This window comes from Diceros bicornis, chromosome 24 (assembly GCF_020826845.1).
Source record: "Diceros bicornis minor isolate mBicDic1 chromosome 24, mDicBic1.mat.cur, whole genome shotgun sequence".
Classification (NCBI taxonomy): domain Eukaryota; kingdom Metazoa; phylum Chordata; class Mammalia; order Perissodactyla; family Rhinocerotidae; genus Diceros; species Diceros bicornis.
In genome coordinates this window covers 12013965-12590680 of record NC_080763.1, presented here as the reverse complement: position 1 = coordinate 12590680, position 576716 = coordinate 12013965, and the positions used below count along the sequence as shown (strand labels likewise).

Sequence of the window (576716 nt, the reverse complement as noted above, 5' to 3'; positions counted from 1 at the left end):
TCAAGTTATGCATTATTTGGAAGGATGCTTCAGAGATGATGCTTCTCTCTCAGTGCATATATGATGTCACTGTATATTACTAGGCTGCAGAGAATGTTTACATAGTCATATTAACACAATCCCTGATTACTGATTTAATGAAAATGGTACTATAACTATATTAGGAGGTTGGGAGAGGGAAGCCGTAGTTTGTGCAAAATTAAGTTAAAACTTTACTCGATAATGTCCGTAGAGTTACTAAATCAGGTGATAGCAGCATAAGCAATTGGAAGTTGCAACCACTGAGAGCTCATGGAGTTAAAATTAGGTAAAAGTAGTCAAAAGGGGAGAGAAGAGAGTGATCATGCAAAGGAGGCATAACTGTCTTTTGCCAAAGTCTCAATGCCTGAGAAACAGGTCAAATCAATAGTGTGCACTATTTTTTTCCAAAGCTCAGTGGAACAGACCTTAGATGACCTCAGCAGCAGATTGAGACATGCCTGTTGGTATAAAAGAGGCTTTCTTTGAGGCCCGAGTGATTACATACATGAGGATAAAGCAGATCCAGGTCAAACGTTTCGGAAGTAACAGGTCGAGCTGATAGCCCCCCAAATACAGAACTATTTTTTGGAGCTTTTGAGAATGCAGGGCTCAGGAATGGACCTCTGCCGCCGTTTACCGCATCCTAGGTTAGAAAGAAACCTGGCGCAAATCGCCTTCTAGTTTGCTTGAATGGGGAAATGTGAGCATCAGGTGGTGTTAATTAGGCATTTACAGGCTATTTCACGGACACAAAAAGGACATTATCACTGTTCCCCACTGTACTTCAGCACTCGGAGTGTCTCAGACAATAGTGGATTCACATATGAGGAATCTGAAGTCTCAAAGGCTTACGATTAAACAAATCAAGCTTGTGGAATCTCAAAGCCAGGCTGATTTCCTTGTTAGAACTCTGGAATAGCACTGCCTTGGTAGAAAGCCCACTGGGGGCTACAGGAGGTCCAGCGCGCCAGGAAGGGGCCAATGGAGGGGCCTGAGAGGAGGCAGTCAGGAGAGGGAGGAGCCTTCATTGTTTCCGCAGACTATGAAAATCGGAGGGACCAAAGGCCATGAGGCATCCTTGTGTGGGGGTAGTCCTGTGCTCTTCTTATTGGTAATTTGATGAGAAATTACCACAGAGAGAAACCTCTGTAGATCCATAAAACACTGCATGAACAGTTTAGCTAAATTACAACAGTGGAAGAGGAAAGAGAAGCGCTGGGGAGAATCATTCTAAAATCTCATGAATAAAAAGCACATCAATTTGGCAGGCTTTATTTTCATTATGAAATTTCATGTATCCTTTCTTTTTACTGTTTATTGAAGTTAATATTCTTTCAGAAAAGTGCACATGTCACACATGAACAGCTCACTGAGTGTTTACTGATTTCTTTTTAAAGACAAAAACAAGAAACTAAAGTGAGAAGCAGAAACAGTGGGAGAGACTATATTCTGCTCTGTCACCACCTAGTGACAAGTGGCTTGATACTCCGCTGTACACCTGATGGCCAAGTATGGCTGCAAATCTCTGTGGAATTGTCTCTGCTCCTTGAAGGACCAATCAGGATTGCCTCAGGCATGACCCCTTGTGGGGATGCCCACAGTGACCACTGTCTTGCCAACTTTGTGGTTGTACCCAGCAGCATCTGGGAAGAAAGTAAAAGTCTTCAGGTGCAGCTACAGAAGAGACAGGACTATGAGCAAGTAAGGAAATAAACGCAAAGACCCTGCTATGGTTTTTCCAGGAAACTCATGGTTTGTTTCCATTCCATGACTCATCTCTGATCCAGATAAGTGAAAGAGAACCTGAAGAAAAGGCAGAGGATGGATCTGAATATCGGGCATGTCATTCTCCTCGCAAAAAACCTTTCCATGACTACTTGATACACTAGGAATAAAAACTATACTCCCAACCATGGTGTACAAGGCGCCAAGTTATCTGGCATTACCCAACTCTCTGACCTTGTCTCCTGCTGCTCCCCTCCTTTACTCAGTGATCCTAGCTCCACTGGCTGCCATCCTGTTCCTTGACCATGCCTCAGGGCCTTTGCACTTGCTGTTTCCTCTGCCCTAGGTACTTTGTATTGTTGGCTGCTTCTCACCTTTCAGCTCTCTGCTTAGATGTCCCCTCTTCAGTGGACTCCTGTGACTGATCGACCTAAATAAAAGAGTCCCTTCTTCTGAATCACTCCCATCTCATCAACCTATTTATTCACTGAATAGCTTGCTACAGCTTGAAACTATCTTTCATTTATTTGTTTATTTTTTCACTTGCTTCTTGACTACCTCCCCTTTCTAGAATGTCAATTCTATAAGAGCAAAGACTTTATCTGCCTCACTAATGGCTATAACCTAGCCCTTAGAATAACAGTGCCTGGTACATAGTTGATGCTCAGTTGAGTATGTATTCAATGAATGAGTAAATGAACGAGGGAATAATACGCATAATAAACACATCCACTAGGCTAAGGTATTTGTAGGGAGTGAGCCCATGCCCTTCTTCTTTGGAATCCCCCACAGGGCCTTGAGCATAGGAGTCTGAGTGCTCAACACTTAGACTCCTGGAAAGCCCAGGCTAGGTTACTAAAATCTCTATTAGTTATCTATTGCTGCATAACAATTTACCACAAATTTAGCAACTTAAAACAAAACACACTTATTATCTCCTAGTTTCTGTGGATTAGGACTCTGGGCTTAGCTGGGTCCTCTGCTCAGGATCTCTCATGGAGCTACAATAGGCATGTAGGCTAGGGTTGTTGTCCAGTCTCAAGGACTGACCAGGGAAGGATCCACTTCCAAGCTCACATGGTTAGTGGTAGAATCCAGTTCCTTCTAATTGTAAGACTGAGGATCTCAGTTTCTGGCTGGCCGTCAGTTGGGTGCTGTCCTCAGTTTCTAGTTGATTGTTGGCCTGAAGATATCCTCAGTCCCTTGCCATGTGGGCCTCCCCAACATGGCTGCTTGCTACAACCAAGGCAGCAAGAGAGAGAGTCTGCCAGCAAGATGGACACTATAACCTTATGTAAGGTAAGCACAGAAGTGACATCTCACTACATTTGCCTTATTCTAGTCTAAAGCAAGTCACAGATCCAGGCTGCACTCTAGGGGAGGAGATTGCACAGAGTGTGAAGACCAGGAAGTGGATTTCTGGGGGCCATCTTAGAATCTGCTCACCACTGTCCACCTTCTGGCTCCCAATTGTTCACCGCCTCCCGCATATCCCTCCCACACACAAAATACATTCACCTCCTTCCAAGAGGAGCCAAGAATCTCATCCGCTACAGCATCTGCTCCAAGTCCAAAATATCATTATCTAAATCAGAAAGTATACTCTTTGGGTGAAATTCCTCTAGATTTATCAATTTTTAAAACTAGAGAGACAAGTTATCCACTCCTTGCCCCCACATCCTGCAATTGTGGGATAGGCATAGAATAATAGCTCTAGACATTTAGTTCAAAAAGGGGAAAAGGGAGGTGTACAGGAGTGCTGGGGAGAATTCTCCTTGACTCTGTCCTCTGGGTTCTTGGTTCCATCCTCTGAATGATTCTTCTTCTTTTTTAATGAAAGAGAGCGTGTGTTTGCAGCTTAATAGTCCTATCAGCAATGCTTCCTGCAAGTAGAATTTCGTGAGTCTGAATGCCTCTATTCCTTTCAGTCCAAGCTGGCAGAGTTTTTTGCTGAAATATCTTCCTTGAAAACTTTATGGTTCTCCCATGGAGTTCATTGGAGTTCACTCTATTCCTCAAAAGCCACACCTACAGATCTTTTTGAGATAAGCGTTTCTCTACCTTGGGCTTCTGCTGAGATGGCTGAAGGACAAGGCTCCTAAGCTTCCCACTGGCCCTTTGATTTGATTAAGAAGACCTGTGAGACACACCCTTAATGCCTTGAGAAGACCCTTCGTGTGACTGAATACTGCTCTGCTCCTCTGATCTGTCTTGAGATATTAACAAAAGGTTGTACAGTGACAATCGTGGCTTTTTCTCCATGCTGCATTTTCCTGACAGTGTGAGGAAGCCATTTCTTAATTTTAGCATATTTTGCCATCTGGGAAGTCTGATAATTTTCAAAATCATTAAGTCCTGGTTTTCTGTTCAACAGTTTTCCCTCAATTTATCTTGTGCATTTTACTAGAAGCAACAAGAAGAAACCAGGTGGTATCTTCCTCACTTTGCTTGGAAATCTCCTTAGCTAAATAACTAAGGTCATTCCTTACATGTTCTGCTTTCTGCGTAACTGCAGGAGACAGCTTTGTTAAGCTTTCTGCCACTGCACTGCAAGCATCTCCTTTTCTCCCTAGTTTCCAATAACATGTTCCTCACTTCCTTCTGAGCCTTCACCAGCAGCGTCCTCAAAATCCCTTCTATGAACAGTCTATTGGAGCCAATTTAGGTTTTCTCCATCATGCTCCTCAAAATTGGTCCAGTCTCCACACAGTTCCAAAGCCACTCTGATATTTTCAGGTATTTGCTACAGCTGCACCTCCCTCCCACATACCAAAATCTGCATTGATAGATTTTGTGTGTGCCTGCCACCACTTTGATTCCCTAAGAGCTGTGTGAAAGCTAAGCATACTCCCGGCAGCACGTTAGGTGTAAGGAAAGCTATTGGATGGCAGTTACCTTTTTAGGCAAGGTCGATACTGTTGTCCTGGCTCTATTGTCCCATCATCATGGGCAGATTTCTCTTCTCTGTACATTTATATGCCTGTAGCGTTCAGTTTCCCTCTGCTGAGTGTGTAGGGCAAATTCCCTTGAAGCCAAGCCACTGTGTGTAGATTCTACACTCTGGGTTTATGGGAAATATTAGCATCAAGGAGGACACAACTGGGTGAGAGTGGCTTAGACGGGTATTAGGGATGGAACATTTGGTGATGGAGTTGTGGTTTGTGATCTGTAACCCATCTGAAAATGTGGATTCCTCAGCAGGCTGTTGGGCCGCTGCCCACATGTTTCCTACAGCAGTCTGACCTTTGAGCAGGATGAGCAGTTCCTATGATGGCTGTCGCCTGGGGTGGCAGCCAGGTTACCCAAGCATCCTGACACATGATAAAGAAGCTTCAGGCTAGAAAGCCCTCCTGGCAGCCCTCTTCTGCTTCTAACAAGCCAAATTGGCAGTGGGATTCCATGACTGTGTTCACTTCTGGGGATACACCCTGAAGGTGAGCCTTGGGGTCCCAGCTGGGGGCTCCCACAACTTGAGTGCCACTTGGCATTCATGCTTGATCCCTACTAATCTGGAATGTTACTTTATACCAACTACCAGAGTGACAAATCTAGAGACATTTGAGTGCCCCAAGGATCACGCCTGTCTAACTTGGTATGTATCGCATGAGCTTAATTCGGCGTGATCTCATGAGTGCCATAGGCTTGTCCTTACCTCTTGTCGTCCTTACATCTTGGTTGACTGAAGGAATCATTCTTCTGCATGGGAAACTGCTACTGCATGTGCAGCATCATCCTTATAGATATTTTCATTTCATTGAGGTCGCTATATTCCTCAGTTCTAGCTGGGATCCTATTCCCCACTGTCATGTAAATATATTCTCTTTCTCTTTTGAAAGATTCGTTTTTACTTCTTCTCTATTAGGAAAGCTGCCTCAATCATGGGTGGCTCTGCCTTGTAATTATCCCCAAGAGCCTTTGTCCAACTTTCTGATCAACTTTATTAAAACTTATTATCTGCTTTCCATTTTTGGGTGGATAGAAGGCAGTGTTCCCAGGGACAGGATTGTATGGGTAACAAAAATTTCAGTTGCTGTGAGAAACAGGAAATCTTAGAGTCTCTTGCTAAGTAGAAAATGTCAATTCTTTTTTTTTTAATTAATTTTTTTTGCTGAGGATATTCGCCCTGAGGTAACATCTGGCCAATCTTCCTCTATTCTGTATTAGGGTCACTGCCATAGCATGGCCCCTGACAAATGGTGTAGGTCTGCACCTGGGAACTGAATCTGGGCCACCAAAGCAGAGCGCACAGAACTTAACCACTAGGCCATGGGGCCAGCCCCTAAAATGTCAATTCTTTAAAAAAAAAAAGACTCAGAAAGGTAATTCTTGTTTTATTGGCTATTTTGGAGTAGGTTCTTATTCAGCTCAAGTTATATCACATTATTTTTGATCATCAAGCCTAGAATGTAACTTGTCCAGAGGCAAAGGATAAGCTGGCTTAGCAGAGGCAAGCATACCATTTCTTTATCCCTACCTACTGCCTCTCAAGAACAGGTGGGCTCTTCTCTCTTCTCTTTCCTTGGGTATAGCGAGTTGAATGATGGCCTCCTAGAAGATAAGTCTACCAGAATCTGTGAATGTGACCTTATTTGGAACGAGTCTTTGCAGGTGTAATTAAATTAAGGATCTTGAGGTGAGATCCTCCTGGATTTAGAGTGGATTCGTTGTCAGGTACACTTAGAAGAGAAAGGCAGAAGGAGACAGAGACACAGACACAAAGACACAGACGCATAGAGAAGGTGATATGAGGACAGAGACAGAGATTGGAGTTCTGTAGCTCTAAGCCAAGGAACACCAAGCTGGCAGCCACCAGAATCTAGGAGAGGGGCATGGAATGGATTCTCCCTCAGAGTCTCCAAAAGGGACCACTTCTGCCAACACCTTGATTTTGGACTTCTGGCTTCCAGAACTGTGAAAGAATAAGTTATTGGTTTGTGGTAATTCATTATGGCAGCCCTAGGAAACTAATGCATAGGGCATGTGGCAGGGATGTGAGATGTTACTATTTGCAGGTATCTTTTGGTATCATGAGATAATCTCGTTCCCTTCAAGAGAGAGAATTGGGGACCAGAGGCTTATTTGGAGCTGGAGTCATGGATCCAGAATGGCCATTGCAAGGCCTTTGAAACCAAAGGATGTCAAGACAAGGGGCTGGAGGCCTGCTTGGTCCAATAACACCAGGAATTTTGCTGAAGGAGGATCAGAGAGTGTACTTCTCTTGTGTGAGACAGGTCCATGCTGTCTGGGTAGAAAATTAACGCCTTCTGGGACAAGATTTTTTTGCGCTTAGATAATTTTTGAGGAAAATGACCCCAGCCATTGCCAGTGGAGAGACTGAACTGGAATTGGAAACCACCATTTTCCTCTCACTCAGAGGGTTGAATACACGCTTCCCCTCTTTGGAGCCCTCAGGGATCTGTGCAGAGGAAAATGTCCGTTAACTTGTGGCTTATGCAGATGCTAGACTTTGCCAGAAACAAATAAGGACAGAAGCCTGAGCCTCATTTTTCATGTGACGAGGGGTGGGTTTTCCTAGAGGGTGAGGGGACACCAGTTGGGAATGAGAGGGACTGCACAGGTGTATATGCAGCGGCGAAGGGACACAATCCACTTCCTGATCAAGAACTCGCCCTTCGTGGTTCTCCAGGGTGAGAGGGCTGCAGGTCAGCCCGGGACTCCCCAAGCATAAGGAGATTTGCGCAGATTGTCCTCTCCTGGGCAAGACTGCACGTCAGAAAAGAGGTGCCCAGGCTCATTCTGGGTATATTTGGATTAAGAAACACTGGCCTGTGCTGTGGAAACCAGTATAGTTGTTCCTCAAAATATTGAAAATATTACCACATGATCCAGCAATCCCACTTCTGGGTATACACTCAAAAGAACTGGAAGCAGGGTCTTGAAGACATATTTGTACCCCCATATTCCTAGCAGTGTTATTCACAACACCTAAAGCGTGGAAGCAACCCAAGCGCCCACTGACAGATGAATGGATGAGAAAACGTGGATACACACACAGTGGACTATTATTCAGCCTCAAAAAGCAGCGAAATTCTGACACGTGCTGCAACACAGATGGACTTTGAGGACATTATGCTAAGTGAAATAAGCCATTCACAAAAAGACAAATACTGTATGATTCCACTTAGATGAGGTACTTAGACTAGTCAAAATCATAGAGACAGAAGTGTAATGGTGGTTGTCAGGGGCTGGGGGAAAGAGGCAATGGGGAGTTATTGTTTAACGGGTATAGAGTTTCAGTTTTATAAGATGAAAAGAGTTATGGATACAGAATGGTGGTGATGGTTGCACAACACTACGAATGTACTTAATACTACTAAACTATGGTTAAAAATGGTTAAGATGGGGGCCAGCCCGGTGGCGCAAGCAGTTAAGTGCGTGCGCTCTGCTGCGGCGGCCTGGGGTTCACCGGTTCGGATCCCGGGTGTGCACCGACGCATCGCTTGTCAAGCCATGCTGTGGCAGCGTCCCATGTAAAGTGGAGGAAGATGGGCGTGGATGTTAGCCCAGGGCCAGTCTTCCTCAGCAAAACAAAAGAGGAGGATTGGCAGATGTTAGCTCAGGGCCGATCTTCCTCACACACAAAAAAAATGGTTAAGATGGTAAATTTATACGTATTTTTTACCATAATAAAAAAAAATAAAAAAAAGAAAGAGAAAAGAAAAGAAACACTGGCCTAATGCCTTGGCAGAGTCCCTTTTAGCCCTGAGTTGCTACAACTTTATGAGAAAGAAGTTGAGAGCTAATTTACTTGACATTTTATCAGCCAGGGTTCTCTACGAACACTGGCACATTTAGATCCCTACAGCATAAAATTAATTAGAAATAGATAAGCTTAATAGAGAAGAGGGAAAGAATGGCCATTCTCCATTCCTGGTCAGCTGTAATGAGGATCTTTGGACTTTCACTAATGAGCTGCCGGAGGGGCCACAGGATCTGAATCCTAGCCAGAGGTAGGTTTGTGGAGGCGCTGTCTTCATTGCGATGGAAAAGCTTCTTAAAGAGGAAGGGAGAACAACCTACTCATGTCCACAAGACCTGGGTTCCAATCTCAGCTGTGCTACTAATTTCTGTTTGGTACACATTTGTTAGGTTTTTGACTGACAACACCTGAACCCCCTTCCTACCCATGAGAAAATCCACAGAGCTCATCTCCCGCCACTTTTCTGGGCTTTAGAATCCAGAGTGATGTTTCTAGAAGATGCATCCTTTCATCATCCGGTGATGGAGGTGTCCAGTGGAGGCGGCACAAGCAGAGCTGGTCAGTGTCGAGTGGCTGTGGTGCCAGTGGTGGCCTATGACTAGTGTCACCCTGCTTGATATCTGAGCCTGGTCTCCAGCCTTTCTTCTCTTTTTTCTTAAGTCCATCAGAGTTGATTTCTCTTGTTTGCACAACTGTGTAATTTTGGATAAATTAAACTTTCTGGCATTCAGTTTCAAATTAAGCTCCTTGGAGTTTTAGGATGACAGATTGGAAGATAAAGGGATTAATTTGCTGGTTATGGGGTTCGAATATAAGCATGCTTATACTTTCCTCCTGATCAAGAGGAGAAAGCCTAGTTTTAAGCAGCAGTCGTATCTGTGTTCGATTATTCACTACGGCATGGTGCGTGGTAGCAGAAGACTGGAGACAGGGAGGCAGGGGAGATGATGGAATACGCTACAGCACACCATGCGGCTAGTAGCACAGATGAGGGAGAGCTCGAGCAACCGATGAGGTGAGATTTCCAGCATACATCATCAGGAGAAAAAAGCAGTATTAAAAAGAGTTTATATAGTACGCTTACATTTTTTGTTAAAAAAAGAGGGAAAATAATATATATTTTTGTATTTGCCTTGTATTTGCCTAAGGAAATACTGTAAGAGCTTAATATAAATGGTTACCTGTAGGGGGCGAGAGCAGAACAGAGTGGGGATGGGGACAGAGTGGGAGTAAGACTTTTAATATTGATTTGCTTTCTAAATGATGAAAATATGTTACTTTTCAAGAAAAGGAAATAATTCATAAGATTTAGGTTCTTTCTCCAAATATATGTTATGTGATATATAATATATATATATATAACCTATCTATCATCATTTATCTATCTAGAAATTTTTATTCGGTCTGACAATTTAGTCTTTTACTTAGAGTAAAGGCCTTGAGAAGATGGATATTCAGAGCCGAGAGAGAGCAAAGAGCAAGGCTGGTGAGGTAGGAAGAGGCTGGATCATATACAGCTTTGCAGGCTGTATTAAAGTTTTTGGATTTTATTCCAAGAGCAATTCAGAGTTATTGAGGGGATTTAAGAAGGGGAAGGACTAAATACAATTTCTTTTTCTTTTTTTCTTTAAAGATTTTATTTATTTATTTTTTTCCCCCAAAGCCCCAGTAGATAGTTGTATGTCGTAGTTGCACATCCTTCTAGTTGCTGTATGTGGGACGCAGCCTCAGCATGGCCGGAGAAGCGGTGCGTCGGTGCACGCCCGGGATCTGACCCCAGGCCGCCAGCAGCGGAGCGCGCGCACTTAACCGCTAAGCCGCCGGGCCGGCCCTAAATACAATTTCTATATATCACTTTTTGCTACTCGACTTTTTGGCCATTTCACTGATCAAGTGAACTGAAGTTATTTGCATCTCCTGACACCAGATTGCAGGACAAAACGCTTTTTGAAACTTAAATAAAACCCAATGCTGTTAATAGACTAATCATCTAACATAAAGACCATTCTTTCAACTAAAACAACTTTTCCTAAAAACTATAGGAATTTGATTTTGGGATTTGGGAAGAAATCTTGGTAATCGGTACCAGTCAATATGTTACTGACTTCATAACCATTAATGAAGGTTGGTGATTACCTTATTGAAAATATATCGAGATTTATTTGTTTTAAATGAAAAATGATAGTGAATTCCAGAAATGAATTAACCCAAAATCAAATTTCTCTCTCTCTTCTTCCTCCCCCTTTATCTTTCTAGTTGAAGTTTAATCTATCTTTTTTGTAGAACAGTGATTCTCAACATGTGGCCTTTGGCCCCTGAGAAACTTTTAGGAGTTTGCGAGGTAAAAACTATTTTCAGAATAATATTAAGGTGTCATTTTCTCTTTTCACTGTATTGATATTTCCACTGATAGTGTAAAATCAATGGAAAATAAAAGTACTGGCATCTTAGCATGAATTAAGGCAGTGGCGGCAAACCGTAGTAGTAGTCATTGAAATTGTCACCACCACACGTTCTCAGTTAAAAAATAATGCTAGTTTCAATTAAGAATGTCCTTGATAAAGCAGTAAAAATTATTAACTTTACTCTAACTCAATCCTTGAATCATTTAAATATTTTTGTGATGATGATATGGGAAGTAGGCATAAAGCGCTTCTGTTGCATATGGAAATATGATGGCCGTCTTAGGGAAAAGCACTTGTGTGGTTGAGTTGAGAACTGAATTAGCTGATTATTTTTCATGGGAAACCATGTTTAATTGAAAGAATGAGTGACAGACAAACTGCGGTTATTTAGAATTGGATATTTGGCAGATATCTTTTCTAGAAGATGAATCAAGTAAACCTGTCACTTCAAGGAAAATAACTAATAGTATTGGTTGCCAAAAAGAAATTTGAGGTTTTAAGGGAAAATTAGAATTTTGGAAAACTTGTATCCACTACTATGAGCTCTGTGAGCTTGTCATCTTCTAAAAACTTAAAGAATTTTCTGATGAGAGTACTGGTGAAATCAATACATGAGATTTTTTGATATTGTATGATAAAATGTGGGAACACTTGGAAGATTTGCATAATTCAGTGAACAAATGTTTTCTAAACTGTCAATGCAGGATGTTACAATATCATATGTGGGTAAACAATCCATTCAAAGTGCAAGATAGACCAATGTATTTTAACATAACTCATTGTGAAAAGTTCATTGATACTGTTTCAGATTCTACATTACAACCAATTTTTAAGAAACTATCACTTGTTGAATTTTGGTTTGATATCAAAGAATACACATAGTATGAAAAGAGTGTTAAAATATTCCTTTCATTCCCAACTGTGTACCATTATGAAGGTAGATTTTCCTCGTATTGATCAACAAAAACAGCATATCACAACAGATTGAATATAAAAATACCTATGAGAATCCAGACGTTTCTATATGCCAGATATTACAGCAATTTGTAAATGTGTAAAACAAAGCAGTTTCTTTACTATTTTTTTGAAAAATATAATTTTTTTTCACAAAAATGTGTTATTTATGTTAACATGTAATAGGTTTGTTATTGTTACTTTAAAATTAATAGGTAGATATTAAAAAAATACTTAGTTTTAATTTCCACTATGGTAAATATCTATAGATAGAACCTACATAAACAAAAGCTTTTGGGAGTCCTCAATAACTTGTAAGAAAATAAAGGGATCCTGAGACCAAAGAGTTTGAGAACTAGTAGTCCAGAAAAATCTTGTGTTCATTCATGTGCGCATTCAATATTATTCTTGTGCTCAATGATTTTACATGATAAAGTCTTTAATTTCAAAATTCTCAGTTGAAGTGAAGCACAAACTAATATGTACATAGGATAGACAATGATTGAGATATTTAAGATTCTAAATATCAATCTTGGTAGTTTATTATTCTCTTTTCCTGTAAAATGGGGTTAACATCAGCAATTTCATGGGGTTGTTGCTGGAATTAGATGATGTATGTAAAATGAATGGCACGATTTCATTGTCTCTCAATGGTCTTGATTATTGTTTTTCAAGTAGATGGATAAATATGCTTATATATGTTGGCTTTATCTGGGTCTTATATTCCTCTCTGGTGGCTTTGCTAGCACATTCCTATGCGGTATGTGCAGTCCTATGGCTTTCCTCCTCCTCATGAAGTGAAAATTCCATATAAGTAATATTTTAGATATTTTTCTTCATGCCCCATAAAGAGTATGAATCCAAGCGGTGACCCCTAAGCAACCATTGTTGTTGCTTTTCTAAACAGAAAAAGTGATGAAGCCTGCTACAGAATGTTCCTTATGGAGAGCTGGAAAACCGGCTACGACGCCACATTGTCCTAAAGCTAAGCTGGAACCTTAGTGAATTTGAGTGACAAGTTCCTAAGAGGAGAGATTACGGAATTCTATTATTGCATTGAAAAATCCTTACTCATAACGTTTTCTTTTTTCTTCCACTTGACAAACTATTCCTAAAAACCATTGCCATTACTACTATTTTCTGTTTTTTCAGATTCACTTATAACCTTGCTCAAAAATTCTTGGCTGTGATATCTGGGATTTTGGAACAGTCTGGCTTATTATTGCGACTAGAAACCAGATAATGAAATTTATGTTTGGCTTAACTACTAAGGAAAAGAGCGTGGAGAAATAAATCACAGGTAGTCATTCTAGTATTTTCCTTTGATCAACTGTCATGGTTATGGATAATAGAAATCTTGATTTAGTTGGAGAGTTTACTAAATAGCACAGAGTTACTATGTTATTCTAAAGTACACAAACATGTCTTTTGCTGTCTTTGTGGTTTCTTTTTACAGATGCATTTTTAAAAGTTTTCTATTTTAATGACATGGATATCATTACCATTGATGACATCTGATTGACAGCTTATGAACATGAGTTGGAAGAAGATTAATTCTCTAGGGGAAACTCCAGAAACGGCTGGAGAATGTTTCATTGACAGGTAGGTATCCTTTCAGAAGGAAACTTTCCTAGTATCTAGTCATGGGAGAGGTGAGGTAGAAACCCACTGAGAGCCTGCTGGAGAGATACTGAACAATGGAATTGGAAGAAACTTATGTAAAGCTGATTTTTCTGTATTAGCTTATTCAAAGTTCTCAATAAATTGGCTTTATTTGCCTAAGCACTGACTCATTTATTCTAACATCGGAATATTGGAGTCTCTTGCTTTTCTGTCTTGTTTCTCTTTCTTCCTCATATTTGTATATTTCATTACTCCTTAACGTTTACACCAAAGATCATAACAGAGAAGAAATTTACAGAAAGGTGGAAGTCTGATGGTTACTTTCAGCTTGCCTTTTCTCCTTTATAAAATATGAATGATAATACTCCCTACTTCATAGAATTGTTCTGAGGGTTAAAAAGGATAATATGTGTAAAGTGCTCACCAAGTGCCTGGTACAAAGCAAGATCAACAAATACGAATTGCAAATCATTTTACGTGAATTAGTTTTGTTGATTGAGAGAAAGAGAGGGTCAAATTATTGGCTGAAATGAGGCTTAGATTTTATCTATGTCTCCTTCAGTCTCTCCTGAATTAGCTGGTCAGAAATATTATCAACAACATACTCATGAACCCACCCAAGTAATCGGGCTTCTGAACATCCTGACCTAAATACATGAATATTTCAGTTTAAGTGAATTCAGTGCTACCTCCCCATCACAGCAGCCTTGTGTAAGTCACAACCTGCAGGTGAGCGATTCCACTCTGTTGGTCTCATTGTTTCAGGTGGGATGGGGCTGCAGCTAACAGAAAATTGGACTAACAGTGGCTTAAATAATGAAAATTACAAATCCACATAATAAGAAGTCTGAAGGTTGGTTAATTTAGTGGAACAATGGGCTCCAGGGACTTCTACTTTATCACTCGGCTGTCTTCATCACATTGGCTTTCGTTCGCAGGCTTGTCTCCTCCTGCTTGCTAGGTGGCTGCCACAGCGCCAGGCATCATACCTTCATGTGACTGCATCCAGAAGAAGGAAGAAGAATTTCTTCTTATAGGTCGCTTTTCATCAGAGAGGAAATTCTTTCCTAGAAGCCTCCCAGGAGACTTATCCGCCTTTGCTTGGATTCCCCAGAACGCAGAGTTTGAGAGTCAAAGTCTTAGAACTTAAAGGGTAGAGCAAGAGAAGCGAAGAACTCAAGTGAAGTAACAAAGATTAATAATGATGGTGAATTTTCTCTAATGATGACCCTGGTCTTCTAGTGTATAAGGTGCTTACTCTCTCTCTCTCTCATTCTGTTTGTGTGTGTGTGTGCACTCATGGTTGTGTATGTATTCATTCATTCACACATAAATTCAATATGTACTGAGCATCTACTACGCTGGATGCTGGGATTCAAAGATGAATGTGATGTGGCCCTTGTTGCAAGAACCCATCTGCCTATCAGCTCTCCCTGGTCCCTACTCCTTCATCCATCTGGTTCAGACCCCTGCTTTATTTCCTCACCCACTTTGTGGACAACACTCTCAAGCCTCTTGTCTTTCAGCTAGCCTGGAAACCTCCTAATCTTGCCTCAATTCAACTCTCTGCTTTCTGCAGTTTTGCTGACCTGGGTCACTGACTGCTGCAGACCAAGGGATTGTTTCTCTTCTAATGTGTAGTTTCAGTCTCATCTGAGTCCTTTTTTCAGACTGGCTATCTATTTACTCAGCTTAAATCTCTCTGTCTCCATTCTCCTCAGCGACGGTTTTAAGCCCTTGCTGGTCTTCTGTAGACCCCAAGTCCACTTCCTCCCTCTCTCTGGCTTGCTTTCTAATTTAGAGAGAAAACAGAAACCATAAAATATGTGCTTCTCAACCTTCTTGTTGGTCCCCTTCTGGAAAACTCACGTACTCTTTTACTGGACCTGCTTTAGTCCCATGTCATTGACTGTCGATAAGAAACAACGTGAGATATTACAAAACTGCAGCATTCAAAACAGTATGGTGCTGGCATAAAGACAGACATATAGACCAACAGAACTGAATAGAGAGCCCAGAAACTAACCTATTCATATGCAGTCAACTGACCTTCAAAAAGGGAGTCCAGAATACACAATGGAGAACAGATACTCTCTTCAACAAACCGTGTTGGGAAAACTGGACACTCACATGCAAAAGAATGAAATTGGATCCTCACACCATACACAAAAGCCAACTCAAAATGGATTAAAGTCTTAAGTGTAAGACCTGAACCTGTAAAACTCCTAGAAGAAAACAGGAGAAAAGCTTCTTGACGTTGGTCTTGGCAATGATTTCTTGGATATGGCACCAAAAGCACAGGCAACAAAAACAACAATTATCGAGTGGGACTCCATGAAATTAAAAAGCTTCTGCAAAGCAAAGGGGGCAATTAACAAAATGAAAATGCAATCTACAGAATGGGGGAAAATATTTTACTCTATATTTGATAAGCGGTTAATATTCTAAATATATAAGGAACTTCTACAACTCAATAGCAGAAAAACAAATAGCCCAATGAAAAAATGGGCAAAGAACTTGAATAGATAGTTCTCCAAAGAAGACATACAAATGACCAACAAGTATATGAAAAGGTGATCAACATCACTAAGCATCAGGGAATGCAAATCAAAACCACAATGAGATATCACCTCACACCTGGTAGTATGGCTGTTATCAAAAACATCAGAAGATAACAAGTGTTGGAGAGGGTGTGGAGAAATTGGAACCCTTGTGCACTGCTGATGGGAGTATAAAATGGTGCATCAACTATGGAAAACGGTTTGGAGCTTCCTCAAAAAATTAAAAATGATCCAGCAATTCCACTTCTGGGTATATATTCAAAAGAATTGAAATCAAGATCCCAAAGAGATATTTGTACTCCCACATTCATTGCAGCATTATTCACAATAGCCAAGACATGCAAACAACCTAAATGTCCATCAACAAATGAATGGATAAAGAAAACGTGGTATATACATACAACAGAATATTACTCAGTCTTAAAAAAGAAGAAAATCCTGCCATATGCAACAACGTGGATGAACCTGGAGGACACTATGCTAAGTGAAATAAGCCAGTCTCAGAAGGACAAATACTGAATGATTCCACTTGCATGATATATTTAAAATAGTCAAACTCGGGGCTGGCCCAGTGGTGTAGTGGTTAGGTTCGCCCATTTGGATCCCGGGTGCGGACCTACACACTGTTTATCAAGCCATGCTGTGGCAGGCGTCCTACATGTAAAGTAGAGGAAGATGGGCACGGATATTGGCCTGGGGCCAGTCTTCCTCAGCAAAAAAAGGAGGATTGGCAACAGATGTTAGCTCAGGGCTAATATTCCTCACCCAAAACGAACAAACAAAACAAAACAAACAAACAAAACAAAAAAAAAAGAAAAAAAATAGTCAAACTCATAGAAGTAGAGAGTACAATGGTGATTGCCAGAGGATGAGGGGAGGGAGAAATGGGGAGTTGTTGTACAACAGGTATAAAGTTTCAGTTATGTAAGATGAATAAGGTGTATAAATCTGCTGTACAACATAGTATCTATAGTTAATACTGTATTGTATGCTTAAAAATTTGTTAAGAGGGTAGATCTCATGTTTTTTTTTTTTTTTTTTGTGAGGAAGATCAGCCCTGAGCTAACATCCATGCTAATCCTCCTCTTTTTGCTGAGGAAGACTGGCTCTGAGCTAATGTCTATTGCCAATCTTCCTCCTTTTTTTCCCCCCTTTTTCTCCCCAAAGCCCCAGTAGATAATCGTACGTCATAGTTGCACATCCTTCTAGTTGCTGTATGTGGGACGCGGCCTCAGCATGGCCGGAGAAGTGGTGCGTCATTGTGCACCCAGGTTCAGAACCCTGACTGCCAGTAGCGGAGCGTACGCACTTAACCGCTAAGCCACGGGGGGCCTGCCCCTGGTAGATCTCATGTTAAGTGTTCTTACCACAATAAGAAAGGAAAGAAGGAAGGAAGAAAGGAAGGAAAGAAGGAAGAAAGAAAAGAAGAAAGAAAGAAAGAAAGAAAAAGAAAGAAAGAGAAAAAAGAAGAAAGAAAGAAAGAGAAATAAAGAAAGAAAATACAAGAAAAATACTAGGAAAGAAAAATCCCTAAATACTTAATCTTGTATTTTCTATGGAGATGGTGTGGGGCCACTGTTCACTACATCACATGCTTACTAAGAGATGAAGGGAGAAAGTTCTCTCAGGTCTCAGATCTAGGAATAGTTGTGATTCTTTTCAGCAAGTTTATTTCAGATGGATATATACATATATACTTACGAATATTTAAATCTTCACTAGACCTTTGCTTTGGACGAAAGAAACCTCAGAGCTAAATTTCTGCTTTACTGTAGCACACAAGCAGGAACCCACTGCGTGTACAGCACAACACACCAGAAAGAGACTCGGCCACCTGGCTAAGGGGAGCACCTTCCCACGGCAGGAGCATTGTTGTAGCGGAAGGAGCCCTGAGCTGGGAGTAGGCATCCTAGAGTCTGCTCCTAGCTGTGTCCCTTGCTGGTTGTGTGTTCTGGGGCAACTTGTATCTACTTTCCTGGCTAGTAATCCAATATCGTGCATCTTCAAATCTTCGACTGTTCCCTCTCATTAATTGCAAAATCAGTGGATGTTTTTCTTAGAAGAGCTTTTAAATGCTGGATAACGTTGGGGCTTATGTCATGTGAGTAAACAGAAGCCCTTTTGAAGAAGATACCTTTGCAGAACAATTAGAAAGAAGCAAGAAAGTTATACTCAAAATCTTACCTTTTCTGTGCTAGAAATAAAAGGCCTGTCTTTACTATGCGTTGTTTGCAGCCTCCAATACTGGCAGAGGGGGAAGGAGACCAACTTATAACAGTGTTGGTGTATTTAATGCGGAGAAAAGCAGCATTTTCAAGGCATGTGAAATAGTCGCCCCAAAATGTCTTAGTACAGTAAGCGACAACCCAACAGCTAACTAAAAAGAAAACAATTATCTGGGATTTAAAGAATGTCAGTGAAGAAGAAGTCACAATATAAAAAAATGATCAAGTATCTTTCAGGGATAACACATGAGAAGTCATTTTATGCTTTTGCAGTAGGTGAAATAGAATATTGTAACATTGTTCAAAGGGCGGATAATACTGCACTTCAGATGGTTTTCAATGTCTCCTTGTGGCTCTATTTCCTAGTAAATCACCCTAATGCAGGAGTTGTGCCTGGAGCAACTTTTTAGTCAAACTATTTGCTTACTAGTTTAGGGTATCTGGCTGGTGATGTGTTCTCAGTAATTTACAGCCTTGCTCATTTTGCTGACAAAATATTTTCTCCTGTGCTGAATTGCTGTCTCTATTCACATTGCCTGAATACGAATTAAATGACCTTTAATTGTATTTTGTAGATGCTTCATGTTTTGTTACTGATTTGCAAAAAATACTCTCTGGTGAAATGTGTTTGGCATTGCTGTTTCCTTCTCCTTCTCCCTCCCAAGAAGGAGATGTGTTTGGCTCCCTTTCTCCCGGTGATGAGGCTCTCCCACGAGGAAAATACTTGAGGCAGCTCTGCCATCTAAGAGTGGTATTTAACTCAAGAAATATCCCAAGGAAATGATTGTGTTTCAAGATCCTAAGAGGCCAGTTACTCTACCAGAAAGGGTTCCTTGGGGTTAAGGAGTTCCTCTGAAGTCAGAGATTGTAGTGATCATGCTTGGTTGTCTATCTGGGACAAGGCTCCACCACTCCTTCCTCATTCAATCCATGTGTGGCAGTGGAGGCTGACTCCAGTCCCTTCCCGGGGGTGAGTCCTAATTCATGTGGGAAAACCTTAGAATTGAATCCTCCTTTTCACTGATTGGTTCAGGAGTGGGCACGTGAACTAAGTAGGCTCAATCAGACTAAAGGGAATGACTTTTATTCCGTGATAGGGGGTGTGATGGTGAATTTTATGTGTTAACTTGAGAGAACTTTGACTAGTGTAGGGGAGAGTCTTGCTCCCTCTCAAATGGACGTGAAAGAGAAAGCACATTGCTCCACTTGCTACTGCGGCCATCTTGTGGCCACAGGGGCAGCCTCTGTAGGAGGACAAAGCTGGCATGCTAAAGAGGGAAGAGCAAAGAGAATTGCAGAGAAAAAGAGAAAAACCTTTGCTTTTTCCTAGAGCCTGTCCTGCCTCGGGGATTTATCTATGTGAGATAGTAAATTCCTTAATAGTCTAAATCTGTATGAGTCAGATTTTCTCTTGCTTCAACAACTTATTTAACATGTATCTACTTAGCAGCTACTATGTGCCAGGCGCTGTCCTAGGTACTGGCTGTGCAGCCGTGAACAATATGGTCAGAGCGCCTACCCTCATGAAACGTACTTTCTGGTAGCAGAGAAAACCATACGTGAATATTATTAATAAATAATATGATGTCAGCTAATCAAGCAGAGTAATGAGCTAGGGAGATTTTTGGGGGGGTTGTATGTCTAAGAGGCATGTAATTTGGTCAGGGAAGTGAATAAATTGAGGGAGTGAGCCATTAAAACATTTGAGGAAAGAACTTTCCAGGCAGGAGGAACAGCAAGTTCAAAGGTCCCAAGGAAGGAATGTGTTTGGTGTGTTTTAGAAAAAACCGGGAGGCTGGTACAGCGGACGGAGATGGAGATTGGTGATGAGAGGAAGACAGTGATGAGAACAGGTGGTTCCTAGAGGCCGCAGTAGGGACTTGGAATTGCCTGTCTGTGTGATGGGAAGCTATGAGAGAATGCTGAGAATGGGAGTTATTTGCAGCTCAAAGCATCCTAACGGGTACAGATGTAAAGTAACTTGGACCTGAAGACACAATCTGCAAAGACCAGGGCACTTTGATATCAAAGTTTGCTGTTGAGCCTTTGAGTGGTCCTCACATCCATTTAGTCTTCAAGGAACTCTTCAGATCCAACTAACTGTTGCTGCATTTTTATAGCTCTGAATAACCAAAATTCAGTATAACTACATATACATGTGTGGATATACATGTGCTATTGAGAAAGTACCTATTTTTCCTATTTTACTAAGAATTTAAATACTATTTTAAGTCAGGAATAAGTGTTGTATTTATTTTATCACATGGTTTTGCAGCCTCTGTTGAGATGACATCATGTGTTTTTCCTCCTTTGATCTACTAATAAGGAGAATTATATAAACAGATTTCCTGTTACTGAATCATCCTTGCATTTCTGGAATAAACCCAACCTGGCCACGGTATATTATTTGCTTAACACATTGCTGGATTCAATTTGCTAATATTTTATTTATTATTTTTACATCAGTATTCGTAAGAGAAATAAGATTATAGCTTTCTTTTCTGGTGCTCTCTTGTTCTGGTTTTAGTATTAGGGCCTTTGTAAAAAGAATTAGAGTGTTTTTCTTCTCTCTCTGGAATTGTTTAAATAGTGTCAGAATTTTCTTTCCTTGAGGATCTGAAATAATTCAGTTTTTATGGTTAACACAATCTACTCATTGTAAAAATTATTTTTCATCTAGTTTCCAGTTTTTTGTCCATAGGCTTGCATAATTGTTAAACAGATGTAGTTATACCATTTATTGTATATAATTTTGCATTCTGATTTTTCCCCTTAACCTTATTTCAAATGCTTTTCCACATGCTACTAGGTCTTTATAATAGTTTTAACTGATAAATACTCTTCCATTGTGTGGGTGAACCATAATTTAATACCTTCCTCTCCTTGCATGATTAGGATATTTCCTGTTGCTATTTTGTAAAATAATGCTGCAATAAATGCATTTTGCTTAAGTTGTATTCTCATTTTAGATTTTTTCCCTTACCGTAAATTCCCAGGAATGAGAGGGCAGAAAACTTTCCATGACTTTTGAGATGTATGGGCAAATTATTTTCCAAAACACTTGTACCAATTGATGAGGTCTCCAGAATTTGGGTATGTTATTTGCACAAAATCCTTGTCAGTACTGGGTTATTTATATATATATATATTTTATTTATTATTTTTACATCAGTATTCATAAGAGAAATAAGATTATAGCTTATATATATATATATACATATATATTATATATATATATAAATATATATTTTTATTAGATATGAAACAGCACCATTAACGTTTAGTCTCCAGTCTCCAGGGTGGGAAAATGAGGAGAGCACTTTCCGTTTAACACTGACCATCCCACTGAGATTCCAGAGTTTATTTAGTTGCTGTTGTTTCTCAGGTGTAGGAAGAGCTAGTTCTGAACTTTGTCTGTGACCCCGGCCCCAGGTCTTAGCTGCATTGTGCTAATTGAAGCCAAAGCCCAGAACTCATACTTTGTCATCTTTTTGTTTTTATTTGTTTTGCTTTTTAGTTAATGTTGACTGAGCTCTTACAATATGCCAAGCACAAAATTTTAAGTGTGTTTGCTTAGTTAGTTACCAACCAGGACACAATGGTTGGGGAACATGAGGACTTCTACAGGCAGATGGAGCAGGACCCTGCCTCTGGTGGCCTCTTTTCAAAGACAAAATGCCTTCCATTTTTACTTTCTCTCAAACTCTCTAATTTAGTGACTATAAACACAAATCACTCTCTTCTGAGTAGACTGGTAGCTGGCTCAAGGAGGGGAGAAAATCTTGGCTCCATGACACTGAACTTGTGGTTCTTCCCTAGTTAATCTGTATAAAACAAAACACTACTTGCCACCTCAGCAGAGAAGACCTCTTATTTTTGTGAAATCAAAGTACTTTGTAACCATGACGAATTTCCAATGTCAGTAAACTGTCGCCAGGGAGAGGTTCTGATTACAAAAGACTCACATAGAATAACCATGCTCGCTTTTCCTCAAGCTGGAATTGTCACACAGCTGGCATCTCTAGGAGGGAGCATGATCTTACCCCACTTGCCAGGGGCTCAGAGAAGGGTTAACTGGAGAGCAGAAGCCAATCGAGACCATTTCTATGGTTTTTAAACTTAGTTTTAAAAGTGAGCCCAGGCAATCCAGAAAAATAAAACACTCCTGTTTTTATGGTGATGAAAGAAAGCAAATGGTAGAGTCTAGAAGCCAGATTTCTGCTCTTAGGTGACTGAAGAGAAAGATGGGGCAGAGAGAAGAGGTGTATTCTTAGAATAAAATTCATCTTGGTGATATGCTAAAGCCTGGTGCTTTCCTAAATTTGAAGCACGTCAGACTTGCTATTTTTTTTTTTGCCTATTTCATAAGCTATATGAGTATACAATCATTGTTTAAAAAACATTTATTGAACATGTAGAATATTCTTAGTTGTGTATTTGATCCTGGGGATAGTAAATCAAACAAGATTTTATTCCTACCTTCAAGTTGATTGTGTCTAATGCAGTAAAAAATGTTCATGGGTCTAGAAATGATGGGTGTTATGTCAAGGTGCTGTGGGAACCCTGAGGAGATAAACACTTTGGTCCAAATGAGCTGAGCACTAACTGTGAGGCTCCTTACTTGACTTTTTGCCCATTTTCTTTACTGCGCATCTTTCCTGGGAGATCTTGCTCATCCCCAAGGGCTTCCATCACTCTTGTGTGCAGACGACTCAACTGTTTTCTGTCTTGTCCTGACCTTTCTCTGGACTTCAGATCTATGTGTCTACCCGTGAATAGACATCTCTACTCAAGCATCTGGCAGATATGTCAAAGTCAACACAAAGTAAACTCACCTGCCCCCAAACCTATGCCCGCAGAATTCTCTGCTGGCCAATGGAACCACCATCTACTGAGTCAGCACAGCCAGACACTTGGGCCCTCTGAGATGCCTCCCCTCCTTCATCCTTTATAACTAGATCTTGTTGAGTTAACCGCCCAATACGTTTCAATTGCTCTCTCTTCTCTTTTATCCACACTTCCATTGTCTTAGTCCACACTCTCTGGATTTCTCTTCTTGTTACCTCAGTGGTCTCTTGTCTGGTCAGAGTCTCCTTTCTCCAGCCTCACTCTCCCTCCCCTACCACACACACACTTCAGTTCTCTGGGTCAAAGGGATCTATTTGAAACTCATATCTGATCATTTCACTCCTCTGAATAAAATCCTCTAGTGTCTGCCAGCAGAAGCTGGCCCTGGCTCCCCTCTGGACATGCCCTCTGTCTCCCGTCACTCTTCCCTATGCCCACATGACTTTGGATTCTCTGACCCTTCTGAGTTCTTTCTCACTTCTGAGCTTTTTCATGCTTTTTTCTCTGCCCAGAATGCCCTTTTCCTTTCTCTTAACACGTTCACCACTAAGTTCTTCACATGCTCAAAGTTCTCATCCCAGGAAGCCTTTCCTCCCTCCTCCAGGCTGGCTTAAGTGTTCCTCCTAACCCATAGTCCCCTGTGCATATCACTATCATAGCTCTGTCGCTGGTTAAGGGCATGGGCTCTGGACACAGACTGCCTGAGTTCAAATTCTGCCTCTACCACTTTAGCTGTGTGACCTTGGGCAAGTTACTTAACTTCAGTTTCTTCATAGGTAAAATGGAGATAATATTATAACAATATTCTTGTTAAAGGGTTAAAAGAGACAATGAAATGTAAAGTGCTTTATATGTATTGAGCACACAGTAAGACTTTAAAAATATTAGCTGTTATTATTATTATTATTGAGTGTATGTAGATGTAGGCTGATGCTTGGCTAGGAAGGACCTTTCATAAGCTATGTCAAGGTGTTTTAGCTGTACCCTGTAGATACTGAGATTATTTCAACACAGAGATGAAGGAGAGAGCCATTTTTAGTGTCTTGTCATTCTGCTTGCCTTACAAAACTCAATTTCAAGGCAGCAGCAATTTTCCTAAACTCTTGTAAACCCATTACATGGCTACCCTCAATCACGTGCCTGGGGCACATTCTCAAGTTCTTATTTTCATTAAACTGACACTGGCTGCAAAGTTCATCATTATTTACTAGTTTTGATTCCCCAAGGCCAATGTGAGTCAATGTGAGTCAAATTTCTTCCTTTCATAACATTTCTTAGGCTACTTGTGATTTGATTCACCGCTTGGAGACATTTGAATGCCCAGTCATGGAACCACAGACTGTCAAGGCTGGAAGGGGGCTTTGGAGATGCTCTCATCCAACCTCCTTGCTTCCCAGATAAAGAACTGAGGTCCAAGGGGTGATGGTGGTTGATTTTCCTATAGCCAACAATACTCCTGGTAGTAATTGTTAGTGGGTTTGGTGGTACTAAGTAATCATGACCCTTTCCTTGCTCTGAGCTTGGAACTAATAGAAAAATAAGACACAGGAATTTGACAGGAGGAGGTAAAAATATTGGCTTTCTTACTGAGTAAAGTTAAATTAGAGAGAACAACTTGATATGTAATCCCATGGCCTTCGCTCTGAATTGAACCAACACATTTGACAGGCACCAGTGGTTGTCTACCCTACAGATGTTCCTTGCTTTTCTCCCTTGCCAGCAGAGCTCTTCCACTGCAGAGGCTGAAAAATGCCAGGTGCTCCCATTCCCAGCCTGCCTTACAGCTAGGACATGATCATGTGGCCTGATCCTGGCCAATGTGATTAAAGAGGAAATCAGCAGGAAATTCTGTAAGACCTTTCCTCTCTTAAAAGATAAACGCTTGTAACAAGATAATTCCCTCTCCTTATTCCTGTTCTTTTTTCGCTTTTGGACACTGTTGCTTAAGGACACTAAGTTTGGAGACGGGGCAGGTCGTGGAGGAAGACACGTAAACATGCTGAGGATGACAGACCAGAAAAATGGGATGCACTTGGGTCATTGATGACATTGTTGAACAGCCACACCAGTGCTAGATAGCCCTGACTCTGGGCTTCTTGTTACTTCAGCTTAAGTACATTTATGCCACCTTCAGTGGCTTGCACTTGTTATTTGCAGCCAAAACCGTCCTAACTGAGAAATCTACCCAAACTCTAAACCTCCAGGATGTCGAGTCACCATGTTTATTTCCCAGTCTCATCAATCAATCAGATAAGAGAGTCAGGGTGAGAGTATGGAGTTGAGAGATAGAAGCCTGAGTGTTTTATCCATATTTTTCCCTCTCACCACTACAGAAAAGTGAGAATGGGAGATAAATGCCTCCTCTCCCCAACTAACTCTGATCATGACATTGGATGGAAAAGATTAGACTTGAATCTAAAAAAAGGACCTTATAGTTTTTTAAATTGAGAAATGAGATCCATAATTTTATGTGATGGACAGAGTTGAATTGAGTGTGTGTGTGTGTGTGTGTACGTGTGTATTATGATAGTACTTCTAAGGTTTCACGCTTCTGGCCCAGTCTGCTGCAGGCCTCATCGATCTCAAGGCAGTTCAGAAAATAGAGCATTAACAACAGTGTTAGGCATGCCTGAAATATACATCTTGTTTCCAGAGTTCTGGACGTGAACAATGCAAAAAGGATGAATCTAGTGACTCCATCTCTGAGGCACAGTAATTTCATTACGAAGTTTCCTTCTTTACTTTTGCCCCTGAGGGGAGAAGATTATTAAAATTATGTCCTTGCCCATCAGACTGTCAGAAAAACTCAAACTCCTTTTTCCAAAGAGAGCTACAGAATATCAGAAGTGATTAAAGCAAATAGCTGGCTGCCAATCAAATCTAATTTCCGTACTCTCCACATTTCTTTGATGAGATATTTCAAGATGCAAAGAGGGAAAATGTTTTTTCCCCTCCAAGTAATCGAAGTTAGTCATAAAACCCAACCAGACCAAGGTGCCAAGGAGTACCAAGAAGCAGATGTGTGCCCTGCCTGACCACTCACATGGAGGAATCTGTTCAAATTGGTGAGGGGTAGAAGCCATCAGGTTTAGTGTCCTGTGATGGGAAAGAAGATAATGGGGAAGTTAGAACTGACCTTGCTCCCTGGGCCTAATGCATCCAGCTCTGCTTGTTGCCTGAGTAAGTCTACACCCTCACATATGGGCCCCGCATTGCACTAACTCGAAGCTCGTGACATTTCATGATGACACCTGCACTAAATTTTCATTTATATGTGGGAAGGCAAGTCTGATTGGGTTGACTATTTGCTCTTCTGGAAATATTTGCCAAACTTTAACGGAGACTGACAAAGTTTTGAGTTGGGGGAAAATGGGAATAAGTGATATTTGGTGTTCTCCACAATGATTCAGTCATTTATTCATTTACTTAAGTGTTTGTTGCCTACTATGTGCAGGCATTGGGGATGCAAGGGTGAATAGGAGAATCATAGGGTGGCTCCTTGGAGCTAACCATCTAGAAGGGTTGGAGAAAGTGAACAGTCAATGACAATGCAATGTGAAAGGAGCTGCGATAGGGGAGGCGTGAGGCATAATGAAAGCACATGTCTTAGGCACTCATCTCAGACTTTGAAGACCAGAGAAGGCTTCCTGAAGGAAGCAGCAGCTAAGGCAAGTTCTAAAGGATGAGTAGGGGGTGAAGAGAGGTGGGGGCTGGGGAGAGGAAAGGGCAAGTGCGAAGTCCAGATGGGAGAGAGAGGGGTGCTTGGTTCACGCTGCAAGTCCTGAGCTTGGAGGGAGAATGGGGAGGGGCAGGAGAAGAGGCAGCAGGGCCAAGGAGAGTGCTTTGTTAAGGAGTTTGTGTTTTATCTTGGGTGCATGAGGAGCAGTAAAGAGTTTCAATCAGAATGTACAAATCGGGATTAGGCTGACATTTACAAAAGACCTTTCCAGCTACAGCAAACAGAGAGCAAGCTGTCAGAGGTGTCAGCAAGAAGAGTCTTCAAGGGTTCTGAATTAGGAAACTGAGTCACAAGGTGTTTGGGAATAGAACAGACAGAATTGCGTGTGTGTGTATGGGGGGTCTGGGGCAAGGAGGTGCCCAGAATGAATCTTGAGGGGTTTCATTTACAGGGATGGGAAATGCCAGGTGAAGGGGCAGGAAAGAGTCTGGAGAAAAATATCACGAACTTGGTTTGGGACATAATGAGGTTGAGGTGTTTCTATGATATCCAAACAAAGAGGTCATGGAGAGCATAAGGAAATCAACGAATAGTATTAGATGTTTATAAACTTAATTTTCAGACTGTTTCAGCTCTATATTCTGGGCCTAGTCGGCGTTCTACCCATGGCTTGTTAACTCAGAATCATGGGTTTGAGACTTACTTTTCTCACTTTAAGAGCTGAGAGCTTTTCTCAGCTCTTAAAGTATCAAACTACATCTCTAATGCTTGGCTAGCATTATTGTACAGGTGGGTCACTGGTTTCAAGACACTGAGTTCCAAGAGACACCTAGGACCCAGGGGTCACAGCTACAGAGAGAAATGGATCTTAGGTGAGCCTTAGAAATACCACTTCTTGGGGGCTGGCCGGTGGTGCAAGCGGTTAAGTGCGCGAGCTCCACTGCGGTGGCCCGGGGTTCGCCGGTTTGGATCCCGGGCGCGCACCGACGCACCGCTTGGCAAGCCATGCTGTGGCGGCGTCCCATATAAAGTGGAGGAAGATGGGCATGGATGTTAGCCCAGGGCCAGTCTTCCTCAGGAAAAAAGTGGAGGATTGGCAGATGTTAGCACAGGGCTGATCTCCTCACCAAAAAAAAAAAAAAAAAAAAAAAAACACAAAAAACCACTGTTGGGGCCAGCCTGGTGGCATAGTGGTAAGTTTATGCACTCTGCTTTGGTGGTCTGGAGTTCACAGGTTCGGATCCTGGGCACGGACATACGCACCGCTTCTCAAGCCATGCTGTGGAGACGTCCCATATACAAAATAGAGGAGGATGGGCACAAATGTTAGCTCAGGGCTAATCTTCCTCAGCAAAAAGAGAAGCATTGGCAATTGATGTTAGCTCAGAGCCAGTCTTCCTCACACACACACACACACACACACACACACACAAATACCGCTGTTCACTATCCCCACAGCTGTGGTGGCTTCGAGGAAGTGTATTGTATTTCCTTCCCTTCGGCCTCTGCGTGTCCAGCTTACCCTTCAGGCTAGTGATTTTTTTCAAGCCTATCCTTTTATTATGAAATTCTTCCATCCCCTTGCTCATACTGGTTTCTCTGCCCAGGACCTGACTACCACTCTGGCTTCATCGTTTACTAAACGTCAGGGCCATCTCTGCTCAGGAGAAATTTCTTCCCGTGATTTATTTTGATACAGGCTCTTCAGTGATGTTAAGGTAAGAAGCAGTGATTCAGCCCGGCAAGCCAGCACATTTCCAAAGATTGAGACTCCCAAATCAAGTAGTTAGGCTCAGCAGATCAGAAATCATGTACTGGATAAACAGGCATGTTGATAAATTCCAAAAAAAAAAAATCATCTCTTTTATGAACTCCTTGCTGCTTTAAGCTTTGAAACTTTGCATGCCTCAGCCGTACGGGCTCGGCTGGCAGGGCTCAGATATTTCTCTAACATCATTCTAATGATCCCCTCGCTGGAGGCCAAGGCTTCTCACTGGAACAGCATAACAGAGTGGCTAAAGCAGCTGGATACAGTAAAAATCAGGCAGTCAGAGCCGAATTTGAATCCTAGCTCCATCACTGATTAGCTGGAAGGCCATGGAAAATTTGTTTAACTTCTTTGGACCTCAGTTTCCTCATCATAAAGAGCAGATAAAAATATGTCATAGGATTATTGTTGTCATGAGAATTAACAGAGATGCCACACAGAAAGTGTCTAGAAGGAGTTCAAATAATTACTCCTTGCCACTGGGTAGCACCATCTATGCATTTGACCTGCGCTGTCCAATGTGGTAGCCACTGTATGTAGCTCATGAGCACTTGAAATGTGACTGGTTTGAATGGAGATGTGCTGTCAATTATATGTATTAATACAGATCAGACTCCAAAGACTTAGGAAAAGAAAAGGACATAAGAAGAGTGTAAAATATTTCATTAACAATGTTTTTTATTGATTACATGTTGAAATGTAGACATTTTGGATAATATTGTGTTAAATACAATCTTATTTTTAGCACTTACACTGGGATTAATTATTAAAATTTCACCTTTTAAGGTAAATTAATTAAATTAAATTAAATTCACCTTTTTTCTTTTATTTTCTTAATATGGCTACTAGAAAATTTAAAATTGTGTATGTGGCTTGAATTCTCTTTCTATTGGACATCTCTGCTTTGAACACAGGACTTATCCAGAAGGACTTCCAACATCCGAGGTTGTAAGCACATGACTCACCTGGATTGCCAGAGCAACCTTCTCAGCTGCTATTTTTGCTCCAGTCTATCTCTTCACTATGCCCACAGGATCTTTAAAACACAAACTTGGCTCCTACTTGACGTTGGAATAAAGGTTGAAAATCTTTCAGAGTACCCGACCCGTAGCCCATCTACTGCTCCTGTCCTCATCCCTGTCTCTCTTCTTGAATACAGTCTGTGTTCAACCATGATGATTCCTTGCAGCTTCCTAAGCTCTCCACACCCTCTTCCATGTCTTCAGTTATTCATTCAACAAACAGCTTTTGAAAATTAACTGTGGGCCAGGTAGTGTTCTAGGCATTGGGGAAATAACAGTGAACAAGACAGACAAAGATTCTGCTCTTAATTCCAAAGGGAGAGTCAATGTGTGGTTTCCTCTGCCTGGAATGAATTTTCACCCAACTCACTGGAGTCGCTTCTCTAGGAAGTCCGTCCTGACAGCAACCCATAGTCTAAGCTCACAGCATTCTATCTCCATTTTATCATAGACTTATAACACTTAGTGTGATGGTTATTTTTTTAACCTTCTAGTTGTTTTACTTCAGTGTCTTAATAGTAATACTTAAAAATGAACTTCATTTTGTTTTTCTGAATGCAGGATAATTCTTTTTTTAAAATTGAGATATAATTGTCATAACATTGTATTAGTTTCAGGTGTACTATAAAACAATTTGATGTATGTATATATTGTGAAATGATTACCACATTAAGTCTAGTTAACATCCATCACACACATAGTTACAAATTATTTTTTCTTGTGATGAGAACTCTTAAGATCTACTCTCTCAGCAACTTTCAAACATACAATACAGCATTGTTAACTATAGTCACCATTCTGTACATTATATCCCCAGGACTTATTTATCTTATAACTGGAAGTTTGTACCTTTTTTTTTTTTGCTGAGGAAGATTGGCCCTGAGCTAACATCTGTGCCCATCTTCCTCTATTTTGTATATGAGACGCCACCACAGCATGGCTTGATGAGAGATGTGTCTATGTCCGTGCCTGGGATCCGAACCTGCGAACCCCAGGCCGCTGAAGCAGAGCGTGCAGACTTAACCACTATGCCACTGGACTAGCCCTTGGAAGTTTGTACCTTTTGACCACCTTCACCCATTTTGTCCACTTCCTAAATAAAATATTGATTTATTTTTTAATCAAATTTTTTATTGAGATAATTGTACATTCATGTGCAGTTGTTAGAAATAATAGAGACACCCTGTGTACATTTTACCAGTTTCTTTCAATGTTTTTTATACTTAAAACTATAGTACAATATCACAACCAGGATATCGACATTGATACAATCACCCATCTTGTTCATATTTACCCAGTTTTACTTGTATTCGTGTGTGTGTATATATTTAGGTCAATGCAATTTTATTACGTGTTTTGTTCATATCTCCACCACCACACCAAGAGACAGAACACTTCCATCATCACAAAAATCCTTCATGTTGCCTCTTTATAACCACACCTACTTCCCTCCTCCCTCTGAGTCTTCTTGACCCCGCAACTACTAGTCTGTTCTCCATTTCTATATTTTTGTCATTTCAAGAATGTTACATAAATGGAATCAGGCAGTATTTTAGGATTGGCTTTTTTCACTCAGAGTGATTCTTTGGCGATTCAGACAAGTTGTGTGTTTGTTCCCTTTTATTGCTGAGTAGTATTCCATGTTACAGATGTACTGCAGTCTGTTTAACTATTCACCTGTTGAAGAACACATGAGTTGTTTCCAGTTTGGGGCTATTATGAGTCAATAAATTGCTATGAACATCGGTGTACAGGTTTTTGTGTGAACGTGAATTTCCATTTCTCTGGGACAAATGTCAAAGAGTGCAATTTCTGGGTCCTATGTGTGTTGGCTTATTTATCATCCTCACTAGACTATTGACTCTTCGAGGGCAGGTTCTTAGCTCTATTCATATTTGCATCACATTTACTTAGCATATGTCTGACATATGGTAACACTCAATAAAGTATGGAAGGACAGAAAGAAGGAAGAAGAGATAAAGAAAAGAAAGAGAAAGAGGAAAGGAATCTATCACTTTTGTCAGTTGTTAGCTATTCCATCCCCATGTCTCCCAACATCATCTTTTGCTTTTATATATTTCTTTTTTTGGTGAGGAAGATTGGCCCCGAGCTAACACCTGTGCCATATATTTATTTTTTTGGTGAGGAAGATTGGCCCTGACCTAACACCTGTGCCAATGTTCCTCTATTTTGTATATGGGACACCGCCACAGCATGGCTTGATGAGCGGTGTGTAGGTCTGTGCCCAAGATCTGGGCCCAGGAACCCTGGGCCGCCGAAGCGGAGTTCATGAACTTAACCACTACGCCACCGGGCTGGCCCTTCTTTTTTATTTTTTTAGTGAACCCAGTGACTCCAGTGCTAGACAGTGTCTGGCACACAGTAGTTGCTTAATAAATATGTGTTAAATTATGTAATAAATACTCCAGAGAGTAGAACAGCTCTCCTCTTCTCTGTCTCCACCCTGCCATCACCCTGCTCCATCACTCAAGCAGAAGCATGGACCCACACAGACACACGCACGCACTCTGGGGCCATGATCCTAGGAATATTTTTCTGGAACAAAGCCAATAGCTAACAAATGAGGTGCTGTTGCTTCGAAGCTTAGCTAACAACAACCTTGGCCTTGTCTGGGTGACTGCCTGGGGAATTACGAATGAAGGATTTGGGGACCCAGCAGTTTTGTGGACTCGTTCCAATGAGAATACAGGATGCACTTGAACTAAAGAATGCTTCTTTGTGACTCGTTAAGCTCCTCTCTATTAAGCATGTGTCTGCCATGCCCTGCAAAGCTATGACATTCAACAGTGGAAGAGTCAGGCGGAAATAAGAACCTTCCACTTCAGTTCCTAAGCCGTGTGCCCCTTAATCTGAAAGAAATCTGTGACAACTGACAGATACTTCTTTCACACAGTTGTGGAGAAAGACTTGACTTGTCCTGGTAAATCAGACACAGGCTTCATTAGTTTTAGTCTCGTTAAAAAAAGTTACCATAGCAACTGCACCATCATCTAGAGCAAATGTTATCTCTTCAAGTCAGTAAGGTGAGGAGCTGTCCCGCAAAAAGCCAGTGCTTCAAAAGAAAGAAATGACTTTTCAATCAAATTCATTTCTTCCGACTTCACCATTCATCTTCATTCATAAGCTCAGAATTGTTCCCTCTAAATAAGGGATATTTAAAGCAGCATACAACTTTGTAAAGTCCACGGCTGACCTTCGTTGTGTCTGTGTACAGAAATCACTAATTCTGTTACTTCCTTGAAACACACCTTAATTTGTGGCTTTTTTAATTCATCCACAGGATTTATAATGCTAATTAATTTGACCCTTGGACAGAGGATTGTGTATTTTGAGAGGACAATGAGGAAAAACATATCAGAGCACGCGCATCTTTTCTAAACTCTCAGGAGGTCATTGTAAGTGACTCAGCGAACAGCTTAGTTCCTATGGGCCCTCACTTAGGACCTGTGGAACAGAGAGGGTACTCAGCACACGTTGGTTGGTTCAACTAGTTGAACTCCATTCTTGGTCAGAACTGAAATTATTTTGGAGTATTCATGAAGATTTATTAATATATCGAATTTTGGAACTACAGTAAAGCTTGTGCCCCCCAAGTGTGAGATTTGGACCTTAAAAATGAAATCTAACACTTCAGACTTTTTTCCTACTAAAAACTTGTTGCTAATTTTAGTGTCAGATCAAAGCACCACAGGTTGGCTGGGGGAGCACGGCTGGTGGCCACCGTGTCTCCTGGTTTCAGAATGCTGATGAGGTCTCATAGACCCCAAACACTTTGCTTCCTCTGTTCTCAGACTCACATTTTTCTCCCCACATTTAATATCTTTGAAATCAGGATATGTCTAGTGATTAATGGTGTGACATAATTTTTTATTGGCAGCTTTTTATTTCTTAGGAGTTCACACAATGATGATGCATTCCCTGGGAAGGAGAAAAACATGTGTTGCCTGCTTTTCACGTATTAAGCACTGTGATAAGCAATTTGTAGATATTATTTTGTAGAATCCTCACATGAACCCTATGAAGGAGACGTTTTCAGTTTTGTGGGAAACTGAGACTCAGAGGGGTTATGAGACTTGTCAAGATCACAAGTTGGCAAGTGTCTGGGTCGAGATTTGCACACAAATCTGCATGACTTTATTGTAATATGAACCTTTGGATTCTCCATCTGACTTGCTCTCACCTTTTCTATTCATAAAATAGTTTGCAAACTTTTAAATTCTGGTGCTTGGAAGGATCTTAGGAGTCATGGGGTCCAACCCCATCATGTTACAGATGAGGAAACTGAGGCTGAGAGAAATGACTTGCCCACAAGGCAATCACAAAGGAAGTTGTGCCACTGGGAATCAGCACGACCAAGCCAGAGAAGAGAGTTTCCAGGCTCTTTCAATGTCTGCATCTCCTGCACACAGTGTGTACCGCAGGCCCTCCCTACCTGAGGCTGCCCTCCCTGGACCAGGCCTCAGTCACCCAGTCACTCCTTCCAGGCACTGACACTCAGCTCATTCCTCCTCTGTTGTCATGCTCCCCAAGACCTCAAGATGATTGCTTACCCATGCTCCTTTCCCCTCTCTTTACTCCTAGTGAACCTGTACCTGTGAAGTCCCTGTGAAGATGATAATGGAACAAGATGAGAGAAGATTCTCCAGGGCCTGTGCTTGAAAACATTGCCCACATCTTCATTTGCTACCTCAAGAGAGTGACTTTAACAGTGGGAACGTCAATGCAGATGGAAGGGAAGGTGGCAGATGCACAGACGATGGTGCCGAGATATTCTGTTGGTTTCAGGGCCTTAAGTAGCTTTTGCAATCACACAGTAACCTAAAGAGCGGCAAGTGTCATGGCATAGTGCAAGGACTGGAAAAAGTGGCATCCATACACCATTCCCATTTTCGACACCCATGATGAAGCCGATGGGCCACTGCCCTCTGCACTGCGAGTGGATTCAGACCCCTTCTTAACACCGGATTCCAGGCGTCACCTTACGATTGACTGCAGTTGGTTACAGGGATGAAACAAACCTAGTTGCCATCCCCAGTGTTGTCGAAGGTTTTGGAGGCGGCAGGTTACAAAATGACTGAGCCTCCGTTTCTTCCGATGTAAAAAGAAAACTATCATTGATTTACAGAATTGTTCTAAGATTTAGAGACGGCATATGCAAGAGCACAGCTGATTCCAGGAAGCCTGGTACTCAGTAGGTGCTCGGTGACTATAAATTGTCATTATGATAAGGTCAATGCCGATGCGGGGTAGGCATCACGCCACAGCTCTGCATGGTAAGGAAGCTGGGGACTGTGGAAGAAAGGCAATCCCGGCCTCCTTTTGTTGTCTTTCCTTATCTTGTGACACTGCAGACACAAGTATGCATGTTTCAGGTCTAATCTAAAAGAGTTGTGAGTCCTCTTCAGAACCACACCTCAGGATGGCAGCTCACCGCAGACTGGCCAGCTCTGGGCCCAGCAAGCTGGGAAGATCACACCAGGTGAGCAGTCTGTCCCCATAGTGCCCCAGTTCTGGTTGTGCTACTCACAGGCTGAAGGACCGAAGAAAGTCCTTTAACTGTTCCAAGCTTAGTTCAATTTTCTATAAAACACATAATAATCTGACTCTAGAGAAAGTGTATTGATGGAGTAGCACTGAGCGTTGTTATATGCTTTGAAAAACCGAACCCTTGTTGAGTAGAACGTTTATTTAGAGAACATCTTTCTTTGCAGGAAATGGAAATATTTTAACTTCCTTATTTGGTATCACTTGTTTATTTAATGCACATCTTAAATGTCTCTGGCTATGTCGTTATTTGCTATGATATGTAAACTGCTAAGGGCAAGGACGATGTCTGCTCCATTTATTTTTTAGAGCATCCAGAATAATGCCATGATCAGTTAGGTTTTTAATCCATTTGTATGCTGCTGTTGCAGATTGGAATATAAACTGTGTCCCATACTCGTAAAGAATACAATTTCATTTCTAGTTTAGACTTTTAAGAACCAGAAATCTAATGAAACATTTCCACTAGAACAGCATTGAATATCACTACCTGCAGCGCAAATGTATACTTACCGGTTTATTATAATTTTTAAAGTAGCAACATTAGTTGCCTTTCTATTATAAAAGCCTGCCCAATGTAGAAAATTTGAAAAATGCTGAAAACTACAGAGAAGAAATGAAAAGTCATCTTAAATTCCCAGGCTGGAAGATAATCACTTTGAACATCTTGCCATTTTTCCCTATATGCTTTATTTCAAAGTGTTATTCATATTATCTAATTCTTAACTAATTTGAAGACTTTCAAATGTTTCTTCTCATTGTGATTTCCATCCTTTCAGTTAGTGATCCCATGTTTTTTCCAGGAAGAATTATTGTTCTGCTATTTTTCAAGGTATTGAAATGTGCTATGAGTTAAGGGAAAGAGTTTGCCATGAGCTGCTAGAGACTGGCTCCTGTTTCGAAGGAAACTTGTAGTTACCATGAGGGAAAATTTAATCCATCTTGCCCCAGTGCATCTGTTCTCCTGAGAGCCAGGTAAACTACCTCTGACTGTTTCCCTAGGATTATGTCACCCACCAAGGTAACTTTCTGTTTCAGTAGGTGATGTTAAGAAACAAAACAACACCCTTTAAAGCTAATCAGTTTTGGAAAATAGAGACAGGCTTTCTCTCCCAGGGCTTTGATGTATTTAGTGGTTCCTGTAAGGATCTGCCTCTCTTTTGTCTTGATTGACAAGACCTTTCCTATATATTTGGGCAATCAAGCAGCCCAGTAACAGAGGGTAGAGACATTTACCCAGAGCAAACTTGTACCACTCATTGTGACTTTCTGAAATCTTGAGTGAGAGTTTAAGCTCCAAAAGAAGAGTTAGCTCCATTAAGATCAGGTAAGTGCTTCTCCATACTTGTAACTTCATTCCATGTGAGGGGAAGTCCAGAGGGCCCTCCTAAGGTGACAGATCAGAAGTAGGAACTGGGAGATCAGATTCGGGAATAAATAACTTTGCAGCCTGTTTTAAGCAATAGTGAGTTGGAGGCGTTCCCTAAATGCTACCCACCCTCATTTCAACATCCAGGTATCTTCTGCCTGGTGGGCCAAGCACAAAAGGGGTGATTCTGGCTCATGAAGAAGCACAGGGAATGGCCAAGACCCAGAGAGTATAGACTTGACAGTAGATTGGGATTATGTTTTAAACACCTCCGACGCTTTCCATCATTTGGATTTAAATTCAATCACAACTAGGTGTCTATTACAGCAGAGGCATAGATCAGAGGCAATTTGTAGAAAGTAGGGCACATTTTTATGAATGGCCACCAAGTCAGGTGCCAGGTTTTATAATATCTTCTGCATATCCATGTTTTGTGGTGGGTTGCATTAGTAACAATATATATGGGGTATACAATTATTACTTATCTATCTCCCACCTCCTTTCCCCATCCATGACATTGAAAATATGATTTTGAGCAAAGCATGTAACATGGCACCAAATACCCTGGATATGAATAAAAATAATTTGTTATTTAATTATATAATTATGTTAGAATATGCATTACTTTTGGTGTTACTCATATTTTGTGTTCTTTTTGAAAAGACCATTGGGACAAACTTCTTTAACGCACAAGTCCAGTCCAGCAGTTGGGTCACAGTAAAGAAGAGCCTGAGAATGCCCTTGAAGGGTTGGGGGTCTAATGAGAACAGTGGGTCCATGGAATCCACACTGCAGCCAGTTAGAGGAAACTTGGAGTGCCTGTGTTGGAGTTTGTGGGCATTTACAATTTCTTGGCTCACTTCCCCTGCAAGGCTAAGAGCAGGGTCCCTTTGACAGTGAACAACACGTTGTTGGCTACCCCATGGCGGGCAGCTGGATCTGTTAATAAACTCTCTTTCCTTTCCCTCTCTGGAGGAACAGCATGAAGCTGGCATACCTTTTGCTGGGCCCCATGGCCCTCCTCCTCCTGGCTGGTTGCAGCTGTGTCCTCAGCACCTACAGCGGGGACCTGCGCACCTTTGTGGGTTGTGCTGTGAGGGAGTTTACTTTCTTGGCCAAGAAGCCGGGCTGCAGGGGCCTTCGGATCACCACGGATGCCTGCTGGGGCCGCTGTGAAACCTGGGAGGTGAGTCCCGAGACAGGCCCAGGCGGCGACGCTTTCAGGGCCAGCCACTTGGGTTGGTTTCCTTTTTTAGTGAAATGAGATAGAGCTGGGACATCTGCCCTTTCCTATGGACTTTTTTTTCTTTTGATAATGATTATTTGGCATCCTTCAAAAATAATCTGAAAGAAATATGATCTTGCCACTCTAACAAATCATTGATAGAATTAATATTTTGGTTTACATGGTGTCTGTGTATTTGGGAATCATCTCTGGGAGGTCAAGATGTCCTATTATTCTACCCATTTTACAGATGACATGGAGGAATTCAAGGGGTGAGTTACTGCAAAGTCATGTAGGGAGTCACTGGAAAGTTGGGAATAAATTCTTGGTTCAAGCCTGTGACCAAAACTCCTTGCTGTATTCCCCCACCTGTGATGAAGCCAGCCAGGGACCAAGAGAGAGGCTCTAAGTTAAACAGCAGGTGAGGGTGGGTCCTGGGCCCCTCCTCCAGTGCCTCCCTCACAGCCCTGCTCTCCTCACACTCCCCACCACAATTCCCGGGGCCCTCAGCGATCATCATGGACAGATCCATTAAGTCCCTTTATATTCAATTATATCCAGCTATTTTAGACACACTGCATTTAAAATGGGGATAGAACTCTCAAACAGAGTTAGAACCCTATTGGGCTGAGATGTTTGAGGGGTGAGGAGAAAGAGGTCATTCAGCACCCCATCAAATCACACCATATAGTGGCTGTCAACTCTTTCCACTGAGGCCTGAGTTGGTTGCTAATGATGTACCAACTCTAATCTTGTCATCCTGGCTCAAAAACCTTTAATGACCACCCACGACTGCAAATTCAACACCCAGCGTTCAAGGTCCTCAGCAATATGACTTCGGCCTGTTTTCCCAGTGGCTACGTGTATTCTGAGCTCTGGCCTTGTCAGACTGATTGTTAGAGGTTTTGTTAAACATCCTCATAAAATCTCACTTTGGTCCTTTTCTCACATCCTTTCTCATTTCCACCTGTCATTATCAAATTTATTCTTTGATGCCTGTCTCCAGTGCTGTCTCCTTCCCCAAGGATTTCCTGACTCCCTGGTCAGCCCATGACTCTAGTCTACCTTTTGTCTTTCTTATTTCCCCACCACACAGCACTAGATTTTAAGTTTTTTGATGGCAGAAGTTCATTCTCGCACCTTTCACAGCTCTCATCAAATGTCGCGTACGAACAAGGCATTCAGTAAGTATATCGTATTGACTTCTGCCTGGAGTTGTACATCCTCTAGCCTAATCAAGGCCAACTTAGAAGCCCATGGGCACCATGAGAGGACACTGCCTTCAGGAAAAATATCCTTCTATTTGAGGACTCAGGGAGCAAAATGCTGTCACTTAGATAAAATTACGGCCCCGTGAATAGAATTGGGTTATGGTTGTGAAACCTTCAAATTAAATGAAACTACTCCACCAAATTAGCTTTATTTTTACATCATTCAGGGACTTGAGACCTAACAGCCAAATGAAAATTCAGTTGCTAAGGATACCACGGCTGTCACTTGACATCAAAAGTACTTTGGTACCTTCTCGTATTGAGGGCTTAGCCTGGCGGTGCCTCCTCCTGCTCACACTTAATTTCTGGGCTAGTTGGAGGTCTTTCTGGGCCTGAATCTCAAACCACCATTTCCCTGATTTCAGCCCTCTTCACTTCTCCTTATAAAGTGATGAATGCCTTTAGTTGGACCATGGTCACCCACAGGAGGTCAGAGACTGTGTTCTCACTGGAGAAATGGAAGCACCAAGACCATCCGAGAACAAGATTCTCCCTAATGTTCACCAGCTTTTATTTATGCCTTCACTGCACTATGAAAAGGGAGGTTACTTATAGAAAATAAATAAAAGAATTAGATTTATTTTCCTAGCAATCTGAAAGTTTCTGAGATATAAAGCACTTATTTTTGGTAACTGAACTCGGGAGCATGTCTGAAAATGATGTTCATGATGACAAAGTGGCTGGATTTACTTTGAAGGTGGAACTGTTGCTGAAAACAGCCTTTGCTCATGACCTGGTAAGTTTAGCGTTGCCAGAATTAGCAAAAAACTAAACAAAACAAAACCATGATGCCAGTTTAATTTGAATGTCAGATAAACAGCACTTTTTTTCTGTATAAGTCTGTCCCGTGCAATATTTGAGACATACTTGTACTAAAAATCTCAGTCACTTCTTAGAATTTCAAATATTACAGGGTGGGTGCCCTGTGTTTTATCCGGTAACCCTGGCTGGGATTCTAGATTACTGAGGGTCAGAGGGCATGAAGCAAACTGAGGAAGGGTGAAACACTACCTGAGAAGCAGCCGATGTTAAAAGCATCACTTCTACACGGTCCTTGTCAAAGGCAGAGCCATTATTTTTGCGACATTCACGCAGAACTTCATCCTGGGCCTCCACTAAACACTTTTATTTGCCCAGGACAAAGGAAAGTGCAGTCCTTTGAAAGCTTGTAAGTTGCTATTTTTATTATTACTTCTTAACTCTTATAATTGCTCTGATAAGAACAGTAGATTACGTTTACTGAACACTTACTTGGTGCTGGGCGTTGTGCGTTACACATCTCCCCTTCTCTCCACACAATGCTGTGAGGTAGATATTCTGTTGTACAGAGGAGGAAACTGAGGCTTCAAGAAGTGAAGTGGATTCCCCAAGGTCTCCAGCAAGTGGCAGAAGAGGGACTCAGGCTCAGTACGTCTGACGGCAGGGTTTGGGATTTTAACTACTACTTTGTGCTGATTTCCTGATCTTTATGCTCTGTTTATCAAAATTATCTTTGAATTCAAGATTTATAAAAGGTGAAGGAGGGAAGTGAATCCTTTGATTATTGGAACAGTGCGCAGGGCACTCAGGAAACTGCCTCGCTCTGTTTTCTTTCAGCGATTCAACTAGTAGTTATTGGGAACCTTCTGGGAGGCAGAAGGGCGCTACTCTAGATAGTAGAGGCACAGCAGTGAGTAAAATGGGCAAAAATCCCAGTCCTAACGGAGCTTACTTTCTAGAGTGGGAGAAATACAACACAAGTAAATAAAATATTTATGGCCCGTAGTACTGCCAAGTGCCATGGAGAAGAAGAAAGCAGGAAGCAGGCGAGGAAGTTGCAGGCTGCGGAGCGGGATGTTGCAATCTTTAATAGGACGGTCAGGAGAGGCTTCCCTGAGAGGGTGACATTTGAACAAAAACCTAACGTGCTGAAGGAGTGAGTCACAAGGGAGAAGAGAATTCCAGGCAGTGGGAATAGCAGGACAAAGACCCTGGAGTGGACTGTTCTTGGTGGGTTTGAGGAACAGTCAGGAGACCCCTGTGGCTGGAGCAGAGTGAGGAGGCCAGCAAGACAGGGGTGTGGGAGACATATCAGAAGGTGAAGGTGCAGGGAAGACGATGCGGGGCTTAAGAGTGATCATAAGGTCTTTGACTTTTCCTCTGAGCGGGATGGGAAATCACTGGGGCTTTGAGCAGAGGGGAGAAAGGATCAGATTTATAGTATAAAAGGATCACTTGGGGCTGCTGTGTTGTAAATAGATTGTAGGGGGTAACGGTAGAGAAAGGAGACTACGGGTTAGAAGGATTTTGCAATGATCAGTTAAATTGATTCCGACCTTTATGCTCTGTTTATCAAAATTATCTTTTGATAATTCATTTGCTAAATATTTATTGAGATATTCATGATTGATTTGCTAAATATTTATTGAGCACTTGCTGTGTTCCATGGGCTCTTCTTGGGGCTCAGGATATGGTAGTGAACAAAACCAGCTTCCTGCTTTCAGAAATTTGCTTTTTACTGGTAGGACACAGATTAACAAGTCAACAAATGAATAACTGGTTAATTTCGGATAGTGATAAATGGTACCAAGAAAATGAAACAGGCTGGTATGTTCTAATTGGTTCCCTGTTTTCTACCTGTGGGGACAGAAGCCCATTCTGGAACCTCCCTACATTGAAGCCCATCATCGAGTCTGTACCTACAATGAGACCAAACAGGTGACGGTCAAGCTGCCTAACTGTGCCCCGGGAGTGGACCCCTTCTACACCTACCCTGTGGCCATCCGCTGTGACTGCGGGGCCTGCTCCACTGCCACCACGGAGTGCGAGACCATCTGACGCTGGCGTGAACACAGCTGGCGGCATTGAGCCTCACGGACCCACCTGCACGGGCAGCACAGCAGCTATAGCCCCTGGATTCAAGGACTGTGTAATTTTGGCCACACCTGTGGAGGAGGTTCCCTGTGTCCCTTAGGTCTCCCTCAAGCCCAAGGCCCAGAGGCAGCATACTTATGCTAAAAATGCAAAACAATGTTTGTGCCTTCACTGAAATAATGTCTCTGGTTCACACACCTGCAAATTAATTTTGCATTACCTTGATTCTCAGAACATAATTTGTATATCACAATCCTCCTCCAATTTGGATTTATAATATGCCGATGGTTTAAATGAATTGGGCTTTTAGGGTAATTAGGAAATGGGGCTACAAAGTCTTTAAATTCTCATTTAACGACTGGTCTCCAACTAGATTTATGATTAAAGGGCCAGAAATGAATAAAACGAATGCTTTAGACCTCTTGCCCCCAAAGAAAATGCAACTGCAAGCTTCCTTAGAGAATATACTCCCTTCTCCTTTTAACTGAGCAATTCTCTACTCAGGAAACAGAGATTGCTCAGACCGAAAGGTGGCTCAGATTGAAAGGTGTCTGGATTTGGGTGATTCTTTTCTCATGCAAAATCCCCGAAGTCCCCTTAAGGTCCTTAATAAAGAGGCCCCCTTGTGATAAAAAACTCAGCAAAAATATAAAACTAGAGCTGTCATTTAGGCTTAAAAACTCCTGAAATCAAACTCATGTTTTTAGACACCTGTGCTGTTCTCCCAAAGCTGTGCCCCAAATGATAAATCACAATTATTGTTTCCCATTTGGCATCTTTTAAAATTTAAATTGTAATTTTTTAAACTCAGAAATTTTACGTTTATAGGGGTGAAACTGCACTGCTGGCTCTGAGGAAAAAGTCTGTGACTGTCCAGCTCCTGCTTTCGCTAAAATCTTACAGCAGCTGATTCACTGTGACTTAAAAAAAAAAAAAATTCTAATGTTATGCAAGTGTCTTTAAGTCTGACATTTTTGGGGTTGGAATTAGCCTTGTTCCTTTTTCACAATACGCTGGGAAAATCTATAGTAATGCAATAAAGCATGTCTTCTGTCATTTGAATTCATGAAAACTTTCCCAAATGTCTTTTTAGTCTTTAATACACTTGGAATAACAATAACAAGTACACTTAAAATGAACTACGAGGTGATTTTCACTTACATGATAATTTAGGAAGTCATGTTTAGTAAGGGACACAGACAGGTGACTGGGTATCGTGAAGCCCAAAGGTGGCTCAACTTGCATTCATACCCCTGGCGTCTCACAGCTGGAGCCAGGGGTCCGCCTTAAATAAGAATCGACGAGTCCCCATGAAAACAGCAAAGCAAATGTTGGGATCGATGGGCAAGGAGCGGGGTGCTGAGGTGGCCATCTGGGAACACAGAACATGAGCCAAACTCCCCCCCAATCTTTAGTGCAGACCTGTTGTAGGCAAGAAAGTCGCTCTGACATGAAAAGGAGCTGAGTGCCTGGAGTCTCTGCTGGGACGGTGGTGGCGATTAGGGACAATACATTCTGGGAGGCACCGCTCAAGTGTTTTCAACCCATCCCTCAGAACTTCCGTCAGCATTTTCAGATAGGGCTGCTTCTTAAAGAAATTTAGGGAAAAAAAAGCAGAGGCAGTAAGGGCTTGCCAGGACTTGAGAAAAGATGACCACAGCATCAGCACCTGGCAGGAAACAAAAGATATACTGCAGGGGGATATTGAGGAGAGTCGAAGCAGAGACTATTTATTTATGCGTTGGCAGAGTTAAGGAGATCAACAAAGGGTGGCGAAACACTTCTAAACTCTGTTTAGAAGCAATGGGCAACCAATCATAGGCTGAAGGACAGAAGAGGAAGTGATTATCAGACCCCAAGGAGAACTGTAGGACAGGGACGCCTGACAGGGGCTGCGCCCTTTCAAAGCAGGAGCCAGCCATCACCAGTGGATAAGGGGAGAGATGGGGGAGCAAATACCCAGCCTCACTCTCCTCCCATGCCCTGGTCCTCTGCCAAATCAAATGGGAGGGCAGAGAGTGAGGGATCCCATTGATTCAGTCCATAAATGTTGGCCTCCTGGGAAGCAGGTTGAAGAAGGATGGAGAGTGGATCTAAGGGGGCAAATGGATAAAATCCAGCATAGCTGTTTTTTGAGAAGCTCAACCAGAAGGCCATAAGCAGTAATATCGGCTCTGCGAGTCATAAGGCGTGCTGTAGCATCGCAATTACTGACTCCTCTGTGATGAACTGGGATGGGATATTCATGGAAAGGTATGTACTGGCTAATACAATATCTATAACATTTGAGAGATGTAGGCGCAGTGCTCATTATCAGGACTGTGGGATTAGCTGTTTAAGTGCAATCAAAGCACTCAGGGCATGGTACGAAAGCTCCATTTGAAGAGACTCGCTTCTCATGAAGCTGGAGGGCAGGCTGTGCTGGAAATCAGGCCTCAGACCTAATTGGGAGAACAGCTGAATTATTAAAAAGGCTGAATCCCCCATCCTAGCAGTCTCCTATACTTAGGTCAAGGTCTTCATAGGGAAGGAGTGGGACACAGAGACCTGGAATGGGGAAAATTAGTGGATGAGCTTGAGGTTCCCTTGCGGAAGGGGCCCGCTCCTCCCTGCTAGGGATCAGCCAAGGAGGATGCTTTACATGATGATACTTGCCCTCCTTAAATACTTCGCACAACTCCCCCCACCACCTCCGCCTTTGTTCTACATGGTTAATTAGGGTCTAGTCTCAGGATGAGCCGGCTGGGGAGGAACTTTCTCTGTGATGAGAGGAACGAGATTCTTCATGAAGCTGCCTCAGGACTTCACTAATGTAAACAGGGATGGGTAGAAAGTGCCTGGGAATGGATCTTGAAGGTGTTGGACGGGGATGAGAGAGGGAGGGGGCAGAATATAAGACTGGATAAGAGTTTATTCACATGGGGACATTCTCCCATGACTCAGGACTTAAGATCCTCACAAGGGCACCTAGCTCTGGTCCCAATGTGCTGTTGGGATGACTCCTTAAAGCTTGGGGAAAACGGTGACTTACGTTAATGAAGAGAAGATGCCAGAACTGCCCTGGCAGAGTATTTTAGAGCAAAAGGCTCAGAGAGGTGGGCCTGCTAGAATGAATTCATCACATAAGACCAGAGAGCCCACCAGCTGGCTGTGTTCAGCTGGAGGGTTCAGTGGACACCTCATTCATAAAGCACAAGGAATAAAGCACAGGGGAGGGGCATCTGCATCACAGAGAAGCTTGATTGTGTCTGTCCTTTGTAGACAGGGGTTGATGGCAGGAAAAAATGCCACGGAACTGGGCTTCTTGGTGTCAGTGGAGGTGAGAGGTCCAGAATAGCGGAGACCAGGCAGTGGCATGCTGCTGTAAGAGGCAGGGTGAACGCAATTGCTGTAACAGGCAGCGAAGCCCCAATGACAACCAGAGGACTCTGATCACAGGATCTGTGGTGCTGGCTAATGGCCCAAGGTAACCAAAAAACTTCTACAGTAAATGTATGTTATAATCAGAAAAGTTATTAATTAAAAAGAGGAAAATATCTGTCAGTGCTAAACTTGAATCTCAAATTTCTCTCTTCCCTCTTCCTTTCTCCCTCTCTCTCATTCTCTCTCCCTCTCTCCATCACTTCCACAAATACTTATTAACTCTAATTTTGTGCAAGGCACTGTGTTTGGGAGATAAAGATATAAATATTGCTACCATTTATGGGTTTCTTACCATAAGCAGGGCCCTTTATATGAATTCTCTGTAATTCTGTGTCAACCATGCTCATAGACATTGTGATTGCCATCTTACCATTTTACAGATGATGAAACCAAAGCTCAGAGAGGTCAAGTAACTTGCCCAAGATCAGACAGCTGATAGGCAGCACATGCCAGGTTTCTCTGACCCAGAACCAAACTCTTTCCATGGGAGTACAATGCCTTTTTTGGAGTGCTCCTTCCAAGTCATTCCTGCTTGGAGAAATCTTTAAATTTATTGGTGTCAGACTCTCTCTCACCATTAATGAGCATGTTTGTGGTCTCTTCTGGAGGTGCCTCAGTGCAAACTTGGGTTCTTACATGGAGATTGCAATTTTTCTCTAGTTTCCTGTATAACCTCTAGGAAGATAGTGCTTTGATGTGGCTCAAATCAAAGCTTCTAACAGGAGAGGCTGAGGGAGAAAAGGAGAGGAGCCTCAAAGGGAAATTCAGAGAGACTGCTGCAGAGATGCAGGTCGTATGCTCTCAATTCATCTCCCAGACAATGTGAACACCGGGTCAGGGGAACGATGGTCCAGCGTCTTTGAGGAAAGCTCTAGAGAAAACTAACTCTCAGCAACTCCTTACTCTTGGAAATACATTTATTTTGCAATTAATGAAAGGTAATTTCCTGGAATTTTTTTTCCTGGAAGCATTTTTGAATGAAGAGTATATATTCTCATAGCTCATTCTACTTCTGGGTTTATTAGCTCCATTGATTGAAATGGTAATTCATACTTCCCTTCTTCCATTGATTAGGAAATGAATGAGCCACCAGAAAAGTACCAAATTCTGCTGCAGTGACCCAACTAACTCTTCAAATTAATTATGTTTTTAATGTAATAAAAAGCATTTCTGAGATAATAAACTATATATCTAATTGAAAATAATGTAGCATTGATAAGACAAATTGTATTTCATAAAGATTTCCAAGAGGACTGCTTGTCTTCATTCAGATGTTTTCTTAAAAATGACGTGCATCCTAGCCTTTTGTTTGAAACAGTCAAGCAAATTGTTAAGGAGTAACTTTTAAACCATTCTTTAGCAAATTCTGCAAATTTTATTTTCTGTTGAAAGTTTCTACTAGTGAAACAGTTTACTGGATTAAAGAATTTTGGTCCCTATTTGCAAACTGAATCTTTCGGTAGTTCTTTTACAATGATCTCCCTTTGTTTTAATGAATGAGCTTGTTTGGAATTGTGTACGGAGAGATCTAGAAGGCTTAGTGGCTGGTTGTTGTGATCCTGGAGAATCTGAAGAGGGTGCTAAAGACCTCTGAGGAGGAGATGTCTAATAACAGGGAACAGAAATAGGGAAAGGATAAGAAAAAGAGGAGCAGGGGCGGCACTGTAATTGGTAGTGGCAGGCAGAGACTTGTCTCCAGTGTGAAGGACTTTAGAGGGATTATTCTATTCTCTGTCCCAGGTCCTCATTACCAGGAGTAAAGTAAACATTCCCTAAGCTCTTTGGCTTTACATTTGACTCTAAGTTCCTCTGGCTGTTCAATTTCTTTAGCATACTGAATAATTGAGTTAAAAAAAGGCTTCCTGATACACAGGATCAATTATATGCTTTGATCTTGATTGTGAGCCCTTGGGGCTTCTGGAAAGTCATTCATCCCAAATACAACCACTCCCCCCAAAATAAACAAATAAACAGTGTTCCCCCAAAAAGAAAAAACAGTTTGCTTTAACAAAGAATATCAATATTACTAAGATGAGAACGGTAATTTTCTTTTGGTGATGTTGAAGATAGGATCACCAGCAAGGAATAAATGTAAATATTCCCGAGTCGCAAGTAATATTACACAGCTTACAATCATTTGAATGAGCATTTATTCACTTAAAATAAACTATACGCATACATAATAAAGGATATTAATGAACCATTAATAGTCCTCATCTGGGGGAAGTATCCATACAGAATTAAGCACTTAAACTAGAAATTTAATCCTGTTAGTTTGCAAGTTCTTTCTACAGGAGCCACATGAACAGCTCAGGCTTCCTTGGCCTCTCTGTGTTGCTCGTGCACAGATCCCTAAGATACCAACGACACGGACTGGTGCACCATCAAAGGAAGGTGACCTAAGCTTCCAGGCTGTTTTGAACCTCCATCTTTCATTTGCCTCGTGGAATCTGCACATCAGAATGAAAATATTTTGGGGGACTGATTTTACTGAGTGGAATTAAGACATCCAGCATTTTAAACTATGTTGGAACTGCTTTTAAGAGGAAGATTTTGTTCAGCTTTTGGCTCCTGCTTGAGCAAGCTCAGGAAGCTAATCTGCAGCATCTCCCCATTGAAACAGAAACGCGTTAATGAGACACAGTCCAGATGAAATCGCCTGCAGATTCCAGTGTTAACAAAATCGGAGCCAACCTCAGGACAAAACCAAAAGGAGCGAACATACCACAAGTTCACTCGCGCCAATCTCTACACCGTAGCTGCCCGACAGCGGAGGAGGTGGAAGCAAGAGAGCTCTGCTCAGGGCTGTCTCCGGCACTTGATCATTTCAATGAGCTTAATTCAGGAGAAACGTTTTTATTCAAATGAAGAGAGGCTTTCAGATATCTTGGACTGGGGTTTTATTTCACTGTTGCAGTAAAAGGGACTGGGAATCAAACATTTAAAAATTACAGGTAAATGGATCCTTCAAGAGAGATTGAGTGTTGCTGCCAGTTTTCTTGTCCCCTTAGTTTCTCACAAAGAAGAGAAATAGACTTACTCTGTGGCCCGGGGAGGGGAGTGAAGGGGCGAGGGGGCCGTGCTGCGGCCATCTGCAGGAGGCTGTGCAGTCCCTCGGGTAAGAAGCACTTTTTGGCAGCTTGCACCACTGGTTATGAGCAAGAAAGCAAGGATACATTTGCACTCATGAAAACGATCTTTGGTAAGACTGTGTTTGGATTTGACTAAACCTTTCCGAGAATGCTAGCCTCTTTGGGTTAGCAGATGTAACAGCTGCCCCAGTTTAAATGCTTTTCAGTCTAAGGGGGTCCTGGGATACAAGAGGGTTTCTGTGCCTCGAGCCTGAAGGATGACATCTGACTGAAGGTGCCAAAGTCAGAACTCGGTCAGCAGTGGAAAGGGAGGCCTGCTGCAGGAAGTGGGTGGTCCCTCACGGAGGAGGTGTACACTAGTGACTGTATGTGCACAATGACATCGGGTCCCTTTTCTGGGATCATATCACTGATATCCTAGCCAGAAAATTAGCAGGCCATTTGCAGGTACAAAGAAAGTGCTAATCCTTGTGCTTTTTAATTGTTTGAAGGTAGGTGTGGTTTGCCCTCAGATCTTCAGCAGCAATGGGATTGAATGAGGCAATAGGCCTCAGTATGTGTGTGTGTGTACAATTTTTTTAAGGGCTCTTGTACACAAGGTGGGGTATGGGGGAGACAACAAAGCATGGTGCCTGCGATGTTTAGTAAAAACACGTTGAGTAAGTGAATACAATTCTGATCTGTGCTTAGGGCAATAAAAATATAAATCTGTGGAATGCCCTGTTTAGAGGACAGGTTGTTTGTAGTCAATCCTTATTCTGGCATCTAGAGGACTGAGTCTTAAGCAATGAAAACAGAAGCTTCACCAAAAGTTTTATGCCTCAGAAATTTGTTTCTCTTCATTTTATAAGTTTACAACTTCATGTGATATGAATCTTTCTTATTTCTTCATGGAACATGATTTTGAAGGGCATTTTTTCTCTCCCTTATTAACACCAGAAAGACTTTCAGAAGAGAAATACTTTAGATTTAGATCTTTCAAAACAGATGCTGCTTTTCTGCTTTCAATTCCAAAATATGTTTTTTCCCTTACTGCAGCTGGGCAGCACATGGCAAGAAAAAGAAAGGACTTCTGAAAGCCTTTTTATTCCTTCCGTAAATGTGAACAACTCAACCATTAGCCTAAGGAATACCCAGAAGGTAGCGTCGGAGAGACAGGTGGAGCTAAAGACTGGTAATAAACTTGGTTGTCTCACAGACCAGTATTCTCAGATTTTATGTGCATGCAAATCACCGGGGGGGTCTTATTAAAACACAGATTTGAATTCAGTAGGTCTGGACTGGGCCTGAGATTCTACAGACTTAACCAGCTCCCAGTAGTGCCCAGGCTTTGTCCCCAGACCACACTTTGAGTAACAACGGCTAGGCAATTTCCCCTTCTAACAGAGGGCTGGGGAAGGCGGTTTTCTTGAGTGGCTAATGGAGACACCCTCAGATAACCTAGAAATAAGAGTAGGAAAAAATATTATTTAATGACTTAAATGTCAGAACCTGGCACAAAATAAACTGTGAGGTTAAAGAGTACATGAAAAATATTCCGTTAATTACAAGAAGTGTACATAGATGAGCCGTTACATAAGAAGCAGGTTGTAAGAAGGCCATGCCATGAGCAGGTCAGCTGTGCTTCCCTTGTCTATCATTTCCTCTGTAGAGATTACATACAGAGGCACGTGGGCTGTTTCAGGTGGGATAACATTCTACTGAGATGTACTCAAACAGCAGTTACTGCTTACTCAGAGCAAAAACCAATTTAAGCCAGGTGATGAGAAGAATGTAGAATGCATTAACCTTCCCGTGTCTCCTCTATAAGAAAAACATCCAGTCGCTTAAAAAAATTGATTTAAAAAAATGGCAGGTGGTGGTAATTTTATGTGTGTATTTACAGAGCTGCCCAAAACATACCGCCCTGCTATGAAAGAGTTTCTATTTTTCCTCCAGAGAATTAACATAAACTTAAAAGACTGACTTATGCAGGGTCACCGGGAGGCAAAGTGTGCTACCATGCCTTCAGGCGAAACACAGTTCTGGGCCTTGGGGATCCTCTCCTCAGATTGCCCCAGACATCCTATCCCCTAAAACACTGATGAGATCTTGTTCATCAAAGATAATTGCAAATTATAACTGGGAGGCTTGGAGGACATTGCTGAAAATACAATAAAATTACGTCAGCTATAGTATCACGAAGTTTTTGAGTCACCACAGAACTCAGAGCAAAATGAAATTACCAGGGTAGAACATGTTTAAAATACACACGCACAAAACAACTCTGGATTTTGGCATAATATCCCCTAAGGAGAAAAAAAATAGATTGTGACCAAGATTAATCATGCAGCTTTTACTGTAATTTCCTGTAGTGGAAGTTGAAAGCCAAGAACTGTAGTTGAACTTGCATCCCATGAATTCACAGATGAGCCAAACCTTCCTTGACTCATTCCTGCCCCAACCCGAAGAGATCTGCAAAGACCAGGCTGTAAGTGCTTCTGTGTAGAGATTGGCACCTTAATTTCTTTTCTGGTCTTTGTTGACCATATAAGTATCATGAATATCTCATATGTTTGTACTCAATTGCTGTTGCGCATTTTATTGCAATCTTTCTATTTAGAGATTTTCCAGTGAAGATGAATAAATATTATTCCTACAAGTAACTGTCTTTCCAGATATCCCAAAGTCATCCTTTTCAGGATTTAAGTCATGTTCACACTCAAGGAAACTTTCAAAATAATTTATTCACTCATATTTCTTGGTAAGTTTCCCTTAACAGCCTGCTTTGTATTAGCAGAGAAGGTGCAAGGTTTTTAAAGACCCGAAGAGCATTGTCGAGCATTGCATCCATTTTTAATGAATCGTGAGGTGGAATTATCTAAGATTATCACACAATTAACCCTGTTGGCTGACTCTGCTTAGATACCCAGCAACATGGAATGCCCTTCACATGAATGGTCTGCCTTTCCTCCCTATGTCTCTAGAGACTAGGCAGAAGTTGGCAATTTTCTGGGAGAATTGTCAGCTATGTGTATTTGCCTTGTATTTGGTTTTAGTTTTTGCTCCATTCTCCAAATGTTTCCTTTTTAAAAGTTCCTAACTTCATTGTAAGAACCTTGGTTTTCCTGACCACCTCTTTTCCTTTCTGTTCCTAATGGTCCTTGAAATGAAAATATATTGTTGAGTTTCCTTATTTGTACTTGGGCAGCCTATTCTATGACTCTTAAGAGAATAGCTGGTGACCTGTGGTTCTCTCTGTTGAAGAGAATGCACATTTTGCATTCTGGCATCTAAACATAGGCATAGACTTAAAAACGAAGACATAAATGCTTAGATAATCATCTCCAGCATGGTGTCAAACATTCCTTTAAAGCAAAACCTTAATTTCTAATCTTCCATCACCTTGGTCTCATGGATGAGTTTGCCTTTATGAATGCAATACTGCATCTTTAAAGGCTTACCTCAAATCAAATATTTCTTCTTGAAGACTCTACTTTGCCGGGTTATTGCTCACAGGATCTTACACTCTAAGTAATGACACTTTTGTTGCCTTCGAATTCTGGGTTTAACATTCTTTATTTTCTCCTAAAATTGTGAGCGTGGTTGTGATTGCTCCTTTGCTACCATATAAATTTTGTTTTCTTATTGGCGGTCCGGTGGAAATCATGTGTGGTTACATCTACTTCATCTGGCACTTCTCTTATGGACCAGAAATCTTCCGAATGGTTCCTTGCATATCGTAATCAGACATATTTTTGTTGAAGTAGCAGGACCAAATCTCCCTTCCTGTCATATGTGTATGACTTGGATTTTGATTTTCCAGTTTAATGCTTCCTGATTTATGGTTGCTGCAGTTATTGCATTCAGTAATTATTCTTTGAGTATAACTTGTCTTGACAGAAATCAGTACAGATTTCTTACTGTCCATGTGGCTTTGACTTGTGTCTTAGTCTTTTTGTGTTTCCAAAATAGCCCAAGGAGTCTATTAATTTTACCAATCAACCATCTGATTGAAAAAAAATATCTACCAAACCAGCTAGTTGATTGAGCCGTTAGACTGGGATCACATTGCTGTATACCATCCAATTGGATTGGGGGTATATTACATTGTATACTGTGGATTCCAGGCATATTAGTATATAGATCAAATTCTTGTCTCTAGGTTATTACTAGTGTGATGGATTATCTTATTTATAGTTGCCCTAATCATGAGTTTGAAATGTGACTAGGCTCTCTAGGATAATCAGATGCAACTCCAATAATACGCTTACAAAACTCCAACTTAATATGTGGATTAATCACATATTATCATAATCATAATCAACTGAATAGATTATGGTATGAGTTGAAGGACACTGGGTGGGAAACAGAAAAGCTGAGATCTGTCCCAGCTCCACCACATCTCTTTTAACTCATCGGGGCTTGAGTTTTCTCATCTGTACAATGAGGGGACTGGACTATAGTTTCTGAGGCCTTTTCTAGCTCTGAAAATTTAAGACTCTACCCTCAAATGGAGATGGGCTGCCCCTTCTTGACTTTGGGAGATGATGTAGACCATTAAAGGATCCTTCTTCAGATTTCTATGTCTCTTCTTATTTTTGGTTTCAGAAGATAGTTTTATTCAATCTTATGGCAGAAAACACTTTTTAGTGAAATGAACTACATCTTGCCAGGAAACGGAATAAATGATTAATTTGGTGGAATGACATTAACTCATTTAGGTTGCTTTATTATTCATCATTTTATTAAATAATTAGCTCCTAAGACCTCTAGGAGCCTATATTCCACCCAGACACTAACAGTCTCTCTCCAGGTTTTGGTTCCAGGCGAAAGAGTGATCTTTCCGCTGTAAACAAGTTAATCCCTGTGGCCCATTAGGGAGGCTATGGCCTGGAGAACCATTTGCCTATTGAGTGCACACATCTGGAAAATTCTCCTTGGCAGAGCAAACACACTGCTCTCAATTTTTCATCCACATCAATGAGAAGCGAGGAGTGGACCTTTAGCAAGACGTAACTACGCAATAATGTAACAAAACTGGTTAACACACTTCATTTATTACCGGGCTAAATGCTCATCATTGTAAAGGATGAATTCATAACCTCTGCAGAGTTATAGTTGGTACACGGTTGATTTCTATTTACAAAGGCAGAAAGTCCTTGTTTTCTCCAAATGTCAAGCTTTGACTTACAAAACTCCCGTTTTCTTTTAGGGCGTGTGTGTGTGTATGTTTAAAAAAAATGTTTAGTAACTAGATGAGGGAGAAGGGAAGTAGAACTTGAAATGTAGAATAAGGGAAAACACATTTCAGAAATTCTAAACAAATAAACAAAACCCAAAAAACTGAGGGGGTGTCATGGAAGGTCTTAACAGAGAAGACCCACACCATACACTTATTTTTTTATGTCCTTCCTCCAGGAGCAGAAGAGACAGGAAATATTGGATTTTTCAAACAGAAGGAGTATGAATCTGGAAATTCTTAAACTAAAATTGCTGTAATTTTATGCTGCAAAGAGGCACTTGGCTTATGCAATTGAAATAAAAAATAAAGTGCCTGTCTGGGTGTTTCCAGGGTAATTGTAAGCAAATATGACTAGTTAGAAGACTTCATAGTCTCTAATTAAAAGCTAAGAAGTAATTCACTCTGTGATACAAGAATCCCTGGGTATTTGAAAGAGGCATAAAGAAAGAGCACATAATTCCTTGCTGGGGGGCTTTTATTACCCCAAGGCCAAAGTCCCTGCTCTCTGGAGCACATCATTTTGAAAGGAGGGAATAAAGAGATCCAGAACTTGAAACTCACGGATCTAGCTCCTAAATACCCATTTGGGACAATGAGTATAGGAAACAGGGAGAGGCAACATTTTAGTACCAGTTGTACTTGGAAAATGTCATTTAAATAGAATGGGAGCTTCCATGGGGCAAGCTGAGAAGCTTTTTCAGTTGAAGCAAGTGCAAAAATTGAGAGACTTTTGCTTAACCTTTGGGGACTTTTCAATACTTACTCTCTTACTTTTTTGTGCCCCATGGCCAGATCCTTCTTCGAGATCAGGTTATTATTGGGCATGAGAGAAAGTGTGAAATCAAGGGAGGAAAGGGGCATGCAATGGGGAAGGGAGGGAGCAGGAAAGTTCACTTTGCTGGATAAAGAATATTTTAAAAGCTAAGTCTGCCATGTTCTCTCCCCAACCAATTTGATTAAAAAGCAGAAATACTACTTTCTTAAACACAGTTCATTTGTAATTTGCCAAGACGAATAATAGGGAAAAAATAAGGCTACCTATCAACATAAACATCTCTAGGGTGAATCTTTGGCAAAAATGTAGACCTGCAACAATTCAGTTGGTGTTTTCTTTCAACCAGTTTCAAAAATCATGGCTCTGTAAATTTCCAAAATTTTTAACATTTTCTTGTATCTTCTTGTAATCAGGCATTCAGAGGTACATGTTGCTTCTAATAGCTTTGGTAGAAACATGCTGAAAATAGAAATGAATATTAAACACTTTGTCTTTAGGCTACTTTGGTATGGATTTGTAAGGCCTGAGTAAACTGGTAAATTAGTAAATTTCTTAACATAATACAAATGAATGTAAGACACATAGGTAGAACAGCAGATTCAGAAAAAAAGGTTAGTACATATTGTATTCTCATGTTTTGTAAAAGACATCAAGTAAGGCCACCAATATAGGAACCGAGTGCCTCTTTTGGTTTTCCTGTGAAGATTTCCTATCAGTTCACGTTTATGGGAGGGAGGGATGTAAAATGCAAGATGGCCTTTGACCTTGTTTCCAACATGGTCAGCAGCGGCACTGGCTGAGATCTGGGCTCAGCATCTTGTAGAGTGTGCAACGTGGATTGTTCTGGCTGGTAGGGAGGATGTGGCAGTTGGCTGACTGGTGTGCTGCGCTTGAAGGGCTCGCAGGGCGGAGGGGCAAGCCTCCGTGTGAAGGGACTTCCTCTCTGGTCATGCCCTCCTTTCTGGCTTGAGCTCGGTCGCAGAGGTTGGTTGCCATTCTCACCTTTAGGTGGGGTGGAGCCGGTCTCCAGCCACCTCAGATAACTGAACAGCAGCTGTGACACTCGGAGCACTGTTTCTTCTTTTTCTTGGGGTGGAAAATGGTGAGGATTGCTTCATCAAAAACCGCTTTGAGACCTTTCTGAGTCAGGGCGGAGCATTCCAGGTAGCACTGTGCTCCGATCTTAAACACAAAAGAGAGAAAGGAATGAGAGGAAAAAAAGAGAAAAAAGCACAGTGGTGTCAGCCCTCTGCCCAGCCACGTGCTGCTGCTGCTGCTGGTTCCATGAACAGCCCAGGGGCTGGTTTGTATAACGCTTTTTTCTTTTGCATTTCAATTTGCATCTGCTCTCCTGACTTTTTGTACTTTTATATTTTTTACTTTCTGATATTAACAATAGTGGTTGTGGATCGCTTGTGGTATGCAATAAATTATGAAAGTGATACATAGCCATTTATTCCTAATATAAGAATATAAAAAATATAAAAATTAAGAGAGGATTCAAAACCAGTGATATGGTTTAAATATATTTTGTGAACAACAGGGCTACGTGATGTTGTTTTTAGTATCCTCTCAATTGTACACAGAATGTGTAAATCCTGTGTAAGTGAACTATATCTCCTGTACGTAGTAAGGCAAAGTGTCAGCGTGGTTGATAGAACATAAGAAAGAGAGTGGCTGACGTGGTTTTATAAGTCGTTCTTGATTAAAATGTACTTCTGATAAGGTATCTCTCAGCAAAGTAATATCTGATTAGTATTATTTTCTAGTTTTATAGTACTTTAAAAGCCATATTTTAAAGCGGTTAAAAAAAACCCAAAGCATGTAAAAATAAAAATTGTAAAATGCATTTCTGACAGAGACACCCTCCTTGTCAGTATACAATCTATGCATATTTAAATGATAAAATATTTTGTGCTTGCTTAGGGCTTTATTTCAAAGCTTTTGATGATTTCATACTATGGTGTATTTGATCATCACAAAATCCCTATGAGAAATATAGAAATTCAGGTCAGAACTGTAGATTCTTATTAACAAAATTGCAGGCCAGAGCAGACCATGTTTGGCAGGCAACTTCATGAGACAGTTCATGTGAAGGAGATCCGGGGTTTTAATTACTCACAGGCTCAGTATGAGCCAACATTATGATGTGGGCCTTTTAATATTAAGGACATCTGGGGAAATGTTTCCATCATATGTTCCACATTGTAAGAACAGCTGAAAACTTACAGCAGATTCAGAAGAGGGTGGCTGGAGGGTGAGCTCCCGGAAACCACAGCAGATAAATGGCTAAAACAGGGTAGCAAAATCAGGTGCCTGTCAGGGCCAGTAGCTTATATAAATGCGTAAAGCAGGTCTGGCACCAGACAATAGGGAGAGGTGGGGATTGTGGTAGACTGTGAAGTACACACCACCCCTAGAGTTGGCAGTCTTACTTAGCTTTAGACAACGGTTGCCAGGCAGGGGAATGTTGGTTCACTGTTGCCCATCTTTGTATTTTTCAAGAGGAGTTGGATTTTTAGTTAATATTTACCAATTTTTGAAACACTGTGGGCCAAGCAAGACACTGATGTGAGATGTCTTTGGCAGCAACCAGCCAGTTCACAATGTGTGGACTAAAGAAACTTGCGGTTTAGCTTAGAAGAGCGTGGGAACAGGCGCAGAAGGTTAAAGAATTGTTTAGGGACGTCCAACAAGAAAGTGAAAGAAACTAAAACTGGAATGTGGTTCTCTTGGTGTGCGTTCTTTTCCTTGTTCCATGACGGTAACTGTGACCCTAATCACTCAACTCTGCGAGAAGCTGGTCGAGTGGACAATTAGTGAAGTGAGGTTGCCCACTCGTTTGAAAGCCCACCGATATAAAAACTAAGCATGAAATAAAATCGTTCTGGGTGGGTCCAGATATTATGCACTTTTTTTTTTTTTTTTTTGTTATAAAGAATGGTTACTGTATGAGCCAGAGAAAAGATGTTGGATGTTGAAAACCTATTTTATGGTTTCATTTCAACCATGGTTTGGCCTTTGGATTAGAACATAACTTTTTCTGTAATTAAAAACAGTTGGATGCAAGAGAAGGCTAGGGTAGAGAAAATTTTCCTAATAATGTCATGAAATGTCATCCGTTACATTTTGGGATCATGGCCAACACTTGATATGAACACATGTGAAAAGCACCCACTCTAATAAATGTGTCAACGGAATGACTGCTTGTAACGTGCTGGCTCTTGTCAATCATCCTGAAAATATACCTAGAGAATGCTGTGGGGCCTTTCTATTCAGAATACCTCCCACCAACAGTCACACGCCTCAGTTGATTCTGGAAATTACAGGAGAGCTGGGCTGAGCTCAGCTCACACACGGGGTTCTGGGCTGTCTGGTCCTGGAGGATGGGCGAATGCTCTGCTCTCTCTCTCCTCCTCCCCCCAGAGTGCAGCTGACAGCGTGTCAGAGTTTGCCTTTTGATGGCGCAGGAAGAGCCCAAACTTGTCTTTCCTAATTCAGACACTTCTGAAGATAATGAAACAGTAGATCAAGGCATTATTGTGTAACTGGGTTAATATAATGTTATTTTGTACTGATAGTTCCAGGAAAAGTAGCAAACAGATGTTGGGTGTGATTTGGGAAATATGTGTGAGAAACAGAACCCAGTTATCAGATGAGTATTGTTAACCACGTATCAAGTGCTCTGAGAGTGAGAGAGAAGAATTCATCCTGGTTCAGGGAAAAGGCACAATCATGCTATAGGCATTGCTAAAAAAAAAAAAAAAAAAAAAATTTGTGTGCTCAAAAATTTGAAATGGAAAAGTGTCTCAAGGAAATATGGCTTTTCTTACAGCAGCCACTTCATCTGCCTGTTGGAGCAAAGTGACCTACACAGTCAAATATTTAGACACAAACTGTAAGAGTTCAGGATTCACGGATCCTTGTTTGGATACTCATGTCAGCAATCTGGAACATGCTTTACCAAAATGATTTATTTTCAAGAAAAAAATAGAGATTGAGGAATGTAAACGGAGAGAACACTTTTCTGATAACTTTATAATAGCTAAAATTTATTGTCCCAAAGCTGAGAAATTTATCAGAGATGTATAAAACATACAAGAGTCTGACAAGAAGAAGTTGAAAGACAAACAAACCCACAACCACTAGTCAAGCGGAAGAAAACCTAGTATTTCTTCCAGGTCATCCTCGCTGAGGTGGGACATGTTCCAGAATAAGAAAGAGCTTAACTGGAAGGAATAAAGGCAAAGAGGTCTTCCTAGCTGTAGACATGTCTGGGAGAGGCACACACACTGAACAACAACTGTCGTTTGCTGAGCTGGACCTCATGGCCCACAGGCTTATTTAGTTGTCCCAAGAACTTTATGAGGTAAGTCTATCACATCCTCATTTCATAGCTCAGGAAACTGATGCCCAGAGAGGTTAGGTAACCTCCCTAAGGCCACGCAACTAAGAAAATGGCAGAGATTTGAATGTCTGTCTCCTGAGCCAGAGCCTTAACCTGTGGGGCTGTTTCTAAGGAATGTAAAAAAATGTGTCTGGAAAAGCAAAGTAGTGAACAAATGGAGAAGGTGTTTTGGACTTAGTGAGGATGATGAGAGAGGAAGGAAGGAAGGAAAAGTGAGGCGTTTCCTGTAAATGGGGAGAAGGGAAGATGTCAGTGGAATAAACAGAGTAAGTTGGTATCTAAACAAACAGTGAATAGCAGAGAAGTTCTTCATTTCTTATTTAAGAATTAGGACAAGTACATAGAGAGGGCAACTTGAGAGCCAAGAAAAGGAAAAGGAACCAAATGGCTTGTGACAGAAATTCCATCTCAAATCAGCATTGTGATTAAATTGCTGAAAGAGGTGAAGAATTTCTAGGCTGGATGGATTTGCTGCTGATTTTTTCAAGACTGTAGAGCAGAGATCGCCAACTATGGGGCAGATGATGCGAGTACACTGCCTGAGTGTAGGTAATACGGAGTGGTGGGGATTGTGGCAAACTGAAGGGCACATATCTTGTCTAAAAGACTGTTTAAATGGTGCAGTTGATGCAGAAATGCTAGCTAGTGTTGCCTGACCTGATTTTTTTTAGAAACCAAAAATGTGTATATTTATGTAAAGTTTCCAAATTATTCAGTGTTGGCCACTAAATCACATTAAAAATACCTGTGTGGACTGATCAAAACATTTGTGGGTAAAATTTGGCCCATCACTTGCCAATGTGCTTGCCCTATGCTTTAAAGGATGCCCTTGCATGTACTGGTCTCCCTATTTGAAATTTTTTCTCCCCAGTCCCCTAACTTTGTCCACCTGACAAACTGTCCTTATCCTTCAAACCTGGCTGAGATGTCAACTGCTCCTAGAAATTGTCTCTGAATCCTCCTCCGCTGAATGCGTCCCTCACTCCCCCCTCTCTCTGCTACCTCAGGACCTTGCGCACACGTCTGTCGTTGTATTTATTCAGTTGGCATGCTTTGTTTGCCTGTCTCTCTCCTCTTCTGGCCTATGGGCCTCTCCAGGGCAGGGCTGTCTTTCCCTCGTCTCTGTAACCCAGACTCCAGTGGTGAAGTGACCGATTTTCAGTGACCGTAGGAGGAAGAGGAAATGGCCAGCGCACAAAACAAGGAGGGTAACGGTGACTTTTGCAGTCAGGAGGAGGGTATTCAAGACGCCAGCGGGTTAACATGACTGAACATTGGTTACAGGATTTTTGCAGCAGTTTTGCGGCTGTAAACCCCACCGGTGCACGTTAAAACCCCAGCAGGAAAGAGGTGCTACGCCAAAGTGTGAGAACAACAACGAAAAAGGCACAGGGTGAAGAAGATGGCAGGAGAGGGCACAAAGAGGCCAAAGACCAAAAAAGGAAAAATGGGCAAGTGTTTTATCACGAAACACCTTAGGAAGTCTGAACTTAGAAAATCATGTTTAGGTTGTATCAAAAGGAATCGAGAAAGAGAATGCACAAAGAATTATAATCTTAGAGCTCAAGTGTGGCATAGCACCTGGCACATAGTGGGTGTTCAATCAATTATTGTCAAATTAATCCAGTAGCCATGTGGACATCACTAATGAGTAAAGCACGGGAAAAGTAGGCTGAAGATTAAAACACACAATAATGAAAAGAGGGTGGATGAAACAAGAAAAGGGATAACAATGAATATTTATTGTAAATTGATACAAAATATTTCTGTAAATGTGGTTGACTTTGGAGTATAAAGAATTGTAAATATGTATGATATGAAAATGTCCTGTAAAAATAAAATGCCCTTTGAGACCAAAAAGAGATGAAAGATGAAAGATGCTTTGGAAATGGAAGGAGTTGCACAAAAGGAATCGGATATGAAAAATCTGAGCTTGCAAAGTGTTTAAGTTATGGGGAGAATATGTGCATTAAAATACAGGGCTTCAGCATATAAAAGAAGAAGCCCCAAACCTAAGGCTCTCTTTTCCGATTATAGGAGGCGGGGAAGAGTGTGGTGGTTGAAGCCCAGTTTCATATCCCAGCTCTGCCACTTTCCAGCGGTGTGACCTTAGCCTCGCAGAGCCTCAGTGTCCTCTAGGAAGGAGGAGATAATGATATACACACCTCAGGGGGTTGCTGTGAGGATTAATTAAGATGAGGCATGTAAAGCTCTCGGCACCACGCCCAGCACGCTGTAAACACTCCATAAATGCTAGCTGTTATTATAAACTACTTGACAGGAAAGTCAGGGAGCAGAGAAACTTAAAAGTATCTCTGTAATTACATGAATTGTGATGAAACAAGTTAAACTCTTGCTTGGTTTTCTTCTAAATTGGATTTTGTAAGCAAAACATGATTCTCTCCGTATCTGAGAGCAGTTGCTACGAGAAATTGGCAAAAGGCAATAAAGTGGTGAACTCAGCCATTGTTCCTAAAATAAGTATGAAATGAGATGGGAGGCTTTGGAACGACTTCTTTTCAGAGGGAAAAAAACAACTTCCCAAATGAGAAGGCAGGCTAGGACGCTGACAGGATGATGGTGGGAGATAAGCCGGAAGCAAGGGACACGGAAACAGAGCTCCTGCAAAAAGTGGGCGCTGAGCCCCTGGGGACCTCCCCAGCGTGAAAATGCCTAGCTAGGAATCACATACAGTTATTTACGGAGCTATATATTGATGTACCTTAGTCAGGGAATTTAAGCTGAATGAGGAGAAGGGAGAAGAACCTATAGACTTGTACCCATTTTACTGGAGGAAAAATATACGGTTGGAGGAGACAGTTTGCACAAGGGTCAGGTGCATGGGGTTGCCGTCCACGGAGCTGGACTGGAAAGTCTGACTGTGTTATTACCAGCTGCGTGAATCAAAGATGTTCATCTTGCTAAGACTCTGTTTCCTCATCTGTAAGATGATGCAAACACCATCTGCTTAAAAGGGTTATCCTGAGGCTGCAATGAGGCAGCTTGTAAAGTGCTTTGTCTCCTAAGCATGGCTCCTACCGGTAGTTCTGACTTGACTATTCACAGAAGTGGGAAGCGTTCAGTCTCTCAAGTATTTGTGAGATGTTCTCATGTGTTGAATCCATGAAAACATAATTAATTTAACTCATTTTTATTCAAGTGTATCACTTAGTTTTGGTGCCTATAAGAAAGTTTTAATAAGAGAAATGTATACATTTTTATTCATGAAGAATTCGTAGTTATTATTCTTTTGACCGGTTAAAAGGGTGACTCCTAACTCAGACTGGGGCAAGCATTTTGCAGGGTTAATGAGTTTAGAAAGTAAAAGAAACTTCTGAAACTTCTGGCCTGGGTTGATGGGTTTGCAACTAAATCAATGAGGAGGTAGACAGCTTATGGAAATATGATTTATAAGCCTCCTTTTGCATAAAAAATACCTACATCCCCTTGTGTCTATTTTAGTGTCTGCTTTTGCACACACGGTAGTGGTAATGGGGAGACAAGATTTGCTGTCTGGCAAACACTTTCTAAAGCATTTCCCCAACAAAATCACTGTTCATGTGAAGCTCTTAAGAATGAAGAAAAGTCTGTGAAAACAGTCCCAGCTGTGAGCAAGTTGCTATTATCTGCTGAGCAGCCATTTGGATTCTCCAACTAGTTACTTTTTGGTCTATGTTACTCTTCTAGATGCTATTTGTGACATAAGCAGCCTCTCTAAGTGGCTATTCATTATATGGTGAGAAATACAGAACAAATATAACCCTGGCAGATGGTAATCTAAGTTTCTCCCAAGAAAATCACAAAATGCCTTGTACGGGGTCATTTAAATGAGTTACACTGATAATAAGCAGTGAGGTTTACAAATGTATATCTAACGACTCCCTTTATTCTTTCTAAATATGGCAAGTGGATTATTCTAGAGGTTGCTAAATCAAATGATAAGTGCTTCAACTGTTTAAATTCACCAAGTTTCTTTTTTAATGAAAAACAGACAATGCTGGCTGACAGAATGCTCACCAAATGGTCCCTTCCAGCCTGACGAGAACAGAGGGGAGGATATAAAGCAGAGTAGATTCTGAACACATTGCACTTTAAAGCAAAAGCCTGCGTAGCTAGCCCATTCCAAAGCACGCACCAAACTCTTCACTCAGCATACATTTAAAATTAAATTCAAATTGGACTGTACCGCTTTTGCAAGCTTCACACCGTGCTCGTAAGTGAGAGGTTTCTCTTTCATATACAGCAAACGGGCCAAGGTTTTGGGGTCATCGCGGAGGTCAATCTGGCAAAAAACACACGTGACAAACTTATTTTTTCAGGCTTTACCAGATACCGTAAACTGTGAGATAGTAGAAGTTTTTTCCCCTCTATGAAATTAACATCTATGAAGTTGCTGAACTTTAAGGAAACACATACATATGCCCATGTTATGTCTAAAAATTAATGTGATTTCTTTGCAAATGGAAACATCAGGCTTTCCTTGTACTTTCTCCTTCAAAGCAATTACCCTGGGAGCTGAGGACTTACTCCAGTGATTCTGTGGCTGTTTTTGAAATTTCCTGTTTATTTCTAGACCCTACTTATTGGACATACAAGATAGTCAATCTTACTGCAACACCTCATTTGATCCCAAATTATATTACTCATTATTTAATAGTTTATTTCCTGGCTATCAATACATATTTTGGGGGGGGTTGGGGGGAGGGGAGAGGCTTTTCCAAACCAAATCTTCACCCTCAAAAGGATGAAGACTTGCCACTTGCTAGGATATTCTAACGAATGTGCTGCAGGCTCTGAAGGCAGGTCCTAAAGAGGAATTTCCAAGGTAGAAACTTTCTTTTCAAAGGTAGAACGACTTTGAAAATAGCCTATGTGTTTGGATTAGGTTTAATAATTTAATTAAATATTTTAGTTGCTTTAAAATCTCACTGTGTATGTGAACCCATGCATACATGAATGGGTGTGAATGTGGGCACATAGAGGCTTGTGTTGTAAAGAAAAACCAATATATTCATGTATTAGGGTCCCATTTATAAGCACCTTGCTCAGGTTTACTAATTGGTGTAGTTTTGTTTTTTTTTAGCCTTAATTGTTCAACTTAGTGCCCATCTGTTATAAAATAGGCTCAAATCACACAAAGATGTTTGCATGTCTCATCACGTATTTTGACAGCAGAAATCCAGGCTCCATCAATATAGTCAAATATTATCATCTGGAATTAAGGCAAAAGACTTCATTTAAACAAACAAATAATTATCTTTCAGAGAAGAAGCATTAACTGGATTCTGATTTATGGATGTGTTAATTATCTCTGTCCTTCAATGTTATTACATTTCTATATCTTTGGGATAGTAATTTGGGTTTTAACACACCAATGAACAAAATCTATTTAAAACCATAGAAAGTTGGAACAATCTTTAATACATTTGTGCAATTGCTTACTGTTGGAAATCCAAACTATGGAACTTTATTAGCTTTCAAAACACTTTAAAGACTTTTACAACTGCAGGTTTGTTTATCTGGTATATCTGTTTTAACTTTTTTTCTAAGATCTAAAAGACCAAGAGGCTTTTAGATTTCCCTATTCCCCTAAAGGGAATAGGGAATAGCAGTGAATTTCTGTCTTCCTTCTCCAGGAGTGTTGCTAAGGACTTGCCATAATGCGCCCATTCTGATTGCTGGGGTCATTTTCACATTCACACCTATTTTGTGACTTTCAAACAATTGTGAATTTTAGATATAAAAAATATTATGTAATAAGTGTAATTGACATTCCCACCTCATTCCTTTGGCTCAGGGCTGGAGAAGGGTGTCTATTTCAAAAATTACTTTGTTATTTAAAAATAAAAAGCTGAGAGATTAATTTTTAAAGGCCACATCAAAACTTCCTGCTTCGTATTAAATAGCTCTCTTGTTTTCTCAGCTGTGGGCAACTAATCCTGCAGGTCTTAAGAACGGCTGCTCACAGGATTGATGTACGTGAGGCGCTCTTCTACAGCGTCTGGAAGAATAGGATGCTCCTGAGAAACCTAAAGGCTCTTTCCTTTTCGGCCGCCCTCCCGCCCCAGCCGCCCCACCCTGCCATCACCCCCCTTTCAACCTGGGTCCCTATGAGGACGTAAGGCACGTGAGGCATGCAGTCCTTCAGCTCCGGGACCCATTCCTCCTGGACGTTATGGTAAGAGGCAGGATTTACGACAGAGAAGCAGATCAAAAATACATCGGTGTTGGGGTAGGAGAGCGGCCTCAGCTGGTTGTAGTCCTCCTGTGGGAAGAGCAAAATTTGTTCAGCCTGGGTCAGGTGGGTCCCACGTGGTTCCAGGGAGTGACACAGGCAAGCTGCCACTGCCGCACCCCGTGACCTCGTTCCTTCCCTGCCCTGGGATCTGCTGGATCCCTATATTACTAGAAATAAAGGAGCCATCAGTCAGGAAAACACTTTTATTATGTATAGAGATTATAAATTACTCCCTTTTAAGATGAACTTTAAAAAAATATTTTTAACAGCTTTAGTGGGACAATTTACATACATAACATTCACCCATTTAATGTATATAATTCAATAAGGATTATTACAATTCTCCTGTCACATTGGAATCGTGTTGTATTGAATATGGATTTAAATTAGTGGGCCATTGGCAGAGGCACAGAGATTCTTTCCTTATACAATTTAAAAATATTGCATTCAAATTTAGTTTAGAATAAGCTAACTAAAACACAAAGCTAAGAGTTGTTGCCAAATCAGATAGTACAATAGTTGAAGAAATATACTGTGTGAGAGTTTAGAGCTAAGAATTTGGGATTTGTTTCTAAGTTTACCTAAAGGCCACAGTATGGCCTAATAAAGAAAATGCCAGATTTAATTATTTTCTCCCCAAAGACTTTTTAGACCAGAATATGGTATGGTTGAAGATTCCTGGTTACATAAGATGTTTATGTGTATGCTGTTTTAGGGGTAGATGATAAGAACACAGTAAAACAATGGATCATCTCAACTTTTGAAAAATGTCAGCCAGTAGCTTTTATTGTACGTAAAATGTTTTAAGAGGTTCCCAGGTAAAATCTGCTATTTCAAAAGAAGATTATATATATTTTCATAGCATTTAGTAACACACAAGCCAAAAGTAATTTTATGAGTATACTTATACTATATATGTATATACTATGTGTACATACGTGTCCTCACACACAATATGCCATACATGTTCATACACACCACACACATACTGTACATGCATAGGTGCAACCAAACCTGTATGTTCACACTTATCACATACATGTGTACACAGACACGGGCAACGTATCAATTCATATATTAGGATCCTGACTACTCTTTCCAACATTTAAAAAAATTGTAGATCTCATACATGTTCCTTGCAAAAATCCAAGCATCACAGAAGTACACAGAGTAGAAGTGAGACTGTGTTTTCATCCCCTACGTGATCTCTAATAGTTTTTCCTCTCTTCCTAGAGGGAGCCACTGCTTAACAGTATCCTTCCAAATCTTTTACATTTATTTACACATATAATATACATGCGTTTAGTTTAAGAAAGATAAATTGATTATATAGTTCATATTGTTGTGCCACTTGTTTTTTTAAACGTAATATGTCACGGATATTTTAAAGTATCCATTTCGCTCTATTTCTACTGTCTCTATTAATGTCTTTTTAAGAAGGGGGTGTACTCATACATACACACATGTGACCAGCAGGAAGTCTCTTAGAATGTTGAGTGTGGTCATCTCTGGCTGCACTGACCTCTCGTTAGCTACTCCAAGTGCCTGGCGCACAGGGTTCCGTACAGCTGCTACTCTCGCTACTGCTAACACTATTAAAACCCGAGCAAAAGCTTTTAGCTACTTAAACAAAAGACAACGCAAAATGGCAAGGATGCCGAAAAATCTGAAAATCCTAAAAAAATAAACTAAAAGAATAAAAAAAAATAGTTATTGTGGCTCATTTAACAGCTCATTGCTGTTAAAGCAAATAATTGGGAGATGGGTGCATTGCTGAATAAACACTGGGCATGCTGGGCAGTTGGGCCAGGCCTACTGGTTGCATCTCAGCTGTGTTATGCCCATGTCTGGGTGCCTGTGTGTCAGTGGCAGGGGTGGGGGCAGGCGGTGGGGAAAGGGACAGCTCATCTCTTGTCACTACCTCTCTTCCTCTTTGTACAGCTAGCCCTGAAAACCAAACCTTCTCTCTCATGGTCTCTCTGCCTCTCTCCTTTCTCTCTCAGAGTAGCTGTGAGGCCCACAAGCTAAGAACTCTCCAGACCACAGTCTGCAGCTGTTCGTGATACCACCTGCCCTCTGCCACTCCATCCCCATCTGGATTGTCATAAATGAAGCAGGGACCATGTTGGCTTTTTCATGCCCCCTATACTCTGTCCACAGCAAATATTCCATAAAGGCTGTTGACCGAATGACACCAGGTCTGCAGTGACCTGCAGATGAACACATGGCTTTTCTGCGCGTCGTTGACTGCACCAGTTTTCATTAGAATCACCTGGGGAGCTTTAAGAACATCCTGATGCCCTGCTAGCCAACTACCTGCCTCTACTACCTCCTCCTACTCTGGACCAATTAAATCAGAATCTCTGGGGAGTGGGCCTGGGCATCTGGGCATTCTGGTTTCATTGGTCTGGGGTTGACATGGAGTTGAGAATGACTGATTTCCAGCATCATCTTCACCATCAACCAAGGCTGTATCAAGAGCTTGTTACTAATGTCCAAGCATTGTTTCAAACACTTAATGTGCATTATCTAGTTGAATCCTCATAATAGCACTGGAAAGATGGTACCATCAACATCCGCATTTCATAGAGGAGGAAGTTGAGGTTTAGAGAAGTTCAGTGATGGACCAGTGCCACAGAGCTATTAAATACCAGGATGGGGTACTCCGTTTGAATCCAGCCCCAGCTCTGAAGTGTGACCACACTATTTGCTTCAGCTCAGAATTTTAAGTGACAGAGTAAGCATTTTCTTGAAAATTCAGTTATCCAGGAATCTTAATATAGACTCACGCTTTACCACAGAGATCTAAGAAAAGTTAGACCTTGGGACATAGCGTCTATTTCATGGCCTGAGCCTGCTAGAAATTACCACTAGATGGCAGCAGACACTGTATGTTTAAAACCTCAAAGCCAAAAAAACCGGGAACACAACACAATGGGGAGAAATGTCACAACTAGATGAGGTAGGAGCAAATAACCGGTAGGTAGTCTGAAAGGATCATGTTTATTTGATTCTTAACCCAAAAACTATCAAAGGAATTCTGCTTACATGAGGGAAAGTTAGGAGGACTGTGGGTGGCTGGATTGCCAGGAGGTGGGAAGGTGAGAGGTTGGTTTTTTGATCCTTTACCCAACCTCCTGTCAGGGAACCAAGGCCCTCCCGCTGGGTAACTTTTGCTCGTGTCCTTCACTGGGCTTTCTCCTCTCTGCATTCTGGATCTCTCTTCTGTGGAAACCTTAGTCCTGCTATGTGATTCCATTTAAAAAGATTTATTAATTGCTTACTGACTGTCTAGCACTGTTGAGGATGCTATATAAACTACATAAGGTGAATAAGATTGGGCAATCCAATTGGGAGAAAGAAAATGAAAACATGGGAGACAATTCGATTTCTGTGGAAATGAGACAGGTAAAGTTTCTCTTGCTCTTTGTTAGCTCTCTGACAATAGAATAATCTAGAATAGGTATTTGACTGAAATGGAAAAATACAACTTCAAGGCTGGACAAGGTCTTAGAAATCAGTTAGTGCCGTGGCTCCCAGAGTGTGGTCCCTGCCCAGCAGCGTTGGCATCACCTGGGAATTTGTTAGGACTGCATATTCTCCGCCCCACCCAGACCCTCCTGAGGCTGAGGCTCTGGGGGAGGGGCTGTACCACCTGTGGCTTAACAAGCCCTCCAGGTGACTCTGTTGCAGCTCAAGTCTCAGAACCACAGGTTACTGTGCTTCCCTTTCCCCTCAGCCAATTTTACACTTTTAGAAACCAGTCTGGACAGATTCATTTAACCCGGACTACAGAGCAAACATACCTTCAAAGAAGGTTCACACCTGGGCTGGCAGGGTTCATTTCAGCCCCTGTTTGCCACTGGCTGCAGCTATGAAACATGGCAGTGGGTCCAGGATAAATAAAAGGAGATGTCCTCTCGGAACAGAGGGCTGGGCAGCGGGAGGTTGGGGATGTGAATTCGTATCAGCTGATAAGTGATTTTTTGCAATGAAGCACGTCTAGAGCCTAGGTTCCATGATTGCATGCTGAGATGATGTAAAGGGGCCGTGAGGAGTGGATGATGGTCTAGCTGGTACTTGAGGCCCCTTCCGAGGTGGAATTTGAGAATGGAAGACAGGTGCTTGTGTGCCTCTTGAAGAGACAATGTTTTAATCTAAAAGAGCGACTGGAATGCGGCTTTGGAGGGCTAAAGTGGATGAAGAGGCTGGGCTGGGGGCGGGGGTGAAGGGGAGGATGGGGTTTGGGCCAGGCTGACTTTTGAGTGCCTTCTACCCAACTTCTCTCTGAAGGCAGGAGGGCGTTCTGGGATGATTATGGGTGACTATTAAAGAAGAAGAGTTCGGGGACAGCCTTAGCATCAGACGGGCCAAACACCTGGGTTCTACATGTGTCCGGAACTGCCGCACCCTGATGGCAGGTGGTGAGTCAGTGAGACCATTAGCCCAGCCCTCCTCAGGCTTTACGTATATTTGAATCACCTGCAGATCTTGTTAAACTGTAGATTCTTATTCAGCAGCAGGTCTGGGATGAAGTCCAAGAATTTGCTTTTCTAACAAGTTTCCAGGTGATGCTGACGCGCTGGTCCAGGGACCACACTTTGAGTGGCAAGGAGAGTTGCACTGAGCTCTCTCTCCGCCCCACCCCACCCCATACCCACGTTAAGTTGCAAAGAGAATTCTGCTTCCAGGTCCTCTTAGGAGTGATATTTATCCCAGATTTTCAGCACAAGTCGCATTTTCATGTTCTCCCGTAAATACATCCATGTCTACCAGGCTTGGTTTGGAAATGTGGGCAAAGCACACAGGGCAGGAGCGCAGCACAGTGTTTAAGAGCGTGGGTCAGGGAGACACATTCTCCAGGTTCAACTCCCAGCCCTGCCTCTGACTGCTGTGTGACCTTGGGTAAGTTCTCTCTGCCTCACTTTCCTTATCTGTAAAATGAGGTTGATAATAGTGCTGGTATCATAGGGTTACTATGAGAATAAATGTGTTAATATTTGTAGACCATCTGGAACAGTGTCTTTAGTGGTTGAGTTCATCCTCCATCCTGTGTCAACAGCAGCTGCAGGTCCTGGTGCAGTGACCCGACCTTGTTGGATACCAGGGCTAAATCTGAAATTAACTTTTTCTAAACCGAGTAGTCATGAGACCCAGAGGGTTTGCATACTCTGATTGCACCTCTGAATCCATTTTTCATAATTTGGGGAGAAGTAAGATCATGTTCTAAACATACTTTTACTAATAACTTGTCATGTGGGCAGACCTCTTCCTAACCCCCCAGTTTGCACACTTTTAAAACCACATTAAGATGCATGTAAGCAAGAAAGGTTGAGTTGCTCATTGAGGAAAAACATCTGCGGTTTTAGGCTAACTTTCTAGAAGGCTGATGTCCAATTCTGTGCTCCTGATGGCCCCATTGGGTCACCCATTAGCAAAGGGGAAGGCTGGTGTCCTTCCACGTGGACCCTGGGTTGCCATTAGTAAGGCCCAGCTGTACTTGCCTCCCTGCCTGGTCACATGCCTCTTCAGCCCTTGGGATAAAATGGGCTTCAGAAATGAGGGCCAGGTGAAGACATGCAGCGTGCAGCTCTGGCTGAGGGAGGCGTGTGGCTGATGGCCTTCCTGCTCCACGCTCCCACGGTCAATGGTGACAGCTGAGCTGCGATGGGCTGTGGTTTCTCAGGACAGACACCATTCTGTGCTTGCCCACGTGCAGACAGCCCCCGATCCCATAGAGCTTGTGTGCAGAGAACTTGGGGGTTTACCTGCTGAGGAACCAGGCTCCTGACACCAGGCGATTCTCATTCCTCCCTGGCAGTGCCACTAACTGCCACTTGAGCAAATGTTGCCTTTGAGAGATGTCCATCTTGGAGTTCAGCCTGAGAGGCCACAATCTGAGCAGGGCTTTGCCCACATTTCTGGTCTAAGTGACGGTCCACTGAGCGAAGGAGGCAAGACGTCTTAGTGCCGTGGCTGCTCCACTCTAGGTAGCCGGCAGCAGGATGGGAGGACGCCTGGCTCTGAGCCATGACCTGGGAAAGACCCCTTTCCCAGTTTGGCATTCCTCAGCCAGCGAACGCCCAGGCTTTGCTGCAGCACCCCCGCCCCAGCATCCTGCTCTCTGCTTGGTCTCTCGTGACGCACTCTAAACAAACTGGCCTGCAAGTACGTCATGGAAAAGTCAGCTCTGGGACTCTTTGTAGCTGAGCCAAAGATCTGAGCTCTAGAAATCCCTTTCAGAGAGACTTTCAGTAATGCCCTACGAGGGGCATGTGCTGTGCAGCAGGAGTTGGCACGACCTAAATAGATTTGGCTTATAGGCCTGGTCTTATTGCCTCCAGTGTGAGCTGACGGGTAACATGCAGAGTCACCCTGCGAAAAACCCCTCATTTCACTGCCTAACCTAATGTTTGGGATTCTACCTGACAGATGAACTGGAGTTCTGAAGACGCTTTGTCTTCAAAGCACTCCACTCGAAGTCCAAATACTAGTTTGTTTCAGGGGTTTGGGGAGGGAGCTGATGCGTAACAGCAGCTGCCATGTGCTGGCATGTATGCATGTGGCTTCATTACAGACGGTCTTTAGCAGATGCTTGGCTGGCTTGTGAAGGGTGGGGAGCGTGTCTTGGGCGGGGCTGGTGGGGCTGCGGCAGTGCCAGAGGCCATCAAGTGTGGCAAAGTGAAGGGAACCAGGTCAAATGGTTTTGTCCGGGGCTGACTTTGAGGGTAGAAATGATGAGTTCCTCTCACTTTACATTTCAGGACACACATGCTTCTTGAAGTTGTTTTTGTCAACTCTGACCCAGAGTTAGCTCAAGATAAAGGCAAGGGGCACTGCTCGTTGGTGTGTTCATGTGAGAAAATCTAATTATTCACAGCAAGATGGAACTCTGTAGCCAGGTTCAGAGACTTATTTCCTTTTTGTGGTTCCGGGGTTAATCCGTTGGTTTTTGAGATCAGCTCTCTCTCTTGTTAGTAAGTCTGGCCAAATGAGCATTTTTGGATTTGTTATAGATGTTTGTTAGCCATGTGACCTCAGCAACATTTGCTGGAATAGAACTGAAGAGGCTGGATTGTCCTACCTGAGTCTGGGAATGGAATTTTGAGACAATGTTTCTAAATTAAATTTGTTACAAAGCCTTATTGGCAGAGCTGTAGAACCATGGGAATCATCTCTGGTAATGGTCTTTTTCCACTGCTTCCTCCAAATGTTGGGAACAATGCTTCAGTCACCAAAGACTTCTAGAGTAGTGATTCTCACACTTTAATGTGCATACGAATCACCTGGAGATCTTCTTAAAATGAATTTTCAGATTCAGTAAGCTGGGGATGGGGCCTGAGATTCTGCATTTCTAATAAGTTCCCTGGGGCTGCTGCTGCTGCTGTTCAGTGGACCACACTTTGAGTGGCAAGGTTCTAGACCACTGGTTCTCAAAGTGTGGTGTACAGACCAGCAGCAGCATTATCAGGCAACCTGTTAGAAAAGCAAATTCTTGGGCCTCGTCCCAGACCTGTAGAGTCAGAAACTCTGGGGGTGGTGTGGCCCAGTGGCTGGGTTTTAACAAGCCCTGTAGGTGATTCTGATCCCTGCTTAAGTTTGAGAACCACTGTTCTACACAACGAATTACATGTCATCCTTTAGTGTAACTTGTTCCAATATTTAACAATCCTTCACTGCTGAAAGTTGTCCCTGGGGTCTACCCTCAAATAGTTTTGCTTAATTACTCCAGTTCTTGTACTCATTCTTGAAGTCATCTCTTCAAGGTCCTAATCATAGAACTTTAGTCCTAGAAGGAAGCTTAAGATGTATTCTGATTTCTTTCTGCCATGCTTTACGTTCCCCTGTGAACCTTATCCACCTCGGAGCTTTCAAAGTAGCTGGTGGAAAGCATTCAAGTGAACGTTAGGCTGGAGAAAGATCAATAACCCATTTGTTGTTAAACTTGATCAGTGCACATCACTTTCTCCCGTGTCAGAGGTTTGGGTCATTCTGCTTTCTTCAATTTGGAGTTTAAAGATGTTTTTACACTGCCTTAGAATTTCAACTTCTATACTAGTATAATTTAAAATTTTTCTAAAAAGGACAGAGCAGTGGAAAGAATAATTAAGCTCTACAAGAGCTTTTAAGCAGTTTTATTGGATTTGAAATTAAATGAAGGCCTGGAGAGGTTGTTCTGGGGGCAATTAATGCACAGAAGCTGACAATTGTCGTGGATTGCTATAGAAGAGGGGAGGCCTGGATGGGAATGAGGGGCACAGAGGGCTTTATTTATTTTTTTATTTTTTGTGAGGAAGATCAGCCCTGAGCTAACATCCGTGCTAATCCTCCTCTTTTTGCTGAGGAAGACCGGCTCTGAGCTAACATCTATTGCCAATCCTCCTCCTTTTTTTTTCCCCAAAGCCCCAGGAGATAGTTGTATGTCATAGTTGCACATCCTTCTAGTTGCTGCATGTGGGACGCGGCCTCAGCTTGGCCAGAGAAGCAGTGCGTCGGTGCGTGCCCAGGATCCAAACTCAGGCCACCAGTAGCGGAGCGCGTGCACTTAACCGCTAAGCCACCGGGCCGGCCCCAGAGGGCTTTTTTAGAAGGCAAGGGAAACAGAGACAGGCTTCAGAGTCAGGCAATAATCCTTGCTGTATTGACCTTTTCAAACTGAATTATATTCATAAAATTTGACTGTGGAGGAGAAGGGTGTAAACTCCTCTCTCTTTCAGGCTGTGAGTCCTGATGAATGGGGACACCCCAATGACTGTGTGATTGAATGAGAGTAGGCAACTCCAGCTCAAAGGGCAGTGTACTTCTATTGCTGGGATGCTTTCTGGTGGAGGAGAGTCAAGCTTGAGCTGCACTGAGGCCCTTGTACCTTAGCTCAGAGGAGCTAATCCAATTTTCCCATTTGGGCATCTAGGGGCATCCTTTCCTAGTCATGTGTCTTGGTACTGATGTGAGAGGTTTCCTCCACTCCCCGCTTCCAGAGAGTAGCTGGCCAAAACAGCCATCTGCCAGTGAGGGGAAACTGGGTGCTCTTAGGAGCCTTGAGTCTAGTGTTAGCCTTGCAAGTTCTCCACTGCCTGGCCTGTCCAATACCAGCCTTTGATGTCCTGCAGACATTTATACAGTGGTTCTTGCAAATGCACACAGAAATCCCCAAGAGAATTCTATTTATTATTTTTTTTTCTAGCATAGAGCTTTCAGGTTGAGCAAAAAGACATATCTCCAGATAATTGTGAAAAAAGGCCTAGACAAATGCATAACTACAAATAACAATTACCAGGAAATTCACAGTGGGACAGAGCATGGTCAAATGTTCACTCCAAAGGACTTAAGATGTATGAATTTGGACAGACTGAACAACCTGCTGATTTTGACCTAAATAAATGAGCCAGGACATATGGTAACAAAAGCTCTCTCAAAGAAATTGGGCCACAGCCATCAATTGCTTAACTACTTCCCCTCCAACCCACGAACTTGTAACGTCAGAAACTTTTCCTAGTGGAGTGTGGCATGCGAGGAAAGAAAGGCAAGGTGGCATTTCACCCAAGTGGAGTGTGTGCTGACAGATTAAGTGTTGAGGGTTCCAGTCCATTGGCTTACATTATTGGTTGGCCAGGTCCTCCAACTTGAAGAAACGTTTCTGACAGGGTGAGAATATTTCAAGAATCTTAGAGAATTTAGAGTCAGCCCTCAGTCATTCAAGGGTTGACCCTCATTTTGGAAAACATCCAGGATCCTGGCTTTTCTTCCTTCCAACACTTAATCTGTCTTCTTCCTGCCCCCCACTACCCATCCTCTATCTCTTTTTGGACATTTCCACAGCTTGTTAGGCAATTCAAAAAAAAGGTGGGCAAAGAATACAACATGAAAAAAACTAATGGGTGAAACGAAAATTTATGAAATGGACTCAGTAATCATGGATCTGGAATTGGTATGGGTGGGAGGACATTGAAACTCTTGGCCAAATATGTTATTTTGGTTATTGATAGTCATCAACCAATGAATGAATCATTATTTGCCTATTAACACCTTGAATCATGTAATAATTTAGCTTTTTGTAATTATAAATATTTTAAAAATATTAAGAATATTTTGGCTGTCATTTAGGTAGATAATAAATTCACCCCAAATGATCATAAGAGATAATATTCGTACTATTAGTCCCCATACGCTTGGCCAAATGGACCATTCTCCCCCCTCCCAACCCCTTAATGAATCAAGATAATAAAAATGTACCTGTCCTGCGGTGTCATACAGTCCGAGCAAGTGTTGCTTGCCTCCCACTGTCACAGTAACTAGGGGAGAAGAGAAGGGAAGAGAAGAGTCCATAAATGGAAGTTTCAATCAGGAGCCTTCACATTTCTCCATGCCAACATCTCCCTGGGCATCAAGGATAAGCATATGCCTCACCCATGTATATTCTAAACCAAGTTGACAGCATGATTTCCAAATGAAAGGCAACCTTGGGCTGTAGTGAGAGCAGATGGGCTGAGCCAGGTCCAAATTTCTCGACTGAGATACATATTGTTGGCGCCACTAGGGCATTCTGCAGACTGCTCATTGATCCTTACTAGGCCCTATAATATAAAGATCCTGAAGGAAAAGGATGCTGGACCCTCTCTTGCTTAGGTTATTTTCTTCTTTTTTTCGGTTTGAGCCACTTTTCAGGATACAGAATTATGTAAGCAACTTCTCTGTTAGAAATCTCTGCTTTTATCTGTCTTCGAAATGTTAATGAAACCCTGAAAACAAGGGATATTAACCTACCTGCATATTTTATAGTCTACAAGGCAAAGCTAATAATGAAATGAGAAGGGCTTAACATTTATTTTAAAAAGTTTTTTTATTAAATATGTCTGTGTTTTAGCTCAACTGATTCATTCCAGTTTTGAACCTTAGTTGCAGAAGGGGATGTTGCGTGGGTTTGGTTTCACATACCTAGAGGGTGTATGCTGAGTGAAGAGTAGAGAGCTTGAGTGACCCAGCAGACTTACTGCTTTGCCAAGCAATTGTGTCCAAAAGTGAGGAGTAACAGAAGGATACCAACTACTCTGTATAGGTCTGGAAATGAAATAAAGTTTCAACTTGAAACTGAACTGAGATTGAACAGATCGAATGCAAGAGTGATACAATTCTCTTGGTGAATGGAAAGAGCAAATTTAAATTTCCAGAGAAATTTGATCTCTTTTTGGAAAAAGGAAGGAAAATATGAAGGAGAATGTGATTTTTCCTAGTCGATTAAAAAAATGTGCAAAAGCAATGTAAAGATGGTTTTTGATTCCTCCTGCCATTAGCTGTGAAGGAAATGAAAGATAAATTGAATGGCAACCTTTTATAACCTTTTATCTAACATATGCCAGCCATATTCTGCAGTCTGCTGCTCAGAGCTGCTGATTCAGTACAGATTTTACTCTTATTTGTCTTCAGGTTCATGGGCTACATGGATGCAAAGTACTTCCTAATGGCTCATTCTTTGAAAAGCACTCCCTCCCTAGACACCAGTAACAATTTCTCTAATCTACTCAGATCAACATGTGTTCAGCTTGATAACATGGCTGCAGCCACTCAGATGAGGTTTTAAATGTGTATTTTTAAGTAGTGAACCCAGCTCCATCCAACCCTGGTGACAGTGCTGACAGAAGAGGGGCATTTAAACATTTTTACTTCCTAAGTCAGGCCAGCAATGGAAATGAAGGCGAGACTCCGCGGTCCAGAGCTTCGTCTGTTCTATTTTCCTCTTCCTGCACACTTCAAGCCTGGTCAGATGTTCCTGAAATCGGCCTAAATGGTTTCTTTAATGACCCATTCACTACCTAGTCACGGATCAGGAATGAAGGAAAGAAATCCAGCCATTACAACATGGAATTTCCTGCCTAGCGAGCCCAGTACATGTAGGTCAGGGCAGCTGTTTCTGAGACCCCCTTGGACCGTCCCATGACCTCCAGGCCCAAGTCCATCTGTGGAGTGAGCATTAGAAGCCAAGTCATCTTCACGGCCCCACTGGGCACTGCAAATATTCTTAAGCAATGGCTTTGACCTTTGTCACTGGAGCCCTGAGGCTTCTGCTTGGGTTTTCTCAGAGAACAACCATTCCCTCCAGCCTGCCTTTCCTCAGGCCTTGCCATTTTCTCCCTTGGCAGCTCTGATTCCAAGGAATTTTACCAGGCCTGAGGCAAATGCCAGCTCAGGAAGTTTGGGCTGTGGGCTGAGAGTCTGGGTACAGCTTTCTCTTCTCTCTATCCTTTCCTTCCTCAACGGTTTATTGGGTTCTTGGATTGTGCTTAGTGTTAGGAGTAGAAAGACCAGATACAATTCCTCCCTTCGTGCAGCGTGGAGATGAGGGGTTTACTGGCAAAGCCTGAGCACGAAGTAGTGCAGTAAATGCTATGCCAGGGCAGCATGGAGTGGTGTGGGAGCCCGCAGTAGGGGCATTGCTGTGCATGTGTGCTTATGTGCACATGTGTGTGCATGCCGGTGGGGTGTGGGAATGCAGCGTGGGCACTACTGCGTGTGTGCACACGTACTGCTGAAGCATGGTCAGAGACGGCTTTCTGGAGGGGATGTCTGAGCTGAGTCCCAAAGATGGCCAAGAGTTACCCAGGATGCACTGGGGGAGATGGTGCAGAAGAGGTGGGCATGCAGGGTTGGGCTGCCACAACTCAATAATTTAGACTTTATTCTGAAGGCTTTTTTAAACTATGAAAGTCCTGAATTCTTCTTTTTCCCAAAGAAAGTGAAAGAGAAGGAATTAAAATAATCTTCTTGGTTTAAGGCAAAATGTTGGGAGGAGGGAGGATGACATTTTTGGGGTGGAAGCCATGTTGGCTTTCAGCTTTGCAGTGTGTTGCCGTCTACTCTGTCTTGTGTGGGGCCAGCCCTGCTGGAGGAATCATAAGGGAAAGGGCCTCTATCTCTGGAAATCACTTTTATTCCCTCTTCCCTGCTCTTTTATTCTCCCATTTTATCAGAAGGAAGATAAGTGGATCACACAGTTGATGCCAGAGAACATCAAGGGACAGCCAGAGACAGATCCCAGCGTTAACCACACGTTGTGGGACGAACAAATGGCTTTGTGAGTCCTTATCTTGGACTAGCAGTGGGTGCCTTATGGCTTGCCAACCTGTGTCCTGTGAGGCTCCTCAATTTGGAAATGAATCAGTCACAACAGCACAGAAGGAAGGTATGCCCTAAAATGCTAATAGTCAATGTAGTGAGGTTGAAAGAGCAGGATCTTTTAAGTCAAATTGTTTTACGTTTGAATCTTATCTTTGCTATTCACCATCTGAGTGACCTCTGGAAAGTCACCTAACATCTCTGAGCCCCTCTTTTCCTGTTTGTTAAAATTGGGAATAAGATCATCTGCCAAAGGGAGTCCTTGTGAGGAAGAAATTAAGTGAGAAAATGCTGGGACCCAGCCTGGCCCATAGTAGGTGCTGAACATCTGTTGGTTTCCCTTCTTCAACAAATGCTTGTTGCACGTCTTCTCGGGACAAGCCAGTCTGTCTTGCTCTCAACTGTATGCCTAGTGCACATTAACTGGCACCAGAATTCATCATATTTGTGAATTATTGATCACTTTCTACCCTAAATGATAGCTATTTAGATCTATGTGTTACATCTCCCACTGGACAGGAAGACCCTTGAGGACAGAATCTCCACACCCCATACCCTGCAGAGTATGCAGCACAGTTCCTGGCATGTGTAGTAAATGCTGAATACACAGTACAGAAATGGAGCACCAGGGGCTACTCGGGCAGAAGAAAGTCCTTCAAAATGTGCAGAGCTTGAAGCTCCCTGGCAAGACCCTAACTGTTGGGAAGCGCCTGCAGCCAGTGGACCTGCCTGGCAGACAGCGGTCCAGCTAAAATCCCAGATCACGTCTATTCTATTCTCGGAGCTATTAAAGCTGTTTTCTGAGCTCAGAGAGGTTTTAAAGAGAGTGGGTCGAATGACCTGCTAATGGCTCAGACGGTTCTCTCAATAAAGTGTGAAAAGTTGTCAGTGACCTGTTAAGTGTGTAAAATGAAGGCCTTCTTCTCCGAATCCATTAAACTGCTTGCTTTCTTGTGTTTCTTCTTGAGGCAGATTGGAGCAGTTAATTTCTGAGCTGGAGTGAGGTGCTGATGAAGTCAGGCATGGGTTTGGTCTCTTGAGGGTCAGTTGGTTTCACCCAGAGAGAAAATGTCCCAGGCAGGACCCGAGCCTGCTCCCCTCAGCAGTTCTGTCACCTCACAAAACTGTGTGTCATTTGCAAACCTGGGTGGGGAAGTGTAGGTCATTCCCTGTCAGCCAGCTCAGACATCAGTCCCGCCCACCAGCAGCACTAGGAACCGGGTTCAAAGCCCCTTCCTTGTTGGGTGGTGGGCTGGCCGTCTCATCTGCGAAGAGCAGCCTGTTGAATCGAGAGGATGAATATATGATGAATCCTGGGGACTGGAGAGGTGGAAATGCCGGGTCAGTGAGGAGAGAGCCTCCCAGCGCCCTCACATTCCTGGCATGGAGCCAGCTGCCTGCAGCACTCATGTGAAGGTACTCGGTTTGGCAGGTCGGATGAGGCAGACCTGACTAGCTGTGTGGACGTATCCCCTAAAGGTGCTATTATGGAGGAAAAAACACTAGATTATAGATATAGCAAGAAATAGAATTTTAAGAAAGCTAAAAACATGGCTGTCATGGAAATATAGGGTGAAGACATGTCAAAGGTGTATTAGTTCATTCATGAGAGAACCAGCAAGATGGTAAATCTTGTTAAAGAGCATTTTGAGGAATGGGCATGTATAGGTACTTCAAAAGCAAAATGTTAGAATAAGATGGCCAGGTTCAATGGCAGAGTGCTTGCTGTCCTTTGGAAAAGAGAACCCAAACAGGAATTATCCGCATCTCTACCCAACAAGATTCACAAGTTAACATGCAACTTCAGAAAGTCTAAGCTTTTCCTTAATAGCAGACTCCAACAAAGGTATATCGCCTAGATTATTAATTCTTGGGAGGAGGGCATTAAACAGTGCCCCAGCATGATGTTGAAAGCACAGTTGCATGCTCTTGGCCTGTATTCAAGTTTCAGATAATTTTTCTTCATGTCTGAATTTAAGTTCATGCTTTGCTACTCATTTGGTGAGATGTTGGGCAAGTCAGTAGCCCTCTCTCTCACCTGGAAAATGAACAAATCGTGTTTACCCTAAAGGGGCATAAAAACTCGTTCCAAGCTGTTCGGAACTCAGGGTAATCATCACAGCAGCTTGTCTATGTCTAGGGGGCTGCAAGAAATCGAGAGTTGAAATGAAAATTCGCAGTTCTGATCCTCATCATGCTGACTGGATAACTTCAGCAGCGTCCCCTGACCCGTTCCCTCTCTGAACTGACTCTCACCCCCTGCTCTGCTTCCTTTCTGGAAGATCCCATCTGGGACAGTGACTCACCTAGCTCCAGGGGCCACACTCAGGGGCTGCTTGTGCATGTTTGTGACCTGGGTTAAGCCTCACAAATGCGCATGTATATTTTATAAGGGATCAACTCAGAAGCATCCAGGGTGAGTCAAATTAAAATGTTAGAAAACAGTGTGAAACTAGAAGTAAACAATGGATTTTCATAAATATGAATGGTGGTAAATTCCTTCCTGGAGGTGTTCTCTCCTTCCAACATACACATTCCTCTTAACGTGGCTTGAAACTCTTCTCACCCATCCACACAGCTTGCCTCAGCCAGCTCATTGCCCTTCTTTGCAAAGAATGCCTCTTCTTTCCTGAGCAGCAGACTGTGTGTGTGTGAAATAAAAGTTGCTTGGAGAAGTCTCTTATTTGGAATGAGGTCCTATTTCCATAGAACAAAGACGGAGGAGAAAACCAGATTCTCAGATTCCTGAGAATCCCTTAGGACTCTGAGCTGAGGGCTTTCTTTCATTAGGTCTGTATATTTATCCTACAATAAAGAGCGTCCCATTTGAAAGGGTAATGTATATTTGCCATGCATCTTCCATCCCTGTCACGTTTCTTTTCTCCTTTAGAAATGTCTATGGTGACAGGGAATTTGGTTTGTAGTTATACCAAGTTGTAACCCCCCCTGATTTTAAAGCAGAAGAACTGGTTAGAGCCCTGGACTTACTGTGAATGAACTCTGGGACTTAGAGCAAACCACAAATTCCTTAAATCTCAGTTTTCTTATTGCCAAATGAAGTGGATTTGAGGAGCAAAGGAGATGATGAACATGAAAATTTTGTACACCAAAGCTTACACAAATGTAAGGTGCATCACCAAGCAAATGGCTTCTGAAATAACAATATTTTTGGCAACAGAGGTTGCTGGAATGCAGTTGCCCTGATTCTGGGTGCAGGGTGGGTGTTCAGGAAAGCTCTGCCCTTGTCAGTACTTGTTTGATGATGGAAGAGGAGGAGGAGGGGTAGAAGAGGGAGGTGGAGAGGTGGGAGGAGCTTGCTCAGTTCCAGGACTCTGGGAACTGACTGGGGATGAGGCCAAACCAAAGAGTCGTGGTTCCAAGACACTCACATCCTGGAATTTCAGAGTCTTGCTTGGCCTCACCCTTCCTTCCTCAGCATTCATTTGGTCTCTACATCCTGCCAATTCTACCTGCTAATATCTCTAGAATCTGACTCCTCTTTAGCATCCTTGTAGCTGCTCCCATGCAGCCCCTCACCCCCCATCCTTGTCAATTGCAAAAGGCTGCTAATCAGCATCCCGTTCTCCTGGCCCCATCTTCTGCGTTTCTCTTTCCTCACTGCCACCAGAGTTCTTGAAGCCATGTCTCTCCAAGATAAAATTCAAATACTCTTCAAGAATGTACAAAGTCTTTGTAGTCTTGCCCCTGGTTTACCTTTCCATCTTTCTTTTATTTTTTTCCTCCTACAATCCAAAATTCTTACAATTTATTATACTCATGATGTCTTGTTTAAGCTGTTCCCTCTGGAATTTTGGAAAAGAAATTCTGGAATGCTTTCCCTATACTTGTCAGCCTGGAAAACTCCCATAACCTGGAAAACACACTTCCCTAACTCCCCCTTGATTCCCCCAGATACTTTAAGCCTGTTTCCATGCCTTCTTGCCCACTGGGCTCTAAAGTGCTGTGTGTTATTTATTCTCACCTTCCAGAGTCTAGCATGGGCCTGGCATGCAGTTCCAAGGATATTGCTTGAGTGACTGAAAAGTGCATTAAACTCCAATCAAACTGAAGGTTTTCTCTAAGGCGTCTTTTTTTCTCTAGATGAATCTCTGGCATTTCCTAAAGGGTTGCTGTGAGCATTTCTGGACATGAAATGGCAGGATGGGGTCACCAGCAGTGACATCCCACATTGGAGCTGGCCTACTTGCTATGAGAGGGACCGTGGAAACAAGGCTCCGCTGGTGGGATCTGTGCTTAGGGCACCCTTTCACTTTTCCAGGCAACTTTCACCAGCTGCAGGGCTGCTGGACCCCAGGCCAGTGGGGCAGGACCACTGCCAAGGTGTCCTGAGGTTCACTTTGGCTGTGTAAGCAAAGTAGCCAGGTCCCCTGGCATTAGCCGCAGAGCATGGGGGAGCTGTCTTTTAATTAAGATTTTGGGAAGAAGTGACTGAGTTATAAGAGAAGACTGCATGTAGAGGCTTGTGGTCTGCAAACCAGAGCATGCTTTTTGCAGGATCCCCGTACAAAGAGGTACTTAAAAAAAAAAAAATGCCAGCTTCTTCTGTCATATTCATATATCGCTAGAAACTCTGAGTAATTAAGCTGCCATTGAGGTATGGTGGGATAAATACCTAATTTAGAGGCAGAAACTTTCAATTTTAGCCTTGACTTTGACTTAGTGATCGCAATGTTTCATGGCAGCCACCAGGGGTAGCTAGTTAAAAACACAGATTCCCTGGTTTCACACCCCATCTCCAAGATTCTGAGGAAATTGGTCTGGGGTGGGGCCCAGAAGTCTGCATTTTTGTCAAGGTCTCCAGGAGAGTGAGTCAGATCTGAACCTCAGTTTCCTCATCTTTAAGATGAGACTAATAATAACTCGATTGCCAAAGAGTACCCCATCCACTTTAGATAGGTTTTGTAAATATCAGATGAGGTAATACATGGGAAAAAACTTAAAATTTATAAAATGCAACCCAGATATTATCTTTTTGATCATATCTGGCACACTGTACAGGAACAAGGCAGTCTGTATGTAACAGCACTCTCCTCTCCTCGTCTAGAAATTGTTACCAAGAAAATTCAAACACTAAGCGATGACAAAAGTGGACCTGTGTGCTCCTGCCAAGAGTTTTCAAAGAATTATTAGACTCATAAAAATTCTATCAGGTACCAGCCACAACTAGTTAAAAAATATGAGGGAAAATATCCTTTTCACAACCATAACAAATACTATAATGTGTCTAGTAACGTGCAATACCTTTACAAAAAAGCACTTTGTTGAGATATGCAAAAAAAGACAAATGGAGAAACAGCTCATGGCCTTGGACGGGAAGCTCCGTATTGTAAAGATGTTAGACCTCTCCAGTTTAATGAGTTTAAAGTAATACCAATAGGATTTTTGAACTGGGAACATGACAGATTATAGCAGTTAGATTAAAAATTAAATTGGTGAGAATAACTAATATTTAAAAAAGAATGACAGGATAACTGTGCTGATGTATGTTAAGATGTATTATAAAGCTATACTAATTAAAACAGTACAGCACCAGGGCAGGAATCAGTGAAACAGAAGAGGAATCTCAGCCACGGAGCCCACTTCATATGTAAGGGTTTTGTATATGGTAAGTGGAAATGAGAAAAGAGGAAGTATTCAATTTATTGTATCTAGATCATTGGTTACTATTTTTAAATAAAAAAGGACTTTGAAAATATAAAAGCAAGTCGAGAAAAGCATAAAGAAAATGATTGATGTATTTGACTTTAAAAAGGGAAAGAAAGGTGGGGCTGGCCCAGTGGCGTAGTGGTTATGCTTGCGCACTCCACTTCGGCGGCCCGGGGTTCATTGGTTCGGATCCTGGGGGCGCACCTACGCGCTGCTCATCAAGCCATGCTGGGGTGCTGTCCCACATAGAGCAACTAGAAGGATGTACAACTATGACATACAACTACCTACTGGGGCTTTGGGGAGCAAAAAGGAAAAAAAAAGGAGGAATATTGGCAACAGATATTAGCTCAGGGCCAATCTTCCTCAACAACAACAACAAAAAAGTGAAAGAAAGGTAAATGTTCCGGGAAAATGGTCACAATATATGAGGGTTGAAGAAAGTTATTATCTTTGATACCTAAAGGTACTTTCTAATCAATAAGAGTAACAATCCAAAAGAAAATAAAGAATATAGACAATTTACAAATAAATAAAGGGCCAATGAATAGTAGAGTAAAAAAATTCAAATTAAACAAGATGCAATCTTTGGCCTACGAAATTGACAAAGATGAAGAGAATGATACCCATTGTTGGTGAGCACGTGAAGGTGTGGGCACTCGTGCACTGCTGGAGGAAATGCGAACTTGTTCAAATTTTCTGGCAAGCCATTTGGCAATATAGATCAAATGCCTAAACATGGGTCTGTCTCTGACTCAGCAATCCTATTTCTGCAATGTATCCCCAAGAATAATCATACAAGAGCATAGCAATATATACATATAAGACTATTCATCACCTAAGTGTTTATAATAGCTGACAGTTGGCAACAACCTAAATGTTCAATAATTGGGGATTAGTCCTCATCAGTTATGGAGCAACCTTAAAATGTAACCTTTTAAAGAATATTGAGGAATGTGGTAAAATATTGAGGATATAATGTTTAGATAGTAGGAGATAAAGTTCTACATTGCATATGTAAAAATATTTATAGAAAACACTTTTTATTTTTTTCCATTCTTTGTTACCATGAACATGTAAATCAGAAAAAATATGACACTTGGGTGCTCAACAATTGTGGTTATTGTGTTGTTATTGTTACTGTTATATACAGATTGGGTTAAATGTCATCTAAGTTGTCTCTCATCACTTAAATTCTACCATTTCTTCTTAGTTCACTCTCTAATTTTTGTCTGAGGCTTATCCAGATTTATTTTAGGCTGTAGGACCAAGCTTATATTTTTACGAGTAGGAACATGTGATGAATGGGTCTGCTGCAGTGGAGGTTTACAAACTGTGCATTGCAGAGCAACTCATCTTTTTCAGAGAATTATGATGAACCACTAATGCTCTACCTATACTTTCTTTTCGAAGGTACCAGGAAAATATTATGCATTTGAGGATGCTGGAATCTGCCAGGATATATTAGTTGTAAACCAGAAGAAGTATATGAGCTGTAAAGACAACAGCAGTAAATTGGTTCTAAATATAGCCCTTTATTGACACTGTCTAGGCATAGTGAAATAAACTAGCCAAGTGAATATTTAGAGTGTGTGTTTCTGCTCTCAATAACTTCTGTTTTAAAGTATTACAAGATAATTTGAGAACATTCACCTATTTTTCTCTGTTTTCTCCTTTTGTGCATGATTGTTGTCCTAGCTTATATTTACTCGTCTGCCTCTTTGTTATTCAGGATCCTAGAATTTTATGTATTCCTTTATTTATTTCATTTATCTTTGTCTAATATCCCCAACCAGAATAGGGATTCTTTTCAGGTAACAACTTTATTTTTTACTTCTTAACAACTGTCAAGAAATATTAGTATTTGCTGGTTAATTATGACCAAAGGAGGACATATGTATGACAATTTGAGAGAAAATAGTTCTTGGATCCTTTCTGCAACGAATATCTGTGAGACCATCTTGTAACTTCATTGTTAAGTATTTTCTCAGAGTTGGTATAAGGTAACATCTACCACTTTTATGTCCTTGTTCACATATTTTTCCCCAGTTGCTTTTCCTCACACTATCTCAAAATAGAAGCATAATTTTGGGATGCCTGTCAGCGACACAAAGTTCATGGCTCCCAGTCATATTCGGCGAGGTTCGTAGCCAGAAAAGGGATGCACTGAGAGCTGGCTGCCATCAGGCTGCCCTTCAAAGCTAGAGAGAGGCCTCATACAATGGTCGGCACTGAGGTAGACTGGGTCAACGGATTAGCAATCAGAGGCTTTGAATTCTTACTCTTGGTTTTGCTGATGCTTTTCTGTCAGGATTTAGGTGAGGTGAAATTAATCTAGTAGAATTTCCATGCATTTGAAAGGATTTAAAAAATGCAACAAATATATAACAAGTGGGGAACCGTGTGGTACAGTCTCAGTGTGGTTTCGCATTCAAGAACACACAACTCTAACAACCCCAAAAGTCCTTATAAACCATTCTGGCTTTCCGTGAACGATAAAGACACCAAAGGGGGATTCAAATGAAAAACCATAGCACTGCTCCTTAAAATCATCTTCTTCTGAGTATTTTTCATAGCCTACCACAGTCTTGAAGTTTTGCCCCTACCCTCCATTCTTCATTAGCACACCTTCTATAAATATTTTAGTCTCCTTTCTGCCAACACAAGAAAGCCCAGGGCTTGACCGGTGCTCTCCTTTGGGGTTTGGAGGAGAGGGAAACTGAGGAACCAAAGGCACTTTCTCTCCTCAGCAGAAGGGGTAGAGGAATAGGGAGAAGGGAAAGATAACAAATATTTATAATTTAATACCCCTTCTTGTATCCCCGACACATTTATAATGCAGGTATTTGTTTTAACGGGTTGAGGGGTCATTTGCCTAACTCTCTTAAGATACTAGCATCCTCTCTTTCTCTTGGAACCCATGGACACTCAGCAGTTTAAACTACCACATTATCAAGGACACTATGGGTAGTTGGAACTGGAGTCTCTGCTAGAGGAGAAGGTTAAAGGCACAAGAGTAGAAGGGGGATTAGAGATCAGATGATGGCCCTCTTGTGTCATTGCTAATTGGTCAGAAGCAAAATGAGGTTGTGTCAGTGGAAGACACGTGGACATGGGATTGGGACTTCATATGTATGGAGTGGATGAAATGATCTTCCCTAGAACAGCCCAGTCCTCATGCAGGGAGGCGTTCAGGACCTGGTATGGCAGTGGAGCTGTGGGAGAGTGGTATTCAGCGGCTTTTCCAGTAACTACAGAGAAATTACGACACCAAGGAGAAGAAAAAAAGTCAAGTTTTCTGGGGACAAGGATTGGGGGTGGGAGTGAGCAAGAAGATGCAGGGGAAGCAAAGGGGACTTGGGGTGGGTTACTCTAATCAGAGTGAATCTGTGGAAGCCCAGTGTGAGCCCCACTCCAGGGCAGCTTCTAGGAGCTGGGTCAGTCTAGGTAGCTAGGCTGTTTGGGCCTAGCTTAGAGCTTCCATGATATTTCTAGTGTTGCCCTGAACTGACCTGGTCACCCAGAGAGCTCTCTGACTTGTGGCCTCTTTGTACTTCTCTCAGTCTTAACCCGTGACCCTCCAACTGGGAAAACCCAAACCTAGTCTGAAGGATTATTAAACCCCCGACTTTAGCTGGCTGTGGAAGGAGGGGCGTATGGGCCTGGGCCTGGGGTGCCCGGGACTGGGTGGAGGGAGGGCTGATAAAGAGACTCTTGTCACTTCTCTCTGGCCTGTTCTTTTCTGTGTGGAATTGTATACTACTGATCCCTGTCCTCTATGAGGGCACAGTAAAGGGAAAAGTGTGGACCAAGGACATTGCAGAAGACCATTGTGTTGGCATTGTTAGGAAGCCTACACCAACATGTCTGTTACCTTTACTGCAGCTCTGGTGCCCCTACCTTGTGACACTTGTGCCTCTTCTTCCCCTCCCAACATGAATTTCTAATAGGGGCTGTGATGGTTAATTTTACTTGTCAACTTGACTGGGCTATAGAGTGTCTACATATTTGGTAAAACATTATTTTGGGTATTTTTGCAAGGGTGTTTTGGGATGAGATTAACATTTTAATCAGTAAAGCAGACTGCCCTCCATAATGTGGGTGGGCCTCATCCAATCAGTTGAAGGCCTACACAGAATGAAAAGACTGACCCTCCCCTGAGTAATAGGGAATTCTCCAACAGACTGCCTTTGGACTTCATCTCTACCATCAGCTCCCCTATGTCTTGAGCCTGCTGGCCTACACTGCACATTTGGACCTCCCAGTCTCCATAATTACATGAGCCAATTCCTTATAATAAATCTCTTTCTCTCTATATATTCACATCCTATTGGTTCTGTTTCTCTGGAGAACCCTGACTAATACAAGGGCTCTATGGTAAAACCACACAGTCTGATCTATAAGCTCTTAGCCAGAGAATAAGTGCCTAGCATAGACATATAACATAGTGTTTGGCACGTTATAGGGACAGAACAAATGAATAATAAATGAAAGCATATTTTTAGTCACAGAGTTTATTAGGTGAGAGTTGATGCCAGTACCCATTAGAATATAGTGTGGCAGGTAAGGGACACAGGGCATGAGCTATAGAAGCATGAGGTTGATGAATAAAGCTGCTAAGATGATTTGTAAATGACTTGGTCACCAATGACACAGAGCATCTGTCTATTAATAGTGGAGGAGGCATTCTTGGTGAAGTCAAGGCAAGAGCCACTTCTTCAGGCCCCAAGAAATGTGGCTCCAATACGGAGATAGAAAAGATAGCACATGGAGCAGGTGGCCCCTCAGTTGAGTGTGAGACACGGGAGAGAGCAGAGCTGGAGCTGTTTTCATTCCCTGTTGTCATCAAGAGGTGCCTTTGAATCATGAGGATGGTGGGTAAGGATGGGGGGTGTTGGGTGGTGATGGTGGTTCTTGTTAAAGTGCAGTTGGTTTTGGGGGAGGGCTTGAGAACCGACATTTCTAATAAACTTCTAGGTGGTACCCTTGCTACTGGTCTGCAGGCCACACTTCAAGTGACAAGGCTCTCATCCTTCCCTTAAATGTGGCTTTGATTCCCTCAGTGGTTGACAGATTTATATGAAAGAGTGAGGTACACTCCATAGAAGAAATGCAGAAAGGAACTAGGTCTGGACAGCAGCTGGAGTGCCCACTCTCACCTGTCCCCTCACTGGTCTTCAGAAATTAAGCGAGTGGGGGCATAATCACGTTACTAGTCCCACAAAGAGCCGAAGGCATCTGCTATTGGGGAAGCCTCCTGAGAGGGCTGCCAGCTTCCTCAGTGGGCATTTGAGGCCTGGGAGGGACTTTGGCCAAAAAAGAGGACTGTAAAAAGAAGAAATTACAAACAAGTAATCTTGAGACTTGGAAAATGTTTTCTCACTCCCCTGGGTCATCATGGAGGGGAAATTGACCTCAAAATGTGAGAGCATGAGTAAAGGGAGGGAGACAAGCAATTTGGGCAAATGAGACCATGAAAAGCGCTGATTTTCTCAGTAATTTATTTCAATATTTCAGGAGATTGTACCTAGCAGCTTGGAGCATAATAAAAGCCAATGTGCTTTCTTCTATATGGGGATTTCTGAGTGTTTTTGAAGTTCTGTGACCTGTTTACAAAAGCGTGCTTCTAGCCCTGTGGAAGTAGCTCCTTATTGTCTGTCTCTCTGTCCACCATAAGTGCCTGTGCAGACGTGGCTTTAGGAGCATCTGGTGAAGTTAGACAAATTTATCTTCTCTGGGTGAGCTGCCCTCGTCTTGCTTTTTTCTCTCTGGCCTAGGAATTGGTATCTTCCTTTCCTCTTCTGCCTTATCAAAATCTATCCTTCTTTCTTTTTTCCCACACATTGAGGTTCTACAAATGATTGATAACTGACTAGACTGTGAACTCCTTACAGGCACAGGCAAACTTCTAGGGCCCAGCATAGTGTCTTGAAAGTAATGGGTATTCAATAAATGGGTATTTGTTGAATGAATGGATAGCTTAAAATCCATCCCCGCTCACCAAGGAGGGTATACCTTCTAAAGAGGATCACAAGGAGGGGATACATTCTAAAGAGGCAAACTGATAAATCTCCAATAGGGATCTCAGGAGCATCTGAGAGGTTGGAGGGAGTTTGTGGAGACCTGTAGCTTTCCTTGCACTCAGGAAATCACAGCAGAAGGTCCTGGTGATACTTTCTGGTGTGGATACCAGGAGACACAATTGTTGAATTGAAACTGATCAATTCTAGAAAACAAGGAAGGCTCTTGAGCCCATGGCTTGGGCACACTCCAAGATAGACAGTGATGGAGTATTTGGCTAGTTCTCAGCACTGACAATTGAGACAACCCTGATCCAGTCTTGAGTGACATAAGGCAGCCATTGAGGTTGTCAATTTCAGGGCCTGGGGGGAGCAGCCCATGCTGTTGACCCCAACCTCTGCTAGAGACTGGCTCCACCAACACAGCGACCGCCATGCTGCCTGGGAACACTGTGGGGGCTGGTGCTAGACCTGCAGACCCTGCCTCCAAATCTGACTCCCCAGCCAAGAAGCAGAGAGAAAAAAACAGCAAAGCACATCGCCAAATTATGTTCCAGATTTTTTTTTGAAAATATAGAATTAGTGAGAATAAATAAACATTAACCATGCCTCTTGAGACAAGTTCAAACAGTTTTCTTTTCATCATCATATTGGCTAACCCTTCAAGGGTCAGCAAAAAGTTTTCTCTTTTAGACTTTGGTTAGAGGATCAGGTCTTCTTGCTCTCCATGAGGTACGGCATTTGTAACTAGTTGTTTTTGGAACAGGAAGAGTGAGAAGGGAGTGGCCTTACAAATCAATAAGTACTGACCCACCTAAAACTAGAAATGGCTGGAGGAAAGCAGAGATAGTCAAGAAGGGGGCAGTGGCCTAACCCAGTGAAAGAAAACACTAAACAAATGATTTAAAATATTATCTAAAACCTACGTGCTTTTGAGGGATTTGGGTGAGGTATCGTCAGCAACTGACAGCTGGTCCTCATGATTAATAACTCACAAGTATCTATTGAAGGTCCCTTTGCATGACACTATCCTGGATTCTGAAGGGCTTTCACCTTGAAAATTACAGAGATCTTGGCCTTTTGGTCAAGAATAAGGAAAGGCAAGAGGAATAAACAATATATAAAAAAAAATCTAGAGCTAGCAGCAGGACTAGAAAAATGGTCTAAAAATCCAGCCAAATCCCTCTTAAGCAGTTATGGGGAATTCCCTAACTTCTCTGTCAAATATTATCCCATCTTCACGTCCCCGTTCTGATGCTGCTGCATTTCTGGGAATAGGAGTGGAGGAGTGAAGGGAGGGTAGGAAATCCTAAGAGTGGGGAGTGGAGGAGGCGGGGAGGGTTTGGGGGACCACAGAGAGGGTGGTGAATTCCAGGCAGGAGGAATAGCAAAATAGCTTCTTTCATCACAGCTGCATGCCAGAGGGCTATTGCTTAGGAAGCAGCGATGTTTTCCTTAAGGTTAAAATCACCTTTAGAAATATCCCTGAACTACTTTTCCAGGGTGAAAAAGTATTTTATATCATGTCTGAATTGAACTGTTGGAATACTTGAATTCATTTGAATGGGTGGTACCAGACACTGGAGATAGTTTTAATGACTTCCCAAATTCATACCTTGGCATATCCACAGACACCTAATTATAACAATAGCTATATTGTAACAATAGTGTAAGAATAGTTGGCAGAGTAATGGTCCCCCAAAGATATCCACCTCCTAATTCCCCAAACCTGGGAATATATTACCTTATGTGGCAAAACGGACTTTGCAGATGTGATTAAGTTAAGGATTTTGAGTTGGGGAGATTATCCTGAATTACCTGGTGGGCTCGATGTGATCATAAGTGTCCTTTTAAGAGAAAGAAGGAGGCAGGAAAGTCAGCGTCAGAGAAGGAGATGTCAGAATGGGAACAGAGGTTGGAGTGATGCGAAGGGGGCCATGAGCTAAGTAGTGAGAGCAGCCTCTAGAAGCTGGAAAAGGCAAGGAATGGATTCTCCCCTAGAGCCTGTAGGAGTGCAGCTCTGCCGACACCTTGATTTTAGCTTAGTAAGATACATTTTTAACCTCCAGAAATGTAAAATAATGAGCTTGTGGTAATTTGTTACAGCAGCGATAGGAAACTAATACAGTAACTTTATGTTATAAGATATTTACAAGCTGAAATAAATGCTTTGAAGTCACTGATCTTTGGGGAGAGAGACATCCTTTCCCTTGGCTTAATGTTTCCATGTGAAGGGTATCACTTAGTGTTAACACTCGGTCTGTGCCCGCAGAGGGGTGGAGAGAATGGAGAGCCATCTGATTGGTAAATCTGGGAGTGGTAAATGGGCATGCACCTCCTTTCCCTTTGGGATCTGTCTGCCAAGAGAAGTAAAAGCTCTGCTCTCTCTGCATACATAGTCCTTTTTTTTCTAGTGCTTGTTTGTGATGGATTAGGAAGCCCACTGTTACCCGTGTACCGAAGCCCAGTCTGGTCTTTTTCGGTTGGACTCTACTTTCTCTTTCTCAAGCAGGGAAAAGAGGTGTTATTTATTGAATCCCCTGACACACAACTCATCACATAGATATTCTTCCTCTTTTCCTTGAATAACTTGTCATTATTTAATTTATTTACTATATCTTTCTTAGTTCCGGAGAGTATTTAACATGGCTTATAGATACATTATAATTAAAAATGAGGAACAGAGGGAAAATGAAGGAAGGATTGATTAGACGAAACTGGTCTGAGGTTAAATGCAAAATACATAACATGAGAGTCTGTTCTGGTGCTGGTAGGGGATGGGGCTGGGGAGGATCACAAATTGGGGTCTAAGCTTCTTATCAGTCAAAGCAAAGAGGGAAGCCTAATTGGTTAATGATTTATAGAATCATTATGGAATAAAAATCTAATGATTTATGGAATGTGGTAGCAAACCACCAACTGGTTACTCAAGGGAAACATAACTATTCCTAGAACCGGAACTGAAAAACTCTCTCCTAAGGGTCTTCGTAAAGAGAACACTTACGTAATGTAGTGAACAAGATTCTAAACATCATCTTGAGTAAATGTGGCTATACATTTCATAAGCTATTTCTTACAATATCCCTCAGTGTAAGTAAATGGTATAATGATACCACTTTTTTCATTTACAATGAAAATTTATTGAGAACCTACTATGGGCCAGAGCAAGGTTTGGTACTGGGGCATACATGAGTGGGCAAAACAGAATCTTCCTTGTCTCCAGGGATCTTATAGTCCAGAGGGGGAGCCAGATACCATACAAATAATCCCACACCAGGAAGATATAAAATCCGGCACTAACAGAATGTAAAACAGGGGATTCACCTTAGATTAGGGGTTGGGGACAACCTTTAAGGAAGTGACATTTAAGCTGGGATCTTAACAATGAGTAAAGTGAACAAGGCAAAGAACGTTTGTGTGTGTAGTGGGAATAGATCAGGTGTGTGTGTGTGGAACATTCTAGGCAGAGGAAACAACACACACAGAGGCCCTGAGCTGGAAAAGACGTAGAGGAAATGAAAGGTCACTGTGGCCTCATCATAGGGAATGAGGGGGAGGGAGCAGACAATGGCCTGGAGAATAAGCAATGGGAAGCCTTTGAAGGTTTTTGAGGAAGGAAGTGACATGTTCTAATTTATATTTTAAGAAGCTCACTCTGGCTGCTGTGTGACAGCAGGCAAGAGAGAATTGGGAACCTGTTGCAGTGGCCCAGGGAGATGATGGTGGCTTGGACCAGGTGATGGTAGTAGACATGTGGAGATGTGTCTACGGTGGTGGGGACAAAAGCATGAACAGATAGGTGGCTTGCTGTTGATCTGGAGAACATTTCTCCCTATTTCTGAACTTGATTTAATCCTAAATCAATTTTAACTGTTTCTTAACTGATTGCTATAGCATTTAAATTAGTTGCATGTGCAAATTGGGCATGTTTCCTAGGAGACACATCATCTCTAACAAGGTTCTACTTAGAGCAATGGTTCTCAACCTTGGCGGCACCCTGGACAGATGATAACAGAATCTCTGGGGCTGAGACCTAGGCATAGATATATTCTAAATCTCCCCAAATGATTCCATTGTGTGGCCATTAAGAACCACCAACTTAGAACATGCGATTGATGATGAGGTGTAACGTGTAAGGTTAGAATTAAATCCAATATTCAAGGTTGTAAACAAGGTGTAGAAGAAATATTTCTACTTATGTGAAGTTTGAATGGAGCCAACTACTTGCCGTTTTCTTTAACCGGCCCTACATGGGGAAAATTAACTCATGATTAACCAAGGGAACTTACCTCCTTGCAAACACTGTAACTTTCAGCAGCTCTTGTCAAATGTATCTGAAACCTTGAACTTTATAAATAAAGGTGAATTCTTAGGCACTGCATGAATCAAGTGTAGGCTAATTGGACACAAAACGTTTCACCTCTAAATTCCTGCCAGAGGCCAGCAGTTTTGAGCATCTGCTGGCTGCTCAGTGGTAATTTTCAGCATAACAATCGGCCTGCATCATGTTGCTATGGGAAGATTCCCAGGGCTATACACTTGTTAGCTCCCCTGTTTCAGAAATGATTCATGCATGCACTGAGTTGGTGAATTCTCATGATTCTGCCAATTCTTCAGAGGTTATTAGCTCCGTAAGGACAGGGAGTGTAGTGGGCATATCTCGTTCCCTCCAGGATCAATTTCTTACCTTCCTCTGTTTCCTAAAAGTATCCTGAACTTCTCAACATTATGCAGTGGGCTATGACTGGTTCCCAGGGTGAGCTATGATTACCGTAAGCCTATCACATATCCTATATCCCTGATCACATTGCTTGGTTAGGAGTTGGCGCATGACCCAAGTCAGACCAACTGGGACCAACAAGACTTAATTCCAGGTCCTTTATTTGAGCTTTAGAGGAATGGATCCTCTTTCTGGCTGGAAGTGAATAGGTAAGGATATAGCACCAGTAGCTGCTGGTAGCCATTTTGGAACTGTGAAAAGAAACGTCTCTAAGAATGGAGCCAATCCTGAGAAGTCAGGGCTGAAAGATGTCATGTGAGTCACATACAAAGCTTCATCTGAAGCTAAGACTACCCCTGTAACTTGCAATGATATAGAGACTGTGTCTTCCTTGTTCACCGTGGATCCAGCATGACAATAAATATTTGTTGTATGAATGAATGGTAAACAGAGAAAAGAGAACAATGTTAAGAAATAGAAATCAGTATTGAGTTTACATAATTGCAGAAGAAAAGACCATTATCTAAGAGGCCAAACTCCCATCATTTTTCTGACTTTGAAATCTACTTGAAATAGCAAAATATGGAATTTCCTTCAGATTACTTTATAATGACAAAGGGAGCTAAAATGGAAAAGAGCACTAATAAATGATAAATCTGGCCATGGGATGGATGGGAGGGAGCAAATCCTTTTTCCACAACACTAGTATCAAGGGAAATCTGACACAGGTTTAAGGCATGTAAGTCAATGAGTTCCCAAACTGAAGTATTTCATTAATTCCTTTGCTTTACAAATGGTTCACTTCATTTAATCACATTTACCTTGATATAAGTTATCAAAGTTTTGCCCATATTTGAATTTGTAGAATCACCATGTCATGAAAAAAAAGACGTTCACATTTCTTTTTTTTTTTATTGTGGTAACATTGGTTTATAACACTATATAAATTTTAGGTGTACATCATTATATTTCAATTTCTGTGTAGATTACATCTTGTTCCCCACACAAAGACTAATTACAATCCATCACCACACACATGTGCCTAATCACCCCTTTTGCCTTTCTTCCTCCTCCCCTTCTCCTCTGGTAACCAACAATCCAATCTCTGTCTCTATGTGATTGTTTGTTCTTGTTTTTACCTTCTACCTATGAGTAAGATCATACGGTATTTGACTTTCTTCCTCTGACACATGTTTCAGTACACTAATCGAAAGATAAACATACCTAGTTAATGATCCACATCATAATTTCTTATATGAGACTTTATTGGGGGCTACAAGGATATTTTATAGAAGGAATCTATTTCATTTTACACATAATGTAATTGAAAAGAAGGCAAAAGACAGAAGATCTACCAGTAAACTCTATGATGATTTTCACCCAAGAACATATTCAAATATAAGAAAGAGACAATTCATTTTTATAAATGGGAAAAAAGTTTGCATTTGCCAAGATCCCAGTCAATATGCAAAAAAAATTTTCATCATTTCTTCCCTTATTAATTTTTTTCCTTATTTTTTTTTTTTACCTATTCACTAGAACTCACTAGATTCTAGGCCTACAGGAAAGAGGGAAGTAGAAACAGAAGACTGGTAAAAAGAGGGTAGAGTCTGCAAAGGCGAAAGGTTTTAATTTCAAATATCATGCTTTGGAAATTCAGATGCATTTTGTGGCAGGTAACTGCCACTTGAGATACTGCTCTGGAACTGTGTAACTTGCTGTAGGATGTACCTTCCAAGTCTACTACTTAGAGACTTGTTGAGGGTCTAAGGAGCCAATGCAATCCAGAGTGTCTACACTGAGAAAACCTCAGTGTATTATTTCAACACAGTTACACAAAATTTTGCTTAGATTTTGATCTGGCTACTCCATTCTTCATTTCCTTTGACAATAAGGGCCAAGATCCATTTGTCTCTCGGGAGCTTCCCTGATTACCTTCACTTCTTTCTTATCCCAGCCTTATTCTGCATCCCCTTCCAATTCTATTTCCAGGTGTATCACATGTATCCTGGTAGGAACCAAGGGAATAGTTAAAAGGAGTTAGTGAGTTTATTTCCACTAAGGGCTGACTCTAAGGTCTTCTCCTATAAACCTGTAAACAGATTGTGATCTGAAGCTTGTCAAACTGAATTTGCAACTTGGAATATATTCCCTCCTCCCTAATGTTTAGGTTTCTAGGCTAGCCCACAATAGCACATCATAAAGCTGAATTCTTATAAATGTACATAAAAAATAGAAGAAAATTTTCTTGCTCCACATACTGTTACAGAAAAAAAATTATTAGAAATTTATCTTGAATCCTAGTGGTCAAAAAAAAGCTAGGTGCAAGAAATAGGAGGAGAGAGATATCAGGATTAATAATAGCTAACATTCCCTGCATACTTGCCATGTAGGCACTGTGCTAAGTGCGTCACGTGAATTATCTCATTTACTTTCTCACTTTAACAGTAAAGGAAAAAGTAGTCTCAGGTTATCCAGTTTTTCAAAGAACGCTCTAGGAGTAAGAGTCGGAGCTGGAAAGAGCACGTAGATTTGTCTGATTTCAAACCCCAGGCTTTACCCTCTATGTGGTTTTTGTAGAGATTCTGAAGAAAACTTCTGGAAATTTACCAGGCTCTTGATGTCACTGGCTTATTACTAAGCCAGATTTTCCTAAAAATTCTAGACTTATTTTATTGCATGTTGTGCATTTAGCTTACATATGAAATGAGAGAAGGGAGATGAAAAGAGAAATATTTTGAAAACCGAGGTGAAAGGTGGGGTTAGAGATGAGAGGAGAGAAGTAAGAACTTGAGGAGAAGGGAGGGGGGAGAAGGATGGGAAGGTGATGGGAAACAGATGTGGGGTTGGGCCCTTCCCTGGAGTCTGGCCCAGTTCCCTTGTTGTCCCCAGGAGAGAGCAAGGTGGGGGGAGTGTGAGACACTCCTAAGCTGGATCTTGGAAACATTGGGAATCCTTGCACTAACTATGGGTCTCCTTTGGGCTTATGAAAAGGTCATAAATCATCTAATAGTAACATTAGCTACATGGTTATGAGGTGACAAAACCAGGATCAGAATCCAGGTCTGTTCAAATTCAAAGCCTGGGCTTTAACCACTCCCTTCTTAGGATGTTTCTGATGGTCTGACTACTTTGTGTGACTGTGGACGTTTTCTATGACATCCCTGCCATTGGTGGTCATGGATTTTAGTTTTCCAGACCCTTCAGTTTGTAAGCATTTATCCACGAAGAGATCATAGTCCCAGATTTATAATCTGATCTACACCTCGGTCAGATTTAGACAGTTAAAAAACTTTTCTTTCTAAATAATATACCCCGTCTATTAATGTAGCCAGTTGAGTCTTCTGCCTTTCTTTTCAATGAAGCAAAGACATCTTGAACTTTTTTCCATTATTAAGTTTAAACTGTGGTGACTCAAAGGTAAGGAAAGTAACGCTAAGAAGCAACAGCTATGGAAGAATTTAAGTTGCTTTACACCTTAGTGCATACAGAGGTCTTTAGAACTAGAAGGAAACACTTTGGGTTTAATATTTCCATAGATGTGATTGAGGTGATGAGGAAATATTTGGTTTTTACTTATTCAGTGACTTGATATTACATTGTGCTAGATCAATTATTTATCAATAATTTATAAATTATTCAATTTTATTCTTTATGTGTTCAATAATATGCTTTTCCAGAAAGGATTTAAAAGGGTTTGCCAAAATAAATATAAGATTTTTGTCCAATGAGAAAATCAGGATGAAAAGAAAATTAACAAAGGAAAAATTCAGTGAAGGCAAAGAGGATGTTATTATATAAAACACACAGTCTAAGCTCCTGTATAACGACTTGTGGGAGCTAGAACACAAATTTGGTCCTGAATTTTTTGCAGTCAATGTGAAGACAGTCATAGGATGACTCACAATGTCCGTGAGATAGACGCATCCATTTTACAGTTGAGGACACTGATGTGCAGAGAGGGCCACACAGCCAGTAAACTCTGGACACTGTATTTAAATTTATGTCTGCCTGGCTCCAAGACTCATGCTGTTTTCAATAAGCTGTGCTGCTTTTGTGTACACACAAATACCCATGTGTGAGTGGAATCCATCAGTGGCAAGTATAATGACATTAAAGCTAAGGCCTTGCTTACCTCAAAACTCTATTATTTGTTGAAAATTAATTTTTACGTAGTTTTATGACCTTGGGCAAATTTTTGTTGTTGGTGTCGTGGAGGTCCAAAACAGCTAGTAGTCTAGGCTCAGAATTGGCAGTGTCATGGAAACAACCCAAGAGTCCATCAACAGATGAACAGATAAAGAAGATGTGGTATGTACATACAATAGAATAATACTCAGCCACAAAAAAAGATGAAATCTTGCATTTGCGACAACACGGATGGACCTTGAGGGCATTATGCTAAGCGAAATAAGTCAGATGGAGAAAGTCAAACACCGTATGATTTTACTCAATTGTGGAAGATTAAAACAATAACAACAACAAAGTACATAGATACAGACAACAGATTAGTGGTTACCAGAGGGGAAGCAGGGAGGCGAGAGGGTGGAAGGAGTAAAAGGTAATTAGACTTTTGGTGGTGAACACGATGTAGTCTACACAGAAATCGAAATATGATGATATACACCTGAAATTTATGTAATGTTATAAACCAATGTTGTCTCAAAAAAAAAAAAAAAAGAATTGGCAGTGTCACTTTTGCCAGCATTCTATTGGTTGAAGCAAGTCACAAGGCCAGACCAGATTCATTGGGTAGAGATCCACCTTTTGATGAGAATTATTGCAAAATTACAATGTACGGGATGTGGATACAGGGGGTAAATGAACAATTGTTGGCTATTTTTGTACTTCATCTATTGCAACCTCAGTCTGTAAAATAGAGATGATAATAATAGTTTCTATTGGGTGATTGTGGAAATTAAATGAAATAATGTGGAAAAAGCTGGCATGTTACCTGGCACTTAAGAAACATTGGAAGTTTGTTATCATTATTATATCACTTATCCTCACAACTAACCATATGGAGATACTGTAATCCTTATCTCACAAATGAAGAAGCTCAGAGAGTTTGAGTAACTTGCCCCTGATCACATAATTAGTCAGTTGTGGAGCCAGGATTCAAACTAAGTTTTGTTTGACTTCAAAGCTTGTAGCAGAGACTTCATAAGTGTTCACCAAATCTTTTTTTTTTTTTTTGAACACATAAGTAGACTACATTTCCCAGTCTCCATTGCTGTAAGTATGATCAACTGATTGAGTTTTCACTCAGAAATGGTGAGCAGTATTGCTCAGCAGCGAAGGAGTCCAGATCTCTGAATCTCTATGTGGAAGAGAAATGCCTGCAGATTAGAAACACTGATTCTGAATTTTAGCGAGCCAGAAATAAACTTTTACCTTGAATAGCCAATTAACTGTTGGAGTTGGTTACAGCAATAACAAGCTAACTACTATAGTTTAATTGTAAAAAGCTAGCTGTAACAAACTGACTAATACTAGCTATCGCAAACTAACTAATAGTAGCTATAACAAACTAGTTGTAACGAACTAATACTAGCTATAATTAGCTAGTTGTTACTAGCTCTAAGGCCTTGGGCAAATTAATTAATGTGTTTGAGTCTCAGTTTCCTTGTTTTTGAAATTGGGATCTTAATACCTTTGTGGTATTGTTGTAAGGATTAGAGATAATGTGTATATTTATCACTAATAAAATGCTTGAGATTTGACAGGTGTTCAAAAATGGTAGCCATTATTAATTTCCAAAGCTGCTCATTTTAGACCAGGCATTACCTTGATTTGGTAAGGTCCCTAATAGTTTAACAGATGGCAATAATAATAGCAATAATAGCTAAAATTTATTGCCTTCTTGGAATATGTGAACTGCCAAGCACTTTTTCTGAGCATGCTGTATCTCACATATTCCTCCCAAAAAAGCCTATGAAGTCAGAACTCTATCATCCTCATCTTAGAGATGATTAGACTGAGGATGAGAAGTCAATAGAATCTTCTGTTTTGGAAATGAACGTTGTACATATTTTGAGTAGGAGTAGGTGCTGTTCATCAACTGATGTTAGTCAGTTATAGGAGTTCATCTGTAAACTGTGCTTGTTATGATGCTACTCTTTTAGCATCATATGGGAGATAGTACTTTTTGTGCAACCATGTAAATGACTGCTATTTGTCTTGGAAAAGAGTATATGGCTCTAACTGCCTAATTCAGAAGAAGATTACCACTCCAGAGTAGTTGCTGTTATTGTTGTGTTTGCCACATCGTGTTTAAAGGAGTCACGAGACAAGCCCTCCGCAGTTGTTGGGGAATTGTTTCATGGCAATGCTTTTCAGGCCATCTTCACTATTTAGGCAAAATATGATGTCGGTCATTGGGTCAAATCCTTTGCTAGTGCATCAGAAATACCAAGTTTTACACCAGCATGTCATTCTAAATAGGAGAATAGGAGGAGCTGGCCTTGGTGCTCATGGGTGGATCACTCCAATTGAAAGATGAGTTAATGATGACATCTGGGTGACCTCAAGACATACAGGGGAGAAATACTTTCTTTCCTTGGCTTTTAGAAGGGCTTGTTCAGGTTGGAGTGGGGAGAGCCTGAAGGTGTATTTTATCACTTTTTTCTCTTAGGAGTTTTTCTTCAATTATTTTTTAGTTTAAATTAAAAAAAAATTACAAGAAGATCAAGTCCTATAATTCTCCATTTTGTCACCCTATCATTTTGAATATTTCTATGCCCACAATATACATCCCACGCCCTTGTAATCCTTTGGGTTCCTTGTATTTGGTGATTTGGATGATACAGCATATGCCCTTTATTGATTTGCACTGTAAAACTCAATAGAAAATGAAACCTTTATTTTTAAATTATTTGTCAGAATTTTTCATTTATATAAAAATACTGCATGTAGCAAAGAATTGTGGCCATTTAATTTTACCTCTCGGAGTTCTCTCTCTTGTATAATTGTATAACACGACTTCTTGTAGGGGTCTGTTGACAGTTTTATTTGGTTTGGATAAAAGCCTATAGGTTTTTCTCACAAAATGGGAGTGGGGGATGGCTTATTTAAAGAGAACTATGGCAAAGAAACACAGGGTGATTGCTAATGTATGTCTTTCCATCAGGACCAGGATTCTCAAACCGGGTTTGAGTACGAAGGCACAGAGAGAAAAGGGATGCTGCTTCTTGCAACATCAGCTCCCAACGAAAAAACCAAATAACACCACTTCATTTTTGCATTAAAACAAAGAAAGATATGTTGTAGGATAGAATGCCAAATTTATAAGGAAATTAAAGATAACACATAGAACTTCAAAGACATTTTCTGCTTGTCACTGCTGAGTATAGTCCCCTAGGTTGTCCCCCCCCGCCATTTCCAAGTTGCTTACCTCCCTTTGGGCTCACCACCAAAGGATTTACTTTGTGGTCATTTGCACCGAAAGACTCCATTTGGTGGAAAATTTTGAGAGGCACTGGTGATTCCACCATGACCTTTTTTTTTCACTTGAGGGGAGTGTGGTCTTTAAAAGTGGTATCCTTACACCATTTATTCATTTATCTTTGTACCGTGGAATTTCTCGGCCCGAACATAAATTAACTTGACATTTAGCTACTGGATCAACCTGCACTGACAGGGGCTCTGCCCCTGCAGACACCCTGCAGGCCTCAGGATGACATCCCAGTGGGCCCTGGGTGCCAGCCTGCACTTATTTCCTCTTAAGCTCTTAACAACATAACTAACGGCTCTGCAAAGTTAACTGGATATTGATGCCCCTGTCATCTGCAAAGTTAACTGGATATTGATGCCCCTGTCATCTGCAAAGCTACAAAAAGCACATAAAGGGAGTTAATGTGAATGTCTTTTGCTTGTACTTGCTTTCCTTTATATCAACAGATCCTAAACCCTCCCTTGAAGTCACGCAACTACTGGCAAGTCATTCCCCTGAATGTGTGCCCAGAGACAAGGGGAACAAGTATTTGTTTAAAATATAAAAATAAAGTTGGCAAGACATTGATGGGATTAGAAATCTCTTCCTCTCTCCCTCTTTCTCTGGAGTATTTATGGCTGCATCAAAGATTTGAGAGGATGCGAATGAGTTTTGGTCCTTGCTTTCCCAGAAAGCTTAGAGAATAGATGATCAATATTATTGGGATGGCAGTGCATTTTTGACTCACTGTTTAAAATCCACGTTTTTCTTTTCTTAATGTAGGCCTCCAGTGACCATGGGACAAACATATGTAGGGCGTGGCCTCCTGCCACGCTAGACCTGTCCCTGAGTAGCATTTTGTGAGCCACTCTACTGCTGATGATAACTTCAAAGGAACTTTCCTGGGCAACGCCTTTGATATCTGGAATTTATATTATATGAGTTATTATTTCTCATGAGTGCTCTGGGAAGAAAACAAGTGAAACATTGGGAGAGGACTTGCCATGGATCGAATTTGAAATCAAAAGCTTCAGATACTTAGCCCGCTGTTGAACACATTCTTAACAAAATATAAGTTCCAACTCATGGAACCATTATTATAAATGGGAAAACAATTACAGTGGAATCCTGTTATAAATGTCTTAGTTACATTAAATGAGTTGAATAATTTTCTTTGAAAAATCTGTTACGTGGGGGAAATCCTGACATGACTTGATTTCGTTATGGTTTTACTTGTTCTGTAAAGCCAGTAGATATTTATGAAGTATCCACTGTGAGACTTAATAACAAGACTATAAGGTGGCCCTGTAGTTTGTGGGCTTGATGGTTTTTCTTGAGAACTGGTGCTTGGCATTGATCATCACTCCCTCCCTCACTGCTTCCGCCGCATAGTCAATGCAAATATTCCAGTATCTTTCTATTTACTCACTATTTGTCTTCTGCTCCCTGGAGTCCTCTACATTGTCAGCCATATCGTTATTTTTTCTCTGAGAGCAATCAACCAGCAAGTAGTTGTTATGTTGTTGCTGTAACAGGCTTTGCAGGAATTAAGCTATAATTCCTAAAGGAAAGGGGAAGATTTCTGTCCAAATTGCACCACATAGCAATTAACGTAGTAATATTTCATGCCAAAAAGTACTTAATGGTTTTGATGACAGTAATAAATATATACCTTAGAAAAGGATGGGATCTTTCTTTCTTTTAAATACAACTACACTTAGACTATTCCAGAAAGAAAGTATATTCACATACTATTTTATTTTTTGAAGGGGCTCTCTCTTGGTTTTTATTTTTTAAATTTTATTTATTTATTTATTGAGGTATAATTGATATATAACATTATATTGTTTCAGATGTACCAAATAATGATCTGATATTTGTATATGTGGTGAAATAGTTACAAAATTTTTTTTCTTGTAATGAGGACTTTTAAGATCTATTCTCAGCAACTTTCGAATATGCAATACAGTATTATTAACTATAGTCACCATGCTGTACGTTACATTCCCAGGACTTATTTACTTTATAACTGGAAGTTTGTACCTTTTGACCCCTTCACCAATTTTGCCCACCTCCCACCCCTGCCTCTGACAATCAGCAAATCTGTTCTCTGTATCTATGAGTTTGGTTACTTTTAGATTCCACACGTTAAGTGAGATCATACAGTATTTGACTTTCTCTATCTGACTTATTTCACTTAGCAAAATGCTCCCAAGGTCCATCCCTGTTGTTGTTGCAAATGGCCAGATTTCATTCACATACTCTTACTATTAAAGCTTTTTATATTTCTGGTTAGCCATGAGTCACCTCCCAGCCTTTGCTTCTTCCTATTAACCAAATCCACTCCTTTGGGGTTTTCTCAAAGGGCCTATTTTTAGTATTATAAATTATTCATGTTATCGTTCTACCATATTTACAGAGTACTTACCATACAGAATAAAATATAAAATTCTGTGACACTTCATAAAGGAAATGTAAGTCAGGGCCCTTGCCCCTGAGGACTGGAAATAGTAAGAGTCAGATAGCCACAAAGGTTTCTATTTTAGCTCTCCAGAATTTCATCTCTGGTCTATGCTAACAGAGCCAACTTGCTTGGTAGCCTCTCCTTTCTGCTACCCTTAATTCCAGAAAATATCACATATACATTGTTAAAGAACCTTCTCTTTCCCTTCTTCTGCTCATCTTGACAGAAGTCTGCTTTCATGTATCTCTGTCCTGCAAGTAGGCAGCAGTGACCATCACAAAATTACAGTCAAGGCCCCCTGACCTGACTCAACCCCTGAGAGAGACACCTTTGACAGGTGCAGTATGTCAGTCAATTCAGGTTCTGACAACTAAATTAGTGATTCTATGCAAAGCAACTTTCAGAAACAACTTGAAGCCCTTTAAATTTCCCAAAAGAGTCAGTAAAAGTATTTGGACTGCTGCCTTCTGATGTTCTTAGAATAACGTGGGAACCACAGAAAGTCTATCAGGCTCCCCTGAAGTTTCTCTGGTAACATGAGTCAAATTTGTTGGATGAACTCTCATTTCTATTTCCACTTTAAAATGATTTGTTATTCATTTGAATGAATTACACTCACCAGTGTGTAATGACCTAGAAAGACTATGGGCTGAGTTTGGGCCCCCATACCTTCAGCACCCAGCCTAATGGTGATAAGGCAGTGTGGTTTTATGATTACGAGTGTGTGATAAAATATCAACTCTGCTGCTTTGCTCATGTGTGATGTGACCAAGGGCACGTTTCTTTTCTTTCTTTCTTTTTCTTTTTTTGCTGAGGAAGATTCACTCTGAGCTAACGTCTGTTGCCAATCTTCCTCCATTTCGTATGTGGGTCACTGCCACAGCGTGGCTGACGGGTGGTGTAGGTCCGTGCCCAGGAGCCAAACCTGGGCTACTGAAGTGGAGCACTGCAAACTTAACCACTAGGCCACTAGGCTGGCCCCCATAGGCACATTTCTTAATTGTGTTGTATTTTCCTCATCTCTAGAAATGGAGAATCACAGTTACCTCCTGGGATCACCAGGTAAATGTACTTACAGTTCCTGAAGCATGAGCAGTGTTCCATTAACTCCATAACTGCCGACTGTACTTACATCCTAAGCATGACTAAAAGTACACAGCTCAAGACTCCTCAACCCTGATTTTTAGATGTTGCCAATCTTCCTCTTTTTGTATATGAGCCACTGCTACAGCATGGCCACTGACAGACGAGTGGTATAGGTCCACATCCCGGAACGGAACCCTGGCTGCCGAGGAGGAGTGTGCTGATCTTAATCACTAGGCCATTGGGGCTGGCCCTCCCCAACCCTGATTTTTGAAAAGCTATTTTTATACCATGCTGATGATGACTGTTGCTTTAACAATTTCCACAGCTTCCTAAAAGTGGTCTGGTCTGAATTATATTTTTTTCCTGTGCTTGAGGAAAACAAACAAACAAACAAACAAGCAAGCAAAATATTGGAGTTTCCTTCAATAACACATCTAAGATGGATTTGACTTCAGTTTTCTAAATATATTTGAACTCTACAATTTTTTCCCTTCACTTCTCACTTACAAGTTATCAAGAAAAATTTTTTCCTTTCATGAAAGATTTGCCATATTAGGCCATGATGACCTGCTGGTGGAGACCAAGGCCAGGAGGTGAAGCCATGTGAGTGAATCTCAAGTGTGTTGAATATGGTCAGAAGCTCGCCAACGCTTGGCAGCTGCAGGACCAGCAGGACAGAGCAGGGTGGGAGAACAGCCAGGCTTAGAAAAATCCCTTTCACACCTAAATTGTACTTGCTAAAGAACGAGAAGCATGTGAAAAATCCCTTGATCTCACTGTGCTGGGATAACAAGACCAGGTGTGATGGAGATGGTGCGATGATACACATCAATTAATTCAGCCTAACCTTCAAATACAGTAGAAGTTCATAATAAAATCTGACTTACAAAATGTATACCTAAATTTTCACCAGTATTTCTCAGTTATATCTCTTGTTTCTACCATATTTAGATACTATTTGGAAAATTGAGCAAGAAATTACCCTTTGGAGACATAACTTAAACTGAAACTTAACAAGTGTGTAATTGGAGTTTTTGACTAATAGCTAACTGAATGCCATGTCACACTCCAGCTTTTGGCCTAAGAGGGAAACCAGGAGGATTTAGGAAATACTAATGACTTTCACGAGAAGATGTGTTTCAATGTTTAAAATTAAATTTTTCCAGGGACTGGGGCCGGCCCCGTGGCTTAATGGTTAGGTGCGCACGCTCTGCTACTGGCGGCCTGGGTTTGGATCCCGGACGTGCACCGACGCACTGCTTGCTGGGCCATGCTGAGGCGGCGTCCCACATACAGCAACTAGCAGGATGTGCAACTGTAACATACAACTATCTACTGGGGCTTTGGGGAGAAAAAGGGGGGAAAAAAAAAAGGAGGAGGATTGGCAATAGATGTTAGCTCAGGGCTGGTCTTCCTCAGCAAAAAGAGGAGGATTGGCATGGATGTTAGCTCAGGGCTGACCTTCCTCACACACACACACACACACACACACACACACACACACACACAACTTTTCCAGGGCCTGGTATTGATCTGACATTTATACTGTTTCAAGTGTCGTGTAGAGTATTTTGGAAATGAAAGAAATCTATTCTTTTTAAGTTTTAAAGTTTTTCTCATGAGATAAACTGCACTGCTTAATGTTTTGTCAAATCATGCTTTCTAGGTTATGTCATCTTGTTTCCTGCTAGTGCCAAGCTCTTTCTTAACAATAGAGAAACTCTGATATTTTTCTCTTGCTCATATTTTTCTTATTTCTATAGGCAAACTCTATCTTATGAAACATCTTCTTTCGTCTACTCAAGGTCCATTGAAGTAAAGTTTCCCACAGTATATATAATTGTGTTTTTCTGTGTGTGTGTGTGTGTGTGTGTGTGTGTGTGTGTGTTTCAAACTTCTTTCTATGAAGAGAGAATTCTGGACCCTTCACTGCTTTTTGGCCACTAGAAAACATTCCATGCCACATACAGACTTTGGAAAGAATATCCCAAAAGGCATTCAGCTGGGTCATCTACCACCACAGCTGGTTCTCACACAGCAGGTTTTGTTGACAAGGCTTTGTTCAAAGCAAAGGTACTATGTCAAGGGATTCATGAAACTCGCATTCTCTCTTAGGACCTGCAGCTTCTCTTGGAACTTGCTGGCCATTTAAGAGACTCTCTGGAGACAGAGGAAGGAGAAAGGATGTAGAAGGGGAGATGAGATATATGGAGAAAATGCAGAAACAATTTTAACTCGTTGTGAGAGTTGTGTTTAGCTTTTAGAGCACTGAAATAACGAAGGAATGTTTTTATGAAGGAGAATTTCCTCCATGTGTCCCATATAACATTTTTCTCCTGTGGAAATATTTATCCAAGCAAAAAAAGTATTTATTAAAGAAAGTCATCAATTTGCATTTTGGTATTTTCTCTCTGGGAGAAAATAATTCTAACCTCAAGTCTTTTGGTAGGTTCCAGAGCAGAATTAGAGAATTTAATCTTCTGATTTAAACACAGTTTCAGAGTTAATAATCAGAAACAAGCCCTGCCGTCTCTATAGTATCAGTTCCAACAACACACTTACTTATCTCTTATACCAAATGACTGTCTCAATTTGAAAAAGTGTGCGTTGCAGCACGGGGCACAGTTATCATTTAAAAAAATCTTCCTCCAAAGAGGATTTTATCCCAATTTTTTGTTTTGAATATTTTCTAACATACAGAAAAGTTGAAAGAATGATATGAACACCCTCTACCCCCCACCTAGATTCAACAGTGCTAACATTTTGCCACAAATGCTTTATTTCTCCATATATATTCGCATAATTTTTTCCCCTGAACCATTTGCAAATGAACTGCAGACATGGTGACGTTTTACTCATAAGTACTTCAGCAGCATTTCCTAAAAATAAGGACATTCTCCTATGTAATCACAATACTGTTATTATACCCAAGACAAGTAACATTAATTTCCTAATATAATCTAAATTATTCCATATTAAAATGTCCTTAGTTGCCCATAAAATGTCTTCAATAGCCTTTGTTTGTTTGTTTTGTTTGTTTTAATCAGAATCCAGTCAGGTTAAAATATAGCATTTAATCTAGAGTGGTCTCTTCATCTTTTCTTTCTCCTCCCTATGCTATTGCTTTTTTTTTTTTAAAGAGTGTAGGCCAGTTTCTTGTGGAATATATCATATTCCAGAACTAATAATAGTTTTGATGTACCTTTTGATAATTTAGAATCACAAAAGGAGCAGCCTAAGAACTGAGGTTAGTATATCAGTAAAGAGAGAGTTACCAAGTTGGTGAATGCTTTCGTACTAGTACAGCAACCCCAGGACATTGAGATTGGACAGAATGAATTTGGCAGGAAACATAATGGTATTTTGGGATCACAATGTTTCCGAGTTTACTGATTTTTAGATATTCTAAAATAAAAAAAAAAGGGAACTAATTTCTTTAACAGGTCACCATTCCTCAGTGGATATGTTTAGCAAATGGTTGGGAATGCTGGCTTGGGGTTTACAAGAGAAACTGTGTTAAAGAAAACAGAGTTATCTCTTTCAAAAAATAGAAGAGGAGAGAACACTTCCAAACTCATTTTATGAGGCCAACATTGCCCTGATACTAAAACCAGACAAGGACACCACAAGAAAAGAAAATTACAGGCTAATATTCCTAATGAACACAGATGCAAAAGTCTTCAACAAATATTAGCAAACTGAATTCAGCAATACACTAAAAGGATCATACACCATGATCAAGTGGGATTTATTCCGGGGATGCAGGGATGGTTCAACATCCACAAATCAATCAATGTTATACACTACATTAGCAAAATGAAAGATAAAAATTATATGATCATCTCAACAGATGAAGAAAAAGCATTTGACAAAATTCCACATACATTTATGATAAAAACTATCAACAAAGTGAGTATAGAGGCAATGTACCTCCACATAATAAAGGTCACGTATGACAAGCCCACAGGTGACATCATACTCAATGATGAAAAGCTTTTCCTCTAAGATCAGGAACAAGATAGATGCCCACACTCACCACTTTTATTCACCCTAGTATTGGAAGTCCTCACCAGAGCAATTAGGCAAGAAAAAAAAAAAGTCATCCAAATTGGAAAGGAAGAAATAAAACTGTCACTCTTAGCAGATGATATATTATATATAGAAAACCCTACAGACTTCACCAAAAAATTGTTAGAACTAATAAATGAATTCAGTGAAGTTGCAGGATACAAAATCAGTATGCAGAAATCTGTTGCATTTCTATACACTAACTACAAACTATCAGAAAGAGAAATTAAGAAAACAATCCCATTTACAATTGCATCAAAAAGAATAAAATACCCAAGAATAAATTTAACCAAGGAGGGAAAGACCAGTACATTGAAAACTATAAGACATTAATGAAAGAAATTGAAGAAGATAGAAATAAATGGAATGGTATTCTGTGCTCATGGATTGGAAGAATTAATACAGGCATAGCTTGTTTTATTGTGCTTCACTTTATTGTGCACTGCAGATATTGTGTTTTTTACTAATTGAAGGTTTGTGGCAACCCTGTGTCGAGCAAGTCTATTGACACCATTTTTTCCAACAGCATTTGCTCAGACACACACATACACACACAAAAAGCAAAATAGCCTTTTAAATTATGGTATGTACATTTTTTTAGACATAATGTTATTTCACACAATAGACTACAGTATAGTGTAAACATAACTTTACATGCACAGAGAAAAATTTGTGTGGCTTGCTTTATTGTAACATTTGCTTTATTGCAGTGGTCTGGAACCGAACCTGCAATATCTCTGAGGTCTGCCTGCATTGTTAAAATGTTTATTCTACCCAAAGCAATCTACAGATTCAATGCAATCTCTATCAAAATTCTAATGGCATTTTTCACAGAAATAGAACAAACAATCCTAAATTTTACATGGAGCCACAAAAGACCCCAAACAGCCAAAGCAACCTTGAGAAAGAACAAAGCTGGAGGTGTCATGTTCCCTGATTTCAAGCCACGTTACAAAGCTATAGTAATCACAACAGTGTAGTACTGGTGTAAAAACAGACACGTAGATCAACGGAACAGAGTAGAGTCCAGAAATAAACCTGTGTATATATGGTCAATTAATTTACAGCAAAGGAGCCAAGACAGTCTTGGGGAAAGGACAGTCTCTTCAACAAATGGTGTTGGGAAAACTGGACAGCCACATGCAAAAGAATGAAACTGGACAACTATCTTACATCATACACAAAAATTAACTCAAAATGGATTAAAGACTTGAATGTAAGACCTGAAATCATAAAACTCCTAGAAGAAAACATAGGCAGTAAGCTCCTTGACATCAGTCTTGGTGATGATTTTTTGGATTTGACATCAAAAGCAAAGGCAACAAAAGCAAAAATAAACAAGTGAGACTACGTCAAACTAAAACGCTTCTGCACAGCAAAGGAAACCATCAACAAAATGAAAGGCAACCTACTGAATAGGAGAAAATATTTGCAAATCATATGTCTGATAAGGAGGTAATATCTAAAGTATGTAAATAACTCATACAACTCAGTAGCAAGAAAACAAACAATCCAACTAAAAAACTGGCGGGCGATATAAATAGACATTTTTCCAAAGAAGACACACAGATGGCCAACAGGTACATGAAAAGATGCTGTGCATCATTAATCATCAGGGAAATGCAAATCAAAACCACAAATGAGATATCACCTCTCACCTGTTAGAATGGCTATTATCAAAAAGGCAAGAGATAAAAAATGCTGGTGGGGAGAAAAAGGAACTCTTGTGCATTGTGGGTGGGAATGTAAATTGGTGCAGCCACGTGGAAAACAGTATGGAGGTTCCTCAAAAAATTAAAAATAGAACTACCATATGATTCAGCAATTACACCTCTGGGTATTTATGGGGAAAAAACACTAACTTGAAAAGATATATGCACCCCCATGTTCATAGAGCATTATTGACAATAACAAGGACATGAAAACAATGTAAGTGTCCATTGATGGACAAATGGATAAATGTGATTTATATGTACAATGGCATATTATTCAGCCATAAAAAATAATGAAATTTTGCCATTTGTGACAACATGGATGGACCTTGAGGGCATTGTGCTAAGTGAAATAAGTCAGATAGAGAAAGACAAGTACCATATGATCTCACTTATATGTGGAATCTGAAAAAACCACAGAAAACCAGAAACCAAGCTTTTAGATACAGAGAACAGACTGGTGGTAAGGTACAAACTTCCAGTTATAAAATAAATAAGTCATGGGGATGTAACGTATAGCATGGTGATTATAGTTAATAATACCATATTGCGTATTTGAAAGTTGCTAAGAGAATAGATCTTAAAAGTCCTCATTACAAGAAAAAAAATTTTGTAACTATGTGTGGTGACAGATGTTAACTAGACTTATTGTGGTAATCATTTTGCAATATATACAAATATCAAATCATTATTTTGTATATCTGAAACTAATGTAATGTTGTATGTCAATTATACCTCAATTAAAAAAAGAGAAAGAGTTATCTGCATAGCAGTGGGGATGGAGAACACTGGGGACACTAACTTCACCTTTCTTTCCACATGTGCAAGTTCATATGTGTTCTTTAGAAAAAAATATATATGAAAAGTCAGAAGTGAGAAAAATCATGTCATTGTATTTATCTGTTTTAAACTCTCATGTTCAAACATGAAAGTATATATAATTATATGCGTGTGTGTGTGTATTACATATCCAACAACTTTAGATCTAAACAACCACAAAACTGGCATTACTGTTACTAATACCAATAAAACATATCTCTTTTATATAAGGTATTTTATATTGAAGTGAAAGGATGGTTTATATGTATTGTAGACAATATTCAAATAATCTCTTTAGTTCTCCTTTTTCATCTATCCAAGGAATTACTAAGCACCTATAATGTGTCAGGCAGTATACTGGGGGCAGGGATGCACAGGTGAACAATAGAGCATGGTCCATCTCCTCAAACGATCATAGTCTAGTGAGAGGAGGCAGGAATGTAAAGAATTATAGCTGTGTGAGACTTGGTATAATAAATGGACATACAAGGTGCTGTGTGCTTGACCCACAGCAGACTTTCAGTAAATATTTGTTGAATAAATGGGTGAATGAAGAAATCATAGAGAAGGAATCACCTAGTAGAACATTTGGGGAAATAGAAGATTGCAAGAAGGAGGTGGAGTTTAAGCTGTGTCTTAAAGGATATACAGGAGTTTTCCAAGAGGACATGGACGGTTGGACATACCAGGCGGCTTGTACAATCATGGTAGCAAGAGTGTGGGGACCACACATAGTTCAGTTTGGCCCAATCTCAGGGTTCACATAGGGTGGTGGTGGTGGGGGATGTGGTTGGAAAGAGGAGTTGGAGCACAGAAAATGAAGGCATTTTAAGCCTTTCTAGAGATTTCTAACTCTATTCTGGAAATGGTTGGGAGCCACTGAATGATATTGAGCAGAGGATTGACATATTTGGACTTTTTTGTTTAGAAAACCTCTCTGGTGGTGGTATGGAGAATGAGTTGAAAGGGAGAAGACAGGCTGGTTAAAAGGCTCTTATAATGATCCAGGGAAAGACGATGAATAAATCAATGACAGTAGAAATGGAGATGAGGATAGATTCACGAGTGATTTGGCCTAGTAGCCAGTTGTTACTCTAGCTGTTAAATAGAACTCGGCATGTGCATTCAGGAACTGAGAACTTTGATGAATTTTTATGAGGTTAAGAAACAAAAATTTCCCTCATATTATTTCAATTATTAGCTATTATCCAGTTACAGTTTAACTTTTATAAGCAAAGGGATCACATAACTACCTTCATTATTTTATGTTTCCAATTATTTTTTTAGAGCTTTTTAAAAATCGAGGTATAATTCACGTACCATACAATTCATCCATTTGAAGTCTACAATTCAATGGTTTTTAGTATAATCACAGAGTTATAAAACCATCACCATAATCAATTTTAGAATATTTTTATCACTCTAAAAAGAAACCTTGTACTCATTAGCAGTCACTCCCATTCACCCCTTCCCCCAGTCCCTAGAAACCACCAGTCTACTTTCTGTTTCTATGGATTTGCCTGTTCTTGACATTCCATATAAACAAAATCATACAATATGTTGTCTTTTGTGACTGGCTACTTGCTTCATTTTTGCTTATGATTAGGGCCAGGGAATGAGGAATGGACTGAGAAATGGAGAAATATTTTGAGATTCTCCCCTTCTCCAGTCTGTAGAGTTCCAGAGAAGGCACAGTTGCTTAGAGCTGTATAAGAGGTCAGATAGAGATAAATACTTTTTCAGTAATGATGCTACTTCTAAATTATCATAAAAATATGTAACAATATTTCCATTCGTTGAACACTTGTTAGATGATTTATAGTCCTTTAGTTCATTTATGAGGTAGGTATTTAACTCTTTTACAGGTGATGAAACTAAGGATTAGGCAAGAAGTTACTTATTTCATGTCTCACTTTGTGTGAGCTCAAAAGCTATGCTCTTGGCTACTGTTTGAGAACACAAAACATCCTATTTTTTTATTTTCAGGTAACTTTCCCATTTCTTTTTTATATACCAGTTTTCATGATCTTCACATTTTCCTCCATTTGGAATTGCTCACTTATCCTTTGGCTACTGGCCTCAACTTTTGAGGAACTAAGAAAACTCATGAAAATATGTCTTTCTTAAGAGATGGTAGGACCAAGAATCTCATTGTTTCCCCATCCTTCAGCTGGGGTTGGGAGGAAACTCCATTGTGAACGTGGGTCAGGATAACTAATACCTGTTTAATCAAGCAACAAAATGGGTCAGACTCACTACTTGAAAAATATAGGTATTTAAATAATTATTATGATTACAGAAACCCCGTTGTATCTATTATTGCTTCTCAAAGTTGTACGAGAAACAGTCATCTGACAATGTTAAACCAATTATGTTTTATTGAGTTTAGATATAGACTGTGCAGTGAAGAGCTGCCTGCAGGGGACCAACTGTGCATCAGCTGCAGGATCTATATTCTGGCAAATGTCCTTCAGTGAAGTGCCTCTAAGAAATAGACTGTTTGTTTTCCTTATTGTCCACTACCCAGACACCTTAATGTATCTTTCTCCCTTCTGCTCTTGTCTAAATCCTCCTTGAGATTATTGTATCAGCAAAATGCTGTTTTGGGGAAATAAGACAGCTTTTCCTATCCTGAATTTAAATTTAATAAGCCCTTGTGAAAATTAATCTTTTCAAGCATCAGAAAGGAAGGAAGTATACCTGAATGCCCAAGAATGTAAGAATTTAGTTGAGTGTGGCAGTAATGATTCTCTAGTTGGAAATGGTTTGATGAAACCCTCAGGGTTAGGAAGGTTTATCCCCTCCCCAAATTAGAACATAGGTCTAGAAGGGACCCCAGGAAGTCTTTTCATATCATCCATTGCCTCAGGCGTGTCGGTCTGTTCTCTTCATGAAGAGATCTTCATATTTATATACTCCTTAACTCCCATCCTTATTTCAATGTCTTGTGAACCAAACCAACTGACATCAATCTATATGGGGCTAGTCCATGGGCATTTCGTGTTGTTTACTCTTCCTTGGATGTTGGAAACTGACCATAGTTGGGTAAAAGACAGTCTATGAGATCAGATGTTACAGAAGGACAAAGAAGTTGGGTCAAGTATCTCTCCCACGTGAACAAAAACAACAACAATAGCAAAAGCCACTGATTATTCAACACTAATACATATATTGATACAATATTCAATACTGACACATATATTATTCAACACTGTTACATATATTGACGCATTGGCTCATATGACCCTCATATATCCTAGATGAAATAAATTCTATTACCTCCTCATTTTACGAATGAAGACGTTACAGCTTAGAGAGTTTAAGTGACTTGGCCAAGATCAAACTAACACTGAATGTTAGAGCTGAGTGTCTAATTTGGGTATATTTGATCCAAAGTACATCTTCTTGACTACTCTACATGTATGTGAATCCTTTCACAACATGACTATGCAACATAATTATAAGATAAAATTTTGCCAAAGCATGACCAGTTTTTTGCCCACATAACTGGGAAAAACAATAGTTCAAACATGGCATTTTATAGCGACAGTAATTTTGATTTATTTGACTAGCTGTTAATGTCACCCAGCAAGATAGCTGGGTTCACTGATTTATGGAACAGGTCAATTTTTCTGTTCTTATTCATAAGAGTGCTCTAATACCCACTATAAAGGACTCATAAAATCAGAGGGAAAAGGTAGAGATGGATACAAATAATTGTTGGAATTAAGGAAGAACCAACATATAAAAATAACTACAAAGTGAAAGCATTATACCCTTGTAAACTTTCATTCATTTACTCAAAAGATATTTATCTGAGTGCCAAATATTCTTCTAAATGCTAGAGATATGGCCCCTGGTCTTAATAGACAGATGACAAAGAAACATGGTGTGTGAGTGCACGTATATATGCGTGCAATATGTTAGGTGATGACAAATTCTATAGAAACATAAAGCAGTATAAGTGGAGAGTAGTTCCTTATTATATACTGTGATTAGGGAAGACCTAACTGATAAAGTAGCATTTGACTGGCTCGCTGAAGGAAGTGAGTAAGCCAGTCATTTGGCTTTGGGGGCATAAGTGCCAGGCAGTGGGAACAGCAAGAGAAAAATCTCTTAAGGGGAAATTTGCTTTCAAGGAGCAGTAAAGAGACAAGAATGGATGGAGGAGAGAGAGTAAACTTTTTTTTTTTTTTGGTGAGGAAGATTGGCTCTGAGCTAACATCTGTTGCCAATCCTCCTCTTTTTGCTGAGGAAGATTAGCCCTGAGCTAACATCTGTGCCCATCTTCCTCTATTTTGTACGTGGGATGCCACCACACATGGCTTGATGAGCGGTGTGTAGGTCGGCACCTGGGATTCGAACCCGCAAAACCCGGGCCGCTGAAGTGGAGCGTGCAAAGTTAACCACTATGCCACTGGGTTGGCCCCCTCTTTTTATTTATTTATTTTTTTTTTGAGGAAGATGGTCCTTGAGCTAACGTCTGTGCCTGTCTTCTTCTACTTTGTATGTGGGATGCTGCCACAGCATGGCTTAATGAGTGGTGTGTACGTCCATGCCCGGGATCCAAACCCACAAACCCTGGGCTGCTGAAGCAGAGAGTGCAAACTTAACTACTTATGCGACTGGGCTGGCCCCGAATCCTTCTTTTTAATATCTCTAATGTTTTTCTCTTATCCAAGTGCATCATCTTGTACCTCCCATAAAATGTTGAATAATAATGGTAATGTGGGAACTCTTGCCTTAAATTTCTGACTTTTAGTGGGAATATTTCTAGCCTCTCCCCATTATGCATGATCCTGGCTCTTGGACTGAGATAGATACATAAACAAAATACTCATGTGATTAAGTTGTCTGTTGCTGCTGCACCAAAATTTCGTGACTTAAAACAACAGTCATTTTATTGTCTCATGTTTCTGTGGGCTGACTGGGCTTGGCTGGTCACACTGTGTCAGTTTGGGCTGCAGTTGTCTGGGGGCTTGACGAGGGTGAGCTTCCCAGACGGCTCACTCATATGTGTGGCAGTTAGTGTGGATTTGTCTCGGAGCTCAGCTGGGGCTCTTGACCAGAGTGCCTTCATTCTTCTCATTTTGGTCTTTCTGTGTGGCTTGGGCTTCACAGCGTTGACAGCTAGGTTCTAAGAGGAAAGAAATCCTGGGCTCCGTGGTACCAGAAAATCAATTTCTCTTCATTCTCTTGGTGAAGGCAGTCACAGGACTAGTCCAGGTTCAAGGGTTGGTGACAAAACTCACCTCTTCATGGTGGAGTGACACATGTATAGAGGAAAGGGAGGACTTGACAATGGTTGTCTTTGGAGGCTGTCACACCAACAATTTCCTATTTTGTTATTATTATTTAAATCAAAATTTAATGATTAATTTTTATAATGATTTTTCAATCTCCATGAAGATGATCATACTATTTTTCTCCTTTGACTTATTAATATGATGAATTTTATTAATAGATTTTCTAATATTGAACTATCCTTAAATACTTGGAGTAAATCTCTCTTGCGCATGGTTTTATCTGTATGATTCTTCATGAGGTCCTTTGCTTCTGCGATCTGAACCAGGTCTATAGACGCTTCTAAAACCTTCAGATTATTCTCTTTTCTGCACTCTTGTAAATACTACATGGGATACACTTCTTTTCTCTTCCAGGTGTGTCTCTCACATTCAAAAAGTATGTTTTTGCTGGCAGTTTTGAGACCTGTCACCACTGAGCTCTGTCTCCTCAACTTCTTTCTACTTTCTTTTTTTGTTTCTTCTGTGAATTCTGCTGTTTTTGGCATCATTTTCAAAATATTTTGGAATCTATGTCCTAGTTTTACTAAAAATATAGTTTGCATTTTTGTTTTCCATTTTTTTCTTTTGGATGGTTTTCAGGAAGAGGCAAAAACTGGATTTATGCAATTATGGTCATATCAGAAGTCCCAATGAAATATTATTTTTACATAAGTAAACATAAAAATATTAAATTGATTTTCACAAACTCTCAATAGACATTTTAGAGTTGAAATTGCTTGAGAAGTACAAGATTTCAATATTTATGGGACTAGTGATGAGATTATTACAAGTTAACTATCTTCTTTTCTCTAGTAGCAAATACAACCCTCTCCTGGAAAGCTAGAGGCAATTTATATTGCTCCAAGGGAAAATTTTTCTCTTCCACCAACTTCTAACTATAGCTTAAAAATGTATAAATGATAGTTGTGTAAGTGATAATGGTTGTCTAAGTGATAGTTGGGTGCAATTGGGGAAAACGCTTTTCCTTGAAGATTGACTTCAGTCACTTCCGAAATTGTGGTGGGGTTGACGGGCGGAGCAACAGGCTGTGAATTAGCGAGAGGCCCCCAGGGAGGGGTATGGGGTGAGTGTGAGCATTAACTTCAGGAGTCGGAGACAGCCAGGGAAATCAGGAAAGAAACTAACAAAATCTTCCAAACAGTGGACTTCTGGATCTATCCTAGTGGGAACTAATTGCATTTACCAACTACTCTGCGAATTTGCTATGAGGCAGGCCTGGATTTTTCACAAGGCAATAAATTGTTTGAGGTATATTATCAACAGTAAACAGTACAATTACAATTATGTCTTTAGAATAGAGTGTTTTAATATCCAAATGTTCTTATTGTGAGCCTTTTTAAGGTCATAAAAATGGATTTACATGCTTGATTAGGAATGATTCCTCTGGTACCGCAGCTGGGCGATCTGGGCTGTGGAGACCCTTCTCCCCCCTCCCCACACCTGCTGCTGAGATCATGCCAGAAGTTCTGAGGCATTTCCACCCATAAAAGGAACAAGCAGGCTGTGTGCATGAGTTACAGTACACGAAGCAGAGACCTCTGGTTCTGAGCCCTGTTTCTGGCACTCACACGTCCATATTGCTTATGCATGTGTGAAGGAACAAAGACGGATTAACTGCATTCTTAGAGATGCAGTCCTGGGGAAAGAGGATAAGTTTGGTGTTATGCTTTTCTGAACCTTGTGGCTAATTACATCTTATGTCGTTCTATACTCATGGAGCATTTAATAAATAAAGTGATTTATTACTAATAAGAAACAATAACATTTGATAGAGTTTTCCAGCACTCAAAATGCTTTCATTTACAATATATAATTTGAGATTTCTTGGGGGATGTTTGGCTAATACAGATTAATTGCTTGGGGACCCCTACAACATTGTGTTACCAAGAAGACAGGTCATTTACGAGATACCTGGTTTCAGTGCAAAATTACACATTAGAGAGAGTTATAGTGAAAATAAATTTGCTCAACAAGATATTTTTAGAGGCTCTCAGAGTAGAGTAAAATTGGACTATGAAATGAGACTATAGAAACTTTTTTTTTTTTGTGAGGAAGATTGGCCCTGAGCTAACATCTGTCACCAATCCTCCTCTTTTTGCTGAGAAAGATTGGCCCTGGGCTAACATCCGTGCCCACCTTCCTCTACTTTATATGTGGGATGCCTGCCACAGCACGGCTTGATAAGCAGTGCATAGATCCCCGGCTGGGATCCGAACCCACGAACCCCTTGCCGCCGAAGCGGAGCACACAAACCTAACCACTATGCCACTGGGGCTGGCCCTGAAACCATAGAAACTTTTAAAGAGCTTTTATGGATAATACCACCTTTCCTTAAAAACAAACAAAACATGTTGAAGTAGTTTTGTAGGGATGAGATTGAACCTTAATCTGGAAAAGCAGAGTTGTGTAAGTGCCATACCCCGGGAGTATATTAATATATGTCCTTGCTTCTTTTTCTTCTAAGAGAGTTGGGGTTCCCCTGTCTCTCTCTCACACACACACAGGGTTAGGATCAACAATGTGTTGGATTGCACTTATTTGGTCTTCCAGAGATATCCATGAAATTCAAAGTTGGATGCTCATATTGAAAACATTGCTGCCAGCACTTAGCTGATAAAATAGGTATGGAAGTTAGCTTTTATGAATATTTCATAGCTGTCCCATGAAACTCTGCAGACAGTAACCTCCAGACAGGGAGGCTTTTGGGCAATAAGCCTCCGTGTGTCCCTCCCCTCTTCTATGCACCTCTGTGGATCACCTAGGATTATGGCAGAGTAGGGTAATTGCTAAAAATGTCATGCATAAATGCGGAACTTGAATAGAGGTGAGAGAAAAGTGATCTGTAACAGTAAGGAAGAGCCATCTGTCAATGCTGGAAGTTCAGTGCAGAGAAGGTGGGTGAGGCCCTAGAGACCGAGAGGACCATAGGATCTCTTCCTTAGGCCAGGTCCTGCTAGCACCAATAGTCCAGATGGATGGCCATAATTTCCTACTTTTTAGCTATACCCAACAGCGTGGATAAAACTTGGAGAAAGTGTCTCCAAGATGGAACACCTTCACAAATGGCTTTCAGCTCTGAATTCTGTGAGAAGTGAACCTAAGGTCACTCATCTGCCCACAAGCCCCAGATTCGGCTCTTATTCGTTCTCATCACTTGTCACTCAACAATGAAAGGTGAGCTTAGAGCAGGAGGTACTGTTCTGTGCCTTTCTTTCTCTCCTTCCTAGTGTTCTCCAGACACACAGAGGTGAGGAGAGCAAGAAATAACAAAACATCTTTTGAAGAAGTTGCATTCGTTTGCCTTTGTTCTCTTGTCATTCAGACCCAACACAATACCAGCTGCTCCCACTAAGAAGTGGGTCCATTCACACTGAAATCATCTCTAATCCTTTGAAGGGGGAGATGCCAAAACCACTTTGGAAATTGTACAGCAATGTCGTATTTAAACCTGTCTAGTCCAAATCCCTCATTTTGTAGTTTAAGATGATCTCCTTGGGTGTGTCCATGGAGATGTATAATGCAATTTTCATCACTAGAGCATCCATTGTGTTCCTGACACTGGAGAAGGTGTATATCCATTATCACCATTCTCTGGTGTCAGAAATATGATCAGCATTTATAACCCAGTGTCTACTAAAAGCCCAGGTGTGATGGGGATAGGATCCTTGCCCCATTAGGGGAGGCAGCCTGGCAGAGGGGATAACAGCAGCTCTTTTAAGGAGGGTATTCACACCGCCAAGAGACAACAATGAAGGAGGAGAAGAAAAGCTTGTGGGATCTTATTGCCTCAAGAGACAGAGCACAACAATACAGGTATTTAGAGACAGGGCATAGTACCAGATTCTTTAATAAAAAATTCCACTTCTGCCCTTTAAATTTCTATATCTTTAGCCATTGAGTGATAGTGTGTATGAAGGAGGAAATCGAGTCAAAAACCACAGACTTTTATAATTCAGACAACACTGGGATCTTTTCTAAGAACATCCGGTTCTCTCATGTTGTGCACCTACTCTGATTTAATGGAACAGGACTCCAGGCAGATCCTGCTTTCCAACAGCACCTCCCTTTGGAGGAGTGAGATGGAGGGACTTGGTCAGAGATTCTGGGGACTAGATATTTCCTGTGCTTGTCTTCATTCCCAGAATACAAGAATCTTGTTTCTGAGACTTGATGTTAAAATGAGAAAAAAGCAGAAATTTGGGGAGTAATAGAGGAGGATTACCATCTGTACTGAAGAAAGGATCCTCATGGATCCTAGTGGAAAAAGTACCAAGGATTAGGGGCTGAAAGAACCTTGTCTTTGAAGAATGATAGAGAAAAATTTTACTTAATTTTCTCTTTCGATAGATTTGATAGACATTGCTCAGGGGTAGACTTGCATTATTCCTTCTAATCACTGATGAATTCACCAAGGAAGAAATAGGCAGTCCTTCCTCCTTCCTCTTGCATCACAGTGTAATTTCCATAACTGAATTTCTATGATTCTCACATATACCATTAAAATATTTCTTAAGTATTTTTTCCTTAATAAGGGATAAAGTTTAAATAGTATTAGCATGAAATTTGGCTTCTCAGGAGCTGCTTGTCAAGTTAATATACACTGCCTTTCTCTTAGAAGGTATGCATTCCTTTTCCTGTAGATTCACCAGATAGAGGTACTTCAGCAGGGAGGAAAACTCTTAATGCACAAATGGAGGAAAGTTTAGGATCCTTTAAAAAAGTAGGAGAATGTGAAAAGACTAAATAAAAACAGAACAATTTTTGGGCTGGCCCGGTGGCATAGTGGTTAAGTGCGCGCACTCCGCGTCGGTGGCCTGGGGTTCACAGGTTCGGATCCTGGGCGCGGACCTATGCACTGCTTATCAAGCCATGCTGTGGCAGCGTCCCATATAAAGTAGAGGAAGGTGGGCACAGATGTTAGCCCAGAGCCAATCTTCCTCAGCAAAATGAGGAGGACTGGCAAGGGATGTTCGCTCAGCGCCAATCTTCCTCACCAAAAAAAACAAAACAATTTTTATGAGGCTCTTTCTTCAGTAGGTCATAAATCTTTCAACAGCAGATTTTAAGAACCATGAAAAGCAAAAAAATATGCATTAAATTCTCTGAAGTCACCATTTTCAGTTACTTTGTTTAAAGGTTGTTGATTTTCACTGTCCCCCTACAAAAACAGAAACCAGTTTAAGAGGCAAAGAAGTTATTTGGGATCAAAGAATTGCAATTTGGGGAACACACATTCAGAGAGAAACCACAACAGTGTCCTGATTACAAGAGAAGGGCTCAGGGTTTTTATGGGGAAAACGGAGAAAGATGGGGTAAGTTGTACTAAGAAAAAGTTCATTGGTGCTGGATGAGGTCAGGCTAGGTTTGTACTTCAGAGATTGGCTTGAGATTCGGTCATCAGGCAAAAGGCTAGACTTGTGCTTCATTGGTTAGCAGTTTGGTCATCAGTGAATTCCAACCTCATCAGTCCTTACAAACAGGATATTCTTGTTCTTACTGACTTCTTGGAATGTTGGTGGTTTGGTCCAGTTTGGAAGATAAAGAAAACAAGTTGTGCAAGGCGATTCCTCTGAAATGGCTGCTCCGGATCTATTTTAATATGGCTCCATTCATGTCATCTTTCACATCATTTACCAAAAAATAGAAAAATGCTAACAATTTTTGATGGACGAATGGATCATTCTGTGGGTTGATCCTTCTCACTCTCAAAATGCTTTACGTGGTGCTCTGTTTTGTTCTGGGCTTTGACTGCAGCGTTTGCGGGAGTAACCAGATCTCGGCTGTAAAAGTGGAGCTAAGTGTCTCTGTCAGTAGACTAGAAATTCTCTTCCTCAGTTCACAGGGAACAGGCTTCTAAACTGTTCACGAGACAGTAAAAGATAGAAATGCTGAAGCAGTGATAATATCAGATAAGAAAACTATGACAGATTTACTAGGTCCTTGTGACATTGAAGGTAAATAAAATGTGTTTTTCCAAATGTTGTGTGGATGCTCTGAGAGCGATGCATCTATTAATCTATCTTCCTGACCCCCTTTCACTCCTGTACCACCGTAAGCTCTAACACTTGGATATCAGTTGAAATTTTGGAAATCACTGTAGCACCCACATATATAAATAGACATAATGTAAAGTAACTTCTTTTACTGCATAAAATTACTATACTTAAGGTTAGTTGATGATGTAGTGGGGTCCAAAATAACTCTTGATCTCTTGTAGGTAGTTGAGAGTTTGTTTATAGCTTGGAGCCTAAGATTTCTTCCTATGTCCAGAAAAATCCCCTGAGTTCTAGATCACCCTGAAATAGAACAACTTTTGTGAAACTGGAATTCAATTGTGGTAATTGGTGAGGTTGCTAAGTAGGATGTTTGGCTGATGTGAACTACCTTTAAGAAGCTTTTAACGTGTCAACTGGTAGGAGGTGAATGAAGCGTAACAGTCACTCAGGATGATTTGTGGTCTACTACATACTCAATCCTAGTAAGACTAGCATATCTGTTACAAAGGTAGAGTATTCAGTACTATAAAAACACAGTGACCTATGGTAACCTCAGGGACCTATAACAGCAAAAAAATGTGTCAATCTAAGGATCCGTTATATCCCTCATAACAAGGGAAAAAAACCCACAAAAGATAGAGGTGATCCTAAAGATTATTTAGTCTGGACTTCTACATCGTGTTAGGACTGCACCTAACAACGTTGACAAGATACCCATTCCTACCAAAAATTACAAAAGTTCCTGTGTTGCTGGCTATAGATTTGAAATGCAAGTTGTTCATGATTGACTTGAAGTGAATTCATGAGAAGCTACCCACTAAAAATAGGGAAAGAATAGGTCAAATATCTATGAAGGGAGTTGGAAAGATCTGAGTGTATTGTCTGAGGATGACAAAGATGAAAATTTCCTTGGTCTTCAAATACATTAAGACTCGTTATTCTGAGGATGATAATGAGGATTTCTCCATCTTTGCTGAACTTGAGTGAATGGATTTGAAGGGCAGCCTGATAGATTCAGTGTATCTAAAAGGGAGGGCTTTGTCTGGAGAGTTATTAGGAGGGTAAATGAATGAAACGAATAGAGTAAAACCTCTACAGCAAAATTTGTGCTGAATATTAGACACTTAAGATTTAACATTCACTCTCTGTCTCTTGAAAAGTTTGGTTAAAAACGTGTTCACTATTGAAAATTCTTGAGGCTCTTATTTACCAGCTTGAACTATCGCAAATGTCACAGGAAATTCATTTTAGTTGTAGAAAGAAGCATTTAGGGCTCATAGCACAAGCTCATCCAGTATGAGCAGAGAGGAGTCTAGAGGAGAGAGCATAGCCATTTTTCTTCCAATAACTCTTACTTTGATAAGTATAAAGTGCCCCGTTGTTAATATATATGACATGTTCATTGCATTTCTTACAAGCATACGAGCTGAAAATTAGTGCACTTTCTAGTAAATGAATTGTTGTGTTTTATAAACATCATTCGTAATTCTTAGATTTATACCTGGTATACATTAAAGAGATTATTGATTTACTGCTTTTCCTCTTAATTAATCCCATTATTTGAAAAAAAAGTTATACAGGACATACTTTAAGAAATTAAATTTTTCTTTTTGCCTCTAGTATATAGCATCTGAAAACAGACATAAAACAGAAATCCTTAATATAATTAGGAAAACAACTTTTTGCTTAGTTAAATCCCTCAGAACTCACAAGTTTGAAATTTGACTGGAAGCAAAACCTCTTGGAATTTTTCCTAGAAAAATAAAGTTGTTTTACAAGTTTTAAACAAAGCCAATACACTATTTCTGAATGTATGCTCACGATGCTTAGGACATATCCTTTCAGGATGTGGGAGGATTAAATTTCAACATAGAAAATTCCCCTGACTGTTCACCCAGAGTGTCGACTTCAGTGTAGTACAGTGGTTAAGGCTGTGTGATTTTTGGATGTCATTCTTTCATCCAATCATTTATTCATTCAGTCATTCAATAGATATTTCTGGGTGTCTATTGTGTTGTAGGCTCATTCTAGGCCTTGGGAACATAAGATTAAACAAGACAGTGTGCGTTCTAGGGGGAGACAAGCAATGAACAACCAAACAAATAAGACAATAACTATAGAGGAAACGAACAGGTTTTGAAAGGGAGCCCAATTTAGTCACAGTGATCTGGCCTCGCCGAGGAGGTGACACTTAAGCTGATAGGTTTGAACCCCTGTTCTGCCACTTCCTAGCCATGTGATGTTGGATACGTTACTTCCCTGAGTTTCAGTTTTCTCATCTGTGAGATGATGTGAGGCTCAAAGAAGATAGCAAAGGTAACACAGGGTTTGACACATATTAAATACTTAGCTAATTAAGATTAGCTAATTACTATTTTTATTAATAAACTGTAAATATTACTGCAAAAGGATCAGCAAGCAATTTTGTTCATGATAGTGCATTCTGCTCAGGCCACACAGAGCATTGTTTCTCTCTTGTTGGCAAGAAGCATCACATTCTGAGGCCTGATTTACTAATTTGTATTAAAACAGCTGGAGAGAATCCAAAGGAAGGCTCTGTCCCCACCATCAGGAGAGCTTGTCAATCGGTTGTCCAGATAAAGGTGCCTGAGTCCCAGTTACAAATTTCTGCCTCTCCCAAAATTTACACGCTATCCCTTTCAGGAAGCAGATTCTAGCCCAAGAAGAAGGTTTTTTGGACTTTGAGAAATTGAATTTCAGGCGAGTTTCCATTTTTGTTTTTTTCCTCCTTTTCCCCACATGCTAGGTCAAAGCATGAGGAAGAACAGAAGGCTCTGCAGAGGGGAAACAGATGTTTATGTTCATTTCATAACCGTAGGGCTGGGTAGATACAGAAGAGCAGTAACGGCGTCCAAGACAGAGCCGCACCAAAACCACCCTGAGGATTCCAGGCTCCTTCCTGTTTGTTAAGACTCCTTTGCTTCTTCCCATGAGAGTAGGTGTTCTTTAACTTCCCTCAGTGACCCCTCCGAAGGTCTTCCAGTCGTGCTGATGATTGTTTTACAGACAGCGGGCTCAGCAGACAGCGGTTCACACTCATGCAGCTTTTCTCCCAGCAGCCGGTGCTTGGTGCCCCCGTTTGCCCAGTTTGCTCCTTTCTGCTGTGTTTTACAGCCCCCTTGTCTCCACTGAGTCTCCGAGGCTTCTCAGCCCACCTCGCACCAACCCTCTCCCAAAGCTCTCTGATTCTCAGCCTGGAGTATTCTCTTTCTTCCAGAGTCTCTCTGTGTCCCAGCCATGGGAACAGACCTTTTTTTAGAGCCCTCTGGTTCCTCATTTAGGAATTTGCTAGCTGCCTCTGAGAGGCTTTAAAGGCCTCTTCTGTTTTACACAATTCCCCTGTTAGAACCTACCAAGTCGAGAAATTATACAAATGTATATCTATTTTTAAATTGCTTTTTACTCATAGATGGTTGATTAAAGAATTGTTCTTTACTTGATTTATAGGCACGTTTGTAACATAGAAAAGGGTTTTCTGCACTTGCTAAATTACATTAGATGGACTTATGAACTTGATGATATTCAAATGGTTTTGAACTACAAAATGGTAGTTTCATAGGTTCCACCTGATAAGAAATGCCTAGGATGCTTGTTGAAATTTATATTTACAGCTCTTTTTCTTAGTGGGTCTGGTATAGCAGCCCTGGTATGGGCCAAAGAATCTGCATTTTTAACAAGCAGGTTTATCTGACAACCAGGCAAATTTTGGAAATATGTCATTTGTAGTTGAATAAACATCTAATTAAATACAATGTTTAGGGCAATTTATGTTGTTTAAGAGTCTGTTGTATTTGATGTAAGAAATTTCAACTGGGTGATTGTGGTGACAATTACTAAATGTCCATTAAAATCTGTTCACCCTTTCTTTGGTCATATAGCTAACCTCTCTTACAATTATATGTGGCCTAGGGTCTAACTTCTCTCCAATGAAATGTGAACAGAAGTGATGCATGCCACTTGTGGACCTGGCCCGCACTGCCACTCCTTGGCCTCACTATATTCTTTCATCTTCCACCGGCTAGATATAGAGCATTACAAAGTCCTATGCAATAGCAGAGTCACAAGATGGAAAAAGTAGATCTTTGAATGACCACATGGAGCAGAACCATCTCACCAACCTGAACCCTTGCCCAGCTCTGTTGTATGAGCAAGAAATAGAATATTAATAGTTTGAATCATTATATATTTGAGTCTATTTGTTACAGCATCCTAGCCTGTCTAGTGTGGTGGCATGATTACAAAAGCCTAAAAAAAAATGTTGGCTTAAGCTGTTGGCTTAGCTGTTAAATGGTAGATGATAAGAAAACAGAACAGGCTAGAAAGATGAAGATCTATGTTATATTACGGCAAAACATTTTGTAAAACTATTGTCTGTGAAACCTGGAAGGTAAACCTAGTTCCTATTGAGTCTATAGCACTCAAAGAAAAGATTGAGAAAAGCCAGAATGTTAGTGTATGTTAATTGTTACTGTGTTTAGCGAAGTGCTACAAGAAAGAAAAGAGTTGAATTGGTTGTTTCTTAAGCAGGGACTGATAGAACACAGACATTAATGGCCTTATAGATTCGGAATATTGATTATTTTTGGATTCCACAAATAGAAGATACAATTGAAAAAGAATTTGAGCAACAAATGTCCATTCCTCTGTTTAAACAAGGAAATCATCTCTGTGTCAAAGATAAGATCTAGAGTGTTGCCCTCCCCTCTAAGCCCACTGCTTCATATGCCTCTAGACAGCTATTGTTAATCTGAGAGCAAAAGGCATTGGCTAGAGGAAGCAGACAAATAAAGTATGTTTAAGAAGTATGTCTAGGAAAGACATACTTTGGTCTTGGATGTGGATACTGGTACCTGGAATTTACCAGAAGCCTGGTAAGTTTTTGAGAAAGTTGTATTTCCAAAGAAACTCCAAACTTGGACTAAACGTACTTATCACTGTAAAACAAAAAAACTTAAGCCCCCAAAATTGTACAAGCAAGAAGAGGCTGTGAAAGTTGTGCAGCCTGCAAGAAACACATTCTCCCTGAGGCCCAATTCAGATGTGTGTCATGTATAATAATAAAGAGGAAGGAGAACCTCCCGAAGACCCCAAGCCAGGGAAAGTCAAGAATAATGGACAAAGGAATTCCTCCCAGAGAACAGCACCAGAGTCAATTCAAGAAACTTCCCCTACTGCCAGGGCAGGGGGTCTTCCTAGTGTTTGCCATCAGGATTCTGTTATTGCTATGCATCTCCCACTCTTCGCTTTTCTGAAAGGGGTTTGAATATTTTGGTTATCCAAGCCCTCTTCTACCACTGTCTAAGGGGTGATTGTGTATATGGGTAGATAACAAGTCTTCTGTTGGATCACAAGGAGTTACTTCTCCATCAGAAGGAAAGGACCATGCATCACCTGTAGACTCTGGACTTTGACCTGGTGTAGTGACAGAATGTGAGCAGTCCCTCTTGGGAAAAAGATGGGCTTGTTTTATATGTGGGAAAAAGAGTGCAAAGATATTTGATGGCTGGAAAGTCTGATGCAGGCAGAGATGGCTAGTTTCCATCAAAATCCATTCTTCTCTCTTTTGGGCACGTAGGTAGACTTTATTTCCCAGCCTTTCTTAGAGTGAGGTGGCCTTGTGACTAAGTTATCTCCTATGGAGTATGCCTGGAAATGACATCTGTCACTTCCAGGCCTGGGCCATAAAACTTTCCATTCAAGTTTCTCCATGTTCTTTCTCATTAGGCTGGTTGGATGCAGATGACCATGAGATCTTAGGGGATGGTAGTGTCACAAGATGGAAGGAGCCCTGGTCCCTAATGGCCACATGGAGGAAAGCAGCCCCACCGACTTTAGTACCTGCCCAAGACCATAACATTAGCAAGAAACACCTACCATGGTGTTAATTCTTTACATGTGTGGGTCTATTTGTTATAGCAGGTTAGCATACCTTAACTAACAACGGCTTTTTTATTAATGTTATTAGCTATAAACCTATACACTCCTTATATTGTTTGTTTACTATTTCATGGCCCCTACTTACTCAATTATGTTATTTAACCTTGGGCAAATTGGAAAATGTCTTTGTGTCTTGACTTTCTCATCAGCAAAATTGGGAAAATAATAACACCTCACAGGATCATTGTGAGGAGGCAATGAATTGATGTATGAAAATATTTCATATATGCCTGAATCATAGCAAGGAATATGTAAGTGTATAGCTATTGCTATTTTTGTTAATATATATTCTAGTGGCATTTGAGTTTCATAATTAATACTACCATACTGCTTGTAGGATCACACATGGCCATAAGTGAATTCATCCTGATACAGGAAACGGAGAATACCATAAATAAAAGCTGTGTTGTGAACTCAGACAAAACGCTGAGTGAATCTATATGAATCAACTCCTTTTGTTTCATGAAAATCGGGCACACGCAAAAAGCTGGTGGACTTCAGAGTATTTAGGAACAATGCCAGGCCACTCTGTGACTCACAGTTGGTGCCTATTGAATTCATGTTGGAATTTATCCTGACTACATTACACCCGGAAAATTAACCGTTTGGATTCTGCTAACTAACCCAAGGGGTGGCATAGATTTTTGTTTGTGGCAAAGTAAATTTTCAGCCCTATCAGAACCTGTTTCCTTACACAGAGAGTAGGGCCTCCATAGATCCCTGAGATCTTGTGCTTAGGATTGATGAGGGAGACAGTTTCTGTTGAGTTTTCTTACCTGTCCTTTCCTGAGAGGCCCTATGTTTGTTGCCCACCTTCATGCTGCCTTTGTAGAAGAGGCCAACTATATCCAAAAACATAGACATCCAATGTTCTGAGCATCTCTGAGCTAAATTTGCTATTTTCCCCACAAGAAGAGAGAGAGAGATGGCAGTTTTTGAAAAAGCTGTCTCAGAAATAAAATACTGTTTACCTAAAGCCCAACCTCAGTGGGCAGTTAGGTAGTAAAATTTATGAAGCATTTTCTAGACTGGACAGTGAAGGGAGCCAGGCTGTGTGGAATTAAAAGTCTTGGTCACAAGGAGCCTGCCCACTGAAGCCTCAATTGGTCGCAGTCCTTGGTTATAGTTGCCAGCTGAAGCTGGAATGCAGGAGGTTTATGAACTGCAGATGCAGTTTCCAATCCTGGGAGCCTGGCTTTTCTTGGGTCACTCTGGTCACAGATACTTAATTTTCTTTTCCCCTCTTCTGTTCTTCTTTCTTACCCCTAAGAGATGCAGCTCACATTTTATCATCTCTGCAGTATGCTTTGGTTTTTGGAGTGTAATTTCTACTCCCGAAGCCTCTGAATGTGCTTGCTCTCCTAGGCATTGTAGTGTAGAATGTGGAAGTGACTGTCCATAAAATTCCTGTCACTGCACCTTTAGTGTGGCCTTCAAGAGTCCAGAAAAAGCATCAGACACACATCACACTGCCTCAAAAAGAGATGTTGGGGGTTGGATACCTACAAGACTGGGTTTTTGAGCATCAACTCATTTAGAAGGAATAGAGTGAGTGGTTCCACGGGCCCATTCTTGTCTCCTCTTCCACAAACTTCTTTTATATTTTTTTCTAAGCTTAAAAACCTGATGATTTATTTCCTAGTACCACAAGAGTTGCTTTAAGTTTCCTTTTGGCTTACAAAAAATGAATCTCATCCATTCTCCAGAGACTCTCAGGTGTCTTCAGAAAGAGCAAAAGAGAAACTCCTTGAGTAAATATACCCAAATGGGCAGAACTATGTCCCAACCCTTTACAGGCCTGGGGATTTGTTTTTATTCACTCTTTATTTTTTTATGTTATTTTTCCCCTGTGGATTGGACATAGTTTCCTTTCCTGCTCTGGCCATTAAGGTTGTGTTTGAGTCTACCTTGGGCTGATGGCCATTTAATTAGGTGGAAAAAGTTAGAACTGACTTTCAGCTCTCTGTGAAAACAACTTCCTTTTACATCTCACTCAGCTGATAGAACAACTAGATTTTTCCCCTCTTTCCATGAATTGTGTTAATTTCCTGCACATGCAGCCTGGGTTTGCAAATAGTGACTTAAAATGAAATTCCAAACGCAGGTGGTTTCTACAAACTCTAGGAAGGATGGGTGATAGAAGAAAAAGCTGTAGACGAAATCAATTCTAATACAGAGGATAATGGAAATGGTGAATGAGGTATATTATGCACAGGTTTCAACTTGAATGGGCTTATTTTACACGCTCATGCCCATAAACATACAAACCACAGACATAATCTAACTCAACATACAATCTAACCACTCAAAATAGAAGTGTTGTCCTTATGTCATGTTATATGAAACATTAATTGATAGTACTTTACTGGTGAGGGGTCTGCTGCAAAACTCAAAGCTAAAGATAGGATAAAGATAGGATGGGAGAAGAAATGTGGTTATTCCGTGGTAAGCTGTGAAAGCTCTAAAGGTTGTTAGGACCTCTTGAGTCAACCTGAAAGGAAGTGGGAAGCAGGGCACAGAGATATTTCTTAGGCACATTTGTGAAAAGCATGAGTGACCTTTTCTACCTTCATCCCACTCCCCTCAATTTTTAGTCCTAGCCCTTAGTGGAACTTGGGGTTACTTTGTAACATGCTCTTTATATAAAAACTATCAGTGTTTGAGTCGGCCACCCAACGTTTAGGTAGGCTTTTGAATATAATGCAAATGGAGGAATTTGATTATATACCATCTGTTTCCAAATAAAATTTACATATTGTAGAGTTACATTGTTCAATAGATGTGACACTGGCCACTTAGATAAAGAAAATTCAATGCTGTATTATAATTTCAGTAGAGATAAAATGATATTTAAAATGTGAACAAAATAGTTCAAAATATAATGAATTTTAAAAATATTTTTATATGTTCATTCCTAAAGAGATATCTATTGGACCAGCAATTTGTTCATTTATTCATCAAAGTTTTAATGGACCAGGAATTATCTAAGCACTAGAGGGATGAAGATGATTAAGACATACTAAGTCATTTATTCAATGACTGTCTATTGAGAGTCTACTATATGTTGGGCTCTGTTTTAGAAGCTGGGGATAGAGCAGCAAACAAGACAAAGTCCTTGCCCTTATGGAGTTTACATTCCAGTATGGGATAAAAATGGTAAGCAAATAAATATAAGCATAACGTCAGGTAGTGTTAAATGTTGTAAAGAAAGATGTAGCAGGAGAAAAAGTTAAAGAGTTTTAATTCTGTGTGCATGTGTGTTTCTGTTTGCGTGTGTGAATTTGTTAAATAACGTGGTCAATTGAAGTTGAGGAGGTTCTGGGGGAATAGGGTCAGGCTGGGGGAAGAACAAGTGCAAAGTCTTCACGGATGGAAGGTGTTTGGTGTGTTTGAGGAATAGCAAGATGGCTGGTGTAGCTAGGACAGAAATACTGAAGAGGAGAGTGTTAGGAGATGAAGTTGGAGAGATAACAGGGACCAAATCATGGAGTGCCTTGTAGACCATGATAAATGATGGGGTCTTAGTGTGAAGGGAAGCAATTGGTGAATTTGGGGCTATGGATAGTCCCTCTGCCAGCTATGTGAAGAATTGGACTATAGGGGCAAGATTGGAAGCAGGAAATTGGGAGGCAATTACAGTAGTTTGGATGAGAGATGATGGTGGCTTGGATAAGAGTGAAGGCAATGGAGGTGGTGAGAAGTGATCGGGTTTGAGATGTATTTTGAATGTTGAGCAGACTGGTGGTAGGAAAGGATAACAACTAATGGTTTGAATGGAGAGGGAGGGGCGTATTGTCCAAGGAAGAAAGGAGTTAAGGATAATACCAGTTTCTGTTCTGAGCAACTGGGTAAAAGAGAGTGGTCATGTACTTCTATGGGGAAGACTAGAGGAGGCATATATTGGGGGAATTAAAAAATTCTATTTTGTACAGGTTAAGTTTGAGATGCCTATTAGATATCCAAATGGACAGATATATGAGTCTAGGTCTCAGTAGGGTATTGGGGGTAAAGATACAAATTCTGGAGTCATCAGTGTATAAGTAATATTTAAAGCCATGAGACTAGATACAATCAACCAGGGCAAGAGCGTAAAAAGAGAAGAGGACCATGGGGCTGAGCACTGAGGTATGCCAACATTCGATGGTTGGGAAGAGATGGAGAACGCAGCAAAGGAAATGGAGAGAGATTTGCCTGTGAGGGGAATAAAAACCAGGAGAATGTCCCAGAAACCAAGCAAAGACAGTGTTTCAAGAAGGAGCGTAATAAACCATAAGAAAAGCCTTCAAGAGATCAAGTAAGATGAAGGCTGAGAATTGATCACTGGATATGGCAAGACATGACCCTTGCCCTCAGGAGCTCACAGCACGGTGGGAGTGGGAAAATAAGGAAACAGATAAATTGCTCTACAATGGTGGAAGTGGTGTTCTAGAAATGTTAACACATTTCTGGAGATGGGTTGAAGACGGAGCAAGAAACTCTCCTTGGAGAGTCAAGGAAAGCCACATGGAGGAGATGTTCTTTTGGATTCTGGTAGGTGGGAGGAAAGAAAAATAACTAAGACTCATAAAACTTAAAAAAATATTTTTATAGTTGATTGTTGACTTTTCTGCAATCACTTATGGAGAACTAATAGTTCCTCTTCCAAGTGAATGTCCCACTACTATTACTCTATGTGGACGTATTTAGCAATTACTAATACACCATATTTATCAATTATCAGTACATTTGGTAACTATATTATAAGGACAAGACATACACTCCATCACACCCTACTCCATTTGGAGGATACTCTTGGAATTATATTTTTCCTTGTTGTATTCTTTATCTTTTCATTATATTTTAATTCCCTTTCATAGCTGTGTGCAAGTGTAGAGACCTTGTTCTTAATAATAATAGCTACCATGCACCTAACACTTATCACGTGTAAGGCACTGATCTAAGAGCTACATGTATTAATTTATTTTGTTCTCACAAACAATCCTAATACCTCTATTGTCCCTTTTTTCATTTGTGATAGCTGAGGCACAGAGAGGTTAAGTAACTTGCTCAAGGCTACACAGCAACAGCAGAGCCAGTATTAGAACCAGGCCCATTGGCTTCAGAGCTCACCATCTTGAGCACTACGCTGTACTTCCATCCTTACTATTATGTCCCTACCTTCCTGGGATGGGCAGCTATTAGGGAAAAATATTTTTTCAAGGGATAGGATCTCTTTGACTTGAACTGCAATGTTCTAATGACTCAGTAAACCAGTTGCAGGTTGTCACTTCAGAATGAGCTGGTAGGACCCGGTGACTGGATACTGGATACTTCTCCATGTGAAGAAGAGAGCGTTAGTTCTTTTACAATTGATTGTAGATTCTCTTGTGACTGTGTAAGGATTTAGGTTCAGTCAGCTCATATAGGAGGGTGGTGGTAGAGGGAGCTGGCGAAGATCCCTCCGCTAACAGAAATGTCGGATGTGGCTCGTGTCTTCATTTCGTTTACAACCTGACTGAAACCACATGAGATGATTGTGTACTTAGAAAAGTACAAAGTGTAAAACAAAGCAACAATGTTTGGGAAGGCCTACTATGTGCAAAGTATTGCTTTGGATTCAGTAGCTGTGATTTCTTGAGAGCTAAAATCATAGAGTAGCCAAAATCTTTAAGATGCTTTGATGCTCAAATAACAGTAAGTATATACACAAGTGAAATATAAAACAATTTGATCCTAGTGGAATCTAGTGGTGGCTCAGTCTTTGTTTGGTCTCTAATGTGTTTTTTCAATAGGCTATCTTTATCTCCAAAGATGGTTTTGCCCTCTTTCTTCCTGACGCTACTCTGTAATTGGTTCACCCAATAGATAGGGATGGGATACATAATTTTCAAAACACTTGCAATTTCTCCCTTTAGTAGATTTTGGGTTCTACCTTTGATCTAAAAGTTTTTGAAATTAGGTCCCAGCCCGTTTCCCTTTCCTGGCAGAAAGAGGGTATAGAACAGATAACCTTTGCTAAGATGTTTACATGTCTAGTATCCCAGTAACTTTTTTAAATTGCAGACCTCCTAATTTTATAATAAGTTTTTTTCCTCAAGTGAAAGTCTACCTGTTCTTCTCTTTATTCTGTTCTCATTAAAATGTTCTTCTCTGGGGGTAGTCATTATATTTTCAGAAAAGCTTAAGGCAGCCAGCATTCAAATTTGCTCTTAATTTCTGCAAATATAGAAAAATGTGCTGGGAAATGGATACTATTTTCACTGTGGTTCTCTCCCTGTCTGTGGTGTAATATTGTCATAAATCGTGTAAATGGAGGAGGAGGAGGGGACTTAGGTGACTGTTTAGTTCTGGAAAAGAAGCTACTTCCTACAGAAAGAGGATCTTCTGTGGCCACATAGCAAAGCCAACACTCACACAGGTTTCCTGTGGGCTGTTTCCCCTCTGCTGAACCTGACCCAAGGCCATGGTGAAAGGGGAGAAATTTTCCTCTTACAAAATCTCAAATCTCTGATAATTCACCAAGCTGATCACTATGTTCAAAAGAGTTATAAAATACAGGCAACTGTAAACTTGAAGAATTTCATGAACTTGCTTTTGACAAACTTAATGATATTTGTTTTGGAAATTAAGAAAAAAACTGAGAGTCAAATGGAAAAATTTAGATAAGCGATCACACTGACAAGCACACCTACAAGCTTTAGAACCCCCCAAAAAAAAATCACTGAAAGAATTAAGTTGTGACGACAGTATCTTAACTTTCATGCTTTAAAATATTTTCTGCCCAACTTTGTCATTTTGGGACATACTTTAAAATGATTCAAATTTTATTTTTGTCTTTATTTTTACTTTTAAAGACATATCAATTTAAGACGTTTCTTTTAATTCAAGATATAGATTGCTTAACAGATATTGAATGCTTTTCCCTCCATCTACAGCTCCAGGAAAATGAAAGAATAGTAACACAGCACCAATTGTTATAGAAAAATGAGTGTTCTAGTGTTTGTTAATCTCAGCATTTGCATTTATGAATGGCATGAGACGAATACATGAAAAGTGGCAAGAACACTCCTTTCACTGTTTATGTGGTTAGTGGTGATTTTTTTTTTTTTTTTGGTAAAAAAGAGTTGTGATGCAATTACACTACATTTTAAAATGTTCACAATAAAAAGTTGATGAATCTTCAGGCAAATGTTGAGTAAAATCTCTGGCCCCAAAGCCTAGAGGGCAGTTCAGGGTATTTCCCCAGCGTCACTCCCTGATTTAAGGGGAAAAGAAAGCGTTACAATACAAATTGACGTCCAGAACTGCTAACACTTCTGGCAAAGTGCTTGGTCGTGTGTGACGCTCAGCCACCTGGCTGCCGCCGGGCCTGCACCCAGTACTGACGTTAGCAAGAAGCCAGGCCCCTCTGAGGTTGGGCTGTTGCCTCCCGCGTGCTTCACCCCGTCTGCAGGGGCAGGTTCCCACCTTTTCTTACCTGCGTAGTGGTCAAACACGGTGGGCACATACTCCTCCGGGAAGGCGTCGTTGGCGTAGCTCATCAGCAGGCAGGTCTTCCCCACGGCGCCGTCGCCCACCACCACGCACTTCAGCATCGTCTTCTCCTCGGGGCCCCCGCAGCCACAGCTGCTGCCGTCCCCCTCCTTGCAGTTCATTCTCGAGGCTCCAGCTGCTGCGCCTGTGCTGCTGCTGTTGCTTCCCCTGCTCCTCCCGAAGCCCATGGAGTGGCGGGAAGCGAGTGGCAGGCTTAAGATCGCTCTGCCCTCCGTTGAGGACCTTGGCTCACACAGACTTGTCTGAGGCGGCTGGCGTATGCCCTCTTGCTTACCATACTGGTAAAGAAAGGGAACACACACTTGGGAGAGTTATTCAAAGGGTCTGTTCCTTTTCCCTATCAGTTTGAGTTAAGAAACCCTCATTTTCACCAAATTCTCGGGGCTTCCTGGCAGTCTGGAAATTTCAGCAGCCTGAGGGTTTCACTCTGCTCTCCTCCCTCTCCAGCCTGGCGGAAGACACAGTGGAATTTTGCTAAATCTTCCCCATTTTCCACTTCACATCTAACATGGAGGAAGGCTGGGCTTTTTAATGGAGTTTTGCCCTCGCTTCCTCCAGCTTGCCGAGTGTCAGGAAATCATGGGTTTCCTGCTGCATTCCATATTAGGATCAGTGGGCTGGGGAAGGCTCAACAATAGGAGCTCTGTGTGTGTGTTTGTACTTCGGGGGAACGCTGCCAGGACATGGAGTGGGAAAACACTAGGGGTCCCGCTGCAGGCTCAAGCTGTCAGACTTCCTGTTTCATCCACTGCTGGGGAGGCTGTTTGCCTGTGGCTGGCTGGGAAGAAGCTGACGAAAGGATGGAAACTGGGGAGGACTGTCTGCCACAGAAACAGAGGGAACGGTTTAAGTGAACAGAGAGAACCACACCAGCCGTTGTAGGATAACAGATGACATCATCCCTCACTGAGTCACCAGTTAAAAGCTCTGTAAATTAAAAATGGACAGTTCTTCACACACTTGAATGAGAAACCTTAAGCAAGTCATCCCTGCAATAAAGAAGAGAACTTTCGAGAGTTACATTGTTCCGAAGGGAAACATTTTTGTGGGTCATAGGTATAATATGTGTGATCACGTTTATAAGCTGCCGCATTTGAGCACAACGTGCAAACGTGTATTCCAGACACAAACATTTTTATGGTTGTAGCACATAAGAAATCAATCAGATGTGGGATGTTTGCATCTTCTTATTAGTGAATAAACACACATGTGCTTGGCTCACACTCTTGGAAATGAGAGTGTGTGGGACAGCTTTATTGGTTTGTTTCAGGTCCCTAAATGCTGCTTTTGCATGGATCGTTCTCTTTTTGATTTAGTCCTCTCCCCTTGGGTCAGCCTGGCCCTCTTCAATTACAAAGGAGCACTTGGCAGCTAATTTATTTGTCTGTTGGGTCGCTCAAAATGAAGCCCCTTTGAAGCTCTGCGTTTGATTAATGTACTTGGTCTTAGAAAAGAAGTGGTACTCTGCAAATGATTTTGACAAATGGGTCAAGTACTTTTTTGATGGGGGAGTTCTGTTTCTTTGAGATTTTTGACCACTTATTTTTAAGAACTCAGATTACCCAATTGATTTGAGGAGGTCTTTTTTTTATGGAGGCAGTGGGAGAGAAGTGTTTCAATAGGTGGTATCAATTATATATATACACATCTATATGCTACTGTATAATAGATATATCCCCAGATTTCTTCTGTTTTGGATTATACTAACATTTGCCATTGTGCTTAGCGTCCTGAGATTTCTTTCCTGTAAAGGGATGGTGTTTCAGTCAGGTTGTGGTATATCTACTAGGTTATGTTGCTGTAACAAACAACTCCCAAAGCTCAAAGGTTTAAAGTAACAGGTGTATTTCTTGCTCATATTGTATCTATTTTGTGTATTTTTGTCATCTTCACTCAAGGATCTTGGCCGGTAGAGCAGCCACATGGAGAATATTGATGATCACCATGGCAGAGGAAGAAATTAATGTGGTGAAGTGGTATTGGCTCTTAAAGCTTCCCCCAGAGGTGACACTTCTGCTCACATTCATTGGCCAAAGCAGGTCACATGTCCCTGCTGGGTTCAACAGAGTCAGAATTATAATCCTGCCACTTTTCATCCTTCCTGGTACCAGGAAGGAGAGAACCAATATTGTTGACTAGCCTAAATGACTGAGAGAGTTCAGTTGAGGTTAAGTTAGCAATACGAAATGGAATTGTTTGTGTTTATTGCCATTCTGAACTATTTGAAGGCACCTGTGACTGCACGTGATTTACGTAATTTTATATTCATTTAGTCTATTTGAAACATCTGGAATATGTGATGATAAAATTGCAACTTGAAAACACGTTTTCTTCTAGAAAAAATTCTTGAGTGTGAAGGTGGCAGCAGGTGAAGGAGTGATTGGCAGTGTGAAGAAGTGCATCTTGAAGATGCACAAGACCACTTTCAGCACGTGTTGATATGTGTTTGGCAGAACTTTGAGGGAGTTCTGACTTTGGCCTTGTCCCTGAGGTCAGGCAGTAAATGTGGCATGGAGTAAATACTCCATTCAAATATGGAGTCCTCAAACGTGGCTGCTCAGCGGGTACTCCTACATCACAAATACACCCCAGCCTACAGAGCACTTGACCTAGGAAAAAATTGAGAAATTGGATCAGGTGAAATTTTGCTACATCTGTGTGTAACCTAAACTTTGCTCCATCAGACCCAGATATTTACATCCATGACGATTGCTATGTGAACTGCAAATGGAGACGTTTGGGAGACTGGAAGCAGCCAGTCATGGGTCCTTTCCCTCTAACTCAAAGGATTGGCACATCTGCCAGACTGGATTACATGCAAAGATGGGTCATGGCCATTGAGAATGTTGGCTATATTTCTCGAAATAAACTTGCTTCATCACTGTTTACCACCCCCACAATCGAATATTTATAGGGAAAATTATTTGAGACATCCTAGTGAAAATGGCAAAAAAAAGTTAAAATTTAGTAGCCTGCTGATTATATGGATGGCCTTGTCCATACGAGAATAAATCTTTCTAAATATTAAAAGTTTCACCTGACACAGAGTAACAGAATCTTAAAAAAAAGAAAAGTAAAGACAATTCAGCATTGATCTTATAGGTCCGTGAGTCCACAGAATTGTGCCCAGGCACAATGGTCAAGAATACACTTTAATTCCAAAGTTTATAGGTATGAATTTAGAAGTGGTATGAAGACCGTTTGCTAAAATATTCTTTACCAGATGCCTGTACTTTTGGATCTCTGGCCATGTGGATGATTGAGTGGTGGTTTCATAGCCATTAATTATTTGGTTTACCTCAAGCACCAAGTTTACACAAACTTACCAGTACATGGTGAAATCGTTTTGGGCGATATTTCCTGCTTTTTCCAAGAGATCTTAATTCCTTGGCTCCCTCTTGTCCTCTGAGCTTTGGCTTCATATGAATTTTCCCAAATGCCAACAAAGAATTTTTGCATAAAATTCTGACTCCTCTGATTACTTCCAGTTCTAGTATGACTTTAATACAAAAGCCCAGACTTTTCTTCTCTTTTTTTCCTTCTTTTGTGCTCGAAAGTAGAAGTTACATGGGAAAATAATGCAATTGGACCAGACACTCTGATTTTGGGTTAGCCTTTGTGGAAAAGACTGTTTTGACTCCAGTCTTTGAATGTGGGATGTGCTGTGGTTGCTATGATTCTGGGATGCCCAGCCTAGTCACGAGTCACCCCGTTCCAGAGAAAGTCCTCTCTAGGGCTCATATGGATGTCAGGCCTCCGGTGGTGGTGGGTATGGTGTGAGGCAGGAGATGCTGCGTAGTTCTAGAGGCTCTGACCCAAATCGCCCACTGGGCCTAAACCTCAAGATCAGTTGGGGCACTGCTAAAACTTAACGGGTTGTCCTAGGACTGGTCTGGACTGGAACTGCCCCTCCTTAAGGTGGGTGGGTCATTGCCATCATGTATCTGCATTTTTTATCTGTCAGGGGCCACCTGTACTCAGCCTCTGGCTATTGCCCATGTTATCATATACCATATCATACCATATCATAATCATATATCTGCCACATTTTCTTGGATATGATCTTTGTATACTTCTAGAACAGCTTTTTTTTTCTTGCTCGGAGGGCTTTTCTTTCTTTGCCAAATCTCTTAATTCTGATAGAAGTAGGTTACTTGCAAAAGTCAGGTAGATGGGGACTTCTTTCTGTCCTAAGAAGAGGCTGATTTGGCCAGTAATGGTAAAGGTGTATGCATGTGTTTCTTCTGTGTTTCACTATTGTGTACCTTAACTCTGAGTACAAAGCCTTGTCCCAGAGCAAGAGAGTCCTGTGGGTGATCTGACTATTTTTTTTTTTTTTTTTGGTCTCCCTCCATAGAAACCCAGAGGTTAGGGAGTTTTCAAGTTCACGTAATCCAGAAAATCAGGAGATAGGGAATAGTTTAGAAGGAAATTTCCCATTGATTCCTGATCTTCGGAATTGGAGTGGTAAGTTTTGGAAGGTGGAGAAATTTGAGGTTGAGATGGTGCTGGGTTGTTTCTCCATCAAGGCAACGGAGTAGGGAATAGCTCGTGGAAATAGTGATCTTGGAGTCAAACAAAGATCCTTGATGATTATTTCACCTGGTTAGTGATATGGGCCCAAGAAGCGTAAGGTCATTGGATTGGTCATTGTCTGGGTGGGCAAGCCTTACAGTGTCACTGCCACAGGCTAAACTTTTGTGGGGTTAGGGCCATGCCACAACCTGCTGTCCTTTTTGCTTGTGGGATCCACTGAGAGAGTGAGAAAGATTGATGTAAATCTTCCACCTCTGCTGGAAAACAATTCAAAATTTGTCCTCTACTTATGATGCATTGTTGCCTTATAAAAAATTAATACATAGACTGAGTCTAATAACAGTGTTGAACATAGACTTGAAGGGCCTTTCAACAATAGCAGGGGACTTGGGGCTCTGTTGTGTACAAGGAGACATTTTGGTTGTTGTGATTGGATTCAACACAAAAATGAGTCCTCCTGAGAGCCTGCAGGTTACTGACCAACTCCTTGCTGGTGAAACACTAAGTGCAAAGGGAAATGCAATTCTACCCTATGGACTTAATATGTCTGACCAAACTTGCTGAATTATATGCTGAATTATTTAAATATTCCTGTATTACTTGCTAATTAATTTGTATCTAGAAATCACCTGCATCAGAAGAACGAGAGACATAAAGACTACCAGGGCTTAAATAAGACCACAGCTCAAACCTCAGATTCAGTGTTTGAGCAAGATAGAGACTGAGAAACTGGAAACTAACTCCCAGTGGGATAAGTGGAGGGAGAGTTATGGAAAGAAAACGCCTTCAAAAAAATCTATTAAAATCCTCAGGACAAAGGAAAGAAGAGAATTTCAGTGTTTCACAATTTAACCCCAGCAACCAACTTCTCCTATAAGGAGAGGACACATGGCTTTCAGGTCGAATGCCCTAGAAAAGACTCCCCTCATTGTTGAGATGGAGAATTCTTGCTAAGTGTTTATTTTCCAGACAATTTTATGACATTACCTTTTTTGTTGTTTAACTGTGCTGACTTATTAAGAGCACTATGAGTACTTCAACAGTGTTAAATAGTGGTTTTTAATTTGCTATTGTTTTTGATCGTGCTATATTTGGAGATTATTTTATACTTTATCTCACTTTTTGGAAAATTTAAAAAATTGTTATTGATTTTGAGAAATGTGTGTATCTTTCATCTATTCTGTAATTCTAAAGGTAACTTCTTTTTCTTTAATTTTGTATGATAAAACAACAATATGCTTAAACAGGATAATGTCTGCCCCTTTGTAGATACCTAAGATTTATTTCTATTGTACTTTCATTTTTTTATTATATCTCAAAATCTTTGTAAACCTCAATCTCATTGAATCTGGAAGGGCCTTTTTTTTTTGGTGAGGAAGATTGTCTCTGAGCTAACTTCCGAGCCAATCTTCCCCTATTTTGTATGTTGGAGGCTGCCACAGCATGGCTTGATGAGTGGCGTGTAGGGCTGCAACCGGGATCTGAACCTGCGAACCCTGGGCCACTGAAGTGGAGCGTGCAAACTTAACCGCTACACCACCAGGCCAGCCCCTGGAAGGGAGTTTTTATAATGATCAAATCCAACTTTCAAAACAATAAAGGAATTTTCTTTACAAGGTGGCTCACAGGCTATGCTTTTGTTATAGTGAACACTATTGTTCACTGAGGAAAATAGCAACAACTATTATTTGCTAATAATCAGGGTGCAGTTGGCTCTGTAGTAGACATTTGTTTTTGCCTATCTATGATCTCTTTCCTCTTTTGGTAACAGCACCCAGTTTTCCTTCTAGCTCTCTTCTACCTTCAGTCCAGGTTGTTCAGCTGGGGCTGACTCCACCTCTAAGGGAGCAGTGGGCACATGATCCAGGTTTGGCAAGTGAGAATCACCTCTGGGGTTTTTGCTGACACTCTCTGGAAAGAGGTGCTCATTTCCCCTAGAATTTCTCTCACTAGGGATCATATAGGCTTCTTGTTGGTGCCATCTTTGTCACCAGGTGGAAAGATCCTGCCTGATGCTGATAAGATAGTTTAAATTTTGCAACTCATTTAATCCTCCCCACAAACCTATGAAGTGAACATTATTATTATCTCCATTTTTAAGATTAAAAAAAATGAGGCTAAATGAAGTCAAGTGGTTTGGTTAGCATCAAACAGAAAGGAAGTAGGGGATCCAGGATTCTAAATCTAGCAGGCTGCTTCTAGAGCTCGTGCTTTTTACCATAACACTACAGAAAAAACACAGCTGAAAGATGGAAAACCAGATTCCTGATCACGTATTTTGAGCCCTTGGATCTGGCTTTTCCTAACACATTCCTGGATTTCCCTTGTAAGTGAGCCAGTGCATTCTCTTTTTGGCTTAAATTACTTTGGGATGGGTTTCCATTACTTGTGCTTGAAAGAGCTCTGACTGGTCCTGAAGGAGCAGTGGGAAAGTCTCGGGTACACTGTGTTTTGCCATGTGATATTTGAGACAACGCATGTAGGGAGAACTTGCTTAACAAAGCTATGAAATGTTGGAAGAGCATTCTGGACATGCGATTATAATTTGAGTTGATTTTCTCTCCAGATTTGTGCTTTTGTTTTTACATGGTATTATAGACCAAATGTTTTTGTCCCCCTAAAATTCATATGTTGAAACCTAATCCCTAATGTGCCAGGGTTTGGAGGTGGGGCCTTTGGGAGGTGATTAGGTCATGAGGATGGAGCCCTCATGAATGGGATTAGTGCTCTTATAAAAGAGACCCCAGAGAGCTCCCTCACCCTTCCACCATGTGAGGACACAGTGAGAAGACAGCCATCTATGAACCAGGAAGCAGGCTCTCACCAGACACCGAATCTGCTGGCTCCTTGATTTTGGACTTCCCAGCCTCCAGAACTGTGAGAAATAAATGTCTGTTGTTTATAACAGTCTGTGGTTTTCTGTCAAAGCAGCCCCAATGGACTAAGACGCATGGTTAAGAACTAGACGCAAGTCACTTAAGCCCCTATTTGTGTAGACTCTGAGAGAATCCTCATTAAATAATAACTTTCTGTCTTTTAAATAAAAATATACTAACTACATATCTGTAGAACGTAGTTATGAATGTATAAAAGATCTAGGAACACAATTGGACCCAAACTAGCTTGAACCAAAACGCATTTATGGTCAACGTAACTGAACATTCCAGGCAAGCTAGTTTTGGGTTTGGCTGATCCAGGACTTAACGTTGTCACTAGGATCCATTCTTGCCCTCCTACTTCTGGATTGGCTCCATCCTCAGGCTCTACAGGTGGGGCCCTGGCATCTCCAGGCTACTCCACAGCCATAATGAAGGTGAACTTCACCTCTTCTGATTGGGAGGAGAGAGTGTATCTCGGCATGTCCCACACAAGGGCCAGGTTTCTCTCTGACCTGGGTTAAGTGAGATATGCTGATGGGTTTAAGCCAGTCAAGCTCCACTCCTGGTGCCCATGGAATCATAGGGCTGAAAATGGGGAATGGGATTGTAGGAGGAAACTCCAGATATTGATGTTAGCAAGGGGAGTGAAAAAAATAGTGATAGTAATAATAATAGTACTACTACTAGTAGTAATAATGATAATAATAATAACGGCTAATAATCCAGTTCGTACTATGTGTTGGCATATATTATCATATCTAAATCCTACCATAGCCCTGAGAGAGGTACCGTTAAATTCTTATTTTACAGATGAGGTAACTAAGACAGAGAGATCAAGTTCACACAGCCAGGAAGTGACAGAGCAAGGATTCACACAGCTGCTCTGCCCATAGAACCCGCACGTTTACTTGGTTGTATTAAGAATGGATGGTGAGTCACAAACAGTGAGTGTCCACACTTAATTTCCCCCCACCAATTATAACCTTTGGCCTTTTGTTTAAGAGCCTGTAACACGTAGCAATGTTTAGTGCTATGCCCGACAATCCACGCCCCTTTAGGCTCTGCAGTGATTGTGGAAACCACGTGCGGCAGCCTATCAGTTTCTGAACTCACGTACTTTAGGTCATTACATAGCGCCTTTCTTCTCACTGAAGGTGATGATAAAGCACTATTCTTTTTAGTGTACCATCTCTGTGGCTGGTTCCAACCATTCCTGAATCAAGGATGACGGTTAAATATCCTCCTCCCCTGTTTGTTTTCATTGCTATCTTTTGCACAATCAAAACAGAATTGGGACTGTGAGTAAGTGTGAAACTTGATCGCTTAGTCGTTGTGACTAAATCTTTAGCTGCATGTTTCTTGATTTGATATAGAACAGGAGCCATGTAACCTTTTGTTTGGTTTAATTTTTGTTTTCTTTTTTTCCGGTAGGTAAATTTGGCACATAATAGGAAGCAATTATTTCCTTCTGCTTTGGAGACAAAAGCTTATTGTCAGATAAATTGACTGCCTTTGATACCATTATTTTTTTTTTTAAAAGAACCAAATACCATTTTGCCCACTCTCTTCCTTCCTCCTAAATATATTTTGGACATAATACATATTTAAAAAAAATTAAGCTATCACATTCTGTATGCCACGAAAACATATGAGATACTGTTGCTAGACCAAGTCAACTTGATGAATACCATAGCATCTTAGAAGAATAGTTATATCCATTTCTAAAGTTCTTTTCTTCAGTTAACATCTGTCTCATGCACATACTTATTCTTAGTATTTCTTACCCTGCTGGAATCAATACAAGGCTTAATCTTAAATTATTCTGGACTGAAGATCTTTTTTAAAAAATCTTGAAATTCTCTTTGTTATTGGAGAAAGCTCCCTTGGAGTAAATGTGGGCTTTCAAAATCTGGCTGAGGAGATGGGATATGTGAAGCCTGATTAGCTAGCATTCTGTGGTTTTAGACTCTGGCCTGAATATACTGAAAGAGACAGACTCCATAAAATGAAGTGATAGCTCAATTGGTTTGATAAGCCTTTGTAGAAATATAGATTTTCCACTGTCTTTCCTTAAGCCTTTTCTTAACCTCAGACATAATTCTACAATCGACACTGGTATAACATACCTCCTCTCTCAGTTACGCTAGAAAAATTAGATGAGCATTTTGAGAAGTAGAGGGTACTTCTCTGAGGCAGTAGGAGAAGCCATTAAATCCAAGATGGTAGATTCTGCTCAGACACCACCATTTTCCCCTCCAGTGAGAGGGTAGATGTTATCATGGCGCTGGTTCTAGCTGAATCTAGACATAGCCACCAAATCCTTCTCAACCCAAACCGCCAGGCGTCTGCCACAAACTGATTGCCATGCAAAGTAAAATCCTTTTCCAGCCCTGTTCCACCTTCACCAGATTGAGCAAGTAACTTTTCGTGTAGTCAAGGAGGAAGGAGAAAAGGGAGATGGACCTTCTAACATTTCATGAACAACTATTATATGTAATGCATTGTGCTGAGAAATTTTGCACACTTACCACATTTAATCCTTTCCATAATCAGAGAGGTAGGTGTCATGATTTCCACTGTTCTTAAATGGAAATGGAGGGTCAAGCTCAAAGTCACAGAGCTGGTGGGTTAGGTGATGGAGCAAGGATTCAAGTCTGAGTTGAATCTGAAGGCCATATCACACTTTGCTCTTTGAGCCTTCTCAGAATCGTTGTTAATAATCAATCATTTGTATGATTTTTAAATGTATGGTGTAGGTTTGGGAAAATAACTGGAAGTACAGTTTACCGTGCATTTATTAATTTCTGCAACAGATATTCACTGAGCACCTGCCAGGTGCTGGGGATTTTGTGGTGAAAATATCAGATAAAAAGCACCGTTGCTTTTGTGGAGCTTGCATTCTAGTGGGAGGAGGTAAATAATAAACAATGAACATAGTAAATATGTAAATTATCTTAATAGATGATAAGCGTAGGGAAAAGAAGAAGACTATAGCAAGATAAGGATACTTGGCCAGAAGAGGGGGGATCCTCAAAGACTGAATGTTTAATAGGGAATATCTGATATGTGGGGGAAGAATATTCAAGAAAGAGGGACTAGCCAGGGCAAAGACCCTAATGTGAGGTTATCTCTGGAATTCCAAATATCTCTGGAACAGAGTGCGCGAGGGATGATGAAGCTATGGAGGGAGCAGAGTGCCAGGGCCTTTTAGGTCATGGTGTGGATTTTGGCCGAATGTGATGGGGAGCCAATGAAGGGTTGGAGCAGAGGAGTGATGTGATTGGGTGCATTTTAAAAGGGTCACTCTGACTTCTGTGAAGAACATAGACTGGGAGTCGGGGGAGGATGAAAGCAAGGAGCTCAGATTTAATAATCCCAGCAAAATATGGTAGTGGCTTGGACCAGAGAGGAAGTGGGGAGAAGAGGTTGTATTCTGGTTATATCAGTGATCTGAAGGATTGGATGTAGGTGATGAGAGGATAAGAGGAGTCAAAATCTAAAGATTTTGGCCTGAGCAACCGGAAAGATGGAACGTCCACTGTGAGAGGAACTTTAGGGGTAGGGAAGAATGCGATTTTGGTTTTGGGAATGGTGCGTCTATTAGGTAAACAGGGACATATATGGCCCTGGCTTTCAGGGGAGAGTAAGGCTAGAGATGTAAATTTGCTTCCCTGGAGAAAGGAGAAACCACTTGAGGTTACAGGAGCAAAAGAGACGGAGGAGGAGCAAGGAGAGTGGCTTACAGAGGAACCTAAGAGAATGTGGTGTCCAGGAGGCCAAGCAATCAACAGTGCTGAATGCTGTTGATGTTCAAATAAAAGGAGAGCTGACAACTGACTGTGGGGTTTTGCAGTGTGAAGGTCACTGGGGATCTTGACAAGAGTGGTTTTGGTGGAGTTGATGGGGACAAGAACCTGACTGGAGAGGTTTAAGAGAGGGATAAGAGAAATTTGAAAAAATTTTTTAAAGGCAGGAATAAAAGCATAGTTTTTATGCTGATGGGAATGACCCAAAAAAAGAAAAAAAATTGATAGAGGAGGCAGAGGGAGAATTGTTGGGGGGAGGAAAGGTGTTCACAAGTTTTTGCAATGTGGGAAGAGATAAAAACCTTTCTTCATGATGATCTGATAATGACAGCTTTATGTCACTGAAATATGTTTTCAAGTGGTTTGCTTAAGTGATATTAGAATCTCAAACAGCCCAATCCATTATCGAAAGCTGGCATATCAAGATTTTAATGTTGAGGGTAAAATGACAGGATTCATTACAAAGACTGACCTACAGTGAAAAGGGCTCCATTGCTGAGACTTTGATTTTTTTTCCAGCACATAATGATGTTCTTCACTGGTCCCAGAAAAAAATGATTATGTATTATTGGGGTATATTTGAAAACCATATCTAAATGATATAGCAGACCCTGAAGAGGTGCTGTCGGAATTGGATGCTGTGAGAGTGGATTGGGAATTGATTGAAATCACTAACCCTTCTGCCTTTGTGTGTGATGTGTTTCTCGACTTGCATCTGACAGAGCTTTGAAAGCGATCGTCAATGAAAAATCACCCTATAATTTTTGGATCCGCTGTTTAATTCAGTCATGAGCTGTCTGACAGATCTGTCCTAGATTTCCATTCTTGATGTCTACAATTGTGATTTAGGATTTTAAAGTTCATGAGAAATAGAATACAAGAAAATAAACCATCTATATGTGGATGGAAACTGATCTAAGTTGACGTGGAGCTGGATGCATTGGTGAAAAATTGCAAACAATATTCTACTTCTCACTTACATATGACCGTTATCATTTTTGTTTTTAAATTATATTTTTATTATTTAATATTGAGATGAATCTTTGTTTCTTTTTTTCACTTAAAGCTTGTAGCACTGTGTCAACTGACTGCCCGTCCTGTGTTCTTCAGCTGTGAAAAATTGGAGAAACATTAGGCTCAGTCATGCAGAAAAATTCAAAGAAAAATCTTCGAATTGTATTCAAGGGCAATGGGAAGCCACTGGAACACATTAAGCAGGGAATGACATGCTTTTATCAGTGTTTTTATAAAGATCCTCCAGTTGTTGTATTGGTTAGGAAAGTACAAGTGTGAGATTAGGGAGATCAATAAAAGGCTGGTGTACTTAAGAGATGATGGTTACTTGGACTGGAGTGGTGACAAAGAAGACAGTGATACTTACCACTTATTGAGTACTGACTATAAGAATTCTATGAAATAGATATCATTATTGGTCCCAGTTTTACAGATGAGGAAACTAAGGCATAATGAGGCAAAGTAACTTTTCCAAGGTCAGCCAGCTATGAGATTGGAGCTTAGATTTCAGTCCAAATAATCGATTCCATAATTCACGATCTTAATCACTAAAATAACTTGCCTCTCTTAGATGGAGATGAGAAAAGTAGATAAAGATACATTTAGACATAGGATCAAGAGGACTTGATAACTGGCTGTGGTGGTGAGGAAGATGGAAGAGGCAGAGGTGACTCTCATGTTTCTCCCTGAGTCAACTAGAAGGACCAGTATTTATTGAAACAGAGAAAGACTGGAGGATACACAGATTTGGAGAGAAAGATCAAAAGTGCAGGATTGTAGGAGGATTGGCAGGTACAGGTTAAGATGCCTGTGAGACACCCAAGTGAGGATACACAGTAGGCTGTGGCCCATGTGGAATTGCAGCCCAGGAGAGAGGTCTGGGTGGGAGATATCTACCTGGGAAGCGGCAATTTATTGGAAACTAGGGTTGTGCTTCGAGTTGGCCCACAAGCAATGCGGTACCTGATACATTATGGGGGCCCAGTAATGCTGCAGGAATGAGCTTGTAGAGGAGCCAGAGGTCTTTGGATTTGGAGTACTGTATATAGTAAAGACTCACGACATTCGAAGTTAGCTTTCTGGATGTTAGGTGGTTAACAATGTGCACTCAAATGATGTCCAATGAAACTTCTATGAAAGAAAAACATTCTGAAAAATATCCATTTCAAACATGCACGTGAATACTTAAAATTGTCTGTTTAATAAATAGTTCTAATGATCTGTATTTTTAGTTTGCTAAGAGATAAATATCATTTGTGTGTGTGTGTGAGGAAGATTAGCCCTGAGATAACATCTGATGCCAATCCTCCTGTTTTTGCTGAGGAAGACTGGCCCTGGGCTAACATCCATGCCCATCTTCCTCTACTTTATATGGGACACTGCCACAGCATGGCTTGATGAGCAGTGCGTCGGTTGGTGCCCAGGATCGGAACCTGCGAACCCTGGGCTGCTGAAGCGGAGCGTGCGAACTTAACCGCTATGCCACCGGGCTGGCCCCAACATCATTTTTTTTTAAGTTCTAGAACTCACCGAAATTATTAACCAAGATAGTAGGTATTGAAAACAATAATAATTTTTCTTATCTTTCAAGTCTTAATAACCTCATGTTTTAAAAGAGTAATATTTAAACATTTTTAAATTTAAAATAAATTTAAATTTAAAGAGCTATAAGAATAGTAGAAAACACTCTCATAAATTCTTTATCCAGATTTACCAGTTGTTAACATTTTGCTGCATTCGCTTTGTCATGCCTTCTTCATTTATATATATATAGTATGTCCTGAACCTTTTGATAATATGTTGCTTTCATCATATTCCTTTACTCCTAAATATTTAAGCATTTATGTCTTAAGAATGAGCTCATTCTCATATATAGACGTAGTACAATTATCAAATTCAGGAAATACAGCACCTTTATAATACCATTTTATAATTTGCTGTCCATATTCAAATTTCTTCATAGGAATTTCCCCCCCAGTAGAGGATACAACCTAAGAGCATGCATTTCATTTAGTCATCATGTCTCTTTAAACCTCCTTTAATTTGGACAGTTCCTTGGCCTTTATTTGTCTTTCAAGATGTCATTTTTGAAGAATATAGACTATTTTCTAAAATGCTCCTCACTTCAGGTTTATCTAATGTTTCTTCAGGATGAGATTCAGGTTATGCATTTTGAGAGGAATACTATAAAAGTTAGGGTTGTGTCGTGCTCAGTGTTCCATGTCAGGAGGCAAATGGCGCCAGTTTACCTGATTATTGGTGACATTAACTTTGGTCTCTTGTTTAAAGTGATATTTGCCAGGTTTCCTCATAGTAACATTATAATCTGTCCTTTTATAATTATTAAGCTATCTGAAAGAGTCAAATTTTGAGGTAAAACTTTCCCCCTAAAAGCAACATCTACCACCTAAAACATGGTTTGCTAATTGCCAGATCCCTAGGAGGAAGAAGCGTTAAGACTCTAGGAGCCAGCTAACTGAATCTGGCATGGGGACCAATGTTAATTTGTTCAGCTTCTAGTATGCATTTGTTTAAACCTCTCCATCATACTAAAGGGTGAAGTTGGAAGGGTGGTGATATGAGATCATACTCCTGACGTGGTTCCAGCCCATTCTGGTAGACAGAAGAAAACATCTGATCTTTGTACCACCCCTACTTTCCCTCACAACCCAAGTCTAAAGAGAGCGTGTTACTGTTAGTGCTGTCAGTTGATTCCAACTCCTAGTGACCCTGTGTCCTTTCCTGGTCTTTTTGCGCCATCCTTTCACCTTCCGGCGCTATATCAGACAATGCTCTGCTGCTATTCGTAGGGTTTTCATGGCCAATTTTTTCAGAAGTAGGTGGCCAGGTCCTTCTTCCTAATCTGTCTGGAAGCTCCACTGAAACCTGTCCACCATGGGTGGCACAGCTGGTATTTGAGATACTTAGCATAGTGGCCTAAGTGGTATAGCTTTCAGCAACACAGCAACACGCAGCTGCCACAGTATGACAACCAACAGACGGGTGGTGTGGTTCCCTGACTGGGAAACGAACCCGGGTCATGGCAGTGAGAGCACAGAATCTTAATCACTAGACCACCAGGGCTGGCTGGTTGCCTGGTTATTATTCAATATATATATACATCCAAATTATTTTACATAGATTACCATTGCCTTATCTTCCCTCTTCACAAGGATTCTAATATTCCTAACATCTTGGAATTGGGCATTGGCTTTTTTCCTTGTCTCTTTCTCCCCATACTTACCAATCTCAGAGTTGCCAGAACAGGCCTTGAATCAAGAATTTACTCATGTACACATGAGGAAATGTACAGCTGAGCTTGTTTTCATTTTATTCTTGAATTAAATGGTTATGTTCTCAGGCCTGTTCTCATCAGTTTTAACACAAATTCTGTAACCATAAAAACTTGAAAAAACAACATACTTGTTTAAGGCTTTATGCATGTTTCATCCATTTTTATTTTATAAACTTCTAATGAGTCATCCAGTACGAATTTTGGCAGACTAGTGTAAAATAGTACAGTTCTGTGATTTTTCAGACTCTGGTAACATTGGGTCGCATTTTGCCTTGTTCCACATCTGCTCAAAACTTGTAACAAGTTTACCAAAATTCTGTAATAGGACTGCTCTAAATCAGAGATTTCAGAGAGAATTCTTTTCAAGCATGAATATTTAAATAAGGCATTTTTGCTTAATTTTCTCCTATAAAAACTGGCTTCCTATTCCTGTGTTTCCAGTTATTTAACCCTCAAATGAGCTCCACTGGATTAAAAGCATTGAGGGAAAATTTATTCCATTCATTCATGTTGTTTTCATGATTGACTCCCAAGGTAATGGAATGGACCACAAAATAGAAAGGAAAGTATGTCTTATGCTCTTTGGTAGTGTATCACATTTGGTAAAAATCAATTGTCTCATTTATTATTAATAAATTAAAAAATATTGAATATCCAAGTTGAAACTTCACCTCATTTGGTCAAGTACTGAGACTGGACACTTCAAAAATATACATTGCTACCACGAACAACAAATCTTAGCCTGACAGTAGGTTGAATACTTTGAATGCTTTTAGAATACTTTCCAACTAAAGTCAAAATTGCAGAAAAATTTTTTGTAGCCTTGAAAACATTGTGTTTTGTAATTTATTATAAAATTATAAGATTTTCTTGCACAACAATGTTTTAGACTATCTTATAGTGTTAAATTGCAGCAAGACAGTTTTCCTGTAGGGAATGTTGAAAGATCCTAATAACGTTATATGAACATGTTTATAATGTTCCTATTATTTCTCCTTTATGTAAAGAATATCAACCAATTTCAAATAGACCCCAAACATCATTTTAAACTAAGGTACAGGTCTCTGAAAGGCTGTATGGGATGGTAGCTGCTGTTGTGTCCCTCTTTCTAAACAATTTACCACAAATACTAGGCAATTCTACTTCTCAAAATCTAGGACTGGAGAGTGCCTAGGAAAATTATAGTCTAAGAGATCCTCTGTTCCAGGTCTGAAATTCACATGAGATATATGGGATCTGTAGTATTCTCATTTTCCTTTTGCCCCAAGGGAAGGTCAGGACAGGAAGCATGCAGGATTAGACTGAGAGACAAAGAAAGAATATCTTGTTCTAAGTGGGTGATACATATCATTGGGTTTTCTATGGCATAATGTGTTACATTTTGGTGTATGTTCAAGGAGGCTCAATGAGTGGCTATGTGTTAGTTGTGTTCACTAAAGGGCGCCTGGGGTTGGGAATGACTTCATCTGGAGTATAACCAGGAGGAGACGTTACTTGAATAAAAAGACCTGGATCTTGGGGCTAAGATGCCTCTGAATTCAGAGGGAGAGTCTATGAGAAGCAGGGAACCTAAGCTCTCTAGAGCAAGGTAGAGGAGCCAGTGTTGTTTCAACTGGGAGTCAGGGATTTGGAAGGCAGTTAACAACGGGAAGTAAAGTTCGCTGGGGATGATGGGCGAGGGGATCACTGGGATTGAGAGCCTGGAAGAGGAAGAGGTTGAGAAGAGCTGAAACTTCAGATGGAAACCTGAGATAAGTTAGTCCTGAAATCTTCAAGGGTAGTGAGTGCTTCGCATTTATCCTCACATCCTTAGTGGTGAATTGGTGTTAGGCATGTGGTAGGTACTCATAAACGTTTATTTAAATAAAGTAACTTTATACTGAAGAGGAAGCAAGGCAGTTCCTAACTAATAACGTCAAGTAGTAGTGGGTGCTAACAAAAAGGCCAGGAGGCTAGTTGGTAGTTGATGGTCAGAATTCGTGATTTTGAAAATCAGAGTGGGATTTGTCTCTGCTCATTTTGTGGTAAGTGGTGCCTAAAAGAGCCATGGTACTTCTCTGCTGTGGTCTCTGACCTGTTGGGAAATAAAATCTCCACATGCCGATCCATGGATACTTGTAGGACGTAATTTGACTCTCAGTAAAAATCAAACTCGTGAAATAGTGGGGCGTTCTAAAGAGGTTTTACTGAAGCGTATAGCCTAAGTTTCCAAGTCTTGAAGGTGAATGATCCCAATTGTACTGAATTATTGATTTTCAACAACTACTTCAACATTTTTAAGTCTCTTTCAGTATGGCGATATTAAAAAGACCTTTTCTTAACATCAGTTCTGGAGTTTTTACTGTCCTTAGTTTTGAGCATGCGCTCAAATCTAACTTTTAAATTTTTTTGTCACTGAGGTTTATCATTCTAGGCAAAGTAAAACCTCTTTGGGGTTTTAGTTAGCAGCATTGCTGCAGCTATTAGTTGTCTCTTACCTATACTGTCTAGTGTTTAAGGTTTATTGATTATATCCAAAGGTTCTGTATAACTGAACCAAATTTGGACACATATACACAGGAACAGTGATGCAGCCTCTGAGTTTTTGTATAAAATGCCTTTGGAGATCCTATGTGCTACATTGTAAGGGTATGTATCAGAATCCGGGTAGAAAACTTCCTACATCTGGTTATGATATGGAGGAGTAGGAAAGAAATACTCCTATGGTAACAACAACAACTAAAAACCCAGATAAAATTAAAATTATTCTTTCATATGGGGCTAGTGAGGGAATGAACACAGGGTACCTTGAAGAACTGAATTCTAGGTGAAAGAAAGGAAGGAAGGAAGAAAGGAAGGAAGGAAGGAAGAGGAAGGAAGGAAGGAGGGAGGGAAGGAAGGAAGGACAGAAGAGAGGAAGGAAGGAAGAAAAAGAAGAAAGCCCTTCATGAGCAAACAGAGAACTGTGGCAGCTTCTATATCTGGGGACTGGTCAATGCTCTAAGTTTGGGTTGATAGAGCTGCAAACCTGCCATAGATAAAGAAATCTTGCAGGGATGAGGAGAAGTCAGTCAAGCTTTAGATGACTGTGTGGGCTGGTGGGATGGATTGGAATCTTGAAGAGTGCTGAAGACAAAAGCAAATTGCTTAATCCCCAAATCTTCCCTCTCCCACTACCCTTAAATATTGTTTAGAAAGCTACAGTGGATGAGGAGCTAGAAAGCAGAGAGAAATAATATTGTTTCACATGTTCTCGTGGGAGTAGATTTCAGAGTTTTGCCAAAGTTGAACACAAAGATGAATTAAAAAAAATCTGTAATTACAGTCTCCAAACCCTTCCCAGCTTAAATACTGGTTGTCAAATACCCTTTGGGTCTGAGATTTTACTGTACTTGCAAGCTAACAAGTTAGCCTGACACAGCTTCATGGATGCTAGTAGACGAAACAAAACACCTGGGTCAGAGATGAAGGATAATTGATAACTTACAGCAATAGCAGTAGCCAGAGAATCAGCATATTTGAATCAGTTCTGCAAGCCCAAATACCCACAGGGTGACACAAAGAGGGTCGGAGGACGCCTGAACTTACAGGGTTCTGTTGCAGGAAAGGGACCCTGAGCTTAGGGAACTCAAATATTTTATAGTGGGCTGTAAGCATACTGATTCTTTGTTCCAAGTGGAGATGCTTTCTCTATCTTCCAAGGCTGTTTGCTATACAAACCTTGAAAAGAGTCTGGAAGACTATCCACCTGGAAGACGTTCAGTGCCTCTACTTGTAAGATGTGAAGAAGTATGAGAGTCTCACGGAGAATTGTCTTCCAATACTGGTGATCAAAAAGGTAGAAGCTCATGGGGCAATAGGGGTTGGAGCCAATAACAGACTGTAGCCTAGCTCCAGCTTAACTGAATGTCAACTCCTCAACTCAACTGCCTGATGGAGAAGAGTTTTTCTTTCTGGGAAAAAATTTAAAAAACAAAACAAAATGAAAATATTATACTCAGTTATTATCGTTTTATGCACAATATCTAGAATGCAATAAAAAATTGAGACATGAGAAAAGCAGGGATATTTGACTCATAATTAAGAAAAAACAGAGCCACTAGACACAGACTCATAGACGACCCTATTATTGAAATTAGCAGGCAAAGACATTGAAACATCTATTATATACATGTTAAAATAATTTATAGGAAAGGATGAGTATAATGTGTGAAGGGTACAGTATTTTAGGAAAGAAATAGAAATTCTAAATAAGAACCAAATGAAATTTATCAAGTTGAGAAATATAATTTCTGAAATGAAAAAAAAAAGCCCAGTGTATGGGCTTAAACTAGATTGGACACTGCAGAAGAAAGGACCAGTGAACTTAAAACCATGTCAATAAAAATTACCCAAAGGAAGAGAGAGATTAAAAAAGGTTTCAAAAGAGTGACGTGTAGGATAATATTAAGCAGCTTACAATAGTGATGTAATTGGAGTACAAGAGGAGAGGAGAGAGAGAATGGGGCCAAGAATTTGTCACATATGATGAAAATCATCAACTCGTGGATCCATGAGGCTTAACAAACCCAGACAGGATAAACACAGAGAAAACCACACCTAGACAATCTGAGTCAAACTTCTGAAAACAAAAGGGAAAGACAAAATCTTAAAAGTAACCGGAAAAAACAGCCAAACAATAGAGAAAATCAACAAAACCTAAATTGGATCTTTGAGAGGATGAATAAAATTGATGAACTCCTAGCAAAACTGATGAAGAACCCCCCCCTACCCCCCAAATTAATAGCAGGAGTGAAAGACTGGCCATAACAACAGATATTAGACATTAAAAGTATAGGAGAATATTATGAATAACTTTATGCCAAGACATTTGACAACTTAGTTGAAAAAGAAAAATTTCCTTGAAAGACACAACTTACAAAACTTACACAACAAGACATAGAAACTGTGAATAGTCCTTTAAAAAGTAAAGAACAAAATTGGAGGAATGACATTACCTGATTTCAAGATTAAATATAAAGATACAGTAATCAAGATGGCATGATATTAAATTAAGGACAGACAGATCTATGGAATAAAGAGTCTAGAAATATGTCCACATTTTTATAGTCAACTGATTTTCAATGACGTTGCCATAACAATTCAATAGGTAGAGGGATAGTTTTTCAGCAAACGATGCAGGAAGAACTAGATGACTGTATGAGAAAAATGGACATCAATCTCTAACTTACACCACAGACAAAAATGGATTCAAAAAGAGAATAGCTTTCTGACTTTGGGGCACAAAAAGATTTCTTAGCAGGATACAAAAAGCATTAACTATAGAAGAAAAATTTGATAAATTGGACTTCAGAAAAAGAAAAAAAATCCAGTTCATCAAAAGGCATCATGAAGAAAATGAACAGATAAGTCACAGACTGGGAGACAATATTTGTAATTCACGTATTTGACAAAGGACTCATAACCAGAATATAACAATGACCTGCTATAACTAAGAAATCACAACCCACACAATCCACATAAGAAAATGGACAATTAATTGAATAGGCATTTTACTAAGAAGTTGTAAAAATGGACAACAAACACATGAAAGGTACTCAACATCGTTTGTCATCAGGAGAATGCATTTCAACCCCCAATGAGACGCCACATCACACCATCCAGAATGGCCAAAATTAAAAAGACTGACAACACCCAACGTTGATGAGGATGTGAAACAACTGGAATGTTCATACTTTGCTAGTGGGAATGTAAAACAGACAACTGTTTTGGAAAAAAAGTTTGAAAGTTTTTGATAAAGTTAAATATATAACTACTTTATGACCCAGTAATTCTGTTCCTGAGTATTTAGCCAAGAGAAGTAAAAAAATGTATGTTCACAGGGCCGGCCCTGTGGCTTGGTGGTTAAGTGCACGCGCTGCGATGCTGGTGGCCCGGGTTTGGATCCCGGGTGCGCATCGAGGCACCACTTCTCCGTTCATCCTGAGGCCGAGTCCCACATGCAGCAACTAGAAGGATGTGCAGCTACGACACACAACTATCCACTGGGGCTTTGGGGGGAAAAAAATAAAATAAATAAAATCTTTAAAAAAAAAAAAAAAATGTATGTTCACAAAAAGACTTGTGCAAGAATGTTCATACCAGCTTTATTTATAATAGCCCCAAACTGGGAAGAAACCACATGTCCATACACAGGAGAATAGAAAAATGAAATAGAAAAATATTCATACAATGGAATACTGCATAGCATTGAGAATGAATCAACTATTGCTAAGTGCAACAACATGGGCAAATCTTAGAGGTGCAATGTTGAGTGACAGCAGCTAGCCAAAAAAGAGCAGAGTACTGTATTACTTCTTTTATATGAAGTTCAAAATCAGGGAGAACTCATCTACAGTTATAGAAATAAGAATAATTATTGCCTCTGTGGAGATGACTAGTAGGGGCAAAGAAAACTTTCTAGGATGATTAAAAAGCTCTATATCTTGATTGGGGTTAAGTTGGCTTATATAATTGTCAAAATTCATCAAATTTTACACTTAAGATCTGTGCATTTCACTGTATGTCCATGATAATTTAATTAAAAAAAGAAAAAAATAACCCAGAATCATGGTAAGGAACTGAATGTTACAAAGAAAAATAGAAGAAAACTCTCTTGTAGCCCACGTTCTATAATGTAATAGATACAATTTTTTCAAAATTAACCTGGGCGGGTAATTATTTTATTTAACAAAAATGTATTGAGTACCTCCTGTGTATGAGGCATGTTCTAGGAATTGGTGAGCAGAGCCAAAAATAGCCTGGTTCTCATCCACTTTACATGTTAGGGGAGGTAAAGGATGCTTGTGTGTGTGTAAGAAGCAAAGTATAAAAAAACAACGTAATGGTTAAAATAATTTCTGATATGTGCCATGAAGAAAACTGTGACTGGGAGAAGGGGTAGAGGGAGAAATATTCTAGATCTGGTGGTGAAGAAGTCTTCTTTGAGTAGGTGACATTTGAGCTGAATCTGAAATGATATGAAGGAGCCAGCCATGAAGATCTGTGGGAGGAATATTCCAGGAGAGGGAACAGCCAGGGTACAGGCCCTACAGTGACAATAAGTGTGGCATGTTGAAAGAACGGCAGCAGGCCTGTGTGACAAGAGCGTAGTGGGCAAGGAGGAGAGAGTTAGACGATGAGTGATCTTGTTCCTGCTACTTACGCTGTGTGGAATCTGACTAGTTGCTTTGAATATAAATATTCCTGGCTAGTGTCAAAATCATTTTATAGATATAGAGTTTGCATGACAATATACTGTGCAAACTGAAAATAACTAAATGCATTCTGGTTATTATTGCTATTATTTTTGATCATTAAATATTTGTATGTTTTCATCAGTAAACTCTACTGGTAATAATGCTGCTTTTTTATCGCCTAGTAATCTAAGTCATAGTGAAACAATTAGAAAACCAGAGATAAACCCAAAAGAATTTTAAAAAAGGCCCTGTGGTTATCTTGCTTATATAATTCTGGACGTAATCATGGATGCTATCCAACCATGTTATACTGTTCCCAAAACTGATATCACTACTATTTCCATGTCACTTAGTATATATAATATTATTTTAAAGCCTACATAGTGAACCGCACAAACGTATAATAAATCAGTCCTATAATCTTGGAATACTTAGGTTGTTTTCTACTCATCATTATAAACAAAAGCACATCTTTGTGCTCATCCCTAATTATTTTTAGGATAGATTTTTGGAACTGAAATTCCTTTTGATATAAACGAATTGACCTTCCCAGTGTCTGTACCAGTATAACGAACTGCTTCAGTGTAACTTTTTCCTTTATAAAAGTTACCTGGAAAAAATGATAGTCGTTCTATTGTTCCGTAGGCACATTCTGAACCAGGAAATGTGTTGTTTTGGTTTGGAGAAAATCAAATCCAAGACAAAAGCTTTGTTTGGAAAAAAGAAGAAAGGTTATGCTCCAGTGGAAAAGTCATGGCTCAGGGCTGACCCGTTATGCTTCCTTCTTCCTGTTTGGCCGATGTGTTACTGGAATCATTACATGGTTGCATTACGAGGGGAAAGAATGAGAAGGAGACAGTGGGTAACAGGATGAAGGGAATAGAGGCAGACAGAGGCTAAGAACAGGGCAAGGGAGATAGAATGAGCTTGCTGTGGTAGGCAGAATAATGACCCCCAAAGATGTCCGTGTTACTTGTCACATGTCCAAACATGTGAATGTGTTACTACACATGGCAAAGCGGACTTCGCAGATGTGATTGTTGTGGATCTTGAGATAGGGAAATTATCCTGGTTTATCTAGGTGGGCTCAATGTAAGCATAAAGTTCCTTATAGGTAAAAAAGGGAGGCAGGAGATCAGAGTCAGAGAAGGAAATGTGAGGACAGAAGCAGAGGTCAGAGTGATGCTGGCTAGAAGAGGGCAGCCTCTAGAAACTGGAAAAGAGAAGGAAACCAAATATCTAGAGTCTCCAAAAAGAACGCAGACCTGCCAACACCTTGATTTGAGCCAGGGAGATCCATTTTGGACTTCTTACCTCCAGAACTTTAAGATGATGTTTGTTTCGTTTTAAGCCATTAAGATTGTGGTAATTAGTTACAGGAGCAGTAGAAAAGTAATACAGATGCCAAATTTAATGGGGGAAGATGTGAATTTTTGGAAGAATGTGAATATTTGCAAACTAAGTTTGATGTTTGGGTGGAGAGACAATAATGGAAGAAGATAATCTATGTGTGAAACTGCAAGAAAGGGGCAGGGCAGAATGAGGTTGACCCCAAGATGAAGGCGCGACCCCCGGCTCTTCTTTCTCAGCTCTACGTAATTTTCCTCCATAGCACTGCTTGAGGTTAAAGATGTATTTATGTAATTATTTATTTAATCTCTGTCTTTTCCTCTAGACTGCAAACTCTACGAGGGCAGAGACTGTCTGTTTGGATCATCATAATCTGAGCAGTGCCGTAATAACTAATAAAGAACAAATGGGCATGGTAATTAAAGTGAATGAGTGAATTGGGAGAAGAAACCAATGGGTAAACAGAAAATAATAGAAAATCCAATAAAGAGAGGAGACGAACATTCTTGTAGATGTAAAACTCCTTACATTGACAATAGTGACTTTCAGCCAGTAGGACGTACTGTTTTCTGTTGCAGTTCTACTGGCATAGTGATTGATTAGGAGGGTGGGGGCTTTGGAACTAGACTTCTTTGGTTCAAATATATAGCTATGCATACTATCCCTAGCATACTTAAGTAAGTCCCTTACGTACTTAAATGTGATACTTGTCAGATAAGCTGGGCTAAAGTACAGCAAAAGGCTCCATCCATCCGTCTGTCCACCCACCCATCCATCCATTCATCCATCCATCCCCATCCATCCATCTATCCAGTTCAGTTCGGTGGTTAGGAACACAAGTAGTGGAGCCAGGATTCAGTCTCAGCTCTGCCAGTTACTATGTGACCTTGGGCAAGTTACTTAAAACTCATCTTTTTTAATCTATAAAATAGGGACACTAATAGGGTTGTTGTAAGGATTAGACGTAAAGCAATTAGAATAATTCCTGGCACATAGTCATTGATAAAAGGCATCCATTATTATTATTAGTTGAATAAGATACATTTTGGTTTAGTAGAAAGAAGCGGAGACCAAGACCAAGTCTGCCATTATATAGCTGAGTGACTGTGGCCAGACTTGACTGCTCTGGTTAGGGGAAGGGATTGTTCTAAAACCAATAATTCTTAGTCTTGAATGTGCACGTGAACTTCCCGAAGGTCTTTTGAAAATGCAGATTCTGATCCAGTAGGTCTGGAGTGAGATTCTGCATTTCTGATAAGCTCCCAGGTGATGCCGATGCTGGTGGTTCATGGACCACACTTTGAGTAGCAAGAAACTAGACAACCTCTAAGGCTCCTACTAGCTTCAATATTTCTGCTGTTGGTACCACCATTCTGCTAGTTTCCTAGGCTATATATATCTTTCAGTTTACATAAACTTTTTCTTCCTTCCCATCGCCTAAATCCAATTTTTTTTTACTAATTCTGTTTCCTCTTTGAAAATGTCTCTTCAGTGCCCACTGAGCCTAAATTATGATAGAATGATTTAGAAAATTGACATAACTGCTCAATTATGTAGCCATTAAAAATTGTTAAGAAAAATTTTAACATGGTAAAATTTTTATAATTTAGTATCGGGAATATAAAAACATATATCACGTATGATTAAATCTGGGGGGAAACCCCTCCCCCCAGCATTCTATATGTACAGGGAAAAAAGGGTAGGAAAGAAATGCTCCAAACGGACTGAATTTGGATGGTAGAAATATGGTTATCCCTCGGTACGTATTATTTTTTTCTTTCTTTTTCCATAATTTCTTGAATGAATATATATCATTTGGAAAATGAAAACATTATTTTCAAAAAATTACCAGACCAGAATCCTTCCAATTCAAAGGTATTTCTGGAACACTTAGGGACTGTTGGCTTCTTTTCTCGCATAAGTATCTTTATAAACTTCTCTCCTCATTCTTTATCTTCAGGCTTCACTGACAGAAAAGATTTTTCTTTCCTCACTCTCCAAAAAGATTTTTCATTTCATTTGCCCGTGAATGGAAACTCATTTTTTTTTTTTTCCAGGTCCTGCCTGACAGAAGGGATTACGCTCTTTCTTAAACTGTAACGCGGTACTGAACACCCGTCCCCACACAACCAGATCTCACTTCCAATGGCTACTGAGGGCCTACGGCCAGAGTGCTGACACCATCCAGATTCTTGCCCTGGCTCCTTGGGGTCTGCCTCACGGGAAAAGACAGAGCGAGGATGTGGAAGGACAAAGTCAGATGTTGCTCAGCTGCAGCTGATGCCAGAAACGACTCGGGGTGCAGCTAACCTAACCATCTTCTCCCTGCACTTAGCCGGGGTATCCTCAATTTTAGGCGCCATTAATTTTATTACTACAATTATTAATATAAAACCGCCGGCCATATCCCAATATCAAACGCCCCTATTCGTGTGATCCGTCCTAATTACAGCTGTATTCCTATTATTAGCACTCCCAGTCTTAGCAGCAGGAATTACCATGCTACTAGACGGTAATCTAAACACTACTTTTTTCGACCCCGGCAGGGGGAGGCGACCCCATCCTATACCAACACCTCTTCTGATTTTTTGGTCACCCCGAAGTCTATATTCTGATTCTACCTGGTTTCGGAATAATCTCACATATTGTTACATACTACTCAGGGAAAAAAGAACCCTTCGGTTATATAGGAATAGTCTGAGCTATAATATCCATCGGATTCCTAGGGTTCATTGTGTGAGCCCACCATATGTTTGCAGTTGGTATAGACGTTGACACACGAGCATATTTTACATCCGCCACTATAATTATCGCTATTCCCACAGGTGTAAAAGTATTCAGCTGATTGGCCACCCTTCATGGAGGAAATATCAAATGATCGCCAGCTATACTATGAGCCCTAGGCTTCATTTTCCTATTCACAGTAGGAGGCTTAACAGGGATTGTTTTAGCCAACTCATCCTTAGACATTGTACTTCACGACACATACTATGTAGTAGCGCACTTCCACTATGTTTTATCCATAGGAGCAGTTTTCGCTATTATGGGAGGGTTCGTCCACTGATTCCCCCTATTCTCAGGATATACACTCAACCAAACCTGAGCAAAAATTCACTTCACAATCATATTCGTAGGAGTGAACCTAACCTTCTTTCCACAGCACTTTCTTGGTCTCTCAGGAATGCCACGTCGCTACTCAGATTACCCAGATGCATACACAACGTGAAATACCATCTCATCTATAGGGTCCTTCATCTCACTCACAGCAGTAATACTTATAGTCTTCATGGTTTGAGAAGCATTCGCATCTAAACGAGAGGTGTCAACAGTAGAATTAACCACCTCTAACCTTGAATGACTACACGGATGCCCTCCTCCGTACCATACATTTGAAGAACCTGTTTACGTAAATCTAAAATAAGAAAGGAAGGAATTGAACCCCCTCTAACTGGTTTCAAGCCAATATCACAGCTGTGACGCAAGCCACGCAGCCAGCCACGCCCACAGCCGCTGAGTCTCCAAGGGGTGAAGAGCCATGGAGCCAGATGTTACTTCTAGAAAAAAATTGCTGTGCAGAACTTGGCCTCTGAATGGTGCATCTGTCCAACTTATCTTCTACTTGGTGGTAGATAATGAAAACTCTGCTAGGAAGCCTGGAAAAAACAAAGGCGGAACGAACTTGACTATGAAAAGAAAGTCATGAAATACGTGTTTTTGCCAAAGCATTTATTTTGGAGTTTCTCAGATTTCTTAACTTGAATTCACTGCAGTGTCCTTTCTAAGGGTAAAAACTCTGTTATTAGCTGCTGATGCACATTCCTCTTGATTCTACTTTTTATGTCCCATAGGATATGAGGAGGAGGCTTGGTTATGCCTTAAAGGAGAAAAGGAAAACCCTTCCCTTGCCCTTAATTCTAATCCTTTCCAGAACAAACCTTCTCCTACTGTTAAGTCACTGTACTTCCCAGGTCTGCTAGGTATGGTTGGACAGGTTGTTTACTGCCCAAGGTTTCCTGAGAGAGGAGTAAGAAGGAGGCTATAATCTAGCTAATCCTACTTTTGCCCTGAGACGCAGCCTCTCCACTTATACTTAAGAGATAGAGCCTTATTTCCTGAGCCAAACTGATATCTCAGAGTCCTGCCTGGTATCTTGTTCCCTGTAGAGCTGGAGACCTATCTTGATCTGGCCATCTGCATGCCAGGGATTCAAGCATTGCTCCTGCCCCTAGCCTGGCTGCTGCTCCCAGTTTCCCCAATGGCCCTTTTTCCTTGGATCTTGGCATGTGACCCGCTCCAGGGTGAATCTCCTCCTTATTGTTCCACTTGCCTGTCTGGACGCTCATGCCAATTTGTGTTACATTCCTGAAGTTGACAGCTTGCTCGGACTACTTCCTTTCTCTGTTGCCTTGCATCATCTGGGTACTGTATTCTGTTTCTTGGGCTAAGCTTGTTCTTGGGGCCTGGCTCTTTCCATTGGGTGGGTCTGGTTTGATGTCTGTTCTTTCCTAGGCTCCTCGTCTTGCCTCAGGAAAGAGGGCACATAGCTGGCCATCCTCGGAGATGTGGTGCTTAGCTCCAGGAAGGGCCAACATTATGTGCGCAAATAGCCACTTAAATGTTACAATGAATACTCTTTCTTAAAAATATCTCCCTGCTAGGTGCACAGTGTCTGAAATTCTATCGAAGGCTTTGCTCCCTCCAGGAGTCCTCTGGAAGGGTAAGGGACAGTGACCAGTCAGTCACAGATGCTTATGGTCGTTAGTTCGTAATATTATTATCTTTCCTAACTACAGGAATCCAGGGTAGCAGAGGTCCAGGGAGAGCAGAACAAAGGAGGCTTATACAGGGAACAAGTAGAGGGAGGCACTGAGAACAGCTGTTCCCCTTTCTCTGCCTTTACCTGGTCCCGGTCCTGGGCTAGCCGCTCACAAAGCTTCAGGCTTTGATGTAGTTTGGCGTTATCGTGGAGCCTGAGAGAATATTGGACAAAAACGTTGTCCTGTAGGGTCAATGGAAAAAGAAACAGAAACAGGATTTAGTTATTATTTGGAAGTGGGCAGAAAAGCTGAGGAATGAGCCACAACTGTACCAGTTCAGCAGATTGTGATATAGAACAGGGATCAAAAACGGCTAGCGTCAGAGATGAGTTAGGAACAAAGGTCAGGCGAGGGATGCGGGATCATAGGTAAGTCAATCAGCAGTTAGTCCTCACATCGCTAACATTAAGCTTTGAATGTAATGCGCACACTCAGACCCTCGCATAAACGCCTGCCTCTCTGGGACAGGCTGGAGCACCTCACTTCTTCTGTGTTAATAAGGGCAGTACAGGCTGATGGAAAGAACGACTACATGATGGATGGGTCACTCTGTGGGTGTTGAAGACCTTCTGGTGATTTTCCTGAACCATTAGTGCGGCTTCACCGAGATTACCCCACACTGGGAGGAGGTGATCCAGAATGCCTGGAACATGGCTTTGGGGTCAGCCAGCTCTGGGTTCTTTCTAGTCCTGGCTCAACCACTTGCTAGTTGTCTGTGCTTGAGCACTTAACATAAGCCTCACTTTCCTCCTCCGTGAAATGGGTATGATAATAGTACTTATGTCAGAGGGTATTGCGAGGATTGCATGGGATCATATCTTGCTATATGATATGATATCATAAGGCGCCAAATAGAACATCCAGCAGAGGTTGTTTATGAATGGTGCTTCTGTTTTGGAGGAATTCCCTGCTTCCCCACAAAACAACCTGATATTCCTGTCAGCAGAAGTTTCTCAGATGTCCAAAGAGGTCAGAACACTTTCATTTTTGAATCTTCCAGTGTGTGAAGAAGTGAAATACAAAAACAGATATATAATTTGCATATTACATTTAACAAATCAGTGCTGTTACTACATGTATACATACACACAAAACATTGTGCAACATGGTTGTGTCATTCAACGATCCTGGTGCCCTACAGGGTGGTCTGGAAGGGACCCAAATTTAAAGTGTGTGGGGAATGTCTTTCAGTTCTGTTTGTGTCTTCCTGCAACAGAATGTTTAACCTTATTTGGAGATAAGGTGAAAAGTCTAAATCTGAGGCTTGGGCTAATGGCCCTCCAGCCCCTTATGCGATAAGCCCCAACTGTCAGACAAATCCAAGCTGCACAGACCACTATTCTGTTTGTTTCTGCTGGTAGAAATCAGAGTGTCTGCTGTTCTCCTGTCAGTGTAACAAACACTCAATGTAGGCTGAACTCATCTTTATTTCAGGAAAATCACACTGTGGGATGAGTGCTGGGCTAGGAGTGAGGAGCACGGCCTTAAGATTTGACTCCAATGACCTTCCTCAGGAGACGTGGAGGAAGGGGCTTCTCTTTCCCAGGTTTCCTAGGATTAGATCTTCCTAAGGTCTCCACTCTAAGTTTCCGTGATCCTGTGTGTGCATGGAGTTTGTACATTTGCATGGGGCACGCTTTCCTAACGGTTGAAATAATCTAGCAGAGTAAAAGATTTGACCTCACAATTTTCAGACCAAGTTAATTATAAAAGGTAATAAGTTGGTAGTTAATCACTAAGTTAATTATAGCCTTTCCTCCTTGAAAAAATCAAAGTTAATGGTTATCTTTGGATCCATTGGTATCTTGACAAGATCAAAAACATCAGGAAAAGCAGTGAATCTGGAGATGAAAGAAGTAAAGAATCAAATAGGAAAAGACCTATGGTTACAAAGGGACAAGTCTGGGGTAAAAACCAACACCAAGGACTTCAGATGTGACCCCAGGGCCCATTAGATGTTTTTCCAGTCAGCCCTTACTTCATGCATTTTCTCCCTGGGTTCCCTTTTAGCTTTATTCTCTCTCTAACTCTCTTTGTCCATCCACTATTCCACTTCTATCTTTTCATTTTTTTGTAAGTTTAAGGTGTACAGCATCATGACTTGACTTACATATATTGTGAAATGATTACCACAATAAGTTTAGTTAACATCTATTATATCATATTGATACAAAAAAAGGAAAAAAATTGTTTTTCTCCTTGTGATAAGAACTCGTAGGATCTACTCTCTTACATTTTTTAATTTATATAATATGAGGCTTAAAATGGCAGATGCTGGAATATTCTTGGGCAAAAAGAAAGTCATATCTGTGAAGCAGTGATGACTTAATTTTCCTCTCTGCCAACAGTGATCAGTAGGAAAGTGAGAAAATATTTTCCAGTAAGTAACTCACATATGTGGACATGCCTAACTGTTTAGATGAGAGATGAGAAAATAAGTTTATAACTTAATGTAAAGAGAAAGTTAAAAGTCTATATTTAAGGTCTTTTGTGAAAGTGATTAATGCATTAAAAATAGGAGAGGTGTATTCAGAGGAAAACGTTAGAAAGAAAAAGAACAAAAATTATGCTGTGACAAAAAATTTGAGAGATAAAGAATATAGCAAAAGGCATTTAATAGAGTTAATTTCTTTAATTTACTTAAATAAAAATGTCTTTTGGCTGGAGGAACATGTTTCTTTATAGGATACTATTCACATAAGTTATTCAAAGATAAGGAGAAATTTGCTATGATTCCAGATCAAGACAGATCTTAGGGAGAGTTATGGGTGTGCCAGTTGTGGTTCTCAAATTTCACTCTTGAGAGTTTTCTTCCTTCAGATCCTGAAGATCCTTTGTCCTTCAGAGTTCCCCAGTAAAAATGCAAATATTTCTGGAGGGTGTGGTTGGTCTTTTAAGTTTTTTGAGGGCAGGGTTGTGTCTGAGGGTGGTACAGGGACTGGAGGAGAAGACAAGGGGCGTAATATCCTCTGTTTCACTTATGGAGCTGGAGCTGTGTTACCCAGAGCTGTGTAGAAGGCTAAAGGCTGAGAGGCAGAACAATGACTCGTTAATTCAAATTCTGAGGGTTATCTTGATCAAAAGGGCAGGAAACTCATTCTTGGAAAGTGAATGCATAGATTCCAGGGAACAGAGTAATGACTCCCAACTGCACGGAATACTTGGCATTCATAGAGATTTCTTTTGTTCACAACTGAATCCAAACTACTGTCTAGAGAAGTTACTAAGTGAATCTTGGAAACAAAATTCAGTTCATGCCTTTGCCTAGGGGGTCACTGGGTATCTTTCTCCATCTAGTGGCCAATGCCTCCTGACCACAAAGCTAAAAAGACAATTGGTTATTATGGCAATGAAACACGTGAGGTTTCTTGTTTTGCAATACTAGGCTATCAAATCCCAGAATGAGGAAGATGTTTAAGCACATGTTTGGAAAAGCCAGTGGGCGTATTAACAATGCGGTTGGCTTGCATAGCTTCCGTTGTTCAGATGCCATGCTTCACATTCTAGCGGAGCGGGAGCAGTCAGTGATGCTTGCTGACCAAGTAATGCACACAAATGGAGTTAAATCTTGAGGCCAATTTCATGATATCAAATATTCACCTCATAAAAGCCACTTTTCAACGACAGAAAAAGATGAGAAGAAGAGACTTAAAGAATTTTTAATTATTAGCTATCCGTGATTTTTGGTAATTAGTCTCAATTATGCTCTGAGTACACTCAAGTTGCTCAATAAAAGCCTTTTGTGTTGAATTGAATTTGATAGATCCCTCTGTGCCTTCATTTTTAAATTGCTCTTGTTGTTTCTACTTTCCCCAACTAAAATAATATTTCGTTAAAAACAAACAGATCTTTTAAAATATGCATGTAATGAGCGTTTTTCAATTGTTTTCATGTTGGTTTCTGCAGTATGTGACACTCCCTCTTGGAAACTTTACTCTCTGCTCTGGTTTCCACGACACTACCCTCTCCTGTCTGCCTACTACTTCCCTGGCAGGATTATCTTTTGTTTGCTTTCCAGTGTCACCCTCCTTTTGTGGTCTCTTAAATACCACTGTGGCCTGAAGTTCTTTTTTTTCTTCTGTGAGGAAGATCAGCCCTGAGCTAACATCCGTGCCAATCGTCCTCTTTTTGCTGAGGAAGACCGGCCCTGAGCTAACATCTATTGCCAATCCTCCTCCTTCTTTTTCCCTTTTTCTCCCCAAAGCCCCAGTAGATAGTTGTATGTCATAGTTGCACATCCCTCTAGTTGCTGTATGTGGGATGTGGCCTCAGCATGGCCCGACAAGCAGTGTGTCGGTGCGCGCCCGGGATCCAAACCAGGGCCGCCAGTAGCGGAGCGCGTGCACTTAACCGCTGAGCCACGGGGCGGGCCCCATGGCCTGAGGTTCTACTCTTAGTTCTCTTCTTTTCTCCTTTCAACTCGTCTTCCTCCATGATCACACACCAATATTTGAACTCTAATGTAGATACGGAGGGTTCCCAAGTCCCCATCTCCAGCTCTCGTCCATTCTCTCCTGAGTTCTAGACCAAAATTCCTGTCTGTTGTTAGACATCTCCACCACATATCCTGCAGGAGCCTGGAACCCTGTGAAATCCTAACTGAACTCATTATTTTGTGCCCTTCTGCTACTTGCCCTCTGACCTGCATTTCCCATCTTGTCGTGTATCATTATTATTCGGACTTCAGGACCCAAAGGATGAATGGTGCTTGTCTTCCCACCACGCAGAGTTGATTCTGAAAACAAAATTAATATTAATAGGAATAACTGTGATTTATTTAGCAATTACTATTTTCTATACACCGTGCTTAGTGTTTTGTGCACTGTAGCAGATAATTTCTGAACCCAGCCTTACTGCTCACTGTGCATCTATCGTGAACCGTTCTGTGCTCGTGGCCGTCATCCCACCTCAAGGAGGACCCACAGCTGTCCTGCCTCAGGCCTTCCTCTGAAGCTGGGACGGCTGCTCAGCCAGGAACAAGCCAGACAGGTTGTGAGGGGAGATAAAGCTCCCAGGAGTGAACCTCAACAATGAGGAGTGAGAGGTAGGGGATAAACGCCCCTAGTTTCCCATCCTTCAGAGGCACAATTCTGAGAATCATTCTATAAGGTTCTCAAAAGGCCTCCTGTGGGGTTGAGCCCCAGTTGCCTAGAATGGTAACCAGTCCAACAATGTATCCTTGGTTGGCTTGGCGTTTCTCCCTTCCTTGCCTCACTCTCCCAGCTCCCTGGGAGTACCTCCCAAACAACCTGCTGGAACCTGATTCCCATCTCAGGCTCTGTTTTCAGGAGAACCCAAATTGAGACACACACATTTGATCCTCACAATAGACCTTCCTGTGAGATAATATCCCTAGCCTCATTTTATAGATGAGAAAATTGAGGCACAGAGACGGTGACTAAACTTGTCCAGGGTTATTCAGCCTACTAGATGAAGAGTTGGGATTCGAGCGCAGGCAGTCTGACTCTAGAACCTTCTGTCTGCCAAAACAGTAGTCTGAGAGCAAGTGAGAGGATAGCTGGGGAAGTGTAACAGATAGGCTCTGATAATCACATATCATTGTCCCTTCAACATTAAGAGATTTTTTTTTTCTCAGCTTTTTCCAGTTTGGTGATGCGAATTCTCAGGAGATTTTTGGTTTGATGTCAAGTTAAATGGAAAAATTCACAATTTTAAAGAACTGTACTTGTAAAAGGAAACAAAGTAGGCTTGTATTTTCTGACAAATTTAAAAGATATTAATATTTTAAAAGGGAAAATATCCCTGATTTCTGAAATGTTTTGACATTTTGTACACTTGAAGTTAATGCTTAGATTTTGGGAATCTCTTTGCTTTAAAAACAAAGGCACCCAAAATGTTTCCATAAAATGAGTACTCAGCTTCATTGTGAAAAGGCATTTTTAAATGTAGGCAAAGTGTGATAAATTTAGAAACATTAGTGGTTTCTCCTATAATAATACTGATTTGGAAAAAAGGAGAAAAAAAGATGGGAACTCACCTCACTTTAGAGTAGCAGATGGGTGAAATTAGGTGAATTAGAAATAGAATGAGGAAAAGGAACCATGGGTCCCTCTGTGTACTGTAGATATGTGATCTTCTTTCACTTCTGCAAATACTCTTGTCATTTTTCTTGCTCTACAAGTGAGGAATTAAGTAAAGGATTTGACAAAGTCCCTTTAAGTCACACAGTTATTAAGTGGGAAAACTGCGATTTAAACACAGTTTGAGTGATTCTCCAAACCATGCTATCATTACATTGTCTGGGAAAGAGAATATATGACCAGGATGCAAGGATTTTGTTTTTTTTTTATTTTTTGTTTATTGCAGTAACATTGGTTTATAACATTGTATAAATTTCAGGTGTACATCATTATACTTCTATTTCTGCATAGATTACATCATGTTCACCACCTAAATACTAATTACAACCCATCACCACACACATGTGCTGAATTATCCCTTTCACCCTCCTCCCTCCCCCCTTCCTCTCTGGTAACCACCAATCCAATCTCTGTCTCTATGTGTTTGTTTGTTGTTGTTATTATCTACTTCTTAATGAGGGAAATCATACGGTATTTGACCTTCTCCCTCTGACTTGTTTCACTTTGCATAATACCCTCAACGTCCATCCATGTTGTCACAAAGGGCTAGATTTCATTGTTTCTTATGGCTGAGTAGTATTCCATTGTGTATATATACCACATCTTCTTTATCCATTTGTCCCTTGATGGGCACTTAGGTTGCTTCCAAGTCTTGGCTATTGTGAATAACGCTGCAATGAACACAGGGGCGCATGTATATTTACGCGTTGGTCTTTTCAAGTTCTTTGGATAAATACCCAGCAGTGGAATAGCTGGATCATATGGTAGTTCTATCCTTAATTTTTTGAGGAATCTCTATACTGAGCCACTCCATAGTGGCTGCACCAGTTTGCACTCCCACCAGCAGTGTATGAGAGTTCCCTTCTCTCCACATCCTCTCCAAAACATGTTGTTTCCTGTCTTGTTAATTATAGCCATTCTGACAGGTGTGAGGTGATATCTCATTGTAGTTTTGATTTGCATTTCCCTGATAGTTAATGATGTTGAACATCTTTTCATGTGTCTGTTGGCCATCTGTATATCTTCTTTGGAGAAATGTCTGTTCAGGTCTTTTGCCCATTTTTTAATTGGGTTGGTAGTTTTTTTATTGTTGAGATGCATGAGTTCTTTATATATTTTGGAGATTAACCCCTTATCAGATGTATAGTTTGCAAATATCTTCTCCCAATTGTTAGGTTGTCTTTTCGTTTTGTTGATGATTTCCTTTGCTGTGCAGAAGCTTTTTAGTTTGATGTAGTCCCATTTGTTTATTTTTTCTATTGTTTCCCTTGCCCGGTCAGACATGGTGCTTGAAAATATGTTGCTAAGACCGATGTCAAAGAGCATACTGCCTATGTTTTCTTCTAGAAGTTTCACAGTTTCAGGTCTTACATTCAAGTCTTTAATGCATTTGGAGTTAATTTTTGTGTATGGTGTAAGGTAAGGGTCTACTTTCATTTTTTTGCATGTGGCTCTCCAGCTTTCCCAACACCATTTGTTGAAGAGACTTTCTTTTCCCCATTGTATGTTCTTGGCTTCTTTGTCAAAGTTTAGCTGTCCATAGATGTGTGAGTTTATTTCTGGGCTTTCGATTCTATTCCATTGACCTGTGTGTCTGTTTTTGTGCCAGTACCATGCTGTTTTGGTTACTATAGCTTTGTAGTATATTTTGAAATCAGGGAGTGTGATACCTCCAGCTTTGTTCTTTTTTCTCAGGATTCCTTTAGCTATTTGGGGTCTTTTGTTGTTCCACATAAATTTTAGGATTTTTTGTTCTATTTCTGTGAAAAATGTTGTTGGAACTTTGATAGGGATTGCATTGAATCTATAGATGGTTTTAGGAAGTATGGACATCTTAACTATGTTAATTCTTCCAATCCAAGAGCACGGAATATCTTTCCATTTCTTTGTGTCTTCTTCAATTTCTTTCAGCAATGTTTTCGGTGTACAGATGTTTCACCTCTTTGGTTAAGTTTATTCCTAGGTATTTTATTCTTTTTGTTGCAAGTGTAAATGGAATTTTATTCTTAATTTCTCTTTCTGCTACTTTGTTGTTAGTGTATAGAAATGCAACTGATTTTTGTATGTTGATTTTGTATCCTGCAACTTTACCATATTCATTTATTACTTCTAAAAGTTTTTTGGTGGATTCTTTAGGGTTTTCTATGTATAAAATCATGTCATCTGCAAATAGTGACAGTTTCACTTCTTCCTTTCCAATTTGGATCCCTTTTATTTCTTTTTCTTGTCTGATTGCTCTGGCTAGGACTTCCAGCACTATGTTAAATAGGAGTGGTGAGAGTGGGCATCCTTGTCTGGTTCCTGTTCTTAGAGGGATAACTTTCAGTTTTTCACCATTGAGGATGACATTAGCTGTGGATTTGTCATATATGGCCTCTATTATGTTGAGGTACTTTCCTTCTATACCCATTTTATTCAGAGTTTTTATCATAAATGGATGCTGTATCTTGTCAAATGCTTTCTCTACATCTATTGAGATGATCATGTGATTTTTATTCTTCATTTTATTAATGTGGTGTATTATGTTGATTGATTTGCAAATGTTGAACCATCCCTGCATCCCTGGAATAAATCCCACTTGATCATGGTGTATAATCTTTTTAATGTATTGTTGTATGTGATTTGCTAGTATTTTGTTGAGGATTGTTGCATCGATGTTCATCAGTGATGTTGGCCTGTAATTTTCTTTTTTTTTGTGTTGTCCTTGTCTGGTTCTGGTATCAGGGTAATGTCGGCTTCGTAGAATGAGTTAGCGAGCTTCCTCAACTCCTCAGTTTTTTGGAAGAGTTTGAGAAGGATAGGTATTAAGTCTTCTTTGAGTGTTTGGTAGAATTCACCAAGGAAGCCATCTGGTCCTGGACTTTTATTTTTGGGGAGGTTTTTGATTACTGTTTCCATCTCCTTACTGGTGATTAGTCTATTCAAATTCTCTACTTCTTCTTGATCCAGTTTTGGAAGGTTGTATGATTCTAAGAATTTATCCATTTCTTCCAGATTGTTGAATTGGTTGGCATATAGCTTTTCATAGTATTCTTTTATAATCTTTTGTATTTCTGAGGTGTCTGTTGTAATTTCTCCTCTTTCATTTCTGATTTTACTTATTTGTGCCTTCTCTCTTTTTTTCTTAGTGAGTCTAGCTAAAGGTTTGTCAATTTTGTTTATGTTTTCAAAGAGCCAGCTCTTGGTTTTATTAACCTTTTCTATTGTTTTTTTAGTCACTATTTCATTTATTTCTGCTCTGATTTTTATTATTTCCCTTCTTCTACTGATTTTGGGCTTTGTTTGTTCTTCTTTTTCCAGTTCCTTTAGGTGCATTGTTAGATTGTTTATTGGAGATTTTTCTTTTTTTTGAGATAGGCCTGTATTGCTATAAACTTCCCTCTTAGAACCGCTTTTGCTGTATCCCATAAATTCTGGCATATCGTATTTTCATTTTCATTTATCTCCAGGTATTTTTTGCTTTCTCCTTTGATTTCTTCGTTGACCCAATCATTGTTCAGTAGCATTTTATTTAATCTCCAGGTATTTGTGGCTTTTCTGATTTGCTTCCTATAGTTGATTTCTAGTTTCATACCGTTGTGGTCAGAAAAGATGCTTGGTATTATTTCAATCTTCTTAAATTTATGGAGACTTGTTTTGTGGCCTAATATGTGATCAATCCTGGAGAATGATCCATGTGCATTTGAAAAGAACGTGTATTCTTCGGTTTTTGGATGGAATGCTCTGTATATATCTACTAGGTCCATCTGTTTTAGTGTGTCATTTAAGGCCTATGTTTCCTTATTGATCTTCTGTTTGGATGATCTATCCGTTGGTGTAAGTGGAGTGTTAAAGTCCCCTACTATTAATGTGTTACTGTCTATTTCTCTTTTTATGTCTGTTAATAATTGCTTTATATATTTAGGTGCACCTACATTGGGTGCATAGATATTTACAAGTGTTATATCCTCTTGTTGGATTGTTCCCTTGATCATTGTCTGATGCCCTTCTTTGTCTCTTTTTACAGTTTTTGTTTTAAAGTCTATTTTGTCTGATATGAGTACTGCTACCCCAGCTTTCTTTTCATTGCCATTTGTGTGGAGTATCTTTTTCCATCCCTTCACTTTCAGTTTGTAAATGTCTTTAGGTCTGAAGTGTGTCTCTTGTATGCAGCATATATATGGGTCTTGTTGTTTTATCCAATCAGCCACCCTATGCCTTTTAATTGGAGCATTTAGTCCATTGACGTTTAAAGTAGCTATTGATAAGTACGTACTTATTGCCATTTTTTAACTTTTTTTTTCCTCAGTGTTTTAGCAGTCCTTCTCTGTTCCGTTCTCCTTCTATACAGAATTGATGGTCTCTTTAGTTTGAGCTCTGTCTGAAAGCTCTACTCTTTAACTCCCCTCCTCCCTCATTTTATGTTTTTGGTATCATATCTAAACTCTTTTTTGTGCATTTGTATCCATCACCCTCTTATCATGCAAATAGATAATTTTTCCTATTTGTGGTCTTCTTTTTTGCCCTTAAATCAGTCCCTTTAACAGTACTTGTAGCACTGGTTTCTTGGTGACAAACTCCTTTAATTTTTGCTTGTCTGGGAAATTTTTGATCTCTCCTTCCATTTTGAATGATAACCTTGCTGGGTAGAGTATTCTTGGCTGTAAGTTTTTTCCTTTTAGCACTTTAAATATATTGTGCCACTCTCTTCTAGCCTGTAAGGTTTCTGCTGAGAAGTCAGCTGATAGCCTAATGGGGTTTCCTTTCTATGTAACTTGACTTTCTCTTGTGGCTTTTAGGATTCTCTCTTTATCTTTAATTCTGGACATTTTGATTATGATGTGTCTTGGTGTGGGCCTCTTTGGGTTTATCTTGTTTGGGGCTCTCTGTGCTTCCTGTACCTCGATGTCTGTTTCCTTCCTTAGGTTAGGGAAGTTTTCAGCTATTATTTCTTGAAATAGATTCTCTGCCCCTTTGTCTCGCTCTTCTCCTTCTGGGACACCTATAACACGGATGTTAGTGTGCTTGATGTTGTCCCAGAGGTGCCTTAGGCTGTCCTCACTCTTTTTAATTCTTTTCTCTTTTACCTGATCAGCTTGGGTAATTTCTTCTAGTCTTTTGTCCAGCTCACAGATTCATTCTTCTGTATCCTCTACTCTGCTTTTGAGTCCCTCTAGTGAATTTTTCATTTCCAGTATTGTATTCTTCATTTCTGATTGGTTCTTTTTTATATCTTCCATTTCTTTGTTGACATTCTCACTGAGTTCATCTATTCTTCTCCCCAGATCAGTGAGCATCATTAACACTCTTTGTTTGAACTCTCTGTTGGGTAGGTTGCTCATTTCTGTTTCACTTGGTTCCTTTTCTCGGGTTTTGTCCTGTTCCCTTACTTGGAAGGTATTCCTTTGCCTCCTCATTTTGCCTCTTTCCCTGTGCTTGTGTCTATGTATTAGGTAGGTCAGCTACGTCTCCTGCTCTTGGATAGGTGACCTTATATAAGTGGTGTCTTAGGAGGGCTGCAGTGTGCTTCCCTCAGTTCTCAATGTTCCAGGGGTGACCCCTATGTGGGCTACATGTGTCCTTCTGTTGTGGCCTGTTTGCTCTCCCTGTAGGCACCCAGGGAGGCTGAGTTATGCTCCTGGCCAGCTGTTGTAATGCTCAGCTGCTTGTAGTTGTTGTGGGCCCTTCAGTCTCTTTATAAGGTGTGGGGAGCCCCAGCACCGTTGGCTGCAAGTTCTAATACCACATTTGTGTTGCAGTATTTCTTTTAAGTGAGTTGGCCCACAGTGTGGCTGGTTGTTAGGCTCAGGGGCTTACAATTGGTATAAGCCTCCAGCCGTTAGGTCTCTTGTCAGCTCTCTGAGAATTGCAGCTGGGTGGGGCTGGCCTCAGGCACGGGAGCACCCAATTGTTTCAGGCTTTGGAAGGTGGGGCAAACCCCCTATGTGGGTCTTTGAGAAGCACAAGTCTTCTGCAGCTGACAAGCCCTACCGCCCACAGGTCCACACAGTCAACACAGTCCTGCCCCATGTGCGCGCCCGAATCTCCCCAACTGGACCCAGTCTCTCCATGGCGGGAGCCCCACACACTCTGCCACAGCCCCACACTCTCCACCCGCTCCTTGTGCACACCCTGTCCCGCTGAAGTCGGCTCAGTTGGCAGGCTGCAGAGAATCCAGTCACCAATCTATGCAGGCCCACAAGTTGCCTGAGGGCTTGTTTTTGGATAGGGCAGTCTCTAGGGTGGGCTGCCTGCCCTGGCTGAGCTGGATTAAATTGGTGCTCTAGTGGATGGGGCAGACCCTGGGCTAGCAGGCCTCAGGGAGAACTCCAATGGCGTCTGTGTCAGCACGCCCACACCAGGCCACAACAATGGCCGCCGCCAATGTCCCAGCCCCTGGAGAGGTCTCACCTCTCAATGAGATGCACACAGGGACTATCAGGTGAGTCTCTTTTCACCAAAGCACTGTGCACCTTTCTTTCTGGTGATTTTAGGTTGCTTTCTGAAACAGGTGAGTTTGCACGTGGGCCCTTTAAGAGCTGGTTTTAATTTCTTTGTGAACTAGCCTTTCTGGGGGTACTTTCCAATGTTTTAGTAGCAGGTGAAGTCAGATATTATCCCACTCGTCTCGGTAGTGCTGGGTCCACAAAATGCCCAGAGCGGGAGAACTCCCTGGCTCAGGGCCCCGCGCCTCCTGGGAGGGCTGTGCACCTTTGGTCTGCTCCTGGGTGGCCGTGAAGCTGGCAGCTTGTGAAGGCGGTGTTTTTTCTCTCCAGAAGGGAGTTTCTGCCTCTTCCACCTCAATTAGGATTGTCCTTTGTTGCAGGGGTCCTCTTATCCAGTTTTCAGTTCTGTCTCAGGGGTAATTTTTTCCACGAGTAGTTGTAAATTGGCTGTGTCCACGGGAGGAGGTGAGTTCAGAGTCTGCCTATGCCACCATCTTGACTTCTCTCTGTTGATGCAAGGATTTTGTAGATACAAATTTATAATGAGAAATCAAAATATATAAGTCCTTCCAGGTTGCATGATATGCCACCTGCAGGCAGATGATGTGGTATAAGATATGCACTAGTACATTTTGTTGGACCTTGAATTAATGTAGACAATGACCTCCCTTGGAATAGCTACCTTCAAATTTCCTCTGACAATGTTCCCAGAAGCAATCAAGAATTTCATATATAATAATCTCAGAAATAAACCCACACATCTATGGACAGCTAATCTTTGACAAAGGAGCCAAGAACATACAATGGAGAAATGAAAGTCTCTTCAACAAATGGTGTTGGGAAAGCTGGATAGCCGCACGCAAAAAAATGAAAGTAGACCCTTACCTTACACCATACACAAAAATTAACTCCAAATGCATTAAAGACTTGAATGTAAGACCTGAAACTGTGAAACTTCTAGAAGAAAACATAGGCAGTATGCTCTTCGACATCGGTCTTAGCAACATATTTTCAAGCACCATGTCTGACAGGGCAAGAGAAACAGTAGAAAAAATAAACAAATGGGACGACATCAAACTAAAAAGCTTCTGCACAGCAAAGGAAACCATCAACAAAACGAAAAGACAACCTAACAATTGGGAGAAGATATTTGCAAACCATACATCTGATAATCTCCAAAATGTATAAAGAACTCATCATCTCAACAACAAAAAAACTAACAACCCACTTAAAAAATGGGCAAAAGACCTGAACAGACATTTCTCCAAAGAAGATATACAGATGGCCAATAGACACATGAAAAGATGTTCAAAATCATTAACTATCAGGGAAATGCAAATCAAAACTACAATGAGATATCACCTCACACCCGTCAGAATGTCTATAATTAACAAGACAGGAAACAACATATGTTGGAGAGGATGTGGAGAGAAGGGAACTCTCATACACTGCTGGTGGGAGTGAAAACTGGTGCAGCCACTATGGAAAACTGTATGGAGATTCCTCAAAAAATCAAGGATAGAAGTTCCATATGATCCAGCTATTCCACTGCTGGGTATTTATCCAAAGATCTTGAAAACACCAATGCATAAAGATACACGCACCCCTGTGTTCATTGCAGCGTTATTCACAATAGCCAAGACTTGGAAGCAACCTAAGTGCCCATCAAGGGACGAATGGATAAAGAAGTTGTGGTATATATACACAATGGAATACTACTCAGCCATAAGAAACGATGAAATCCAGCCATTTGTGACAACATGGATGGACACTGAGGGTATTATGCAAAGTGAAATAAGTCAGAGGGAGAAGGTCAAATACCGTATGATTTCCTTCATTAAGTAGTAGATAATAACAACAATAAACAAACACATAGAGACAGAGATTGGCTTGGTGGTTGCCAGAGGGCTAGGGGGGAGGGAGGAGGGCGAAAGGGATAATTTGGCACATGTGTGTGGTGTTGGGTTGTAATTAGTATTTAGGTGGTGAACATGATGTAATCTATGCATAAATAGAAGTATAATGATGTATACCTGAAATTTATACAATGTTATAAACCAATGTTACTGCAATAAACAAAAAATTAAAAAAAAATAATATAATCTCAAAAGTATTCTAATTTAGAAAACTACCAACACTGGCTAAATTGCTACATTGAAAGATATTAATTTGCATTGCTCTTTTACCAGAAAATGTCCAATGTGGGATGTACAGTCCATGAGCTAAGAGTTCTTATATTGTTAAATAGTTAAAAAATCAAAAGAAGAATATTTCATGATGTGAACTTACATGAAATTCAAATTTTAGTGTGCATAAATAAAGTTTTTTTGGAACACAGCCATACTCATTCATTTGCATATTTTTTGCAGTTGTTTTTGCACAACATCTGAGTTGAGTAGTTGAGACAGAGTCCACATGGCTCTCAAAGCCCAAAATATTTACTATTTGGTACCTTGCAGAAAAAATTTGCCAACTCCTGTCCTGTACTCTTTGGTGGCTGGGGGTGAGACTGGCACCATTGATTTCCCATGGCTTTGTTTTCTAAAAATCATTAAAATATCCAATGCAAATACAATGTACACCCAAATACTAATGTGCATGTATGTTTTGTTTATACACGCTAGCTTTCTTCTTTATTTTCAAGATAGCACTATCTTAAACTTTTATCATCCAGAGTCAGCTCCAATAATAAAGAGACATAGGGATGTGAGAACCAAATTCATACTGGGACTGAGTCATTCTTTGGAAAGTGATTTGCCTGGCAGGAATAATGTTAATGGTGGTGATAATAGAGACCTAGCACTTGACATTTAGAAATCACTTTTGTATACCAAGTTACATTTAATCTTGATATTTCACTTTCTGAGATCGGACTATTCTTACTCTCTCTTTTGTTTACAGATAAGGAAACTAAGGCTTTGTAAGATTAATTGACTTGTCCAAGATCCCAGAATCAGTGTCAGAGCTCAGACTCTAATACACTAGTTATTCTTTTTCCTTTTTTGGCAGGGAGAGGAGACTTAATCGTTAAAAGGAAACATTTTTACTTTTACATCTATAAGCAATAAAAATGTTTTGTTATCAGAAAAGTGATGGAAATCTACTTAAAAGAACAGTTTTTAGAATTTTGAATTCGTTTTTGGATGGCTTTACTATTTACAGTGTTCTTCAAGGCAATATCATTTTCTCATCATAATTGCCATTATTTGTTTTATGCCAGTTAAATTTTTAGCACTGAAATAGATTTTGCAAGTAGTGGTGTATGTTAAGTGTATACTAAAATTATTTTTACTTATATGAGAAAATATATTAATTTCATTATAAAAAAATTCCCTTTCAGTATTTTTCTGAATGAAAACCAATATTTTAAATGCATAGAATATATTAAAAAAAAAAGACTCAAGGTCCCAAGGCATATGAATGAATTAACAGGGTCCTAGCAGATGGTTTATTTGGATTTATAGTTTACTCTAAATCCTACAAAATTATTTCATTTTATTTATTTTTTTACATATTTAAAAATATTAATGCAGAATAGTTTCAAGCACTATGTCAGGTATTGGTGATTGGGAGGTGATCCGGTGCCTCTGTTAAGTTCATGGCCCATGGAGAGTTTAGCACATGAACCAATAATTACAATATAACTCAGGTTGATATGTGCTATCATGGAAGTCTATATAAAAGTGCTATGGGTACTAATTAATTCTGACTTGAAAATGAGAATATTGTTAGAGGATGAATTGAAGAATTGGATGAATAGATGGTTCCATCTAAATAGAGAATATAGAAGAAACAAAGTTTGGGTGATGGAGAGTGAATGACTAGATGAGTGGGGTTGGAGGGAAGAGAAGTTACTGAGTTTGATTTGGACATGTTGAACCACTAGCAGTCTAGTGGGGACTAATACAAGAAAATAGATGGTTGCAATATTTTGTGAAAAGGGCTGTGATCAATAGCATGGGGTACCAAAGGAGGACAGAAGATGGGCACTAACTTTGACCAACAGAGGAGGTCCAGAAGAGCTTCCTGAAGGAAGGGACCTCTAAGCAAAGACTTAAAGAAAGAGCAAGAGTTATCCAGATAAGGTTGGTGGACTAGGGCCATCATGTCTGGCTGTGTAGACACTACACAACCCCAGGGAATGCTGGTTACATTGACTCAGATGTGAATGGAGTTTCCTCTGAGTTATTCAGTGCGCAACCTGTACAACTATATATGCTGGCCCTGTGTGGAAATGAGTATTGGGTGTTCTAGGTAGAAAGGAATGAAAGAGAGAGGGTTCTAGGCAAAGAAGACCAGAAGAGAAGATAAAGGCTCAGAGGTAGGAAATACACCCTATCTGATTCCAACTATCTGGATGGTCAGGCCATACTTAGCCTCTCTAGCTTTATTTCTGGACATTTCTCCCCTAACTCCCCATCCCACTCTTTGACTCCACAGCAGAAATAGAAATCCAATTTTGGTTCCTTGACCGTGTCGTGCTTTCTCTACCTCTGGAGAGAAATGAGTATATCAGGGACAGATTTAGGAAATAAGCTTGAGGTGATTACAGGAAATTCTAGAAAGTGATGCCTAATGAAAAAATAATAGCAAACATGTTATGTTTATCATGTTTCAAGTACTATTCTAAAAACTTTACATATATTAACTCATTTAATCTGAACAATAATCCTATGAAGTAGGCACTGTTATTTCCCCCCTCCCCAATTTTACAGATAAGAAAACTGTGGCACAGAGAGAGCTTACATGACTTCCCCAAGGCCACACAGCCCAGGCCTTCTGGCTCTGGAGTCCATGCTCTGAACCACCACACTCCTCTGCCTTTAAGTAGGAAGTAAAAACAATGAGGTTGAATGGAAATCAGGCATGAAGGGGGCATGTAGATGTAAATTTGGAAACCATCAGTATAATGATAGCTGGAGTCAGTAAGGGCCCAGGAAAAAATGTGAGGTGAGAAACCAAAGATGAGTTCCTGCTAGATACCACCATTTAAGGGGCACGTAGATGAGGAGGAGCCACTTTAGAAGATTGAGACGGTGCTGTCAGAGAGAAAGAGAAGACTCAGAGAGAGTGGTGCCCTGCAAGTCCAGGGAGATCTTTCACCAACAGGGAGCAGCGGATGGTGTTGAGGGCTGCAGAATGTTCTTTTGAAGAAGTCACCAGTCTTGACTGGCTTTAGTAACAGAGGGTCACGAGTGACCTTGGTGACAGCAATTTTAGAAGAACAATGGGGGCAGAGGCTAGCACATATCAGCTTGAAAAGTGAACGGAACTAGAAAAAATGAGGAGAGCCAAGACAGATGTTGATGGACATGGAAAAGAGGGTGTTAACTAGAGGAAGAAGGTCAGTCAAGGAGGAAAAAAATCTACCTATCTATCTATCTATCTATCTATCTATCTATCTATCTATCTAACTATATATCAATCAATCTGTGGATCCATGTATCTATCATCTATCAATTATCTATCAATCATCTATCTATCTATCTATCTATCTATCTATCTATCTATCATCAATTGTCTATCAATTATCTATCTATTTATCTATCTATCTACCTGCCTACCTATTATCTATCTATCTATCTATCTATCTATCTATCTATCTATCTATCTATCTACCATCTATCTAATCTGGACCCAAGGCAATATGTCTCCACAGGCTCTGCACTAGCAGGTGGGTCACTTTTGACATCTGCTGTCTATTAGTTTCCAGAAGAGTCAGAGTGCCATCTTCTGATGCACCAGACATTATTAAATTCATTTCTAGGGCATTCTCAAATACTTATATTTTTTCCTTTTACTTAAAAAAAATTATATTGTTGAATCATTCTTTCAGGCAATCAATGGAAAAATAAAGTATGCATGGAGAAGTTATGCCTTTTCTCAAATTCTATCCTATTTATCTATATCTATGTACCAATGTACCTATGTATCTATGTATCTATCATTTATCTATCTCATGTTAAATTATTGGAAAATAGGAACTTTTTTCCCCATAAATAGTAGCTGATTTTGTGTTTTTAGGAAAATGTTTTTGTTCCACAAACTTTAAGTGTCAACGCAAGAAGAAAAGAGCTTTATAAAATTAGAGCCTGTGATTCTGTTAGTCTAGAAAGGTCTATGTTACAAGTTTTAAAAATTATCTCAGTAGTCTTTTACAGTGACAGTCAAAAACAAAGAGATTCCTTTTGCGGCTGTTAAAGTGTTCAATTGATTATGAAGTATCAATATTAGATATTCATAAAATGTATCTATGAAGAAGGATTAGCAAAACTCCCCGAAGTCAGGAACTGTTTCTCTTCTCACTTACTTGTTTATTCATTCTGCTTTGCATCTCCGTATTCCCAGGGCTTAGCACAAGGCTTGTATATGTAGTTCTTCATGAATATTATTGTTGTTTTAGGTATTAGTTCTATTGATTTTTTGTTCTAATTCATTCATTTCTACTTTTGCCTTTGTTAATTCCTTCCAACTGCTTTCGTTTTATTTGGTTATTCCTGTAAAAATTTTTGAGCCCCATGATTTATTCACTTTCATCTTTTAATGATGTAAGCATTTTGGTATTCTGTGTCCTTATTTCTGTTCAAATTGATCTATCTTAGACAAAGAGGTAAATTTAAATATCCTATTATTAGTATCTCAATATCTCTTTCTGTAATTTCTGTTTTATAAAAGATGCTACTCTGCTTTTTTCTGTATAGTTATTGAGGGAAAAAAAGCAGATATTCAGAGAAAACAAAAGTAGCTCCTGATAGGTGACCATTGGTGCCTGGCCTGACTCTTACAGCTGGGCTGTGATGTTCTGCTGGTGAACCCACACAATTTCACTGACTACCAATGTCAGACATGGTCACCCTGTGACCATGATAGAGTGAGACCAGACGAGACCACCCCATAATTGTGTGTGAATAAAGGCTGAAGTGAGAACACCGTGCATATCAGAAAAACGACCACACATGGCTCTCTCCCAGCTAACATGAGATGTCTGAGTTAGTCAGTGTTATCCAGAGAAACAGAAACAACAGGATACACAGATAAATAGAAAGAGATTTATTATAAGAGGTTGGCTCAGATGATTATGGAGGCCGAGAAGTCCCATGATCTGCTATTTGCAAGCTGGAGGCCCAGGAAAGCCAGGGGTATAGTTCTAGTCCAGACCTGAATGCTGGAGAACTATAGGGCCAGTGATGTAAGTCCTGATTTGAGTCTGAAGGCCCAAGAACCAGGAGTGCCAATCAGAGGCAGGAGAAGATGGATGTCCCAGCTCAAGCAGAGAACAAATTCACCCTTCTTCTACCTTTGTGTTCTATTCTGGCCCAATACGGATTGGATATTCCCTACCTGCGTTAGAGAGGGTGATCTTCTTCACTCAGTCTACCAGTCCAAATGCTAATCTCTTCTGGAAACACCCTGCCAGACACACCAGAAATAATGTTTTACCAGCTATTTGGGCATCCCTTAGCCCAATCAAGTTGACGCACAAAATTAACCATCACCAATTACAACTTTAGCCGTACTTTGAACTTTCACCTCTTAGATAAACATCGTTAAGATACCTGGTTGTAGAATTGTTCCCACTTTCAGGAACCACCCAGTCCAGAGCTAAACCACACTTTCTTGAACCCTCCTCCCAATCGCCTAACAGACCCCAATCCTATAACAAGCCCTGCCTCACTCACTGAGACACTCCAAGGTTCCCCATGGGTGGTCTTCCTTGTTGCAACAGTGTCAATAAACCAACTTGGTTGGTGAGCATAAAACATATCCGTAACTGTTATGTCTTCATTGTGAATTATACTCTTTAGCAACACAATACATTTCTTTGTCACTATTGATGCTTAAATTGAATTCTACTTTGTGTAATATTAGTCACAACCTCTGCTTTTTTCTTTGTGTTTTTCTTTATTTTGAAGTACTTAAAATTAGTTTTAGGCATGTTTTTTGTATACAGTACAAAATTGGATTCTGTTTTGTGATACTATCTGAAGATCTTTCCTTTTAATATCTTACTTAAGCTTATGTACATGTATCAATAGAAAATGTATGTTTGGTCTTAGTTCTGTCATTTTATATTATGTTTTCTAGTTTACTCATAAAAGTTTTAAAAACTTTTACCATGTGTACCTTTTTTGTTTTTTTTTTTCAATTGTACTCTTTCCCCCTTGATATTTAGGAAGTTTTCATTTTAAATCCAGGGATCACCTTTACCTGATACTCTTATTCCACTCCTATTTGAAACAATAACTCTTCCCACATGAGAAAAAATAAAATTAATTTCTATTCTTTTCTCCCACCCCTCCATTCACCATCTAATTTTAATTCATCCAATTTACCTTTTGGTTTGCTGGAGTTTGTCCTTTAGTGGTTTCCTAACGAAACTTTCATGTGAACAGTATTCCCTGAACTTTCGAATCTTCAAAGCTACAGTCAGTCTTCCTTGTTAGCAGATTCTGTATTTGAGAATTTGTCTAATTGCTAAAATTTGTTTGTAACCCCCACATGCATATTCGTGGTGCTTTTGGGGTCACTGGCAGATACGAGCAGTGTCGAAAAATCTGAGGCACTGATGCACACACTCCCAGCTGAGGGCTCTGCCTTTCTGTTTCAGCTCTTGTGCTGTAAACAAGGGTCTTTTCTGCAGTCTACATACCGCCATGATTTTGCATTTTTGTACTTTTGTTGGTGATTTCCTGGTTTAAAATGGCCCCTAAGCATCGTGATGAAGGGCTGTCTAGTGTTCCTAAGTGCAAGAAAGCTGTGATGTGCCTTATAGAGAAAATATGTGTGTTAGATAAACTTCATTCAGACGTGAGTTGTGTGCTATTAGCTGTGAGTTAATGTTACATAACCTTCTAGTCCTGACTTTATTTTTTTTAAACATATATGTTTTTATGTAGTCCTTTTTCCCTCTTTCTATTGTAGTTTGCATTTTGTTTGATTTTCTCATTTCTGTTCTCTACGTCCTCACTCTGCTTTTTATGGTGTCTACTTTTCCCTGTATTCTTTGTCACTTAGTCTTCGTTTCTGAAGTGGCTTTGCCTTTTTCTTCTGTTCCTTTTCTGAGTTCTCAGTTCCTGTTGCATATCCTCCTGTTAGCCACTACCACGTCCTCTTGTGCAGCCATCTCTTCTCTGCATTTTGATATTTCTCCTTTACAGTTTCAATTGCTGCATAAAAAGGTTTAAAATTCTCAGTTGGAATGTTAGGTTGTACTTTTTGTCCACTTTGTGTCAATATTTTTCTCGTGGTTTCACTGTCTGTAGGAAAGCTACATTGCTCTTTTTGGTCTTTTTTATTTTCCTTATAGCATCTTTGTGTGAATGTAGTGCACGTTTCTTTGTTGATACTCATATTTTAATGAGATGGATTTTTGCAATGTTGAGCAGAAGGTTCCTGTGGAGGCAGGAGGCCAGGGGAGATTTCTAGGCCTCACATCTCAAGGGCATCCTCTTCTGCTGACCTAGCAAAAGACTTAACCATGGCCTCTCTGTGTGTTCACTTCTTTACTCATTTCACTTATCAGCCTTGGGCTCACCTAGACCGTAATTCCAAGGCAGTCCCACCCTTTTATAATTTTTACATTTGCTGGCTCTTTCTGGGATCATTTCCCTCAGACCTTCTCTCTGCTCCTCATTCCTCCCTTCTGGTTCCACTCCACCTTTGGGGAGCAATTATTGGCAATTTGAAGTTTTCTGACTTTTCTGTCTCCTGGTTTCGTTGAGAATATAGTTTATGTATTTATTTTTTCATTCTCCTTGCTGTTCTCCATGATGGGAAGATTCAGAACTAAGCTGCTGCTGTGTTCACCCCAGAATCAGAACTCTTCTGGGGTGATGGATCTCCAGAATCAGAATCAATGTAATCTAGTGCTTGTTAGTCCTCTAATTCATTTGGGCCCCCAACCTGATTGCCCATTTCCCAGACCTGCAAGCTTACTCCCAAGCCGCGACTGAGGTGATGAAGACGACTATTTTGAAGAAATGTAGAGATAAGGATTGAGAGTAAAACAGATTATTTTTGATTTCACATTTGTATCTCTTTTCTCTTATGCTGAAAATATTACTTCCCCATGACATTTCTTATTTACTGCATTTAAAAAGTAACAGTGGCAACATTTCTACTAAAAAGAACATAGCTGAGTGCAGTTTGTGGTTTTGTGGCAGTCCTTCTGTCTTTCGTGTACATTCCCAGAGGAGGATACACTCAAAATAGATTGTTTTAGAGTCACTTGAAATGATTCTTCTCTGTATATTCATACTATCAATTTGATGTACTACTAGGTACATTTGTTTCCATTAGTTATTTTTATAGACTGCTCTTTTTTATCTCTTTTAAAAAATTATGTGAAAGCATTTACACGGTTCCAAAATCAAAACAATGAACAAATTACATCCAGAAACGTAGCTTTCATCCTTGTTGCCTGCATGCTATTCTCTTCCTCCCCTATAGGTAACAGTTTATTCATTTTGAATCTGTTCATAAATTGTTATTTTTTGATAAATATATATATTTTTATCTCTGTACCTCCATTCTTAGATAAAAGACATCATATAATAAACATTGTTCTGTGTTTTCATTTTTCACTTGACAACATATCCTGGAGATCACATCATCACACCACAGCAGTGTATAAAATTCTTCCTCTCTCCCTTTCTCCCTCCCTCTCTTTTCTTCTTTTCTTCCTTCCTTTTTTTTTTTTTTTGTGAGGAGATCAGCCCTGAGCTAACATCTGATGCCAATTTTCCTCTTTCTTTTTTCTGAGGAAGACTGGCACTGGGCTAACATCCGTGCCCGTCTTCCTCTACTTTATATGGGACGCCGCCACAGCATGGCTCGACATGCAGTGCGTTGGTGTGCGCCCGGGATCCGAACTGGCGAACCCCGTGCTGCTGCAGTGGAGTGCGCACACTTAACCGCTTGCGCCACCGGGCCGGCCTCTTCCTTCGTTTTTAAAATTGAGGTATAACAACATATACACAAAAAGTGCACATACCCCAAGTGTTCAACTTATTGAATTTTTTCATGTATATTCACCTGGGTAACCATTACCAGGTCAAGATATAGAAATTTATCACCACCCAAAAAGGCTCCCTTTTGTCTCTTCCTAGTCAATATTCCTCAAAGGAAACCACTGTTTTGATGTCTATTTTCATGGGTTAGTTTTGGCTATTCTCTAGACATTCGTATAAATGGAATCATACAGTATGTTGTAGTCTTTTATGTCTGGCTTCTAACATTAAGTCTTTGAAATTTATCCATCTTCTTGAGTATTTAGTAATTTGTTGTTTTCCAGTGCTGTGTAATATTCAATTGTATGACTATACCACAATTTATTTATCCATTCCACTGTTGATGGACATTTGGTTATTTCTAGTTTTCTGAGAATATTTTATTTTCATACGCATGTACGTTTTTTTAAAAGACTATGTCTTCTCCACTGAATTGCATTAACGTCCTTGTCAAAAGTGTATTCACTATATTTCCATGAGTCTCTACTCTGTTATGTTGGTCTGTGTCTATCCTTTCACCAGTACTTTACTGTCTTGAAAGCTATAGCTTCATATTATCTTGAAATCAGGTGACAGGGTTCCTCCAGCTTTGCTACTCTTTTAAAAATTGTTTTGACTGCTTTAGTTCCTTTGCCTTTTATATAGATGTTAAAAATGGCTTGTTGTTATCTACAAAAAAATGCTGAGATTTTTACTGGGATTGTGTAGAACCTACAAATCAATTTGGGAAAAGTTGACAACAATATTCAATCTTCCAATCCATGAACAGTGTGTATCTCTCCGTTTAAGTCTTTTTTGACTGAATTTTGATTTCTTTGATCAGTGTTAAGTAATTTTCAACATTAAGTACCTGCACATATTTTGTTAGATTTGTATCTGAGGAGCTATTATAATAGTACTATTTCTTTAATTTCAATTTCCAATTATTAATTGTATGTTCAAATACAATTGACTTTTGTATATTAACCTTGTGTCTTGTGATCTTGGTAAACTCACTTATTAGTTCTAGGGGCTTTTTAAAGATTCGGTGGGATTTTCCATGAAGACAATCATGTTGTCTGAGAATAGAAGACAATTTGTATGGCTTTATTTCTTTCTTGCCTTATTGAATTGGCTAGGGATTACCTCTTTTATGCTCACACGCTTCATGTGTAGTTTAGGCGTTAGTCAATGACTCGAGGGGAGTTTATATGCAGATCGTGGCCTTTCTTTCCTAAATTTCCCTTCTCTCTGTGATTTTAATCTTCAAGCTCTACTTGTTTTGCATGCCCAATCTCCAAACTCTTTCTCCATAGCCCATTAACACCAATGTATTTCTGCTGGGGTCTATTCCTCTGCTTACAGGAAACTGGAGAGCACCCTCAGGGAAAGAGCAGATGAATATGATAAAGCTCTCCATCTGTACCTCCCATTCCACATGCATCAAAGCCCCTCAATCCTGCCTGACTCATTCCCCCTCAAGCCTAGAGTTATTTTTAAATATTTATCCAGGTTTTATAATTTTTCCAGTGGGATGATTAGTTTGATACTAGCTACTCCATTATGGCTGATATTGGAAGCTTTCAAATGAAAGAAACAAGAGAAATAAAAGAAGCTGATATCAAGGATTTATTTATACAAGTAACTGTCAGCCTTTTCCTTTTCTGTATGACTCAGGCTCATGTATAACTATTTAAAAGTGTTTGGAAACACCAACCAAGTTGAGGAGTGGCTGTTTTGGGATTAATCATAGAGAATCTGCAGCATTGATATTGTTTATTACCACTGTACAATGGTTACAATTCCCAAAGTTTGAATACGCACACAAGATACTCCACGCTCTCTAGGTTTTTCTGGAATCTCCTGGTAACATGAGTGCTTAATGTCACTACCCTTATTTTTTCTCTACTCTAAGAGTACCGGTCCCAGTACTTTGAGTACTCCTAACATCTCACACCTGGTGAGACAGATCCCATCTTTTATTGCCTCAGGCAATGACTCAAGAAGCATTAATCAGAAAGATTCTACCTAAATCTTGCTGATTCCTATCTTTATTTGAAATTCCTATTGCCATTTAAAAGTTTTGTCTCCAAACTTGAGGCTTTTGCCATTTCCACTATGCCATAAAATGCTTCCATTCGTTGCATCTTTCTCCTAACCACCCGCCTCTGAGTATGTAGCCATACGTGTTTAATAATTTCTGGTTTGTCTCACTCCTTGCTTTGATAGACTCTCAGCATTTACATTCTCAGTTTGATTTCAGACTAGTTTATACCTTTCCTTACCAAATTGCAGTGTTATCTCCCATGCTGGGCCCCACGTAGAGTGTAAATTTCTTCAAGAAAAGGACTTTGTAATCTATGTGTTTTGTGCCTACCTCAGATCTTAACAGAATCTGTTGGTTCACAGCTGTTCCATAGATGTGCTCACCAGCTAAATTACAGCCTCATTTAACATCGTCTTTTAGTTGCTGTATATATAGTTTTTCAAGGTTGTTTTTTTTTCAGATGTTATTGGTGTTCAACCTAAAATTAACTCCTTCAGTAAGCAATTTGAAGGACAAAAGCTGCTCCAAGGACACCATAAATATCATTGATATCAGTTGCCCATGGAGTGCTATAGAACAGATTTTACCAACATTTTTCCATGACCTTTAACTTCAGGGATTTATAATTGCAAAAGTGAAATAGAATGTAAATTAAATTTCAGAAATTCGTGATGCTAAGCTGTTTCAGAAACAGAGTTAGTGGTGCAGAGTGATTGTTGCAATTTGTTGCAGAAGAGCTGGACACTTGGCTCTTGTGGTGTCATGACTGAGGTGATGTGGTGGTGTCATGACTGAGGTGATGGTGGTGTCATGACTGAGGTGATGGTGGTGTCATTCTGCCGTGCACAACAGCCCTTATTTGTGACCCATTAATCTTTTGCCATTAGCTTTCTTGTGAGCAGATTAATTGCACTGGAAAAGTGTGGACATTTTATAATGAGACTCAATTTATTCTGGAAGCAAAGACCATAATTGAATGTTTTTCTTCTTGTATTTCCTGATAGAACTTCAAATTGAGAGAAAAAATAAATGTTAGGAATATCTAAAAGTTGGTTCTAGAAATTGATTACAAGCCCTTTGAATTACATTTCTTTTACCATTGAAGTTCATTCTTTTTTTTCTCTACACTGAGGCTTCCTTCTTTTGTCAGAGATGAATGTTCCCTCCTTATTCATATAAACGATTAAAGAGGATATATAAATATGAAACATATGCTTTTCATTAACCAAAGCTTTAATTCATCTTCTTGATAGACATCAAAAAACATAGATTGCTGTGTGAGAATTAGAATTACATAATTCAACTAGTATGGAAGTGGGTAGCTTTAATTTAAATATGTAAAAGTATTTAATGTATTTCTTTATTCTCACGTTAGATGATGAGTTGTGTGATGGATGAGATACTTTCCCAACAGGAATCACTCTGTTTCTTTTTTTAGAAGCCTAACTTTCCCTTCTCTTGGTGGGAATGACAAGGGTATTTGATGGGAAGTAGTAGCCGTGTAGAGGTGTAGAGCCATGTGTCCAGGTGAAGGAAAATAGAGCTAATTTACTGTGATAATACAGTTGGAAATGTAGTGCTGTAAAGGACATTAGAGATGATCTATTCATAATCCTTGTTACATATGAGGAAAACTGACACTCAGTTAGAAGTGGACTTGCATGAGGTCACACCACCAGTTGGCTGAGGAGGAATATAGCCAGGGAAGGTGCTCTTTATCACCCCCAAATGGTCACAACCCACACTCAGTACTCAGGCTGCTCTCCAATGGGGGGGGCTCCCCCAACCCCACAGGGTATAGGGAAAGGGTTCATGGGAGGAATTTATGCTTAGGGTGTTCCATGACCCAGGGAAACTAGGGCATTCATACTTAGTTTTTAAAGATCTTTATGACAAGGTACAGTAATGGCAAATGAGCACCTGTGAAGGGGCTCATTCTCATGCAGGGCATCTGCCAGCTCTCCTCCAGCCACGTGTTCTCTCACCTGGATCACACAGCCAGATCTCATCTGCTAAACCAGGAGCACAGCTCAGGTGAGATTTGCCCAGAGGGAGAGGTGGAGGTAAATGCAACACCAATTCTAACATTGCTGAATTCGGTTGACTAGTGCAAGGAGGTTTTGGCATTGTAAATGAAGGCAAAGAAGTTAAAAGTTGGGGTGTCTGGTATTTTTAAAATCTGTGAAAATTATAAAATGACACCAAACCAAACAAAAAATGATTGAAAAATATTTAAATATCACCAAAGAACTCTCCTCTTACTCTATCCTCCCTTCTTCGCTCCATGGTACCCACTGGCATCAGATTGATGAGATACCAGATCTTTTGTTTGTGTGTACACAAACAAAAGAATTAGGATCTTATTTTGTTTTTACAAAGATGAAGCTGTATTCTGCATACTTGATTTTTATCTCCAACAATCTTTCTTATATTACACACCATATCAGTACCCAGCTACATATTATTCCATGGTAAGGTTATTCTATTATGTGTTATAGCATTTCTATGTTGAAGGGCATATAAGTTGCCTCTAATTTTTTACTTACAAGTAATACTGGGGTAAGTATCCTACACCTATCCAGTGAGCGTGTTTGAGCATTTCCTTTTGCTAAATCTGTAGTTTGAATTTTTTGGTCAATGCATTTAGACATTTAAAGTTTCTCTAGGTATAGTCAGTTCATCTTGAGGATTTGATGCAGAGGTGAAAACCAAGGTAAAGGGATAGATCTATGTAAAAGTCCTGAGTGTTCTCAGTACCAAGAATCTACAGGGATAAAGAGACTAAAATAATCGGCTTCTCTTCCTCATTTTGGTATTCACTCAAGGTGGCTCTGAATCAGAGCTCCTCAGGACTGTACTCAGACTTGATGATTTGCTAGAAGGACTTACAGGATTCAGAAAAGCTGTTACACTCACAGTTATGGTTTATTACAGTGAAAGGACACAGACTGAAATCAGCAAATGTAAAAGGTGAATGGTGAAGTCCAGGCGGAACCAGGTGTAAACTCGCAGGTGTCCTCTCCCCGTGGAGTCATATGGACACACTTAATTCTCCCAGCAATGATGTGTGACAACACGTACAAAGTGTTGCCAACCAGGGGAGCTTACCTGAGCCTTGGTGTCCAGGGTTTTTAGCTTTATAATGTTTCAGGTCCATCTCGTAGGTGTATAGCACCCACGTGATTAACCTTAGCGACCCAGTTTCCAACCCTCCAGAGGTCAAACTGGTACAGCATGGCCCAGGATCTCAGGCATACAGAAACAGGCATTCACAAGTCACATTGTTAGCATAAACCATCTGGTCACACTGATACAGCCTGGCTCAGGGCCTCAGGAATATAAAACACTCTTATCAGGCAGGATATTCCAAGGGCTCAGAGGTTGTCTCCCAGGAGCTGGTCAGGAGCCAGTCCCCCTGAGCTCAGGCCTTTCTTTGGAATGTGCAAGGCTTGAGCAGCCAGGCCTGAGTTAACCCTTTACTGCACAGGCTCCTTGTACTTTATTGGAGTGATTCTGTAATCACAGATCTTGATCCACGCAAAGAGAAGGAGATATTAGGGCTACTTGGAGGTTGTTTGATCATTTCTTTACTTTAGGACTGAGCAATGTCTACTGCTTCATAAAATGGTGCCATAATGCATGTGGTGGGGCCAGTGTCTGACCAGGGCTGACATGACTTGATTTGAGTCCCAGTCTGAGTCCTGAATTTGAGCCTGGGGAGACTCACCGTGCCAATAAAGATCAGGGATTTGTTCATGGGAGCAAAGTAAAACTTTCTAGGGTTGGAAAGGCAGTGATGTGAGTTTGAAAGAAGATGTACTTTGAGGGTACTGATCTTTGGTCTGGTGGGGAAGAAGTGACATTAACAATTGTTCAATGTGAAACACCAACTAACATTTACTAGAAAAACACAAACATTTGGGGCCAGCCCTGGTGGCCTAGTGGTTAAGTTCGGCACACTCCACTTTGGTGGCCTAGGGTCAATTTCTGGGCATGGACCTACACCATTCGTCTGTCAGTGGCCATGCTGTGTCAGCGGTTCACATACAAAAAGAGGAAGACTGGCAATGGATGTTAGCTCAGGGTGAATCTGCCTCAGCAAAAAACAAACAAGAAAAACACCCAGCAAAAACACAAACATTTGCTGTACACTTACTATATGCAGGTACCATGATATCCAAGTGGGGACAGGACCAACAATTGGTGGAGTGTCAAGGGGGCAAGTGTTTAACATTATGAAACTGTGGCATCTGTATCAGTGGCCCAGTTCTAAGCAGAGTGAAGTCCAGGGTCAAGAATACAATTTCTTGGTTATATTGAGAGAGCAGGCAGAGAATTGAGAAATTGTAAATCCTACTCCTAAAGGGAAAAACAAGAATCTAGCCATGAGCTGCTGGACCATAAATTAGGAACTTAGATAAAGAACGGTAAGAAAGCAGGGTAAGGATTCAGTCACCAGCAGTCTGGGTCATAAGACAGGAAATCAATTACTGACAAACTGAAGTTTTCTATTAGCGTGGAAGCAGAAGTAAAACTTGAGGCCAGACTCTCATATTCCCTGTGTAGGACCAAGATCGGTCTCCAAGTCTGGGAGGGACTTAGTGGCTCCATTGTAGATTGGAGCTATTCAGGGGCTGGCTGTGAAGGGCTTTATACCAGTCTTGTGCCCATGGTGGTGACTTTGCTTTTGTTTTATTAGAAAGAAATGAGTGTTTTGTTAAGTGACTAAAAATTCAGTAGGAGATAGGAAAATATAGATCCACTTGGTATTGGAGGAGGGGAGATTGGTGGTGTGAGTTGAGGGGTGATAAGGCAAAAAACGTGAGGAAAGAGTTTCCTAAAGTGTGGTGATTTTAGGTGGCTTATTGAAGAAATATATGGCCATATATTTCCTGGTCCATTCTCAGAAAGACCCATACCTCCTGTTATGGGTTGAACTGTGTCTCCCTCCACCTTCTGAAAAATGAAAAAAGGCATATTGGAGTCCTAACACCTAGTATCACACAATGTGAGCTTATTTGGAAACAGGGTCTTTACAGAGGTAATCAAGTTACAATGAGGTCATTAGGGTGGGCCCTAATCCAATATGACTGTTGTCCTTATTAAAAGGGGAAATTTGGACACAGAGACACACAGGGAGGTGACCATCTACAAACCAAGGAGCGAGGCATGGAACAGATCCTTCCCTCACGGCCCTTGGAAGAAACTAACCTGCTGACACCTTGATTTCAGGCTTCTGGCTTCCAGAACCATGAGACAATACATTTCTGTTGTTTAAGCTGCCCAATCTGTGGTACTGGTTACAACAACCCTATGAAACTAGTGTACCTCCCATATCTGCCTCTTACGCATTTCTTCTTTCTGTCCTCTAACTCTAAGGGCATGGACCTTTCTATTTTTAATCCTTGTTTTATATTTTCTTATCTATCAGTTCTCCTTTAAAATAAAATGTATTTGAGTCAAAACAATAGGTCAATAAGATGTCATATTAAGTAAATAATTGGATAGGTGTCAGGTAAAATATAGCGTAGGGCTCAGTGAAGAAGAAAAATAAAGAATACAGCAAGTAGAATGAAGACACAGAACCATTCAAGGCTATTCAGTTTCTTTTTTTTTTTTAGTATCTCTCACACTTTATTGAGGTATAATTTATATACAATAAGCTGCATTCATTTAAAATATACAGTTCAATGAGTTTTGACACTAGTGTAACCCCTGCCACCAAGATACAGGACATTTCCATCATCCCAAAAGTTCCCTAGTGCCCCCTTTGCAGTCATCTTCCTCCTCCATCTCCACCCCAGCCAACCACTGATTTGCTTGCTGTTGCTATAGATTAGTTTGCATTTTCTAGAATTTTTTATAAATGGAATCACACAGTATGTACTCTTTTGTACATACATACCTCTGGAGATTCATCCCTGTTTTTGCATGCGTATGTAGTTTGTTCCCTTTTATTGCTGAGTAAGTATTTCATTGTACGGATATATAATAATTTGCTTACCCATTTACCTGTTGAAGGACAATTTGAGTTGTTTACAGGTTGGGGCTATTATGAATAAAGCTGCTATGGACATTCACGGACAAGTCTCCGTGTAGACATATATTTTCATTTCTCTTGGGCAAATGCCTAGGAGTGGAATTTGGGATTATGTGGCAAGTGTATCACTTTATAAGAAACTATCAAACCATTTTCAAAATGGTTGTACCATATTTTTTATTACCACCAGCAATGTTTGAGAGTTCCATTTGCTCTGCATCCTTCCCAGCACTTGGTAATGTTAGCTTTTAACTTTAGCCATTTTGGCGGGTATGTAGTGGTATCTTATGGTTTTAATGTGCATGTCCCTGATGACTAATGATGTTGAACACCTACTGATTATCTATATATCTTCTTTGGTGAAGTGTCTGTTCAAGTCTTCAGTCCTTTTTTCTTTTTGGATTGTTTGCCTTTCTTTCATTGAGTTGTAAGAGTTCTTTATATGTTCTGGATAAGAGTCCTTTAGCTGATGCATATAAAATGTTTTCTCTAGTCTATAACTGTCTTTTCATTTTCTTTTTTTTTTATTGCTGTAACATTGGTTTATAACATTATACAAATTTCAGGTGTACATCATTGTATTTCAATTTCCGTATAGATTACATCATGTTCACCACTCAAAGACTAATTACAATCCATCACCACACACATGTGCCTAATCGTCCCTTTCGCTCTCCTCCCTCCTCTCTTCTCCTCTGGTAACCACCAATCCAATCTCTGTTTCTATGTGATTGTTTGTTGTTGTTTTTATCTTCTACTTATGAGTGAGATCATATGGTATTCGACTTTTCCCCTCTGACTTATTTCACTTAGCATAATACCCTCAAGGTCCATCCATGTTGTCACAAATGGCTGGATTTCATCGTTTCTTATGGCTGAGTAGTATTCCGTTGAGTATATATACCGCATCTTCTTTATCCATTCATCCCTTGATGGGCACCTAGTTTGCTTCCAAATCTTGGCTATTGTGATTAATGTCGCAATGAGCATAGGGGTGCATGTATCTTTATACATTCATGTTTTCATGTTCTTTGGATAAATACCCAGCAGTGGAATAGCTGGATTGTATGGTAGTTCTATTCTTAATTTTTTGAGGAATCTCCATGCTGTTTTCCATAGTGGCTACACCAATTTGCACTCCCACCAGCAGTGTATGAGAGTTCCCTTCTCTCCACATCCTTTCCAACAATTGTTGTTTCCTGTCTTGTTAGTTATTGCCATTCCGACGGGCATGAGGTGGTATCTCATTGTAGTTTTGATTTGCATTTCCCTGATAGTTAATGATGTTGAACATCTTTTCATGTGTCTGTTGGCCATCCGTATATCTTCTTTGGAGAAATGTCTGTTCAGATCTTTTGCCCATTTTTTAGTTGGGTTGTTAGTTTTTTTGTTGTTGAGATGTATGTGTTCTATATATATTTTGGAGATTAACCCCTTACAGATGTATGGTTTGCAAATATCTTCTCCCAATTGTTAGGTTGTCTTTTTGTTTTGTTGATGGTTTCCTTTGCTGTGCAGAAGCTTTTTAGTTTGATGTAGTCCCATTTGTTTATTTTTTCTATTGTTTCCCTTGCCCATCAGATGTGGTACTTGAAAATATGCTGCTGAGACCCATGTCGAAGAGGGTACTGCCTATGTTTTCTTCCAGAAGTTTCATGGCTGCAGGTCTTACATTCAAGTCTTTAATCCATTTTGAGTTAATTTTTGTGTATGGTGTAAGATACTGCTCCACTTTCATTCTTTTGCATGTGGCTGTCCAGTTTTCCCAACACCATTTATTGAAGAGACTTTCCTTTCTCCATTGTATGTTCGTGGTTCCCTTGTCGAAAATTAGCTGTCCATAGATGTGTGAGTTTATTTCTGGGCTCTTGATTCTATTCCATTGATCTGTGTGTCTGGTTTTGTGCAAGCCTATTCAGTTTCAAGTAGGTTGCTGGTTGGGATGATAAAAAGAGGGAGAGAGAGAACTGATTTTAAAATCTTCATCCTGGGGTAGTTGTTCTTTCACTGAATAAATGACTAAAATAATCCTCTATTATAGTAACACTACATTACTGATAAATTTTGACATGTAGTGATTTTATTTTTGTTATTGTCAATCTGAAGTAATATTTTTGATGAATTTTCCTTCTCATTTATAATAGTTTTTGCTTTGTATAGTTGACATAAAAATCTGTAGTGGTTTGTTCCTTTTGTCAATATAATTCCTCTTTTTGTGCCACTTAAGTCTGTCTGTAATTGGTATGTGTCCCTGGCTTACTTTTTGTTTTTGTACACCTGATAAATAAATCACTCTTGTTTTTGATGTGAAGTGCTCCCGATTCTATTCCTAGTAGGCATTCCTGTGGGTGGCACTGCCTGGTTGAGGCAGGCTCTTACTGTATTTCCACTGCCTCTGACTTTACGGATCATTGTGGCACATGAAAAACTGTAACGCCAGCATGTACTTCATCCAATGCTCTTCCCGCCTTAAAGGTTTTACACTGAGGACTATACCTCTCAGGATGAAATATGCTGTCTCATACTCCTTTTCCCGCCTTCCTAGTTAGTTAGTTCCTTGAAGTTCCAGTCTCCTGTTGTGTGTAGGAAGGGATGTAGTACTGTTTCAGCAGTCTGGGGAGTGGTGTTTCAGAATGAATTACCGACATAGGAGAGGGACTGTTGCTAGTTTTCCATTAGTGCAAACTCTGAATTTCAGATCTGAGGGTAATAAAGGTATAATAAACGTTAGTTTTGCCCTCCCCTATGCATTCTCCCTTATTCTGGTATCAAATTCCATTTTTCTTTGAGATAAATACCCCTTCTCTATTCTCCAGGACTGATATGGGGTAGGAATAGAGAAGCAATTGTTTCACCAGAGCATGTTTTCCCCAAGTGAAGGCTTCTCAGAAGATTAGATTCATTGAGAAAGTGGCCAAGGTGCAGTTTTCCATTCCTTACTCTGCTGGTAGAAGTTGCCAATAAGTGATGCTGCTCTACTCAGTCCCAGTGCTTTCAAGCGGTGCCTCCCCCAGCTCTAGAAGAATACTTATTGGCTGGATAGGTAACCAGAAGTATCTTCAATGGAACCCTTAATGCTACAACACTTTCTTACATACTCACTGCTTTGTATCTATTCAGGTATTTTTGCTATATTTTGTTATAAATATTCTCTGTATTTTTTTGTTGCTGTCGTGGCTTGTGTTTCTTTCCTACAGTGCCCTGTTCTCTGACGTCTCTGAAGCTCACACATACTCATATGTTGGAGCATACCAGTGGATTGCATCCAAGTCCTGATAAATCACTTAAATAGAAGAAACATGTTTTGGCCAACAATATTTCTAAACTTTGGTGACGATGCTGCTGCTGCTGCTGCTGCTAGTCTTCTGTGGCAGTCACTGCTGTTTGCCTATCTAGTAGCCTTTTCCTTGTCAATTCCATTTCTCATTTCTTCCTATCTCTCAACTTTTCACTGTTGGCAGAGTTTTGACTTTGTTTTATTGTTTTCCTTTAACTGCTTAAGGAAAGTGAACTTCTTCCCAGCTCCAAGGGATAAATGATAATGGGTCTAATTGTGGTGGTCTTATTCCCTTTTCCAGTGATTTGATTAGGAACGGGTAGGACGTGTAACAATCTTGGCCTATAGAACTGAGAGTGATTCTGCTGAGGAGTTTCTGGGAAAGGTTTTTCTCATTGATAAAAAGAGCTGAATGGAGGAAACACTCCTACTGTTAGCTGGATGTTGTCATCTACCTGTGATATCTGAAATGCTCCAACCATCTTGTGACCATAAGGAGATGCTGAGTGTGCAGAGCAGAAAGAAGGAAAGACCTGGAGGCTTGAGGTTGCTACTCTGAAGCTGAAATATTGATCTAAAGCTGACCCAAAGCTGTCCTATCCTTAGTCTTCTAGTTGTGTGATGTAATAAAATTCTTTATTGTTTAGACCTCTGTTAGTTGGAGCCTCCACTATTTGCAGCTAAAAGGATCATAATGGACTCAACTGCTCTTCTGGCATAAAGGTTATGATCCTCAAACCCATTCAGTCTTTTATACATTCAATAAATATTAATTGAACATGTGTATGCAAGCATTGCCTAGGGGCTGAAGATACAGTAGAGAAGATCACAGGTATGGAGCTGACATCATGGAATGTTGTAAAAACAGAGAGAAACTTAGTGTGGCTGGAGCAGAGTGAGTAAGGGAAGAACATTGTGGGATGCAGTTAGAGATAGGCAGGAACCAAATTATGTGCAGTATTGTAAGCCGGATTGAGGATTCTGAATTTTATTCTAAGAGGGGTAGAAAGCATTGAAGAATTTAAAATGAAGGAGACATGATCAGATTTACATTTTTAAAAAGACATGTTGGCGTCTGTGTAGAAAATGCATTGAAGAAAGTCTAGAGTAGGGGCAGAAAGGGGAATTATTTATGGTAGCCCAGTAAGAGATGAAGTTGGCTTGAACTGGGGTGGTAGCCATAGAAATGGAGATACGTACGTGACTTCAAGTTATAATTTAGTGGTAGAATCATTAGGACGTGATGATTGATTGGATCTGGGTAGAAAGGGAGACATCATTGTCAAAGTTGACTCTGGGGATTTTGGCACTGAGTGGATAACGATGTAATTTTTGAGATGAGAAACACTAAAGAAGGAGCAGATTGAGGTAGCATAAGGTACAAGAGTTCAGTTTTGGGCATGTTAAGGATGAGATAACTGCAAGACATTTTAATGGAAATTTTAAGAAGGAAGGTGGAGATGTGAGCCTGGATCCCCAAAAAGGAGTCTATCAGGAGAGAAAGAATTTAAATAATCTGATGTTCCATTAGTGGTAATAGATTTGTGTTTTGTAGTCAAACTCTATGTGCCTTACAACCAAACACGTGCAGTTGCAAGGTGTCTGCTTATGGGGTCTTTAACCAGAAGATCTTTAACCATAAAGAGGAGCAAATTTAAGATGGAAATGAGTCCGTGTTCTCAGTCTCATTGTGTTAGACTTCTAATAATGTGAACTGATCTGCATCTATACGTCATAGACACTCCTGTTGACACAATTCTCAAAATATATCCCAAACTCGACTTCTTTTGCCCATCTTCACTGCTACAGTCCTAATCTATACCACTATATTATTTTATCTGGACCAATGCCATAGGCTTCTAGTATCTCTACTTGAAGATGTCAACAAGGCAGTTGAATGTATGGTTTTGGGGTCAGAAGAGAATCTGGGATTAGAGATGTAAATTTAGAGCCATTGGAATGAGGTAGGAGTTAGCAGACAAGCAATCAGGGCAGGGAGTATTCTAAAAAGGAGGAGAATGTGAAAAGCACAGATGCACAGATAGTATTGGTTTGGGGAACTAAAAGTTAAAAAAGGAAACTAACATTAATTGAGTATAATTAGTCACTGAGACACCTGTAGCATAGGGAGGATAAGCAATCTGCTTAAGGTTGCACAATTGGTTCTTTTAAAATAATATGGTACATTATTATTTAATCAATGTGGCTTAAAATATGTATTATAGGCACATAGTTCTGGTGGATGAGAGAGATTAATGCTTAGAAATAAGGCTGATTCAGGGACAAGTATATGGTCAGGCTTGTAGTCTACACTAGGTATTTAGATTTTGTGCTGTAACTCAGTTTGCTTGAACCTATGTCAGAAGAGGCTTGGATAATAAGGAGAGAAACACATTAGTTCATATTCAACAAGAAACTATTGAGAACCTATTATGTAAGCTCTGGGTGATAAAAGTGAGGCCAGACTTGGCTCTGACCTTTGAGATGATCATCTGGTAGGAAAATGGACACGCAAACTAATAACTACAGTGAGAGGTGGAATGTGAAGCCAGGGGACTTTACAGTGAGGAGAGGTGAGCAATGAAGGTGTTCCAGGGAAGGTGGTGAAGAATGAAAGGTATAGACAAAGCTTTTGTAAATATGTGAGTGAGTTTGTTGTCTGTGCAAAAGAAGAGGAGGAAAAGACTGACATTGTCCCAGAGTGTGTGGTGGGATCAGAAAGGGATAAAGACCTAATTTGTGAGTAAATGAGTCACTACAAGAAATCCAACAAATAAAGATCCAGATTTAAAACAGACATGTTAAAATAAGGTTAACTACGTTACCGTTACCAAATAGTACTTGGTTCTATGAAAGAATTCACCATAGGATAGACAAGCTGCACTCTCCCCAAAGACAGGAGAGAATTTTATTAAAAAAAAAATTGTTTTTTATACACTCTCCAGCTCTCACACAAAGCAGGGTCCTCCTGTCAACTCCACACACACGCTACTAGCACTTTCTCTTCTCCTTTGGTGCGCATGACAATACCGCTAACTCTCATTTCCTGAGCTTGTAACAGCATCAACCCAAAGGCAAGGAGCGGCACACACAGAGCAGAATAACAATGTAGGTAATGAAGAGAGGTGGACAGCCTGAGCAGGTAGTTAGGTGGCTGCTTTCGGGGAAGCTGACCACTTTGCCTTATAGGATAAGGTCACGGTGATAATGTTGGTTAAAATCTGCCCACAGGGAGCAAACTGCTTTTATCTGCACCGTTGTTGGTTGGCAAACCGTTAGGCTGATTTTTGTGTTTATTAATTCTCCATTAAATCTGGATAATATATAAGTATAAAGCAGCAACCTTAAAATCAGAAAAGTTTTGAACTTACTCTGAAATCATGGCAACATATCACAAAGGAGAAGAAAAAGCAAAGTTGAGTTTGTCAAGGCTAGCTATATAGGCTAGAAAAAAATTGAGAGATTTGTAAGGTAAAACAAAAAAGTTATTATTTTGATGGTCTGAGATTCAGAACAAATGGGGGAGAAAAAGAAAGTCTAAAGATCTTAATACACATCTAGTAACTAATTCAGTGTCTAAAAATTTGCAGAATTATGACTTGCATTCTGAACTGGTGTGTTTTTTGGGAAATCAGGTTTTTCTCTCCCCTGGCCCCTGTTCAACCATGAGCTTCAAAGATCAGAGGTACACTGTATCGTGCGTGTGCTTTTGTGTGTTTAAAGCTTTTGCTAAATTGGATTTTTTCGTACCAATCTTACAGGAGGATTTGCGGAATCCTTTCCAGATATGATATTACATTATTGTAAAAGCTTTCCTCCTCTTATCTTTGTGGGCAGAGGGTCAGAATGGACTGCATACGAGGATTAAAACCAGCTTGGCCTGAAGCAGAATAAACCAGGGTGGATTACACAAAACATTTTAACAAATGCTGGAGGTCCTGGCTTGCCTTTATCTTTTACCTCTGAGATTTCAGAAAATATTCCAAGAATATCATTTGGAGGAAAGCAAAAATCAGATATAAAATTCCAGCAGCCATGAAGCCTGAATTTATGTAAAATGTTGATCTTAGTTTCAGGGACCACTTACCTTTTTTTTTTTTTTTAAATAATAATAGAAATAATCTTAGCCTTTCCTGCATTGGTGAAATAGGGCACCCCAAGTTTCTGCCCTACACTCTGCTCTTCCCCTCTCTCTCACAGGACCTCATTGCCCTTCCCTGGTTTCCTTTGTAACCTACAAGGGAGGGTCTGGGTAGTTTCCAGCTGAACTTCTAAGCTCGCCTCACATCCTCGGGCCGTCCTTACTGCCTGCGATGGGTGCTCTAATTCGAAGTTCTGGAACTGCCTCTCATCCCAAGTGGCTAAAACATAGACCAGTCCCTTTGTTACTAAATTGTTGTCACTAAAGCTTTTGTGGGAAAGTATTAACTCAAGAGTACATTAATAGCACAGTCTGGGATTAACATAATACTTTTCCTCTAAAATGTCACAACCTAAGAACTGTACTGGCCTGCCAGTGCCCCTGGAGAATTAGTCAGAGCACCTCTTCCTACCTCCACTCAAAAAGGGAGAGGTTTTCTGTGTAATTAAAGTATTAGTAAGTTGTAAGTAATTAAGAGACAGTTTTATTAAAAAAATAAAACTCCAAATTACAATGATCAGCATCTGACTTTTAAAGTAGGTAGAAAAATTTCTGTAGGTGAGAGAAATAAACCTCTGTCTGGGAGTTGATGGGGGAGAGGGAAAGAAAATGGGCCTCAGTCCTGATTTTCTGGACACATAAATCAGGGAACTCAGAGAAGCTGGTCCGTTATTGAGCAAAGCACAGTAATGAATCTTAGAAAAGCAGTGATATGCCCAAGCCAAGCCACAGGGATCAGAGAGCTAAAGCGTTCTGCAAATTAAAGAGGGGAATTAAGTGTCCAGAGGATTCCTGAGGGAGGAGAGCTTGGGAAGCAGAGAAGCATGAAGTCTTTAGGGAATATCTAATGTTCAAATATTGTTTGCCATGCAATTCATGGTACTCAACCTTCATGCCTTGTGTTTTGGGTACAAAGCAAAGGAAAGGGAGTTGTGTTCTTTCTCTGATGCAGAACTGGGAAATCAGAGTAAGAGAAACTAGAAAAGACTAAAGCGACGTGTTCATCTCCCCCTCCCAGACCTGTTTCACTTATGGACTATCCCCAGTGAGGATGGGCAAGGGAGCCCACTTCCACTGCGTGGGGGACGATGGTCGAGAAAGCGTCTTCCTAATCTCAAAGTGCATCTGAGTTATACTTGGCTGTAGATGCCTGCTTGTTAGGCATTTTCAAAAGGAATTCTAGAAATGGTAGAGAAGAGCATACTTAGAGAATGATCTTTGGAGCCACACTGACCCGGGTTTGAATCTGAAAATGTATAAAATCTATATGACTGTGGACAAACTTTAAGACTTCTAAAAAAAACGATTGACTCTTCATTTATGAATTAGGGGCAATGATACTTGCCCCAAGGTACTGTACTGAGTTATATATTTGTCAGGCAAGTGGTGCTGAGCCTGATACCTGATAGGTATGCAATATATGGCACCTTATATTAATGTCCACAGACTGGGTTTCTATAATGAAACTTCAGGCTGTGCTAAAGCTGAGGCAGGGGGAATCATGGGAGGTGGCTCACCTGTTTCTCTGCTCCCCTCTTTCCTCCTTTTTTACAAGTTAAACTTTATTATCATCTGTTCTCCCTGCTCTGAACTGGTGCAAAAATGATGTAGAAATTGAAGTCAGGAAGTAGTCCCAGGTGAGTACGGAATTACTAGCAGAGAGAAAAGAGGAAAGGAAATGCAAAGATGGGCACTTAGAAGCAAAGAGGAATTTCCTTGGTCTTCTGGTCAAGCCAGCACTTCCTGTGCTAGCTTGGCTAGCAGAGAGGGGTGCTTCCGTCTACCTGACCCCATCCCAAGTCATCCTGCCCTGCAGGGCACCTCCCTACACCTTTGTCTCAGGCACTGCGCTTTTCTAATGGATGCTTCCAACAGTTGTCATTATCAGGCTTCAGGGTTGGATAAAGGTAGGAGGAGGGACAAGCCCATCCTGTGGTTATTGGGTCCCCACTGCAGCTGGCCCCTCTCGCGTCAGCCCTACTAATTTAACATGCAGAGCATGTCGGGAGGAAAAGGGCTTCCCACAGCCTGTTTTCCGGCCACAGTGCTTGGCCCTCTTCTGCTCTCTGCAACCATTTCCTGCTACCTCTGGGTCCCAAATTCTACCTTCACAGAGGTTTCTCAGGGTTTTTGGTCTTCTGAGTTCTGTTAATTTCTTCCTGGTGTCTGGGCATCTCCAAGGCTCAGTTCAAGGATGAGAAATCCAACACTCTGCACGGATCATCCTTTCCCCCACTCTCTTTGGAAATGTTCTTGTTTGCATCTCTGATTCTGCTCACACGTTATTCAGCTTGTTAGAAAGTTTAATTTTGTAATAGGTCTTTTGAATGAGAATAAGTCTACTCAGTGTTGTGGAACTTTGGTTACATTGATTAGGTAGGAAGGAAGGGTGACTTTGATTTCGGATAAGAACTTGTTAAATGAATACTTAAGAAATACTTGCAAATTTTCCCACAGTATAATTTGAGAAAATGACCAAGCGTCAAGCTTATCACTAAACTCTAGAGGATGCGCATTATCAGAATCATAGAGGTAGAGATATTACGTCTTTTTATTTTAAGATCACAATGAAGTATTCTTGATTCAAGATAGAATAAGAGCTAATAAGAGCCTTCATGGCAACATGCAAATAAGCTGTCTAGAGTGGTGGCAGAGGTGAAGAATGTTGGCAATTTGGCTGGTTTTCTTTCCTTTCTTGAAGGGAGAATTTGATAATTTGAAGGCACTGTGTGAAGGCAAATATTGTAACTGCAAATCATGTCCTGATGAGAAACAATGAAAAACTTATTCAAATTGGCTTACTTTGCTGCATCAGCTTCTCTGTGCTAGTGAACTTCAAAATGTAATTACTGGGCCAAGCAAAGACAATGAATTTAAAAAAAAAAGGCCATTCAACCAAGACAAGCACACTCCCCAGTGTTTCCTTGGTGTGTGTAATCCACATGCTCCACACAATAGAGAATCCTTTGGGTTTCCTAAAGCTTTTTAATATTACAGTAAATTAAATATCCCCAGAGAATGAATATTTTCCCTTAATGACTAATAATAATTGTTCTGTGCTAGCCTTTCATGGCCTCTGTTCTCCAAAGAACTGGTGATCTCTGTACTTCTGTTACACTTTTGTGTTTCTATTTGTGATTTTTATTTTTATCCTATGATATTGTTAAATGAGGTTATTACATATGCCATCTCTATGCCATTCAAGGAAATTGGTGAAACTAGAGAACACACATTAAATGTTAGTTGGGCCATTTATCAGCTGTGTTGTCTTGGTGAGGTTAATTAACATCTTGTACTTTCATTTCTTCATCTGTAAAACGGGAATAATAATGCTTAACACATGGAGCTTTTAGAAGGCTTAAAAGAGATTATGAATGTGAAAGTAGTTTTTAAAGCATGATGCAAAATACAGATATTATTGTCTTAATTATTCACGATAAGATAATAATTACTATCATTTGAGAAACATATTCTTATCACTTACTGACTATTCTGATTTTTAGAGCATTTCTACCTGGATCAATGGAATCTTCATACAGTCATGATGTTTCAGTCAACGATGGACCACATATACGACAGTGGTCCTGTAAAACTAGTACCACATAGCCTAGGTGTGTAGTAGGCTATACCATGTATGTTTGTGTAAGTACACTCTATGATGTTTGCACAATGACCATATCTCCCAATGACACATTTTAAAGAATGTATCCCCGTCGTTAAGCGACACATGACTATATCAAAGTACACAGTGGTCTTTGTTTCTACATTGACCCTCCCCACTTAGCTTCCTTTTTATTTCTCAGGGGTATAGCCCACCAACGAAGGGTCTGAAAGAAGAGAAACTTCGACACTACCCCACCTAGCCTATGATACAATCCCTGTTGTGTCAGTCCTTTAGGTGTATAGATCTGTGAAAACACCTTTGCTCCTAAGTGACCTTCATCTCAATGATTTGTTTACTTTTATGAAATTGATCCAGTTTATTTGACTTGAGCTATCATCAAGACTCAAGCTTGGGGGCCGGCCCCGTGGCTTAGCAGTTAAGTGCGCACGCTCCGCTACTGGCAGCCTGGGTTCGGATCCCGGGCGCGCACCGACACACCGCTTCTCCGGCCATGCTGAGGCCGCGTCCCACATACAGCAACTAGAAGGATGTGCAACTACGACATACAGCTATCTACTGGCGCTTTGGGGGGTGGAGGGGGAAAGGAGGAGGATTGGCAATAGACGTTAGCTCAGAGCCAGTCTTCCTCAGCAAAAATAAAGAGGAGGATTAGCACAGATGTTAGCTCAGGGCTGATCTTCCTCACAAAAAAATAAATAAATAAATAAATAAAGACTCAAGCTTGGACTTGAGATGTTATGTCCACTGACAGTTTTGCAAACTGTCGTTTTACCACATGTATGGGTTCCACATTCATGGTTCATGTGGTTCAAGTGGCTCCCCATGCAGCATACGTGCCCTTCTCTGCGATTACTGTATTAAAAAAGCACTCCAGAGACTCAAGTCAGTCATCTGCCTAGAAGGTTAAATTTGGTTCACTCCTTAAATTTGTTTGCAGGACAAATGGCCTTTACAAGATGTCTATACTAGTACCAATTGCTTTATTTTGTTCAGTTGACCTCATCCTAGTTCAGACAATCTTCAAGAAGCTTGTTCTATGAAATTTATTGCTCTGATTTAGGTTTGTGAGCCTCTAGAAGTTATAACAGTGTTCTTTGAAAATGATAGAGGCCCCATCTATCTGACATGGTTTAAGTTAGTCCGGGCCTGTGTGCAGCAAGAGTCACAACAGCCTGGAGACACTGCCTGGCCTAACAATTATATGATCCTCTAAAGAATGTCAGACTTAACTGGAAAATGAAATACTTCATGGCACCATGATACTCTTTCACAGTTTTCTTTTATCTTCAATATTGTGACTTTGTAGAACAACTTCTCTCTGATCTATCTGTAAGAAATGTTTACAGATAAATTCCATGTGTTCCTGTTTGAATTTAACAGGTCCTTATGCTGCAAGTTGCAAGTTGATGAAATCTGAGCTCTTCAAATCCACGCCTTAAAGGAAAATGTCTCAAAGAGATAAATTCCTAACAAAGATACACTTCAAACTGAAACTTATAGTTCATTTTTGTAGGAAGACAGCCAGGAGTTATTTTGATTTTAGGTAATTTTATTCTGGATTTCTAAATATTTTATATGGTTTTTCCAAGCACTTGTTGTATGTTTTTCCCTCCATTTATTTTTCAGTATTTTTTCAAATAGAAGTTGGTGGCCTACTTACCCTTGGGAAGCCATACCTTTGTGAATTTAATAGTGCCTTCTTCTTAGATGAAGGGGCCTAACATTCATTAAGTAGTAGGTGTTAGGTGCTGTGCTGGGTGCATTACCTACATTACCTTGTTAATCCATAGAGTAATATTATGAGGATGTGCATTATTGTCCTTATTATACAAATGAAGAAAAATAAGGAAAAGAGAGGTTTAGCACTTGTCCCAGCATAATTGTAAACAAACTAGTACGTGACAGAACTTGGATTTGAATTTAGATGTCAGACTCTGAAGTTTATGATCTCTCTACTATACCTCGTGGTGATAAGAATGTTTTAAATAAATCATCAAGTTATGGTAAATTACCACAGTGTGCATAAATGTAATGTGTGTGTGTGTGTATTTAATTATAGCCTGCCAACTTATGAGTAAAGATTTGAATTATCTCAGAATCCCAGTACGTCTTGAGACCACAGTTGCAGAACCTAAACAATTGCTCCATCAATCGATCCATCCGTGTATCCCTCCATCTATCCATTCACGTGTAATATAGAAAAATTAACAGTAGATAATGAGATTTAAGTTATTTTTCTTCTATAGTCAAATGGAACAATTGTAATAGTAAAATGGAATAAGCAGTACTAATATCTGGGTAAGATATCAAAGGACTTCAATACTTGCAGTGACTCCAGTAAGGAATTATCCTGGGCTTAGCCTTTTTTTGTGGTCATATCTTCCTCAGCAGCACAATAGTATCCATGTCTTCACAACTCTCAAAGAGTCAGGAATCAGAAGTTCTATTTTAACTTCTATAAGTCTCCCCACATGTAAAACAAAAGGGTAAATCAGATGATCTCTAAGAGCCCGGGGTAAATGGAAAGAGCAAGATTTTAAAATCTGACCTACGTTTGAATCCTGGCTTCATTCCTTTCAAGATATGTAGCTCCACTGTGTCTTCAATTTTGTCTGTAAAATGAGAGTGTAATGTTATTTCATATGGTTGATGGAAATATTAAATTAGAATAACAAAAATGGCTTAGCACATTGTCGATAAGCAAGGGATTTTTTTTTGTTCTCTTTCCACGACTATAGAGACTAATTGAAATACTAAAAGTTAGTATTATTCTTTCTCTTGATTTTAACAGTTCAGATGAAAGTGGTGCAAACATATAATGTTACATAGACCAATAGACAATTGCATTGCAATAAGCTATGGTTAAGAGAGAAATATCTCACAGGGCTGCTGTGGAAATTAAAAAACATAAAACATTTTAAAGTGATTTGTTGATTCTTCCATTCAAATATATTTACTGCAAGAGTCTATGTGCTGGTACCAATGGTGGATATACGCTGGTGTGTAAAACCAGATGAGGCTCCTGCCCTTAGGAAGCTTACAGTCTCAAGTGGGAGATTATTATTACTCAAAGAAGCATGCTGAGGAAGGACTCACTAGCCCCTTCTCTTGGGGATTAATTAATTTGGAGAATTAATCCACATTGGTTCCTAAGGGGTACTGACTATGGTAGTCTGCTGGTTACCCAGTGGTGAGTCAGGGGTAGTGCCTGTGAAGTGAAGTTCTTTTGATATAGGAAACTGAGGCTCACTCAGGATCCTGCTCACCCTAGGTTTATCATGAAGGTGTCTGTGAGCTGATAAAGGAAAGCAGCCAAGAACTGAGGTCACCTTAGAGACCTGCGGAGACGCTCTACTCCTCATGGCCTGCCATGGTCTCTCAGCTCATGGAGTCTTCTTTCTCTCTGTGGGTTTTTGCCTCGTAAGGTTGGCTTTCCATGACCCATCATGGCCCTGACAAGATTTCATGGCTTTGTTCCAGCTTTTCCTCACACTAGGAACCTCATCTTAATAATGCCTAATTAAAATGTCTAAGAGAGGCAACTTGGATCAACTCACCTTTTTGCTTCAGGTCACACGAAAGACCCTGACCAGATCAGCATGTACAATGCTGCTCCCAGGTCAGGTGCTTGTTCTTCATCCTATCAGTTGTGGCTGGGGCTGCTGGACTGGCTCTCAGCAGGAGTGGAGGGCAGGGAGGCCTTGGGGTATCTACTGTGTTCCTCAGGCCTCAGCATGAAGCCTGGATGAAGTATCTCTCCAGATCACCTGCTTCAAATACTCAACAAACAAGCTTCTGTTAACTTACACGTCTTCTCAGGTACCTGACCTTGGGAACACGGGGCTGTGAAAAAGTTTTTAATGGAATGGTTGCTGGAATGTAATGGTCACTGAAAATTAGTACATGGATATGTGATCTGAAGATTCATCTCTTGCAGTCGGTGACCACCAAACTGACCAGCCATAGCTGTAATTACAAAACCGATCATGCAAAGTGGAGGACCACATGCTGGGATGTAACATCTCCAAGAACCAGATTTCTTATTGGAATCCCACTCGTTAATCTGACAGTATTTGAGGATAGTCACACAATTTCTGTTCAAATTTGAAAATTAATTTGTTGGCATATAATATTTGAAGTTACTTTTTTATACAGAAACAATACAGAATAAACAGATAAACAAAATACAGAAAATAAAAATAGCTATAATCCTGCTACTGAGCAATAACCACTATTTAAATTTTTATGTACATCCTTCCCCAAAATTGGAGAGAATGTGTGCAAAATATACATACTGCTACATTTATAAAAATGGGGTTATATTGTTCATATTTTTGTAGTCTGTTCACCTCACAATATTTTTGGAATTTATTTCCATTTCTTTAAGTGATCTTCTAGTACATCTTTAATGGCTAATGGCATTCTGCCCAATGAACAAAACATACACCTCCCAGATTGTTGGGCAATTAAATGTAGTTCTTGTTATTACAAAGGATATGGTAATGAATTATTTTAGCTGAGTATTTGCCAACCTCCAGGAGTACTCCTTTGGTACCTGGTAAAGTTGGTTGATGCTCTGCCTGGACCGCCTTTACTAGACCAGTGCATCCATCCCTCAGCTGCTGTGTTTTGGCTGCTAATGACTCACAGCTGCCCCCCTTTCACAGCTAGATTCAGCTAATGGGAACCTGCTTCCCAAAAAGGTTACAACTCCAACTGCTGTGGGAAGCTGCAGCCAAAGACTGACTAATATGAGTGTACATAAGACCAGCCCTCCTGATTCAAGGTGGGGACAATTCTCCAGGGGCAATTTAGGCTCCAGAGCTAAACTTCATCTTTGCTTGACTCTTTCCTTCTCCAGAACTGCAGTCTTCACTCTCTTAAAATTTTTCCTGACAAGTACTCCCTCAATACATTATATGCAAGAGAATCCAAGACTCCTCCTCTGTGTCCAGGGAACATGACCTAAGACAATTGTGAATACCTAGACAGTATATACAAGAAAGGGGGCATACAGACAGGGCTATGGATTTTTTAATTACATCTTTACTAAGAATAAAATTCATATACCAGACAAGCCACCCTTTTAAAGGGAACAAATCAAAGGTTCTAGAATATTCAGATATGTGTGACCATCACCACAATTTTAGAACATTTCATCACCTCAGAAAGAAACCTCTCACATTTCAGCTATCACTCCTCTATCCAACCATCATCCTCAGCCCTAAGCAAGCACTACTCAGCTCTCAGTATCTGCAGATTTGCCTAATTTGGATATTTTACATAAATGGAATAATATGATACGTGACTGGCTTCTTTCACTTAGAATAATATTTTCAAGGTTCATCCATGTTCATATTAAAATTTTGTCAGTTGCCCAATATTGATCTTCATAGCTATATTTTCCTCATTCTAATCCAGATTCATGAAGTGAATTTACACATTAAGGATTGCTATGATTTCTTGGTGAATTGATCTGTTTACCATTATGTAATGTTCCTCAAATATGTATATTTTTATTATTTTTAAAGTTTATTTATTTATTTATTTTTAAAGGTACCAAACACTGTTTCTGTGGCTACTGAAGATACAGACTGCTTGGAGGAAGATTTACATGGCTCTGCAGTCTCCCTGGCTGTACCAGCTCTGGCAGAGTCAGTGCATACGGTGTGAAGTGATTTTTTTTTTCTCCCCAAAGCCCCACTGCATGGCTGTATATCCTAGTTGTAAGTCCTTCTAGTTCTTCTATGTGAGCTGCCGCCACAGCATGGCAACTGACAGATGGGTAGTATGGTTCTGTGACAGGGAAATGAACCCAGGCCACTGAAGCAGTGAGATCAACGAACTTTAACCACTAGACCATCAGGGCTGGCTCCAAATATATATATTTTTAATGATATTATTACATATATTATTATCAAATATAGAAGCTCTTTGTATATTCTGGATATAAGTTCTTTGTCAGAAATATGTATGCGAATATTTTTTTCTGGTATGTGGCTGGTCTATTCATTTTCTTGATAGTATCTTTTGATGAGAAGAAGATTTAATTTTGATAAATTCTAATTTAATATTATATTTTTGATGATTTTTCCTTTCTATATCCTGTCTAAGAAATCTTTGCTTATCTCCATGTTTAAAGAGATTCTTCTGTATTTTCTCTTAGCAGCTTTATAGTTTTAGCTTTTACCTTTAAATCTATAATCCACCTCAAATTATTTTTGAGGTAGGGGTTGAGGCTTAATTTTTTTTCATATGGATATCTATTTTTTTCAGCACCATTTGATAAAAAGGCTTTTCTTTGCTCATTGGGTTGCTTTGGCACCTTCATTGAAAATCAAATGACCATAACATTTGGGTCTGTTTCTGTCTTCTCTATTCTTTCAGTAGATCTCTTGCTTTGTCCTTATGCCAGTGCTATAGTCTTGGTTACAATACTTCATAGTAGGTCCTAATTTCAGGTAGTTTAGTCCTCCAACTTTATTTTCCCTTTTCAAGGTAGATTTGGATATTCTAGGTCCTTTGATTTTTCATATATATTTTAGAAAGAGCTCATCAGTTTCTATAAAACACCTGTTGGGATTCTAATTGAAATTGTATTGAATTGCTAGGTCAATTTGGATATAATTGACATCTTAACAATATTATTTCCAATACCTGAACATGATATGTTGCTCCATTTATTTAGGTCTTCTTTAATTTCAGCAGTAATTTTAAGTTTTCATTATAGATATCTCATATGTTTTTTGTTAGATACATTCCTAATTATTTAATTTTTTGATGCTATTGTAAGTGATATTGAAAATTTTTTTCAATATCAATGGTTTGCTGCTAGTATATTCACCTAATTTTTGCATAGTATTGACTTTCTACCCAGAGACCTTAGGAAATCTGTTTAGGAGCATTAGGATTTTCTGTCCAAGCAGTCGTGTAATCTGTGGATGGGGACTGTTCTACTTCTTTCTTTCCAATCTTTATGCCTTATGTTTACTATTTATGCCTTTTTGCACTGGTGAAGATCTCCTACAATGTTGAATAGATGTGGTGAGAGTGAACATCCTTGTCTTGTTCTTGATCTTGGGGAGAAAGCATTCAATATTTCACAATTATATATGATATTAGGTGTCAACCAGAACCGCTATATATTCGTGAAGCATTGGTTACATATTAAATCTCATTTAATCCTCACAAAACCCTATGTAGTAAGTACTATTATTATTTTCATTTTATAGATAAAGTCTGTGTCCATGTGGCCACTTACCCAGCAAGCAATAGAACCGGGACTCAGCCACACAATCTGGCTCCATGGCCTCCACTCCTATCTGCCTCAGAGCCTCCCTGTCGTGAACAGAATGCTGTGGTACCACTGGAGACTTTTAAAAACTTGCCTTATCTCCCCAAAACACTGAACATTATTTTTGACTTGTTTCTTAAGCCACGGTTTTCTTACCTAACTACTTTCCAGGACTACATTGTCTTAGTTTTAAAATATGCTTCAGCGACATTTTTTAGTCAAGTAACTTAATTTCACTATCTCTGAGAATTTATCATCCCACCAAGGTAAACATCGTTAAATGTTGGTGGCTGAAATTACCACATTATCTTTCACCAGTGGAGGCAGCAAGCAGAACAGAATAATAATTTTATTTTATGTAAATCCACCATCGTCATAACTATATTAGAAAACTGAAGCATTGGGTTTAAGCATTCTGAAGAGAAGAGGATTCAATATATAAGATATTGCAGAGCATGAGGAGGCTCGTTCTACTCTGCGACTGTTATAATTTTTTAAGCTTTGCCTGCATGGAAGGATTAACACCTGACTCTACTTCAATTAAATTAAATGAATCATTATTTTTCCCCTAATACATCAGAAGGTAGACACTTTTATGGTTGACAGAAATCCCTGCACTTGAAAATTTCCAGTAATTGTTGAATATTCCTTGAAATATCCATCTTCAACAAGATTTTACAAAACTATGCAGTTTGCTTTCCAGGTTTTAAAACAGATAACACATAATGTGACCATTTATTGTCTCTTCTCCTTTGCAAACAGAAGTACATTCTCTCCACATTGGCAATATGCCTCGCTAGCAGAGACCATAGAGCAGAAAGTCTGGTGTCTGCCATCATACTATGGTTTCTATTTAGAACATGGTTTCTTGCTCCTATCTCACTGTCAGATTGATTCTTCTTAAACAACAATAGCAAAAACAATAAAAACAGCTTAAAGTCTCTCCCGTGTAGGCCCACCCTAGGCTCCAAACCTGTTTAAAAAGAGGCAAGGTGTGTGTTGATATATCAATATTTTCTCCACTCCTCTCCATCATGTAATGGGCCTTTCCAATTTCATTTCCTATTCCTCTCTTTCCCTGCCCACACCCTGTCCCTGATTCTTCAGCCACAGACAATCTTTGGTGTCCAGAACACTCTAGGCTGTATTTTTTTTCTTTTCCTTCCTTCCTTGCATCTTGACTCAGTGCTGTGGCTTTTGCTTTGATCTTTCTTTTCTCTCTTCTTTGCTTACTCATCCTTTGATTCCCAGTATCATCCTGCTCTGTGAAGCTTCTCTTTTACTCCCAGGCTCTATCTTCTATGTTCCCATCCTACTTTGTCCATTGCTCTGTAAAGGCAATTTTTGCATATTGTGGTAATTCAACTACATATATGTATTTCTCCTCACTGAGACTGTCAATTTCTTGAGGGAAGAACCTTGGAATAATTCTCTTTTGCATTCCCCTTGCTTATCACAGTAATATGCAAAAAATTTATTGAATGATTTAAAAAATAACACAGAAGCACAGGTTTAGTAATTAGACCTGGGCTAGAATCTCAGTTCTATACCTTACTTACTGTGTAACCTTAGACAAGCTATATACCCTGTCTGAACCTGCTGTTTATTAGTTATAAAATGAGGACATTTCAATCTTCCCCACAGGGTTATTGTGCAGTTACATGAGATTTAATATATAAAGTCCCCAACACAAAGCTTAGCATGTATTTTTCTTGTAAATAAAAGTAGTTTCACCCCAACATTTGCAAAATAAGTGCTCAATTATGTCAAAAGAATAAAATACAGTAATTGATGATGAGATGGGAGAAAAAAATTTATCTTGGAATTGGATATTTGCTACTGGAAATTTGTAAATTGAGTCATCTCCATGTTGATTGAAAATTGATCATCCAAGAGAAGAGGGGAGTATTAGTACTTTTGGGTAGATTTACCCTAATTTTGTCGTGTGGAGGAATGGGGAGGAATTTTTCCCTTTGTCTGTATGTGACAAATTACAATCTTGTTCACAGTGTATGAATATAGAGTGTACCTATAGCAATCTTTCCCCTGCATACCTGCTGGGGTTGAATGCCTGGTTTATCACTTCTTTCATTCATTTTTCTCACTTGAATCAGTTAGAAATCTTTTGGGTGCAAGTGACAGAAGACATAATTCAAACTAGCTAAACCAATCAAGGGAACGGTATGTCACCCTAATAGATAATCAGATCCAGATGTTAAGGATGCATATGTGGGCTCCAATTGGAAGCTCCATCTCTTGACCCATTATAGCTCCAGACTCTTCTTGTTAGGTACCAAAATGGCTGCTTTAATTCTAGAAACTTCATAATCCACCAAATAGGGGAGAAAGAGAAAACTTCTTCCCAGGAGTGTTCAGTAAAGTCTTTTCACATCTCTTTGGTTCTAGGTAATGTGCTCATCTTTAAACCAACCATGGTGGACAAAGTGCATGGGGAATGCTGATTGACTTAAGCCAAAGAGACTCCTCTCCTGGAGCTGGTAGTGCAGTGGGGTCAAGGCGATCTACACCATATGACTGAGATTGGGAGATGGATGTCGCCAAAGGAACTTTGGGTACAGTTGAGAAAGGAGAGGGGGTGACAGGAGAATGCATGTCAGAGAAGGAGCGAACAAATGTCCCCTATACACTTGCTGAGTATCTACTCTAGACCTGGCACTGTGGTGGTAAATGCTGCTATTTTTTTGGCAGCATTGCTGGCTCTCTTGTTTTCCAGGTAGAATCTTGGACAAAAGAGAATGCAGAGTGGATAGGAAGGGATACTCTTTTGTTCGAGTGTGCTAAGGAGAAAGTGTTGCTAGCATTATCCTGAATATTATTGAGAAGGAATGAGCTTGCTTGTAATTTACAATAGAGCCATTTGCTTTCATTTGACTTTTGTTACCATGGGCAGCTATGTTATGCTGGGTCTTTGCTCAATTAAGTCCCTTGGGAAGGCCCCTTTTCTCCAGTTAGGAGGTGAATTCTGTTTCCTTCCATAAGGAATATAGTTTAAGGCAGAATAGATTTTGAGCATTCCTGAACAAAGTGAGTGGAATTTTTGAACATGACCTGTGGAAAAATATTTTTTAAATCTTGTGAGTGGTTCCAATTTTTTAATCCATGATTTTATTTGAGTCTAATTCACCTCGTTACACATAAGACAAAGCGATTTGACAAGTTATATATATAATAGTATATAGTCCATATAATCTATGTAATAGTTTATAAAGCTCTATTGTGTTAATAAATATAATCTTATCCCCGGAAATTTTATTCCAAGTATTCCTTTTCTAGGTTGCATAGGTACTAGAATAAAAATTTCTTCACTTCTCCACTACATTCTGGTCAATTTTTCCATATCTTGAATGTAAAGCAGAAAAGTAAATGTGTCATGTGGTATCCAATCATTTTATAAGAAGGCGAGTATAACCTTCTTTATTTATATGATTATTCTTATTAATTATTTTAAAGATATTTTTGAATATTTTGTTCATATTTTACAAGGAAAATTTAAGAGACATCAACAATAAATCACAAAATAAGTAGGAATCTTACCACTGAAGGTTTAATTTTGTGGATCCTTGTTATGGGTTGAATTGTGTCCCCCTCAAAACTCATGTTGATGTCATAATATCTAGTACCTCAGAATATGACTATATTTATAGAAAAGGCCTATAAAAAGGCAATGAAGTTAAAATGAGGTCCTTAACGTGGGCCCAAATACAATCTGAGTGGTATCCTTATAAGAACAGGAAATTTGGACACACAGAGACACCAAGAACGCACGCACTCAGGGGAAAGATCGTGTGAGGACACAGCGAGAAGGTGGCCATCTGCAAGCCAAGTGCAGAAGCCTCAGAAGAAACCAAACCTGCCGATCGACACCTTGATCTTGGACTTCCAGCCTCCAGAACTATGAGCTATAAGCTTCTGTTGTTGGAGCCACTCAGTCTGTGGTATTTTGTTACGGCAGCCCTAGCAAAGTAATCTTCTATAAATACATATGGAAAGCCAGGTTATTTCCTTGTGAGTTTATTGAGGTCAGGGAATAAGAGGAATTCTTCTATGCTTCCTCATCTTCTAACCAGAGTCTGGCCAGACTAGGTGCATGGGAAGTGTTTGTTGAATTGAGTTGAATAAACACAAACTATGTTTTGATCACGGCCGTGGCAGAGCAGCTGGCTGCCAGCCTGGCTCCTTCCGGCTTCCACCTGAAATTTCCAGACTGTTGTTTGTCTTATTCTTCCTAAACAAAAATGGCTATTTTTGCTCTTTCTGATTATAAAGGCAGTTTTAAAAAATACACATGTAGAAATGCGTGTTCATTGTAAAAATAACCTGGTAATTCATTAAAGTGTGAAAGAGAAAGTAAAACTCACCCAGAATTCTACCACTCAAACTAATCACTATTCGAATTTTGGTGTATATATAGTTCTCAAGGCTTTATTTGAGGGAGGAGGGCTCATAGCAATATAGTTATTAATTTATCTCTAACAAAAAAATGACGATTTATATAACAGTTGTTTTTGTAATATGCGTTTTTTTCCACATAATGTAATTTGGATCTTTCATACTAGAAAATAGATAAATATAGATTTATAGTAGCAATATCAAGTGTCTGAATTATATTTCATTTAAGGAATGTGCAATAACTTATTTATCCTAGTGCCTACTGATGGATAGTTAGGTTGTTTCTAGTATTTTCCTAATGTGAATGGTGCTGTGAGGATTTAATCTCTTCCAATCTCTTTATTTACTAAAGACAGGAAAGGTATAAAACAGCAAGCTCTGTAACATATGTGTGCAGTTGTGGAACTGGTAATGTGGACGCCCTAAGAGGAAATCCCTGAGGAACCCCCTCGGTTGGGATATCTCCATCTGCTCCCAGGAGCCAAGACCTCTCCTGTGAGCTCCAGACTCAACCATCAAATTGCCTCCTTGACGTCTCCACTTGGCTACATCAAATTCAAAATGTCCAAAACGCAACTCTTGATTTCTCTCTGGAAACATGTCTTTCACTAACAGATCTTCCCCATCTCAGTCAATAGCACCCGGTTCTGAAGTCAGAGGTGGAGAAGGTACCCCGGATTCCTCCCTGTCCTCACTTTCCACATCCATTCCATCAATGAGTCCTTGTTGAATTTATCTTCAAAATTTATCTGCAACCTGCCCTCTTTCTGTCCCACAGTTCATGTTGTTGCAGGGCACTATCACCTCTTGCCTAGATTATGGCAACAGCCTTCTCGCTGGTCTCACACTCTCCTCTCCTGTTTCTTCCTGTTGCAAACTGATCATGCCACACCCACCTATAAACCCCTCAATGGCTTCCCTTTACACTTTGATTGCAAGAAAAAGTTCATTGCCTTGGTCTAAAAACTGAATGATATTGCACTTATTTACGTCCACTATCACTTTGCACCCCTCTCCCCCTCATCACTCCGCTCCAGCCCCACTTTCTTACAGTTGCTTTAACATCCCACACTTTTCCCCACCTCAGGCTGGGTGCATGAGCTGTTTCCTCTGTCTAGACTGCTCATCCTTCTACTGCTTTCGGGCTTATCTTCTTTCCTCCCCCTAGTTTGCAGCTTGAATGTGGCCTCCTCAGAGAGACTTTCCCTGAGCATTTAATCTCAAGTATGTCCTTCTCTCCTTTACTTTTTCTTAGACCTCAGCCTCTTGTTTTTTCCTTTCTTAGAACTTTTTTGACTTGCAAATATTTTACTTGTTTTTTGGTTCTCTTGCTCATTGTCTGTCTCCTCTACAAGAAGCCATGCTTAGATACCAGTGCTGAAGAACTTTAACCTACAGGCTTAACTCCACTCAGAGGCTGAGGCAGGCTTAGGACCTAAGGAGGTGTGTCCCCATCAGATGTGGTCTTGCTGCCCTAAGCCCACGGTGCAGTGACTCTGGGACGAGCATAGGGGCTTGCAGCCTATTGAGCTGTAAATTTCATCCCATCCGCCCTCCCCTGAGCACCTATCTCATATGATGGGGCTTCTGTCGGAATTTCAGTTATCAGCTAGAGTGGTTCCTTGACTATAGCCATACCGCCCCTCTCCTGGAAACTGGACTTGTTCCGATTCCACCCCTAGCCACAGGCTGGGACGCTGCCTCTCATCAGACGGCATCCTCCTCTACCTGTCCTTCTGCCCCTCCCTGCCTTTTCCACCCACCTGACTGAAAATATTGCTGCTGTCTAGAGCTTTCTGCCATGCTTCACTACTAGGTATGGTTAACTGCACTGGAATCAAGCTCACCACTGTCCCTGTGGATACTGAGATTTGGACTGCTTGCTGTCCAGTTTCACTGGAGCCAACCTATAGAAAGAGGGGTTTAGAGCCAAATGGTTCTGAATTTGAATTCTGGTTCTGACACTTATTAGCTGTGTGACCTTAGGCAAGTTATTGACTTCTCTGGGTCTCAGTTTCACCATCTGTAATATGGGGGTAAATAATATCTATCTCTCGCAAAGTTGTAAAGACCAGTGGTTACCTATGACAAGTAGCTAATGCAGAGCCTAGCATACAGCTGGCACTCAAGCCTCCCCACCCAGGCAGCTCTAGCTCTCCTGTTCCTAGCTTCTTTCTCCATCCCACTAATCTATGATGCAGATTCTTGTCTATGTCCACAGAGTTGCATGAGCTATTTCAGGCTGTTCTTTCCTCTCTTGATCTGAGCTGAGCTGACTTCTTTAACTTTCCGAGTTTCTGTTTTCCTTTTGGCCCATATGCTTTAAACAAAAACTCTTTTTTAACTGCCTCTGGTTTATACATCTGAGCCACTTTGATCTATTTCTTTCTAGCATAAGAGCCATTTGTTCACTTCTGAAAGTAAGATGCATGCCATAGTTTTTTCAAAGAACCCTGTAGTCATCTCCAGAGAAGATGCTGGCCTGATCTCCCCAAAGATGGTGTACAGGGTGGACGGCATTCATTACATTCACATGCAAAGATGTTCTTACGGTAGGGGAGATTTCTTGCGAATTTTAAGGCTGTAACAGTGCTTTATACTGCAAATGGAATGTAACATAATGGCCCTTTGTGATAAGAATCATCTTTGCAGTGACTTTTAAAATGCACAATTTTTTTTCAAGTTTACAATTAGAATTACATGACCATACGACTTTTCTGGAAGGCATAAAGCTGCTCTCTAGAGCCCCGCCCTCTCAGACACCTTGGCATGAATAATTTGAAGAATGGATGGAATCCCATATGTTTCTTCATTTCTCCTAGACAGCGCTGACATTTGGGAATTTATTCTTAGAGTTTGCTTCTTTGAACATGTTTGGTCCAATTAGTTTACTGAAGCTAAGGTGGCATAAACTGTTTTTTTAAAAAAGTGGTACTATATTCAGCACAGGATGTTTGAGACAAGCAGATGGGCTTGCAATCAGGCTAGATTGCCATTCATCAAATTTAGAGTAAACTTAAGTGGATCCACAGCACCTAACTCAGTTCCTTAAACCGCATAAACACTCAAGAAATGCTAGTTAGAAGAAAGACTGAATCATAAACAACTAATGGCTGGATCTCTATTGACGCCTTGGGGAAGGGAGAAAATTTAAATGAGTTGGAGATTATGTAATCTTAGAATGTCAGAAGAACTACAGAGTGAGTCAACTGTGGCTAATTTTCTTTCCTGAGATTAAAAGGTCAGAGTTGCTTTACATGATAGTGGCTACCATTTATTGAGGATCTACTGTAATGGGCATCCATTGCTTTTGTTTGTGCAGCATCTCTATTCATTTTAGGGATTGTGCCTGTCTCCATCGTCTTTGAGATTATCAAACATGGCATTGCCCACACATACTCCAGGCTGAGCCAGTTACCATACATACTATATGCCCTTTGCAAACACTCTTGGTGCGGGTATAGGGATGTAGACATGCAACAGGTAGGGCCCAGGGTCTTCTTCTGAACTGATATTTAGATATTGGGAAGAGAAGTTGCTATTTGCACTGGGATTGCCAAACTCTGAATTAGTGAATCTGGGCACTAGGATGTAGGTAAATGTTTAATGGCTGACTCTGAAGAAAGAAAAATGCATGCACATATATGTACATATTTAAATTTATTATAAATTCTACTGTCATAAAAGATGTATAGCATATAATTTTCAAGTACATAATATTAAAATATTCAGCACCCTTTGTTGTAAATTCCATATAGCCCATTGATTCTCTCAGGGTACTTTCACTTATTTTTGTCTAACTCTTGAATCTGTGGCTAACCTATGGTTATCATTGATGATAATGTGGTTTCAACATGAACATAGGTTGGTATTTTCATTTATCTTAATGATGAAAATGAAACAATGAAGATTGTGCTAGAATTTACATGCTTGACAATGATGCGAGTGACTTCTTTATTGAATTGGGTAATAGTTTTTGAATACTGGAAGAATATTTCCTCAAATTTTTTGTTGCTATTTAGAATGTCATAGCTATAGACATGAATACTTTTAATCTGCATTATGTATAATCTGCGTTTTCTCCATCATTTTCTTAAGTCTAGATAATCAATAAAACAGTAAATCACACCCTGTTTTGTAGCATTCACTGATGTCCATGGCTGACTTCAAGTTTCCAATGTGACCTCACTCAGGAATTGGAAATGGATGCTCAGTAGCACGCCGTTGTATAGAATTTCCACCAGACAGATATAATAGGTAGAAATAACCTCAAAAGCATAGATAATAGTAAAATGTATTAACTTGATTAGGAAGTGATGAGTTTTGAGTATTGATTGTTTTCATTTTTAATATAATTTATTTAATTGTCAATTACTATAATTTAATTTTTATTAACGACTGTGTTTAACAATTCTCTCACAAAATCCCTGAAAATTTAAAAGTTGGTTCTCACAAGTGGTCCACCTGGTTCCAGCACACCACAGCACATAAGGCTGTCATTGGGGGGACATTCCTCCCCCATCCAGGTGGAGAGGGCTTGTCTGCAGAACGAAGGTGACTCCCCATGGGAAGCACTGCTGAGAAAGGGACCAACAGCAGACACCCTGCCCAGGGATTTTCTACATTTTCTCTTTTCTAGGGATTTTTGTTGCCGCTAAACAGTTCTGAAGTGTGGAGGACTCTGTTTATAGTACTTTATATCTGTTACTTCCATTTCTTAAAAGTATTGCCTCCATTTTATAGGTGAGGTATTTTGCTTATTAAATACTGTCTCCTTTAATCCTCAGAACAATCTATAAGATGTCTGGATGCCTGTTTTCCTTTGTCCTCATCTTGCTGAGAAGCCATGAGTAGTTACGTGAGTTGCTCCACGGTGGAATTCAAGCCCAGTTTTGTCCGACTGCGAGGCAACGCCCTCAGCCTGCCTTCTCAGCAAACGCAGGGTTACTAAGCAGTAAATAGATTCACATCTGCAAGATGACTAAGCTTCAGGTCAAAGGAAAATCTATCCCCTGGCTTCTCCACCTCTCAGCCCCCTCCTCTGTCTGTCGTGATGTCTTCATGCCCTCTCTTCGGCTGTTTCTCGAGTCTTTCACCATTTAATCCTCTTGTTCTCTCAAACCTGGAGATGTTAATAGCTTGGGGAAATAAAAAGTGGCTCCTCCTCACTAAAAACAGTTCACAGATAAGCAAACTGAGGCATAAGGAGTGAAGTGCCAGACCCCACACCTCTGGAGCCAGACTCCTCTCCCCACCTTCTAAAGGATGCTCCATCATGCTGGCCAACTGCCGGTGGAAAACGAACTTTAAGATACCAGTGTTTCTTGGTAGACGAATTCTTCAAACGCTGGAAGGAAATTCGGTTTGGCCATTATTAATCCCTATGACTGTAGTTCTCAAATTTTTCTTTGCATGATAATCACCTGGGGAAATGGGATTATATCACCTTTCTATCGATACCCACAAAGATGTGCCTGAATTTCAAAATAATTATCCTGAGTGACAGAAGGCAGGCAAGAGTACATACTTCATCATTCCACTTATATAACATTCTAGAAAATGCAAACTAATTGATAATGACAGAAAGCAGATCAGTGGTTGCCTGTGGACTGAGAAGGAGGGATGGATCACAAAGGGGCAGAAGGAAACTGTTGGGGGTGATAGATTTGTTCGCTGCTTGATAGTGGTGATGGTTCAACATCACATATGTCAAAACTCATCAAATTACACACTTTAAATATGTGCGATTTATTGTATGTCAATTATACCTCAATATACCTTTTTTTTTTTTAAACAAGTTGTTTATACTTATTCCATGGAATGTATTATATACTTATTCCCAGTGTGTGTCTTTACTTCCAGCCAGATTTTTGGTTTGGTTTTTAAAGATCTATTCAAGCAAATGACAGTGAACATTAAATAGAAATATCAAAGTCAGTAGTAATGTGAAATATTAGTAGATGATAAGAAAAAACAAAACTTCAATCCTGTAAATCACCAGTGAATCATAAGATCTATAGCCTGTCCCCATGTTCCTGCTTAAAAGTCAAATGTATATTGTAGAAATCAATGAATATATAGTATTTCACATTATATACGTATTTTCCATTGGCCTGTATTTTTAAAGATCTTTTCCATATTTTTACAATAGTCCTTGAATTTGTCAATTCTATTGGAATTTTGCTTACAATTGAATTAACATACCATGATCTGCCTGCACATTAATTCACATCTAAATATTTGAGTAATTTAGATTTACTAGTAGGAATACATACTTTAGTTTTAACCATTTTGTAAATTTTTTTCTCATTTGAATTATCCCCTTGCCCTATATTAGTGATATTCCAATATGATGTAGAGGAAAGGACGTTGAACCTGGTGTCAGAAGAACTGGGTAGGGCCTTGACTTCCCACTTATCGGCTGAGGATCTTCTAAAAATCACTAACTATTTCTGGACATGTTTAAAAATGTGAACAATAGGAATAATTAATATAATAATAATAATTATTAATAATTAATAATTAATAATAATAATAAGAGATTACTACTTGCTCTAGTAATCTCACAAGGTGCTGTTGAGAATCATAGAAAAATTATGATTATTATCCATCAATTCTTTTGACCATTTGTTCATTGGAACCTATTCTGTATAGATTTGTATTCATTCCAAGCAGATTTTGAAGAAAAAATGTTTCCCAATTATATTAATTATGGATAATTTTTCTCATTCCTTCAATTCCTCTTCATCTACATTATGCTTTTTGTGTGTATGCAGGTGATGCAGTTTCGAAGTAATCAAACCTGCTTACCTTGTTATTTATAATTTCCTCTGCTTCAAAAATAGTTTAGAAACTTATTTTAAATAGTTTTAAAATGTTTAACTCAGTAGTATATTTGGAATTTATTGTGGTATATAGTGTGAAGTGTGGTTAGAAATTAAAATTTTTAATTCTACACTAAAATTTTCCCAACGGCATTGAATAATTAACAAATCAATTTATTGTGTGGCCTGCGTGTTCTAGGCACTGAAACAGAGCTAAAGAAACATGTGTACAGAAGACTCGATCTCTGACCGTAAGGAGTTCACAGCGCAGTGAGGGAGGCAGGGAGGTAAAACCAATAATACCTGTGATATAATTTTACTGGGTTTCGCTTTCTCTGCCTCATGGCTTTCCTCTAGAATGTGCAAGAATCATTTCACTATGTTCATGCGCACGTGCCCACCAAGGTCTGGAGAACCTCTCAATGCTAACTAAGGTCCCATCTCTCCACCACCCAACTCAGCCATTTCTTCTCTACCGTCTTGCTGCCTCCCTAGAATTCTACCAAGGTGGTGGGACAGATCTTCTCTGTCTTGACTCCCATGAACCTATCGGGAGTTTTTGTTATTTTCCTTGGGGATCCCAGGCTCAGCCCACATTGCGGCAGAGACAGGAACTCCTTAGTCTTTGCTTCCTCTCCAGCTTGTCTCCCTTCCCTTAGCACAAGGAAATTTTGTCTCATCTAGGCTGGAGGTGGGATCATATGAGATAGCTCATTCTTATTAGATATTTTCCAACTCTTTTGGGAAATAGTATTGTGTGGTGATTAAACAGAATGGTTAAGAATTTGGGCTCTGAAGACAGAATACCTGGCTACATCACGTAATAGTTTTTGACCTTGTGCAAGTTACTTAACTTCTCTGTGCCTCGGTTTCATTTTTTGGTTCCATGGGGATAATTTAAACACCTGCTATAGCGCCTGGCACATAAATACTTAATAAATATTTGTTGTATTGAATGAAATTCAATTTTACTCTGTTAAAATTAAATGAGATTAAGTGAGAAAATGCATGTAAAGTACTTAGAACGGTCTAGCACCTGATAAAAATACACATAGCCTTTATCATAACACTTTTCTGATGGCATTTCTGTTTTTCTAATGCCTAGGCTTTTGAAATTCAAAAACCAGGAAGAGGTGAACTGGGTGAGGAGCAATGGTGCAATGATAGCAAAAGGGTAACAGCAATTGTGGGAGTGGGGAGGGAACATTTATTAATGTTTCAAAAATATCATCTCATCATGTTCAGAGCTCTCTTTTCTAGTTTCTCCAATTCTGGCCTTTTATCTCCCTAAAGCATCTTGTACACCAATTACATTCACATTCCTTCTCCTAAAATACCACGTCACTTCTTTACTCAAAACATGTCATTCACTGCCTACTGAATAAGCCCCAACTCCTTCAGCTGGCCTGACGCATCCCTAATCCTGGCTCCAGTTCTATCTCCCATTCCTCATTGTTAAGTCCAACATGTCTACTTTTTGTCCCGTGTCATAATCTTTCCTATTGTTATGATTTTTTTTCTAGTTTTCCCACCTAGAAAGCCTCCCTCCTTCTTCCCACCAACGGTACTCATCAAGGTGGCAAATAGAGGCTGAAATCCAGCCCACAATCATCTCACCAATTGGTGTCTCTGCCTTGGTCCTATGACTGTCAAAGGAGACTTCTTTCCCTAATTCTCTCAAAGATGCCAAAGTGGCTAGGGGCAGCTCTGGTGAGGAGATATCTAGGGTTTCAACCATATTTGTAATCTTTCCTTTACAACAGTGAGACAAATACTGCAGTAGAGAAAGCATGGGGTGGCACTAGAAGAAGACACTGGAAGGGCTCTTTACCAAATCTTGGAGAGTAAAGAAGACCTTCTGGAGGAAATGATATCTAATCTATGATCCAAAGGAATATGCTCGGTGTTACAGGGCACAGGTGGAAGAAGAAAGAGGGACCATTGTAAGTACAAGGAACAAAAAGGAGTATAGTGAGCAAAGAAGTATGAAGATGTGGGGTTGCAATGGGAAATGATGAGAGTTGAAACTGGATAGGTAAGCAGGAGTCAGATAGGGAATGATAGAAAAAGTCTAGCTAAGGGCTTTGGACTTTCACCTGAGGGCAAAGAGGAACTTAGAAGGGTGACATAAACAGATTTATGCTTGAAGAGCATTAGCTACAGTGCAGGGTGAAGAATAAATTGGGGTGGAACTTGGAGATAGAGATGGAGAGGATCATGGCAGGAAAATATAGGGAGCAGGAGACCTGTTAGAAGACTGTTGCAGTAATCCATTTGGAAGATGAGATTCTGGCACTGTTTGTTACTGCACTGTATCCTAGTCTATGCTGACTGACACAGACTATGAACTTGCTTTAGGTAGGAAATTAGGGAACAATAAATCTCGACTTCAATTGCACAGGAGGGGCCCTGACCTCCAGCAGTGCCAATGGTGATAGTGAAGGTAGATACTTTTAAGAGATATATGGGAGGTAGAATGAGCAGGATTGGATGTGGTGGGTAAAGATAGAGAAGCACTGAAGTTACCGACTTGGACAACTGGGTGGCTGGAGATGGCCTTCCTGAGACAGGAAAACAATGAAGAGGGAGAAAGTTTGGGCAGGCTGCAGGATGATACATTTGTTTTGGATATGTTGAATTAGGGATCCCTGTGGAATTGCTACATGGCGAGAGCCAGTAAGCACATATGTATGTGTGTCTAGAGTTGCAGGAAAGAAATTTGTGTTTTGGAATGCAGAAATTTGTGGATTTCTGTATATTTGTATCTCTTCTATCAGGATTAGGGACAGAGATCCCTGTCATCAAACACATTAATAACTATGCAACAAAACATATCAATATTCACAACAAGTGGGATAAAGAAAGAGTACACATAGCCTCATGACAATTCAGGTCAGGCTTTTTTGAGTTTGTGACAAATTTATGAGAAAAATGTTTAGGATTTCAGGGTTTTCAATTTCAGAAATGTGGATACAAGATTGTCCACCTATACTATCTCATTTAATTCTTACATCAACCACTATTCTCTTGTTACAGATAAAGAAACTCGGGAACAGATAGGTTAACAAAAATGCTGAGGTCACACAGTCAGTATTCAAAACCAGGCAGTCTAATGTCGGAGAATGTTTCAAGAAGAGAGCAGAAGTAATGGGGTCAAATGTCATAGGTAGGTGAGTAAAGTTAAGAACAAAATTGCTTTGCTGGATTTGGCAATTAAAAAATGGGCTTTAGGAAAGAAGGCAGCTTCAGGGAGGTAGTGGGGTGGAGGCCAATCTGTGGTAGGTTAAGGAGTGCACAGGAGGCAAGCAAGTGGAGACACCTACTGCAGACCACTCCTCTGGGAAATTGGCACGGAGGGGTGGGAGAGATGGAGCAAAAGCTAGACGGAACAGTGAGTTAGGAAAGCAATGGTTAAGGCATATTAAATGTTGAAAGAGAGGAACAAGGGGGCAGTCAGTAAAGTGAGGTCCCTCAGAGGCACAAGTGAATAGGCCCCAGGGCACTGGTAGAGGGATGGTGAAGGAAATTCCCTCCTATTTTCCGGGAAGAAAGAAGAAAAGGAAGAGAGAGCCAAGGCAGGAAGCCTAAGGGTTGACAGCATGACCTGTTCTCTGTGAGTCATCTGCTGAGACTGAGAGGTGAGAGGGTGACGATCGAGGTGTGAAGAGAGAGGAGAAGCTTTGAGAGAGCTGCTGTAGAGAAGGGAAGGGACAGGTGATTAGAGGCGTGTAGAGGGTCTGGGCTGCATTGAGAGGGGCACTTTGAGTTTGGAGGCCTTGAATTTATGTGCATCAGTCTTGGAGGTTTTGTGATTCTCTCCTGAGATGCTCAGCAGCTACGAGTATGGAGAAACGCACAGTTGGATATATTAGGGTTGGGTCTTTGCTGGGTGGGTGTGACCATAGGTCTGATCCTTGGGAGTTGGGGATCTTGGCACAATATCTAAATCCTAGAGATTCCTCTAGAGAGTGGCATTGCTCTAGGACAGTGGTTCTCAAACTTGCTGCATGTTGAAATCACCTGTGGAACTTTAAAAACTACTAATGTCTGAGTCTATCTATTCTGGGCACCTATTCTCACATTGCTGGGCATTCCACAGTCACTGACTGGGTCCTGGCTCTTATCTGCCTTCGCCAGGAAGTAAAACACATCATTTCCATTCACATTTCATTGACCAGAACTAGTTCATGGCCACAACTAATTCCAAGGAGATGGAGAAAGCAACTGGATATTGGTGAACGTTAGTTATGACCGTCACCTAAAGCTTTCACTGTACATGAAAGTAGAAGGGGATGAAAAAGCTTATTTACTTTACAGATACTTATATGGTGCTTGTTATATGCCAGATAACATTTTAATGCTTTCAGATAGGAACTCATTTAATCCTTATAACAGTCTGATTAAATAGGTCATTTTAATCCCCGTTTTACAGAAGCGGAAATGGAGGCTAAATAACTTGCCCTAGGTCATATAGCTAGTAAGTGACAGGGGCTAGATTAAATTCCAGGTAGTCTGGCTCCAGAGTCCAAGTACTGAACCTCTATATAATACTACCTCTCTATTGTGCTCTCTCCCCACTTAAATTCTGGGGATGTGAGGAGGGAGGCCAGAAGGAGGAAGGTTATAAGTGTAAGTGTGGGACATTGTGCGTGCAAAGGAATTGAGTAATGTTTGGGTATTTCACTGCTAGAGCTGGGGTAGGGCTCTGGGGGGAGGCAGAGAGCGAGGCTTGGGAAATGGGTTGTGGGGGAGGAAACGGATTGGACGGATACTGCTGCTAATGAGACCAACCCTGGAGGCTGGGGTGGAGAGCAACTTCTGGACCTTGCCTTTCTTCCTTCCTCCCATCCTTCCATCAGCGCTACCCATTTTGCATCTGCAGATTGTACCTTAGACTTACGCTGAGGTTAGCTCAGAAACAGAGAGCAAGAAATGGGGAGAAAAATTGCTCCCCACTTGGGTAGTGGGTAGGCCATTTTCACATAAGGAATCAAACGTCAAGTCAGACTGGACCTATTTCTAATGCATTTCTGAGAATTTACATATAATTACAGCTACTGTCAAATAAACTATATTTTAAAATCCTCAAAGGAGGAGCGCTTGATAAAAGAATCCTTCAGAGAACCAGTAGTAATTACAAACCATCACTTCCTAATATATCCATTTTCTAAGTCTTTACTTATTAAAATAATTTTATTGAGGTATAATTGACATACAGCATCATATTAGTCTTCACTTTTATACTGTTGCTGTTAAACTGGAACACACCTGCAGTTCAGTGCATTTCATAGCTCTGACTTGGGAGTCAGCAAACCCCTCTGGGTATTGGAACTCAGACAATACCACCTTAATTACAATAACTCAAGAGAAAAAAAAAGGACAAACGATTCTGCTTTAAAATTGAATCTTAAGGGGGACGGCCCCGTGGCTTAGCGGTTGGGTGCGCGCGCTCCCCTGGCGGCCTGGGTTCGCATCCCGGGCGAGCACCGATGCACCACTTCTCCGGCCATGCTGAGGAGGCGTCCCACATACAGCAACTAGAAGGATGTGCAGCTATGACATATAACCATCTACTGGGGCTTTGGGGAAAAAAAGGAGGATGGTAGCAATAGATGTTAGCTCAGAGCTGGTCTTCCTCAGCAAAAAGAGGAGGATTGGCATGGATGTTACCTCAGGGCTGATCTTCCTCACACACACACACACACACACAAAAATAAAATAAAATCTTCGCAATAAAACAAACAAAAAGAAGCCCTTCGTGTGACTTTGAAGCTTTTTGATTCCTGTCTCTCTCACCTGTTAAATCCTGTGGTTTGGTTACAACATATGGACTCTGTCTGCAAAACTTTTAAAATGCTGTATTGGCACCTCACTGCAATCTGCCAGCACATTCCTTAGGGCCAGGCAGTCCATACGGTGCCGCTCTATTTTCCCTGACTCTGTTTTGATTAGGAGCTGTTGCAAGTTGTTGCCAGGGTTTCTCTTCTCACTAGGGCTGCAACATCAGTGATTGCAGTGGACATTGCTGCATGCTGCTGATTGTTACCACACTGAGCCAAGATCAGATGATTTCCTATTATTTACGAGGAGCTCGGGCTGTAGGGTCAGGAGACCTGATTCTAGTCTCAGTGCAGCCTCTAAAGCACTGTGTCATCTGGGACTAGGCACTTCGTCTCTCTGGGTCTTGGTTTCTTCCTCTATAAAATGAAAATTTAAGCTAGAAGATTAAGTAAATTGTGTAAACCAAGCATTTGACACTTTATAACTACTGAGTTTTTACACTAATTAAAATAATCCAAGTTATAATGCTATGCAGTTATTAAGGACAAAGAAGAAAAGACAAATATCATTTTGATTAAATCTGCAGATGGAAATAAACAGGGACGTTCTACCAGTAATTGTGTGACTGTGTCTTAATGGAGTCCAGAAGAGTTTCCTCTTTGGGAAGTGTGAGCTAATAAACTCAGAGGAGTGATTAGGAACAGAGACGTTTATACTAGACGGGAAATGCTGGGAAGCGGAGATTTTATATCAATACCCAGAAGCGAGATGTGGGCAGCTGAAGTGTGCAAAAGAACATATAGATTTGAAATATTTCCTGTTAATGATGTTGATGGATTTATCATATCATGTTGGAAGGGGATAGCAATCTATGAATTATATATATATTTTAAAAAGATTAGCCTGCCTGTTCACCACCCCATTCTGTGAATGGCTGATTAGTCTAGGACGGTGGTCTGTCTGTACACTAGCATAGTCGCCATGAACACAGGTCATACCAGATCCACTAGAGGGGGAAAATCCAACGGTGTTGAAGGACAGCCTTCCAGTTCCCCTCTGCTTACACACGCAGGGTCAACTGGAGGGAGGAGCTGGAACCTCAGCCACATCTCTGACGCCTGCCGGTGGCAAGTGAACCACAGGGATCCAATCTGCAAGGGAGGCCCTTGCTCCCCTGGGAGCATCCCAGTGTAAAGACACCCCAGTGTATTTAGAAGACATTCTGGCTGTAGGGGAATAAATTTGCATCACCAGCAGTGCTTCGGGTAGAAAGCTAGAATAGCCTAATGTTATTCCACCAAATATGTGGATTTTTTGCGGAAGGAATCCTCGCAGAGCAAACTGCTCTTTGCCTCACATCAACCTTCTGGGTTTGCTCAGCTGCCCAAGCTCTGGGCGAATGGGTGCAAATTTCGGACGGGAGAGGGAAAAAATGACCCTAAGCTAAACCCAGATCCTGGTTGTGTATTTGTGTGTCCCTGGCCACAGGCAACGGTCGTACCCGGGGTGCTCTGGAGAGCGAGTGGTCGTGACTCGAGGCCAATGATGGGTAATCTAGGGGGTTCCAAATGAAGTCAGGCACTGCCCCTTCCCTCCTCCCCGCCCAGAACAGGTGCTGAGCAGATGTTTCCTCTGACCGACCCTGGGGAGTCCTGCTGCTTTCGGGCAACCTATCGTTGACCATTTCTAACAGGGGTTACCTAGCATATTCTGATCCCAGCAGAAGGGCACGGCCCCATCCAACTCCTTTACCTTCACCCCTCAACGCTTCGCCTCACCACCAGCCTCTGACCTTGCCGCAGCACACTTTTTGTCCCCACTCCTTGACCCTGCTTATGCAGCCGTCCTTTGTGACAGGCCCAGGTGGAGCCTCCGTCGAGGAGGCCCTTAGATCAGTGCTTTTCAAACCTGAGCGTGCATCACATTTACCTGGAGGGCCTGTTAGAACAGATTGTCGGCCCTCGCCCCTGGGGCTCCTGGTTCCCTAGCTCTGGGGTAGAGCCGGATAATTTGCATTTCTAGCAAGTTCTTAGGAGACGCTGCCAGTCCGGGAAGAGTCCGAGAACCACGGTCTTAGATAAAAGAAGGAGCCGCGGCAGTAGCTCCCCGTTTTCTTTCCATCTCTCCCCTCTCCATTCGCTCTTATGCCATTTCCCCTTCTCCGCGGTAGATTCCGGCTTTTGGACTCCGTTTTCTAATGGTTCCACTCCTGTCCCCAGTTCCGAGCGGATAGTGGGTTGTTAGAGACGATTGCTGCCGTATCCCCCAGCCCTGCGCAGCTTCGCTCTCACCGCCTTCACTGTTTTTCCACCGCAAACGCTGCCCCAGCCCTCCCCGTCTCTCGTGTGAATCATTCACCCTCTTCTCCTACTCCTTGCGTTAAGTGCAACCTTTTCCGCAACTTAGCGGCGGTGGCGGGGCTCGCCGCTCGCCTCTTGCGCTCGGCAGCCCTGGGGAAGCTCCCCTGTGCGGCTGCACGCTCGCCCGCGCTCCAGACCCAGCCCGGGGCGCAGGGGCCGTTCCTGCGCCCGCCCTGCGCTCAGACTCTATGTCTCCGGCTCCGGGACGTGGGGTACGGCGGGTGTTGAAAGCTCCTCTGTTGAGCTTCAGGCGCCGAAGCCCGCAGGGGGGCGGTAGCAGCGTCAGGTGGCTGCTCTGCGTCCCCGCGCGCCGCGCACTCAGTCCCTCATCAGCGCTCAGCCTCAGCTGGAGCGGGAGCTGATCGACACCTGCTCCCCGGGAGCCGCGTCCTCGGGAGCAGCCGGGGCTCGGGACCCCGGAGGGAGAAGCTGAGATGTGACCCCTTCCGACTGTCTAAAGCCCTCTCTGGCATCCTGCCTGCTTCTCACTTCCTCTTCCACTCCACGACCCCATCGGACAGCGAGCGTTTGCCTCGATCTCCGGGGAGAGAGGAGCGGCCACCAGACGCACAGCCCAGCAGAAGTTGGGCTCGGCTGGGCAGCCGTGATCCAGCTGCGCGAGAGGGGTGGACTAGGGCACGGCGAGAGGAAGGCTCAGTAAAGGGGTCTGGGTCTGGGCTAAGAGGGACTGGGAGACAGGGGCTGGAGTGGGCTCTTCCCTCTCCCCCGGTCCCGGGGCGCGGGGCAGGGGGAGAAATGCTGAGCCCGCGCCCAGGCGCCCGCCGCCGCGGCAGCAGCCCCAGCAGCAGCTTCAGCAGCAGCGCCGGCGGGACAGCGACAGCGGGGGCGGCGCAGGCGCACTGTGCCGCGCGGAGCCTGCAGTTCCCGAGCCGCGTGTGCCGCACCGCCACAGTCTGGGCAGCGGCGGCCGGGGGAGCGCTACTACCATGAACTGCCTGGTCCTCCTCCCCAGAGCTGCTCATCCGGGTCCGGCTGGAGACACAGTCAGCGGACCCCGTCGCCGCCGCCGCGCCCTCTCTTCTTTCGGCTTGATCTTTTCCTCCACCTTTTCCTCCTCTTCCTCCACCTTCTCTTCCTGCTTCCCCCCCTCCCCCGCCGCGGATCCTGGCCGCCGCTCTCCAGACCCAGGATGCCGGGGGGCAAGAGAGGGCTGGTGGCACCGCAGAACACATTTTTGGAGAACATCGTCAGGCGCTCCAGTGGTAAGAAGAGTTGCACTTTAGAACACCCCCCTCCCCTCCCTCCTGCCCACGCGCGCCCCCCATCCTCGCCATCCCATCACTTTCCTAAGGGGGGAGGGGGATGCAGGCAGCCCTACCTGGTGGCTTCAGTTACTAGTTGGACCTGATTTTGGGTAGGAGTGGGAATGAGGTGGTGGACGAAAGTTAGTTACATCCCCTCCCCACGACATACGCACCCCCGCCCACCTGTCGGGAGTCTGAAACAGGAGGGTGCGAGGGGGAGCGAGAAGGGTGTAGGTGCATTTGGAGAATAGAGTTGAAATTCGCTTTGCTGAGGGCTATCTTTCTTGTTCTTCTTTTTCCCTTATTTTTTCCCTGGTAGGCTGCAAAGAATGATCAAATTCTTAGAGTTAATCTCGGTGGAAGTGTTTCCCTCAAGTTGGGAACGGCTGTGAAAGTGGCTACTTAATAAGATTTAAGCCTCTGGAATGGCTTTCGGGCCCGATGGGCACCGCTGAAAGGAACCTTGTGCTAGGGAGAGTAGTTGGAGTTGAGCTTACTAAAGAGAGTTAATACTTCCATTGAAAAATGGGAAGGCAATTACTATGGTCAAATTTTGTGTTCAAAGTTCTTTCTTTTTTTTCTTTGTGCGTTGGTCTATATTGAGCTATATGATATATTTGATTTGACTTAAGCAGGAGAAATGTAGGGGGGAAGCAATAGCTACTGTGCTTTAAAAGTAACTGGAGAAAGAATTCAAACATGCAGTTCTACCTTGCTACAGTGTTAAGGTTTTCTTGCGTTAAAGTGTCTTTAAAATGCCATCCCATTTATGCATTCATTTCCTCTAAGATGTTTTAAATGGGGATGGTTATATATTTCAGATTTTAAGACCTCATACACTTTGTATTTTACTGAAATTTACATCTTTCACTTGTCTTTAATTCTCTTATGTAATTTTCAATTTTATAAGCGAGATATGTAAAGTATCCCTTAAAGTTTTTTCCTTCAGAGGCCTGTCATTTTATTTTGAGACCCCTTGCCTGGAGAATTATGAGAAAGACATTTCTGCATATTGATTACAGTAGACCTTGGACCAGAACATTGGAAAAACTCTATGCAGTTCCATAATTCATTGTTTATTCATTCATTCAATGAAACAATATTTATTTGGGTGCCTTATACAGCAGACACTCTGTGGGGTCCTTTGGATAAAAAAAGGATTAAGACACTTCTGTTCTTAAGAAGCTCCCTGCCTAGTGGGCAAGACAGAGGCACATTCAAATTACAATAAATAATTAAATACAATTATGCTTTCCCTGAATTGGTAGATTAGATTATACTAATACTTAGATTAGGATCTTTTCTAAAACTAGTCTTGCAAATATTTCCCCTTATTTGGGGACTATATATATTTATGCGTCCCAAGGTATTTTTCATAAATCTCTGACATGGCATTTGATTTTAGTTTGAGGCTTGTGACTTTATTTCATCCACTTTGGTCGAAGCCTGATACTATACAAGTCTAGAGCAGACTTTTTGGGTTGAAAAAAAATAGCTAATAGGCCTGGTCTAGTTTTTTAAAAGTACCTATAATATTTTTAGCCATTCCAGTGTGATTTCAACTGTATTTTTGATTTTTTATGATAATATAGAATATAAATTCATAATGGCAGGCAATTTCTATGTTTATAAGTTACCTTCTTGTGTTAATATTATATAAAAACCTAGAGTGCAAGGGGAATATTACTGTTAAAGCAATCAGTTTGGGAAATTTGAAGGTTACTGGAATCAGCTATTTAAGATATATCAACCTTATTTCAGCCTTCTCATCCTCTTGGGTTATTTCAACTCCATGCAGTTTGGTCTGTGAGAAGACTTTTCAGAGAAGGCCTTAAAAAATAAAACCCATAGGCTCTCTGTTGCTCTGCATGGTAACCAGAAAGAAGATGCGAATTCCTTGACTGAAGTTTATTAACAGAGCATCTTTGGTTGAAACTTCTTATACAGACTGGAACTATGAGCCAATTTTTACAACATCTTTTATTTTAGTATACCATGAAATTAAGACTTCTCTTATATAGCTTAGAAATATCTGCTTCTGTTGCCTCCATTTCACATCTATTATCCAAATTAGTGAGTTTTTTATCTTTTTTACACTTCATGCTTGTAATTGTTTTATTGTTTCTTTCTGTGGATAACACCAAGTGCGAATGAAAATTTATCTGTTTTGGCATTTTAAATACCACTTCTAATTGCTTATGGCTAACTTTTAATACCACTACTCAAAACCTCTGAGCTTTGTTTGAAATGTGTTAGATATGAGGTAAGTATATGCGCATGTGCACGAAACAAATATTGCACAGTCTCAGCACCACTTTTACAGGAAGAACCTTGGAAATTGAAAATTCCCGTCTTAAATTGGTCTACACATTCATGTAGGAGTATCCCACAGTTGTTGCCATTTCTATATGATTTGGCAGAGATAGAAAAATTCATTCTGAGAAATTGTTTAATTGACTAACAGAAAATTCCCTTCAGGATTCTCACAGATTGGGTTCATCACAGTGAAGATTTCATTATTCACTAACTTAACATTGAAAGTGAAGCATCAGCAGGACTTTAGTGGAAAAAGAAAGAAAAGGAGGCAGCGCTCCCAATATATTTAAAAATTGAGGGAACAGAGGCTGGGATTGTCTGTTTACTTTTATCCCATGAAATGCTTCTCTTTCTGATACAATATTATTTTCTCCTTATGAAAAGATCAGATCTTATAGTGAGAGTCAGATGAACATAGAAATGTATACATAGAGAGATGCACACAGATAAACAAATAGACAGGCATCTACCCAGACGGAAAGACAGATGCAGAGGAAGAGAACTCTCACACACAAAAAGCAAATGAGATGTAGAAAGCAACAGAAACACACACACACACACACACACACACAGAGGGAGGGAGAGGCAGGAGGGGGAGAGAGGGGGGGAGAGAGAGAGAGAGAGAGAGAGAGGTATTAGATATGAAAGGGAAATGGACACAGAGAAAACATCAGGTGTTTATTTGTCCATGGACATCACTAATCTCAGCCAATTAGAAATCCATCAGAGACCGTCTTGATGATGCAGAACAAAAGAGCAAGAAGTGTGGTATATTTGGGTATAGCTTTTAAACCTGAGGATTTCCTAATAAAGTTCCAAACTCCTCCATTGCAATTTCCCAGAATAACAGGCTCTGTTCTGTGCCCTAGAGTAGCACTAGAGCTTATTTGCTGTTATTTTACACTCCTTGAGATTGGATTTTTATTTTCCTTATTTAGTTGACTCAGTCTGTTATGGGAAAGCATTTCAAATTGTTACTGGTGATTCAAAGTCTATAAAATAAAATAATGAGGGCCATTGAGTAGGATGGATACAAACATACTTTATAGCCAAATCCCAAAATAGTAGAAGTAGAGAATTCCTCTCTTTAGTTTTTTTAAAAGACAAGATAAGACCATTTTTAGACAAATAAGAGGAATTACAATAATTCTTAACATGTGATTCTAGTAAATATAGAGAGCATATTATCACTCCAAGAAGTTGTAAAAGCTCAAAAGTGTAACTGCAGTAGCAAGCTTTAGGTACATTTTTGGCTAATTTGATCAAAATCAAAGTTGCTAGGAAGAGAAGGTTTGGAATTGGTGTGGTGAGTTCTTTATATCCAGGCAGTGTCTCATAGAAGGACCCTGCCCGCCCAAAGTGCTTATTGACCGAATCTATGTGTGGAACATTATTAGGCTATCTTCCCTTATCTAAATTTCAATTATTTATGGAAGCTATTCATCAATATATACTGGGCTGCAGGGAGCAGTAAACTTGTGGGTAGAGGGTAAGAGCCTGAAAGAAAGCAACAGTTTTCAAGACTTTTAGGTGGAATTTTAGATTCAAAAAAACAAAATGTTTCCAAGGCCTTCAATCTGATTAAGTCTTTGGGTGGCACATTTTATTCATATCTTGTCTTTGATTCCTTAATAAATAGGCAGAAATGATTAGTTTGGGTGACAGTAAACTAGATTGCCATTTTGAAAAACTGTAACTACGAAAATAATGTCTTTTTATTAGAATTTAATTATTGTTCCTTAATATTCTAAACATTACTAGAAATGTTTTTCTCTTTAGAGAAAAAAGGGGCTCAGGAAAGAAGAAAACAGAAAAGGTGGTATTTCATGAACCACTTAACTTACAAGAGAAGAAGCTCAATGTACTCGGTTTTCCATTTTGCTTGAGATACCTAGGCTGCACAAGTAGTTTCTTTACTCAGTTCTCTCTTACTAATAGGAAAATCCAGAATGATTTTTATTTCTGTATACTTAATATGTGCTATGATTAATATTTGTAAAAACTGAGGTCTTAAAAGAGAATCTATAGGAGATGAAATACAGAATTAGTGATTTAAAAACAAAACGAGAAAGGAATAATAACTTTTAAATATCCTTCAGTTGAAAAGAAATGGTTAAAAACAAATGGATTTTTTTTTTGGTATAAAGTTCTTGATATTTTTTCTTGAAAGATTTTCTTTAACGTCTAAACCGCTATTCAGGAAATATTGATAAAACCACATAGTCTTTTTGAAGCATTGGTTTACCCAGGTCTCATAATGTATCACTTTTACTTTTAAAATATCATGGAGGTTGAAATTACACTGACCGCTTCCTAAATTATGTTATAAATAAGCCAGAGGCTTGTCTCTTGCTTTGGAGCCCACACCGCATTACACAATGAATGCAGTTCTTTGCTGACTAGAGAGCTGCTTATCTGAGGACACTCTTGTCTTCGCTAGAAATTACCCTCTGTCTAACTTTTGCTTGATTCCAGAAAGAAGACGTGAAGAAATCCATATACCTAGCCATCTTTTAACTGCCCTACTAAAAGAACCATTAAGACACATTTTTTTTAAATAGAAGGAAGCAGCTATGTTTATTTTAATCAACAGTGACTGAGTAGATTTCCAAAAAAAAAAAATCCTTTAGTTTAGTCAATATTTATCTTTTACGTTCGTTGTTAATAACAGCTGTTTGCTAGCATGGAGGAACAATGCTTCCCCATTCCCCACTATCGAGCACAGGAAAAGGTTGTATTGTTCTCCAAAGCTCTGTAGATGTTTACCACAAGAGGTCACTACAGATTCTGTCACAGGTGAACCAAGTAGTTAATATCCTTCTTTTTCTGTTTTCTTTCTTTTTTCCTCAAGTTTGATTGGGGGTTAAAATCAATGTAGTAAGTTGTTACTCTTGGCATAAAATATCTAAAATATAAGACATATAGGAAAGTGAAATGAAGAAAGGTATTTATTTCTTTTAATTATTACAGTCTCATGTTAGTTGATGGTGACCAACATTTTGTAACTAAATGGATGGGATATTAATAACAGTTTATATAAACGAATAAATTTAAATAACTTTTAGACTAGTAGAACATTTAGTTTAGCAGATGAACAAGATTTTATTGTAATAAATCATTTCAGTGTGGTGGTAATATATGTGAAATATAATTTGCAGAAAAATGGCATGTAAATAATGTTCATGCTGGAAGGATGAATACATATTTTCTATTTCAACAAAATTTTTCCTCTACCAGATGTCTTGATATAGTTTATATTAAATTGGTGAAGGAGAATCAGTTCATGACAGTGCTTTGATTTTATTGAAAGATAGTTCAAAGATTTATAGTTACTTACCTGGGATATTATATGATTCTAGTATTTTGATCTTATCCAGACCTTTAAAATAAAATACAGAGCTGACATAAATCTTCTTCAAAGTTCTCCAAACTCATTAAACTCCTCCCCAAATATGATTAGAGATAATATTACTATAAGAGGTATTCTTTTCTGTCAATCAGCAAGTCTGAATCTTAGTTTTAGGGATTTTTTTTCTTTTTGGTAGAGTTAGAAACCATATATTGGGAGATGCTATGAAATGTCCCAAACAAAACTAGTTTTAATGGGAAAAATTAAAAATATGCCATATAGCAATTTTATGAATAAAAGAGATATGTCATGAAATCAAACATGAATAACAAGCCACAATCCAAAACCAGTGGCAATTATTGTGGAAATTGAGGTCAAAGGAAGTAGTCTAAATGTGCTCTAAGAAATGGACATTTATAAAACATTTTCCTTTCCCAATAGCAGAGTAGAATTTTAAAAAAATCCCATCTTATGTTCTTGTCATACACGCACAAAAAAGAAAGAAAATGGTAACTATGTGAAGTGATGGATATGTTAATTAACTTGATTGTGGTAAATCATTTCACAATGTATACATGTATAAAACCATCAAGTTGTACACTTTAAATATATACAATTTTATTTGTCAATTATATCTCAGTAAAGCTAAAAAAAAAAAAAAAACCCTCAGTATGTTCCACCAAATACTCTAGCTTAGTAATATATGGCATGACTTTTTTTTATCATTGAGGAATGACGAAAAAGAATCATGTAAATATTCTCATTTTATTTAATATAGAAGTTAACATTGGAAAGGCTTATTCTAGAAAAACATTTGATCAAATGAGAGCAGTGGTAATATTGTCACATATATCACTGTGTGTTGAGACATTATTTTAGTATTTGGTTGTATGTGGATACTATTACTAATAAAGAGATGTATTTGTATACATTCTAGATAGTAGTTTTATGACATATTTAGTTTTCACATAGAAAAAGATAGAAAAATTAAATAAAGAGCAAAATAATTTAGAAAGGAAGAGTGGTTGAAACAGTCTGGTCCCATCAGAGAACTACAGGTACTAAGTACAAAGTCCTATTGATTTCAAGAGATATGGGGTTGGAGGTCTGAGCATAGGTGCACAATCATAGCAGTTTCTAGAGCTAATGACATATAACTGGGAAGTCATGAAAATGTTAGTGCTTAAACTAAGCTCCTTAAGGATATGGGTCGTATATTCCTTACACATACTTTTATATCTTCTACTGTGAAGAGCATAGAGCACTAAGTACTAGTTGAATAGATGCTTTTTGATTTTGTCTCCTAAATTAAATAAGTCCATAATTGATTTTTTCCAAAAACAGTGCTGATTAAATCTATTAAGTAAGCTTGTATAAGTAATTGCATAGTTTAAAATATTTAGTTAATCAGTGCATATATCTGAAAATGGAGATCGCATTGTATAGGGCAAATCAGATGGGGCCCATGAGAGGTGAACATGGAAGTGATCGCATGCTCATCTCCTATTCCAACTTGGTGTACCGCTGAAATATTTTCTATCACTTTTTTTTTTTTTAATTTTATTTATTTATTTTTCCCCCAAAGCCCCGGTAGACAGTTGTATGTCGTAGTTGCACATCCATTCTAGTTGCTGTATGTGGGACACGGCCTCAGCATGGCCGGAGAAGCGGTGCGTCGGTGCTCACCCGGGATCCGAACCCGGGCAGCCAGCGGCGGAGCGCGCGCACTTAACCGCCAAGCCACGGGGCCGGCCCTTTTCTATCACTTTTGTTCTAACCTCCCAGGGCTTAAAACTTGGACTATTTAAAAAAAGAACTATTTAAAAATTTGTGGATTCTAAGTAAATTTTTTTAAACAATTTTTCAGTTGGAAGTTATTGATGGAAAGTTTTATCCTTGGAAATTGATCCTTATCTGTTTAAGTATCTTCTGAGTGAGTTTTGCCTCGAGGAGTAGCTTACAGTCCTGTGTGGTATCCAGCAGAAGAGGGAAAATCGATTTTGGCTTTTTAGACGTTGCAGATCATTGTTTAACTGAAAATCAAACAACTTGCTTGGATTGAGGGGAAAAGTTAGCCTTTATCCTGATCTTTTATGGAAGCCTTTTATGTCTGCTGGCTTATTTTTTATTTGGGGCAAATTAAAGCACAATGAGTTTATTTTCATGTTTATAGCATTGAGAGAATAGAGGAATTCTTCAATGACGGTTAAATAGTCCCAGAATAAAGTTGCCTAAAAACAACTCCCATCATTTGCTTGACCCTCATACTCTTTCTAGTTAATCACTCATTAGGGCAACAAAAATTTATTGAGTGCCTACTATGTGCTAGGCACTGATCTAAGTACCGGGGATGCATGAGGAACACAATGATGAAAATAACGTTTCTCCTTTTTTTCTGCAAGGGGCAGTGTGCACATTGGTTGGGAGCCATAGGTTCTGGGGGCTTGCATTTGAGTCCTGGCTTTGATGCTTACTACGTCTGTGACTTACCCAACTTATCTGTACCTCGTTTTCTCCTCTGTAAAATACAAGTAATAATAGTACCTAGCTCGTGGTGATGGGGCGAGAATTAAATGAGGTAATATGTGCAAAGTGCTGAAAACAGTGTCTGGCACACAGCAAGTACCATATCAGTATCAGTGCTGTTAGTTATTATTATCATTTAGATGTTTAAATCTTTGAATGCACTGTCTATAGTTGATGCCTTTAATTCTTGGTCACTATTTTCTTTTGCACTGCTTTTCAACTGGTTTCTGTCTATACTATAATGTTGAAACTTCCTAGAAGGTTACAAGTGAGCATTCTTCTTGTGAATCCAAAGGCCTTTTCTTTGTCCGTATTTTTCTGGCTTTGCAGGATTTGAGACCATGCTCCCTACCCTCTCCACCCGTATGTTCATCTTTTGGCTTTCATGACTTTGCACTTTTTCCTGCCCTTTTTCCTGGATTCTCTTTCTATTCCCTTTCTATTTCTTTTCTATTCCCTTTCTCCTCTTCCTCACCCTTTCTCTCTCCTCTCCTCCTCTTCCCCTCTCCTGAAGAATGAGTATCATCTAGGTTCAACCTTCAACTGTCTTTCTGATATCTTCACCCTCCTTTTCAGTGCAAGCTTGTCCTCCGTCATAATTTAAACTTCATCCTCTCTGTATTCCAGTCCTATGTTTCCAATGGCCTGTAGAATCTCTCTTCTTGTACATCTCGCAAGTCATCTAAAACTCACTGTGGCCAGAATTGAATTTATCACTGGTTTTGGCTTCAAAGAGACTTAATTTCTTTGATATTTGCCCATCGCTTCAAAGGTGTCTTTAATATTTTAGTCATTTAGTTTAGAAACGTTAGGGTCATCTTTGGCTTCCCACTAAGTGTAATATTAATCTTACTTCCTAACCAGATTACCACTCCTTAGGGGTAAGAATTTTTCCTGTACTTCTTTTGTACCCCCTCTAAGTCCTGTGTGTAGAGTAAGTGAATTCATGCCCATTCACCATACTGACTCATCTCAGGGCAGTCCATGGCCGACATCAGACACAGCCAGTGGACAGAAATATGTTGGACCAAAGAAAGAATGACGGATTGAAAGAAAAGGGTTGCCTCATTAACTGGGCTCAGAAACAAAATATCTCTCCTGAGAGTGAGGAGCGAAAGGTGTGATACATTCTCCTTACTCATTCCTAAAGCAGTCTCTCTCTACTAGAGCAGTCATAGCCAAGGTAACTAGTGATCTTTCTGGAACTCTGGGGGGCATTTCTAAGGCTCAGAGAACAATACTCTGAACAGAGCAAAGGCATTTTCATCTTGATGATATAGATTCCTGTCCTGGCTCTAGCCCTTGGCTGTGGTGACACACTGGGGCTCCAGGATTATCATAACTGCCTTGTAGGGTTGCTGGAAAGATTAAGCAAAACCACAAATGTAGCAGATCTTGCACTGTGCCTCATCATAGTAAGGGCTTAGTGAATATTCACCTTTTCTTATTTTCTCTAGATAAGGTAAGGTAGGGGAGATTTTCTTTTTTTTAACCTAAAGAAAGCAAAGTATTAAATAGTTGAGACTTTCCTAAGTCATAAACTGGTGGATCTGAGCTTAAAAGCATTTGGATTCACTTTACCAAGGGCTTACTTGTTTGGAGAAAAAAACAAAACCCAAAACACCTCTCCTCCCCAGAACAAAAAACTACTACTTAGAGCCAAAGAAACATCAATTATCTTTCCCCAAGTAACTGGTGGTGCTTGGAGAAGCCAAAGAAGAAGACAGAAATGTCAGCCTCTTTTTGTTACTGGCCCAGTGAAATCTGGCCAAGGGAGAGAAATGAATTGAATTAGTGATCTGTATGTTTTCCTTGAACAATTAGCTCCTATTGCATAGATAGTAGAAATTAAAAAAAAAAAAAAAAAAAGGACCAGAAAGGCCTCACTTCGGTTTTTCTACCAGGTGTGCAGGTTACACTAGTGTTTTAGTTGAAATTCTTTATTAGTTATCTTGCCATTAGTGTTTCATTGCCTTAAAAAGTTAACTTCAAAGAATATATATAATCCCTTCAGAACAGATACAGTTCATTTTCAAAAACAAAGTTTGTTTATTTGCAGGATTGAAAAATGATGCTTAAACATTAAATGTGCAATACTTTTTTCCCCTGATAAACTCATCTTGACTGATTCAGCTTTTATCCAAGATTATATAACTAGCGAATGTCTTATGGCTTTAGGTATTTTAAGAAATTTCATTGTAATAAAATCCAGTAAAAATTTGTCATTCTGTATATCAGGGTGAAGGTTTTCTGTTGTGTTATGAGGCTGAGTCACACAGGCCATTATTGCAGTTACAGTTTGCTTCTAATGATTCTGACCAGTATACTTTTTAGAAACCCATCTTCTCGTGAACAAAACACCAACTATTAAAAGTAGGAACTTTGACTTGTTGAACATTCTTTTTTGTGTGAGTGTGGAGAAATACTTTCTAACAAAATGGCTATTATTCTCACCATTAGGATTTCAGAAATGTATGTTAAAGTATCCCATGCATTCTGAACCACTTTGGCTAGATGGAAAAATGATGAAGTTAATGGCATCAAAGAAACACAGAAGCTTAAAAACGTACCTTTGATCTTGAAGGAGATGAAAAGTGGAGGCATATTTTTATCTTTGATGACAGATGAACAAGTTTGAATAAATTAACAGATATTTTTTGCATATTTCAAACTCCCACAGTGATGGTCTGCTTAATGTTGCCATAATTATTATGTAATAATTAGTATCATTGTGGAAGGTACAAAGTGTATGTGTCTACACACACACACACACACACACCCCCACACAGATGCACATAAATCCTTGCTACAGAGCTGTAGGATAAAGGTAGATTTGTAAGGACATGAAAGATACAAGCCTTGTATTCTGTTATTGACATAGTAGAAGTGGGCAATTCACCTACCAGAAATCAACATTGTGGATGTGGCCATGACATATAAATTATTTATGCTTGTGTTTAGCCATCTGTGCCAGGATTTTGTTTAACCCAAATAAAATGTGCTATATGTGCTTCAGGGATTGTTCTGCTATTACCATTGTACAGAACTTAAATATATCTATAGATATCAGTCACCCAAAAGACAAGTTGGAAAAATAATATATGCTCATGATTTAAATTCACAAGTTTCCAGAGTGCAGGTAGATCTGCTTGGGAACATCTAATTTTTTTTTTTTTTTTTTTTTACAGAATTGTCAGTTCTTTGAAGAAAAATACCTAGCGTGATCTTTATCTATATCCTTGACAATGTCTAGTGTTGCTCTAATAATTATTTATTGACTGCATGACTTTAAATGGGAAGCAGAGTTTTTATATTTGATTTGATCCTCCAGCAGACATTTGTGGGTGTACAGTGATGAACAAACAGACGTGCTGCCTGACCTCATGGAACTTGGAGTCTGGTAGGGAAGACAGGCATTCAACAAACCCACATCAAATATATAATTACAAATTGCGGTAAGCATTTTGAAGGAAAAGGGGAGGGTGCTGTGGTCAAGCGTAACAGGGACTAATTTCAACTGGAAATGTGTCAGGGAAGGACTTTCTAAGGAAGTAGTGTTAAATTGAGATGTAAAGTAAGAGGTAGATGATAAGCAGGCAGAATAATATTTCAGGCAAAAACAAAACATGTGAACAGTCCTAAGGAGAGAAAGAGAAAATGAGTAACTAAGTTTGTGGAGCTTAAAGGCCAGTGTAGTTGGATTGCAGTGGGCAGAGAGAGAAAGATGAGAAACAGGGTGGAGAGATAGATAGGGGCCTGGCTCTGCAGGGTAAGGCTTTGGCATTATATTCTAAGTGCAGTGGACAAATCTCCCGGCCACGAGGGTTACTTGTGTAACAACAAACTGGGTTGGAGGAGAAGGAGCAATAGTAGGGGACCAGCTAGGAGACTGTTGCAATAGTCGAGGCAAGAGATGATGGTGACTCAGCCAGGCATGGTAGCAGTAGAGAGGAGAGAAGTGGATGCGTCTGACGTGTTTTCTTGGTAGAATGCTTAGGGTTTAGTGATGAATTGGATGGCACGAATGAAGAAGCCTGAAAGATGACTTTCAGGGTTCTGCCTCAAGCATCTGGGTATAGATAGAAGTAGGGAAGATTTCCCTGAGACGGAGAAATCTGGAGGAGAGCCCAGTTTGGAGTGAAGCTCTAGAGATCACCTGCACCATGACTTTGTCATCCAGCTTCCTTTCCATTCCCTGGAGGTAAAGAAGAATGCAGCCAAAGGGAGCTTCATTCAGTGTGACTGTGTACAGAGGTGATTTCTTATGGATTAGAAACATCTAGCTTCACATTTTAATAAGAGGCTGATTCAGATGAGAAACAAAGTAAATTTCCAAATCAAACCAAAACCTAACTTTGTCATGAATATTTGACAATCAGCATTGTTGAAATGCCCTCTTCCTCCAATCCCTTTTAGAAAACGTTAGTGATTTTATTGTGTTACTTTTAAGCTTCAAATTTCCCTTCTTGGTCGCTGACTTTTGGAATATGCGTTCTTTAGCTCTTTGATTCAGAGGATTGTGGAGGGTGGGGTAATACTTGGAGCTGTGAGCACGGGCACTCAGGTCCTTCCTCATGGTGACCCAGGTGATCCGGTGATCCGGGAGAGCAAGTTGAAATGGCCCTTAGCAGGTTTCCGGGTTTCTGCCTGCACTTCACCTCTGCTGGAGGAGCTCTGTGCCAGGGTTTTAGGGCTTTCAGAATAAGAGTGGTGATTTCTGGGTGGTGTGCTTCTCCAAAGTTAGGACTAAGTGAATATAATCAGAGGGAAAATCTGGTTGACTTTCCTCAGAAGTAGCCCTAGACCTTGGAAAAACTATAAATTAGTGAAAGTGCTTTATTCAGTGTTTCTGGCTTCTTTTTGTGAAGTTCTTTCCCTTCTCGCCTCCACTCCATCTTCTCTCTTCCTCAGTATTCTAGAATTCTTTTGTGTCTTAGCACTTCTTAAAATATCTGAAAACTTCTCTGTGCTAGTGCTCTGAAATACTTCTCTCCAGGATAATTTGCATAAAAAAGATGAGAAGGAGAGAGAGAAGGAGAGAGAAAAAGGTTTGCCTCCAAAAAATGTGTTCTACCATTGTTAATGTCCATTGAATTTCTGGATCAGAGAAGGGTATAGTTTTCATAAAAACAAAACAAAACAAAAAGCCAAAACACTATCTAATCATTGCCAGATACAGGTAGTGTTCGTGCAGCTCAGAGGAAAACATTCTTTTCCTCGCATTGCTGTAGAAAGGGAAGGAACATCTCACATGCTTTTATATTGTTTTCATTGAATGAACATAACCTTTCTTCTTCCAGAAATTTCTATCAGCCAGGATTATTGATCTCATAGTTTGTATATGATCTCCTTTAGGAATGGGATTAATATGTAGTGGTATTAAATTGAGTGCAGTTATTTTCCTATTGTCTGAAGAAAAAGCACTATACAGAGGAAGTGCTTCCTTTATATTAAAACAAAGCAAAAGCTTAGACAGCAGTTCAGACATATGGTGTTATAGAATAGAAAGTCTTGGACAATGAGGCCTAGCTCTGTCTTTTTCCCCCACTAGACGCTTTTTTCTTACGTTAGCTGAGTCCTTTAACTTTCTTGGCCTGCTTTCCCATCCATAAAAGAAAGGAAAAGAAGCACAAGATGAGTGCATTCATGAGCTTGGGGAATCACCAAATGACCTTGTTAAAAGGCAGGTTCTGATTCATCAGGCTGGGTGTGTCCCTGATTCTGCGTTGCTAATAAACTCCCAGATGATCCTAGTGTGCACTTTGAGTAGCAAGCACACAGTTTCCCAAACCTGGATGAGCATGACTTACCTCCATGGCTGCATTTGTGTTCCACCCCAAGGGAGTCAATTCAATGTGTCTGCATTAGAATTTAACCAGCTATATTTTGGACACTCATGGCAAGATTCTATTGCAGCTGTCAGCATTTAGGAATTATCACAGTAGGTTAGTGCTTCTCCACCCTGGCTGCTCAGTAGAACTACCCGAGATATAAAAACAAATACTGATGCCTGGATCTCACTCCAGACCAATTAAAACAGACTCTTTGAAGAGTGGGGCCTGGAATGAGTACCTCCTGTGGCCCGCTCCAATCCTCCTCAACCTCCATCACAATCAAATGTGCAGTCAAAATTCAGAAACACTTATACTGATCCTAGTTGGGCCATTTTGAATTAAGGGCCTACGATGTTGTTTTTGACCTTTTAACCCTTGAGGAAAAAGTGTTTGTTTTATTTCACATCCATCTCTGAGAGGATACTGGATGGTCTTGAAAGAACATAATGAGATGTTTTCAAGCCTCGGTCTCTCACAGAGATCATTCAAGAATCTGCTCACGTGTGGAACTGTAGCTTTTGAAATGTTGTACTGGGCTACTACCACCTAGTAGGGATAATGACCTGATTCTTAGGCCCTTCATACAGGAACATGCTGTGTATTTGAACCATTTAGACATGAAATGTTTGTAAACATCTTCAAGGACCGAGTCTGGATCCCAAGGAAGTTTCAATTTTCCAGAATTCATGGCTCTCAGGGTGCTAAGAACTGTGAAGAGAAATCAGAACTGGTTTCCCTGAGATTGGTTGATGAATGTCTTAGTGTATGTGGGTTGCTGGAACAAAATACCATAAATTAGGTGGCTTATTAACAACAGAAATTTATTTCTCACAGTTTTGGAGGCCAGAAGTCTGAGCCAGCATGGTCAGGTTCTGGTGAGAACCTTCTTCCTGGTGATGATCACTCAGAATTCTGGGCAATTTCCTTAATGGCTTTGTGTTTCTAAAACTTCTGAACTGGTCTCATTTTGTACATTAGCAACTCATCTCCTTTGCAGAGAAGTTATCCCTCAGTAGCCAGATTGCTTTTCCCCACCATGTTTTAAAGCCAAAGGACATTAAAATTTTCTAGGAAGCAATTTTAATTAATTTTCTATCCTGTTCTTAATATTTGTTAATAATACCAGATTTCATAGTCACTGAAACAATAGTTTTCATGACTACAGGGAAATGAAACTGTTGTATGACTATTTCATATACACGTATTGTGTTTCAACTAACAAATAGACAAATTTCCAAAAGAAGCTCTTGGACAGTCTATTTCATATTTAGCAATTTCCATCTAATTTAGCTGTTAACATTAAAAAAAGGCTGTCTTCCCTTCTTCTTTCTTTCTCTTTTCCTCCTAATATTTTATTTTGTAGCTTAGCTTTCAGTATAATTTTATAGGTTTTGGTTTGCGGGGTCAACATTTACAAATTTATTTTTTCTAGGTTCTTTGCTTATACACACACAGACCTCACACATAGACAACTGTCTCTGCATATAAGATACAGCTGTAGAAGAATGTTGTACATAATAGACAGTAATAGTTAATTGTTTATAAAGGCTTTTTGCTCCAATAGTTAGTTTGTAAAGATTTTGCTCACGTTACTGTATTTAATCTCCACAAACTGCCCAGAGTGGTAGGTATAGCTGTATCCGGTTTGCGTATGAGGAAACCAATAACCTAATCAAAACTCCCCCGGTTTCTCACAGTAGCTTCTTTGGTAGTATTGAGATGCGTTCCAGTTGCTGGAGGATTTGGGGACAGGGCTCTTTGCGGTAATTTAATTGTTATGAATATTTCCGGTTGATGACTTGTTTTATGAAGGACCTAGCACTAATGTGGCTGTGGCTAATTTTCTCAACTATGGTTTTATAAAACATTCAGAAATGATAGAAGCAGTTCTTATGTCTGTCCTCCTAAACCCAGAGCACGTATTGCTAATGTGCAGTCATTAAGAGCTTGAGGTAAGGACTGGTGAGCATACCCGTCTGTTTACTTCACTTTCTGATGGTCTAGGTTAAAGGAATCAAACTTGAAACATAAAGATGAATGGAGAGCATATGTCCTAGACTATTTTTTAAAACTCTACGTTGGTTTTAAAAAACTCTCTGAGTTGCTAGATCTGATTCAATATGCAAGCTAATACTCTAGTATATACCTGGCAAATATCTAAATTGTCCAAATTCTATGTTAATGGTTAAAATCAAGTACGTATTTTGAAAAATGGGATTGAGAAAAGGCAACATCTCAACAATTCACTTTTGATTCCAACTTCTGTGTTCTTTTCCTTAAACAACTCTGCCTCCAAGCTAATCTGAGAATTAGTCCTCCCTGCAGTGAGATGCTTTAGGACTTCCCCTTCATTCCTAGTCTTCCTACTTTTTCATCTAAAGCAAAAAAAGAGACACCATTTCCCCTAGAAAAAGTTTGAATTTGCAAATATCTCAGTCAAGAATTAGAATTTAGCGAACTTGTGTTTTAGGTGCTGCTTCTGACCTCCTGGGGACTTGGGGCTTGGTGAGTCTCTGACTCATTGCAGAATAGAGTCCTTTTCCACACTGGAGATAACGTGTATCACATCTGGTATGATGCCTAGCACAGAGTAGGGGCTCTGCTAATGGTTGCTTTTGTGGTTAATTTTGTTATTACATAGAATTACTAGGGTATAAATGAAATAATATATCAACAGCAAATGAATAGTGATAACTGGGGCTCGCCGAGCTGGAGTCTTAATTTTTCCATTGTAGAGCTATTGAAAATGGTGTGATGGGGGCAGGGTAATAATTTTAGTAGCAGAGTTAACCAGGAACAGTTAGAGCTCTTGATCCAAATTCTAACCAATGTCTTGACAACAAGTCTGTTAATGAGAGAGGAAGGTCTGCAGGGCCTTTGGTGATAGTTTAAAGCATGTTTTTAAAACCATGAGATACAATTCTTCATTACGGTGTAAATTGATTTAATGGGTCTTGACTAGCACACTAAAAATTGAAACAGAATAGAAATAGAGAACATGTCATGTAGTAAGAGTAAGTGTTGTCTGAGAAATTTTTTCAGTTGTGTGTGTGCATGTGTGTAAACATATATTGAGTCACCAAGCTTCAATTAAAAAAAGTTTGAAAATCACCAGTTTGGATAGTTTCTGGGGAAAGAAGGTCTCCCTCAGTAGGCCCTTTAATGTTTATAGTCTTTCTTTTTTAGGACTGTGGGCTTCTCTTTCCTGGGATACTGGCAAGTCCTTCAGTCGAAAAGTAATTACTATATTGCAATTCTTATATGGACCGTAGGCATAAAATTTATAATCCTGAAGACTATATAATCCATTTGAGAAAACAAAAATTGCATATATGAAGTATTTAGAGAGGCATTACACACTAAATTTCATGATACCAATTATATAGAGATATCCCTGAAAGAATATATTAATTCATTTGTTTATTGATATAGTCAACCAATAAGCAAGCATATACTATGTGCCAGGCACTGTGTTAGGTGATGGTGGATCAAATGTGAGTGAAACTGACATAGGCTCTGTCCTTAGAGAGCTTACAGCCCAACAGGCAGATATGCATTAATCGTGTCATGACACAAATAGGTATAAAATTGCAACTGTGATCAGGGCTGTGAGGAAGAGGTACATTATGTCTAAAATTGTTAGGGATGACCTGGCCAGAAGGTCAGGGAAAGAAGGTCACTGATCATGACAATTGAGTGAAAATCTAGATAAATGTAGGTGTCAGCCAGATGAGGAGGATAAGGAATGGTGTTTAGGCTGAGAGAATGGCAAGTTAAAAGGTTCTACAGTGGGAGAGAACTTGAAGCTTACAAGGATGTAAGAAAAATCAGTGTGGCTATTGCACTCAGGACAAAGGGCAGAATGGTGCGAGTCAAGGTTTGACAGACTTTGAGGTCATTATAGGCCATGGAAAGAATTTTGGCCTTCTGAGAGCCAAGATAAGCTATTGATGAGTGCTAAAGCAGGGAGGAGACATGATTCACTTTGAATTTTGAAAACACCTGTCTGGCTTCAATGTGGACAATCCATTGAAGGAATCCCACAGAGGGTGGGAGTACACCAGTTAGATAGCTATTGGCGTGCTCTAAGGAAGAGATGATGGAAGGCTGGAGTTGGGAGGTGATGGATCCAGAGAAATGGAGAGATTTGAAAGAGTGTTAGGAGATGAAGTCAATAAGATTTGGAAATGGATTAGATATAGGGGTTATGAGAAAGACGTTGAAAGATGGCGCTCCGATTTCTGGCTTACATAATTACGTGGATGTTGAGCCCATTCTTTAAGATAAGAAACACTAGAAAGGCACCTGATTTGGGGGAATGAAAGGTCATGGACATGTTCTACTGAGGCACATTTAAGGTATCTAAGAAGAGAGTCAACTTGGATATCAAGATCTAGAGTTTATAGAAGAGGTCTGGTTTGGAGATACAAAATTATGAGTTCCTGAATCTATGAAGATAGGTGAAAATAGAAGAGGAAGCAACGTGGAGGAACTCTAATACATACTCACTGGATAAAGAATGTTGAGCCTGCAAAGGAAATGAAAGAGTGTCCAGAGAAACAGTGGAATGTTGTTCTATGGAAAGCTAAGGATTGAGAAATTATTAAGGAGGGAGTGGTTACCAATGCTTGTGAATTGTCAAGTGAAGAGTAAAAACCATCTTTTGGGTTTGGTGACTTGGAGAGGTTTTTGGTGGTCTTGGCTGTCTTGGAGTGGTGAGGACAGAAGCCAGACAGGAATGAGTTGAATAAATAGTTGCTGAGGAGATGGAACTCCTTTATGGAAAGTTTATCCTGTGAAGGGTTAGAGACAGATATGGTGGTAGCCAATGGGGGATGTGGGCTGAGCGGTACTCAGTGAATGTGTCAAAGAGAAGGTAGAGTTGAGCTGGTTCTTAAAAGTTTTGAAAGGCAAAGGGGTGGAGGAAAAGTGTTTCAAGTGGATAGTGGGCATCATGAGTGAATATATTTTGGGGACATATTGAAGAAACTGACCTAACTGCAATAGTATGGACTTGAGGAGTAATGAGAAATATGTTCGTGTAGGTAGGGAGGGAGAGGCTGGATTTCAGAGGGCTTTGTAAGTCTGGAGAACATTTGACCATGTAAGCAGTTTGGAGTTTGATCTGGATGAAGAGTGATAGGATGGAGACAGGGTTTCAGGAGGACAAGTGAATGTTAGTCTGAAAATCAGACTGAAAATCAGGATGAGTTGAGGCGGGGAGACCATGTAGCCAGCTGGATGGACTGCCACAGTTACCTAGGCATGAAGTGGGGAGCATATGGATTAGAGAGGGTAAACTGACTAGGACCTGGCCTGGGCTAAGAGGGGAAAGAAGTTAATTTTTGATGATCATATTGTAAATATTTATAATTGATGCTATCCATAAATCAAAATATCATATATTTATAGAATAACTTTATGAAGAATTTTTGCAGGACTAAGCATTTTAATCTCTACTCTGACCATCCTATGTACCAAGGAAACGTAGTATTACCATTCTCATAGCTAAGGTTCAGCTCAAATGCCACTGTATTCCTAAAACTTCTGATTCTCTGGTCCTCTGTCCTCCTTGTGTTTTCTTTTAAATTTGAGATATAATTTATATGAGGTAAAATACGCAGATCTTAAGTGTACAGTTCAGTTACTTTTGATAAATGTGTAACTTATACCTCTATAAAAACGGAGAATAATGACCTTCCCCAGAAAGGTCTCTTTGCCTCTCTCCTGCCAGTCCCCCTGCCATCCCCTTCAGAAATCATTGTTCGGGTCTCTTTCACCATAGATTAGCCTTGCCTGTATTTAAACTTCATATGAATGAAATCATAGTTTCTGGCTTCTTTCAATCATCATAATGTTTTTCATATTCATCTGTGTTGTTGCATGAATCAGTAGTGTGTTCCATTTTAGATCAGATTAGTATTTATTATATGAATATACCACAATTTTTAACTTGTAATCCATTCTCTTGTCGATGGACACTTACATTGTTTTCAGTTTTTGGCTACTATGAGTAAATCTGATGTGGACGTTTTCATACAAGTGTTTTTGTTAACATATGTTTTCATTTCACTTGAGTAAATGCGTGGGAGTGAAATTTCTGGGTCATAGTTGAATACTTAACTTTACAAGAAACTCTTTTCCGAAGTGACCATACAATTTTATATTTGCACCGGCAAGTTATAAAAAGTTTCAGTTGTTCCACATTCTCGTCAACATTTTGTACTGTTAGTCTTTATAACCATTCTAGTGGCTGAGCAGTGATACATCGTTGTGCTTTAGTTTGTATTTCCCTGATGCGTGATGGTGGTGAGCATCTTATTCTTGTGCCGATTGGCCATGTATGTCTTCTTTTGTGAAATGTCTGTTCAAATCATTTGCTGATTTTGTTAATTGGGTTATTTGTCCTTTTGTAGAATTTTTTGTATATTCTGGATAGAAGGTCTTTCTCAGATACCTGTATTGTGAATATTTTCTCTCAGTCTGTGGATTTTCTTTTCATTTTCTTGTCAGTGTCCTTGAATGAGCAGTTGATTTTAATTTTGATGATGTCTAATTTATTTATCAACATTTGCTATTATGGTGATTGCTATATGAGTCTCATCTAAGAAATTTTTGTCTTGCTCAAAGTTGCAAAGATTTCCTCCTATATTTTCTTTTTAGTTTTCACTTTTGTATTTAGGTCTGTGACCCATTTTAAATTATTTTTGTATGTGTTGTGTGAGGTAGGGGTCATGGTTCAATTTTTGCTTATATGGGTATCCAGTTCTTTTAGCACAGCTCATTGAAAAGACTTTTCTTGATCCATTAAACTGCCTTGGCATCTTTGTGAAAAATCAGTTGACCGTTTATGTCAGGTTCTATATCTAAACTCATTAATCTGTTTCATTGATCTATTTGCCCTCCAATTTCAAACTGTTCTATAGCTGTATAGTTCTCCAAATTAGTTCTTTTTTTCTTGATTTTATTTCGGGTTATTTTGGGTAATTTGCATTTTCACAAACATTTTATGATTATTTTGTCAATTACTTCAAAAAAGCCTTTTGGTATTTTTATTGGGATTGTATTGAATCTATAGATCTTTTTTTGGAGAATTGACATCTTAAAAATATCCAGTCTTTTAATTCACGTGCATGGAATAGCTCTTCATTTGTTTAGGTGTTCTTTAATTTAACTAAGCAGCATTTTTTTGTTTTCACTCTATAGGTTTTGCGTATCTTTTGTTAAATTTATTCCTAAGTATTTTATAGTTTTGAATATTATTCTAAGTGAAATTGTTTTTCTTTTTCCAATAGTTTAGTGCTAATATATAGAAACAAAATTGTCTTTTGTATTGACTTTGTGTTCTGCAACCTAAATTCACTTATTAATTTTAGATGAATATTTTTTAGGATTTTCTATGTAGATAATCATCCTATCTACAAATAGAAAAAAATTACATCTTCCTTTCCAATATTTATATCTTTTGTGTTTTTTTTTTTCTTTTTTGCCTTATTTCACTAATTGGACCTCCAATAAAATGTTCTGTATAAGGATTGAGAGTATACATCCTTGACTTTTTCCTGATCTTAAGGGGAAAACATTAAATATTCTACCTTTAAGAATGATATTAGCTATAGGTTTTTAAGTAGATATCCTCTATCAGTTTGAGAAAGTTTCCTTCTATTCCTACTTTGCTCAGAGATTTTAATTATGAATGAGTGTGAATTTTGTAAAATGCTTTTTTCTGCATCTATTGAGATATAATAATACGGATTTTTTTCTTTTATTCTGTTGATGTGATGAATTACATTGATTGATTTCATAATGATAAATCAACCTTACATTCATGAGACAAAACCTACTTGGTCATGATCTGTTTTCTTTTTTGTGTATTCCTGGATTCAATTTGCCAATATTTTCTTCCAAATTTTTGCAACTACATTTACAAGATTTATTGGTCAGTAATTCTTTTTTAACAGTCCTTGTCAGATTTTGGTATTCTGATAATGCTGACCTCATAAAACAAGTTAAGAAATGTTTCCTCATCTGTTTTCTGAGACAGTTTGTGTAATATTTGTATTATGTCTTATTTAAATATTTGAAAGATTCACTGAACCTGGAGCTATCTGGGCCTTTAGTTTTCATTAATAGATAGTAAGTTATTCAGATTTTCCATTTATTTTTGTGCCAGTTTTTGTAAGGTTTCTTTTTTTTTCAGAAATTTTGTTCATTTCATCAAAGTTTTAAAATTCATTGGCAAAAAATTGTTTACACTATACCTTTATTGTCATTTGCTGTCTGTAATATATCCGGCGATGTCCTCTCTTTCATTCCTGATGTTGGTAACTTATGTTTTCGCTCTTTCTTTTTTTCATTATCAGTCTACTTTAAATGGCTCTTTTAAAACAGTAGACTATCAGTTTTCTTTTTTTTTTAAATCCAGTCTGAAAATTTATCTTAATTAGTGTGTTTATCCCATGTACATTTAATGTAATGCTTGATATGGTTGGATTTAGGGCTACCATCTTTGATTTATCTTCCATTTGTCCCATCTGTTTTTCCCTTCTTGGCTTTTTTGGTGTGGCTTATTATTATTAATATTATTTTTAGTGTTTCTTTTTTATTTCAGCTAAAATACCTATTGCCTTTGTTTTAGCGTGATTCTGTCAGCAATGAATTCTCCCAGCTTTTGTTTCTCAATATGTCTTTATTGTGCCTTTATTTTTGAAATATGTCTTTGCTCTATATGAAAATCTAGGTTGATGAATGTTTTCCTCTTAGTATCTTAAAGATGCCATTCCGTTGTTTTCTGGCCTCCTTTGTTTTTCATGATTAGTATACTGTAATAATTATCTCCCTCCCTCCACCCCCTCAACACACATTAAAAATGTATCTTTTTTCTTTGGATATTTGTAAGATTTTTTCCCTTGTTTTTCATTTTCAGCAGTTTTATTGTCATCTTCCTACTGTGGCTTTGTTTGTATTTTTCTTGCTTGAAGTTTACTGAGTTAAGATCTGTGGGTTGTTATTTTTCATGCCAACCTGAAAAATTTTAGTCTTCATTTATCCAAATAACATTTATGCCCTATTCTGTCTTTCTTTTTTTCAGACTCAGCTACGTATATTTTAGATTGCTTGATATTGCCCCGTAGAACATCTTTTCAATCTGTTTCTCTTTTTTGCCTCAGTTAGCAAAAAACTGCATTGCAAATGCAAATAACTTGCCTTGATATGTTTTTAAATTGTCTTTTCTTTTTTAGTATCTAATATACTGTTAAATGTATCTAAAGAATTTTTTATTTCAGAGATTATATTGTTAATTTTTTTGTTCCCACATCAACCTCTCTTTCTATTGCTATTTTTCCCCTTAATTATTGTCACAGTTTTCTGTTTCTTTGCATGCCTAATAATTTTTTTTTTTTTTTTTTTTTTTTTTTTTTTTTTTTTTGTGAGGAGATCAGCCCTGAGCTAACATCCGCCAATCCTCCTCTTTTTTTTTTTTTGCTGAGGAAGACGGCCCTGGGCTAACATCTGTGCCTATCTTCCTCCACTTTATATGGGACGCCGCCACAGCATGGCTTACCAAGCAGTGCGTCGGTGCGCGCCCGGGATCCGAACCAGCGAACCCCGGGCCGCCGCAGCGGAGCGCGCGCACTTAACCGCTTGCGCCACCGGGCCGGCCCCTACATGCCTAATAATTTTTAATCATATACTGAACATTATGTTGATGCATTGTAGAGATTTTGGATTTCATTGTATTCCTCTGAAGAGGGCTATATTTTATTTTAGCAGGTAGTTAAATTACTGGTAGGTCACTTTGATCATGATTTTAGCTTTTTAATTTTTTTTTTTAGTGTGAGTCTATTTTCTACATTTTTTATATTAGTCCCAGGTCACAGCTCTTTATTCTGGGATTTGTTTCTTACTCCTAAAGCATGGCTTTCTGTGGCTTAAATGGAAAGCTCGAGGTATTTAGCAAGCTTCTCTAACTTGAAAGGACTTGAGCTCTTCTAGCACTGAGCAACTGGTGAAATTTCTGCCTACCTCTTTAGTCTGCTGGTCATTGCTAGGCTGGATGGGTTCTTTGTAGTCTCATCCTGTGCACGCACAGTTTAGGTCACAGAGAAGGATTTGAGGTGGATTTATATATGAGTTGATGGCTCTGTAAGTTAAATGATCTCCACCTTCAAGCTGCTATAGCAGCCCCAGATTGTGACCTTTGACTCTTCAGCCCTGTACAAATTTTCTGCTTGAGCTCTCACTCCATGAACTGTACAAACTGGGAAGTGCTCTCAGGGGAATGGACAGTTAAATGATATCTCACCTAACGTATCTCTCTTTTTTCTAGTTTCTGTCTACTTTTGGTTGTTTTTTAAGTGCCTTGAAACAGACTTTTTTCTGTATTTTGTCCTATGCTTCTTGATTTAGCGTCTATTTTGCTAAATTGTAATTGATTGTTATATACTTGTTTTTCTTAATATGTAAATTTTTTGAGAGTAAAAGATCTTTCTTCTATCTCATTTTCTGACCTACAGTAGTGCCTTTTAGTTAGCAGCTACTTAGTAAATGTTGAATTGCATTGTTATTTTTATGAAGACCACTGTGAGTCAAATTTAAACTTAAAGCCTTATAGTCATAAACTCATAAATTAATATCTCTTTTAGTAAAGTACTCTGAATGTGAATTCAAGGGAGATTTTTTTAGGTAGATATTTTGATGTACAATATTCCTATAAAAATTTTTACTCTTGTTAAATATTTATTTTAAAAATAATTTTTAATTTTTATATTTTAACGATATTTTAATTCTTTAAATGTTAACATGTTTATCCTGTGATCTACAAAATTGCTAAAGTTACTGCCTAAAACTATTTGATTTACAATCAAGGTTGATACCAAAGGATATTATTTTTGTATTAATTTTTATACCTAAAGCAAAACCACTTCTCCATACAAAATAGATCAGAGATGTTTCTTTTGTTTAGAATAATGATTGTTTCCAAAGTCTGTGTAGCATGTGGTTGAAAATAATATCTTTGAATAATTTTATTTTAAAAAGGGACTCTTCAATGTTATTTTAAATTAGACTTCTCAAGATCAATCTAATGGACAAAGAATTTGTCCCATCATGTCAAAATTACATTAACAGAATTTTTGGAGGAGTCTCCCAAATTTGCCTCTGTTATCAAGTTCAGTATTCTCAATTTGTGGAGAAGTGACTATAGCCATAATCTTAATAAATTAATCTGTGTTTAAGTGTAATTATTATAGTCATTAATATTTATTTAATATTAACTATACTTTGTTTTCATAGCTTAGAGTATATTTGAATGCAAAGAGGTATTATAAACCAGCTTCTGTTCAATGGAGTTTTACGTTTGTATGCAAATCTTGTACTTATTGCAGATCTCATTTGGTGATCATGCTAAACTGATTATGTCAATTTCAAGAATAGAATTTATTATTTGTACCATAACAAACCATAATTGCATTTGTCTATCTTTATGAATTTGTCTTTTGGATTACTTGAAAGAAGTACATTGTTAAATGAAGCTAAAAACTTCCCTTTCTTCTTTCTTCTTTAGAATCGAGTTTCTTACTGGGAAATGCCCAGATTGTGGATTGGCCTGTAGTTTATAGTAATGACGGTTTTTGCAAACTCTCTGGGTATCACCGAGCTGATGTCATGCAGAAAAGCAGCACTTGCAGGTATGTAATGGAACAGCTCAGGAACCTTTTCTGAAGTTTACCTACATACTGAATGTGATTAAAGGGCTTAAATTTACTTAGACTCACTGTGATATCTTGATTTATGATAAGAAATATATATTTGGTTTTCCACCCAGTTCCTGGCACAGAGCTCCTAACACCCTTGGAATTGCCTATGATGAGAGCGATAAAGATGTCTTTTGTTATGTTAATGAGGTAACTTTTGGAAAGCCCCTTGGTAATCTAAGGATCCGGGATGGTTGCTGGGGGAACCAACCATGTGATTAGGAGGTTGGAACTTTCAGTACCCCCCGCCCCCAAACTCCAGGCAGGGGAGTGGGGCTGGAGGTTGAATCAATGGCCAATGATGTTATCAAATACAGCTATGTTATGAAACCTCCAGAAAAACTCAAAAGGACTTGTTCAGGAGCTTCTGGTTTGGTGAACACAGGAGGTGCTGGGAGAGTGGCGTGCCCAAAGAGGGCGTGGAAGCTGCACGCCGTTTCCCCGTGCTTTGCCCTATGGGTCTCCTTCCTCTGGCTGTTTCTGTTATACCCTTTTATAATAAACCTGTACTTTAGTAAGTAAAATGTTTCCCTGAGTTCTGTGAGCCGCTCTAGCAAATTAATCGAACCCAAGGAGGAGGTCGTAGACACCTCTGATTTATAGCCAGTCCATCAGAAGTACAAGGTACAACTTGGACTGTTACCGCACCAGGTCCGTTTTTGCCTGCTGCCCAGAAAGCCAATCACTGAGACGACGAGATCGCAGAGAGAGAGGGTTTAATCACAAGGCAGTGTCGGGGGAAGAGGGAGAATCACCCTCTGCCCTTTCCCTTAAGGTTCTTCTGGCTGGCCAAATAATCAACAAGACAGGTTAGCAGGAGAAAATAATACCAAGTTTAATAACATGTATACATGGGAGAAAGCAGTAACACTGCGTTTCTCAACACAATAGCAGAAATTCTCGTCTTAAATATCATTTTCAGCCAATGACAAAGGAGGATTTTGGGGGTGGGGGGAGTCAGTTACAGGAGATTACCACTAAAGCACAGTAAACAAGAGTAAGGTTTATTATGTAGCTCAAGGTCTCACCTTCCACATTGACAAGTCACTAGAAATGAGCTCATCCCCCTCTCTTCTCCAAACAGAGAGGGAGATACCTTTACAAATGAAGATTTCCCTTATAAATGTAAATGATTGTCTGGCAACTCTTCGCAGGGTCATCCAGAGAATGTGGCCAGAGAGACAGAACTTCTGATAAGAGGGGCTTGTTGGTGCCTTTCCTATTGTAACATTTACCCTATGTTATCTTTACAGCCATCATGATAGATCTGTTCCAGGAAGGAGCTACCATGTCAAATTCTTTAGGCAGTTAGTGGGGGAGGTCAAATGTCCCTAGAGAAAACAACCAAGGTAAAGAGATAGATTTCTGGGTGGCCAAATCTTGATCTCCCACAGCAGCCAAGTGAGGAAAACGGGAGAACAAGTCTCAAATCTGCCTCTCCGAAAATAGGGACTCAGGAGTATTTATGGGGAAGGGGGCAAGGTGGTCTGAAATGATTGGAGGTGAGGAGAGATGAGGTAATTGATGATCTGCACAAGCGTAGTCAGGCTTCATGTCTCTTTGTAGGATGCACGTTCACAGAATGGCAGCGTTAGCATGCCCTGAGGGTGAAGTTCCAACCTCTTGCAGTCAAAAGGGCCCAGTTGATGGGTTGGTGGTCTCACCCCGGCCTGGAGTAGACAAGGGGTTCAGTTCCTGAAAAAATAGCTCAAACATCAATTACCATGGTGACCCCAACTCCAGGGGTATGTTACCTATAGGAACCTAGTGGGAATCAGATAGCATATTACCTAAATAACACAGTTAACAATGGGTAAGTTTATCATGCAGATTTAAGTCCTCATCTTCTGTTCTACTAAGTTTCTAGATAAGGCCATTCCCTCCTGCTTCCTGGTACAGGGAAGAAGATACCTTTACAGATGGAGATTTTCTTTTCAAATGTAAATGTCTCATAAAGGGTAACCAGAACTAAGAATGGGCTTAGCACAGACCCATCCAGACACTGGAGATGTCTATGGTGATGGCCTATTCTGGGGGCAGGCCTCCCATCCCAAACTCCTTTGGTTAGTTAGTGGGAGTGGGGCCAAAATGTCATTCAGGCAGAGACATATTCTGAGCTGGCAAATTCCAATCCCCCATAGTTACTAGCTGCTTAATCATCAATGGCTGTTTGCCACTTTCAGAACTTGCAATTGGTATGTGAAGCGGAGGGCAGTCTTGTGGGACTGAGCCCTTAAGCTGTGGAATCTGATGCTATCTCTGGCTAGATAGTGTAGAATTGAGTTGAACCACAGGACATCAAGCTGGTATGTCCTGAGAATTGCTTGTTGTTGGTGTGGGGAACGCCCCCTCCCACCCACCCACACACGTTGGAATTGCTACCAGAACCTATTCACTTACATGTAAAAACTATAGGGTAAAAATTATATTAGAATATTAAGGAGACCAAATTGTCAATGAAAATATATAGTTTAAGAGCCATTGGTGAGAACTTTTGCAAAGAGAAATATTTATGCATATCTCTGAATTTATTCATTAAATAAATATTTTTGGATCACCTACTATGAGCCAGCAACTGTTCTAGGTGTGAGCGATCAGAGGAGCATCCTATATCAGGGAACAACTGATGGCATTGTTACTCGAGCATTGGGTCCTTGTTGTCGCCCAGGATGGAAATCAAGAGAGACAACAAATGGGAGTAGAAATGTAACAGTTTATTAGCTTGTGCACAAGGGAGGCAACAAGGGAGCGGTTGGTGAAAGGAAAGGGGCAGTGTGACTGGTTCCTTAGGGAGCAGGGTTGTGAAACCGGCAAACAGCCATTGATGATTAAGCAGCTAGTAACTATGGGGGATTGGAATTTGCCAACTCACAATATGTCTCTGCCTGAATGACATTTTGACCCCCACCCCCACTAACTGACCAAAGGAGTTTAGGAAGGGAGGTATACCCCAGAAAAGGCCATTACCATAGACATCTCCGGCTAGCTGGGTGGGTCGTGCTAAGCCCATTCTTAGTTCTGGATACCCTTTACAGGAGACATTTACATTTGTAAAGAAAATCTCCATTTGTAAAGGTGTCTTCTTCCCTGCACCAGGAAGAAGGGGGAATGGCTTTACCTAGAAACTTATCAGAATGGAAGGCAAGGGCTTAAATCTGCATGATAAACCTGCATGATAAACTTACTCATTGTTAACTGTTGTTTGGGCAATATGCTATCTGACTCCCACTAGGTTCCTATGGATGACATCTCCCTGGAGCCTGGGTTACCATGGTAATGGGTATTGGAGCTATTTTTTTAAGGAACTGAACCCCTTGTCTACTTCAGGCTGGATTGAGACCACCAACCCATCAACTGGGCCATTTTGATGGCAAGAGGTTGGAACTTCACCCTCAGGGCATGCTAATGCCGCCCTTCTGTGAACATGTGTCCTACCAAGAGGCGTGAAGGCTGACTAAGCTTGCACAGATCATCAATTACCTCATCTCTCCTCACTTCCAGTCATTTGGACCACCTTACCCCCTTCCCCATAAATACCCCTGACTCCCTGTTTTCGGGGAGGCAGATTTGAGACTCGTTCTCCCGTTTTCCTCACTTGGCTGCCTTGTAATTAAACCCTCTCTGCAATCTCGTCATCTTGGTGATTGGCCTTCTGGGCAGTGGGTAAAAATGGACCTGGTGTGGTAACAATTGTGGGGCTTTTATCAGGCAAAGGCTGGGGAGGAGTGCCTTGTCAAGGCGTGTAGAGGCGGGGTTTTTCTTGAGCTTGCCTGTTGTTTGACACGTCACCACATGCGTTGCATATATCATTAGCATGCTAGCTCTCCACCCCTGGTGTGATTTTACTATGGTAATGGGGTAACAGGCACCTTTAATCAACTCATGGGTGCTAGGGCGCGTGTGTAAACCCAGGAAAGTCCCGAGGCTGCGGAATATGGTTCTTGGTGCTCTCTGTCTGATTCTCCTAGCTTGGTGGCCCTGTCTTGTTAGGCTGGTTCCTGTCTGAGCATCAGCACTTCTTGAGCTGCTAAAACTGTCTTGAATAAAGTAGAGTGAACAACCCCCCAGCAAGTAGGACCTGGTTCATGAACATTTAAAGAACATCAAGATAAAGTTCTTACATCCTGTGTAAATCTCACGTACTTTGTGATGTTGGTACGTTGTACCATTGCTATTTTATTTGACTTATGTAAAACAGAATCTGGCATTTATATTATTTATAACAATTCTTTAGAAAGCATGCCATAACTGTGAACTTAAAGAGAATATTACAAAAAAAGATCATAAAAAAGAAAAGAAAACTATATAAGGAACCAATTTAGAACTGAAAACTTTTTCACAATATTTCAGTAAGGCCAGATGAGATGTTTTTTCCTTGAGTTAATTTTTCTTTAAAACTTTCACTTAACTAAGCACCAAAATCATGTTATTTTTAGAACTATAAGGGATCTGAATTATTTTCTACCCCAAATCCTTTGTTTTTCAGAGGAGAAAACTGAGGTAGAATTATGTTAAGGGACTTGCCCAGGAAAACACAGTGATTTATTTATCTTTTTTCTACCTGTTTATGCTGCATGTATGCATATACAAATATATATATTCTGCATTTTCATGGAGGGCAGGTCTTTCTTATTATACCAGTGAGTCTAAACCTGACTACATGTAGGAATCACTAAGAAAGGTTTTGCAAAACACAGATTCCCAGACCTCACCTCGAACCTATTGAATCAATCACCCAAGGTGTGTAGGTGGGGGCAGGAATCAGTACTCTTAGCCATCAGCTCAGATGATTCTGGTGCTTAGCCAGGTTTGAGAAACAATCTGTTCAAACATCCTCTTCCTTTACTTACCCTCTCCCAGTGCTCCTCATTTTTCTCTCTACTAAAGTCGTTTTCACATTCAGTCTTCACTGCCAGGTGTGAAATTGGTAAGCTAGAGTGATGAAAAACTGTCGCCCCTCGTTGAGAAACTCTCTTTGGTGGCACTGATGTCTTTTATGCCTTTTTATCTGTTGGGTGGATATTAGCTCTTGGGCTAACGTTTCACTAAGGGGTGTGTGATGAGTTCTGGGAGGGTAAGGTTTGCATTGAGAGTCTCTGCTCCCTTATGTCTCAGCAGGTTTAGGTTAGGAAGAAGTTCCTTTTGTGGTAAACTTTACCTGCAGAACAGGATCTGTAGAGAGTTCCAGGGAACGTAGATGCTCCCAGACCCATTTCTTCTTCTTGGACTGCGAACATCCCATCATCATGCCATGCCTGTTTCAGAGCCATCTTCCACCTGGAGGTCTTATGAATCCCTCAATAAGACGTGGTTTCCCTCCTCTGACTCCCCATAGTTCATTGTTTGGCATCATCATCTGGCCTTACCCTAGCTTTTCTTCTCCCTTAGGTTTTCACTGCTATTGCCTTTGTTGTCACTTTTGACAAGTATTTCTCTTCATCTCTGGATATATTGTAAAGTCCTCTGCCATCTCTTCTTGCTTCCCATGTATCTGCCCCCACCCTAGCCTGTTTTCTTTGGCATGTGCAATTTTTCCTACAAAAGGGTTCATTAAAAAAATGCTGGAGTGTTATGTTAGTATATTCTCTCCCCTAAAAGAATTGCTTTTCCCTCCCACCGCCAGTGCCAGATTAAATGCCTTGAAGGTAAAGATTCCATCTTGTTCGCTTTTGTATACACTATAGGACACAGCTCCGTGTTCTGTGTCAGTATTTGTTGAATTAGATTGACTTGTTTTGCAACAAACCCTAACCTAGGTCTCATATGCTTCTGTACAACATGCTTTTATTTATTGTATTTCATCCCAACTGTCATGGTGTTTGAGGTGGGTGAGAGAGCAGAGAGCTTTGGGTTATGTTATGCTTTACTGTGGAAAGAAGTACGCAAATCTCTCCCTAACTCTTCTTCACTATTGTTAGGAAGACTATTTTCAAAATAATAATATTCTTAACATAAACAACTGTTACTTGATTGCACAAAATGCCCCGTGTGTTTTGCTAATTTAAAAATTGCAACCAGTCTAATGCCCTCACAGAGCAGTGAAGACCAGCATCTGATATATGAGCAAATGATGTTTGAGCCCTTCCTTGGAGGCTTTTCTTAGAGGCATAGTTTATTCTAATGTACTCCCCTTTAAAACTTCCTCATCCCTTTTTAAAATTAAACTATACCCATTTTATGTTTACAGGAGCATTTTTAGAAGAATGAAGACCTGGAAATAATCAAAATGTCCAGTAGTAGATTTGTTAAAAAATATTATGGCAAAGCCCTGACTTTCTAAATCATATTGGAAGGATAATGACACTGGAAGAAGCTGACAACATATCATTAAGTAAAAAAAATCAACCAACCAACCAAACGAATAAAAAAACCGGTTTACAGACAGCATCTGCATCATGATTCTCATTTTTTTACATATAGCTTTTTCCCATTTCCTGTATAAATCTATAAAATGATTTATATATGATATAAATCATTATATATTTGAATATGAGACACAAGGAAACAGAGGGAGGAAAGGAGAAAATTATATACACATTTAGAAATACAGCATTAATAGCTAAATGTTATTAGAGAATTTTGAAATCACTGAATTCCAATTGAATATGGAGATAAATCATTGACACCGAGGATAACCTTGTAAATAATTCAAAGAATTTTATTGATTTTAATACTGGCAAGTTTTAGACAAGCATAACAAAATAAGAAACTATAAATCAGTGAGTGTCAGTTTGTGTGGAAAAAATATGACGCTTTATATGCTGAAAAAAAGGATCATGTTTTATACACAATCTGCATTGGATGGATTAAAGTCAATAGGATTAAAGTAGTAAATGGGTGAAGATTACATGTCCTATTTTTAAAATATTCAAATATGAATTGTTTTATGGGAAAATTAAAAAAAATAGCAATTTGTGATTTTACAATATCAAGAGGCTAAGATTTATTTCTTCTGTTTTCCTATCTTTTTCCTTTTCTGTCCTTCCCAACCCTTCCCCCATTAGACCAGGTGCACAGAATGGAATTAGGCACACTCCTCGGTTTATCCCAATATTATCACTGGGATCCCTCTGGGCAAAGTCTCTGTTTAATTTTATTTCTTTTCCCCTTCATCCCATCCCCCTTTCTCTTCCACAGTTATTCATTATAGTATGTCTTTCTAATCCGTCTTCCATTGTTTATTAAATATGTATATTCTTGAAATGATGTTGCTTTGTGTGTGTTTGCTTTTAAGACCTGCATAATTCATACCATGTGGTAGGATTTATGGCTTCTTACTCTTTTCACTCGACACTATGTTTTTGAGATTTTTTTATGTTGCTATGTGATAATCTATTTCATTATATCTGACCATTTCATGGTGCTCCAGTGTCTTCAGGGTCTTCATTTTATTTATCCTTTCTGCTAGTCGTGAACTCTAACTTCTAACACTTTGCTACCTCAAACAGCTTGGAGATAAACATCCTCATAGATATCTTGTGAGAAGTTTTCTTCTATGCCCAGAAATAGGATCACTGGATAGTAGAATATGTGCAGAATTGGTGAATTAACTCCTATCAGACTGCTGTCTAGAGTGGCCTTCTGTCTCCACTCTCACCAGCCATGAGCGAGGGTTCCAGTTTTCCTACATCCTTGTACTTCGTCATAGTATCTAAATTTTCTGTTTTAAAAAATCTGATGTGTACTATGTACTGTCTCATTTTTGTTTTAGCTAAAATTTCAAAAAAATATTCTTATGACATTTCGGGATTCCTAGGACTTTCAAATCCAGTCCATTTTATTGTCTAATAATGGCGTTTCCAAGCCTTTGGACTGTTTTGCTGTTTATTGAAGGACACAAAAGTATTGCATGTTTAAAGGAGATTACATGCTTTGGGGGAGCTGCATTTAAAAGCATACGATCTTATCTCATGACCCCTGGGAGGCCCTGACATTCAACACCCACTATCATAGGTTAGGTAGAAAGCATTTCAGCATTTTACCTTTCATTAAGCTGAAACTTTTAAAAGCCCAGTCTGCTTCTTTTTTTTTTAGGATTGCAGGGTGAGAAGAGCAATCATGTAAGTGGGGAGGATTGGAGTAGTTAGATGCTTTCAAAATCATTTTTTTCAGGAAGACCCATTAATAATCTTTTACCTAAGCCATCAAGTTACATAATGAAGCAGAGATATTAAGAGACACTTTATTGGATATATTTCACCAGCAGTTTTATTGACACAGGATTATCTCAGCCAACAAGAGCACATTACACATGATGGATGTCACTCAGTCTGGTTCCACTTGGCTGAGGGCTGTGCTTCCCATGGTGGCACTCAGGGAAAGTGTTGAAGGCAGATGTTCCTCAGTGATGTCACACTCCAAAGGTTAGAGATGTCCAGTGCTATCTCTAGTTTCCCTTAATTACATGTCATGGATCTACCATTTATGATTCTATCTAAATCCTTTTAAGCCCATATAAATTAATGAGTTGTGAAACCTTTTGGTTATGATCCACTATATAAAGTAATGCTTTGATTTATTCCAAAATTACTTATTTGAGAATTTTTTTTTTTTTTGGTGAGGAAGATTAGCCCTGAGTTAATGTCTGTTGCTAATCCTCCTCTTTTTGCTGAGGAAGATTGGCCCTGGGCTAACATCCGTGCCCATCTTCCTCTACTTTATATGCAGGATGCCACCACAGCATGGCTTGATAAACGGTGCAAAGGTCCGTGTCCAGGATCTGAACCTGCAAACCCTGGGCTGCTGAAGCGGAGCACGTGAACTTAGCTGCTATGCCATTGGGCCGGCCCCCTATAAGAGATTTTGAAATCTGTGTTCGTATCTGTTTCTAAATTCTCCTCCTACTCTCTCTCAGGCTTCTTTTTTGGTCCTTTGACTACAGATCTCAGCCCATCATCCCATTAACTTTTGTGATGATTTTCCTCTTGTGGCTCATTCTGAGCTGGGGACCACATTTGCCAACTGCGTTAAGTCAATCTGTGTGGTTTCTGTGATGAAGTATTTGCTAGTCTGTGACCTACAGCCTCTGGATAATGTTATCCTTTACTGGTGGTGACTGAATGTTTGTGGTGTGTTAGTCCAGGAACATTGTTGACCATTAGCAGATTAGGATAGATCGGCAGAACTCATGACTAGGTTCTATTTTTTTTCAGTTTGTAAGCTTCCTTTCTCCCTTGAAAGTCTGTCAACATTATAGCCATCCTTACTGTTAGGTCTCATAATGAGGCTTGTTTGTGTGATTTTGATGGCAGCATAAGGGATCCTAGAATAAGTAAATCCTGCTATAAACCAAAGCCACCTGTCCCCAGAAGTTTCCTAGGACACAATATACATGAAAGGTATACTGCCAAATGCTCAGGCAAGCTGGATATGGCCTAGGCCAGGCCTGAGGAAAACTTCCCCGTACTTCCAAGACCAAATCTCACCACCAGTTAGTGTGGCAAGAGAAGTGGCCAGATTATCCAGGGGCAGGCCATGGGTGAGTTTATGCTACTCACAGCCTCACAAAGAAAGAAGAAACAAGTGGTATGTGTCTCCCTTTAAGACTCGGTGACCCTGTCCGTTAGCACGCACGGCCCAACCCCTGTCCTAGAATTGTGGAGAAGCCAGGGAGTGGTGTTGGGGCCGGAGGGGCCTTCTTCTCACCCCACTCATAAAAAGCATTCCAGTAATAACTCAGCCACAGTACAACACATAATTTGCAACTTCATGTGCATCATCCTTTTAATCCTCACCCTCTGAGTTATATTGACGTTACCTTCATCTTGCTGATGAGGAAACTAAGAGTCAGAGAGGTTGGTTATATGCTGTGCCCGTGAATTATACAGCTTGTAAGTGATCTTCCAAGTGCAGTGCTCCTCTGTTATACCATGACTGCTCAATATTACAGAAGAGATGGATTGCTTCTGTGTGTCTAATTTTATTTTCCTTCCAATAAAATAACGGTGCAGTTGTGGAAGTCATTTATAATTACTGAAGGGGAGCTTGGAGTTCTGTCTAAGAGAACAATTTGATGTTCTATAATTTTTTTTATGTGCCCGTTATGTATTCCTGGAGGATATTCAATACGAGACACAAAAACTGCATAAAATTATTATATATGGTTTCTAAAGCCTGATGATTACCATTTCTGAAACTTGGGTCCCCTCAAATTCCATTAACCATTCAAAGACTGCATTGAGCTTCAGCCTTCTGGAGTCAGGCTGAGGGAAACCTCGATAAAGATATTCAATATTTACCCGTAAAAAAGCCAAGCAAACAAACAAATGTGCCATACCCACAGAGTACGTGGAACCACTGATTTAGTCAGTATAGTTTGGGTAACTTTGGATGGAAATACTTTCCTAGTTTGAATTAACCTCCAGAACACTTGCTCTAGAAGGATGGACTGTACATTTCAGACATTCTTTATAGTTTCTTTTGAAGTATCTTTTATTATTTAACTGCTGCATTTCATTACTTCAAATATATGTTCTGTCTCTAGAAAAATGTGGTTTAATAAACTCAAAATGAAAAATATGAGTGAAACAATGTAAGAAATAAAAGACTTTTAAAATGTATTCAGATTGTAATAATGTGGGATTTTTTCTTAAAGTGCCTGTATATTCTTAGGACAGACAATTTTAGCATTGGGAGGGCTAAAATAATGAAGAGTATATTATAGAATTTTCATACTTTATTTAAAAAATTGATTGTTTTCATTTTCTCTTCAGAATTTTAGCTGAATTAGACCTGTGTTGTATTTCTTCTTAAGTGGTATTACAATTTCCAAAGCAGATTCTTTTTTTTTTTTTTTTTTTTTTTTTGTGAGGAGATCAGCCCTGAGCTAACATCCGCCAATCCTCCTCCTTCTTTGCTGAGGAAGACGGCCCTGGGCTAACATCCGTGCCTATCTTCCTCCACTTTATATGCCACAGCATGGCTTACCAAGCAGTGCGTCGGTGCGCGCCCGGGATCCGAACCAGCGAACCCCGGGCCGCCGCAGCGGAGCGCGCGCACCTAACCGCTTGCGCCACCGGGCCGGCCCCCAGATTCTTTTTTTTTTTGATTTGAGTTGTAACTTAATTTTTAATCCTATTAGAGTTTATTTTTCACAATTTTTATCCTAGTTGCCTGTTATGTTGTAGCTGCTTTCTTTTTATGTTTTTCTGTTGGCCAGTTGTGAATGTTGTATTTCAGATTATTGAACTATAGAACTCTGACATTTAGTAATGGGAGTAAAATGATACTTCTTTTTTTTTTCTTTTTCTAAAGACCACAAATATTTAATTAGCTTAATTACCCTTATCTTAAGCTTTTTGGTTTTGTTTTTAATGTTTTCTCTTTATTAAAGTGTCTTAAGATTAAAAATAACAGTCAATAAAAAAACTGGTTAATTAAAAAAGTTCACCTGTCTGTAAAAATTATTATAGTGTTAAACTAATGTTTTACTTTTTGGAGGGTGTTTATTGGAAAATAAATATTTTTATTTTTTTGCCTTTATGCTCTTTAACTGAGAAAATTGTAACACCTTCAAGAGATTTTCGTGAAACTCACGTGAGCTGAAATCCAGGCTTTGACAGGAACATTGGCTTTTCAATGCCATGTTTCAGGCAGGCTCTGAAGCTCATGTGTTAGTCGAGCTGTAGGATTATGCAGTTAGAGTCTGTCATTTTATTCTGAGATTTTCTTGCTTATTTTACTATTATGACAGTTAAAAATGTATTTTTTTATAAAAGAATGACAATTAAAAACATCTTTTTTAGGGGCCAGCCTGGTGGCATAGTGGTTAAGTTCGTGCGCTTCGCTTTGGCGGCCCGGGGTTTGCGGGTTCAGATCCCATGTGTGGACCTACGCACCGCTTATCAAGCCATGCTGTGGCAGGCATCCCACATATAAATAGAGGAAGATGGGCACGGATGTTAGCCCGGGGCCAATCTTCCTCAGCAAAAAGAGGAGGATTGGCAACAGATGTTAGCTCAGGGCTAATCTTCCTCACTGAAACAATAAAATCTTTTTTATTAAAGAAATATTGTAATTGAAAATGCAGGATTCACATGTCTCAGAGCTTGAGCAGTCTTTGGTCTGCCTCATCTAATTCCTTACATTTCTTGGTTTCTAGAATTCTAGTTGCCTAGATTTGTGTTACCATAAGATAGGCCTGAGTTATTCTTTAATTTCTAGTTGTGGTATGGCATTGCTGTTGAATCCTGCTACTCTTTGCTGGATCTTGTTAACAAACTATGCTTTCCATGTTGTAAATTTCCTAGATTGATACATTCAGGGGCAGATTTCCCATGAGGGTAATGAATCTTAAACCTTCAGGGGCCCTCACTTGAGTGGATGTCTTTCAAGGCTCTGTGCCTAATTTTGTTTTATAATTTTGTATTATTTTTCTTAAAGAGGGCCCCTAAAATTGTACAAGTTTTGGCCCCACCACACTTGGAATTGCCTCTGGCCAATATGCTAACTCACTGAAAACTGGAAGAAAGCAATAACAAAGATACACTTGGGCCTTCAAAAACTTATTCAAGGTATCTGGCAGTGCCATATACTCTTTCCTGATGGAAGAAATGATCTAGAAAATTACACCAACTAGCAGAACTGTGTATCTAAAAGCAGATGCACAGCTGATGATTGTGAAAGCATCAAGAATAGAGTTTTAGAGGCATATAGTCCTTGACTGAGTTCTATTTCATAGATTATCAGACTTTTGGTGAGGTTCTCTTAGAAAAATAGATATTTCAGACACTAGGAAATTTTTGTGGAATGTAGAAGCTCACTCTTTAATCTATGTTTTGGTTTGTATGTTCCTCTAACCATAGTAATACTGTATGTTTCCTTCAATTTGTCACCTTTATTTTCCTCCTATTAGCTATACTTATACATATCTTTAAAAAATCCTCATAAATGAGGAGAATACCAATGCATTGTATGTGTAATATGGAGTCTTCACATTTCATTGTGGTATGGGAGTGTGAAAAAGACCATGCAAACTGAAACCGTGTAATATAATCTTAATACTCAATGGGAAAAATTATGATTATTGTTTGACCTTTAACAATGTTTGTTAAAACATTAAAAACTCTGTTACTGTTGGTTATAAATGCAGGGAGATGAAAATAATAGTAAAACTAATATTTAGTACACTGTGATTGAGAATATTAGAAACAATTAAAATGTTTTATTTCTTTGTAAAAACTATCGCAAGTCATTTGGACAATACCTGCCTCCATGTAATATAACTTACATGCAGAGAGTATTTGTTTCTATCTCTTAGCGAATGGTCATAGTCCTTTCTAAGTTTGTGTCGACTTCAACTCTCTTTCCTCCCACTTTCGCTATTGTGAACTATCTCCTAGGGCTCCTTTAACGTGAAGTTTTTTTTACTGGCATCATGTTCTCTTGGAAACCTTGATCCTTTTAGTCACAATTGCTAAGTGAGGGTGATAAGTTCCTCCTCACTAAATTCTTCTGGCTGCACATCTAGAGTCTTTCAAATGGCAGCAGTGTCAACATTCCCACAGTCATGTGTTTCTTCTATAACTTCATTTATGTTCAATTTGAATTTCACTTCCAACATTATCATTTTGCATTTCTTGGTGAACTTTTAATCTTTGATGGCTAATTCCTGCTTTTGATTATTCACTTTTGTAAAATGTCACGTGGGTTTATCACTGAGAGACAAGGAGGCAACACAACTACATGTTTTGCTGTCTGTTCATCAACTGAATAACAGATGCACAGTGATCAATACTGACAGGCTTTGAAAGAAGTGAGGTGATTGGTCACTGATCATGTTGTTTATCTGTTATTTACTAGTGATTTATGGACTGAAGAGCTATCAGTGAAGTTTATGCTTTATGTGATTATTCACAGTTAATATTCTATGGTAACTGAAAATTGAATGATGCTTTGGGAAACTCATGTTATTTAACTCAATCATAGTAATTGAAATCTGGGCATAGAGGAAGTGTGTAAAGCGAGGACTGCTTCTCTCTTTCTCTCTCTCTGAATGTTTGGAATAACTTCTAAAGCTAACTTTTAGCAAGAAGGTTAATAATTATGATTAAAATACAGTTTAAATATTTTAGTTAATTTTGTGGGAGCAACATTATATTTCGTATATAAATTTGAATACTTAGAGGATGACAACTATATGATTTTATATAGCATTTGAAAAGCAACACAAAACTGAAATGGATTGTTTGTTTTTCCTCCAGTTTCATGTATGGGGAATTGACTGACAAGAAGACCATTGAGAAAGTCAGGCAGACTTTTGACAACTACGAGTCAAACTGCTTTGAGGTTCTTCTGTACAAGAAAAACAGTAAGTATCGAAATTATCAAAGAGATATGCCAACTCTTTATTAATCTTATGTTTTGGTAAGTGATAGTTGAGCTATAGTGTAGTGAGAAGATAAAACTTTGCTCCTTCTCTTGTTAGGGACAGGATGCTGGTAAAATTAGCAAAATTAATAAATGGTTCTACCTATGAAAAGCAAACTTTTGAGGAACGGAAGAAAAATATGGTGCATTTATGTGTGTTGTTTTGTGTGTCTCAGGTGGCAAAATGTTTTGCAATTAATACTCATGGTAAAGATCCTATAGTTACGTTAACAGCACCTAAAAATGAAAAGAGGAATTCATTCATTTCTTCTTATGGTTGAAGGAAAAGGTGGTTGGTATCACTGGGTACGTGTGGTTACTTTTCCACACATACATAGATAGCATGTGAATATATGGCATCCACTTAAGGTGAATCTTTACCAATATGGCCTTTTGCTAGACTCAGACTGTTCTGTGTGGAAGGCTGCTGGAAATAGTCATTACTTTCAGAACAGGCCATTCACATCTGGTAAATTTATATTGATTGTTGTGAGCTATTCTCTAGGATGGAATTTGTGAGTGGTCAATTGTCCATTATGTAATCACATAAGACCTCATGATATGGATTCTCCATGAGTTTGGAGGAAAAAAAAACCAAACAAAAAATCAGCTAATACACTCATCAACCAAGTCTCCTTTCTAATTTGTTTTCTTTGAATAGTCACTTACTTTTATTTCTTTTTGCTACTTTCCCAAATTGGCCTTTTTATTTTTTTTAAATGAACAGTCACTTCATAAGATGGGTCAATTTTTTTAGTGTTAATGATAAATGATTGCAAAGGCAATTATTATCTTTAGTGGAAATTGATAGTTATAAAGTTCTTCCCCAGTTTGGAAAGCATTCTAGCTTCAACAGAAAACACTTGTTCCATGTTCAGTGCCTGTTGGATCTTGGGCATAATTTATCCTCTCTATTTTACTTCAAACATTTGTTCTCTACGGAATATTTGGAATTGAACTTAGGTTTCTCTTTTTATTAATAGACTTTCATTGGAATAACAACAGCCATAGGCATTGTTTCACAGTAGTGCACTTGGTAATGGGAACATTAGTCTTTAGTGGTTTTATCTGAGGAATATCTTATCATTTTATCTTTCATTTAGAATCAAGGCCGAAGAGGTGTTTTTCTTTGAAGTCATAGCCAAATGTCTGTTGGCTTGTCACCTAGAAAACAATCCATTCTAAATGATCAGCTCTGCCTTCTACAAGGGAAAAGTCAGGCTCTGGGTGCTTTCTGGGTCTTTTTCACCAGGTCCAAACACATATTGATAATTCATAGTAAACTCATATGCTGAAACCTCTTTTCATGTTCAAAAAGGTTGTTATCCCTTGAATGACTTAGATCTGTGCCCTGAGTTTGGCAGATAATTTAAGAATATTCCATATTACTAAGTTCATTTCACACTGACATTTAAGCAGAATCGACAAATCTTTGCCTAATTTTAAAGCATCAAAGCCAAGTCCACAGTTTCTGAGTTTCTCAAAAATACCTTAGTGGAAATTCTGTTTTGTTTATATCCTTTAAATCAGGTTAATGATAACTTGAATTTTATGTTTCCAAATGTCTCCTTCCAAGGTGGTTTAGATATTTTGCTTTATTTTAACGGCTTGAAATAATTCTCTGGCCTTGTTTCCTGCCTGACTGGTTCTTTTCAGATAAGTATCTATATACGTGGAAATGTCTCAGAGCCCGTAGGAGATAGAGCCCACAACACTACCGATGAAAACTTGTGTCTCTTTTCTGTGCAGTATCTGCACTGAGTTTTTATTTCTTTGCTATGAAGGATAGATGTTATCCATGTATTTTAATGGAGTTCCATGACACTTAAAGGCAGCTTTAAAAAGTCTCGTAAGTAGTTAGCTTAAGGCTTTTGAACATCGACTGAAAAGAGTGTATTCTTGTGATTCTTTTTACCTTAGATAGAACAATTCACATGACTGTTGAAAACTCTTTTGGGAATTCTCGAATGCCAAGTCCTCCCAACACTTCCATTAAGTAATTAGGTTAAACACCATTTTGCAGATGGGGGGATTGAGGTATCTGATTCAACATCTGTCATGACTGACATTTCAGTTTGCAACCTCTATGCTTTAGGTCCATTGCTCTGATTAGCAAGGGCTGTTTCTACCTTTGAGAAAGAAACAGTGGCCCTGGGATGATGATTGAGAATGGCTCTTTGTGACTATACAAAGGAGCTAGGGCCACTCCACATAATCAGTGCTAGGTCACTGCTCCAGGTTTCCAGCAGCGATAGGCCACTCTAACTCTCCCAGACTTCCTGCTCCCCTGAACTCCACATCCAGAATATGGATATTTCACCAGCCACTCAGCAAATACTCACCTGCTTTGGAAAGTCTGACCCTGTAGCTCAACTTGAAAAAAAATCTACCTCCATATCTGAAAGCAATTTTAAAAACAACTCTGACTCTATGCCGAAATTTGAAAAGTTGCTGTTTTCGTAGGAAGTTACGAACTGTAACATCATCTCTTTCTGTTCAGATTTCTAACAGACCTTGGAAAATGGCTTGTTTTTAAAGCCCCTTTCTCTCTGTTTATGACCCCATTGCCTCAAGCTCACTGCGTTGGAACAGCCGTAGGCCGTGTATCTGCTAGCGTCTGGGTCTGGTGATTTGTAAAACTGTGCACATCACTCACAGTTCCTGGACACACTGTGTAAAATAAGAAACAGAAAACAAAGACAAGCCTCTGTGGGAGATGGTGTGATTGTTTTTGAGGTCTCTATCTCATCCTGTAATCATTTTGGAAAGGGCCATGTCCTTCTATAGGCCCCCTGGGGTTGCAAAGAACCTGGTTGTCAGAACTGAATATTACCGTAGAAATCTACTCTCTCTAATTCTCTGACTTCCTGAACCCAGTAATTAAGTCACCTCATCTTGTCTAAATGGCAATTCCCCTTTGTGGTGACATTATTATGTGACTTATTTTGGCCACAGGTATGGACGTGCTTCTTATTGGGTTTTCACTAGAAGCCACTAATAGGCTATCAACTCTCACCTAGAGACTATTAATAGCTGCACATTTCACTCCCCAAATCCCAAACCTGACAAAGCCATTACGTCTTTAAGATAGACTATTTGGAGAGGCTTTACTGCCCTGTGGCTTGGAGAGAACAAGGTGGAAAATGTGTCTTTTTGATTCTGATGGAACATTCCTTCAGTGTTTTATCATTTAATGAATAATTTAGTCCTTTGAAGGCATTGCTGATGTCTTCAAAAATTTATTTTTTGACATAATGCCAGTTCCTGATTTGTCCAAATCCTAAGCCTTGAATGCTTAAAACTCTCTGTCCTCTGGAGTCTGCAGGAGCCGCTGTTTGAAGAACATGGTGACAGAGTCCAGCCTCATGCTTTGAGTGAGGGAGGTAGGGAGTAGCAGCTCATGAAGATGCCTGAGACTCTTGAGGGCTGGAGACATGTCTTTTTTTTCCTTTAAGGTTGCCTTAAAGGCTTCAGGTAGACCTCTGTGCATCAGGCATCATGTTGCTGCCGTCCCCTCTCTCTGATGTGGGGATGCGGTCAAAGCCATAGAGCTATCATATGAGTCTGTCTGACTGATGGGAGAGCCTTGAGATAGAAACAGCGTTTCAGATGTTCCTCCAAGAGGACTACTTACCAGAGCACCAGGTATTGCTGTGTAAGTTAATTGGAAACACTTCTCAAAGTGACAAGAAGAGAGAAGCATGTAGGAATGGTCACACTTGGTAAGACTATGAAAAAAAGTTGGTGATAGCAGCAGTGATGTAGGGACCCAGGCCTGAAGGTGATGCTGGCATTACTTAAGAAGCAAGACAGCCCTTGTGCTCCTGCACTGTGAAATGACACCCTGCGTTTTACTTTCAAATTCTGATATTTTGGGTTGAAAAATGTTTATTCATATTTGAGCAACTGGCAGTTGATACAAAATTAAAGGTTTTTTGATTCTGAAAAAAATTAAAATACTGTTGTTTTTGTGCTAGTTTCTGGCATAGCAGTTGGCAGCTAAAGGAAGAGGGGAGGCAGGAGACCGAATAATTACTCTGGCTATGTCGCACGCTGTTGTTCTTTCTGTCTCTTACAGGAACCCCTGTTTGGTTTTATATGCAAATTGCACCAATAAGAAATGAACATGAAAAGGTGGTCTTGTTCCTGTGCACTTTCAAGGATATTACGTTGTTCAAACAACCAATAGAGGATGATTCAACAAAAGGTAATTTTCAAAGGAATTACATAAGAATTAGGCTGTCACTTAAAAATATTATTATTACTATTATTATTTTTAAAAAATCCATTGGTTGAACTGAAAAACAAAATTTTACTATGTGCCCCTTCTTTTGCTGCACATTTATGCTAGTAATTGTTCAGAATCAGTTTTCCTCAATCATATTGTTTAAATGAAAATAGCAAGTTGAAATAATTATTGGTTAACTTAATTATAATAAAAGGAATTGAGATAATACATAGGAAAGAAATTTCATACAGTATTATTAATTTAGAATCAATACAATGGGGGTTTAAGCAACTTCTACCAGGGTAAGCTTTAGAAACAAGAAGGATAACCACTTGTGGGCTGGTATGGGAGAAGTTCTGTTAGCGCACAGTTGATTAGTTGATTGAATTTTGTTGAATTGACTAGAGTTTGATTAGTTGATCTTTTCAGGTTACTATTCACCCTTTATCTATTTGGGGATTGTAGATTCTCTTGAGTAGGTGTTGCTAGATTATGTGAAGAACAATTTTGTTATCAAGAGAGTGGCTGGCAAAATGTGAACATCCTGACTGGGGTCTTCTTGACTGTGATGTTCAGTGAGATGGCTGTAGAAAACAGTAGTAAGTGGCATGTGTTTTTATCCCCTTTTCTATGTAATTTACTCTCATTTTATTCTTTCCAAATATGTTTAAATTAGAAACTGGTGTCATATAAATGAAGAATTTCAAATACCCTTAGAAGTAGTTTTTATGAAATGTTATTTTTAATAATCTCTTAGGAGACTGAAAATGAAATGTCTTTCTCTTTGCATTTGGCAGACATTGCTTTTTCTTACCTCATAAAAAAAAACTGGCACAGAAGCTTTAGTCTTTCCAACTGTAATCATAATTATAGAAAAAAATTGTATTAGGTTTATTCGTTGCATATGAATTTACATATATTATATCTGCTCAGTTTCTGGTTAGCATCAAATTGCAAGAGGAAAACTTTAAAATACACAAACCATTTAGAGTATGATATAGAATAATTCACTTGTGAATGTTTCTGAAAATGTGTGTATTATTCTATCTCCTGAAAGATTGAATAAAGTATTTACTTGTGGACCTGTATTACCTGTCTGCCTTTAGTCATAGACCCAGTGTCTGGGAAGTTTAGGGCAAATTTAAATACTATTATAAAAATAGAATAGTTTTCTAATATTATTTAGGTTTAATGTTTGTTTGTTTTAAAATTCGAGGTGCTCCATCCAATAGCAGCACAATATGTGTTCTTCTCAAGCTTACATGGAACATTTACCAGATAGATCACATTCTGGCCAAAAAAACACACCTTGACAAATTTAAAAGAATAGAAATCTTACAAAGTATGTTCTTAGACAACAATGGAATTAAACTAGAAATCAAAAACAGAAAGATAGCTAGAAAATCCTGAAATATTTGGAAATTAACACATTTCTAAATAGCCCGTTGGTCAAAGAAGAAGCCTTAAGATGAATTAAAAAAATATTTTGAGCTAAATGAAAATGAAAATACAACTTATCAAATTTGTGGGATGCAGCAAAAGCAGTGTTTAGAGGGAAATGTAGAACATTAAATGCATGTATGAGAAAAGAAGAAAGATACAAAATTAATAACCTAAGCTTCCGCCTTAGGAAACTAGACAAAGAAGAGCAATTGAAGGCAAAGCAAGCCGAAGACAAGAAGTAATAAACCTTAGAGCAGAAATCAATGAGATAGAAAACAGGAAAACACTAGGGAAAATCACTACAACCAAAAGCCGTTCTTTGAAAAGATCATTAAAGTTAATAAACCTCGAGCCAGGCTAACCAAGAAACAGGAAGAGGACACAAATTCCGAAGAGCAGAAGTTAAAGAAGGGCCATCACAGCACATCTCATGGATATTAAGAAGGTAAAGGAATACTTTGAACAACTCTATAGCCACTGAATTGACAATTTAGATGAAATGGACCAATTCCTTGAAAGAGACAAACTACCAGAACTCACACTAGGAGAAATAGGTAACCTAAATCACTTTATATATATTAAATAAGTTGAATCAATAATTAATAAACTTCTAAAACAAGGAAACACCAGATGCAGATGGTTTCATTGGCAAATCCATAGTCTTTTCCAGAAAATAGAAACAGAGGGAACTCTCCTAACTCATTCTCTGAGGCCAGCACTACCCTCACACCAAACCCAGAAAAAGACATTACAAGACAGGAAAATTACAGACCAGTATTTCTTATGACTATAGATGTAAAAATCCTCAACAAAAATTGAATGCAGTGATGTATTAGAAGCATTACACATGATGACGAAGTGGGATTTATTCTACATAAGCAAGTCTGGTTCAACATTCAAAAATCAATCGCTGTAATCCACCATATCAACAGGTTAAAGAAGAAAAATCATATGATCATATCAGTTGGCATAGACAAAGCATTTGACAAAACCCAACACCCATGCATGATAGAAATTCTTAGCAAAGTAGGAATAGAGGGAAACTTCCTCAACCTGATAAAGGACATCTATGAAAAATCTACAGTGAACAACTGATTGTATCTTAAAATAATACATATATTTTAAAATAAAAGATAAATGATTGGTATACGATTTATGAGCGAACATATTCTTCAAGTGAATTTCTCTTGCCTTCACACATGAATGACAGCAACACTGAGTAAAAAGTCTTTTCCCCTCAAAAACATTTATACTTATATTTATTTACATTTATATTTGGTGAATGTTGTTTTCTCTCATTTACTTTAAGTGATTTCATGGCACGGCTGAAGTTGGTCAAGCAGAGTGCAGTCCTTCCTCACGATTTCTGCCTGCTGAACTAATGGTGGTGTCAGTAACTCGTAGTCTATTTACGGAAACTGAAAGTCGGCAGCGTTTTACAATGTAGTTGGGGAAAAGGTGCTAATATTGAGAGTTGACTTTTCTTTCTCAAATTAATGCCTTTCCATTTATCTGCCTCCACCTCCGTCTCTGCATCCTCACATAGAATCACAGAGCTCTTTGTCAGGCACAATCTTTTAAATGCATAATTGATTCTTACAAAAAAATGACTTTTGAATAAACTCCAGTCAACTCAGACTATTCGATTTTTGAACTATGTGCTCAATAGACATGTAAATTAGAATTTATAGGGAAAATCATACCGCATTGTGAAAAGCATTAGAGTAAACTATCTCTTTCCGGTGCCAGAAATTGTAGAGGAAGAGCTTATTTTAAATAGACTTTTATTTTGAGACTCCTCCACACCTTTCAAGTACATCACAGATTACTGAGAAAGCATTGCACAATGTGACCATGAATGGTGTCTGTGGGCTACTTTCTATTATTCATGTGAGCTATAAATTTAATATGAAAAATTCAATAGAAATAAAATATTTATGCCATTAAGTAATCATCCTCCTATTGCTATGAAGCTAGCAATATAGGAAAGCATGTTTTGAATTCTTGGCAAAAAATATATTTTTCAACTTTTGAGTCAAGTAAAAGCAACCATGGAACTTTTGGGAAACAGCAGATGAGATTTTGTGATAACACCATATCAAAATGATTTGGGTCTGGAGCATCGGACTTGGAGACAGTAGATTTACTTTTGATTCAGCCTTGGGCACCAGAGTTACTTAACAGAAGCCTTTTCATGACTCTTCTAGGAATATTTTATTCCCCTTGTTTATCTATTTTTTTCTCCCAATCAAAAATGCTAATTGAGGACACAGAATGGTGCAGGCACTATTCTAGGTCCTGGAGATACAAAGTTCCTTCCCTCACATCCTAATGAGGGGGACAGACAAACAAGCAAATATATGGCGGAAGTTCTCTTCTGATTTTTCTTATTTTCTCAGTACAATAGGAAACACGGTTATCAACTGTGAGTAAGGATGGTGAAAGAGGTGAGGAAGCGTTGAAGGTGTAAGGAGACAGGAGTAGGTATGAAATGATTATCTGAGAGAGTGGAGCAGTGAAGGACAGGGGGAGTTTGTCAGGTTTGCTGAGCAGCAGTAAGGTCCACTTGCGGCTAGTGTTCACGAGTTTCACTAGTTTCTATGAGCATGGTGATGTGTTTTACTCCACTCGTGTTTAGTCAAATGTGTATAGATGCAGAAATAGGTGAAGAGTTGGATTTAACCAGAGTTGGGATTTGGTCAGGTGAGTAAGATGAAAAGAATCAGGGAGCTTAAGGATCAGGGAGTTGAGAGTGCTTGCAATGGGGTAGGTTGAGGATGTGAAAAACTGAAGAAATACTTAAGTAACAAAAGGTCAGCCTAGGATATAGGAAATAAGGCTTTAGGGTGCAGAACAGACAAGCCAGAATGTAACTTTTAATCTCAGAGCAAGGGCATTTTACCTTCTTAATGTGAAAAGGGGCCAGTGATTGAAGCAAGGACCCAAATCCTTTGAGGATTTGCCAAAATTGGAATTGACATCAATCTCCTTCTGCTTGTATTGGTCATTTTTACTAAGAAACTCAGACATACGGTTGAGAGACTTGAGTAAACTGGCTAATTCTGAATTTTATTTCTAAATCGTGTCTGGGATAGTAACTATGGCATGACGGCAGCCAGCTAATTTGAGTGTAGCTCTCCCTCCTAGTGGATCCTATGATCACCAAAACTTCATTCCAGATTGATTTTTGCCTTTAAAATTAATGACACTGAGCAATGTCAGCAATACTTTTGACATAATACCATGACAGACGGTAGCAAAAACCATTGAAGCTGGAGGAAACCAGTTTTGATGGAGTGGTTAATATGTGTAGGAACTTTACATTCTTTATGCTCATTCCTGTAATTCTGAAAATTAGTATTATATCTTACTGTTGAAGATCCTGACGTGCGAAGTCTGATGGATTTCCAATCCCGTATTCTCTTTATTGCACTGTGCTGCCTCATCCTCTCCAGTGGAAACTTATTGTTATTGGACACCTTAATCCCCTGCTGCCTTTTTCCCTACAAAAATGAAGTACAAGTTGAGAACAATCTGATTTTGACAGAATTGTACTGTTTTGAACGAACGGAATTTACTGATAATAATTCAAGGGGGCAAAGTGTTTTTATCTTTTGTTCCTGGTCTTGAGGTTTTGGACTGTGGCTCAGATAATCGGTCAATGGTATCCAATACATCATTTGTAATAATACAAAAGGGAAAAATCACAGCCAAGAAATCCATTCTGTTGATCATCCATATGTGTTCTAAAAGAGATGGCCCAAATCTCTGCCCATTTATACTCTACAATATTTTCAAACAGATTCCAAAACTGCCAAGACACTTACAGTGTGAAATATCCTGTGCCAAATAGTTATGGCATCTTGATGCCAATAATTGAGACAAAAAAATTCCTGTAGAATGAAAATAACAGCCAAAATAGCAACCTTCCCCTTGTGGGAAGCCAATGGTTTTCTTTAGAGAGGAAACAACAGATGAAATATGAGTAATTATACCGTGTAGTCTCTTTGGCCAAGAGTATAATTGTTTACCTAAGCTTTTTTCTTATAGATTAGAATCTTGTGTTGCAGTCCAGTAGATTGATTTAACTGCCTCTATGACTTCCTTTTATTTTTAAGATTAGGCAGTCCATGACAAAGAGGTTAATTGCAACCCAATAGAGCTAAACTAATGATTTATTAAGAAGGAGTTGGCATCCTGAGCTTTTAGGAGAACAAATGTTCTCATAATGCCATGAACAATGTATAGAGCAAGTATTAGGCTGTTCATATTCAGCTGTCTGTTCACATTACCCTGTATCGACCACTTCTAAGTAACATCAGCGAACTGTGCTGAATAATCAGTCACACCAGTTAGGTCTCTGTAAAGGTGAGATCAGTAAATGTATCGCTGGGGAAAGCTAGAACTGCTGATGTGTCTTTTTTCTCTGACCTAGACAGTGTGGCTGCTCAACTTTTTCAAAGGTTGATTGTACAGTGGGGGTTGGCGACACATCAAATGAACTAATATAGCTACTAACATGGGCAATTCCAGATGTGTCCAAGAGCACGAAGGGATAGGCATAAGGAAATGCACTGTGGCATTGTTAGCGATAGTGACAAAATCTAGAAACCACTTAAATGTTCAGGGACAGAACATATGCATGAGCAGGAAAGAGCAAATACCTAATTCTCTGAGATGATGAGGTGATAAAGGTTCAGGCAAGAATCAGGTGCCATTGTGGGTGGGTCTAGTGGAGGAGGGGGCAGAAGGGAAGTTGAAAGCTGTTGTGTTTCTTATGGCTTCTGTTTTTTCAATAACATATTTGACAGAGTAATCTGCCGAGAGTAAGGAGAAAGGGATGGTGTAGGGATCTTGAGAAAAATGCTGACTGTTTAGAACTGAGAGTTGAAAGAAAGCCCTAACCAGAGACAAATGAAAAGATTCCCGAGCAGCTCAAAGAGCTCATCTTTGAGCGCTCCCATTTATTTAAACGTGAAACAAAACATCCCTTGGCTTTGCATTGGTTCTCCAGCTCCCAGTGCTTTTTGATGTCAAAGCTCCTAAATGGTTACTTTGGCTTTGATTTCTCTAGGAAGTAAGAATCCTTCCCAAGTATTTCCTCCTAAATTTCTCTCTTCCGCTATGTCTGAGTCAGCTCAACATTTGCCACCAGTTTATTTGTACTTGTACTCCCCACTTCTCTTTCCAAGGGCAGAGTTATAACCCTCAATATTTCCAGTGTTCTCTCCTCACCCTCCACTACCACACTCTTCCCTCCTCCTCCAACCCAAAGCTCTTCCTTCACAAGACAGCTGAGTCATGCTACCACCTGCTAAGAGCTGAACAAATATCCTTCTTAATATTTTAATTTTAACTACATATAATGTGGATACTGTATTAATTTCCACTTAACTTTTTAACTAATTTCCTCATTCATTCATTCATTCAACAAAACATCTCTAGTGCCCACTACTTGCCAGTCATGGTACTAGATACCAGGGATAGAATAAGATCTGGCATCTAAAAGTCATATCATGCAGTAAACTCCCTTTTCATCTATGTTTAAGGGTGGTCTCACTCAGAACACACTAGGTGAAAACACTTTTAAAGTGAAGAATTAACAAATGTTTTTCTTTCAGTTTCTTTCTGCCGCCTAATCAATGATAGTCCTATTTTTACCCATGGAGAAAAATGCGTGTATTCTATTTTCACTGTTTGAAAATTTTTTCTTCCTTCAGGAAACTAAAATAAGGTAAAGGGATGAAATATGCCTTGATCATATTGACTTCATGTGTAAAATAAGATACACACACAGAGACATATTTGAATAAGTTTTATTTTATATTTAAATTAGGATCTGCTGCTTTCTCATTAAGAAATATAGCAGTGTGTGCTCATGACATTTTAAATAGAAAACCGGAGGATGACAATAAGCTTTCATTGTCATGTTTCTCCTTCCTTACACATTTACTTCCCTATATGATCCTAGGAAATGAGAGAACACACGCCATTTGATGATTTGTATTCTTCCATGTGTCATTGAATTTATTCCTTCAATATCTCCTTTTTTTTTTTTTTTTTTGGTGAGGAAGATTAACCCTGAGATAACATCTGTTGCCAATCCTCCTCTTTTTGCTGAGGAAGATTGGCCCTGGGCTAACATCCGTGCCCATCTTCCTCCACTTTATATGGGATGCTGCCACAGCGTGGCTTGACAAGCGGTGTGTCAGTCCGTGCCTGGGATCCGAACCTGCATACCCTGGGCCACCGAGGTAGAGTGCGCAAACCTGGTAGAGTGCCACCAGGCCGGCCCCCAATATCTCCTTTTATTTTTTTCAAAATATTTTCTGGATAAACTTATTGCACACAGAGAATCAAAATGGGCTTCTCTTTTAATCCAATAATCAGATGTACTAAGGGGTGTAACACTGCCTATCTTAGAAATCTGAACCTTCAGTGAGTATAAGATTAACTTGGAAGTTTCTAGAAATATTCAATGCAATTATAATATTCACTTGATGTAAGAAAGAGAAATGAGCCCCAGAAAATATTTTAATATACCTATTGCCAACATAGTTACTGTCACCTGAAGACATCCTCACCACTTTTGCCCAATGAAGCAAAACCAAACCAAAACACACTGATAATAAAGCAAAATGAAGCTTATTTTTAAATCTTATTTTTAAAGTTACAAATAACTTTTAATTAATTAATTAATTAATTAATTAATGGCCTATTTTATGCCAGGCCCTGTACCAAGTGCTGAGTATGGAGAGATGAGCAATAGTTTAGTGACAGTGATTGATATGCTAATCAACAACTGCATTAGTATTGTTAGTGCCATGTAAGGTATGTATCCTATGATGTGAATGCACAGAGGAAGGCACCTCTCATGAGTAGATCAAAGAAGCTTCCAGAAGGAGGTAATGCTTTAACTGAGTTTGAAAGTTCCGGTAAGCGTTAACCAGACATATGGGGAGGGAAAAAGCATTCCAGGTGGGCAGAAAGATTATAACATGTGGAAGCATGGAAGCACTGAATATCATAAGGTATACAGAGAATTCCTAGTAGATTTAATTTTAGCTTTGAATTTATTCTTCCTTTAATTTGCTATTGATTTTAGTAGGGCTGGAATGCAGAGTGTATATGAGGAAGTGGAAGGAGATGGATGCAGAGCAAATCTTTGGGGTCAGAAACTAAATGACCTATACGCTAAGGATGTGCAATGTTATCCTGAAGGCCTCCAGGGATCTCTTAAAGACTTTGAAATAGGGGAGGGACATGGTAAGATTTGTGCTTTAGAAAGAACTTTGACAGCAAGGTGGAGAGTTCCTTGATGAATATGTGGTCAGAGAACAGATAGAGAGTATGGTCTTTAGGATGCTGTCACCTAACTCTAGTGAAAGATGGTATATTGTCTGACATAATAGGGCTGGAGAGAAGAGAGTCAATTTGAGGATATTTATTGATAAGTTATAGTCTATAAGGGGGCCAGCCCAGTGGCGGTTAAGTTTGCATGCTCCACCTTGGTGGCCCGGGGTTTGCGGGTTTGGATCCTGGGCGTGGACCTATGCACCGCTCATCTAGCAGTGCTGAGGTGGCGTCCCACATAGGGCAACTAGAAAGATGTACAACTGTGACATACAACTATCTACTGGGGCTTTGGGGAGCAAAAGGAAAAGAGGAGGAAGATTGGCAACAGATGTTAGCTCAGGGCAATCTTCCTCAAAAAAAAAGATTTAAAAAAAATATAGTCTATAAGGCTTGGAAGTGATTGGATATGTGTGAGTGGAGACAATAGTGAAGGAGGATGATGCATTTCAAGTTTCTGATTTGGGAAACTTGGGGCCATTCAACAAGACCAGGAATACTTGAAAGATACAGAGTTGAAGATGGGAGGAGAAGGTGATGATGAGATCCATTTTGAACATGTTGAGTATCAGATGCCAGTAGAAATCTTAGTAAGAGGTGGTCAATGGCCAATTAGATACATGGGTCTAGCACTTAGAAGAAAAGCCTAGCTTGGCAATATAGAATGCATGTTGCTTTTTTACGTTGATGTTGAGTTCTTAGAGAGCTGGTGGCATATCTGGTATTTTGTTTCTCCAGCACATTGCACAGGGTAAGCTTTAGGGTTGCATACAATTCCCAAAGCCTAACATTTTTTTTTTTGTTCTAATCACTAGGATGAGGCCCATTAATACAGAAGAATTAAGTATCTTCTATCAACTGATGCCAGTTTACTTCTTTTCCAATCCAACTGTTGGATACCTTAGAGACAGCTAAATTGGTGGGGCAATACAAAGCTTAAAAGAAGTCAGAATTAGCCTGAAAAATACTAGTAAAGTATAATCTTACCTACCTGGTATGGTTTGAAAAACATCTGACTGGTGTCTGCCCAGGATTTCTTCCTTCATTTTTTGTCACGTTGTCTGAAATTTCATCATCGCCATTAGAGTCATTCCTTTGGACCATCACGAGTTTTCATTTTTAAGAAGTTGTTTGGTAGATACCCTAGTGAAGGGTAATACCATAGAATTTATCAAATGGTCTCAATGGAGTCTTGAATAGATTAGGACTTTTTGAGATACCTAGAGAAAGGATCATTGAAACAGGTGCACAGTATGGTTGGTTTTGTTCTATTTGTTCACATCTCATTGACATTTCCTTGAAATTAATGTTTTTAGTAATGGAAATTTGAGGCCCCATAAGAAATTTCTTTCTCATTAAATTCACATCCCTTTCCCCCAGAAGTTAGGGTTACTACTCTTTTAAAAAATATTGTTAAGGGTTCTAGATATTCCAAAAATAATCTTTAGATATTACTGAGGTTGTTGATAAAAGAGAAATAAAATTTTGCTATGTTACAAAGAAGATGGAAGTGTGTGATGAACCATAATACGTGAGATTTGTTGAAATTGGGCTTTATTCTCTTATGTGTGTATATCTGCACATAAATATACAGGAGGACTGTTTTTATTAGGGTAATACTACCCGCTATAATAAATAATTGCCCGACTTTCAGTGGCTTAACACAATAGAAGCATATTTCTTGCTCACATAACAGTCCAAGGCAGGTAATCCTTGGCATATGGCATTCTTCTCTGCACTATTTCAGTGGCTTTACTGTCCCCTGGGGCCTTGTCATTTGCAACCAGCTGGTAGAATGAGGGAGAAAGTGCGGAGAAGTCCTACTTGCTTCTTAAGTTGTGGCTTTTATGGAAATGATACACATCACTTCTGCTTTCATTCCACTGGTGAGAACTAAGCACACGAGCCACGCCTGGCTGCAAGGAATGCTGGGAAATGTATTCCTAGCTGGGCAGCTATTTCCCAGTAACAAACCTATGCAATGCAAGAAGGAGCACAGGATTTTGTGGACAGCTAGCTGCCTTGGCTACAGGGACTATACGGTAGATATGAGCAAAACAAAAAGGTCACACATAAAAATTACTCATTATTTTATAGCCATACTTGAAATATATGATGATGTCTATGTAGAAATAAAATGCTTTAGACTAATACTTTTCACTAGTTCTGGATGTCGTGCTATTTCTGAGATCCTTTGAACATTAGCAAGAATGTTGGATTCCATATTTATTATGTGCAAAGAACTGAGACTTTCTTTCCTTATTTTTAAGGTTGGACAAAATTTGCCCGATTGACACGGGCTTTGACAAATAGCCGAAGTGTTTTGCAGCAGCTCACGCCAATGAATAAAACAGAGGTGGTCCACAAACATTCAAGATTAGCTGAAGTAAGTGTGAGACTAACTTTGCTTCCCAAGATGGTGGTGGTGGTAATTTTTTTCCTCAAAATGATTCAATGTAGGTATTTCTGGCTATTATTTTACAAATACTTGTCTGCTAATTTATTTTTCCCTTGTAGAATTATAGAAATTTCAAATATTTCTTTTTATTCCCTCCTACTTTGGAAATGGAAAAGTAGTTCATACCATGCCAGGTAATGTCTGTAGAGTGTGAGGTTTCCTTTGAGCAAATGAGGCAGGGAGTTCACTCATTCATCCATTTATGTATGCAGCACACACTTATTGAGGGTTTGCTCTGTGCTTTGTACTCCGCAAAGGATGTAAAGATGAATAAGCAATGGGCTCTATCATCAAGGAGCTAAAAATCCAGCAGAGGAAACCAACAGTAGAATGTGATAAATATTATGACAGGGTGCAGTGGGAGCACACGTAGGAGCGTTTACCCAGACTTGGGGCTCTAGACAGGGCTACCTGAGTGAGGTGATAACTGGGCTGACTGAATCTTGAAGGAAAAACTATAAGAGGCAGATAAAGAAGGGATGAAAGTTATTCCTGCCAGGGAGGGCAGCATATGCAAAGGCTCAGAGATAAGACAGAACAATGACTTTGAGTGTGACTTCAGTGTGGGTAGGGAAGGTAGGGAAGGAAAGAGTAAGGTGGTGTATAGTGAAACAGTGGTGGTTTGTGTTCCATGTGCCAGGGAAATGACATGGTCACATTTGTGCTTCAGAAAAACCTCTGAAAGGGAGGTTGGTCCCAATGGTTTCATTTGTAATCCCATGTTTTTACTGTATTAATTTAAAAACATTCTAAGAAGGGTCCATAGATTTCACCAGATTACCAGAAGAGATCTATGGCACAAAAATGGTTAAGAACTCTTGCTTGACCTACTGGCTCTATACTAAATGGGTAATAGAAAACCAGTTAAGGGTTTCCACTGGTAATCCAGCTAGGATGACCATGGCTTTAAGCAAAGGAACCAAGTAGCAGAAGTGGATAAATTGTAGACACACCAAGATTAGAGTTAACACATTCATTGAAAGATTGGGATTGAATGTGAAACAAGGGGGTGAATCAAGGACAACTCTATGTTTTTGGCTTGGACCACTGGGTAGATAGTGAGTGCTGTTGGTTAGCAGAATGGCAAATATAAGAGAAGGAAGAGAAGGTTTGGGGGCAATGAGAATGAGTTAAGTGTTGGACACATTAAGTTTGAAGTGCCTGACAGGAAATCTGAGTGGAGATTCCTAAAAAGCAGTGGGATTTATGGGTGTGACTCTGGAGGAGTATCTGGGTTTGAGTTACAGGCCTTGGTGTCATCCTCACAGATATGGCTGTTAAAGCCGTAGAACTAGACGATGTTACCCAGGAACGTTGTATTAAAAGCAGAGAGGAAAGGAATGATGACAGGACTGCAAGGCAGCTGGAAGCTTTGTTCTTCACATGTCTTCCGTAATCATCATTTGTTTTACTGGTATGAAAGATGCCAAAAGGCTAATCAAGCTACCAAAACCATGCTGAGCACTTAATGGGCACTCAGGAATTATTCTGAGGCAACTTACCAAGGAAGAGAAATATAAAATTAGATGCATGTCTTCATCAGTTTGGTCTGCTGGAGAAAAGTGAGTTGAAGCGCACCAGAGTAACTTTCTTAACTAGTTGCAGATATTAAATTTGATTTGGAGAGGGTTGGGAAATAAAGACTGTTCCCTGCATTTGGAGGGCTCAGGAGTTTTTCTTGGACTATAGTTAACAGAGGGACTTGTGTGGCTTTCTGCTTCAAACAGCACTGTTAGCCTGGGAGAGATTAATACTTTGATGTGCAGACATGTTTTTAAAGGCCCAAATAAGACTAACATAACTAAATATTAACTTATAATAATAATCACAATACTTTAAAGGTGATATGCACTTAGCACAATATTTAAAGCAGACAATTACATACAGCTTCCCTTTCTAATAATGCCTGTTATGAAGTACTACTTGATTTTGAAGGGACTTATTTTCTGCCTTGGGTTGTCCGTTTCTTTCTACAAATCAAGCTGAAGTGCAGCAGCTTGTTTCTGTGACTGCTGACTTTTATAGTCATGATTCCTTCTGGGTCTTAACTACACCTATTCAGAGTTTCTCTTTTCTCTGTTACACAACTGGGCAAGAACAAGAGGAAAGAGACCATAGAGAGGAAATTTTCTACATTAGTACCCAAGTCACTCATGATTGTTTCTCTTTCTCTACATCAAGTGGGAAGTTTCTTTCCCTTTGACGGCTCATTATTTTTCTTTTATTTTTGAGGAACTTTCATTCTTGTTTCTTCCCATTGGATTTTGTTTTGTTTTGTTTGGCTTTTGGTTATTGTTATTTTCTTTATCAGTCACCCCTAATTCACAAATCTGATTCAGACACAAAACTGCTTTCTGTCATGTCTTAGGCTTGATTTCAGAGAACATAAAGAAATAACAAGGTTTTTAGCAGAGATTTAATCTGCATGTGCTCTTGGATCTAGAAGAAGCATCAGGTTAACACAAGGGTATTGTTTTTCCAATTGTACTCGGAGTCATATAATTTGCTCAAGTATTTGGATTTGCTGTTGAATTTCAAGCTCTTTCAGTTTTTTCCAAGACACATAAATTTTATCTCAAGTCCACTGGGATACCTAAATTTGGAGTTGAATCCTGGTTTCAAAGATCCTGATCTCTGTGTAGGCATTCGTCAATCTTCCACACGTGCTGACATCCTGCTAATTGGCTTCAGCCTCTCACTTGTCTACTGGGTGGAGATCAACATTCGCACCACTGCCTTGTCCATGGTCCTGACTCCATTAGAGTCAATGGTCTCAGATATTCAGAGAGAAGGACCTGTCTGTATCGGTACAAAAATACATCAGAAAATGTGATTTCATCCCCTCTCGACCTAAGGCTTATTGCTTATGAAAGTACAAATGAAAGAACAATTAGAGTGGAGAGTTGTTACTCAGTGTTTTATAAAAGAGCCCCCGTGATGGAGCTAAGATTAAAGTAGTGCTCTGCATTTGAGAAAGATCAAGGCCGAAGCACACGTGTCCCTTTTGTTGTTGTTATTGTCATTCTTGTAGAATTTTTGGATTGCTTTATATATGCAAGTCATTGTCTGAAGAATTGGGTTCTGAATGTCTAAAGAAATATAAGACAAGGGTTTTACCTTGAGCTTTCCATTGTAATCACCTGGAAAGGTTTTGGAACGATAGATTCTCTGAGAATGCACACAAGATGAATTTAATTATTTTCTGGGGTGGGGTCTAGGTGTGACTATACTGTATTTTTAAAAATTTCTCCAGCTGATTTTAGTTTGTAGCCAAATTTAAGAAACACTGAACTCAGGAGTGATCCCATTCCTTTCTAGAGGAGACGTCTTAGATTATTCCAGGGTACTGAGCAGTGCCGTCTTATCTATTAGCACAGTGTGTAGGGCCCACAACACTTTTAGGGGTCCATGGGATATTTGAATTTCTATTAACCATAGAAGGAAAAAATGAACTTTTAGATTAAAAAATTTGAATATAAAATATTAATTTATTCATATTTGTAACACTGCAGTTGTAAAACATAATTTTTATTTTAATTAATTTTTTTAATGGAGGAAGAGGTGCAGGAAGGCAAAAATGCATGGGGCCCATGACAATCATAGTGCACCCTGGCACTGAGTTTATTTTCTAAGTCTAATTTCTTTGTGCTCAAACTATAGACTATCTAAATACAGATGATAAAATATTAACATTGAATATGAAGGAAATTTTCATGTTTAACACAGTGCAATTGGAAAGGATAGACCAGTGGTATAAAAGTCAAAGAGAAGTCATAGTTATGTATGATTGTGTATACATAATGCTCCAGCCCAACACGAAGCTTACATTCCTGGTAGGATAATTTGCTGCTAAGTAATTTAAGACCTTAAGGGAAAAATATGACTGGGGTACTGATGATGAGGGTAAATACGTAAAAATCTTTATCAATTGTTCTCATAACCCCCAAACTTAAAACAATAATTATAATACACAGATAAAGAGAATACCAGTGATGATTTTCACACTTCAAAATAGTAATAATGGGTATTATATACTTAGTTTTCAGTTATGTAAGTTCTATGTATGAGAGAAACTTTTCAGGATAACTCTCTCCCAAGTTTCAAAAAAAATCCAGGTATTTTTGTTTATATCTATTCTTACATTCAAAGTTTAATGCAGTTACAATTTTTCAATTTGAACTTTTTGACTGCTACTTCCTGGGTACCATTAGTTCCAGAGACACTGAATAATTGGATGCCACCGCAAAGGCTGCTGGAAACATGATTTATCAAAGTCCCATTTACAAACTCCTTAAAACATAGGTTGATTCAGCATTGGCGTCATTGATGGTGTGGAGCAGAGGTCTCTGACCTGGTCCTTCAACTCCTTTTCGCAATTTCCAGGTTCCAGGTTCTTGAAGGCAATGCTAAGGCCTGAATTTGCTACCTTTACCCAGGGCTGCCCAGACCTCTACTCTTGCTCTGTCATCTGCTTTTTCTCTTTAATTAGACCTAATCAGAGTAAGTTAAGGTTCATATAACCTTGCACTGAAATTTTTCCATTTGTCAAAAAGGTATACAGAAGCAAACGTGAGTATTCAGCATTTTTTTTCCTAAAGGGAATTTGCATCTGAGCAGGAGACACAATATTCTTTAAGTCTTGATTGAAGGGAGAAAGGGAAAAAGCAGGCTATAACATTACAATTCTGATATTGCTGTGCCAGTCATTAGAACCCTTGCTGAGTCCCATGCAACAGCAGGATCACCAACGGTGGGGTCCTGGGATTGAGCGAGGCCATCAGGATCAAAGTTATGCTCCCTGAGCTGCTAAATATATGTGAAGAATAATAACGGTGAGTCACCCAAATAACTGTTGGACAATCGGTGAGAGACATGTGATTCTAGGCAGGCTTGCCAAGTGAGTGTGCAGAAGGCACTCCCAGAAGTGGAGATCCAGCAGTGCTGTAGATCATTGTTGGTGCTGGAAGAGGTCATCAAGTGGACTTGACCACCAATTGACCCTTGAGCTGGATCCGGGCAATTGGAGGCTCCTCACCCCCTCTCCTGTCCCTGGAATGTATGCTCTGCCCACCATTCCCACAGTGAGACCCATTTTCAAGAACATAGCCTTGAAAGAGTAAAGTGTTGTTGAGACCATCTGGACTGAATACATGACTGAACCCAGTTAAGGCCTCCATGTAAACTTTTAAGATTCTGGCAGGCAGGTGCGAAGATTTACTCATTTTGCAGCCGCCCAAGACAAACCTCGTAAGTAAGTTCTCTTGCTTCTTAAACCTGCCACCTACCTATCTGGAGTGGACTACCTCTGTCTTCGGTCTCTCCTTGCCCTCCGATTATGGGGGCCAGTTTGTGAAGCAACAGTTGGCCACTGAAAAGAAAGCCAGATGGAACAGCAGACAGATCAGCTTTGGTAGAGGGCCTGGACTTGGAGTGAATTCCTTTGAACAAACTTTGGTACAACTCAGGAGAAGAGGGAGATGAAACTATAGGTTGTTACTGGCTTTGAAACCAGGAGTCATGATAAATAGGCTGTGGTTTGATTGCCAGTAAATTTGAATTCATTACTAACTGTGCAGAGATGTCCAAGTCATTTATATACACATTTTCTCTCTTTTAGGTTCTTCAGCTGGGATCAGATATCCTTCCTCAGTATAAGCAAGAAGCGCCAAAGACGCCACCACACATTATTTTACACTATTGTGCTTTTAAAACTACTTGGGATTGGGTGATTTTAATTCTTACCTTCTACACCGCCATTATGGTTCCTTATAACGTTTCCTTCAAAACGAAGCAGAACAACATTGCCTGGCTGGTGCTGGACAGTGTGGTGGATGTTATTTTTCTGGTTGACATTGTTTTAAATTTTCACACGACTTTTGTGGGACCTGGTGGAGAGGTCATTTCTGACCCCAAGCTGATAAGGATGAACTATCTGAAAACTTGGTTTGTGATCGATCTGTTGTCTTGTTTACCTTATGACATCATCAATGCCTTTGAAAATGTGGATGAGGTAAGGTTCTTTTTTTTTTTTGAGTACTGTGGATCATATGTTTTGAGAAAATTAGGATAAAAGGAATTTATAGATCATCCAAGCTTATTTTTAGTCACCACTTTCAACTTTAACCCTACTGAACTCGTGACTTAAATTATCACATGTAATTACTTAAATTAATTTTCATCTGCTTGTTTTTCTTGATTTCTGATTGAAAATACTGATTTCCTAGGAAAATGGCTGTGGTTGGAGGTTGTGGTTGGAGGAGGTGGAGCAGGAGAAAAGCAGCAGCATTTGGAGTCAAAAACAGTTTATGAACTAAATAATGGATTGAAAGGTGGTGAAATAGATGTTCTTTCTTTGGAAAACTGTAGCGTTTTAAAACTCTATCCATAGATCTTTTGGCTCCTCCTCTCCAGATATACGTGGTAGTAGTACTCGAGCTAACACAAACAGAAGAAAACTTTTATGGAAGAACACTTCTTAAATTTTTCCTTTTTGGTTTCTTCTTTATAGCTTTCACTTTAAATTTTGTCTAAGTACATTTGTGGTTAGAGACTATATTGGATGATTTTTGATGTCTCGTCCAATTCAAGATTGTGCTCATTCAGTGTTATCTGCACAACTAGAAATACTTAAAACGTGTAATATCTTAAAAGATCACTTCATCCAAAATTTCTTAGCCTCTAACTTAATAGTGGATGACTTTCGACTTGCTACACCAAGCTAATAGGATGCAACCAATAATCTCAACAAATAACATATAAATGAGTCAATATAGAATGTATCTATTATTAAAATGTGTTCATAATGATAATATTACAAACTTAATTTCCCTAAAGATTCTACTGTGTCCTTGTAGACTGCTCAGATGGAAAATTCTCCACTGCATTGTCACTGCTGTTGTTTTTCTGTGTGTGTTGGGAGATAGATGGAAACTTTTCTTCAGTGACTTTTTTCCATAAAATTTCTACGTTCAGTCAACTTTAATGATATGTAAAAAAACCTGTTTCCCTGAAAGTTAAGTGTGTTCATTGTATTTTGATGCCGTGCACGTAATTGTTACTTTAAAAATTATGGAAAAAGCGGGAGTCATAGTAATTTGTTTTCTAGTTACATTCCACCTACATCAAGCTTTTTAAGGTATATTTCTTTCTTTCCTATTTACCCTTTGGAAAGGATTGAAAGAAGTTAATTTTGAAAAAGCTAATCATATATTAAGGAGATATTAAACAGTATTTATATTTCACTTACTAAATAGATGAATATTTAAGATCAATACATTAAGATTTCAGTTATTTAAAACAGGCATACAAATTTTAATAAAAATAATCAAGAGCAGCTCAATACGTAGAAAAGAATATACATTAATATATTACATAATATATGCATTTAATATAATATATAAAAATATGACAAGATTCTCAGCCTCATTCATATTAAGGAAAATGCAAAGTAAAACTACAAACTACACTGACATACAATTTTTAGTTATCACAGTGTTAAGATTAAAACTTTGTTAACACACTAGGTTGTTGAGTACAGTGGCTAAGGAGGTGCACTGCTCAGATTTCCTTTCATGTAATCCTGCTGCCCGGAGCACAGTTAGTGGCTTCCTGGAACTGGCTCCTGCTTTGGGAAAGCCAATTGTTAGCATCTCTTTCAAACTCAGCATTCAGTGAGTTACCACACTATCACACTGGAAGCTTGAAACTGGGAGTATTTATACCTAGAAAGCTGAAAAGGCTATGAATAAAGGCTATTTTTTTTAACTTTCTGTAGAACCAGTTGTTAATCATTTACTAATACACCACTGAACACAGTTGACTGACAGCTACTGCATTTTGTGGTCTGCTGTGGTTCACACACTGAAGCCATATTTCTCCAAGGCTGCTCCCAGCCAATGACTAAGAATAGTGGTAATATTATAATTTCTACTCCTGCCCAATGCAGAACTCTTCCATCCAGCAACTTTTGCCCTGAGACTCCCCATTTACGTGTGCTGTGGTCTGAGGCTCTTCCTACCCAGTTCTTCCCTCTTCACAGGTGTCAGACCTGGCTTGTGGTCTGAAGGCTCCTCCTTCCTTCCTTTCTCCCTCTCAGGCATTTATCTCAGTAAAATTCTTGCACATCTAACCCTGACTTGGCATCACTCTGTAGGAGACCTGAACTGATAAAGTGACAGTGAGGCACTCTCAGACATTGCTCAAGGGAGTATAAAGTGGTGAAGAATAATTGGCAATACCTCATTTTAAAAAAGAGCAGAGCCTAGAGGCAGGCACTTTCAAGTTGTTTAGGGGATTCTATTATTATTTGTTTCCGAGTCACCAAACAGCAAGATTATGTACTCAGTTTTAGGCCTAGTCTTTAACTTCTCACTATGGAATTCGAGGTTTTAGCCCTTTTTCTCTCTGCCCTCACCACATATATGTGCTGTTTTCATCACTTCATTCTCACAATATAGGTATAGCATCCTTTTGGTTCAATAAATATTAGGTGTTTACATCATTATGATTACAAATATGCTATTTATAGCTGAACCTTCAACATGCTGTGATTGCTTTTCCTTTTCTGCACTTTCCATTTTCCTGAGAGTTGATAAATGTCCGCTTTTATCATTTGCTTAGTTTTCTATGTACTCATCACTAATTCAACCACTAAGCTCTCTGCCGGTTGTCTAAGTCTCCCCTCGTTACATTGATGCAAGCAATATGCTATCAACATCATTTCTTGAACAAATCTCTCTTCACTCCACCCTCCCACCTGACTGGTAGTTAGGCTAGTTATAATATTCTAGGCTAAGGGTAATTTGTCCTCAGAATTTTGAAAGACATAGTGCCATTGCCCTCTAACTTCTAATAATTCTGCTAAGAAACTTAAAGCCATTGTGATTTCTGATCCTTTACATGTGACCTGTTTTCTCTTTATGGAAGTTTGGTGTGCCTTCTCTGTCCCAGGGCTCTGAAACTCTCCCACGATATAACTCAATGTGAGTCCATTTTCATCAGCTTTGTTGGGCTCTGACTGAGTGGCCGTTTTCAATCTGGAAAAGCATGTCTTATGTCTTGATTTTTGTCTATGATGATTTTCTCGACCCTTCTATCTTCTTTTCTCTGTTCTTTCTCCTGCTGGAACAACTTTTATTCAGATATTGTGCCTACTGGACTAGTCTTCTAATTTCCTTGTTTTTTTTTTTTTCCGTCTCCTATTTTCCAACATTTTATCTTCTTGCTATATTTTCTAGGAGATTTCCTCTATATTATTTTCTGACTTTCTTTGTCACTAATAATGCTTTTTGTTTTTTTGCTTAAAGTCTATTTGGCTTGACACTAGTAGAGCTAAATTAGCTATATTTTGTATAATATTTGGTATATATATGTTTCTATCCTTTAATGTTTTATCATTCTAGATTATTATACTCTAGCTGTACCTTTTATACATAGTCTATAGATTCTGAGAGTCTCTCTAACTGGCAAGTTTAATCTATGTATATTTATTGAGATTAATTACATTTTGATTACTTAGAGCATCTTATTTTCCACTTTAAAATGCTTTTTCTCTCTATTTTTATTTTAGTTTTCTTCTTTTCTGCCATCTTTTGGATTGATTGAGTTTTTCTTTAATCTCCTGGGTTCCCTCCACTGGTTTGGAAGTTTTTCTGTTAATTGATCACTCAACATCAGTATTCCACATTTTAGCCTCACTATTTGACTTGTTAGTATCTTTACCTTTCTTCTAAATAATTCAAGGACCTCTGTTCACCTGCTCATCTTTCAAATTATTATTGTCTTGTATTTTGGTTCCACACTGTTTTTAACTTTCTCTTTTAATTATTATATTATTATCTTATTTAATTTCAATACTTACTTAGATTTATCCACATGTGTACCAGTTACTTTGCTCATACTGTTTTATGCATTTTTGACCTTCTTTCTGGTTCAGTTCCTGTATATTGACTCTTTATTATCTATTATATAACATCCAACTTTCTGGAACATACTTCTTACAGGAAGCCTTCCTACGTTATTCTCAAGCAACGGTAATGAATATCTTCACCATATTTCATCTTAATGTATGTACATGCACATTAACATAATTAAAATTATTTTTCTTTTGTTGCTTTGTGTGTGTTCGTGAGCACTGTACCAGTTGTCGACTGATCTGGAGTCTCATGCCTTTTCTAAGACTGAATTTTGCATGTAGAATTCTGCATGTCTGAGGGGATATTATTATTTCATTTGTATGTGATTGTTTCCTCAGCTCAGTTATAAGCCCTGTGATGGGGAAGAATGTGGTCCGTCTCCTTGGTAATCCTTCATTACTCTTAGTGCACATTGATGACTCACTGACCTGAAGCAATGGAGTCTTAGCAAGGTTTAGTAAACTGTCCAATGACATCAAACAAAATAGAACTTAAAAATGTGGAAGTGAGCTAGTGGTGGCTTGGGAAGAGAAGAGTATGAGTCTGAAAATCACACTTTAATCCTTTAACATGATGTGGGTGCAAAATGACTTAGAAGACTTAATAACACTTTTTATTTTCAAGATTGTCTCAGTTGACATGCTCTCTGAAGGTAATTTGATTTATTAGGAATTCACGAACTGGATATGTGATTCTTTAAAAGAACTGTGAGGCAGGGAAGACAGGGTCCATTAAAGGAAAGGATTCTGTTTGAAAAGAAGTAGTGCAAATTTCCTAGAAGCCATAATGGGGTAAAAGATGTCACTAGGAATCCAAGGAATAGAATTAAGCTCCTCTGTAGTGTGGTGCATTTGAATACAGCTCTGGGAGAGAGAGAGCTTGATTTCTGGGAGGTTAGGGAGGACTGAATTATAGGACATCAGAGAAAGATGGGGCAGCTGTAGATAACGTGCTGTTTGGTAGCATAAGTGGACTTAGAAAACATGATACATGGGGAATTCAGAGGACAATGAATGATATTGGTAAGTGGCAAACATGATAAACTAGGTCAGAACAAATTGAAATTGGGAAAAAGATCACTCATGCATTGTTTCTGGAGGCAAAATGAATGGGCCAGTGACTGCTAAGTGGAAGTATATAAATATTTTTAATTTTCAGAAAATTTTATGGAAAATAATATTCTAAATTATTATTTTTTCCGTGAATTATGCTCGTTAAGCTGCCACATGCATTATTTTGTTTTAGCATGCATGTTTACATTGCAAATTTTTATCTCCTATATAGCCATCAAAACAGGAATTGGAAATCAAAGAGGCTAATTATGCTTGTAGATTTTAGTGATTTTGTCAGCTTCTGATCTCTTTTTCTCCCGTTTGTTGACTCTCAGACCCTCTACCAAGAATAGCGTGTTAGAAATTGCTATTTAATACAATTTGGTTGCCATTACTTTTCACTAAAGCCTATAGATAATTTAAAATAATATTTAAGTGGTATAGTAGAGATTAATACTATTTCTTTTTTTAGTTTTCCTAGTTTTGTTAAATCCATAGAAACACTGCCAAGTCCACTTTGGAATTAATTGATTTTTCTTATTTTTCCCAAACAAAGATTGCCCCCACACATGCGTAGCTTCTCCTATTATCAACACCCTCTATCAGAGTGGTACATTTATTACAATCCATGGATCTATGTTGACACATCATTATCACCCAAAGTGCATAGTTTACATTAGGGTTCACTCTCGATGTTGTACATTCTGTGGGTTGGGACAAATGTATAATGACATGTATCCGCCACTACAGTATAATACAGAGCTGTTTCACTGCCCTAAAAATCCTCTGTGCTCTGCCTATGCATCCCTTTCCTCCCCCTAACCCCTAGCAACCCTCATCCTTTTACTGTCTTCACAGTTTTGCCTTTCCTAGAATGTCATATAGTTGAAATCATATAGTAGGTAGCCTTTTCAAATTGGCTTCTTTCACTTTGTAATATACATTTAAGTTTCCTCCATGTCTTTTCATGATTGATAACTCATTTCTTTTTAGCGCTCAATAATATTCCAGTGTCTGGATGTACCACAGTTTATTTATCCATTCACCTACTGAAGGACATCTTGGTTACTTCCAAGTTTTGGCAATTATGAATAAAGCTGCTATAAGCTTTTGTGCACAGGTTTTTGTGGGCACAAGTTATCAACTCATTTAAGTAAATACCAAGAAGCAGAATTGCTGGATCATATGATAAGAATACGTTCAATTTTGTAAGAAACTGCGAGACTGTTTTCCAAAGTGGCTGTGCCATTTTGCATTTCCACCAGTGATGAAGGAGAGTTCCTGTCGGTTCACATCCTCACCAGCTTTTGGTGTCATCAGTGTTTTGGATTTTGGCCATTCTACTAGATGTGTTGTGGTATCTCATTGTTGTTTTAATTTGCAATTTCCTAATGACATATGATGTTAAACATCTTTTCATATCATTGTTTGCCACCTGAATATCTTCTTTGGCCAGGTGTATGTTCAGATATTTTGCTTATTTTTTAATCAGGTTGTTAATTTTCTCATTGTTGAGTTTTAAGATTTCTCTGTATGTTTTGGATAATAGTCCTTTATCAAATACGTCTTTTGCAAATATTTTCTCCTGGTCTGTGGCTTGTCTTCTCATTCTCTTGACGGTATCTTTCACAGAGCAGAGTTTTTAATTTTAATGAAGTCCAGTTTATTAATTATTTCTTTCATGGATCATGACTTTGGTGTTGTATCTAAAAAGTTATCACTATACCCAAGGTCACCTAGGGTTTCTCCTATGTTATCTTCTAGAAGTTTTACAGTTTTGTGTTTTACATTCAGGCCTATGATCCATTTTGAGTTAATTTTTGTAAAGGATGTAAGATCTGTGACTAGATTCATTTTTTTTTGCATGTGAATGTCCAATTGTTCTAGCACCATTTGTTAAAAAGTCTGTCTTTGCTCCATTGTATCACCTTTGCTCCTTTTTCAAAGATCAGTTGACTATATTTATGTGGGTCTGTTTCTGGGCTCTCTGTTCTGTTCCATTGATCTATTTGTCTGTTCTTTCACCAATACCACACTGTCTTGATTACTGTAGCTTTATAGCAAATGTTAAGTCGGGTAGTCCTCTGACTTTGTTCTTCTTCTCCAATACTATGTTGGCTATTCTGCCCAATTTTTGTCTGTCCATATAAACTTTAGAATCAGTTTATTGATAGCCACAAAATAACTTGGCTATGATTTTGATTGAGATTGCATTGTAGCTATAGGTCCAATTGAGAAGAACTGACATCTTGACAATATTGAATATTTCTGTCCATGAACATGGAATATCGCTCCACTTATTTAGTTCTTCTTTGACTTCTTTCATCAAAGTTTTGTAGTTTTCCTCATGTACATGTTGTACGTATTTTGCTAGATTTATATGTAAGTATTTCATTTTTTGGGTCTAATGTAATTGGTATTATGTTTTTAATTTTAAATTTCACTTGTTCATTGTTAGTATATAAGAAAGCTGTTGACTTTTGTATATTGACTTTATATCCTGCAAACTTGCTATAATTGCTTATTAGTTGCAGTTTATTTTTTTGTCAGTTTGTTTGGGTTTTCTACATAGATAATCATGTCATCTGCAAACAAAGACAGTTTTGTTTTTTCCTTCCCAATCTGTATACCATTTATTTTCTTTTCTTATTTTATTGCATTAGCTATGACTTCCAGTATGATGTTGAAAAGGAGTGGTAAGAACAGATATCCTTTCCTTATTCCTGATCTTAGTGGGAAAGCTTCTAGTCTCTCACCAATAAGCATGATTTTAGCTGTAGGTTTCCTGTAGATGTTCTTTATGAAGTTGAGGATGTTCCTCTGTCCTAGTTTTATTAGAGTTTTTATCATGAATGAGTATTGTATTTTGTTAAATGCTTTTTTTGCATCTATTGATATAATAATGTGATTTTTATTTTTTAGTCTGTGATGTTATGAATTACTTTAAGTAACTTTTGGGTGTTGAACCAGCCATGCATAACTAGGATAAATCCTACTTGGTCATATTCTATAATTGTTTTATATATTGTCAGATTTAATTCGCTAATATTTTGGCTAATATGAAAAAATCTTTGTTCATAAGAAATATTGGTCTGTAGTTTTCTCATAATGTCTTTGATTTTGGTATTAGGAAAATGCTGGTTTCATAATATGAATTAGGATGTATTGTATCTGTTTCTACTTTCTGGAAGAGATTGTAGAGAATTGGTATATTTCTTCCTTAAATATTTTGTAGAATTAACCCGTAAGCCAATCTGAATCTAGTGCTATCTGTTTTGGAAGGTTATTAATTATTGAATCAATTTGTTTAATAGATATGGTTCTTTTCAAATAGTCTATTTTTTCTTGTGTAAGTTTTGGCAGATTGTGTCTTTCAAGGAATCGGTCCATTTCATCTAGATGTCAAATTTGTGGGCATAGAGTTATTCATAGTGTTCTATTATTATTTATTCATTTATTTATTGAGGTAACATTGGTTTGTAACATTATATAAATTGCAGATGTACATCATTATATTTTGATTTCTGTGTAGGCTACATCATGTTCACCACCCAAAGACTGATTACCATCCATCACCAAACACATGTAACCTTTTGCCCTTCTCCTTCCCTCCTTCTCTGGTAACCATCAATCTATTCTCTGTGTCTATGTGTTTGTTTTTTGGTGGTGTTTTTATCTTCCACTTATGAATGAAATCATACAGTATTTCACTTTCTCCATCTGAATTATTTTGCTTAGCCTAATAACCTCAAAGTCCATCCATGTTGTTGCAGATTGCAAGATTTCATCTTTTTTATGGCTGAGTAGTATTCTGTTGTGTATATATACCACATCTTCTTTATCCATTTGTCCCTTGATGGGCACTTAAGTTGTTTCCAAGTCTTGGCTATTGTGAATAATGCTGCAATGAAGATGGTGGTGCAAATATCTTTTTGCAGTCATGTTTTCATGTTCTTTGGCTAAATACCCAGAAGTGGAATAGCTGGATCATGTGGTAGTATTATTCTTAATTTTTTGAGGAATCTCCATACTGTTTTACTCCATAGTGGCTGCACCAGTTTATATTCCCACCAGTAATGTATGAGGATTCTCTTTTCTCCACATCCTCTCCAACACTGGTTATTTCTTGTCTTGTTAATTATAGCCATTCTGATGGGCATGAGGTGATATCTCATTGTAGTTCTGATTTGCATTTCCCTAATAATTAGTGATGTTGTACATCTTTTCATGTGCCTATTGGCCATCTGTATATCTTCTTTGGGAAAATGTCTGTTCAGATCCTTTGCCCATTTTTAAATTGGGTTGTTTGTTTCTTTGGTGTTGAGTTGTATGAATTCTCTATATATTTTGAATATTAACCCCTTATCAGGTATATGATTTCCAAATATCTTCTCCCAATTTTTAGGTTGTTTTTTCATTTTAGGTTTTTTTTCATTTTGTTGATGGTTTCCTTTGCTGTGCAGAAGCTTTTTAGTTCGATGTGTTTATTTTTTCTTTTCCTTCTCTTTGTTTTGGTGAGACATGGTATTCAAAAAGATACTGGTAAGACCAATGTCAAAGAGCATACTGCCTGTTCTAGAAGTTTTATGCTTTAAGGTCTTACATTCAAGTCTTCAATCCATTTTGAGTTAATTTTTGTGTATGATATAAGATAATGGTCTACTTTCGTTCTTTTGCATGTGGCTGTCCAGTTTTCCCAAAACTATTTGTTGAAGAGACTTTCCTGTCTCCATTGTATGTTCTTGGCTCCCTTGTCAAAAATTAGCTGTCCATAGATGTGTGGGTTTATTTCTGGGCTTATTCTGTTCCATTGATCTGTGTGCCTGTTTTTGTGCCAGTATCATGCTGTTTTGATTACTACAGGTTTCTAGTATATTTTGAATTCAGGGAGTGTGATACCTCCAGCTTTGGTCTTTTTTCTCAGAATTCTTTTGACTATTTGAGGTGTTTTGTTTTTCCACATTAAATTTTAGAATTCTTTGTTGTATTTTTATGAAAAATGTCATTGGGATTTTGATAAGGATTGCGTTGAATCTGTAGATTGCTTCAGGAAGTATGGACATTTTAACTAAGTTAAGTCTTCCAATCTATGAACATGGAATATCTTTCCATTTCTTTGTGTCTTCTTTGATTTTTTTCAACTATGTTTTATAGTTTTCAGTGTACAGGTCTTTCACCACTTTGGTTAAATTTATTCCTTGGTATTTTATTTTTGTTGTGATTGTAAATGGGATTGTATTGTTAATTTCTTTTTCTGCTATTTCATTGTTAGTGTATAGAAACACAACTGATTTTTGTATGTTGATTTTGCATCTTCCAACTACAGTGTATTTGTTTATTATTTCTAACAGTTTTTTAGTGTGGACTTTTTAGGGTTTTCTATACATAAAATCATGTCATCTGCAAATAGTGACAGTTTTACTTCTTTGTTTCCAATTTAGATCCCTTTTATTTCTTTTTCTTGTCTGATTGCTCTGGTTAGGACTTCCAATACTATGTTAAATAAGAGTGGTGAGAGTGGGCATCCTTGTTTTGTTCCTGTTTTTAAAGGGATAGCTTTCAATTTTTCACTGTTGAGTATGATGTTAGCTGTGGGTTTGTCATATATAGCCTTTATTATGTTTAGGTACTTTCCTTCTATACCCATGTCATTCAGAGATTTTATCACAAATAGATACTGTATCTTGTTGAATGCTTTCTCTGTATCTATTGAGGTGATTATGTGATTTTTATTCTTCATTTTGATAATGTGGTGTATCACATTGATTGATTCGGAGATGTTGAACCATCCCTGCATCCCTGTAATAAATCCCACTTGATCGTGGTGTATGATCTTTTTAATGTATTGTTGTGTTCAATTTGCTAGTATTTTGTTGAGGATTTCTTCATTGATGTTCATCAGTGATATTGGCCTGTAATATTCTTTTTTTGTGTTATCCTTGCCTGATTTTGTTATCAGGGTAATGTTGGCCTCATAGAATGAGTTAGGAAGCATCCTCTCCTCTTCAATTTTTTGGAAGAGTTTGAGAAGGGTAGGTATTAAGTCTTCTTTAAATGTTAGAATTCACTGGGGAAGCCACCTGGTCCTGGACTTTTGTTTTTTGGGGGGTTTTTGATGACTGTTTCAATCTGCTTACTAGTGATCGGTGTGTTCAGATTCTCTGTTTCTTCTTGATTCAGTTTTGGAAGATAAATAGAATTTATCTATTTTTTTCTAGATTATCCAGTTCATTGGCATATAGCGTTTTTTAGTATTCTTTTATAATCATTTGTATTTCTGTGGTGTGCATTGTAATTTCTCCTCTTTCATTTCTCATTTATTGATTTGAGCCTCCCCTCTTTTTTTCTTGGTAAGTCTAGCTAAAAGTTCGTCAATTTTATTTATCTTTTCAAAGAACCAGCTCTTAGTTTCCTTGATTTTTTCTATTTTTTTTTTAGTCTCTATTTTATTTTTTCTGCTCTGGTTTTTATTATTTCCTTCTTTCTCCTGATTTTGGGCTTTGTTTTTTCTTCTTTTTTCTAGTTCCTTTGGGTATAGTGTTAAATTGTTTATTTGAGATTTTTCTTGTTTGTGGATGTAGGCCTGTATTACTAAAACTTCCCTCTTAGTACTGCTTTTGCTGTATCCCATAGATTTGGTTTGTTGTATTTTCGTTTTTGTTTTTCTTCAGGTATTTTTTGATTTCTTCATTGACCCAATAGTTGTTTAGTAGCATTGTGCTTAATCTCTACATATTTGTGGCTTTTCCAGTTTTCTTCTTGTAGTTGATTTCTAGTTTCATACCATTGTGGTCAGAAATGGTGCTAAGTATTATTTCAGTATTCTTAGATTTATTGACACTTGTTTTGTGGCCTAATATGTGACCTCTTCTGGAGGATGTTCCATGTGTGTTCAAAAAGAATGTGTATTCTGTAGTTTTTGGATGGACTTTTCTGTATATATCTACGAAGTCCATCAGGTCTAATGTGTCATTTAAGGCCAATGTTTCCTTATTGATCTTCTGTTTGAATGATCTATCCATTGATGTAAGTGGAGTGTTAAAGTCCCCTACTATTATTGTGCTACTGTCATTTTCTCGTTTTATGTCTGTTAATAATTACTTTCTATATTTAGGTGGTCCTATGTTGAGTGCATAATTATTTACAAGTGTTATATCATCTTGTTGGATATTCCCTTTATCATTATGTAGTGCCCTTCTTTGTCTCTTGTTACAGTTTTCATTATAAAGTCTATATTGTCTGAGCTAAGCATTGCTACCCCAGCTTTCTTTTAGTTTCCATTTGCCTGGAGTATCTTTTTCCATCCCTTCATTTTCAGTTTATGAGTGTCTTTAGGTCTGAAGTGTGTCTCTTGTATGCTGTGTATATACATACACTCATATATATGGGTCTTTTTTTTTGTAAGTATTTTTTTTAATTGATGTTTTAATAGTTTTTAACATTGTGAAATTTTGGGTTTTACATTTTTGTTGTCCATCACCATGTGTATGACTCCCTTCACCCCTTGTTCCCACCCTCCACCCCTATTGCCCCCGGTAACCACAATACAGTTTTCTCTGTCCATGTGTTGGCTTATATTCCACATATGAGTGAGATCATACAGTGTTTGTCTTTCTCCTTCTGGCTTACTTCACTTAACATAATACCCTTCAGGCCCATCCATGTTGTTGCAAATGGGACGATTTTGTCTTTTTTTATGGCTGAGTAGTATTCCATTGTATATATATGCCACATTTTCTTGATCTATTCATCAGTCGAGGGACACTTAGGTTGCTTCCACTTCTTGGCTATGGTGAATAATGCTGCAATGAACATAGGGGTGCATAAGCCATTTTGGATTGTTGATTTCAGGTTCGTTGAATAGAGTCCCAATAGTGGGATGGCTGGATCATAGGGCATCTCTATTTTTAATTCTTTGAGGAATCTCCATACCATTTTCCATAGAGGCTGCACCAGTTTGCATTCCCACCAGCTGTGTATGAGGGTTCCTGTTTCTCCACATCCTCTCCAACACTTGTTGTTTTTTGTCTTGGTGACTATAGCCATTCTAACGGGCGTGAGGTGATATCTTAGTGTTGTTTTGATTTGTATTTCCCTGATGATTAATGATGTTGAACATCTTTTCATGTGCCTATTGGCCATCTGTATATCTTCTTTGGAGAAGTGTCTGTTCATTTTCTCTGCCCATTTTTTGATCCGGTTGTTTGTTTTTTTGTTGTACAGTTGTGTGAGTTCTTTATATATTATGGAGATCAACCACTTGTCAGATGTATGTTTTGCAAATATTCTCTCCCAGCTGTTGGGTTGTCTGTTCATCTTGATTCCGGTTTCGTTTGTCTTGTAGAAGCTCTTTAATCTGATAAAGTCCCACTTGTTTATTTTTTCTTTAGTTTCCCTAGTCTGGGTAGGTATGTCATCCAGAAAGATTCCTTTATGACCAATGTCAAATAGTGTGTTGCCTGTATTTTCTTCTATGAGTTTTATAATTTCAGGTCTCACCTTTAGGTCTTTGATTAATTTTGAGTTAATTTTTGTGACTGGCGATAGCAGATGGTCCACTTTCATTCTTTTGCATGTAGCTGTCCAGTTTTCCCAACACCATTTATTGAAGAGACTTTCCTTTCTCCATTGTATGTTCTTAGCTCGTTTGTCGAAAATTAGCTGTCTGTATATGTGTGGTTTTATTTCTGGGCTTTCAATTCTGTTCCATTGATCTGTGTGTCTGTTTTTGTACCAGTACCATGCTGTTTTGATTACTATTGCTTTGTAGTGTGTTTTGAAGTCAGGGATTGTGATGCCTCCTGCTTTGTTCTTTTTTCTTTGGATTGCTTTAGCTATTCGGGGTCTTTTATTGCCCCATATAAATTTTAGTATTCTTTTTTCTATTTCCGTGAAGAATGTCATTGGGATTCTGGTTGGGATCGCATTGAATCTGTAGATTGCTTTAGGTAATATAGACATTTTAACTATGTTTATTCTTCCAATCCACGTGCATAGGATATCTTTCCATTTCTTTCTGTCATCATTGATTTCTTTCACGGGTCTTGTTTTTTTAATCCAGTCAGCTACCTTATGTCTTCTGGTTGGCGCCTTTAGTCCATTGACCTTTAAAGTAGCTATTAATAAGTATGTACTTACTGCCATTTTGTTACTTTTTTTCTGGGTGTTTTAGTACTTCTTCTCTGTTCCTTTCTTCTATTACTCTCTTCCCTTGTGATTTGATGGCTTTCTTTAGTATTATGTTTGGGTTCCTTTCTCTTTATTTTTTGTGTATTATTATAGGTTTCTGGTTTGTGATTACCATGAGGTTCATATATAATGACCTATGTCAATAGAAATCTATATTAATTTGATGGTCTCTGAAGTTTGACCTCTTGCTAAAAGCCCTACACTTTTACTCCTCTCCCCCAACATTTTATGTTTTTGATATCATATTAAACCTATTTGTTTTGTGTGCATATTCCATAACCTCTTATCATGGAGGTAGATATTATTAGTACTTTTGTCTTTTGACCTTTATACTAGCTTTATGGATGGTTGATCCACTACCTTTACTGTATATTTGCCTTTACCAGTGATCTTTTTTCTTTGATAATTTTCTTATTCCTATTTGTGGTCTTTTCTTTTCCACTTAAATAAGTCCCCTTAACATTTCTTGTAAGGCTGGTTTACTGGTGATAAACTCCTTTAATTTTTGCTTGTCTGGAAAAGTTTTTATCTCTCCTTCCATTCTGAATGATAACCTTGCTGGGTAGAGTATGCTTGGCTGTATGTTTTTTCCTTTCAACACTTTGAATATATTGTGCTACTCTCTTCTAGGCTGTAAGGTTTCTGCTGAGAAGTCAGCTGATAGCCTTATGGAGTTTCCTTTGTATGTAACTTGTTGCCTTTCTCTTGCAGCTTTTAGGATTCTCTTTTTGTCTTTAATTCTTGACATTTTAATTATAATGTGTCTTAGTGTGGGCCTCTTTGAGTTCATCTTGTTTGGTACTCTCTGTGCTTCCTGTACCTGGATGTCTGTTTCCTTCCTCAGGTTAAGGAAGTTTTCAGCTATTATTTCTTGAAATAGATTCTCTGCCCTTTGTCTCTCTCTTCTCCTTGTGGGACACCTATAATACAGATGTTATTATGCTTGATGTCCCTGAGGTCCCTTAGACTGTCCTCGTTCTTACTAATTCTTCAGCTTTGGTGATTTCCTCTAATCTTTCATCCAGATCACTGACCCGTTCTTCTGTGTTATCTACTCTGCTGTTGATTCTTTCTAGTGAATTTTTCATTTCCATTATTGTATTCTTCAGTTGTGTTTTGTTCTTTTCTTTTTTTTTTGTGAGGAAGATTAGCCCTGAGCTAACATCTGATGCCAATCCTCCTCTTTTTGCTGAGGAAGATTGGCCCTGGGCTAATATCCTTGCCCATCTTCCTCTACTTCATATGTGGGAGGCCTGCCACACCATGGCTTGATAAGTGATGTGCAGGTCCATGCCCGGGGTCCGAACCTGCGAACCTCGGGCTGCTGAAGTGGAGCACATGAACTTAACCACTATGCCACTGGGCCCGCCACTGTTTGGTGCTTTTTTATATTTTCTAATTTTTTGTTCAAGTTTTCACTGTGTTCATCTATTCTCCCAAGATCCGTGAGCATCTTTATGATTATTAGTTTGTACTCTTTATCAGGTAGATTATTTATCTCTGTTTCCTTTAGTTCTTTTTCTGAGGATTTGTCCTGTTCCCTTATTTGGACAATATTCCTTTGTCTCCTCATTTTGCCTACTTCTGTGTGCTTGTACCTGTGTAGTAGGTAGATCAGCTACCAATCAGCTACCTGTGTAGTAGGTAGATCAGTCTCCCAATCTTGGAAATGTGGCCTTATGTAAGAGATGACTTATGGGGCCCAGCAGTATGCTTCACTCTTGTCCCCTGTTTCAAATGTTCCAGGAGTGTCCTCTGTGTGGACCACATGTGCTCTTCTTTTGTGGTTGGGTTGCTCTTGCTGCGGGACACAAGTAGGCTAGCCTGGCCCTTGGACCAGGTGGTTGTAAGGCTAAGCCATGTGCAGCTGCCGTGGTTGCTTTATTGGGTGGGGCAAGCCCCAGCATGGCTTGCTGCAAAGTCTAATAGCACACAAAACTGCTGTTTTGCTGTTAAGTGAGTCAGGCCCCCAGTGTGACTCGTTGCTAGGCTCAGGGGCTAACAATTGCTGCAGTGCAACTCTGATGTGGCTCTCTCCAGTGTTCAGCTGTTGTTGGCTCTCTGGGGAGTGCAGATGGGTGGGCCTGGCCCCAGAAGCAACAGCACACAGTCGTTTCAGGCATTGGAAGGTTGGGCAGATCCCTTGTGTGGCTGTTTGAGATGGCCAGCAGCACAAGTCTGTTGTGGCTGACACTGCCCAACACCTGCAGGCCCATATGCCCCAGCAATGCAGATCCACCCCACATGCATGCTCCTCTGAGGTGGACCCACTCGTTCCACTGCAGAGGTCCCACACACCCTGGCTACTCAGGCCCACAAATTCGCCATGGGCTTGCTGGTGGGTGGGGCCAGTCCCTGGGGCAGACTGCCTGCCCTGGCTGAGCGCTACTGAATCAGTGCTCTAATGGATGGGGCAAGGGCCTGCGCTAACAGGCTAGAGGAAGGAATCCAATGGCGTCTGCCAGTGTCTGTGTCAGCATGACTGAACAGGTCACAAAGATGGCTGCCACCAGTGTCTCAGTCCCTGGGGGTGACCCCCACCACCTCCTGCCCCTCTGAGATGTGTTCACAGCTTGGTAAGTGAGTCTGTTTTACCATCGACTATGCACTTTTCTTATGTTTTTGTTTTGGTTTCCGGAACAGGTGAATCTATGCATGGGCCCCAGGTTTTTCTTTCTCTGGATATTTTTTCTGGGGGCATTCCCCATTGGTTTTTAAAGCCAGCAAAGCTAGATATTATGGAATCTCAACTTGGTTTGCTAAATCTAAATGCTGGAATGCCTGTTGTGGCCTAGATCTCCCATTCAGATCCCCCCACGCCTCTGGGAAAAGCTTTTTCCCTTCTAGATTGATCCTGGCTATGAAGCACTGCAGCTAGGATGTGGTTTTCTCATCAGGAGAGGTATATTTCTGCCTCTTCCAACCCTGTCAGTGTTGTCCCTTGTTGTGGGGGTTCTTTTTACCAAGTTTCCAGATCTCTCTCCGAGGAAATTGTTACACAGGTAGTTGTATATTTGTTGTGTTCATGGGAAGAGTTGAGTTCAGAATCCTCCCATACTGCCATCTTCCCAGAATCCCCCTATTATTATTGTTATCCTTTTAATGTCTATGGCATCTGTAGTGTTATTCTCCTTTTCATTTCTAACGTTAGTAATTTATGTCTTTTCTTTTTTTCTTAATTATTGTGACTAGAGGCTTATAGATTTTATTGATCTTTTCAAAGAACAAGCTTTAGGTTTTGTTGGTTTTCTCTATGATTTCCTGTTTTCAGTTTTGTTAATTTTTGCTCTAATTTTTATTATGTCTTTTCTTCTGCTTACTTTGGATTTAATATGCTCTTCTTTCTCTAGTTTTCTAGGGTGGAAGTTTAGATGATTGATTTTAGATCTTTCTTCTTTTCTAATATATGCATTCAAAACTATAAATTTCCTTCTAGGCATTGCTTTCACTGTATCCTATAAATTTTGATAGATTGTATTTCTATTTTCATTTAGTTCAAAATTTTTTTAAATTTTTCTTGAGATTTCTTCTTTGACCCATGTCATATTTAGAAGAATGTTGTGTAATCTCCAAGCATTTTGGGATTTTCCAGCTATCTTTCTGTTATTGATTTCTAGTTTAATTCCATTGTGATATAAAAGCATACATTGCATGATTTCTATTCTTTAAAATTTGTTAAGGTGTGTTTTATGGACCAGAATGTGGTCTGTCTTGGTGAATATTTCATGTGAGAAGAAGAATGTGAAGAATGAGCTTGAGAAGAATGTGTTTTTTGCTGTTGTTGTATAAAATAGTGAATAGATGTCAATTATACCCAATTGATTGATGATGCTGTTGAGTTCTACTATTTCCTTACTGATTTTTTTTTGAGGTAACATTAGTTTACAACATTATATAAATTTCATGTGTACATCGTTATATTTCTACTTCTGTATAGACTATATTGTGTTCACCACCAAAAATCTAGTTTCCATCCGACGTAATACAAATGTGCCCCTTTATCCCTTTGGCCCTCTCCACACCCTTTTCCCCTCTAGTAACCACCAATTTGTTCTCTGTATGTATGTTTGTTATTGTTTTTTTTTGTCTTCCACAACAAGTGAAATTGTATGGTATTTATCTTTCTCTGTCTTACTTATTTCGCTTAGCTTGATACCCTCAAAGTCCATCCGTATTGTTGCAAATAGCAAGATTTCATCTTTTGTATGGCTGACTGGTATTCCATTGTATGTGTATACACCACATCTTCTCTATCTATTCATTTGTCAGTGGGCACTTAGGTTGTCTCCGAGTCTTGCCTATTATAAACAATGCTGCAATGAACATAGGGGTGCATATATCTTTTCAAATTAGTGTTTTTGTGTTCTTTGGATATCCCAGAAGTGGAATAGCTGGAGCTTACTGATTTTCTGCCTGCTAGATTTGACTATTTCTTATAGAGGGTGCTAAAGTCTCTAACTGTAATAATGGATTCATCTGTTTCTCCTTGCAGTTCTATTAGTTTTTCCTTCACATATTTGATGTTTTTGTTAGGTGCATACACTTTAAGGATTGTTGTGTCTTCTTGGAGAATTGACCCTTTTATCATTCTGTAATGCCCCTCTTTATCTCTGATAATTTTCCTTGCTCTGAAGAGCATGAGACTTTTACCGTGATAAAATTTTCTTTTATCTTTGGGCTGATTCTACCTTCTGTTTGGGACTTAGGTTTCTTAGTAGCCTGCTTTAAAGAACTTTAGTTGCAGTTTTAAGTCCTATATGCCTCCCAGTTATTCTCTGCTTAAGAAAGCACCTTAATAACATTATTGATTCTAATAACAGTAAAAAACCAGTTATATTTTTATTGAGGATTAGATTAGTGGTTTACTCACATTTGTCTTTCATCTACAAGCTCAGGGGAAGGTTTATGTGTGACTCTATTTTGTATCCTTTAATTCTACTTCAGGTTAAGAATTCAAATTCAGCAAAGATTCTTGGAAATCTAAGTGTGTGTTAGGCATTGTGCTCATTTCTCAGAGGAATCAAAGATAGAATTTATGCTTTCTCAGTGCAGAGATTCTATTTTTCTAACAACCTGGATTTCTAACAACCAGTGCCTGACACATAATTGCCATACTATATAGATTTCTATTGGAGTGAATGAGGTATTGAAGCTTGTTGTGTTTCCTAGATATACCTACTTCTTGTTAGTAATGAGAAAGATAGGGCCAGAGGGCAATCTTTGTGGCATAACCTTAACTGTGCTCCAAACTTCTCCTTGCAGACAATAGGGCGTTCTCCTTTGGCCACTGTGCTCACGTCTCCTTTTATGAGTTCCTTTCCGTGAATATTCTTATTCTCTCATGTAAATAACCTTCCAGTCAGATGACCTGCCCTGCCAGCTTTCCATACATATTTAGGAATTACTTAGAATTTAGGTCCCCAAGCTTGGACCTCCCAATGGGAGAGCAAAGCATGTGGACACATGAATACAAAGATGAACAAGGCATAGTCACTGAACTCATGTGTACTTACCTTCTAGTTTGAGAGAGAGACTTCCTCACAAACTATTCAAGGATGTGAATAAAAGAAGAGTCAATGTGAGGGAGGAGGTGGGGAAAGGATTTGGAGAATGGGTAAAAGTCAGCCACAGGTTCCAAATTGGAACATGATAGCGATGGTCTGTACTTTTAAATTCTGTTCCAGGTGGGGATTGGTGATAGAGAATGTTATCGAGGCTGGGTAATACACAGATTTAAAAATAGACATTCTTCTTATATTTGAAAAATTTGGTGACATTCCAGGAATATATTCCTTTGCATGAATTTTCCACAGAGAGAAAGCAGTCTGTCTAACTGAGGGTATTAGCTCTGGGAAGATAGAAAGTAACAAGCAATGAAGACAGCAATGAGATTTCTTTATTTGCTTTTGTTGCTTACTTGAAAAGAATATTTTAACTATACTGATCTTCATTCATGATGAATACTTCCTATTGTGAAGCATCAGGGAATGAGTCTGATATATAGGCAAAGAAGGTTGAAATATATCACAATATACATACAACAACCATTTAAAAATTTTTACCTTAACTAACCGTGGATACTTGTATAGAAATTGGTCTTTACTGTTTTCTGCACAGTAATTATCCCCATGCTTGAGAATACATCATTTCCTCACTTTTCATTGAAGGAAGTTCTAAATGTCCATCCCTACTTCATTTGGTCTTTTTATTACTTCATTTTATTCCATGATTTCATCTCTGCTTTCACATAACACATGTTAACTCACAAGGAACATATTTATCTTTATGTTGGAATTCTTCAACTTTAAGAAGTCTGTTTATGAGAATTATGGGTAAAGGGTTAACAAAACCATTTCTCTTCTGCATGAGAATTTTACCTTTGGTCGACTGTCTTCCTTTGTTCTCCTGGGAACTGATGAAGGAAATATGTTATCCGTGTTTCCAGGCAATATTACTTAGCTTTAAAAAAGACCTGTAATCAGCAAATTGCACCTGGACTAGGAAGAACTTTTAATAAATCACTAATAACCTGATTAGGACACCATAGTTTAAGGGTTCCATGAATGATACAACTCTGAGCATCCCTTGTGGGACTCAAAAAGCTATGCCCATGTTGTTGTTACAGGTATTGGGTTAGGCGGAGCATGAGGCATCAAAAGCTGGATCCCCAAATGTTGGCAACACAACCTCTTGACAAGACAAAGCTGAGCTGAGTTTATTGCTTACCATTATAAGGGAGAACACTACCTTGCAAAGCTTTGGTACTCTCTCAGAGCAGAAAAGGAGAAAATATATTGGGAACTGGAAGTTTGATTTCAGGTGGGTCTTTCAAAGCAGGGAGCGGTTAGGGGAGTGGGCTTTATTAGGATTGGGTAAGGTTCAAGGATCGTGACACAGTAGTCCAGCATTGGTGGAAACACCAAGGTGAGGATTTTGAGGCAAAGGATTCAAATAATCTTAGGGTATAAACTGTCTATTGATGCATTCCACTGAAGAGCTAATGGGTCTTTGGGAAGTTCCTCTAATGAAAAATCCAACCATCTGCCTGGGTAGAAGAGTCTTGGAAAAATAAAGTCATACTAAGGAAAGCAGAGGACTAGCACAAAGTCATGTTAACATAGGCAGTAAGGGATAGCTTCAGTTCTGAGTGTCTAGGCTGAGTGTGGGGTTAGACAATTTTAGTTACTGAAAAGCAGTGATTTCTGCCGTGTGTCCTTCTGAGTCCACTGAGAACAAGCATGGTTGGTCTGTGATCCTGTTGTGAGTCTGAATGTTTACTTGGTCAGCATTGCAGACACAAATATGGACTTTACAATCAAATGCCTGGTGTGCATTTTTCCAGAAGATGCTAGTTTTCACTGTGACTTGTGTTTAGGTCACTGTGAAGGTAAAAATGAGCCATCTTCAGTTGCATTCACATTTATACACAGGATTACACTGAATTATGAATGGCCATACTCAGAAGCTTTTGTTTGAACTTTTGCAAATGTTGTAATTGTTTTGACTGCAGTGAGTGAAGAGGCCTAGATGACAGGAGCTTGTGCAACAATTATTTTACAATAATTACAAATTGTTAGACTGGCAGAATTTTTTACTCAAATATGGTCCTGCTAGAATTTTAGAATCAATTGTACTTCTTGCATTCAATATTGAAATCTAACAATTAAGTTTAATAATAGCCCATTTATTTAATGACAGTTTCGGCTATATTGGCAAAGAAAGTAATCATATTTAGGAAATACAGTCTCCTTGTGAAGAAGCCTGTCAGTGTATATAATAAAGTTATATGTCTAGGACTGATCATTTCTGCTCTTTAGTGTGATTAATAAGCCATGTACTTAGAATGACTTTTGACATGTGGTGGTAGATTCAGAAATATTCAGGAATCGCCCAAGAGGGATTAATTTTTCTTTTAAAGTCATCTTTCAAATGCAAAAAAATTGCCTTATGTGATTTCATTCATCCATTCACTCAACAAATATATATTGAGCTTTATTCTAAATATTCTAAATATTCTTTATTCTAAATATTGGGAATCTAGCAGTGAACAAGCACACAAATCCTCCCCATCTTCATGGAACTGTCAAAGAGAAATTGCACTGGGCGATTGTTAAAAAAGTCAAGGAAGACTTTGTTCAAGACTATTGCAATAGGGGAGAGAGATTGAACTCAACTCTGCTGAAACAAAAGGCAGAGAGGTTGGTCAATGTAATTAGGCCATCTGTGTTTGCTAATTGGTGCTTATCAAAGTTAGGCTCCCACCCTCCTGCAGAGACTGGGAGATAGGGGCACAGTCTTTCTTGATGATTATATTTCAAAGGAATGGCTCCCAAGTTCTTGAGAAAGACGATTCTGTGTTGCAAAACTGGCAACAGTCTGGGAGAAGATTTGTTTCTCAAAGGGAGAGAGAAAGAATTTATAATTGAAAGTTTTCTACAGTGAATGCTCTAAGAAAAGAGAAGTCAGGGGCCTAGAGTCAGGAATAAGCCTGTCTGAAGTGTAATCAAGCTAGGGGAATGTTAACGCCATCTTGGTCAGAGTTTTTATTTTCATGGGGACAAATAGCCAATAAACATACAGGAAAAATTTAAAAGGTATACATATAATTTTAGGTAGTGATATACTCTACAAATAAAAATAATACAGGGCAGTAGGATATAGATGATGACCAGAATAATCAGAAGTTGAGCCATGTAGGAAAGCATGTAGTGGGCTAAACGTAGATGTTAGGTTAGGATATTTTTTTAGTTGCAAGAGAAAGGGACTCAAGTGACCTCAAGTGATGAGAGATTTAATACATGGAAGGACATTTTTTTGGAACATTGGAAAAGAAACAATGGGGTCTTAGGACCTAGTGTACGGTCCTAGACCATGGTAGCTCTGGGAATTTGGCCCAGGGCACAGTCAAGTTGTAATATTAGGGGAGTGAGCCTGGAGGTGGGTGCTGGGCCAAAGGGCAGAGAAGGGAGGGCAAAGCATACAAAAATGGAGCTACTCTTCGACCACCTTCTTTATATGTCTCACAGTCTTGCTTTGAGATTGCCTCATCCAATATCTTTTTATTTTAGCTTTAACAACCACAATGTCACATATTATCATTAAAATTGTTGGAAAAGGGCCACTTTTAAAAAATGATTTTGGAGGACATGACTGTTCACTCTGCTCTTCTATTTTTCCATAGTTTATAGATCTTTACTTGAGTTTTCCACCATTGATGTGATTCACTTAGTCCTGTCTATATGCTTTTCTCTCTTCTCTCTACCAACTGAATTCTTATCCTCTCTTTTCTTTTTCTTGATCTCTTGGCTTCCATTCCTGAATCTTCATAACTTTCACTAGCACATGGTCCATCATGGCCGCTTCAACCTCTCTCTGCTTCAGCTCTCACTGCCTTCTGCACTGTTCCCTCAGTATTTCTTAGACCGGTTATTCATACTATAACACAAGGGTCTTAACCTACTTGAGGCATGGGGATAGTTGAGGAAGTCTCTGAAGAGGTGACATTTAAGCCCAGATGATGAGTCAGAATTAACCAGGCAAAAGGAGTGTTTTAAAATTCGTGTTTGGAGACCCCCAGGTAAGAAAGAATATGAAATTTTTGAAGAAAGGAAAGAAATTTTCTACAGCTAGAGCACAGAGAGCAGAAGACAGAGATTCACAAAGTGAGACTGTAGAGGTAGCAAGGGCAGGTGGTGTTAAGGAGTTTGGATTATTGTAAAGACAGCAACAAGTTATTGAAGGATTTAAAGCATCCCCAACCTGCTTTGCTTGTATGTATATCATAATACTTGGGAAAAAAATTGAGGGTTTAGGCAATATACCTCTTTTTTAGGGTGCATATTTTAGCATGCTCTATATTCATTGTGGACCCAATGGGTATTAAAGAGAAAGTCTTTTCCATAATAAGAAGCATTTAAAAAGTTAGTACATTATGGATATTGCTGAAAATAGATGTCTATTCTTCATCTGCCTATCTATCTATCTATCTGTCTATCTAGCTATCTATCTATCTATGGCACTTTATTTTGATAAGAATATAAATAGGCTAAAACAGGTGGTATGTACTAGTTATTTAAATTCAGATCCTCTGCTGAAGCATGTTAACTAATGCATGGAGTAATCAGGATTATTTCCCCATGGATCTGTCTCTCAAGCATGAGTTGGAGAAGTGAGTTCTGAATAGGAAGGAGGCAATAGAATTTGTTATCTGGGTTAGAGGTTCAGATAGCAAATCTAGTTTGCAATTATCTTTCAGTCTTTAAATCATACTCTACAAAAGGAAATGGAAATGGACTATGTAGTCATTCATGTATAAAATCTATTTAGAATAAGACCCCAATGCTTATGAAACAGAGCTTATTATTGTTTTGTGGTTCCTATCCAGTTGCCTGATATGGTGCTACCAAGAAGATTAAATAACTATTAATTATTAGTTACAGTATCAGTGCTGGAGGAGTCAGAAATTGTTATAAGAGATTTATATAATTGTTAGTTTATTCTTTAATTAATATATTCATTCTTTCAATAAATATTTGGTGCTTTCCATGTGCCAGGGAGTGCTAGAGAGTGTGCTAGGGATAAAAGAATGAACAAAACATGATACGAGTACACAATTGCAAAAAGATGAGTGTCATAAAGGGAATGTACATGGTCCTTTGACATTATACAATGAGATGACCTGATCTAGCTGGAAAGGAAAGTTTCCCTGAGGAAACAATGACTGAGCTGAGATCTGAAGCATGAATAGAGCTAATTAAGCTAGGGATAGGAGCATGAAAGAGTTGTAGAACATTCCATTTAGAAAGAATAGCAAATGCATAGACTTGCTATTGTTTGAGGAAGCATGGTATATTCAAAGAACTGACAGCTGGATGTAGTGAGCTTAAGAGTGTTGAAGGAGGAAGTTAAAGTGGTAAACAGAGGCCAGACCATACAAGTCTGTGTAAACCAGAACAGATTTTAGAACAATGGGAAACTATCATATGATTTTAAACTAGGTGTGATTTTGAAAAGGGAACTCACATAGTACTCAGAACAGATTGTATAGTGTCAAATGAATGCCTTGAAACTTATTAGGAGAGAGATGGTAGTAGCATGTTCTAAGGTGGTGACATTGGAGACAGAGAGAAGTGGATAAATTTGAGAGACATGTAGGAGTTAAAATTAACAGAATTTTAAGATAATTAGATAGGGGATGTCAAAGAGAGGGGTGACAAGAATATGGCTAGTGCTTACATTTGCTTAGATATTAGAAGATGCCAGAGGCAAGATCTAGAATGGGGGGGGGTAGTAATATTTTTTTTAGTGGGAGAGACTTGAGATGTTTAAATGTCTATGGGAAGGGTGTAGTCAAAGGTGGAGTGGTTGGAGTTTTGAGCAGAGTAGAGCAAGTTTGAAATATAGTGAGTGTAAATTCATAAGAAAAATAGCAAAATTGCTAGGTAGTAGGGAGATGACGAGATTGATGATGATGAATTTATAGTGGAATCAATCTGCCCTATTGTATGACTTTCTGGAGCAGTTTTTAAACATAGGCATGAAGAAAGCTAATAATTGAGCCACAATCAGATTTTGATAGAGGTTATGAGAAGAGACAGATACTAAGGTATTCAGTGTGTATGGTATTATTGAACTTATGACGCCACATAAGGAAGAAAGTGGAGAATGGAGAGGGTTCATAGATTGGGAAAAAGTAGATCTATCAGTGGACTCAGGGTTCAGAAGGATTGAACTGCTATTGCACTTGGTGTCTTTAGATCGTTTAGCTCAACGGAGAAGGGGATATGGTCAGATAGCATGATGGTTCAATTCAAGACTACAGAGCTGCAAAAAGTTTTAGGATATGACAAATTTCAGGTTATGACCATGGGAGTGGGCATCTGAGAAGTGGAAACGTTGTTAGAGATGAATTGGTGAAGAAACTATGAGGTCAGGTTGTTGGAAGGGTCATCCACATGGATATTGAAGTTACCTAGGGTGATAGCAAGCTTTTAAGTGAGGTTGGATTTAAGAAATATTTAGGAGATCTATGAAGTAATAGCTTTGAGTTCTCTGTTATCATGGAACATTCACTGACATGAATCCATACAAAGCAAATAGTGACATGTTTCCCAATACAAAAGGTAAATAATACCTAATAATTGTATCTAAAACTTTATTTTACATACCCATATCTTACCTATTTGGCATAATGTCTGGTCAAAATGAGATCTCTGTATCAAGTGGGTATCTATATTGCCCCCAGTCGTAAGTTATACAAGTGTGAAATTCTGTATACATAAACATATAACATATGTGCTTTCCCCACATTTGTGTCAGTTAGCTTTTTTTCCCTGCAGGACAAAATAGTACAAAACTTTGTGGATAATAACAACCACCATTTATTTAACTCATGTGTCTGTGGCTCAGCTGGGTGGTTCTGCTGACTTGGGATAGGTTTGGCTTATCTCAGCTAAGTTCACTCATGTGCCTGTGGTTGGTTGCTGAGTAGGATGGTAGCTGACTGGTCTATGATAGCTCAAATGGATGACTCATAGGGCTGCTCCTGAGGTCTCTCCTTCTCCAGAAGCCTAATAGATGTTCTTCACATGGCAACTGGGCTAGGTTCCAAGACCATGAGTGGAGGATCTAGGCTTCCTGTGGTTTAGGCTTGGAACTGGCACAATGGCACTTACTCCACATTCTGTTGGCCAAAGCAAGTCATGAGGCCAGCCCTGACTCAAGGGATGGGAAAATAGACCTTATCTCTTCATGGGAGGAGTTGCAAAGTCACATTGCCATGGGTTATGGATACAGGGAGGGGAATAACGACACCTATTTTTATTTTTGCAAATAATCTACCACAACATCCTGTGTGTGAGAATGCCAGATGTAGGTGAAAAACTGTGCAACTGGGTATTACAAGATGGTATTCCTGCTCTATCACCCTCACTTAAGTATCATATGTCCTTGGACAAGAAAGTTCTTGGATCACCCCTTTTCTGTTTATAAAGCAAGGAGGGAATAAGGTAGGAAAGAATATTAGCTGAGTTATCTGCCTACTATCATATGATCAAATGGGAGAATTGATTTGTATTTTAAATGGCTTTATCATCGAAAGATATTATTTTTATGCTGATAACATCCTGCATTTCTTTAATGTGAGAATCCACAAAAAACTCTTGAAGAGTTAACAACACAGAGATGTCTCCTGGATATGGTTCCTTATGCTACTATGGCCTGAGGGGCTTGTCAAATAAGGAAATTGGATGAATTTTGGCCTAGAAAGGTGGAAGGCTGATGACTGAAAGTTCTCCATTAACCCTGCTGTGTTCTGTCATGCATTTGATGTGTTTGATATTCTCTTCTACCAGTGGAACCCCAGGGATTTGTGTGCTAATAGCTCAGAGGTTGGGATAGAGGCAGAAAGCCACTAGAGTACAGAGGCAGGCACAGAAGGACTGGAAAGTGTGGAGTGATGTGAAGCAGAAAATGAATGAGCAGATAAAAACTGGTGGAAGGTACAGAATCAAGAAGTTGCTATAAAAAACGCTAATACAGAAGGAGGGCATTTTTTGAGGATTGGCCTGTATAAGTGTAGTATTACCATAAAGGTGAAATTAAAATTCCCAACAAGGGATTAAATACAAATTGTGGCCCAATCTAAAGGTTATGAAAATGAGTCATAAAATAAGGAAAATCCCTTATTTTAGATACAGTATTGAATATGACTCTCCCTCCTCAAAAAATCGTATGGTGCAGAGGAAATCATTAATCTGAATTGTGTACTGTGGTAAATGTTCTTTTGCTCAACCTAATACTTTTTAGATTCATTCTTGTTATTGCGTATAGTTCTAGTCTACTCATGTTTATTTTTGGATAGTATTCCATTGAGTGGAATGGATTGAGTGAATGTGTGATAATTTATCCATTATTTTGGGGATGGACATTTGGATTATTTCAAATTTTAAGTATTTCATCACATTTCAAAACCAAATCATTTCATTTCGAGTTTTGATTATAATGATTGTGTTAAATTCTCTTTGATATAAAACAATGGAGAATGAATAGTTAAAACAACTTTCCAAATAAAACAAACTTATTTGTGTATTATTCATTTTGAATAACAGTTTCTGATTTTATAAGTAGATGAAAGGAACACTGTGGACAAATTCAAAGGTGAAACTTTGAGCTTATGTTTGGGAACAAAGAGGAGTTTAGTTTGACAGGAGCACTATTGCTGTGCAAAAGCATAGAGGGAAATGACCTTGTAATGTATACAGAGATGGGATTGTGGACCTTAACCTGCAGAAGAGATTGTGTTTAATCTAACGTCTATGATGAGCCCCTAGAGGTTATGCTTGGTGCTGTCTTTTAGGAAGACTAATATTGCAGCGATTATTGGGGTATAGACAGAAAGACTGCACAGCAGTTGTTTGTTATGGGAAATGCACTAAGAATCTGAGGGACTCAGTCTGAGTGATGCTTCCATTCCTTCCTAGCTGTGTGACTTTGGAAAAGTTGTTTAACCTTTCTGGGCTTCAGTGTCCTCATATGAACAATGGGGATAGGAGTCCTGCTATTGTGAGAATGAAATGAGTTGGTCCATGTTAGAGAATTACAGACTGTATAGAGTTCTAGGGTCTCCACAGATCCCTACTGTGGGCCACTGCTGTGCCTGGGTGGGGATAAGAGGGTGGCTAGGTATTTAATCTCCTTTATTCGGTCATGTAGAGAATACCCATATTTAAGCCAATATTGCAGGTACTAATGTGCTTATTTAAATTACACATTATGCTCTAGGTATAGTGGGTTTCAGAGTGAGGTCAGATAGTGAAATGGTTAGAGGTGTAGGGTCTGGATCCAGATGGCCTGTGTTTGAATCTTGGCTCCTTCTCTTACTAGCTGCAAGAATGTAGTCAAATTACTTAACCTTTCTGGTGTATGTTTTAATAACGATGCCAACTGCATAGGATTGGTTTGAAGATTAAATGAGTTAATACACATAAAGCACTTAGAACAGTACTTGGCATGTCGTTAAGTGCTCAATATTATTAACACCTTGTCTCTCTTTTCCAAGCAGCGATGGGTGATCCTGCTTTCTGGTTGGTTTACTGAGAAGAAGTGTATGGTACAGGCTTGTTGAAATCTTTGTTGCATCCTTCTATCCCTGTAGCTCCAACTATGATCCAGGTCATCTACACTAGGATTATACAGAATAAACTTAACCCTCATCAATGCCCTGCGTATTTGAACCCAGTTATAATGCCCTGCCCCAGTCTCCTTTTTTCCATTTCCTTCCACATTTCCAAATAGGATATAGTTTTGAGTTCTTTTTTTGACAGTCTTCTTCTGAATATATTCCGTGTATCTCCTACAGGTATGGCCTGGTCAGTGGAGAAATTAAGGTGAATTTCTCTTTCATACTTGATGCCACACCTTTATTAATGCAACCTAAAGTACATTGACTATTGTCTATATTATGCTGTTAAATCATGTTTAGATTATTAACTAAAACCCTCCAAATTCACCCCACCCACATTTGCTTGTGTTGCAAAACTTTTTAGTTCAATCTTTTAGTGAATATATTGACTGCTTAACATGTTACCATATGCCAAGCTTTGTAATTGACACTAGATAGACTCCTCAACGGGTTTAGAGTTTCCTGGGATGTCATGCATGCAAACAGAGACTTGTAATAAAATGTTATTGTGATAATTGTTGTAATAGAGATGTGCAAAGAGTGTATGATAACACAAAGGAAGGACACCTAACTCTCACTGTGGGGGAGAGGGTGAGGGTATGACAATGAAGATGGCAGGGGAAGGAGGAAGATGTCAGGGAAATGCATATGGAAGAGAGAGTGTCTGTCATAAACAGACTACTTGGTGGCTAGTAAGGCCTTAGCCACCAAGAGTGTGGGTAGGACAAATCCTTTAAGAAGAGGGAACAACTTGTAATGTGGCATGAAACAGCATGGATGCTCTGGGAACTACACAGCTGAGTGTGGCAGGAGCATAGAGAGCACAAGGAATTGGTGGGAGAGATGCTGAAGAGGTAGGCATGTGTACCAGGCCGTGAAGGGCTTTGCATGTTGTAGTTATATTAAGTTATAACATTTAGTCCTATAGGTAATGAGCTAGCATTAGAGATTTTAGATCAGAGAGAGACATAGATGTAATTTTAAAAACATCAGGCTGGCAGCCTGTATAGTGTGATCTGTGCATTAAAGGGAGTGAAAATAGAGGCAGGGTGGCCAATGGAGAAGCTATTCATGTCACACGAGTGAGAAAAAACATGAAGTCATGACCAAGGCATGGCCTTGGGATATAGGAAAGAAGGGAAATTTCTAGGAGATTTATTAAGTAGACATATTTTGAGCACTCGGGCACTTTGCATGGTGAGAGCCTCAGGACTTGACAACTGGCTGGATGTGGCAGGAAAGGGAGGCGCTAAGGCTCAGCCCCACGTCTGAGGGCCTGGGTAGGTAATGATGTCATTCACCAGAGTAGGAAAGGGAGGAAGGACTCAGGAGAAGAGAAGGATTCCCTTTGGGACCTATTACCCTTCTGAACACCTATGGGATGTATAAATGGAAATGTATAGCAGGCATTTGGCTTCTGTATCGGGAACTCAGGAGACAATTTTGTATTAAGAGGTGGACCTGTGAATTATCTATATATAGAAGTTGGTTAAAACGTAGATATGCAGTAAATCAACCAGGAGAGGGCTGAGGGCAATCGTGATGAGAATCCCAACACATCAGAGAAGTGCAGGCCTAGAAAATGATTTTGAAAGAGATGTCAGTTGGGGAGTTGGCTAAAACTCAGGAGGAAGTGGTGTCATAGACCCTGTGGCAGAGCAAGTTTACAGTGCTTACAAAATATTTTGTAATATTTCAGTAGTGTTGGGCATTGCTATAGAAAATGGTGCTTTTTGATTAAGTGGAGTCCAGAGCAGGTGCCTGCAGGGTGGGCTACCTCCTTCTGGAAAGATCTGCCTACCTCAGAGATCAGGGGAGCATGTCCTCCCACCATTTTGGCCTAATTCTAGTAGGCAGTCACTCTTCACAGGCTGGTTGAGGATTGTGACTATTTTTTAGTTTGGAAGGGGTTAAAAATTTCTGCTCTGTTTATCCTTCTCCTTGTTTTTACAGAAAAGAATTCAGGTAGCAATGACTTTTCTCTGCAGTATTTAAACAGAAGTACCACAGTTCTTTTAAAAATTTGAGCTAACTAGAGAACAACATCTACAGCAACACTATTTTTATTTTTAAATTGAACGCTGTTTGACTATTTCACGCCTTTTGACTATGGGTTTCTTTAGAGCAGAAGCAGGACATATTTATCTTAATGTCCCCAGGGCCCAACTCTGAGCCGCCCTATAGAAATGCTCAATAAATAGTTATTTTTGTGTTTCTTGTTCATGATTACGTAGTTCCATTTTTTGAAAGCCTCCGAGCTTTCTGGAATCTTCTTATCTCTAACTTCTCATGTCATTGAATTATGCCAATTCATCTTCTGAATTTTATTAATAGTAATCTTTGGAAATAACTAAAGTTCAATATCCTTTTTCCCCCCGAGTGTTCAAGTGAAATAAAAATTTACTCTAAGACTGCGTCTATGCCGCAGCCTTTGGGAGTAGGAATTGAAGTGGAGCCAGGCTCAAGGATATCAAAGTTGAGACAGAAAATTGTCAGGATGCACCTGCTGCTCTTTAACTTCCACAAGGTCTGCTGTTTCTGCTTCTCTTTGTTCTCTCTCTTTCTCTTTCAAATTTTCTTTTTGCAAAATTTCAAACATATATTACCATCCAGAGTATAGAATAACCAAATGCATTCTTAACCTTGTTCACCTTAACTGTCAAGCACTTTACGATGCCATAGTCAGAGTCTTATTAATGTCACATCTGTTCCACTCTATCAACCAATTCCTCCACGTCGGTCAGAATTAAGCCAAGAGTAAATTATGTTAGATTCCCCGTCTCCTCTCTGGGAGGTGGAATTAGCAGTAAGGGTGTCATGGACTCCAGGAGAGACGCTGATCAGGTGAGAGCCTCCTCGGATCGGATCACTGCTCCGTCTTCCCTCCCTGCATCGGAATGCCTTTGTCTTGTCTCCCCAGTGGCTTATTATATGTTTCCAAAAAAGTAACTGCGGAATCTTTGTTGGTTGAATAATATCTACGCTGTTTCCATTTGGATAATACTGTATTTGGTATTTTAAGCTTCTCAACAAAATATAGCTTTTCTTGCTGCTGTTCCCTTGTGGCATTCTTTTCTAGGACTATTGCTAGAGGATGATAGGATTTCGTAGGTTATATACCCATTCTAGGTTCACTTCTCGTTTTTTCAGAGCTCTACAAATTTAGTGCTTATCACGACCAGGGCAGGAGGTAGTGAAACCAACAATGACATTTGCTCAGAAGTATTTCCTGTGTGCTTGCCAGTAAAATTGGGATTTCTTTCTCAGAAGTTTTGCTGTTCATAGCTGTGATAAAGTAAGAAATAAATTTAAATCTTTTAGAGTAGAGGAGAAGTTTTATAGTAAGAAGAAATAAAAGGTCTGAATTCATCATCCTATTTCTATCTTCTGTATATATTGCATTTGAGGAATTTTTTCCTTTGGTTTTACTCTGTGCTATTTATACTCCGCTGATGAAAATAAATTGGGTCTTCCTTAGCTAATGAAAAGTGGTTTTATCTAATAATTCACAAATATCTTATTTCTGAGTGGGAAGGAATCTGAGTTTTTTTTTTTAAAGTATCTTTATCATTTCAGCTTTTTTGTGTTGACAAAGTCAGGGCTGTATTATGTGTATGTTCTTAGCATACAAATGGTGATCAAGTTCATGAAGGTGAGCCATTGTATTGTTTCCCCAGCCTTTTCTTTTCTGAAAGTGTCGTGTCATTTCTTTTCTTTTATTCAGGGAATCAGCAGTCTCTTCAGTTCTTTAAAAGTGGTGCGTCTCTTGCGACTGGGCCGTGTTGCTAGGAAATTGGACCATTACCTAGAGTATGGAGCCGCAGTCCTCGTGCTTCTGGTGTGTGTGTTTGGACTAGTTGCCCACTGGCTGGCCTGCATATGGTACAGCATTGGGGACTACGAGGTGATCGATGAAGTCACCAACACCATCCAAATAGACAGTTGGCTCTACCAGCTGGCCTTGAGCATTGGGACTCCGTATCGATACAATACCAGTGCAGGGATATGGGAAGGAGGACCCAGCAAGGATTCACTGTATGTGTCCTCTCTCTACTTTACCATGACAAGCCTTACAACCATAGGATTTGGAAACATAGCTCCTACCACAGACGTGGAGAAGATGTTTTCGGTGGCCATGATGATGGTTGGCTGTAAGTATCTTTTTTTTCCTAAAAAATTATTGTTGTTGGTACTTTTCCAAGCTCCAATCTCTGACAGGATTAAAATGAAACTGCTTTGTCTTCAGAAAGGTGTTTAATCCATATCATGTGCATTGGTTTAATTTTTATTCAGCCTTAGAAAATAAAAATGCAAAATAATGTATTTTACTATTTATTTATTTATTTATTATTTTGTGAGGAAGATTAACCCTGCCAGTCCTCCTCTTTTTTTTGTTAAGGAAGACTGGCCCTGGGCTAACATCTGTGCCCATCTTCCTGTACTTTATATGGGACGCCGCGCAACATGGCTTGACAAGCGGTGCATTGGTGCGTGCCCGGGATCCGAACCTGCGAACCCCAGGCCACCAAAGCAGACCGCATGCACTTAACTGCTACCACTGGGCCATCCCCTGTATTTTACTTTTTAGAGTGTATTAACACATGAAAAACAATGTGGATAGAGTGTTACAAAAATCAGAATGCAAACTCTGTGACTTAATTCTATTCATAGCTTTGTACCTGGCAGAGCTTTTTCCAAGGGAGATCAGCATCTAGACAGGCAGCATCTGGTACATTCCATAGATTTTGTTGGCAATGCATTAAATTCGGCAAAAGCAGACAGGATCTGATGTGAGATACAGTTTAGAAAATATTTTAGTTAATAATTGACTTCCTGAATTAAAGTTGATCTCAGGATACACTTTTATGTAGGTTTTTACAATTAAGACTAATAAGAAAGGTTTGTAAATCTAGTCTCCACTACAAACACTCTAGGTTGAATATATGCCTGTTTGAGACAAAGAAAAGATGAATAAATATAAGTTTATTCAGCAATGACAAGAGTATCTAGGATTTAGCATGCATACCTGAGTACTAAATGTATTGATGGTGTTCTTGGGAGTAGAGTGCTCTCTAAAGGAGTGGAAGCTAAGAACAAGATAAGATAAGAACATTAAGGAAATTCATACTAAAGAAGATGTTTTAATAGAAGATTTTGAGGGAGACTTCGCCACCATCTGTATCTTCAAGTTAACTTAGATGATTTACCCAAGCCTAGTTCTGATACAAAGAGTAACCTTAAGATCCTGAAAATATGATTAATGTATTAGCACTTGTTAAGCCTCTGAGTCATGGTCATTGATATTTGGCCTAAGCCATCCCATTTGAGATTCCACTTTGCAGAGTTCTACATTTTGACACTGATGGGAAAGATGTTAAAGTCCAAAAGTGTTGGCTGGCCCGTGAAGGGTCAATATCTTGGGTTGAAGCAAGGTAGTTTGCAGAGTTCAGAATGTCTGAAATCTCCTGGAGCACCAGTGTTAGTGGTTGTTTAGCTTTCCTCCCTCTATACTCCTGTGAACAGGGACAGAAACAAGAATGCACAGGTTCTACTGCCTGGTTAGAGGTAACAGAGGGAGAGTGAGAATTCCAAGTGCTGTTTGCTCCAGAGCCTTTTAGGAGGAAAATGTTCTTACATACAAAGAGATCCTGATGATTAATTAAACTGTTAACTACACATCAAAAGTGGTAAGATATATTGGCAAAAAGATGCTTTATAAATTTAGAAGAGAACATTTTGTCAGATGTGTTTATTACTATACTACTTTTAATATTTATATAATGCATTTTGCCTTAGACTTTAGCATAGTTAGATTTAAAAAATTTTTATTTTGGGGTAATTATAGATTCACTGGAGGTTGCAAAGATAGTATAGAGAGGGCATTTGTGCCCTTCATCTGGTTTCCTCCAGTAGTTACATCTTATATAACAAGATCAACACTGGCATTGGTACAATGTGTGTGTATAGTTCTGTGTTGTTTTATCACATGTGTAGATTCATACAACTATCACTGAAATCAAGATATAGAATTGTTCCATCACCACAAAGATCTCCCTCAGGTTACCCCTTTATAGTCACACCCACTCCTTCCCCTAAGCATCCCTAACCCCTGGCAACTACTGATCTGTTCTTCATCTATATAATTTTGTGATTTTGAGAGTGTGATATAAATGGAATAATTCAAAATGTGACCTTTTGAAATTGGCTTTTTCCACTCAACATAATCCCCTTGAGCTCCATCTAAGTTGTTGAGTGTATCAATAGCTCGTTCCTTTCTATTGCTGAGTAGTATTTCATGGTTTAGATATACCGCTGTCCAACCATTCATCCATTGAAGGACATTTTGATTGTTTCTAGTTTTTGGCTATTACAAATAAAGCTACCATGAACATTTGTGTACAGTTTTTTGTTTGGACATAAGTTCTCAGTTCTCTGGGATAAATACCCAGGAATGCAATTGCTGGGACATATGGTAAGTGCATGTTTAGTTTTTTTAAGAAATTGCCAAACTTTTGCAGAGTGAACACGCTAGCATAGTTAGATTTTTCAACAAGAGAGTAATAGGAAATAAACTTTATGTAGAGTTGAAGGACATGGTTATTCACTTTGTTTCTCAGGCCCCGAACTGGGGAATCACTTTAGATTCCTATTTTTCTCATGCATTCCTCTATTCATAGTGAGTCTTGTTGGCTTTACCTTCAAAATACATTTCGTTATTTTTTTCCACTTCCATAGTTTACCACCCAAGACCAAGTCACCGCCATCACTGGCCTGGATGTCTGTAGTCACCTCCTATATGTTCCTTCTGATTTTACTTTTGTCCCACAATCTCTACCCAGAAGCTAGAGTCTCCTTTTTAAAGTAAATAAGATCATACCGTTCATTTCCCTGCTCAAAGCCCTCCAATGTTTTCCATTGCACATAAGATAAAATCCAGACTCCCTACCCCTCTATCAGAGCCTTAGGGGCCTGGCCCTTGTCTGCCTTGGGCACTTCACTTTCTACCAATCTTGCCCTCGCTTCTTCTATTCCATCCACACCGGGCTGCACACAGCAAGCTCAGCCCTGTCTCAGGGTCTTTGCACTTACTTTCCCCACTGCTTGTAAGAGCCCTTGCCTGACTTAGGCCCTGGACTCATGCAGGTCTCCACTCAAATCACTCTTCAGAACTTCCCCCCAATACTCCCCTGCTGTAAAAAACCACCCCAATGCCGATCACCCTTATTCTCTGCCCTGGAACCTTTTTCTTCATTGTACCTCCCAAGACTTTAAAGCATGTTTACTTTGTTTTTCTTTTCCTTCAGAAAGTAAGCCCTATGAGTGTAGGGCCTTTGTCTGCCTTTTTTTTGCTTCTGGATACTCAACTTCTAAACAATTGTTAATGCCATACTCAGTCTCAATTTGTTGCATGAATGAATGAAGTTAAAGATGTCCTTAATGGTTATAATGAGGATCTCCTGTCCATGAATCCACTCCAGTTAGGTCTCTGATGAGGACACATGCACACTTTTTGAATTTTGGCCCTGATTCCTTTGTTAAAGCCCTGGTGAGCTCACCTATACTGTCTGCCCTTGGGAGGGTAGTAGCTCCCTTAGCTGGATTGCCCCAACCCTAAGTCTCCTACTAGGCTGATGATAAGTTTAAGACGCTAGTCAATGGAAGCACCAACAACCCTTTCTCCCACCACTTTTTACCATCTACCTTCTGAATCTACCTACGTTGGAAATTTTCACATAGACTCAGTTGAGTTTTCAAAACTTCATTTTGTTCAGAATTGGTCCCATTCCTTCTCTACTTCATCTGTAGCCTTTTATATTGCTATCTCTAAATTTCTTTCTCCTCTCTTCTTTCCCTTTTCTGTAGTTCCTGTCTTGATTTCAAGATGAAGACCTAGTGTTAAAGTTGGTTCTTTTTCTTCCTAAGTTTCCACTATTTCCTTTCAACACCTGAGCAGTAGTTTTCTGTTTCTAAACCAGTTTCTGACATTTTTTGCCTGTCGACTTTGGTTTTCTTTTTGTGCCTCCGAATGAATCTGGTTTCTATAGCCAGAGTGTTCCAAGGAGATGCCTTTTAATTTCCTTCTTAGTCCTTGGGTCCTTAATAATTTCAAAGCATGTTTCCTTTGCAACAACCCGAAAAGATGATAGAAAACTGTCAAGACTTATGAAGTGTTACAGTAACTTTCCACAATTACAAAATTTCTTAGATACACATGTACAAAATATCAATCAAGTGTGGCTATTGCAGCTGTGTGTAATCTTAGTATTATTTTTTTTTCTACAGTAACACCAAGGAAAACAAACAAAAACCAACCACCAGTGTTTCCAGAACCCAATATGTGTTATCAGCCATAGACCTAGTCAGGGATTTAGTGGTGTGTGTGTGCATGTGTGATGGGGAAGGAGGGTGAGAGAAGAGGGAGATAGGAAACAGAAAGGTGCGTGCTTTCAATTGTGCTAGGATTATAGCCAATCTATGCTGGCTATGAGAAGCACCACATGTAACCTTATAACGCAGTAGCTGAGAAAGATGTTTTATCAAAAGGTTGAGGGAAGCACCAACTGCCTGTTTTCTGTTGAGAAAAGTAATCACTACTTGTAAATGATACCTCTTTTTCTGGAGAAAGTCATCTGAAATTTTTGTGACTTCTAGCAAAATTTAGAAATTTCAACGGCAGCAATTCCAGTTCCTACATCCTTTCTGAGCCCTCTTCTTTCTTGAATGGCCTTTCCTCTCTGACTCCTAGGTCCTTTCCCCCTGATGCTGAATTTCATGTGGATTCTGTCCAGGAACACAGTCTCAAGGTTCTCCTTGTTGGTAACAGACATATCTTCAAACAAAATTTATGACTGTGGCCTCCCTTCAATCCCAGTCACCTTAAGTTTCCTCTTGTTCTCTTCTATGTCAGCAGAATCAGAGTATTTCTCTTACCTGCTACTGAGGAGTTGCTTAGTCTTAAATCCTTTTATCCTACATGTGCTCAAGGTGGAGAATCCTCCTGCTCAGATTCTAGAACTGGAAGGGTTGTTTGGATCTTCTCAACGTATGTCGACCACCATGCATTCTTTACCTGAAATTTGTCTTTTCTCAGTTTTGGCATGCTCTGTGCCTTGAGTGAACTCCATGGCTCTGGTAGCAGCCGTTACTACCCCAGGTAGCAGCCGTTAGTACCCCAAATAGCAGCCATTACTACCCCAGGTTGCAGTCGTTACTACCCCAGCTCCTCTTCATTCCTCGGTATCTGTCCATTCACAAATGAACCTGACTACTCTGCTGACCTTCATGAAATTCACTGCCACAGGGCTTTTGTGAAAGAGGATATTTTTGCAGTTTAGTTCTGCAGCAATTGTGGAAAATGGCCTACATTTTTTTTAGATCAAGATGTGGGTAATCTCTTTGCTAATTTACTTAGTAAATACTTAATGATGCCTTCCTGAAATGTTTTCTAATCCGTTTCATTTATATAATCTTATTATTGAGCCCCTAATAATTTTATTTTTTCAGAAGACTGGCAGGCTGACTAATTTTGCTTCTATTCAGAAAGCACCTTAGTACAGTGATGATTTGTTTTGGTGGCTATAAAGCAAAGGAATATGAATATGGAATTTTTTTCATATGATTATCCTTTTGTCCTAATGTATTTTTATTAATCCTTTTCTAAAGATTTATCAAGAAAGCAATTGCTTACTTAGTTCCTTCTTCATTACTAAATAATCACATAAAATGTATTTTAGTTTAATTCAACCATTATAAAAAACTATACTTTTGCATCTTTCATTACAATTTTATAAAACAAGAAACACGTAAAATAAAAATATAAGCTATGAATAACTTTTTGTCATAAGTAATTCATGACCAACCATAAATCTCTCTCTTTCTCTCTTTCTATTTTTTGTTTGCTTTGTTTTGTTTTAATACACTATTAAATATTAAATTAGTAAACCTGTAGACAGCATATTCAAAGGACTATAATGTTGGACTTTGGTTATTTATTTTATTTAAAAGCATTTTTTACTCTTTCCATTGTTGCCTGCTTAGTTGCTAAATTGAGGCAGCCTGACTCACGTGATGTATGACAGTCAGAATCTGTCCTGCTGGGATGCCATGCAAACAAAGTCTTCAAAAGTAAAACAAAGCAGGGCTTTGTTTTAAAGCCCTGTGGTAACCGCTATGGTGGCATAGCGGTTAAGTTCACGCGCTCTGCTTCTGCTGCCCAGGGTTTGAGGGTTCGGATCGTGGGCGTGGATTGGTGCACCGCTCATCAAGCCATGCTGTGGCAGCATCCCATATACAGGATAGAGGAAGATGGGCACAGATGTTGGCTCAGAACTAATCTTCCTCAGCAAAAAGAGGAGGATTGGCAATGGGTGTTAGCTCAGAGCCAGACTTCCTCACACACACACACACAAAGTAAAATGAAGCAAAACTAAAAACTCTAAATATGAAAATTGCTAAGGTTTAATTGGTAGATAGGAAACCCAGTCATAATAATGCTAATCTGCAATTTTCAAATGGGATGTAATTGATGATAGCTCAAACATCTAAGAACTTTCTGTAATTGACTAGTATGGTGTATAATGCAGCGAGCAAGTGATTTAGCACATTTAGAAGTATAGCAGGACCATCTGCCAGTGGGATGTGTACAAAGCGAAATTTGAATCTCCATGTGGGTGGTTAAGGGCCACCAGGGAGCATTTAGTTACACACTGGTCACTCAGCACGCAGGGGAGACTGATGCTGCACATCCTATTCTCCACTTGATGAGCTCATTTAGCATTCTCTGTGGAGTTCAGATAAAAGCCAAGCTGAGATTATGGGCATTACCCTTACCTTTCTCCATAGGAAAAGGAAATACTTAGAAGATGGTGAGACCCAGAGATTGGGAGAATATAGAATAAGTTTAGGGCAAAGGCCTGTGTGACCATGGAGGATCTTTGACTCTCTCTGGATTTTGTTTTTTCAATTGTGAAATGTAGGAGTTGAAACAAATGACTTTTAAGGTCCCTTCAGTGCTAACATTCTATATGTCTAAGATTCTGTTAGTGCATTATGTCATGGTCCATAGGATTGGGCTGGTTATTGGAGATGAGGCTAATATGGAAAAGGAAGAGGGGTCCCTTAAAGGTTTTAGGGCTTTTCATGTATATTGCATACCTTGCTTTATGGAGAGTAAGATATGTCTTGTATGGGATATGTTCAGTAAAGAGTTAAGAGGGGAGACTGTCAAGGAATATTATAGAGAAAAGAAAATATGCTTCTGGAAAGAGAAGTGTTTTTTCATACTGAAATTAGGCAGCTAGGAAGACTGAAAGACATTTGCTTCCAGGCATAGGAATGGGGCCCAGGGAGCAGTCTGTACACCATGTCAGTGGCGACTCTGAAGGATGTTTGGCCCAGATGGAGATCCAGGAAGGTTTAAAAGCGAGTTGTTACCCTTTTCCAATATTAAAAAAAAATTCGTTTACGAATCTTCATATGAGACTTCAGGTGACTCAGATATAACATTTAGTTATACGTTAAATTTTTTCTTGCCCTTGCTATTATGGTGTAGGTAGGAAATGGAGTGTGAACATGCTGATTTTAATTTCTGGTTTTAGTTTTAGCCAGATGGAGAGAGCTTTAAGCTTAATGTTTATTTTGGAAACTGGGTCAATTCTTTGTGTCTGCTTTACCCCTGCTTGTAAAAAAGACTTTTTCTTATTTTCTTCTCTTTTCTTTAATGAGCTGAGTATCCCATGAAGAAAAACATTTCGTGGAGCCCAAAGTTCAGGGTTATAGACACCTTTTTCTCGTAGTTTAGTAGTTTCAGACGTATAGTCAAGTAGTTAGAAAAAGACCATGTGAGGTGCACTTTATTCCCTGTTTCTCATTCAAAATAGAACTTGTGTCTTCTGCAGGAATATTCTCTTATACTCATGTTTCTTTTTACGCCTGGTCATATTTTCACAAATCCTCTCAGATTCTGTAAAGGTCGAATTTTCCCAGAAAACAACAGGAAATTTTCTCGGTGGCCTATTAACTAGCCCGGTCTCTTTGTGAGGGCTTGGTCTCTGGAACTACCTTGTGTCCCTGTATCACTCAAAATTATTTAATTCATTCAGCATTGTGCCAGGTGTTCTGGTAGGTATTTGTATTAGGGAGACAAGCTAGATACTTCCTAGCCATCAATGAGTTAGCAGTATGGTGAGTGTCAGACAAGAAAATCACTGAATCATCTTTCTCTCTCTCTCCCATTCTCTCCGTCCCCATCCCCATCCCATCTCCATCTCCATTCCCATCTTATCTCCATCTCCATCCCCATCCCCGTCTTCAGCTCCATCCTCATCTCCATCTCCATCCCATCTCCATCTCCATCTCTGTCTTCATCCCATCTCTCTTTATACTGTGAACTAAGAGCTAAGACTTTGAACAGGTGAATAAAGAAGTTAGGCTGAATAGTAAGGCTGGAAAGAACAGGGTCTGTGTTTGTCCTGTTCTTCACTGTATATTTAGCACAAAGCATTGTGTCTAGTTGATAGTTGTACTTATTAAACACATGTTGCATAAATGGATGAATGAAAAAAGTTCACCTAGCCTGAGGAATCCAGGAAGGTTTCTAGGAGGAAGTGACTCTTGAGCTCAGAATATAAAAACAAGTAGGTAAATGAGGCAGGACTTAGGTACTTTCCAGGTAAAGAGAACAAATGTTCTCTTGAAAACACAGGCATGAAGTGGGTTGGCCTTTTTGCTGAACTCCACGTATTTCGCTTTGGCTTAAGTGGAAAGTAGATGTGGATGGTGAGCAAGGAAGGAACCAAGATGTCAAAAAGCTTTGCATAGCTTGATGAGGAGTTTGTCTTTTATCCTAAACATTGTGGGATAAATAGGAAGAATTTTATTCTTTAGTATGAAAGATGGATTGGAGGAGATAAAGGCTGTGGGCAGAGAAACCAGTTAGGAGGCTGTTGCAGTAATCCAGGAAGACATAAACTGAGGTGATAGGGACATGGAGGAGGGTGCAGTTTTGAACTGGCCATTTTTTTTTTTCTGTAAAGGGTCAGATTGTAACTATCTTAGGCATCACAGGCCATAAGGTCTCTGTTGCAACCACTCATCTATGCTGTTGTGGTGCTAGAGCTGCCACAGACAGTACGTGAATGAATGCGCATGGCTGGGTTCCAATGAAACTTTAAACAGGTGGCAGGCCAGATTTGGCACGAGGGCTGTAGTTTCCCACGGTCTAGCGTAGACAGCATGGTTTGTGAAAAGACCATGGACTTTGGAGTCAGACAAACCTGGGTTCAATTTTTTTTTATCACTTGTTAAGAACTTACATCAATTATCTAAGCCATCATCCATAAAATGAAGATGATAGTCCCTACCTTGCAGTGATTTGGAATACTCAAAAAGAGATTGTGTGTAAAGTTCCTGAAACATTTTTTTGAATTGTTATTGGTAAATGAATGAATGTGTGGGATATGGTAGAAGGAACAGTTCAAAAGTATTTGTAGATTACTGGCTAATTCAGCTGAGTGAATGACAAAGCTCTTTTCTGATATAGGAAAGAGCAGGTATTACTGGGGCGAGAGGGTAAGTTCTTTTGGACGTATTGAATGTGAGAGTCCTGTAGGTCATAGTTAGAAATGTTCGTTAGTTAGGCAGTGAAAGGTGTGGTTTTGGGTTCCAGAGATGTGAGGCATGGAGAGGTCTCTTTGGGAGTCACAGTGTAGAGAAAGTAACTGATATCATGAGAGTACAGGATAGAGACAGAATGAAGCTGGCTAGGGTGGACACTTGAGGAATGAGAGCCACAGAGGGGTGAAGAAGAGAACCTGGAGACGTAAAAAGGAAGCATGGCTCTGGAAGGAGTTTGTTACTAACAAAGGACGAGAGAACTTCAAGATGGAAGGGGCACAGCGAGACAAATGGGACATGGAGTCAGGAGATCTGGCTGGCATTGGGAGGTCATGGGTGACCTTCCACAAGTAGTTCATTGGATAGTTGAGGGGAGAGAGCCACATAGGGAATTTGTCTTCATGGGATCTAAACCTTTTTTTTTCTTACATGAAGGAAAATAATTTTATTAGTAGCCATTAACCAGGTGCAGGTAGATTATACTTACACAGTATTTTTCACTGCCAATGACGCTTTTATCTGAATTACCTTTCAAGTTTAATAACATATATTTGAATTAGATTATTAGACGTATTACATGTACATAGAGTTTTCCTTTCATGTTACAAAATAGAAAATAAAATTGACTCAGAAGGAGGTTTTTATGAAATCCTACTTTCTAAGATAGGTGTTTTAGTTAGGGGAGAATTTTATTTACTGACGACTGCAAGATTATATGGTGACCTTCCAATAAACTTAGTGTTGGTTTGTATGAATGTGTTTATTGCCTGGGATAAGTTGTTACCCAGGAGGTGAAGTAGTGCTCTGTTAGCAAAAAAACATTTGAGACTTACATGAGCCTCACATACATCAAGGATCAATTGATATATGATTTTAGTTTTGCTGGAAATAAAATACTTAGAAAGTTTTTTCACAGGTTGAAAAACTAACAAATTCATAGATGAATATATTTAGAATTTGTTAAAATGAATGTCATATTCAATGGGCCTTATGCATGAACTTAAGAATTGCTTTGGTATGCTCAGAGAGGGGATTTTCTTTGGAGCAATTTCTAAGCCAGTTCCTAAGTGACTGCTTCTTACCTACTTATTTAATATTTATGTGAATTGTGATGCCTGAGTTGGGCCTCCCTGGGAGTTCACAGGCCAAGAACATGGTCTTAGCTTTGGGCTGTGTGTGCAGGTAAGATTTTTATGGGATGAGAACTATATCCAAGTTGCCTCTCAGGAACTACTGGAGGCTTTAAAAAATTCTCTCTGAAGCTAGTTCTGGAGTTACTCTTTTAGATCCTATCTTTTTTAAAGTTAATTTATATTTAACAACCTCCAAAAGTCTTAATCTGTGAAAGTCTAATTTGGGAGCCTTACAGAATGCCTTAAATCAATGTAGAGGAAGGACATTTAAGTTATGCCTCTAGTTAGACTTTGGCAAAGGAGACATGTTTAGTGTTGAGTCTTCTAATGAGGCTTTGAGGTGGGAGCCATTGTCCTCAGGAACTTTTCTTACACTGAGCTGTCTGCGACTTTGCCTGTCAGTTTCCTTAGAAAAAAACTCAAAGGACTCTCATAGTAGGTGTATTTCCCCAACTCCCTTCGCTTAGGAGGGCTTACGTAGAGAATAACATCACTCCCTACCTTCCTACACACACCAACACTCTAGATTCCATCATCCTTTGTTCTTCTGCTGCACCATACCCTAAAAAATTCCCGACCTGGATTTACCTGCCTCTTTTGCTCTTGTATCAGGATTGGGGAGCACTAGCTGGAGTAAACCACAGCTATGTAAACAGGTGCCACTAACATGCATGGTTTGCAATCTTACGAATCTTTACTTAGTTTAGGTCATCTCCCTCTCATATTTTGCTAAGCAGCTATAACTCTCACATCATGTTTTCTTCCCACCTCTCCTAAACCTATGACCACCCTTCATCTCAGCAGATGGCCTTCCTTTTATTTCTCCAAAAGAGAAAGGATAGCTGTAGCAGACATGCATTCCTGGACTTTCCTGACCCTCACAAAGGCAGCCTGGAGGTAGGATGGGGCTGGGAGTGAGGGGGTAGCCAAACCACATAGGACCTTGTAGGCCAAAGTAGTGACTTTTATTCTGAGTCAGATGGGAAGACTCTTGAGGGTTTTGGACCAAGAGTGGCATGATTTGTCTTATGCTTTACAAAGATCTGTCTGGCTGCTGTGTGGAATATAGACTGCAAGGGGTCAAGGATGGAAGAGAGCAGACAGGTTAATAGTCAAGGTGAGAGAGGATAGTGGTGGTTGTTAGAATTGGTTAGATTCTGGACAAATGGTTAGGACGAACAAAATACAAGCATATGAGAGAAAGTGAGAGTTAGGATTTACTCTAAAGCTTTTGGTGCAAGCAACTGTGAATGCTGGGTTGGGCACGGTCATTTGTCATGTCGAGTGGGCGGTTACTTATATGAGTCTAGAATCCTGTGGAGTGGTCCAGGGCTTGGACATAGATTTGCTTTGTCCTCTGATGCATTTCCTCCAGTTGTCTGCCCTTATTTCTTCTGTGTTGTCCATCTCTCTACTGACTCTTTCTCATTAGCACCTAAACATGCTTGTGTCTCTACAATCCTAAAAAATATGCCTACATGAATAAAACATTCAACTTTGCGCTCTCTTTGCCTATTATCTGTCCACCAAGTATTCCCCTTTTAAGCAAGCTTCCTAAAGCATGTCTTTACTTATGTCCACTTACTAGCTATTGAAAGTGGACTTCTTCCCCTGTACCACCTCTCAAAATACATTTGCTAAATTTCACAGACACGTTTTCATCCATATAGAAACATCTGTGGCTTCTTTGATGTTGATCTCTCCCTGGTGCCCCTCCCACTGCTCTGGCTCTTTCTTCTGTTTGCTTTGCTGGATCAGTATACTCTGTCTCTTAAACATTGAAAACTGTGATTTGGGAACAAATTATTGAAAGATCAAGAGCAGCTCTCCTGATAGGCTGAGCAGTGTCTCCCTACAAGGAGTGATTTAAGGGGAGCCAGCCAACTTCTGGATATCTCCCTGGTCACTTTGCCTGATGATCCCTGCTTTGTGTGTCCTTCCCTCCAGAAGGCCCCTGTAAAACTGCCGTTTCATTCTCTGAAGTGGAAGCCTCTAGCATACCAGCACGGACTGAGTTTCAAACTAGCTTCAAATGTCACAATGAAGAGAAAAGAGCTGCTGAGATTTCAGTGAGGAGTGGAGAAAACATTTGGAGCATGGGGTGCTGCTTAGCAGATGGGGGCGGGAAGGAGCTCAGGTGATGACGCCAAGACAGAAGAGACTCTTCAAGAAGGACTCTTCTTTTCTTCCTGGCTCTCTGGTGGGAAAAATAATCAGGAGTTGATAATTCACACCTGTTTTCTCTGGTTTCCTGCCTTGAGAACTTGCTTCCTCAGTCTGTCTCAAGTGTCTGTGTCCTCTATTTCTCATTATCTCTTTGTTATGGTCTGTAATTAGAGTCTTTAATTCTTTCTTTATGTATTTACTGCTTGTCTCTCCAACTAAAATGGGAGCCGTGAAGAAGGCAGGGAGCTTGTCTCTCTGATTCAACTCCGTATCCCTGGTGTAACAGAAGCATAGTAGGTGCTCAATGAATTCTTTTTGAACAAATGAATGGATTTTGATACTCCATATTTGAAAAGTTGTAAATTCAGAGCAAAGCAAAACCACATTAGTTCTCCAGACCTAGGTATTTTAGTGGTGGGTTTACATAGCTATACAATAAAACTGGGCTATATGAATATGTGGCTGACCTCATTTTGCTATAGGAGAGCTCGGTTAGTGGGCTCTCCCTTCACTCTTCCACATCTCAAAGTGCCCTGCGATGCTTGCCTGTCCTTTGCTGTCCTGGTCACTCTGTGTCTGTCACATCCCAGGGTTCTGGATGGGAAGCGGGATACACTTCTCTGTTGCTTTTGGATTTCCCCTCAACTTATTTCAAGTTTCTTTTTTTCACGTTTGTTTCTTTCTATTCTGCCCAGCTATGTTTCCCTGCCCCTTCCCCCACCCCATCTTTTCTGGGAAAAGACTTAAGATTTTAACAGTGAAAACAAAACACAACAAGAACCCAAAAAAGCCATTTGCTGTCTCAAGGGCCTGGCACTTGCAAACGAAATCTATGCTTTCAAGATTATTGTTTTGGCTATGGGCTTAAAAAAAGTCAATTTGAAACTCAAAGCTACACTGCTTTCTTTGTTCTCAGCTGTATCCACACTCCCTTTGAAAAATGACTGCCACTCTTCAGTGGGAGGACAGCAGAGAGGCCAGTAGGAAGAACTAGGAATTAGAGAGACCGAAAATGCTCTGTGTGTGTGTGTGTGTCTGTGTGCGCCGTGCACGTGTGCTCGTGCACTCGCGTGTTCTTCATCCTCAATCATGAGTGAGTCCTGGTATAAATAAATCAATTTGCCAAACTCCCAATCTCTTTTTGTTCATTGGCCTTAGAAGGGAACCACCTGGGAAATTAAATAGTTTGGAAACAACTGTCTGTGCTATAGACAGAATTTGATGATAAAGTTTGGATATTCTATTCTATTCATTCTATTCTATTCATAAAGTTAGGACCATTTCAATTTAGATTAGAAGCAGAAATATCCTTTTTGTTGTTTTTGTTTGCTAAAGAAACAAAATCATAAAAGTGTATTTTAGAGAAATATGCATCTTGAAACAAGTGTGTCCACTCACTCAAAGGGAAATTTCAGCGGCTTCTGATGTTTGATGAGAACTTCCTATAGCTGTGTGACTCTAACTGCTAATTTAGTCATTAGAGAGAAATTTCCAGAGAGAAAAAAGTGATTGTGATGTGATTCAGTTAATGTGACAACACCAGAAAAGACAGCTGGGACAAACAGGAAGGGATCAAAGCCCACAGAGGAAGGGAAGGAAATCCCAAATATTTTCTGAAATTTTTTGGCTTCTTTTTAATTTAATCTGCATGGTAATTCAGATTATCTGCCTGTTCTTTTTTTAATTTAATTTTTAGATCAAAGTAACACATCGTTTAAAGAGCCAAATAGTGCTATAAGGTTTGTTTTGAAAAGTAGAAGTTCACTATTTCCCATGCCTTTTCCATTTGCCAGAGATTACTTTAAAATATTTTCACTTTTTTGGTGATATTTATCTTGTTACCTCTAAATATCAAGATTATTGGAGAGGATTTTCAGTTTTAATCGTTATCTATTGACTTCCATCTTTGGAAGATGAAAAGATAATTCTCTTTCCTGCCCCCTGTTGCTTAATCACTACTACATACACATATATATATTTTCCAATTTTCTGTCTTCTCAATATATTTAGATAATAATTTTGGTTGAATTGGTAGTCTGTTTTCATTATCGTGACTATGCAAACACTATATATACCTGAGTAGTGTGATATGCTATTATTATTTTCCTGTGACATTTGGTTTTCTCTAGGGTAATTATTGTCACTAAATTTTTTTTCATAGTTTTCTGTGTGCTTCTCTTTATTTCATTTTCAAACTCTGCTCTACTGTGTAACTCTTATGTCAATATGCTCGTATTAGGTAGTGATCAACTTCTCGTCTTTGGAGGCATCTTTCCTGGAGCCTTCTGACTTTCTCTAGTCTGGTCTAATCTCTGTAGGCCTGACCCACAGCTCTCAGCCTGATATCTGCCTTCATCCGTGATCTTCGGGATTCTCTTGCCTTTCTCTTTTGTGGACCCCCTGTTTCCTATGTCTATTTTGAAGGAACAACTCATACAATAGCTCCACAGAAAGGATGCATAAAAGATAATTGTTTTTGAGATTGTATCTGTCTTAAAATGTCTTTCGTTTATCCTTACACTGAAATCATAGTTCATCGGAGTAGAGATTTAAAGGTTAGAAATGATTTCATGACAGAATTTTGAGGCATTCCTCCTTTGTCTTTGAGTTTTGAATGGAACTATTCAGAAGATTGATTCCATTCAGGTCTTTTTATTTTTATTTATTTTAAAATTGAGGTATAGTTGACATATAACCTTATATTAGTTTCAGGTGTACAACATAATGATTCGATATTTGTGTACATTGTGAAATGATTACCACAATAAGTCTAGTTAATGTCTGTTAACTTACATAGTTACAAAATTTTTTTTCTTATAGTGAGAACTTTGAAGATCTACTCTTCTTATCAACTTTCAAATGTGCAATACAGTATTATTAACTATAGCCACCATGCTGTACATTACATCCCCATGACATTTATTTTATAACTGGAAGTTTGTACCTTTTGATAGCTACACCCATTTCCTCCACCCCCTACCCTCTGCCTCTGGCAACCATCAATCTGTTCTCTGTATCTATGAGCTTTGTTTATTTATTTATTTATTTATTTATTTATTTATTTATTTATTTATTTGTAAGGAAGATCAGCCCTGAGCTAACATCTGTCACCAATCCTCCTCTTTTTGCTGAAGAAGACTGGCCCAGGGCTAACATTCTTGCCCATCTTCCTCCACTTTATATGGGATGCTGCCACAGCATGGCTTGACAAGCAGTGCATTGGTGCGTGCCCAGGATCCGAACCCCGGGCCGCCGCAGCAGAGTGCGCACACTTAACTGCTAAGCCACCAGGCCGGCCCATGAGCTTTGTTTTTTTAGGTTCCACGTGGACGTGAGATCATATGGTGTTTGTCTTTCTCTATCTGACTATTTCACTTAGCATAATGCCCTCGAGGTCCATACATTTTGTCACAAATGGCAAGATTTTATTCTTTTTTATGGCTGAATAATATTCTATTATATATATTTAATCACATTTTCTTTATCCATTCATCTATTGATGGACTCTTAGGTTGTTTCTCTATCTTGGCTATTGCAAATAATGCTAAATAATGCTGCAATGAACATAGGGGTGCATATATCTTTTCAAGTTAGTGTTTTTGTTTCCTTCAGATAAATACCCAGAAGTGGAATTGCTGGATCATATGATAGTTCTATTTTTAATTTTTCAAGGCACCTACATACTGTTTTCCATAGTGGCTGCACCAATTTAGATTCCTACCAGCAGGATACAAGGGTTCCCTTTTCTCTACATCTTTGCCAACCCTTGTTATTTCTCGTCTTTTTGATAATAGCCATTCTAACAGGTGTGAAGTGATATCTCATTGTGATTTTGATTTGCATTTCCCTAATGATTAGTGATGTTAAGCACTTTTCATGTACCTGTTGGCTATTTGTGTGTCTTCTTTGGACAAATGTCTATTCAGATCTTCTGCCAATTTTTTATTGGATAGTTTGTTTTTTTACTATTGAGTTGAATGAGTTCTTGATATATTTTGGATATTGACCCCTTATCAGATATATGAATTACAAATATTTTCTCCCAGTTGGTAGGTTGTCTTTTCATTTTGTTGATGGTTTCCTTTGCTGTGCAGAAGCTTTGTAGTTTGATGTAGTCTCATTTGTTTATTTTTGCTTTTTTGCTTTTGCTTTTGGTGTAATATCCATTCAAGTCTTAATTCTTGTAAATAATATGTTTTCATCTTTCCCTCCTTTCTGAAAACCTTTAGAATCTCCTTTTGGTACCCAGTATTATGAAATACTATGGGTGACGTCTTTTTCTATGAGTCTGTTTTCATTCACTCTTCTAGATTCTCAATGGTCATGTTTCATCATTTGGAAATACCTATTCTTCACTCCTGAGAAATTTTCTTGAATAATTTTATTGATAAACTCCTCTTTTTTCTTTTCTTTATTGAAACTCTTATTATTTGGAAGTTGGATCTCCTGGATTGATTTTCTAATTTTCTTATCCTCTTTCTACAGTTTTCTGTGATTTTGTCTTTTTTCCACTCTATGGTCTGGAAGTTTTCCTCAAGCTCATTTTCAATCCTTGTATTGAGTTTTTGTTTCTCCTAGCCTACATTAATTTCCAAGAGCTCTTGAGTTTTCTCTTTATTCCTCCTTATAACATCCTGCTTTTGTTTCATGAGTTCAAAATCTTCTCTTCTGTCTCTAAGGATGTAAGATACTTTATGTACAGTTTTTATATCCTCATGTAGTCTCCGTTTCCTTTAAGTTGATTTTTGGTTTGTTGGTTTTGGTCTTTGTTTCTCATGTTGAAGGCTTTATGCAGAGGTATGGGAATCTTAGATATCTTTTTATGGCCAGATTTGTACCTGTGGCCTTAATGTAGGGAGGTCTGATTGGGTTATTTTGTGGGGAACGCTCAACATCACTATATTTACATCATTTCTGTTGGGCTGCCAATTTCCCCCAGAGAGAAATTTTTCCAGTTTCCAGGTTGGAGAATATCAGCTTTGCTTCCAGCTGTCTGGAAGCTGGATGGGGAAATCGAGCTCAGGGTTTGTCACTTAGTGTGTAAACTTTCACATAAGCCCCCTGATTTCAGTATGGTACCCCTACTTTCTGCTGTTCCCTCAGTCCAGAGTCCCTCGCCAGTCTTCTGCTAAGGTGTGAAAATGGAAATTGCCTGGCTTTGTGGAATCAGGGAGAGCATCTGGGAGATGGATATCCATCTGCTTCTTAAACAGACTTTCAACAAATCCTTCAGTGTCAGCTCCACCTTTGCCCCCTCACTTCCAGAGATATCTGGTGGTAGGAATTCCTGGGATATTTGGAGGTTCTGTAGTGCAAATCAGGTTGAGTCTTGGCTTTCTCTCTGTTGGTTTAAGATTCAGATTTCTTGAATCTGCCAAGTCAGTTACTACTTGTCCTATGCTCTCCAGCTTTCGAAATTTTGTTGTTGTTGTGTGTTCTCCTATTCTCTTTGTCCTTTAATGTTTTAAAAAATCCATTTATGGGGCTGGCCCGGTGGCATAGCGGTTAAGTTCGTGTGTTCTGCTTCAGCAGCCCAGGGTTCACCAGTTTGGATCCTGGGCGTGGACCTGCTCACCACTCATCAAGCCATGCTGAGGCAGTGTCCCACATAGAAGAGCTACAACTCTACAACTATGACATACAACTATGTACTGGGGCTTTGGGAAGAAAAAAGAAAAAGAAAGAGAAAGATTGGCAACAGATGTTAACGCAGGGCCAATCTTCCTAAAAAAAAGAAAGTCAGAAATCATTGAAAAAAAATCCATTTACTGTTATTTTATGGAGTTTTGAGACAAAGCAGAAGCACATCCATGTGGTCAATTCTCCATCTTTGGCTGAGCTTCTCTGTCTCATTACATGGCTCCATCAGTTCTGGTTCTTGTTTCTCTTTCCTTTGTTTATCATCCAGATTTATACAGCTTTTGATCTAAAAATTCCCACTGATATTAACCATTTGTCTCAAGCTAGTTGGTTAATAGGGAATATCCCAGCTTTGCTAAACTCATCAGAAAGCCATTGCTGTAATATCTGCCCACTTAACCTGTAAGTCTACCCAGCTGTCTGCGTGGCTTCTCAGCCATGCTGTGTGGCCCCTGACCTTTCGAAGTCCTGTGCTGTTATGACACCCTCTGCTCAGTCATTCTCTCTAGCATTCTTTCCCTCTGTATTCATCAGAGCCAAACTTTCTCTTATACTACATCAATCCTCAAGCTCATCTCCAGCAGAGCATCTTTCCCCAATTCCTTAAATATATAGACTAACACTGTAAAAATGATCAAACACGCTGTCACTAGCTAGATTGAGTTGGGAGTCTAACCCTTTCACATAGGTTTGTACTTTAGGGTTAAGGGAAGGCATGAAATTTACCAGCATCATGAATGAAGCTGGACATAAATATCTTCAATTTCTTAGACTCAGGCTTCTTGTTACACTCTTAGGACTAGAAGTTGTCGGCAATAAAGGAGTGAGAGGAAAAACCACCCTCAGTGCTCTGGGCTCCATTTAAAGCAATCAGAGCTAAAATTTCTCTTCTTTCAGCCTTTAATAACAGCATTCTGTAGTCCACAGTGAATTCAGCACAGTGATGTTTAGATTTTGTTGATAAACCTGTTATAGGTGTTTCTCAGTTTGTGTTCGGGCTGAAATACTGTCAGCTGGAACCTTTCACTGAGGCAGTCAGTGTGGGATGGGAACATATATGCCTTTGATAAAAGCTGCTTTGTAGTGAAAATCACTGGGATTCCTGTGAAGCTGTATCTTATGAACATTGTTATATAAGCACTACCTTTAAAATCTTTGTCTTAAGTCTCAAGTAAATAGGTTTATAGAGTACGGGCCTAGAGCTGAGCAGGAGTGAAAATGAAATGTCTCACTGTTGTGGTTGTGGAACTTTTCTGTTGTCAGATAGAACTTTGCCTACATAAATTTAAAGCAGGGGAAGGCTGACTAATAAAAAGCATCATGGTTAGTGGTAAAAAGTTAGCTTTAAAAGTATCGTGATTAAAGGCTGTGTCCCCATTATAAATTGAGTAACCAGAGTTTCTGGAATAGAGTGAAGAAGGGAGAAAATGGTGTGGGATGTCGTCAGAAAGATAATGGGACCTGATCATTCAGGGCCCTGGAGACCATATTATTCTGTGGATGGAAACCTCTAGAGGGTTCTGAGCAGAAAACATCATGATCTGGCATTTTAACAGGGTCACTCTGGCCACTGTGTTGAAAGTAAACTCTAGGTGACGAGGGAAGAGACAATTCAGGGAGGCTCTTGTAATAATCTTAGTGAGAGATGATGGTGGCTTGGACCAACGTAGCAGCAGTGGAGAGAGTGGGCAGTGGTTGGGCTCTGGTTATAGCTGAAGATGGAACCAACAGGAGTTGCTGACAGATCAGATGCAGGGTGTTAAAAGAAGAGAGAAATTAAGGATGGCTCCAAGTTATTTATTTTTTATGCTTTTGGTCTATGCATCTTTAGGGGGAGACAATTACGGGGAAAGCAGAGTGTTTTTTTTGGAGGGGGATGTGGTAGAATTAGGAGTTAAATTTTGATAAGTCATGTTGAATTTGAGATGCTAGTTAGACATATTAGATGTCGACGTGCAGATGTTGAATAGGCATTTGGATAGAGAAGTCTGGATTTCAGGGGAGAGATTCTGGCTGGAAACACAGGTTTGAGAATGATTGGTATAGAGCTGATATGTAAAGTCTGGTTGAGACTGGTTGAACCCTCCACAGGGTTGAGTGTGTATGGAGAAGAGGTCTAAGAATGAAGTCCTGGGGCATTCCAATATTTAGTGGTCAGTAAGACAAGGTGAAACCAGCAAAGAGATTGAAAAGGAGTGGTTAGTGAGGTAGGAAGAAATCTAGGAGTGAGGTGTCCTGTGGGCCAGGTAAGGAAAGTGTTTCAAGGACAGATGAGTGAGCAGCTGTAACAAGTGCCACTTACAGGATAAGCAGGACGAGACTCTGGAATTTATCATCGGATTTTTCAGACTCGGGGTCACTGGTGATATTGAGCAGATTTGATGGAATCTTGGGGGCAAAAGCTCTTACTAGCCTCTTTAAGCTTCAGTTTTCTCATCTGTGAAATGGGGTAATATTACCCACTTCATGGGGTTGTTGTGAGAACTAAATAAATTGATTCATATAAAGCACTCAGAACAGTGCCTAGCATGTTATAAATGGTAAATAAATATTTATTTTTGTTGTTTCTAGAAAATTCTATTCAGGTGGACATTAATTGTCAGGCATGATCCTTTGGAAAGGTCATACAACTAGTTAAGAATCCACCTAACTGAATGAGCACCCAGTCCATATACTTCCCTGCCAGGCTATCATTGAGGACCTTGTCCAGTGTCTCACCAAATTGTAGGTAAATCTGCACAGTGTGGTAACTCTATTAAGCAAGAAATGAGGTTTTAACAACATGACTTCTCCTGCAGCATCACATCCTGGGTCTTAGAGATCCATCCTCTTGTTTCTGGGTGCTTATCCATTCCAAATCTTGTCCAAGGATGATACCTAGTTCATCAGTTTGCTGTTGGAATTCACCAATTTTGTTATTCTTATTTGAAAATTACAATTGGGTGTGCCTTAATTCTGGTTTTGTGCCAACTCTGTCTTCCTCAAACATGGGTGTCAGGGGCACAGTTATCTCTTTAACAGGTTCTCCACAGTGTCTAGGGATGAAATCTTTTGGGGTCAGAACACGAGAACTCTTAGAGGTATTAACGGTTTATTTTATTTTTTAATCAGCTTATCTCCTGTTGGGTTTATGTCCTTTCTCAGCAGTGCTTATTGTAATCTATATTCTAGTCTGAATGTCATTCTGCTTGAGGTAGAGGACAGGCTGAGCAGGAGTTGAGGACTTATGTATACTTTGTGTCATCCATTGGCATTGACCCACAGCCAAAGGAGCAGGTGCAATGGACTGAATTGTGTCTCCCCAAAATACATATATTGAAGCCCTAACCCCCATGTGACTGTATAGGAGATAGGGCCTTTAAGGAGATGATCAAGGTTAAGTGAAGTCATAAGAGTAGAGTCCTGATCTGATAGAACCAGTGCTCTTATAAGAAAAGGAAGGGACAGCAGGGCTCTCTCCACCATGTGAGGACACAGCAAGAAGGCAGCCTTCTGCAAGCCAGAACAGAGCTCTCACCAGATCCCAACCCTGCTGGAACCCCACTGCCAGACTCCAGAACTGTGAGAAAATGAATTTTTGTTGTTTAAGCCACCCAGTCTATGGCATATTGTTATGGCAACCCAGACAGACTAAGACAGCGGGGCTCTGCTTTCTTTCTATTTGTTGTCCTTAGCATTTTTTTTCAAACGTTAGTTCTTTGGGGACTTTAGATCTCTTAACAATCTAGTTAACCATCTATGTAGATAGAAATCCCCATTTAGGCTTTGAAATACTGGCAGCTTCTCTTAACTGCATCCAACATAGTGCTTTGTGCTGAAGGACCTCTGAAAGTTTCATAAATTGATCGGAGCAGCTATGAGGATGCACTCCTAGCTTATTAGGCTCCGTAGCACTGAATTACTTTAATTTTCCAGAATCAAAGGGTGGGCCAGCTGATGCAAACCTCCCCTTCTTGCCTCCCTTGAGTCCTTTTCTTTCCTCCTTCTCCCTTATTTTCCTTCTGTACCAACCACTTGCAATATTTTCTGCTTGAAACATTTTGAAATGTTTACTCTATGGTATTTCTGGATACATGAAACATTCATCCAGTATTGATCAGTATGTAGCCTTTGTAATTTTTAAAGCTTGTGCAAGCCTATAGTGGCAAGAAGAAGAGCATATCTATTCCTCTGGTTTATGCATTTACAAAAAAAATGCCAGTACCTGTGAGGTGTTTTCTCTGATTGTTCCAGATTTTATTTTTCTTAATGTGGGCATTTCTTTCTTCTTTAATATTGTGTCAGAAAGCACTAAAATGTTAAACTATTATTTGTAGTCTTTGGAAACCCATAATTGGAAATCTAACTTCAGATTCCAGAATTATGTCTGTAAGCGTTGTTTAGAGGCTGCACTGCAGCCATGTGATCCAGACTGTGGGCCACCCCCATCATGTAGGCACAAAAGAGAATGGCTACTTACTGGGAATTTAATGATTTAAAGACACCAAGTGTATGTGCCAGCATACAGTGGGAGGAGGTGGTTAATACCTTAATTTCTCTATCTTCTGCCTGTGAAATGCAGAATGAATATGTATCTATATTATCTCTATCCATATTTATCTCTCTATATAACATTATACATTTTATTATATATAAATATATATTTTAGGCTGACACAAATCTGATGTTGAAGAATATTCATTATCGTACTCAAGGGAAAAAATAAAACAATGTACTTTCAGAGAATTTTCGAAGAGAAGAAGGAAACATTTAGATGAACAGTTCAATATGCAAGCTACAGTTACACAAAAGAAAGCCCATATGATTTAATGCCATACATTAGTTTGTTTTAAACCTTTTGTGGTTTATTTTCAATTTAAAATGAGTATGTGATTTAGTTAGTTTTGAAGTGGGTTAGGGAGGCATATGTCTTCTAGTTACACACAGAGTAATTTACATGATATTCTCTCCCCTTATTCTTGGTGATAGGTCTAAATTCCAGTTAACTAACAAAATGTGGTCTATAGAGACCCAGGCCGGCCAATTCTTAATGTGTTGAGAATGTGGGTTGAATTTTTGTTTTCTTACTACACTTTGCTTAACTGAAAAGAAAGAATCCCTAGGTCTTCATTCATCCATTAATCAGTGAGTCAAACACTTATTTGACATATTTCATATATAGGTGTATCTACTATGTAATACACATTTATGTGTGTCTATACACCATGTGTGTATATATGCTCCTCAGTGCCTTGATATCTCTGTCTGCCAGTCTGTCACTCTCTTTCAGGAGACAGACAGAGAGAGAGAGATATAGGTATAGGTATAAATCTAAATACAAAATCAAGTAAAATCTTTTTCCTGTTCTCCAAACCTCACGGATTTCAAAGAAAAACTACTTTATGAAGTTGAATCTGAAAGAAGTAAAATTTAGATGCCTGAATGCACTTATATAAGGTGGAACCCAGAATGTATATCCTCTGCATCATTGTGTCCTGGAATAAGCCAGAAGAGCCTTGGTTATATATATAATTGTACGGTCCTATGTATGTCATAGAGTTGCCGTGAGGTCAGATAGAACACATAATGAGCATGTTTTAAGCTTTTAAGGACAAAAAATTATTGTTGATATTCTTAGAATACTCAAAATCCAGCCCCTATGCATCTGTCCATGTCAAAATGGGGCAAATTAAGATGTATTTCATTCATCATATCTTGGCCCAGAAGATTGACAGGTGAAAGGACCTTGTCCATTTGAAGTCAGGTCATAACCAGCCTGCTGGACCCTGAGAGACCAGTCAGTCCTGCTTCATCAGAGGCCTTTAGAACAGCCCATGAGATGGGGGCAGAGCTGTGTCAGTGTGCTTCTCTGTGTTACGCCTTCCCTAGGACGGTTGTCTGCTCCTCCTGTGTCCACAGGTTTGGGGCTCTAGCAAGTCATTTATGGTCTTCAGAAATTGTGTGGCTTAGTTAGGATTTTCCAGAATGTTGATGACTCAAAACTTGATCAGACCAGGCTGGAGTCATCTCCAGACTTTTCTCCACCATACTCAATTTCTAGGTGAGAGCCAAAGCATTTTATTCTCGTCACTGATGGTCTGTCAGACACTATGCATTCAGTTAGGGTTTTGAGATTCTATCCACATAGTCATGAAAACACAAATCATACTTAACCGTATTTTAAAGAACAAGCTTAATTTATCTTCCATTCATTTAGAGAAGTGATAGTTTTTAAGCTCCTATTTTTGCTTTGCTTTGCATTAATGAGTAGATTTTTGGTAGCAAGAGAATGAAAGCAGAGCCCTGTGCCCCTGCAGCTGTGTTTAATTACAGAACACGCTGAGCCACATTGACCATTTTTTGTTTCTGAACTAATGTCAGCTTCTCCAGTCTGCCACGGAACGTCTTTCGCAGTTCTACAACAAAGGATAAAAATAAAATAAATGTTTGGGAAAGCACTTTGAGATAGCTAAAGATAGAGAGCCACACAAAAGCACACAGGCATTGGTAGGAATGAAATTAATTGTACTGCCTTTAAGTGATAACACAGAACAATTAGTGCACTTAATTGCTTTATTGAAGCAGAAAGCTCATTTGCAGTTTGCATAATTTCTTTGTGTAATGAAAATGTGTCATAAATTTATAAATGAATGCATGACCTCTGATTTAGGGAGTTTTGATAATGTATCTCTTTCTGTATTTTTAACTTTATTTTTATTTTCAGACAGTATTTTTCTTTTTTATTGTGTAAATCCAGAACTGAGTTCCCAACGAGATAAATTGTTATAAGTAGTTAGGGAATGGAAGGAAAGTGGAATTATTTTACAAAATCTAACAGCTTTGAATAATTTATTGGTATTTCAGATTTCATGATTTACTGAATCTTGATTTCAAGATAGTAATTTTTATTTCTCGGTGGGAATATACCCTAAATGTTTATTTTGAGGATTTTTTTTTTAAATTTTTTGTTTATTGCAGTAACATTGGTTTATAACATTGTATAAATTTCAGGTGTACATCATTATACTTCTATTTCAGCATAGATTACATCATGTTAACCACCAAAATACTAATTACAACCCATTACCACACACATGTACCGAATTATCCCTTTCACCCTCCTCCCTCCCCCCTTCGCCTCTGGTAACCACCAATCCAATCTCTGTCCCTATGTGTTTGTTTATTGTTGTTATTATCTACTACTTAATGAAGGAAATCATACGGTATTTGACCTTCTCTCTCTGACTTATTTCACTTTGCATTATACCCTCAATGTCCATCCATGTTGTCACAAATGGCTGGATTTCATCATTTCTTATGGGTGAGTAGTATTCCATTGTGTATATATACCACATCTTCTTTATCCATTCGTCCCTTGATGGGCACTTAGGTTGCTTCCAAGTCTTGGCTATTGTGAATAACACTGCAATGAAGACAGGGGTGCATGTACCTTTACAAATTGGTGTTGTCAAGTTCTTTGGATAAATACCCAGCAGTGGAATAGCTGGATCATATGGTAGTTCTATCCTTAATTTTTTGAGGAATCTCCATACTGTTTTCCATAGTGGCTGCACCAGTTTGCACTCCCACCAGCAGTGTATGAGAGTTCCCTTCTCTCCACATCCTCTACAACACCTGTTGTTTCCTGTCTTGTTAATTATAGCCATTTTGATGGGCGAGAGGGGATATCTCATTGTAGTTTTGATTGGCATTTCCCTGATAGTTAATGATTTTGAACATGTTTTCATGTGTCTGTTGGCCATCTGTATATCTTCTTTGGAGAAATGTCTGTTCAGGGCTTTTGCCCATTTTTTAATTGGGTTGGTAGTTTTTTTGTTGTTGAGATGCATGAGTTCTTTATATATTTTGGAGATTAAGCCCTTATCAGATGTATGGTTTGCAAATGTCTTCTCCCAATTGTTAGGTTGTCTTTTTGTTTTGTTGATGGTTTCCTTTGCTGAGCAGAAGCTTTTTAGTTTGATGTAGTCCCATTTGTTTATTTTTTCTATTGTTTCTCTTGCCCGGTCAGACATGGTGTTTGAAAAGATGTTGCTAAGACCGATGTCGAAGAGCGTACTGCCTATGTTTTCTTCTAGAAGTTTCACAGTTTCAGGTCTTACATTCAAGTCTTTAATACATTTTGAGTTAATTTTTGTGTATGGTGTAAGGTAAGGGTCTACTTTCATTTTTTAGCATGTGGCTATCCAGTTTTCCAAACACCATTTGTTGAAGAGACTTTCTTTTCTCCATTGTATGTTCTTGGCTCCTTTGTCAAAGATTAGCTGTCCATAGATGTGTGGGTTTATTTCTGGGCTTTTGATTCTATTCCATTGATCTTTGTGTCTGTTTTTGTGCCAGTATCATGCTATTTTGGTTACTATAGCTTTGTAGTATATTTTGAAATCAGGGAGTGTGATACCTCCAGCTTTGTTCTTTCTTCACAGGATTCCTTTAGCTATTCGGGGTCTTTTGTTGTTCCATATAAATTTTAGGATTCTTTGTTCTATTTCTGTGAAAAATGTTGTTGGAACTTTGATAGGGATTGCATTGAATCTATAGATGGCTTTAGGAAGTATGGACATCTTAACTATGTTAATTCTTCCAATCCAAGAGCACGGAATATCTTTCCATTTCTTTGTGTCTTCTTCAGTTTCTTTCAGAAATGTTTTATAGTTTTCGGTGTACAGATCTTTCACCTCTTTGGTTAAGTTTATTCCTAGGTATTTTATTCAATTTGTTGCAATTGTAAATGGGATGGTATTCTTAATTTCTCTTTCTGCTACTTCGTTGTTAGTGTATAGAAATGCAACTGATTTTTGTATGTTGATTTTGTATCCTGCAACTTTACCATATTCATTTATTACTTCTAAAAGTTTTCTGGTGGATTCTTTAGGGTTTTCTATATATAAAATCATGTCATCTGCAAATAGTGACAGTTTCACTTCTTCCTTTCCAATTTGGATCCCCTTTATTTCTTTCTCTTGCCTGATTGCTCTGGCTAGGACTTCCAGTACTATGTTAAATAGGAGTGGTGACAGTGGGCATCCTTGTCTGGTTCCTGTTCTTAGAGGGATAGCTTTCAGTTTTTCACCATTGAGGATGATATTAGCTGTGGGTTTGTTATATATGGTCTTTATTATGTTGAGGTACTTTCCTTCTATACCCATTTTATTCAGAGTTTTTATCATAAATGGATGCTGTATCTTGTCAAATGCTTTCTCTGCATCTATTGAGATGATCATGTGATTTTTATTCTTCATTTTATTAATGTGGTGTATTACGTTGATTGATTTGTGAACGTTGAACCATCCCTGCATCCTTGGAATAAATCCCACTTGATCATGGTGTATAATCTTTTTAACGTATTGTTGTATGTGATTTGCTAGTATTTTGTTGAGGATTTTTGCATCGAGGTTCATCAGTGATATTGGCCTGTAATTTTCCTTTTTTGTGTTGTCCTTGTCTGGTTTTGGTATCAGGGTAATGTCAGCTTTGTAGAATGGGTTAGGGATCTTCCCCCCCTCCTCAATTTTTTGGAAGAGTTTGAGAAGGATAGGTATTAAGTCTTCTTTGAATGTTTGGTAGAATTCACCAGGGAAGCCGTCTGGTCCTGGACTTTTATTTTTGGGGAGGTTTGTGATTACTGTTTCGATCTCCTTACTGGTGATTGGTCTATTCAAATTCTCTATTTCTTCTCGATCCAGTTTTGGAAGGTTGTATGATTCTAAGAATTTATCCATTTCTTCCAGATTGTCGAATTGGTTGGCATATAGCTTTTCATAGTATTCTCTTATAATCTTTTGTATTTCTGAGGTGTCTGTTGTAACCTCTCCTCTTTCATTTCTGATTTTACTTATTTGTGCCTTCTCTCTTTTTTTCTTGGTGAGTCTAGCTAAAGGTTTGTCAGTTTTGTTGATCTTTTCAAAGAACCAGCTCTTGGTTTTATTAATTTTTTCTATTGTTTTTTTGGTCTCTATTTCATTTATTTCTGCTCTGATTTTTATTATTTCCCTTCTTCTACTGATTTTGGGCTTCGTTTGTTCTTCTTTTTCCAGTTCCTTTAGGTGAATTGTTAGATTGTTTGAGATTTTTCTTGTTTGTTGGTATAGGCCTGTATCGCTATAAACATCCCTCTTAGAACCGCTTTTGCTGTATCCCATAAATTCTGGCATATCGTATTTTCATTTTCATTTGTCTCCAGGTATTTTTTGATTTCTTCTCTGATTTCTTCGTTGACCCAGTCGCTGTTCAGTAGCATTTTGTTTAATCTCCATGTATTTGTGGCTTTTCTGATTTTCTTCCTATAGTTGATTTCTAGTTTCATACCATTGTGGTCAGAAAAGATGCTTGGTATTATTTCAATCTTCTTAAATTTATGGAGACTTGTTTTGTGGCCTAATATGTGATCAATCCTGGAGAATGTTCCATGTGCATTTGAAAAGAACGTGTATGCTTCGGTTTTTAGATGGAATGCTCTGTATATATCTACTAGGTCCATCTGTTCTAGTGTGTCATTTAAGGCCAATGTTTCCTTATTGATCTTCTGTTTGGATGATCTATCCATTGGTGTAAGTGGAGTGTTAAAGTCCCCTACTATTATTGTGTTACTGTCTATTTCTGTTTTTATGTCTGTTAATAATTGCTTTATATATTTAGGTGCACCTACATTGGGTGCGTAGATATTTACAAGTGTTATATCCTCTTGTTGGATTGTTCCCTTGATCATTATGTAATGCCCTTCTTTGTCTCTTTTTACAGTTTTTGTTTTCAAGTCTATTTTGTCTGATATGAGTATTGCTACCCCACCTTTCTTTTCATTGCCATTTGCGTGGAGTATCTTTTTCCATCCCTTCACTTTGAGTCTTTAGGTCTGAAGTGTGTCTCTTGTATGCAGCATATATATGGGTCTTGTTTTTTTATCCAGTCAGCCACCCTATGCCTTTTAATTGGAGCATTTAGTCCATTGGCGTTTAATGTAGCTATTGATAAGCATGTATTTACTGCCATTTTTTAACTTTTTTTTTTTCTCAGTGTTTTAGTAGTCCTTCTCTGTTCCTTTCTTCTTCTCTACAGAATTGATGGTCACTTTAGTTTGACTTCTGTCTGAAAGCTGTACTCTTTAACTGCCCTCCTCCCTACTTTTATGTTTTTGATATTATATCTAACCTCTTTTTTGTGCATTTGTTTCCATTACGTTCTTATCATGGAAATAGATAATTTTTCCTATTTGTGGTCTTCTCTTTTCCCCTTAAATCAGTCCCTTTAACATTTCTTGTAGCACTGGTTTCTTGGTGACAAACTCCTTTAATTTTTGCTTATCTGGGAAAATTTTGATCTCTCCTTCCATTTTGAATGATAACCTTGCTGGGTAGAGTATTCTTGGCTGTAAGTTTTTTCCTTTTAGCACTTTAAATATATGGTGCCACTCTCTTCTAGCCTGTAAGGTTTCTGCTGAGAAGTCAGCTGATAGCCTTATGGGGTTTCCTTTGTATGTAACTTGACATTCTCTTGCGGCTTTTAGGATTCTCTCTTTATCTTTAATTCTGGACATTTTGATTATGATGTGTCTTGGTGTGGGCCTCTTTGGGTTTATCTTGTTTGGGGCTCTCTGTGCTTCCTGTACCTGGATGTCTGTTTCCTTCCTTATGTTAGGGAAGTTTTCATCTATTATTTCTTGAAATAGATTCTCTGCCCCCTTGTCTCACTCTACTCCTTCTGGGACACCTATAACACAGATGTTTGTGCACTTGATGTTGTCCCAGAGGTCCCTCTGACTGTCCTCACTCTTTTTAATTCTTTTCTCTTTTACCTGTTCACCTTGGGTAATTTCTTCTGTCTTTCATCCAGCTCACAGATCCGTTCTTCTGTATCCTCTACTCTGCTTTTGAGTCCCTCTAATGAATTTTTCATTTCCAGTATTGTATTCTTCATTTCTGATTGGTTCTTTTTTATATCTTTTATTTCTTTGCTGACATTCTCACTGAGTTCATCTATTCTTCTCCCCAGATCAGTGAGCATCCTTAACACTCTCAGTTTGAACTCTCTGTCGGGTAGGTTGCTCATTTCTGTCTCAGTTAGTTCCTTTACTGGGGTTTTGTCCTGTTCCCTTACTTGGAATGTATTCTTTTGCCTCCTCATTTTGCCTCTTTCCTTCTGCTTGTGTCTACGTATTAGGTAGGTCAGCTACGTCTCCTGCTCTTGAATAGGTGACCTTATGTGAGTGATGCCTTAGGAGGCTTCCAGTGTGCTTCCCTCAGTTCTCAATGTTCCAGCGGTGACCCATATGTGGGCTACGTGTGTCCTTCTGTTGTGGCCTGTTTGCTCTCCCTGTAGGCACCCAGGGAGGCCGAGTTATGCTCCTGGCCAGCTGTTGTAATGCTCAGCTGCTTGTAGTTATTGTGGGCCCTTCAGCCTCTTTATCAGGTGTGGGGAGCCCCAGCACAGTTGGCTGCAAGTTCTAATACCACATTTGTGTTGCAGTATTTCTTTTAAGTGAGTAGGCCCCCAGCGTGGCAGGTTGTTAGGCTCAGGGCCTTACAATTGCTGTAAGCCTCTAGCCTATTAGGTCTCTTGTCAGCTCTCTGAGGACTGTAGCTGGGTGGGGCTGGCCTCAGGCACGGGAGCCCCCAGTTGTTTCAGGCTTTGGAAGGTGGGGCAAACCCCCTATGTGGGTCTTTGAGAAGCATAAGTCTTCTGCAGCTGACAAGCCCTGCCGCCCACAGGTCCACACACGCAGTCAACACAGTCCTGCCCCGTGTGCGCTCCCAGACCTCCCCAAGTGGACCCAGTCTCTCCATGGCGGGAGCCCCACACACTCCGCCACTGCCCCACACTCTCCACCCGCTCCTTGTGCATACCCTGCCCCACTGAAGTCGGCTCAGTTGCCAGGCTTCAGAGAATCCAGTCACCAATCTATGCAGGCCCACAAGTTGCCTAAGGGCTTGTTGTTGGGTGGGGTCAGTCTCCAGGGTGGGCTGCCTGCCCTGGCTGAGCTGGATTAAATTGGTGTTCTAGTGGATGGGGCAGACCTGGGCTAGCAGGCCTCAGGGAGCACTCCAATGGCGTCTGTGTCAGCACGCCCACAACAGGCCACAACAATGGCCGCCGCCACTGTCCCAGTCCCTGGAGAGGTCTCATGTCTCACCGAGATGCACCCAGGGCTATTAGGTGAGTCTCTTTTCACCAAAGCACTGTGCACCTTTCTTTCTGGTGATTTTAGGATGCATTCTGAAATGGGTGAGTTTGCGTGCGGGCCCTTTAAGAGCCAGTTTTAGTTTCTTTGTGAACCGGGTTTTCTGGGGGTTCTCCCCAGTGTTTTAGTAGCAGGCACAGTCAGATATTATGCCGCTGGTCTCGATTGTGCTGGGTCCACAAAATGCCCACAGCGGGGGCGCTCCCGGCTCAGGGCCCCGCGCCTCCAGGGAGGCTGCGTACCTGTGAGCTGCTCCCGGCGGCCGTGAAGCTGGCGGCTTGTGAAGGCGGCGTTTTTCCTCTCCCGAAGGGAGTCCCTGCCTCTTCCACCTCAGTTAGGATTGTCCGTTGTTGCAGGAGTTCCTCTCATCCAGTTTTCAGTTCTGTCTCAGGGGTAATTTTTCCAGGAGTTGTTGTAAGTTGGCTGTGTCAGCGGGAGGAGGTGAGTTCCGAGTCTGCTTACGCCGCCATCTTGACTTCCCCTCCAAGAATTTTTTTTTTTAAAGCAGAACAACACTGAGTTCAGTGTTTTTTTTTTTGTTTTTTTTGTTTTTTTTTATGAGGAAGATCAACCCTGAGCTAATATCTGATGCCAATCCTCCTCTTTTTGCGGAGGAAGATTGGCCCTGGGCTAACATCCGTGCCCATCTTCTTCTGCTTTATATGGGTCGCTGCCACAGCATGGCTTAACAAGTGGTGCATAGGTGCGCGCCTGGGATCCGAAACTGCAAACCCTCAAACCGCTGCAGCGGATCATGCGCACTTAACTGCTGTGCCACTGGGCCAGCCACCTGAGTTCAGTGGTTTTTAAGTTGCACTGGAGGGTTGAAGACTTCTGAGGGGTCGCCTTGGAACTGGTGAGGTGGGTGAGCAGACAGCCCACCACACTGTAAGTCACAGAGTTTTTGCACCTCGTTGTATGTCTAGCACTTAGCACCCCCTATACATTGAAATAAAGGAACGAACATAACCCCCATCCCTCCATTCCTGCTTTAACTTGAGACGTTCTGTTTTTCCCATTTTCTTTATTGCACTCAGCGTAAGTTTTCCAGAGTCCACTAGAGGAGTTCCAGAGATGATGTAAAATATTCTCTGGAGGCTTCTGCCCTGTTGCTGCTACTCACACATATCAATATCCTGTTTCCTCTCCCTGTTACCTGGCTTCTCTCCCCCATTCCTCTGCACTATTCTTCCGAGACCTCTGGCTCCCCTGTACCATTTGCTCCAGTGGGAGTTAGGGTCCTAAATGATGGCCAAGCACCGGTCTCCATTCCCCCATTGAATTGGCACAGGGATCAGAAACACTGCCAACCCATTATGGAGATGGGCAAGCGCCCGAAAACTGTCACACACTGTATAGATGCAAGGTATTAGTGATAGTTTTATATAAGGGTTTATTGATTTGTCAAAGTCATTGATATCGCCTTGCTAAGACTGGACAACCTCAGATATCCTGGGACTTTGGCTGTCTGGTCTGCCTTCCTAAGCCTTCGTTGACCTCTCTTTCTACCCTTGGTTTGGAGATGCTACATTTAAATTTAATTATGCTCAGTAGACTGCTTGACCCTCAGTATTCTGGGGCAGAGAAAATGATCCATCTTCTCAGTGTCCTTAGGTGACGCATGATGAGCAGGTAGATGATAACAATAATATTTATTTGACTTCCAGGATGGGCAAGCATGACTCCATACATTATCTCACTTTACAATGAACAGCTGACATTTTTTCTAGGATGTCAGGTATGAATCTAAGTGCTTTACATAAATTGACTCATTTCATCCTCATAATAAACTTATGAGTTAAGTGATATTATTACCCATATTTTACAGAGGAGAGAAAATTGAGCACAGAGAGAGTAAGTAACTTGCTGAAGCCGCCCAACTAGTAAGTCCTGAAACTTGGGTAGGCAGTCTTACTCCAGTGTAGAGTGCGTGATGCTGTCAGTTTAATCATCTCAGCAATGCTGTAATTTCCTCTTATGTTTTTCCTTTTATCCCTATGGATCCCAGAATGCTTTTCTAACTTTATGAAACATATAGAAAAAATCCCTAGAGCATTTATATCATTATTAAAATATCATCTCTAGGGAAGTAGCTATGATATTTGTTTTCTAATATGAAAATAGCTTTATTTTTTTCTGATTATAAAAATAATTTATACTTGTGAACAAAAATGAAACCATACAGAAAATCCAAATGAGAAATCATAATCACCTGAAGCCCCTCTATCTGGAGGGATTTGGGTGAAGATGCTGACATTTCTCTATGCACATGTACATATATACATAGAGCATTTTTATAAATGAGACTGGACTATGCATGCTGTTTTGTAACCTCTTTCTATGCTCACAATGTGTTGGGGATGTCTTTTCTGTGAGCAACTATAAATATATACCCTGCTTTTGAATAGCTATATGGTGCTGCTTTGTATGTCTGTACCACACTTTATTTAAGCAATCTCATATTGATAAACCTTTAAATTGCTTCCAATGTTTACATTGTAAATAATATTATGATAAATATGATTTCCAGAAATATTTTGCTATGTGGGCAGTTACCTATTTGGAAGCAAATTCCTGGAAATGGGGTAGTTGACACAAAGGACATTTATATTTTTTATTTGGAAGCATAGTGCCAAACCTGAAAGGTTGTAATAACTTCACACTCTACGAATATATTTTGAAGGTGCCCATTTCTTTTACTTCTTGCCAATGTTGATTTTGTCACTTTTAAAATATCTTTGCCTGACGGATAGTTGAAAAAATTTTTGTTTTTATTTCTAATACTCAATGATTAGCAGGGTTGAGTATGTTTATTATGTTTATTGATCATTTGTATATATTTTGCAAATTATCTATTAATGTCCTCTATCCATTGTTTTTATTAATGCGCCGTGTCTTTTTTGTTGATTTTTATCTTTTTTTTTTTTTAAATATTAAGGATATAAGCCTTTTGTTTATCCTATGTGTTGCAAATATTTTTTCCAGATAGTGACTAGTTCTTCAGCCTTCTTTTAGTAGTTTATTTACTTATTTATCTTATTATTTGCCATACAGGAATTTTAAATTTTTATTTAAAACCTCTTCTTTTATGGATTCTTCTGGCTTTTGAGCCATTTTTAGTAAAACTTTCTATACCCCAACATTGTAGAAATGGCTTTTTTTTTAATGGGACACAGAACCAAGCCATGTAACTGTCACTTATATGTTAATCACTTTAATGTATACTAAGCTTTCACAAACACTTTCTCATTTAATTTAGTTCACAGTTTAGCCTTATTAATATTTCTCAGATGAGGAAAACCAGACAAAAAGAAAACGAGACAAAAAGATTACTCCAAATCACACATCTCGTAAGGGTTGGAGTATAGATTAGTCTGAAGGCAAAGCCGTGCTTTTAGTCATGCACTACACTATGACCCCTCAGGGAGAAGCAGAGGAATAGGAAGGTTAAGGGGCCTGCTTCGTGCTGAAAAGTATTCCCCTTTTTGATGGAAAGATTAGGAACTGAATCCTCAACTGTTAATATGATGCTTCTTGTAGTAATCGGATTCCAGTTCAGTCTTTTGAAAAGAATTTCAGAGGAAAAGCAATTAGATGTTAAAAAAAAAAAGAGAGACGTAGGAATGTTAAGGTATTTAGAATAATGTGGGGTTTGCTTCAGACTTGAAGAGTTAAGAGGATGACGTCCAAGTAGTTAAATCATTTTGTGAAAATGGGTTAATGAGAGAGCACCACATGAGAATGCTTGTTCCATTTTCAGGCAGGCATATTGAGCAAATTCTTCCCTCATCTCATTTCCAGCAAATAGTCAGAGCAAGTATTAAGCAGGGTTTTACATGTACAATTAGAAAGGATTTTATGCCTGGTATTATACTGGGTTTTGATGCAGATAAATTTCTCATTCACAGAACACTTTCAGGTCAGAATTGACTGTTAGAATAAAGAGGTAAATAGATTTCAATTGATATCACATCATTAATTATCAGCACTTGCGTGAATGCACTGATATTTTTGGCAAACACTGTGTTTGAGACCACGTAAAAAGTAAGATATTGTTTTGCCCTCTTGTCCCCCTCTAAGGGTAAATTTGAGTAGGAAGCAGTAAGCGCATGATTCCTGGTCTTGCAATGAGGTGAACAGAGCTCGGTTTCATAAAAAAATACTAGGAAATTCAATGCAGAAGAGAAGAAGCTATATAACCATGTGAAGCTAGTAACAGGAGTAAAGCAGATCTTACGCTGACTGTGGCAAAACAAAGTGTCATTTTCTCATCTATCCTCTTTCATGGCAGTTAAACATATTTTAAGCTGTAGTGCAAGCTCCAATTTTTATGTTAGTTTGTGTTCCTATTTCATTGGTGTGGATCCTCAAACCTTAATTTCTTGCATTTCTAGAAAGTAAACCACTTTACTTCCCACATGAATTGCTTCTAGATCTTTCAGGACTCTTCTCAGTGATCAAGTTGATAGAAAATTGCCTAGCTGCACCATGGGAGCTCTGCTATTTTTTTCCTTCGTCTGGACCTCTACCCTTACAGTTGGATTAAGTCAAGCATTTGTTGGGGCTGAGAGTGTAGAGATGAGCAGACTGTTTTCTGATACTCAGCATTTGTTCGCACCTGTGCCACACTGAAGGAATATTGGTGTGACCCTCTGTTGAGTCATGCTTCTCTTCTCTCTAATCAAACCTGTCAGTTCCAGAGCTTCTGTGTTTTTGAATCCCATTAGTAGCGTCTTCTGGCCTGGAGGCTTTCAGAACAGAATCCAGGGTTTATATTAGCAGTGGGGAAAGATTTTTTTCTCATCAGAAAAACAGAAAAGGCACCTCAGTGGCACGACAAACTTAATTGTTTTAGCGTTCTAATAAAAAGGCTTTCCCCTGAAGTTAATTACTTCTCACATCAGGGTTGTTCTTGCTAATAAAATAAAGCAGTGACCCTAAGAAGAAGCCAAGTTTTTTTACATGTTATAAAGAATAACAGTAAGGAATTCAGAAAGAATTTTTTGAAATTTATTGACCTTCTTTTAAGCTGCGTCTTCTCTTCAATAGTGTTCCCCCAGTTAACCAATTATTCCCAGTATGTTTGTAAAGAATATGAACATCAGCCATACTTGGATTCAAATCCTGAACTCAAAGGAGTTCAGGAGATAAACAGTTGCACCTTTACTTTTACTGCCTTCACTTGTTTAAATATCATGTGGGCATTTTCATGGCAGTGGTAACACTAGAAAGTCTACTGGGAAAGAATATAGCTCACCACCCATAAGTATTCCATTTCTTGCTCTGGTGTTTATCATCAGATTTGTTCTACAAATGACGCTAGTTTGGGAAACTTACAAGCCTTAAATATTTTGTTCAATGTGGTGCATGCCAAAACCTATAGTCCCCCTCTTTCAAGAAATAGGGAGGGAAGGACTTAGAAGAATATGCAAATTTATATAGTGAGTTGATGGCATTAATTCAATGCAGAAAAAATAAAAAAGCACAATTAGTTCTACCTAAATAATTGGTAAGAACCTCACAAGAGTTTTGGTTACAAAATCACATAGCCCATTAGGTAAAAAAATTGTTACTTTTCATACATTGTTTGATTGGAGCAGGGGGATCTCTGGTTGAGACCTGTGGGGTATTGATCTGATTCCAAAAACGTTTATTGAATCTCTGTTCTGTGCCAGGCCCTGGCTCAGCCCTGAAATTTGAAATATGAGTATTCTCATGAGTAGTTTATCAAAGGTGTTGACTCTTTGTAGCATCTCATATGGCAATATTGCATAGAGCTAATTGCCAGATTGTGAGAGGCACTTGTGTATTTCTATACATAAACACTATTACATTTAGAAGTAGTGTATTAATATAGTGGTATAGTATTTAAATATAATTTAAAATTCTTCCTAATTCCTTAAGTAGTAAGAGAAGAGAACATAAAGAAAATATCCAAAAAAAAACCACCCAGCTTCATGATAATTTCTAATAAATACTTTTTTTCAGTGCAATAATACTTCATACTCACGTTGAAAAATGGCACAATTAAAGAAAGGTCGGGTAAATACATGGCATTGATTGCTATATTGTCAAACTTTAGAAGTGTTATTTTATTAATTTCAAGTCAGTGTCTGGACTAGTACCCACAGATTGGAATAAAAATATAAGATATCATTCTTCTAAAGAATTATTAAGAGAACTGGAAATGTGTGGGCTCTTATGACAGATGGGTTCTTCTTCTACTTGACTTGCTTAAAGATGGTGGTGCTGGAAAATGGACTATTAATTTGCACTACTGTTCTTCCCTTTCATAGCTTACTGTCTGAAAATTAGAACTGCTGATAATGGGTAATGGTTATGACCTGCTCCTTCTCTTTCCTTTCTCTGCTATGTTAGCTGAGCACTTACTGAACACAAGACACAGTAGTAGCAGGGAGAATGAGGCATGTATAGAACTAATGTTACTTTTGAGTTCAAAGTAGTGAGTATAATAATGTAGGTGCCCTCCTACTGTGTAGCAGTAATTCTGCTTCTGCACTTCCTGGTTGTGTCACCTTGGACCACGTATTGATCTTTCTAAGGTTTTGTTTCCTATCTTAGATGAAAGGTGATACCTATCTTATGGGTCGTTGAGGCTTAGAGACGTGTTCATTTGTTCATTCACAAATATTTGTTGAGCACCTATATGTGTCAGATCCTGTTCTGGGCTCTCAGAATACAGCAGTGAACTAGAAAAAATTCCTGCTCTCATGGAGCTTACATTCTGAAAGGGGGAGACAGGCGATAAATAATAGACATAGTAAATAAGGGAATTTTATTTCTAAGGGAATTGAGATAGGCATCAAACTGTTTTTGAGGAACCAGTGGTATCTGAGATATACCGTAAGGGACAGACACGGTGTAGACAGTGCCTGCTTATTAGCCTAAGTTTTGTTTACCCCAAACTGTCTTTTTATCATAGCAACATGATCTAACCAAGCCTCTTATTGTAACGCCAAAGGTTGGGCATTGTAGGATCCCTCTCCCACTGATATTCTGCATGTCCCTTATGTATCTTCAAAGAAACATGTACATGTAATAAGTGCAAATGTACATGTAATATGTTTTATATACATGTAAAATATATGTAAATGTGAGAGGAGAGAGAGAAATGAGATTTCCTTCTCTTCCAATGGAAAATTCCTAGGAAATGAACAGTTCTGGTCACTTATATTATAAAGCCACATTGTAACCCCCTCTTTTATGAACTTTTATATAAAATCATGATTTTAATTATCTGTTTTCAACTGTCTGTCTGTTAGAGGCCAGTTTTACTTAATTTATTCAGTGATTGGAGTTCTATGGTGATACAGAATCACCGGAGTATTCTCTACCTCTATCTCCTTAGTGTCTCTCTCTCTTTCAATTTAAAGGTGATTTGGGGGCCTCCAGAAACTATAAACATGAGTGAGACTACCCCAGACCACATTAGGCCAACACAAATGATGACTCACCATGAGTAACTCAATTGAGATGGTGATTTATGATTTCTATTTTTGTTGAAGGAATATGGTTAACATCTGAGAGCTTTTTATATATCATTAGCAAATTTAATTTTTTTATAATAACCTTTGATATATTTTCCTTATTTAAGAAAACACATTAGAGTAGTGTTTATCTATTCCTAAAAATTCAGCCTCTTTCATTCTGCTTACATCCATTACCAGAATTTCTACAAATGTGTTTCTTTATTCATTCTCTCTCAGACTGGAGGATGAAGTGAGAATTAATTCTTGGTTTTTATACACAGGGTGCAGGATTTTAGTTGGGGAGGTTTGAGGCTAAAATTGTTGCTCCTCTCTCTTAAGACTCCAAGAGCATTTAATGGGAAGGAAGCCCAGAGCAATTATTTTTTTTTAAACCTCAGGGATGTATTACTGCTTTACAGTTACTTGAAAGATGAATAAAATTATTTGACAAACTGTGTTATTTTAGGTAATGATTATGAATCATTAAGAAACCAAAGCTTCTACCAGTATGCATTAAAAACCATTTTACCTTGGATTTTATAGTGTTCTTGCTCTTTAGTTTCTCCTGAGCACTATAATTATTCTAGCTGGTGATATAAATTGAATTTAGAGAGTCCCTATTAATTAGACAAACTATTGCCATATTACCTACAATTCTGAATCAGTTGCCCACCCCTACTCTCCAAATGTAGAAGTTGCATATTTATTTTAACATGTGGTCTATTCTTGATTTATGTCACTATTGATTATTCACGGCTCCTTTTATATCCCGGGCCAAGAAGATGCATTAGATTTGTCCTGTGGTTTCATTTGTCTTGACAAATCATTGCCCCAACCCTTCCCCCTCCCAATACATTTTTACTCCTTAGGAAGAAAATTTTAACTAAGTACCTATTTAGAAGTCATTTTCAGATAGATGTATTAGAAAGTAAAATATATTTGTTAGGTAATTCTACACAATTTAAGTGAAGAAAAACTTACCACTTTTTGCTTTCTATAGGAATTTGTATTCCCAGCAGGAATTTAGTCTTAAGTAGATAGATATACCAACCTGTGAAACTTGAAGTCAAGCATACCTTAGTATGTGTAAATTACTTCAATGTTAAAAAAAAATAGTTGAAGCTTTCTATTTCCTCTCACTTTCACACTCAAAATGGCTTATAAATGATTAATCTTCCAGTTAACTATGTTGTCTTTGTGCATGGAAGATTGCTTTTTGAGCCAATTATTAAAATAAATCAAGAGATAAGAGAAACTAAAAGATAGTAGAGCAAGGTAAGAGAATGGAAGACTGTATTCTGATTTAATTCAGCAAACATTCTAAGGACTAAAAGACAAAGAAGAATAACATTTGATTGTTGTTGTCAATCAATTTTCAACTTACTATAAAATTGTGAAATAACTATTAATACTAAATTTACTGAGTGTTTATGTTAGGAGCATTATAATTCGTTTTATTGTTCTTTTACATGTACCATCTTGTTTAATCCTTACAACAACCCTAAGAGGTAGGCAGGCTTATGTAAACATAGTCTTTAGTTGTGTATATATTTTTCAGTATGTCTTCCCCACTGCCTGGCATTATTGAGATATAATGGACATATAATATTATATAAGTTTAAGGTGTACAATGTGATGAATTAAAATATGTATATATTGTGAAATAAACAGAGGAGTGGGTAAAGCATTTTACATTTCTTGAGTTTTTAAAATATAACTAGTTAAAAGCCTTTAGCCACTAGCTTGAAATGCTGATTTTTCTCAGACACAAAATTTTCCCGTGTAATGGGCCCACTTCTCTATCTTCTATTCTATTGATCAAGATGTCTTTTCTGAACCAGTGTCAAGTTTTATTAATTTATACATCTTTGTAATATATTTTGATACCTGGTGGGGTACAATTCCAGGCTTTGGCTATTCCTTAGCATTAACTCTTCTATATGAATTTCAAAATTATCTCAAAGTTCTACGGAAACATTTTATTGGGCTCTTGATGAAGATTGTATTGAATTTATAGATTAAATCGGTATCATTAGCACATTTATAGCATCAACACTTCTCCTCCGTTAACATGGTATATCTCAATTTATTCAGGTATTTTTGTAAGTTCTTCACTCAACAAATATTTTACAAGCACATACTAGTTTTAGGGCGGTGTTCTAGGTGTTGGGGATACAACATGGTTAAAAATGCCCCTGCTCTCAAGTAGCTTATATTCTAGGGGGGGGAAGAGAGAAAACAAACAAATAAAATTCAAATATGCAATATGTTCCATTGTGATACGTGCCTGAAAGAAAAATAGAGTAGGGTATAGGGAGAGAAAACAATAGAAGTGCATGTGTGCGCGCACGTAAACTCAGGCACCCTTGTGCTTAGGGAAATCTTCACTAATAAAGTAACATTTGAACAACTTGAATCAGGAGAGGAAGTGAGCCATGTGTATATCTTGAGAAAGAGCTGCTTTCCAGAGGGAACAACAGATGCAAATCTGTGAGGTAGCAGGCTGCCTGATGTGTTCAAAAAACAGTACAGAGCCCAGTGTGGTTAGAATACAGACAGAGAGGGAGAAACATTTTGTCGTTGTCTCCATAAACATCTTGAATGTTTCTTGTTAGGTTTATTCCTAGATATTTTACAGTCTTTGCTCTATCTTTTTTATGTTCTTTCTGAAATTACCTCTCTAACTGGTTATTGCTGGTGTATAGGAGAATTATCGATTCTTATATGTTGATTTTATATCTTGTCACATTACTGAACTTAGTTCTAGTATTTCAACAGTTGATTCCATTTGGTTTTCTATTAAGTGACAGTCCTGCCTAATGACTATTTATCTCCTCCATTCTGGCCTACATGTTTATTTCTTTTTGCCTTGTCTTATTACATTTCCTGAACACTCAGTGAACTATGCCGTAGTAGCTACGAAAGTGATCATCTTTTTTCCTTTCTCTAATTGCTTCTAATTTTACAATAAAGCATGATGTTTGCTAATTCTTTCTTTAATGAATCAGGGGAATTTTTCTCCTATTTATAATTTGATAAGAGACTTTTTTAAAGTAAAACTTTTCAACATCTATTAAGAAGCTCATTTGGATGTGTCTGTGTGTGTGTGTTACATGTTAATGTAGTGAATTGCATTGATATCTTTTCTTATGTAGAACTATTTTTCAGTTCCTGGACATATATTGATTAAAAAATATTAAATGTTTACAGGTACAGGCAATTTTCTAGGCACTTGAGTTGCATCAGAGAACAAAACACTCCCAGTTCCTGACTTCATGGAGCTTACGTCGTAATGATGGAAAGCAGAAAATAAAAAATAAATGTAATAAATGAGAAAATTATATTTTTAGCAAGAAGAGATAAGTGCAATGTAAAACAGAGAAAGCAGAGCTGATAAGGGGAATCAGGTGTGGGGAGTGGGTTTGTATTCTGATTTAAATGGGCTGACACGGTGGGTTCTGAGCAGAGCAGTGGCATGACCTGCCTTGTAGTTCTGCAGGCTCACGCTGGACTAATAGACTATATGGGGCTGATGAGCAAGAGAAGAGGGAAACATATTAAGAGCTCATTATCATAGTACAGGAGGGAGATGTTAGAGACAGACCTGGTGAATGATAATGAAAATCTACTTCTATTTTAAAGTAGAGCTACCTGGGTTTTCTGGATTTTCAATTGCATATAGGGCAGGAGAGAAAGAGAGAGGTAAGGTTTTTGGCCTGAGCAACCTGATCATGATGTTTCTTTCTTTTAGTAAACAGCTAGATTTGATTTACAAATAATTTATTTAGGACTTTTGCAGTGATACTCAAATTAAAATTGTACTAGGATTGTCTGTTCTTGCATAAGCCTCGTCTGATTATATTAGCCTTTTAAAATATGTAGGGTAGCTTTTTTGTATGTTTGGGAGCAGCTTGTATAAAATGAGTTTTCTTTTACTTAAAAGTTTGGTTAAGCTTGCTCGAAGCGTCATTTGAACCTGTGCCTTTTTTGGGCAGTGAATGGATGTGTCACTGGTCTCTAAGACCTTCCCCCCCACCCCCCAAGTTTGGGAATTTGCTAGAAGGACTCAAAGGATTCAGTCTTTAGTTGTACTAGTGGCTAAGATTTATTACAGCAAAAGAGTATAAGGAAAATCAAAGGCAAAGTCACGTGAGGCAAATTCTGGAGGAAAGCAGGTGCAAGCTTGCAGGAGTCCTCTCCCAGTGGAGTCACCTGGGGTACGCTTGATCCCACCCTCAGCAAGATGAACACATGGAAGTGTAGTCTACCAGGGAAGCTCATTAGAGACTCAGCGCCCAGGGTTTTAGTGGGGGCTGGTTACATAAGCACCCTCTGTATAGCATGCCCCCAAATTCCAGACTTATAGAAAGAATGCAGGTGTTTAGCATAAACCACACTGTTTGTACAGGTTAGGCACAGTGAGCCACTCATTTGGAGAAAGTTTTATATCAGTGCAGGGAACTCCTTACCAGTCCTGTTCCCAGCCGCTAGCCAAGAGCTGACCTTGAAGACTGACCTTTCTAAGGATAGCAGTCTCAGGCCAGCTATGGTAACTCTTTTCTGCACAGAGGAATTGGGCGTTATAGGGCTAGGAGGTAGATCATATTGATTACTGTTTCAATTTCTTCTGTGTTTATTGATCTTTTCAGATTTCTAACATCTTCATGAGATAATTTGGGTAACTTTTTCCCACAAAACTTGTCATTTTAACTAGGTTTCAAATTTATTGACAGTTATTCATAATATTGTCTTATAACTTTAATATTATTTCTCAGATTTGTTTCCTTTTTTATTCCTAATATGTATTTGGGCCTTGTCCCATTTTTCCAGATTGTACTTGCAAAAAGTTTATCTTTTTTCAATTTTTTAAATTGAGATAATCGTAGATTAACATGAAGTTGTAAGAAATAATACAAAGAGATCCCATATACCTTTTACACAGCTTCCTCGCTGGTAACATTTTGCAGAGCTACAGTACAATATCACAACCAGGATACTGACACTGATGCAATCCACTGATCTTGTTCGTTTCTCCAGTTTATTTGGACTCATTTGCGTGTGTGTATTTAGTTCTCTGCAATTTTATCACATGGCTACATTTGTGTTTATACCACTGTATTCAAGATACTAAACAGTTCCATCACCACAATAGTCTCTGCTGTTGCCCTTTTATAAGCTCACCCACCTCCCTCCTGTGCACACACACTCCCCCATCCTTAACCCTTGGAAATCACTGATCTGTTTTCCATTTCTAAGAATTTTCATTTAAAAAATATTTTTCACTGAGCATAATTCCCTGGAGATGCATCCAAATTATTGTGAGTATCAATAATTCATTCCTTTTTATTGCCGAGTAGTATTCCAGGGTATGAATATGCATAGAATTATGAATAAAGCTGCTATGAGCATTTATTGACAAATTTTTGTGTGAACATACATTTTCATTTTTCTGGGATTAATACCCAAGAGTGGCATTGCTGGGTCTTATGGTAATTGTGTATTTAGTTTTATAAGTAACTGCCAAATTGTTTTCTGGAGAGGTTGTCCCATTTTAATTCCCATCAGCAATGTGTGAGCGATGTACTTCCTTCTCACCAGCATTGGGTGTTGTCACTAGTTTTTATTTTATCCATTCTGATAAGTGTATCATGATACTGTGGTTTTAATGTTTGTTCTTCTGACGGCTAATGATGTTGAACATCTTGTCATGTGCTTATTTGACATCTTTCTTTGGTTATTTTAAAAGAACTTATTTCATTGATATTTTTGTTTTTGATTCCATTAATTTAAACTTTTACCCTTGCATTTGCTTCAAGTTTGTTTTGTGTAAAAACAAAATGGAATTGAAATTAATTGAAACTTAATTCTTTATGTTAGTATTGTTATTTGCTATTAAGCATACCTACTGCTGCAAACTTCCTCTGAGAATCTCCATGGGCACTCCCCACAGGTTTGGATATGTAGTGCTTTCATTGGTGTTAAATTTCCTGTTTCCAACTTGTCTTTATTTTTTTATTTTATTTTATTTATTTTTTTAAATTTTTGTTTATTGCAGTAACATTGGTTTATAACATCATATAAATTTCAGGTGTACATCATTATACTTCTATTTCTGCATAGATTACATCATGTTGACCACCCAAATGCTAATTACAACCCATCACCACACACATGTGCCAAATTATCCCTTTCGCCCTCCCCCCTCCCCCCTTCCCCTCTGGTAACCACCAAACCAATCTCTGTCTCTATGTGTTTGTTTGTTGTTGTTATTATCTACTACTTAATGAGGGAAATCATACTGTATTTGACCTTCTCCCTCTGATTTATTTCACTTTGCATAATACCCTCAATGTCCATCCACGTTGTCACAAAGGGCTGGATTTCATCGTTTCTTATGGCTGAGTAGTATTCCATTGTGTATATATATACAACATCTTCTTTATCCATTCGTCCCTTGATGGGCACTTAGGTTGCTTCCAAGTCTTGGCTATTGTGAATAACACTGCAATGAAGACAGGGGTGCATGTACCTTTACAAATTGGTGTTTTCAAGTTCTTTGGATAAATACCCAGCAGTGGAATAGCTGGATCACATGGTAGTTCTATCCTTAATTTTTTGAGGAATCTCCATACTGTTTTCCATAGTGGCTACACCAGTTTGCACTCCCACCAGCAGTGTATGAGAGTTCCCTTCTCTCCACATCCTCTCCAACAATTGTTATTTCCTGTCTTGTTAATTATTGCCATTCTGATGGGCATGAGGTGATACCTCATTGTAGTTTTGATTTGCATTTCTCTGATAGTTAATGATTTTGAACATCTTTTCAGGTGTCTGTTGTCCATCTCTACATCTTATTTGGAGAAATGTCTGTTCAGGTCTTTTGCCCATTTTTTAATTGGGTTGTTAGTTTTTTTGTTGTTGAGATACATGAGTTCTTTATATATTTTGGAGATTAAGCCCTTATCAGATGTATAGTTTGCAAATATCTTCTCCCAATTGTTAGGTTGTCTTTTCGTTTTGTTGATGGTTTCCTTTGCTGAGCAGAAGCTTTTTAGTTTGATGTAGTCCCATTTGTTTATTTTTTCTATTGTTTCTCTTGCCCGGTCAGACATGGTGTTTGAAAAGATGTTGCTAAGACCGATGTCGAAGAGCGTACTGCCTATGTTTTCTTCTAGAAGTTTCACAGTTTCAGGTCTTACATTCAAGTCTTTAATCCATTTTGAGTTAATTTTTGTGTATGGTGTAAGGTAAGGGTCTACTTTCATTTTTTAGCATGTGGCTATCCAGTTTTCCAAACACCATTTGTTGAAGAGACTTTCTTTTCTCCATTGTATGTTCTTGGCTCCTTTGTCGAAGATTAGCTGTCCATAGATGTGTGCGTTTATTTCTGGGCTTTCAATTCTATTCCATTGATCTGTGTGTCTGTTTTTGTGCCAGTACCATGCTATTTTGGTTACTATAGCTTTGTAGTATATTTTGAAATCAGAGAGTGTGATACCTCCAGCTTTGTTCTTTTTCCTCAGGATTCCTTTAGCTATTCGGGGTCTTTTGTTGTTCCATATAGATTTTAGGATTCTTTGTTCTATTTCTGTGAAAAATGTTGTTGGAACTTTGATAGGGATTGCATTGAATCTACAGATTGCTTTAGGAAGTATGGACATCTTAACTATGTTAATTCTTCCAATCCAAGAGCATGGAATATCTTTCCATTTCTTTGTGTCTTCTTCAATTTCTTTCAGCAACGTTTTATAGTTTTCCGTGTACAGCTCTTTCACCTCTTTGGTTAAGTTTATTCCTAGGTATTTTATTCTTTTTGTTCCAATTGTAAATGGGATGGTTTTCTTAATTTCTCTTTCTGCTACTTCGTTGTTAGTGTATAGAAATGCAACTGATTTTTGTATGTTGATTTTGTATCCTGCAACTTTACTGTATTCGTTTATTGATTCTAAAAGTTTTTTGGTGGATTCTTTACGGTTTTCTGTATATAAAATCATGTCATCTGCAAATAGTGACAGTTTCACTTCTTCCTTTCCAATTTAGATTCCTTTTGTTTCTTTTTCTTGGCTGATTGCTCTGGCTAGGACTTCTAGTACTTTGTTAAATAGGAGTGGTGAGAGTGGGCATGCTTGTCTGGTTCCTGTTCTTCAGAAGGATAGCTTTCAGTTTTTCACCATTGAGGATGATATTAGCTGTGGATTTGTCATATATGGCCTTCATTATGTTGAGGTACTTTCCTTCTATACCCATTTTATTCAGAGTTTTTATCATAAATGGATGCTGTATCTTGTCAAATGCTTTCTCTGCATCTATTGAGATGATCATGTGATTTTTATTCTTCATTTTATTAATGTGGTGTATTACGTTGATTGATTTGTGAACGTTGAACCATCCCTGCATCCTTGGAATAAATCCCACTTGATCATGGTGTATAATCTTTTTAATGTATTGTTGTATGTGATTTGCTAGTATTTTGTTGAGGATTGTTGCATCGATGTTCATCAGTGATGTTGGCCTGTAATTTTCTTTTTTTGTGTTGTCCTTGTCTAGTTTTGGTATCAGGGTAATGTTTGCTTCGTAGAATGAGTTAGGGAGCTTTCCCCCCTCCTCGATTTTTTGCAAGAGTTGGAGAAGGATAGGTATTAAGTCTTCTTTGAATGTTTGGTAGAATTCACCAGGGAAGCCGTCTGGTCCTGGACTTTTATTTTTGGGGAGGTTTGTGATTACTGTTTCGATCTCCTGACTGGTGATTGGTCTATTCAAATTCTCTATTTCTTCTTGATCCAGTTTTGGAAGGTTGTTTGATTCTAAGAATTTATCCATTTCTTCCAGATTGTCACATTGGTTGGCATATAGCTTTTCATAGTATTCTCTTATAATCTTTTGTATTTCTGAGGTGTCTGTTGTAATTTCTCCTCTTTCATTTCTGATTTTACTTATTTGTGCCTTCTCTCTTTTTTTCTTGGTGAGTCTACCTAAAGGTTTGTCAATTTTCTTTATCTTTTCAAAGAACCAGCTCTTGGTTTTATTAATTTTTTCTGGTTTTTTTTAGTCTCTATTTCATTTACTTCTGCTCTGATTTTTATTATTTCCCTTCTTCTACTGATTTTGAGCTTTGTTTGTTCTTTTTCCAGTTCCTTTAGGTGCATTGTTAGATTGTTTATTGGAGATTTTTCTTGTTTGTTGAGATAGGCCTGTATTGCTATAAACTTCCCTCTTAGAACTGCTTTTGCTGTATCCCATAAATTCTGGCATGTAGTATTTTCATTTTCATTTGTCTCCAGGTATTTTTTGCTTTCTCCTTTGATTTCTTCATTGACCCAATCATTGTTCAGTAGCATTTTGTTTAATCCACACGTATTTGTGGCTTTTCTGATTTTCTTCCTATAGTTGATTTCTAGTTTCATACCGTTGTGGTCAGAAAAGATGCTTGGTATTATTTCAGTCTTCTTAAATTTATGGAGACTTGTTTTGTGGCCTAATATATGATCGATGCTTGGTATTATTTCAGTCTTCTTAAATTTGTGGAGACTTGTTTTGTGGCCTAATATATGATCAATCCTGGAGAATGTTCCATGTGCATTTGAAAAGAACCTGTATTCTTTGGTTTTTGGATGGAATGCTCTGTATATATCTACTAGGTCCATCTGTTCTAGTGTGTCATTTAAGGCCAATGTTTCCTTATTGATCTTCTGTTTGGATGATCTATCCGTTGGTGTAAGTGGAGTGTTAAAGTCCCCTACTAGTATGGTGTTACTGTCTATTTCTTTTTTTATGTCTGTTAATAATTGCTTTATATATTTAGGTGCACCTATATTGGGTGCGTAGATATTTACAAGTGTTATATCCTCTTGTTGGATTGTTCCCTTGATCATTATGTGATGCCCTTCTTCATCTCTTTTTACAGTTTTTGTTTTCAAGTCTATTTTGTCTGATATGAGTATTGCTACCCCACCTTTCTTTTCATTGCCATTTGCGTGGAGTATCTTTTTCCATCCCTTCACTTTCAGTTTGTGAGTATCTTTGGGTCTGAACTGTTTCTCTTGTGTGCAGAATGTATATGGGTCTTGGTTTTTTATCCAATCAGCCACTCTATGCCTTTTAATTGGAGCATTTAGTCCATTGACGTTTAAAGTAGCTATTGCTAAGTATGTACTTACTGCCATTTTTTAACTTGTTTTCTTTTTCTCATTGTTTTAGTGCTCCTTCTCTGTTCCTTTCTCCTTCTATACAGAATTGATGGTCTCTTTAGTTTGACCTCTGTCTGAAAGCTCTGCTCTTTAACTCCCCTCCTCCCTCATTTTATGTTTTTGGTATCATATCTAACCTCTTTGTCGTGCATGTGTATCCATCACCCTCTTATCATGCAAATAGATAATTTTTCCTATTTGTGGTCTTCTTTTTTGCCCTTAAATCAGTCCCTTTAAAATTGCTTGTAGCACTGGTTTCTTGGTGACAAACTCCTTTAATTTTTGCTTGTCTGGGAAATTTTGGATCTCTCCTTCCATTTTGAATGATAACCTTGCTGGGTAGAGTATTCTTGGCTGTAAGTTTTTTACTTTTAGCACTTTAAATATATCATGCCACTGTCTTCTAGCCTGTAAGCTTTCTGCTGAGAAGTCAGCTGATAGCCTTATGGGGTTTCCTTTTTATGTAACTTGTCTTTCTCTTGCGGCTTTCAGGATTCTCTCTTTATCTTTAATTCTGGACATTTTGATTATGATGTGTCTTGGTGTGGGCCTCTTTGGGTTTATCTTGTTTGGGGCTCTCTGTGCTTCCTGTACCTGGATGCCTGTTTCCTTCCTTATGTTAGGGAAGTTTTCATCTATTATTTCTTGAAATAGATTCTCTGCCCCTTTGTCTTGCTCTTCTCCTTCCAGGACACCTATAACACGGACGTTAGTGCACTTGATGTTGTCCCTTGATGTCCCTTAGACTGTCCTCACTCTTTTTAATTCTTTTCTCTTTTACCTGTTCAGCTTGGGTCATTTCTTCCAGTCTTTTGTCCAGCTTGCAGAACCATTCTTCTGTATCCTCTACTCTGCTTTTGAGTCCCTCTAGTGAATTTTTCATTTCCAGTATTGTATTCTTCATTTCTGATTGGTTCTTTTTTATATCTTCCATTTCTTTGTTGACATTCTCACTGAGTTCATCTATTCTTCTCCCCAGATCAGTGAGCATCATTAACACTCTTTGTTTGAACTCTCTGTTGGGTAGGTTGCTCATTTCTGTTTCACTTGGTTCCTTTTCTGGGGTTTTGTCCTGTTCCCTTACTTGGAAGGTATTCCTTTGCCTCCTCATTTTGCCTCTTTCCCTGTGCTTGTGTCTATGTATTAGGTAGGTCAGCTACGTCTCCTGCTCTTGGATTGGTGACCTTATATAAGTGATGCCTTAGGAGGCTTCCAGTGTGCTTCCCTCAGTTCTCAATGTTCCAGGGGTGACCCCTATGTGGGCTACATGTGTCCTTCTGTTGTGGCCTGTTTGCTCTCGCTGTAGGCACCCAGGGAGGCCGAGTTATGCTCCTGGCCAGCTGTTGTAATGCTCAGCTGCTTGTAGTTGTTGTGGGCCCTTCAGCCTCTTTATCAGGTGTGGGGAGCCCCAGCACAGTTGGCTGCAAGTTCTAATACCACATTTGTGTTGCAGTATTTCTTTTAAGTGAGTAGGCCCGCAGTGTGGCTGGTTGTTAGGCTCAGGGGCTTACAATTGGTATAAGCCTCCAGGCTTTAGGTCTCTTGTCAGCTCTCTGAGAATTGCAGCTGGGTGGTGCTGGCCTCCGGCACAGGAGCACCCAATTGTTTCAGGCTTTGGAAGGTGGGGCAAACCCCCTATGTGGGTCTTTGAGAAGCACAAGTCTTCTGCAGCTGACCAGCCCTGCCGCCCACAGGTCCACACACACAGTCAACACAGTCCTGCCCCATGTGTGTGCCCCGACCTCCTGCAGTGGACCCAGTCTCTCCATGGCTGTAGCCCCACACACTCCACCACCCCCCCACACTCTCCACCCACTCCTGGTGCATGCCCTGCCTCACTAAAGTGGGCTCAGTCACCAGGCTGCAGAGAATCTGGTCACCTATCTATGCAGGCCCACAAGTTGCCTAAGGGCTTTTTGTTGGGTGAGGCCGGTCCCTAGGGTGGGTTGCCTGCCCTGGCTGAGCTGGATTAAATGGGTGCTCTAGTGGGTGGGGCAGACCCTGGGCTAGCAGGCCCCAGGGAGAACTTCAGTGGCGTCTGTGTCAGCACGCCCACACCAGGCCACAACAATGGCCGCCGCCAATGTCCCAGTCTCTTGAGAGGTCTCACCTCTCACTGCAATGCACTCAGAACCTATGAGGTGAGTCTCTTTTCACCAAAGCACTGTGCACCTTTCTTTCTGGTGATTTTAGGTTGCTTTCTGAAATGGGTGAGTTTGCGTGTGGGCCCTTTAAGAGCCGGTTTTAATTTCTCTGTGAACCAGCTTTTCTGGGGGTACTCCCCAATGCTTTAGTAGCAGGCAAAGTCAGATATTCCGCCACTCGTCTCGATTGTGCTAGGTCCACAAAATGCCCACAGCGGGGGGGCTCCCTGGCTCAGGGCCCCGATCCTCCAGGGAGGTCTGCTCCCGGCGGCCGTGAGCTGGCGGCTCGTGAAGGCGGTGTTTTTTCTCTCCAGAAGGGAGTTTCTGCCTCTTCCACCTCAATTAGGATTGTCCTTTGTTGCAGGATTTCCTCTTATCCAGTTTTCAGGTCTGTCTCAGGGGTAATTTTTCCACCAGTAGTTGTAAATTGGCTATGTCTGGGGGAGGAGGTGAGTTCAGAGTCTGCCTACACCGCCATCTTGACTTGGAACCTCCCCAACTTGTCTTTGAATTTATTTCTTAACATATGAGTTTTTTAAAATTGTTTTATTTCCAAGTTTAAATTTTTGCTTTGCCTTTTGAGTTTACTATAGTTATGCATAGTTTAAATTTTTCTCTGTAGTAATTATTTTATGTTTATCATGCTTTCTACTCTTTCACAGCCCTCTTTACTGCCTTTTATGGAATTGACTGTCCTGCGTTTGTTGTTGTTGTTGTTTATTAACTTCTCCTTTAATGATTTGGAAGCTAAACATTTCTTTGGTTAGCCGTCTAAAATTTTAATGCACATACTTGACCCCTTTTTAAAAGTTTTATCGAAGTACATTGACATACAATAAACTACATATTTTTAAAATGTAACATTTTATGTTTTGACATATACATTTCAAATATATATATATATTTAACATAGCTCAAAATTGCTATGTTATAGCACCTTATGCAAGGAAAGAACTATATCATTTTTTCAGTTTTCTCCTCTCCTTCCCTATCCCCTCTCAACCACCACATTGACATCATCTAGAATTTGTTTCATGCTGCTGTTGTTGTTTTTCTTTTGTTGTTGTCATTGTTATCAATCACTCCTTATTTACAGCTGTTGAGTTCCACTCCATTCCTCTGGATGTTGGAGCTTTGGTTTCCTTCTTTGTTTAGATGCCATATCCCATCTTGTAGGGATTCCTAATAGTTTCCTTGAATCTGAGGTTTGCTGAGGATTCCTCATCTAAGTTTCAATAAGCTATTTGGTAATTTCTAGGAATTTGGGGTGGGAAGGAGAGACCATAGCATGTTATAAGGCCACCATCTTGACCAAGAACTCAGGAGGCACTTTTCATGTGAACAGAAGGCAGGTGTGTGAACAGGACGCAGGTGTGTGAACAGGAGGCAGGCAGATGTCTGGAGGTCAGACTCGTTTGTCATATCTCTGCGTCTCTCTGCTCCCCAACTACTAACTGAGCAGTTGGCCTCATTGAGCTTATTTCCTAACCTGTAAAATGCACGTGATAGCAGTCTAATGAAGATAAAACGAGTTGAAGAATGACAAACAGCCTCATATTGCTACATATTTGATGCTTAATAAATACCGGTTTCTTTTTCTCTTTTTATGTCTCATAAAATGAAATGTGATACTTATAGAAACTAAGTTGAAAACATATGGAATATATTACCCCCAAGAATTTGTTTAGTTTGTATATATAACTATGTTTGAAAATCGTTTATATAAGGTCTTGAGCGATAGATTCATAATGAAGTATCAGGAATACCTTTGGGATATCTGGGAACATATCCTCAATGTTTTTATTTTTTTAATTTTTTTTTGTGAGGAAGATTAGCCCTGAGCTAACATCCGATGCCAATCCTCCTCTTTTTGCTGAGGAAGATTGGCCCTGGGCTGACATCTGTGCCCATCTTCCTCTACTTTGTATGGGATGCCGCCACAGCGTGGCTTGACAAGTGGTGTGTCGGTGCGCACCCCGGATCTGAACCTGCGAACCCCAGGCCCCCGAAGCGGAGCACATGCACGTAACCGCTACGCCACCGGGCCGGCCCAAATATCCCCAGTGTTTTGAAGACAGCATTATGGTACATGGCCTTCATCTTGCATATTGCCCTCATGTGAATCTAACAGCAGGACAGCATTGACTATTAGTTGACTGCTGAGTTATTTATGAAGCTGTTATGTAGGGCAGGGGCCCAGAGAAAGTTTCACGTGCTGCTCTACTTTGTGCCTATCACTTGCCACTCCAGCCAGGCAGCCCAAGCTTGAGAACTGCTTCCTGCTTTACAGAAAATATATGAATGAGCATGGAATGACAAAAAGTTGTGACTTGGTATTGAGATCCTACTTGCTTTTAATTTCCAATACCTGTTACTCGACTCCTTGTCTAGGTATGGACTCTCAGTTTCCCAATCCTACAGGTGTTCCTGGATTGCAGCTACTTGGTTTCCTGTCCTGGATACCGATCTCCTTGGATTCCAGGCCCCTTGTTAAATACTAACCTTGACAGTTGCCCTTTCCTGCAAGACTCGTATGAAATTGTCAATGAGACCATCATGTGGGAGAGAATAAAAATGCATGATAAACTAGGAAACAGTCAGTGTGGCACTGTGAAGACAAATCATGGCAGACTTATTTCATTTTCTTCTCTGATAGAGTGACAGGCTCATAAACAAGGGGGAGCAATGGACGAGATCTATGTTGCTTCCCTGTAATCACTCCTGAAACACTCCAGGTATGACTGAGCCATATTTTAGGTTTCCATATAGATGAGAAACACAGGATCTTTGTCACTGGGTCTGATTAATCTGTCCAGTTTCCCTGAGATTCTGCATCCAAGGCAAAATGCTGGATAAGTTGTGCTAACAAAAATCAGTGCAGCAGAATTAAGTAAAGAATTAAAGAGAGAACTCCATCTATCTAGAAAGACTATGAGAGGCTTCCTACATGTGGGAAATTGTAGTCAGAATTACAGGAAGGGTTTCGATTGTAAGATCAAGAAGAAACATTGGGGCTTGAAGATGCAAGCAACATCTTAACAAAGAATCCAGGAAGCATTGAGATGGTGTTGTAAATTGCTCAGTGAAGGACACAATTTTTGTTTTTAAGACACCTTAGGTAAAGTGTTTGAGAATACCTTGAAGTGGGTTAGATTCTGATTCCCTCTTCAATCCAGTAAACTGTCTTTACAAATATGTACCTTTCATGTACCTTCATAGAGAAAGTGGAATGAGAAAGAACATGGATATCAAGAAAAAAAAAGTCTTGTTGTTAAAGAAAAAAAACCCCTCTCTAATTTGTATCCTACTTATGGAGGATGAGCAACGTGACTTTTATATGTGAAGGGTGGTCCATTCATTTAATTTTTATGAGTTTAACAATTTCAGTTGGAAAGCAAAGGGGAAAAGCCCAGCTATATTCTGTTTATTGTTCAACAGAGAGATAAATGGGTTTTATATTTTCAGTATCTAACCTTTTTTTTTAAGAGAAGATGGATTATTCTCATTCTTAATGGAAACTGTGAACAGTGTTGACCCAAGTGAAATATAGATTTGTGTGTAAGAGAAGAAAGTGGTTTTGTTATAGGAAGTGCTTCTGTGTTTCCTTTACATCTTAGCTCCATTAGTATTTCATTAGAGAAGTCTTCTCTAACCTCCTGGACTAGGTCAGCTCAGCCTTTAACAAACTCACAGCACCATGTATGTGTGTGTCTGTCTGTGTGTGACACACATCTGCATACAAAGGTCATATTTGTGACTTTTTTATTTATCTTCCCTATTAGATAGACTGTAAGCTCCATGGAACACAGAGAATGTGCAAGTTTTGGCTCACTATTTTCTAACCAAAGCCTAGCATGGTGTCTGACACCTATTAGACTCTCCATAAACGGATAAGACAATGAATGAGTGAATGTAGTCAAGGTATTAAAACACTGGAAAAAAAACCTATGAGGTTGAATAAAACTGTAGTCATTGCCCATGAGTGAAGTTTTCACTTAAAAGTTTTATGATAGGTGTGTTACCTTTTTGAAAAGGAAGGCACCTTTCCAGAATATGGAAGAGGCGGAGTGGCGGGTAGGAGGCAACACTGTCACATTCTAGGTGGATGGCAGATGGAGGTGCAGTGGGCCTGGTTCCAGGCCCCAGGCTCAGCCCAATTTCCATAACTGTTACTGAACGTGTTTCTCTTTTATGGTGCTATTGAAAGCCTCTTTAAAAGCACTGTATGGGTCCTTTTGATACAGCAAGCGAGAGTGATCAAAGCCGGGAGAGGACTTGGCATCGCCAGCTCGCCCCTGGAAGGCTGGCGGCAGTAACATTCCTTCACTCCCCTCCGCTGACAGATGGTTCAGTGAGCAGGAAGTTGAGATTCATTTGCTGGAGAGCAGGAAAGGTAACAGGTATTTTCACAGCCACTGAACACAGTTAGCAGAATAATTTTCTAACCTTTGTCAACTTCGTGATTTCATGACTTCCTCTTTGTTGGGAAAGTCAAGGACTCTTATCTAACATCTGTCATCTTTTATCCCCCCCCAGCAAAGTAAAAGAGAAGAAGGAAAAGAGAACTTAGCAAGGAAAGGAAAAATAAGATGGAAAGAATCCAAACTTTCATCTCATAGTTGTTACGAAACCCAGTCCAGGATGATGGTGGCTTTCATGGCAGACGTGCGTGAATCTCACCTTCTGTGGCCTTTTTCTCTGTGCCTCATTATTTTCCATATTCATTAATAATTTTTGTGTTAGGGTTATTATGTAAATGTTACCAAGAGTGTTTGCTTTCATTTGAAGCTAAAACAAAACAAAAGAGGCTTAATTGCATCCCAAAAGGATCTGATGAACCGGTGAGGTTTTGAGATTTAGAGACAGGATGAGAAGGGGAGTTGTGGCTACTGATTTGGCCTTCATTGGAAGGGAGGTAGATTTTGTTTTCTTAGCCTACTATGGGTACAGTTCCATCTGAACCCAGATGACTGGCCTGATGACTTTTCAGTGACTCCTCCAGCGCTTTGATTCTGTGAACGATGCTACAGTGCTGCTCAGAAATGCATCTAGATCAGTGGTGAGTAAATTCTGAACTTTATAAATGTATATCCTTTACATTGTAATCTAAGTTAGTTCCATTTTCTTTTTTTTTTGGTGAGGAAGATCAGCCCTGAGCTAACATCCGTGCCGATCTTCCTCCACTTTACGTGGGATGCTGCCACAGCATGGCCTGGCAAGCGGTGCGTGGGTGCACGCCTGGGCCAGCAGGCCGCCAGCAGCAGAGCGCGCGCACTTAACCACTACCCCACGGGGCCGGCCCTAAGTTAGTTCCATTTTCTTTTAAACTTCTTTTTTTTCTGAAAGCCAAAGTTTGAACATATAAGCTAATAATTACTGTTGGTGGTAGGTTTTGTGGAAGTCAGACATAATCAAATTTCAGATGTAATACCTCCATTTGGCTTGTGGTGGGAGGAAAATGAACTGAAAAGTACATCCCAATTTGGAATTCAGCACTTTATTTATTTTATCAAAGTCTGAGCTAGTAGTTATCTTTAGCAGCCACTTAAGTCTCACCATGTCATCTGTAAAAATATGAGAAATGATAAACATGTCTAAGAAAAATGTTTTTCTACCTTTGATGAGGATTTAATTTCTGTGGAGTGTATATGTGTTTATGTGTGCATGTGTGTATGAGGTGACCCAAGGCAGCTTCTCCAGATCAGAGAAGGTCTGGTTTATGAGGAAACCATAGAGGACCATGGGGGAATCAGGGTGGGTCTATGTGTGTGGGGGGGATTTTGCTGAAGATGAGAGGATCTCTGTGGTTGGATGGGAAGAATCAAACATAGTACACCTTCCAGTCTGAGTAACTAGACTGCTTTTAACTAGGTTTCATCTGCCTTTGCTTCTGTAATTATAACATAAAGGTGAGATAATATGACTGAATTCAGTGTAGAGACCCTTCACCTGTGTAAAATAACATATTCATGCCAATGAAGGAAAAACGTATAGTGATTAAGACAAAATATTCTGGTAATTTCATTCTTGATGTCTGAAGAGTTTACTTAGACTAAAATTATTTATATGCCAGTGTGGAAACAATTACTTTTTGACTTTCATTCTTAATGAAGATAATGTGCATTTCTGAGGGGTTGCATTTGTGACAAGTTCATTAGAGTAGTCTTGGAGAATTTCTATAGGAATGTTGTGATTTCTGACATGTTGGAAAACCATACTCTCTTAATTGCACATAAATGTTACAATTCCTTAAGAAACTGATGTAAGAATGATGCTTTTCATTTAAGGAAATACGCTATGATCTCCTCACAATCAATATTTTCTGAAAAACAAAAAAACATGATTTATAATATAATGAAATTATTTATGTATAACATCAGATCAGCATTTTAGTATTAAACTATTTATAACATCGTTAGTAATCATACATTTTATATAACTTTGATAGCCCTGCAAATGGAGCCATCTTCCATCCATCTATCCATTTATTATTTTTCTAGCTACCTCCTCAGGCTATGTGAATGATACATAGTTTCATCTTTGTCATTGTAAAACAATCTTCTTATTTATTTATCACTGAACCCCTGGCTCATTCTCTGCGACTTCTAGATTATTTTTTTCTGAGCTCACAGTGACTCAGCATCCTACATGAACTAATAGAGTGCTAGAACTGAAGAGGACTGTACATGTTGTCTGACCAAACTTTTTCATGAAACTGAGGTCCAGAGATACAAAGTAGTAAGATTGGTGATACCCAGACTCCTTCTGTATTCACTTTAGCTGTCTGCTTTTCCAGCCATCTTTCCTTCCAATCTCAGAAGAAGAATGGTCCCTCCTCATTTCTAAAGGGACAGACACGGGGTTGAGTCCCATTCCTTCCCTCTCCTAATGGAAATTAGGAAGAACCTAATTTCTGTAATAAACCCTTGACACATTCTCATCCGGAGAAAATTTTTAGCAAAATGGAAACCAGGAATGGACTGAGATTTGGTAGCATAGGAGTGTGTGTGTGTGTGTGTGTGTGTGTGTGTGTGTGTGTGTGTGGTGGTGATGGTGGTGGTTTAAGGATTTCATCTTTCGACAGAACACAAGGGTGGAGTGAAGAGGAAGGAAGGCCTATGCTTTCCTTTGGAAAACATTTATCGGACTGCTGTATTCTGCTCCTACTCACAACCATTTATTATGCCCTAATGAGAGGCCTGACATTGTTTTTAATTTTCATGATTTTTTCATAATTTGTGAAAAAAATCATAATTTTCATAAATGCATTTATAACAGTCTTATGGAATAGATATTATTATCCACATTTTTTTCAGTTGAGAAAATTGAAGCAAAGAAAAATTAAGTGATTTGTCTAAAGTCCTATAGCTAGCTAGTGGCAGAGCAGGATTTAAGCCAGATTTCTCTGACTACAAAATTGGGCTCTTAAAAAAATATACTATACAGCCTCTATCAGACCCAACCCATGCTGGTGTTAGAGAGGTAATTAAGTTGTAGTTTCCAGGAGTGGGGAGATAAATATGCAAGTAAAAAGAAAAGTATGGGGCTGGCCCCGTGGCATGGTGGTTAAGTTTGGAGCACTCCACTACAGTGGCCCGGGTGTGTGGGTTCAGATCCCTGCTGCAGACCAATGATACTCATCAGCCGTGCTGTGGTGGTGACCCACATACAAAATAGAGGAAGATTGGCACAGATTTTAGCTCAGGGCTAATCTTTTTCAAGCAAAAAAAAAAAAAAGAGGAAGATTCGCAACAGATGTTAGTTCAGGGCTAATCGTCCTCAGCAAAAAAAAAAAGTATTATGAAACTTTATATGCATTGGTTAACAAGATTCAGTTATGCAAGATGAATAATTTCTATAAATGTGCTGTACAACATTGTGCCACTGTATTGTACACTTAAAAATCTATTAAGCGGGTACAGCCCATGTTAAGTGTTCTTACCACTAAAAAATTGTGTATGGATTATAAAATAAACATCTGTTTACATATTTTTTAAAAAGTAATATACATTTTTATGAGTGCAGGGATTATAAATATTCCTTGTTGGTTAAAATTTTTTTTGTCGTGGGGTATATCATAACATCTTAAAAGAGTGTTTATCAAATATATGTACTGTATCAAAGCAGTAAAATGTACTTACTATCCAGCTTAAAGAAAAAAAGAAAAACTCTCCCAGTGCTTTAGATGTCACCATGGCCTTTCACAATCCAATACCCTTCCCTCTGCCTTAGAGGAGACATTATCCTGGTTTTGTTTCCATACCGAGGAATGTGTCCCCAAACAATATATTGTTTAGTTTTGCCCGTTTTTGCACTTTATATAAATGGATTTGTAAACAGTCTCCAACTTACAATGGTCGACTTAACAATTTTTTGACTTTACGATGGTGCGAAAGTGATACGCATTCAGTAGAAGCCAAACTTTGAATTTTGAATTGTACTCCTTTGCCGGGCTACCGATATGCAGCCCGATCCCCTCTTGTGATGCTGGGCAGCGGCAGTGGGCACAGCTTCCAGTCAGCTCCGTGATCCTGAGGGTCAACAACCGATACACTAACAATCGTCTGTACCCAGACAACCATTCTGTTTTTCACTTTCAGTACAGTATTCAGTAAATTACATGATATTCAACACTTTATTATAAAATAGGCTTTCTGTTAGATGATTTTGCCCAACTGTAGGCTAATGTAAGTGTCCTGAGCACGTTTAAGGTAGGCAAGGCTAAGCTGTGACGTTTGGTAGGTTAGGTGTAATTAATGCGTTTTTGACTTATGATATTTTCAATTTATGATGGGTTTATCGAGAGGTAACCCCATCATAAGTTGAGGAAGATCTGTACTATGGGCATTCTTCTGTGACTTTCTTATTTGCCTCAACATTATGTGTTTTGGATTCATTCATGATGATATATGAGACTTCATATTTTTCCCACTGCTGAGTAGCGTTCCGTTGTAAGACTGCTGCAATTCTTTTTTACCAGTCTAATGTGTGGTACATTTTACGATCATCTCTAGTTTTATTTTCTGTACAAACAATGCTTCCATAAACATTTTGTACACGTCTCTCAGTGCCTGGGTACAAGAAGTGTATATATACTTAAGAGTAGAATTGCCATGTCATAGCTGTGCACTTGGTCAACCTTACAAGATGATGTGAAATTTTATCCCATAATGTTCTACCAGCAGTGTTTGTGAGGTCTCCATCCACATCACCACCAGATGGATGGAAAATGTGGTAATTGTGTTTTCAGATTACATTTCCCTGATTGCCAATAAGAATTTTAGAAAGCTGAGAACCGTTTCATATGTTTCCTATTCTATATTGGACCTTTGCAAGTCTTCTGTTCATTTTCCTTGGGTTGTTTGTCTTTTTAATTGATTCATAAGGGTTCTTTCTGTATTCTGGATATATCCTTTGTTGGTTATATATGTTGCAAATATCTTCTCCCAGTGTGTCGCACATCCTTTCATTATCTTATGGTATCTTATTATGAATAGATCTTCATTTAATGTGGTCAAATCAATCTTTCACAGTTTGTGCTTTTGCCGTCTTGTTTAAGGTCATAGAAATATTCTCCTGTATTTTCTTCTGAATGCTTTAAAAAATTTCCACTTTCATTTAAATCCTAGACAGATCTGAAATTTATTTTTTATTACAACATGAGGTAGGGATTTATTTTCATTTTCCCACGTCTGAATAGTCAATTATTTCCATTTATTAAATTGTTCATTTTTCTCCACTGATCTGCAGTGTTACCTGTGTCATACATCAGGCTTTCATAAGTGCATGGAGTTGATGGAGTTATATGTTTTTCCATATGTCTATACCACATTATCTATTTATCAAACATGTATATTGTGCTTACTGTGTGCCAGACACTGTTCTAAGAGCTTTATAAAGGTTAACTCATTTAATCTTTACATGGTAGACACTCTTATTATCCTCATTTTATAGGTGTGGCAACTGAGGCACAAAGGGTTAAGATGACTTATCCAAGGTCACACATCCAGAAAGTGGTAGACTCAGGGTTCAAGCACAGACAGTCTGGCTCTGGACACTATGCTGCCTCGTTACAATACTTACTTGTTACCGCTTAGGATTAGAGGTTTATGACTGATATTAATATAAAGTAAAGTAAATCTCCCAGTTTGGTGCTGCTTGTTTCAGAGTGTTATGAGCCTTCTTGGTATTTTACTCTTCCATGTAAGTTTTAGAATCAGCAAGTAAATTTTTATACACACACACACAGGGGGAATACCTACAAACTGTTGATCCATTTTACATTGAAATTGTAGATCGGTTGGTAGAGAATTGACATCTCATAATACTGAGCATGATATGTCTTTACATGTGTTTATAATTTTCTCCATAAGGGCTTACATGTCTATTGTTAAGTTTATTTCCAGCCAGCCCTGATGGCCTAGTGATTAAAGTTCGGTTCCCAGACGTGGAACCTCACCACTCATCTGTCAGTGGCCATGCTGTGGCGGTGGCTCACATAGAAGAACTAGAAGGACCTACGGCGAGAATATACAACTATGTACTGGGGCTTTAGGGAGGAAAAAAAAAAACAATGACAGATGTTAGCTCAGGGTGAATTTTTCCCAGCAAAAAAATATAAAAGTTTATTTCCAAAAAACATATAAATATATGATATTATACATCATATATAAGTTTATAATATACCTTATAATATGTAATATATTTATTTTTTATGAGCTTCACAAGGGCAGAAATTTTTGTCTTTTATTTCTTTATTTTTAACTTATGTAGCCCCAGCACATGGACTAGTGCATGACACATAGCCACTTAAAAAATATGTGTTGAATTAATGAATTATAACAGTATAGTTTAAAATTGTGTTTTTCTAACTATTGATAGGTATTGAATAGGAAAGCCATTAATGTTTCTTTGTAAAACTTACAGCCAATCATAATGATAAACTCCTATCATTTCTAAAAATTTCTCTGTAGATTCTTTTATGTTTTATATGTGGTGAAATACATCATATTTTTCTTTAAATCCTAACATTTGAGTTCATTTTCTTGTCTTATTGGAATCGGCTAGCATCCCTAGTACAATGATAAACAGAAAGTGATAGAAGTTAACATTCTTACCTTGTTCCTGATTTCAAAAGAAATACTTTTCTGTTTTACCATCAGTGATGTTTGCTATAGGGTTTTAAAAAATACCCTTTTTCATGTTAAAGAACGATCTTTTTATAGTAGTCCCCTCTTATTCATGGGGGATACGTTCCAAGATCCCCAGTGGACGCCTGAGACCACAGGTAGTACCAAACCCTATGTACACTGTGCTTTTTCCTATATATACAAACCTATGGTGAAGTTTAATTTATAAATTAGGTAGAGTAAGAGATTAACAACAATAACTAATAATACAATAGAAAAATTATGACAGCATACTGTAAGAAAAGTTACTGTAGATCTTAGCAACCTCAGCCTATGATTTTTTTCTTTCCTTAAGTTGAAAATTTTCACTGTTTTACTTAAAGGGAGCACTTTAAGGCTCCTCTTTGGCATATCCAAATTGCCAGCATCATTACTCTTGCACTTTGGGGCCGCTGTTAAGTAAAATAAAAGTTACTTGAACACAAACACTGTGATACTGTGACAGTCGATCTGATAACTGAGACAGCTGCTAAGTGGGTGGGTGACATATAGAGCATGGATATGCTGGACAAAGGGGTGATTCACATCCTGGGCAAGATGGAGTGGGATGGCACTAGATTTCTTCAAGCTACTCAGAACAGTGTGCAACTTAAAACTTATGAATTCTTTATTTCTGGAATTTTCCATGTAATGTTTTGGGACTGAGGTTGACCATGGGTAACTGAAACTACAGATAAGGGTGGACTACTGTATTCCAGTTTGCCGATAATTTTGTAAAAAACAGTTGTCAAATATTATCAAATGCTTTCCTACATTTATTGAGAAGATCATCTTTTCCCTTTTAATCTGTCCACATCTAACTTAGAGTAATACAGTTTATAATGCTGACTCAATATTACATCTTTAGAATGAACTTGTTTGGTCATTATGCATAATTTTCTTATAGATGCATAATTTTTTATAGATTGTTGAGTTAATTTTGCTAATATTTTATTGAGAAATTTTGTGTCTGTATTCATAAGTGAGATTGGCGGTGATTTTTCTTTTTCATACCACCTTTGTCTAATTTGATATCAAGGTAAACTAGCCTCGTAAAAAAAGTAGGACTTTTCCCAATTTTTCCAAATTCTGGAGTTTATGTAAGACTGAATTTATCTGTTTCTTGAATGTTGCATGGACCATCCCTGAAAAACCATCTATACTTGGTGATATTTTTTTGTGCTAAGATTTTAATTTTGATTCAATTTTTTCAATATTTATGGTGTCATTTATAATATTTATAGAATCAAAAGAAAGGTTTTTGCTTTCTTTTGGAGCCAGTTTTGCTATGTCAAACTTTTCTAAATTATGATTTGTAGAAATTTGTTCATTTCACATAAGTTTTCAAATTTATTAGCATAAATTTTTCATCTCTGACACAAAGTTGTTAATGTTTTCTGCATAGTTATGTATGTTTATTTTTTATTTTAAATAAAAGTAATAATAATGAACTATTTATAATATTTTAATATAATTTAATATAATTAATTAAATAATAATTAAAATATTCAAATAAATAATAATATTTATTTCTGCTTTTTCCTTTTTTTCTTGATCAGTGTTTCTAGGCACTTTATTCTTTTTTTCCCAAAGAACCAACTTTTGGTTTTGTTGACCCTCTCCATCTTATCTTTGTTTTCTTCATTAGTTTTTGCTCTGGTCTTACCTATTTCCTTCATTAAATTTCTTTTCATTTATTTTTTAAAACTTCTTTATTTGGATGCTGAGCTTATTTATTTTAGCCCTTCATCTCTTTATTGCAAGTAGTCAATACTTACTTTCTCTTAGCTTTACTACACAATTTTCATATGTGGTACCATAGTTCATCATCTATTATAAGCATTATTTTATATAATACTTAGGAAAAATATAATTATAACATAATGGCTTCTCATCATTTCTAATTTTTTTTTCATTTATTGAAATATTCTTTAAACTTTTTAAAATGTATAATCATGAGGCTGGCCCTGTGGTGTAGTGGTTGAGTTTGCTGTGCTCCACTTCGGCAGCCTGGGTTCACAGGTTTGGATCCCAAGTGTGGACCTACACCACTCAGCCGTGGTGAGGTGGTGACGCACATACAAAGAAGAGGAAGACTGGCACAGATGTTAGCTCAGGGCTGATCTTCCTCAAGAGAAAAAAAAAAGTGCCGTATATTGTGTCAGATATTGTTCTTATGCATACATATGAAAGAATATATAAAACTAAATTCGTTAAGATATTTATTAAACTTCCTCACATCCAGAATCCAACTCTGCTGGATCATTTATTGGTTCAGAGTCATGGACTTGTATTTTTCTCCACATTATATTATCCTCTGTGCCGTCAAGAGCATTTCTAAAAGAGTGCTTTACTATTTTCCCTGGGATTTTCTTCCAAAATGCTGACTGGTGTTCTGTGAGTTTTGATGCTGTTGCTTTCTTGATCTTGCCAGAAATTTGTCACTGGATCATTTTTGGTTAACAAACAGGATTTGTATTTCTTCCTCAAATGGTCCTAAATATTTTGCATACAGAAATATAGAGGATGAAATTTTCTTGTTAAGTCACCAGGAATAACAATCCATTATGTGCAGGTAGTGGCAATTATGTCATCTGGCCAACTGTAATGGAAAGTCATCGTTTACTATAAGATACATTCTGATTACAGAGATGTGAAAAACTGCATGCCTTAAATTAGACACAAGATCGTGCTCAGTTATAAGTATGTCCTAATTTCTATTTTGATATCTTCTTTGACCCATAGGTTATTTAAAAGCTTATTTCAACATTTCTCAATGCATGAGTGTTTTGTTTGTTTTATTTGCTATTGACTGCTAACAAGGATGTTCTTAGTCAGAAAATATATTATGCATGGTATCAGTGTTTTTGAAATTTGTCAAGACTTGTTTTACCTTAAAGGGGTTGATTTTTCTTAACATTCTTTGTATGTTTGAGAAGACTTAAATTCTCCAGTTTTTGTGGCTTATGAATTGTGTTGTTTTATATGTTTAATAATTCTTTTATCTGCTTGATAAAATTAGTTTTTAAGAGAGATGTGTTAAAATTTCCAATTATCTCAAGAATTTTTCAAAATATCCCTGTATATTGGCAATTCCTGCTCTATATATTTTGAAGTTATGTTACAAGGTACATACTAGGTTAAAATTATATCTTCTTGGGGAATTGAAATTTTGATCAAAATGTAGTTACTCTTCATATCACTATCATGCATATGTCTATTATATATCTATTATATCTCTAGCAATAATTTATAATATCTCTAGCAATAATTTTTATATTATTAGATCTCTAGCAGTATTAGCATTTATCTCTAACAATGAGTTTTAGATGGAGGTCTATTTTTTTTCTTTTCTGTTTTCTTTTGGATTGAGTTTTTCTCCCTGTACTATATTAGAAGTTATAATCTCCATGTCTATTCTTCTAGTGATTTCCCTAGATATCTTAACAAATATGTTTAGCAAAGTCTACTGTTAATGAGTATCTTTAGCTTCTTTCACTGCAATATAAGGGATTTGAAATCAAATCCACTCATTCCCTTCAGAACTTTTTACCATTGTTCTACTATTTTGGTTTTATTTAGTTTTTAATGCCAGAAATTATATATCGTAGTGACTAAAGCATATATCATACTGACTATTTTTTCTCTTACTTTCTAAAATGTAATCTTAGAATTTAACACAATTATATTATATAATATATTATGTTATATTCTTTAGTCTGTGTCCCTAACGTATTCTAAGCTCCTTAAGACCAGGTATCTCATTTTATTTATTTTTTATTAATCCACAGTGCCTGTGACAATGCCATATACTTCACAGGTGCTTAATAAATACTTGCTGGCTCATTGACTCAGCATCCAATTATACTCATGTGCGTTCATTCAATAAGAAACTTAACATCCAAACATTTAGAGATTTTTTCTGCCGTAGTTAGTATTGGTTTTCCGTGCTCCATTTCTGTGGGACTGATTCAACTGTAAGTTTCAATTACCAGGCCAGTTAGTGTGAGAAGCAGTGGGTGGGAAGAGACATAAAGAGAAATGATGGGGAATGCAAAAAATATTACTGCGTTTTGTGACTGTGTGAAAAATAGTGAAACTGATATGATTCCATTTTTCCTTTGCTGCTCTTCTACCTAGCTATGTTCATTCCTGTTTTACTCATTGACATCTATGAGTTCTCATAATATTCCTATGCTGTAGATGAGGCAGTGATACATCATATTCCTTGGGTTTGTTCTGGGTCAAACTAGGCCATGGTAGATCCAAGACAAAATCCAAGTCTCTTTTCTTTTTATCTATGATGTTCTTTTACAGTATTCCAGCATCTTTCAGATAAAAAGCCTCTTTTTTCAGAATATGATGAACACCCCTGTTAATTTTTCACTCTTATCTTTCCCACTTGGTTCATCTAGAAAAACATTTCTTTCCCACTAATAAAAACACGTTTCTTGGCTTACAATATCTGATCCAAAAATAGCTTAAAAATCAACCTGAATTTCACTTAAGATAATGTAATAAAAGAACTCCAGATAGACATCTGTTACTGATTATTTATAACCTCTGGCTAAAAGTTATGCTAATTAGGAGTTATTGCTGTTTCTTTCTCAGACTGCTTTCTCAAAAGACTCGTCGTCTTTAGTCATTTTCACTTTGCTTGTGATGTCAGTAAAGCATAAGTGAAATTTGAAACACTGGGTGTTAATGGGAGCAAGGGACCACCACCATAAAGCAAGTTAGTGATCAAAATTTATCATTTCTAACTACTGCCTCACAATGACCTTTTGTCACTTTACTCAGTTGCTGAAGAATAATTTGGAATTCTTAGCTTGCAATAATCATTTTCTTCTAAAGAGAGGCAGGATGCTTTTTATGTATATTCCTCATATGTGGCCGTTTGCTATTATTTACACAATCTTCAACAGTTTTTGAATCTTTCATTGAGATTATTTACTCTGTTGTTACATGTAGTTGGTGAGGCCCAAAAGCGTCAAGAGAGGGCTTCCTATGACCTCATGAAAATCTTTGAATTCTGATCAGAATGCCTATAAAGAAACAGGAATTCATTTCATAGTCTGTAAGTCAAGTAACAGTTTATTGTGTAAATTCTGTTGACGGCTGGACAACATATGCTATATCGATCATAAAATTGAACTCTAAATCTACCTCAGAAAGACTTTTGAAAACGCATGGATCAATCCACTTTTTACTTTTCCTTTAAGGATACTCCCAATGATAAGAGGAAAGTGGAAAGGAGAGTCCTTGACAATTCCCAATGTTCATTGGCAACGTGGAATGAAGAATTGAAGCAGCTATATCAACAGGAGGCCTCCATCTTCTGCTCTGCCCCCACCCCTAGAGCATTTTTATCTCAACTATAGCTGACAAAAGTGAATCAAACTGTTTCACTGTATTACTATAGAGTCCTTATGCAGTCAAACAGCGTGTAATTATGGCTGATTCATAGCTTACAGCTGCAGTGACCTATTGACATTTCAAATGGAAGCAGGAATTTGCTTAGGGCTAATGATGACTATTACTTCTGCCCTTCTCCTAGTCTAAGAGTTTTGCCTTCAGGGAAAGCAATATTCTTGAGACTGTTGCTGTACGTTCCCTGTTTCTGGACATACCTGTGGACTATTGGATTGACAACACCGCAGAGATTTCCATCAATTCTGCCCTCCAGAAAAACTTATGGTGTGAAAGCAATTTCTTCCTTCTATGCCTTCACCATTGGTCATTATTTTCCCTACTATAAGAGTAAATTAAGTCTTTACCTAAATGGAGTTAGGATTATACCTGCTACAGGAAATCATAGAAAGGAGGGTTCAGTGTAGGCTATCCATGCGCGCTAAAGAGGTATTCCTCAGTAATGCTGATGAAGCTTTACAAGAAATCTCTTTGGAGTATAAGTTCTATCACTAGAGTTTTATGAGAAAAAGATATAAATAAGTCTGGTTGTCTTAAATTTCAATGTTTTCTTGTCATATCTCTGAACTAAGAAGACTGTGACTATAGATGCTGTATATGGTACGTTTTGATTTGTTCTTTGCCCCCATCCTGACTCAGAAAACAATTTGCTTTATTCAAATCATGACACTGAATGAGCTATTGTTGACTAATGAGTTCCTCAACCTGTATTGGATAGCACAATGGTTAAATTTGTGGGGTACTAGGTTATCAGAATATTTCTCTAATTTCCTCGGAGTCTGAAGAAAATAAGACAACAAAGGATATTTGTAGTTAATATTAATACTCTAAAATATCTCAAAATAGATGTAGGAAAGAACCCTCCCACCTCACATTTCCAAAGCTTAAAGTCTTATTTAAGAGTTAACTGAGCACATGAGAATTATATATTATTTGCAATTTTATTAACTGAGTCTAAAACTAAAGAAAGGCTGAATGTCAAGTTTCCTTCCCTTATTAAGTTCCACATTACAAGTTTAAGATCTGTTGCTCTGTTTCTGAGTTATTAGAGTAGATTATAGGCTTGATTATCTATAGATTCCCAGCTATAGAACGGAGTGGGGGGGGGGCGGCCTGGTGGCATAGTGGTTAAGTTTGTGCACTCCGCTTTGGGGGGACTCAGGATTCGCAGGTTCGGATCATGGATGTGGACCTACTCACCGCTCGTCAAGCCCTGCTGAGGTGGTGTCCCACATAGAGAAACTAGAAGGATGTACAACTGTGACATGCAACTATCTACTGGGGCTTTGGGGAGAAAAACGGAGGAAGATTGGCAACAGATGTTAGCTCAGGGCCAATCTTCCTCGAAAAAAAAAGAAAGAAAGAAAAGAAGCTAAAAAAAAAAAGAGAGGGAAATATATTCACTGAGAGTTTTAGAAATTAAGAGGCTTTGTCTTTAGAAATATCTGAAAAATTTATTTTTATTGTGCCTTTGTGAGTTTAATTTCAGTGCATTTAATGAAAATCAAAGGTAGATTCATTTAGTTAAGGCCATCAGATGGAGGAAACTGTTCTGTGCAGCACGGACTTAAAGTAAGAGTGAAGAATGGCTTACAATTAACCTTTGGCTTCTGATTTAGCAAATGGTCGGACAAAAGCTATCTAGAATTGGTTGGATGTTAACCAATGTTAGACAGCTTTTGCATTGATACAGTGAAAATCATTGGTAACCTTGACTTCCAGGTATTCTAAGGGATGCGGTTTGAACATTCAGTCTGAATATACTGGTAAAAGTAAAGACAGAATAATTTGATGGAAAAAGAAACTTGGATTAATTCAGTGTTGTTGCTACTCAAGATGGAGAAAATCTATATGAGGTGGTTGAACACAGATGCATTTACAAACACACAAGAGGAAGATAAAGGAAAACACTTATATCCCTTAATTGATGACAGTTTTTATTACTTACCAGTCTGAACTCTTCTCTTCCCACTCTAACACCTCCCAGGATGTAATCCCTTCTCTTTAATACTTAGAATCTGCATGCATGTATGTTTTGTGGTGTGTGTGTGTTTGTGTCTGTTCTGAGTACAGGGTTACAGGATTAGAGGCGTAATGTTTAGTTTTAAGTCTTGATGACTCATACTGATTTAATGACTGGTTGATTCACGACATTTTTATGACCTTCAACTTCTAAGTTTTCTACTTGACCTCCTAATGCCTTTCTTAGCAACCGTCTTCAATACTTGTGGATAACTAGCTTATCTCCTATGTAGTTATATATTCAATTGAAATACACGGGCACTGTCCGGGATAATTTATTACCACACAGAATTGTTATTGTGCAGAATTTGGTACTTAATGAGCCAGTTTTGTTTCATGTCCAAAACGTTGTAGGTACTGAAATAGTCTGAGTGTCAGAATCTGCCCTGGCCGATCATCTTGTGGTGATTTGGTTCTCAAGAATCCAATGCAGAGCAATAGGAACCTGGCCAGCACTAAACACCCAGCCATGCGCTATCAGTTAATGTGATCGTCGGCTGCTCTCTGGGCTACTGCATCATCTTTCCCCTGATTCTGGGTATCTGACTCTTACTTCCGAGTTTCCCCTGGCTTCCTGTCCCTTGGCCACGCTCTTCCTGATTCTCTGCTTCCCTGAAATGGAGCTTCCTTGGGTGCAGTTTCCTCCTTTCCAGGCTGGGCCCCCAGTGATGTTCTGTTAGAACGTAAGCTCCACAAAGGGGAGAATATTCGTTTATTTTGTTCAATACTATATGCCCTCAGTGCCTAGAACAGTGCTTGGCAGGTGTCAGGATCTCAATTAATAATTATATGTTGAATGAAATTTATTGACTTTAGTCTCTATCATTTTGTTTTGCTCTAACTCTCTCCCCTTTGCACTGCCGTGAGTAACCTTTGTCATCAGGTGTCTAACTTTTGTTTCCTCTGGGGTGATACAGGAACTCCAGACAAAACTCCATCTTTCTCAGAGCTCATGCACATCTAGCCATTTCTGTCTCATGGCAGTCCATGGCAAGATGTGCCCAAGGATGTTAATATTATAAAATGTTATCATCCATTAAAGTACGTTGCAGCTGGCGCCTAAGGATAAATTAGAGTCTCTAAGTGACCTTGGTCTCTCTCAAATTAGATATTTTCGTGACTCAGAAGTTCTTAGGTGCTATTAGAGAGCAATTTCAGGAAATTCTTAGGTAAGTGGACTTATTCTGTATACTGTGTGATTGGGTTGGGGTCAGTGATCTTTTCTGTGGCATGAAAATAATCTTTGGGAAGAGGGACACAGATCCAAATGGATTATGCAGAAGGATGACAGGCATTCTGCAATCTTAAGAAGTCTACAAGTAATAATGATACTATTGTGTAGGCCAAGATGTACAGACACTTCCTTCTAATATCTAGTGGCACTATTTCTGCCACTGAGAATTAATCTAATACAGTTCTCTGAGGAGAACCTTAAAATTCTATAAGACTGAGTCTTATAGGAATGTGCATCAAATTATTTTCCAACTGAAAACCACAAAAATATAGATTCTAGAGCTGAAAGGCACCTTAAGAGATCCTCTATTTCAGATGCCTGCCTGTAGGCAGGTTAGGTGTAATTTGGATTTCTCACAAAGCATCCATCTGAGACCCAAAGAGTCCGATGGCTTTCCGGCCAAGAGTGACATAGCAAAACTTTGAAAGAAAATAAATTTCATCTATTGAGTTATAATCCAAAAGGGAACGTATGTTGTTATAATTTCTGTTTAAATTTTCCTTTCACAGAAAGCTTCTAAAACAGTCTTATTATAATATGTGCAGGACCTTCATTCTTTGTAGTTTCAGCTGAATGGGATTAGAAGATAAAATCAATGGTTTTTCCCTTTCTTCAAGGCAAGTGGTTTATGCTGTTAGTAAGACAAAGCACAATAAATCTAATAAAATATAGCAGGCCCCAAAGGTCATCTGCAGAGTCTCAGACTCTTGATTGACAATCAGCGTGCCAACATTTTTCATCATTCTTAGGTAAGGGAAATGTAAAATGCTCTTAGAAACGCATGCATGAGAATTAGTAGAAAGATTCACAAGATTTCAGAGATAGCTGAGACTAAAAATCATCTCATCCGCCTTTCTTATTTTAAGGAGGAAGAACTGGGTCCTAACAAGTGATGAGGCTATATATTTGACCACAGTTAAAGAAAAAGTGATGGGGCTCCAAAAGTTCCATGCTGGACTAGTCAATGGCAAAGCCAACACTTAGAACACACTTGTTCTGACCCCAAGGCCAAGACTTTTTGCATTTTAATGAAGTGTGCCTTCCTCGGTGAACCTCAAACCTTATATCATGCTCAGCATTATTTTATCTGATATGTTTAGCACTGTGATTTAAGTTGAAAGTTTATTCCTACACTTCTATTTTTGAATATGCCCAAATGATTTTTGAAGCATTGTTAAGAGGCAGATGTTGTCTTACTCTTTTCTTCTGTGTTTTGTCTTCCAACTTCAGGAAGTATTCACCATATAGCTTCCCAATGCTAAGATTGAATGGCACGAGCCATGCAACTCTCGTCTGAAGTCTTGGGCAGTCCTTGTTTGTAATTATAGTCTGTAGCAGCACTAAAATCTCTAGCTAATGCTGTTTTGCTCCTGCCTCAACCGAGAGTTAATTTGGCTCGTATTACTTTCCTGCTATTGGGGAAAAGACCGCATAAGCTGAGAGGTGGAGTTCCAAAGTCTGCCTGAGGTCCAGGTTAGCACATGGAATTGATTAGACCTGTATTTTCTCAAATTTATGCAGTGATTAATAGTAAAATAAACATCTCATTTAAATACAATAGCATAATAACAGTGTATTTAAGGGAAATTAGGAGTAAGGAGGCTAATTATGTATTCTCCCTTAAAATGACCTTTTTGCTGTTGTCAGAGGGAGAGGATTAGGTAAACCAAATGTGGCATTTTGTTTGGTATTTTCTTATGTCTAGAAATATTATTTTAACACTCCTGAAAAGTATAACTTCCTGTATCATCACACTCATTACCAGTTCTACTCACATCTAAATGTTCTGTTATTCAACTATCTCATCTAAAAGAGTCTTAACTGTTCTGTATTCGTTCCTCCCTTAGTTTTTTTTTTTCTTAATACGGAGATGTAGTAATTAACACATTTTGTACCTGTTTCAAAATGCTTTATAAACTCAAACGTTATTTTGTCCCATAGCCGAGTCTTTGGAAGGAAATACGCACCCAACCATGTGTGTATGTTAGCATAATGCTCATGTTGACAGGAACCATATTTTTCCTGAAAAGCCAAATTGATGAAGCCAATTTTGCAGACAAAGAGCTCATGACCAGTTTCTTTCAAGGTTGAATTCAAGTTTGACAGCATGAAGAATTTCATGTAGCAAATGGGAAATATTCTGCTTAAATTTTCAAATGGTGTCATAATCATATGGGCTTCCAGATGCACCTACACCCAGTCCTGGTTAAGCCATGGGAAGCTCCGTTGTGCCAGAGCTTTGTGGCAGCATAGCCACGAAAGGGAGCATGTGGCTGGTTGTGTTCTTGGAAACATGCACTTGGCAGGATTCTGCTTTCTGCTGGTTTTAAGTGCAGACCACATGGCATAATAAAAAACGCACAAATTTTTACATGCTACGAGTATTGCAGTTTTTGACCAAACTGCTTCTTGCTTGGCTGTTATCTTTTGGGTTGATGGGTTCCAGAGGAAGCCGGCTCTGCAATTAGAGATGTTTTGGCACATCTGTCCCCAAATTGCAGCCTGAAAGATGCCCAGAAGAGTGATATTCGCGTGTGTGTGCAGGCGCGCCTGCGAGCGTTTTCTCTGCAGGTGTTACATTTTTGAAGAGAAATGTTCAGCTTGAGCAAACATGACTAATAATTGTGAGGTGTTTATTTGCAAACAGACAAGTGTTGGCAGCACAGAATCCAAAGCAGAAATTATTACATTTAGAGAAGTGCTATGGGATTTGGGGCTTCATATTTTCCTTACAGACCTAGCCCTTTCTTCTGACATTCTTTCTTTAGAATTTCAACATTTTATTTATTTGTAAAAAAGCAGTATATAATATTCTTTCTCTATCTAACTTTGTATTTAATTGTGCTTCTCTCATCTACTGTGTGATAAGTGACAATTCTGAAACATAAAAGGATACTTAAGTAATGATCTTCATCATCTTTTCAACAAACTTCTCTCCTTATTAAAATTTACAGTACTTGTTTAACTGCCAGCTCCTTCTACTGGAATCTAGCTTCCCTGAGGCATGGCCATGTCACTTTGTCATGGTCTCCCCACTGTCTGACACAGTGCTTGACACATAATAGGTGTTTGGGAAATGTACAATCAATAAATTATTATATCATTTTTAGTGTTTGTTCAATATATTTTTGTACTTTAAATATTTAAAAGTGTTGTCTTCAAGTATCCTATGTAGGATAATTTTCCACTAGCCAGTCCTAACCTTATCCAATGACGTAAAAAACCTGTTTTCCTGTAAGAATGTTTTAAACTATAATTCTGTATTGATTATTTGTGAGCCTGGTTAATAATGAAAACTGATAATCTTAGTTATAAGCCTTTATCTTTTCATCATAGTCCTGGAAAATACTTTTTTCCTTTTATATTCTCCTACAACATTATGTACTTACTATATTCTCAGAATATGGGATATAATAATAATTGTAATTAATATAATTGTCTTGGAGCTGAAAAGAACTTTAGATATCATGTAATCCAAAGGAAAGATAATTAAAGTCAGAGATCACATGATTTGTCCAGTACCCTATTGGTAGGTTTTAGTTTCAGTTGTGGGTTATTTCGTTATACATTTTTAAAAAATTTGGTGGTATTTCAACAATCTTTTCCTGAGCACTAAGATCAAGTGTGGAAATATAATTACTATAATTATCCGATTGATTCTTCAAGAACTGCTCTTTACTTTCTTTCATTAAACAGGAATTTTGTTTTTAGGGTTTTGAAAGCATCTTTGTTTTTTGTATACTGGCATCCTATAAAGTTATACAAATAATTCATAAATTGATTGTGTCTTTGTTTTCAGTGCTTTTTGAAAAAGCATCTAGTGTGTGTCTAAATTCAATTATTTTATACTGAAAGTGATATAATTTTGTGTTACAGAATTCAGATGAAAATTTTGTGGACTTGGAACTTGTCCTAATTCAAGCTTAGATTTTTAATGTTTTCATCACCAGTATTTTCCTCTTACTAACTACATCTAGCCTTCTATTCCTTTGTGTTAGTCATTTGCCTTTTTAGAAACAGCTGGCATATTCATGGCATATTTATATCCCCTGCATATACATACCTCAAAGCTGGGTAAGTGGGAAGCCTAGAGTAGTAATTTTCATTACTAAGTCAGTTGTTTGAAATGCAAATCACAGACCTAGAAAATCAGATTTTAAGTGTGGGCTATATATATACTGGATGCTATTAGTATCATATTATAGGTACATTACAGGTTAAATGGGGTTTTGTGAGTTATTGTCCAGTTTTATTATAATTTCAATTAGAAAAAAATATTTTTAATTCTAACACAGAACTTGAAGAAAACATGCCCTTCCTGCAGTACTGGTGGTTCTCCAAGTGGCAAAAAGGGCTGTAGCTATCAGCTTAGAGAATTCTGGGACTAGGAAGTTGTTCAATTTCTGCGTCTGAATTAGAGAAAGCAACTGGCTACATTTCTACATCAAGATATTACTGTATTATTATCATTATTGCTGTCATACATATCCATGGTGGAAAAAAAGAACAGCAGGGTGTAAAGTGAACAGTTTAAGTCTACTTCAGAGAGCAGAAAGCAAGCGTCTGCTGTTCATCTCCCAGATTGACGAGTGTGGCTCTATTGGAAGAGTGAGTGCTAATTAACTCATTAAACAGTTCCCACTGTGATTCCTCAATGTAATGTCGAGCTAAACTGATGTGTAGAGACTTAAAACCTAACTGCAGAAGCTTATCATTGTAAGCCATTGATAAAACTTTCAGGGATATTAGAAAAATTTCTGAGGCCATAGAGTAGAAAGAAAGTAATATAAAGCTAAAGGCTCTTGTTGTGCAGAAACTACTTTAAAATTTTTTTTAGCTTGGTTTTGGGAATGCTAATTAAGTTGACCAGTATGAGCTAAAGTTGCATGTTTTATTAATAAGATCCTGGACTGGTTGTGAATTTGCATCTGTGTCTAACTCTGAAGCATTATGCTGCTCAGTTAAAATCCACCCAGGAAGCATGTCCAGCATGTATTATAACGGTAAAACAAATTTCGTAAGCTACGTTAAAAAAAAAAGACAAGAAAATGAACATTCGAAATTCCATTGTGAAGTGACTATTGTGTGCATCAGAATGGTCGCGCTTAACTCCAGGGCACATATTTTACTATAGGTTAGAACCACCAAGGCGTGTGGCCCTACTCTGCAATCTACTATATAAATGTCAGCATCATGGACACTGTCAAGTTATAAGTGTCACGTATGAGGCATGAGTCTGATTACTGAGTGTCTAGCACAATGCTTGTGAGACCCGGCTGAAGTCCCATTGTTGTGCATGTCATGGAGCACAGAAATTACAGCACCTGGCTCAATACCAATTACATAATTTACATACCTTCTCCTTGGAGGGAATTATTATTTTCCTGAAAAAGACTTTTAACCTGTGATTCGCCCCAGATGACCAGGAGAAGGACATTCAAAAGTTTTCAGTGGATTCCAGAAGATCCCCAAAAGATCATTAAATATTTAACATAAAAGGTTTTGAGGGTGAAAGAGACAAGAGTGGACCATCAAAGTTAATTTAGGAGACAGTATATAAATCTGCTCAGGCGGCAGGCCTTTGAAAGTGGTCTGAGATTTGTACCTGGTCTTCATCCCTCACTAGCAGTGTAACCTTGGGAAATTATTTAATCTACTGAATTTTCTTCATCTGGATCTGTAAAATATGGATACTTATATCAACTTTGCAGAGTATTGTGATGGAAAGTTCTCATTAAGTGGTACCCATTACTAGCAATATGCATAGTGATAATTGACTATTTTCTATTTCTTACAGCATGAGGGATTTCAGAAGTGAGACATTCTTCTCATGAGGGTTTATAAATGGTGGAACTAATGGAATCTTCCACGGAAATCTTTAAACAAGTGATGTGCATTTAGTTTCTTTTTGTTCTTGTGTACCTCAATATTGCTTATTTTAGAATGTAAACTCTTGGAAGCTAAGCACAGTGTCAGGGTACCGTTGATCACCTCCAATGCCAAATACGGGTAGAAAAGTGTGATCTATTATGTGGCCTAAATGACCACTCGTGCATATGCATTTTATTGAAGGCTTAAAGGTGTTTCTACACAATGTCAATACAACTGATTGAAAAGTGACAAATTTACATAAATTCAGCTCTTAGAAAATGGCTGGAGTTTTGCAACATTTTTTCTTCTTTGTGTCAATGAAAGGAAGGACTGAGCCATTTATCAGTGGCTGGCTGGCACTGTATGTGGAATGTTTGTTAGTTCCAAGTTCAACTTGGCAACAAACACATCCAGGACTTATTTTTCGTCGTCTTCTAAAAATAAGTCCATGTTTCTGAGATGTTTTCAAATGAACAAATACCACACTAAATTTATACTGACTTCATTACTCAAAAAAAGAGAAAAAGAAGTAAAAATTGGGCACAGTGATAAAGTTGCCATTAATGATGACGAAATTCTTCACAATCCTCTCTTTTCTGCTGGCCTACAATTCACTTTATGTCTTGCTTTTGTCCCCAAACACTTCTACACATCATCATTTTAATATCATTCTGAAAATTTATGATTGTATGTACTCAATAAATATTTTTTGAGTGAAGGTCTCCTTCTGGCTGTAGAATGCCACATTTCCTAACTGGTGTGCCTAAAGAGATCAAAGAGTTTTCATTTCACCAGCATTGAAAATTAGATCCTGCTTTCTACTATTTTACATTGTGAAAGGATTTTTAAAATTCAGTATTGAGTTTTCTTTTTTGAAAAATTTTCTCATAATTTCTTTTGGAGATTTTTTTTCTGTTAATTTCAGAAATTTGGAGTGGTATGTGTAAGTGCCTGAGTGTGCATTAATGTATGTGCATTTTAAAAAAGAATGGGATTCGTAATTCTAATATATAATTGTACCATTAATGAGTGCACCATTATTTTTCAAGTGCCACAGTCTGTTCCTCAGAAAATATAATTACATGTAGAATGATTTCCTAATAAACTGTTTCAATGCCCTTGATTGTGAAAGCATGAGTAGGAATTGAGATAAAATGTTTAGTTCAGTGTCTCTCACATACAATCACTACCAAAAACTTCACTGAATATAAATCTAGATCAATAAATTTCTGACAGAAAAATTTTAAGTGACCTTACTTGAAGATAAGGTCTTTAAAGAGGTAATTAAGTTAAAATGAGGTTATAATGATAGGCTCTAATTCACTACAACTGGTGTCCTTATAAGAACAGAAAATTTGGACACAGACATGCACAGAGAAGACTATGTGAAGACACAGGCAGAAAATGACCATCTACAAGCCAAGGAGAGAGGCCTCAGAAGAAACTAACCCTGCCAACACCTGATCTCAGACTTCTACCTTCCAGACTTGCGAGAAAATTTCTGTTGTTTAAGCCACTCAGTTTGTGGTACTTTGTTATGGGAAACCTGCAAGCTAATACAAAGCGTCTTTAAATTTTTTGCCCATTTTAAGTTAAGTTACTGGTTTAAAATGTATTCTTTATACATTTTGGATATGTCTTTTTTGTATATCTGTATCGTGAATATTTTCTCTCAGTCTGTGGTGGAAATTTTTATTTTCTAATGAGAATACTTTGAAATGCAGAAGGCTTTAATTTGTAAGAAGTCCAACTTATCAATTAAAACAATATTTAGTGCTTTTGGTGTTCTGTAGAGCTAATTTTGCTTACCTTAAGGTTGACAAGGTTTTCTACTATGTTTTCTTTTAGAAATTTCCTAACTCTATTTTTACCTTTAGATCTGTGATCTATTTTGAATTTTTTGTTTTTATGTGTGATGTGAGGTAAGAATTCAGTTTCATTTTGTTTTATGTGGAGATACTGTTGTTTCACCTCCATTTATTGTGGACTATTATCTTTTCTCCATTTAATTACCCGGGCAAACATTAACCAAACATGTGTGCTTCTATTTTTGGACTCTCTATTCTGTTCCATTGATCTATGATCTTACTCTTACGACAATACCAAATTTTCTTGATAAATGTCACTATGTAGTATGTAGTTTATGTATATTTTGTGGATTTTATTGTTCAGGGTCAGTCTATTTTATTAGGTGCATATACATTTAGGATTTTTGTGTGTTCTTGATGAATTCACTAATTTATTATCTTGAAGTATTCCTCTTTGTATCTGGTTGTATTCCTTGTACTGAAGGTACTTTGAAAAATTTATCCCATCCAGCTTTCTTATGTTTACTGTATGCATGGCCATTTTTAAATTTCAAACTATCTGTGTCTTTGTAATAAAATTGCATATCTTATAGTTGGGTCTTGTGTTTTCGTCCACTCTGACATTCTCTGCTTTTTAATTGGAATGTTTAAACCATTTACTTTTAGTGTATTGTCACTATGCTTGGATTTCTGTCTACTATTTTGCTATTTGTTTTTGTTGGTTTTCCTTTTTTGTCTCTTTTCTGCCTTGATATTTAGTGAATATTTTTCAACATTCAATTTTATTGCCTCTATTGAACCTCTTAGTTTAAATTTTTAATAGTGCTCTAGAGTTTACAATATGCACCTTTAATTTATCATCATATTTTACCTTCACATAATATACCACTTCACATATAATGTAAGAATCTTACAGTAGGGTATGTCTATATTTCACCACTATTCTTTTTTTTTTTTTTTAATTTTTATTTATTTCTTTTTTTCCCTCAAAGCCCCAGTAGATAGTTGTATGTCATAGTTGCAAATCCTTCTCGTTGCTGTATGTGGGACGCGGCCTCAGCATGGCCGGAGAAGCGGTGCACCGGTGCGCGCCTGGGATCCGAACCCGGGCCACCATCAGCGGAGCACGCTCACTGAACTGCTAAGCCGCAGGGCCGGCCCCTTCACCACTATTCTTATGTTATGGCTCTCATATACTTTACTTTTACATATGTTCTGAACTCTATAATATATTATTGTTTTTACTTTAAGTAGTCAATTTCCTTTTAAATAAATTTAAAAATGGAAAAATGTATTTTATATTTACCCATATATTTATTCTTTCCAGTGTTCTTCATTCTTTTATGTAGATCTGATTTTTCATCTGGAATTATTTTCCTAAAGAACTTTCTTTAGTATTTTTTTCTACTGCAGGTTTTCTAGTGATGAATTCTCCAATTTTTATTTTCATGTGATGAATTCTCCAATTTTTATTTTCATGAAAGTCTTTTTGTCTTTATTTTTCAAGAATATTTTCACTGGATGTGAAATTCTAGGTTGATAGATTTTTCTTTCACCAGTGGTTTTGCAATTTGATTACAATGTGCTTTGGTTTGGTTTTCTCTGTATTTTATCCCGCTTGGGCTTTACTGAGCTTCTTTAATCTATGGCTTTTGAGTTCTCATCAAATTTGGGAAGATTTCAGTTCTTTTTTCCCAAATATATTTCTGCATCTTTGTTGTCTCTCTGAGACACTAATTCCATGTATATTAAAGTATTTGACATTGTCTCACCAGTTACTAATGTTCTGTTGATATTTTTAGACCTTTTCTCTCTTAGTGCAGTTTGGATAGTTTCTATTGCTATGTCTTCAAGCTTATTGATCCTGTCTTGTGCCAGAGTCTAATCTGCTGTAAATCCTATCCAGTAAACTTTTCATTTCAGATTTTGTATATTTCATTTCTAGAAGTTCCATCTGATTCTTTTTATACCTTCCCCTTCTCTCTACTTTATGTTCATATTTTTATTTAAATCCTTAAGCATGTTTATAAAAGCTGCTTTAAAGTCCTTATGTGCTAATTCTATCATCTCTGTTCATTCTGGATTTGTTTATATTGACTGATTTTTTCCTGTCTATGGGTCACATTTTTTTGTACACATATCTAGTAATTTTTGGTCAGATGTTGAACATTGTTAATGTTATATTGTTGATTGGATTTTATTGCCTTCCTTTAAAGAGTTTTGAATATTGTTTTGATATATGGTTTAGTAATTTGCAGATAAGCTTGATCATTTTAAGGCTTGCTTTTAAAGCTTTGCTAGATGAATCTAAAACAGGCTTTACTCTTTTACTAGCTTAACCCTACTCTTCTGGATTCTCTAGTGAATGTTCCATGTATTCAATGAGGTCTCTTCACTCTGGCTGGTTGGAAGGCAAATCTATAACAGCCCTTTGTGAATGAGATCTGGTTCAGCTTACAGATGCACCATCTACTTTTATCTTGGCCTCAAGGAATTTCACCATATCCGTACATAATGTGTTATTCAGACAAAGACTCAAGAGAGACTCTTGTGGATTTCTGTGGCTTCTTCCTATGCTTAGCATATTTATTTCTGATACGCTGTCCTAAAAATGCTAGCTTACTTAGTCTTCCCAAATTCTGATCTCAGTCTCATCAACTCAGCCTGATCACTTTGATCAACTTGAATTCCCTCTCCACCTCCCACACCCACCCTCCATTCTGTGGTCTCCAGACAGATATCCAGGGTCACTGTTGGGCTCATCTTGTTTATTTCCTGTCTCTCAGGGAAACAGTTATGTCCTGTTTGATGCCCAACTTCTAAAATCAGTTGTTTCATATATATTTTTTTGAGTTTTCTTGTTATTTATGATGGGAGGATATGTCTGTTATCAGTTACTTCATCTTGATTGGAAGCAGAAGTCCAGATTTCATATTTGGGAAGGTACTTAGTGTTCCCTAAAACATGTACCATAGTTTCAAGTTGTTCAGAGATGACCTTAACGGGAAACAAGAAGAATCACAAAAAATAAACTTTTGTGGTCTAAATTAGCCTTTTTGGCCTTTCATCTAGCAATAATTTTAAAAGCAGATTTGATACTTTGTCATTTTATGGTTATTTGCTTTATAAAGTTTTTTTTTTAATAGTCTAGTATTTTAAGAATAGTGTATAAGAAATTCAAAATGTGTTCAAGATAATAAGCAAAGCTTGCTAAAGTTTTGGAATTTTGGATTTGGCTGATCACCTGCAGTCATGCTCTTGTCATGAAAATGCTTAGAAAGTATATTTTTGACTTCTAAAATCTTTATATAAGCCAATATGATATTGAAGTCAAATTTAAATTTTCCCATATAACAATGTACAGAGAGTTGACAAAATTTTACTATTTCTTATTGTAGAACTATGGCTTACTTTTCTTGAGTGCTTTGTATGTGGCAGCCTCTATGCAAACCATTTTTTATGTACCGTGTCATTCAATTCTCCCAAAAACCATATGGGCAAGGTATTATTTTATTATTGATTTTTTTAGCTGAGGAAACAAAAACTCAGAAAGATGAAAAACTTTTCCAAGCTTACAAACTAGTTTTGGTTCTTTTGGGACTTGAATCCAGATTCATCTGATCCAGAAATCCTATGCCCTTAATCTTACCAACCATTTCAAAGGAAAGAAACACATTTATAAACAAGGCACTCAGTTGTTTTTATTGTGAAATTCTTTGTGAAGTTCAAATTCTCTGTCGTATCAAACCCACAAGCAAAGTCCAGGAAAAACCTCACTTCTTCAGGAATGAAGTTCTAGGAGGCAAACTTTAGTCTCTGTTCTGTTCTTTCTTCTATGGGAGGATGTTTTGCTTGTTTTAAACACAAATTATTTTAATCATTAGCCTTGGGAGTTTCTGGCCTCTTGCATGCTTAAGAGTCAGTGGGTATTGAGCCCCCTAAAGTACCCTGTCATGTTAGTAGCCTGGGTTCATAATTAGAATTACAAAGCTAGAACCAGATCAGCCCTTGGAGCATGGACCATCAGTTGACCCATGCACATACAGAAATCACTTTTTGTCTTTCATCAGCAGCCTGGTGACCATCACTCCACGTGGTTTGCAGAGTCTAAGGGCTGCTCTCATTTCTATATGGGTTCTATATGGGTAGGGTATACTTCTATACCCTACCACCTGATCCTTTCATTTGGGGAAAAACAATGAGGTGGATTTGAGGCATTTATGATAAATAGATAAGGAATTTTATTATTTTCTTCGACTTCAAATCTTCTCAGTAAAGTAAAAATAAGTGTTTGATTTCTCAAGTGCTTCCAAACAATAGTTAATGAAATTCAAAGCATTGGATCATTAAACAATCATACTTCCCAAATGTAACTTCTGAGATTTAGCCAATTGGACGACTCATTTTTGTTGAGTGCCCAAAGATGTATGATGTATTGACATGTGCTTGAATCTTTGATTTTTGCATAGTTCTCATTTTCAGGTAAATCATACAAGTTTGCCTAATGACTGAAACAATTACAAAAGACATTTATTTTACTCAGGAAGAGCCATGTTATAGCCTATAAATTAGTAACAAAATAAAGAACTGTCCTTTATGTATGCTCTACACCTTTAAATTATCATTATTTTTGAGCCAGTCTGTCCTTTTCCCTGAGTACTTGAAAACAAATTATTCTTTACACTTGTGGTATTATAACGTGCCAAATTAGAAATTTATATTTTCTCATTCCCTTCCTCTTTCTTCCTTTCTTTTTTCACCCTGTCATTTCTACTGCCACTTGACCATACTATGATGACATTATCTATTTGTCACTGCCTCTGTCGCTGAGTAGAAAGCAAGTTCTTGGAATTATTATGTAGTATAATTCAATGTCACAAATTTCTATTTACTCAGTGTTCTTATACAATGTGCCCTGAGGTAGGAATTGGAATTTATAGAGAAATCTTATTTTCCTTTAATTGTTCCTTTTATTATTTGGCATCGAAATCTTCAAATATAATACTTTAATTCCTGGTCCTTACACTTGTCAAAGCCATCTTAGGGGAAAAAGTTGAGTTAGGTATAAGAGAATTGTTTTTTGTGTGTGTGACGCAATCAAGTAATTAAAACCAAAAGCATTGGGGATGGACTGAGCCTTCTTGGTTCACCTCTGTATTGTCCGTGTATAGTCCAGTGCCTGGCTAACAGCAAAGACTCAATATTTGTTGAATGAATGAAAGAATGAATAGGAAATGAAATTGTGAAATAGTCAAAGAAGATTTTTTTTTGTTTTTAATAAGCTGGTAGAGACTTGAATATGCTTGCATGCTGATGAGAAAGTTTTCATTAAGCAGAGGAAAATTCTCCTTAAGGGCTTCTGTTGGAGAGGGAGAAGGAAGAGATAGACGATAGCATATGATTTCTGAGAATCAGGAATTTAATGAGATCAAAGCACTGGAGCAACTGACCTTCAAGACGCCACTGAACACAAACTATGACTCAGCTTCATATTGGGATTTTTTCATGCAAGTTACCTGTTCTTTATGGTTCGGATTAGGTTCCCTCTGACATATGTGGTAGAGCTGCGCTAAGCTAACCTTTTCCTACCACACTGCTTGCACAGCTCATCTCTGAGGTATTGACACTAATGGAATCATATGTGTCCTTCCTTATCCTTTGTCTATGTCCTTGTCCCTCTTTTCTCACATATCATAGCAACCCGTGATGCAAGTTTTCTTACGTAATACCCAGGGTTTTCTACTCATGTTAGTTCCTCATTCCCCAGAATCCTTAACGCACAGTTAATTTGTGGTAGAGTCAGGACTAAAACCTAACTTTCCAGCCCAACTCTATTGTTTAGATAGGGCATTGTTTAGACAAATCTCTAAGTGACATGCTAAATGAGAATTTGTTTTCTACAAGGAGAGATATAGTGTCTCATAACAATGGAGAAGTAATTGAGCTGCCATCAATTGACATAGCTTGGTACAAATTTTATCTATCACTATATTACAGCCACATAATACCAAAGAACTTTAGAAATTGCTCCTCTGAGAAGCTTTCTTGAGCCTCCATGGTTGGGTTAGGTGGTCCTCCAGTGACTTCTTTTTATGCACTCTATGTGTAGCGTTTGTGACACTGAACAGAAATGATTTATCTGGCTACAATCAACTATAGTTTCTCTGGGATAGATGTGATCTCATACACTATTATATCTCATCATCTAACAAAGGGTCAATATGTAGAAGGTGATCAATATTAAATAATATTCAATAAGCCAATCAAGGAGTTTGAAGACAAGAGTGTGACATGTTTAACTTTTCATTTCCTTCACAAATGGATGGTCAATTACAGTGAACACAGTTTTCACTGATGCATTATTTAAATACAAAGAGCCTAGATTAAGATCTTATGGCTAATAGAAAAAAAATTTAAGTATTTATTGAGAAGCATTTTTAGCCAATGGTTCAAGACATAGGTCCTGGAGTCAGACTACCAGGATTTGAATCTTGACTGTACCGCTTACTAGGTGTTTGACCTTGAGCAAGCCGCTTAAAACTTTCTCTGCCTTTAGTTTCACCATCTCTAAAAGGGAAGTGATAATAGACCTATCTCAGAGAGTTGCTTTAAGGTTAAGTGTGTTAATAAAAATGTATATGTAATACTGAATGTGTGTCTATTATTTGGGTATAATAGGAATTTTACTGACACATTTTCTAAGATATTTTGCATTAAAACTATGCTTTCTGTTTTCCAAGTGGTTAAATGTTTCCATACGTTATCTTGCAAAAAAGATCCCCACTCTTCTACTTTTATTTTACATCTGAGAACTAGAAAAATAACTAGATTTACAAATAGAGTAAGATAAAGTATTTTTTAAAGTTAAAAAAAGTAATACTGATTTTTACATGTGGGACCTACCACTGGTCAGAGGACTTGACTTCGCCTCTGTCCCACACCATTAGGACAGGGCTACTTTGGACCCAGGAGCTGGCAATCAAATGACTTTTTACTGCACATTCTTAAATGTGAAAGGCTTGACTCTTCAGATGGAGAAGTCACATATATTTTTATTGCAGTTAAAATAGCAATTTTTGGAAGAAGTTCTTTACATGCAATTGTTCTAATGAGTCAAAAAATTACCCACAGTCTTTGAAATACACAAGAATATTTACTGAGGTGTGTTCATGGAGTCTATGAAGGCTAATTTTTAGGTAACTTGCCCTAAGCAAAAGTGTCACTCAGTATTTATTTCATTTGACCAAAATGCTAAGCATGCTGAAAGAACTACAAAGAAAAGAAATACACTCTGGATCTTGAATCTCAGCTACAAAAGGTGTATTTCACAGCAGCTGTGGCATAAAGTAGAAGTAGCCATGGACTTAAAATCGTAAGTTCTGCATTTGCATCTCTGTCTTATTACTTGCCGTTTGGCCTTACTATCTCTGAGCGTTTATACATTGACGTGAAATTGTTGAATGCCTACGTACCACACTGCGCTAGAGCTGAAGTCGCAGGGGAGGAATCGCACTTGGTGGGAAGAATGTGGAAGGCTTGAGTGAATCCTCTGCTGAAGCTTAAAGATGGAGTAGCCACCAAGTAAATTGGAGAAAGTGCACAGTAGGCAGAGAGGGTCAGGATTCACTTATTCGCTCTATCACTTATTAATTCAACATCGATTGCTGTAAGCTCTGGAGATATTATATTGAATCCAACAGATAAAATCCAGATCTCACGGACCTTACATTCTGGAGAGGGTGTCAGGTGATATAGACAACAAGTAGGTTCACAATATGATGTTGGGTAGAGGAAAGTGTTGAGAAGAAAAAGCAAGGTAAAGGCATTCCTGTTTTAGGTGGTGACAGTTAAGAGACCTGAGTGAAGTTAGGGAGGGAACCGTGTAAGCATGTTCTAGGTAGCAGGAGCAGCAAATGGCGAAGCTCCTGAGGCAGGCAGGTGCTGAGGTGGCCATGGGCAGCAGTGGGGCCAGTGCACCATAAGGTAGAGGAGAGGGGTTGAAGATGAATTTAGAGGCGAAGACAGGGGCCAGATTGTGCAGGCTTTATTATTCTACTTGTGATGGGAACCCCTGGAAACTTTCAACAGGACATGACATGATCTGATTTCATTTTCAAGTAATGTGCTGGCTGCTGTGTTGAGAATATACTGCTAAAGGCAAGGATGGGAGTAAGGAACCGGTTAGGAGGCTATTACAGAAGTATAGGCAAAAGATGTGGGCTTGGGTAGGGATGGTAGCTGTGGATGTGCTTAGAAGTGGTCATAACTGTGATTTTTTTTTTTTTTAATATTAGCAAACATAAAAAATGGCGTGGTGTGCAGGAAGTCAGCAGCGCTTCATGGTTTGTGGAGCCTGAATTTTGAGGTGTGAAATATCAGGAGATAAAGATGGAGATTAGACCTACATGCATTACGGAGCCATTGTAGGAGATTAAATAGGGGCGTGGCATGAGCAGATTTCTGTTTTAGCCAATCAGTGTGGCTGTGCTGAGAGTTGGTGTGGTGGAGGGTGTTTTCACTTATCAAATATTTCTGAGCTGCTCTGCATTTTCCAGCCTCTTTTGTAGCTGGGTTGGGCCATGTGGCTGGGCTCTGCCAGTGGGAGGTGGGAGGGAGTAGTCTGCATGATCCTCTAATCCTCTCTTTGGTGATGACCATGGGGAGCACGTGTTGAGATGGCAGAGTCACGGGTGGAAGTGTGCTGGATCTCTGAGTTCCCATTTGGAGCATCACTGCATCCACATCCACCCTGTAGTTGTGAATTAAAAATTGGTTATTGTTAAGCAACTTGAGTTTTCAGGTTCTTTTGTTCCCCCAGAAAAGCGGAATATTACTCAATTCTTGCAGTTGGAACATGATTGTTGGCAAGGATGTCAATCAGGAAGCTGTTTCAGTAATTTTGCTGAGAGATGATGAGTGCCTAAACCAGGGCAGTGGTAATATGGATGGTGAGGAGAGACGGATTTCTCACCAGTGTGGGGAGTGATACCTGATCCCATGTTTGTTAGAAGGATTAAATGGGAATGTGAAAGCGCCTGTGGAGTGTGAAATCTGAGACATCTTAGGTGGCATATTTCTTCTTCTTCACAGTGTTAATGACAGCTCTCAGCCTCAGTCACCCAGCCTCTTCATGTAATTGTTCAACTTTAACCTGCGTCAGGTTATGTACTACCTGACAGGAGCCCTGAAGATCTTTTCATCACATGCTTATGATAGGTGACATTTCTGCCACAGTAATGTGCCCCGTAGAATGAACTTGGTGTGGCTTTATTCCACAGACATCAGACCTTGACAGTAGTGGTTTATTGAAAAGGTGAACATTTGGTACCAAGTGTTATAAGAAAAGAATGAAACCTAGTAATGTGGGAGATAGAGAAGAAATTTAGTAATATATCATACAGTGTTTCATGGGATACACAGTGTTTCATGGGGCACACAGTCTTGCAGATTAGAAAGATGAGGATAATTTTATCAAATCAAGAATTAAAACCTTTAAAACCTATTAAACCAATGCCATTTCTGTTGACCTAACAGGTTTGTATTGGCTCCATTCATCATAGGCAATTAACTAAGTTTCACTTTTTAGCCGGCAACTAATGCATAGGCTGAAGGTGAAGAGTTTCTGTATCCAGAATACTCAAAGTTTCTACAAATCACAGTTCCCAGGAATTATAAGTGGGGTAATATATTCTGCTTTTTCACGATGGATTTTTTTCATGTGTTCATATATCATCACATGGGTTTGTTCCTCAAATTTGATGATGATATGATTGTCTTATACATGATAATGTCTTGGTGATTACCTTTTAAAAGATCCAATTCTGTTTAAACACAAGATGGGATATTGTCTTTAAAGGAAGTCGATAAAAGTTCTCTCTCATGTATAAAATGCATGCTTAACATCAGTGAACTTTTTACGTCAGTTAATTTATTGCTCCATGCAATGCATGAGGCTCTTCTAGGAATTGCACAATTCATGGAAAATATGTTTTCTTGTCTATAATAAATTTACACTTTATGTAGAGAAGCTAAAGGTACACCACTGAAGTGATTTACAAAAAAGAATCGGGAAGGTACAGATCAACGTAAATGAAGATAGTACAGACTGAATATGCAGAGTGCCAAGATATGGCAGACCCTTCGCAGGTCCTCCAAGACTGCAAGAATATAATTGTGTTTGAGTTCCTGACTTAAGTTCAGGTACTCTGTCCTGCTGATTCTTCCTCATATCTTTGGGTTGACTTATTTCTCTCTTCATTTGCTAGGCTCTACTCTGTTTCAGATCCTCATCATTCCCGTCTTTACAGATATGGTGACCAAACTGGTAGCTTGTTCACCTGTCTTTAGTCTCCCTCCCACTCCAGTATAACTTGTCTAAAACTGCAGGAGTAAGCTTTGTCAAATACTATTTTACCCCTTATTCATCAAACACTGACTTAAGACTCAGAGAATGCCACTTTAAGACCCAGAAATCATAGTGACAGGGGCGTACAAGGAGTCTGTGCCTAAAAACCCAGCAAACCTTGGCTAAAGAAAGCAACAAGCCCTGCCAACTCATGTATATTGTCCTTCATCTTGCTCTCTGCCACTGCCTAGATTATTGTTGATCAAATTCACGTTTTGCCTCGCCACTCAGCACTCCTACTCTTGCTTTGCCTACAGGTTGGCGTTACCTTTCACGACTAGTTCCTTCTCTACACGTCAGTCTGTGACACTGGTTGATGTAGCACCACTAGCTTTTAGATTTGCTAAAATGAGTTCCTCAGTTGCTGGCCTGCATTTGCATCCTGGGACCGTGGCAACAGTCTCTCATATGCCCCAATGCCCACACCTGCTCCCCGCTGCCTTCTGCAGTGATTGTAAAATGGCTTTCCATGGAGATATGCAAAACGTTCATAGGTTTATAATGAAGAAAAAGGGGTCCAAGAACAAACAAGTGTGAACAATGGTGTCTTTACTGGGAGGCTTCTCAGAGCTTTTGATATGCTAATATGCATTGTGATATGCTAATGTGAATTGAGACTCTCCAAGAGGGAGAACTAATACGAAACTTATTTAATCTAGAAACTATTTTCTTTAGACAAGCATCTGTTACCATCACAGAGAATTATAGCATTCCAATAGAATACAGTTTGCAAATTTTGTTGGGAAGATTGGCCCTGAGCTAACATCTGCCAATCCTCCTTTTTTTTTTTGCTGAGGAAGACCGGCCCTGGGCTAACATCCATGCCCATCTTCCTCTACTTTATATGGGATGCCGCCACAGCATGGCTTGCCAAGTGGTGCGTCGGTGCGTGCCCGGTACCCAAACCGGCCACCAGGCCATCCCCCAGTTTGCAAATTTTGGATTGCTCCATCAAATCAAATTCCTTACACCTTGACCAACTCATCTTGCCTTCTCTAGAAAATCCTTTTCTCAACTCACTCATAATGTTTTTCCAATTCACTGTTCATTTTAAAACCTCAGGGTCAGCAAAATTAGTCTGTATACAGTCCCAGCAAAAAGAAGAGAAGCTTCTTGAGCCTTGGTTTTATAGTTTATGCTCATTCAGATGAATGTGAAAAGGAATTTTGGGAACAGTAATGTTCTAGGCTGGGAAGAAATGACATTTAGGCATTGCATCAAGCAGTTTGAAAGATACATTCATCCAAATAAAGTGATTGTGTAGGCACTTGCAACGTGAGATGGTAGCACATGTAAACAGGGAGGCCATCTGAGTTCAGATGTTAGTTGAAATGTGTGAATGGAGTGAGCTCTGATGCAAATGATTATCAGAAGCTCAGAGACCTTGTCTCTTGTAATGGGGGAAGGGGCCATAGGAAGAGAAATTGCAATAAAGGTGGAGCGACCCATAGTGTCCCTTGTTTACCTGGGACAGCCCTCCTTACTCCTGTTGGCCCAGCATAACTATTAAGAAGGCCCTCTTTTACTCTCAAAGAAGCGCTGGTTTGAATGATTACTTGTACAGGCACTTTAGGTAAAGGAAGAGACAAGAGCCGGTAGAGGAGCAGTGTGTCCTATAAGTGACGGAGATAGTACTATTTAAAAGGAAAAGAATAAAGAAAATTGTCAAGGGCAACGTTGTGAGCGATGATGACGCTAACCGGAGATTTTAATGGAGAACAGTTTTGGTAGGAAAGTAAGGTTAACTTGTTTAGTTTTGACCTTATCGACTCTTTCAGAGGATTTTGCTAAATGTAATGGTCAGACTTCTTATTGTGTTGATACTTTGTCAGATTTCTGATCCATTGTTTAGAATATTTTTTTTAAATGCTTATTTTTATTTTTATTTATTTATTTATTTTTTGAGAAAGATTAGCCCTGAGCTAACATCCATGCTAATCCTCCTCTTTTTGCTGAGGAAGACTGGCTCTGAGCTAACATCTATTGCCAATCTTCCTCCTTTTTTTTCCCCAAAGCCCCAGCGGATAGTTGTATGTCATAGTTGCACATCCTTCTAGTTGCTGTATGTGGGACACGGTCTCAGCATGGCCAGAGAAGCGGTGCATCGGTGCGTGCCCGGGATCCGAACCCGGGCTGCCAATAGCGGAGCGCGCGCATCTAACCGCTATGCCACGAGGCCGCCCTATGATCATTCTTAAGCATAGAATTTTATAACCAAGTTGCTTCAAGTATCAGTTAAAATAAAATAAAATAAAATAAAATAAAATAAAATAAAATGTGCATAAAATGGCACATCTCTTATCTCCCATAGTGCCTAACATTGTATTTACACACAGAAAGTGCTTAATAAATGTGTGCTTGGTATGTTAATGAATACCCTGACTATTGGCCAATGCAGAAAAGGCCTAATTATAGTTATGAAATGGCTAAAATACCATTCTTAGAAGTTTTGGCAATGTGCATACAATTTAATGTCTTCTATGCTCACACAAACTAGTTTTATCATTTCACCAAACAAGGGACAGAGTCTGGATCAGCTGTTGTAATTTTTTCATGTTAGTCAGCAACTTTTGTCCGTAACCCACTTTGTTGAATAACATTCTAGTTATTCTTGGGGATTATGAAGGAAATAGATGATACTGCCCCTGCCTTAAAGAGCTTAAAGAATAAATTTATTCAAGGATTATATTGCTTTTTCTTTGATCAATTGTTTGTTATGCATTACAAGGAATTTTAATAGGTAGTAAGATCATTCATGCACCATAGAGGCAGCTGGAGAGAGACAGTCATGGTGATGCTCTGTTATACTCACATACTCAGAAAAAGTCTCACATCCCTTTATTTATAGCCAGGTGAAATTAACTTTTTAAAATTCATTCACTGGGCAAAACTCTGACTTGGTTGGAAAAAAAGTTAAGGATGTAGTTTTTTCCTTCCAATAGCTCCATGGTCTAGTTAGGGTAAATGAACTTATGGAAGAAGTACAAATTGCTGAGTCCAGCAGATAGAAACTTTTCCCCATTGCATAGATTCTGTAGGTTCTCTTAGAGTGCCTTTACCTTACAGCCTATATATATACACTAAACATTTTTTAAGGTGGAAAATAAAATCACAAAATTTTAGTATTTTAGGAAATTTTGTCTGGTGGCCACGTGCAGACTGTATTATCACAGAGACTGGAGATGAGGAGAACAGTTGGGAAGCTGTTGTGGTAACCTAGCCAGGGGATGATGACTAGATTCTGAGATGTTAACAGGAAGGAGACTGTGGGTAGAAGAGGTATTCTAGAGGCAGAATGAAAAACTCTTGGTAACTGATTTCATAAAGGGGTCATATAGAGAGAGGAGCCAACAATGGACTTGAGAAGAGCAGTGGTGCTCTTCACCAAAATGTCTGCCTGATGAAACTATTTGGAGTTTCACCTTTGAAAAGTTGTAACTTTGCATCTCGACCATGTAAAGAGTCTATAGATTATGTACACTGGGGAAATGCTCACAGAAAGAAATTTAAATATCTCATCTCCCTTTCCAGCTCCAAAATGAAAGCCTGCACCCCACCACCCAAAATGCTGATTATCTGGTGTGGAAACTTGATGTCTAGTGTAGTTTCCAGATGAGAAGGAAGGCAGGACAATAGTGACAAGCAGATTGACCTCTGGACCTAGACAAGTTACTCTGCCTGGAGCTTTTAAATAAAGGATTCAAGAATTGCTGATAAAAGACATGTTTAGTTGTTCCTGAGTTCAGTGAGCCAACCTTAATATTTGAGAAAAATAGAAGGAGGAGTCCAGCTGAAGCTCATTACATCAAGACGAAGTGATGACAGAGCATCTGAACTAGATTGTGGTGGAGGGCTAATGGATGCAGCAATGACTTAAGAATATCCAATTGGAGGATGATGATGGGGAGACCAAAAATGTTAGGTTTGTATTACTCATCTTCCCTGAGTATTTTGCCTTCTAAGATTCCCAAATTAGAAATTCCACTCCATCACTAAGTATGTATCTAATTTTCTTGCATTTTTAATTCTCTCAAAATAAAGATTAATGCTTGATTAGTGTTGATGTGTATCATAGTGTATAATAGTATATCATAGCGAATAAGCATAAGCAAAGTCAACTAAGATTTTTCTTTTATGATTCAGAGATATTGATCAGTAAATTTTCTTTTGTACTGCATTAAATGGCAGTCTGGGTAATGTGGCAACCATAGCGAATTTAAGGGCTCCTTGTCTGTATCCAACTAAGCAAATCCTAGTTTAATGATGGGCCCAGAACATCTCTTGGTACATATCACTCAAGGAGTGCACACCGTTTCTACTTAGTCTATAAACCAGACCCTGGGAGTACTTAATTCTTTGAGATCTGCTGTTCGTACTTAAGAACTTTTGGTCAGATCAAGGATTAGTGAGCAACTAACATTGGCTACAAGAGGTCTGCTATGGGACAGAATGATTATTATTTGCAATGTCAATCTTAAAGCTGATAAGGGTGTTAGGTTGTGTAGTTGTTGAGACTGAAGCTCTGACCTGACTTTGGGCAAATTAATTTCATGAGTTTGTTTCCTTATATTTACAATGAGGATAAAACAGTAACTGAGGGCGATTGTGTGAATTTGATGAGATAATGTATATAAGGCTCATAATAAGCATGAGCGAGGTAAAGGTTTGTTATTGCCATTAGTATCTCCGATTTCTTAATGACCTTTCACGAATATGTCACCTGAGAATTGACCTAATTGCTCTTTAAAGAGATGTATAGCTTCTACCTTTCTAAAAAATACAAATAACTTATTCCTTTTATAAAAATGCTTCACACTTACACAAAAAATCAAATAATGCAGGAAAGTTTAAAGAACATAAAAATCACCACCAATCCTATTGCCCAAATATAACAACTATTAACATTTTATAAGCATCCTTCTGGTCATGTTTCTCTGTATACCCATAAATCATCCCCTGTACATTCACATTCACAGATACGTATAATATTAGAAAGAGTAGAATTAAGAAGTCTACTTTTTCTAACAAAAATATGCCATTAATCTTTTCACACTTGTGCCCAGAGATCCCCATCATCATCCTGATGGTTTCCTAGTTTTCAACTGTATTGCTTTGCCACCATTTGTATCACCCGATCTTTATTTTTAAACATTTTGCTTTTTTCATATTTTCTAAACAACACTTCAGTGAACACTTTTGTGCACTCATTTTATAATGCCGTAGTATAACTTCCAAGAAATGGAAAAATTGTACCAAACAGTACACCCAGTTACACTTTTAATCCATAAAAGTTTATATTCTAAAGTCTTTCTCTACAATATTACAATATAACTTCAAATATATTTATTTTTCATAAATTACTAAGTTTCAACAATTAATGTCCCCACATTCTAATCTTCCTGGAATTGTTTAGCAGGTAATTGTCGCTGTGTCCATAACCTTTGTGATTGTCTACCTCTTAATGGTTTGGTTTTGTCTTTTTGCCTTCCATGTCTTCAGACTGTCAAATCAGAATACTTTAGTGATATTCTCAGTCAGACTTGACCCGGGATGGTTCTTACATACTTGCTGTTTGCTTTGCTACACAAGGAGAATCTTTTAAGTTTAATCAACTTCTATTTTTTATGTGTTCAGACGTTGTGTGTTCGGAATTATGCTGTCAATAGACAGATATAACGAAGTTTAAAAGATAATTGCTTCCAAGAACTTCATTAGATTTATAGCAAGATTTATTAACACATATAAAGGAATTTAAAAATTACTGTTTTAAGGAATGAAGTGTTGGTAGGCTCTGTAGAAGAATAGGAGAAATTCCTTGACTTGAGATAATCAGAGAAGGTTTTATGAAGGAAATAATAAACCCTGGAGAATGGCTGGGATTTAGGAAGGATGAAGGCAAAGTGGGGGCTTTCATGGGGCAGAGATGTATCAGTTATCTATTGCTGTGTAAGAAATGACTCCAAAACATAGTGACTTGCTACCACAATGATCCATTATTTCTCATGACTCTATTGATTGACTAGGCAATTGGTTCTTCTGTTCTTCTTGCTTGGGCTCCCTCAGGCAGCTACATTTAGTTGGCATCTCAGATGGGGGCAAGGTTCAGCTGGGACCAGTAGAATAACTCGACTTCTCTATCCTTGCTGTCTTGCTGTCCCTCAGTACAACCCACGCTTCTTCAAGAATGATGGTCTTAAGAGAGCATCCCAAGAGAGTGAAAGCAAAACATGGAAGTCCTCTTAAAGTCTAGCTTTGGAAGTTGCATAATTTCATCTCCCACATTCTACTAGAAGTCACAAAGCCAGCCCAGAGGAAAGGAAATAGATTCTACCTTTTGGTGAGAGAAGCAATAAAATCTCATTGCAAAGAGATGTGCACACCAAGATGGGAAAAATTTGTGGCCATATTTTGAAATCCACCTCAAGGGAATTGCCTGAACAAAGATTTGGAAGCAAAAATGAATTGTATTGAGGGTCAGCAAGAAGACAGGTTATGACACTACTTTTCAGAGTATACGAGAAGCTCCTGTTTATTCCACAGGTACCATTTTTAGGAGTCCCAAAAGATTATTTAGGTTGTTGGCAGTGCCACTTCACTCTTTGGATTTTGAATCAATAGTAGTTTTGTTTTGGCAAAGAGGTATTTTAACATTATTTTCGGTATTGCATTTAGTGCTTCCATATTAATGTAAGCATAATAGGAACACCCACTTTATAAGTATATAGAAAGAGTAAATGATTTAATGTTATTCTCTATTTATTGCTTCTTTCCATATTCTGGTGCTACAGATCAGAGAAAAGACTTGCAGGGATCATTAATGAAAAGCAAAGACTACTGAAAAGCAATTAAAATGTGTATCTAGGACAAAATAAACAGAGAACATCCATAAATAAAAGAAATTCCAATTTTCACCATAGTGAAACCATTCTAGACTCACTGTATTTGCTCATTCTTTTTTTCTGTAGTTGATAATACTAGACTTATAACTGGGTAGGTAGAGAAGGTTGATCTTTGTATTTCATAATTTGAAAGGCATAGGAAAATCTCTGCATCAAATCATTAGACCTCTACAGTATCTGAATCTCACCACTGTAGTTTCTTTATTTTGTGTTTTTAAGTTTTTTTAATAAAAAGATACAACATAAGAATATATAAATGTTCTGAAAAATATAACTTATTATCATTATTGTCTACTCATCAGATCAGATCATAACCGAACTATGTGTGTATGTGCGTGTGTGCATATGAATGGAGGTAATAGAGGAGAAAAATGTGTCTTCTCCTAACTTAACAGAGAAGAGAAATATTGGAGACAAAATAGAAGTGCCCAAAGTACATGTTGTCAGCTATATAACTTGTGAAATATGTCATACTTTCAGTTGTTCCTTGAAACTACACAAAGACCAATTTTTAGACATAGAAAATAAAAAAATCTTTTCAATTGCAAAAAAATAAATGTCAAAAAAATGCCGTTTTTCCCAAGTTGGTGTTCAGCTCCTCGTGTTTATACTGACATTTGCCCAGCCTTGAATCATCTGATACAAACAAATTTTATTTTCCTTTAGTTATTTGTATTCTGCTGAAGTTTTAGTCTTTCTTTGTAACTATGACTTTTTGAAAAATAATGGCAAAATAAAAGTATCTTTGTTCCCATCTGGCATCCCTGAGTGACTGGGCATCATCAGCAGTCTCTATCTGTGTGCCTTTTTATTTCCCAACCTTCCTCTGCCTCTTCCTCAGCTGGTTTTAGAAATGCTGAGAAACATAGAGAAGAGTGACCAGTGTCTCAAGGGTGGCATATCTAGCAATGCCCTCGCTTGAGATTGTCTTCAGCACCTAAGACAGCTCCCTCCAAAGTATTTTATTTTATTTTTTTTTAGTGACTACGCCAGCCTTTGTACCAGCTGGGCTACTGCACCAACCAGGAGGGTGTGATGTCCTAAGCAATGAAGTAGGCCCCTGTAAAAAGGCGGCTTAGGGCGGTGATGGGCATATAAAAAGTAGGGAAGAGATGGGCACTAGGAGGGAGCTGCATGCCTCTAAAGATAACACACCATTTTAATCTTTGGTTGTCTCTAGTTGCCTGACAGTTGATCTATTTTGGGAATTACTATTTGACTCATAATAAATGAGTCTGAAAAGATGAGGTCAGTATCGACTGAACATCTATTATTATTGTTCCTCTTATTTCAGAGGCATTGTTTTATATCGCTCAGCTAGCCTTTATCAAAGTTACAAAAACTTCTATAGCTATACAATCAAGTTGAGTGTACTAATTTTATCAGTAGTCTAAATGAATTGTGTTGGATTAGAGACAATAAATAAAATAGATTTATTTAGCATAAAAGATGGAATAACTATCTTAGAAGGATAAGCTGGAGATCAAGCTATTGTGATCCTTTGATTCTTTGTTTTTGCTTGTATTTTAATGTGTTAGAGTTCTTTTGAATGAACAATGCTCCTACATCTTTCCATTCACCCCCTCCCTCCTTTTCTTCCATCTTTAATGTTATGCTAGTAATTGATTAACATAAGCTTATGATTAATTTCTTAAAATTAAGTGACCCTCTAGGCTATATAGGAAACAATATCAATAATCATTGCCATGTAATTTTCGAGACTATTTTGATGTAGTTATTTGTTATGGTAATCATGGGATCAGTTGTAAGCTGGTGAAATATGTCCAATATTATCTCTCTCTAGCTGACAGGTAATTCCAATAATGATTCAATCAACTCATTGTATTACTTGGAATTCCCCCTTCAAAATTCCAACATCTCTGAGACGGATAGTGTATGAAATAATTTTCAATATTTAACACTTAACATAAAGTAATTAATGAGAGTTTCTCATTAATTAACAGGATAATTGACATAGTTCAGGTACGAGATGGAATGGGGCATAGATTAAGTGAAGACTAGGAGAGACAAAATGTCTAACTCATAATTGGATGCCTAGAGGGTGCCTGGATACCTGGGTCATTGCAGAAGAGCATCCAAGAAACCAAGAGCCATTATGCGAGTGCTGGAAGGAGCGTAAGACTTTGACACTGGAAGTTTCTGAAGATCAGCTTCTTCACTTTGTTTTAAAGCCAACTGGAGTCATTTCAAATGTTTTATGAGGCTGTGTGCTACACATACAATCACAGATTGATGGAACATTTTCCTTCCACATCTTAAATATCATTATTAAAGGTGGACTTTAGTGAATATAAATAGAAAGGGAACTGATGGTGGAACCACCTATGTGGTTTTAAAGGTTACCAGAAATGCATTTTCATATTAATATTTTAAATTGCTCAGTCTAAGGCCAATGATTACTTGCCAAGATTTATAAAAGAAAGATAATTAGGAAAAGTAAATGTTGGATGTCATCATGAACAGACACGAAAAGTTTAAAAATACAAATCATTAATAAGGAGATGAATGGGTGCAGCTTGACCTAAGGAGCAAACAAAATGAAGTGATTAGAGAACATAATTTCTTCAGTGGCCTGGATACATCATCTTATCTGTTATCATGAGCAACTCGTAAGAGTGGAGGCTGTGTTACAATTAATTAGCTGAACATAGATTCTTGTTTGACTCTGCGAATTAACCGTGAGAAGTAAACTATATTTAGTTTATATACTTGGAATGGCTATAAGTTTATTTATAGATTTTTGTATTATGGATTTTTGTATGAAAAGAAAAAGATCATTAGCTTTCTTTCAAAGACTGTGATTTGGGAGAATTAAAGACTAATACTTTTCTGTAGGTAGTAGCAGATACTAGTTGAGAGCGGGGTTCTGTCTGTCTTTTTTATTATCGTATCACTAGTGGCTAGTGTAGTGGCATATAATAGGTGTTCAGTAAATATCTACCCACTTCAACGATGCTTGAGTGAATAATGAAGTCTGTGATTAGTGTTAAGGCATTATTCAATCTTTTAATCTACGTCTCTTTTTGAAGACGTTAAACATGCATTCAAGACTTTAATGTTTATATTATAAAAATAATAAGTGTTTTTGAGTTTTAAAATATATTAAATATTTAAACAGGTATGTTCCAAAATTCACTATTGGGCTCTGATGTGCATCATAAGGAGCTCACTATCCTCCTCCCCCAGACTCCCTACCCAACTGAGAATCAATCTGTTTTATTAGGGTTTAAGTTATTATAGCTGCATAACTAACAAAACTTAGTGGCTTAAAACAAGAATGACCATTTGTTTTACTCATGAATCTACAATTTATGCAGGGCTAAGAGGGCATGACTTATTTCTAGTCCATGTGGTATCAGCTGGAGTGGCTTGAATGGGTCTGAAAAATCCACTTAGTTGGCTCATTCACATACATGGCTGGTAAGCTGATGTTGTCAAGCTATGTGCTGCACATGCAATCACAGGCTGATGGAACATTTTCCTTCAAATCTTAACTGTCATTATTAAATATGAATATAAATAGAAAGAGAAGTGATGGCTGAACCACCTACGTATGTAGCCTTAAGTGTTACCAGAAATGTCTTCTCATATCAATATTTTAAATTTCTCTGTCTAAGGCCAGTGCTTAGCTGGAAGCTTAGCCAAGGCTATTGACCAGTGGCCTTGATTCCTCTCCATGTGGCCCTCTCTAGAAGAATGCCTGGGCTTCCTCACAATATGAAAGCTAGATTTCAAGAGCAGGTGTTCAACAGTGAGGAATGTGGGAATTTCTAGTTTCTTAAGGCCTGGGCCCAGATATTGGCATATGATCGCAGTTACCATTTTCCATTGGTCAAATAGTCATGGGGTATGCCTAGATTTAAGGGGAAGGGATATAGATCCTGCTTCTCAATGGACAGGGTGCCAGAGAATTTGTAGCCATCTTTAATACCATAATTATCTTCAAAATGATCCCTTTGTGGTGAATAAGAAAAATGTAAGAATTTTTAGATGAAACATTTACTAGTATGTATGCCAAATTACCAAGACTTTAAATATGATAAGCTTGCAAAATTAGCTTATCTTAACTTGTGTTTAGTCTAAAAGGCTGCAGGAGAGCATATAAAAAAAGAGGCATCAAGTTTTAACAAATTAGCCTAATTATTACTAGTAAAGTAGGCAAATTGACTACATGGCACCCCATTCAAAGGGTAACATTATATAACAGGCCTCTACAAAACTAGCCAGGCCAAGCATGGGCATTCATGTTTGATGAATGACAATAGGCCTTCCCAATTCATTTATCTTAATATGGCCAGGGCATATATCACCTTAGCTTCTAAATATTTTATTCTCCTATCTGCATTAATAATGTGTATTCCTTCTATGTTTTTGTATCAGCAGTAGTGAGACTTTGATTTGGAAAAAAGCATGTTTCTGAAAAACTATTCCTCAGGGTTTTGGTGTGAATTTATTGGAAAAAAATATTTGAACACCTACCACGTTCCAAGAACGTGTTCCAAGGTCTGTGTTCTGGAAAAACAGCAGTGAGCAAAAAGGACAAGGCTTATGCTTACACTCATGGAATTTACATTTCTGATGGGGAAGATAGACAATAAAGAATTAAATGAATATGTAATATAAATTAAAGTAGTGATATATAAGATTAAGAACATAGGCATAGTAAGGGGATGGAGAGTGATATTGGAGGAAAGAGATGTTTAGACAGGTGAGGAGAGGAATCAGACCAGGTGAAGATCTTGAAGAAGAGTGTTTGAGGCAGAAGGAGCAGCTAGTGAAGGGACCATGAAGAATGAATGGGTTTAGAATGTTTGAGTAACAAGAAGGCAGGTGTGGCTGGAGCACAGGTAGTGAGGGGAAGACGAGAAGTTATGATCAGTGAGGCATATGTGTCCTTGGACCATGACTAGGTTGGACTTAAGTCTAGGTGTGATGGAAAAGATTTTAAGTAGAGGAGGGCCGAGATGATCTTATTCTTTTTTTTTTTTTTTTTTAAATCATTCTTTCTGCTGTGTGAAAAATTAATTGTTTGGAAGCTATTTCCATGATGATGATGATGATGATGATACACAACATTTCATGGATATTTGCTCCCTATGGGACTCTCTTTTAAACTGTTTTATATGAGTTATCTCATTTAAGACAACCCTTTTGTGAAGATTCTAGTGTAATTTTAAAGTTATGTGAGGAAATAGAAGCCAAGAGGTTTAGTAACTGGCCCAAAGACACACAGCTAGTAAGTGAAAAAGCACATACTCTTAAAGACTATGCAAGGATGCTGGTAGAGGTACCGAGCAGTGATTGAATTGAGGCTGTATTTTGAAGGTAGAGCCAACAGGAATTGTTGATGGATTAGATGTAGGAGATGAATCAAAGAGTGAATTGAAGAATGACTTTGTAGCTTTTGGTCTGAGTAACTAGGCATGGTTTTGCAATTTACTGAGGTGAAAAGTGCATTTGGTTGCTGGAGAGAGGGTGTTATAAATTAAGAGGTCTGTTTTGAACATGTTTGACTTGAATGGCTATTAGACATCCAAGAAGATATGTGTGTCTGTAATTCAGAGGAGAGGTATTACTTTGGGAGTTAGCAGCATAGAGAGTTTTTACTGAGATCAATGTCCCTCATTATTGTGTGTCATGTCCCAGGGTCTCTCTCATTAAAGATGTGCCCATTTATCCTGGGAACACAGACTTTGGTGGGAAGCAGTGTTGTTGCTTGCTATAGAATATCATACTTGCTCTCACTGTTTTTTTGAAATGTATACTAGTCCTAAATATTGAAAATATTTTTAAGGAAGAAGTGCTTTCTCTTTTTAAAAATATACATATATTAAACAGACCTGTACATGTGATAAAATTTTATAAAATTATACACCAAAAACTAAGTGCATGTAAAAAACTGGCGAAATATGAATAAGGTGTTTAGTCTGTTTAGTTGTATTGTGCCATTATCAGTTTCCTGGTTTTGATAAATTACTTAGTTGAGTAAGATGTCATCATTGAAAGAAGCTGTATGTGGGTACATGTGAATTTTGGCGTAATTTTTGCAACTTATTTCAAAGTAAAAACAATGCACAAATAATATATATGTATAATTGAATGTGTTACTTAAATTATGACATTGTTTAGTCCTACTCAGTGTAGGACACCACACACATGACAATGGGAGGCAGAAGTGGATATCTTTGTAATATGTCAAACTTAATGGGATGTTGAATATAGTCTTCATTTATTAATGCTGCAAACTTTTAACAGATTGGCAATTTTATTCATATTTTACTGTTTAAATTCTTCATATGAGCAGAATGTGTGCATATTTAATGTACCCAAAAAGATGAAATGCATGGTAATTTGTTAAACTAAAAGGCAATAGTAAGATACTTTGGCAAATATAGCATATTGCAAGCATCTTAGGGAGCCAAACAAGTTAAACATGTCAAAATAATAGGTAGTTCTGTGATATTTACTGACAACTTATAATAGCTGGGCAGTATTCAAAAACATGATTATAGCATAATTTCATTAACCTCTAAAGCACTCATTATTTTAAAAACATAAATTTTTTCTTATTTCTTTTTTCTGAAAATCATATTTGTTACGATTCTTCTACCATTAATTTGTCCACATTATTTGTATGTCTTTCTTAATCCCAACAATGATGCAATAGAGATGTTAAGTCTGTGATTACCTCTATTTTTTTTGTTTTTGTTCTTAAATATAAATATTCAAAGATTTAAAGACCCAGTTGAGAAATGTCAGCACTATATTATTCCTACTCAGTTTTAACAAAATATCATCTATCTTAAAAATTGTTCTGCACTGGCATCAAGATCCCTAAATAACAGCCAAAAAACTGAGTAAATGCTTAAAAAATCATAGCTTTCTTTTGTGAAATTATAATTTGTACTCAATGAACAACTGTTCTTAAAAAACAAATGATTTTCTGAAAATAGATTAAGGATCTTAAATTGCTTCACTAGCTTGATCTTATGCTACTTCCATCAAATGGGATTTGGTTGATGAAACTGCAAAATGAAACGGCCCATACTTTGTTTGGAGGAGTCATTTTTCAAATGTTTGGAAGGTGTAGAATGGAAGTGATCATTGTCTGGTATTCCACTTATTTGTGAAAGCTTATGAAGTGCATGTGGTTACTAAGCATTGTATTGATTGGATATTAAAGGGAATAAAGTACTGCTCCCTTTTCACAAGAGCTGTCTGTTAACAGAGAAATGGAACCAAAGGGACAAGATCAGGTGGGGGTGGTGTGAGATTGGAGAAGTGTTGAGTTTGGGCTGAACTCAATTGCTTTTAAAAGCTTTTACAAGATCAGGTCAACATTAGTAGCCTGAACAGATCTGGAGAGAAGAGAGTCGGTAAGTTACTGGCTGAGGGAGAGAGTAACAGTCAGGGGCGTTAAAAATCCCTATTCCTTTCCTAGGACCCTGTAGATCAATAACACTGGTCTGCAAATCGTCTTTACTCTTTATTAAAATGGTGGAATAAAAAAACTTACAACATTGGGATACTGACATTAGTTCAATAACTGGAAATTTCAGGCACTCCCAAAGTTTTATTTTAGCTGTTAATTCCAACCCTCTTTCTCTCCAGAACCTTCTAAAAATGGAACACTTTAATTTGTCTCCACTCCCTATATTTCTGATGTTCTGTCAAAAATATTTATGTAGGGATGTATTCCAAAAGCTGGAAGAAGCAAGCAATGAGAAAGAGCATACATTTCTAAACTGGATCAATCCCTGGAAAATGTAAATTGATTAGGCTGCATGTAGGAGGACAAGGCTGGAAGATAACTTTAGTCAAAAGGCTAGAATTTCTTAGGCAAAGTATAACTTTGGGTCATCTGATTCTTCATGAAATCTATTAGCCACTCTCTTGTTTTGGCACATTGACTAGAGTGGTGCATGCTCATAAAATCATGTTTATCATACTGAAGGTAACATTTACTGAGTGAATACCAAATTGCAGGCCTTCTCCTCAGGGCTTAACATGCATTAATCTGTAAAAGTTTATAAAGACATCTCTGTCAAATGATTCATTGATTTTCAAGGCCAATAGTCACATTATTTTTTTTCACTTGGGATATTTGTTTTATTTTCATCATTTCTTCTCTTTCAGCTCTTCTTTATGCAACTATTTTTGGAAATGTTACCACAATTTTCCAGCAAATGTATGCCAACACCAACAGATACCATGAAATGCTGAATAACGTACGGGACTTTCTGAAACTCTATCAGGTCCCCAAAGGCCTTAGTGAACGAGTCATGGATTATATTGTCTCAACATGGTCCATGTCAAAAGGCATTGACACAGAGAAGGTATGGGTTATTATTATTATTGTTGTTGTTATTTATTTTCTATTTCAATAGGATCTTCAGGTGCCTGGAGCTTTCCCACTCACATATTGCTTGTATAATTGATTCATAAATGTTACTCTGTATTTCGTAAGTGACATATCAATCATATTGAGTGCTTAGAAGGTGCAAAGCACTCAACCATTAATCATCAATTAGTACTAGTCATCACACTCAATTTAGAAATTGTGGTTCCTGAAAACAACTAATTACTCCATTTCCCTAAAGCACTCTTATTACCACTCAGAGGAATCTGCTGCATTCTTCTAAACCTCTATGCTGTCGTTTCTCCTGCTAGATTTTATTCTTGATTTCTCCTTTGACTTTTTGCCCATTTAAAATTTAGAAAGAAAATTCCTTGTGTATAAACTAAAAAATTCTGTGTCTTCTATGCTGTCCTCCACTTAAATTTCTCCCCTCTCTCTCTTGTTTTATAAAGCAACTTATAATTCTTTATTTTCCCCTTTGCCTTATGCAAATTTATAGAATGGATATCTCCTCCCACATTTATCTGACATCTCTAATTTCTTGCTTATCTTTTCATGGAACCTCTTTTAATTTTTCCTGTCTATCTCATATTAGGAGCAGAGAAGGACGCAAAGTCCTCTTCACAATAAACAAAACCAAATTAAAAAAAATTCTCATTTCCTACACCCAGCTGATTCACATCAAATATAAGGGATGACAAATACGGGTTGCACATGAGAGTTTTGGAGAAAACTGATCTTGAGCTATTTTACTTTATGAGCATCAGTGGAAACTATTATTTTTAGGTACTGATTGTTGATATATGATGAGACAGCATATTACCTTCCTTGCCATTTCCCAAAATTTTGTTTGTTCTTTTAATCATATGAGGTTGACTTGTAGTTTTTCTTTAAGACCTGCTCAACAGTACCTTTCAGTGTCAAAGGGGAAAAACAAAAGAGAAAAGTAAATGTTTAGTGAGAGGAATTTCATGAAATAACAAGTAGATAGTTTTAAGCCAGAGCAGGTGTTGTTAGGAGCAGAGGGTTAAGGGATGTGTAGAGAATGGATACGGAATGTGAGAGCGGAGGGAGAGAAGCCCTCAGAGGGAGTGCAAGTGAGACAGTCGAGGATAACTATGTGGAAGAATCATGAAAGAAGGCGAGATTTCTCCTCTTTCAATATTTTACAAGATTCAGTAAGGTTTTCCTACATTTTCTAGTTCACTGGCCACTTAAAGTGGAATGTGTGACCACAGAGGGATAAAGGACGAACTACATTTCTGTGGAATTTGATTAATGTATACCTGAGCCAATATGTGGTTAATAGGGAGGATATCCAAAGAAGGAACAGAATCTTTCTCAGGGGTGCAGGGGAGAGCCAGTGTTTAAGACATCAAATGCAAGATGTCCTCTGAGATCCACATTCAGTAAAACTGAGATCAAGAGGCAACCACCTACCTTGTCAATCACCATCTCAGTCAGCTTTTCTTTCCAGAAGATGCAATGGGGTCACATGGTAGCCAACAGAAAACATGAGTAAAATGATGGAATAATGGCCTTTTACATGAGAAAAGAGCCTATGCCACAGATCTGGTACGTGGCAGATTTTTGAGTCGCTGTTCTCTGTATTCCCAGCTGCTGGGTTGGTTCAGGAATGGAGTTGATTAGGGTCTCACTAGCTTCCCCCTAAGGATCTGCTCAGCTGCCTGCTTCCTGATGTAGTCAGGGTATAACACACAGGCAGGGGGTGTGTCTGGAAGTGCACGTGGCATGTAGCAGGGAACAATTTCTGGGTTCCTATTATTTACCACATTTTTTTTTTATTTGCTTGTTCATCATTTGTGGTCACAGAAATGTACTTCTGGTTAGCAAAGTATCCACAGAAAATGGAGTAATAGGAAGAAAAATATGGGGAGGCTAATATTAAAGGTGAAATAAAATTTTAATTCAAATGAAAAGATTTTTAAAGAAATAACTAAAAATATTAAAATGAATTAGCTTTTGGATAAAAGAAAGTGATTTTTGTTTTGGATGTGCCTCCTAACTGGATGGGGAGTCCTTAGGGTAGTTTTTGGCTAATAGGAGAAGCAGATTTAAACAACTGTGGCAAATATAAAGTTTTGTTGTGCATGTATAAAACATATGTAAAGTTTAACTTAATGTGGCGGCAAACTCTCCATCCCATATTGATTTCTCTCAGCCTTTAAGAAAATCCCCAACCGGAAGCATAAGAACTAGCAGTAATAGCACTGTGAGTAAAGAAACATATGCCAAGGTCTAGGCTTGGGAGGGGTTATAGGAGATTCCCACTAATTGCATAGTCAATGAGGCTGAATTTAAAAATGCATTCTTAGACTACACACCATATGCTATCTTTTTTTTCTTTTTTTAATTTTATTTATTTATTTATTTATTCCCCCAAAGCCCCGGTAGATAGTTGTATGTCATAGCTGCACATCCTTCTAGTTGCTGTATGTGGGACGTGGCCTCAGCATGGCCGGAGAAGCGGTGCATCAGTGTGTGCCCGGCACCCGAACCCGGGTCACCAGCAGCGGAGCGCGCGCACTTAACCGCTAAGCCACGGGGCCGGCCCACCATATGCTATCTTGAACAAGAAGAAAACAAAAATTGTCATCCAACTCTCTGGATTAGTAGAGAACCTAATAACCAGAGTGGAAGACCCACATACCTGTCAGGTATTCAGTTATTTGATAAATAAATAGTATATGTAACATATAACTTTAAAATACGATAAGAAAGTATGGAACTATATACACAAGAATTAGTAGCCAAAGCAAAGAAAGGGAACACATATCTCAGAACCAGACTTTACTATAGAGAAGACCTTAATAAGAGTTAAAGGACATATCACAAAGATGGAATTGATATAGTATTTAATGTAACTGTAAAATGAGCTAAAAATATAAGAAAATATTTAATGAGACATGGCCTATCATAAATACCAGAAGGACTGAGAGTTAAGTGTAAAAAATAAGAAACCATATACTATCAGAAGAAAATATGTGAATGCTTTTAATTTATCTTCGTACTTATTAAAGTAATGGGATACATAATAAAGTAACATAAACAGATTTGGCTAAAAAATATAAAACCTCTCACACAAAAACCATGAAAATGAAAATGAGATAAAGCATTTGCAACAAATATCACAAATGAAAAGTTAATTACCTTAATATGTAAAGTGATTTTATAAATCAATAAGAATTAGAATACCTGGGGAGAAAAATGAGCTGAGTACATAGGTAGGAAATGTATAGAAGACAAAAATATAAATTACTAATAAACATACAAAAAAAGCTTATTTTCACTTGTAATGAATAAATATTGAAACAGCAAGAAACCATTTGTAATATGTCAAATGGACAAAGATAATGCCCAATCTTAGCAAAGGCTCTAGTGACTGACACTATCACATAATTCTGGTCTGTGTGTAATTTGGTAGGACATTTCTTGAAAACAATTTCCTCAAGATAAAATCCTAAATTTGGGGATATTTTAGAGCTCAATTCTTTTGTCTCTTCCCTTTTCTGTCTATATTCTCTCCTTCAGTGATGCCTTCAATCTCATGACTTTAAAAATATATGTTAACACTACCCAAATGTACATACTCCTCTTGGACCTGTTCCCTGAACTACAGACTTTCCTATCTATCTGCTTACTTATGTCCAATGAAGTTGTCCAGAACTGAACTCCTAGTCGTCTCTCATAAACTTGTTCCACCAACATTATTCCCCAATGCAGTTAATGGAAACTCCACCCTTTAGTTGCTGGACCAAACCCCCCACATTTAAACCTGCACTAAAACCTGTTGGCTCTATCTCCAGTTCTCACCACCTACATTGCTATCACCTGGTCCTAGTTGCCATCACGTTCCACCTGCATTTTTGTGTAGCCAAATAACTGCTTCCAACTTTGTCTCTTTAGAGTGTATTTTCAGCACAGCAGCCAATGAGCTTTCATAATAAAGCTTTCTGTCTGTCTGTCTGTCTGTGTCTGTCTATCTATCTATCTATCTATCTATCTATCTATCTATCTATCTATCTATCTGTCATCTGTTCATCTGTACTGTAGGCTTTTTTGAGAATAAGAATGAAATTGATTGAGCCTGTTAAAATTCAAGGGTGGAAAAAAGAAATGAAAGGTTGATGACAGTAATCATATAAATTCTGTAATTGTAGTCCAATCTTAGAAATATAGATGTACTTGAGAATGTAACTTTAATGAATGAACTTGAACAGTTATCCCGTATTTGATGTCAGAGACCTCTATTAGACCTCCTGTTCCTCAGGAAGCCAAATACTTTGTCTTATCTTATGTTTCTTATTTCACATTTTGTTGATTGTTTCTTTCAGATATATTATTAATGATGGTTGTTATCAGATTATGAGTATATACTGAGAAAGATTGAAATATATAATGTATGAAGCCAAATGTCTTTGTTCTAGTGCTTCTCTTCTCTTGTTAATTCTAAAACAGCTATATTTCTTTTAACTGCTAGTACAATAGAATTTAATGATGCATTGCAGCTAATTAGAGAAAAACCTTTGCCCCAATTACTGAGATTTCCTTCTATCGTTTCCACATATTTAGCTTTATAGATTTTTTGAATTCAGCTTTCGCCACAAGCAAATTAATCATTGTAATTTAATTCAGTCTTAACTTGCCTTATGTGAATAACGCTTTCTCTAATACAAATTGTGGCATTAAAATCAATACTGACTTGGAGATTGTAGCATTTCTACCATGAAAGTTTGCCTCAGGCAATATTTTTTATATAGAACAGTACCTAGATTAATTTTGTTTAGTTGAAAGTATTTTATTGACTACTAATTACTATAGTTGCTTTAGATTCTTTTTAAATTTAATAACCAAAATCCGTCCTCTGGGCTTTGCTACTTGCTAACATTCTGTGCACTTAAAAGACTGAGAAATGGGTGGAATGAGTGAGTATTTAAAGGGAAAGAGGAGATTATGGGAAAAAAATAGAAAGGATGATGGTGAAAGCTCAAAAAAATCTATCCTGCAGTTTGAAATTACTTTACTGGGAATAATTCAAATGAAGTAAATGGCTAGAGATGTCATTTTCAGCTGTTGGAACCATATGAAAAGATGTACAACTTATATAATGTTGTGTAGACCACATATTTTCCATCATACTGGATGTTTTTTCAGCTGATTTTATAAAATGAAGCTTAAAATCTTACCATTTTTTATTTTCCACTGTCTTACTTTTTTTTCTAACATGTAGTTTGAAAAAAATCAGTAGAAAAAAGCTCTTTGCTCTTCATTTCTCATTTCATATGTTTTGTATTAAGCATAAAGTGTCAGTAGGAAGATGCCATTATATGAGAAGTTCTGGCAGAATTATGCAAAACATTCAGGCAGAATTATGCCTTTAGAATTTAAACAAATTGAGATTTTGAATATTTTAAAATCTTGGATTATTTTTTAAACAAATCTGTCAAAGAAGTACTCTACTTGTTCCAAATACAGTAGGCAATATAGTTTTTTCTACAAGTTAAGGTAACTTCCTTTTAGTCAGTTTACTTTTGTATTTTTTTTTTTTTAATTTAGGAAAGCATGTCTAAATATTTTTTCGTATTCCCAAATGTGAAAATCAGGGATGACATTCTCATACATCGCATCATTTTCTTGGTTTAATATTTAAATGCTTCAAGAAGTTCCTGAGAGGATGTACAGCTGAAGACGAGTGAAGGCAGCAGCCTTCCAAGAAGAGTTCCACAGTCAAATGTGCTGTGTTATTATGTCATGTAAATATACGCACATGAATCTAGTAAAACAAAACTGAATTGGTCCTAAGATGCATTAAAAGCACTCTTGTCTTTGGATGAAGAGAGGTAAGAATCATTCCGATGCAGTCTATGTTAATCAGATCATAGATAAAATATTGCGTTCCGTTTCCAGTTGGATATTTGAAAAGAAACACTATCAAGTGGCAGTACACTTACCAGAAGATAACCATGATGGTATGAAGTGCTGGGAATCTTTGTTATATGGTGAAGAAAGGAAATATGAATATTTAGTTTGGCTAATTGAAGACTTGGGGAGAAGTATGACAGGTGACAAAGTATTTTAAAATGCAATGATCTATCTGCTTCAGGAGGGAATTAACTCCCTGCTGGTAAAGGATACAGGCAGAATGTAGTACAAAATGGACTTGCAGGTCCTGACACGAAGGTTACATGACAGCTGTGTCTGAATGATTTAGAGTACTACTGTATATCGTATCTTGTTTAAATTCAGACACATATATTCAAGAGATTCTGTATGAAAAAATTATAGAATAAAATTTTATAATAATTCAGTAATTATTTCCCAACAATTTTTTGTTCAGTTAATAGCTTAGCCTGTCCTCTTAGGTTTTTTTTTTTATTTAATTATTTTATTGAGGACATATCGGCTTATAACATTGTGTAATTTCAGGTGTACGTTATTATATATCAGTTTCTGTATAGATTGCATTGTGCTCACCACCAATAGTCTAGTTTTTATCCGTCACCATACATGTGTGCCCCTTTACCCCTTTCACCCTCTCCTCAACCCCTTTCCCCTCTGGTAACCACTAATCTGTTCTTCTCACCCATGTTCCTGTTTATCTTCCACACATGAGTGAAATCATACAGTGTTTGTCTTTCTCTGTCTGGCTTATTTCACTTAACATAATACCCTCAAGGTCCGTCCAATCGTGTCAGATAAATGGCATAATTTTATCTTTTTTATGGCTGAGTAGTATTCCATTGTGTATATATACCACATCTTCTTTATCTAGTCATCTGTTGATGGGCACTTGGGTTGCTTCCATGTCTTGGCTATTGTGAATAATGCTGTGATAAACATAGGGATGCATGAATCTCCTTGAATTGTTGATTTCGTGTTCTTTGGATAAATACCCAGTAGTGGGATAGCTGGATCATATGGTATTTCTATTTTTAATTTTTTGAGAAATCTCCATACTCTTTTCCATAGCAGCTGTACCAGTTTGCACTCCCACCAGCAGTATGTGAGGGTTCCCTTTTCTCCACATCCTCTCCAACATTTGTTATTTTTTGTCTTGTTAATTACAGCCATTCTGAGATGTATAAGGTGATATTTCACTGTAGTTTTGATCTGCATTTCCCTAATAATTAGTGATGTTGAACATCTTTTCATGTGCCCTAACAATTTTTATTAGTACATCTAAGTACTATAGTTTTACAAGTGAAACTAACTGGTTTTTCCAAGGTGATAAAACAAATGCCATGTTAAAAAAATTCTGAGGACTCAGAATCCCTGAGGAGGCTAAGCTGGGCCATGCCCAGGGAACAACTGGAATCTTTTTCCTGTGGTCTTCAAGTAACCTGCTTGTTGAGTAAGAGAGACTGTGCTTAGTCTTTCCTTATAAGGAACTATTCTTCAGCGTGTTGTGTGAAAGCATCATGCCCCAAATGTCTGAAAACTGTGACTTTTCTACCTGTATCCAAACATGGTAAGGGAACTTAACTATTGTCAAGTCCACTTGTGTCCCTCAGTTGTTACCCATTGAAATATTATGAAGCATTCAGAGTTATTATTGACATTTATCTTTTCTAGCTGACCTACAGGCCTTATCTGGAAAGGTAGATTTCATCTGAAACCTCAGTTTTATTTTTCCTTTCAGGTATCAGAAATTAAATAAAATAATGCTCAAGGGTTTATTATAAAAATTATAAATAAATGAGATCTTTAATATTCTCTGTGACAGTATTTCAGAACATTCAAGTGTATATATAGTTTGTCATGGCTTTTGGCATAGTTTAAGAGTGCTCCAATGCAAGGTTTATATTATTATTAGCTAATATAATTATCAGTAAACTTTTTGTGTCTCAGGTAGTAGGCAGTATTATTTTTCTCTAGTAATGATATGGAGGCATTGTATAACTAAATTAAATCCTGAATGACCCAAGCCTCTCTCTAGGAGTAATATTAAGGGCATTCATATTATGTACCATGTTGAAATTACTTTAGTGCAGTGGTGTGGGCTAGTTTGTATTTCTTTTTCTCACCACTCTGCCACTAGCCTCTGAGGAAGGGGCTAAGAAATCAATTGACAGCTATAATCCAAGAATGAGAAGAAGTTGTCCATATTGGGTCATGGATGACTTGCTCAGTAGCCTGGCTTTATCTAGACCATGAGAATTGGAGATACCTCCCTCTACCTTACTTACTTGGCTGGAGGATGAAAAGTACCCATATACTGCTTGAATAAGGTCAGCAATAATAAGTGCTAGCAAATAATTTAGCCTATTGTGGTGATAATTTATTTCATCCTTTACCAGTCATAAACTATGAGAACTAGGTCATGCCTGGCACCATTTTTAATCTTAGTCTTTGCTTGGCATCCAGTGGTTACTGTTGTCTTTAAATATAGATGAGAATAAAACCTCAATTGGAGAGTAATTTGGATGAATAAAATATTTCTATATTCATACATACTGAACACAAATGCACCAATGTATTTTAGACTTTGGGGAAAAAATTAAATCATGAATGAATCCACATGCTGCAGACAGTGAGTAGGTGTTTGTATCCAACCTGTTATTTTTTTCTGAACTGCCTTGATTGATCTGTTTTCAAACTCCCACTAGAGTAAATCTGCAGAAATGTCTATTGAAAAATCTATTTTTGAATGAAATCATAGTGCTTCCTACAACTTTTGCAGTTTACTAGACAAAGGTAGGGTTACACAGATGGTTGGATTTTATAAACTGAAATTTTTTTAAAAAGATGTTTCCATTCCTGTGATTTCTGTTCTTGCCGTTATTATTTGACTGTGTGTGTTTGTTATATTTTATTTTTTTTTCCAGGGTCTACCCTCCACCCACTTTCCCGTTGCTTTGCTGTTTTTTACGATAATGCCTAAAAGATGCCTGTCTTTTGGCTCAGGCTGGTAGCTTTTGATTTTGGATTCATTATTAGTCTATGAAGCCAGCCCTGGCAGTCTAGTGGTTAAGAGTCGGCGCTCTCACTGCTGTGGCTCAGGTTCATTTTCCAGTCAGGGAACCACACCACCCATCTGTCAGTTGTCATACTGTGGTGGCCATGTGTTACTGTGATGCTGAAAGCTGTGCCCCTGATATTTCAAATACCAGCATGGTCACCCATGATGGACAGGTTTCAGTGGAGGTCCAGACTAAGACAGACTAGGAGAAAGGATCTGGCCACCCACTTCCGAAAAAATTGGCCATGAAAACCCTGTGAATAGCAGCAGAGCATTGTCTGATATAGCGCCAGAAAGTGAGAGGATGGCGCAAAGACTGGGTAGGGTCCACTCTGCTGTACACAGGGTCCCTAGGAGTCGGATCCACTGGATGGCACTAATAGCAATATTACCATGAAGTACTGAAAAGCCACTTTCAGCTCTCTTACTAGTACTGCCAAATAACCGTGGGCATCCCTGTTAGACACAGCAGAAGGCCACAAGAGGGTGGAGAAACAGAGTAAACACATGAAAAGAAAAATTGTTATGTAAGGAAGAGAATCCTCTAGTTGTTCACTACCATTGCCTGAGACGCCGCTTCATGCCCGACTCCTAGGCCTGGTCCTGGAGTCAAGGAGAGGGACACATTACTGTACAATCTGGCAGCTTTCTCTTAGTTTTGCTTTACATGAATCTTGATCTCTCTTGAGACCTTCCAACACTCTCTTCTTTTCTCGCATTAGCATTCTGCCTCATTTCTTTAGCTCTGGAACTTTCTTGAGGAAGTCCTCACTTCCCTAATTTCTGCTGGAGTATCTCTGAGACATGGAAGATATTAATTAAGGAAGGATTATACTATGGTAGAATTTATAAATAGGAAAATAGCCATCCTTTAAAATTTGCGTCCACATCAAAGGGAAGCGTGGTTTTGTAGGGTGCTGTAGTAATTGCTATGAAGTGGTAAATAAGAATAAACATAATCTCTGCTCTTACGTTGCTCAGAGTCTAATGGGAGAGGAAAGACCTAAATAACCACAGAGATAAACATATGATTCCGAATTGTGATGATGCTTGAAATATGATACAGGGAGCTATTTAGATTTTTTTGTGTGTGTGTGTGAGGAAGATGGGCCCTGAGCTAACATCTGCCAATACTCCTCTTTTTTTTGCTGAGGAAGACTGGCCTAACATCCGTGCCCATCTTCCTCCACTTTATGTGGGACGCCGCCACAGCATGGCTTGACAAGTGGTGTGCTGGTGCACGCCCGGGATCCGAACCGGCGAACCCCAGGCCGCCACAGCAGAGCGTGTGCACTTAACCGCTTGGGCCACTGGGCCGGCCCCTATTTAGATTTTTTTTTAAAAAGGGAGCGGGGAGTGAATCTAATTTAGGCTAAGAGGGTGTGGGTTCAAGAAGGCAACAAAGAAGGCAATAGAATTTGGACATAAAATCTTGTTAGAATCTGAAACTCTTACCATAGTTTATAATAAAATTCATCTTCCCTATGTGCTAATAGTCACATAACTGGTTTGAGGATGGAAAACAGTAGAAAGGATAAAAAGCAAAGATCTAGTTAGTCCATTAACTACTAATAAATCATTAATTGACATTAATTAACTCTCCATGGCCTGTACATTCCATGTGCCATAGAATAATTTCAAGTGAATATTCATGTTGGTTAAAAATCTTACTCTAAAATCAATAACTACACATAAATTGATACAAGGACATATTGGCTCCATTGGTACCTTATTCCTGATTAAACTGATCAGCACCTATCTGTTTAGAATTGGATTTACTGCCTTTGTGGGCAAATAGCAGAGAGTACATTCGTGACCAAAGTATAGCTTTATGCATGTTGTTACCATCACTTCTACTTAGGATGAACAAGTGTTAGAAGAAAAGTATTTATATAACCATTTTATTTCTAAAAATGTTTACTTACTAGAAACACATAACTGTTGTATAAAATTAGAAATAAGAGCTAAAAAAAGAAAATATAATAAATTACCCATAATCCCACCACTCACGGAAAATATGCCACATTTATTCTGTATGATTTTATGACCATATATTTGTTGTAAATATATACTACATAAACATTCATATTCAATTGAAAGGATATATCGTACTATATTTTATCCATCTTCTATTATTGGATATTTAAGTTGCCTAATGATTATATTAAGATAAACACTGAGAACGGGGTTTGCCAAGTCAAAGAGTATGCACGTTTTATAGTTTATATTATTTTTTAGTTTATTTCTCCTAAAAGATCAAATGAGCTATAACCAACATAAGTTTACATGTGCCCTTTTTCAGAATAACATTGATAATACTAGGCATCAATCTTCTTTTAATATTTGTGAATTTAATAGGCCAATAATCTTAGTATGTTTAATTTTTACTCTTTCCAACATATAAGTGCTATAATTATTCCCATTTACTGATATAGAAACTAGGCTGGAAGAGATTCAGTGGCTTGTCTTAGGTCACGCATAATGAAACTTGGGTTTGGACCAAGTCTGCATTACAGAGGCAGTGCTCGCAGCCACTCTGCCCTTTGTTGCGTATGATTATCTGGTAGGCAAGTATCTCCTTATCACACCTTAATTGTTCCTGTTTTTTCACATGTTTATTTGTCCAAATAAAGTTTCCCTACTCTTCCCACTTATCATCTTCCTGTATACCCAAAATAAATTCCATTCGCTTTTGACTGGAATTGCATTGTCATACTCTCAGAGTTAAACCATACAGCAGAAGTCATCTGAAAACTTGTACTGATTGCTCAGATGACGTATGATGGACGCATGCAAAGTAATTATAGATCTTGGTCACAGCTCTTCTAATGCAGCTGGAGGTTCCACCCCTAGAAGCCAATGTGAAGATCAAAGGATTCCACAGTTTGGGTACACACCGGAGGTAGCGAAGGTGGGGTGTGATGGACAAAATGCTAGATCAGTAGTAAGGAGACTTGAGTTCTAGTCAGCTAGTCTCCCAGTTTAGTTGCCATATTCCAGCTGGATGACCAATCACTTAAACTCACTCAGTCTTAGAATATATATGCTTTCATGATCTTTCATTTCTAAGATTAAAATTTAAATGTATATTTGCAAAGATCTTGTGAGAAATATTAGTAGTTTCCTTTTAGCACCCAGGAAAAATCAGAAGACAGTCTAAATTAATATTTTAATATTGTAACCCTTGTATCAAACTTTATCTTGACAATAAATGAGAATTTAATGGGAAGTAGCTTTCCTAGGGGAAACCAGTCACCGTTAGAAGAGAAACAACTCAGCGCAGCCACAAAGTCACACTGAGTTGTTTCAGTTAAGATCCCTCTTGTCTAATGGCACAATTTAAAATGTCAGTACATCCAAATAGACTGCCCCTATTTAATCTGACAGTTATTACTTGGCTTCAGTGTGCCTTGAAAAGTAGTAAAATCAATAGTTGCATAATTTTAGCATGTTTTAAATGATTCATATACTTTGATAAATCACAGAAGACAGTATTATTAGAAGTAATTCATTTGTTCAACCATTCTCAAGACAGTTGAGAACCTTCCTTCCACATAGTAAGGAAGCAAACAAAATCAAAACCCTAAACCCCAAATCCTCTTTGCTGCTAATGTTAACAGTTCATTATCATTTATATTTTCTGTTAGAAGGGTTTTGATTTAGTAATGGCTTATTAACTTTGTAATAAAGGATTGTATGGTTAGAGGAAAAATGGAAAATTCTTTTTCAAAGGAAGTGAAATTCTCTCTGGAGAGAGCTGAGGCCAGGCAGGAAGTTTAGTCAAGAATTCATAAATATTTAGATAGGTACTGATGCATAGGTTGGTGTTTACTTTAAAGATCTGTTTCCTGTTCCAGTGTTCAATAATAAATGTTGATTAAGCCCCTACCTACGTTCAAGACCTTGTTCCAGTCTCTGAAATGACAATGGTGAATGAGACAGTCTCTGCCACACAGGACTCGCAGTCTAGCAGGACTGATCAAATCAATTTCCTTTCTTTGATCTGCTCATATGTTTTACGGTTACACCAAGAGGTACTTGGCCTCCAGGCCTGGGGCACCTGGAAGAATGCAGACCAAGAATTAGAGGGCAACAGAACACACGTGTAGTGAATGTAATGGCAGAGTCAACGTTTGATTCTGATTTCTAGGATTCTGACTCCAAAGTCCATGCTCTTCGCCCTACATCACTCACTTATTCCACACCTACTATGTTCCAGACTCTACATTAGGCAGGAGAGATGAAGCTGTGAGCAAGATAGGTGGGGTCTTTGCTTCATGAAACTTATAGTCAAGTGGGGGAGACAGAGAAAAACTAATTATTTGAATAACTAATATTTTCCAGTTCCCTAATAAAAATTTAAATGATCGTGTAGTGTTAGCATTCAAGGTAAAAGAGGGTTTTTTTTTGTTGTTGTTGTTTTTTTTTTCCGACTTTGGTTTTCTTCCTTAACATAGAGAAGGGTGGTTCTCAGTTGCATTGAGAGTGGTGGAGTAAATGCACTATTCCTAAATGTATGGTGCTTGTGATACATTGCAGTCTCTGAATTTCTGTGAAAATTTACAATAATATGATCTCTGATTACTACCTTGTAAATATTCTGAAACCAAATAATAGCATGATTGTGACAATTCTTGTTTCTGTTTTTATTAATCAATAAGAAGAATGTAATTTTACTAAACTGAATTGGTCTAATTACAACCAAGAACAATGAAACTTGGAATTTTAGTGAGCTTATGCTGTCTAACTTGGGATGAATATTCGATTAATATTAGGGTTTTCCAATATTGAAAAAAGTTCTTGTACTCTAACTGATATTGGAGTTAGGAAAATGGGCTTTCATTTGTATAGGCTCTTAGTATGCGACATTTCAAAAATAGATACAAATTTTATTTTCTTAAATTCCCTTAAAACCTAAGTTCCCTTAAGTACTTAATATTTTAATGAATGGATTTCAGAAAGTCATAGGATCTTACTTAAGCCAACAACCATACAGTACCACTATAAGAAAGTGCTGACTGAATGTATCAACAGTGGTCCTGCCATCGAACTTATTACTTTTATAGGACACGTATGCACAACAAAAATGTCTGGTTCTGTAACCTAAATTTGGTGAAATACTAGAACTAATATTCTTGATATTAAGTTTATCTTTAATTGGTTTTAAGAAAGTTCTTGTAATGAGATCTCTCTACAAACCCACAGAGGAAGAGTTTCATTTCTTTGGCTTTTTGAGGGCTATTATAAAAGGTCAAAAATAAGACAAAATGAAAGATTCAAAAACAAAACAAACAAGAAAAACCCAACAGTCTAATTTTTCTTTCTTGACACTTTTTTAAAAATATATTTTATAGGAGATTCAAAATAGCTGATAGAAAAGCCCAAATCTTAGTGTTATGACCTTTACTTTCTAACTAATAAAACATGTGACCTGAGATTATTGTTTAAGCTTAATATATTTCCTTTCTCTCTTGGCAGTTATGCATAAGATGTTAGTGTCAAAGCATAAGTTATTTCACAGAGTGAGACTTATACGTTCCTGCACAATTATTTAAGAAGGATCTGGAGAAAAAGCTTTCAAATGATATTATATATTTTCCTTAAAGTATATGTAAGAATATTATATATTACATAAATTAGGACAATATTTTCATCACAAGGGCGCACTATATCTCCTCATGAACTTAGCCATGAACTTGTTTAATCTAAAAATCCCGTAACAAAGAAGGATAGTTTGGTCATTACAATTTTAAGAATAACTTCTTAAAAGAGTATACCAAACATAACTTATCTTTGTGTTAGTTCATATCTGTATTGACTTTCCCACAAAATTATAGACTTCTCATAAAATTAATACAAAAGAAGACAGTACAAGAGACATACATAAATACTTACACATACACATATAGCTAAAGGGTTAAACATGATAGAAGTGTCCAGCCACCTGGAGTGTCATTGTTGCTGAACTTGGTCACATTGAGCTTTTGATTTTCCTGGGAGCTGAATTAAAAAAGAGAAATGCTGTATAGTAAAGGAAGCAAACACATTTCTCTAAAGAGTTATATATTTTCTTCTGGCATTGAATCCAAAGAGGACTTTGTCCCATAAGGCTTTTTATTTGCAAGCAATAGAGCATGTTGGTTAAGATCAGGGATCAACAAACTTTTTGTACAAAGGACCAGATAGTATACCATATAGATTTTGTGGGCCAAATAGTCTTTGCCTCAACTACTCAACTTTGCCATTGTAGCATGAAAAGAGCCATAGAATATGTAAACAAATGAACATTGCTGTTTCCCAGTGAAACCTTATTTATGGACACGTTAATTTAAATTTCATATATTTTCACACGTCATAAAATATTATTTTTCTTTTGATTTTTTTCAAACATTTAAAAATATAAAAACCATTCTTAGCTCACTGGCCATACAAACACAAGTGGTAGGCTGAATTTGGCCTTCAGGTCCTAGTTTGCTGATCTTTTCTTAAGATTATTGAATCTCTAGTCTCATTTTCAGATTTCTATCCTATTTAAAATTGCAGCATCTCCACTACTAAAGTCTTTAGGTACATTCATGGTTTAGTTTTCTTCACAGAACTTATCACAACCTGAATTATTATATATATACTTCACTTCTTTATTTGTTAATTGTGCCCTTATTAGAATAAACATTTCATGCAAGCAGGGAGTTTTGCCTCTTTTGTTCACTGCTGAATAATAAGCACCTAGAATAGTGGTTGGTACATGATAGATGCTCAATAAATATTTATTTTATCAATGGATATAATTCTGGGGTTCATAAGGGCATATAAATTTGGAAGCCATTAATATATAAAAGGCCATGAAGACCTAGCTATGATCACTCAAAATGATATTATAGCCAGGAAAGACAAAAGAACATAAGATCAAGCTTTGAGGAACTCCCACATTTAGATGATGAGAAAGGGCCAGAAAAGACAGTGAGCAGTGGCTGGTAATATCAGATGAAAAGCAAAGATATTTGATTTTATGGAAGCCAAGAAAGAAAATGAACAACTGTCTTGAATTCTTTTGAAAGATAAATAAAATAAAATGTGAAAAATTCCATTTGGATTTTTCAGCATAGTAGATCTTACTGGTGGACTTGATAAAAGCAGATTTATTAGAGTAGTGGAGACAGATGCAACACTGGAGTGAGGAGGAATAAAGTGTAGTAATTAAGACAGTGTGATTTTGGCATAGGGGTAATCAAATTAACATATGGTAGTGGCACAAGTTAATGAGTCTAAAAATAGCCCCAAACATATGGGGAGACTATATATGAAAGAGATAGGCAAATAGACATCAATAGGAAAGGCAAGACCATTCAAAAAATGTTATTGGTATTAATGGTTACCCACATGTGAAAAAATTCAATTTGACCTCTCACACCTATAGATCAATTTTGTGCTTGAAGATTTAAATATGAAAAAGTGTAATTTTTTACAGAAATAGAAAAAATATATGTCTTGAAATTTATATGGAACGACAAAGGACCTCAAATAGCCAAAGTAATCTTGAGAAAGAAGAAGAAAACTGGAAGCATTACACTTCCTGATTACAAAATGTATTACAAAACTACAGTAATTAAAACAGTATGGTACTGGCATAAAGAAAGACATATAGACCATGGAACAGAATAGAGAGCCTCAAAATAAAGTCACACATATATAGTCAACTTATTTTTGACAAGGGTGCCAAGAATTCACAATGGGGAAAGGATGGTCTCTTCAATAAATTGTGTTGAGAAAACTAGATATTCACATACAAAAGAATGAAATTGGATCCTTATCTTATGCCATACACAAAAATCAACTCAAAATGGATTAAAGACTTAAAAATAAGACTTAAAAATGTAAAATTCCTAGAAGAAAACACAGGCGAAACCTTCATAACATTGGTCTTGGCAATGATTTCTTGGATATGACACCAAAAGCACAGGCAACAAAAGCAAAAACAGACAAGTGGGACTACATCCAACTAAAAAGCCTCTGAACAGCAAAGGAAGCAGTTAACAGTGAGAAGGCAACCTACGGAACAAGAGAAAATATTTGCAAACCCTATGTCTGATAAGGAGTTAATATCCAAAATATATAAGAAACTCATACAATCCAATAGTAAAAAAAACAAATAACCCAACTGAAAAATGGGCAAAGGACTTGAATAGATGTTTCTCCATAAAAAACATACAAATAGCCAACACGTACATGAAAAGATGCTCAACATCACTAATCATCAGGGAAATGCAAATCAAAACTGCAATGAGATATCACCTCATACCTGTTAGGAAAGCTTTTACCAAAAAAACAAAAGATAACAAGTGTTGGCAAAGATGTGAAGAAATTGGAACCCTTGCACATATTGGTGGGCATGTAAAATGGTGCAGCTGCTATAGAAAGCAGTATGGAAGTTCCTCAAAAAATTAAAAATAGGACGTCAGCATCATGGCAGAGTGAGCTTTCCCATAAACTCTTCCCCCAATAAGATACAACAAAAGGGTCAATCATAGACCAACAAGAGACACTCACACGGCACAAAGGGACATCAGAACGACCCACACTGCCACACATCTGAGAGTGGACATGCTGGGGCCCCCAGAGGAAGTGGAGAAAGGTAAGGATAAATCCTCTCCCTTGCCATTAGATCAGCGGCTCGGGTCGCACAGCTCCCAGAGAGAAGGGAGGGGTGGCCGTCTGTGGGGAAACCGTAGCTCTTCAGGCTCTCTCAGCCAGTGGGAAACTCCCACACAGAGGACTCAGAACTGTTGCAGAGGTTCCAAAAACATTTGAGCACCCCAGGAAAGCAGATAACCAGGGGCGAGTGAGAGCCCCTCCATGGACCCAGCAGGCAAAAGAGAGGGCCCCTCCCCTCGCGTGCCCGACACTGCAGCTCAGCTGACCAGTGGGAGCAGCCCTGGCGGAGTGCAGGCAGTCTACAGTGGCGGAGCAGCCATGGCAGAGCACAGGGGTCTCAGATTACATGATCCTTGACCCCCACATGGTGACAGCAGGTCGAAACTGCAACCAGATATATCCAGGATGAGGAAAAACAAAGCCAATACAGCAACCACGATGCAAAAGTACACTAAATCGCCAGACAGAAGGAAAATGACAAGCACCCACAAATCAACCCTGAAGGCACAGGAATTCATAACGTAAAGGACAGAGAATTCAAAATAGCTATCATAAAAAAGCTCATCGAAATATAAGAAAACACAGATAAACAATTCAATGACATAAGGAGTTTCTTCACAAAAGAGATTGAAATCATAAAGCAAAACCTATCAGTATTGATGGAAAAGAAGAACACAATGGGGGAGATAAAGGAGAATATGGAATCTTTAAAGAACAGAGCTGATAATATGGAGGAAAGAATTAACATTCTAGAGGATAGGAATACAGATATGCTCTGGATGGAGAAGGAGAGAGAATTAAGACTAAAAAGAAATGAAGAAAGTCTCCGAGAAATATCCAACTCAATTAGGAAATGTAACATAAGAATTATAGGTATTCCTGAGGGAGAAGAGAGGGAAAGAGGAACCGAGGGCCTATTCAAGGAAATAATAGCTGAGAACTTCCCAAATCTAGGGAAGGAGCAGGAAATACCAGTAAGTGAAGCCAACAGGTCACCTAAATACGTCAACAGGCAAAAAGGCCCACTGCACAACATATAGCGGTAAGGCTGGCTAAAGTCAATGACAAAGAAACAATATTAAGGGCAGCTAGACAAAAACAAAGAATAACATACAAAGGAACTCAAGCAAAAATGTCCTTCAAATATGATGGAGAAATAATAACTTTCCCAGATAAACAAAAGCTAAAGGAGTTCATGGCCACAAGACCCCCACTACAAGAAATGCTCAAGAAGGCCCTCAGGCCTGAGAAAAAGAAGAGAAAGGGAATACAAAGCTTGGAGCAAGGAGAAAAATAGGTAGACAAAATCAGAAAAATAGTAGATCTTTACCGGAATAGGTTAGCAACCACATAAATACCAAAAGCAAAGATCAAAGGAAAGAAATCACCAAAAATAAATATAACCTCATCACTGTAAACACACACCCACAACACAAGGTAGAATAAGTTGTGACAAGAATAATTTAGAAGGGGAAGAGGAAAGAGACCTAATTGACTTAGTATACAGGAATAAGAGGCCATCAGATAATGGACTATCTCATACACAAGATTATATATACAAACTTCGAGGTAACCACTAAACAAATAATCAGGACAAAATCACATATGATAAATAAAGAGAAAACTAAAGGAGTCATAAGACAAAACAACCAAACTGAATTGGCAGTCAGAAACACACGGGACAAGAAACAAAGGAAATGCAAAAGAACCAGAAAATGAGCAATAAAACAGCAACATTAAGCCCTCATATATCAATAATCACTCTAAATGTAAATGGATTGAACTCTCCAATCAAAAGACACAGAGTGGCAGGATGGATTAAAAAGCAAGACCCAATGATATGCAGCCTCCAGGAAACACATCTCAGCTCTAAAGACAAGCACAGGCTCAGAGTGAAAGGAGGGAAGACAATACTCCAAGCTAATGGCAAACAAAAGAAAGCAGGTGTTGCCATACTCATATCAGACAAAGTAGACTTCAAGATAAAACAGATTAAGAGAGACAAAGAGGGGCAATATATAATGATAAAAGGGACATTCCACCAAGAAGATATATCAATTATAAATATATATGCACCCAACATGGGAACCCCAAAGTACATAATGCAACTATTAACAAACCTAAAAGGAGATATTAACAAAAACACAATAATAGTAGGGGATCTTAATACCCCACTTACACCAATGGATAGATCATTCAGACAGAAAGTCAATGAGGAAATAGTGGACTTAAATGAAAAACTGGATGAGACGGACCTAGTAGACATACACAGAGCACTCCATCCAAAAACAGGTGACTACACATCCTTCTCAAGAGCACATGGAATATTCAAGGATAAACCATATGTTGGGAAACAAGGCAAACCTCAATAAATTTAAGAAGATTGAAATCATAACAAGCATCTTTTCAGACCATAATGCTATGGAACTGGAAATCAACCACAAGAAAAAAACTGGAAAAGTGACAAAGATGTGGAGATTAAACAACATGCTACTGAACAACCAATGGATCATTGATGAAATTAAAGGAGAAATAAAAAAATATCTGGAAACAAACAAAAATGAAAATACACCATACCAACTCATATGGGATGCAGCAAAAGCAGTCCTGAGAGGGAAATTCATAGCAATACAGGCCCACCTCAACAAACAAGATAAAGCCCAAATAAACAACCTTAAATTACACCGAACAGAACTAGAGAAAGAAGAACAAACAAAGCCCAAAGTCAGCAGAAGGAGAGAAAAAATAAAAATTACAGCAGAAATAAATGAAATTGAGACCAAGAAAACAGTAGAAAGGATTAATGAAACAAAGAGTTGGTTCTTTGAGAAGATAAACAAAATTGACAAACCCTTAGCCAGACTTACTAAGATAAAAAGAGAAAAGTCTCAAATAAATAAAATTAGAAATGAAACAGGAGAAATTACAACAGATACCACAGAAATACAACGGATTATAAGAGAATACTATGAGAAACTATATGCCAACAAATTGGACAATCTAGAAGAAATGGATAAATTCTTAGACTTATACAACCTCCCAAAACTGAACGAAGCAGAAATAGAGAATCTGAATAGACCAATCACAAGAGATTGAAATAGTCATCAAAAATCTCCCAAAAAATAAAAGTCCAGGACCAGATGGCTTCTCTGGTAAATTTTATCAAACATTCAAAGAAGATCTAACACCCATCGTTCTCAAACCATTCCAAAAAATAGAGGAAGATGGAACACTTCCTTATTCATTCTTCGCTGCCAACATCACCCTGATACCAATGCCAGACAAAGACAATACAAAAAAGGAAAATTACAGGCCAGTATCACTGATGAACATAGACACAAAAATCCTCAACAAAATATTGGCAAATCGAATACAGCAATATGTTAAAAAGATCATACACCATGATCAAGTTGGATTTATACCAGGGACACAGGGATGGTTCAACATTCACAAATCAATCAAAATGATACACCATATCAATAAAACAAGGAATAAAAACCACATGGTCATCTCAATAGATGCAGAGAAGGCATTTGACAAGATCCAACATCCATTTATGATAAAAACTCTCAACAAAATGGTATAGAAGGAAAGTTCCTCAACATAATAAAGGCTATTCATGACAAACCCACAGCCAACATCATACTCAACAGGGAAAGTCTGAAAGCCATTCCTCTGAGAACAAGAATGAGACAAGGCTGCCCACTCTCGCCACTCTTATTCAACATAATACTGGGGGTTTTGACTAGAGCAATTAGGCAAGAAAAAGGAATAAAAGGAATCCAAATAGGCAACGAAGTGAAACTCTCACTATTTGCAGACGACATGATTTTATATATAGAAAACCCTAAAGAATCCATTGGAAAACTATTAGAAATAATCAATAACTACAGCAAAGTCACAGGGTACAAAATCAACCTACAAAAATCAGTTGCATTTCTGTATGCTAATAACAAACTAACAGAAAGAGAGCTCAAAAAGATAATACCATTTACAATTGCATCAAAAAAAAATAAAATATGAAGGAATAAATCTTACCAAGGAGGTGAAAGACCTATACAATGAAAAGTACAAGACATTATTGAAAGAAATTGATAATGACATAAAGAAATGGAAAGATATCCCATGCATATGGATTGGAAGAATAAACATAGTTAAAATGTCTATATTACCTAAAGCAATCTACAGATTCAATGCAATCCCAATCAGAATCCCAATGACATTCTTCATGGAAATAGAAAAAAGAATACTAAAATTCATATGGGGCAACAAAAGACCACAAAAAGCTAAAGCAATCCTAAGGAAAAAGAACAAAGCTGGAGGTATCACAATCCCTGACTTCAAAACATACCACAAAGCAATAGTAATCAAAACAGCATGGTACTGGTACAAAAACTGACACAGATCAATGGAACAGAATGGAAAGCCCAGAGATAAAACCACACATATACAGACTGCTAATTTTTGACAAAGGAGCTAAGAACAGACAATGGAGAAAGGAAAGTCTCTTCAATAAATGGTGCTGGGAAAACTGGACAGCCACATGCAAAAGAATGAAAGTGGACCATCTGCTATCACCATTCACAAAAATTAACTCAAAATGGTTCAAAGACCTGAAGGTGAGGCCTGAAACTATAAAACTCATAGAAGAAAATATAGGCAACACACTATTTGACATTGGTCGTAAAGGAATCTTTTTGGATGCCATGCCTACTCAGACTAGGGAAACTAAAGAAAAAATAAGCGAGTGGGACTTTATCAGATTAAAGAGCTTCTACAAGACAAATGAAACCAGAATCACGATGAACAGTCAACCCACCAGCTGGGAGAAAATATTTGCAAAACATATATCTGACAAGAGGTTAATCTCCATAGTATATAAAGAATTCACACAACTGAACAACAAAAAAACAAACATCCGGATCAAAAAATGGGCAGAGATAATGAACAAACAGTTCTCCAAAGAAGATATACAGATGGCCAATAGGCATATGAAAAGATGTTCAACATCACTAATCATTGGGGAAATGCAAATCAAAACCACACTAAGACATCACCTCATACCCATTAGAATGGCTATAATCACCAAGACAAAAACCAACAAATGTTGGAGAGGATGTGGAGAAAAGGGAACCCTCATACACAGCTGGAGGGAATGCAAACTGGTGCAGCCTCTATGGAAAACAGTATAGAGAGTCCTCAAAAAATTAAAAATAGAAATACCCTATGATCCAGCTATCCCACTACTGGGAATCTGTCCAACGAACCTGAAATCAACAATCCAAAGAGGCTTATGCACCCCTATGTTCAGTGCAGCATTATTCACTATAGCCAAGAAGTGGAAGCAACCCAAGTGTCCCTTGACTGATGATTGGATCAAGAAAATGTGGTGTATATATACCATGGAATACTACTCAGCCATAAAAAAAAAGACAAAATTGTCCCACTTGCAACAACGTGGATGGACCTGGAGGGTATTATGTTAAGTGAAATAAGCCAGAAAGAGAAACACAAAGACCATATGATCTCACTCATATGGAATATAAACCAACACATGGACAGAGAAAACTGTATTGTGGTTACCAGGGGCAAAGGGGGTGGGGGATGGGCACAAGGGGTGAAGGAAGACATGTATATGGTGATTGACAAACAAAAATGTACAACCAAAATTTCACAATGTTATAAACTATTAAGACAGAAATTAAAAAAAAATTAAAAATAGAACTACTATATGATCCAGCAACCCCATTTCTGGGTATTTATCCAAGATAATTGAAATCAGGACCTCAAAGAGATATTTGCTCTCCCATGTTCATTGTAGCATTATTCACAAGAGCTAAGATGTGGAAACAACCTATATGCCCATCGACAAATAAATGGATAAAGAAAATGTTTAATATATATATATATATAATGAAATATTATTTAGCCAAAAAAGAAAGAAATCCTGCCATTTGCCACAACATGGATGAACCTGGAGGGCATTATGCTAAGTGAAATAAGCCAGTCACAGAAGGACAAATACTGGGTGATTCCACTTATATATGGTATCTAAAATTGTCAAACTCTTGGAAACAGAGTACAATGATGGTTGTCAGGGACTGGGGTGAGGAGGCAATGGGGAGTGCTATTCAACAGGTATAAAGTTTCAGTTATGCAAGATGATTAACTTGTAGAAATCTGCTGTACAACATAGTGCCTATGGTTAACAATACTGTAATACACATTTAAACATTTGTTAAGAGGGTACTGTTCTTACCATGTTTTTTAAAAAAAGAATATATCAAAATATTTTTGATTATATATGTTTTTAATTTCTGAAACATGACACAATTTGGTTAAGCAACAAAGAAAAGATTAATAAATTTAGCTTTATTAAAATTAATAGTTTCTGTTCATCAGAATATACCACAAAAAAGTGAAAAATAATCTAAAAACTGAAAGAAGATATTGAAACAAATATAATCAATAAAGTATTAGCATCCAGAATATATAAAGAATTCCTGAAAATCAGTAAGAAAAATACGATTACCCAATAGAAAGATAGACAACAGCTACAAACAGGCATTTCTCTAAAGAGGAAATATGAAGGGTCCATGAGCACATGAGTATGCTTAACTTTACCAGTAATGAGGGTAATAGAAATTAAAACACAATTCTGACCTCTGGATTCTCATAGGATACCCGTGGCAGCCAAAATTTGCTCATAAATCTCCCCAAATCTCTAGAACAATAAGGAGAACAAATAAAGTCACCCTGGGAGTATAGCTACAGCTTAGGTAAGAGACAGAGAATACTTTAAATTTTTATACTGAACTGAACTGTGGGACATTCCTGTCTGAACCAACAAGCAGGGTCTGGGACCCACAGCAGAGCTGAGAGTCATGAGGGAATTACGCAGAACAGAAGAGGCATGCAGTCCCAGTCACGGTGGAGGACAGACAGCAGTGACCAGGGTTCACTATCAGAAGGAAGAATCTCACGCAGAATGGAAAATACTGAGCACAGGCCAGTGGATCAGAGCACATGCTACTATGGAGTCAAACAGCAAGGAGAGTGATTGGGATGAGAGAGAATAGTTTTGGAAAGACCACACTTATGGGGAAAAGGAAAACCTTGGAACCACTGATGATTTTCTTGGAAGCTTGGTGGTGAAGGGGAGGAAAGAAGTGTCTGGAGATAAGGGGACTAAGAACAAGATATAAGAAGTCAAGTCCAAATTGTACTGTTTATTGAAGAAAACTGCTCTTAACTGCAGTAGCAGAAGAGGATGCCTTTGAACCAAGGAATCTGGTAAGATACAGAAGAAATCTCCCCTACACACCCTCCCCTTACTCACCTCCTCCTTCCTTCTCACACAGAGGATCAGCTACTATTGCTGGTTAAGAAAAATACAACACAAATAATCGTAAACAGAAAAAAGAGGATTCATATAAAATACTGGAAAATAAATCAGAAAATAAAACTTTTAAACCCAAAGCATACTTCCACAAAAAGCCATTATAAAGAAGAAAACTAATATGACACCCAAATTAAAGTAAATGTAGTGAAACAAGCAATTTAAGATAGGAAAGAACTTCATGAGTCAGAAATCCAAAAAATCAGAATAGAAAAAGAAGTATAGGGAGCTGATAAAAGTTAGAAAATAAATGAAAGAAAAAAGATAAAATAATCTTATAAATGAAGACTGAATTACAAGGTGCTCACATTCTTCTATCATATAATAATGGATATGAGAAGATATGTAGAGGAATAAAGGAAAAGAGGAAAACAATTAATGAAACTGAAATAAAGAAAGAGGTGCATAAATACCACAGACATAAAGACCCATATACATATAATTGGTGTTTATAAAAACATGAAATAAAAAGAACTAATATTTAAACTATAATTCAGGAAAGCATTCTTTAAACAAACAAAACCCCCCCCCAAAACTAGTACCTGGCCCACTCCATACTGGGGAAGATGGATCTGTAATAATCAACTCCAAGGTGTATCCTAAAAGTGAGAGTGTGTAAATGTCAGGGAAATATAGTAAAAATGCTAGGTATTGATGAGTGCCCATTTATATTCATTATTTTAAAGTGAAAGCATTTAGCAAATTGTGTGATATTATCTAGCCAGTGAGGGATAAATCAGGGGTGGGGTTTTCAAAGATAATATGAGGGAGGAAGAATAATATGAAGTGTTTACAATGATGAACAATAGGAATCTATGCTAGACATTTAAAAAGTGAAGGTGGGGGTTAAATGGATAGTGAGCAAGTGTTGGGAGTGGTCAGTGGTTTGGGGCTCTTAATACAGTTAATGAACTGATGCTGACAGAGTAAGCAACAATTTCGCTGTTGGATGCAGAGGCATTTAACTCCGCAGTGACTACATTATCCAGCCAGTCTCTAAATGTTCTACTGAGGTGATGCGTGACAATCAGGGAAATGTATGAGCTTTCTGATTCAGTCAGTCTGAAGCAGAGAAACTTTTGAGAAGGGGGCAAGCTAAACGCAGAAGATGATTACATTTATTATGGCAGTGAGTGGAATAAGATCAAGGGTCAGTTTGAGAAGCGGAAAGAATATCAAAAGATTAGGAAAGTCAGAGTGAGGGACAAGTGGTCGTGTTGCTATAAATTGATGAAAGTGTTGTTGGGTAGATTGGACTCCACAAATGGGACCAGGGTCTCAATCTGAGGATCTTTCAGGAAATTTTTCCCAAAGGCCACATGGAATTGAGAGTCATATTGGACAGCATTCTGAATGAGGTCTAGGTTCTGTATTCAAGTGTGCCTGCAACTATTAGCAGGTGACCTGAGATAAATTTCTGTTGTCTCTGTATCCAGAAGCAATGCTCTGTTACAACAAGAGCAAGAAGTCTTTAAAGTCACCCCGACTGTGGATCTGCTACTAACCTTTGTAAAATGGAAACGATAATACCTGCATTGCACAGTTTTTGAGAGGAGTAAATTGTTGGTCTCATTTCCTATCTCTTTCGAAGTTGGAACCAATTGAATCTAAGAAAACAATGTTGAAATCCCTGCTGAGCTGTGTTTGAACTTTAGGGAAGGGAAACTCGGTTTGCTACTCCACTGAAATACTAGATCCTGTGATTTCACAAATGGGCATAAGGCTTCTGACCATCCTAGGCAAGATACCTTTTTTTCAAATTGAAGTATAATTGACATATAATATCCTATTAGTTTCAGGTGTACATAATAGTGATTTGATATTTATATACATTATGAAATGATCACCTTGGTAAGCTGAGTTACCATCTGTCACCATACAAAGTTAGCCACTCAGGTCTTTGGGCTTTCCCAGAATGTTGCTCATATTTCATTGACAAAATAGTATATTTTTGTGTGTGTGAAAGTATCTTAACCTATAGACTGGAAGCTTCTGAAGGTAGTGTCTTTGTAATTTTTTTTGTTTATATCTGAAAGACATAGCATGTTTCTGGCATTCACAGGTGACCATCAATCAATGAGAAAATGAAATAGCAAACAACAACAGAACTGTTTTGAGTGCTTTGAAAACCCCTGTGAACTTAGTTGGGGAAGGAGTTATTCCCTTTTCTTTGATACTGCTTCCGAAGTATTAGATTAGATAAAAATTGCAAACCTAATATAAACAAAGGATTCATTAAAGGGAAAAAATAGGATAAAGATTTTGTTCAGGTATAAAACATCACTAAGGGCCAAACAAACTCTTTGTCTAAATGAAATATTCAATATAGTTTTGAAGTGTTCTGGGCATTTAAGAAGATGAAATTGTAATATTTTATAGAGAGTCGTGTTATGAATTTCAAGGTTGCAAGTTGATTTCCCAGAGCAAAGTTTATTGGGCTGAAGCCCTTGGCTTTGTGCTAGAAGCTAATGCCTCAGGTCAGAGCTTTGGCATTCGGTCTCCCCTGGAGCAGAGGGACAAACTGCAGTTGTCACTGACGAGATTCAGCTAATCTTCCTGCCAAGCTGGCACATGGCAATCCAGGGCATACAGACAATTCTCCTACTGAGGGGCCTGCTCAAGGCTTTTTGTCTTTACGCAAAGTAACACTTAATAAAAGTGTGTTAATGATACTGAATGCAATGCCCTGATATTAGCTGATGTTCCAGGGGCTCTGGTTGTTTGGAGGGCTATTTGTCCCTCACTTAAAACGGAGGGACAAAACTTTTAGCTTTTGCTAATGCAAAACTTTTCTGTTTTTAATTTTTTATTTTAAAATAATTGCAGATTCACATTCAGTTGTAATAAATAATACGGAGAGATTCTATATACTCTTCACCCAGTTTCCTTCATAACCAGGAAATTGACATTGATATGAATCATCAACGTTAATCAGTTTGGCCAGTTTTACACACACTCATTTGTGTGTGTTTGGTTCTACAAGAAGCAATTTTTTTTTTTCAAAGATTTTATTTATTTATTTTTTTCCCCCAAAGCCCCAGTAGATAGTTGTATGTCACAGCTGCGCATCCTTCTAGTTGCCATATGTGGGACGCGGCCACAGCATGGCCGGAGAAGCGGTGCGTCGGTGCGCGTCCAGGATCCGAACCCAGGCCGCCAGCAGCGGAGCGCGCGCACCCAACTGCTAAGCCACAGGGCCGGCCCTACAACAAACAATTTTATCAGAAGCATAGATTAATATAACCACCGCCACAGTCAAGATATAGAACAGTTCCATCACAAGGATCCCTTGTGCTACCCTTTTACCGCCATAGCCACCTTCCTACCCTCCATCTGTCTAAATCCTGGCAACCACTAATCTGTTCTCTCTATCTTTAATTTTGTCGTTTCAAGAATGCTATAAATAGAATCATATAAACTTTTGGGATTAGCTTTTTTTCATTGGGCATAATTCCCTTGAGATCCATCCAAATTATTGCTTGTCACAATAGTTTGTTCCTTTTTATTTCTGATAGTATGCCATGGCATAGATGTACTACAGTTTGTTCAACCATTCACTCAATGAAGGAAATTTGTGGTTTCAAGTTTTGGACTATTACAAATAGAATTGCTTTAAACATTCATGTGTGGGTTTTTGTGTGAACATAAATTTTCATTTCTCTGGGATAAATGCCCAAGAGTGCAATTGCTGGGTTGTATGCTAAGCATACATTAATTTCCTAAGAACCTGTCATACTCTTTTCCAGAGTAGTTGTACAATTGTGTATACTCACCAGCAATGTATGAGCAATCTAGTTTCTCTGCATGTTCACATCATTTTGGGTTATCACTATTTTTAATATTAAGTGGGCAGTGCCATCACATTTTGGGTTTAATTTGTATTTTCCTAATGGCTAATAATGTTGAACATATTTTCATGTGCTTACTTTTCATCTGTATATTCTCTTCAGTGAAACATGTTTTCATGCATTTTGCCTGTATTCTAATTGGACTTTTTTTCCAAATACAACAATACATTGAAAGGATCATATACCATGATCAAGTGGGATTTATTCCAAGAATGCAAGGATGGTTCAACATCCAAAAATCAATCAATGTAATAATGTTGAGTTTTGAGAGTTCTTATATATTTTAGAAATTTGTCCTTTTGGGTATGTGATTTGCAAGCATTTTTTCCCAGTTTGTAGTTTGTCTTTTCATTCTCTTTTGCAGAGTAAAAGTTTTTCATTTTGATGAGGCAGAGTTTATCAATTTTTACTTTCATTGATTGTACTTTTGGCGTCAAATTTGTTTGTATTTTGTCTTTTCATTCTCTTTTGCAGAGTGAAAGTTTTTCATTTTGATGAGGCAGGGTTTATCAATTTTTCCTTTCATGGATTGTACTTTTGGTGTCAAATTTAAGAACTCTGGCTGGCCCTGGCTCCTGAAGACCTTCTCCTGTTTTTTCATAAATATTTTATACTTTTATGTTTTACATGTAAGTCCATGATGCATTTTGAGTTAATTTTTATATTAGGTGTGATGTTTAGGTTGAAGTTCAGCTTTTTTTTGCTGAATCCAATTTCTCTAGCACCATTTGTTCAAGACTGTCTTTCCTCTGCCAATAACATATTGTCTTGATTACTATAGCCATATAATGTGTCATAACCTTGGGTAGAGTGATTCCTCCTACCTTATTCCTTTTTCAGTGGTCTTAGCTATTCTAGGTCTTGTGCCTGTCTATATAAATTTTAGAATAACTTGTCTATGTCTACCAAAAACATTGCTGGGATTTAGTTGGGAATTGCATTAAACTTATAGATCAATTTAGGGAGAATTGACATATATACTATGTTGGGTCTTCCAATGCATTAACAGGGTATATCTCTCCATTAATTTAGAGGTCCTTTGATTTCTTTCTTCAGCATTTTATAATTTTCAGGGTACAGATCCTATCCGTGTTTCATTACATTTATACCTAAGTATTTCATTTTGTAAATTATAAATGCTATTATATTTTTACTTTTGGTTTCCATATGATCATCTTACATTTCAATTTTTTGAATATTTCTTCGGCGTTAGGCTCTCATCTATTGCTTTTCCTTACAATCAGCCCATTCACCTCCAGTGAAATTTCTATCAGTCTGCTGTCGTTGATCTGCCATGACAGAAACCAGATCATGTTTGCAGGACCTGAGACTCTGCTAGGGTTCCTTGAAGCTTTCAGCAACCTCTGAGGGCACCAGTTACATGTAAATCCTACATGTCTTTTCTCCTATTCATGGACATTTTTACTTCTTCTGGTATTCACGACTATTTTCTGGATGATGAAAATTGTGACAAATTTCATTTCTGAATAGTGTTACTGACATGTCTAGTTTCTCAGCTATGAAGACATTGGTGACAAATATCAGTGTAAGTAATGCACAAGCTGAAATTCATGTAGGGCTTATTTCCCCAAAGTCCCTTTTAATAATGTCAACATAACATGCTATATTAAAAAAATGATAATTTGGTTTCTAGGATACTATAGAATACTAATGAGTTTTAAGGTCATCTTAAACTTAAAAAAAAAAAATTTCCCCTGTGCTGCTGAATGGGATCATGCAAACAAGAAGAGTTTGCTTATTTTTGATCCTAAAAGCATTGTAACATTTTAGTCACCATGACAGCATACATATTATTAAACCATTAAATAACTACCAGGGTTCACTGTTCTGTTTTCAGGTCTTATCAACAGTATTGATACAAACTTAGTTAAGATAGTAGTCACTACCTTTAGAGATAGAAATTCACTATGATGTACCAATCATTTAAGAAAAGCTGCTACTGCTATATGAAGTGAAAAAAAAAAAGTAAAAGTCAAAATCATAAAGTTGATTAATTGTAAAATGGCCAAGTTCTCACTTCGCTTTGGCCTGTGTAGACCAGCTCACTTTTCCCCAAACATTCCTTACTTATACCCTCCTCTGAGCTGCTGCCTATTATTTTTCCTAAAGCTGGCTTCCTGTTGCAACATGCTAGCCTTTCCCTGTAACTTTGATTGTTTTTCTTGTTTTCCTGGTGAGATAGGCAAGCAACCTACATACAGAAACTGTTTGGAACTATTTTTTAACACTACTTCCTATATATGTTTCACATATAATAGACACTCTATACCAGTACTACATAATTATTGAATGAAATTAGGGAGTCATGTCTCCTGTGATGTTCTATTCCATAGATAGCGCAACTTAATTTTGACCAAATCTGCCTAATGCCAATATTTTTAGTGGTTGGAGAATGGTGATAGTACAGATTTTTTATATAGTATTTTATTATAGCAAGGTACACACACACACACACACATCCATACACATATAACATGTACAAATCATAAGCATAGAGATCAATAAATTTTTATATATATATGTAGACCATGTAACTGCTACCCAGATCAAGATAAAAATATATCACCCCAGAAGGCTCCCCCATGCCTCGTCCAGGCAATTACTGACTCTCCTCGGAAGTAACCACTATTTTTTAAATTGAGATGTAATTCACATATAATAAAATTCACCATTTAAAAATGTACAATTCAGGGTGTTTTAGTATATTCACACAAGATTGTGCAACTATCACCACTATCCAGAATATTTTCATCACTCCAAAAAGAAACTTCATTCCCGTTAGCAGTTACTTTCTATTACCCTCTCCCTCAAGCCCTTGGCAACGACTAGTCTACTTTCTGTCTCTATAGATTTGCTAATGCTGGACATCTCATATAAGTGGGATCACATGGTATGTGGTTTTTTGTGACTGGCTTCTTCCAGTTAGTGTGCTTTCAAGGTTCATCCACGTTGTTCTTCACCCCCTTTTATAGCCAAATTATATTCTGTTGTATGGATTTACATTACATTACACATTTTGTTTATCCACTCATCAGTTGATGGACATTTGGTTTGTTTCCTGTAACCACTATTTTGATGCTGAACTCCACACTGAACATATTCACACACTTCTCTAGTGTATATGCATAGAAATAGAATTGATGGGTTATAGTACTGGTAGGAGTTTAGTTTTATTAGAAGTTGTCAAAAAGTTGGAAACGTGGTTGTATTATTTGACATTCCCACAGAACACATGAGAGTTCCAGTTGCTCCACATATTCTCCAAGACTTGGTGTATTGTCACCCTCCTACATTTAGCCATCGTGGTGTGTGTAGTAGTATCTAACTGTGGTTTTAATTTGCATTTCCCCGTACTCACTGGTTTTGAGCACCTTTTTAAATCATATTGGCTGTTTAGATAATCTCTTTTGCAAATTGTCCAAGTCTTGTGCTTTTTTTTTTTTTAATTAGGTTGTCTGCCTTTTTTCTATCACGTTGTAGGAGTTTTTTGTATATCTTGGATATGACTGCTTTGTAGGATATATGTGTTACAAATATTTTCTTTCAATGTAAGGTTTATGTTTTCATTTTCTTAACTTTTAAAATTATATTTATTGTACATGTTATATTTTATGATATTTATTATAGTCTGTATGTTGTTTCTTATATTTTACTTTTGCATGAATTACTGCCTTAGGAAACTCTAGGAAGCATACTTGTGCATTTTAATATTCAAATAACTACACTCATGTGCCACATAGCAAGATTTCAGTCAACAAACACTGAAACGCTTCAATGACAAAATTGCTTAATGATGCACCTCTCAGAATGTATCCTGCTTATTAAGCTACACGTGACTGTGTACTTTTTTGTCTATTCCACTGGTCCCAGAGAGCTAAAGTCCTGAGGCACTTTACTAATAGTGAAGAGTTTAATTTACCGGAAAGTTCAGTCTAATATTGCTATCCTATTTCAACTATAGCAATAACAAGTTTTACTTAAGAACATATTGGTTGGGGTCTAGTCTGATAAATATCAGCATATTGGGAGAGTGGGTGGAAGAGCTTGGTGCTCTTTGAAAGGTTCCTGATTTTACGGTACACAGTCATCCCATACATACACACACTGATATATGTATATCATTATATATCATGTATATGTCATCAGTGCACATGTCTGTAATTTATATATGAGTGTTAGAGTTGTAAAAAAATGTTTCCATGTGATCACAATTGTTCAAATGTTATTTCATTTTATCTCATTTAGTTTTTCTTCCACTTTATAATTTCCCAGTCTTTCCAAGACAACTTAACTTTCTAGCCGTTATTCTATATATACTTGATTTTTATCTATCTATACACACACACATATATACATATATGTATATATACACATAAATATATTGGAATATATATATTGTTTTATACAATAAATCTTTTTGGAATTAGGTGCAATGTAAATAAATATAATCAACCCACATCTCTTTGGCTTCATTTACTACTCTGTGACCTCTTTGACTACCTTTACTTTCTACAGTTGGTATGTGTATATATATATATATACAGTCATGCATCACCTAACAACAGAGATATGTACTGAGAAATGCACTGTTAGGATATTTTGTCGTTGTGCAAACATCACAGAGGGTACTTACACAAACCTAGATGGTATAGCCTACTACATACCTAGGCTATATCGTACTATTATGGGACCACCATCGTATATGCTGTCCATTGTTGACAGAAGCATTGTTATGCAGTGTATGACTATATATATATGTGTGCGTGTGTAGATATATTAAATTGCATAAATAATTTGAAAGAAAGCTGATGCATGTCTTTAGAATTTTAGTTTGCTCTCTCTATTGGAAGAATAGTAGGTTGAGACATAAGCTTTCATAATCACAATCATTCTAGAAATAATTATCATTATTGTTTTGGCAGCTCCAATTTCTGTTCCATTCATTTTCTTTAGATAATATCTATCTGTTTAAAAGTAACTTGTTTTTCTGTTTTTAATAAAAATTGTATATATTTAAGGTGTACAACATGATGATTTGATTACATATACATAGTAAAATGATTACTGGAGTCAAGGTAATTAACATATCCATCTCCTCACATAGTTACCATTTCTGTGTGTGTGTGGTTTTTAAAGTAAACTTCTTAAGTTGAAATATAACATAATACTGAAAAGTTGGAAAATTATATTGTAAATGAACAGCTTGATAAATTTTCACAACACGTGTGTAGCCAGCACCCAAAACCCCATTACCAGAACCCCAGAATCCCTCCCATGTTCTCTCTAGGCATTAGCCAACTTTGCCCCTCCAGAGTAACCCACATCTTGACTTCCAGAACCATATATTGATTTTGCCAGTTGTTGAACTTTATATAAACGGAATTATGTAGAGTATACTCTTTTGGGTCAGGCTCTTTTTCAACCAACATTGTGTTGTTGAGATTCATCTATGTTATGTATAGATGTTTCTTCTTTCATTTTCATTGCTGAATAGCAGTTCATTGTGTGAATATGCCACAATGTATTTATCTATTCTCATGTTTATGGTTCTTTGGGTAATTTTCAGTTTGGAGCTATTATGAATAGTGCTGTTAGAAACACTCTTGTTCCTGTGGTTTGGTGCATATGCATAGACATTTCTGTTGGGCATATACCTAGAAGTAGAATTGTTGGGTCTTATGGTATATACATATGTTAAACTTTTGTCAATATAGCCAGGTAATGGAAGTACCAATTCACTTCCACCCACAGTATATGAGAGGAACTCATTGTTTTGTTTTGTTTTGTTTTTTGCTGAGGAAGATTCACCCTGAGCTAACATCTGTTGCCAATCTTCCTCTTTTTGCTTGAGGAAGATTCTCCCTGAGCCAACATCTGTTCCAGTCTTCCTCTATTTTATATGTGGGTTGCCACAACAGCATGGCCACCAACGAGTGGTGTAGGTCTGCGCCCGGGAACCAAACCCAGGCCGCCAAAGTGGAGCACACCAAACTTAACCACTAGGCCACAAGGCTGGCTCACTCATTCTTATAAAGAGGCTGGGAACATCATTTCTCATAGGTGATTTTAAAAAGATCATGGCCAGATTTTTCCAACATTGTTTCCACTCTTCTGAATAATTAATCAAATACATTTTAAAATATATTTCTAATTTCAGAAAATATTTTTATATGGAAAAGTATCCTTATATAGTCAAATATATGCACATAAAAAAGTTCAGACATTAGATTAAGAATAGAGAACAACAGGGTTCAATATTCTTCAAGCAAAAAGAGGAGGATTGGCAACAGGTGTTAGCTCAGGGCCGATCTTGAGAGAGAACAATAGAAACTCTAAATTTCATCAGAGCCCTAACTTTGGAAAATTAGTGACCCAAAACATCAGCAGCTTTAACAAATTAAAAAATGGTAACAATTGCTATTTGTTTCTTTTCACTACTCACCTTACTGCAAAATCAAGACCATTAAAAACTTGGTAGAATTGGCTTTCTATATTTTTTAAACAAAAAACTTAAGTCTCAGGGCCGGCCTGGTGGTGTAGTGGTTAAGTTTGCACACTCCACTTCAGTGGCCTTGGGTTCACAGGTTCAGATCCCGGGCGTGGACCTACGCACTGCTTATCAAGCCACGCTGTGGCAGGCATCCCACATATAAAGTAGAGGAAGAAGGGCACAGATGTTAGCCCAGGGCCAATATTCCTCAGCAAAAAGAGGAGGATTGGCAACAGATGTTAGCTCAGGGCTAATCTTCCTCACCAAAAAAACAAACAAAACAAAACAAAAACTTACGTCTCACTTTTGTACATGAAGTCTATTTGCAGGAAATTTATCTCTAAAATGAAACCCATGAATTTTAACCTATAATCTCTCACTGGTTATAGCACTCTTCTGTTGCTAAATATGACCTTTTACTTTTAAATAATGGAAGTTAATTTGCTTTGGTTTTATTTCATTATATTGTTCCTGAGTTAATTCCTTAGAGGTTTTCATACCCCCAGAAATTGGCAGACTAACACCCAGACAGCTGCTCTCTCTTGGTTCGCATGGCTGCCTGGCTATATTTAAAAAAAAAAAAAAAAGTAAGGTGAGCTTTCTTTTCTTCCCATAAAATAAGCACTGAATTCCTGTAGAGAACTCTACTTCATTTGTTGGCAGTCTTTGAGCTCCTCATTCCCAGGAAGGATTGTAAAAATGTTTTATGTGTAAATGTCACTTGCCTGACTCTTTCCACTGCTTTTCACTAACAATATCAACTCAATTTGATTGGTGAAAAGAGATTAATTAGCAGTGCATAACTTAATTGCCTCAAAGGAGGCAGGGATTTTGAAGAATGTCAGTGGTAGCTCCAATGGCTATCAAAATGTCATTAATGCATTTATTCCCTTGTCCTAAGAAAGAAAACAGAGGCATCCTCTTCACTTATCAATTATTATTAAAAATAGCTGACAGTATATTACTCTTATAGATGATTATATAGATAATCAATAAAATAATTTTTTTTAGATCTGTAAGTGACCTCAAGAAGGAGCCCGGTTTAGTTCATTACCTTCAGGCACTTAAAGTAGAATTATCCCCATTTTCACATTAGAAATTTGTTATCGACTGATTCAAAGGATCAGTCTGTGGTCACTGAGCTAGAGCCTAGTGGTGGGAGACAACCTCCATTAAGACTAAAGCTCTCTCACCTTCTGTGTCATTACACTATACAATTCTAAATTGTATTTATGTATAAATTATATTTATGACAGAGAGAGGGATGGTCTGTGCTTTGATGGATGAATCAGAGGTGACTAGGCAGAGAAGAGGATGATGGGAAATGCCAGTCAAAAGAAAGAGTGTGTGCAAAGGCAAAGAGTAATGAGAGAGTATGGCGAGTTTAGAGAGGTGAGGAATACCGTGTGACTGGAAGGCAGGGCTGGAGGAAGGTAGTAAAGGATGTGGCTGGAGGAGGCTCCCATCATCAAGAGCCTTGTATGCTTGGTTAGGAATTTGGCTTTATCTGGTAGGGAAGCAAGCCATCAGATATTTTAAGAAGGCGAGATAACATGATCATATTTGTGTTTTACTGAGAGTTCTCTAGTCACAGTGTTGAGGTTAGATCTTTGGAGCCTTAGGGATATCTGTTAAGACACCTCTTGATCTTGGGTTTAATGGAACTGGTATCATAAATAATTTTTAAAAAGTTTTCTTTTTCAGACCATGGCATTCTTTTTCTTATTTTCAGGGTTAGTCTGCAGAATTCTAAAAATGATTCCTTCTCTACAACCATAGCTCTTCCAAAGAGAAAACTTTATGATTGTCTTAATTAAGAATCTAATTTATAACTATCCTGACATGAAGAGGGAATAAATAATCAACTCTGGAGACAAATGAAAGTCACTTTTAACCTAAATATTTTCTACTGAAATGTAATTTCATTTGTTTATAACTATGAGATACTCTTAAGGGAACTTACCCACAAAAGATTAGATATGACATTCAAGGCAGAGTACATCTCCCATTCTCCTGGGAGAATGGACCAGGTGTTAGAGTCATCTTGAATGAGAATTTTATTTTATCTCTTAAAACTAAATCTTTCCTTGCTTAAGATACTTGTTAATACCTTCATTTACAGAAAAAATAACACTATACTCATATTTTGATGACAGAAACACCATGTAAGGCACATGCTCTCTCTAGAGATGAGGAAGGAGCTTGCCACTGGATGTGACTTTGCTCTATTTTAACACTTAAACTTGTCATTTTATGACATGCAGACTTTAGTATATACCATCAATCAAAATAACAAACGAGTTAGTGTCGTAAGTAAAGCGAAACAAGAACGGAAAGATGCACTTAAAATGTAAAAAAATTCTCTTTTGATGCCACTAAACAGAGAATATTGCTAACATTGGAAGATTTCATTTGCAGCATGAATCCTGAAAGAAATAATTAAAAGGATATAAAATGACTGTTACCAAAATGAATCTAAAACTGTGAAAATCCTGTAAAGTAAATGGAATAGAAATAGAATGATTCATTTCCCATTAAGCTATTCAGTGTAATATTTATGCATCTGTGTATGTGTTTTAAAATTATTTTTACTTTTTTGCTTTTCTAGCACTAATTTTATTTTCAACCTGAGAAAAATATTAAAGTTAGCTAGTGCTTGAAATATCTTCAGGTTCATGCTGAAATATTTTCTCAATTTTTCTGGGAACCTCATCAAACATCCAAGATACAGAATTCAGACAAGGGTGGAAAATGAAAAAATGCAAATTGCTTTCGTAGAGAGTTAAAGCAACAATAAACTTTGTAGGAATACTCACGGTCAATAGGGATAATAAAAGCTAGCATTTCTTTAGCCCTCGCCATGTGCTAGGCTACACTGGGCTAAACGCAAGCCCTTTCACTTAATTCCTGCAATGAGCCTATGAAATAAGCACTATCATCCCATTTCACAGATGACGTTTAGAGAGATTAGATAACTTAGGTTACAGAGGTAGTAAGTGATAGATTTTATATACCTTAGACTACAGGGATAGCAGGTGATAGATTTGCATGCAGACCTATCTCTTCTTGAGCCTGATCTTTTATGCTGTCTCTAAGTCGTAAGTAACAACCTCTAGGCAGCACGTGCTTGCATGTCACCCTGGCCATGCCCTGTCATAGCACTTTTCTCACTGTATTATAATTGTCTCCTTACCTGCCTGCCTCCCCCTACTTCATGGTTAGCTCCTGAAAGGCAAAGATAGTGTGTTATTTCTTTTTCTTTCTTTGTTTCTTTTTTTTGCTGAGGAAGATTCACCCTGAGCTAATGTCTGTGCCAATCTTCCTCTATTTTGTATGTGAGCCGCCATGACAGCATGGCCACTGATAGATGAGTGGTGTAGGTCCACGCCCAGGAACCAAACCCAGGCTGCCGAAGTGGAGCATGCCGAACTTAACCACTAGGCCACCGGGGCTGGCCCAAGACAGTGTCTTATTTATCCTTCTAGTTCCCGGGGCTCAATGCAGTGGCATGCCCCATAGTAGAAGCTCAATAAGAGCCTACTGAATGACTAATGTTGTCAGAAGTCACTAGAGGTTAATATATAAAAGAAAACATTATGGAAAACAACTGATGTGGAAAGAAAGTGCCAATTGCTTCTACAGCTCTGTTAGTCATTCCTTGCCTGGAAGATGAGATTTTTCAGAAAGATAAGTGAGCTGCCTATAGGAATTCAAAGAAGTGTGAAAAATCCCCACAGAGATGCTTAAGTGATGTGAAATGGCATATACAGTATTAGGAGAGGTTAAGGGAAGGGATACTGAAGCATAATTTAATTAATGGTCTTTGCATTTATGATGGGCTCATCTTCTACACAGGGAAGCAATCAACTTTTCACTGATAGTGAGCCCCAAGTAAAAGCAATACTCAGGGGCTATTTCAAACCTTGGGTAGTTTTTTTAAAGGTTAACATGCAATTAGTACAGGAAAGAAAACTATTTTATATTAAAATATGATTCAGTATGACTTAATGGGAGAAAAATCAACTTACACTTCAGCTTGAGGGATTGAAAGTCTATCAAAGAAAAACATTTCTGATTATAAGGCATAGTTTACCGAGGGGGTTGAGAGAGGATTCTAAGTGAGTTTGCACATGCACATGCACATCTTTAAAGTGGATGGTGCTGATTTTTGTCATCACATCTTGCTTGATGATGCTCTGATTAAATGTGATGATAACGTCCGTTTTAATCTGGGTCTTTAATTGGCCTGTCTGAAAGCTACAGGCAATGAAGGTTCTCTAACCCTAGCTCTCTAAGCATGTTTCTGCTATTTGTTCCCTCTTATAAAGGATGCCTTGAGCTTGAATTCTGCTGTTGCCCTCAGCAGTCTTTAGGAGTCAAATACCAGAATAAGCAAGGGCTGCCATGCAAAATTATGTCCCCACCTTGCCAGCATTGACATTTCCAGTTGCCTAAGCCCTACAGAAGTCTGGTGAATACCCTTTTCACTCCCATAAATTCATTTGTAAAATGAAAATATTCCAGATGAAAAAAAACACATCAAGAGTGGAGTTATATCAGCCAGTGCCAGCATGTCAAGTTGCAAGGGTGCTTTTGTTGATTTTGTTTTCTTATAACTGGTTAGTATGAATCCATCTCCAATGTGGAGTAAAGTACATTATCCTTAATTTTGATTTTGTTATGAAAAAGTTCTAAAACAGACACTAGACTAAAACAAATGTTAATGCCCTATTTTAGTTGACTCTGATGAAATTATATTAAGTTTTTTCTGAGACTCTTTCTGACCATCGTAAGACTGTGTTCTTTCTATGGGGAGTTGCATACCCCTCTCAAAGCTGTACTACGTGGTGCTGTATTATAATAGTCCGTAGGCTCATCAGCCCATCTTACTAGATTATTAGGTCCTTGAGAGCAGAGCTATGTCTTTTAACTTTGCCTTCCCAGTATCTAGTACAGTGTGTTGCAGACTTGGTCATAGTCAATAAATATTTGTTGGATGACTTTTTCTGAAATAGCCCCTTTCTCTCTTCTCACTTATTCATCTCTCACTTTCTTCAGGTCCTCTCCATCTGTCCCAAGGACATGAGAGCTGATATCTGTGTTCATCTAAACCGGAAGGTTTTTAATGAACATCCTGCTTTTCGATTGGCCAGCGATGGGTGTCTGCGCGCCTTGGCGGTAGAGTTCCAAACTATTCACTGTGCTCCCGGGGACCTCATTTACCATGCTGGAGAAAGTGTGGATGCCCTCTGCTTTGTGGTGTCAGGATCCTTGGAAGTCATCCAGGATGATGAGGTGGTGGCTATTTTAGGTACTGTGAACTTTCCTAATGTAGTAGCAAACGCGTAACAATTTTAGAGGTTTTACTTCTCAGGTTTCTTAAGAGAAATTTCCTTTGCTTGGTGACTTCAGAAATTGGGTCACTAATGAGATGATGAATCTTAGTGAAAACTAGTAATGCTGTTTCAGCAAAGCACATTAGTATTGGTCACAGCTTAATGGGCTGCATGAGGGTTTGATTAAACTTTCTTTGGCAATAGTAGGACAGTACTTTTTAGACTAGAGCTGATCATAGCCTAAGCCAGCTGTACCCCCATGTTGGTAGGTGTGAAAATGCTTTGTGGAATGATTGTCAGGTTAGTAATCTAGAATGTTAGTCTCAAAGAGGCAATAGAACCTGTCTAGTTCAACACTTTCCTTTAGAGATGAGCAAAGCAAGGTCTAGAGAAGTTGCGACTTAGCTAGTTAGTAAATGAGTTAGGGCTTGAGTACAGATCATCTTACTCTAAATCTTTCTGTCTCATCACAGTGGACCTAAGTAATGAGCTGAAAGTGATGAGGAGGTAAATGAATTTGACCCATTATACTGGAGTAATCACAATGCAAGTAAATTTAGGTTTATAAAGCTGGTTCTATCCATTCACAAACCAGAAAAATTATTTGACTAACAATAAATTCATTCTAAAATTCAGACCCAGTAGATAGTTGTACTAACAGAAAAAAGGCAGTGACAGTGCATATAAGTGACAAAATTTTTAAAAATTATGTGTTTGTGGATAGTGTATTATATATATATTGGTAAAAAATGCTAAATGATATTTTAGATCATTTTCTGCTCAAATATCTGCAGCAGGTTCATGAAGCCCACACAGATATAAAAGGAAGCAATAATGAGGTCAGAGAAGAATCATCCCTTGTTTTTTTCCTCAAGTGAAATAAGTTAGAATTGCAGGATGTCAACTCCATTTTGATCACATTTTTCATGGTTTGTGTCTCATGAAAAATGAGCTCAATTTTTAAGCCATTGGATTTTTCAGTTACTGAGGTCAAGCTACTATAGCTTGAATGCCACTTATTCTCATAAGTAAAAGATTGACTGATGTACTTTAGAAACTGCAAAAGCAAAATCCAGCACAAAAATGAAGAACTGATTTCAAAAAGTACAATTACCTGAAAAAGACAGAATTGAGAACTGAGAAGCAATGACTCTTCATAGGAAAACAGGTTCAGTAAAATTTGTAAGAGTTATATAAAATTGTTCCAGGTTGAAAATGACTGAACAGTATTGTCTGTAATCCTTTCCTTAACTGTTTAGGAATAATATTACAGTTATAGTTAAATTGCTTTTAGGAACTCTTTTTTTATTTTATTTTTATTTTTTGAAGAAAAATTCATACAGCATTTTAGAGTCAGCACTGTGGGTGTGTTTAGTGCTTGTTCTGCTTCGTTTCCTGGACTATAAAGGAGTTATTTATAATGCTTCATAGAAAGTGTACATTTTGCCAGACCAATCCTTTGTGGTGAAATGAAGCATATACACACTACAACCATTCTTGTTTGCTTAAAGAGGGAGATAAAACACAAGCTCAAAACAGGTGTATTTTCTTTTCCTGCATGTTCCTGTCAATGGTGGGTGGGAGAACAGACATCAGATATATTACAGTAAAGTGAGTGCCGTTGTGATAAATTACCTCAGCTGTGTACTCACTGTCATTTGCTTTGCTCCATTTTCTTCATTACAGCGTCACCTCAGTAACTTCTTTTCTAAACAGAAAGATGGAAAAAGCCCTGAGCGCAGTGCCTCTGGGCTGGGTCTGCTAAGCTGGAATCATTTGCTCAGTGAGACAGACAAAATGCATTTTCTTTTCATTTTAAAATAAAATGGTTGCTGGTTTTGCCCAGTGACACAGTAAAAATGGACACGGGGCCCCTGGGTATTGGACCAGTCTCATCATACATCTGTCACATTTTATTTCTTTGAGTGGGTGCTTTTTGTTTATCCATCTCAAAAATCTTGGGATTCAGAGACTTGTCATCCCTTGGCTTAATGAGTCAAATTATATGCACACGTCTTCTGGCAACCTTTCTTTCCTTTTTTCCATGGCCTATAACAAAGATTAGTTCAGCCAATAAAAAGGCAGTCAGAAGGTTTTTGTTTTAAAAAAAAAAAAGAGAAAGGTTTGACCCGGAGGTCATCTCCCAAGGCAGAAGTAAGCTCATCGCTAGTGGAGGCTGCAGGCATGTTGCGGGGTCCCCAAGGGCCGTGGGGCCCAACAAAGACGCTGTCCTCGACGAGTCTGTGATTTGGATCAGCAATGATGAAGCAGCGAGGAGCTTCGGGGACTCCGTCCTGGTGGTGAGCCTTCCTCCAGTCCAGGTTTAGAGGAGGAGCAGTCAGAGGAGCTCGTGGACTGGGGGTGACTTTCTGCAGGAGAGTGAGCGTGACGCCGGCGCCAGGACCACTGCACCAGGTGCCCCACAGAGTGCATCTGCGTGGCCCACAGCTGCCCTGCGTTCACACGGTTTGCAGGTTGCACCCTCCAGGCAGCTGACGCCGGGTGCCCCCTGTGCCCTGTGCTCCACCTGAGGGGCCTGGAACCTGCCAGAAGGGCCTTCCTGGAGGGAGCCAGCCTCTTGACTTGTAGACCTTCACACAGGCTCCATTTGGTGACTTCTCAGTGTGGTTTCCGTTGGGGATGCGTGCTTTCAGACTTTTCTAAATTAAAAATACTTTGTTTTATGATTAAAAAAAGAGGTTTTTTGTTTAAGGCTCAAGATGCCTTAACAATGTTTTAAGGAAGGAAGGGGACAATAGTAACTCATCAGCATCACTTCTGACACTTTGATGACTGTCCATTGTTTTCCTGCTCCTCCTTTTTTTCTTCTTCCTTTTCTAATTTTTTGGTGGCTTAATTTTCAAGTAATTACAAACTTAATGAAAAGTTACAAAAATTATATATCTTTAGGTTTTCTACCTTATTGAGTAAGTAGATTGGGTCTTGTATCTCTTTATTTTTTTGTCTTTTTAATTTATTCTTGAACCGAGAGTGACATGTTAAAGTAACGTATTATTAATGTTTTATCTATGTCTCCTTGCATCTCTTGTAGTTTGTGCTTTATAATGGTTGTGGCTGTGTTATTTGGTACACAGAAATTCATAACTGTTATATCTTTATTGTAGGTTGTGGTTTTTAGCATTGAATTGTGTCCTTTTTCATCATGTCTAATGAGTTTTTGCCTTATGAGGGTCAGACAGAACCATCATCCCTCACGTTTGAGTACACCTTGGAAAAATGAGAATTTGTCTAAGTTGGTCTGATAGGAGAAATAAGCAGCCCTTGCTCTCTCTTACACTGATTCATTTGCCAGTTGAAAGGTAGAGAAGGGAGGTCATTTTGAAATTAATTACAATCTCTGAATCCAAAAAACAGGTGCAGTAACATTCTTTTGGATCCTTGCCTCTAATCAGTCTCTTGGTAGGTACATAATTCTTTAATGTGTCAAAAATGCTAAGGTGTTTAATGAATAAGTTCTGAAGCATAACTAATTAATGGAAAGATAAAAAATGTAGTCAACAAATACCTTCTTTTTTTAACACTGAAGGATGGCTTCAAGATGTTTTTCTAAATAGGGCATATGAAGATAATTGCAGTTCATGTCTTTTTCCCCTTTGAAGTTCCTTCAGTTCTTAGACCGCCACCTCTTTTTTTGACCTTCCCACTTTTCATGAAACACAAAGAATTCCAAATTAAGTTCATGATGCATACATAGTATTTTATATTCTTTATTATCTTCTTGCTTTTTAGTTCCTACCCTGTAATTACCTAATGTGAATAGATTTATTGGTATGGCTAGAATAGCGGGGTTACTTCTAAGTGTCTTGACAAAGTATATTGTACCTTTTAGAGATTATAAGAATTGCATTTCTCCACTAACAATAGACTCGGCTCCTAAAATACTTGTTTTGCTGTATTCACGTTTTGTCTTTTCTCTTCTATGTTCACTGATTGTTAGAATCATATGATTGGAGTTACTAATCTAAGACAATCTGTTTCTAAGTTTTTTAGTTATAGTTTTGAATTCCCAAGAGAACTATGCTTGTTTATGTAGAGTTGGATGGAGGGGTTAGATATTGTTATGGGGTTAAGGGAAAGAGTCTGTCCTTTGCTTCCTCATCTTCTTTTATTCTTTCCCTTATTGCCCTAGTCTGGATGAGGCACCTCTGTTCTGGGCTTACACAGGTTTCGTAGTCCATCCTACTTTTATCTTTTACCTGTTTATCCTCCTACTGCATTGTGAGTGCTTGAAATGTCTTGCTCATTTTTGTCTCTCTGTCTTCTGTGATAGGGCTCATTAAACAGGTTCTCAGTAAAGGTTCAGGGAACCAAATTAGCTAATGCTTTATTTTACTGTTAGGCTGTTTTCATAATTGTTGTAGTTTTGGGTACCCATGAAAAATATGTTGTATTCTGTTGCCATTTCCTCTATGTTTTATCTTGAGATACTGACTACTCTCTGTTTCTCTTTTGTCTAGATGCTTACAGTAAAATGCATTTCCCTAAGACTCTGGCTTTAGCATAGATCTATTGAGGACTGGGAAAACATTTTCCTACTCTTAATTGGGCACTTTGAACAGGGAGAATAAGAAGGGCTAAATGTTAATATCTCAGGCCGCTCAAAGCTCTTTGATAAATCACTCTTTTCTTATTCTCCATCAGGAACTCCCAGTATCAAGAAATAATCTAATTTATGCCCTGGTCATTGATCATAGTAGGAAGACTTTAAATTGTATCATTGGGAAGGGATTTGACTTTAATTCCTAAAAGTGGCATTACTTTTGCCATCAAGTGGATTGGATAGTTTTACAAATCAGAATTAATGTTATTAGAAAATAAACATTTAAGAGTTAAAAGGGCTTAGAAAAAGAAAAATCATATTTGTAATTAGTAAATGAGCACCCCCATGCTTAAATAAAATTTAAAGTCCATAGATACATTTTGATTTTAGTATTTCCTATCAAAACTTGCGAAGTATGTTTTTGAAAAAGGCACTTCAGGCCCCTTTCAAAGTCTAATTTAAAACCAATAGTTACGTATTGAGTACTCATTATTTTATATGCATTATTACATCAAATCCTTTAATTAACTCTGTGAAGAAAGGATTTACTATAGTCACCTTACAGATGGAGAAACCGAGGCTCCACAGTATCAGGTGATTGACCCCAAGTCACAGCTAGTAAATAAGTGGTGGGCACAGGATTTGAAGCCAGATCTATCTGACTCTGTGCCCATTCTCTTAACCATCATATTACAAATGTGATGCTTTCCTTAACAGGAATTTTTAAATAGAATTTTGAAATTTTACAACTATTTGGTTTAATCTTGACAGAAAACAGGGTGCCTCCATTAACTTTATCAATTTTTTTCCTTTTATTTAAAAAAAATTTCTAACACTGTTAAGTACCATACAAGTGTATATTACAAAAATGTTTCACCAAACATTACCAAAGTATAAGATGGTTAATCAGCTACTAAGTATCTAAATGTATGGTCCTCCTCTAAGTGACTAGTTTACCGCCAGGCAGGTGTTTCAGACTGGGGAGAACTGGTTCAGAGTGTGAATCTCATGGCCCTTAGGACCCAAGATAGGGCTCTTAAGTTGTGCTTGTGGGTCTTCCTCTGGGTCCTAGAAGAGTTGAGAGTCCACCTAGTTGGTAGGTATTAAATTGGAAATGAAGCTTGCAAGAATGCTCCAGGATAGCAAGAATGGCCACCAATTTTTGCAGTTGCTCTCCTGAAGAGATGGAGTCTATTTCTCCACTCCTTGGCTCTGTACTGGCCGTGTGACTTGTCTCAGTTCTTATGCTGAATCCTTCACCCTTTCTTTAAGTGCTGCCATTCTCTGGACAAGGTGGGGCTGCTTGATCTGTTTTTCTCATTGCTCTTTTATTTTCCTGAGATCATGACATCCACTTACCGAAAGCTTCATCTGCATTTTCCCAGCTTTCTTATGTCTACTTACACATCAATTTCTTGTTCCCACTCTACTTCCCTATCCTGCCTTCCTTTAGTCAAGCCCAATATTTCCTCTTGTCTGAAAAAGCATCAAGGATCCTTTCGTCTTCAAGGAACTGAAAACTTAAGTAATTACAAGTTTAATAAGTAGATTTTGTTTTGTCAGATAATAAGATCAGAGCTAGACAGTTGTGGGTGTTGGTTTACCTGCTCAGTGATGCCATTGAGAATTCAGTCTTCCTTTTGGTGTGGGAAGGGGAAGGTGTTATTGGGGAGTAGGTGCACATTAAAAGTACCTGAGGTTTTTTCTTTGCAAATTAAAAAACAGATTCAGAAAATATCACAATGTAAGTGTATAACCTAATGACATTATATAAAGCAAAGACCTTGTAACAATTTTACAGGTCAAGAAATAGAACTTATACAGTCCCCCCCCCCAACACCGCTCCCTAGAAGTCATGCTGTGTGCTCCATCCTAAACACCAAGTTTAATTTGCCTATTTTTAAATTTAAATCTATCAACTCCCCCTCCATCCCTTTCTTTTCTTTATAATTATTTGCTGAAGAACGTGGACCGTTTGTCCCGCAGTGTTCCCTCAGTCTGGATTCTGCTGATTGCATACTCACTGCGGTTCAACATGTTGGTCCATACTCTGTATTTCTGTATATTAGCAGCTGGATCCAGAGGCTTGATTGGACTCAGGTTCAGTTATTTTGTTAAGACTATAGATGGCTCTGTATTCTTTCACCAGGAGGCACGTGATATCTAGTTGAATCTCTGTGTTAACAACCATTGATACTCCATGCCTAGATCCATTAATTCACTGGGAGTTGCAAAATGAAGATATTCTAATTTTATATTTTTGTTTGCTACGTAGAATGCTTTTAAAGAGAGATACTGACTCTCAACTACTATTTGGTTACCCAGTATGCAGTTCACATAGGAATGGCCTCATAAATGCTTGATGCTTTTTCATTATTTACCAATTTTTAAGATAATTATCCTCTGATGATGCCTAGATAGTTTCTAAAAAAAATCCTTATGTAGTAATGGATTTAAACAAATGGTGAATTTCAGTGCATTGCAGTTTTTATCATTATAGAAGTGCAAATTGTCCCATCTTTGGCTGGTAAAAGCCCCTCCAAGTTGGCTCCTGGCTCTTTTTGATAACAGTAGTCTTTGATAACTTCCTTGCTATGTAGTATGACCAGATCCTCATCTTGTACATATTCTGCCCCATACCTGGAATCAGCCACTAGCCATTTCTCCAACAAGCTCAGATTTGTTTTTGGGAAAAATAGTATTTCATGATCACAATCTTGGTCCTAGAGATGCTCATTGCTACTGGGTTGGTGATTGTTTCTTGGCCTTTTTAATAGATAAAATTAGGGGAAGATATATGTGTGTGTATACGTTTGTGTATATGTTTGTGTATACATACACACATATATACACACAAATAAAATTTCTCATGAGTTCATACAGATATATTTAACCAAAATTTAGTAAAATAGGGCTTTATTTATCCACTTTCTTAGATAGAATTAAAATATTGCATAATTGCTCAATTGCTTTATGTCACATTACAAATATAACAACCTCAGAATAACAATACTAATTCCATCACCACATGATTACTGAAAATATGTAAAGAGATTTTTGCATATGCTTGTCCCATTCTCCTCCACCTGCCATTAGTTTTAGTAGTTGTGCTGTCTCTTCATTGTCAGAGCATATAGCCAGTACGCACTATGCTCCCTCCCTTTTAACCTTGGTTTAATCTTAGTTCTATAAGTTACTATATAGTTAGTGCTACACTAGAGTTTATGTCAAGTCTCTCTGGGTATTTTGGTTGTCTTAAGCATATTCATGAATAATTTCCTTAGGAAAGATCCGTGGAAACAATATTCCCTGAGTTCTTTTATGTTGGTGATATAGTTTGTGCCCTTTATCCTTGAAAATTAGTTTTGCTTGGTATGAAATCCTTGGTTCACATTTCTTTCCTAGAGTATCTTAAACATGTCGCCACCTCTACTCCACTCAAATCAGTAGGTAGATCAGAGAGCTTTTGTTTTCTACCATCATATCTGTTGTATCCCTCTCTTCTCTTTACTCTTGTTGTCCCTGCCCTAACTTCTGATGAGGTGACGTGAGACAAGGTAGAATCATATATTTGTAATCTATGAAATCTCATATGACAGTTTCACAGTGATGTAAATAGTCTTCCAACAGTACTTCTTTTGTCCCTCTTCACACTGTCGTTAGTTCTGCTAGTAAAGCACTGGACAGGTCATGACTCTCTTTACTCCAAACACTTTTAGAGGTTCCCTCTTTAAAATAGGATTAAGCAGACTCTGTTGCATGGCGTTCAAAGTTCTCCTCTTTGGGTCTTATTTTTTCCCCTCTAGACTTGGCCCTCTCTCTGGTCCCTTAGGTTTCCAGTGTATCCGGTGAACACTGCTCATCATTCACTGGGCAGATCATGCTCATATGACTCTGTGACACAAATTACTGCTCTTCTCTTGAAGGCTCGGCTATAATTAAACTCCAACAGTACTTTCTTTATGAGGTCTTTCCTAAATCCCCCTAAATTCAAAACAATTTTTTTTCTTGTGTGCTTTGCTTATCTTGATCCTATAGCACTTTGATTTTTTCCTATTTTATAATTTTTTTTGCACCTCTCTCTTACTTACAAAATTAAGGACTCTTGAGAGCAAGATTTCGATTTCTTGCGTATCTCTAACCCTCCACAGCACAAAACACATTTCCAGCTGAAGGTTAGCATTAGGGTTGGGCTTAGGATGCTGGATACATTAATTAAATGGAGTGAATAAGTCAGCTATAATTTCTCTCCATTTACAGATTGAAAGTTATAAGTCTCAGTTGTAATATGAACATTATTTTAGATTTCAACTGTAAATGCTTTTTTTAGAAAAAGAAAATAAAGTTTCATGTTGTAACTGCTTTTCAATTTAGTCTTTTTCTTGGATTTCTTTTTTATAATATGCTACTAACTTTCATAATTTGAGCACATATTTGGGTTTCTATATATATGCAATTTTTTCCTAACACTAATAATGCCAAACTCAGGATTATCAACCTGCTTATTACTATACCTTCTACCTCCTTAAGGGTAGCTACTATTGTCCCTTATGGATTTCAGGATACTCTCTATTATTTTACATCTACTTAACAATAGCTATTTGGCTCATTCTTTGTGTGTGTAAATAAAAATCTATAAGCTAAATAAATGATTTTTTTTAGTAGATAAGAATTATTTGCTTCTCTAAAAGTGTCTTCAAGTTTGTATCCATTATAATTTTTCAGCAGAATGACTTTGGACGTTAGTCACTGAAGACTGGCAGACATCAATTCTAGATGTTTTAAAAGATTCTATTCTAATACACCTATATAATTTCTTAATTTTAATAATCATTGTCTTGTTCTTTCTGTTCTTTTCCTTTAAAGTATTACTGTATGACACTTGCTGTTGGTAAATAGTCAAAGTGCATTTAAAATCATATAATTTTAAAACTCAGGAATATTTCTGTGCATATGTGTTCATAATAAAGCTTATGACCCGACTGCAATCATCAGTTATAATGAAGGGCTAACTAATAAATAACAGTGAATATGTGGATTAAGTCCATTCTATAGAAGAATCATCAAAAAGAGCCATCACTACACCCCCACACTCTCACAGGAAACTAGCTAAGTAAACTTCAAATGCCATCTTTTTAGGGATTCATTGGCTGTATTAGATAGCTATACTCACTGATGAATACTGAGATAATTTTTATGCATTTATTATATCCATGTCGTGAACTCACCAAATAATGTGTTTCACATTTAAAACAGAAAAACTCTGGCTATGAATCTAGCACCTCAGGGGACCACAGTCCCCAAGCATACCGCGGTCTGTATTACTCCTTTAGTTAGTTATGTTGTAACTCTTAGTTGCTGTTATGTCTTTAAATTTTCCGGTTTCCTACTCTATGAATCTTTAACATTTACTTCTATTTTACAATCCTGTTTCCTGTGGTTTAGAAGTGCAATACTTCATAAGACTTGATGCAAAGAACTGAGAAAATATAAATAGACCAAACAACAACTTTCATGTTGAGTGTGAGATTTTCTACTAATTTTAGGGCTTTGGGGGAAGGTTAGTCTTCTCAAGCTCTAAAATGTCTACAGCTAAGACTACTTGCACCCAGTGGGAGCTGACCTAAAAACTAGCAGCAAATATTCTATAGTCATGAAGATGAACAGGAGTTCCCAGCCCTGAAAGTGTGCAAAATTTTTGTGATGAAAAAAAGGATGCTTCTCTATTGGATAGTCCATGCATAATCCCATATCTCCACAACCTGTGATTTCTGCAGATTACTCAAGGTAAATGTGCATAATATTGCTTGAAGAAGGACATTAGCTAGCTCTACTGTGGTTGACAATTAATTGATTTACAAGATAACCATCTTCCCAGAAGTGCTCTGAGAGTTTGTTGTGAATTGAGTGACTATTAGATGATATAGAAGACTGGATAAAGTAAACACATTTTGAAATGGTTGATTAGATTAATAGTCACTTGTATCCTGATGGAAATTCTATGTTAGAAAACAATTAATATTGTTTATTATGTACTGTGAGTTCTGATGTTGGGAGCAAAATTATCCGCATTTGTTAATTTTGCTTTGCTTCTTTAAACTTTTTTAGGGGGAGGAGCAAGGGAGAAGTTTTACTTTGGTTGAGTCGTTAACTTTTCTATTACTTTTCAGCCTTGTAACGGGATTTGGAGTGGAGGCCCTAGATTTTAAAGTCCTTTGGTTTTTTTTGACAATGAGACACAGAGAAATATTATCTTGAAAATATAATTTGTTGATTTTTAGTTGACTTACTATATAGAATTATAGATGCAGAGAAACCTTAAACATTAGTTTTTGTTCATCCTGCTTCCTTTAGGGTCAAAGGAACAGATGATGATTCAGGTAACTTGACCTAGGTCACACCATTAGTGGCAGAGCTTCAGTTCTAACTCTAATCTCACATTCGAGATCTCACCAATTTGTTCCTCTGTTCCTTTCTCTCCTTCTCACTTTTTGTCATTCATGTATGTTTTTTCAATAAATATTTGTTGAACTCTCTAACTGTTCTAGACATTGGGGTTAATGGGAGTGGACAAAACAGAGAAAATTTCCTGCCCTCATGAGTTTATATTCTACTTTAATGCTGTTCTTTCCACATCATAGGCTTTTAACTTTTCCATGATACTAAAAATATAAATAATTTAAGTTTAAAACTTTTGATAAAAATGTGGGAAGAATTTTACTTTTATCAGTTAGGTAAAATAAAATATATAACAGACATTTGGATGCCTCCACAATTAAAAATGGTCTATAATGACAAGGGGAAATTCATTTATATATTGAGTATCTTTTACCTATTGATGATGCACTGATCAATCAATGACTATTTATTTACTATTCTGTCAATCTATATACATATTTTATTAATTCAGTTTTATTAAAAAGTGTAAGGAAAGACATCTATAGACATATTTTTTTGCTATTTTTTTAATAAAAGTTAGGCATATTCATTAGAGAAAAATTTGGAAAATGCAAAGTAGAAAGAAGAAAAACAATAAACACATCACTTGCAGCCAATTGATGTAATTATTTAAATGCATTTTCTTATATTCTTGTATCCCTTTTTGTTTTTAGAACAATTTATTATCAATTGAAAAATTAATAAGAACATAATATACTATATAGGATAACATAGAATAATAAAATACAATATACTTTGGTTCTATCAAGATTATTTTTCTTTAAGAAAATAAGAAAAGTAGACTTTTAATTGACAATTCTTTTAGTCTTGGAGTTTCAGTTTTATTTTTATGTACTTTATTATAGCTGTAACCATAATCGTATTATTCTTTGTGTCTTGATTTTTTCATTTAATATTATAAGGTAAGCACTTCTTGCATGTTATTTCAAAAACTAGGTTTAATTCTATATGAATTGATACTTGATATATAGATAGATTGATTTCTGTTGCTGTTGGACATTTTATTTATTTATTTTTGCCAGTCTGGGGTTGTGATTAAAAACACTACAGTGAAGATTACATGTGTTGGTTCTAAATGTTTTTATTTTTAATTATTTTTTTTTTTTGTAAGGAAGATCAGCCCTGAGCTAAGATCCACACCAATCCTCTTCTTTTTGCTGAGGAAGACTTGCCCTGGGCTAACATCTGTGCCCATCTTCCTCCACTTTATATGGGGCACCGCCACAGCATAACTTGACAAGCAGTGCATCGGTGCGTGCCTGGGATCCGAACCCGGGCTGCCAACAGCAGAGCGCGCGCACTTAACCGCTATGCCACGGGGCTGGGCCCCAGTTCTAAATCTTTTGATTGATTCTCAGAAGTGAAGTTACTGAGTCAAGGGCGTTGATTATTATTGTAGTTACTGTACATGAAAATCCAATAGTTGAAAAGTAATGAGCACTTACAAATGGGTCAGAGGTTGTATTATAAGTGATAATTTGAGGAAGGGTCATCGAAATGAATCGGAAAGAAATGTAATCCTTTTTCTAACTCTGCAAGGAAAAACCCCGGTATAGAAAAAGTAACAATGACGTTAGAGGAAAAGGAACAAGGGGTAGATAAAAGCAGCCTTTTAAAAGCCCTGTTATTTTCATAGCACCAGGGACTATGATAATATAACAGTTGTTGATCTCTTCTGCTTAAAAATTAATACATGTAGATTATAAGACAAAATAAAACCCATCCATTATCCCATAATGCAGAGAGAACCTACCATTCTGATGCATTTGCTTTGTGTGCACATATGTGTATTTCAGGGGAGGATAGGGTGCGTAAAATGATATCATACTATATGTATGATTTAACTTTCTACTTTTATTTTATATAATGTGAACATTTCTCGGTCACTTTTCTTCAGTTTATGATCTTTCATTGCTGCATAATATTCCATTATTTATTTATTCATTCATTCACATTTATCTTGTTTCTGCCTTTTTTGGCTATTGTAAATATGACTTAAGTGAACATTTTTATAACTAAATTTGGTACTTCTGATAAAGCAATTAGAATAAATACCTGTAGTTGGAATTATATGTTTAAAGAGAATGCCATTTACAGATTTCTGAAATTCATCTGTGTAAGTGGAGGTAGGGTTTATCTTTTAAATTTCTATAGCTGAAGTCTCCCTTAGTTTATTACAATGCTGTATAACCCCAGACACCTTATTTGGGTCCCAGGTCTCTAATTATCCTTCCTTGGACAAATACGTTGCTATTAGACAGTTAGTTGAGTTGTTCATCAGTGTCACTAACTAAAAGGAATTTTTGGAGGGTCCGGAACCAAGTGAGATTTCTCAAGATTAATTAAATATTCATTATGGTTATTTTATGCTGATCATATGATCACTTGGTGGTTTTAACCACCTCTCCAGTAATAGGCATATTTTCTCTTTCTATCCCAGAGTGTCTCCAGGTTCTCTAAGGATTTCCAAACGATCTGTAATCTCACTCACTCAACCTCTCTCATTTCTCTGGTTATACATCATCTTTTCTCTATGGTAATGAAGCTGGCCTGAAGAGTTATAAGATGTCTTTCTTCTTCTTCCTCTTTTCCTGTCAGTTCTGACTTTAATCTTGATGAGAGCAGATATTTGCCCATCTCTGTGATTAGAGTGCAGAAAGAATAAGTCTTTGGTAGAGTGCCTCTAGGAAGATTTTTCCCACTTGAATGTATTCCTGTCTTTTCCACTTTAAAACTTTCTCTTTCCTATAGAAGAGCAAAGAACGCAGTTACAGACACTTCAGAAGCAGAGGGCTCTTATGGAACTGCTGTTTGGCACTTAATCTCTAACTCCTCCTCATCCCCACCTTGTGTGGCCAACTAAATACTCTGGATTTGGAATGGTGAACTGTTGAGTTCAGGTCACCAGTGGATGGTGCTCTGAAGTGCATTGTTGATTTCTGTGTGATTTCTAGAATTTTAAGAAGACATCTACATTTAACTGCAGTAAAGCACTCTTTATGGAACTGTTTATGGCATAACAAATCTGGGTCTCCGTGTTTTACCCAACTCAGCTCCTTAGGCTCTGTAATTGTAGGAGCTCTCAGGCTGGGCCCTGCGGCCCTGCGTAAGGTTTGGCTCGGTGGGGAGGGAAGGGCATCCTTGGAGAATAAGTTGTGGCAAGTTTCAGTCTGCCTGGAGCACAACACTTAGTTGCTGAATAATGTATGTTCAATATATGTTGAATCAGTTCCAGATTTATAAAGGCTCTAACAGTAGATCCTTGTATATTGTATTTTACTGTCACCTCTACCAGAAGGAGCAGAAGAAAGAATGAAACTAAGTCACCTTTGCTCCTTCTAGTCAGAATGGGAAATGTTAAGGTGGTAAAAGCTAATGAGACTATTTGTTAAAATAGTTTTTGAGGTTTTTGGCTTCTCTGTTGGAGTTCATTTATTCATACTACTCCAGATCTCCATCAAAAACTGCATTCAAGGTGATGTTACTTTACGTATTATAGGAAAGCGTTCTACATTGTTGTGTGTATATAGACGGCGTTATACACTCAGCCTCTAAATTATGCCAGAAGATCAGTACCATATATGAAACTGAATAAAAATAATGATTAGGATAAGAACTAGTGCAGATACTTGAATACATATCTTGTCCTCTTTTCCAGGGAAAGGTGATGTATTTGGAGACATCTTCTGGAAGGAAACCACCCTTGCTCACGCTTGTGCCAACGTCCGAGCACTGACATACTGTGACCTCCACATCATCAAGCGAGAAGCCTTGCTCAAAGTCCTGGACTTTTACACGGCTTTTGCAAACTCATTCTCAAGGAATCTCACTCTTACTTGCAATCTAAGGAAACGGGTATGTTGTCTGGATCCACTTCCCCTTATTAGTACCTAGAGGGTTAATATGTTATACTCTATTAGCTGAGAAGTGCAAAAATTATTTCATTTTGCAGCAGTATGTTCCCATCCGTGTAAAGCAACATAATTTTCTTTCCCTTCCTTTATATTTTGCTTAATTTTTAAGGGAGGAAAAACCCTTGAGTACATGGGTAAAGATTTGAATCTTTATCATTTAAATGCAAAATGAAAAACAGACTTGAGGAGAAACAAACAAACTGTACTATAATATAGTTAGTTAGCTCTTGGGGTTTATAATACTGCCATAAAATTAACATTAGTGTCTCTTACTTTATTATGTGGCATTTTTTTAAGCTGGTATGGTTAATCAAACTGGTTGCTATTTTATATTCCTGACTCTCTTTAAACCCTCCTCATTTAATAATCAATTCATAGAGCTTATTAATTCTTTCAAAGCACACTATCTCAAAAAATAATTAGCCACATTGACATATCCTACAAATAGGTATAGGAATCCTTTACTTTGCACGCTGCTGCAAATTTAATCTTCATTGCAATTTTCTTTTTTATTGACAACTGTGACACAAATTTAATTTGCATAAAGAAATCTCCTAGCTCTGATTTATAGGTCATTGGACATTGCTTAGGTCTCTTTTATTGCCAAGAATGAAATAGATGTTTGGATAACTGCACTTAAGGAATTTCATCTAAAATGATTGCCTGTCTATGATGAAGTGTTTTGAAATAACAAGTCTTCCCTTCCACTACCCCCTTAAATTGAACCTTCCTTGAAGTTAACATGGAGGAAAAAAATCAAGCGAAGACACAAATTAACATCTATACTGTAGCAACATGGAAATGAACATAAGCAAATCAATGTAATTCTCTACTCTGGGTTCTAAGAGAGGACAAGACTGTAGGATTCATATTTGTACCAGCTGTGTCACAGTATTTGATCTGTATTTGAATAGCATTTTCAGTTTATGTTTTTGTTAACAAATAGTTATTGAGCATCCACAGCCTGCAAGACAAAATGGAAAGAGCTCTGGAGATCACCGAGACTAAATACAGACCCTGTGCTCCAGGCACTTACAGCCAAGTGTGACCATGATGTGAAACACTAATGTGTGAAACATGTATTTGTTCAAGTAAGTGAAAGTGAAGGCAGTGATGAATGTGGAAGAGGGGTGCCAAATATGAAGTAAAAATGGACCTTTCTTGCTTATTTGTTAGGGAGCTTGAGTCGCTTTTAGTATTAAGCAGAAATATGTCTCCTTTGGTCTATGCTCTGCCTTCTCCAATGACAAATTCCTCTTCTGCAAGGCAGCCTGTTAGTTATTTGAAACTCTTATATCTCATTAGGTCTTCTCCACTATAAATTTTGCCAGTTTTGGAATCTTCCCACATACTATAAGATTACTGAAACTCCTATCCATCGTTGTTAACAGTCCTCAGAACAGACATTTGGCACTGTCCTCCTCAAAGTGTGTTGTTTACACATTATCTCCTCTGATGTTTGTAACGTTCCTGTGAAGAAAGGGCAGTTATTTTCCCTTCAAAACACACGAGGAAACTCAGGCCCAGACGGATTACTATCAAATAACCAACTGATTTATTTGCAAGGCAAGGTCTCAAAGAGGGATAATTAAGACAACTCACCAGTAGAGAATAAATTTTGGTTCTTCAAAATGAATTCATCACAAAGCTCTATTGCCTCTTTCTCTTCCACACGTCTGAGCACGTGCACATCTCTCTCTCTCTCTCTCACACACACACACACACACACCCCGACAGACACTGGTTATGAAAGCTGAGTGCGTGTACCAGCGTGGCCGCCTCTGATAGGAAGAGAAGCTGCAGACAGAAAACTCGTGCCCTTGTTTTCATGGGACCCGGCAGTGGTGCGCCTGCCTCTGCGGATGCCGGGGCGCGAGCGACAGCAAACGGCTTCTTCTCTTTCCAACCTGTTCCCGGCTATAACCTATATCCGTTTGTTTTCTTTTCTTTTAATAATTCTGCCCTTCTGCAATTCATGGACAGTTTCAATAACTTGGCAAAATGTGAGGACAGGTGTATTGTCAATCAGTGTCACTTTATTCTCACAAAAAATTATTCTTATAAAGAAGAGAAACTATGAGAAAATATTCTCCAATGATTCATGAGAATAACTATGATTATGAAAGCCTATTTTATTAGTCATGCACTTCAACATATTTTACATATAATAATTGATCTTATTAAATGTTGACAACCCACAGATGAGGCAGTATCATCTCTGTTTCATTGATGAGGAGGTTGAGGTTCTGAGGGTGGGACAGCTCATTGCCAAAGAAGTTATGGTCAGAGACTGGATGTGAGTCTATCTTTGATTCTAAAACCCATATTCTTTAGACTACACCATGTTGCTTTGGCTTGTCAAAGTAGCTGACATTTTTTTCCCACAACAATATTCCACAAACACACTCGCAACAGTTTATGGAGCTTCTTACTCAGTCACTTTAACTTCGTTCCCCGTTGAGCTATTAATAAAAAAATATTTTGTTCTTATTGCTATTATTGTGAGCATTCTTGCAGTGCACATTTGTTGTGGATCCTATAATGAAAACTGTGTCTTTAGTATGCTATTGATGGCTCATAGCCCTATAACCATTAATTAAGGGCACGTTCCCAGTGAGTCAGGGGAGCAGACTTGGGACGCAAATTTTCAGCCGTTATAGATTACAGCTCCGGCCTCAGGAGCACATGTGGTGGCTCAGTGAAGAGGTTTGTATAGTGTTCATTTCTCGCTGCTGCGATAGGGAGGACTGTGATAGTGCTTTCGCTGCTTGTCTCCATCTCCATTAAGGAAAAATAAGATCTTTGTTATGCAAATGCAGCTCCCACTAACCATCCTTAAGCCCTTCTATATAAAAATTCTAGAACTATAACTGGTAATTTCATCCAACAACTAGAGCAGCGGTTGGCAAACTTTTTCTGTCAAGGACCAGATAGTAGATATTTTAGAATTTGAGGGCCGAACAGTCTCTGTCTCAACTACTCAACTTTGCTTTGTAGTATGAAAGCAGCTGTCTCAGCTCGGGGTGTCATAACAGAATGCTGTAGACTGGTTGGCTCTACAGCCATGGCTCTCGCTATGTCCTCATGTGGGGAGAGAGAGAGAGAGGAAGCAATCTCTTTAGTATCACTTCTTATAAGGGCACTAATCTCATCATGAGGACCCCACCCTCCTGACCTTACCTAAACCTAATTACCTCCCCAAACCTTTTCTTCAATATCATCACATTGGGGGATTAGGGCTTCCACATATGAATTTTGGGGGGATACAGTTCAGTCCATAGCAGCAGCCAAAGATAGTATATAAATAAATGAGCATAGTTGTGCTTCAATAAAACTTTACAAAAACAGGCAGCTTCGCATGGGCCTTAGTGTGTCAATTGCTGAAAGTAGGAGACTGAAAGTTAGATGGGGATGACAGTGGGTATGCAAATAAAATCCTCTCCCCCCCGTATTAGAAAGCAAATCTCTACTACTTGCCAGCTAGTCAGAGAGTTATCATGAAATGGAAATTACAGTATACAAGAGGTGGGTACACATACACAAAAAAACGAAAAATAGACAAAACAAAAAGTGGCTACAGGAGCCAGGTAGATAACACACGAGTGAGGCAAGGCTTCCGTGGTTGTGAAGACTGGAGGGCTCACGTCACATGTAGAAGGGGCAACTGCTGCTCAGTCTGGTTGCACGTTGCCTTGCTGGCATGCCAGCCCAGTGTTGCTTGGTTTGCATTTTTTTTCCCGCAGAGAAGCCAACAGTATGAATTATTATGTGAAATCATGTTAGTTCGTTAACTAATTTGCTTTGTTTTTTAAGTACTATGGTCAAACAAAACAAGTCTGCTTACTCTTGGTCCAACAGTTTGTGAACTGAATGAAATGATTTCATGAACCCCTGTTCTCGTGATTCTAGAAGCCTGAAAATTTTACCTGGGACCTGTAAATTTGGATGAGAAAAATTATTACATCTTTGTTTTCTTTAGTTTCTAAGTGAAATTTAGCTTCTCCTTTAATTATAAAGGTTGGTAACAAACGACAGTATTATTAGAAGTACCGAAAGAAATCATAGGTATTTTCATTTCATGCTGTATTTGTTGACGATATCCAGAAATGTTGTTTACACTCATCACTGCTAATAATCATGGTAGTTATTACACCTGCTGCTAGATGATGTTCTGTTAATAAAAAAGCAGATAGATTACTATCTTGTGAATTATTTTTTAATATTTTGATAACTGGATTTCAGTATAATGTGTTTCCTTTGCAATACTCTGTATTTTATTTTGTCCATTTAAAGCAACTCTTCTGAAATGAGGCTTGTCTCACAGGCTTCACCAGACGGCTGGAGATTAAGAGCCTCTTTGCGAGAGTCAGAAACTGAACCAAACTGAACAAAAGGACTGGCTGGTGTATTTTTTTCAATAATAAGAACACAATTCCATAGCTTCCAGTAAGTTTAAACATATTCAGAAAAGGCATGGGAGAGCAACAGAGGAAAGTTGACTCGCTTGCTGACTTTATTTATGTATTTATTTGCTTAACCAATTTAAGATACCATTTCCTGGAATGACAAAATGGTGTGTATTAACCGGAGGACCAGCCCTCGGGTATGGGTCTGGGAAGGCAAGCAGCACACCCAGCACAGGTGATATCGACATTTTAAAGGATTCTAATCAGACTTTTAAAGTAATTGTCATGCCTCTGCTCATTCTGCCTAGTTGTTATACATGATGTTTACCATTTGTGTAAAAAGAATTAACATAGGAGGCATAACTGCTGTACTTTGAAAGACCTGCTGATAAAGTGGGCCTTAGGCTGGCATCTGGGAACTAGAATTTCAAGAGGATTCCCACCACTCTAATTGATAAGAGTGGCTCACTGTGCCTGTACTATTTATTCAAAGCATGTGGTTTATGCTAAACATTTACTTTCCTTCCAGGAGTCTGGAATTTGGTATATCCCAGGCAAAGGATACCCATGTGACCAACCTCCAATAAAAACCCTGGGCACTGAGTCCCTGATGAGCATCCCTGGTGGCAACATTTCACAAGTGTTGTCACAACTCGTTGCTGGAGAAATTAGGGAGAGGACCCTTGTAGGCTTCGAGCATGCTTTTCCCTTTGCTAATTTGCTTTGTATCTTTATGCTGTAGTAAGTCAAAGCCGTGAATATGACTATATGCTCAATCCTATGAGTCCTCCTAGCCAATCATCCAACCCGGAGGTGGTCCTGAGGACCACCAGTGTACCGTTTATAAAGACTGATAAGAAATCCGTATTCTCAGAGGTCCTCAAATCTGCAGCTATCTAGGTAATTTCACTGTAACCTTTTTCCCATAGAAGATGCTGAAACCTACAGACATGTTTTATGAGTATAAAAGAATGAGCCATTTTAAAATTGGTGGGTGTAATGTCCATGAGGCTGTCAGGAGAGTTCCATTTCCTTGAACCCTAAAATAAATGCTACATTAGCATTTATAGATACATTAAATATGGCTGGGATTTTGAATTATTTCTAAATATTTCCTTCACTTTCAAGAAAGGAAGAATATATTTTCCTCCAGACTGACTATTTAAATAGGACAAGTGAGGAGTTATATTTGCTGTTTTCTGTACCTCTTCTGATGAGACACTTTGATAAAGTGTGGCACAGAAATTGTTGGCTGGCTCAGTATATCCATCCATCATGCCCCTACTATGTAACTGTGGGGTCATGGAGATAAAAGGCCAAGTGCCTGCTCTCCAGGAGCCTGCAGTCTGGTGACAGAGTCAGATGAATGAATCATATAGAGTCAGAGCCACGCTACGAGAGGGCTTCACTCAGGGAACACAGCGGGCATAGAGGAGTTCAATCCAATTCATCTCAGGGAAGGAGACAGGGAGGGATTCTAGGAGGTGGTGATGACACTGGAGTTAGGATTGCAGTTCAAACAGAGGAATATTCTAGAGCAAAGAAGGATCTTGTAGATCACCTAGTCCAACTTATTTTCTTTAAAGATAATAAAGCTGAGACCCAGAGAATTAAATGATTTGCTCAAGTTCGCTTAGCTAATGAGCAGCAGAGCTGCGACTGGAATCCAAGTCCTTTGAATCCGGTGCTGGCTGTGTTTCTACTATTTAGCCTAGATTAAAAGCCTTGTGTAGAAGATGGTGAGTAAAATGCAGTACTTGATTGTGTTCATTTTTAATAGGGAAGAAGGAAGGTGTACGGTATGAGTTTGCATGTGATTCATAGATTGATTTTAGTGTTTTTCATACCATGTTCAGGATAAAACTATGATTTTAGTGTTTTTCACACCATGTTGAGGATAACATGAACAGTGGAGCAGTTCATGGCAGTGTTCAGAGCCATGAACAGGACTCCCAATCTCAGCGTGAGACAATGTGCATGGTGTGGCCACAGCAGGTGTGTCACCTGCATTGTGAAGGGTCTCATTTTAGTAAAAGCATGTAGCTTGCATGCCAGTATTGTTCAAGAAGAGTTAGCGAATACAGTACAATGTGGCCTTGCGACAGTGCTGCGTTCTGGCACAGCACTCTTGGCTGTGTTGCCGACACTTGTAGGAGCTCCACTGGCTGCTGCATGCCTTAGTGTAAACACATATAAAAAGAAAATACCTCACGTTAAACAAAATCCCTTTGCTTTTATCTCTGTATTTTAAGTTTTTTTTTGAGGTTAGCCCTTTCACATTAGAAGTTATGAAAAAATATTGACAAATTTACTGCCAAATGTGACAATTATGAGTACTAAAAATGTCAGTTGATCAAAAAAAGGAAAGTATGAAAGGAAGATAGGAAGGAAGAAAGAAAGAAACACAAGTGTTTCCATATGGAATTGGGAAAACCTAAGAGCTGGTTGACAGCAGGAAACAGGCATGGAACAAGCTGATATTGAGAACAATTCTTTATTAGGAATGAGAACTGAGATTATGATGTGGCCAATTTCAAAAACTCGAAATAAAAGATTGCTAACTGAAATCTGAAAAGAAAAAACATAACTAAGATTGAACAATGTCAGTACAGGCAGAAAACTGTATAATAAAGTGGGCTTCCTTTTTAAAGACCATGTCTGTTATATTAGTGAGTATAAACTCCTCTTGTGGTTCCAGATTAAGAGTGGTCATGGCCCGAGAATTGTTGCATCTTTTCACTCCATGGCTGTGTTGAATTTGTTACTGGTGTAATTAAACTTTCTAAGCCAAATGGCTTCAGAGAAAATGTTTCTAGTACATCTACTATTGTCATGGGGTGGAGTCCACTGGCCACTGATCAAAAGTGATACCAAACTGACCCTTGCCCTTTAGTTGTGGCCTCAAAGACATGCCTCCGTTGTTGCCTCAGAGACTTATCTTGCTCCTGGTTTATATTCCTTTTTACCGAACATCTCTATATCCCTTAGTTCAAGACACAGGCTAACCTGGGACCCCTCAATAATATTCATTTAACCCTCGTGTTAGTCTGCTCAGACTGCCATAACAAAATAACAGACTGAGTGGCTAAACAGAAATTTATTTTCTCCCAGTCTGGAGTCTAAAGTCCAAGATCAAGGTGCCAGCAGGGTTGGTGTTTGGTGAGAACTCTCTTCTTGGGTTGCAGATGGCTGCCTTCTCACTGTGTGCTCACATGGCATTTCCTTTGTGCGTGCATGCGGGGAAAGAGAATGAGCTCTCTGGTGTCTCTTCTTATAAGGACACTAATCCTATTGGATCAGGGCCCCATCCTCATGACTTCATTTAACCTTATTTGCTGCCTTAGAGGCCGAATCTCCAAATATAGTCAAACTAGGGGTTAGGGCTTCCACATACAGAATTGGGGGGGAGGACGGACACAAACATTCAGTCCTTAAAAACCTTTTTTTTAAAAAAACTAAATATGAAGGAGTAACTGAGAAATATTCTAAAATCAAAACTTACAAGGCCGGCCCCGTGGCTTAGCAGTTAAGTGCGAGCGCTCCGCTACTGGTGGCCCGGGTTCGGATCCCAGGCTTGCACCGATGCACCGCTTGTCCGGCCATGCTGAGGCCGCATCCCACATACAGCAACTAGAAGGATGTGCAACTATGACATACAGCTATCTACTGGGGCTTTGGGGAGAAAAAGGAGAAAATAAAAAAAATGGAGGAGGATTGGCAATAGATGTTAGTTCAGGGCCGGTCTTCCTCAGCAAAAAGAGGAGGATTGGCATGGATGTTAGCTCAGGACTGATCTTCCTCACAAAAAAAAAAAAAAAAACAACTTATGGCTGAAATAGGTCTGCATTACTAGAGCTGGGCAGCAACATCAGTGTTCAGTATTGATTTTTGTAACTTCTGGGCAATGCATAATTATCAATACTAGCAAAATGTTCTTGCATTCCTAGAGTGATTTAAAAAAGGATTCCCATTTAAACGTAGAAAAATTTCCCCCAAGAATGATCCCCCTAAATTGGAAAAACAGAACATAGCGGTACTTGTAGCATCCCTTTTACCCTATAAAGCCAGAGTCCTTTTCCACAGGTGGCACTATTTTTAAGTGGAGTGCAATTAAAGCCAGCTGGCAATTTTATGGATAAAAATAGCACCAATCCTGTATTTTAATGTTCCAATAGTAAGCAATAGTGGTTTAGGCTCACTCTTGCATTAGCCCAGGCTCAGAACTCAGTAACCATTTTTTTTCCAGGAAGTGTTCTTATCGTGGTACATCTAGCATGTCTAGAATGTCTTTTTTTCTGTGAGCAATGAAACATCTCCACAGAAATTAACTTTTGTGGATGGCAAACATACTGGAATCAGATATGAAACAGGTCTGGAATGCTTGCTTAGTGTACGTGTTGCAGACGACATGTACCTCAGCAGTCAATGCTGGTATCTTTGAGGAAATGGTCTAGGAATGTGATCATGGGAGTTCCAACTTCACTACTTTCTTTTCTCCCCTCCTCCTATACTGCTGTATCAGCTAAACAAAATATGGGAGCATATTCATTTCACAAATCCATAATTTTTTTATCCCATAAAAAGACGTCACTAAAACATTGTCCACAGTTGAAACAAAAGATAATATGGTCTCCATAAAACTCCGAAGTATTCCATAATATCTATGCTTACTTCTCGTAACACTGATTGTGGTACTTTGGTTTTTTATTTTAATTTTTGTTTTTTTAACTGAACAATGAGCTCCGTAATCTCTGTAATGACAGAATAGTGCCTGCTATATAACTGAAAGAATGAAACGTGCATCAGGCGTGCTACCCAGTACAGTTTTTATCATCACTGACTAGGATAATCACTGTCATCCAGAAAAACAAATGATACCCTTGACAACTTTGGGAAAGAGCCTTATGCAATAGGGTTATGAAAATGACCATTATTAATTAGTGTTAAACCACAATCAGAATTAACTTCCAGTTGCAGTTTCTAACCATTTGTGCCTGCGGTTTCTGCCTACTGCAGTAGCTTGTCTGGTGCTTGCAGAATAGTATGGCAATTTTGACGTCACTGTTGCGTGCATTAAGATCACCTGATGCCAGGGGCTGTGAGTACCAGAATAGGACCTTAATCTCATTCTAAAGGACTTGGAAGAGCAAACTTTTTTGTTGCAGTTTCCTTAGAAGACTCTGCATACCACACTTGAACCTGTGCAGAGGGCAGTTATAACTCTCGTTACCTCCACTGATCGTCAGATCGCAGTCACTGTGACCTACTGGCCCTACTGGCAATAGCCTTGCTTACATGTTATGGTTTGTAGAACTTTCGCCTCCAAACTGATGTAGCTCACTGCCTTGCAGTTTACGTGTTGCAGGCATTATTTCATTTGAGATAAAATCAGCACTGTAAGGAAGTAGGCTAAGGGAGATGAGGTGACTTGTTTGTGGCCTCAGAGCTGATAGCTGCTCTGAGGCTCCAACCTCGCTCTCCCGACTCTGAGCTGGCTCACATTCCATTGACGGTGGTAGAAAGAGGCAGACTTTCACCAATTCCAGAAGTTTGTCATGTGCATTTAGATGAAGCAGAGACCTAATTATGCAGTCTTTTGAGCCCTTACACTGCTTCTATTTAGGGCTCTCTGTTGGTCTGCTTCCAGACATAATGGAAACTTTTTCCTTTTAGTTCCAGGACATAGGTTCACAGATCCCTCACTCTTCAATAATGCCTCCAAAGCAGTTATTTAAGGACGGAGTTTGCCAAGTTTCCAAGTGGGGACTGGATTCAATAATTTACAACATACTTGACAGTAGGTTACACTGTCTATTGTTTGACAGCTCCTCTTTTCAAAACTAGAGTTTATTCTGATTGCAACAAAGTATGTCTTTTAGTGGTAAACAAGAAGGAAATGAATAAGCCTTTAGTAGACAGAAGACTATTTAGCCAACATAATACAAGAAGGTAGACGTCTTATAAATTATTTTTCTTGGGAATCCTCAAACTAGTCAACAATCACTTGAAACATTTGTTTTTATTTTAGGGCTGAATTCTGCCTTACAATAGTGCCTTTGTAAGGATGTCAGACTTTTCATTTCCAATTTGTTTACCACTACTTAATTCTCAACAATTAATATTTGATGAGGGGCCACTGAAAGTACAGTGCTATATCATACCATCTTCATTTAAAGGAAAATACTCATTTTGAATTAAAAAGCAAGGATTTCTATTAATATTAAGACTGAAATGTATATATTATTTTCTTCCCTAATGCCTTTTGGTATTGATTTGATTTTGGAATACATGCCATTTTTTCCTATCCTAACTTCTTATCTTTTTATGTCCCTTTTTTCTTCTCTCTTCTGGAAAAAGAAGTCAATGGATGTTCTTGGTGGTTGAATATAAAATATTAAATACGGATCTGTTTATGGACCTGTATTTTAATATATTTTTAGGCAGAGTACTGTTTTGGGGGGATTCCTCCCTCCTCAGTCCCCAAGACAACATCTAAATTTGATCATATAGTTTGTCATTAAGGAATTTCTTCTTTTCACTTTTGGAGCTGAATCCACTGACTCAACTTTTTCTGTCCTCTGAGGTACCTGAGAAAATAGAGAGCTTAACAGACATGTATTCCAAAGGCTTCCACGCTGATTCTGAGAAGTAGCTCTGTAACACTTCACAACGGGACATGTTTTCACAAGCGTTTGGTTATTCAGAGGAGAGGTTTCAAGATGCATGTAGTGAATTCAGTATTATCGTGAATTCAGTGAATTCGGACTGTTGCCAAAAAAGTAAAATAGATATGGTAATAAAATGTATCAATTTATGTAGAATAGAAAGCATTTTAAAGCCTTATATACATTTTGCAAATGAGAAATTAGAGATCTGCTCTGTGGTTAGATCGAATTCTTTATAGTTGACTATTATGACCAAAATAGAACGTGCCTTCCTGGAATGTCCATTTTTCTCCCAGCTAAGAGGTGCATTTCATAGATTTTGACATTCCATTCAAGTGATCTTCTCCCAAAATAATCAAATCAAGTCATTCTGCTAAATAGCCAGAGACGCTCAGATGACCCAACGAGGCTACAGCAATTTCTCCCAGAGAAAGTCATTCATTTTCTGCTGCTTCTTTCTGAATCAGGTTATACTTGATTCACCCAATACGTTTAGAAGCTGGCATTTGATTTCACTGGGGTTTGTTCTATGTCTGCAGTTTTATCCTCTAGGGAGTGATGTCATCTGTAGGAGTTCAGCAGAGGAACTGTCCCTTAAGAAACTCACAATCTGGAATGGAAACTGCAGACTAAAAATTGTGACTGCTAACTCTGCATGTAAAAGGGAGCCAGTTTCTTCTAAAGGCAGCACACAGAGGTAATGCGGGGCATTGGACCCTGTCCAGGAATTTGCTTCCTTCTTTTACCAGGTGCCTTAGCAACGACTTTAAATACAGTTGTGGACTGCAGCATGATTCCAGCACGTTAAATGGATGATAAGTAACACAGGTCCTTTGCAAGTTAGTTTCCCGTAACGGGAAGATACATGCCCCCTCTTGAGTGAGAAAATAGTATTTCCTAATGCTTGGAAATTCAGAAACCAGGATGTAGAATGACCTACTTAGCCATTGTAGAGTGTGCTATTACACAGGGAAGGGTCTGTTGTGCCAGCAAAGAGCAAGCACGAGGGATCAGATTCAGCCTGCTGGATTTATGACTCCATAAAATGAAGCTGACTGCTGGCTTGTTAATAGCAGCCTGTCCACACCTGGCAGTCACCGAGTGTCTTGTTACTGAAATCACACACTAGGAAATTCTCTGTGGGCTGTTGGGAGTGGGGATGAGGGTGGGCAGCAAAGAAAAGTGCCTGACAGAGCCTTATCCCCTTCATTCTAATGCAGCTGACTCCTCCAAAGTGTTTACGAAGAAGGTCTTCATGTGGATGTTTGCTCTGGTGAGAAAACTATGAGTGTAGATTCGGATTTGGTAGTTTTACCAAGCTGAAAAATCTCTGTTGTTGGGTTCCTAAGCCATTCTACTTAGCACATTCCTTTTAGAGGGGTGTTTTTATGAACCAGCAATTCTTTGAAGGTTGGCCACATGAATGAAGCTCAACCAATGCAGAGAGAGAGAGAGAGAGAACTTAAAAATTCGAAAAATCAATCAGAACAAGTCTTTCAGCAGAAAAGACTTGCAACAAATGTAATTATATGAAAATGTATCTGATGCTCAGAGGGTAAGATAGCTTTACCATACCAGACAGAATATAAGAGGCTTGAATTTCCAGCTTTGGAGCAAACTTTATAAAACAAACATATCAATCTCTTTCCGGAAGCAAAGGCACCTTTGTATTTTCCATGGTCAAATATCCATATCCCAGAAAAAAATTCATAATTGATGCCATGGAATTTCAAATTATCCCAGCATTTTCTCATTTTGTCCAAATCCTCTTCAGCAAAATACGCCCAGTTTAGAAAGCTGCTACTCTAGTCTAGATTTCAGACAGTGGAAGAATTCAGTACTCAGGTGTGTTCCAGTTTGTCAAAGATGCAGCTGATTAACTTTGATTAAAGGATATCAGAGTCGCAGTTAATATCTCACCAAAATAATGTCAAACTAATATGAGTGACCAGGGCTAGAATAAAGACAAAGTATAGCCAGTCATCCGGGAACAAAAGCAGTTATTTTAAATGGAGAACAAGGGCAAAGGTATTTCTTTATTGAGTTATAAAAAGATATTTGTTCTCAAAACTAAAAATTTAAGATCACATCTTTAAAATTTGGGACAGTGAAATCATCAAGATCTAGACAAATGGAAGAAAGCTTGGGAAAAGGGTATATTACAAGGAAAAAGATATGTCAGTTGAATTGCTGTTTTATAAAAGAAAGCAATCACCTTATCCTCTGACTTCAGCTCCCTCCTCTAGGGTCAGCCTTGGCCCCACCTTCGCCATTCACCTCCCCATGTGCTCCAGCTCCACGAGATCTCTCCTTTCTCTGCACTCCTGTACCACCAGCACTGTATCATTTATTCAGTATTTACTGTAGGTTGCTTTGTGGGATTATATGTATTGAATAGATGCCCTGGCCCCCTAAACTGACTGTTAAGCTCTTAAAGATAGAGAAATGTCTATTAACCCATACACCCAACTGGTCTTTGCACTCCGGCACCTCAGTGACATTTGTTGATTGGATGAATGACTAATAGTATTGCAGAGTTCATTAATTTAAAGCAATGTGTGCTGCTCCCCTTTCTGGTAGTAGACCCCGATACCCATGGGGGAGTAAGTACTGAGAGGAAAGTGGCAGGAAAAGAGGTATCCAATTTATTTATTTGCTTTAATTCTATTAACTACTGGGATCATTTTGAATGTATTTCTTTTTTTGTGTGCGTGAGGAGATCAGCACTGAGCTAACATCTGCCAATCCTCCTCTTTTTGCCGAGGAAGACTGGCCCTGGGCTAACATCCGTGCCCATCTTCCTCTACTGTATATGGGATGCCGCCACAGCATGGCTTGCCAAGCAGGGCGTTGGTGCGCGCCTGGGATCTGAACCGGTGAACCCTGGGCCGCTGCAGTGGAGCATGTGCACTTAACCACTTGCGTCACCGGGCCAGCCCTGAATGTATTTTTAATAAGAATTTGCAAAGATTACATTTTCGAGGAATTAGAAAATTCTCTGGGAAATTAAAGGTAAAGAATTTAGACTTGCCGTTGGCTTTCTATGAGCAGATACATTTTAACTGGTTAAAACCTGTCCAAAAATAGTAAGGGGAAATAGTAATATTGGGGATCCTCCAGGAGGTGTCTGAATTCTTTCTTTGCCAGCATTAGGCATTAAATTTAGAATGAATCTTCTGTTGTTTCGGTGAAGGGGAAAAGGAGAAAGCATGTCCCAGACTCATGGCTCCTTTTCTCTTAAACAACTATAGGCAGGAGAAGTGGACCATCTCTTTCACTCAATTCAGAAATAAAAGCAATTCTGTTCATACCCACAGTCAAGGAGCATCTATACTCTTTCCTAGGGAATGTCCCAAGATCTTTCTTTGCAAAGACAAGAGAGCCAGCTTTGGGTTCAAGTGTACGATCTTGGGCATGTAAGTTTACGCACTATGCCTCAGTTCATACATCTGTCAAATGAGATTAATAATAGTCAATAAATATGCATGGAGTGCCTCTTAAGTGCCAGGGCACTTTTCTAAATGCAGAATACCTAGCAGTGAATAAAACAGATGTTTCCTGTCCCTGTGGGGTTTAGGGTTACTACTTACTTTATAGAGTTGTTGTGAGTATTAAATGCGTAGAGACTATCCTACGTGCGGTCTCAGGGAAGGTTAGCAGTGATGATGGTAATGATGATAGTGACGAAGATGGTGACAAGGACACGTGTCATAAGTGGCAGTGCCACACTGGTGCCCAAGGCCTTCTCCCAACATTCTAATGGGAAGAGAAAGTCAGGCCATAGTCTCAATATTACTGGAGTCTGTCAGTCACTGGTGATAAAAAAGTAAGAGAAATGTTAACAAGGCACCCAGGTCTGATTTATTTAGAGGGTAGAATTGCCTTCTTATAAGCCAAATATAATACATAGTGGCAAGGAATGCCATATGCAGCAGTGGAATATGCTGAGAATTGTGGAAATAAACTCTTCTACGCTTGCCCAGAATTATGTTGACTTTTCCCAAAAGAAATGCATACTTTCTTCTGTTAACACAAAGCAATATCTGCTTCCACCTCATTCTGAACTCCACACATTTAGCATAACCTCTATTTGGAGTAAAATCTCAACTGTGGTCCCTAACATTTGATGAAATGATTGGCTAATGATACATATTAAGAGCACAGGCAGGGTTTGTGATGTCAAGTCCAGTTCTTGGCGCTTTGAGCTCATGGATTGCATTTCTCTAATCTAGTTAATGAACAAACTTCCATGCACTGTAGCTGTGTGTGCTAAGGTTAGCATTAGCCAATTTAACTTGATGTAAAACTTGTACTTTAACTGTAGGTTCTAAACTCATCCTGAATTTTATCTATCAAGTTTGACTGTCTGAGCACCCTGCTATCTATTGAAGTACTGTCCTCTTAACTATGGCCCTGTGGCTACAGAAATAGGGTTATTACATAAATGTATTCCTTTTAATGGGAGACACTCAGGGAAGCATTGGGAAAAATGAAAAAGAGCTTTTCCCATCTGTGCTTAGTATTAACCCAGTAGTTTTGTAAACCAAGAGCTAAGTTCACTCTTTTATTTAGAACCTTGAGCTAAATTTGAATTGCACTCTTAGAAGTAAAAGGCAACTACATTTTGCTGTCATAAAATTTTTAATTTCACCTGCCCTTAGCATTATGGCATCTATAATTTTTTAAAAAACTACTATTTGCATCCACTCATCTGCTTATAAAAGAACATAATAAAGAGAAGCCAGTGGTATTGCTTCAACATGCTCTTCTACTAGTCAAATTTGTCAAAGAAAAGGTGAACTAATATCTTTTGTTTTTATAACATTCCCTGCAAGAAAATATTCCTCATTTTATTCATGTTTGACATTTCATAGTAAAGGTAAAATTCATTTATAATGAAAAATATTCCGCAGGGTTATTAATTGAAAGAAACACAGGAAGAGAGAACTGTCATTTAATAAGAGCAACTCATGAATTAGAGAAAGTCTGCAGTCAAAAATACAGCTCAGCGAAGTTCTCTCTTCAGGATTGGTGGTGGTGGGGCAGTGGAGGTGACCCCCACCCAGCATCCTAGATGGCACCTGTGTCAACTGGGCATGAGATGCTTTTGCGTCAAAGCTTTGGTAAACTTAGAGAAGTAGCTCCTTGAGCTTATTGCTTGTATCTTTTATTATACTTCTAATATTTGGTCTGTTGTTCTCACCAAATTGCCAACTATTTGAGGTCAAGGATTGTGAGTAATGTCATCATGGCACCTAGAGGAGTATTTTATACTGTACTGTTCAAACAATGATTGGCAAGTGAGTGAATTAATATTTGAGTGCCTTCTATTTGCAAGAGGCCTGAATATAGTTATTATTATGTGGATTTATATTCCCCTAACAATAATAATATCTCTAAGAAAAGGTTAAAGAGCTAGAATTGTTTACTTTGTTGAAGAGAAGCTATTGGTATAAAAATCTGCAGCAGAGCCAGGTCGTGAGAAAATTGTGATGTAAATATTCCCTGTGGTGTATTCATACTTCTACTTCCGTCCCATCTCCTAGAACTTCTGGTCTTGCCTCTGTCTCCATTCCCTATGCTTTATTCTCCACGCAGCTTTTTGGTGCTTAGAAACACCCACTTTTCTGTTGACCATGACATCTATCTTTTGGGGTGTTGTAGAGCTTTGAGGGGTCTAAGATATAGAACCCCTATGTCCAACCCATATTTGCAACCAATTGAGAGATCAAAATATGACTATTATTACTGATAAAGCTGATTGGAGAATATGGCTTTAGGGCTTTACCTTGTGGACTTTGTAGTACTTTAACCTTGAATCAGGCAGATTTACCACCCAGGCACTGAGCCATCTGGGTAACCACAGCTCTCCCCTATGAGGGCAGAGCCTGCCCTGGTAAAGTCATCCTTCAGTAGCTAGGCCCAAATGCTTCATCTCTGCAGGAAGGACGGCTTCTAAAGGGGAAAGGAAATGGCTAGGCTTCTTCTTCCAACCTCACCAACCAGAGATGTCACTCCTTTTCTTGGAAGAAGGAAGTGAAAGATAAAGGAAAATGTTAGGAATATTAGGCTTATAGAAGTCCTTCCATTTGGATACCTAATGAGGGGAGGGTAAGTATTCCCCCCTAATGAGTGCAAATAGAACCACAGTACTTATAAATAATTTATAACATATAGTTATAACATATGCATAAAATATAAATCATTTATAACATGTATAACATGTATAAACATTTATAACAAATACTTTTATATATATAAATACAACGCATACATATATATGTATATAACACATATCTTTTAAAGTATAATATGTATATGACATGTCACACATGCATATTTACACTTTAAGAGATTACCCAGTCTCTACCAGAGGAATTCCAGGCAAAGCGATTATGACCTGAAGGATTGCAGGCAACCTGGAGGAGACGCCATGGGGCCATGGACATGTTTTGGGATGCCTTAGCTCAGACCATAGTGAAAAGTGAGGATCATGGATTAACTACATTAGAATCAGCTGGGATACTTATTCAAGTTGTGGATTCCTGGACCCCACTTTAGATACTGAACCATCGTTACCAGGTCGGGGGTAAGGATTCACTCCAGGTGATTCATGTGCACAATGTGGTTGGAAAACCATTGCCAAAGTGGCAACTGCTTGACCTTAAAGTAGTGCAGAGGATTGTGACCAGCTTTTGTGATCCCTTGTTCCCCACTGGAAAGAGACAGAGAAAATGGCTCAGCCACAAGGTGAGTTATTTAGATTATGAAGGAGGACTCCTCTGACAATAAGGGTGATGAGGAAAATGGCTGCTTTGTATGGGAATTGTGAAGAGTTCCAAGTGTGCAGCATTTCCTACCCAGAGATTCCTGGCACTTACACCCATACTAGGGTACATGATCCATGTGGGAAGCAAGGTGCCAATGTTATCCAGTCAGTCTGTCTTGTTATGGGCCTCTGTGATGAATACTCTAGCCCCTCACCAACCTTCAACCCCCATTCAGCCTTTAACCTGAGAGTCTCTCTGGCCCCTGGCCTCTAAGCAAAGTCCCTCTTGCAAGAATTTTTTAAATAAAACTGGATAAAATGTATGTGATTGCTTTTCTGAAAGTTTTAAACCATGTATCATATAGATGTTAAATTTATACTTGTTTAGAGAGTTGATGAACTTGGTGCTTTTGAACATTCCATACAAAGTCAGATATTCTGAGGAAATGTTAACTTTTGTCGGAAAGGCAGACTCAACTCAACATTGACTTTAGGTTAAAGTTGCCTTTTCTAGAATGACAAGCTCTTGTAGTGTGAGGACAGCATGTGAGCTGCTGCTCTGTCTGGGCCGACACAGGCCTGAAGATGAGGGGACGAATGACTTTTTGAGACTTTCTACCTCGTGAGTTTGTGATCTACATAGACAAGCTGAGTAACCAGCCACTGAATTGATTTGCCACACAAGGGAACTTTTGTGCATTAAAAGCCTAGAGATTTGACCTACACTCTTGTTGGCAGCTTGTGTAATGTCAGTGTCCTACCGGGAAGCAAGTGGTAAGGCACTCTCTCTGCTAGACTCCAGGTCAAAACCAAATGTAGAGGCAAAGACTACATTGAAGAAGTCTGTTGACATTTCCTTAGAAGGACATATGCTTTATATTCTCCCTGATGACTTACCCCAACTTCCTTACTTCTCCTTACATTATACCTCATGCCCAACAGTCTTTTGGATTAGCAGGTGTTCTCAAAGCTAGGATGTTTTACTTGGTTTTTTCAAAGATTCTGATTCTTCAGCCCTTGGCAATGGGCATATAGTATGGAAGGAACACTCCTGCTGTTTTAGCCATTTCAAATCAGAGGCGGTTTTCTCAGAGGCCTCTGAGTGATTGGTTTGGTGAGTGATCCATCATGGTTTCTGACCATGGTGTGAAGTTTGGTACCAGTTGCTAAAGGACTGAGTCTTCATTTAGTTTTTCTACTTGTTATTTCAAAATATATAACCTCATATGATTACACTTCCTTTCCCAAAGATATAGTTAAGATATGAGTAGCTCTTTTTGTCAATGTTTAATATCCCTGACCACAATAACTTCTCAATTTGTTTTTTCTTGATTTGATGTCATAAAGTCCATCTGGCAGTATTCTGAGACTATTTGTTATAATATGGCAAAAACTTATTGACTAGAAATTAGAAAATCTATATTTTATCCATGATAACATTTCTCACTTACTTCTTACCTTATGTGATCACCTTAACCTCTTGTGCCTCAATTTGATCATGTTTAAAATTGGAATAGTTATAACATCTGACACTCCTGTAGCTCTTACAGTTTAGAAATCTATTTAAAGTGCAATGTTTTATGTGTCCTTCAGGGAAGAAACATAAAATTGTCTCCATTTTGTAAATGAGAAAACCAAGGCTGAAAGAAGCGAAGTAATTTGCCAAGATCCCTCAATATTAAATGGCAAAGTAACAGTCCTGGCACCAAAACCCAAGTCTTCAGAAAGGTTACTAATTTTTTCCTTATGTGAATGTGTCCTCCAGAGCTCAAGGAATTATTGGGAGGAGTAAGTGAGGTAGTAGCAAAAGGGTTTTTAAAAAATCAATAGTTATACAAATGTAAGTTAATATTTAATGAAGCAAGATTGTCTTTACTCGTGAAATCCTTCAATATTCTTACTTTTCTCTTTAGTTCCCTGAGGTTGGAAGACTTGAAAGTTGATATGGATAAAGAAATTAATATAGAAGCAAATCTTTGGACAGCAGTTCAAAAAATTAACTTGATTCTTTATTTCTAATGTTAACCAGCCATTCCAAACCAGGCTGAACTGTTTCGTGGCTTTTGTATGGGACAAGACTGTGTGACAACTGCTAACTACACATGGTACTATGCACCAGCTTTCTCTTCCTGGATAAAAGAGCTTACTTTCAAAACCTGTGTCATTCAGCAAATTTCTGTTGACTTGCACAGCTGTGCACAGGAGAAACGTTAGCCATTGTTAAAATAAATAAATGCCTGTTATTTCTCACTCTGAAGCCACCTAGAATTGTCCATGTGAGGAAACAATTTCTTTGCAAATTGAGCCCTGTCATTCAAAGCTTCTGCCCTTGTCACTCGTGATTTTGGCCTCATATTTGAACCACTCTCTTTTCTCTTACCACAGTGTCCTAATACATATATCTTATTCTTCCCGGGTGGCAATCACACAGGCTTTTCATTGCATTTTAGCTGCTCAGGAGTTTGGCTGCCTAGCTCTTCATGATGCTCCCCAGTATGTGAATTGCACGTATACCACATAGTAAGTATACATCTCAAATATATCCTCCAAATTTGGTGAAAATTAGTCTAACTATTTTTGCATGATGTGGTGGTAGACAAATAACTTTATGTTGATTTAGAAAAAAACCTGTCAGCAAGTTTGGAAGTTACAAGTTGTAAGTTCACCTTACATTGTGTAGTGCTAGCTACCATTGTGGCTTTACAGTGGAATATAGAGCTTTCTGCCTTTAGTCTTTTAAAGATATAGAGACTGCCATAGATTGAATGTTTATATCCCCCCCAAATTCCTATGTTGGAATCCTAATTTCCAAGGTGGGACCTTTGCTAGGTAATTAGTTCATAAGGATGGAGCCCTCATGAATGGGATTAGTGCCCTTATAAAAGAATCCTGAGAAAGCTCCCTCACTTCCTTCTACTATGTAAGGGCACAGAGGGAAGGCACTGTCTATGAACCAAAACACAGGTCCTCGCCAGACACCGAATCTGCCAGCATCTTGATCTTGGACTTCTCAGCCTCCAGAACTGTGAGAAATTTCTGTCGTTTATAAACCACCAAGTTTATGGTATTTTTGTTACGACAGTCCAAAAGGGCTAAGACAGAGACTCACATTCCATCAACAAATATGTATTGAGTGACCATTATGTGACAAAAATTGCAATAGAATAAAAAAATAATAATGAAGTGAAAAATCTTCTTTTGAGCTTTCATTCTTGGAATTTTCAAGTTGCCCAGATGTGGGATGGAGTCGAGTGGAACACATCCAGATATTTGCTCCTCTGTGGCTAGAGGGGACCTAGTGAACATGAGTGATAAAGGACCATCCTGCTCTCAGCAGTGAGCCTGGCTGGAGGTTTGCATGTAAAGGCGAGTTAATGTTTTGATACAGATTTCTAACCTTTACCTTGACAGAGGAAGCAGGAGTCTTGGAGTGCTTTAAAGCAGTGCTTTTCCACTCAGCCTGCACTTTAGAATTGCTCTGGGAGCTTTGAAAAAAAGTATGGTGCTGAGCCTCATCCCTAGAGATTCTAATTTAAATTGTTTTGAGACAAGGCATAGATATCTATTTTTTTTTTAATGTTTCCTGAGTGATTATAATGTGCAGCCAGGCTTGGAAACTACTGTTCTAGGTCAGTGGATCTGAAATTGTGCACAAGAATCACCTGGAAGGCATTGGTTATGATTTAGATTCCTGGGACCTGCCTTCAGAGATTCTGATTTGGTTGGTCTAAAGTGGGAGCCAGGAAGCTACTCTAAATGATTAGAATTTGGTGCTTCTTGGAAGATGCTTTGAGAAACACCGCTTGTGAGCTTTAAGTATTTGTGATCTGAGTGGCTGTCTTGTGGGAAGCAGACTAGAGCTTCACTAAAAATGAGTACTGTATCTAAATTCAACTTTCTCAGATAGCTATTGGGAAAAGAATGTAGTGATTTCTTCCTTATTTTCTTTTTTTTGAATTTCTTGCCCTTCTCTCTCATCTATAAAATTAGATGTTTGCTGTGTAAGAGCTCCTCACCTTTTCGACAGATTCAGTCTATAATATCTTTAAGAATTTCTGCTTTTGATTTTTACAAACATTTAATTGAATTATTCACTTTAGAATTTTTACTTATTAAAATATAATTATGTTAACTTATTTTTATTAAAGTCTGAAAACAAAACCTAAGAAAAATGAAGATCTTTCAAAAATCTAAAATAAGTTGAATCACGTACTGTAAGGTACCTTGTACTCTTTTGCTTTTTATGACATTAGCTATCCTAAAGCTTCTAAAACATGTTGTATGCTCTTCATGCCACCAGTTTCCAGATGATATTTCATTTAATCCTACTACTGTTCCACTTTATAATCCAGAAAACTGAGATCCATAGAGGCTAAGACTAAATGAATCTCTAAAATTGTAACCCTGATAAGCAGCAGAGATGGAATTTCCACCCCAGGGTCTCACTTTGAGGCCGGTGGTCTTTTCTTATACTAAACTGTCTTTAGCTACAGGAAAATCACAAACAATTTTTGCAGAACTAACAATGTACAGTGATTTTCATTTAAACCACTAATACTGTTCTTTATTTTCACAGATATATATTAAAACCCAAATGTAGAGCCTATTATAAAATAAAAGCAGAAAACAAAACTGTATTGCTGAGTATTGCCAGCGAAGAAGGATTAGATAGATAATGAAATTTTTAGAAAAGAATATCAACTTCCATCAGCCAAAAGTTTCTTTCTCACGTTCTCTTTCTCTCTCTCTGGCAATAAATTTTTAAAAATCATTCTAAGTAAGCTGCAAATATCACTCATATGGGTGGATCCTTCTCTCCATGCCTTATGTTATCATTGGACGGAGGGAGGGGACTGAGTGTTAGGTTCTACAAGATACCAGAAGAGATGCAAGAGCTTTTACAATCTAAAATCTGGATACTCAATCTTCATTTAACCGAAAGTTGGCTTGGCATGTTCAGTTCATTAAAGAATGAGCCACGGTGTGCTAGTAGGTGGCTATCTACAGGCAGCCTGTAGTACAGAGTTAGAAGGTCACTCCCCCTGCACTGTCACGAGCTTTCTCTGAAAGCTTTTCTCCCACTCTAATCCACCCTATTGATAGAGCAGGTCTTTGTACTGTCAATCATCCTCTCATCTGAAAATATAATACAGTCCTTTTTTCTCCTGCATCTGAAGCATTAAGTACCTTAGAAAAGTTCTTAAGGAATAGGTGCAAGCCCATTCCTCTATCGGTACACTTGTTTTGCTGGGAAAATGCCATTGTGAGCCTTCTTCACATAACAATTGATGAAGTTTGGAGATTATGGTGTTTGTCCTTAAAAATCTGAGAGGGATGTCTTTTACCTTTATAAGCGTTTTCCTTTTTTTTTTTTTTTTTGTATACCTAAAGAAATCAAGGCATATGTTTAAGTGGCTTCTACTTAAAAATAAGGCATGTCTGGAAATTAGCAGATTAAGTTTAGTTGAGTAAGTAATGGAAGCCAGAAATGAGACTATTAAAAGCTTCCCATGAGTTCTTTGTGTTAAATTGCTGCACAGAGCTCATCAGTCTGTACTGCTCTAAAGAGACAAGAGGAAGGCTTTACAGGTTAGTGAATATTAATTTCATTCTTGCTAAGTATTATCCAAAGGTAATTCCTTGACAGGAAACAGTCAGCTGTGTAATGTAGAGTTGACTGAATTTCATTTCCACCTCCATATTAAATATCTTTTATTTTAGGCATAACTTGTCAAAATATATGAATAGCAAGATAAGCTTAAAAAAACAAACAAAGGAAGAAAATCAGAATGAGATTGAAACATAGGGATGTTCTCCTTTTTGGGTTACATCTCTTAAATGTCACATTCTTCTCTGAACTAGCTTTACAGCCCAGGAAGGCTTTTTCAGAGTGGGGTGAAAACAAAGGCAGGCTTAGGTGTAAGGTTAGAAAATCAGCAGGGGAGCAACATGGGAGAGGGGGCTGGTGAGCAAGAGGAGGCCAATAGATTAAATAGTAGCTAGAACAAGGCCACCTCTGTCTGACCACCTAGGCAAGAGATATGATAGTATTACTATTATTAAGTTTATAAGATTAGATAAGACAAATAGACACACACACACACACATACAAACACACACCAAGGATGGACAATGGACAGATGGAAAGTAAGGACAAGAAATGTATCTTTCTGTAGTCAAATATATGCTCCCAAATGCCCTTATACACACATCTGTATATTGTGGCACATGTTTGTTGAACAATCATACATTAATATCTGAGTCCATGTAATGATTCTATCACAGATTGACTCCTACTTGATCTTCTTTATTCTCCTATTGGTTTAACCAGATCTGGCTTGTGTAAGTGTGTGATCTCTAGGAATGGAAAGCAGCTTAACTATTTATATGGTCTGTTTGTCTGTCAAGAGAAGGGATTCTTAACTGCGCTGATTCAGATGTTAAAACGTTCTCATCCCACCCCTCCAAAAACACCATCTTACTTTGCTAAAGGGTTTACATTTGATTGTGTTTTATGTTTATGGCCTATCTGTAACACCATTAAACTGCTGTTGTAAATCAAAGGTAATGTTCTATTGGCAATCCTGGAGATATGCGGCAAACTTTCCCTTCCACTCTTCAAGCACCCTGCATGGTTATATGACAAAGAGTAACACTCACATCCCATGCCCTGGGTCTGTAGGAACATAAATCTTTGTCCATTTGTAGTATTTGTGCAGAACTTTCTCATATAAGTATTTCAACCTGCACAACAGTACCATGATTGAAGCTGGCAGACCTTTGGGATTTATAGTCTGAATGGGTCATAGGACTTCCTATTAAAATTTTTCTCTGTTAAGATTGCAAATGTTGATGTTTAGTAAACAACATCTAGATATTCTCCAACACATTAACATATAATTCTTGTTTGTCAAATGATGTAGTACTTTAACACTGCCCTCAAAACTTTCCCTCTAAAAACTCCAAAATGCCCTGGCACAAAAAAGGAAAAAAATTCCCCACACAAATAGTCTCATCATGTTGACAAGAGGTTCTGAGCCTGAGGTCCAAATGCAGGCTTCAAAAAATCTATTAAGCTTTTGAAATAAGATTTAAAATTTTTCATGTCCTGGACAATGTGTATTCTTGAGGGAGGTTTTATAAGTTTTCTCAGATTCCCAAAACAGTGTGTGACCCCACAAGAGATTGAACACTTCTTCAGATGTAGTTAATGAGAAATACCATGTACCATTGTCTTTGACTATGACACCATACTGTAATTTGTATTAGAGGGAATGTTTACCATTGACATTATTAATTTCTGCAGCGTAAGGATGACCCCTGAATATTCACGTTGCCCTTTGAACCTGCTTATAGATAAAATTACCACAAATCTGTCTAAATGCTTGAACCTTTTACTGCCCTTGGTCAGGTTACTCCCTCTGCCTGGCATGCCCTTATATTCTCTCGACTTGTCTTCCTGTTGAAGTCCTTTAAGACCCAATTAAAATAGCACCATCTCTAAAAACTCTTCTAGATCCCCTCAGTCGATTTCCCTCTTTCATAATGCACTTTTTTTGTGTGTGCATTCCTTTTATTAAAGAGCCTCTTACAGTTTGATTTGTATTGAGGTTCTACACGGCTGTACTTTTCTAACTAGATTGCAGACTACTGTAAGAGAGAGACCATGTTTATTCATCATTGCTCCCTCCATCAGGCACAGTGCCTGGCCCTCAATAGATATTTAAGAAATGCTTCCTGTTTAACTATTTGGTGAATGTTAAGTTGATACCAGATGTCCTAAGTATGATTGCAGGATCTGATAGGGAGATGAACACAAACTATACATTATCCATGAAATACTTACTTGGCAGGTGTATATTTGCATACGTAAATCGTAGTGGCAAGGTAAATTAAAGAAGCCACAGTTTGATATTTTTAAATATGTTCTCCTCCCTTTTTTTATGAAATGATACACTTTCAGGCAATAATACAGAGTCTCTTCCACTCATAATGAGCTCTTTGTGGCACCAAGAAAGCTTAAATGTCCTGAGTTCTTAAGTATTTTGCTATATATGCAAGTATGTTCAGTAACTCTTAGCAAGAAACAGCTTAATAATAAACGTTGTATTTTGTAGCTCCCACTGGAAAAAAAAATCTTTAAGTGGTGCTCGACAGGGATTCCTTTTACTTTTTCTTTTTAGAACCTATTTTCAGGACGCCTGACTTCTCAACAATTAAGAATGTCATCTTTTATTACTTCCCTCCTAACATACAGAGTCACTTTCATTTTATAAAACTCTGAATTTATTTATTTTAATAATAGCTCATATTTATATAACACTGTACAGATTACAGAGTTACTTTTATATGCATCATCCAAGTTGATCCTTAGAACAACACTGAGAAGTAGATAGAGTGGATTTTATTCTCGTCATTTTCACAGATGAATAAACAGACTCAGAGGCTCCTTGCCCCAGGCCATTTACCCCAGTAAGTGATTCCGTCGGGTATAAAACCCCAGAATTCTAGCTCCAGAGGCAGTCAGTATTCATTCTACTACTTTGTGCTACCTCTAAAGTACTAGAAATAATCTAGTTATTCACTCAACAGATACACCTTATACATTTTTATGTGCCAGATTCTGTATGTTCTAGGCACTCAGCATATATCGGTGAACAAAACAAATATCGTCTTTGTTGAGACTAAATTCGTGTTGAGAAAATAACAACTAAAATAAATATATAGTATATTGGATGGTGATTATTGTGGGGGGAAAATGAAGCAGGGAAAGGGATTGCAGAGGGCTGCAATTATATATCGGATAATTAGGCCTCATCGAAAAAGTGATGCTTGAGTGAAGACCTAAAGAAGATGAAGGAGAGAGGCTTATGGATATCCAGGGAGTATAAGCAGAGGAAACAGCAAGTAGAAAGACCCTGAAACTGGAATTTTCTTAGCATGTTTGAGGGAGTGAGGCTGGACTGTGGTGAGTGAAGGAGAGAATAGTAGAGATAAGGTCAAAAGGTGTAGAGTCTTGGAGTCCATGCAAGGACTTGTGTTCTACTCTAAATAAGATGGAAAGCCATTGAGGACTTTGAGTAGAAGAGTAGTATGACATGATGTACATTTTAAAAGGTTCATTCTTGCTTCCATCTTATATATTGAGAATAGATTGTGAGGGTGTGGGAGGGGAAGTTGTAGAAATAGAATAAGAGAGACCAGTGAGGAGGCTATTGCAACAACCCAAGCATTCGTGGCTGCATAAGTTTGCTAGGGCTGCCTTAACAAAGCACCAAAACAGGGTGGTTTATAACAGAAATTTATTGTCTCACAGTTCTGGAGGCCCAAAGTCTGAAATCAAGGTGGCGGCAGGGCCATACCGTCTCTGATAGCTCTAGGGGAGAATCCTTCCTTGCCTCTTCTAGCTTCTGATGTTTGCCAGCGATCCTTGACATTCCTGGGCTTTTAGATGCATCACTCCAGTCATGTGGCCATCTCCTCCCTGTGAGTCTTCACATCTTTCCACTGTGCATGTCATTTCCCCTTTTTATAAGGACACAGTCATATTGGATTAGGGTCTATCCTAATGACCTCATTTTAACTTGATTACCTCTGTAAAGACTCTTATTTCCAAATGAAGTCATAATCTGAGAGACTGGGGGTTAGGGCTTCAACATCTTTTTTGAGGGACACAATTCAACCCATAACAGTGACTCATACCAGAGTGGTATCAGTAGAACTAGTTAGCAACAATATTTACTGACTAATTGGAATATATATATGCATAGTGACTATTATAAGGGCTAATTAGTAGTTATGATTATTTTTGTTATTACAATTATTATCATGATCAAATGATCACAGTAACAACAGTACTTGTTTCCTTAGGTAATGCATAGGGAAAATGCTATCAGTGAAATGGAGGAGCCTCAGGCATCAAATCCCCCTCTTCAGCTTGAGGGGTTTCTAGGGTAACTCACACGGTCCTAAGCAGACTTGCCTCACTGTTCTCCACTGCCTGCTCTGCCCTGTGACTGGGATCACTGTTGTTCCTGAGCCCACCCAAGTCATTCCTGACTACAGCTGTAGCTCCATCATCCTTCTCACCTCTTTATGTCACCAGCATTGATTTGATTATATCAACTCTCCTTTTGACCCTACAAGTCCTTGTGCTACAGAATCCTTATCCCACTTTCCAAACTGAACATCATTAACCTTCGTTTCCTGAAAGATCTCTGATAGTGTCTCAGGTATAGGGATTTGATATCAGTTCTAACATGTATTAACATGATATCTTCCTCAGTCTTAAGGCATATAAATCCAGCCTGGCCTGCCCCAAGGATTTGTCTGTACCTGTCTTGATTTCAAGTGAATACATGATATAGGACCTTGTGCTGGTATATGGCTCCTGCTGCATATAATATAGCAGTTCATAGCTTGGAAAAACTGTCCTATGATATATCAGAATACTAATTTTTTCAGGGATAGTCAGAATGTTTCAGTGTTCATTTTCCAAGTAAAGACATTGAGGTTAAGGAGTAACAAGAGGCTTATTATTATTAATAGTCACTTTTAATTATAAAAACTGCTGTTAAACATTGGCTTTAATTTGGGTAACTGTGCTATGCAGTTGTTAAAAGGTGACCAAGTCATGTTGCCTGCATTAGAGCACTTCAAGTTTAATGAGGTAGAGAGAGATGCTAATAGATAATTTCAATACAGTATGTTAAATTCTCTGGGGGATTTTATGGTGTTCTGGGAGCCCAGGTATGAACACTTACCAGCAGGAGAACAGTAAGGAGGGGGTGGGGTAAACACGGGCAAGAGGAGTGGCTTCCTGGGAAAGGGTGGTGCTTAGGCTGAAGCACTAAGGACACGATCAAACAACACGCTCAAGATCATGTCCTTGAGAGAGAGAGACAGACTTCAGAAGACATGGAAGTGTGAAATATTATGACCTGAACTAGAAACTATAAGCAGTTTGATGTAATAACACATAAAGCACTGGCATGACAGTTCCAGCTACTAAGATTGAGGATTTAGATAAGGGTCAGGGCAGGAAGAAAGCACCTGTGTGCCTTTAAAGAGCTCAAACTAGAGCTGTTGAAGGGTTCTAAGCAGTAGAATGGCATGGTCTGATTTTCACTTTAGAAATTTCACTCTGGTAGAAGTATGAACGATAATTTTAATGAATCATGACTGGAAGCTGCTATGGTGGGGAGTGGGGAAAAGAGAGGAGTCTGGGATGACTCAGACTTCTGATTGAAGAGCCTAGAGGAAAACAGAAGTAGGAGCAGTTCTGAGGCACACAGTATAAGGATAATGATTCTAGTATTGGCCATGCTGAGTTTGAATTGTCTTTGGAATACACAGATAGTTGTAGCCATGTTGGGTGTGGTTAATGTCTTGAGAGTGGAGGACTTCACTTAGGAAAAGCATATAACATTAAAAGATCATTGAGCCAAGGACTAAACTATCAGTGTTTTAAGGGATAATAGTAAGAAGAACTCATGAATGAGATATAAAGGGAGAATAAAGAAGGTATCATGGATGCTAAAGAAGTAGATTTACTAGAGAAATTGAGTGTCAACAGTGTAAAATGTGGGAAAATATGACCAGTAAAGTGTGGACAGAAGAATGACCACTGGATTTTTCTATGTGGGGATCAATAGTAGTGACCAGAGAGAAAGAAAATAGTGTTAGTGTAGGGATGGTAGGACAAAAGCTAAGTTGTGTTGATGACTGAATAGGAAGTGTGCAAGCAGTATCTATATAAACTATTTTTTCAAGAAAATTGTATCAGACTGGGACCCAGCAGGAGGCAAATGGAAGACTCTTACTGGATATTTTGAAAAAGGCTAAGTAAAAGTCTTACATATAAAATGTGGGCAATCCTTATGGTTTCTCTACATAAGCATGGGCTAGTTACTGCACATCATTACTATCCATTGGCCTAAAGATATAAGAGAAAGGAGAGAGAGGGGGTAAGGAGGAGACAGGGAAGGAGAGAGAGAGAGAGAGAGAGAGAAAGAGAGAGAGAGAGAGAGAAACTGTATTAAGAAGGTTGTCTGACAGGAGATGTGACATTTAGCCAAGGAATTAAGCCAACCCGTGGAGACACCTCAAAGAAGAAGGAGCTGGGATAATAAAGGTCCTGATCCTCACTTTCCCTACTTCCTCATATGTCCTTCTAGTGCTTTCCATTGGCCAAACCCCACTGGAAGCAATGCAGCAAGTAAGCCCCTTGATGTAGTCATACAGGCCAGCATCTAGGGCACAGAGCAGGGTAGAGAATGGTGCAGAGTGGATCTGGAGGGGTAAGTGGAATATGTTCAGTACAAAATTAGTTTGAGTAGAGAAGTAGGAAGATATTAGCTAAAGTGGCTGCAAAGTCAAAGAAAGAGATTGAGTTTTGTGAAGTTGTTTTTTTCTCCTCTACCAGCATGGGAGAGATGAGCTATGAAATGAGGTAAAAAGTCAATAGAAGAGAATTTAAAGCTATTGAAGGATATAAGGATAAATGATGGAGAAAAGTCCTGGAGGATTCAGATGAGCAGATAAAGAGTGAACGTGAAGGGGTTGGCTTTAAACAGGAGAGAGAACATTTAATTCTCCTGGACTGGAAAGAAGGCGAGGCAGAAGCACAGTTGTGTGAATCTCTAGGTGGTAAGGGGAACAGAAAGGAGAGGCAAGAAATTGAGAGAGCTGACCGCTTTGCCCCAATTTTCCCAATAATGAAGGCATGACCATCTGCAGAGAGTGAGAGGGTGGGATCTGGGTGGATTTTGAGGAGAGTTATGTTTATGTGAAACAGTCACTGTTGGGGAGGGGGTGCAGAAGGAGGAGTTGGCCCAGAACAAGGAACGCCCACTGAAAGCCCGGTGGGTGTTGGAGAGCTGAGCTATCAGATCTCCAACAGCTATGTGTCCCATGTTATGACTGAGAGATTTTCTCATTCAGTGGTATGTGCACAGCAGCCTGACTGTGTAACTCAAGAAGGCCAGTTGAAGGGATGACTCTGCATCATGGTTTTATCAGATTAGTTCAGTAGCAGGACAGACCAAAGGAAATGAGGCCACTGGTGATGATCCCTCAAAATCCATCTTACACAACTGGAATCATTTTAGGTTCTCCCTCTCCTTTCGGGTGCTATTTTTTTAAAGTGTATTTGAAACACACTTAAACCCATGATAATGGTGTCATTCTTAGAATTATTTCATAAAGTTTAGATAAAATTCCTACAAGTATTATAATTAACATTTTCTTGCTCAGTACAACAAATTTTTTCTGAAGGTTAAAGCAAGTGTCACATAAGGCAGATAAATACAGTCAAGGTTCAAATTTTAGTAAAAAATTATACTACATTTATATACCTTCATTCTATGTGGAGACCATCAATGCTATTTGCTAAATCCATTCAGTTTATAGCTGACAAATTAATATTATATTTCAAAAGGAAGAGAACTACATTAAATTATTGCAAAGACATTTTCACTTCATTTCTTTTGTTTTTTTCATCAATATAATTAGTGTTTTTTAAAAAATCGTCAGTTATTACATTTTCAAACTTCAAAATTCTGACTTTATTTACAAATAAAATCAATGGATAAATGGTATTGTTGGAAAAGAATGTCACATGCTATAGCAAAAGTATACTTATTGTTTGGAAAACAGTTAAATATCACCCAGTTGGAAATTGTGCCCTTGTAGGTTTACTCTGCCAGATTTTGATATGTGTGTGTCCTTGTGTGGGGGATGAAATCTGCCTACCAGTAAAGACAGATTATAATTGTACATAATGTCATCCCAGTAGAAATGAAGATTTCCGTGAGTCTATTTTGTTCTCTGATTCATTTAACAAATAAACACTCCCCTGTTGTTGTTCTCAATTAGATGTGGAAAGAGGTTTCTTGGTTCTGTTGATATTAAACAAGATAAAACAATTTAGAGAGGTTTCTTTCTATATAGTGAAGATTAAGAGGAAAATAAAAAATAAGGATGCGTCACGTAAATTGATTACTATGCCATTGTTTGTAGGAATTGATCCATGGTGGACATTACTGCTGTAAAGTTACTGATTTTGCACTCTTGCGACTGTTTTCCCCATAACTATCAAAGAAGGTAGGATAATCTTATCTACAGGAATCACTAATTCTAAGGCAATGCTTGAAAGTAAATAACTATGATCTAGCGGCTACTTTATTTTGGCTTTAGTAAAATAAGAATCAAAAGATAATACTTTAGCCACATGTTTCTTGTCCTTGCGTACAATCCATTAAGTCCAAAAACTATATTTTCATTTCAAACTATAAAAGTAAATGCCTAGAATAACTATGTATTCTTGCAAGGTCTGAAATGAACAAATAAAGACCTGGTTTCCATGCAAAGTGTAGATTATTTTAACTTACTCTTTGACTTCGAGTCAGTAAAATAATATTTATATGACAATAAGAATAAATAAAACTGAAAATTCACAGAAAATCTATCAGTTTCTTTGTAAAGGAAATATCAACGACTAAAATCAATACCCCCCCCCCAAATTTCAGCATACCAATAAAATTTTGATTCTCATTTATGTACCAATTGGAAGCAAGTGTTTGGTGGGCAGTCTTCCATTGGCTGGTTCAGGGACTGAGGATCCTTCTATCTTTTGGCTGTATCATCCCTATATGCACTGGTCCTTCACCTCCAGCTGACAAAAAAGAATGAGTCCTGCAGGGAAATTATACTAGGCTAGACCTGCATGATGCACATAATTTCTGCTTACATTCCCTTAGCGACTCCTATCTCTAAGGGAAGCGAGAAAATGTCATCTAGCCTTGTGCAAGGGAAGAAAAGGAAGCAATTGGTGATAAATTAGTAGTCTGCCCTAGAGATTGACTATACGCCTTACCTTTCTTCCCACACCTTGATCACAGAGTGGACAGTAGCAAGTCTCATCTAGGCACTGTATCCAGCTCAAAGATCGAGATCTCTAGGAAATGTGCAATCCTTTTTCTCAGGTCTGAAAGTCAGGAGTTTGTTTTGAGACATGTTAAGGTTGAGATGCCTATTGGCTATCTAAGTGGAGATGTTGAGTAAGGAGCTGGATATATGTGGTGTCCATATGCTCCACTTTGCCCAGGACAATCCTGATTTATGCTTGTTGTCTTGGAATAATTATTAATAGCACCTTCTGTCTCTAAAATGTGTTCAGTTTAGGTGATACATTATGTGGATATAAGAGTCTGAAGTTTAGGGAACAGACTATGACTGCATTAAAACCTTTGTTATTCTTTGGAATATAGCTGTCATTTGAAATTATGGAATCTCAGGACTCTCCCATTTAGAAACCTGGAAAAGGAGTAGGATCCAGATGAAATGACTAAGGCTAGTCACTGCCCAGTGACTAGGAAGTGAAACAGGAGAGTATGGAGGTCCCATAATCTGAAAAAGAAGAAATGGTGACTATTCTCCTGGAACTTACAGTCTTTTTAGGAAGAATGGAGATTTTTAAAAGTAAATTAAAAGTTACCTTTCTAGATTAACCTTCTCTTAGTCTCAGGAATCTTATATGTACAATATATGTAAGAACATAGAACAACTCAAGGTTCTTTAAATGTGCCATGCTATTAGTCTTCCGCACCTTTCTATCAGCTGTGTCTCTCTGCCCACAGTTCTTTCTAGCCCTTATCCCTTTGGTGAATTCCCACCCACGATTCAAGATCCTGCTCAAAGGTTTATGAAACTTTCTCCAAATCCCCACACCAGGCAACATTAGCAGCTTCACAGTTAACTATCATTCGTCACTCCTTCCTTTCCAGATCCATTCCATTTTTCCTACACCTCTAGTACTACAGCCTCTCTTATCTGGTGTGATAGGGGCCAGAAATATTGATAACTAACATGATTAAGAAAATGCTTATGATGTGCCAGGCACTTTTCAAAGTTCTTTAGATACAGCCATGCATTTATTCCCAATGACAACCATATTTCTGTCCCCATTTACAAATGAAGAAAATGAGGCACAAAAAGGCTCAATAACTTGCCCAGAATCATATAGCTGATGAATATATGAACCACAATTTCTACCCAGCCTATATGGCACCAGGGCTTATACTCTTATCAAAGCGTTGTATGTAGCTTAGTAATCAGTAGTTTAATAAAAAATTTTGGTTAGATATTTTATTTTAACTTAAAACCTTAAAAAAGGTACATTCAATTACCAATGTTTGGAGGCATTAATAATCTTTTTTTATATAAACCATACCATAATATAGCCTCTGAGATTTCCAGTTTTGGTTTTTGTAAGTGGAGCAAGAAACTTGACTGATAAACATATGTACAAGTGACTATTAATAAGCATACAATTCAACTGATGGATGTAGAGGTTCACAGGTTGACCAGTGTGGAGTATCTGGTGTGCTATGGGCATCAGTCAGTGTTTTACAAAGAGAATGGAAGGTGATGGTCAAGCTAGTCATGGTGGTTAAAGTGAAGGTCAATTAAAGAGGTTCTAGTCTGTTTAGTATCATGTGCATTCCTATGCCTCTGCATTTACATATTGTGTTGAAAATTACCTGTTTATGTACCCGTGTTCTTTACCAGACTGTAAGCAGTGAGTTTATTTTATTCATTGTTGTATCCTTAGCACCTACAAGCCTGTGCTGCACAAAATAGGGGCTCCTATGAATCTTTGATGAATTATAATACAGTGAATTACCCCATTGCATTGTAGTAACATGCTAATGAGAGAGTTCACTCCCACTACACCAAGAATCCTTGGGGATGGGGCAAGCTCTTATTTATTGTTTAAGTAAACTTTTAATTGAAGTATAGCTCGTGTATAGAAAAGTGTATAAACCATAAATGTACTGCTTGATGGATTTTTACAAATTGAACACATCCATTTAACCAGCTTGAGAAAAAGAACAGGAAGCATGTCAGAAGCCCATTCCCTACTCCACTGCATTCATGACACATACCCCGCCCACCCAAGATTTAACTACTTATTCTGACTTTTAACACTTTAGATTAATTTTGCCTCTTTTTTGGATTTTTAGAGTTATGTAGATGGAATTATACAATATGTACTCATTTGTATCTGGCTTTTTTCACTCAATATTATTTTGTAGGAGTTATTCATGTTGCCTGTAGTTGTGGTTCATTAATATTCATTGAAGAGTTTTCTACTGAGTGAATATACTTCACTTTGATGGACATTTGGGTTTCCAGTTGGGGCTAATATTATCAACGGTGTTGCTACAACGGTGTTGTACGTGCTTCTTTCTTTGCATTTGTATAAAAGTTTTTTGAAGGGAGTGTATACCTAGGAGTGAAATTTCTGAGTCTAGACTATGTTTATCTTTAGCTCCAGTAGGTATTCATCAAACAGTTTTCCAAGTGGTTGAATGAATTTGTGCACCCACCAGGAGTTTATGAGAATTTAGCTTTTCTACATCCTCACCAACATTTGCTATTTTCTTTTTTATTTTAGCTATTCTGGCAAGTGTGTGAGGGTAATATATTATGGTTTTAAATTGCACTCCTTTGCTACCTAATTAAGACGAGCGCTGTTCCATATCTTTGATGGCCATTTCTATAGCTTTGTTTTTGTAAAATGCTCATTTTTATATTGAAGTTGTCTGTCCTGTTCTTAATGATTTATAACAATTCTTTATATATTCTGAATATGAGTCCTGTACTGGGTTACGTGTATTGAATTTATCTCCTTTCACTGACTTGTCTTTTGATTCTCTTCATGGTATCTCTCAGAGAACAAAAAGCCTTAATGTCAGTGTAGTCTCACCTATTCCTTTTTCCCTTTATGGGTGCAACTTTTTGTTTGCTGTTTAAGAAATCTTTTCTTATCTGAAGGTACTGAAAATTTTCTCCTATATATTTTTTAATAGCTCTATGGTTTTTGCCTTCTGCATTTGGATGCACAATCTATTTAGAGTTAATTTTTGTGTATAGTATGAGATAAAGGGCAAGATATTTATTTTTTCCATATGGATACTCAATTTATCCCACACTATATTGAAAAGATCGTTTTCCCCCGTTGTACTGCAGTATTACCTTCATCAAAATTTAGTGTACAAATATATATGAGTCTATTTCTGGACACTCTATTCTGTTCATTTGCTTATTTGTCTATTCTTGTGCTGCTATAGACTGAATATTTGTGTCCTCTCAAAATTCATATGTTGAAACCTAATCCCAAATGTGATGGTAATTGGAGGAGGGGCCTTTGGGAGGTGATTAGGTCATGAGGATGGAGCCCTCATGAATGGAACTAGTGCCCTTATAAAAGAGGCCCCAGAGAGCTCTCTTCTTCCTTCTGCTATGTGAGGACACAGTGAAAAGGACACAGCCATCTATGAATCAGGAAGTGGGCCCTCACCAGCTACTGAATCTGCCAGCACTTTGATCTTGGACTTCCCATCCTCCAGAACTGTGAGAAATAAATTTCTGTTATGTATCAGCTACCCAGTCTATGGTACTCTGTTATAGAAGCCTGAACAGACTAAGACATGCTAATACTGCACTATCTTAACTACTATAATTTTTAGTAGTGAAATATGGGTCATATAAGTCTCTGAGTTTTTTTCTTCTTAATTAGTATTGCTTTGGCTATTGTGTGCATTTTGCATTTCTGTATAAATTGTAGAATTAGCTTGTTAATTTCTCCAAACATCCTGCTAAGATTTGGATTATAATAAATCTATGAATTAATTAGGGAAAGGTTTCTTCTGTTTTAACAATAGTCAGTCTTCCAAACCATAGGTGTGGTGTATGCCCGCATTTATTTAAGTCAATTATTTTTGTATTCTTTATGCATAGTATGTGCCTGGAGCTCAGCTGACCCTGAAAAATATGAACTCTCATACTCTCGCTCCTTCCACTCATGTCCTTAGTCAACTATGATCTTTCATACTTTCCCCTTTTACACTTTGCGATTCTCAACTAAAAATACTCAGTTCTCTCCTCATAGATTATCTTTCCCTCAGAGCCAAAACTCTGAAGTATCAACTGGGCTAATGTAATCTGTGCTTTCTAAGTAAACAGGGCAAAGACTCTTCTCAACTTAACTATATTATGTTACCTATGTTAGTAGGGGAGGATGCCTCCAATCACAGTAATACATGGAACACGAGGTTCTCCACCAAAGGATAATACAACTATCGAATGATGAATTGAATATGATAGTTGGATATCTATCTTGACTGTATAAAGATACTTCCAAATAGAATAAATCACAGATACATATGTTTTAATTAACAAATATTAGATTTGGTGCCAATTATATGAATATATTTATAAAGGAAACTTCAAGTGAGGTTGTTTTATATTCTAATGCTGTCTAATATTCATATACAATTTTTCACAACTCGTGCCCCAAAAATGTGCACAGGCGAGATCTCCTTAACCAGACGTTCTAATGATGACAGCTCAAACTTCTCTTCCAAGAGCCTCTGCTGGCTTTGCTGTGTGTATGTGTGCGTGCATGTTGGTGGGCACATGTACCGGCACACCTCAATCACTTAAACAGCTCTACTCTTTTTAAAATTATAGGTTCCAACTCTTGGCAATTGCAACACTAAAGAAACAGTCACATAGCTTCTCACACTCTTCTTTGACTGGAATAACTAATTACACAATTCATCACTGTAGGGACAAAGTTATTCGCTAATACTCAACTCTAGACACAGCAATTCAATTATGGGCCAGCAATGTTTAGAAGCACAAACCTTGGTAATTAGCAGCAAATTTTCGTCTTCTCTCTGCACAGCGTGTGAGCAGTTGCCTCCAGAAGAAGCAAGATCAAAACACAAATAAAAGCAGCACATGTATCCTGGACCTATAATTGTCACTGAGGGTCAGAGAAGCCTCCGCAGGGTTTGATGCAAGGAATTTTCAACACCTATAAAATGGGGCAAGTGTGTTGTCTTCTAGCAAGAAGTTATGTTAGGAATAATTTAAAGAGCATAAAATAGATTGTCCATCTTATTTCAAAGTGGTTTTTTTTTTAGCATCAGGTAATGATCTCTTATTTCATATATTCGAAGATAGTTAGAGCTGAAAAGAACTAAGTCCAGTATTATTATCATTATTTAAATAAAGGAACCAAAGTCCAGAAAGATTATGGGACTTGCACACAGGTCACATAGCTAATCAGAGCCCTGGCTAGGACTGGAACTCCATTGCTTATCCACTAGACCCTCTAAACGTCCAGTCTCCTATAAAGGAAATTTTCAAGTTGGAAGTGATCAAATCACCAATTTTGTTTCTGGTAGCCTTTTACTAAATTAAACATAAAATAGGGTGTATGATACAATACTTTCTAATCTGTGAAAGGCAAGGAAAGACTGTCTCCTTTGCATTATCTAAATATATTGAACAAATTCTTCCACTGGTATAGAGTAGAGATGGTCCAAAGAGGCAGGACAAAGTCACTTGCATCTCTAATTTTGCTTCCATGGAAAGTTCAAAAATCCAAGTGGTGAATGAAACAGGAGAGATTTCTGCACCAAAATGGGGTTATTTTTCAATCAACAAATACTTAGAGACCCCATTCTCAATTCACCTAGGTGAACACGTGCTATAACTTATGTCACCCATTAGATTCAACATAAGCAATTGATGTCTATTTTACATGGAATAGCTACATCATCTTGATAAAATAGACAACTGTTTACCTTTAATAGATCTTTAAGTACACCTGATGTTTAGAAAAGCTAAGTGGCTTGGCCGAGTTTATACAGGTAGTCAATGTCAGAGATAGTATCCAAACCCTTGCCTCCTGACTCTCAGAGATGTCTTTTTTGTGTGTGTGTGTGAGGAAGATCGGCCCTGAGCTAACATCTGCCAATCCTCCTCTTTTGTTTTGCTGAGGAAGACTGGCCCTGGGCTAACATCCATGCCCATCTTCCTCCACTTTATAAGGGATGCCGCCACAGCATGGCTTGCCAAGTGATGCGTCCGTGTGCGCCCGGGATCCGAACCTGCGAACCCCGGGCTGCCGCAGCGGAGTGCATGCACTTAACTGCTTGCGCCACCGGGCCAGCCCCTCAGATATGTCTTTTTAAAAAATTTCACCGCACAATTTTAATCTAGAAATAAGAGCTATCCCATGGGGGAGATGGAGAGAGGACTTAGAAACCAGGAAAAGTGGGTCCTAGGTCCAACTGTGAATGACTGGCTGTACATCCAAGTGCTTAGTCACCTTGACTCCTCTGAGTGTCAGTTATCTAATTCCATAAAATTAACAATACCCAGGAGTTATCCCATTTTATGTAAATTTGATTCTAACTGTAAAAGATCGAAACAGTAATATATCATCTAGACTAGATATACATGTCTAAATCTTTCTAGAAGATAATACTCCAATAGAGAAAAACTATGTACCTACTCAGTCTATATTTCTTCACAGTGAAGAATTTGTGTGTGATATTAAGTAAAAGCCACATTATTCTTTTAGAAATCAAATGCAAAAATTAACAAGTATTTAAATAAATGTACTAAGTCAGTTTTCCAAACAAAAGTTGTAGAAATTTTCTTTCATTATGAAAATATGTCTTTGAAGGTGTTGTAACTGCTCTACCTCAGTAGTAGTTCTCCCTGAGGCACTGCCATTATCTTACAAGACAAAAGCTAAAGCCACGTATTAGATGTGTTCCTGGGGACAAAGAAATAATATCAAATGAGATCTAGTAGGGTAACACGGTTGAAAGTGCACTGTAAACTACACAACAAAATCATACATAGCATTAAGAAAGTCAGCATGGAATAGTGGAGGAACACTGGAGTTGGCATTAGGAAGTAGATTTCAGTCCCAGCTTGGCCACTTACTAGCTAAGTGAGTTTCAGGCAAGTCACTAACTTCTCTGACCCTCATCTGTCAAATAGGGATAATAATAATTGCCCTGCCTCATTTATAGAGTTGTGGGTGGGGAATGAGGTAACACATGCTAAAGTGCATGGTAAAATCGCATTTGCCAAATGTTAAATAATGTGATTTTCTACTTACATAGTGAAGAGTTCTATTACGTATTCATATGTACAGTAGCCCCCCCTTATCCAAGGGGGATATGTTCCAAGACCCCCAGTGGATGCCTGAAATCGCAGATAGCACCAAACCCTATATATTCTGTGTTTTTTCCTATACATACATACCTATGATAAAGTTTTATTTATAAATTAGGCACAGTAAGAGATGAACAACAATTGCTGCTAATAAAATAGAACAATTATAACACTATACTGTAATAAAAGTTACCGTAGATCTTAGCAACCACAGCATACAATTTTTTTCTTTCCTTATTAAGTCGAGAACGTTCACCTTTTCACTTAAAGGAAGCACTTGATGGCTTCTCTTTGGCGTACCCAAATTGCCAGCATCACTACTCTTGCACTTTGGGGCCATTATTAAGGAAAATAAGGGTGACTTGAACACAAGCGCTGTGATACCATAACAGTCAATCTGATAACTGAGACGGCTACTAAGTGACTAAGGCGCAGGTGGCATATATAGCGTGGATACGCTGGACAAAGGGATGATTCATGTCCCAGGAGGGACAGAGCAGGACAGCATGAGATTCATCATGCTACTGAGAATGGCGCACAATTTAAAGCTTATGAACTGTTTATTTCTGAAATTTCCCATTTAATGTTTTCTGACAGAGGTTAACCATGGGTAACTGAAACCACGGAAAGCAAAATCATTGATAAACGGGGACAACTGTATACATCTCCTTCTGTATGGTAAACCTCCAACCTTGACTCGTGACTTTTGGTGTATGCCTTTACTAAAGTGATTCAACATCCTTTATCATTTAATTTCCTTCTCCTCAGGCCTTTGATTCTTTAGATCCTTTGCATCTCCCTTAAATTTAGATCAGGAATTCTTAAGTCAGAGTAGCCTAGTCTTTGAGTCCAGTAGATCCGGGTTGGAAACCCTCCTTTGTCACTCATTAGGTGTGTAGACTTGGGGAAGACTTTTAAATCTCTCTAAGCCTCAGTTTTTCCTTCTACGAAATGGATTATTGTGAAAATTAAAAGAGCAAATAATCCATGGAAAATACTTAATACAATTTTCCTAATCCTGGTATTTTTATTGTAATGATTCCAAGATGAAAACATGTGGAAGCAATTGCTACTGTGACAAGAATAGTTATGTTCTCAAAGACAGTGTGGTATAAAGGTTCATTTATGGGTCTCAGGCAATACTGGGAGCTGTATCCTTATATTCCCAGCAAAGCATAATGGTGATGGTTTTTCTTTGTCAATTTTGTTTCTTTGAAGTTGAGTGTGCTAAAAATTCTATGCTAGGAACTTAGAAATAAAACAATTTTATTCTTCTGAATTTTCAAATGCTAACACATAGATGGCAATTACAGTGCTACTGGGCATTAGCCTAAATTGATACCAATAGCAAGGCTCTGCCACCATTTATTCTAAAATACATGACGTTGACTTAGCAAGAGTGGAAATAAGTAAGGAAATTGATATTTGAGACTTGGAGAGATGGAGACAAATATTTTTCAGTGACAGAACATTTGGTGAAATTGCTACCTGTTATTGTCTTCCAATGCTGTAGCTCTTTTGGAAGAGGTTGGAAAGCAGAATATTAGTAATGAGTGGGGGATTGTGACTGGTTACATTTAGCAAGGCATGATCTCAGACGAAAGTTGGCTGGCTTATAAGAAAATATGGAAAGGAATTGAGAATGGGGAAAAAGTAGAAATAAGATTGAAAAGTCATTGTAGAGAAAAGTCCATGAAGACTCAGTTTTGTGGCAAAGATCAGATAGTGGATGTGACCTCCCACCAAGCCTGATGCCTTCCATGTAGCTGCCATTATAGAGAGAGAGAGGGACAGAGACAGAGATAGAGACTTGGTGCCAAAAAAGCAAAGGATTAAACCAGGCTTGAGAATTATATTTAGGAAAGAACTTTTTGCGAGGTTGCAGGCACGTGAAATTGACTGTGAACAGATCAGAAACTTACTAAAATTTTTGAGAGAATTATATTGCCAAAGAAACCACAAGCTTGGTCTTAAAAAACTGTTTTACTATGTGAGCCCAAAACCAAACCATAGTGCCCCCAAATTTGCATAAGCAGGAAGTAGCTGAGGAAGCTCTACGGCCCTGAAACAGGACAACTCTCTCATTCCCATATCAAGTCTGACTCTAGAAGACTATGGACAAAGAAGAACCTCCAAAAAGATGGAATGAGAACAATGGATGATAGAGCTTGTCCCAGATAGCCGACTGAGAGACTAATAAAGGAGTTTACCCCACTGCCAGGGCAGAGGGACCTCACAGCGCCTGCCTGGCAGATTTGATCATTGCTGTGGCCCAGTGACTGCTGAGTCCCTCCGCCATTATCCCTTGTCCCTTTAATGGGAGTGCTGAGTCAGTTATCCTGTTCCTGCTCCACTTTTGTATATTGTGCCTGTGTGTATACATGCATGCCTATTTGTTTGTGTGTCTGGCGGGGGATGGATAACTTGTCTTTCTAGTTTGTAGGCCACCGTTGCAGGCTTCTCTATCTCAGAAAATGGCACTACCATTTATCCTTTTGCTTAGACTAAAGAGAGACTTTGATTTTTTAATTTCTCTTTTTTCTCTCAGATTGTTCATCCAGCCCATCTGCAAACCCTGCCAGTTTTACTGGCAAAATAAATCCAGAATCTGACCACTTCTCACCAGCTCCCTGGTCTAAGTCACCATGATGTCTCACCTAAACTACCCCAAAAGCCTCATAATCGGTACCCTCCTTCTATCCTTCCCACCTTACAATTTATTTTCCCCGCAGCAGCCTGAGTGATCTTTTTAGAGTGGAAGTGAGAAAATGTGAATCCTCTGCCCCAGACTCTCCTACAGTTTCCCCTCACATTTAAAATCCAAAGTCCCTGGCCTGCTCTCCACCCTCCTCTCCAGTCATTCCCCCCCGTTTACTAAGTGCTGCCCACTTTGTCCTCCTTACTGTTCCTCAAATGAACAAAGCTTTCTCCCACCTCCGTGTTCCCCTTCTCTGAAGCCCTCTCCCCATGGCTCTCTGCATGGCCTACTTCTTCATTCCATGACCATCACTTCCTCACAGAGACCCAACCACTCTGCCTTCTCTACATCCTTAAGCTCTGTTTTCTTTGTAGCCCACATCACCACCTGACCTTATATGGAGTATCTAAGGGGCTTTGTTCTCTTTACTGATGTATACCTAACTCCAAAACAGAGCCTGGAACATGATAGGTGTTGAACAGATACTCATAATGTGAATGAATACCTTGTTTGCTGCTGCATCCCACCGTTAATGAGTGTCACAAAGTAAGTGCTGTTGGGGTGTAGAATAGGATGGATCCAGTTCTTCCTGGGGTGGTAAGTGAAAGCCTCCTAACAGGGCTGGCTTTACGAGTGTGCAACCTGTGCATTTGTACAAGGCCTTGCACTTAGAAGAGCCCTGCTCTTGGTTTAATGCTCTGCTGTTGCTGTCTTGAAGTTTTTAATAATTTTGAACAAAAAGCCCTGCCTTTTTTTAATGACACATAATTCACATACCATACAATTCACCATTTTAAAGTGCACAATTCAGTGTTTTTAGTATATTCACAAAGTTGTGCAGCCATCACCACTGTCCAATTCCAGAACATTCTCAACACCCCAAAAAGACCTCAACACACCCATTAGTAGTCATTCTCCATTTTCCACTTCCCTTTGCCCCTGGAAACCATATACTTTGTTACTAAATTTTCTTATTCTGGACATTTCATATAAGTGAAATCATACAACGTGTGACTTTTTGTGTCAGGCTTCTTTTACTTAGTGCAATATTTCCAAGGTTCATCCCTGTTTTAGCATGCGTTAGTACTTCATTCCTTTTATGGCTGAAGAATGTTCCATTGTGTGGATATACCACGTTTTATCAACTCACCGGTTAATGGATATTTGCGTTGTTTCTACTTTTTGGCTATCACGAATATGCTGCTATGAACATTCATGCACAAGTTTTTATGTGACTATATGTTTTCATTTCTCTTGAATATATACCCAGGAATAGAATTGCTGGGTCATATGGTTACTTTAAGTTTAACTCTGAGAAACTGCCAAGCTGTTTTCCACAGAGACTGCACCATTTTATATTCCTTCCAGCAATATATGAGCATTCCAATTTCTCTGCATCCTCCCAAATTATTTTCTGTTATTAATAACGCGTTATTTTTTTTAATATAGCCATCCTAGAGGATGTGAAGTGGCATCTCATTGTGGCTTTGACTTGCATTTCCCTAACAACTAATGATGTTGAGCGTATTTTCATGTGCCTCCTAGTCATTTGTATATCTTTGGAGAAATGTCTGTTCAAATTCTTTGACTATTTTTAAATCGTTTTCCTTTTGTCTTTTTATTGTTGGGTTGTAATAGTTTTTTATATATTCTGGTTGTGAGACCCATATAAGATATATAATTTGCAAATATTTTCTTCTGTTCTTTGAGTTGCCTTTTTACTTTCTTGATCGTGTCCTTTGAAGCAAAAAAGTTTTGAATTTTGATGAAGTTCAATTTATATAATTAATTTTGGGAGTGCCTTGGGATTCAGGTGTCTAAGAAACCTTTGCCTGATTCAAGGTCACTAAAATTTATGCCTTTGTTTTCTTCTAAGAATTTTATAGTTTCAGCTCTTACATTTACGTCTTTGGTCTGTTTTGAGTTAAATTTTGTATGTGGTGTGAGGTAGGCATCCGTATTCTTTTTTTTTTTTTTTTTTTTTGTGGATATGCAGTTGTTCTAGCACCATTTGTTGAAAAGATTAATCTTTCCTCATTGAATTGCTTTGGCACCCTTGTCAAAAGCAATTGACCATAGATGCATGGGTTTATTTCTAGACTCTTAATTCTAGTCCATTGACATATATATCTGCTCTGATGCCAGTACCACACTGTCTTGATTACTGTAGCATAGCAATATGTTTTAAAACTGAAAAGTATGAGTCCTCCAACTATATTCTTGTTTTTTATATTGTTTTGGCTATTCTGGGTCCCTTGCATTTTCATCTGAATTTTAGGGTCAGCTTGTCAATTTCTGAAAAATAGGCAGTTAGCATTTTGATAGGAATTGAATTGGTTCTACAGACTAATTTGAGGAGTATTTTCATGTTAACAATACTGAGTATTTGCATCTGTAAACATGAGATGGCTTTCTATTTATTTGAGTCTTCTTTATTTCAGCAATGTTTTGTAGTTTTGGGGTATAAGTCCTGCACTTTTTTCTTAATTTTTTTCCCAAGTATTTTATTCTCTTTGATGCTATTGTCAATGAAATTATTTTCTTAGTTTCATTTTCAGATGGTTCATTGCTAGTGTACAGAAATATAACTAATTTTTATGTTGATTTTGTATCCTGTATCCTTGCTTAATTCCTTTGTTAGCTCTAATAGTTTTTTCTGTGTGTATGTGTCTGTGGATTCCTTAGGATTTTCCATATACATGATCATGTCGTCTCCAAAGAGGGAGAGTTTTAATTCTTCTTTTTCATTTTGGATGTCTTTTATTTCATTTTCTTGACAATGAAATTGTCAAGTTTCTTTCGCTAGAACCTTGAATTCAGTGTTGAATAGAAGTGACTAGATGGTACATGCTTGTCTTTCTCCTGATCTTAGGGGGAGATCTTCAGTATTTTACCGTTAAGTATGATGTTCGAGGCCCTGAATTATATTTTGTATTGGGCTCAGCAAATTATGTAGCTGGTCCTGCCTCATAAAGAAGAGCACAGTGGAGCTGAGTATTAAAGGATAAGTAGGAGTTCCCCAGCAGGTTAATAGGAGGAGAGAGAACAATTTGTGCAATATACTGGACCTCAGAGTAACTCATTGTGGCTCACGTGTGGAGGTCAAGTGAAGAGTGAAGAAAAGAGAGGTTGGAGAGGCAGGTCGAACTGGACCACAATAGGCTTGCTGTTTTTACTAAAGAATTTTAGTTTTATTGTGTGATTTTTTAGCCTGGGACACTATCATATTTGATACACAATAGCAAAGAATGGAATGAAGGGAAATGAGACTGGAAATTGAGGCAGGGAGAGCAATTCATGGATTCCTGCAGCATTTGAGACAGTGAATCTAAACCTTGCCAGCTTTACCTTGGAATAGCCATATTCTTGGTTTTGAAGACTTGGTCTTCCTTCTTATATAATTTTTTTTTTAAATGAAACACTTTTAGTAATAGAGACATATGTATCGACCAACTGTATTTCAGAGTTATGCTAACATCAGTAATGGAGTTTACAATCCATGTTTTGTTTCTTATGAAAAATATATTTTCATATTTATGATAGTCTGGAGAATTCAGATTAATGATCTTTTATATAGTAAAGAAAAATGGGGCCTAGAACATTTTGTTAGTAAATTCAGTAATTAGGTCAGTAATTCTAGAATGTTCTGCATTTGCATTTTACTAACCACCCTTATCCTCATAAGGCATTGTCCAACACGTTAACAAAATCAAGATATTTCTTTTCTCCTTTCCTTCTTTCCTTCCTTTCTCCTCTCTGCTCACCTTCCTTCTTTCTTTTTCTTTACATTAATCAATTAATTAATTAATTCCTCAAAGTTTATTTAGGACCTAAGAGGCTGAACTAGATGCATAACCCATTCCTTGCCCTTGAAGAGCTTATAGATTTAAGAGGGGGCAAAGTCAAGCAAGGCAGCCATATTTCAAGAGTGTGATGCACCCTCACTTTCCTTCCTTCACACATCTAAATTAGTCGCATGGCCATCTGCCACAGCTCTGTCACTCCGGCCTTTGTTAAGAACTTACAGCCTCTGCTATGTACATGATAGTGTATATTAATACTGCTTTGTTGTGTTAGTTTAGGTTAGAATGGATTGAAAGGACTAAGAATTAGAATTAGTGACTACATTTATAGAAACAGTAAAAAGAACCAAACCAACTAGATCCCATCAGAGTCGATGAGCTGGAGCTGCTGCTTGATCACATCCAGCTGGAAATTCCTAGTCAATTCCCTATGCTCACAGATCTGAAAAGTGACGGGCCATTGGAGAGAAAACACCTCTGTCCTCCTTTAAATTGTGTAACACTAAATCTATGTCATTAAACAAATGACTCTAACCCTTTTCTTCCTTGCCTTTATTGGATTTCAAAGTTCAGAACACATTCAAATTATTCAACTTTGATATCACTTTTATGATCAAATGTCCTACTTTTGAAATGGAAAGCTCAGTTGGCCACGTTCCCTGTTGAGGTTAAGAAGCTTTTATCATTTAAATAAATTAAACCTTCCAGCATGGGCCCCACAGAACATAATGAAGCACAGAAGAAAAGCTTAAATGAAATAAACCTCTTGGCTGATGGAAACAGTACAGGCTATTGTGCTTCCACCAATAAATGTGTGGCTGGAGTCGTAGCCTGATTCGTGGTTTTTCCTTTTAAATTTTGTCCTGGTTTATGTGGTGTTCATTAGCAACTTGATTGGCCATTAGGCAAAACGTAGACTTGGAGTACATCAAGTGCAAGGGGTTCTGGGTTATTAATACTGAGAAAAAAACCAAATATTAAATTTTTAAAAGCTGATTTAACACCGTGTTGTTAATCATGGATATTCATTTTTTCTTTTACGTGGTTTAATTCATATAAGTTGATGGAGATGAAGTGATGAACTTCACTCAGATCCCTTAACATTTTCTAAAATAATTTCTTTGGGGGCAGTGTTGTTTTTTATATTTATTTTCTAGAGAAAAATCATCATCATTTCCATGTAATAATTGGATAAAATTAATCTATATAGTTTATGTATTGAATTAGCAGGAAACTTTACTCTCTGTATGACACATTGCCCATATAAGATTCAATTGGATTATGAAAACTCATTGTTTGCAGATTCTTTCTACTGCCAAAGGGCAGCCTGCAGAATTTTTTTTTTATCTCAATAAAAACATGCTATTTTTAAAGGGTTTAACTGAATACAATTTATCAATCTTTCCATTGTTATTAATTTGAACCATTTTATTATATGCATGATTAAAAAGTTAAAGCTAAAAAGCACTTCCTAAAAGGAAAGATTCAACAGAATTTATTTGAGAATGTTCATGCTTGTAATGGTAACGTAGATTAATTACTGTGCTATTTTTATGATGAAATGTAGTCTCCTTAGTAATAAAAATGCATTGTTATTCAAACTTGGTGTTTAGGGTCATAAAGTTATCTTCAAAACTATGAGGACTTATAGAGCGGGCCTGTTACTTTTAATGTTTTTGAAATACAGTGAATTTCTTATATTAGGCATCCCTGCTGTTTTATTTTCTTATTTGTTACACAATGCATTCTTTACAACTTAAGACAGAACAAAAAGCTATCATAGTTTACATCTAAGACTTGGCGCAACTGGTGGTGGCATGTCAGTAGATTACTAGTCCTTGAACCTTGTAAACGTGAAGAAATCATCTCTTCATTTTTTGTTTCTTTGTTTTTAATTCCAGTGTCTATATTTTCTTACCTTGCATTAAGAAAGTTTGCACTGTCATCAGTTTGCATTAATGGATGTTATGACATCCTTATAATGGAACTGAAGATAGGTTCTGATTCAAGGTCTTTAAAGACTGATTTGTGGGTCAAAGACTTGAACCAATTCTTCTCAGCAAGCATTTGTTAACTACTTGTGCCCGGCAGTGGGCTGGGTGCTGGAGATACCAGGAGATAAATGATGTAGTGTTTTCCTCCAAATGAGGAAATAGGAGTAGACATAAATGAGCAATTATAGTACTACAGATAACATTGATTGATTGTTTAGAGAGTGGAAAGTAATAAAAGTAGAAAACAATCTTCCTATTTGTAATATTTTCAATTCATAGGCCTATCACAAGCATACATTTGCTGAATGTATGAAAAGGTTATTGAATTAAAGAACAACATTTATTTATTAAGGACCTTCAGCATAACAGACACTGTTGTAGACATTGGAGATACAGCAGTTAACAAAACAGACAAAAATCCCTGTCCCCATAAACAAATGAATCTAGGTATTAGTAAGATCACAGATGGTATAAGAGTACAGGGAGAATTACATGCTTGACCCTTCCCACTCCCTGCCTTTCATAAAAGTAATGAATTTATTATATGTATAAGCAAGTTAAAAGAAAATAACTGGGCCACCTTGAGGGAAACAGGAAGCTACAAAATAGTGGCATGTATTTTGATGGGAGGTAGAAGGAAGCAAGCCTGCTGGCTTTGCCTTTGAGAGTGGGTTAAGTGTAGAGGCAGTGTAGACACTGCCTCCCTTACATCTCTCCCCAGCTTTTTGTTAAGGCTATGGACTACTCAGCAAACAGAGCTTCAATCGTTTGTTCAGTTCCCTGTTTTCAGAGATGGTTCTCCACGGCAACTGCTCTCCGAAGGGTTACCTGTTAGTGTGAAACTGCTGTACCACTGCCTACTTCACCCACTCAGCCATCCAGATTTTCACAAGGGAGGAGGAAGTGTCAGAGCTACCCTGAGGAGCTGCAGCAGGTGTAATGGTTAAGACTGTGGAATCTGACTACTTGGATTTGTATCCTGGACACTCACTAGTTGTGTGACCTAAGGAGGACCGCTTAAACTCTCTGTGCCCTTTTGCTCTTCTGTAACGTGAGACTAATAGGACCTCTCTCACTGAGAAACTATGATAGTTAAATGAGCTAGCACTTGTGTGGAAGTGACCTCCTTGCTATGTGCAAACTTTTTATAACTATTTTTCAATAAGTCATAAATTTCTGTTCGCAGTCAAAATAAATAAATAAATTTAGTCTTACTCAGTAAGCTCCATGTAATCCAGTAATTTCTTTAAAAGTTGCCTCTAGCTTAAAAGCCTGGTCACGGTCGATAGTTGATCAAATCCAAGTGTTAGCTGTTTGCAGTTAGGCTCCAGTTCAAGTTCCGCAGCTTGGGAGGGAAATTGCCTCAGGACCTTCTTTTCCCAGCCCCCCTAAACCTCAAGGGAGCTGTGTCTACTATCACCTTAGCCCTCTCTCTCTGGATGGGGGAGATGGAGGGAAAGTAACAATGTGCAACGCTCTTAGGATTCTGGCCTCTAATATCCCAAACCTCTATTATTTCTCTTCGTACATCTTTTTGGAGGCAAAATATGCCAACCGAGTTCTATCTCGTTTGTCCCCTGGTGCAGACTGGCAGCCTGGCCCTGTGACAGGACTCTTTTTGTATTAAGGAGTTTGGCATTTGGAGTCTTTGTTCTCAGCTTAACAGTAGCAGTCCAAACCCCTTTGTTTGTTCTTGGTTGGTGGGGAGGGGCCAGCTGGCGGTCTGGAAGCTGACAAAGGCCTTTTTCATTGATGTTTTACATGGGCATATTACACTCTTAAATCACTAAGCATCCCAAACTTGGTAAGCCCAAAATAATTATAAGCAATTATTAGCCATTATGTTGAAAATTTAAAACATAAAGCTCTGGCCTAAGATGCCCACAAATTCTCAGTCTCTAGGAACTCCAAATCTTTCATAAACTGTGACCTTCACGTGGCAGTACATGTGGACGTTACAGAGATAGTAATATCCTTGTCTATTACAGGCCAACAGGGCTGCCAAACTTAGCAAATAAAAATACAGGACACTCAGTTAAATTTAAATTTCAAGTAAACAATGAATACTTTTTTAAGTATAAATATGTCCCATTCAGATAAATAATGTATGATTTTTTAGTTTAAGTATGTTCTAAATATTGCATGGATGTCCTGCATTTTATCTGACGTCCCCATGTGCCAAGCACCTGCCCTCCTCCACTGATAATTTGAAATAGATCCCTTTTTCCCAAATGTGAAGACTACTGTCCGTTACCACATTGCACCAAGGCTATTTCTATCCAAGGCTAAGTAACTACCTTTAAGAAAACAAACACAAAAGGTGAGAGTTGAGTATGAAGGAGGACGTGGACAAAGATCTACATTAGTCCCCTCATGTCAGTTCATAGAACCAACGTGACTTCCTTTTCAATGAAAGGGGATGAAATAGGACTATAGTATCTGTGTTTCCGTGTTTGGATCTGTCCAGTCCCAAAGAGTGTTAATATCTTAAAGTCTTAATACAAGCCCTGTTTACTTAGGAAGCATAAAAAATATGTCAACCCTTTGGAAGCCTTCTAATTAAACTGCTGGAGCTTTTATGTCAGTCTTCGAGATTAGTATTACATCTTTTAAAAAGATCTAATTTCATATGCCACTAGAGAAAGAAAAATAGGCTGGTCTTTACAGACAGTTATTGAACTTAGAGAATATTTATGTTAAAATACAAATTATTACCACTTGATAAGCTGTATTTAGTGCATCAATCTCAATTTAGAAAATGTGCTCTTAGTTAGATGGAGGATTGCTGTCTCTCTGCCTTTTGTGTTAACAGTGGCTATCATTAGTATTAGTTTCTGGTATAAAATCAATGACTATATGTTACTCTTGAAGCTGCTGAATCTTCAAGAAGTGATGAAAATGGTTTCAAATAGAAAATATTTTATGAGAGTTCAAGGGAGAGTACGAACATATTTCGAGTGTCGATTATATGCCAGGGACTGTGTACTTCACATATATTTCTAAATTAACCAAAAACTTAATGAGAGAAGGATGGAGGTAAGTAATTTTGCTAGCCTCATAACGTTCTCTGATTCTGAAAGCATGTTCTCTAATATGCCTTCTTTTTGAATTTTCCTCACAGCCTTCACTTGCAGTTATTTCATTCTTCAGAAGGACTCTGCGCAAAAATCTCATGGTTATTAAATTCACTTCTAACTCTGACAATATAAGTGGTAATTTATTATATAGTTAACACTTTTTATTTCTCTTGATGGAGTTATAAGTTCCCAATATTATTTTCAAAATGCATTTTTAATAAAATTATGCCTATTTCTGGATACCCATCTAACATCACATGCACTATGTATTTAATCCTATATTTAAAATTTAAAGAATATTGGAATTTGAAGCGTCCACCCTCCCACTCAGTGAAAGAATTACATGGACAATATCCTTAATTCTCTTTGAGTATTTTAGTGGTGTGAGGCTTATGAGTTTCTGAGGCAGTTTATTCAGTTAATAGACAGCACTTGGAAATGAAGTGTATGTTGAGCTAGTATTTGCCTCCCAGAAACTATTCCTTATCGATCCTACTTCTGCCCTCCAGAGCCACTTGAGTACATTTAATCCCTCCTCCCAGCCGGCCCAGGTGCTGTGTTGGTAGACTGTCTATAACTTTTCAGTGCCTTTATAGCCTAGAACTCTTACTATATGACCTCTAAATAGAAGATGGTATTAAAAATGGTTTTAAATCATGGTTATATACAAAAGGAAAACATACAAAAAATAGTAATGCATTATAAGGAAATTTAAGAGATAAATATGTATTTCCTTACACATATGTGTATACACACATATACACATACTAACATATATTTCTATTTACATAATTGTATATTTTCTATTAAATGGGAACATAAACTAGAAAGCGAGTACCTCTATTCAGTTGTCTCTACTACATTCCCCCTCTGATATACAAAAGAGTAGAACTAAGGAAGTTTAGTCTATGTTCCTATGTTGGGTTTTAAGTATATTGCATCTATTCAATGACATTGGAATATTTTTCCCTTCAGAAATGATCTCACCCTATGTTCAAGGGTTTCCTCTGTAAAACAAAGTACATCCGGTATCATGGCACACAGTTATAAATTCATCTGTTTTTTTTTTTTTTTTTTTTTTTTTTTTTTTGTGAGGAGATCAGCCCTGAGCTAACATCCGCCAATCCTCCTCTTTTTTTTTTGCTGAGGAAGACGGCCCTGGGCTAACATCTGTGCCCATCTTCCTCCACTTTATATGGGACGCCGCCACAGCATGGCTTACCAAGCAGTGCGTCGGTGCGCGCCCGGGATCCGAACCAGCGAACCCCGGGCCGCCGCAGCGGAGCGCGCGCACTTAACCGCTTGCGCCACCGGGCCGGCCCCTAAATTCATCTGTTTTTATAATTACATTTTTCAATCTCTCTCCCCCTCCCAGATCATCTTCCGTAAAATCAGTGATGTGAAGAAAGAGGAGGAGGAGCGTCTCAGGCAGAAGAATGAGGTCACCCTCAGCATCCCCGTGGACCACCCGGTCAGAAAGCTCTTCCAGAAGTTCAAGCAGCAGAAGGAGCTGCGGAATCAGGGGTCAATGCAGAGTGACCCCGAGCGGAACCAGATCCAGGCGGAAAGCCGCTCCTTACAGAACGGAGCCTCCATCACTGGCACCAGTGTGGTCACCGTGTCACAGATCACACCCATTCAGACATCCCTGGCCTACGTGAAAACCAGTGAGTCCCTCAAGCAGAACAACCGCGATGCCATGGAACTCAAGCCCAACGGCGGTGCTGACCCCAAATGTCTCAAAGTCAACAGCCCGATCAGAATGAAGAATGGAAATGGGAAGGGGTGGCTGCGACTCAAGAATACCATGGGAGCCCCCGAGGAGAAGAAAGAAGACTGGAATAATGTCACTAAAGCCGAGTCGATGGGGCTACTGTCAGAGGACCCCAAGGGCAGCGATTCCGAGAACAGTGTGACCAAAAACCCGTTAAGGAAAACAGATTCTTGTGACAGTGGGATTACAAAAAGTGACCTTCGTTTGGATAAGGCTGGGGAGGCGCGAAGTCCGCTGGAGCACAGCCCCATTCAGGCTGATGCCAAGCACCCCTTTTATCCCATCCCCGAGCAGGCCTTACAGACCACACTGCAGGAAGTCAAACACGAACTCAAAGAGGACATCCAGCTGCTGAGCTGCAGAATGACTGCCCTGGAGAAGCAGGTGGCAGAAATTTTAAAAATACTCTCAGAAAAAAGCATGCCCCAGACCTCTTCTCCCAAATCCCAAATGCCGCTCCAAGTACCTCCCCAAATACCATGTCAGGATATTTTTAGTGTTTCAAGGCCTGAGTCACCTGAATCTGACAAAGAGGAAATCCACTTTTAATATATATACATATATATTTGTTAATATATTAAAAACAGTATATACATCTATATACATATGTGTGTATATATAGTATATACGTATATATATTTTCACTTGCTTTCAATATGATGAACACACTATGGATTTTGATATGTAAATATTGCATGTCCAGCTGGATTCTGGCCTGCCAAAGAAGATAATTATTAAAAACGTAGATATTGCTTGTATATTATGCAGTTGACTGCATGCACACTTTACATTTATTTATAATCTCTATTCTATAATAAAAAAAGGTATGATTTTTGTTAACCAAGGCAATGTAATATTTGAAGAATCAGGGTCCAACCTGCCAATGTTGCCATGACAAATTTGATCTCAGGCTGAGTATATTGACTCTCATTCCTCACTGTTCTTTAAGTTAGAGTTATTGATTAATGCCAAGGAAGAGTTCAACCTTTTAAACTGTTAGTACCATTTTATGATCTCTTTCCATAGGGTATTTTTTTGTGACTTAGGTTATTTTCCTCAACAGGTGGTGTTTGCTCCATTTAAATGACTGTTTTGTGGCCTAAGTCAGATAGCAATGTGGGATATTGAGAATTTATTGCTATGGGTTTTGTGCATGAATTGCATTTTAGCTCAACTATACCTCCTCTTTTTTAACATTGTACTTAGATAGTAATCATTAACTCTTATGTAAGGATATCCCTACTCCCTCCATCTTGGAGAACAGCTACCATCTTGTAAGCTGATTTTATCACCCCCATAAATACTAAACTATTAATATAGTGTGTATTATTATAGAAATACTGCACCACAGGGTAAAAGGGCCTTTTAACAATTCATCTTAGAGATGCTGATTTTTCCAAAGGTGTTGAATATTCTAAATTTGTGTTTTTAAAACTTGTTCAAGGGTGAAGTTGAAAGGCTCTTAGCAAAGAAACACAAACAAAAAAACCATTTAAGAATCATATCAAAATTTTAACTATAATGATATAAAATAAAAAAGAATGTAAACAGACGAGTTTTTGTAGCATATCTCTAACTTAGAAAGAATGAAACACAGGTATGAAATTGTTCACACATGATGCTTACTGTTTGTAGAGATAACACATGAAATGTGGTTATAAAAAAACAACTAAGAAGATATTAAGTTGCTCGACTCAGATAACTGCTTTTCTATAATTTTATTCTGGTTACAATTTTCTAAAGCTTTTTTGCACACAGTTCTACTGCTGGACTTCTGCTGAGTTGATACAATAGACTACTGTGGCTCAGGCAGATCCACTTATGATGGGGGGTACTAAAGACTGAATTCAGAGTCTTTTGGGTCACAAATCCGCTTCCTAAAAAGTGCCTATTATCAACTAAAAAAAAGTCACAATGAGTTGTGTATAGCTAGTCCCTTAAGTAATATGTATTGAGAATAAAATACACATTCATTTGTAAAAACCCAGAAGAATTTATTTCTTTTGTCTAAAGCATATTTTATGAAGTTGATCAGAGAGGCATACTTTTAAATTGGTGCATGCATGACATTTAATAGTGGGAGCAGGGCAGTTAATGTTTGCATCAAGTTGAAAATATATACCAGTAATTTGTACATTATTCGACCATCTGTACATACATGTTAACAACATACACAAGGTGATAGCAAAATCAAAGGAGATGTTTTGATCTATTGTACCCATTTTTATGAGCTTTTCTATCTCCCAGCATCCCCAAACAAAATCACCAGGACTGAAAGACAAGTTATCACAGTCAGATTGGAGAAGTGCAAAACAAAGTGATTTATAAAAACAGGTGATATTTTAGAATTTCTATTAGAACTTCTTCACATGCCCACAAGATGTGCCTCTTTAATCCAGGAGTCTCAGAACAGATGTTGTGTGCCACGGGTTCCGTTTTCCTTTCTTTGTGCCCGTAACTTCCATCACCCATGATGGAAGTTTTCAGGGAGCATGTCTCCATGCTATGCTACAGTAGCTACCTACCATAGGCACAAGACAGTGAGATAATCACGGTGTAAGGAATCAGCCTTCAAATTGGGACTTCATTGCTTTCATGTTGAGGGTGGTACCTTTTTCTTGACCTCTGACATGAATTGAATTTCAGGGTATTTTTCTATTTAACTGTGTATGAGATAAGCTTGGCTAAGCTATTAAAGGTGAATGAGTGGTAAAAATAATCTGAGTACAGAAATGGTTGGTTTAACTTTAGCCATGTGCTTCAAAAATAACAATTGGTGTAAAGCTATAAGAGAATGACTGAAACAGCAGGGCAATTTGAAGTTGCAATCCATGCCTTTGCTTATAAGTGGCGCACATATTTGCTGTGTTCTGACATTGACTCAGTTTCACCTAATCGACCTACAATATTATTGTTCATATGTATGGGGAAGGAACATATGGTTTTGAACTACTCCGGGTTGTCACAAAGGGGGCAAATGTATCAATTGCTTATTTATGGTGCAGCTATCACAGTATTCTTTTCTAGCCACCTCTGTTCCTGTGTGCATGACTTGATGAGGTGCTGAATGCGCTCTGCTGTTTTCAGCAGGAATGCATGTGTTCAGCAAGCATTGTATATAGAATAATCTTTTAGGTTCCCAGATTCTGCAGTTCTTACCAGTCTAATTTGCTCAGATTTGAATGAAGGGTGAGCACTTGCTTTAATATGTGCAATAATGATACGATAGTGTTCTGTGTTGCCTCAACAAGCACATAGACAGTAGATTCTCTTTGGGGGACCAGATGACTGCATGTTTTATTCTTACACTGTATAGATGCTCTCAGTGCATCAAGAATAAAATTTTTATTATTATATTTCTGAATAATGTAATAATAGGAGTAAATAGATATGTATTTAAAATCCAAACATTTTCCAAAGCAACTTATACACCTTCAATATTTTTCTATGATATATAAGATCAGATGCTGTACCCTGGACAGGTGGTTATAATGTATTAGCAAAAGTCAAACAAAAATGGAAATATGAGCTGTGCATCATAACAGCAAGTTTTATCAGTTGTGTTAGGATATTATGGCATTGAAGGGGATCTAATAGATAGAGGAGCTTATAATAAAGGCAAATAGGCTCACAAAAGGCAGATGACAATACCAAAGCTACTAGTGTTCCACATCAACACAAATAGTACTTAGAATGGTTCAGGCGTAGACTTTGAATAGAAACACATCCTTCATTGTTAAAATGGAAAATTTTTATTAAGCCACTGGTTTCATCTCACATGAAATATAGGAGTACAAATGTCCTAAGTATTCAGTTAAAAAAATTATGTGGGTCAGAGCAAGAGAATTAGAAAATTGGGGGTTTTAAATGGTTCCTAAGAACAAATAGGTACTCCTGGAGTACCCAGCACTTTAATGGGAATATTATTATGACCGCTAACTGAAGTGTCATTTTGAAAACTAATGTTATTGGAGCCCAAATGCAAATCACAGCTTCTTTTAAAGTTAAGGAGATTTTTTTCACCTGTGAGTTCTGGCCCATTTGTGTTCTATTTTAAATAATTAAATTCTTTTAGAAAATTTTTTTTTTTAATTAGTCTTCAGAGCAGTTTTTGAACTGCTCTGAAGTTTTTTGAACTGCTCTACTGTTTTTGAAGTGTGCAGTGGCTGGTCCTAGCAAAATTATTTGTCATATTCCTAATGAATTCTACTATCTTGTATAATTTTTACCTTTTGAACTACTTTATCTGAGTCTCTTTTCCAAAATTTTATGTAGGTAATGAGAAAATTTGTCTAGAATGTACATATCATACATGGATAACTTTAAAATTTGATGTTTTGTAATTATGTGAATGTTGTGTTTTAATACTTGGTTACATCTAAGAGTATTTCTCTTGTGATCTTGGCAGAAAGGGACAGAAGAAAGAACCGTCTTTTGGAAAACACCCTAGGATGAGTATCTGAGCTCTGTCTTGGATTCTAATTCTAGCTTTTCCACAGTTGCAGTGTAACTTTGGGCAAGTTAACTGTTTTTTGGTGTGTCCAGGGCTTCAATTTTCCTACCGATAAATAAAAACATAAAGATAAGAGCTGCTCCCTTCTTAGAGCAAGATGATGTTAGGTCAGTGGAAAATCATCTTTCTCTCAGATGAAAATTGCATTATAGGACAAATTGTCATTTTTTTTCTTTCTTTCATAGGAGATAGCCGAGATGTGCTCTCTAAATATTCTTCTGTATTTTAGATATTTTTCTAGTCAGAGGTTGGTGGAGAAAGACATGGGTGGCTAAATAATTGTTAGTCAGTGGCATGTTAGGTGGAAGACTTGAAAATCTTCTGGGAACTTAGAACTACTACTCAAATAAGCATAGGAAGAATGAAGGCCTTTGGGGGGAAAGAAGAGAGAAAGAAGAGAAAAAGACACGTATATTTTATGATTTTTCGTATTACATTTAATCACATTGCTCAGCAGAAATTCTCAATTTTGTGAGAAAAAATAAACAAATTGGTGATTATTCAAGGTAGAGAGCAGTTCACCTTCCAACTTTTTACATAAAAATAATCATGACACTCAAGATATATGGCTCCACATGGGCAGATGTTCTTATAACAAAATTCTTAACTGTAAAAGAATCCTTTCCAATGACCAATTGATTTTTCAATGTATCTCTTGAACTGGAAAAAAAAACACGATAAAAAAAGGAAAATCCTTTGAATGACATTGAAAAACCACTCATGTTATTGTGTCCTAAGTGAGAGTATTTTAATTTAAGAAGTTGTAATATGTGATCAGTAATATTGATAATTCAAGGAAGCCACTTCTAGCGTGTAAATGTTTTATTCTTGAAAATGGGATTCCTTTTGTTAATATTTGTTCATTCTGCAAAGACAGTCTTGTATCCTAAGGGGTACACTCAAGCCTGCACTCACTACATTTACGGTGACCCTTTGGGTAAAGAAAATAACAAGAAGACATAGAAACAAAGGGGAACATTTTATGTGACAAGAGATATTTAGATCTCTTATTGGGTTTTCTAATCTTTCCTGATTTTCTAATGCCTGATATATTCGAGAAGAAGAATTAAAGGAGGTTTAAGGGATCCATCATCATTGATCACAACTTTTTAGTATCCATTGTAATCCTTTCCATTTATTTTCTAAATGGCCAGTAACATTTATATTTTTATCCACTGTGATAGGCGGGTGGCATTCCAACTCACAGTTGCATTACATATATATCTACACATATGTGAATAAATATTTTCAATCAATTCACTCTCAGTGTAAACTTTGTACTTACAGCCTAAATGTTGTTAGCAGCTTAGATAATAAAAACTCTTACAACTAATAAATTAGTCTTACAATTAATAAATAGTAAATGGCATGACATTTATTATTTTTTTAGAGGGTTGATAGAAATCCATTTGACATTATAGGAAATATTCAACTTGTCTTAGTCCAGAAAAACACATCGAGAGGTGGTGTATGAGGGGCTATGCAATCAGAACAAAAACAGAGTCAGGTTTTAAATGAAAGCACTGAAAATTCAGAGTAAGTCAGATTAGTGGTGCCAGGCTACATAGAGACCAAATCCGAATTTGTGTTTCAATGTTGGGAACAAATCTATAAAGAGGAGCATAATGGAGGTCGCAATTTAGACACCTGGAGATCTAAGCATGATCATTGGCAATGCTTATGGGTGCAATCAGATCAACTCTGGTGAGTTTATATAAAATATTTTTTTATTGTCTTCCCTTATCTTTACTGATGTGCATTGCTTTACATTGCTTTTATTGACTGCTCTGTATAAGTAAGTATGTGCAGCCATCCCAATCAGAATGTTTGTCTAAGTCATCAAAAAAAAAGTGTGGCTGGGGCAACAGTTACAAGCATTTGAACAGAAACAGAACCGTAACATCCACATTTCTGCAGTTATAGCTTCTTTTTCTCACTGGCTCATCACCAGGCAAAACAAAAGGACACATTCAGATGCATTTCCAAGTGTCAAAAAATCTTTAAATATTAAATAACGTGAATTACTAAACTTAATGAAATCCTAGGACTTGAGCGAGCAGTAAATTCAGTCATACATTGCATACATTCTTCTTTAGTATCAGCTTTTCTCATCCTTAAGTAAAAGAGTGCTTATGTGAGGTGTTTCTAGTACCCATATGAATTGTGACAACTGCAGTTTTAAAACGAAGACACAGAACCACTCTCATTAAAAGAGATACGTGTTCGAGTTTTCCACACTGCTTTCCCGTGAAATTCATATCTTCTGTAAAATATTTTTCTCAAACTTTATTTTCAGAGAATCATCACCCACAAGCTTAATATTAATTAATATTTGTATTCTTTCTTTTTGGCATTTGCCATTCACCTTTTCTTTCTTCCTCTACAAAGGTGTCTATTAATTTTTCACAAATTTACAGGTCTTTTATTTCCTGGATTTTACCCAACTTTTCTCATTTAGAGTATTTCTAGAACTAGAGAATTAGATGCTAAAAATAATAACTTTGCTAGTAATTCTCATACTGGAAATGCGAGTTATTCAGTATGTTTAACATTTAAAAATCAATAGACTTTTCTTATATTGGGATCAAATTCTTATCCTGAATTTCAGTGGTTTTGTTTTCCATCCTTGATTCCTTTTGCCCCTAAACTAAAAAAAAAACTTAAAAATAAAAATTATTTTTGACCTCAGGTCCTTTTCTACCTTGGAAATAGTGAAGATAAACATTTACAAAATTATCAGTTTGATCTTCGTTTTGTTTTCATGTTGGAAAATTTAATTTATAATTCTCATAATTTTGAAAATATCTGGTAAGATTTCCAAATGTTATAGTGAAAATCACTTTGTGGCCATAAAGTATGTGAAAATAAGAAGTTCTGAAAAAAGAATATTCTTTATGAACAAAGGAATTAGTAGAATTGCAATGCCTAATTTTATCCAGTAAATCAATTTGTTAAAAAGTGTCAGTGTTAATTATTAGTAATAAGTTAAATCTTCAAAGCATTTTATGTAAAATAATTGGTTATCAGCCATCCAGTGAGGCAGAAAATATCTCTTACCCAAGTCCAAAAGCCACTGAAACACTGGAATTCTACTACCATGTCTTCCTTGTCCTTCTCCACCTCTCAAAATACTTGGGGGTATACACAAACACACACAACCAAACAAATCGTCGTCTATGTAGCGGAAGGCAGCTAATTTTTCATCTTTTGTAGAGTATTTAAATTTATTAAACTGCATGATGGAGTTTGGGAGTGTTTGAGAAATTAAGTAAAGAGGAAATAGGTAAACATTTGTGTTGACGTACTTGTTTAAGTGGTACTAGAATTTGTAGTTGGTCCTAGATTCTAATTAAAATTCTGAGTCATGTTATGTAGGGAAGGAGGACACGAGTTAGAATTATTTGAATGCTTACTATGTGCCAGATGTTGTAAGAGTATTGGTCTGTATTCTAACTTGAGATGTTCTATCCTTTAATTTTTATGATGAGACCAATGTGTTTGGATGCTTCTGAGGGTCAGGACCATTGAGGATTTGGACTGGGAATCAGGAAGGTGAAGGCAAAGGTTGAGAGAAGACTGAGTGGAATATCTCTTCTTTACCTTCAGGCTTAGAAGCTATGTAAGTTAACTAAGCTTATATTTATTGAGTGCTCACCCTCTGTTTATACTAAGCACTTTATTTAGATTATCAAACTTAATTTTTGCAGCAACCCTCTGAGGGAATAGATTAAGGACCTTGTCAGGATAGCATAGCTATTGAGGAGTAAAGTTGAGATTCTGACACAGGCAGTCAAATCCTAAAGAGACAACTTCATCTTATAGAATACTGGCATTCCAACCACAAAGTTCAAGTCTTTCAAGATATGTACTTCTAAAGGTTCCTGAAATGAAAATAATTTTTTTAAACCTCACTTCATAGTATAAATGTAAATGTTTGAATTTTCATGGTAGGTTAGAGTAAATGACAGGAGTTGAAGTCAATTGTTTAGCACAAGGTGCCCCATCCTGATAATGGAATTTTCCTTCACTTCTCCCAAAGGAGAGACATCAGTGGGGGTAAATTGCCAAATGTAGTTATAAGTAAGAGGCAAGTTATAGTCACTAGTATCAACATTTCCTTTTCCAATTGAATTTCAACCTCAAGAGGTAATGCATCAGTCAAAGAAAGCAAGAGACATTGAGGATTTTTTTCTATAATTTCTCTTCATTTTTAATATTGGGATTTGGATGAGACTCCAGAAAGATTTTATCTTTAAATTTTACTTTTTGACCCACTGAGTTTTAAATAGATTCTGTGGATCTTTTATTGATTACAGTGACGTTGGCTTCTTGGCCAAATCACTATTAAACGCATTATCCAAATGAACTATTTTGGTTTAGAATGGCAATTTGTGTTATTTCCAAATTTAATAAGCCCATTTTATGTATATTTACTTCAGAGAGTTTAAATAATTTTCTCTAATAAAAATGTTAATTTTATGGACATGATATATTTGTTCTGTGCTTTGAATTTTTATTTTTTTTAAGGTAATGTCTTATAAGGTGAGAAATAAAAACAAGGTATTATAGCATTACACACTGGAATCCTCAGCCCAAACCATCTTGTTTTCGCTTTGATAATAACATAGTCAGAGATAACCATGGAAAAGGCCATTCTACTTTTTTCATAACGACTGTGAAGGACCCCAGTGGCACTATACAAAGCTTTTTATAGTTAGCTCACTTTCATCCTTGGTTTTTATATTATCACTATATTATTATTTAAATGAGGTCATGACTTGTACTACATCTAAAGGCACTTGGTCAAAGAACAGTTTACCTAAAAATGCAGCTTTTGGCCAGAGTTGTAACTGAGGAAGAGGAAAGAGAGGGATAGGGATAGCAGTTGCTTCTCTTAATGTGTTTTCTGTGTGTGATGCTTTTTAATAGTTTTTATTTATTTGTTTATTTTTGAGATAACACATTGTCATTACCATTGTTAAGATTTTAATGAAACATTAGGAAACAGTTTGAAAGCTTGTCAAGTGTTAGGGCTTTAAAAAAATATGTATATACAAATGAGTGCTCCCCCACCAACTGAGTTTAGAACCTCTAGTTCTGACCTAGAAGCCCAAGCCCGTAAGCACTTGGCTGGTTGGGCTATATCTTCATGGGGTAAAGCCAAGAGGATTTGACCACTCTCTCATTCATGCAGAATCACTGACTGTTGAAAGACCAGACCAGTGAAGGCCAAAATATCCACACTGATGCTGAGTAAATCAGATTGAGTGTTCATAGTAACTAATTTAAGTAATTCATTGTCGAATATTTTATCCTCCTTCTCTGCTAAATTATCTTTGATAACATGAAGTTTAATCTTTCCCTTCCACGGTCAGACTCTCTATTGAGTTAGGGAGATTGGACTTTGTGAGTAAAGCAACATAAAGATTGTTGTTGATCACAGAGCTGTTGGTATCATGGATGTCCCATTGCTCCTCAAATTTTCCAACTAAAGTATGGTGGAAAAGAATCCTGATGAGGCCAAGATTGAGCAAACAGAAAGAATAGCTAGCAAACTATGCAAAAATCACAATAAAAAGTCATTTTGAATTTCATGTCAAAGAAAGTTTGATAGACCTGAGTCTTTAATATTGGCATATTTTGTCACAGTCATGCATTGTCAGTTTATACAAAAGCCAAATGTACTTTCGTTTAAAATCAAGATTATTTAACATATACCATATTCGGAAAAATAGTGGCTAGGAATGTTTTTTTGATCTCTGCGGGAATGTTTCATGTTGTGATTTTCAAGATTCTTTTTCAGAGAGGGTATAAATATAGTGTTTACATCTCATTTTGGTTGGCAGCACTGGCATTTTCATTGAGCAGTCATTTTCCACCTTAGAACTTATTCTGAGTTAAAGCAAGACAGAACACGCATTTCATATTAGGAACAAAGTGATTATTACCATGTTGAAACTGGAAACCAGTTTAGAACGATTTCTATCCTGAAACATCCACTATAGTTTATTGAGAAAGCAATGACTCCTAGAAGTGCTTGGTACTCAGACAACGCAAATTAAAATGAGCATAGTTATGGTATATTTAAACTATAGATTTCTTTTTATTTGATGTTCTAGTGACTTTGTTTACACTAGCTGCAGCATTTTGTATACTATAATGCAAATTCCTGACAATAACACTAATGTTACTGTGGGAATTTATTTTTGCAAATTTGTAAAAGTTTTTGCCACTGCAACCGTATTTGTGAGAAAGTTGGGTATTAAAAATGCCTCTCTCTATACAGGTTAATTCACTGGAAAGAATTGATTCATATATTGGCTAAGGAAACAATACAAAAACTTCATGTGATGTTTTTAATACCATTGTGCTAAGCAGTAGTTGTTTGCTCTTTTCAAAATCTAATTCATGCTTAGCGGATCATTTTTTCTACTTAAACAAAGGTATTGTGGTGTGTAATGTAGAAATTTTGTATGTATTGTCGACCTATCACCTGATTGCTGAGAAGATGTGTGAAAATATTTTAACTCTGTGACTTTAGGGTCAATTCTGGAATACTTGTGATCAAAGGTTGATTGCTTCTGGGAGTTTGTGGTGATTATCACTTTATTTAAAATTTGTTCTCAAGAAATAATCATTTTAAAAAGTGAATTGGCAGGTGGAGGTTTCTAACCCAAAAGACTTCTGGGTTTCAGCACAATAAACTGTATTTCATCAGGGAGGATTAACTTTGATTTTTTTTCACACTTTATTTAAATGTGAATATTTTTTCATGATACAGAATAAAATGTGCATTTTATGGAACTTGTTTGAATTGAGTCTTTGTTGAAAATTATTGTTTGGAATTTGGTTTAAAAATAAAAGCTCCTTATTACAAAAACACGAAGCAGTAGGTTCAGAGGAAACAAACTTTTGATATATTAGCTTTGATAATGTTATTTTAAACTTTTGTAATCCTTTTCCTCTGCTAAATTGTGCTGTGATGGTATAAGTAACAAAATTAAAGGTAGTTATATTGGAAGTTAAAATTCTAAGCCCCAGCAGTATATTTGTTTGAATTAAAAGATTTCTCTGTTTCATGAAAGATAGATAATGATAAAATCTAGATCAAATTTTGGAGAAAATTTTATCTTAAAATGGGAATTCTTTTAATGTTTCTTCATTCTATCAATCTAATAAAAATGTTACTATTTTCCTAACATTTTGAGTTTATCCCAGTCGGTGAAATTTAGAAGCATAAGGGCAGAATGCACATGGAATGATAAAATACTTTCTCTCATTTTTTGGAAAAAAATCATAAATGGTTTTCCCACTAGCCCTTGAGGCATTAAAAGGCAAGAGCTGAATATGTGATAGAGGAAGACTGTTATATGAGAACTGCAGACTTTTTCTAATTAAAGAAATATAAGTTTAAGGGATGCATTTTTGGACATCGCTGAAGAGTTATTTGTACTCATTGCTTTTGTGTGCAATATAACATTTTGATTGGAGGACAACTAAATAAAGCTTGTCTTTGCTAAGGGTGTGTTAGGGTGTGTTTATAGAAGATAGAGATTCTAGAGTCAGCTCTCATTTATACAGGACTCGGACACGATCACACACAACTAAATGGGTCATCCAAGTAGTGGCGTGCTGTCTACGCAAATTATCCGTAATCAGCACTTCCTCCACTCTTTGCCCTCTTTTTCTCTTCTTTCTTTTTACACACACACACACCCCCACAATAAATTACAATCGTTCCTTCTAAGTTCTGTGGTAATAACTCAATTGAGAAAGATACCAATTTTCAAAACGTGATAAAACATATTATAGATTTGTATGAGTATAATACCATTAAAAGGAGGATGAGACAAATTTCTGTCCCATGAGATATTTTCTCCTGAGAGTGTGAAGAAGAATAGAATATGCTTCAATCTTCCAGTCCTCAATCTTCCTGTATCAGTATGCTTCTACTCCCAACCAGCAAGAAGGATTTTGCTTTCTGTAAGATTGTTGAAAACACCCAGTTTGCCTATATCAAGTGAGATCCATTTTGCTTAATCTAGGCAAATAAGCATAAAGTGCTTGAGTTGGATTAAATATTAATCCAACAATTAAATATTAAATAAAGATGTGCCCAATGTGAACAACCCAGAACCAACATTTGACAGCTGGAAGGGATTTGGGAGGTGAATCAGCACCACACCTACTTTGAGAAATGAAGAAACCAAGAATTGGAGAGGGTAAGCAAATCTCCAAAGCTATATGTGTAGTTAGCAGAGGAGATGGAATTAAAATTCAATTGTCTTGATTCCAAGTCCAATGTTTTTTCCACTGTATCACATTACTGTCTGGGATTTCCAGTGTTAACATACACATACACACACGCACATGTGCCCGTGTGCATTTCAGCTAATGCTACTGAAAATGTTGTTAGTCTCATCTTTGAGTATTGCTGAAAGAACAGTTGTGTGTCCAACTATGCTATTTACATAGTGTGTGTCCTTATATTTCAGTTTTCTTAAGTTAAAAAAACAGTGTCTCACAAAAAGTGTACTCTCCCTTTCATATAAAGATTATCTGGTATCCTACAATCATGATACTCTCTGCATACCTAAGAGCTTTAGAATCTGAACTAAATAGATTATCAGTTTGTTGTTACCTGGCTAAGGCTGCATGACTGGGTAAGAGTTTAAGAAGACTGAGAAACGATTGGCTGGATGTGACCACCCCAGATCACTGTGTGAGGAGCAGAATCTGGAACTTCTGGGTCTCGCCTCCTGTGGGCCCATATGGGTGCATTAGACACCACTTTCTATCTTGCCTGATTCCACTGTCTTCCGGTGCCCAGACTTAAGTCTTTAAACATATGTGTGTGTGTGTGTGTGTGTGTGTGTGTGTGTATGTGTGCTTGGGGAGGAAATCTTCCTTGGTTCTTAAAATTCACTGGGATTATTCTCATGAAAAGGGAAAATACATGTCTATGATCACGGTTTATAAATGTTTCACTATGGTCAGCAGCTGATGGAGAAGGGCTGGCATCTTGTCACCTGGGTCATTCAATCCATCAACAAACATTGCTTCCGTGTGTGAGATGGTGACCATGCTGACCAAATTCAGCCGCACCCAAAGTGTGGACCTTCAGGTTGTCTTCCACAATTGTAAATATCCTGTTCTAACACCAACAGCAAGATTCTGTTCAAATTCCTCATTGCTAATGACCTTTGAGCTATTTAATTTACCGATTGGCAGGAGCGCCAGGAACAATACCGGGGTTTTAGGGAGGGGGAAGAATTTCAGCTCTCACGCCTTCTTTAAATTTCCATGATCTCCACTCTTAACACCCTCCCCCCAAATCTTAACAACTAGGGCAAGGAGTGAAGGGAGCAGATTTTCAGAATCCTAGTTCTTTCACCGCTGCACGCCTACACTATCTTCTGTTCGCTGTAGTTTTCCATTGAGCTCTAGGCACGGGGAGGAGCAGAAACGCTCTGCAGGTGACCTTTGTGGCTTTGTGGCTCCCTGCCTGCCTAAGGAAGAAAGAAAGGACTAAAGCAAGACATCCCACCATCATTACTAAACCCTCTCAAAGAAGAGTCTGAGAGGAGGGAGGGCTGGGAGGGGCTTTGCCTTTCAGCACATCAGTAGCAGATAAGACCCTTCTGTGCTGGTGGAGTTGTCAGGAGCCTCTCTCCTCTTCCTTTCCTCTGCTGGTGGGCAGTTTATTCTTTGTGGAGCCTAAAGTAGGTTGGGACAGCATCAAATGAGGTAATAGCAGTGACAGTGCTTTGAAAAATGTAATAGGTTATACAAAACTTGAGGTTCATTGGTTTTCCCGGTAGTCAAGGGTAGATTCTAGAGCTTGTTGAGAAGAAGCCATAAATATTAATAACATACATTCACATCCAGGTTCTAGTGAAGGTCCAGGTTTCTTTCAGGTTTTCTTTTATAGAGGCAATCAGACAAGAGGGAAGTTTGGTTAGGCATGACCAGTAGCTAGAGTGCTTTTACTTCCCTGTTAAATCTCCTAAAGGCAAACACAAACCCCCCACACACCCTCTCCTGTCTCAGCCCTCCATTTCAGGAAATAAAATACATTTTTAAAAAAACTTATTAACTTATGGGCTATATCATAAATATAGTCCTAGCTTCACCAATCTGAAATTCTCAAGAAAGCAGTACTAACTGCCTTTTTCACTTTCAGAGTTAGTTACAATATGTTATGAGATCTCTGTTACACAGATTAGGAATTAAATATCATTTCAGAGTTCTTTCTGATTTATGATTCAGAGCTATAAGATAAATTCCCAAGCTTAATGGTAAAGCAGTGGAGAGGCCTCTAGATGTTGCGTTAGTTTAGGAGTTGGCAATTTAAAGCGTTTATATAAAACGTAATCCAGGGACCAAATTTCACTACTGACAACTCCATCCTCCCTGCCGAGCCTCCCTTCACCACCTGAGGGGATGTCAGTACCTTTGGTAGAACTGCATCGGTTCTGTTTTTGCTGCTGTTAGTATTGTTTTACTTGAATTGACTTTGATATAGAATCAAGATTCTTACTATTTTGTATGTTGTATATAGATGGCTGGTCGGATAGATAGGTAGAATTATCTACTATTTGTCAGATGAGTCCTAGTTACTTTCACATATAATGCCCCTTAGAGAGACATGACCACAGCCTCTGGGTGACTAAGTGCCTTTTCTAAGCTCACATAGCTAGAAAGTATCAGAGAAAGTTTTCAAACCCAGAGCTCTGCCTGCAGATCAAATTTTTACTTGCCTCAAATTGTCTCTCGACATGCATTAATTTCCTGGTTTTCAGATCAGCACTTATAGAAATAAAATAAACGTTACAACTATTTTTGGGAGGACTCTTTGGTGGTCCAGGGTCTTCACAGAAAGTTATTGTCTGATTACCTTTCAGGGTTTGGCCTTGTGCTGGAGTTCCTAAGGCAGGAAGAATGCCAAGGTTCACCTTCACGTATGGTCTACCTGTTCATAGAAAAGGAATATTGCAATTCATGGCATCACCTTAGTTTCTCCTTTGCACAATGATCTATGTGGGAAAGCCCCACAGGGGCATTGAGATCAGTGCAGGACACTCGGTGAGGTAGACATGAGCAACTTAAAGGAAAGGGCTGTGTGTTCTTCTTCCTTTATAGCTCCCTGCAGTGCTGAGCAGTGTGCACTGTACCCAGTACAGTTACTACAATTAGAAGTCTTGAAAGAATGCTTGGAGTAGTTCAGATCGACTCCTTTTAGACTCCTGTTTTGAAAAGCTTTAACACGGCTAACACATGCAAGAAAGATATACTTACCACTTGGTGTTCTCTTTGCGTTCAAGCTGAGTGAGACATCATAAATCACTTCCAACTATCTAAGAATGTGTATTATAAGTCCTAAAATTCCATGCACTGCCTTGATATCTTTGTGCCTCATAGGGCTGCAAAGATCTAACTACGAGTTCCCCTTTTCTTGCCAGATGTGCAACCCTCCCGGCCCCACTTAGCAGGAAAGGCTCCCCACTTGGCTAGTTCTCCATGAACCAGAACAGCTGCATTCCACCTGGTCCTCAACCTAGCACGATTTTACTTCCCTGCCAGTCCATGAATTTTTTCAAAAAAACCAATCACATCCTCACATGGGAAACAAGATTCACCCTTCCCTTTTGTTACGACAAAGCCTTTCCCCATAGCCTCTGCCTGTTCTGTTCCTGAATGCAACTCCAGGGTGTTGCATTGTCCTTCTCCCCAGACTGTGAGCGTGTGTGACTAATACACTGCTGTCTATTTCATCTGTCCCGTGTTTGGTGTTGTGCATTTGACCATCTTGTACTACTTAGAATGGAGGATCCCTCCCATGCCAACAAGGTGAATAGGACACAGTTAGAACAGAATGTTAATTCACTTTATTGAAGAGAATTTTAATGTCTATCAGCTAATAGTGCTCATCAAAAGTAAGCACATTATGTCCCTTCTCACTTTGATGGTTTAATTAAATGACGATGTCTATATACAGTGGGCTTTTGCAGTCAAATGTGGTGATAAAATTTGGGTATAAATTTTGGATTTTGTCTCTTGACATGTACCTAATATTTCATAATAAAGGCAATTTGTTTAGCATGGATGAGAGTCAGCTGTGTAGTAAAAATCAGTCTCTTTTTATGCAGTTTGAATGTTTAAAACAAAGTCATTTTCCTCATTCACTGTTCTTGATGCTGGAGTTGTTGGTGCAATAAAACTGGAGTAATGATACTTGCTTTCTTGCAAATGCCTTCACTTTCCAAGACACTCACTTTGTATTTTTTAGGTATCAACAGATTTATAGTTATCTGGACAATTCAATGAGAGAAATTATACTTTTTCAAAGTTCTTACACAATCTGATCATTTAGACCATTAGTTCTCAACAGGGAGAAATTTTGCTCCCAGGGGAAATTTGTCAATTTCTGGGGCTATTTTTCATTATCTAACTGGGGCAGGAATGCTATGAGTGTGTACTGGGTAGGGACCATGGATGCTGCTAAACATCTTACATTGTCCCCACAATAACACATTATCTAGCCCAGTATGTCTATAGTGTTGAGCTTGAGTGTGACATTGTGATCTATAACAAGAAATACATATTTGGTCTTCTCTGTTTCTGGCACAGAACTCCTAAAACGCTTGGAATTTCCTAAGTAATGAGAAAGATTAAGGTGTCTTTTGTTGTGTTAATGAGGTAACTTTTGGACTGCACCTAAGGGTGCAGGCTGGTGGCCAGTGGAATCAGCCACGTGATTAGAGGGTTGGAACTTTCAATCCCATTCCCAGACCTCTGGGGCGGGGAGGGGAGTTGGAGATTGAGTTCACTTGCCAATGACCAAGGCTTTAATCAATCCTGCCTAGGTAACAAAGCCTCCATAATACCCAAAAGGGCTGGGCTCAGAGAGCTTCTGGGTTGGGGAACATGTGGCAGTGCTGGGAGAGCGGTGCCGCCCGGAGAGGGGGTGGAAGCTCTGAGCCCTTTCCCCATACCTTGCCCTATGCATCTCTTCCATCTGGCTATTCCTGAGTTATATCTCTTTATAATAAACTAGTAATCTAGTAACTCTATAATAGTAATCTAGTAATCTAGTAACTTTATCTAGTAACTTAATCTAGTAATCTAGATTAAAATAGTAATCTAGTAACTTTATAATAAACTAGTAATCTAGTAACTCAGAAAACATTTTTCTGAGTTCTGTGAGCTGCTCCAACAAATTAATCAAACCCAAGGAGGAAGTCACGGGAACCTCTGGTATATAGCCAGTCCATCAGACGTACAGGTTACAACCTGGACTTGCAATTGGTATATGAAATGGAGGGCAATCTTCTGGGACTGGCCCCTTATCCTGTGGAATCTGATGCTATCTCTAGGTAGCTAGTGTCAGAATTGAGTTGAATTGCAGGACACCTAGTTGGTGTTGGAGAATTGTTGGATGTGTGGGGAACCCTCCCCCCAACCCAAACACACAGATACTCACAGAGTAATTGGTGATCATAACTCCTTTACTGAGAAATGCTGATTTAGACTATGTGGTGTGCTGCTTGCTCTTTTCAAATTACAAAAAAATCCTGTGGATCATTTGACCCACAATGAGGTCAGAAGTTGGCTTATTCAGAAAGCAGCCCTTGAGAACATTTCTAAAAATAGTCCCAAGCATGACAATAGAGCCCAGGGGCTAGGGAATAGCCCATCCAAGGTTTTCCACTCTTTCAGGCTGTATGTAATCTCTACACCCAACAGTCCCTGTCCTGTCTGAACAGAGCAGAATCATATTCTGCCATGATGGAATCGCAATTCTTAGTCCAATGCTATAACTTTCAGTTCAGTATATCTCTTACAGAATATTTGTATCTTTTTCATTTGATGTTTAAGTTTTCATGTATTTATACTGGCTTCTTTCAGTTGAAACTTGTAAATTGAAAAAAAATAGATGAATTCCTAACTTTTATTTTGGAAGAAGAATTTGCTCAACAGTGAAATGACTCTTTTAAATAGCTCTGAAATTACAAATTAGCCTTTTTTTTGGTAGTACCTAGTACATGATAGCTTAAATTGTAGGGAATAGAATAAACATTGGCAAAAATATCTTCTCTGGGCTCATTATGATCATTTAAAAGGAAGGCTCTATGGCTTAATTATGTTGGAATGCCTGCCGTTCCTTGCCCTCTTTCCCTCCTAAGTTGTACACAGCTCTGACTTATTCATTAAATGATCTTTGGAAGGAGAGTCTGGGCTTAGAGGCAGAGATATGGGCCTGGCTGTGCACATCAGTGAGAAAACGCATTGGGAGCCCTGCCCAGATTCGTGTTTCCATTACTACTATTACTGCAAATTCTAACTGAACATGTTGGCTCTTACATAATGACCACCCATAACCATCACATTCATGTGAGTGGAAGAAGATTAGGAGACAATAAATAAGCTTAACTGAATAGCCACCACTCTCATGTCTTCATGAATAAGGTGATTTCTGGAAGTATTTCTTGACTCAAGCAATTTTGCCTTCCTTAGCCCTGCTGGTGATTCACAGTGTGTTTACAAATGAGGTTTGCCTGTTATTGGAACATTGTTGCCAGGTATAGATCTATTGGAGAAGCTTTCATTAGAGAACGTTTATTGCCTCTTCACAAATAAATTTTTGAAGGGTAATTTAAATAGCATAAAATTCACTCATTATAAGTATACAATTCAATGATTTTTAGTAACTTTTTATAGGTATACAATCATCACCATGATCCAGATCTAGAACATTTCCATCACCCCAAAAATGTCTCTTGTGCCCATTTACGGTGAATAGTCACTAACACCCCAGGCTCAGCCAATCACTGATCTGCTTTCTGTTTCTATAGATTTGCCTTTACTAGAAATTTTATTTAAATAGAATCATACAATACGTAGGCTTTTATAGCTTTCACTGACAAAATGTTTTTGAGGTTAATCCATGTTGTTGCTTGTGTCAGTAGTTCATTTTTATTGCTGAGTTATATTTTAATGTACAGTTATATCCCACTTTGTTCACCCATTCACCACTTTATAGACATTTATACTGTTTCCTTTTTTTGGTCATTATGAATAATGCTGATCTAAACATTTGCATACGAGTCTTTGTGTGGACATACATTTTCATTTGTTGTGGGTAGATGCCTAGGAGTAGAATTACTGGGTCATATGGTAGGTGTAAGTTTAACTTTTTAAGAAAATGCCAAACTGTTTTCAAAAGTTACTGTACCATTTCACATTCCCACCAGCAGTGTATATGATAGTTCCAGTTTCTCCACATCCTTGCCTACACTTAGTATTATCAATCATTTTGATTATTGCCATTCTAATGGGTCTATAGTGGTATCTCTTTGTAGTTTAAATGTATATTTCCCTAATGACTAATGATGTTAAGCATCTTTAATGTGCCCTTCCTATACCTTTGTTGGTGAAATATCTATTCAAATATATTTCATTAAGAAAACATTCAAATCTCTTATTTTTCCTTTGTCTCTTGGTGCCACTATTTTCCAGCCTCATGGGATGACAATTAATTGATTTATGAGCTATAAGAGTGTTACTGAACACACACACAGGTTTGTTTACCCAATGCACAGGAAGGCCAAATCACCAAAATGTCAGGCTTGTAACAAGGAAAGAGGTTTATTATCAAAAGGCAGCCAGATGAAGGTATGGGAGTTAAAACTCAGATCCACCTCCTCGAAGGGAAAAAGGCAGGGGTTTTTATCTGGGGTTTTAGGTAGGGGAGGGGGAGCATGTGCTAGGGTTTTAGGTTGGGGGGTAGCATGCCCCCGTGCTGACTGGTGTCTTCAGTGTGTGTTCGGTCTTAAAGATTGAATCTCTTTTTCCCTTGAACGTCTGGTCTTTTCTGGTTAGTTTTCATCCTTGGCCTGCATTTAGCCTCATGAGGCTGAATCTCCTTTCTTCTTGATGTCTGGACCTTGACTTCTTTGTAAAAACAGCTCACTCATATACAAAGGAGGGATAGAAAGACCTGGTTAGTTTTAATTTTAAACAACAGTTAATTACGCTGAGTATGCGGAGCTGCAGTTAGCAAAGCTTATCTCAATTTTTTTCTCTAACTCATTCATTCTCGGTTTCAATAGCATACCATTTTGAGATATTTTAGTGAATTGATGGGAAGGAAAGAGACACTAGCACTTTTGGGAAGTACTAACTTGAAGTTACAAAGCTACCTTAGTGCTTAATATGTTTGAACACTTCAAGGAACCCACTTAGACTATTTCGTAAATGCAGCTAATTGGTGCTAGAAAACAATTCTGGGGCCAAAGATTTTAATTTCAAAAGATATTATTTATCTCAAAAGCTGATTTTGAAAAGGAATTCAGGAAGAATTTATTTCAATGAACTCTAGATTAAACTTTAAGAAATCTCAAAGGTAAAGTACCTTAAAATTTAAAAATGGAGTGGTCCAGACAATGGAATATTATTTCATCCAAACAATGGAACATTATTCAACACTAAAAGGAAATGAACTATCGAGCCAGCCCTGATGGCCCAGTGGTTAAAGTTCTGCGCTCTCTGCTTCAGCAGCCCAGGTTCATTTCCCGGTCACTGAACAACACTACCCATCTGTTAGCTGTCATGCTGTGCCAGCAGCTCACATTGAAGAACTAGAAGGACCTACAACTAGGATATACAACCATGCACTGGGGCTTTGGGGAGGGAAAAAAAAAAAGAGGAAGATTGGCAACAGATGTTACCTCAGGGCGAATCTTTCCCTGACAAAAAAAAAAAAAAAAAAGAAATGAGCTATCAAGCCATGATAAGGTAAGGAGGAAACTTAAATGCATATTACTAAGTGAAAGAAGTCAATCTCAAAAGGCTCTGTACTATATGATTCCGACTATATGACGTTCTGGAGAAGACAAAATTGTGGAGACAGTGAAAAGATCAGTGGTTGCCAGGGGTTGAGGGGAGGGAGACATGAATAGGTGGAGCACAGAGGAATTTTAGGGCAATGAAATGATTCTGTATGATACTATAATGGTGGATACATGTCATTGTACATTTGTCCAAACCTGTGGAATGAACAACATCAAGAGTGAACTCTAGTGTAAACTACGGATTTGGGGTGATAATAATGTGTCAATGCAGGTTCATCAATTGAAACAAATGTACCACTCTGGTGAGGGATGTTGATAATGGGGAGGGTATACATGTGAGGGGGCAGAGGGCAATGGGAACCCTCAGTACCTTCTGATCAATTTTCCTGTGAATCTAAAACTGCTCTAAAAACTAAATTCTACTAAAAAAATTAAAGATGCATATTTAGGTAAGATCTGTTCCTTGCAATCCAAGCAACTTAGTGTTTGGGCCAACTCCCATTTACTTTTTAAGCTCTCTCTGTCAAATCCTTTATTTTGTAGAAAAGTCACTTAGTTGGTTCTATTCACTAGTTTCTTCAGCAGCCTGTACTTTGTTTTTTAATTAATATTTTTATTGAGGTAACATTGGTTTATAACATTATATAAATTTCAGATATACCTCATTATATTTCAACTTCTGTGTAGACTACATCATGTTCACCACCAAAAGTCTAGTTGCCATATGTCATCATACACATTTTACGTCTTTTGCCCTCACTCCAACCCCTTCCCCTCTGGTAACTACCAATCTGTTCTTCCTATCTATGTGTTTGCTTGTTGTTGTTGTTGTTTTTGTCTTCCACATGTGACTGATATCATATGATATTTGGCTTTCTCCATCTGACTTATTTCAATTAGCATAATACCCTCAAGGTCCATCCATGTTTTCACAAATGGCAACATTTCATCTTTTTTATGGCTGAGTAGTATTGCATTGTACATATATATGTCCCGTATTCTTTATCCGTTCATCCCTTGATGGGCACTTAGGTTGTTTCCAAGTCTTGGCTATTGTGAATAATGCTGCAATGAACATAGAGGTGCATATATCTTTTCAAATTAGTGTTTTCATGTTCTTTGGATAAATACCCAGAAATGGAATAGCTGGATCATATGATAGTTTTATTTTCAATTTTTTGAGGAATCTCCATACTGTTTTCCATAATAGCTGCACCAGTTTACATTCTCACCAGCAGTGTATACGGGTTCCATTTCTCCACATCCTCTCCAACACTTATTTCTTGTCTTTTTAATAATAGTCATTCTGACAGGCATGAGGTAATATCTCATTGTAGTTTTGATTTGCATTTCCCTAATAGCTAGTGATGTTGAACATCTTTCACCATGCCTGTTGGCCATTTGTATACCTTCTTTGGAAAATTATCTGTTCAGATCTTCTGCCCATTTTTTAATCAGGTTGTTTGTTTTTTTGTTGTTGAGTTATATGAGTTCTTTATATTTTTTGGATATTAACCCCTTATGGGATATTTGATTTGCAAATATCTTCTCCCAGTTAGTAGGTGGTCTTTTCATTTTGTTGACGGTTTCCTTTGCCGTGCAGAAACTTTTTAGTTTGATGTAGTGTCATTTGTTTATTTTTTTCTTTTGTTTCCCTTGCCTGAGGAGAGATGATATTCAAAAATATACTGCTAAGACCAATGTCAAAGAGCGTACTGCCTATGTTTTCTTCAGGGATTTTTATGGTTTCAGGTCTTACATTCAAGTCTTTAATTCATTTTGAGTTAATTTTTGTGAATGGTGTAGGACAGTGAGATACTTTCATTTGCATGTGGCTGTTGAGTTTTCCCAACACCATTTATTGAAGATAATTTCCTTTCTCCATTGTATGTTCTTGGCTCCTTTGTCCAAAATTCGCTGTTTCCAGCAGACTGTATTTTTTTGTGTGTGTGTGAGGAAGATAAGCCCTGAGCTAACATCCATGCCAATCCTCCTCTTTTTGCTGAGGAAGACTGGCTCTGAGCTAACATCTATTGCCAATCCTCCTCCTTTTGTTCCCCAAAGCCCCAGTAGAGAGTTGTATGTCATAGTTGCACATCCCCCTAGTTGCTGTATGTGGGACACCACCTCAGCGTGGCCGGACAAGCGGTGCATCAGTGTGCACCCGGGATCTGAACCTGGGCAGCCAGTAGCAGAGCGCGCGTACCCAACCGCCAAGCCACGCCAAGACCGGCCCCAGCCTGTACTTTTTATTGGTGTATTTTTGTTTATTTTTTATTTTTCAGTTAAACTAAAATAAAAAGATTATTCTTGCTCTGTAAAACAGAAGATATGGCTATATAACAATGCTATATAACAATATTCTGTTTAGAAAAGTCACAATTTGGTTCACACGCTTAAGAAATGCAATAATATAGAATTTACTAGTCTACCTTTGTTTGTATTGCAAACTCATTCCTGGAAAGTTATGAGGAAAATATTTTTTTGTTTTGATTTGTTACCTATGGTTCGTTTTTCCAGAATAACCTAATGAGAAAGAACTTGAGCTATTCTGAGCAGACAGACTTATTCTCAGTTAGAGGGATTTAGTATTGCTCCAAACCGAGTCTTTTGGCTTACTCTGTCCACCATGTCTCAGGCCACAATGAAGCTTTGAAAGAAGGTGCCTATTGAAAAGTACTTCACAATCCTGGGACCCCACACTGTGCTGTTACTAAATATATTTGCTCTGTGCTTATAAAGTGCAGACTAGGCTCCTACTAATTTACAAAAATAAATCCCATTCCCATTGGACTGATTCTGTGACCTGATTCTGTGAGAGCTAAGACCACATCTCGGGGACACCTGGTTTCTACAGGACCTGGCGGAGCCATGCATATAGAATAGGTTCAGTAATTATTTGTTGACTAAACAAATGTTGAATGTTATCTTAACATTGTTAAATGTTAACATCATGAAACGTTGAATGAATATCTGAATACCTCACTGGCTCACTCCCAGAGAGACTATCTTCTAGCTAAGTATTTTCAGGTTTCTTTAAATTTGTTTCTTTTGGTGCAAAATGATTAAAATGAAGAAACCAAAATTGTATATTCTGGTATGGTGCTAACATTATAGAATATGTGGAATTACCAATACATAACTGTGCCATTTTAATTTTCCTGTAATTATTCAAATGTGTTTCATTTTGCAAACATGCATTAGATTTGTATTATATAAAGCTGGTGTGCCTAGAGAGTTACAGAGGTGAATCAGAGAGACAGCCTGCCTTCAGAGGAGCCTACAGTCAGGGTAGGAGGCAGAGAGGTAATCAAATAATACAAGGGACTGAGTACAAGTGGAAGGAATGGGGTAGGGAAGCAGAGAAGATGCTGATTGTGGAAAGAATCATCCTGAAACTTCCAAATAGGAACATCAGTGATAGGGTCTGCCCTGGTTTGTATTCCCAGGGATGTAGAGCTGTGAGCAGGAGAGCAGGTGACAGAATGCACTGCCTCTGAGTCCCAGTGGAGTGGCTAATGGTGAAGAGTGTGTCCTGCCTCAGTTTAAGGGAGCTAAAGGGTGTTAGAATGACATATACAATCTTCCAGACTTGTCACATTACTTTTGTGGAGCATAAGTGAATTAATTTACCATATTACTTAAGTTTTTTTCCAGAGTCAATTATTAGTTGGTTTAAGATTTTAAGTTTATGGACACCATGTTATTTTATTGGGTAGAAATTAGGTGGAAAATGTGTGCCCTATAGAAATAAAGATGTACCATTTTGTTTTCCAACTTTTAAGAGTGTTGCGCTATTCCAGAGGTTCACAAATATTGCAGATGAGACACCCTGCCTTCTTTACTGTCTGTTCGTGAATGAAATTCACCATCATTTAGTACGACCCTTTCAAGAATAGGTCTGCAAAGGCTGTTGACACCTTTTCAATTCAAACTGCGCATTAAATTCTTAACAATACATTCCAGCACTAATACTTTTTTAACTAAACTTTTTATTTTGAAATAGCTATAGATTCACAGGCAGTTGTAAGGTGGTACAGAGAGGTCCTGTGTATCCTTCACCCGTTTTCCCACAATGGTCACATCTTACCTAATCATAGTACAATATCAAAACTAGGAATTTGGCATTGGCACACGTGTGTTTATGGTTCTAAGTCATCTTATCACATGAGCAGTTTCTTGTAGCCATCACTGCAATCAAAATACAGAAGTAGTCCATTTCCACAAAGATCCCCCTTGTGCTACTTGTGAAGTCACACCCTTCTCCTGGCCATCCCATACCATCCCCAATTCCTGGCAATCACTAATTTGTTTTTCATCCCTATAATCTTGTCTTTCAAAATGTTTTGCAAATAAAATCATACAGTATGAGACCTTATGAGACTGGCATTTTTCATTCAGCATAATGCCCTTGAAATCCATCCAACTCGTTGTGTGTATGAATAGCTTTCCCTTTTTGTTTTTGCATAGTGTTCCATGCTGTGAATGTACCAGTTCATTTCACTATTGAGGGGCATTTTAGTTGTTTCCAGTTTTAGACTATTACAAATAAGGCTGCCATGAACAATTATGTACAGGCTTTTGTGGGAACATTAGTTTCATTTGTCTGAGATAAAGGTTCAGGAGTACAAATTGCTGAGTCATACTGTAAGTGTATGTTTAGTATTTTAAGAAACTGCCAAAATGTTTTTCAGAGTGACTGTACCATTTTACATTCCTACTAGGAAGGTATGAGAGATCCAGTGTCTCCACATCCTTGCCCATATTTGGTATTGTCACTATTTTTCATTTGTGCTGTTCTAATAGGTGTATAATCATATCTCACAGTGGCCTTAATTTGCATTTCCCTAATGGCTAGTGATATCGAACAACTTTTCATGTGCTTGTCATCAGTATATCCTTCTCAGAGAAATGTCTCTTCATGCATTTGTCCTTTTCTTATTGAATTGTTTTTTTAATACTGACTTCTCAGAATTAGTTATATATCCTAAATATGAGTTCTTTGTTGGATGTGTGCTCTGCAAATGTCTTCTCCCAGTCCATAGCGTATCTTTTCATCCTCTTAACAGGCTCTTTTGTAAAACAAAAGTATTTAATTGTAATTAAGTCCAATTTGTAGATTGTTTTTAATAGATCGTGCTTTTGGAATCACGGAACTCATGAAGTTCAAGGTCCTGAAGATTTTTTTCTAAAAGTTTTAGATTTTTGCGTTTTACACTTAAATCTATGGTTCTATGAGTTAGTTTTTGTAGATAGTGTGAGTTTTAGGTTGACGTTTACTTTGTTGTCAATAGATGTTCACTTGTTCCAGAACCATTTGTGGAAAAGTTTATCCTTTCTCCATTGAATTGTATTCTCACTTTTGTGAAAAATCAGCTGGCTTTACTAATCTGTCCCATTTATTTATGCATCTATCGTTCTGCCAATACCACATGATCTTGATTACTGGAGCTATAAGTCTTGAAACTGGGTAGAGAATTCCTCCCAATTAATTCTTATTTTTCAAAATTATTTTTGGCTATTCTAGTTCCTTTGTCTTTCCATATAAATTTTGGAATAATCTTGTCGATATCTACAGAAAAATCTTACTGAGATTTTGATAGAAGTTGCATTAAACCTGAGTATAAATTTGGGGAGAATTAATATCCTTAGTCTGTTGAGTTTCTCAATCTATGGCTATGTTACATCTCTCGATTTATTTAGAGATTTTTCGATATCTTTAATTGGCATTTTCTAGTTTTCAGGATACAAGTCCTATACAAGATTTGTTGGATTTACACCTAGATATTTCTCTCTTTTTTGTGATTGTAAGTGGTATTGTCTTCTTAATTTGGTTTCCACAAATTTATTGCCATTATATAGAAATTTAATTTATTTTTGTGTGATTTATTTTTGTGTGATTATCCTGTATTCTGTGACCTTGCTGAACTTACTCTTTAGTTCTAGGAGTGTTTTTGTAGCATCCTTGGGATTTTCTATGTAGATGATCATATCATCTGCAAATAGGGACAGTTTTACTTCTTCTCTCTGATCTATATGTTTTTTACGCCTCTCCTTGCCTTATTTCACTGACTGAAACAGGTAGAGATGAAAGAAGACACTGGATGGTTAAGGCCATCTTCAGGGAACAATGAAGAGTTTCACTTGGCAAGAACAAGGGGTACAGCTTGGCTATGAAACTCTTGTATTAAACGTTTGATACAAATGGAAGAAGGGACTGGAGAGATGGTTTACAGTCACAATGAGAAAGACCCCAAATGCCAGAGTAAAGGGTAGATTCTCATTTCAAAGGAAACTTAGGAAAGTAATATGACACATTGGATAAGAAAGCTACAACCCAAAGCTTTTCATAGTTTCTTTTTCTTGCTTTTTCCTCCAATTGGAAGGTATCACTCATATTTTACATTTTGAAATTTATTACAATTTTATTCTCATTTTAGAGTCCAGATTCTAAGATTTTTAAAAAGTCGTATAGCAGAAAGCTTTCTTTTTTGACACTGGTTTTGTAGTTTTTGTGTTTTCTAGAGCAAAAACAAGTGTGCTTTGTTACTTAAAATTGTTATTTTTACTTTCTGACTTTTTATTTTCTCATCTTTGTTAAACAATAAATCTATACCTTCTTATAAATTCTCCTTGCCCAGAGTTATCAAAATTTCCTTTATAGAGAAATCTGTTAGAGGGTGTTTGAAGGAGCTGCTTCAAACCAAATCAAGGGTAAGTGACCAAGAGGAATATTTCCAAATAACTTATAAAGATTGACAAATTTTGGTAACTCCTTTTTTAATTCATTATAAATAACAGTTGGTAGCAGAAAGACAAAAATAACTGCTACTTTTAGCATATTTATTAAAGAGCTATGCAGGGTGGAAACTTTGTTAAATGTTAAAAAAATAGAAGCCAACAATAGGCAAGCCGAAAACTGGGGTTGTAGTGGGTGGTTGAAGTATCTTCCTGTTAAATCATGTCATGAATAATTTCCTTTACATGCAGACTTGCGTCATCTCTTAGGGGACTTTGTTGTTATGACAACAAGTTTACAAGAGCATTTTCAGCTTCCATAGTTAGAATTACACAAAAAAAGAGTTTGATACAATGAACACAGGTGAGATTTAGTTATTACGTTTGGATAAAAGCCCCGTGCTTTATCACAGTCATAGTCTTGGAAAATATTAAAAATGTGACACTTCTTTCCTTTTCAAAGGAAGGTCATTTTACCATAAAGTTTCTTTTTCCTGAGAAAAATAAATTTAAAAGGCTCCAAATTTTTCTTAGTTTAAATACTATTATGGGCCAGCCCCATGGCTTAGCGGTTAAGTGAGCGCGCTCCGCTACTGGCCGCCTGGGTTCGGATCCCGGGCTCGCACATACGCACCGCTTCTCCGGCCACGCTGAGGCCACATCTCACATACAGCAACTAGAAGGATGTGCAACTATGACATACAACTATTTACTGGGGCTTTGGGGAGAAAAAGGAGGAGGACTGGCAATAGATGTTAGCTCAGGGCCGGTCTTCCTCAGCAAAAAGAGGAGGATTAGCACGAATGTTAGCTCAGGGCTGATCTTCCTCACACACACACACAAAAAATACTATTAGATTGAAAGGTAATTTATAATGAAGAAGACATGATGACATCTGATACGCGAAAGGACTTTAAAGTTATATTCTATTTCCTTTTTTTTTAAAGATTTTATTTATTTATTTATTTGCCCCCCAAAGCCCCAGTAGATAGTTGTATGTCATAGCTGCACATCCCTCTAGTTGCTGTATGTGGGACGCGGCCTCAGCATGGCCGGAGAAGCGGTGTGTTCGTGCGCGCCCGGGATCCGAACCCGGGCCGCCAGCAGTGGAGCACGCGCACCTAACCGCTAAGCCATGGGGCCGGCCCCTATATTCTATTTCTTATAGAGATAAAATTTGATGAGCACTAATAAGCCAAATAAAGTTGAAAATATAAGTTTAATATGAAAATACCGTTAAGAATGTGATGGTAATCTGCACTGGGCATGTTGTTTTATCTGACTTGAAAATCTCATTAATGTAAAAAGAAAATCCTCTCTTGTTATCCTGTTTCTCTTTTGCAAATAGCTTCAAGATATATGGAAACTCTTTCTTTGTGTTAATTTAAAAAAATCCTCCTATGACATTATTTTATAGCTATGCATTTACAGATAATCATCTTCAAAATAATCAACACATTAAGTTTTATCTTGGAATGTTCATAATCATCTTATTTCTAAATAGAGAGATAAGAAGTGACAAATCAATATTTTGTGCTTTTAAAAAACATTTATTTAATATTCAAACTTCCTGAAGCATTAAAAATCAGTTTTTGAACCATGATTGTCACTTTATTACAGCAGCTTAACTGGACCCAAATTTTAGTGTCTTTTTTCCTTTTCCATGTCAATTTAAGAGTACTTTTTGTGACTTCAGATATGACTCCACACTATCTTACCAAAAATACTAATATTCTGAGGGGATTCATTTTTATATGATAATCCTAGCCTATGAATTAGAATATCTTACACAATATGTAATAAACTGCAGCTAGAACTTGAGGAGACTGCATAGTGTGGTGGCTAAGAATGCTTACCCTGGGGTAAGCCTCACTGGGTCCTAGCTCTATCACGTAGCAGGATGTAACCTTAGGCAAGTTTTTTCACTTGTATGCATCTTGTTTCTTCTTATCCAAAATAGGGCTAGTATGGCTATTCTAGAGCCTTCAGGGACTCAAGTTCCTCCTAGTTTTCTGATTCATCATTCCAAGAGGGGACCTTAATTCTCATTATCGAAGACAGCCACTGGAGCCTCACCTATTCCCTCTGCATTCCAAGCAGCAGATCTAAGGGAAAGATGGGAGAAGAAGTGTGTCCCAAACTTTTAATGAGACTTCGTAGAAATACTACACGACACTTCTGATTACATCTCCGAGGCCAAGAGCCAGTTACAGATCCTACTTAGCTGCAAGGATGGCTGAGACCTGTTGAGTTTTAGCAGGGTGGCAACATGGCTGGCCAAATATGCTGGCTTACTCTTGCTAATTAAAAACAGCAGAATGGATTTTGGGAGATGATTTCCAACACAGATTCCTAGCAAAATATTTATGATGTTGCTTTTCACTTAGTATTCCAAAGTAGTATGTGAAATAACTGCTTGCTTCAATTAGCAAACTACTTGGTAACACTGTCTTTTCCCTCAGTGTACAAAGACACATAGCTAATTCCCTTAATGAGTTTACAGAGCTGTGCTAAAGAAAAGAAAATCCTCACTAAATTAGCTATTAGTCTGCAGATAAAATTTTTGCCAATTCTCCCTTAATTCTATCCCTAAATTTCAAAAGTATTTATTCAAAATCTATTATTTGTGAAATACTAAGCTTGATTCTGCCAGGGCTGCGATAGTGAGTAAGATACTCTCACCACTTTTATTGGAGGGAGGGGATAAAATAACTAACCACTGTTTAAGGCATGATATGGTAAGTGCTATCAAGGAGCTATAAAGTATGTTTGGAGTTCAAGGGAAAGAGAGGTGGCCCTGGAACTGGATGGATAGATTAGTCTAGAATAGAATTCCAATGGACTTGGTGTTGAAGGGCAGGGCTGGGGGAGAGGTGCAGATGGATATGTGTAATATAAAAAATTCATTCTTTGGTAAGCTGAATTTTAAAATATGCAAGTGAGTTTATCTGAAAGACACTGGAGGGCTGGCCCCGTGGCTTAGCGGTTAAGTGAGCGTGCACTGCTACTGGTGGCCCGGGTTCGGATCCCAGGCACTCACTGATGCACCGCTTGTCCGGCCATGCTGAGGCCGCGTCCCAGATACAGCAACTAGAAGGATGTGCAACTATGACGTACAACTATCTACTGGGGGGCTTTGAGGGAAAAAAGGAGGGGGATTGGCAATAGATGTTAGCTCAGAGCCGGTCTTCCTCAGCAAAAAGAGGAGGTTTAGCATGGATGTTAGCTCAGGGCTGCTCTTCCTCACAAAACAAAACAAACAAACAAACAAAGGCACTGGAAATGATGATCCAGACTGGGTTTACAGATATTTATAGAGCCAAACTGCGTGGTTCTTTGAACTCTGTGTTCAAATCCTCATTGGCCAATTATTAACAGTGTCAACATGGACAGGTTCATTGACCTCACTGTGTCTCAGTTTTACCATGGGCGTGACAGTAGAGCCTGCCTCATTGGGTTGTTATAAAGATAAAATGATTGCATACCAGTCCCTAGCTTGCGGTAAGTAATTCCTGTTAGTCGCTGCTATGATGATGATCATCATAACTTGCTGGTTATTCTCATGTTGGCTGTGGGGTTGTGAAGAAGATGAGGAGCCAGCAAAGAGGAGACA

At 38.6% G+C, this 576716-nt stretch overlaps 3 protein-coding genes across 6 annotated transcripts; 2 read left to right on the top strand and 1 right to left on the bottom strand.

Annotated features, from left to right (window-relative positions):
- The first annotated feature begins 37468 nt into the window (after positions 1 to 37468).
- GPHB5 (glycoprotein hormone subunit beta 5) lies at positions 37469 to 41799 on the top strand. Its single transcript, XM_058567933.1, has 2 exons — positions 37469 to 37672; positions 41611 to 41799. The coding sequence occupies exons 1-2, from the start codon at positions 37469 to 37471 to the stop codon at positions 41797 to 41799; spliced, it is 393 nt and encodes a 130-aa protein (XP_058423916.1).
- A 13585-nt stretch (positions 41800 to 55384) lies between these two features.
- Positions 55385 to 137002, bottom strand: RHOJ (ras homolog family member J). The gene is made up of 5 exons (XM_058567932.1): positions 136810 to 137002; positions 75229 to 75287; positions 64858 to 65022; positions 62944 to 63039; positions 55385 to 55531 (listed from the first exon to the last, which is right to left on the bottom strand). The coding sequence occupies exons 1-5, from the start codon at positions 136985 to 136987 to the stop codon at positions 55385 to 55387; spliced, it is 645 nt and encodes a 214-aa protein (XP_058423915.1). The 5' UTR covers positions 136988 to 137002.
- A 98985-nt stretch (positions 137003 to 235987) lies between these two features.
- KCNH5 (potassium voltage-gated channel subfamily H member 5) lies at positions 235988 to 546552 on the top strand. Of its 4 annotated transcripts, none has more exons than XM_058567076.1 (12): positions 236273 to 236336; positions 247901 to 248024; positions 261970 to 262093; positions 276361 to 276467; positions 280605 to 280733; positions 291821 to 291936; positions 297626 to 298018; positions 331069 to 331495; positions 435884 to 436083; positions 476555 to 476807; positions 491511 to 491707; positions 544601 to 546552. In XM_058567076.1, the coding sequence occupies exons 3-12, from the start codon at positions 262071 to 262073 to the stop codon at positions 545546 to 545548; spliced, it is 2793 nt and encodes a 930-aa protein (XP_058423059.1). In that variant the 5' UTR covers positions 236273 to 236336; positions 247901 to 248024; positions 261970 to 262070; the 3' UTR covers positions 545549 to 546552. The 4 variants fall into 4 exon arrangements, with proteins under 4 accessions (XP_058423058.1, XP_058423061.1, XP_058423059.1 ...); XM_058567077.1 differs by having other exon boundaries at positions 236291 to 236336; positions 247904 to 248024; XM_058567075.1 differs by lacking the exon at positions 247901 to 248024 and having other exon boundaries at positions 235988 to 236336.
- The last annotated feature ends 30164 nt before the right edge of the window (positions 546553 to 576716 follow it).

Bases quoted from the DNA above. Each gene is read 5' to 3' on its own strand.
- GPHB5 (XM_058567933.1), top strand. From the start codon at position 37,469: ATGAAGCTGGCATACCTTTTGCTGGGCCCCATGGCCCTCCTCCTCCTG. The intron at 37,673-41,610 runs GTGAGTCCCGAG...CTGTGGGGACAG, and splicing joins GCCGCTGTGAAACCTGGGAG to AAGCCCATTCTGGAACCTCC.
- RHOJ (XM_058567932.1), bottom strand. From the start codon at position 136,987: ATGAACTGCAAGGAGGGGGACGGCAGCAGCTGTGGCTGCGGGGGCCCC. The intron at 65,023-75,228 runs GTACATTTTTAT...CTCTTCCCACAG, and splicing joins TGTATGACACCGCAGGACAG to GAGGACTACAACCAGCTGAG. The intron at 55,532-62,943 runs GTACAGTCCAAT...TTTGTGTTTAAG, and splicing joins GTGTGAAGCTTGCAAAAGCG to ATCGGAGCACAGTGCTACCT.
- KCNH5 (XM_058567075.1), top strand. From the start codon at position 236,264: ATGCCGGGGGGCAAGAGAGGGCTGGTGGCACCGCAGAACACATTTTTG. The intron at 262,094-276,360 runs GTATGTAATGGA...TTTTTCCTCCAG, and splicing joins CAGAAAAGCAGCACTTGCAG to TTTCATGTATGGGGAATTGA. The intron at 436,084-476,554 runs GTATGGGTTATT...CACTTTCTTCAG, and splicing joins AAGGCATTGACACAGAGAAG to GTCCTCTCCATCTGTCCCAA.